This window comes from Lissotriton vulgaris, chromosome 1_1 (assembly GCF_964263255.1).
Source record: "Lissotriton vulgaris chromosome 1_1, aLisVul1.2, whole genome shotgun sequence".
Taxonomy (NCBI): domain Eukaryota; kingdom Metazoa; phylum Chordata; class Amphibia; order Caudata; family Salamandridae; genus Lissotriton; species Lissotriton vulgaris.
The window spans coordinates 680,601,213-681,177,928 of NC_141685.1; the positions used below are offsets into that span (position 1 = coordinate 680,601,213).

General features: G+C 43.7%; 1 protein-coding gene across 1 annotated transcript; it reads right to left on the reverse strand.

Annotated features, from left to right (window-relative positions):
* Nucleotides 1–143,424: 143,424 nt before the first annotated feature.
* PLPPR4 (phospholipid phosphatase related 4) lies at nt 143,425–421,990 on the reverse strand. Its single transcript, XM_086954653.1, has 7 exons — nt 421,773–421,990; nt 268,152–268,337; nt 225,395–225,524; nt 191,642–191,837; nt 188,684–188,741; nt 177,048–177,221; nt 143,425–147,358 (listed from the first exon to the last, which is right to left on the reverse strand). Exons 1-7 carry the CDS (start codon nt 421,848–421,850, stop codon nt 146,018–146,020), a joined length of 2,163 nt encoding a protein of 720 aa, XP_086810779.1. The 5' UTR covers nt 421,851–421,990; the 3' UTR covers nt 143,425–146,017.
* Between the last annotated feature and the right edge of the window lie 154,726 nt (nt 421,991–576,716).

Here is a 576,716-nt window from a genome sequence, read left to right on the forward strand (position 1 = left end):
TCCCTCTAGTTTTCTAGCTTTCTATTTTTGTGTTTTAGGCTACTTTTGTTTACTTTTCAACTACTTTTTTAAACTTTTATTTTCTTCTTCCCTAGTCTTATTCTTTTTCATTTTTTCTCCTTGTTGCTACCACCTGCCCAGACCATGGTGAAGCCAGCAGTGAAGCTGCCCAAGACGGGCCCCGCAGCCCCTGCCCGGCTCCCGTGTGGCCGTTTAAGGGCGGAAATGGTGGTGCCCAGGGAGATCTTCAGCCCTGAGGAGGTGGGCGCACTTGTTTTCTATGTACAGCGCCGCCTCCCCAGGACCATCGCGGCAGGCGGCAGGATCGCTGCTGGCTACACCAACTGCCAGGAGCGACGGAAGCGGTGGGAGCAGGTGTGCCGGGCCCTGTTTGACATCTCGGGGGTCTAGCGCACCTACAACCAGGTGACCCACCGCTGGACGGATATCCTGGACAGGGAGCGCTACCTGCTCGACCTGCTGGGAGTGGAGGTCCCGGGGCTTGGTGAGTAGTAGTAGCAATTTTTTCATCACTCACTACTCTGTTTTTCCCCTGCTCTGTGTGTTATATTGCAAATGTTAGTTTTAACTTTTTTACAAAGAGCAATAATGCTGCGGATTACATTGATAGTAGAGGTAAATTAATATTTCAAAATCTTCTGTGCATTTCAGGTGCACTGCTCTCCTTCTCTGTGGCGGTGCCACTGCTTATTTGTTTTCTATTTTGTGTTCATTTAATTGGGCTGAGTAATGTATGAGTGTACTTTACAGAACTGCGTAATGCTAGACACAAAGGGGCAGATTTACAAGCCCCTTGCGCCACGTTTACGCTGCCTTACCTGACGCAACAGCGACGTAAACATGGCCTGGGCCTGCGCCACAATGGGTGCGTTCCCACGCAGGGGGGGGCGGTCAGGCAGCTTTCCGCCTCGCAAAAGTGCCTGCGTGAAATCTACAAGATTTAACGCAGGCACTTCCGCGACGCTGCTACGTCAATTCTTTATGCCTGCTTGCTTGAAGCAGGCGTAAGGACTGATGCGGTATGTTGAGTATTGGGCAGCCCTGAGCATTGCTAGAGTTGCATCGCGCCTGCGACGCGACTCTAGAGATGCGCCCCTCTTTCGTCACGAGATGCGTCACGCATCTGCCTACCCTTGCGCCAGGGTGTGCCACATTGTAATTGCGGCGCATCTGCCGTGATGCAAGGTTAGTTTTGCGTTACGCATTTGTTCTGGTGCACCTCTGGAGGTGTGCAGCCCAGAACTCGTAAGTATGCCCCTAAGTGTCAGATTTGCAATTACCTGCGCATCCCTGCAAAGTGTGCGGCACGCCAGCACCACCCATGGTGCGCCGTATTTACAATGCGGCACACCAAGGCCCCAAAACGTCACCGAAGCATTACGCATCGGTGCCGTAAAGGCGGCTCATTGATGGAGTGGCGTCGCAACGATGGCGCAGCTCCAGCAATGCTGCGTCAAGCCGTACGTCTGCTTCATGCAGGCGCAGGGTTTGAGTGACGCATCATTGTCCTAAATGACTGATTGACATTTTATATATTCCCCATAGCCACTTTTAGCATGCGTTCCTGCGCAGGAACGCCCTCCGTTGCGCTGGAACGCTCCCTTATGGCGCAGGGCTTTGAAATGGGATGCATCTCCCATATGCGTCACGTTGTTAATATATGCCACACCATGGCGCCTCTCTTGTTGTGGCGCTGCGTCACAAAAGTGACGCAAGAACGGAGCAAAAGAGCTGCAAGGGGCTTGTAAATCTGCCCCTAGAGTAGAGGCTCAGGTGCAGTCCTTCCTTTGTAGCCCTCTTTTTGGCTGAAATATTTGGTTCTTGTTCTTTCTAAATGTTTGATTTGGTTGACAAGGACATCGACAAGCAGCAATCATCAATGTTTTCTGTTCTTTCTTTCATGTTGTACGTCAGGTCCCCCCAGGGTCAAGCGGACGGAAGTGGAACAGGAGGATGCTGTGGCTCCAGAGGAGGAGGATGCAGGCCAGGGCGGCGAGTGCTCCTTTGCTGGCCCCAGTAAGTTTTCATTTAAATATAGAGGACCTATTGTTGTCCAAGCTTTCCTAATTTAATTTTTTCGAAATAGTGTTTAGATAGGAGCACAATCCATAATACTACTGTTGCAGGGACAATTCTCCACAAACCGAACTATGGACACTAAACACCAGAGTAATAATATTTCAGAGTGGCGTGTTTGGCACACTGTATAAACCTGGTAGTGTCAGCGGCACGGACTCCTCCTTGCCAAAATTTGCAAAACCTTTCGCTCAGTCACTCTAGTCTGGAGGACCAAAAACCACAGTCTATTCAAGTTTAAAAGCTTTATTAAAAGTAAAAGTAAACACATATATTAAAATTAAGTTAGCTGGAAATGGAAAAGTGCTTGGTGCTGAGTTGATGAGTAATGGAACACATTTCTAGTGGTCGAGCCGAGCTTTCACCTGGTTTGAAGTTGATGTTGCTCTTGTCCTTAGAAGTCCAGCTTCTGTCTGTTCAGAGAAAAATGGTGTGTGTTAAAATTAAGCAAGCATTCATCAATTGTGACTAAAAAGTGCAGCAAGACAACAGCCTTCTGTGGAAGGAGGGACATTTTTACTTTAGACTATAGTAGACAGTCAATTACCTTTTCTGTTGTTTTCACATTTCTTCATTCCTAGACCAAATACTAGTGAGTGGTGTAATCTAACATTCTTAAATCTACTTTGTAGGTGGAACATCTGGTGGCGGGGCCAGCTCGGATGTGGTGGTCGACTCCGAGGACAACTCTGGGGAGGAGGCGGCGCAAGAGGCCAAAGAAGAGACTGTGAGGAAACAGACAGTGGTGCTGGCGGGTAGAGGTAAGCTGGATCATGGTACTATCTGACTCTTAGATAGCATATGATGTGTATCTACTGAGAGTAGACGGTCACTGGATGAACTACGAAAATACTATGAAATGTTTCCGGGGGGGGGGGGCCACCATCATCACCATCTCCTGAGTCCTGACATGATTGAGCACAAGTATTACATACATTTCTTTTAAATCTAACACAACATAGAGCTTAAATAAACAAAGAACCCCGTAGGGGGAAGAGAAAAATCTTGTGCGGCACCACAGCAGACGACCTGGCAACTACATTAAAACAGAGGGAAAAACAAAAAATGCCAGAAAAAAACAATTCAATGTAAATCAGGAGGATGTGTTTATAGAGCATGGGTCCTCACAAACTTTCTCTCGGGCCAAATTGACAGTGTGGTTTGTGGCCAAGGGCCGCACCGAAGGGGGCAGGGTCAGTGGGGGAGGGGGGTGGATCTAGAGCAACCAAAAAAACTATGACCACGAGGTTGAACTCATGCCCCTGCAGCGGATGCCTTCGTCCACTGAGCCACCAGACCTGGCATACACATTGCACACATCTTTCTTTCTCTCTCTCTCTGTCTCTCTCTCTGTCTCTCTCCCTCCCTCTCTCTCTGTCTCCCTCCCTCTCTCTGTTTCCCTCTCTCTCTCTCTCTCTCTCTCTGTCTCCCTCTTTCTGTCTCCCTGTGTCTCCCTCTACCTCGCTGTCTCTCTCTCTCTGTCTCCCTCCCTCACCCTCCCTCACCCTCCCTCTGTCACCCTCTGGCTCCCTCCCTCTCTCTCTCTCCTTCTGTCTTCCTCTCTGTCTGTCCCTGTCTCTGCCCCTATCTGTCAGTCTGTCCCTGTTGCTATCTGTCCCTGTTTCCCTCCCTCTGTCTCCCTCTCTGTCTCTCTGTCTGTCTCTGCCTGTCTGCCCTTTTCCCTGTCTCTGCCTCCATCTGTCTCTGTCTGTGTCTCTCTGTCTGTCTGTGTCTCCCTCCCTCCCTCTCTCTCTCTGTCTCCCTCCCTCTCTGCCTGTCTCCCTCTCTTGCTCTCTCTCCCCCTCTCTCTCTCTCCCTCTGTCTCACTCACTCTGTCTGTCTCCCTCTCTCTCTGTATCCCTCTGTCTCCGTCTCTCTGTCTCCCTCTGTCTCCGTCTCTCTGTCTCCCTCCCTCCGTCACCCTCAGTCTCAATCCCTCGCCATCTCCCTCTCTATCTCTCTGTCCCTGTCTCTGCCTCTATCTGTCTGTCGGACCCAGCCTGCTGTAATTACCATATTGTAATTTGTCACTGGGCCAGCACTGGATGGACCTGCGATCCGGGGGGGGGGGCAAGCGCCCCCCCTTGCCCCTCCCTGCAGACGCCCATGATACTGGCCTCAATAGTTTTGTACTGCGCTGGCTAGTTGCTAGTTGTACTGTGACACAACTTTCTGCTGAATCATTTTGTGTTAATCATATTCTTAAAGAGCATTGGTTACAGATTATGTCTTTCTTTCTTCATATAGTTGGTAATACTAAAACATCAAAACCATCAAGGAGTATGAAGGCTCTACTGGCCCGGTAACGGAGGCTGGATGCTACTGTTGCCCAATATCGGCGGCTGGTGGAACTGGAGGGGGAGGACACGCAGTCCAGTACATCGAATGGGACACCTGCATCCTCCTCCGTGACACCACGTTCTGCCGGTCAGCGCAGTGCTCCGGCGATACGGAGCCGGGCTGGCAGACGCCACCGCCGAGCAGCAAAGGCTGCCCCTCACAGTACTCTAAAGGCTTGCTTGTGCCGTGCAATGCACAGAGTGTCCGACCTGGAGGCGGAGGTCCGGAAGTTGAAAGAATATCAAAATTTGTTGGAGGGCCTCCGCTTAGACCACGCCATCCTCCGGGAGCAGTACGATGCCCTGGCCCTAAGGCATGATGCCCTGGAGGCCAAAGTCCACACCATGCATCCCTAGAGTGTCCCTTGCCCCTTTTTTAGAGACTTTTGGGGGGTGGGAATTGGGAGTTGGGGTTTTTGGGGACTTTTGAAGGACTATTTGTTTGTTGGGGTTAGGGAGGGTCTTGCGGGAGATTATTTTGTTAGGGATATAAAAATATACTTTTTCAAACTTTATCTGAGCAAACCTGTTTTTTACTACTTTTGAGCCTGGTGGGTGGTGGTTTTGCAGTAAGTTCGTTTTACTGAACACTGTCATCGTGTTGGTTCACGTGTAATTGGCCAAATGTTTTCCAAAGTAAATGCCTGTCACAGAGTAAGTTAATTCAAGAGTCCTAGGACTTTACTAGTACCACTGTCACTCTCTCGCCTCTCTTTATACTCCATTATACTACCTCCCATTCAAACGCTTATCTTACCTGTAATTTCTGTTTGAGGGCTGGCTCCACCTGGAATTCACAGTGTCCTAAAGCGTTCTGCAGCAGGGCCCCAACTGGAGTTTCCCGGCGTGGATTTTCTGCAAAACAAAAGCAATCAACATTAGAAATGTGGCAGCCGTGCTCACAGTCCCCAAAACCCACACCCAAAAACCTAGAAGCCCCACAGACAGCAACCCTATGACAGGCAAGCGAGCAATAACGCCTAAACGTTTTCACCTCCCATTTCCTCCTAACCAATTTCATCCCTTAATAGACCTTGCCAGCAATGGCCCAGCCAAGACCCGTTAACCCAAGCGCAAACAAGTTTGACACCCCCCAAACAGCCAAAAAGCTAATCCGGGAAAAAAGCCACACTTAGCAAAATGTATTTAAATGAGGACTCACTACTTCCAGTACCTCTTTAGGGGACTCGTCAACGTAAGTTTCTTCATTGTGCGGAATCCAGGCATCAGCATTACGGGAAATGGATAGGGTGAGTCTGGAGGAGGAGGATAGACGACCAGGACTGAGTTCTTGGCAACTAACTTGTGAACCTGAGGAATGCTGCGGCATCAAAATCAAGATAGTTCTGCTGATGGGCTTGTTGTTTGATTGGGTGATTACAGTTTTGTTGTGAATGGGATCAAGCACTTGCTAAACAAAGAAAGACAGACACACAGGAATAAAAGTGAATAAGGACGAAAAATAAAGTTAATGAATCATTGACTCATTTTCAGAACTCGCTGTCAGGGAAGCAGAACTCGTCCTCATACTCTGCAAATTCAGTCGGTAGTACTTCTGGTAACTGAGGAGAACTTTCCTCAGGTAGGTTGGTGTCCTCTTCTTCCTGCGTGCATTCTCGTACTTTATAATCTGGTGGTATGAAGTGCTGGTTCATCTTTATCATGGTGAGCCGCTCCACATTTGCGGGCAAGAGGCGGGACCTTTTGGAAGTCACAATGCCACCAGCAGAACTAAAAACACGTTCTGAAGACACGCTTGCGAGTGGGCAAAACAAGTAATTGATAGCCAGGTTGGTGAGCTCTCGCCATATGTTTCTTTCCCCATGCCAATACGCCAATGGGTCCTCAGTAATATTGACCGCTGTCGAGTCATCCAGGTAGGCCTGCACCATTGAAACAATGTTCTCCCGGATTCCTGTACTTTGCACTTCTGTGTCCTTTCTGGGACAAGGAAACCCTAGCTGACTTAGCCAATCCTCTTCAGACATATTGCCTGGGCCTGGTGCAGATGATACGGTTGCTGGTGGGGTTAACGGCTCAGAGGAAAAGACACTCACTTCTGCCACAGGCACTGAAATGCTTTTTTGGGACGCCTGATGGCCTGCTGATTCACTAGTACTGTCTTCTCCTACAGTTTCCTTCCGCTCTCTTTCAAAACGAATGGCTGACTGAGCTAGCCAACCTTTGTACTCTGTAACATCTGAAGTTTCAAAAGGAATTAATACTTTGCCAAACAATGGCTTTTTGTAACGTGGATCCAGAATAGTAGCACAAATGTAGTGCTGTTGTTTCTTGATATTTACAAGCCGTTCATTGCTAACTAGGCGTTGTAATAATCTCTGCGCCAACTCATATGCTTCATTCTTTCCAGCATCCTTTAATTTTGAAGACACCACCTTGACTTGGTGCTCGAGCTTCAGCAACAATGGGACAGCTTTGCTCAAAGAACAGTCCTCCCTGCTGACTTCACGCGTGAAGACCTCAAAAGGACGAAGCATGTCTGTCAGGCTTTTAACTAGCTGCCATTGCTCCACCGCTAGCATCATTTCTGTCGTATCACCACCCAGGTTGTAGAAATACTCATTGACTACTGGAAACAGCTCATGCAGACGCTCAAGCATGTAGAAGGCTGAGTTCCAACGTGTTGCCACCTCCTGGATAAGTGCTTTCACTGGCATTCTACATACATTTTGCTGGCGCCTCAGCTCCTTCCGGGCCTTAAAAGAATGGTTGAAATGTGTGCATATTCTTCTGCAGATGGTCAGTATTTTCTCGACTGCAGGTTCTTTTTTCAAGAACTTTTGCACGACCAGGTTCATACAGTGCGCCAAACACGGCACTCTGAAATAGTCACCGTCCTCCATGGCCTTAACTACATTGCTGCCATTATCAGTAGAAACATAACCAACCTTGCAATTTCTTGGGGGCAGCCATTGCGAGACCTTTTTGTTAAAGTCATCCAAAATGTTGTCTGCAGTATGAGTTTTCTCCATGCCAAACATGGCTAATGTTGCATGTTTACGAGCACCCTTAAAAATCTCAACCAAGTCACCACCTGCATTTATCTGTTTTGCAACCCCTGAAAAAGAGACCCAGTGTGCAGTGATGCACATGTAATCAAGGGCTTGGCAACTGGTCCACATGTCTGTTGTCAGGTGTATAGTGTGAACAGCACTCTTCTGCAAAGCTGCCCCAACCAACTCAAGCACCTCTTTATGTAGTGCTGGAACAGCAACCCTGGCAAAATAGAACCGGCTAGGAACCTTCCATTTAGGGGCCAGTGTTGCCACGAGTTCAAGAAAACCCACACCTTCGACAAACGAAAAAGGGAGAAGGTCCACCGCTAGCATTTTAGCCAGCTTAGTGTTATACAGGCGCACAATTGGGTGGTTGCGTTGTAATGGCGCATCTGCGGAGAACATGTCTGTAATGGTGCGCTGGACAAATTTACTGGATGATGCTGATGCCTTCTTCGACCCAGTTGTGCTCAGTGTTGACATTTTCCGCATTGGTGTGTCTCCCAGACTCTCAGTGTGCCTCCTATGTGTTCCGAAGGGTGTGGTGCTGCCAGGGGTACTGGGTGCAACCGGACAAATGTCTGACGCTTCTTCTACTTCCCCGTCATCTTCAGATGAAACACCTAGTACGGGTATATTTTGGCCACTTGCCCTTTGGGATTGCTTTCCCTTGATATTTGCTAGGTGCGCAAACCATTCGACAGCGTGCCTTCTTTGAAGATGACCTATCTGGCCTCTGGTACCATAGTTGGTACCAGTCTTACCACGGCTAACTCTAGTCTTACAAATGGAACAAACAGCTATATAATCATGCTTTGCATGGACACTAAAAAAGTTCCAAACTGGGGACTGGAAACTTCTGGTTTTGCCGCACAAGATGATACTGCCAATGCCAGATGAAGCAGTGGTGGATGAGCCTTGCAGACATCTACTGGGATGTGCAATTATTGCACCAACCCTACTTGAGGGAGTCGAGCTGGATGGAGTTCCCCTCTGGGGAGAAAATATGGGAGCTGTAGGTTTTGTTGAACTTGTTGTACTACTTGACTGCGTTGGTGGTGCTACCAGTGCCACGTCGCCAGGGTCACGCTCAGCATGACGTCGGGATAGGGTATAAATGTCTGTCTGCTGCATGGCCGGTGTGGCTGGAATGACGTGTGTGATGACTAGGTCATTGCTGTCATCCTGTTCATCAACATCAGAATGCACCACTTCATCAAGTCCGACGTTCGGATCCATAAGTATGAGCTTTCCGGGGCCCTTCCTTTTAACATTTGATACCTTTCTCAGCTCATGGTGTGCCTCCCTCTCAGACGTCGGAGATGGTTGCCATTCTAGATCCAGATCATCTGATGGAGCGGCGCTTGAAGAGGAACTTCTACACACCCTCCTTGATCTTTTCCTTGCTGGGGAGCTGGGAGAAAATGAATCATCAGGAGGAGTAGCTTCGTCTTCCTGACATGATACCCCGGCTCCAAAGTCAATTTCCTCCTGTGCCCCTACTTCTGGAAGAACAACCATTGTGGCCACTTGCACCGCTCCATGCGCCGCTACATGGGCCTCTTCACTGACCTCTACTTGCAACTCTCCATGGACCTCGCCTTCTCCTTCTCGGCCTTCTCCTTCTCGGACAGCTCCTTCTCGGACAGCTCCTTCTCGGCCAGCTCCTTCTCGGCCAGCTCCTTCTCGGCCAGCTCCTTCTCGGACAGCTCCTTGCGCATGTACTTGTGCTTGTACCAGTAGCCCATGCAGTTGTTGTTGCGGCTTTGGTTGTTGAATAGTACTTGTGAGATGAGTTACAACCTGTGTTGATTGTGTGCTGCTACTTTCTTGCGATGAGCCAACATCACTGGTCGTTGGGGATTCAACCACTAAACAGGCTACCTGTGCAGCACTCATGGTGGACTTTTCTTTTTTCGAAAAAAATTTAGTGGTCGAGGCACCAGTCTCCTTGGTAAGTGGTGCCACTTGCTTCTTCTTCTCCTTAGTAGAGACATCTTTCTTGCAAGAGGAGCTACGGCCACCTCTTTTTGGACCCATCTTCTTCAGATGTCGGAGCAGCAGGCCACAGCAGGACTTCTTCCGGGCACTGATGCTCAACGATGATGTGGAGTTCTTGACTTTGTGCACCTAAAAGCAAACAAAAACAGAGGAACATCAGTTAAATATATGTTGCATATGTAGCGCTTCAATTAATAGTTTGCAAGTAGGCATTTATGAATACACACGTGCACACCACAATATGGAAATATCAAAAATAAGAATTGCTAAATTTTTGGGAAACAGGAATTTAACATTGATCCAAGAGAGCCCACAGAGAGGGTTGTAGTTTCATGTACCACTGACTCCCCCTGGGTACAATGGGTAAAAGCAAGGCAAAATGGGTGCAGGCCTATGTCACAAAGCTCACTGCCTGCCTTCAAAATGGCTGCTTGACCCCCATCCACATGGCCAGGACCATGCCTCAAAATGCCCCCCACCAACATAGCCAGCCCCCAACCCCTACTCCAAAAAGTCAAAAAACACAACACAAATCACCACAATCCAATATACAATGCCATCCATCAAGTTTCAGAAGGTTTATGCTGCCTGCTGGTGGTTTTCTGGTGCAGAATTGCAATTTTTGCAATTTCGCGAGTGCGAGATTGTTGCTTCACGACGCGAACGTGGCGAAAAACCCGCAAAATCCGCGAACAGACCGATTCTGGGACCCCTGGGCACAATGGTGAAAGCAAGGCAAAATGGGTGCAGGCCTATGTCACAAAGCTCACTGCCTGCCTTCAAAATGGCCGCTTGACCCCCATCCACATGGCCAGGACCATGCCTCAAAATGGCCCCCACCAACATAGCCAGCCCCCAACCCCTACTCCAAAAAGTCAAAAAACACAACACAAATCACCACAATCCAATATACAATGCCATCCATCAAGTTTCAGAAGGTTTATGCTGCCTGCTGGTGGTTTTCTGGTGCAGAATTGCAATTTTTGCAATTTTGCGAGTGCGAGATTGTTGCTTCACGACGCGAACGTGGCGAAAAACCCGCAAAATCCGCGAACAGACCGATTCTGGGCCCCCTGGGCATATTGGATGAAATCAGATCACACTGGGTGCAGGCCTATGGCACAAAGCACAAAAACTGGCTTAAAAATGGCCCCTAGACCCCCACCCACACGGGACCAGGCAATAAAATGCCCCCCACCCACATAGCAAGCCCCCAACACCACTCCAAAAAGTCATAAAACACACAAAAATCACTACAATCCAATGCCATCCATGCCCTGGCCAGAATCATGTTAAAATTCAACAAAACAGTTGTATCATGCATGCACCCATAAATAAGCCTGGTGGTTTTCAATTCATGTGCAGAATTGTAATTTTTACAATTTCGCGAGTGCGAGATTGTTGCTGCGCGGGACGCGAGCAGTGCGAACACAAGCAAAAAAATCGGATTTTCGGTAAATCCGCGGGAGTTCTAGGCCCCCTGGGCATCATGAAAGAAATCAGAGCAGACTGGGTGGGCCTAGGGCACAAAGCACACTGCCTGACTTCAAAATGGCCGCTTGACCCCATCCACATGGCCAGGACCTGCAGGAACATGACTCAAAATGGCCCCCCACCAACATAGCCAGCCCCCAAACCCACCCCAAAAAGTCGAAAAACACACACAAAAATAAATCACCACAAACAAACAACATCAACTTATCAACTTACTTGTGAAAGAATCCAAAAGTAATCCAAAAGGCCTCAAATCCAAATATCCAGCAGCATCCACAAAAAGTAATCCTTCCCAGTCAAGATCGAATTCAAAGTGGCCAGGAAATGGACTAAGCAATGGGAGGAGCTTGCTGGACAGGAACAGGAAGTTGGAGACTGGGGCACTTCCTTCACCCCACCCCAATGGGAGGAGCTTGCTGGACAGGAACAGGAAGTTGGAGACTGGGCCACTTCCTTCACCCCTCCCCAATTGTAATTTTTGTAATTTCGCGAGTGCGAGATTGTTGCTGCCCGCGCCGCGGGCCGCGAGCAGTGCGAACACAAGCAAAAAATCCGCAGCTCACGGATTTGAGGATTTTGCGGGAAATTCGCGAATCTCGCGGATTGCGAATTCACCAAAAATCCGCAAAATCCGCGAGCGTAACGGATTTTCCGCCCATGCCTACTGTTCCCTCAACTCCACTACCTTCCCAGAAATCTGGAAACATGCCGAATTCAGCGCCCTTCTCAAGAAACCCACAGCAGACCCCACCGAACTAAAGAACTACCGCCCCATCTCGCTCCTCCCTTTCCCCACCAAAGTCATTGAGAAAGCCCTCAATAGTCAGCTCGCCGCCTTCCTCGAATCCAACAAATCCCTCGACCCTTCACAATCCGGCTTCCGAGCCAAACACAGCACCGAAACCGCCCTCATCGCAGCAACAGATGACATCCGAACACTACTGGACAACGGAGAAACAGTTGCCCTCATCTTACTTGACCTCTCCGCAGCCTTCGACACAGTCTGTCATAACACCCTAATACAACGCCTCAGCAACATCGGAATACAAGGAAAAGCTTTGGCCTGGATCATCTCATTCCTCGCCGGAAGAACCCAGAGAGTTCGCCTCCCCCCCTTCAAATCAGAAGCCAAAGAATTCATCTGTGGCGTACCACAAGGATCATCACTCAGTCCCACCCTCTTCAACGTCTACAGGAGTCCCCTCGCATCCATCGCGCGCCAACACAACCTCAACATCATCTCCTACGCAGACGACACCCAGCTGATCCTCTCCCTCACCAAAGACCCGAACACAGCCAAAACCAACCTACACGAAGGGATGAAAGAAGTAGCCGAGTGGATGAAGAACAGCCATTTAAAACTGAATTTGGACAAAGCGGAAGTCCTCATCTTAGGGTCATCCCCCTTGGCCTGGGATGACTCTTGGTGGCCACCAGCCCTGGGAACCGCACCCATACCAACGGATCACGCACGTAACCTGGGCTTCATCCTGGACTCCTCCCTCTCGATGATCAGACAAGCCAATGCTGTCTCATCAGCCTGCTTCAACATCCTACGCTTGCTCAAAAAAGCCTTCCGCTGGATCCCCACTGAAACAAGAAAGACGGCGGAACCACAGCCAAACTACAGAAAAAACTTCAACGCATCCAAAACGCATCAGCCAGACTCGTATTGTACATCCCTCGTCAAGCTCACATTTCCGGTCACCTGAAAGATCTCCACTGGCTCCCCGTCAACAAGAGAATAACGTTCCGTCTCCTCACTCAGGCACACAAAGCCCTCTATGACCTAGGACCCGAATGCCTCAACACGAGACTATCCTTCTACACCCCCACCCACCAACTACGTTCATCCAACCAAGCCCTCGCCGCCATTCCACGCATCCACAGATCCACCATGGGGGGAAGATCCTTCTCCTACCTAGCAGCCAAGACCTGGAATTCTCTCCCCACCCACCTCCGCCTAACTCAGAACCACCTCTCCTTCAGAAAGCAACTAAAAAAGTGGATATTCGATAAGTAATTACTCTCGCCTCCTCAAGCGCCTAGAGACCCTCTGGGTGAGTAGTGCGCTATATAAATTTTTTGAACTTGAACTTGAACTATTTGAAAAGTCTGTGTTTATTTTATTTGTTTTAGGAGACAACATTTGAGAAATACTGTTGTAGATGTTTTTTACACGTTTAAGGGTTCGCAATAATACCACTTCCGCTGACCGCCGAGACTGAGCATTTTGTGAATTGTAGTGCACTGACACTGTCGTAAAGCATTTGAAAGTTCACGTAAGGCTGGGCGAGGTTAATTAATGAACCAGCTGTGAAAGATTTAAGAGCTCGAACAAGAGTGCAACGTACTTTGATTTCCTGTAACGTTGAGACGAAGGAGAGGTTGCTAAAGACTTGTGGCAGGTAGGAGCATCGGAATGAAAGATTGAACAGTTTAGAACGCTTCAGATAAAGCTTAATTTGACGAATTTGATGAAAGTGAGGAACGGAATACTACCTAAATACGAGTGATTACACAGCGGATTATATTAGGACAACATAGGGGTTTTAACTGTTTGGTTAACTGGGCAATGCTTAGAGTAGTAATTCAGAGGGTTAGTAAATGAAGGGTGCGTCAGCATACTATCGATTATTGGATTATTATGAACTAAGGTTATATACAATGTATGAATTTTAAAATTACTCTTGTTTGATTATTTGTAGTGACCCCTGACGAAAGGCACTGTGATGCCTGAAATGCATTGGGTTTTTTTGGAATAAACACTGCCATTGATGAACTACGCTTTTGTCCTGTTCCTACAAGAGGCCATTGCGGCACAGTTTGAACAATAGAAGATTTTGAAAAATGGCGTTCACTTCCTGATGGGGACTTACACTTGAAAGAAAATGATTAAATAATGGATACTGTATGAAAATGAAAACAACTAAAATTGGATTCATTATTCGACAATGATTGCCAGCGCAGCAGATTTGGCAGTGCGTTTGGTTGAGGCGACATGCCCCTCATTCCCTTTACTTATGTAGAGGGAGTCTCAAGGCGCTAATGAAGGGTGGTGTGAGCAGCTCCGATGGGGTCAAACAAAGAGCCAGGACTTGAGGTCCTTTCTGAATTGGTGCAGTGCCAGGCTTCACCAGATTTGAAGGGGGAGTGCATTCCAGGTCTTGGCTGCAAGGTAGGAGAAGGATCTTCAAACTGCTCTGGTCCTGTAGAAATGAGGGATGGTGGCTAAGGTGAGGTCGGCTGAGCGGAGGTTTCTTTTGGAGGCGTGGAAGGAGATTCAGTCATTGAGTTATTGGGGTTTGGTGTTGTGGAGGGCTTTGTAGGCATGTGTGAGCAGTTTAAAGGTTATTCTACTTTCGACAAGGAGCAAGTGGAGGTGGCGAAGGTGTTGAGTGATGTGAACATGTTGTGGGATGTCGAGGATGTGGTTTTCTGGACGGTCTGGAGTTAGCGAAGGAGTTTTTTGTTGACTCCGTCATAGAGAGCATTTGTTCGTAGTCCAGTCTGCTGGTGATGAGTGCGTGGGTGACGATTTTCCAAGGATCGGGGGGGATCCACTGGAACATATTGCAAAGTATGGAGAGGGTTCGATAAAAGGCAGAGGATACGCCGTTTATCTAGAAATTCATAGAAGGTGAGGAGTCCAGTATGATGTCGAGGTTGCATGCATGGTTTGTGGGGGTGGATGGGCTTCTGAGGGCCGGTGGACACCAGGTGTTGTCCCATGCAGAGGGGGGTGGAGCTGAGGATGAAGACTTCTGTTTTCTCCTCATTGAGCTTCAGGCAGCTGTTGCTCATCCAGGTTGCGACGGCTTTCATCCCTTCATGGAAATTATGCCTGGTGATGTCGGGTTCCTAGGTGAGGGAGAGGATGAGCTGAGTGTTATCAGCATAGGAGATCATGTTGAGCCTGTGGTTTCTGACAATGGTGGTGTTCGGGATTGGTTTGTACCACATAAACTGGCACAGAAATGTGTCATCTGAAATAACAAGACACAGGTCTGAAAATGCTGAAATCGAGTCAGGACACTATTTATTTAAACAACTAAACAATAAATGTCAAAGACACATCATTAGTCAAAATAACACCATGCAATCTAGCAAGTAACAAGGGGCAAAGACACATTGTAGATCAAGAGCAAAAACATGCAATATTATAAGTGTAAAATCATGGCAATGCAAAGAAAGAGAGAGAAAATGAAAATGAAATTACTTTTTTTTATTATTTATTTTATTGTTAATGCACAAGAAACATATTACAATACACATTGCAGAATTGGTTTTTAAACCCCCCCAAAAAAAACTTTGCTACAAAGTACCATTGCACATCCCTATAGATAATCTAATGATAGACACTTATGTAGCGGTTTACTGAGTAGAAATCAATATCAACAATAAATAAAAAACACAAATCAATCAATACCCCATAGCACAATAAGTCTTTAACCAACCCATTCAGCCACCGGCGCCCAAATCCTAGTTGCTAATTGCCGACTCCTCCCCCCTTTACAAGAAAATACAGAAAATTCTAACCTATGAAGGGCTAACAATCTTGCTCGCCATTGTGCAAACGTTGGGGCTTCCGCAGACAACCACTGAGATGTAATACATAGGCGTGCCCGGGACATGGTAATGAAAAGAAAAGCGGATTTATAAAAAGAATGAGTACCAGCTGAGCTATTGCCCACATCAACCCCGAATATTACTAATGCTGGAGTCAATAAGCAACTTATCTTGAGTACGGAGTTGATAAAATGCGCGATGTCGTCAAAAAACCCTACTAATACTGGACAAGCATAGATCATATGTATTATGTCCGCGGTCAATGAATTACACCGAGCACATGTATTGCCCTTCCTAGCACGCCATTTTGCGATTTTCATTGGCGTATAGTAAAGATCTAACATGGCCATATAGCTTTGGGTCTTCAATGAACCTGATACAATGACCTTACTGGCAAATTCCATTACCGGGGCTAAGTCAATACCTGTCTGTCCTAATTTACTTTTCCACTTTGCACTTTGTACTGACAAGTCATCAGGAAAAGTTGATACTATATATTGATAAAGTGCCCCTATTCTACTTCTTTTCCCAATTATCTCAAACATTGGTAGCTTATTAAATATAGCTGGTGAGGTCTTCAATTGTTTATAGACAAAGCTTTGTATTTGCAAGTATTTAAAAAAATCGCACTGGGGTAATTTATATTTATTCCTAATGTCACTGTATGTTAAAAGTTGCCCATCCTCCACTAGGTCACCCAGCATATAGGCACCCTTCCTTTGCCAACCAAGCATTACATAGTCTTGAAAAATACTAGGATACACTCTGCTGCTTTTGAATGGTGTATAAAGATTCAAATTTGGAATGTCTAAATTTTTCCTAATTTTTCGCCAAATAGAACACGCAGCGATCAGAACTTTGAAGCGTGTCCTTTTGTAATAGCTAGGCTCCAAAACTTCCAATAGTATACCCTTGGCAGCTTCACCTAGCCCTATCTCATATATAGTGGGTTGATTAGCCATCGGAACATTCGCCCTATCACCACATATCAGTACTCCCATAGTTTGCAGCATTGCTGCCCAATAATACATAACAAGGCTGGGAACCGCCCAGCCCCCCTATCTCGGGGAAGATACATCCACTTAGCTGCTCTTCGCGATCGGCTATATCCCCACAAAAACCTACTGCACACCCTCTCTGCCTTGATCAAACTATTTTGAGAAAATAACAACGGAATGGTTCTAAACAAATATAAAAATTTCGGGAGGACTATCATTTTGAGGACACTACAGCGTCCATACAAGGATAAGTGTAGATTGTAAAGTCTCTTCAATTTAGTGTTGACTGCTTCTATCGTTGGGAGGATATTTAGGTCCGGAATCCTATCAACTATGGAGCTTATCCGCACACCTAAATACGTAGCTTCAGATACAACTGGGGCATCAGATATAGGCATGTCGGGAGTCTGGACCACCTGCGTTTTTGAAACATTGAGCTTATAACCCGACACTGCTCCAAACTGATTAGATAATTCCTTCAATGCCAAAAATGCAGATGGAACATCGGATGTTATCACAACTATATCATCTGCTTATGCTAGCAAATTATAGCAGATGCCACCAGCCCTGATTGGAACTATAGCCTGATTAGCCATAATTTTAGAGAGAAACGGATCTATATATAGGGCGAACAGTAGGGGTGAGCAGGGACACCCCTGCCGTGTGCCCCTAGTGATAGAGAAAAAGCTAGTCTGCTGCCCTGAGATACGCAGTTGGCCCCTTGGGGAATAATACATAGCAGAAACTGCATGTATAAATCCATCTGGAAAACCCTTCCATCTAAGTACCGCCCACATAAACCCCCAGTAGACCCTGTCGAACTCCTTCTCGGCGTCCAACAGGATCAACCCGAGGGGAGATTTCGTGACATGTGCCCAGTCTAGCAATGCAATGGAGCGCCTTACATGGTCCGCTGTGTCCCTGCCTGGAATAAATCCATGCTGATATATGGAAACCAACGGAGTAATCACTTGCGCGAGTCGACAAGCCAAGATTTTAGAATAGACTTTCGAATCTCCATTGATTAATGATATCGGCCTGAATGATGACGGGAGCAGCTCTGGTTTCCCTTTTTTCTTGAACAAGACTATAGTTGCATTTTGCCATGATTCCGGCACTATGCCCTTCGGTGCTGCCCTTAGGACCTCGAGGAAAAAGACTTTAACCTCGTCCAGAAAGATTTTGTAGAATTCCAGGGGAACCGCGTCTGGACCACAGGCCTTGCCGTTGGTTAAAGATTTAACAGCCTGTTCCAATTCCTCCATTTGAATGGGAGAGCCCAGAAATTCAGCCTGTTCTTGAGAGATTTTGATTGTCTCCATATCAATAAGAAACTCCTCCATAGCCCTCCCAATATCTGGTCTAGGGATATCTTCCCTATCTTCAGTATACAAAGAGGAGTAAAAATCCCAAAAAAACTCTATTAATTGCCTCCTGGGTATCATGTATTAATCCATGTTGATCTTGGATTTTCACCACCTGATTCTGTATACTGCGCTGGCGAAGTCTCTTAGCTAAAACCCTACCAGATTTCTCCCCAAACTCAAACATCTCTGTACGATGTTGTAGGTACTTCGATGCAAGATCTTTTCCGAGTGGCTCCAATAATTGAGCTTTCAGGATTGCTACTTTTTGTTGACTCGACTGAGTTTCATAACCATTCTTAATGTTCAGAGTTAATTCGATTTCTGCCTCTCTTAGCTCCTCAACGCGCCTGCGCATCTGCTCTTGCTCATACTTCCATCTGTACGAAGTGAAGCTTTTGTTTCCCCCCGTATTCCAGCTTTCAACGTATCCCATACCACTTGTTCAGATGCCGACCCAATATTTATATTTAGAAACTGAACTATCCACTTTTTAATATGGGCCCGATGCTCATCTTCGCAAAGCAGCTTCCTTTCAAACGTCCACTCCCTAGGGGGTTTCCTAATTCGAGGCCATTCGCACTCTGCTATTAATGGGTTATGGTCTGATAAAAGTCGAGGAAAACAGGAAATAGAAGAAACTATTGCCACCTGCTCTGTAAGAAGAACATAATCTAACCTAACATTTCTGTTATGGGGAATAGAGTGATGTGTGAACCCATCTTCCATTTTATTATGTAGGAACCAAAGATCGACCAAACCTTGCTCCTGGAGGAGAGTCCGAAGCGCTTTAAGTACTTTTGGCTTTCTAACCACATATTTTGAGTCACTAGCTAAATCAAAATTACTTAAAGTATTAATGTTCATATCACCACATAATAAAAATGGGGTAGGCCAAGCTGCCAATTCCACATTTAGCTGTTACACCAACTCCGGATCGTCTAGATTTGACCCGTACACATTACAAATCGTTAATTGTCTACCACCTATAGAAACTTCAGCTATGGCCCACCTACCCATTTTATCCCCCAATGTCCTTTTACAGGAGCCTAAAACCTGCTTCATAAATATAGCGACCCCTCTGATCATAGAGGTCTGTTTAGAACAAATAAGGAGCTCATAGCCAACCAGCCTAAGGAGATCACGCTACCCCCATGGTACATGAGTTTCCTGTATGCAAAGGATGTCTGCCCGCATCAAATGAACGATTTTTGCAAAAAGAGCCCGCTTTTTTGCCATCATTAAGACCGCATACATTCCATGTACATAGAGTCAATTTATCCTGCCCCATCAGAATAACGGAAAGAAATCAGAAAGCAGAACAAGATGTGCATATACTCAAACTGTAATACCATTACTGCAATGCAAACAAATACTCTTTTTGTTTTTTTTTACCCCGTCCCCTCCCCTCCCTTACGCCCTCCCACCCACCCCCATTCCCTCCCCCCCACACCCCACACCCCCACCACCCATAGTAAGGCTTAAGGACCAAGTCCTCAGACATGTTACGATGCTATAACCGTGCCCCCCCATCAGCTTCCCTACCAACACCTGTGCCACCCCTTTTCCCCTCTACTCCTTGCACCATATTTCCTTTCCTAAAACATCCAAGTAATTATAGGTACCACAAAAAAGAAAAAAAAGAGTTTTTTCAGGTCCAAAAAGGAAAAAATAAAACCCCCCACACAATAACACACTATTAAACTTCATAGCCTAATCATTACGATCAGCCTCTATGCCCCAACTAATGTCTTAGTCATGAAGGTAGAAATTCTGGGGTACTCAATTATGTCAAACATAAGCATTTTAATGACCAAAATTTAGGAGTGGAGTTCACTGGGAAAAAAAAGGTAGGCACTTATTAACATAAACTAACAGCGAATTAAGCGGTGATCCGCAGCTAGGTGCAAACTGTGGTCTACAGTCAAATCGAGCCAATCAACAAATAGAAAAATAATTTTTTCCCTCTAAACAGCGCAAGCGCTATATATTATAATGTTTATCTTTTAGTGTGCTCAGCCTCCTCCTTTAAATAGTCCTGTGCTGAATTATAAGATGTAAAGAACCGTGCTTTCCCATTCACAATTACTTTTAACTTTGAAGGATTGAGCAGGAACACCTGGGCTCCCGCTTCTTGAAAGGGAGCGATTAATTTTCGCATTTGCCATCGTTCTTTAACAGTCGTTGGGCAAAAATCTGGGCGAACAAAGAATTCACATCCCATAGCGGCTCTTTTCTTCTCCGGCCTTGCTAAGTCATATAGGGCCTCACGTAACAAACAATTATTCAGGCATATTAGAATCGCCCTTGCGTAGAGATTCTGACCGCTTTGTCCTTTCTTACCCCGATTTCTCAGCACAAAAGGGAATCCATGAGCACGAATTACTTCAACTTCCCAATTCTAAGCACTTAATTCGGGAAAAGCTTGCTTAAACAGCTGTACAATAAATTTGCGAGGGTCTGCACCCTCCTTCGATTCAGCTATTCCTAGCACGCGTAAATTATTACGGCGTGCCCTATTCTCTAAGTCCGTGAGCTTCCATTCGACGTCAGACTCCAATCTTTGCAGAGACTCCACAACCCTCTGCTGCTTCACTAAAGTATCTTCAACTGAAGAGACTCTCTCCTCAACTTTAACCACCCTCGTAGTTATTTCAGCACAGGATTTGACCAGCCGTCTCACGGTATTCTGTAATTTCCTTACTGCTCTTTGCTTGCGTAAGCCCTCCGCTTTCGTCTCCGCTCGATGAGCCATGATAGTCTTGTAGATTAAGCCGAGCGTTATTGAGCCCTCTTCCAGCTCCTCTTCCAACTCCTCCTCTAGGTTTAGCTGCGTAACCTGCTGGGTTTGATCCTGCTGCGCTCCATCCGAGGGATCAGTCGTTTTCCTCACTGTAGACAGTGAGGCAGGCTGGTCAAGCTCATCTCCTTCAAAATCATCTGGTAGGTCCCCCAGTCCCCCAGGTTGCTGGAGCTATCTAACTCATGCACCTTATCTGGCAAAGTTGTTAGATCCGTCATTGAATAAAATTTCCCGTCGGCTTCCAGTTCGACAATTTTATCAGCTGATTCCAGCACAGTTCCTGAGCCTGACTGTACAGGTTCATTGGCTTCACTTGATGACATTGTTGCAGCCAGTATAGGCTCTTTGGTTTTCACAGTTCGTTTTTTGTCAAATATTGCTGCGACAGTTTTCTGCTTGATAGGTGTCTCTTGTACCTGAGGCTGGTGGGCCGCCGAGTCACGGTACTGACTTTGTATATCTCCTAGCGCACCCTGCACCGCCAGTGCTTGGTTAGACGAAGCTAGCGGAATATCTTCAGACACCACGCTCTGAGCTTGCTTGCTGCTAGCCCCTCCAGGCTTAATCTTTGTAGCATTCCCCTTAGCCTTAAAGTCACTGTCATTAGTGCTTACAGCACCCGAATTTTGCTCTCCAGTAGCTCAAGCCCCCACTGACGTTTCAACCGCTGCCCCACCCTTGTTCCTAGCAGTGCCCCTGCCCTTCGGTGCCATCCTTTGAACTAAGGGTTGAATCAGGGCACAGTATCCCCTCCTCGATATACAGTTATATTGCCAAGTATCTGTTATGCCGCTCTCTAACCAACAGCTGTCCAAAATGCTTTTTTCAGAAAAAAAAGGATTTTGTCGAGAAACTAATAGACCCAGAATGCACCAGACAAGCTTACTTGTTTTTGATGTTTTTCGCTGATTTACAATGTTGCCTGTTACAGAGTAGTACTGGGCCTTTCAATCCTTCCAATCCTTTTCCCGTTTCGCCATTCACAGCCACTCACAGCCGGCATCGAGGAGCATCAACACCAGCTCCAGCACCGGTGAACACGCTACCGAGCGCTGTCAGGGGAGGTAGAGTTACAGCGGCGTCCATACACCCGTCCGGCAATGGGAAACCTGAAGCAATGAACCGCTGCATCGGCGTCTGCGAGAATGTCCTGCAGGTTAAGCAAGGGTCGGGTCCAAACCACCGGCTCCAGCACCAGTGAACACGCTACAAAGCGCTGTCAGGGGAAGTAGGGTTGCAGCAGAGTCCATACACCCGTCCGGTAAAGCTGGAGCGGCAATGAAAGACCTGAAGCACCACTGAATGTACCGCGGTGTCTGCGAGGGTGCCCTGTAGGTTAAGCAGGGGCCTTGCCTCCCAGATACAGATGACTCTACAATCCTCCAGCAGCAGATCAAAAACACCGCCCGGCACACCTGAAAACACGCGGATGTTAAAGCACCTCGAGTCCGGCTCAGCCAACGTGTGGTCACCGCAGGTAAGGAAGCTGACCGGGAGCAACGGGATAACACCTCACACGGCCACAGTTGCGGCCGCCATTTTAGCCCCGATGAAAATCAAATTACAAAGAAGCTTTATAACCTTTATCAAAAATGATAGATAAAACAGTTAACTGGGAGCACCTCTGTCATGAAAAAAGTACCCTATGAGAGTTGGTCAATGAATAAGTCAGCGAATAGTCCTTTTATACACCTTTAATGAGAAACTGTTGACTGCAAAGTCTAACTTTAGCATGCGTTTAACCGCAGAACATAACAAAAGCTGAACATTTTATTTGTATAATTTCTGGAAAGCTTTAATGTGGAAGCTCCATATAAGGTGTTGTCCCATGCAGAGGGGGGGAAGCTGAGGATGAAGACTTCTGTTTTCTCCTCATTGAGCTTCAGGCAGCTGTTGCTCATCCAGGTTGCGACGGCTTTTATCCCTTCATGGAAATTATGCCTGGTGATGTTGGGTTCCTAGGTGAGGGAGAGGATGAGCTGAGTGTTATCAGCATAGGAGATCATGTTGAGCCTGTAGTTTCTGACAATGGAGGTCATGGGGATTGGTTTGTACACATAAACTGGCAAAGAAATGTGTTGTCTGAAATAACAAGACACAGGTCTGAAAATGCTGGAATCGAGTCAGGACACTATTTATTTAAACTACTAAACAATAAATGTCAAAGACACATCATTAATCAAAATAACACCATGCAATCTAGCAAGTAACGAGGGGCAAAGACACATTGTTGATCAAGAGCAAAAACATGCAATATATTAAGTGTAAAATCATGCCAATGCAAAGAAAGAGAGAGAAAATGAAAATCAAATTACAAAGAAGCTTTATAACCTTTATCAAAAATGATAGATAAAACAGTTAACTGGGAGCACCTCTGTCATGAAAAAAGTACCCTAGGAGAGGTGGTCAATGAATAAGTCAGCGAATAGTCCTTTTATACTCCTTTAATGAGAAACTGTTGACTGCAAAGTCTAACTTTAGCATGCGTTTAACCGCAGAACATAACAAAAGCTGAACATTTTATTTGCATAATTTCTGGAAAGCTTTAATGTGGAAGCTCCATATAAGGCTATTGCTTATTTTAAGCCCTGTCACTATCTTAGTTTCCAAAGCTGCGGAAAGTTCTAGTTGGCCCCCACTCCCACTCTTAGTCCATCTTGTTCTTCTAGATGACAGATGCATCCTGTTATTGCTACATCTTCTTGATATTCAGAAAGATGTACATGCAGAGGACAGGGGCTCGAAGACTTGTTCATCAGAAAGACAGTGACCTGAGGCTATTGGCCTTCATGGGGGAGATACATCTGAAGTTACAGGAAGACATGAGGCCTACTGCCTCTGTAGACGCTCATGGCAGTGTGGACAGTTTTAGCACAACCCTTTCTATGGTCTGGAAGGGACATTGGAGACTCTAATGCTTCAGATGTGGACAGAGTGGGCCTTGGGCACTATATGATAAAACTAGACCCTGCTTCAATGGCTGGATGGGTCATGTAGACATTGAAGAGTGTGGGGGAGGATCCTTGGGGTTGTATGCATCTGATTTATATTGGTTCTGAGAGGAAGGGCGGGAGGCTTATTCTCTGTGTTCAGCCCGAGGGGAAAGATTGTATCCAGTCTAATGCTATTCCTTGGATACCGGCGTCTTGGGGCCTGGTGGCTAGTGTGAAGTGCGAGACGGTGTCGATAGCGGCTGATAGGTCCAGGAGAAGGATGAGGGCAGTCTCAGTGCTGTGGTTGCTTTGGAATCCATATTGAGAGGTGTCTAGGATGCTGTTGGGTTCTGTGAAGTGTGATAGCAGGGTGTAATTGGCCTTTTCGATTAATTTGGCGGCAAAGGGGAGTAGAGAGATGGACCCTGAGTGCTTGAGATCCGTCGGGTCTGTGGAGGGCTTATTTGGGAGGGGGTGACTTTGGCGTGTTTCCAGTCGTCTGGGAATGTGGTGGTCTTCAGGAAGCATTTGATAGTTCAGCGTAGCTCGGGTACAATGGCAGTGGTGGCCCCGTGGAAGATGTGCAGCGGTCAGTGGTCAGAAGGTGCTCCAGAGTGAATGCTCTTCATTGTCTTTAAGGTGTTGTTAGAACTGGGGGTCTCTAGTTGGCAGAGGTAGGTAGCTTTGTCCAAATTGGGACTCTTGCTTCTAGTCAGGGTAAGTTGGATAACCCCTGTTCACCCTCTTGGTAGCTTGGCACAAGCAGACAGGCTTATCCCAAAGGCAATGTGTAAAGTATGTGTACCAACACTCACAGTAACACAGTGAAAACATCACAAATGGACACCACACCAATTTAGAAAAATAAAATATCTTTATCTAAACTAAACAAGACTCAAACAACAATAATTTAACATAACATAACATATGTATTTGTAAAGCGCACGTTCTCCCAGAGATTTCTTGGTGCTGAATAACAGATGTTTATTGTTACCCAACTCAATAGTACTCATTTGATCGACCTCAGATGGATGAAAAGCTGAGTGGACCCACCGGGATTTGAATCTGTGACCATGAGGTCGAACACAGGCCCCTGCAGTGGACGCATTAGTCCACTGAGCCACCAGACCCATCAGTATAATATCTTAAAAAAGGGTTGTTGCAAAAATAAACTTGTAGATGATAAATGCAACACTTTAGTCTCAAAGTACCTGGGATGTGTAACGCAAAACAAACAAAAGGGTCGCAGAGCAGGTGATGCTCAATTCTTCCTGCGATCCGGTCTCCATGCGACAAGATGGTGCCTTGATCTGTTGCGACGATCCTGTGCGATGCGATAAAATAGCGTCTTAGTTGCAATGTGACAACGTGGAGGCAATGCTTGCACGCCCAACAGCTGTGCGGGAACTCAGTGGTTTTCTGAACCGCGACAGGCCCTGCGACATGCTTCTTGGGTGATGTGACAATACCCTCAGTGACGGCGACACGCTTCTCTGGTGTTGCGGTGGCGATCAGTGGCGGCGCGTCATGCTTCTTTGATGATGCAACAGCGGCTGCTGCGGCGGCGTCACGCTTCTCTCTTGTTGCATTGCACTTCCAGCTCCCCACAGCAAACATGCCTCACACACAGTTACAGGCCCTCATGGCAGACTGGAACTCCCAGCAAGGAAGTCCCGGGAAGCTGGGGGTGAAGTCATTTTGTGCCTGGGACTCCAGAAACAGGAGGGCAGCTCTTCTCAGGCCCTTAGAGAGTTTTCTTTAGATGGACACAGCACACAGCAAAGTCCTTCTTCAAGCAGGGGACACAGCAAACAGCAAAGTATTTTGGTCCTCTCCTCAGTAGAAACAGCAAACTGCAGGCCAACCCAAGACACACAGCAAGGGCAGTAATTCTCCTCAGTCTCTTCAGCTGGTCTTCTTTGGCAGGGATTCCTCTTAATCACAAAGTAGTCTAACTTTCAGGGGTTTCAGCTCTCATATTTATACCTCAAACATATTTGTTCTCTATGTTCTATGTGTGAGGGATCCTGGACCCAACCCAAACCAGTTCTGGGGACACTCTGCCAGTGCACATCTTCTTTCTTTGTGAGTGTGGGCCAGGGAAGGCAGGCACAGCCCTATTCAGGTCCAGGTGCTACTCTTTCCACCACTCCAAATGCAGATAGGTCTATTCAGCCCAGTGCTGACTCACCCAGACTCCTGTAGCCACCCCAGCCCCTGTCCCTCTCAAACCAGACAGTCAATACACAAACAGACAGAGGCACACAGAAAGGTTGAACAAGAAAATAGCCACTTTCTAAAAGTGCTATTTTCAAACACAGAATTTAAAAACCATCCTTACTAAAAGATGCATTGTTAAATTCTGAGTTCAGGGATATCAGACTCCAATTTTCTATCTCACTCCTATGGGAAGATAGCCTTTCAATAGTGAAGAACGAAATTGGCAGTATTTTACTATCCGGATATGTTACCCACATTAGTACATGTCCTACCTTTCACATACACTGCACCCTGCCCAGGGGGGTACCTTGGGCCTACCATATGGGTGTCCAATGTGTAAGAAAAGGGAAGGGTCAGGCCTGGCAATTGGGTACACTGGCCAGGTCAACATGGCAGTTAACAAACTGTGCACAGGCACTGAAATGGTAGTCCTGAGACCTCTTGTCAGCACTACTCATGTGGGTGGCACACTCAGTGCTGCAAGCCCACTAGTAGCATTTTACTTACCAGCCCTGGCACACTGAGTTCACTTAACTAGGGACCTACTTGTAAAGCAAATATGCCAATCATGGATAACCAATCACAATAACAATTTACACAGAGAGCATATGCACTTTAGCACTGATCAGCAGTGGTAAAGTGCCCAGAGTCCTATAGCCAACAACCACAGGACGAAAAATTAAAGGAGAAAGGTGCAAAAAATGTGGGGATAACCCTGAAAAAAGGGCCATTTCCAACAAGTGTCTGTGGTGAGAGGACTCCAGGTGAGAAGGGTCTGTTGGATGGCGTTGGTGGGGGTTGAGGTGGTATTGTGGTCTTGGTGAAGTTGTCGTAGAGAGTCTTGATCTTGAGGTGAAAGAAGGAGATGAGTTTGTTGCAGAGGTCTTTGATGGGAGGGACATTAGTTGTTTCGCTGTTAGATTTGGCGAATTCCTGCATGATAGAGTTCCTTGGAGTTGTGGGCGCTGGAGAGGATTCTGTCTTGGATGGAGTTTTTCTTTGTTCATTTGATGAGTTGGTGATGTGCTGTGATGGCAGCTTTGTAGTCGGAGTGGGCTGCCAGGCTTTTGCTGTTTCTCCACTTCTTCTCCAGTCATCGGCAGGAGCACTTGGATTCTCGGAGATCTGTGTTGAACCAGTTGGTTTTCTTGTTGTGTCGCCTTGTGGTGTTCTGGAGGGGGACAAGGGTGTTGGAGCAGTTGGCGATCCATTGGTGGAGGTTGCTTGCCGCTGTGTTGGCATCTGTCGTAGTAGAGAGGGAGTGCAGGTTAGGACTAGGTTCTAAAACTACCCTCTCTCTCCTGAAAACCATTCCCCTCCCTTCCAAGCCCGAAAAACCTCCCTGGCCCATCCTAAAAACTACCCCATTCCCCAAAGCCCAAAAACGACCTTGATCCCTGCCCCCCACCCTGAGCCCTAAGATGGCCCCACGAACCCCTGCCCTGGCACCTAAAACTACCTCATCCATCCTAAAAACCAACCCCTCCCCCTCAGCCCTAAACCATCCCTGCCCCTCATGCCCTAAAAACTACCCTGCCTTTCCCATATCCCAAAAGACTATCCCAACAACCCAGAGCCCTTAAAACGTCCCCGACCACATACCAAACCTTTGCTGACTCTTTAAGAACAACAACAAATGGGCATTTTTCTATTGGAAAGGAGGCAACTGTTACAAAACACTCAAAAACTGTGAGGTACGAACCAAGCTTTAAAGGTATTTCTCTCAGAAGAGGTCATCCAACAATAACTGTCATTCTTGACAGGGCACTAATATTCTCTTGAAACAAACCAATATACAGAAGGAGGGGAGGGGATGAAAACAAAAGCAGAAAGAAGGGACAAGTTATAAATATATATTATTTTTGCAGAAGTGTAATAAACATGAATTGTTTTTGAAACAATGGTATATAACATATCCTTCCCCTTGCAAAAGAAACATTGTTCCTGAAGAATTCTCCATAATGGGGCCTCGAGTTTTTGGGAAGCCTTAACCCTCCCTGCAATGGTGTCTTCTCCTGCATTGCTCATCATGGCCCGTTGCTCCACTTCCTCCTCGAAACTCCCTGTGGGTTGGGGGATACACTTATTTCGAACCTTGTCACTCCCTTCCCTCAGCTCATGGTCTGATAACAGCTAAATATCATCAAGGTGACAGCTACCTTGCCTCTCATAATTTCCGCCTCAATTTACACATTTAGGCAGTCTGCGGACACTCCAACACTTGCCATCCTGCGTAATGACACTTCCCTTGTTCGCCTTAACTGTTTTGAACGGTTTGGAAAACTTTGCTCCACCCTTCTCCACCCTTACTGGCAATCTGATATGCACATCTCCCACACTCAGTTCTGGTAAACTTGTCTTATGCAAAACATCATATCATTGTTTTTTCCATTAACTGCTTTCTCTCCACTCTCTTCTTTACCAGATCCAAATCTAACCCTCTAAGAAAGGGTTAGCCCTGGGGTCGTTTCTTGAGCAGCCACCATGAGCATAATTCAGAAGAAGGAACTCTTCCTCTCAGCAGGCTGAAAGGACTGACTCCAGTGGTAGAATGGTAATTTATCTGGTATGCTCATAGTCTCTCTCCGATCATTTTTTGTGCAGAACCACTGCTCTGTAATGCCAGTGTCTTTAAGGTAACAGTCAAATCTTTCTGCAAGGGAATCATATGCAGGTGTTCCTATGTGCGTGATATGTCCTGGTTGCACATATATGTTGCATTCCTTACTCAATGCAGGATAGTATTTGTAAGAAGCCGGGTGAGGCAGGCTGCCACACCTGAAGCAAGCCAGCGTTGTCACTCCCTTTTGTTGCTTGCTGGTGTCTTGTTTCTTATCTTTGCCACAAAAACTGCAGACTTCGATGGCTTTGGTAGAAGACTTTTCGTAATTTTCCTCTCATACTCATGTGATTGATTGCTCAGTTGCCTTAGCCTACTTGGTCCCATCTACATGTGTAGATTCCCCAATAGCCCATAGTCTTTCTTGAAAATGTTTACTGTTTGTATTGCCCTTTAACTGGCTGAGGATCATTTAGTTTGTGGACACAACAAAGTTGCATATTGTTGACAACCCTCAAATGCTGTTAAGAACTCATCAAATGATTCTCCTTCTTTTTGCGTCATGGTGTAAAAAGGGTATCATTCAAGGGTAATATTAATGGTAGGTTGTAATCTTCTTTCCAATCTCTCTAGGTCTTCCTCGAGTTCATTCAATTCTTCTTCACCTTCAGGTACCTTCACTTTAGGTAAAGTGCAAAAATTGTCTTGTCCTTCATAGCCTAGACGGATGCCTTTTTGCTGCTCTATAGGCATTCTGCCCACTGCTATTAGATATGTCTGGAATTCCTCCTTTCAAAGTTTCGATGGAATAGGAGCCCCCCCCCTATTTTGCAAAACAAATTATGGTGGTTTGAACTTTAAAGCTCTTAGTTTAAGAAGTCCAGGACATTTGAAAGTATGTACAAACTTGAAAAAGAAAGGCAATCCCTAAAACAGTGGTATATCTATTATCAAACTTAAAATGGCTTGACAACCCTGATGTAATAGGAATCATAGGAGTTATATGGCTAACACCAACGTTTGTGTGAAGGTGCTCATTCATTGTTACTGTATCTTTAATGTGCCAAGAACCTTGTCTGTAGTGGTTCTGGAATCTTGCCTTGTGTGCATTCCCTGATGTTCAGTTACTAGGCTGTCTTCTGTGGATGAGGTTTAATAAATACCTCTTGGCTTACTCTACTGGTTCCTGTACTTTCTTCCATGTAAAGGACACCACATTTTATGGCGACGATCGGGTGAACCCACATCACCTTTCACCTCAACACAGAGACTAAAAGAAGATAATTTCCCCTTCTCCTCCAGCGGCAGTTTTGTAAAAGAAAAGGAAGCGGAGTCTTCCCAGCGGCGGTTCCGACTAAAAACGTGAGGAGTAAGGTGGGAGGCTTCTCGAGGAGATTATTTAAATTAAGGGAAAAGACTGTCTTTATTTGAGAAGTAAAGACGAACGATTCTTACGTTGAACAGGCCTCGCTGAACAGGCCTCGTGCTTAAATTGCTCGCGCTGATGAACTGACATTACGAAGGGTACACGCGCTTTGATTCTTTCCTCGCGCTAATCATTTGGCTCGCGTTCTAGAAATAAACATCACGAGCTACAAGCGCATGGATTATCTTGCTCGCGCTGCTCTGCCATTGTGATACAACAGCGCCACCTACTGCCTGCTAAAAAAAAAAACGCGTGACATTGCGCAATCAGTTCACATTGTGTGTCATCAAAAGAATCTTCTCGAGTAAAAGAAAGGAAGACAGAACATTCTAATTTAACCATTATTGAAGGATTCCAATCTTCATAAAATTAACAATTGTTTAGCCTAGAGAGAAAAGAATAAAGCAAAAGAAAGAAAGATTCTAAATAAAAAAAAAAAAATCTCTCTTTGTTGCGAACATTAAAAGAAAAGGGAACTTAATATAAATAAAAACTTTAAAAGAGGATTTTTGAAATGCAAAATGTAACTCAACCCGCATTTTTTTTAAATACTCCAGGAGAACCTAATATAAAGTGGAAAAAATGGAAAAAGATTTTTGCCAACTACGCAAGAGTTTGTGGAACTAACCTAAGTGCAGAAAGGAAGCTAGCCCTCCTTTTACATTGTTTAGGAGGAGAAGGACAAGATGTCCTAGAACACCTCCCTGATTTATCTGCTGGAGAACAACGCAATTTAAATGAATACGAAATTGCGATTGCACAACTCGATAAACACTATCTTCCAAGGATTAGTACCATCATGGAACGCTATCACTTCGGCTTAAGGGAACAGAAGAGAGATGAAACTGTAGAAGACTATATTTCTTCATTAAGGAAACTAGCTTCCTCTTGCAACTTTGGCTTAACACTCGATGAAAGGATTAGGGATCAATTTGTCCTCAGATGTGCCCATGACGAAATAAGAAAGGAACTTTGGTTAAAAGACGAACCACCCCTTGAAGAAGTTTTAGCAATAGCTAAACAAGTAGAACACATGACAAAGTGCGTGGGAGAATTGAGAAAAGAAAAAGATAAAACATCTTTTGTTGAAAAGAAAGAAGATACAAAAATTGAAGAAATAATTTGTCAAGTCAAGAAACAAGACAAGAATGAAACTCAGTCTGCCTCAGGAAGAGATGATTTTTCTACAAATCCTGGTTTACAAAACAATTTTCCAGGACAAAGTAATAAATTTACATGTTTTAGATGTGGCCAAGTAGGACATTTGGCTAACTCTCCAATATGTCCTGCATTAAGAATTATATGTAATGTTTGTGGCAAAAAGGGACATTATGGTAAGTGTTGTAGATCAAAAATGTTTAGACCTGACATGTCTAGAAAACGTTGGAATCAGTCACACCCACAAGTCAGAACTGTTACATTTGAGATAAAATGTGAAGAGGGAGATCATCCCATTCATCCTGTAAAAATAGGAAATGTAATAATAGATTTTAAATTCGATTCATGTTCTCGCATCACCCTAATTGATGAAGAATTATTTAATAAGCACTTTGCTGGAAAAGTAAGACTTATGAGATCAGATATTAGGCCCCTTGGGTACTCAGACAACCCAATTAAAATGGTTGGATGTTTCATGGCGGAGATTGAACTTGGGTCTAGAATTATTGTAGGGAAAATTTATGTGGCAAAGAAGGGTGATATCTTGTTAGGCTGGGTACATCAAGGTCAACTTGGTGTAACTTTAGATCCCAATGCAGATCCGCAGGTACAAATTCATCAGGTAGATATTCTGGAAAGAAATGAGTCTGATAAGGAATTGGGAGAGGATTTAGCTAGTAGATTTCCAAAAGTATTTAAGGAAAACTTAGGTTGTTTACAAGGTTATAAGCATCACATCAGATTAAGAGAAAATGCTGTTCCTGTCATAGCGAAAGTTAGAAGAATACCATTGATGGAACAGGATAAGGTAAAAGAGGAAATAGACAAATTGTTAAAGAATGATGTCATTGAACAAGTTGAAGCTACTGAGTGGTTGGCTCCCGTTGTCATAGTTAAAAAACCTACAGGTGAGATTAGGCTCTGTGTTGATTTAAGGGCATTAAATAAGGAAGTAGTTGTGGACAAGTTTCCCCTTCCCAATATTGATGAAATGGTTAGCACTCTTGAAGGAGCCAGGTATTTCACCACACTTGATCTTGCCTCAGCCTATCATCAGGTTGTATTAGATGAACATTCACAAGACCTAACTGCCTTTATCACCCCCATGGGTACTTTTAGATATAAAAGGATGCCGTTTGGTCTTGTGTCAGCGGCTTCCGTTTTTCAAAGGATTATGGCAAGAATTTTAGAAGGAATATCTGGTGTAAGATGTTACCAAGATGACCTACTTATTTATGGGAATAGCTCAAAAGAACATTTTGGTCGTGTCTGTTCTGTACTCAAACGTTTGGAAGATGCAGGTATGACACTTAAGAAAAGCAAATGTAAATTTGGTGTAAAGGAAGTTAATTACTTAGGCCATAGAATAACCGATATGGGCATCTTTCCAAAAAAAGAGTTAGTTGACACCATCAACAAAATAAAAGATCCAGAGAATAAGGAAGAGTTAATTTCCTTCCTGGGTATGGTGGAGTTCTATGGGAAGTTTATTCCTAATTTTGCGGACAAAACCCAGTTTATGAGAAAGTTGACATCGAGGAATGTGGAGTATGTGTGGTCAGATGTATGCAAATCTGAATTCAAAGGGATTAAATCTGAATTGAACAAGGCTCCCTCTCTACAGGCATTTATACCAGGTCTTCCCACAATTTTATTCACTGATGCAAGTGAAAAAGGACTTGGTGCTGTCCTAATACAAAAAAGAAATGGGAGGGACAATTTGATTTGCTGCTCCTCAAGATGTCTAAGGGGCTCGGAACTAAATTATTCCGTCATAGAAAAAGAATCTCTGGCCATCTATTGGGCCCTGAGAAAGTTAAGAAACCTAGTTTGGGGTACCAAGATTCTAGTTTATTCAGATCATAAACCTTTAAAAGAAATTTTTGATAAGAAGGGATTAGATTCAATCTCTTCAAGAATTAGAAAATGGATTGTTTCATTACAAGAGTTTGATTTCTCTGTTGAATATATCCCAGGTGTCGCAAACAAGTCTGCTGATTGTCTCTCGAGAATGGTTGGTCAAGAGAATTTTGATGATGATGATGCTGTAGGTTGTTGTGATGAATCTATAAATGTGTGTGAAATTACAGAAGGAGCAATTGAGGAAAAGGAGTGGAGAGATGAGCTTGAAAAAGATGAGGAATTAAAAAGAGTTATGCTGTCCTTGAGCAATAACTCCCGTTTAGAGAAACCCTGGATCTTGGTTTCCGATGAACTCTCTATACACTCCGGTTTTTTAACTAGGGGAACAAAAATGGTTCCTCCACTGGGTATTAGGAAAAAACTTTTATCTCATGCTCACTCTGGACATCTTGGTATTGTAAAAACCAAAGAAATATTACGAATGCAATTTTGGTGGCCAGGGATGGATCTGGAGATAGAAAGATTAGTGAGGGATTGTCCAGAATGTTCTGCAAGTGATAAAATACTTAAAACTAGACAGATGCCAATGGTTAAGCGGTCCCTCCCAAGACATCCTTGGGATGAGCTAGCCATAGATATAGTTGGCCCGTTGTCAGGTGTAAGTGATACTCCTTACCTTTTAGTGCTTATGGATCTCTATTCCAGATGGATTGAGGTGAGCGCTGTAAGGGAAATCACTTCTGAAGAAGTAATAAAGTTTCTAGAGGCCATTTTTAAAAAAGAAAGTTTCCCAAACAGTCTCCTGTCAGATAATGGTCCACAATTCTGTTCAAGGGTTTTTGAAGAGTTTATGGGAAAATCAGGTATCGTACATAAGAAGTGTTCTTTATACCACCCAGAAACCAACGGAGCTGTTGAGAGAGTTAATAAAACCCTGAAGGAAGCTATACAGTTAGCAAGATCATCTGGCTTAAATTGGAAATCTGTCCTACAAGACAGAATAAATGCTTATCGCTATGCTCCCCACACAACCACTGGTAGATCCCCCTTTGTTTTGTTTAAAGGAAGGGCTCCCAACACCTATCTGTGTCCTGCTTGGATGGATCTTGATAAAGGTCTGGTTGATAATGGAATAGGTGAGTGGCGAAGGAGGGAGGAGAGGAAGCAAGATGAGAGAAAGATTTATTTTGATAAAAGAAAGTGTGTAAATGCTCAAAAAGTTCTTGTTGGTGATTTGGTTCGCATCAAAGCTCCTGTTGGTTGCAGAAATTGGTCCAAATTCTCGGATGTAAAAGCTGTTGTAAAAATGTTTAGGAATGCCATTAAAACTGAGGATGGTAGAATTTGGAATAAAAGCAGAGTTGTCGTTGTTAAGTCAAGGATACCTATACCTGTTTCCTATTATGATAGACAAGGTTCATCTCATATGTTCTCCAATTCTGCCAATAACTCTAATCTACCCATGCTTCCCTCTAGAGGTCAGAGAATACGTAGACCACCCTCCTATTTGAGAGATTATGCATTATGACCTTTTCAATCTCTTCCTCGCTTGAATTTTGTTTTATCAGTTTTACTCGTTGTTCTTCTTTCTTTGTTGGGGGGAGATGTGTGAAGGTGCTCATTCATTGTTACTGTATCTTTAATGTGCCAAGAACCTTGTCTGTAGTGGTTCTGGAATCTTGCCTTGTGTGCATTCCCTGATGTTCAGTTACTAGGCTGTCTTCTGTGGATGAGGTTTAATAAATACCTCTTGGCTTACTCTACTGGTTCCTGTACTTTCTTCCATGTAAACGACACCACAGTTTGCTTCAATGCAATCCTTCACAGGAGATACTCCTTGGCTTAAATGTCAAAAGTTATGTGTCTATGGTGGTCACTTAAATCAGCTTGAAGAACAGTTGGAGGCTAGTCATGCTGTTCTAGCTTATGCAGCTGTGTTAAAAAGTAAATACCCTCGGGTGGAGCGGCAATGATTGGCCTGACCCATGGTATGGAGTGTCGGACTGACTCACCTCCATAGAGTGAGCAGGGGGTCTTACATATTGTCAGCTCCTGACTATGTGGTACCTCAGCAGAACGCTTGTGCAACACAGCCATCCAGAGGAAATTCGCTATTCCGTCCTCGTTGCCATAAAACGTGTTACAAAACACTTCAAAACTGTGAATTACAACCCAAGCTTTAAGGGCATTTCTCTTAGGAGAGCTCTAGCAAACAATAACTGTCATTCTTAACAGGACTCTAATGTTCTCTTGGAGCAAACCAATATACAGAAGAAAGGGGGCAACGGGTGAGGAAGGAAAGCGAAAGGGGAAAGAAGGGCACGGTTATAAACATATAATATGTTTGCACAAAGGTAATAAAAATATATTGTGTTTCAAACAATCGATATAACAGCAATCATTCTCACATCACACCCAGATGCCATATATGCAATGTGTCAGTTATCTCACACTGTGCAGATGTTTTGCCTTTCTTGCTAAGTTGCTGTGTCAGTCATTGTACCCCCCCCCCCTTTGCATTGCTCAATATATATATATTCATTTCAGTTTATTTGCTCAGGTGTTTCAGTGGCATCTAGTGACTTTTGAAAGTGGTAGGGAATTGAAGTTCTTTCCACCTTTCACAGTGTGACTGAGAAAGCAAGTGAGACAATCAGCCACAAGGACCCAAGGTCTGAATTGCACAAAGTAAAAGAAGAACACCTGGGACCAACCCGGGCTTCCCGTTTGACCAAAGTGTGTGATCCTTTTGTTTCACGAATCCTCGTTTTTCTTCATTAACACATCTTGGGAATATTGAAATAGAGGAGTCCATGATGTGCACTGTACAGAAACTTCTTGTATTTGGTTTAATAGAATATACTGTTGCTTCATGTATAATAATAATCTAGGCAGGGGCGGCTCCTTAATGTGGGCGGAGGAGCATCACCCCACTGCTTTCTCGCTTTCTCTGCGAGAAAGCAGAAGGGTTTGGTTGGGGGTGGGCAGATGGGCTGGTCTGCTCTAGGGCAGGGTAGAATTGGCTTGCCCACTGCTGAGGGCGCTGACTGTTTGGTCGGCCCTCTGGGGCCGACCAAACCAGTCATGGGCACTCTGCCTTTTCTCCATGTAGGCTGAGAATGGCCTCCCCATAGATGCCTGGCTGGTCGGTGTCCCGACCCATCATAACGCTGCAATTGCAGCATTGCGATTGGCTTAGGGGAAGGGAGGGAGGCTGCCTGCTCCCTATTTAGGTGAGGAGCAGAGATGACACGGGACCCGGCCAGGTAAGTACATTTTTTATTTTTTTTATTTTAACTTTAAATTAAACACCCGCTACCCACAACTCCCTCCCCGCGCGACCCCCAGCCCTCCCACCTGTGACTCATGCCAGCTGCAACTGAATCTAGGCCACACGCACTAGGGACATGAAAAATGACTTGTTGCATCACTTATGGCCTTATCGCAAGAGCCGGGCAGGAATGTTTTTGAGTTTATTAACTATTCTGCAAGTTACAAAATAAGCTCTGTTTGATTTTGAAGAGAATTTATCACACTTTAACATTATGTCAGCTGCATGTTTTTTTACATGCAAAGTCAGTGGTGGCCATCACAGCTCGGGTGTGGCGGGCACAATGTAAAGTAAAATAAAACAATTAAAACTTACCTTGCTGCCAGGTCCTGCGTCTCTGCTCCAGCTCTCCTACTTCAGATTCCAGGAACAGGAAGCACGGATAGGCTCCCTTAAACAATCAGAACACCGCAATGCAGCATTGCGATTGGTAAGTACCCAAGCTCCCCTGAGCATTCACAACGCTACACTGCAGCTTTGTGATTGGTCTGAGCGTTGTTGTTCAACTCTCAGCCGGGGAGTGGGGACCTGGGCATGTTCTCCATGCAGGCTGTAATGCAACCTGTGGAGAGCAGGGAGAACAGGGTCATGTGCACTTAGGTGTGGGAAACCACTCCTCCCTTGCCCTGCTCCTAGAGCAGAGCAGCCCCGCCCATCCGCCCACCCGCAAAGCAACATGGAATCATATAATGATAATAACTCAAAGTTATTTTCATTTTATGTTTGCTTCATTTGCACTGCTTAGAAGCAGTGGGGCGATGCTTCTCCTCCATAGCGGAGGAGCTCCTGTCACAGATTGTGCAGGAGTTTTAGTGCCACGCTGACCCTTGACCCAGCTTTCCCTGTTAATTTGGGGGCTTGCTTACGGTTACTAGGGCCTTTTCTCTAGAATCTTTATCCACCCGTCAGACACAATGACTTGCACCCATACACAGAAGGAGCAGATGCATGCTCTCAGTCAAACACACACTCAGACCCAGTCATACATACCTGCGTCATACACCAGAGCAAGGCCTCTGGTGACACTGCACAGTCAGCCAATTCAAATCACTGAGCAGTGTCACTCAGGGCATCATGCTTTATTTAGCAGTCAGAGGGAAGAGGACCCGCCATGCTACAGAATAATTCAGGGCTTCCTGGCACACCATCATATGGCCAGTCTGATCATGCGCAGCCACCTTGTTGAAAATGCTACGTTTGAAAAAAAAGACCTCACACATGCACAACACAAAGCACTGACCAGCAGCACATGAGCGTCCACCACTCCAATGAATAACCTATACTGCCACACGTGCACCACAGCAATGCCCGAATCGCAGAATGCCAGTGACTCCTTCCAAGCCCTTCACAGAACCAACCTGTTTCAAATGCATTATGATGGGAGGCTGCAATCAACGGTCTGCGTGAATACATCCCGAGGGCCACCTGAATAGGGAGGTAAAATGAATGGCACGTAAAACCAGACCATACCCTGCACCTGACGTAACTGCCCTAGCTTGTATATCAAGGGCGAGGGGACCACACGCCTGTGCACGCGCAGTTACACTACCACCAAGACAACGATCTGGACCCTATCAATTGAGCAGCCAGCCTGCACCGTCTGTACTTACAACTGCATCTTTGACTGAATTCTACATTTGCGAGGGACACTTAGAAGCCGTTTCTTCATTTGCCCTACCAGGAGAAAGGATATGTGTTATTTAAGAGCTTTCACTATTGTGTTGCGTTGGTTACCATGGCATCAACTCGTTTGGCTTGCATGCGTCACTAGGACAACTGCTGAGTGAAACAGTGCCTTTGCTCTCCAATTATCAAGCTTTCTCAGATTCCTATCAGCAGGCTTAACACAGGTACCTGCATAGCTTGAACTACCCATTGCTTCATTTCCACTAAATAAAATGACGTTCTGCACCAAATATCTTTCGATAAATGCACCAAATTCCCCGAATGTCTTACAGTTGTTTGTGTAGTCTCTGCATTGCTTTAATACACATGCATATATGCAGCAGAGATCACATTATAAATCTGCTTCTCAATAGAAGCCGGTGAAGGTGTATATTATGCGTCAACAAAGGCTGCAGTTCGTAACCACTAGTTCAGCATTGAAGCATACATTATTTTGTTGTGGTAAATGGACAGCTTTAAAACATTATTTTGCTGTGTACACAATGCCCTCCTAGAGAACGAACATGCATGGTATTTGGCATTATTTTATTTCGGCACTATTACAGTGGTAATACCGCCTCCAATGTTGTGTGGTGAAATGTATATCTTTGCAAAATTCAGATGCTGATGAAAAATGCAAGTACACGACTACAGAGTCTCGGCTGAATTTTACATCTTAGGTGCTTTTAAAAAGTGCTTTTGGGACTTTGATCAATGAGATACATATTCTCCAGGGGGCCGATTCACAGAACTAACTTGAGACAAAATCTTAAACTTACTACCATTTTGGTATTCACAGAAGGCACTTACTCATTTCGGTATTCACAGAACTTAGGGGTCCAACTCCTAAATGCCTTCTGTGAATACCGAAAGTCTTAAAGTTAGGATTTTTCTTAGTTTAGGAGTAGTAACGTTAGGACTCCTAACTTTAGGACTCCTAAATGCCTTCTGTGAATATGGTAAGTCTTAAAGTTAGGATTTTTCTCAGTTTAGGAGTAATAAAGTTAGGAATCCTAACTTTAAGAATTTCGTTATTCACAGAAAGCATTTAGGAGTCCTAAAGTTAGGAGTCCTAACTTTATTACTCCTAAATTTGCGACTTTAGGTCGTAGGTATGGCCCTAAGTGAGAATATTTCAGAGAAAGTGCCATAAAGCTACAGAATTTGAAATTAGTGACCTCTGGGTTAAAGACATAAGATTTCCAAGCAAAACGTATTTTGTGTTATGTGCCTGCTTCAAAAGGCAACCATGCACTAGACCAAATCATTGTTACTCATAAAGCCTATATTGTGACTGTGAGAAAAAGACATAATTGGAAATTAACAATATCCCAGCATACGCTTGTTTGTTATCAACATATATTACCATAGCCTGTTTCACACAAGAGACTTTAGGTATGTAACGGTGACCCTCTCCGCCAAATAGTCAAATTTGAAACATCTGCCTTCATATGTGTGCGCAGCTTTGAATAAGGCTGGGGTCACATTTTGCTGAAATGCTCAACAGTTTCAGTATTTCATCAGTGGTAAGTGCAAGTGTGTGTGACCTTAAACTGTACCATGGAAATTCCGACCTATTTAGCCCTCATTGGGTCATTTCAGAGGGGACAGTAGCTCACTACACCTCCATGATACAGCTTCCTTACATGAGAGTCAATTTATGAAGGCATGGAGATTAAGCATGTGTGGTTAACTCCGCTCCGTTCTCAGAGTTTGTGGAGTTTTTCGCACTCCGCTTGCCAACAGTAAGTTGGTGAGCCCGAGCAGAGAAAATCCAATGCTAGACCACTTCCCAGTGAGATTTCTCAATGCGGGCGGTCGTGGATGGTCTTCACTGCTCGCGTTGAGAAACCTTCCGTTCATGTTGAGGAAGCTTCCACTTTAGTAGAACTTCTACTCAAGCAGCAGAAAGAAGCAGCGCCCTCTTACACTGTGCGAGATGCCTTTTGTGCTGATTTTACAGTGCAGGACAAACACCCGGCAATAAAAGTCAGTGCAAACGCCATGAGTTAACCTACTCCACCTCTCCCGGAACTCCGCAAAGCTTGGTGGAGATTTGTTGTCACTTTGAAGAACTTTATGAACTCCCAGGCTTAATGGAGATCTTGTGCCTTTATGATTGCCTGTTCCACAGTATCAACTAATCACAGAGACTTTTTTTTATTAGTCGAGGGATGCAAAATCAAAATGGATGCAGCAGCCTTGCATGTTAACCCTTCAGAATTTTCACCTTTTGAACAATCTGAATTATCTCTGAGATTAAGCCCTTCTGACTTGCTTCTTGGAAAACTACGGGGAGAAAAGAAATGAGATGTCGCAAAAAAAGGTAGGAGATGGTAATTAGAAGTTACCATGTAGGAATAATTCACTGACTAGCAATAGCACGTATTGGACAAACCAGAAGTGAGATTTCCATTCAAATTTGTATAACCGTCGCCCATTTCTAAGGTAATGGGGTATCTTCCATTAGTTTCCACAGAAACAGCAGTACAGAGAAGTAAAATATAATAAAAAATATTCTCAAACCAAAACTAATTCACTGATGTGGGAGCAAGCATACATCAGAACTTCTAGTGGAGGGGTCCTTCAGGAAGACTCCTAGGGAACACAATGAACGTTTTTTCAAAATACATGCTCTCTAAGGAAAAGAACTAGTTACATCACAGTGTCCCGTGCTCTGCAAAAACTTTGGGGTGAGAAGATTCACAGGGGGATATTGATTGGGAGGGGGAATGGGCAGGAGCAGAATGAGCAAAACACTAGAAATTGTGTGGCAGATTTATCATTCTTTCATGCAGCACAACGCAGAAAGCCACCATGCTTTGCTGCTGTGCATGAAAGGGGAGAAATGTGCTGTATTTGTCATTATGCTGTGCATTTCTGTCCTTTCCTAGCTCTGGCACACCCATGGCTACCTAGAGCCAATGCAGGGACACTTATGTCATGTTGCAAGGGTGCCTGCATAGTAGGCAGGTTTTTTTTTTTGCAGGAAGGTACACCTCCATGAACAAAAACAATCCTCAGAGGCATTGTCCTCTTTCTAAGTGTGTCGCAGATTGCAGAATTATGTAGAAAGAGTAAAAAACTAGGAGAAATAAAGATACTGCTCCTCATTGCACCTCCGGTGGGGAGACGTACAATTCTAATGCATTTTCATGTCTACCAATGTTGTTAAATCTGGAAGTGTTTCAGAATCCATGGGTAGATGATGGGAAATGTCATACTCCTCCCAGGGTACTCCTTCTTGCCGCACAGTAACGCACAGCATTGATTTGCTCTGCCTTGCATTAGTCCAGATTTACCAAGCCACTCAGGGCCACTCAAGGTGGGCATGCATGGCTCGACAAATCTCATTTAGGCTTTGCTTTGCCCTTGTGTCCCCTTGCTTGGTATGAGGGCAACACAAAATATTGATAAATATTCCCCTGAATCCATCTTAATAAAATGGTGTCTTCACTGGCATGTGGCATAATTAAATTGAATTCATCACATTTATAAAATCCATAAATACATCGTTTTAAGTGCAACATCATTTACAACTTTATTCATCATAAAAAGCATTAGTAGGCACAAATTATTTTTTTCCCAAAATTGCACACTTGAAATTTTAACAACCTCCCCTTCTGATTACTTTTTATATTCACTTCAGCTCATTAATAACATTTATTAGTGAGCCATCAAGTTTTAGACATGTTTATATTCTTTGGCTGTTGGGCATTTTCCTCCACCATTTTTAACTGAATGTAGATATGATATTTAAAATACTCCATTTTAATTTCTATCAATCTTTTACTTTTTCTTAATCTATTTTCATCTTTATCTTTATTCTTATATTTACCAATCATACACTTTAGCAGTTTTAGTAAAAGGAAAATAACATTTGCACATATCATTTTAATTATTACAGGTGTTAAAACTGATGTACAAACACCACCACTTATATTATCTAACCTCTCACCAACCCTACCAAAACTCCTCCCTTAAACTCTCTAAAAGAATATTCTACAGATGTCCATAAGCCTGGTTTCTCCAAAAACCTTATCTCATGTGTTAAATGGATCATATTAGCAGTAAAAGAATCAGTGGCTCTAATATTATCTAGAATATATGTACAGCACCTCTTTTCCTTAATCACCTTGCAGACTCCACCCTCTTTTGTCAAAAGTAAATCTAAACAAAATGATTTTACATTACCATACCCTTAATTGCTACAATGTTTACATTTATGAGCTGACAAGGTACTACTGTATCTACAGCAAGTCTATTTACCACTGTAGACAAATGCCTAATTTTCCCATCACTCGTCGCCATTTCAATAGAAGAAATATTAGCACCGAATATATTTAAAACTATCCAGCACTACATCACACTCTCTCAAACTTTCTTTATCATTAAATTAATCCACATGATAAACTCTAGGAAACACTAAAATAAGATAACACCAGCTAAAACAATTTCTTGGGAAATTGAAATGGACAAGCCTCCCACAAACATAATAAATTCCCCTTAAAATAGGTTCCTCTATCAATTCTATCATTCGTGCTTCTCAAACTGGAGTGCAAACCTGACAATCTAAGGGTCAGATGTACAATGCTTTTTAGTGTGCAAATGGGTCTTAGACCTGTTTGTGAATGCAAAAAAGCATGGGCCCATGTTCAAACAGTATTTTGCAAGTTGCAAATAAATTGCGACTCGCAAAATACTGCTTTGCAACTCGCTAATAGAAAGGGGTGTTCCCTTCCTAATAGCGACCGCAAAGCTATGTACCAATGTTTTGCAACCGCAATTGCGCTCGCAAAACACTTGCACATTACCATTTACTTCAAGTGGGTGGTAATGCATTCGCAAATGGGAAGAGGTCCTCAAGGGACCCCCTTCCCTTTGCAAATGCATGCAATATTATTTTTTAAGAGCAGGCAGTGGTCCCAGGGACCACTGCATGTCCTTAAAATATGAAACAAAAATGTTTCAGTTTTGTTTTTTAAATCCAACTCGTTTTCCTTTAAGGCTAACGGGTTGTATTTTTTTTAAAGCTGCTTTATTTAAAAGCAGTCCTAGACATGGTGGTCTGCTGAGCCCAGCAGGCCACCTTCCCTGGGACGGCCTGACATTCCCAATGGGTTTGCAAATTGTGAGAGGCTCATTAATATTCATAAGCCTCGAAATTTGCAACCCTATTGGTAATCACAAACAGTGTTAAACACACTCTTGAACATGCCAAATAACGCCTCGCAAATTGCGAGTCGCAAATGCGATGCAATTTGTGAGGAGCTCTTTGGCAGGTCGTACATCTGGCCCGACATTCCTCTTCCTCCTTAATTTCCTCCAGTGCAATATTCTGTTCTTCCCAGTTCCTTGCCACTTCTACTCCTCTTTGATTATATTCTCTAATGAAATCATGCTCCTCTCTACTCAAAAGACTCACATAACTTTTAAACAGGTTAGTATCCTTCCTGTTTTGTGCAATCCCTCTCAGCAACGTACCATATTTAATTTCTCTTGTATATTCGTAAATAGGCAGATTCTCAAAGCACACACTAAAATTTGTCTTAATTTAAAATTGTTACATAGGATGACGCGCGCGATGGGACCCAAGATGGCTGCCTAGCTGCAGAGCTCAGTTTTGCATCGGAGACCGCCGATGTAATTCCGGCAATTTCCACAATATTTTTGGAGGTTTGCAGGTGTTTCCAGACATCGTAATACCCACTCACCAGGATGATGTCTCCATTTAGCCATTTGCTCCTGTTTGGACATTAATTATTTCAGGTAAGTATTCCAGCTGTTCCGTGCCCGCCATTTTGTATTTACTACCTGCATATTTTCTCCTCGGGCAGTGTCCTACATTATTCCAGAATATTACCTTTCTCAATTCTTATGAATTTTCTCCTCATTCTTTGCTAATGAATGGGATTTTTATACTGAAAGGCCCATTTTTCTGTGGGGATTTTGTTTCTGACATAGTACTTTATGTTGATTGATATACGTTGTTACATAAAGAATCTCTGACAGCTTGTTGTACTGGTCCATGGGAAGGAGCAAGGGATCATTACGCTCTATCAAGGGTTACTCTCCCAACAAACCAGCCTCTTGCTCTACTCATATTATGTCCTCACATACTTCCTCACAGTCATTTGAGGAAATGGTGCAGTTGGTGTCCTCTCGCTCTGCAGTTACGCCTACTAATGCAACTAAGCCACAACTGCCCTCATCTACTAGCAAAAGAATCAAACTGGATCCACCTAAATCTATGTCTCCTGTTTCGTTGGACGTTGTTTTGGAGGAGATAAGTGTGTTGCAACCTTTTATTGAAGATAACAATTTCTGTTTACAGACTTTGGATAACAAATGGTCAGATATGAATTCTCGTCTTTCCTCTGTGGAGTAAAAGATCAGTGAAGTACAGGACTCATCGGCCAGAATTACGTGCTTGGAGAAAGAGGTGTTGCAATTTAAAAAATCATCTGAAGATCTTGAAAAAAGAAACCGAAGCAATAACCTCCACTTATATGGTCTTTCTGAAGGCCTTGAAGGCGATGACCCTGTTGCTTTCTTCACTTCTTTCCTCCCACAGCTTCTAGACCTTTCCACATCGACTAAATTAAACATTCAACACTCACATCGATTAGGTCCATGCCTATCTCCCTCCTATGCTCCTTCCAAACCTTGTGGAGTAATTCTTATATTTTTGAAATTCACCGACCTTTTAAAAAGTCTTAAATGCAGCCCACCTTAAGAAACAGCTCTCTTGATATGGTGCAAGATTGTTTATTTCTCAAGCCGTTTCATCAGCCACTACTAAACGTAGAAAGGAATTCCTGGACCATAATCCTGATATTGCTCTCTTGGTGCTTACTATGGCTTATTTCTCCCTTGTCTGTTTATGTTCACCTTCTTGAACAAGAATTCTTCTTTTGAGAACCCGGCAGATCTCAGGATATTAATCAAATCTCACTCCTCATCTTCGATGGAGATTGCTGGTCCTTCAGCTCAGACTTGAACTTTAATTATTTCTGTTGCATTTGATCCTCTTTTGTTCTATTGAAGCATGTTTCTTTGATTAATAGACTTTTTATTAATTTTGTTTTCTCATTGCTGTCATTGTTATTTTTGTCATTTTTACAGAATCCGTGGAATTCAATGTGTTATGCCTTACGTTCCTGCTGCTATTTTTTATTTTTTTTGTTTAAATTTGATTATTGGGTCTGAATCATCACATAACAAACAGAAGAACATAAAATAATCGCAATACATTACCACAGTCTTACATCAGATAGGTAAAATTGCATGTCTCGTGACCACAGGTTTTCTCTTTCCATGTGTCAAAGCCTTGTGTGCTCAGTATGTGACTCATCGTAGAGACATCATGATGTATCGGAGAGGTGTCAGTGTGTCACCCTGTTTTGTAAAGTAGACAGTAGTGAGCTAAATCAATAAGCCACAAAACCCAAGGAAACCATTCAACTAGTTAAATAAGTATTGTGACATGTAGTTGGAACTGATAGAAAACAAAACTTATTATTTGTATATAAATTGATTTTTTGCTTTATTTAAATTATTTTCTTCATTTTTATTAGACATTTCTTATATATAAATATACATATATTGCATTAAAAAGTCAATGATAGACATCAAAATATATGTGAAGACATACTAAACTACAAATAAGAAAAGAGGAAAAGTAAACAACACAAATGACAATGCTGTTGAGTGGGGCTAGTGGAGTAAGCAAAGCGGTAGATGGAAACTCCACGCGCGTTTCGGCATTTGCCTTCTTCAGGAGTCCGTCATTTGCAATAGGACATTGAACAAAACACAGAAAAACAATTAAAAACATGTCACAAACTAGTGATATAATGGAATTATAGAGTTATTATGCATACAGTATAACTGCCTTGGGCTTAGGTCTAGTTTATATTGAAACACACAAAACAGAAATTACCACATTCAATTTACTTTTGATATTTACATGTGATACATAATGGAGCAGCTATATATACAAGGGAGAGTATTGCTTTTGAACACATACAGTGATCTATTATATGATACATTGGTTTTCTAAACATACTTTGCTTTAAGCACATAAGGTGATCCGATATCTGGTTAATTGATGCTCTACACATAAAATCAATTTAAGTCAACTTCATATTTGGATCTCTACCTTCATATAAGCTAATAATTTTGGATCTTACAAGTGCTAGGAGATAGTAAAAGATCAACATTTTTTTGTGAATAGAACTCAAGCTTTCTAAAGAGAAAAATTCCAAGAATGAGAGGGATAGCAGAAAAAGAGGAAATAAAGTTGGTCCGTAAAGAGTACTACAATAAAGAATAAAGTTGCTGCGTTTGGTTATACTGTTCTTGTCCCATGCTGAGTGAATACAGGGTTTTCAGGTTTGAAACAAAAAAGGTAGGGTGGAGATACCTTTATATTGGCTACTTACATAAGAATGTGGGGGCACACTATTTTTGTGATTTTATTCAAAATAGATTATTCAGTTAGGGGGTGTCACTCCCATTACCTTGTTGGTTAAAAGAAGAGAAAAAGCATTGTATAGTAAACTATAGCAAAAAAGGGGGGGAAGTAGACAATTTAACAAGGTAGTCCTTATAACAGTATGATATTCCATTGTACGGTTTTACAGTTTTAGCACTATACAGTCACCTGTTTCTCTCATCTTTTTAGTCAGTATAATGCACTAACCTGTTAATGCAAAGTGCACTTAATGCACTACATCTTTTTGTATATAGCTTCATATGCCTATTGTTTTAATCTAGAAAAAGACCTGGTTGTAGATCAGAATGGTTGTTATATAGCAATTTAATGTTTACAGACCAAGCTGATATAAAAGAGCATAATATTATAAAACATGCTTTTTGTACCTTGTTATCATGTCATTCTTGTTTTTGCGCTTCTTGGGGAACTTGCAGGCAAGTTGAAGTACATAAGTAAAAGCAAGGCGCTACAAAGAATGAAAAGGTTGTGTATAATAGTTACAGGAACGGGAGAACAAAGATGTCAGCGTATAAGCATTCTCAATGTAAATGGGTTGTTACCCTATAATAATTACCTTATTATTAGGTAGCTGTGACTCGATGTTATATGATATTTATAAAAAGGTAGATTCACAATATGATGAAACGTACGACGAATATTGTGTCCGATGAGATATATTCTTGACTGCTGTAGAGATGAATGTATCTACTATTAGTAAATATTCGAACTATATATCGTTTGTCACAATTAAGCTAGCTATAGGTCACATGGATTCTAATTCAGTTAGGGTAAGAAAGACCTATTTACCTGTGGTAAATGTAGATATTTCTTTATAGGTAATTGAGGGGCTCGAAGCGCCGACAAACCTTAAAGGTTAAAATAAATAGAGGTAGGGACAAGAAAAAAAGGTAACGTGTTGTTAGAACTTCACTCCTAATATATTATAGCGATATTGTTATTAGGCTAAATTGCGAGGCATACCTTTAACGTCGTAAGACGCCGTGATGTGATTCGGGTACTAGATATCATTAACGCAGGGACTGGAAGCGCTAGCAGTCCTTGAAAGGTTGAAGTTAATACAAGGAGAGAGAGGAGAAAAAGTGTAAGTTTTGTAAAAACTTCACTTATATTTAAAAGTAGCAGTGCTGATGATAGACTGGGTCATGAAGCATACCTTGTCGACAGCAAACGCCATGATGTAATGGGGGTTCTGGATAACGTCTGTCGTCGTGGCCAAACCGAAGGAAAGGATACCTAGTTTTTATGTTACTTATATATCCCCTCCAATTTTTAGTTAAACCAGGTGTATCTATTGAGAAAGGGGCGTCTAACTAGGTAGGGGATAATTCCGTCCTCTAAGGTACGTCACGATATGCCTCCAAGGGCCAATGAACATACACCAGTAGTTCAATGATAGAACTACATAGAAACAGGAGATATTAGTTATCGCGAGACGATTCCCGATAAACCAGTTGTAGCTATTGAAAAGGGGCGTCTAACTAGACAGAGGATAATTCCATCCTCTACGGTACGTCACTATTTGTCTCCAAAGGCCAATGAGCATACACCAGTAGTTTAATGATAGAACTACATAGAAACGGGAGATATTAGTTATCGCGAGACGATTACCGTCCCGATTTGCCTCCAAAGGCCAATGAGCACACGCCAGTAGTTCGATGATGGAACTACATAGAAACGAGAATTATTAGTTCTCGCGAAACCATCAAGATGCTGCATTGCAATGTACTTTTATGGGCCGATCGGCACTAACGAGTGGTTCTAAAGTAGAACTACAATAATGGGGTAAACGATTGAGTAGCGAACACATGGGGAATAATTATATCCTCTTAGAGAGATGAGAAGTAATGCTTAATATAACATTACAAATTGGTGGTAATTTTCTTTAAATTGACAACGATATGTTAAATTAAGTAAAATTTATCAAGAGGTATACAATAGTTATAGCCATAATATTACAGTAGTGATTGGGCTATTTGGGGAAAACTGAAATCGCGAGACTAGATAGAAAAACGCTATTACGGAGCTAAAGAAGTGAAGAGTGTCATATTATTGTATACCTCTTGATAGTGACATACCGTAGAGGATGGAATTATCCTCTGTCTAGTTAAACGCCCCCTTTTCAATAGCTACAACTGGTTTATCAGGAATCGTCTTGCGATAACTAATTTCTCCTGTTTCTATGTAGTTCTATCATTGAACTACTGGTGTATGCTCATTGGCCCTTGGATGCAGAAAAGGGAGTGGTGATGGACAGAGTATCTGAATTAAACAGAACACTCATACCCAGTCAACAGATCAGGGCTTGATCGATCACCGTTTTTTAGCTCACTGCACCATCCCAGCTCAGAACCTGGCTACATGCAAATTAGTCTGTCCCTGGCCCAGTGCATCATGAATCGTTTTTGGCCACTACAGGTGTGGCAGGGTATACTCAGACATGAGTCCCTTGCTCACTGCACCACCAGGATTCAAGCAAGCCGGGCCGACGACGGCTGAAATGACAGAAACCGGTCCCCGGAAGCTTGTCTCCTTTCCAGTGAAGAATTGGCTTGGTAGTTTGGTCTGCCCTGTTCCCATGAGGCACTGGGTCAGACTAATTTGCATATAGCCAGGTTCTGAACTGGGGTGATGCAGTGAGCTAAATAACGATGATGGATTAAGCCCTGATCTCTTGCCTGGGTAAGAGTGGTCTGCTTAATTCAGACACTCTGTTCATCACCACCCCCTTTTCTGAATCATTGGCCCTTGGAGGCATATCGTGACGTACCTTAGAGGACGGAATTATCCCCTACCTAGTTAGACGCCCCTTTCTCAATAGATACACCTGGTTTAACTTAAAATTGGAGGGGATATATAAGTAACAGAAAAACTAGGTATCCTTTCCTTCGGTTTGGCCACGACGACGGACGTTATCCAGAACCCCCATTACATCATGGCGTTTGCTGTCGACAAGGTATGCTTCATGACCCAGTCTATCATCAGCACTGCTACTTTTAAATATAAGTGAAGTTTTTACAAAACTTACACTTTTTCTCCTCTCTCTCCTTGTATTTACTTCAACCTTTCAAGGACTGCTAGCGCTTCCAGTCCATGCGTTAATGATATCTAGTACCCGAATCACATCACGGCGTCTTACTACGTTAAAGGTATGCCTCGCAATTTAGCCTAATAACAATATCGCTATATTATATTAGGAGTGAAGTTCTAACAACACGTTCCCTTTTTTTGTTGTCCCTACCTCTATTTATTTTTACCTTTTTAGGTTTGTCGGCGCTTCGAGCCCCTCAATTACCTATAAAGAAATATCTACATTTACCACAGGTAAATAGGTCTTTCTTACCCTAACTGAATTAGAATCCATGTGACCTATAGCTAGCTTAATTGTGACAAACGATATATAGTTCGATTATTTCCTAATAGTAGATACATTCATCTCTACAGCAGTCAAGAATATAACTCATCGGACACAATATTCGTCGTACGTTTCATCATATTGTGAATCTACCTTTTTATAAATATCATATAACATCGAGTCACAGCTATCTAATAATAAGGTAATTATTATCGGGTAACAACCCATTTACATTGAGAATGCTTATACGCTGACATCTTTGTTCTCCCGTTACTGTAACTATTATACACAGCCTTTTCATTCTTTGTAGCGCCTTGCTTTACTTATGTACTTCAACTTGCTTGCAAGTTCCCCAAGAAGCGCAAAAACAAGAATGACATGATAACAAGGTAAAAAAGCATGTTTTATAATATTATGCCCTTTTATATCAGCTTGGTCTGTAAACATTAAATTGCTATATAACAACCATTCTGATCTACAACCAGGTCTTTTTCTAGATTAAAACAATAGGCATATGAAGCTATATACAAAAGGATGTAGTGCATTAAGTGCACTTTGCATTAACAGGTTAGTGCATTATAATGACTGAAAAGATGAGAGAAACAGGTGACTGTATAGTGCTAAAACTGTAAAACTGTACAATGGAATATCACACTGTTATAAGGACTACCTTGTTAAATTGTCTACTCCCCCCCCTTTTTTGCTATAGTTTACTATACAATGTATTTTCTCTTCTTTTAACCAACAAGGTAATGGGAGTGACACCCCGTAACTGAATAATCTATTTTGAATAAAATCACGAAAATAGTGTGCCACCACATTCTTATGTAAGTAGCCAATATAAAGGTATCTCCACATTACCTTCTTTGTTTCAAACCTGAAAACCCTGTATTCACTCAGCATGGGACAAGAACAGTATAACCAAACGCAGCAACTTTATTCTTTATTGTAGTACTCTTTACGGACCAACTTTGTTTCTTCTTTTTCTGCTATCCCTCTCATTCTTGGAATTTTTCTCTTTAGAAAGCTTGAGTTCTATTCACAAAAAATTGTTGATCTTTTTCTATCTCCTAGCACTTGTAAGATCCAAAATTATTAGCTTATATGAAGGTAGAGATCCAAATATGAAGTTGACTTAAATTGATTATATGTGTAGAGCATCAATTAACCAGATATCGGATCACCTTATGTGCTTAAAGCAAAGTATGTTTAGAACACCAATGTATCATATAATAGATCACTGTATGTGTTCAAAAGTAATACTCTCCCTTGTATATATAGCTGCTCCATTATGTATCACATGTAAATATCAAAAGTAAATTGAATGTGGTAATTTCTGTTTTGTGTGTTTCAATATAAACTAGACCTAAGCCCAAGGCAGTTACACTGTATGCATAATAACTGTATAATTCCATTATATCACTAGTTTGTGACATGTTTTTAATTGTTTTTCTGTGTTTTGTTCAATGTCCTATTGCAAATGACGGACTACTGAAGAAGGCAAATGCCGAAACGCGCGTAGAGTTTCCATCTACCGCTTTGCTTACTCCACTAGCCCCACTCAACAGCATTGTCATTTGTGTTGTTTACTTTTCCTCTTTTCTTATTTGTAGTTTAGTATGTCTTCACATATATTTTGATGTCTATCATTCACTTTTTAATGCAATATATGTATATTTATATATAAGAAATGTCTAACAAAAATGAAGAAAATAATTTAAATAAAGCAAAAAATCTATTTATATACAAATAATAAGTTTTGTTTTCTATCAGTTCCAACTACATGTCGCAATACTTATTTAACTAGTTGGATGTTTTCCTTGGGTTTTGTGGCTTATTGATTTAGCTCACTACTGTCTACTTTTCAAAAAAGAGTTCTAATTATTCCCTACAAGTAGTGTATGCATTAGGTGTAGGGGTCCCCTGTTTTTCAAATTAAGTCAGTGTGTCACCCGCCAGTAAACGGCGATGCATGTATTTCTTACTGCATCGTCGGTCCTTTCCTGATAGTAACTCTCAGTCGGGTGTGAGGTATCACTACAGGCATGTTAGGTGGGGCCAGTGATGCAGGTGTATCCCAGATTCTCTTTGGAACTATCAATGCTATGTGTGTGTTCAGTATATAACTGCGCCCGGGCTGTCTGCCGGTCTATTATTCAACGATTCTATTCATGCTAAAGACGGCATCCCTAAGTGATGCGTTGCCCTCCCTGTCTGGTGTGCTGTCCTCGTTTTGTCCCTTGCCACTCCTCATTTTACCTTATGTTCCCCTGTAAAGGTATGTATTACAGTTGTCAGATTTTTGACCTGTACTGTCTCTTCTTGTTTCTTCTTTTCTTTCCCCTCTTTTTCTTTCCTCTCAGTGATGTTCTCCCTTTCATTTTTTTTATGGTATTGCAATTTTTTCTTATTCTATTTTTCTCTCTCATTGCTTATGCCTTTTTTATAACTTATTTCCTATGGCTCTTATTCTATCTTTATTCGTTATCCTCACTTTTCCTTTTAATTTCCTTATACTCCTATATTATTTTTAACCTTATTGTTGCATATATAATGTTATTTTCTTCCATTCAGAGTTGTTACATGGAATGTAAATGGTTTTATTGATCCTATAAAAAGGCAGAGAATTATTTCCCATTTAGCCTCTTACAATCCCTACATAGCCTTATTACAAGAGACCCATTTGACAGAGACTGAGACCCTTAAGCTTAAACGTAATTGGGTTAGTTCTGTTCTTGTCTCCCCCACAAATACAAAACAGAATGGTGTCATTATTTTGTCATAAAAAATTGAAATGCTCTGTTGTTACACAAGACATAGATACTGAGGGTAGATGGATTTTGGTAACATTACTTGCTTATAACATTACTTCAACTATATTTAATGTATATGGTCCAACTCAACCAGATTATACTTTTTGGCCTACTATTACAAATAAGTATATTCAGCACAAAGATTAATTTTGTATACTTGGAGACGATAGTATTCATGTTAGGGACCCCTTTATTGACCAAAAATCCCAGGTACATTTTACTCCCCACAAAAGTCACAAACAATTCCACAGTACAATTGCCCAGACACACCTTGTAGACGGCTGGAGAGTACGTAACCCTGATCAGACAGAATGTTATTTTTCTCCCCTACACATGAATCCCTAACCCGACTATATCATATTTTCCTCTCCAAACCCTTTGCTCAAAATCTAATTTCTTCTTTAATTGAGCCCATTTTGATCTCGGATCATACTTCGGTAATTGAGGACTTTGATTTGCTCCGCTCGCAATCCAAACCCCTAGATGGAGATTCAATAATTTCCTCTTACAGGACCCAGTTTTTTCCTCCTCCTTCACTTCCTTTGCTGAAGAATTCCTTTCTCTCAAGGAAAATCCTTCAATTTTTCCTGCTTTGGTATGGGATAGTTTTAGGGCCACTGCTCGAGGATTCATAATTGATTTTGAATCCAGGGAAAATAAACTAATTCATAATCAGCATAAAGCCCTATTAAACAACATCAAACATTTGGAACACCAATTTCATACTTCCTCATCAGATGCCACCCTGCAGAAGCTTATTTGTGCTAATCTGGACATTAATAAAAATGTCTACTGATAAAGCTTCCTCTACTTTACTTCGAAGCAGCCCCCGGTATTATGGCAGACGTAACAAGGTTGTTTCACTCTTAGCTAATTATCTTAAATCTAGAAAGGAAAGGATGCTGATAGACTCTAGCTACTCAACAGATGGGAAACATCTATTTAAAGATCAAGACATTCTATATGAATTTACAAAGTTCTATAAAAATGTATATACTCCAGAAATACCCACATCAGACTCGTTTATTGACACTTACCTTAGCAATATCCCTCCCGCCTCTTCTAAAGATCTTGATTTTACTTCTCGAGATACTGACCTCTCGAGCCAGGAAATTACTACTTCCCTCAACTACCTAAAGAAAAATAAATCTCCTGGCCCTGATAGGTTTACGGTAGAATTCTACCTACATTTTTCAAATCTGTTATTCCCCAAAAATATTAAACTTTTCCAACATTTTTGTACTACTGGTATGGCGAGTGGTACTTTCTTGGAAGCTTCCATATCTAATATTCATAAAGAAGGAAAAGATCCCATATTCTACAAGAATTATCGCTATATATCCTTGATAAATATAGACTATAACTTTTCCGCTAAACTATTGACATTACGTCTTGAGTCTCACCTTCCACATTTAATTGCTTCCGAACAGTGTGGTTTTGTCAAAGGCAGAACAACTACTGAAAATTCTCAACAATTTTTAAATGTTTTAAACAAGGCATCTTCTCTATCTTATTCTTTGACTGTGATCTCTATTGATGCAGAAAAGGCATTTGAGAGGGTTGATTGGTCTTTTCTTTTTAAGGCTCTTCATTGGCATAGTTTTCGCCCAAATAATTTCTCTTGTCTCATTACTCCATTCCACACCTACTGCATCCACCATAGTAAATGACCTTGTTTCTCAACGTTTTTCACTTCATTGTGGTGTCCGACAGGGTTGCCCTCTATCTCCTCTTTTATTTATCTTATCCCTTGAATCTTTTCTATCTTGTGTTTGTTACAATACCTCTATCTGTGGTTTTCTTTATGATGATCATCACTTGAAACGTTCTGCCTATGCAGATGATATACTACTTTTTATCTCAAACCCAATAATTTCTATTCCCTAGTTACTACAAGAATTCTCAGATTTTTCAGCAGTGTCCGGTTATAAAATTATTCTGACAAAACGGAGATCCTTCCTATTTCCAAATATTGCCTTCAGGAGCATTTTGACGTAACTGGTTTTTGCTGCAATAGCTCTAGAATGAAATACCTCGGTATATGGTTCACTAACTCCTTTTTAGATTTGGTCAAAATAAATATGAAGGAAGCTTTTGATCGCATCTCCAAACTTCTCTCTTTCTGGAATCCTCTTTTCCTTTCCTGGTGAGGTCGCCTTGATTCTATAAAAATGATGATTATTCCAATCTACTATATTTCCTATCAATCGTTGCGGTTCATGTTCCTTTCATCTATTTAAAAAAATAGATTCCCTTCTCTCCAAATTTTTGTGGAACAATAAAAATCCTAGAATTTCTTTGTCTCATCTTCTTAGAAGGCCAAAATCTACCGGAGGTGTAAACCAGACTAACCCTTATATCATAAAGCTTTTTGTCTTAAACAAGCTTCTCTCTGGCTTCTTACAGATGCTTCTCCCCTTACTCCTTTATGGGTCACTATTGAATGTTGTTTATTTGCCCCTTCTCTATGAAAGAGATTCTTGCATTTGCTGCCAAGACAACTCTCACATCTCTTTCACTATTTAAACATACGTGCTTATTATTAAGGACTCATTGCCAACTAAAAATAATATCTAGAAACAATTTTTTATGCTCTCCTCTTTGATGTAACTGTCTTATTACTGTCAATAATAGACCTTTGCTTTGGAATTCCTGGAGGACTAGAGGCATTATCTGGGTTCAGGATATTTGACGGTATATCTCCTTGTTCCTTTCCTCAATTCCAAACCACATTTAAATGTCCGCGTTCATTTTAACAAAAGATGTCGGTACTTGTGGAAGTGATTCTGGATGTTTTTTATTCCCTTCCTATTGATGACTACATGTCTACACAAGATCCACTCCTTAGAATTCTGCTGTTACTTCCAAAAGCATCCTTGATTTATAAATACATTTACTTCGCCGATCCAGACCATTCTAAGACTAAGATGGAACATGCTTGGGAGATGGATTTGGGTTGTGAATGGAGCATTGATCTATTGAATGATATCCGGGCTAGGTCGTTAAGAACATCTAAATCTGCATCCACCACTCAATCTATGTTTTTTCTCTATCACAGATTGTTTCTTACTATCATCTCCATAGCTAATTTTTCACACACTGATAATAAGACTTGTTGGTCCAGTGATTTTCCCTTGGCTGACTTGTCCCACTTTTTGTTTTTATGCCTTCATGTAGCTTCTTTTTTGGTTACAGATTTGGTCCTGTATTTAAAACATTTTTAATCTACATATTCCTATATCAAATGTTATTCTTTTTATGGGGAGTTTATCAGACTCTTTAGGGTTATTATCTCATGAAAAAGATTTGTTTGATTTGATGCTAGCCTTAGCCTTTCAACAAATTGAAATGAATTGGATATGCTCAACAAAGCTCTCAATCAAATCTTGGTGGAACACTCTATATGCCACTATCATATATTGGATATTGCTTTCACCTCCTATTGGAATCCTCATGTAAATAGATATATTCTGGTTTCGCTAACTATTTATTTGAATAAGATTTCAATCAGTCAAGTTTCTCCCAATTGTTCTGAAAATTTCCGACATCCATGATTGCTCTTTCTTTGCCTTTTTTCTCTTTCGTTCTAACCTTTAGCAGTGTATTATTCATATGTAATGGGTTATTATATACCTCTTGTTCTTTAGAGTGTTATTATTATTCGACTCCTAATTGCAAAGTATATTTTATCTTTCCCTTTCTCCATTCCTTCCTCTCCCCCTTCCTATATAATCCTTAAAATATGAACAGCTTTCTTCTATGTTTTGTTGCCTATTTTTATCTCATATGTTAATTATTAACTTGTTGCGCTTCGGCCTATGTTCTATGTTTACCATTTATTCAATAAAGCTTGTTAAACTTAAAAAATATTTTTTACATAAGCGCTATATGACAAAACATATGAAATCAGTAACTGCACATAAGTAGGAAGAGGCAGCCACATCTCCTCCAGCCTTTTCTCTCAGCAACTGTCTTTGTACCTTTATTTAGGAAATTTAACTTGAGCTCAGACTCAATCTCAGACTTTTACTTGCACATTCATCAATTTTATGTCTGTCTGCTCTGCTGACAATGAACTTATTTTCTTTGGGGCTCTTTGGGACTCTAATTCTCAAATGAAAATGTTCACTGCTTAACACAGATTATGCTTTTGTCTTTGCATTGTAACAGCTCCTCACTCTGATAATTTTTTCATCAGAGCTTTTACTCACCTAAAACTTTACTCTTTCTCGATGTTTCTGCACAATTTCATCACCAGCTTCAAAATCACCTTCACCCCTCTTTGAACTTATGCTGCAAACTTGAGAACCCAAATTTGAACTTGATTTTGTACGGTTTGTGTGCTCTTAATGGGATTATTCAATACGTCCACTGTTTCAACTACTCTCACTCACTTTGTGTGAGCAGCATAGATCCATTGTTGCACACCTGCACAGTTATCACAGTATTCGTTGTCTTGATCACCTGGTATGACCCTTTCCAACTCTCATCCAGAGATCCCTTGCGGGTGTGCTTTGAGACTACAACCAAAGACCAGGACTTAATTCATGGCATGGAATATCTTTGGATTCGTATGTTGATATATTTACCTGATGAGAGATGGATTTCCATAATCAAAGAGATTCTATCAAGAAAAGTGAAAAAAGTGATGATTTTTATTTTAATTTTTAGCTTTTTGAAATGGTACTAGGCTCTCTCTTAGAAGAGGAAAGATGAGAGCACAATGTGCTTGTTAAAATACCCCTCACACACTAAAAAACCATTAGTGTCATGCTTCATCATAGGGGTCTTCCCGCCCCTATAACGGGACGGGGCGTTCTACGACCAGACGGACTACGCGGGAGCACTTAAGTTGTGACAGAGGCTATGTGTGGGTGCACGGGTATCAGTGAAAGTGTAGGGACCTAACACAAGTGAGTGTGAAAAAAGTAGAAAAAGTTAAAAATTCCCTGGCTTAGTAGAAAAAAATTATTTTATTTGCTTCTCTAGCTGGGAACATTAAGAAGGGGTTGTGAGGTAGAGCATTAGCTAACTACCTAGTCGACATGTTTCGTAAGCAGTCCCCTACTGCTTACTCATCAGGACCAAATAGTGATCCCTACTTGTTATTACTCAGTTCTATGAAGATATGCCTACTGTCCTACAAACAATTCAGCAAAAATCAGCTGACTGTTTGTGCTTCCGGGCATGAGTTGGCCCAAGTGAAGCAAAAAATGATACAATGAGTACCAAAAAATGGACCTGGTATGGTCTCTGTAAGGGAAAAGAGAAAGAAAGAAACCAACATATATGCGTGAATTAGCATAACAATCTGAATGATAATGCAAACAGATAATTGTGTACCATAATGGTGGAAAAACCGCCTTGTATCTTTAAAAGCGATCATGTTCCTGTATGTAATCAAAACAGGCAAGAGCATTACATCTATTGAGACTAGCTGTCTGTCGCTAGAATCATCTCGCTAGAATCATATAGTGACCTCAGACTTTGGGTTCCACTATCATCTCATCATACACACCAACAATCATGACTCCATGCATTTCCAACAAACCAGCAATTAAAAGGGGGAAGGGGGAACCCTCATTCGCATCTTTTACATGAAAAGGGAAGAATGAAAAACGTTAAGCGTTTCATTCGACTCAAACCTTGTCAATAAAATCAATACATACTCTTCTCAGTAATTTTCAGAGCCCCATGAGCTTGCAGGCGAGGGGTATTCTGCGCGGTTTACTGTAAAAAACAAAAACGCACCTCGTGTTATTTTCTAAACATTTACGAGATTCTTAGTTGTTTGTTTACCCCCGTGACCCATTTTTAAAGACTCGAGGTCGGAGTCTATTACTCACATGTCCGGCAGAGAAAGAATTCATTATTCCTACCCCCGTGCTACTCCGAGGATTGCCGGGCTCATGTGTCCATTGTTGTTTAAAAGCCCTGCATTTCCGCATTGTCATTCGTATGGGTGCGGCCTACTGCACAGGAACTAGAGCGTTGACTGCTCAAGATGGCTGCCGCCTATTGGCACAGTTAGAGGGCAAAAGCGGAAGTCTTTCCGCACTGTCTATTACTTTCGATCAAGGGTTGCCAATGTCAGAATTGCGATCATTCTTAAATCTAAAGATTTAGTTGGCGAGATAACTGATCATTGATCAATGTGCAGGGCCGTGTTTCATTATTTATTCATTATTACGGGGCAAAAAACGAAGTCCTTCAATCAGTTGTGGATGGTATTTGTCAGATGTCTAGATGATCAAAAAAGATCCATTAACAACGACACACGCCTTCAGATGCAGTAAAAGGGGTTGTTGTGGATGATATTTGTCAGATATCCAAACAGTCAAGAAAAGGGGGGTCCATTATAACTGGCCCCAGGGTATGTCGTCATTCAGCCCAGTTTTATGTGACTGAATGCGAAACACCCATCTTTGCTCTTTTTCCAACAGAAATCTTTCATTGCTGACCAATTCTATTACAGTCCATGTAATTTCCTCTGGTTTGTGGTTTTTTTCTAGGAAATGGTTCGTAAGCTTTGTGCTTGATTTCCTGCACTTTATAGTGCTCTTATGTTCACCTATCCTGATTTTTACTGCCCTGCTTGTCATTCCCACATATTCAAGTTTGCAGGGACAGGTGATCAGGTATACGACATTGACACTATTGCAATTGCTGAAACTTCTCTGTTCCCAGACGGTACCATTGTTAAAGGTTAATTTCTTGCTCTTCTTAGTTAGACCACAGACTCTGCACCCTCCGCATGGATAGTGTCCTTGAACAAAATTCGGATCTCCTTGTACACTGTTGTTGTTTAATTTGGGTCTTGTGTGGACCAAGACATCTCTCAGACTTTGTGCTTTTTTTGTGTGCAAACATAGGTTTAGGTATTTGCAGTCCACCACTGTTCAGAATTTTCCAATTTTTATTGATAATTTTGGTCACTAAGTTGGAGCTGGTGTTATACGTGGTCACACAAATGGGTCGTTTCTCTTCCTCCTTTGGTATTTTAGCTTCCAGAAGGCTTTCGCGGCAGTTATTTTTAGCTCGTGTATAAGCCTGGTTAATGATACGATCTGGGTACATTTGTGCCTTTAGTTTCCTTTTGAGATCCTCTGATTGTATTTTGAAATTATCAATCTCTGTACAGTTCCTGCGTAAACGCAGGAACTGACCGTATGGGAGGTTATCCCGTAGGTGTTTCGGATGGAAACTATTGAACATCAAAAGACAGTTCTTTGAGGTGCTTTTGAAATGAGTCGTGGTCATCAATCTCCCGTCTTTGGGGAATATATTCAGATCAAGGAAAACCAAATTACTTCTGGAGGTTATGCTGGTGAATCTTAAGAAGTCATCTTGTAGATTAAGCCATGTCAGAAATTGTTCGGAGCCTTTTTCATCTCCATCCCAGATGATAAGGATATCATCGATGTAGCGTTTCCACAACTTGATGTTGGATCAGAAGGGGTTGTTGGAATTCAATATTTTGGTCACCTCTAGGTGGTGTGGATATATGACGTTACCACGCGTACTTTTAGCACGCATACCATTACCACGGATTTTTTACAATGCAGAGCATGTTACAACAGATACCCTTAATACGCAATACACTACAACGCACATACTATTACAACGCATACCATTACAACGTAAGTATAGGTAAGTATATATATTTTTTAAAAAAATATTTTGGTAATATTTAATTTAATTATTCATTATTATATTATAAATAATTATTTTTTAAAATATTTAAATTAATTATTCATTATTTAATCATTAAATATTTATATTAATAAAATTATTTTTAATTGTATTTTTTTAAATATATATTAAAAATACCCCTGTACCCCAAAACCCAAACCCAGCCCTAAAACCTAAAAATACCCCTGTACCCCAAAACCCAAACCCAGCCCTAAAACCTAAAAATACCCCTGTACCCCAAAACCCAAACCCAAACCCTAAAACCTAAAAATACCCCTGTACCCCAAAACCCAAACCCAACCCTAAAACCTAAAAATACCCCTGTCCCCCAAAACCCATACCCAACCCTAAAACCTAAAAATACCCCTGTACCCCAAAACCCATACCCAACCCTAAAACCTAAAAATACCCCTGTACCCCAAAACCCAAACCCAACCCTAAAACCTAAAAATACCCCTGTACCCCAAAACCCATACCCAACCCTAAAACCTAAAAATACCCCTGTACCCCAAAACCCAAACCCAACCCTAAAACCTAAAAATACCCCTGTACCCCAAAACCCAAACCCAACCCTAAAACCTAAAAATACCCCTGTACCCCAAAACCCATACCCAACCCTAAAACCTAAAAATACCCCTGTACCCCAAAACCCAAACCCAACCCTAAAACCTAAAAATACCCCTGTACCCCAAAACCCATACCCAACCCTAAAACCTAAAAATACCCCTGTACCCCAAAACCCAAACCCAACCCTAAAACCTACAAATACCCCTGTACCCCAAAACCCATACCCAACCCTAAAACCTAAAAATACCCCTGTACCCCAAAACCCAAACCCAACCCTAAAACCTAAAAATACCCCTGTACCCCAAAACCCAAACCCAATACCCAATACTTACCTTTAAACTTACCTAAACTTACGATGTAATGGTATGCGTTGTAATAGTACCTGCGTTGTAAAAAAATGCGTGGTAAAGGTATCCGTGGTAATGGATCCTACGTGGTAATGGATCCGTGGTAACGGTACTGCGTGCTAAAAAATCTGTGGTAACAGTTACATACCAGGTGGTGTACGTACAGCCCAGCTATACTAGGAGCAAATGTACTTCCCATGCTGGTACCGTGTTTTTGTAAATATAGGGTGCCATTGTGTTCAAAGAAATTCTCCTTCAATGCAAGAGAGCAACAATTCCTCACCACATTACGTGGTGTCTGGTATTCCCAGAAGTCTTCAAAAAGGACATCTTCGATGATCTCTAAGCTGGCTTGATGTGGCAGACTGGTGTAAAGGCTCTCCACATCACAGCTAATTAATAGCTGGGTGTTGGGATCAAAACTGACCTCTTCTAGCAGATTCAAAACATCTTTGGTGTCTCTCAGATACGTAGATGTCTTTTGGACCATAGGTCTGAAAAAAGCGTCTGCAAATCTAGAAACCGGCTCTAAGATAGACCCAATGCCGGAGACTATGGGTCGTCCCGGAGGGTTCTGCATGCTTTTGTGGATCTTAGGTAAAGTGTATAGATAAGGGATTCTAGGATCCTTTTGACAGAGGAAATCTCCTTCTTTTTTGGTGATCCAATCATGTGCTAACGCCTCCTCTACCATAGTACCAATCTTTGTTTGTATAGTTTCTGTGGGGTCAGTGTGGAGAACTTCATAGTTTCTTTTGTCCTGTAGCAACCTCATGCATTCATTGTCATAGTTCTCTATGTTATGTATGACAGTTGCACCGCCTTTTTTGGCAGGCTTGATTATCACTCTTTTGTTGTTACTAAGGTCTCGTAATGCTTGCCTTTCTTCGTTGGTAGTATTATGGAAGACACGTTTTTCTAGAGGATTGATGTTTTCCAACTCCATCATTACCGCCTTTTCAAATGTTAGTAGTTCGACTGGAAGGGTGTTATCCATGGGAGTGAACTTAGATTTAGGTCTTAAGTTGGTATCTCCATGGTCTGTTTCGTCATCTTTATCTTTAAAGAAAACCTGCTGCTTTAGGCGTCGCATGAATTCCTGTACCTCTTGGCAGAGATGGAGGGGTCAAAGTATCCATAGTCTTGTTGTTGATATCCCCAGGTAGGGAAAGGTCCCTGTGGATGTTGGAAAGGGGGTGGTCCATATTGTTGCTGTGGCGGGTACATCATGGGAGGGTTGAAATTGTTCCATCCTCTTGAGCCTCGAAAATTGGGTCTACGAAAGTTCCTCCTATTTCCCCGATATCTTGGACTTCTATTCCGACTGGAGTTCGAACTATTAACTTACAAGACAAAACTTTCAAGATCGACTGGTCCAAAATCTCGTGGCGATGTACCAGAGATTGGATTGTTCTCATTATAAAGACTGCGAGTAGATTGGCCAGTGAACTCAAGGTGGAGATACAAACCATAGAAATACGTATAAAAAGCTATGAATCTCCTGCCGACTTCAAGAAATATTTAAATGAAATGAATAAATCTCTAAATGAGTTCGAGACCACTCTCAAAGAGAGCAAATATGAAAAATTGAAAAAAGATAACAGCCGATGGACAAAAGAAAGAATTTACCCCTACATTAAGGATGATTATAAATCAACCAATGACAACGTCACAGATGATGAGACATCTGACTCAGGATCCAATAGTTCGAACTCCTTTTTTAGGGGCGCGCCAAGGACGGACGAAGGGGAGGAACCGGAGAGGCACCACAGTCCATTGGAACACCGAAGAAGAAGAAACCCCTCGGGTATCAACAAGGAGCATGACAGGCGCCACGAGGAACCAGAAGTGAGTCTGGTGGTGAACCTTTCTGACATCGAATTAACAGCCCCACAAAAAAGAGTCTTGGAAAAAGGTTTGGGATATGTGCCCACAGCCAACATGGATAAATTCCATCTCTGCCAAGAGGTACAGGAATTCATGCGACGCCTAAAGCTGCAGGTTTTCTTTAAAGATAAAGATGACGAAACAGACCATGGAGATACCAACTTAAGAACTAAATCTAAGTTCACTCCCATGGATAACACCCTTCCAGTCGAACTACTAACATTTGAAAAGGCGGTAATGATGGAGTTGGAAAACATCAATCCTCTAGAAAAACGTGTCTTCCAAAATACTACCAACGAAGAAAGGCAAGCATTACGAGACCTTAGTAACAACAAAAGAGTGATAATCAAGCCTGCCGACAAAGGCGGTGCAACTGTCATACAGAACATAGAGAACTATGACAATGAATGCATGAGGTTGCTACAGGACAAAAGAAACTATGAAGTTCTCCACACTGACCCCACAGAAACTATACAAACTAAGATTGGTACTATGGTAGAGGAGGCGTTAGCACATGATTGGATCACCAAAAAAGAAGGAGATTTCCTCTGTCAAAAGGATCCTAGAATCCCTTATCTATACACTTTACCTAAGATCCACAAAAGCATGCAGAACCCTCCGGGACGACCCATAGTCTCCGGCATTGGGTCTATGCTAGAGCCGGTTTCTAGATTTGCAGACGCTTTTCTCAGACCTATGGTCCAAAAGACATCGACGTATCTGAGAGACACCAAAGATGTTTTGAATCTGCTAGAAGAGGTCAGTTTTGATCCCAACACCCAGCTATTAATTAGCTGTGATGTGGAGAGCCTTTACACCAGTCTGCCACATCAAGCCACCTTAGAGATCATCGAAGATGTCCTTTTTGAAGACTTCTGGGAATACCAGACACCACGTAATGTGGTGATGAATTGTTGCTCTCTTGCATTGAAGGAGAATTTCTTTGAACACAATGGCACCCTATATTTACAAAAACACGGTACCACATGGGAAGTACATTTGCTCCTAGTATAGCTGGGCTGTACGTACACCACCTAGAGGTGACCAAAATATTGAATTCCAACAACCCCTTCAGATCCAACATCAAGTTGTGGAAACGCTACATCGATGATATCCTTATCATCTGGGATGGAGATGAAAAAGGCTCCGAACAATTTCTGACATGGCTTAATCTACAAGATGACTTCTTAAGATTCACCAGCATAACCTCCAGAAGTAATTTAGTTTTCCTTGATCTGAATATATTCCCCAAAGACGGGAGATTGATGACCACGACTCATTTCAAAAGCACCTCAAAGAACTGTCTTTTGATGTACAATAGTTTCCATCCGAAACACCTACGGGATAACCTCCCATACGGTCAGTTCCTGCGTTTACGCAGGAACTGTACAGAGATTGATAATTTCAAAATACAATCAGAGGATCTCAAAAGGAAACTAAAGGCACGAATGTACCCAGATCGTATCATTAACCAGGCTTATACACGAGCTAAAAATAACTGCAGCGAAAGCCTTCTGGAAGCTAAAATACCAAAGGAGGAAGAGAAACGACCCATTTGTGTGACCACGTATAACACCAGCTCCAACTTAGTGACCAAAATTATCAATAAAAATTGGAAAATTCTGAACAGTGGTGGACTGCAAATACCTAAACCTATGTTTGCACACAAAAAAGCACAAAGTCTGAGAGATGTCTTGGTCCACACAAGACCCAAATTAAACAACAACAGTGTACAAAGAGATCCGAATTTTGTTCAAGGACACTATCCATGCGGAGGGTGCAGGGTCTGTGGTCTAACTAAGAAGAGCAAGAAATTAACCTTTAACAATGGTACCGTCTGGGAACAGAGAAGTTTCAGCAATTGCAATAGTGTCAATGTTGTATACCTGATCACCTGTCCCTGCAAACTTGAATATGTGGGAATGACAAGCAGGGCAGTAAAAATCAGGATAGGTGAACATAAGAGCACTATAAAGTGCAGGAAATCAAGCACAAAGCTTACGAACCATTTCCTAGAAAAAAACCACAAACCAGAGGAAATTACATGGACTGTAATAGAATTGGTCAGCAATGAAAGATTTCTGTTGGAAAAAGAGCAAAGATGGGTGTTTCGCATTCAGTCACATAAAACTGGGCTGAATGACGACATACCCTGGGGCCAGTTATAATGGACCCCCCTTTTCTTGACTGTTTGGATATCTGACAAATATCATCCACACCAACCCCTTTTACTGCATCTGAAGGCGTGTGTCGTTGTTAATGGATCTTTTTTGATCATCTAGACATCTGACAAATACCATCCACAACTGATTGAAGGACTTTGTTTTTTGCCCCGTAATAATTAATAAATAATGAAACACGACCCTGCACATTGATCAATGATCAGTTATCTCGCCAACTAAATCTTTAGATTTAAGAATGATCGCAATTCTGACATTGGCAACCCTTGATCGAAAGTAATAGACAGTGCAGAAAGACTTCCGCTTTTGCCCTCTAACTGTGCCAATAGGCGGCAGCCATCTTGAGCAGTCAACGCTCTAGTTCCTGCGCAGTAGGCCGCACCCATACGAATGACAATGCGGAAATGCAGGGCTTTTAAACAACAATGGACACATGAGCCCGGCAATCCTCGGAGTAGCACGGGGGTAGGAATAATGAATTCTTTCTCTGCCGGACATGTGAGTAATAGACTCCGACCTCGAGTCTTTAAAAATGGGTCACGGGGGTAAACAAACAACTAAGAATCTCGTAAATGTTTAGAAAATAACACGAGGTGCGTTTTTGTTTTTTACAGTAAACCGCGCAGAATACCCCTCGCCTGCAAGCTCATGGGGCTCTGAAAATTACTGAGAAGAGTATGTATTGATTTTATTGACAAGGTTTGAGTCGAATGAAACGCTTAACGTTTTTCATTCTTCCCTTTTCATGTAAAAGATGCGAATGAGGGTTCCCCCTTCCCCCTTTTAATTGCTGGTTTGTTGGAAATGCATGGAGTCATGATTGTTGGTGTGTATGATGAGATGATAGTGGAACCCAAAGTCTGAGGTCACTATATGATTCTAGCGAGATGATTCTAGCAACAGACAGCTAGTCTCAATAGATGTAATGCTCTTGCCTGTTTTGATTACATACAGGAACATGATCGCTTTTAAAGATACAAGGCGGTTTTTCCACCATTATGGTACACAATTATCTGTTTGCATTATCATTCAGATTGTTATGCTAATTCACGCATATATGTTGGTTTCTTTCTTTCTCTTTTCCCTTACAGAGACCATACCAGGTCCATTTTTTGGTACTCATTGTATCATTTTTTGCTTCACTTGAGCCAACTCATGCCCCGAAGCACAAACAGTCAGCTGATTTTTGCTGAATTGTTTGTAGGACAGTAGGCATATCTTCATAGAACTGAGTAATAACAAGTAGGGATCACTATTTGGTCCTGATGAGTAAGCAGTAGGGGACTGCTTACGAAACATGTCGACTAGGTAGTTAGCTAATGCTCTACCTCACAACCCCTTCTTAATGTTCCCAGCTAGAGAAGCAAATAAAATAATTTTTTTCTACTAAGCCAGGGAATTTTTAACTTTTTCTACTTTTTTCACACTCACTTGTGTTAGGTCCCTACACTTTCACTGATACCCGTGCACCCACACAGAGCCTCTGTCACAACTTAAGTGCTCCCGCGTAGTCCGTCTGGTCGTAGCACGCCCCGCCCCGTTATAGGGGCGGGAAGACCCCTATGATGAAGCATGACACTAACGGTTTTTTAGTGTGTGAGGGGTATTTTAACAAGCACATTGTGCTCTCATCTTTCCACTTCTAAGAGAGAGCCTAGTACCATTTCAAAAAGCTAAAAATTAAAATAAAAATCATCACTTTTTTCACTTTTCTTGATAGAATCTCTTTGATTATGCAAGTCCTGCTAGGAGGGTGATTCTATCAGTACCTCTATGCTCCTCTTTTTGTTTTGAGAGATGGATTTCACCATATCAGCCAGAGCCTTGCAATAATCTATCACAATGTCATCAGTTATTGAAACCAGTGCAGCTGAAGATACAAACCAAGCTTCATCACTCTTTTTATGATGACTTAATGGGGCTATAAACCAGTCTTCCGTAAGGAGTACTTCTCATGCTCATCAAAACAAGAGGAAGCGCATCAGGCGATTTCAATTCAGTTGAAGAACACACTTTCAATAGCTTGTCCTATGAGTGCCATGTTGCCTATTCCACAAGACCAGAGGATTGTAGTTGATAAATACAATGGAATCGCTGGTTGACATTCAATGCTTTACAGATTATTTGCAAAATTCCATTTTTGAAATGTGCACAATGGTCAGTCACAATAGAAGCTGGGAGACTGAATCTAGGTATCAACTCCCTCAACAGCAACTTGGCAACTGTAAGGCTATCTGTTCTCTTTGTGGGAAACACTTCCATCCATTTAAAAAACCAACAGATAATGAATAAGACATGATTCAAGCCATTACAATTTGGCATCTCAAAAATATGTGATTGGATTCTTGTGAATGGGCCTTCTGATTTGCCAACATGAATCATGACAGTAACTGTTCTTTTGACCTGGCTGCAAACATCCCGAGCAACATTACAACATCTTGTATTCTCCCAATACTTTTTGAAAATCCTTACTCGACTGTCTCTACCTATATGCATTTGTTTGCACACAGGACGCAGCATCAAATAAGGAAGCACATATTGTTCTGCATTGACATATGCATCCTGATAATTCTTTTTCAAGCCAAGGCTCTCTAAGTTTTTTTTCTCATTTTCTGAAGCATCTTCCTGTAAATCCCTCAATTCACTCAAAGAAGTCTGCATTGAAACCACAAAAAGGGAATCCACATTGTCTGCTGTTTGTAAGAAATGAGTTTCCAATGCGATATTTTCATTTTCCTGTTCAACTGGCGCTCATTGTAATGCACAATATTTTGCCACCTGATCTGCATATCTATTCCCAAGAGTATTCATATCTTTGTCAGTTTAATGGACTGCCCACTTTAGAGCAATGATTTCTTTTGGCTTCTGTATGGCTTTTAACAAATCCAATATAAAAACTATCTTTTATGGGAGCTTGTGAAATTTCATATATCCTCTTTTTGACCATAGCTGTCCGTAATCATTAACAACCCCAAAACCATACTCGCTGTCAGTGTAAATTGCCACATTCAAATTCTCTGATAAGCAGCAAGCTCTTGTTAAAGCAACAAAATCTGCCACTTGTAGAGGATGCTTCTAACTTCTCAGAAATTGAATATATTGCAGAAGCAGCTCTCAGTGTTCAAAATTGATCTCTCAAACAAGACCCATCAATAAACAATATCATATCAGCCATTTCCAAATGGTTTTCTTTATTATTTTCTCTCAGTTTTTCACATAACCTGGTCACCCTAATGCAATTATGATCGAATTCCTCATCAGTTTCATCACTTTCAATTTCTCCACAACTCAAAAAGAGGAAGAAGTGTTGCTGGGTTCAGGACATTTCATCTCCAAATGGAAATGCTCTCTGCTATTAGTATGATCTGCTCATAATGGGTTAGAATATTATTTATCATGTGTTGGGTCCTTGTCCTTTTCAAAAGGATTTCAACTGAATGTCGGACATACACAATTAACGTATGCCCCACCACAATCCCTTCACTCTTCCGTGGCTAAGCAGACAGCTGCAACCAGTTTCAAATTCCCTAGAAGACTTACAGCTACTGGATCTAATAAAGCAGAAATATATGCTACCGGAAACATTAAACCTCCATATTCTTGGGTAAGAATTGAAAGTGCATGTCCATCCCATCTCATGACAAAACAAAAAAACATTAAATTATAATCAGGCATCCTCTGTGTAGGCGCACAGCACAACGCCCTTTCACTTTTTTAAGTGCACCAATGCATTCATTATCAAATGGTACTGGATCTTGGACATCACTGCATGTCTATCATAATGAAGGCTTTGCAATCAATTCAAAGTTTGAAATCCACTGACATCAGTATTGAACAATCCCAAGAAATATCTAAACCTCTCTCTGGCTGGTTGGTTAACTCAGTTTCAGAATTGTAGAAACACATTTTTTAGCGACTTTCCTCACGCTCTTTTCAAAATGGTTTCCAAGATAGTTGACTTTCTTTTTGCTATTCTCCATTTAGGGGTGGGTGATTACCTCAGCTCCACCAGCGGAGTCACAGAGGTTTGACACTCTACGCTCCACTTGGAGTGCTAATTTCAGCAAAGAGCTCAGCTCCGCTGGCAGGTCGAAGCTTACTGGCACACTCTCACACCTAGTTCAGCATGCACAGTTTACAAATGTCAGATGAACAAATGCAACAACTGCAACACATGAAACTGGGCTGGGCTGCCCAGGATACCACCAATCCACTACCAATATATCGGTGCTCTCAACACCTATAGGTCAACAGCCTCTCAAATGGCACATTGAGAGCAAGGAAAAGGAGAGCCACTGACTGCTGACTCTGAGCTTGCATGATCGCCCAACTGGAGAAAAAACATATTTATATTTTCTGGCAACCAGGAAGTGAATTGCTCTCAGTAGAACACTAGCTTAGGTCTAGACTGCTCCACAAAATTGGGCTCTTTATCGTCTTCCTTTCCAAGTGACATTCTTAGATGCAATAAAAGCAGCACATGTTTAAGAAGCAAACAATGTTGCGTCTCTTAAAAAATTACTCATAATATTGTTTAGTCAAATAATATTTAATTTATACTATACCCCTTTACTACAGAATATGTCATTCATTTATCAGAATGATCGTTAGTAAAAATGAACGCCTGCATTGTGCTCTCAATTATTTCAAATTGTGTTCAGTACAGGGCGAATTCTCCTCTAATATAGCGATTATTTTGTATAACTCAAACAGGAACCTAAATGCTAGAGCGAGTGAATGGTTTAAGCTTCAAAGGTCAGCGGCCATATTGAGTCATCACTGTGACATCATGAAAAGTCTACACCAGGAACATTTGAATCAGCAGTATGGTGGTGGTTGGAGCAGAAAACAAAAAGCTGGTTATGGGAAAAGATAGTAGCAGCAGCATGGGATAGGAAGAACCACTAGACAGGGAGTTGGAGGGCTGGAACACAACAATATAAAGGGAGGAGGAAGGCACAGTAGAAGAGGATGTAGGTAGGGTGGCAGAGAGGAGGTGGATCAGCCGCAATAGCAGGAAGATCTGGAGATGGGAGAAGCTGCTCTCAGGTACCACTGGCCTCTGAGGTGGCAGAGCAGATCGAAGACCAGGAGGGAAGTCCCCCAAGCATTCAGAACTTAGAAGACTGGATGAGGTGAAAGAAAACTGACAGCCTAACGCATGCGCTGACTGTTAGGGCTGCAATATATATATTATTTTTTTCTCCAAAAACCTTTATTGACAAAGTTGCAGAGACAGGTTACATTCTTGCACTAGAATCAAAGCACCATGCATATGAGCACAATTGAAAAGCGCAAAGGGGACCATAGCTCAGAACATCAAAAAGCAACAACACATGAGCACAATGGAAAATCGTAAAGGGGACCATAGCTCAGAACATAATAAAGCGACAGCATAACAGATGTTATACAGGCACGTTTGAGCAATACACAGTCATTAGTATGAGGTGCGAAAGTGACGGAGGGAAAGGCGGGCCCCGCTGAGAAGGAGAAGGGCCAGGGGGAAGGCCGATTACTATCCCACACCGGCGGTCGCTGAGGGAGGAGTGCCGGTGGGGAGCGTGGGAGAGGAAGCCAGGCGCTGGGGGGAACAAGCAAGGATGTATGACACAAGGGGCCCCCATATGTCATGTGGGCGAGATCTGGTTGGCATAAGGTCCCAGAATTCAGATAATAGGGTCTGGCAGCATCATGCATCTTTGAGCCAGTGAGCAAATTTAGGTGCATGTTTGTGACCCCAGCACATGGAAACCCTGCACCGTGCAAGAACAAGCAACATGGCAATGAGGTGGCAGAAAGCGTTCAAGCAGAATTTGACAAAGGCAAGGAGGCAGAGTGGGGATTTGGGTTGAACCGACGAGGAAGTGATCTCTGGAATAGCAGAACAGACCTCGCGCCAGTAAGCGGAGACCTTGGGACACAGCCAGGCAAGATGAGAGAAATCCGCTGCAGGAGCAGAGCAGTGCAGACATCTGTCGCTTTGAATAAGTCCCAGATTGTGCAGCTGAACAGGGGTGTGATAGAGCCAATGCAGATATCTAAAGTGAATAAGGTGCAGGTGATAATTAGGGGACATGCGCCTAGTCTGTTTACAGCAGTAGAGCCAAACAGCTTGGAAAATCTCAATACCTAGGTCCACGCCACGCAGGCACGATCAGTGAAGATGGAGGTGGCAGCCAGCATATGGGTTTGAAGCATGGTTACCAACTTCTGTGAAGAGGGAGACGAATATAGGAACTCAAGAGCTGTCATTGAGGGAGGAGGCAGAGGGAATGTAGAATGTAGTTTCCTGCAGAGAGCCGGTGGCTGATAAAAGAGCAAAGTGTCTATGGGGCCAGAGACATCAGCAAGGGAGTAAAAGGTGTATCCCGGAAGGAGATCTGGTTAAACACGCCACCCAGGCGGGTGGCGTGTTTAACCATACCGTAGGGTTGGAGAGGGGGAAAAACTGGTTGGCGGACTATTGGCATTAAATTTGCCGAAAAGCGTAGGGGCACCTGAGGAGCGGCAAAGTACCTCCCAAGCCCATCGCAAGGTCTCAACCATGTCTATTTCAGTACATGGGAGTTTAGCTGGGGCAAACAGGGCAGTGGTGAGTGGCCACAGGGCAGCATGATTCGCCTAAACCGCCACATGCTGCTGAGAAGGAGTGGGGTGAAGCCAAAAGTGCAAAAAACTGGCCTGTGCGCACATTGCCTAGAGTTTGAAGTCAGTGGCGCCAATGCACGGCATGTCATCGGAAGAGTGAGAATGTCATACGCTATCCTGGGTTGCCTACCGGCCCAGATTAGAGAGATGATCAACGAGCGGAACCTGTGAAAAAAATGGGCGGTGAGTGGAACAGGTACATTCAGGAACAAATAAAGGAATTTGGTTAGGGCCACCATCTTGGCGATTGCTATTCAACCGGCTATCGATAGGGGCAGCCAGTCCCATAGTTTGTCCACGTCCCTGCTCAACCAGATTCCTAAATAGCGAGTAGGACCCGACGCCCACATGAAGGGGTAGTCCGAAGCAAGGGGTGGTGGCATCCATGAGGGGGAAAAGGATTGACTTGTTCCAGTCGACCTGTATGCTTGAGTAGCCACCAAACCGTATAATCTCACCCATCGGAGGACTCAGATTTTAATGGGGTGGCGAACATAGAAGGTGATGTCGTCCGCATACATGGAGACCAGGAGGGGGCGTGCTACGAACCCGATGCCCCTCTGGGTGTGGTGTTGCCGGAGTTTAGCCACCAGCGGTTCTATTGCAATAGCAAATAGCATTGGCGAAAGTGGGCAGCCCTGGCGGGTGCCATGCCTTGTCCGATTGGGATGGGATCCGACAGCAGGCAATTGATCCGGAGGCAAGCGGTAGGAAGAGTGTACAGGAGTAAGATTTTCCGTCTAAAAACTGGACTGAAGCCATGACGCAGGAGGAGCAAAAATAAGAAGGGCCACTCCAAAGCAGGGAGCACTGGATTAATTTGGTGAAGGACAGAGAAGATTGTGCAGAGATTGTGGGAGGTTGTGTGACCTGGAATGATGCCGGACTGATCTAGGTGAGCAATGTGTGGCATGAGAGGGAGAAGCCTTGAGGCAAGCAATTTAGCGAAAATTTTGTTATCAGTATCAATGAGGGATAGTGGGCAATAGGAATCTCGCAATTCAGGGGGTTTTCCTGGTTTTAGGAGAAGAGTCAGCATGGCCTCTCGCAGCGAAGTCAGAAATTGACCGCTCTCGAAGGATTCGTTGCACATGGTGGCAAGATGCGGCACCTAAAGAGGAGCAAACATTTTGTAAAAAGAAACAGACAAACCGTCTAGACCAGGGGTCTTGTCGCCAGGCATGCCATTGATGGCGGCCAGTATTTCTTCTTTAGAGAAGGGCTTTTTAAGGTATTCTTGGTGGTAGTTTTTGAGCAAAAAGAGCTCAAGAGTATCAAAGCACTGGTCAATGACCTCACGTGGTAAGGAGCATGTAAAATTCCATGAAGCGCACTGTATTTTCTTCAGGGAAGGTGGTCAGAGTTGAGTCACCGTCCTGGAGTGCTATAATATAGAATTTGTCACCCCGAGTGGAATGGGTATGCTCAGACGTGAGTCCCATGCTCTCCACGCCACTGGAGTCAAGCTATCCTGGTTGAAGACGGCCGATAGCCAGAAACCGGTCCTAGGATGCTTGATTGCGGTCCAGGAAAGACATGGCTTGACAGTTCGGTCTGAGCTGTTTCCATGAGGCACAGGGTCAAGGCTGATTTGCATATGGCCATGTCTGAACTGGGGTGGTGTGGAGTGCAAAATAACGATGGATTTAGTCCCAGATCTCTGTACTGGGGTGAATGTATGACATTGTTCTGCATTCTGTCCATCAACTGTTGTTTTTGCATCTGTCACCCCGAGTGGAATGGGTATGCTCAGACATGAGTCCCATGCTCTCCACGCCACTGGAGTCTAGCTATCCTGGCTGAAGACGGATGATAGCCAGAAAACGGTCCTAGGATGCTTGATTCCGGTCCAGGAAAGACATGGCTTGGCAGTTCGGGCTGGACTGTTCCCATGAGGCACAGGGTCAAGGCTGATTTGCATATGGCCATGTCTGAACTGGGGTGGTGTGGAGTGCAAAAAAACTATGGATTTAGAGCCAGATCTCTGTACTGGGGTGAATGTATGACATTGTTCTGCATTCTGTCCATCAACTGTTGTTTTTGCATTTGTCACCCCGAGTGGAATGGGTATGCTCAGACGTGAGTCCCATGCTCTCCACGCCACTGGAGTCAAGCTATCCTGGCTGAAGATGGCTGATAGCCAGAAAATGGTCCTAGGATGCTTGATTCCGGCCCAGGAAAGACATGGCTTGGTAGTTCGGGCTGGACTGTTCCCATGAGGCACAGGGTCAAGGCTGATTTGCATATGGCCATGTCTGAACTGGGGTGGTGTGGAGTGCAAAAAAATGATGGATTGAGGCCCAGATCTCTGTACTGGGGTGAATGTATGACATTGTTCTGCATTCTGTCCATCAACTGTTGTTTTTGCATATGTCACCCTGAGTGGAATGGGTATGCTCAGACGTGAGTCCCATGCTCTCCACACCACTGGAGTCAAGCTATTCCGACTGAAGACGGCTGATAGCCAGAAACCGGTCCTAGGATGCTTGATTCCGGTCCAGGAAAGACATGGCTTGGCAGTTCGGGCTGGACTGTTCCCATGAGGCACAGGGTCAAGGCTGATTTGCATATGGCCATATCTGATCTGGGGTGGTGTGGAGTGCAAAAAAACGATGGATTTAGGCCCAGTTCTCTGTACTGCGGTGAATGTATGACATTGTTCTGCATTCTGTCCATCAACTGTTGTTTTTGTAATATAGAATGTAGCGCAGGGCGGATGGAGGAGGTTGGCCAAGGTTTTACCGGGTCAGTCACCCTCACCGAAGTGGCATGCCTGGGCCTCCCTGCCGAGGAACAAGAGCTCTCTATCGGCCTTCTTGGCGAATTCGGTGTGCTTCTCACGAAGACGGCGGGCAAGTGATGGGGCTGGCATCAAGGGCGTGGAAGGAGTCCAATGATTTAATTTTGGATTCCAGTTTGTTTAAAGTGTTACGGATGGAGCGCAAGACCCCGGACTGTCTAGAGATACATTCGCCGTGAATGACACCTTTGAATCCCTCCCAGAGAGTGGAGGGAGAATACACAGAGCCTACCTTGAGCTCAAAGTAGTTAGTGATCGCGGTCTGGATCTTGTGCAAAAGACGGAATCACGCAGCGCGTTGGAAGGCAGCCGCCAGACGAAAGCGCGCCAAGGGGACTGAGACAGATGGAGACATTGTTGAACTGGCGCTTGATCTAAAAGAGTTTGTGCCTTATGATCAACAGAAGTGAGCTAGGAGAGGATATCTGGAGAAGAGATCCAAAGATCTAGCCGGGACCAACAACCATGGGTGCCAGAGATGCCGTGCCCTCACGAGCATCAGGACGTGGTTGACGTCAATCATCGTACAAGGAGTTCTCAGCGAGGACGGATCTTAAAGTGTAGCAATGTGTGGGTGGGAGGCATGGGGCCCAGAACGGTCCAGGACAGTGGATAATGTGACATTAAAATCCCCCCTGGAGGAGTGCAGCGGGGCTAAAAGATGAGATGTGTTTCCAAACCTGCGCAAAAAAGTCAGGGTCATCATTATCAGGGCCGTAGATTGCGGCTTTCACCAAGGGTTGAAGGGAGCCGTGGAGGATAACGAAATGCCCTGCGGGGTCAGTAATTGTGCGGGAGGTTTGCCAAGGAAGTCCCCTACAGATTATGATGGAGACCCCACGAGAGTAGTTGGAGTAAAGAGAGGAGTGCGATTCTCCCCAGTGCCAGGAGTGCAGTCTATCCGCAGAGGCAGGGAGCAGGTGGGTCTCCTGAAACAGACAAATATTCACTTAGTGTCGGAGGAGATGCGCATGGACTAGTCGAGCTTTGTGGTGGTCATTTAGACCACAGATGTTCCATGTTCAGAGAATAGTGTCTATCATACCGTCAAATTATGGGGGGTTATCAGGCAGAGCATTGTTTAACTGGCCAGGGCCCTTGCGCAGGTGCGTATGGAAGTACAATCCAACGGTGAAGTCAAAAGGAAGTGCAACAACAAAGGAAATAGGGGAGGAGTGCCAAGAATACGCCACAACATATAGCCGGGCAGCAAGGGGGGACCACAAGCATCAAACCCAGGTAGTAGGATGCTGATGATGGTCGTGCCCAGGAACAAAAACCTGGGGCAGTAAACAAAGCAGCACGGCACATCATAACAGAGCAAGTGCAGAATGGTGTTGCAAGGCAAACTGAAGAACAAAACAATATACATCGACAAAAATAAACACGCCTCCAAAAGAGGAAGCAAATCCCAAAGAACTACCCACCCCCCCACCCACACCAACACCCCAGGAAACCTCAACTTGGAAGGGAAAAGTCAGTGTCCGAAGTGGGATTTATTCCGCGGGGCATGGCGAAGCACGGTGTACACCCCTGCCAACAAAGCAGGGTGGCCAAGCAAACAATAGTGGCAGACAACAGAGTGATACAAACATGCAGTGGTGGTTAGCCCCAGTGCATTATAATGAGGGGGCAGAGCAGCCTGGATCCAATCAGAGTGAAATTAATCAAAGGAAGGGTAGAGAGCAGAGAGCCATAGGAGTGAAGATATATCAGAAGTACAGCTGCAGTGAATCGAATGAGTCATTATCACTCAGGGCATCAGGGGCTGATTCTTGAGAATTTGCAGGGGTGGAGTGGTGAGAGCGATCAAGCTTCTTGGCGAAGACAAGGGCAGCCTTTGGATCTTGGAAGATGAGAGTCTTGGAACCCTGCCGGACTCGTAGCTTGGCTGGATATGCCAATGAGTAGGAGATCTCGTACTTTTGAAGAATGCGCTTTGCTGGCATGAATTTGCGGTGTGCAGCCTGTACCACTAGGGTGTAGATGGGCAAAGAATTTCGCCCTTGTCCGTGGCCGCACGGAGTATTGCATCCCTGTCCCGGAAATTGAGGATTTTAGCAATTATTGGGCGAGTTGGCAAGCCGGGGCCTGGGTGAGGGCCAAGGGATCAGTGGACTCTCTCCACAATAAACACCAGAGACAGCACCTTGCTGAAAAGTTCACGTATTAGAGTCTCCACAAAATCTTCCATACGCGTAACGTTGGAGGACTCAGGCACCCCTGTGATGCGTTGGTTGCTCCTACGGGAGCGCGCCTCCAAATCCCTATTTTTGGTGCAGATTGAGTCTAGGATTTTGTCCATTTGAAGAAGTTTCTAATGATCCTGTGTGGCAGCGTTTCTGCATCCGAGACCCTCAATTCGACATGAAGCAGGCGATTGTCGTGTGAGTCCACTCACGACTTGACAACATCCAGGCGCAAAGTCAACTGTTCCAGTTGAGCAGCAATACCAGAAATGGCAGACCTGAACTCTAGCATGATGGACTTTATGTCCTCCTCCCGGGAGGCGGCCATTTCCACTGGAGCCGTGGTGTCGCCTCCGTCCGGGATCGCACTGTCCTGGTGCATTTGGTGACACTGGTCGAAGGTGAGCCGGGCAGTTTGGGGTCCGCGTTATCCATATTAAGCATCGTCCATGGGAAGAGTAGAAGGGGAGCACAACTGGGAGGCGGCACAGCATGACCCAAAAGTACGAGAGATCTGAACAATGAGGAAAGAGCAACAGGCAGATGTTGATGCCTGGAGGGGTGTCCGGAGAGAGGAAGCAGTGATAGACTCAAGAGTCCTCAGCACCACAGGGCGACAGCATAGATCCCCAGATAAATCGGGTGACAGTCACAGCGGGGGCACGTCCCTTCCATGGGCAAACACCACCCCAAGGGAGAGAATAGCTGGCAGTGCCCCAAGCAACACAATGGAAGACAACCTCAGCAGCAGTTGTGAGATAGTAGGGAGGACACAGCCGCCAGGGGCAGGTCAGAGGGGATGCACGGAGGGTGTGCGGCCTGCCACACGGGTGCCGGGAGCCATAAGGCCAATGACGAAGTGGCAGAGGAGGTGTTTGTACAGATATGCATGGGTCCAGTGATTCGGCACGAGCCCCCCAACCCCGCCGTGGTGGCCCACCACGGCAAGCCGCACCTACTACCTCCTGTTGGGTACTGATTGCTGGGGAGTTGTAGTTCAGGCTGGCAAGTAGGGCATCTGGTGAATGAAATGATAGGAGGTGGGTGAAGTCACAGTTCAGAGGGGCCCTCGCTGCTGTCCGGTGGGTGGGAACGCAAACCCCGCAGAGGAACTGGAGCCAGGTCGGGCATGGCACAGGACAATGGGTGTCACAGGGAAGGGCCCGGCCTATGCGCCTGAGTCAGCCGAGCCGCCATACGGCATAGAAGCAGGCCCTGGAGGAAGGCAGGCTGAAGGGGGTGCCGGGCTGAAAGATTAAATCCGAGCCACAGATGGGGCAGGGAGCTGCAGTGCAGGGAGCCTAGCGGCAGCTGGGATGCATGTGGGGCACGCCGCCCCCTCTGCCTGGCCTACGTGTGGGAGAAGAGACTCTAAAAAGGATCACTGCCCAGCGGCGCCTGTCCAAGGAGTCAGTTAAAGGACAGGCGGCACGGCAGATGAGCCCCCAACCCGCCACTAGAGCACCGAGCGAACGCAACACTCACCTGCGTCTCCAGGCAGTGAAAGGAGAGCGGAGAACCCCGGAATGGAATACCAAGTACAGCAGACCAGGAGGAGGAGGGCCCTCGGGTGGCAGCGGGAAGGCCCAGCTTCGTGCATGGGCCCAAGAAGCAAAAACAGGCCCTGGAGTTCCGGAGGGGGTCGCAGAAGGCACCAGGCGAATCCCCAAGATGAGGTGAGGGCAAATGTGCCAGAGCTGATCGCTGTAAGCGCTTTTGTCTGCAGGATGATGGCGGATTTAGTGCTTGGCCATCAGAGCCCACTTACAGTGCAGCCATCTTGCAGCCCACCAAGCCAAGCCCCTCGTTAGGGATGGTATATTTGGGCATTTTTCTGTTAGTGCTCATGCACACCTTATACTTGGTGGAGATACCACTATTGGGAGATTGTAAATGGGTAAGTATTGCAAAGGCATGACTCTTGCTGGATGTCCTCTTTTGGGTTTTTAGTTGCATTGCTAACTCCGTCCGCTTACAGAACTCTGTGGAATTGGAGGGTGTTTTTCAGTAACTCCATGGACCTCCATGGGGTGAAAGTCTGCGAGCTCCATCAAGGCCTAGCTGCATTTTAGTTGGTGAAACCTTATGCCTATTATAAGCTAGGTGATTCAACAAGGCAACTGTATCAAGTTAAACATCCCCTTTTGTTTTAGATGGAACTAGTAAGTCTTCAATATATTGCACTAAGACTGAATTACATGTCAACTTCAAACTCTTTTGATCTTTTTTCAGTATTTGCTGGAAGATTGAAGACTTTTAGTATACCATTGTTGGATCCTACACCACATGAGAACTTTATTCAGAAATTGGAACGCGAAAAGACATTGCGACTCCTAATAAATCGATGACTGTATTCCATCCTGCTTCTGATGGAATTTGAAACAAAATCACTGCGGATTCAGTACCTCTAAACAACATGGAAAAATGTGTTAATCTTGTGGGGATCCAGTATGATTCTTCACCTACAATTTGACTTTTTAATTCTCATCACAGGATGGCTACAAGGATTTCCAAGTACCTCCCAGAGGATTCCCTGCTCAATCGGTTTCTAAATCAATGGCTTCATTTCTTTTCCTTCCTCTTTTGTAAGTTTGTATTCTTTTGTTAAAAAGAATATGGCATCAGGTTTTACTTTTATTTTGACTGTCTTGGCTCTTTTAATCAATCCAATCTCCTTACTAGAAAAAACCCATACCTTATCTTTGACAGTATGTCTTAAATCTAGAGGCAGGGTTTCTTTGGTTAAAACAGGGAAAAATTCAGCTCTTGATTTTGAGGAACTCATTTTAAACATAGATTCCTCATTTTGGATCTCAATAGCAACACCTTCTGGTGTACAGTATATCTCATATTCAATTTTACAAAACAAGCCTCGTCCTGATAAGTTCAGAGGACTTGAGCCACACAAAATGAATTGGTACTTATACTTCATCTTGCCAATTTTATCTGAAACATCTCCACATTCTGTTCCATATTTTGCATAACTAGAACCATCATATTATTTCTCTGAATCTGTGAAACTTGTTCTGGATTTCCTTGAATACTGTTAGGATTCTGATGACACTCCCTCTTCTTGTGCCTGATCTTCCCATAGAAGTGACAGGCCATAATCTTTTTCATCATTTCAACTCTCTCATCCATTCCATCATCTCTATCACCACCTTGCATCTGTACTTGATTTACCCCCATTCATTCAGTTTTCACAAAATTATAATTTGAACCAGATCCATTTTGGAATCCTTTCTCAAACTTCTGTGTCAAACTGGCCGGCATACGTGGCCTCGCCCATGACTGGGTTAGGTCTTTCCTTGGCTCTCGCTCTCAATCAGTGGGTCTCCCCCCCTCTCTTCTTCAAAATTGTACACTACCTGTGGAGTTCCACAAGGCTCCTCCTTATCACCGATTCTGTTCAACATTTACATGTTCCCTCTGTTGAAACTGCTAAAATCTTTCAAAGTTAACACCTTCAACTACGCAGACGATCTGCAACTCACCTTTACCATCGATGATTTTCCTGAATCTGTTCTTCAATTTCAATCCACCATGCTTTTTATAGGTCAGTGTATGGACAGTAACCAGCTTAAGCTGAACCCCGGAAAGACAGAATTGGTCCTTTTCGGCAAGAGTAAGCTTCTCTGGGGACCACATTATTGGCCTTCTAAACTTGGTCACCCCACTACTCCATCTAAATCTGTGAAAAGCTTGGGGGTATTGATTGACGATGAGCTCTCGATGAGACCTCAGGTTAATGCTGTGGTGTCTTCGTGCTTTTTTCAGCTTCGTGAAATAAAGAAGATAAGCCGACTGTTCACCCAACCCGCCCAGACCCAGGTTGTAATGGCCCCGGTGTTGTCGCACTTGGATTATTCCAATGATATTTACCTCGGCCTCCCGGTCTCTCTTAGCAAGCGTCTGCAGCTGGCTCAGAATCAAGCCGCCAGACTCATCTATTGTCTCCCTCGCTGGCAGTCTGCTAGACCGCTACTTAAGCAACTCCATTGGCTTCCTGTTGTACAACGCACTCGTTTTAAAGCTGCCTGCATGACGTTTAAAGCTCTTAATGCTCGCAGCCCCAAGTTCATTCAGGATCTTTTACCCAAATACATTCAAGTCAAGTCAAATTAATTTATATAGCGCGCTACATACCCAGAGGGTCTCAAGGCGCTTGAAGAGGTTGGGGAATTACGTGTCGAATATCCCGGTTTTAAGTTGCTTTCTGAATGCTAGGTGGTTTTGAGTGAGGCGAAGGTGAGTGGGAAGTGAGTTCCAGGTTTTAGCTGCCAGGTAGGAGAAGGATCTTCCTCCCATGGTTGTTTTGTTGATGCGAGGTACAGCAGCAAGGGCTTGGTTGGAAGAGCGTAACTGGCGGGAGGGGGTGTAGAAGGAAAGTCGTGTGTTGAGGCATTCGGGTCCAAGTTCGTAAAGTGCTTTGTGTGCGTGGGTTAGGAGGTGGAATGATATCCTCTTATTGACGGGGAGCCAGTGGAGGTTTTTCAGGTGACCAGAAATGTGGTCTTTCCGCGGAATGTCTAGTATGAGTCTGGCTGATGCGTTCTGGATGCGTTGGAGTTTTTTCTGAAGTTTTGCGGTGGTACCGGCGTATAGGGTGTTTCCGTAATCCAAGCGGCTTGTAACCAGTGCGTGGGTGACCGTTTTTCTAGTTTCGGTGGGGATCCAGCGAAATGTTTTTTTGAGCATGCGAAGAATGTTGAAGCAAGATGACGAAACGGCGTTGACTTGTCTGGTCATCGAGAGTGAGGAGTCTAGGATGACGCCCAGGTATGGTGCGTGGTCCGTCGGGATGGGTGCTTTTCCAAGGGCCTCTGGCCACCAGGAGTCGTCCCAGGCGGAGGGGGAGGTACCTAAGATAAGGACTTCTGTTTTGTCTGAATTCAGTTTCAGACGGCTGTGCTTCATCCATTCGGCTACTTCTTTCATTCCTTCATGTAGGTTGGTTTTGGCGGTGTTAGGGTCTTTGGTGAGTGAGAGGATCAGTTGAGTGTCATCAGCATAGGAGATGATGTTGAGGTTGTGTTGGCGTGCGATGGCCGCGAGGGGGCTCATGTATACGTTGAAGAGGGTGGGGCTGAGTGAGGATCCTTGTGGTACGCCGCAAATGACTTCAGTGGCCTCTGACTTGAAAGGTTGGAGGCGGACTCTTTGAGTTCTTCCGGCAAGGAACGAGGTGATCCATTCCACTGCTTTTCCTTGGATTCCGATGTTTCTGAGGCGTTGTAGCAAGGTGCTATGACAGACTGTGTCGAAGGCTGCGGAGAGGTCAAGGAGGATGAGGGCGACTGTGTCTTCATTGTCCAGTAGAGTTCGAATGTCGTCTGTTGCTGCGATGAGTGCGGTCTCAGTGCTGTGTTTGGCTCGGAAGCCGGACTGTGAGGAGTCGAGGGATTTGTTGGTTTCGAGGAAGGCGGCGAGCTGGTTGTTGACAGCTTTCTCGATGACTTTGGCCGGGAATGGAAGGAGCGAGATGGGGCGGTAGTTTTTGAGTTCGGTGGGGTCAGCTGTGGGTTTTTTCAGAAGGGCGCTGAGTTCGGCGTGTTTCCAGCTTTCCGGGAAAGTGGCGGAGTTAAGGGAGCAGTTGATGACGTCTCGGAGGTGTGGTGCTATGATGGAGTCTGCTTTGTTGAAGATGTGGTGAGGGTATGGGTCTGTAGGGGATCCTGAGTGGATGGAGTTCATCAGGCGGATGGTGTCCTTGGTGGAGATTGGGTTCCAGTTATTAAGGAAGTTCAAGGGGGGTGAAGGTACGGCAGAAGGTTGGGTGGGTTGGTCTCTGGGTTTGTTGTCGAAGCTGTTGTGGATGTCTGCGATTTTGTCGTGAAAGAACGAAGCTAGGGAGTCGCAAAGGGTTTGAGAGGGAGTGATGTCGTTGACGTTGGCAGTAGGGTTGGTAAACTCTTTGACGATGTTGAATAATTCCTTGCTGTTGTGGGCGTTGTTGTCTAGTCGGTCTTTGAATGCGGCTTTCTTGGTCGTCCGGATCAGTTGGTGGTGTATGCGGGTGGCGTCTTTGAAGGCGTCCCTGGTGCTGGTGTTTGGGTCTTTTTTCCAGGCCTTCTCAAGGGAGCGACAGAGTTTCTTGGAATTCTTAACCACTTGGCTGCTATTGTAATCAGGCCCATATAATGAGATTTCCATTGACATGAATGGGCAGTGCATGACGAGTTACCCTTGTCATTAGCAGCGAAGATCATCGTTGAACCAGGGGGCGTTTTTGCTGCCTAGTTTGATTTGACGTTTTTTCAAAGGTGCTAGGTTGTCGGCGCTGTTGGTTAGCCATTGAGTGAGGTTAATGGCTGCTTGGTTGGGGTTCGAAGAGTGGGCAGGGGGGTTTTGAAGAAGCGATGAGGAGATTTGGTCGATGGTGATTTTGTTCCAGTTTCTTCGCAGAGTGGGTTGAGGATGGTTGTGGGTTGTGGTTTTTTTGTAGACAAAGTGAACGCAGCTGTGGTCCGTCCAATGGAGAACTGTGGTGTGACTGAAGGAGATATGTTTGCTGGAGGTGAAGATAGGGTCGAGTGTGTGACCTGCGTAGTGAGTGGGGGTATTAACTACTACGGTCTGCCTCTCAAACTCTTTTGATTGTCCCCCGCTTTAAATTCCAAAGTAAGGGAGGACGCAGGTTTGCCACGCTTGCTGCCAAGCTGTGGAACACTCTCACCCTGGAGATTCGCTCATCTACCTCTCTTCTCCAGTTCAGGCAGCAGCTCAAGACGTGGCTATTTGTGCAGACATCGGCGTAATTTCTTGGTTTTCTTTCTTCCCTGGATTTAGTTTCCAGCATTGTCGGTTAGCGCCATGAAACCTTTGGGTGTACGTGCGCTGTACAAATTCTGGATAAGATAAGATAAGATAAGCAATCATAAGATTTTCCTTGAACATGCTTTGTCTCAAAATAATAACTACTATTTTTTACTAACATCAGTATTTCATCTATGCTGTTTGTCTGTCAGCACAACTCACTCTATTGAAAAAGCAGACACATACAGGCCAATCTCCCAGCTAAATGCTGAGTATTAGATCTTTGTCAGCATTTTGGCAGAAAGATTATACACAATAATACCTCAATTAAAACATGAGGATCAAAAGAGCTTTATTCCTGGAAGGCAAATGTGCGTGTTAACCCAACAACTAATAGGGTGTATTGATATAGCGACAGAAAGATCTGTCCCCTTAGCGGTGGTCACCTTGGATGCTGCTAAGGCGTTTGATCGAGTCTGTTGGAAGTATTTATGGGCAGTTCTAGAACATATGGGGTTTGGGCCTCATTTTATAACTACATAAAAAACATTATATAACAGCTCTACAGCCAAAATCCTCTTAAATGGAGCCCTCACTAAGAGTTTTATAATCACAAGAGGGACATGACAGGGATGTCCAATCTCACCCCTGCTATTCAATTTTTATATTGAGCCATTTGCTCAAGCGCTCCCCCAAGACAATGAGGTGAAGGCCTTCAGTATAGGAATGTTCCAAATCATCTATGCAACAGACCCGTCTACTACGATCCTAAGGGTCGAGCAATTGGCGGATGATTTTCGGGCTTTGTCGGGATACTTGATCAATAGAGAAAAAACGGGATTATGTGCTGGAATATCCCGGTTTGGAGAGGGAGCGTACAGAGAGAGATTAGATATCTAGGTATCAACATTTTCAATCCTATACATGATGTCCCTCAGCATAATTTGGAAAGAGTTACAAAGGAAAGTGAGAAAACTTTAACTAGGTGGAAGAATCTCCCATTGACGATATACGGAAGGGTTAATCTGATAAAAATGGTCATCCTGCCGAAACTTACATTCCTTTTTAATTGTATACCTTTAACGTTTCCAAGTAAGCTGATAGATGAAGTACAGGCTAAATTGGGCAGTTTTGTTTGGGCAGATAGGGGAGCACGCATGTCTTGGAACAAACTTAAGCAAAGATTGGTAGAAGGAGGGTTAGCACTACCAGATGTGAAATTATACTGTATGGCCTTCCAGTTCAAAAACTGTAGGATTTTATTTCACACAACAGGGCACAGGGTGTGTGGAGGTTTGTGTGAGGAGATGATTAAGGAGTGGGCAGGGAAAGGTTTTTTATTTAACTTTGGCGCCAAGAAAATTTTCAAAAAAGTAAAATTAAAGATATTGAAGGCAGCTTTGATTTTGTGGGTAAAGATCAGGAACATATTAGGAATCGGATATTATTCAGGAGAGGACCCAATATGGGACTCACCTGGTACCCCCGAATGTCTACAGGACCAACTGAGCGTTCCACTCAGGAGGGCAGGTATAGAGGTTTGGGGGGCCTTGATAGTGATGGATGAAGTGGGCCCATGGGAAGTATTATGGAGTAAGACAGGGGGATCTCTGTCTCGGTTTAAATTTCTCAAGCTAAAATCTTGGGGGGAAGCAAATAGACGTGAGATTAGGAGTCTCTGGAAGTTTGAAAAAAAGTTAAAGAACAAAACAACGGTAAAGAAGAAAATAAGTGGATGGTATCACGCACTAATTACTTCTGAGGAGGAAAAAATCAAAGCCCCCTATGAAATATGGGACGGGGTGATGCAGATTCCTGATCCATCAAAAGTATGGCAGCTTTCGTTTAAGTTACTGTATAAAGTAGTCAAACCATCAAATTTGAAGAGGAACCATTTTTTCACAGCAAATAGATTACATTGGACTCCACAAAAACTGGCAACAGTCATAACAGGTGCCCAAAGTAAATGTCACAGGTGTGGTGAAATTAGGGCAAATGATAAGCATATGTTTTTGGTATGCCCTCAGTTGAAGAAGTATTGGCCCGAGGTCAAAAAGATAATTAATGACATTTTTTAGACAAATATCAAAGTTAGCCTCCTACTAATAATGCTGGGGGTAGCAAATCAGCTATGTAATGACATTATTGGGGATAGGCAGGCCTTGCTATTTTATCTCATTTTACTCTCTAGGCGGGAAATCTGTAAGAAATGGCTTGAATCCTCCCCATCACAAGGGATGGACTGGCTACGAGCAGTAAGAAGAACAGCAAAAATAGATATCGAACTAGAGTCCAATATACAATCTAAGATATGGGTGGCCTTCCAAAATTGGGATGGGACATGAGCGTATAACCCTTTTCTTTGTCCAATGATTACACCTGCGTGGTCCGTGCAACCAGGGCACTGGAAGGGCACGAGCGCAGGAACTATGGAAATATTGCAAAAGTCTAGGGAGGTACAGATCGGCTGACAGGCTACTACTTGCATATAATAGTGGTATGAGGACAACAAAACAAAAAAAGAAAATGATTACTAATTTATAGCCTCAGCCAATTCACAAAATCAGATACGAAACCACTAACTCTATATTTTTGGGGATTTACAACTTTGCCATGATTCTTATAAATATTTTTGAGCTTTTCATCAAAACAATACACCAACACTTTTAGCTCTTGCGAAGTTATCAAGATCTTATATCAATATTTATTCTTCCTAGAGACTCAGATTTTCAATTACTCAATTATGGCCTTATTTGTATCATCTGCTACTGTTGCTGGTGCTTTGTTAAAACCAATTGTAGCAGGTTATTGTGTCGGCCATCCAACAATAACTTTATATTCTAACCATAAATCTCCAAGATACACAATCTCAAATAATGATTACAAATTCGTCCACAACTAAGAATTGTGTTTTAAACTATGTACTTCATGAATACTCTCACAACTTGTGGAGATTATCAGTAAAAGCATACAAATTAGTTTGAGTCCACGGTAAATGCACAAGATTTTCTCCATGAACTTCTCTCAAAGGAAATTCCAAAACAGTTGGTGCTCCAACTTCCAAATCACTTGTGACATCTCTCACCTTACCCTCAGCCCCTTTCATTCTCTTTTTTATTTGTTATCCCTTTCTGCCATCGTTCTCAATATATCTTTGAATCACTCCAATCTCTATATTTCTCAATGACATGATATGAGCTCTAAAGGCAATTCATCCCATTTCCTTAATTTCATCATGTGTTAAATCAATTTTATAATTTCATTTAACTTTTTTCTCATTTTGCTGATAACCTCTAATTCATCAGCTAGTTCCTCTGATTCATCATGTGTTTTGTGTATATATCTGCCTGCTTCCTTAATCAAATATGCAATTTCTTCAGCATTGTAGGTCAACACCCTATTCAAAAATTTCAAATCCACATTATCCTGAAGCATTTCTCCCAATGACATTTTGTACAATCCAATATGAATTTCTCTAGGAAGCTCATCAACTATCCCTGATTTTACAGCATGGTAGTTTAAATCTGGATTTTATATTATATATCACTACTCGCACTATGCACTGCTGCCATCGCCAACTCTGTTGGTGCACACGGTACCACACCAGTTGGACTTTGCACCACTGCACTGTCTCCCTCAGAGCCTCTTTCCATTTCCGCAGTAATAGGAGTAGTATCTACTAGTCTGTCTGTTTATGGAGGGGGTAAGGAATTCAAAAGCTCACTTATAAATATGTCATTATCAGATTCATCTGCTACTTCATTTTTCTTTTTTGTTTTCTTTTTTTCCTGTTCCTCTATCTCAGTAACTATGGCAGGGAATTTTTTGGCACATTCAATAAATGTTACTCTCAAGCCAATGTCTAAATTTACTCTTCACGTGCTTTGCTGCTTTGTTTCTCCCTTTCTCTGTACTCAAACGATCCAATTTGTTAAGTGTAAAACTTCATCATCTACAGTGTATTTATTTCTTTAAGAGGTACGTTCTGGACCTCTCTAGGTAGAGCAGTAACTTTAGGCTTTAACAACAAAATCTCCATTATTTATGATCAACACAAATTAAAAGTAAACTCAGGCAAACTCAAATTCACAACAAACGAACTAGCGAACAACAACTAAATGCAATTGTTAAAGGTCAAAAGATCACACTGAGGCCTCAGCTGTAATCATCCAGTCAGAGCACAATTTATCTGTGAACTGGAAAACAATGACAAAACATCTTTTAGACACAATGATTGAATACACCCCTGTCTGTCTACATTAGAAAGGAAAGAAATTTAAATCAGTAAATCAAGTAAAAGAATTCAACAATAACCATGAAACTTCAGAGACAAAGACAAAATTCAGAATTGAACACAGAAAACAAAATCAAGTACTGATCCACATAGTACTTAAATCCACACTAAGCAGTTTCCTACACAGTGGTTATCTACTCTAGTCAGTGCACTTGCGCTGTGCACATTAGCAAAGTTAAACAACTCAAACTCAACACAAAACCAAGAAAAAGAAATTGGTTAATTCTGAATTCCTATCAAAAGTACTAGCAATATATTTCAATATCGGGGATTTCAGTGAATCCGATAACCAAGCTAAACCATCCAATAAACAATTTGAACCTCAAATGTGTCTACAAATGTGAATAATACATTAGCACAAGAGTGTTCAAATTACCAATTGAACCCACAATCATTATCACATACCAAAACAACTCACAACAGAAACACAAATGCATCTCCCAAACTCATACTTTAATATGCACCCACAAAATAATTTCTCCCTGTTTGAACTTATAATCTGAATTGTTCAGGAAAGCACAGCCAGTCACCTCTCAGGAAGGTCTAGTATTGGAAATTTTGGCAGAGTTTCAAAAACTCCTTTCTCTCCCAGGGTAGGAAGTACAAAATTAAAAATCACAAGAAAAACCTTTAAAGTGTCTCTGTCAAGAAGGTGCTTGTACGCAACCATCCTCTGCTACCAAAATTGTAGGAGCCCATACTCCAATGGTTGATTGTGATGATGAGGAGTAATTTGTAAAGCGTGGCAAAAACCCTGTAGTGTGTAGTCACTGCCTTTGATAAATACTAAACGGAGTGAAGCAAAAAGGTAGAATTATGCTGCAAACAGCCACAATTTTAGGCCCTTTCGAAAATTGAGGAGTTTGGATTCTTTCTTCAACAAGGTAGGCAGGAGTTCCATAGGCAGGCAGTTGTAGCCGAGAAACTCTTTCTTCCCCATCTAACCATGTTAACTCTAGGAACCATTAAGTTTCCCAGTTTGGCAGATCTAGTTGGAAGGTATGGCTTTACAAATTTCTCCAGCTATGTGGGCTCCATACTGTTGAGAGATTTGAACGCGATACATAGTGATTTAAATTAAATCCTCTTGGCCACAGGTAGCCAGTGGAGTTGGGCCAGGGCAGTGGAGACTGAATCAAATTTAGGAATGCCCAGCAGTATTCTTACTGCTGCATTCTGAGCAGTTTGAAGTTTGTTAATGCTGCGCTTCGAAGCACTGGAGAAGAAGGCATTGCAATAGTCCAGTCTTGAGGAAATCAACACTGACAACACTGTCTTCCCTAATTCCAAAGGTATTGCTGGTAGAATTTTCCTCAGTACTTTCATGATAAAAAATCAAGGAGAGGTGACCAAATTGATTTTTACCTCGAAGAATAACATGGTGTCAAAAATGACACCTAGGTTTTTAGCCTTGTGCACTGGGTTAGGTAAGGGACTGAGTTGAACGGGCCACCAATTATCTGTCCAAAATGATGGATTATTCCCCAGCAGCAAGACTTCGGTCTTAGAGGAGTTTAATTTCAGACAGTTGTCTGTCATCCATTTTGCTATGTGGCTCATACAGTCACAGCACCTTGATGCTGTATGGCTGACAGAGCTGCTCACAGAGACGATGATCTGAAACACGATGGCAAAGACATAACTTCTTACTAGGCTAGCAAGAGTAGTAATGTAGAGGTTAAATAACAATGGACTCAGAGAAGAGCATTGGGGAACCCCACAAGGCAATGTGAATGGGGGGAATACAATGTTCCCCAAAGTAACTTCCAGAGATCGCTCAGTCAGAAAGGAATAGAGAGTGACAGCACCTTGCCCTTGATACCGATAGAACTTAACCGGTCCCGCAGCAGCCCATGATCAACTGTATTGAAGGCTGCTGACAGGTCCAGGAGGATCAGAGCTGCATTCCCCCCACTGTCTAAGATCTGTCTGAGCTCCTCCATAGCTGTAATAAGAGCCAGCTCTGTGCTGTGCTGAGCACTAAATCCAAACGGAGAGAGGAATCCAAGATGGTGTTATCACTGATAAAGACTGATTTTTCAGTATTTATCGCTCTTTCAATTACTTTTGCAGGAAAAGGAAGTCTAGAGATCAGTCTATAATTATGGGGTTCCTTAATGTCCAGGTTATATTTCTTTACCAAAGGAAGTATAGAGGCTTTTTCCACTCTATAGGAAAGTGCCCTGTGGTGAATATTGAATTAAAAATCCTCATCAATGGAATGGCTATAATTTGTGGGGAAATATGAAGAATCTTTGGAGGACATGGGTCAGAGGGAGAACCAGATTTCTTAGCAGCAATAAGATTGGTGGTTTGTTCCACTGTTAAAGTGGTGAAGGAAGAAAGGGTCTGGGGGGTTAAGTCATAAGGATCCAGCATTTTAACAGGAAAGGTTTAAGGAGATTATATAACCTTGGTTTTAGGTGGAGAAATAAATAAAATTCTGTTAAATGAGTATTGACCATGCAATTCAATTTAAAATCAAAGGCATCACAGTCCTTGATGCCCATATTCTCTTGATTATAAGACTTGAAGCTGGCTTTAAGTATAAGGGCAATGCCCCCTCCTTTCTTCCCCTCCCGGTCTAGTTTATTAATTTTGTCCCCTGTAGGTAAGGTTAACTATATCTGGGTCCGAGGAGATGTCTGTCCACATCTCAGTAAGAAAGGCTATTTCTATCCGATTACCCTTCATAAATTCTCGGAATGCAACAGCATTCTTGATTAGCAACCTCACATTGATAAGAGTGCAAGATATACCCCAAGGATGCACCTTTGTCATACTGTGGGTCTGTGTAACTATTGGAGTATGTTGAATACTTAGCCCACAGTACGTGCACCAAACTCCACATTGAACTATACAAGGGTCAATGGATGGTCCGGAGCATGTTTTACCTGCCCAGTATATTCTAATATGAGTATCTCGGCCATAGTGGATTCTAGACCCTGGATCAGAGGTGGCTGACCTGAAACCGGCAGTGTGGCCAGTGGCGAGCGCGTTCCGGGCGCAGCCGGGCTTACATTTGGTGCGCCTTTGGCACGCCAGCGGCGCACCCGCTGAGCGCGTCCACTTCGTGCCTGGGTTTTGCCCATCTTAAACAGAGATCAGTAAGCAAGAGAGGCTAGACCATCACCTCCCAAAGATGGCGATCAGCTGGAAGTGAGTCAAGCACTTATCTAAATGACCCAGCTCTCTCCGAATTACCGGCGGCGGAACCGAGAGCCAAACCCACACCAGATAGACTGTAGCTACCAACTGCTGCGTGAGTTCAAAAATGCAGTTCAAAATGAAGAGATGGCAGTGAGAAATGAAATTGACAGTTAAAATATTTTATAATAGCATTGAGCATGAGCACAGTAGTATCCCAGTAGTTGTTTCCCTCCCAAACAATAAGATCAAAGGCTAACACAAGTGACGGAGAACTTACTTTATGTGTCCCCTGTGCGCCAGGGTTTCGCCCATCTTAAATGGAGATCAGCAAGCAAGAGAGGCTAGACCGTCACCTCCCAAAGATGGCTGTCAGCCAGAAGTGAGTGAAGAACTGATTATGTGGAGTCTGCCTGGCCATTTTTTCATCCCTCTTTCCCTTGCTCTTCTGTTTGTCTGTCGCAAATCTTGCGGGCTGTGTCAGGCCCTTGAGGTTCTCCGCCTCCCTGCTTCTTGGGTTCCGTTCTCACGGAACCCAAGAAGCAGGGGCTTGGTGTTGTGCCCTCTCTCTAGCCTGGTGTGAGCCATGACACTGGTATTCACTGGTGCGCTGTGCCTCTGCTGCCTCTCTCTGGTCTCGAGCGTTGGTTCTTGGATGCCCGGTGCCCTGGAGCTGTGCTTGTGGTGCCCCTGGGGTTTCTGTTTGCCAGTGTTGGTGTTTACCTGTTGCCCTGCACAGGGGTTGTTGGTTGTACTTGGGCTGGCTGGTGGGAGGTGAGTTCCCTGTTGTTGGTTTCTTCCCCCCTCTTTTGTTCCTTTCTATGTGTCTTGGCTGATTTTGGGGGTCGTCTAGCACCCCTTCTGCCAGGTTGTTTTCCGCCGGTGGGGAATGGGTGTTGTGGGTCTTCCTTCGCATCTGCAGCTGTTTTGTTTCTCCCCTATTGCTTCTGGCTGAGTGGTGGGGACACTAGTGTGGCGGCCAGTGTGGTCTGGCGTCTGCCTGCCCTGGGGGTCTGGCCTGGCTTTGCTGTGGCCCTAGGTTGGCAGCAATGCAGAAGCTGTGCCCGGGGTGCCACTGGTGCACCTGGTTGCTGTTGGCCCAGTTTGTGGTGTTCCTGCAGTGTTGGCTTGATCCTGTATTTTTTTGGGGGCTTCCCATTTGGGCTTAGTCCTTTTGTATTAATGCATGCCTTCCTGCTGTTTTATTTTCATCCAGTGTGTTGTGGTTCAGGGGCTGGTTTTGTGCCTATGGTGTCTCTGGTCCCTGGTGTTTCTGGGATTTCTGGTGGCCCTGTTGCTGTGTCAACTTGGATCCTGTTTCTTCAAGGTCTCTCTTCCAGTCCTTGCTGATCTCGGTGGGTTGTGAGCCTGTGGGCCCTATGGAATCATTCCTCCCTGAGTCTGAGTCGGAGAAGTGTGGCTCAATGGTTAGAGCGGCAGACCCTGATGCAGAGGCCTAGCCCGGGACCAGGGTTCAATTGCTCGCCTCAGCGGGTCTTGGGCTCAAAATTCCACGGACCTGATAATTCTTGCCTCGGTGCCTATTCTAATCATGGAGTCCCACTCTGCAACTCTGGGCAATAGCTTGCTTAATCTCCACAACGGCCCCCACAACGCTAAGGATGCCTGGCCTTCACCCTGGGGGTGCCCAGGAGTGGACGCCTCACAGGGAAAGCCAGGACGGGTTCCACAGCGGTATTCGTACAAGCGCCTTGAGACCCTTGCGGGTGAGTAGTGCGCTATACAAGTATCAATTTACATTTACCTGAGTCTTACGGACTGATGGCGGGGCCTTGGCTTTGCCTCTGTCTGTCTTGGCCTCTCTGTGCCTTTATTTGGCCCCTCATTGGCCTGTGCATGTCGGGTTGCAGTGTCTTCTCTGCCCTTGTCTCCTGGTTGGGGACTTCCTTGTTGTGCGGGGGCCTTACCTTTGGGGTGTGTCCGGCTCGGGCCATTTGGGCCTTGGTGCCTTGGGGGTCACCATTGGGTGTCTGCCTGTGACCTATGTCAGGCTTCCCTTTCTCTGGTCGCTTTGCGCCTTGCTTAGATGTGGATCTTTTGGCATAATGGTGGTTGGTGGGTCTGTGCCTGGTGTAGCTGGGCCCAGCGGATCTCCTTGCCGTTTCCTCTGGCCTCTCCTCTCCACTTGCCATCCCCTAGTGCGGTCTGGGCCAGGGAGCTGACATGCTGTGTGGACTGCTTGCCTTCCTGATTGTCTTCCTGCTACTTTGTGTTCTCTGTGTGGCCTGGCGGTGGCTGGTTCCTGCACCTTTCTCTCTGCCCTCGGTGGTTGGGGATTTCAGGGTTGTGGCTGTTGCCCCTGTGCCATTCCTTCCGGGACAGTGTTGGTGGCTTATGGTGGCCTTGCTGGCATGTCTATTGTTCAATCTGCTGGCTTCTCTGGAATCTGTGGTGGCGTCTGCAGGGTTGGGCTGTGGGCCACCCTGTTTATCTCTCCTGTTCTTGCAGTCCTTCTGCGGCTGATCTTGGGACTTGCTGGGGGTGGTTCTTTGGTGTCCCTCCTTGTCCTCTGGGCCGGTTGGGGCTTTCCTCCCTTCCTGGTTCCATAGTTCCTGGTTCCTCTTCAGTTGCCAGTGCTTGGACTTCTCTAGTCCTGTCTTTTTTTGCCTGTGGTCAGACCCCTGGTTTGTGGTTGTGGGTGTCGCCCTCGGTGTCTGTTGTTTGGAGCTGGGTCTTTCATGTTGGCCCTGTTTGGTCTTTGGGTTTCCCTGGTCTTGGTGGCCTTGGGGATTTTACCTTTCTCCCCCCATGGTGCTGTGCCCCAGTCTGGTTTAGGGTCTGTCCCTTGCTTTTCCTTGTGTGGGGTCATGTTGTTGACCTCATTTTGGTGGGGAGGTTGTGCTTTTTGGGGTTCTGCCTTCTTGTTTTCCCCTTGCCGTTGACTGTCCTGGTGGCATCTGTGTGTCTCTGCCTGGCCCTTCTGGTTAGTCTTCGGGTGGCTGGTGTTCTGGTGGTCTTCGTTCCTGCTTCCTTCTGGCTCCACCCTTGTCTTTAGTGGGTGGGGTGCTGTCCTGCATTTGGGGTGGTTGTCTCGGTCCTGGCCTGTTGGCCTGTCCCTGTGCCCCGGCTCCTTCTCCCGGTCTGGGTGGTGTGGGCTGTTGTCTCGTGGTTGGGGTTGGTCTTTCCTACCCTGGGGCTTGGTCCTCCTCTGGGGGTTTTCAGTGGTGGTGTCCTCTGGGCTATTTTGTGGGTGGGTCTGTCGAGTTGGGGTGAGTCTTGCTCTTGGTCGCTGCTCCCTCCCTTCCTGGTTTGCTCTGTGTGGGCAAGCGCTTGGTTGGTCCTTTGGGTTAGTGCCTTGGCTCTGTCAGCTGGCCCTGTCCTCTTTTGTCTGGGCTGGTCTGCCTTGGGCCTCCCCGAGTGTGTTAGGGTTGGTCCCGTAGGTGACCTTGTCGCTGTTTGTCTCCTTCTTTGGGCTTAGCCTATTGAGTCTCTCCTTGCTTCCCCTCGGCTCTCTGGAGTGGTCATTATGGGTTCTTTCAGCGGGTGATCGCTCTCTGTTGGCTCTGCTGCTGGGTCTTTGGAGCTGTCTGGTGTTCCTAGGCTTGGAGGCTTTCTCCCAGGGTGGGCACCTTTCCAGGCTTTTTGTGCCCTATGAATATTTCTGCTGTTTTGGCCCATCTTGTGCTGGTTGTTTTGTGGGGGCCCGGTTTCTTGGGCCTCTCTGCAGGGTTTGTCTTTGGACTTGGGGGTCTATGTGATTTGCTTTCCTTTTTTGGCCTAGACTGGTTGTCTTTGCTCCCTTGCGCTTGCTGCTTTTGGTGGTTGGGTCAGTGGATTGTAAATGTCCTGCTTCTCCTTTTTTGCTATTGTTGTTTGTCTCCTTTGGCTGCTGGTGTCTCCCACTACTGCTGTGAAAGTTTTTCAGATCCTTGTTTGTGACCCTGTTGGTGTGGCCCTGGCTTCCTGGTGTATCTGGTCGCCTTGGGTCTTCTTCTGTGGGTGGCATCTTCACTGTCCTTCCGGAGTGGATGATCTCTGGTGATTCCTTATCGGGTGCTCCTCCTCCGTGGTTGGTTCTGGGGAGTTCCCATTGTGGGTTGTCTGCCCTTTTGGGTGGCAGTGCCATGGTTTGGCTGTGTTTTTTGTTCTTCTTGGTTGTCCCCTGCATGTTTTGGGGTGGTTTGGCCATGTTGTTTGGTTGGGGTTTTGCGGTCTGTGTGCTCCTGCCTGTGTTTTTCTAGTGGTTCTCTCATTGGAGTGGTGTGGCTCACTGGTTAGAGGCGGCAGACCCGGAAGCAAAGGACGGCCCGGGACCAGGGTTCAATCCCCGACGCGGCAGGGTCGTGAACCAGGGTCAGCGGACTCGATAATTCTCGCCTTGGTACCTACTCTAACCAGGGATCACACTTGGCAACTCTGGGCATTAGCTTGCCTCATCTCCACAACGGCCCCCCACAAACGCCGGGGATGCCTGGTTTCACCTTAGAGATAACCAGGAGGGAACATCTCACAGGGAAAGCCAGGACGGGTTCCCCAGCGGTCTATAGCGCCAGGACGCCTCCGGGTAGCAGTGCGCTTTACAAGACACATTACATTATATTACATTACATTTGCTTTGCTTGGGATACTGCTTTTTGGTGTGGTGTCCTGGGTGTTCATAGAAGGTCAGAAGGCTGGTATTCTGGCTTTGGTAAGCCCAAGGATGGGATGAGGACTGGAGGGACCTTGGGTAATGCCCTATTACTTACCGATAATCTTCATTACTCCCGGTCCCTTTGTCATCATCCCATTCCTTACTCCCCTCCCTCCCAGACAGCCGGCCTCCCTGTTGGTGGTTTGGTAGTTCAGGCAGAATGCTGGGTAGGTACTGTTTATGTACTCCCAGTGGGAAGGAGTTGGGTTAGGTGTCCCTGCATTCCTCTTTGTTTCTTCTGTGGTGGAGATTGTCATCTCCATTAGTAAGGAATGGGACCGACAACTGGACCAGGAGTTATGAAGATTACTAGTACTTAATAATGCATCAGTTAATGCAACCCCTGGGTAGTGCAGGAATTTAAGAGCCCTTAAAAAAGTGAAAAATGAAACATTGACTCTTTCCTGTGTCTATAAAAAGTAAAAAACTAGTTGTCTCAATAAACAAATGGGAAATAAAAACCATGGTTCAAGGTAACTAAAATCCTGAAAGTTTAGAAATTGAGTTGTTCTAAATAATTTCAGCCAAAGTAAAAAAGATGTTTGCACTATAGATATGGCCTAGCCTTTGGAGGAGTTATAGGCCCAACTCCTAAAGTTTGAAAACGTTCAGAAAGCTGAAAGTTTCTTACTTTAGACAGTTGGTGCCCTCTGCCTGTCTCTAAATACATGCCTGGGGCTGGTGACTTCTGGGCTTTGTGCATTCACTCTAGACGTTCACAAACAAAGGGAGCTTAGGTGTGACTGATGGGCCATTCTCATCCTGATGGAGGAGCTGACACTTACATCTGTAGTGAGTCTCGAGCCAGAGCAGGAAGGACAGGGACTCTGTGAATTTCAAAGGCCTTTCACTGAAGTCTCTCCCACTTTAAAGGCACAAATGAGAATAAGTACTGGACCTCTGACACCACCAACTCAGTACACTTCCGGACCTGTGGTCATTCTGCTGGAAAGAATGACTGCTGTGCTGCTAAAAGGACTGTCACTCTGCTGGTCTCTGTTGGACTCCTGCTCTGCCTTGATGGCCTGCTGCACTCCTTGCCTGTAAGTCAGAGGGACTAGACCTGCATCTCTCCAACCCATAAGCAAAGTGACTCCAAGGGCTTGGTGACTTTCATCCTGTTTGACATCTTAGCGATAGCAAATACTTCCAACCATCCATCTACAGGACCTGGTCTCGGCCATCTGAGAGTTTTGTCCTGCCAAGTACTGCCAATTCAGTCCTGAGCCATTGGAAGTGGTTTGAAGTGTTGCTTCAGTGAAAATCCACATATCACCATTCTTACGCCACTCGGAACCGGCGCATCTCCCTCGACCCTCCACCCTCAGAGGAACCCTCGTTTACAGACCCCCAGGCCACCGACCACAGTTCAGCAACTCCATCGCCGACTTCATCAGCACACACGCCATCGCCTCCACGGACTACATCCTCCTCGGGCCCTGAACTTCCACCTCGAGAACTACAACAACACCAACTCCACCACCCTGATCGACAACCTCGCCAACCTCGGACTCAGACAGTTCGGGACAACACCAGCCCACACCACACGCTCGACCCCATCTTCACCGTAAGCCTCCACCTCTCCTTCAACCACACCACTGAATCCCACTGGACTGACCACCACTGTATCCACTTCACCTTTAGGAAGCCCACCACGCACCACCGCACCGATCAGAGGCCTCAATGTTGCTGGAGCAAGGTCACAGACGACCAGCTAACCACCTTCTCGTCCAGAGCCCACCCACTGACTCCATCGACCCCGACACTGCCGCCCGCAACCTCAGAGAATGGATCAACGACTGCGCCAACACCCTTGCCCCGCTCAAGACACCCTCCAACAGCCACACCAACAAGAAAGCCACCTGGTTCGCTGAAGACCTCCAGGCCTCCAAACGAACATGCCGAAAACTGGAGAAGAACTGGCTCTGCGAACGAACACCGGACAGCTACTTAGCCCACAAGAACGCCACCCGCAGACACCATCAACTCATCAGAGGGCCTCATTCAAAGACCACCTGGATACCAACACACACAACAGCAAAGATCTCTTCAACATCGTAAAGGAACTCTCCAACACCAACAACATCCCACCTTCGCAAGACCTGTGCAACGCGCTGGCCACTTTCTTCCACCGAAAGATCGCTGACATCCAAGACAGCTTCAATGCCACGACCGCCCCGAAAACCACCGCCCCCTCACAACCACAACCTGCACCAACCGCCTACTCTCCTGGACCAGCATCAACAATGAGGACGGAAAGTAATAAACATCTCCTTCGAGACAGCAACCTTCCCGGAAAGCTGGAAGCACGCCGAGATCAACGCCTTACTCAAGAAACCCAAGGCGGGCCAAATGGCCTCAAGAACGTCTGACCCATCTCCTTGCTCGCGTTCCCGGCGAAGGTCACCGAGAAAATCATCAACGCACAACTGACCCACTTCCTCGAGGAGAACGGCACTCTGGACCCGTCCCAGACCGGGTTATGCAGCAACCACAGCACCAAAACCACCCTCATCGCCGCCACCGATGACATCAGGACCCTGCTTGACAATGGAGAAACAGCAGCCCTCATCCTCCTGGACCTGTCAGCTGCCTCCGACGCGGTCTGCCATCGCAAACTACGAACACGCCTACATGACGCCGGGATCCAAGAGAAGGCCCTGGACTGGGCCACATCCTTCCTCTCCGGCAGAACTCAGAGCGTCCGCCTCCCCCCCTTCCGCTCCATTGCCACCGAACTCATCTGCGGCATACCCCAGGGCTCTTCCCTCAGCCCGACGTTGTTCAACATCTACATGGCACCCATCGCCCACGTCGCCTGATAGCACAACCTCAACATCATCACCTAAACCAACAACACCCAGCTAATCATCTCCCTCACCAAAGACCCTCACCCCACTAAAACCAACTTCCATGAAGGAATGAAGGCCTTCGCCAAATGGATGAGGAACAGCCAACTGAAGCTGAACTCGGACAAGATGGAGGTCCTCATCCTCGGCTCCACACCTTCAGCCTGGAACCCACCGACCACGCACGCAACCTAGGGGTCAGCCTCGACTCCACCCTCTCCATGACTAAGCAGGTTACCGCTGTCTCCTCATCCTGCTTCAACTCCCTCCGAATGCTCCGCAGGATCTTCAAGTTGATCCCCACTGAGACAAGAAGAATGGTCACCCAGGCCCTCGTCACCAGCAGGTTGTACACGGAAACACCCTCTACGCAGGAACGTCGGCCAAGCTCCTGAGACGATTGCAACGCATCCAGAACACCTCAGCATGTCTGATCCTCCACATCCTCTCCGCTGCCACGTCACACCCCACCGAGAGACCTGCACTGGCTCCCCTTCAACAAGAGGATAACCTTCAAACTCCTCATCCACGCACACAAAGCTCTCCACAAGACACGCCCAGCATACTTCAACAGACGACTCAACTTTTACTCCCCCACCCTCCAGCTCCACTCAGCCAGCCTCTCCCTCGCCACAGTCCCCCGCATCCGAAAAATGACCACCAGCGGGAGATCCTTCTCCCACCTCGCGGCCAAGACCTGAAACACCCTTCTCACCAACCTACGGCAGACCCAGGACCTACTGGCCTTCAGAAGACTCCTCAAGACCTGGCTCTTCGATCAGTAGCAGCACCCCCCCTCCAGCGCCTTGAGACCCTCACAGGTATGTAGTGTGCTTTATAAATGTCATGATTGATTGATTGATTGACAAGGCATCGTAGTTGCTGCAAGGATCGAATACATCACATCGTCACTGGCACAGGCATCACTTGTTTTTCCGATCCATCTCCGACTTTGCTTGGCTCGGAACCAATACATCGCCTACATCCTAAGGATCGATAATGATGCATCACCTCCTCTACTCACCACATCGGATCTTCGTCAAATACGCAAACAAGGTACTTTGCATCTGGACAAGGTATGTCCCTGTATGTGACCCGCACTCCATTGGCCTGAACTTTGGGATTGACCCAGTCTAGTGCAACCAGATAGCCAGGTTGGCAACTTTTGCTGTTAAGCGCTATAATTCAATACATTCTTTAAAAATGAATAAATCTGGTCCTACTTATTGCATTTTTGTTGTTTTGGTCATCTTTTGTCAAAGAAAATTGTACATGTTTTTTCTAACTAGACGTGATATCTTTTTGTGTGCTGTTTTCACTGTTTTAGTGTTTTAAGTGTTGCACAAATATTTTTCACATTGCCTCTTAAGTTAAACCTGACTGCTCTGTGCCAAGCTAACAGAGGGTGAGGACAGTTTATTTTAGGGTGTGTATCTGACTTACTCTGACTAGGATTGTGGTTCCTGCTTGGACAGGTTGCATAGCTCTGCCAACAAGACACTTAGGGCCCTATTGTGATTTTGGTCAGAGGCTTTCTGACCGACATCTCCGGTTGCACTTTCGACCTCTGTTTACAATGACGGTGGTCAGAAATGAAACCAGCCGATCATTTTGGCTGGCTTCTGTGGCTTCTGAAGGGGTCAAGGAGCCTGCCTGCCAGTTGGAACGGGCTAGTAATCCGTTAAGGATGGCGTTTCCACCATCGGGATTATGATGTCCGTTTCTCATGGGCTTGCCATGTGGGGCTTTTCAATATGGAAAGTATGTTGGAACGTGACTTTGAGGTCCCCTAGTAGGGGCCCCTTCTCTCTGCAGCCTCTGATTGGGGACTGTGGGGCACCTTCGGTGCCTCCCTAATAATCCCTGCTGCCACGCTGTGCAGGAATTAACAGAATCTCCCATTTCTCTATGTGGGAGCATGTGCTGTGGCGTGTTTATGGCCGCAGCACTAGTTCTCATAGAGAAAGGGGAGTATGCGACCACACCATGTGGCGTCGCATTGCAATAGCGGTGTCGGGACCTCTGACAGGAGATCAGTTGGTCCCAAGAGCGCAATGGTCCAACCGACAGTGTAATTAGGTCACTAATTTCTAACAAGGTGGATATACGCTAAGAGATATAAATGATACATTATCAAATAACGGTCCATATTCAATTACACAATAGTGGCGGACAGTAGAAGAGCAGCTGTACTAGCCAAAACAGGAGAGAGCAGAACAATTAAACAAAAATATTAACAACAATTTAGCAAAAGTGATTAGAGTCCCTAGTATCTCAAAAAGCAGAAAAACATCCTTCTGTGTGCTCTCCCAAAAGCATGCTAATCTAACCCCTTCCATGCTCATGGACATGTGCTGAAGACGGCCAGGGGCCGTCAAAATCCCGCCCACTATGTAAATCGCCCACACAGCGCGAAAATTCACTGCGCATGCAAGGGGTTAAAAAATTAAGTAATGCTACAATTTTGAACTGTTACAAAATAAGGGTTACCCAATGGCACTGGGACCTGGGTAATCAATGTTGTGTATAAAGTGGTCCCAGTTGGAACAACATTCTAAACGCACATCACAGTTTATGTACAGTACAAATATTCCGAAAATCAATTTTTCAAGACAGAATAGTATGAGTGATGGTATTTAATATACATCCTCAAATGCAAATCAATTGTCAGAGTAATCAACAAAAGGTAGACGTATAGTCTCAATGCCCAAAAGGAGGAAAGGAGGGACAGGTGAGGGAAGGGACCGTGATTAGGATAGTGTGGAAATAAAAGCAAATTGTAGAAACAATAACAAGTGGTCTTATATACATTTAAAGTTCAGTACCACATTGACATATATACATCGTCATAGGAATAATTACACATTTGATAATCCTATCCCAAAAACACAATAGCACAGCCACTAAATGTACTGTTGTTAGAAGGGCAGGAGGAGGAAGGTATGTCGACGTTTCGACCCCAATAGGTGTAGGCTAGATCCTGCCCTACTGCGGGGTCTTCTTCAGGACAAGTGGGGGGTGAGATGAGGAAAAAGGGCACCTAAGAATGACAATTAAAACACTGTTAGGTTTGGGAAAATCTTGCGTTGCTACTGGTATGCGCAAAGTCAGTCACAACATTTGCCACTGGATTCAAGATAGCCTGGCTGATGAGGGTTATGAACCCGAAATCGGTCCCAGGATTCTTGTTTCTGGTCCAGGGAAGACATGGCTTGGCAGTTCGGGCTGGACTGCTCCCATGAGGCACAGGGTCAGACCGATTTGCATATGGCCATGTCTGAACTGGGGTGGTGGAGTGAGCTAAAGAATGATGATGGATTAAACCCAGATCAGTTGACTGGGGTGAGTGTTTTATTTGCTCTAATGCTCCATCCATCATCCCCTTTGGTATTGTAATGCTACAATTCCCCTTCACTCTTCCAGACAGTTAAGTCCACAAGGTTATTCATTTACATTCAAGTGTTTGCAAAATGACTGAAATATCTCCTCCTCTCAATTACCTTTGTCACATCCAATACCTGCCATCTGATATCATTGGTGCTGTGTATTTTCCATGTAGAGTGTTACCAATGGAGCTGTAGTTGTTCCATGTTGGATCCTGCTTCGATGTTGTCCAATATGGGCGTTTTCCTGTTGGGTAGTTTCTCCAATATAAAACAGGAAAAAAGGGGAACCAGGTGCAATAAACCATATTTGCAGTGTTTCAATTTAAAAAGTTTTTTTCTCTCCATAATTTTTGTCTTAATCTGAAAATTATTTTGTATTAATTGAGAACTGGCAAGATACACAATTACCACACATGTAATGACTTTTGTGGTTGGGTGGCCCCACAAGCTGTCAACACTATAATTTCCTGTGACCCTGGGGCCTGCAGAATACATTAAATAATCACAATTATTCTTTCCCCTCCTAAAAGAAACAAATTGCAGTTCCAGTGAAGGGTCTATAGTTTATATAATATACCAGATGCTGGTTTTTGCTATTATGTTGGCAAAAAGTGGTAACAAAAACCATTTGATTGCATTATTTCTTGGCTTTGGTGATGAAAAGATCCTGCCTTTGGAGATCCAAAAACTGGATCTGTTGATTATCATAGTGACATGTAACTTGTAAGCCTATCAAAGGCGCTGTGGGCTTCAAGAGAAACTATACCCACATATCTAAGACAGTCACGTCTCATACTCTGTGGGAATTTAGGGCGTACAGGGAAATGTAGCCCATTGTTGTGGTGCAGTTGTGTAATGAGTTCTCAACACAGCGAAGCATTACTCCAAACATTACTTTCACTGTGCAAGGACTGCCATCCATCCCTTATCAGAGTTAGACTCATCGCAAGAAAGTTTAGAGTATTACTTCCAAACCTGCTAAGTGCTAAGAAATAAGCCATAACTCCAGTCCTGCTTTGTGACAATGTCTCTTTTTTCAGCACTTCCTCTTCGTTTTACTGTAAAAATTCTCAGAAACCCTAATTCCAAGATGGCTAAACCTTTTGTTTCCACCAAGAGGTTCTCTATCACTCCTCCCCTATTTAGTAACCTCCCCTTCTGTCAGGGTCAAAATGGGTGCTCTCTCCTCCTGAGGTTGGAGCCTGATGGTCTGGATGGGCGCTGAGAATGAATGGGAGCAGGGTCTGTCAGCCCCGTTTGGCGTTTCCAATTCAAAAGGTAAAGATGAGGCAAATGAGCTAGTGCTAATGCTGTCCTTTTTTCTGCCAACTGTTTCTGCTCAATCCGAAATGTCTAAAACCTTCTAGGTGGGCCATTGCTGACAACACTTTGGTCATTTTGGGACCAGAGGTCAAACCACTGGCAATTGGAGAGAAAAAAATTATTAGCTCCAGCCAGGAACGTGCATTGAGCCTGTGGTGTAAGAAATTAGGGGCCTGATTACGAATCTGGTAGTCCATGGACCGCTAGACTTGCGGTGGTGGTTTTCCATCTGCCGGATTATGACTCTCTGAGTCGTTCCAGCAGTGGACAACTGGTTGCACCAAGGAACCGCTATTCCCTGGCAGTGGCACAGAGAAGGGGCATTATAATTTGTTAAGCGGGACTGGCTCAGTCCCGCCGAGCATACTACAAGTTCCTCTAACCGCCAGCCTTTCCGTTGCAGTGAGCCTGCCACAAAAAGGCTGGTGGTGGGGGAACAAAGGGAACTCTAATGGGCCTCAATGCCCCTGCCATGGGGATGCATTCAGGGGGGCACAACATGTGCCCCCCCCGTCAGCTTGCATACCAAGGTTCCAGCCGGCCTGGACTTTATAGTCCATGTTGTGCTGGAACAATAATGATGTTCCCATTGCAGTGCCCTGTTTCAGGGCACGGCCATGGGAAAGGCAAAAGGACCGTCCGCTGTACGAGTTCAACTTGTAATTAGGCCGGCGGCCCTCGTGCGGCTTTGGCCCAGACGTGCCAGCAGAAAGACGGCACAACTGTACCAAAGTCGTAATCAGCCCATAGGTTATTATTTGAGAGGGGCGAGAGCCCCGGTCAAGTAATAAACACAACCCTTAACAGGGAGAACTACAAAAATAAACCGGTGTCCAACCATCTGGTGGCCTGGCACAAAAGCATTCAGGCTTAATTTAGAGGCACTGTGTATAGTATTTTTGCATAACAGTGATAAAGTGAAAACATAAAACAAATAAAATCCCAAACTCATTTTTTTTAAAATAGAATTTTATTTAAACAAATATATTGACATAAAAATGACAAAAATCAAATACATTGAAATGGAGAAATTAATTTTGAAAGTTTTCAGTAGAAATAGTGCCAAAAAATGCAAAGCACTCATTGCGGTTATGTTGGATCTGGTAAAAGTCAAAAGTTATGGCTGACAAGAATGCATTGCAGGTTGAATATAGGGTCCAGGTATGTACATCCCTTTAGATAGTTTACCATCTAACTTATTTTTCATGCAAAAAGCTCTCGTCAATGAGTTCAGCAGTGTGTTGGGCTGCAGACTGGATCCGGAGAGGAGCTCATCCATGGAGGGTTATTAAAGTCCCAGGGCTTGCTCAAAACCTCAGGCTGGTGGGGACCCATGTGGAGGTCCTTGTCAGCATAAATAGCTGTTCGCGGATCTGAACTTTGAAATTGGAAATAGTAGGGAAACGTGGGGTTATTGCTGTTGCTTCAAAGGCGTTTGTGTGGGCTACGTTTGAGGTCTGAATTAGGGAATTTCTCATCCGGAGTCGGATATAGCTTCCACTTTGGCCATGGTAAAATCTGTTCCTGAGGAGACCGGAGTCAGGCCTTGTCAATAGGAATAGCTCTCTGTTTTTTTACCTGGGATCTACTTCTTGCAGTTTTTAGGTCTCGCCTGCCACTGTGCTTGCGCATTGCTGGCGAGAGATATAGAGGGGCACTAGAAATTCCTACCAAAGAGGGCTTTTGAATGCAGATTATGGCCAGTGCATGTGAGGCATTCAAGCGTGAAGCTGGCTTCTAGACTGCTTTCGCCAGAGCGTGCTTAGCCTCACTTCCTGCTCCCCCTTTTACTTTCGTTATCGCTCACACCTCATATGCTCGTTCCCTCCCACCCTTCCTTTGATGTCCCCCCCATCAGACTTCAAAGAAATGCGCTCCCGAACTTGCTGGCCTCGCAAGGCTGCCACTCCCCCCCACACGTGCACATCTCACTCCACCTTTTGTCTGTGCCTAGGCATCAGACTTCAAAGGCTGCCGCCCCCCCCCGCCACAACAATGCCGAGAGCTTGTCTTTTTCGGTCAGCATTCTATTACAGTGCACTTTTTCTATCCCGCTCGTGTTATGCTTCTCCTCTCGAACAGCTGCTTCTCATCCCTAAGCACTGTGCTTCCCTTCATCCTGCTTCATTCTGCTTCTCATCCCTAAACGCCGTGCTTCCCTTCACCCTGCTTCACACTGCTTCTCTTCCCTGTCCCAAGCTGGTCCAGTGCTTGTCCCTGCCTTCCCTGCTTTTATTATGTCTTGTACAGAAAGGACTCTCTAAGACCATCCTCACAGGGAATGGCACAGTCCCAAATAATAACGAGAGCTGCGTATATTCTATTTCCCTTTTCTCCTTGCTATACAACATCAGCAAGCGTTCTGCTTTTTACTGATGCTGCAGAGCATTGGCAAACACATTGATTGACACATCTAATAGAAAAATAGAGCGCAATCTATTGGCTTTGCCAATGCTCATTTACATACTGTATTGCGCCCAACCATTGATATCACCCGAAAGTTGATGGTTCTGTGGGCTGCAATGCATGCTCTAAATATCCGCATGAAGCCGTTGGACCACTGCAGAGCTGGCTTAACCTTTCAACCCTCTGAGGTTGATAAAATGCATATAGTTGAGTTTGATAATCCAGATTATTCGAGCACCTGCGCAGTGTATGGTGTAAATTATATTATTGAGAATGTTATAGATATTATTTACAGGACTTCATTTAAAGCTAAATTTACTTGACATTATAACTGAGCGGCTTATTTTTCCTGTTATTTATTCCTATATTTGGGGATGACAAACTCACATGGGCAGCATGTAGTATCTCCTGCTAAAATTACAGCCTATGGTAACAGATTTGCATAGCGCTGAATGTGGCCTCGCAGCGCTGTGCGGGTTGGGTACCATCACACCCTGTCTCGAAGATCCCATCACAGACCGAAGCCTGCTTTGTGTTTGTTTGCACAGTAGTTGCATCAATAATGTAGGTGTGGATGACATCATATTTGTTTGTGTGTTGTAAATCTTGCTCAGTTTGCAATCACATGCCTAGTTTTAGGGGGAAGCAAACTGACATCAGAAACAACAGATGTTGCCAGGCTCCAGCGATAACCATCCTTTTTATTACTTCACAGACATGGATTGCTTGTTTTTTAAGTCTTTTTTACTGCTGGGTTGCATGTCTAGTTACTGGCAACACACTGTGAGTTAGTGAATCACGTGTAAATGTAAATTGTAACTTGATACTTGTATAGCGCACTACTCACCCGCAAGGGTCTCAAGGCGCTTGTACGAATACCGCTGGCTTTCCCTGTGAGGCGTCCACTCCTGGGCCCCCCCAGGGTGAAGGCCAGGCATCCTTAGCGTTATGGGGGCCGTTGTGGAGATTAAGCAAGCTATTGTCCAGAGTTGCAGAGTGGGACTTCATGATTGGAATAGGCACCGAGGCGAGAATGATCAGGTCTGTGGAATTTTGAGACCCTGAGGCGGGGTATTGAACCCTGGTCCCGGGCTAGACCTCTGCATCAGGGTCTGCCGCTTTAATCATTGAGCCACACTTCTCCACTAAGGCAATATTGATAACAATCTTGTGTGCCCTGTGTTTACACTGCTATTAAGATTTAGCTCACATTCTTTATTTGGCTGAAATCTCCATTTTTGAACAAACAGACCACGTGCGCATAACAAACTGTACTAATAGACAGAGCAAGCTCTTGTCACAAACAGGCTGTCCAGCTTATTTTGCACGTTGGTGACTTACTTTACATTCACACAATTTGTTTTCCTGCCATGCCCATTTACTTACATGCAAAGCAAGCTCCCGTCACAAACAGTTTGTCTACCTTTTGTTTAGTTTGTTTACTTGCAAGCCTACTCTATTCACTTCTCTGTCTAACATTTAACAGCCCACTCTGAATTACTAAATCGTATGGCCACAATGGTGATAAGCATCGTGTCTGCATACTCTGTGTTGTGTTCTATGCATTCACATGCAATCCTAACATTTCTGTCTACTTAGGTGCGAACAAACTGCGCATTACAAACACTTTGTCTGCCCTCTCTTTACTTGTGTAGTTTCTTCTCTAATTGTTGCGATTGCTGCTATCTCCGTGTAATTAGGTGTAAAGCACGCGCACATTACAAACATTATGTATACTCTTTTTTTGGTGTTGTCTTCCTTTATTTCGTTCACAGTGTTTAGTCTGCTCGTTTATGTTGTTCTTACTTAGGCTACCGTGACCACGTAAGCTTTGTTTATATAGCAGCATGTCTTTTCTCTAATGTCTTTAACTTTGATAATAGCAACCACAACATTTATATAGCGCGGATAAAGTATAGCGTTTGCAAATTGTTTTGGTCACTTTGGTTTAAATACAGCGCATACCGTAGGCGCGTTTTTTTTTTCTTCCTGCACACCACTAAAATGCATACCTTTTGCAGTGTATTTGGTTTTACATAGTTCTGGATGTAAAGCTTTATATTTATGGTGGCCACATACCAATCGGCCTAATCTGTTTACATTTACTCCGGTCAAAGCTAATACAAAGGCAGAAACAGTAAGGAAAAACATGGTAGTTACGGTATTAAAATACCATCTTCCTACCTACCTTTTATTTGCTACCAGCAACAATATCAATATTACTTACAACGTTGCTGCGAGCAGTTCCGTCTCCATGCTATCCACGATATATAAAATCATGACAATTAACAAGGGGCATAAGCAGTGGCAAACATGACTGCTTGAAATGCCGCTGGCCGCGCGACGCGAAGGGGAGATAACGCGAGACAGCGTCTTAGTGCCACATGCCGCGCGAGTAAAACAATAGCGCGCTGGCCGGGAGCCGCCTCTTTTGCGAACGGCCAATGAATGGCGAGTCTGAGGAGCGGGAGGCGGACCCACGGGCCTTTATCTAGCAGAGCTTGGCAGCGCTCGGCTTTGTTACCTAGTACCCTCAGATCATTGGCACCCTGCTGCTGCCAGAGCTTCCTGTAAGTCAAGGAGGAAAACATCCATCCCAATCCCAGACAAGTGAACCCCATCTCTTTCATAGTAGCCAACCGTCCTGTCCTGTATCAGCGCATGCCTAATAAACCCCAGGCCCCTCTTCTCCATGAATTTTTGCATGGCCCTGTTCACCCTCCTCCTGCCTTGCTCGATGGCAAGGGGTGACCGCGCTCCCCTCTAGGCCCTGCGGGGGACAATCTCCGACCATATAAATTCAGTGGCCCCCAGTTCGTTAGTTATCACGGTGACATCCCGCTGCATGGCATCCACTAATGCTCGCCTTCCCATTGTCACCAGATCATTCCCTCCCAGGTGTATCACGAGGATGTTGGGAGGCCCCCCCCGAGCTGACAAGCATTGGTCCAGTCTGCGCCCCAGCTGACCCCATCTCATTCCCGAGGAGCCCATCCACACTATTCGAGTCCTTTGCAAAGGCCAAATCCCACTTCCTGTATGACGCCCACTGTTCGAGTCTGGTAACATACGAATGGCCCATCACCCACACGCAACAGTCAACTGCAAGAAAAGACACCGTTGGCATTATTGTTTTATTCATAACAAACTGCACAGCAAACGAAAATTCAAACCGTATCAACCATCCAGAAGTGGCATTACATAAACAACACACAACTGGCTCCTACCCATTGTGCCATATTCATATCACCTTGGTAGTGCCGGCCCCTACCGGTCACAAGCATAGCTAAGCCCCTGCTGAAATCACCTGCCTAAATGAAAATCGAGTTGGGCAACTCGGAACCCTATTACTTTTTCACTATGCACTTTCGGGCATGGTAATACTGCCTCAGCACCTGAATACCCACTAAATAACTCAGACTCAGGCTGCGTGCTTACTAGTGCACCTAGCCCAGGGCCCTCCACTGCGTGTGAACCCTGCAGTTTGGGTTAAGACTGTTGTTGTTACCTGCCCACATTTCCAATCGGGCTAGCTGTTGGCTTAGTCCATGCTCCTAGTTGCATAAACTAAATAAGGTACCATATCCCCTCCTTGCCTAGCCAACTGAGAGCTACCCTCCCCCATCTATGTCTGCCCAGTTCGCTACTGCCCTGTGTGGCATTTCCATCCTTTCGATGCACCACGAGTGACACTAAGAATGACACTTTGGCGCTAAACAATGGGGATGAGGGAGACCCATTCCAGTAATTACTCCCATTTGACCATCAATGACTCTAAGGAGACCATGGTTTGAGACAGCCCTTGTGAAATAATCCCGATCATGGAGTGTGTATGCGTGGCGCAGACATATATCCAACATTTTGGGAAACAACCTACCCTTGTGGTTACTCCCCTGTTACCTATGAGCAGATGTCAGCAGCTGCCTACAGTACTTGGGCACACTTGGGGCACATGTCATACCTACCAATTGGTAGTAAAATTAAATCTGTGCTAATTCCACGTTATTTAGGGCAGCTACACTAATCAACACTCCTTTCTACACCTTTTGTCCAGTACAGAGATCAAGTTCCATGAGATTTACCAGCAACATTTATATGGGGAAACTATAGTACCTCACATATTTCATGTTACAATGACTATACACCGTGTAGAAACTGCTCTCCTCATAATCAAAAGGCCTCTGTGGTGTGAATGTACCTTGGTGCATAAATGTCATCCTTGCATTTTGGTTGTGATTAAATACCCTATTTAGGTTTAGTGTTTTCAGTTAAAACTATTCTACCCGATGAAACCAACCAATGGGATATTGGCATTCCAACAGAAATCTGTAAATACCGGACTTTGTTACACTTTTATTGCTTTGGCACAGTTTAGTGCCAAAGCGATATAATTGCAACCCCTACCTCAAAGCACTTCTCGGTGAAGGATGCCCCTGCTACGAGCCACTCAGGCTATGGTAAGCCACCTGCTATGCCGTTATGACTTTTTACCAGTTCCATGGTTCCCCGGGACCTAACTCTATTCATGTTTTAGGAGCATGGCTTATCTTACAACCTTGCTTCATTTCACTGTGCGGTACTGTGTAGTGGCCAGCAGGTTCGCGGCTGAAAGCTCCAGTGTCAGGATTGCAGCAAACAAAGATGACTGTGCATAAAACACCGGCAGAATCTGTGTTCGAGAGCATATGTACCCCACGCTACTGTTCTTAATTATACATTGTGATGCTCTGAAAAGAATGCCTTAAGGAGGTACACCCCTAGGATGAGCAACCCGATCCTGAAGATCTGCAACAACCATGCAGGCTGAGATGGCGGGGTTATGTACTTGTTTTGCTGAAACTGCTATGCATACTGCATTAGCAAGAAATTGATGAGGGAGTGTGAGCTGTCGGCAGTCTACAGCTCAGAAAGATTAAGAGATAACCACTACTGTGTATTTTCTAGCATGGCGCAATTTGACAAAACAGGCATGATTTTTTTTTTTTTTTTTTGCACTGATATAAAGCGTGTTCATCATGCAGCATTAGGATAATACCTTCCAACTTCCTTCCTACTGGCCTATGCAAATTAAAGCTTAGAACCTATGGCGTTGAACCCATGGTGGACAACTGGCAACTTCACCGGTACAATCCATGGTGATCACAATTAATGGACACACACTGAGCAGTGCTTGTTCTTTTACCTTAGACAGCAATACTCGAGCAGTTCATGCTGCAGGGAACACATAGGCAAAGTACCATTATCTTTGAACAAGGGTAATTTTCTTGTGATTAAATATCCTAGGGCTAGAAATGGAGGATGCTTCGGCTCCTGTAGTAGAGCGCGAAGTGCTGCATTATTTGCATTTTCAGGGGAAGAGGTGCTGGGTTTTGCTAATGAAGGGTTGGGCGTATGGAATTCAAATATGTTATTAAAATTCATCCCAATCCATGTTATTCATCGACTAGGAGACACCCCTTCTGAATAAACCCCTCCTGTTTCAAACTCCCCGTAGCCCCTAACCCAACACACACCCAAAGATTAAGCTGCAAAAGCGAGCAATAGTGGTGGAATGATCGTGAAGTACCGAAAACACTTCATACTAATGGTAATGATTCACCTAAGAGTGTGTGTGTGTCCACGCATGCACGCCTATGTGTGTGTATGTACAAAATCAGGGTGAAATCGTATGTTTCCAGCTGGGCGTCGCGCGCGTAGCTGCAAACATGGCGTGCTGGAAGAATATTCATCTCTGCCCTACATCCTTGGCGCCCGAGGTCGGATTCGACAGGCGAGTCCGTTTCGTGAGGCTGATGTGCCTCGCTGCCAACGTTTTGGATTCCTATGTGTGACACATACCTAGTTTCATTAAAATCCTGAGTGCAAAATGAAGACAAATGAAACCTAATTCTCAGAAACCACACCCATATAAGCACCGAGAACGTTGCAGGATCTTGAAAGTGCTTTAAAGCATCAGAATGATTGGGCACTACCCTCGCAAAGCATTACTGTCACTAAACAAGACGCTGACATAGTTCCAACACTCCATTAATTAAATGGGTGGGCTTGACCATTGTATTGTTGCCTGAAAACTCTTAAACCAAGTTAATTCTGGCCAGTCCCCGCCTTTCCTGTAGGCGCCGGTGCGAAGTCCGTGCTCTATTAGAATAATACTTTCCTTATACCCCACCCCGTCTTTCACATAATGTCATCCGCCTTCTTTTCTACTTGAAACGTGGAAAGTGTCATCATTTGCTTCAAGGGGGAATGTAGCTGTTAAAGGGTACGACATGCATAATTCTGCCATTGAAAGATTCTGAAGCTCCCATTTTATACTGTGAAACTAACGGGGGCATTCCTGAGCAGTGCCGGGGACTACCACCTAATCCTTCAGACTGCCACGGCAGGTGATGCACTTCAGTCTCGGAGCTACTCTAATGATTATTATTTCTGAGCCTGATTTGGTTCGAGCTTTGTGAGGTAGGTCACAAGCTTAGGTCAGCGGGAAGATCAGACACCTCTTTCTTCTTCTTGTTGATCTCTTCTCCTGTCGTCAGCTCGAAGGCAGAGATGACTGAGGGAAACGTGGGGGCATCCGTAAAGTGTCTCGTAACATTATGGAATTCAGAATCAACGCAGTGCGGAATTTGCCGAGCTGTAATGTATGTGATTCAGCGTGACTGGCCGCTATGAACATTATTTGTTTTTAAACTCAATCCAATGTTTCTTTTCTCCTTGGGCACGTTGTAGTACTACCGCATAAAAGGGGCGGGAAGCACGAAGTTCTGACCTTCGGCACCGCAAGATAACCACCCGTTGTTATGGCTTAGTTATCAGCAGGGTCGGATTGGGATCACAATTCGGCCCGGGCACTGACGAAAAAAGTGGCCCACATTCAAGAGGCGTGGCCCATATTTAAGGGGCGTGGCCCACATTCAAGGGGCGTGCCCTTTCATGAAACACCATTTGCACAGACAAGGAATGAAAGTGGGAGGATACTGTTCTTGCACACGACACAGGGCCAAGGTGACAATGGCCTACATGCTGAGCAACTAAAAAAAATAGCAAGGCCCCTTTTTGTCACAAAATTATTCCAGCACAGGAGCACCTGAAAAGCAGCAAAACCCCTGCTAGTACTAACCTACTCAACCCTCCCCAGACCTTCAGCTCAGGAGCACATGAACAGAGGTAAGGCCCCTGCAATTAGTAAATTAATCAACCCTCCAGGCCTTGGGAAAATGTCCTTGCAGGGGTGCACAAAACACAGCTTTCTGGGTCATCCAAGGTAGCCAGGTAGCCAGGGGGAGGCTGAGGTGAAGGTGGTGCATGGGAAGTGCCTTCTCAGTGTGTTCTGGCAGTTTTAGTATTTACCATTTACTGTAGTATTACCCTTGTACCTGTGTATGGTACCCTTTTGTAACTTGCACAAGTCACTTTTCTCTTGTAACACACTGTTTGCTACCTCTCACTTTTTGTTTGCTTTAGATGCTTGCACAAGTGCCACCATTGCCTACGTAACGTTTGTTCTTGTGCTGGAGTGTCTGCCATTAATTGCAGTATTATACCTCTACTTGTATTTTGTACGCTTTTGTAACCTGCACACATATCTCTTTTTCCTCCTGTAATGTATCGTTTGCTCCTCTTGTATTTTGGTTGCTCACTATTGTCACTTTTGATTCATGTAACTTAACGTTTGCTTTTGTAATTTGTCCACTTATAATTTTCTCCTCATGTATTATTGCTGTTCCTAGTGTGAAGCGCTCTGACACCTTCGGGTAAAGTCAGCGCTATATAAAATCGCATAAATAAATAAATAAAACAAAAAAATTCCAAACATCACCAGGCCCCCACAGCAAGACCCATTCTTCCTCGCCCACTATGCCCTGAATGTGAAGAGCTGTGGGCGAGGTGTTAAGACTAACGCCGTTTCTGGGCTGCATGGGCCCCAGGGGGGCCGAGGTGCAAATGGCTCAAAGGCCTGAGAAACACCTGGCCCCCAGGGAGGCCGATTATAACAAACAATCACCCCTCCCCAGCCCAGCCTCAGCTTGATTGTTTGGCAGGGTAGGGGTGAAGGAGAGCCCACAGCTGACAATCGCTGTCTGGCCGCACAGCGAGGCTGTGCACTCTGTGGGCCGTTTTTTTTCTCTCCTTTCCTAGTCCACTCTCTGTGGACTGGGACAGGGGAGAAAAAAAACGGCCCACAGAGGGCACTGAGGCACCGGCCCTTCGGCCCATTCCCGAATGCCCGCCTTGCCAATCCGCCCCTGGTTATCAGGTACGGCGGTAACTGAGGAAGGGGTTTTTATCAATACTAGTGTACCACACGAGTCCTCCCCGCCCCCCCAATTAACGATAATGACCCCTCCCTGGTAACAATGCTCGTTTGCAAAAGGGGGTGTATCTGGCAAAGTTTGTTCTTAAAGGGTCAGAAATGGACTCGGACGTCCATGAGCGGGAAATGCGGCTGTCACTCAGAAAGACAGCGAAAGCTTCCTGCTAACAAACTCTGCGGTTGTTGAAGACTTTAGCACACAATTTTGATGAAAGCGATTGGCGTTTCAACAAGCTTCCTATTAAAAGGAATGAAACGAGCTCAAAGTTCACCAGCAAAGTTAGGGTTTCTAGCATAACTTAAAACAGATAAATGCCCAGAATGAACAGACACTGCCCGGCCCGCATTTACGAGTAGTTAGAATAACAATGGACCTCTTGGGTTATACATTTATATATCCCCTCGGCTCTGATCTCGACGCTACAATTTCCCACTGCCCGGCCGCATTTACGAGTAGTTAGAATAACAATGGACCTCTTGGGTTATATATTTATACCTCCCCCCGGCTCTCTTTGTGCAAGCATCTACGCAAACCATTCGTCGAGCCCAATCTATGTAGCTCAACTTAACACAAACCCAGACCTCCTTAGTTCTGTGTACCGAAACCTGCTCCTCGGTATGAATTCGCTTTGGGGAGAGCAGGCTGCGGAATGGTCAGGTTCTTCTAATGAGGGCCTATAGTCAGTTTTACTTTGGAAGGGGAACATGCGGCTCATAATATCACGCCCAGTGGGCCCCACCGCCAATCAGCGGCTCTACATAGCACCGCTCATAGGTGGCCATAATGTAAGCGACTAGTATTCAGCGTTTACAGAGTGGAGTAGGTATTACAGTGAATATTCGTCTGTTTTTTGGACCTCTTTATCAACCGATCTGTAGCCTAAGAGCAAATCTCGGAGCCATGTTTTTAATGGTGATAAATACATCTATGATACAGTCAAATGCCCAAACTGAAATATTCAATGCTGTGTATTAAAATTATACATCGTGCCATACTGTTATTCGGTATACTGATCGACCATTAGATTTCACTTTTTCCTCCCATCTTCCCCTGACACTACGGTGCAATTTGTTCAGACCTCTACACCCACGAATACCAGCAGCGCCACCGAAGTAAATGGTGGTGTTTACACAATCACACACACGTGCCTGATTAATCGACAATGTTAAAGCCCCACTCGCCACTTGAGCAACCCCTGTGCAGTAAAGACGCAACAACAAGACTATGAAAGCCGCCACCAAAGCCCCTCAAAGTTCATAGTTTGGAGGAATAATTTATCTCCCTGATATTTGGAAACTGATAAATGCAAAAGCACCACGAGACGTCATGCGCATCTCATTAATGCCGCAGACATACAACTAGACAATTTACATGCGCGTCCTTGCAAGATTGGTTGTGAAAAGTACACGAAACAATGCTACGTATCGCACCAGGAGGAGACTCGTCCGAGCAAGCGACGCCTCAAAGATGCAGCGCATCTCCCGTTAACACATTATGGCGCTACACTGCTTCCCTGGAATTCCCACAATGCGCTTCTCCATACCAACAATGGGGGGGGGGAGGTAGCTGTAAACACATTGAGAATTAAGGTGACTTCTCACGGACTGCAGGGTACAGAACAACAACAATTTCCTATTCTCGCAAGCCCCCGCGTGCCTCAGCATCCTAACATTCACCCGCCCGTACTGCATCGAACGCGTCCAAGACGGGTGTTCTGCGCTATCCTAAAGAATTGCGCTAGACCTAGCCTCATACCATGGCAACTGCGGGGGGGATTCGTGGAAGGAGGACGAATCTATATAACTGTGTATTTCACTGTCGCGACGGCCTAGTTTCTCTGCCGTGTCCGCGCGCGGGAATGTTCTGGGGCACAGCAGGTCAGAACGGGTGATTGAAAACAGCCTGCACGAATTATTCCAGCGAGATCTTGAATGCAGAACAATAAAACAAAGCAAGAGGGTCGCAGTACACAAGGAAACACACTGTTCGCAAAGCTGCTCGGGAAAGTTCACACACTACCGTAATGCCAACTTTATTCAAGGGTTTGTATTCTATCCATTTGAGTTCGCCAATATATCTTTGTTTGGTGACTAAAGGAGTCCGGAAACGGTAGGTACGTCCGAAGGTCTATGTCAACTGTGGTCGCTCCCGCGGCTCAGCTTGCCAGCACTGGCCCACATTAACCATACCAACATCCATTTTAACAGACTACAAAGGTGCGAGCAGAAAGGCTGCAGCTTGTGCGTGGGACATAACCCGGCGGGGGTCTCTCAAAATGGCGCGGCCGATGCAATCAACAATGTTGAGACGCGCAGGCTAGAAAAGGCGCAAAGAAAGGGACACGCACTCATAGTGCCGGTGCTGCCGTTCCCAACAACATCCCCCGGCTTCTGACCGAGTTCCAACAAGGAGATGGGGAAACCCCTGATGGGTGAAAAAACATACCAAACTCGCGGTATCAACTCGGCTTGTCTGAACCGTGTTACCCACGCTCCCCCACGGCGCCCCAAACCGCTGCTCTGCGACGGAACAACAAACACCAAAACCCCGATCCCCGTTTCTTCCCGCTCTGTGTCCTCAAAACGCCTAACAACCCGCAAGCGGGCCCAAGATCACCAGGACTCACCGCAGACCCGTTGAGGTAACAACCCGACGCAAGACCAGCGAGGCAGGCAGACGCAGGACGGGAACAACATCGACGGGGGCCTCCTCCAGAGCGGAGTACAGGGCGATCTGGAAGCAGATGGACAGTAAGGGTACCTCTGCGGCAGAAGGAGACAGTCAATACCTCTGCCTGGCACAGTAGGGGTGCCTGAGCCAAGAACCTGGAACCGAGGGGGTTCCAGGAAACAGCGTCGGCGCCCCGTTAGTAATTCGGGCGGTCGGGGGGCCTGAACCGACCGGGGGTGTGCCTCATCGCTCCGCCCTGACAGGGGGGGCGGGAGTAGATCGAAATAAAGTATTAACGTATTGCACCGTCAAGAGCATCGACTTACCGTGCAAGATGGCTAATTAGGCATGCGGGTCAGCGAGGGGCTGCCGCATTGGATCGCCTGTAAGATGACCCACCTTATCTGCTACTTGTTATGCAAAATTAAACCTGCACCACCGTTTTCCACAATTCTGTCTCATGAGTCTCCTTGGTATGAAAGTTGTATGGGGCGCAAGGTGGAGCGAGCGCTGGCGGTGTGGGCACTATGCCGCTGGCCGCGTGACGCGAAGGGGAGATAACGCGAGACAGCGTCTTAGTGCCACATGCCGCGCGAGTAAAACAATAGCGCGCCGGCCGGGAGCCGCCCCTTTTGCGAACGGCCAATGAATGGCGAGTCTGAGGAACGGGAGGCGGACCCACGGGCCTTTATCTAGCAGAGCTTGGCAGCGCTCGGTCTTTCCTGCCGCGTTTCCTTGACTGCTCTGCGCTGTTCCCACCCTGGCCCTGACCCAGCAGCAGAGCAGCAGGCGAAGTGTGAACAACTAATGGTCTGTTTTGTGTTGCAGGCGGAGTCACAGGGCGATCTGGAAGCAGATGGACAGTAAGGGTACCTCTGCGGCAGAAGGAGACAGTCAATACCTCTGCCTGGCACAGTAGGGAGGCCTGAGCCAAGAACCTGGAGCCGAGGGGGTTCCAGGAAACAGCGTCGGCGCCCCGTTAGTCCTTCGGGCGGTCGGGGGGCCTGAACCGACCGGGGGTGTGCCTCATCGCTCCGCCCTGACAGGGGGGGCGGGAGTAGAACGAAATAAAGTATTAACGTATTGCACCGTCAAGAGCATCGACTTACCGTGCAAGATGGATAATTAGGCATGCGGGTCAGCGAGGGGCTGCCGCATTGGATCGCCTGTAAGATGACCCACCTTATCTGCTACTTGTTATGCAAAATTAAACCTGCACCACCGTTTTCCACAATTCTGTCTCATGAGTCTCCTTGGTATGAAAGTTGTATGGGGCGCAAGGTGGAGCGAGCGCTGGCGGTGTGGGCACTAAGCCACATGGCACGGACAGCACACGGGCACACTAGCAGCCATGCTACTTCTCTAATGTCAATGCTTCTTCTAACTTCCATACTGCCACGCAAGGTGCGCTATGCCTCTGGGCTGCTTCACTATTGCTGCCCCGATATTCACTCACTGCATTAAAGTATCAAGCACCCTGTGTAAAAATACAGTTTCTCATAATTCTTCGGCCCTGTGCAGTCTCACTTGACTTTCGTGGCCTATTTCACTATACATCTTCGCAGAGTGCTTAGATTAGCTTTCGGTTCTATAATACATTCATGCTCACTTTTTAATCCACAGCTGTGTTTCGCTTTGTGTAAAAAAAATGTACTCCATGTAAAGCGCTAGTAGATGTTGTTCTTCTGTCGTCATTTGTATAGCGCCCAAGGCGCTACTATTTTTTGCACACAGCACAGCTTCTATGACTTTTCAAAAGCTTCCATTATGCTTTCGCGCTTACAGAGGCGCTTACAGAGGCGCTTACACTAGGGCGTATTTCTGTAACTACTTATCTGTACATTATGCATTATAACATTGGTACATGGGCACCTGTTGCTGCTGTCTACAGTAATACTGTCGCTAACCACAGACCTCAACTTCTGAGCGCTAGGGCTACCTGGAACAACCTCCAACTCCACACTCCAACTCCACCCTCCAACTCCACCCTCCAACTCCACCCTCCAACTCCACCCTCCAACTCCAACTCCACCTCCACCCTCCAAATCCATCCTCCAACTCCACCCTCCAACTCCACCTTCCAACTCCATCCTCCACCCTCCAACTCCACCCTCCAACTCCCACTCCACCCTCCAACTCCCACTCCACCCTCCAAATCCACCCTCCAACTCCACCTCCATCTTCCAACACCACCCTCCAACTCCACCCTCCAACTCCAACTACACACTCCAACTCCACCCTCCAACTCCAACTCCACCCTCAAACTCCACCCTCCAACTCCACCCTCCAAATCCACCCTTCAACTCCACCCTCCAATTCCACCCTCCAACTCCACCCCCTAACTCCAACTCCACCCTCCAACTTCACCCTCCAACTCCAACTCCACTCTCCAACTCCAACTTCACCATTCAACTCCACCCTCCAACTCCACCCTCCAACTCCAACTCCATTCTCCAACTCCACCTCCACCCTCCAACTCCAAATCCAACTCCACCCTCCAATTCCAACTCCAACTCCACCTTCCAACTCCACCCTCCAACTCCAATTCCACCCTCCAATTCAACCCTCCAACTCCACCCTCCAACTCCAACTCCACCCTCCAACTCCAACTCCACCCTCCAACTCTACCCTCTAACTCCAACTCCACCCTCCAACTCCAACTCCACCCTCCAACTCCAACTTCACCCTCCAACTCCAGCTCCACCCTCCAACTCCAACTCCAACTCCAACTCCACCCTCCAATTCCAACTCCACCCTCCAACTCCAACTCCACCCTCCAACTCCACTCTCCAATTCCAACTCCACCCTTCAACTCCACCCTCCAACTCCACCCTCTAACTCCAACTCCACCCTGCAACTCCACCCTCCACCTCCACCCTCCAACTCCACCCTCCATCACTCAGGGACACCACCACATCACTCGGGGACACCACCACATCACTCAGGGACACCACCACGTCACTCGGGGACACCACCACGTCACTCAGGGACACCATCACATCACTCGGGAACACCACCACATCACTCAGGGACACCACCACATCACTCAGGGGCACCACCACATCACTCAGGGGCACCACCACATCACTCGGGGACACCACCACATCACTCAGGGACACCACCACATAACTCTTGGACACCACTACATCACTCAGGGACACCACCACATCACTCCGGGACACCACCACATCACTCAGGGGCACCACCACATCACTTGGGGGCACCACCACATCACTCGGGACACCACCACATCACTCGGGGACACCACCACATCACTCGGGGACACCACCACATCACTCGGGGACACCACCACATCACTCTAATAGACCACCACATCACTCTAATAGACCACCACATCACTCTAATATACCACCACATCACTCAGCCCAACCACATCATCACTCAGCACCACAACAGCACTGTCCTTGCTTGCTACCAACAAGCATTGCCATAGCCAATAGGACTCGCATTAGGAAAGTGTAAGCTATTGGCTTTGTGAATAACGATGCTATTAATTTATATATTTTCAAAGCCAACACATATTAAAAAAATGTGTCATTTACAATACTAATAGCTCACACTTTCCTAATGAGAGACCTATTGAATTGCAAACACTTGTTAAGGTTGGAGAAGTACACTCTAACAGCAGTCAACGGTCCAGACCCAGGTTGGTGGGGCACCTTTTAGGGTTTAGTACTCAGTCCAGCAAAAGCAATCATCAGGGTTCAGGCAAGTCCAGATGGTACATGTCTGCAGGGCAGTTGCAGAGAAACACCTATAGATGATTTTTGTGTCCCTGTAGCTCAAACAAGAGGTCCATCAGCTGAGCACTGGAGACGCGTCCGGGGTGCTGGGTTCAATGCAGGCAGCTTTGGATTTCCTTCAGGCTTCGGATAGCAGAGCAGTCATTTTTTCGAGTCTCCACAAGTCCAGGAGTGTTCTGACTTCAGGTTATGAGGGAGACACCCTTTTTTCTAACCATAAAACTTGATCTGGTCAGTTCTTCCCTTTCCCCTAGTGTTGGCTTCATTCTGTCCAGTGAAACAAAGGGTAGTCAGGCCCAGGTGTGAGCTGTATTTGCCAGTGACAGAGTAAGTATCTTCTTTTGTCAGGATGGAAGTGAGTATAGCCCTCTGACTACTCTTTGAAGCTCAGAAAGGGGTTCAGTACCACCCCCAGGACATCCTGCTTAGGAGGGGATTACCCTTCACCACACCCAAGGCCCTTTTGTGCCCTGTCTGGATAGAATACACATCACACAGCAAGAGATTCATTAACAGTCATGTGACCTTGGACACTGGCACAAAGGCATATTTTGATTAGGCAAACAACTATAAAATTTCAAAAAGTGGCATTTTCAAAATAGTATTTAATTCTTAGTTTTACTGTTAAAGAGAATTTTAAATTACAATTCATATGAATGGAATAAGTATTTCTCTATCTGTTCCCAAACTGAAATTATCACCATTTAAATATAATAACTTAGGCCAGTGTTAGTCTATGTGAGGCTAACCGTGCCACATTGAAAAACAACTTTGGGGAACTTCACTGCCTAGAAATGTAAAATGTAACAACACATGTTCTATTTTTGGGTCTGGTGTTAGCCAAGACCTTTTGAGTTGACTAAAATTACATGTATAATATACTAATTTAAAGGGGATTTCAGCCACCTCCCTTTATCTATTGGTCTGTTGTCATGTCATTCACATTGTGTTTTCGCCCAATACAGTATACACATGAGGCGATGGGTCATCATTCTTCAGCCATTGGTTAGTTTCATCAATCAATCAAGTAGTATTAGTATAGCATGGCTAATCACCCCAGGGGATATCAGGTGCTGAACTGTAGGTATCAGTCGAGGAGCCAGGTCTTGAGGCCCTCCCTGAAGTGGGTCAGTGAGGGTGCAGTGCATAGGTGGAGGTGCAGGGTGTTCCAGGCTTTGGCAGCAAGGTGGGAGAAGGAGCATCTTCCGGAGCAGCTGTGGCAGATAAGTAGTGTCTGAGCGAGGGCGAGGTGTGCAGAGCTGAGGTTTCTGGCAGGTTGGTGGATGATCAGGCTGGTCCTTGGTTGTGGAGGGCTTGTTTGGTGTAGGTTAGGAGCTTGAAAAGGCATCTCTTCTGGACGAGGAGACAGTGGCGGTCTTTTAGGTGCTAGGTGATGTGTGTCCTCGTGGACAGTTTGATAGCTGCATTCTGGATTGTCTGGAGTCTTTGCATGAGCTCAGGGGTAGTGCCGGCATAGAATGCATTGCTCTAGTCAGGCTGGCTGGTGGTGAGGGTCTGCATCACAGATTTCTTGTGCTGATGTGGAGCCATTTGAGGATTTTGAGGTTTGTGTGAAAGAAGGCTGAGGAGACGGTGTTGACCTAATGTTTCATGGAGACTTCACTGTCCAGGATAATGCCGAGGTTGTGGGTATGGTCTTTCAGCGTGGGGGTATGTCCTAACTGTTCTGGCCACAAGAAGACTACCCAAAGGTGTGGTGTGTATGCCGAAGATCAGAATTTCTGTTTGGTCCGTGTTGAGTTTCAGGCAGTTGTCTTTCATCCATGTCGTGATGTTCTTCATACAGTTCTAGAAGTTGATCTTTGTTGAGGTGGGGCATTCTGAGATTGAGAGGATGAGCTGTGTGTCATAGGAGATGATGTTTATGTTGTGTGATCTGATGATGTCTGAGTGATGTCATGTAGATGTTGAAGAGGTTTGGGCTGAGGGATGAGCTTAGGGGTACTTCACAGATGGTGTGCTTGGGTTGCAAGGTGAATGGAGGGAGTCAAACTCTCTGCATGAGTCCTGTGAGGAAGGATCCCATACATCTGAGTGCATCATTTGTCATTCTAATACAATGTAGTCGATCAATGAGTGTGGTGGGAGATGGTGTTGAAAGCTGCAGAGAGGTCCATGAGGATGAGGACAGCTGATTCTCATCTGTCGAGTATGGCTCGCATGTCGTTTGTTGCAGCGATCAGCACTGTCTTGCTGCTGTTGATGGCTGTGACATCCATTTGAGGCAGGTCCAGCAGTTTGTTTCCTTCCAGTTTATTGGTGAGTTGGCAGTTGATGGCCTTCTCTAGGACATTGGCAGGGAATGAGAGAAGCGGGATAGGAAGATAGGTCTGGAGATTGCTGGAGTCTGCCCAAGGTTTCTTGAGGAGGGATCTAACCTCTGTGTGTTTAAATGTGTCAGGAATGGTAGCTGTTGGTATGGAGGTGTTGTGGATAGGGGTGAGCTAGTGGTTTCTGAGGGTGAAGAGTCGATGAGGGCATGGGTCAGTGGGTGCTCCTGAGTGGGTGGAGTTCATCAGGGTGGGTGTTCTCAGGTTGCTGAGTTGTTGCCCTACGGTGAGCAGGTGGTTGGTGGTTGTGGTTGATGGGTTGCTGAAGAGGTTGAAGGGTTGGGGATCGAAGTTTCTGTAGATGTTTGCTATCTTGTTGTGGAAGTAGTCGGTGATGGTGTCACACAGTTCCTGTGAGGAAAGGATTGAGTTTTCTCTGGCTGACGGGCAGGTGAACTCTCTAATGATGGTGAAGATCATTGAGTGACTGAATTTTGCTCCTTCACAATGAACACATCCACACACAAGGGAGTTTCATTCAGTGCCAGTGTTTTTGTTTTTAATTTATAATTACTTTATTGTTGCCTTTGTGTGTTTAAAGCCTGAGGTGAAAGCAAGACTTTTTTTTTACCAGATGTGAGAACAAGTCACATTATGTACTTCATCAGTTCCTGTCTTGTGCCAATGCTGTGGTAAATTCCTTTTGGAGTGTCCTTTGTTTATCGTCACTTGAATTACACAGCATAACAGATTGCATCCATTTGAACTTGTTCCGTATTAAGTTATCCTCTTTTTACTATCCATGCAGTACATCAATGAAAACTTCAGTAATATACATGTGAATTTATAAGTGGCCGATGCTTCATAAAATGTTTGATCTAGACCAAATTTCACCAATGGTTCTTCAATTAACTTTGTCCAGGAAGAAAATCAGCCTGTTTTGTGTTTATTTTGCAACACATGTTTTTTTTAATTCTTTGTGTCTTTGTTTTTTTCCTTCATTCTTGCTTTTTTGTTTCTCTCTTGCAGTCATTCTTTCTTTCTCTCCTTTCTTGTTTTCAATTTTTTTCTTTTCTTTCCTTTCCTTTCATTTCATTTTTCTTTTCTTCTTTCCTTCTATCTTTCTTTCCTTCCTGCCTTGCCTTGCTTTAATTGTTTTCTTATTTTCTTTCTTTTTTCTTTTCTTCTTTCTTTCTCTTTTCTTTTTCTTCATTCCAAACTTCTGTCTTTCCTTCCTTCTTTCTTTCCTTCCTTTCCTTTTCTTTATTTTCATCTTACTTTATGCACTTCCTTTCCTTTTGTCTACGATTATTTCTTGCATCTCTCCTTCTTTTGTTCCTTACTTTTCTTTCTTATTTTCATGATTTTATCTTTCTTTCTATCCTTCTTGCTTTCTTTTCTTTTTAACTGCTGTCTTTCTCTTTTCTATTTCTCTTTCTTCTTTCATCCTGTATCATTCTTTCTTTCCCTTTTTTCTTCATTCTATACTTCTTTGTTTTGCAATATTTCTTTCCTTCCCTTCCCTTTGCTCTTTCTTTCGTTCTTTCTTTGTTTCTTTCTTTGTTTTATTGTTTCATTGTTTTTTCCTTTTTCTTTCTTGACATTCCATGCCCTGCAGGAACTTGCATTGGCGTTCCAATTGCGGCGCCTTTTTTTGAGACACTGTCATGGAACTTCCAAAGAACAGCCTGCCAGTGATGAAAAAAGTTTTGATATGGCGGGCGGTGTGCACACAGGTTTGTCGGGCGGGAGCTGGGCAGTCTTTTAATAAAGCCCTTAGTTACCTGGTCAAACTTGATTATGTTACATTCCACTCTTACTGCCACATTCTATAGTTGCTGAAGTCTTTGACTATACTTTAGGTAAGCTGAGGTATTGATGATTCCCATAGTCTAATCTATACTGCAGGAAGACATTAGCCACAACCACTCTATGAGCAAGAGAGAGAACTAGAGAAATCGTACAAAGCTGATCACTGAAATCCATGGCAAAGTGACAGCCTGTAGACCAAAATAAAGCTAGATTATATGCACATGAAATAGTGTCTGGGAAAAGTGTGTAAACTTGAGGACCAGAAAAAAGGGTTTGAGTTTCTAATCTTGTTGAAGAATTTAATAATCACAGCATTACTTGGTTTCAAATTCATAAAACATGTCTACATCTAAGCATGCATGGTTTTAGTACTGATGACAGATCAGCAGCATTAGCCAATGGCAAAAAAGTGGGTATCAACTACATAGGAATATAGCTTTACTTGAAATGTATGCAGAATGTATGCCAATGTACTTTAATATAAATTAAACAACGAGGGATAAGAAGGCCCCTTATGGCACACCACAACAGTTTTGGCATGGGAATGAAAGTTGCCAAAATGAATACATTCGGATCTGTTTCTTGCATCTCTCCGTCTTTCTTTCCTTACTTTTCTTTCTTTTTTCTTCCTTATTTTCATGATTCTATCTTTCTTTCTTTCCTTCTTGCTTTCTTTTCTTTTTAACTGCTTTTTTTTTCTATTTATCTTCCTTCTTTCATCCTGTGTCAGTCTTTCTTTCCCTTTTTTCTTCATTCTATAATTCCTTGTTTTACCATCTTTCTTTCCTTCCCTTCCCTTTCCTCTTTCTTTCGTTCTTTCTTTGTTTCTTACTTTGTTTCATTGTTTCATTCTTTTTTCCTTTTTCTTTCTTGACAGTCCATGCCCTGCAGGAATTTGCATTGGCGTTCCAATTGTGATGCCTTTTTTGGGGACAAAGCCATGGGACTGCTAGTGATGAAAAACGTTGTGATATGGCGGGCGGTGTGCACACAGGTTTGTCGGGCGGGAGCTTGGCAGTCTTTTAATAAAGCCCTTAGTTACCTGGTCAAACTTGATTATGTTACATTCCACTCTTACTGCCACATTCTATAGTTGCTGAAGTCTTTGACTATACTTTAGGTAAGCTGAGGTATTGATGATTCCCATAGTCTAATCAATACTGCAGGAAGACATTAGCCACAACCGCTCTATGAGCAAGAGAGGACACTGGAGAAATCGTACAAAGCTGATCACTGAAATCCATGGCAAAGTGACAGCCTGGAGTCCAAAATAAAGCTAGATTATATGCACATGAAATAGTGTCTGGGAAAAGTGTGTAAACGTCAGGACCAGAAAAAAGGGTCTTAGTTTCTAATCTTGTTGAAGAATTTAATAATCCCAGTCTTACTTGGTTTCGAATTCATAAAACATGTCTACATCTAAGCATGCATGGTTTAAGTACTGATGACAGATCAGCAGCATTAGTCAATGACAAAAAAGTGGGTATCATCTACATAGGAATATAGCTTTACTTGAAATCTATGCAGAATGTATGCCAATGTACTTAAATATAAATTAAACAATGAGGGATAAGAAGGCCCCTTATGGCACACCACAACAGTTTTGGCATGGGAATGAAAGTTGCCAAAATGAATACATTCGGATCTGTTTCTTGCATCTCTCCGTCTTTCTTTCCTTACTTTTCTTTCTTTTTTCTTCCTTATTTTCATGATTCTATATTTCTTTCTTTCCTTCTTGCTTTCTTTTCTTTTTAACTGCTTTCTTTCTTTTTTTCTATTTATCTTCCTTCTTTCATCCTGTGTCAGTCTTTCTTTCCCTTTTTTCTTCATTCTATAATTCTTTGTTTTACCATCTTTCTTTCCTTCCCTTCACTTTCCTCTTTCTTTCGTTCTTTCTTTGTTTCTTTCTTTGTTTCATTGTTTCATTCTTTTTTTTTTTCTTTCTTGACAGTCCATGCCCTGCAGGAATTTGCATCGGCGTTCCAATTGTGATGCCTTTTTTTGGGACAAAGCCATGGGACTGCCAGTGATGAAAAACGTTGTGATATGGCGGGCGGTGTGCACACAGGTTTGTCGGGCGGGAGCTTGGCAGTCTTTTAATAAAGCCCTTAGTTAACTGGTCAAACTTGATTATGTTACATTCCACTCTTACTGCTACATTCTATAGTTGCTGAAGTATTTGACCATACTTTAGGTAAGCTGAGGTATTGATGATTCCCATAGTCTAATCAATACTGCAGGAAGACATTAGCCACAACCACTCTATGAGCAAGAGAGAGAACTGGAGAAATCGTACAAAGCTGATCACTGAAATCCATGGCAAAGTGACAGCCTGGAGTCCAAAATAAAGCTAGATTATATGCACATGAAATAGTGTCTGGGAAAAGTGTGTAAACATGAGGACCAGAAAAAAAGGATCTGAGTTTCTACTCTTGTTGAAGAATTTATTAATCCCAGTCTTACTTGGTTTCAAATTCATAAAACATGTCTACATCTAAGCATGCATCGTTTAAGTACTGATGACAGATCAGCAGCATTAGTCAATGACAAAAAAGTGGGTATCATCTACATAGGAATATAGCTTTACTTGAAATGTATGCAGAATGTATGCCAATGTACTTAAATATAAATTAAACAATGAGGGATAAGAAGGCCCCTTAAGGCACACCACAACAGTTTTTGCATGGGAATGAAAGTTGCCAAAAGGAATACATTCGGATCTGTTTCTTGCATCTTTCCGTCTTTCTTTCCTTACTTTTCTTTCTTTTTTCTTCCTTATTTTCATGATTCTATCTTTCTTTCTTTCCTTCTTGCTTTCTTTTCTTTTTAACTGCTTTCTTTCTTTTTTTCTATTTATCTTCCTTCTTTCATCCTGTGTCAGTCTTTCTTTCCCTTTTTTCTTCATTCTATAATTCTTTGTTTTACCATCTTTCTTTCCTTCCCTTCCCTTTCCTCTTTCTTTCGTTCTTTCTTTGTTTCTTTCTTTGTTTCATTGTTTCGTTCTTTTTTCCTTTTTCTTTCTTGACAGTCCATGCCCTGCAGGAATTTGCATTGGCGTTCCAATTGTGATGCCTTTTTTTGGGACAAAGCCATGGGACTGCCAGTAATGAAAAACGTTGTGACATGGCGGGCGGGGTGCACACAGGTTTGTCGGGCGGGAGATGGACAGTCTTATAATAAAGCCCTTAGTTACCTGGTCAAGCTTTATTATGTTACATCCCACTCTTACTGTCACATTCTATAGTTGCTGAAGTCTTTGGATATACTTTGGGTAAGCTGAGGTATTGATAATTCCCATAGTCTAATCTATACTGCAGGAAGACATTAGCCACAACCACTCTATGAGCAAGAGAGAGAACTGGAGAAATCATACAAAGCAGATCACTGAAATCCATGGCAAAATGACAGCCTGGAGTCCAAAATGAAGCCAAATTATGGGTACATGAAATAGTGTCTGGGAAAAGTGTGTAAACGTGAGTACCAGAAAAAAAGGTCTGAGTTTCTAATCTTGTTGAAGAATATAAGAATCCAAGTCTTACCTTGTTTAAAATTCATAAACCATGTCTACATCTAAGCATGCATGGTTCAAGTACTGATGACAGATCAGCAGCATTAGCCAACGACAAAAAAGTGTGTATCATCTACATAGGAATATAGCTTCACTTGAAATGTATGCAGAATGTATGCCAATGTACTTAAATATATATTAAACCATGAGGGATAAGAAGGCCCATTGTGGCACACCATAAGAGTTTTGGCATGGGAATCAAAGTTGCCAAAATGAATAGATTCTGATCTGTTAGGTAGCAAATGAGAGAGCCAGGCAAGGGCAGGGACTATGATATGAAAACAATCTAAATAATGCAAAAGTAATGTAATATCAATGGTATCAAAGGCAAAAGAGGTCAAGTAAAGATGTACTTTGACATGGCCTAAAGCTGATTTGGAAATCATTTATTGAGGGATTCTCTTCAGTCAGTTCTTTCAGCGCCACTGTGAGATTTTTCTCAATAAGCTTTGAAATATAAGGCAAGAGAGACAAAGCCCAATAGGTTCTAACCTCAGCATGGGTATAGAGAGTTTTTAAGGAGAGGATAGACAACTGCATGCTTACATCTATGTATGAAAATACCCTAAGAAAGAGGAATTAATAAGAACATGAATGTAAGGAGCGACCTAATGCATAAAAATTCTCCAAAGACCAGAAATTGATCTTTTGGAGTGCCACAAGGCCTAAGGGTGATAATCAGCTTTAAATATCTAGATCAATCCAAGAGCCTTAAAATAACATAATTGTCTTGATGTTGTTTCACAACTAAGAACCTGCCAATAAAGCTCACTATATATCTTGTATTTAGCTTATTTGTTTTCACAGAGTAGGAGAGTCAGTAAGTGACAGACGTAATACAAGTTAGTTGCCAGCAGCAACTACAGCCAGCCATGCATCTTCTGATGAGTGCATTGAGAGTCACTGGCTTGAGTGCTGCAGACAGGTCAAGTCTCACAGTAGGATCACAAGGATTGTGCTGTATCACATTGCCATTATCTAACACTATCCTGCACCTGTAATAGGTATCATTGCTACAATTCCTGTCCAATCTTATCTGAGTTCACAACATCACACCCATCCCACCAGTCATAGTAGACCACAGGCAAAGTGCTCTAGTGATGTATGGTTCAGCGGGAATATACTGTGCATGTAATCATTAGAGGATGCAGAGTTTCTTGTAAATATGAAAAACAGAGAGTAATGCTATTTGTTGGGATGAGACCTATTGGGAAATACTGAAAGTTAGTTGTGATAAAAAAACTCAGTGCAATCAAAATGGTGATTAATGTTGTCTGTGACACCATTCTTATCTCTCTTATCTCGACCCGCCTTTAATGTGCATTTGTCTGTGACATCATTCTCATCCCTCTTATCCTAAATCGCCTTAAATGTATCACTCCTTTTTTGAATACTTATTAAATTCCAAGTTTTGAAAAGCCACTGAATGATTAGCCACAAGAAGGTAACAATAATAAATTACGCCTTAACGCCTTAGCTGCGACCGTTATTTCGGCGCAGTGCTGGGCGTTCCAAAGAGTGGGCGGGGCCGCGTAGGCCATTGAACGTTCGCCGCCCCAGCCAGGTAGTGCTCCGAACGTTCGGCGGCCGACGGCAGCAGCTATGAGGTTAAACAAAAGCCTTAAGCAAAATATGAGTCATGTGGGAACCTACATCAACTCACCTATATTAAACAATTAATAAATACATTGGACAGAAAGCAATAGCCCAGGAAGAAAGGTGCATCTTATCCATCTCGCCACTGGCTACAAGTGAGTTTCAAAAGTATGTATTAGCAGCAGCAGTAGAATGATAATCTTGGCAAGCAAAGCTGCTGAAAAAAGGCTCACACTGAAAGTGGAACTACCTTATGCTGCAAATAAGCATGGCAATATCAGCAGGGTTATGAGGTGTGGGAACCTTGTCAGAGACCAAGGGCATGCAAGAGTTACTAGGCTCAATTTTAATAATACAAGCATAGTATAACCTCAGGGGCCATGGGGACTATCGAACTGAAGAATTCCTAATTGGATATCAAGTACATGATCCTCAGGGAAGTGAGTCAGAGTGGCCAAGCGATTACCCAGGGGAGGTTGTGTGGGGGTATAGACTCAATTATGCATATAATAACAGTTAATAAATCAATCACTGGCAGTGTTTTACTTGAGAAAGTACTTTAATCATGACAGAAAAGAAAATACTAAAAGGAAATGCAGAGGGAAAATGATTATACACAATTCATGGTTGGGAAGGGGAAGGTAGTTAGTCGATCCAAACTATGGGCTACCCTCAGTTCTTAGGATCAGTGTATAAGCTGCCAATAATGCCAAATAACACAATTGACTTTTACTAGGACAAGGCTGCCGATACGCCAATGCTAAGATTGGTAAGGTATATTTATTCTTCTCAAGCTACTATGTTGCTGTCCCTGTTAAAGTTATTGTGGTGATAGAAGTTCTGTACCTTTAAATAAGGAAATGAAGCATTCTCCTGCTGTACATAGTCAGCTGAAGCAGAGGCCCTTCGCCCACAGGTTTGCATGCTTGCACACAGAGGGATATGTTTAAAAGCCCCATTCACTACCAGAGCATCACTTTTTTTGACGCTCCAGTGACTTAGCGCAATTTCACATATTTACAAAGTGGCTCTAAGCCACTTAACATGGCTCAATGCCACCTTGTAAAGATGCCCTTTTCTGCTTCAGTCCTCTCCCGCTAAGGGGCATTAAATGGGTGTTGCTGTGGGTGTTAATGTCTCCTCGTTATTTCCTCTTTCTATGTGCACTGCAATGTGCAGCACACATAGAAAGAGCAAATCGTCATTATTGATTATTTATGTGCAGGAAGGTTTCCCTTCCTGCCCATAAACAATCATCCATGTAAAGCAGGCACCCTTGCAACATAGCCCCAACACTAGGGTAAACAGAGGGTGCGCCATATTCTTGTGAATACAGTGCGTACCTGCATTTTAAAAACGTCAGAGCACGGCATTGCCAAATTTGGCCTAACAAGGTGCTCTGACATTTTTTGCAAATATGCCCCAGAGAGTGGCAAACAGCAGTACCCCCTCATCCCCAACCCTGCTGAATCCCGCAGTGGCCTCCAAAGGCCATCGGTACATTCCTGCAGGTCTAAAGAAGAGGTTCTCAATGGACACAAATTGGTAGAGGATGTACTCGCTAATTCTTGAAATGGGGAGAGAAAACTTAGTTGCTAGCTCTTCCGGGCCAAAAACTCAAGTAACGTTGTAAACGAGTGAAAAAAAACAACCCGAATAGTGTCAGTGATTACTGTCAAGCATCTGCGATGAAAAACATTGGTTGAAGTTGTATTTTCATCTAGCCCTGAACCATCACATGTTCTTTTCCTGGTGATAAAACTGCTCAATGCAGTTATGAATTTTCTTAGCCTGAAGCCATCGCAGGCATATCTAGCTTGAATCTGTTCTCTGTATTCTCTTCTCACCATTGCCCGCTGCCTTCTAATGCATGGAGCTCAGGAGATCGTGGCCCTCAGAGTTGAACTGGCCTATAGGGCAATGATTCATTGACCGATGAGCTTGTCTGACAAGTAATAAGCAAAACATCTATACAATTTGCGTTTACAAGTTGAACACCAATATGAACGTATTGGCCGCATTTTTAGCTCTCTGATTTGCTAATAAGGGCCACTTTTATTTTGTGCCCTGGCCTATTTTCTGTCCCAGTCCGACTTTGTTGGCCACATGCATAGATTTCGGGAGCAAGTTGCCTCATTTCTAGGCACACTGATGGAAGACGAGGGTCACAAGATATCATCACACAGCCTGCTGGGAAAATCCTTGCCTGAGCTACAGTAGGCACTGTTCAGTTTTTCTTGCATAGCTTCACATTGCCTTCCTGTTCTAAGCAACCTTTCCTTTTGCAATAGTTCCTTCTGCACCCTTAGTCAGTGAGCTCCTATCCTCCAGGGCCTCACTTCTGAGTTGAGCAGAGGGGAATTCCAATGTGGAATTCTGCTCTCCTCATTAAAGAGTTAGCGAGAGCAACATACCTGATTTTACTTGGTGGGACAATTTCGTTCGTAATATCAACCTGGGAAAGGACTGCATTGCACCCTAAACCCATTCTTTGTCCCTGCCCGACCCTTAGACAAGGCACAGAGGAGCGTGTAATGGCAGGAAAAAAATGTTGTGGGATGATATACAAAAGGTGGGTTATAAATGATATTGGGGAAACACGCCTGTTCGGCTTAGACAGGAGGGCGCTAATAAGTTATGCTTTCACAACTTACTGCATCTTGTAAGGATAACCTCTAGGTACCATATCTAAAGTCTGCTCCATAAATTGTGTCAATCTAAAAAAAAGCACAGGCCTAAATCTTCCTTTTTTAAACCTATAAGTCACCCCTAAGGTAGGCCCTACATGTGTATTTAAGTTTTGCATGTTCTGGCAGCGAAAAACCCCTAAAGTCATTCATCACTGTTGTAAGGCCATTTCAACCATAGACTAACACTGAGTTTTCTCATTACATTTAATATGTGCTAACCTCAGATTGGTAACAGATAGAAAAATAATGTTAACACTCAAATGAATTGTTATTTTAAATCCTCTTTACCAGTAACATCTGGTTTAAGTTACAATCTGAAACAGATACTTTTAAGAAAGTTGACATTATTTTGAACAAACAAACTGTGACTTCCTGCCAGTAAACAGGGTCATGTTAGTGCTGCTGTCTGTCATTTTATGGGTTGTTGATTCTTTCCAGGCATGGGGACAAAAGGGGATAGGTGTGGAGAGGATGGGCCATCCTGCCAGGATGGCTGGTGTGGGGCTGTGCCTAGCTCCACTTACACATCAAAGTGTTTGTATACAGCACACACATAGGAACCTGACACCAGCCTTTTGTCACTGCAGTCAAAGAGGAGCCATACCCAGGAAGCACAGGGAATAGACAGAACTAGTTTGGAGTTAAGGGTTCCCCTCCACATAAATTCTGGCACCAGATATAAAAATAGGACCTTCAGAACCACTTATCAGAGAACTCCTCGACCAGTGAAGGACTGCCCAGCTGACTAAGGACTGCCTTGCTGCTTAAATGACTGATTTGTTGTCTAAAGAAGGAAGATTGGACCTGCTTTTCTTGATCCCAGGCTACCCAGACTGTCTCCAATGATCAGTTGGCTGACTTTCTCCATGAGCTACAGGGAGCCAACAAGCTTCCATAGGCTTCCACCTAACTGCCCAGCTGACCAGCTGCAACTGTACCGGTGTGGACCTTCCTGAACCTGCTTTAGCTCCACTTCTGTTCTGTGCTGGAGTGAGTAAAGTAGTGTATAGAAACCTTGACATAAGACAAAATGTACTACAATTGTAGGATTCACATGTCATCCATTTTGGTAGGCATTTTTTAAGAGTGCTTGGTCTGGGGAAACACAAACTCCGGATTCAGAACGTAGCACAGTGGTTAAGGTTGACTTTACTAATAAGAATGTATTTCTACCCAAACAGAACTTTTATAGCAAAATTAAGATCATGAAAATACTGGGACGAAAAACATAACTTTATAACCTAGAAAATGATTGTAACTTATGAACTGCACAGTAACAAAATGAACTCTGTGACCAAAACAGTGAACCACTGAGCTATGGACACAAAATATTGTGAAATATCCGCATACTACAAGCTGTTTGCAGCAGGCAAATTATCCATCTGCGCTGCCTTGGATGAGTCAAAACTACCACTAGACACAACTTTGACCTCTCTCCAGCAGGTAAAATTATCACCAGAGTTATCTTGGCAATTTTATTGTTGCCTGAAAACTGTTGGCTATACAAGGAACTCTGCAGTTCTTGTAAAACTGCTGCACTGGTACTAAATGGCCCACAGCAACTACACTGACCCCCCACCACTTCTAGCTTCCCGGGAAAATGCCTGATGCCTGGTATGGCCAGTCTGGCCCTGGTGTTCTGGGGTGCAACAGGAGTGTGCAATAGCTTTGTGCATCCCCAGGACACTAGGATATTACACAAGATGCATGTGCAGCCCCTTCTGCAATAGTGATAGCACTGGTGCACATGTAGCACCATCTCTATTTTGAAAGGGTGTTCCCTCTGTCATGGGGGTATGGCCCCATGCAAATGATGGAATCACAATGCTTCTGCACACATGCTGTATTATGAATGCAGGCTCAAAGGCAAACAGGCCATTAGGAGGAACACTGGTAGTGTGCCACAAAAAGTGCACCTCCTTAAGCCTGAACAAAGAAGGTCCTCACAGACATCCTTCTGCAGGCAGGTGCAGTCATTCACTGGACTCTCTACTCCTTAAAAAGCAAGCAGCATGCTGCCTACACTGTAAAACACAGAGCGGCTTGTAAACAGCCGCTCCATAATTCACTGAATACACTTCCCCAGGGCTGGAATGGATTTGTGGATCTCTAAGGGCAGCTCATTCAGTGTAATAGGGCGCACTGTACCTCTTTGTGCTGGCACACCTGCTTAAATGTGTGCTGTGCCACCAACAAAGACACTGGGCCCTATCTGTATTATGGGCCCTGGTGTGTTACTGGATTTGTAGAGTTGTACTGGAATTAAAGACTGTGGAGCATATTATCAAGGGGGTTTATCTCCGCTTTTTTGGCTTTAAAAGCCAAGAAAGCGGAGATAAAATTATCTCCCTATTACCTAGCTGTCGCTAACACCAGTTAGCGACAGCTAGTAGGAGATAGCGACCATCTTCGGCCCCACTTTGCATGTCAGTGATATTTATCACTAATGACATGCAAAGTGGACGTGCCAAGATGTTAGCGACTGGAAACAGTCGCTAACATCTCTATCTCCTATTACCAACTTTTGGAGATATTCGCGCTAAGCGCGAATATCTCCAAAAGCTAACACCTGCCCTGAGCAGTTCTTAGCCATGTTATCCAATAGGAGGTGGATAACATGGCTAAGAGCATTAGCTTGGTAATGCATGAATATCGCTGACTTTTCAGCGATATTCATGCATTGCGGCCGATTTATATCGCATTTGCGATAAACCTTGGTAATACCAAGGTTTATTTCCGATAAAAATCGCCGCAGCTTAGCGGTAAATTTTTGTCTCTAACCAAGCAATAACGATATTTATCGATATTGCTTGGTAATATGCCCCTTAATTTCCTTAAATTACCAACACATTTGAAAACAATGGAATTTGAGAGGAAAGGCCCACCCAGATATTTATATCAAAATTGCTTTTCTGCAGGAATTGCATTGCTGTGAAGCTGAATCTATAAAATTGAAACAGGGCTAGTCTCAGGTTTGTTTTTTCCTGCAAATGACTATTGGGATAGGATAGATATTTTATTTCATAAATGCTTTAAATTATCTTCAGAATGTGATGAAATAGGCAGATGGACGTTGGCTAACTTTATACTTGATTACAAACATATCACTGTGGTTAATGTTTATGGTCTGGTTACATGAGACCCTGAGTTCATGAATGTAATTAAAATCAAATAAATATATTCCTAATTCTAATGTTGATATGGCTTGTGATTTCAATTAGTTACTTTATCTGTTTTTAAATGGGAATTCAAATATAAATTCAAACCTGATAAATCCCACAAAGTACTCAAATCTGCAATTTCATACAGACCATTATTTGAACGTGTATATACTCTTAAGGATTGATAACATTTAGGTTACTAAATCTTCAATTTATATCCGCTGACAGGGGCATGACCAAGCCGCCGACCAACATGGCTGCGCGGCACTGAAGCTCCGGCAGTCACTGCAGACCGGCCGCGATATCCCGCGACCCATCATGCTAGCACCGCACTGCCCAACCACAGAAGATGCTCTGAAGTGCCTGGATTGCATCAATGTGCCCAGACTACAAGCCGGTGACGCTCTGGCAAAGATCCGATCATTGGAGGTGACCAGGGTGGAACAACACTGCACTGAATGCCCTGCCTGCCTCCGGAGACCTGCCGACAACAGAGAGGCGCGCTGGGACTGATGCCCCGATCGGAGAGCCCGCTGACCCGGAAGGTGAGTCCATTGGGCGGTTGGGGAGGTTTGCTTTCTCCCCCCTCTGGGGCCTATTTCATTACTGCCGCATCGCGATCGGTACAGGTGCGCAGGCCTACTCCCCCCTCGCCTCACGCCATTGGACCCAGCGGGAACAGGACCAGAGGCGAATCTTGATCGCGTGGGGTGGCGGCCTGTAGGTTACGATTGGGTTAGCTGGGGGGATTGGGCCGCCGCTTTAGCTGCATGACGGTGGTCAATTTCCGGGCAGTGGGCAGGCGTTATATCAAATAGGCACACCAGGGGCACTCTTGTATACACGGTGCCTCCAAGGGGATCCCCAGGAGGCCTCCACACCCTGCTGCCTGTCTCAGTGCCTGCTCATCGATGGGGCACTTAAGATCCTGAGGGAGAGCCCCACTCCCATGATACATACCCCATGCTGGGCCCAGTATTGACGGCCCATCTGCAGATTGCCTCACATGTGAAAGGCCTAGGAGGGTGCTGATTGAGACTACGTCTCTGTGCCTTGCTCACAAACATCAGAGCAGCCTGCATTCCAGAGCGGCTGGGCAGGCCCTACCTGCGTTGCTCCTGGCTTGGCTTGTAGCTGCACTAGTGCAATTAGGGGCCTGCTTCCCTGCCACAACTCTGCGCACCATTAACAGACACCACAGCAGCTTCAGCAGACACAACATATTGGCCAGCGCCCATTCACCACCATCTGGTGATCGGGGGCCTAGACCTGAGGTCGGTGTGCATTTTCATAAGGGCTCAATTGGTTTCAGTGTCGCACAGCGCCCAAAGTTCCTCTTTCAGGCCCACTAAGTTTGCATTGCATGGCCCTAAGTCAATACAAACTCCAGCACCAGACCCGGCTGCGGCATGGCCGCAAAGACGCCAAACAAAGGACTCTGCCATTTGAGAAAGTCGGTAAACAAAGCTGTTTCTGATCGGAGGGACTTTAATATACTCCTTAACCCCACACTCGACAGCACAGCTTCTACCCCGGACTCTAAACCACACTCCAGACATGCCTTCACCGCCCTTTATGACCAGCTTACCCTACCTGATATCTGGCGCCAGCGCCATCCCACCCACACTGAATATACACACTACGCTGGACAACACAACACCTGGACGAGAATAGATTATTGGCTAGTGTCCCCAACTATTTTAGCTTGCTATTGTTCACTCAAGACACTCCCTACAACTTATTCAGACCATTCGCTGATCCAGCTTCATCTGGAAATTCCTCTTCCAGAGGGGTTTGAACGCCAAAGGCTCTTCCCTAGCTGCACGCTCCTTAATGATTTGTTTAAAGAAGAGGTCCGCGAAGACATTGAACAATACTTCACTTTAAAACCTGGGTCGTTCAACTCACATGTGGTCCTGTGGGAGGGTTTTAAGGCATACATATGGGGGCATGCATAGCCAAGCATTCGGATGTGCTGATGAGTCTCCGCACCACCATTTCCCGAATAGAACGTGAACTTGCTGCCTTAGACAACGCCACATTACACTCTCCGACCCCTGACACATCAGTTCATCGGTTGGCTCTGCTGATCGAATTTCATGACGCAGTGGAGAGTGAGATCCTATAATTGGGTAAATATCAAAGAGCTAGACGATATGGGGAGGGCGAACAGCCGGGAAGAGTATTGGCGCAGATGTTGAAACCCTCCTACAGCAGGGCCTGCATCACTGAGATTCACTCTTCTTCCAAGCAGTCTCTCACCACCACTCCAGAAATTCGCGAGGAATTCTTACTGTACTCCTCCATTCTGCCTGGTACCAAATGCCCAATGGTTTCCAATCACCGGCGAAAAATTGATCCAGCGCACCCTCTCTAAGTTTGACATTACTACATTTCGGGACTTCTATCCGGAGGGGCATATTTTTTACCCGTTCGGAAGATGCCCGCTTTCAGACTGCCACATTCGTGGACATATACGTATTTAGCAGTATCCGGTCTTCACTACCCGCTGCAACGCCTAGCTTCCCTCTTGAGCCGGAGTATTTCCCGCCCTTAACACTTATAATCAAAAACCCTACTGGGGCACATCTCTTCTCTAAACTGTACAAATCCTGCGCATCCATACGACCCGTGCATGACAAGAAAGTCCGCGCAGACTGGGAGACAGACATTTGGCACCCGTTCACGGACGACCAATGTGCTAAATGCTGTGCAGTGAAACACAACGTCTCATTAAACAGTAGGCATAAGCGGCTACATTACAAGTTCCTGCTGCAAATCTACTTCACCCTAGCTAAAGCACACAGACTAGACCCCTCTAGATCGCATACATTCCGCAAATGCACTGCCCCATACACCGACTTTGCACATCTCACATGGACTTGCTCCAAGCTTCGCGCATACTGGAAAGAAGTACATAACACATTGGGTACCATCATAAAGTTGACCCTTACCCCCATTCCAGAAGTAGCACTATTGGGATATACTGTTTACTTTCCCAAAAATGTCAGGCGTTTTGCATCCCTCAGTTTATTGTTAGCCAAGCGCGAACTTGCCCTACTGTGGGGCCGCAGAAATGCTCCTACTCTGGCAGGATGGCTGTGCAGTCTGGCTTATTGCAATACAAATTGTGAGTTGTATGCTGGTCTCCTACTCAGGACCTTGGGGCCCCTACAGGCTGTTCATAAGTGGTCTACAGCAAGACGCCTGCATTCAGCCACAAAACGGCATAGTTCCAGAAGGAGTGGGGTGAAGTGCCTGCACTATCGTATCCTTAACCAGGTATGCACTAATCCAACCCCTCAAACTTTATAACTAGTTCTTGTATTGTCTTATGGTATTAGTGGATGTCTCAATGCGTGCAACTCATGAACATTTAATGCCAATATACGGAGAGTGCAAATATGGGCCAGCCAAGCGGGCTATCTTTTCATTGCCAGTGTGTATTGTTTGACAGGGGGTTATCAGTTGGAGATATGTTGAATCTATGAATATATTCTGACAGCATTCTCAGTATTTTTGTTGTACATGAACGTTGTTCTCTAGCCAAGAGTTTGTCAATGACCACATATGCATGTATCTAAGTAAAAGAAAAAAAAAGATATCTGCTGACATCAGTGCTATGTTTTATTTAACCATGCTCTGATTTAGGCTTCTTTAGTTCTTTGCAGGGTTGATTTTTAATCGTCTTTTATCAGATACTATTTTTTGTCAGAAGCTCCTACTAGCAGAAGCTTTCATTTTAATAAACCAGCTGATGCCTCCATTGTTAACAACTGGGATTACTGTAAAGCTTCATCTAGAGCATTTACCATAGCCTTCTCAGCTTACATGAAAAATTATTTTAAATCATCAATAGGTTTACTTCTGAAGGGAATTAAAACACTTGAACATGACTATTACATGACCCTGTCCCTTCCGATTCATCTCATATGTTGCATAACCTGATTAAAACGAAATCTGAATTAAATAAAATTGATAATATTGATCTTGTAATGTTTTGCTAAGGGTAAAATCAACCTATTATGGTGGTAAAAAAAGCAAAACAAAGCAGGAAAAATAAATCTGAAAGCGAAGAAATTAGTTCTATTGTCAATAAAGGTTGCTAATATTATTTCAATAACCAATAATGACTTTTCCAAATCATTCCAAATGTTTTATAAATATTTATATACCAATGATTTTTACATGCCTGCTTCTGAGGGAATCCCAACAGTTTCCTCTCTAAACAATAAACTAGAGGAACCTGAATGTGACATCATTTTGCAAGGACTATTAGCATAATAACATGATAAAGACCCTAGATTCTGTAAAAACTACAGGCTCATATCACATTTTAATTATAACCGCAAACTTGATGCCAAGATCCTTGTATTGCATTATTAATCTGTTGTTCCTTTCCAATTAAACCTGACTAATCCAGTTTTGTCAAAGGCATACTGCTGCTGATAATGGGAGGATGTTTCAAAATATTATTATTAAAAACGGCAATGGCTGCATTGTTGCTTGATGCCGAAATAGCCTTTGATCAAATTAATTGGCAGTGTATATGTAAAGCCATTAAATAGTTTGGAATTGATCCTATCCTAAATGTATTTAATTTATGAAGCTATTATATCTAATCCTAGGGAGAATTTCTTTATTAATGGTTGATTTTTCCCTCGTATTGGTTGAAATAGAGAAACTAGTAAAAGCTGTCCCATTTCACCTCTACTATTTTTAGATGAAACCCAAATATATATTAGCATTTCTTCATGGCATGAAATACTATGATGTTTGACTTTACATGTCTAATCCAAAACTTCCTACCTAGAAGCGATTCGATTATATTCCAGGGTAGCCAGATTCAAATTAAATGTTACTGAAACATTACAATCTGTATGTAATCAACATATGTTCTCTGATTCTAATTTTGTATGGTGCCCTCCAAAGATCAAATATCTTTGTATCTGGGTTTTTCTAATATGAAGATAACAATTACGTTTAACATTTTATCTTTAAAATGTAAAACACAGAATGTTATGTCTTCCTTGGTAGGGAAGAATTTGTTACAATAATTTTTTATTGCTGGCACAATATACCATTTGTGAACAAGGTATTGTATAAATAAACAATGTACAAGTTGACGAAGTATCTGCCGATTGATATGACTCTTGACCCTTTATTGTAGGTATTTATGCCCTGTTTACTTTTTTGTCTTAAAACATCAATAATAACAACCTTAAAATGCAGACCTGCTCCTTCCTCTCCAGCGCCCCATCCCTGACATTAATTCTACATAGCTATCTATGTTCTGCTTCACCCCATACATCTAAGCATCATCTATAAGAATTGCAAGTATGTGCCTCCAGGTTAAGGGTATCATAATAGAGGTCAATATCAAGTGGGCCACAGCTGTGACACTGTGCAAAGGAAATATACTACTGCAAGTGTTCTCAAACTAACATTAAAACAGGCAGAAAGTCTTATGCAGAAGTAATTCAAGGCAGATGCTCATCGTCTGTCTTTTGTGTATGACTTTAGAGCCCCCAACGTCATATTCTAACTGTTAGTGATAAAATACTTCCTAAGACCAGTCCTGTAAGTACTGGCTTTCAGTATCCAGTAACTGAATAGTAGTGTAGTGTTATTTAGTGGTAAATGGAGGGTTAATTTTTTCCCAGTTCATGATAAGATTTTGACAAGCTAACAATAAAGCCAAGGCAATGAACTTTCCAATAGCTTTGTCTGGTTTAGGTGGTGGGAGTAGGCGAAGGATGCGAGTCTCCAATGTAATACATAACGCTCTGCCCGGGGCCTGAGCAATTGTCAAAGTTATTTCTTCACAGTAAGAATGGAAGGACAGGACTAAATCATGTGAGGAATAAAAAAGCTTCAGGTGCACTGCATTGCGGGCTGGGTAATGAGGATTGTGGCCAGATGGTAATTCTCTCAGGAGTAAAGTAGGCCCTGTTAATTATGTTCAAGTGAAATAATTTAAATTCACATTACAGGATTTCTTAGATGAAGATGTCAATCCCCTCATCCATTCTGAGGCATGCAGAGGCTTGGTTAAATCAAATTCCCACTGTGTATGAAGTTTATTTAGAAAAACATGGAGGTGTTGAATAAAAGCTCTTTGCTGCCATTTTAAGAGATATCGGGCATCAACACTGTATGCAAAGTCTATAGCACTGCAGGAGTAGATGATTCTGTATCTTGTACATACCATAACTCTAGAAAAGCTTGATGTGTTTTAAATGTGAGGAATTGACCAATTGACACATTGTAGTCACCCATGAACATCTGAAATTGCAGAAAGAGACTATCAGAGAAGAACATGCCAACCTTACATACACAGTCATGGTGGGGAGGAAATGACACTATTAAAATTATGATTGTACCGTATATTGTATATGTTGTCTCAATGTTAACCTTTAAAATTCTGAAATATTATTTAAACAGACTGATACGATTTTCTCTAGATTGTATGGAACAAGAAAACGCCAAGGATTGCTATAGTCAAATTATTAACACCAAAAATGAAGCAGTAGGATTCCCCAATTTAAAATTAGAGTATTTTTCTTTTATCAGGGGACAGTCATGTGATTTGATTTATAATTTAATAATAACCCTATAGATCATTGGATTACCTTTGAATGATCACTATTTATTGACTTCTATTTAACAATTTTGTTTTTAAATATATTATCCATATGTATAATAGTGAATATATTTCAAAGTATCCTAATTTACAATATTCTCTCTTTTTGTTAATTAGAATCATACTTGTTCATTTCCCACTTCAATAATGTTTTATACATTTTTTTTATTTGGAATAACATAAGGGCTAAAGTAACCCCTGTCATAAAATATAAGACAATTGCAAGTCACCAAAGGATTCCATGACCAAATAGAGGAACCAGGCCAAAGTTCATATTGTTTCCTCTATTATTCCTCAACAGTAAATTAAATGTAATCGATTCTGGCTACCTTTTTCTAATTTCCTATCTTCACACCCAACTCTTAACACTACTACATTCTTATACTAGTTTTCTTCTTCTTATCATCTTCTATCTTTTTGTTTACTCTCTTTCTTTTCCTCTAACTACCTCACTCTCTTTCTTCCTGTCTTTTCCATTCTAAAACATAGTCTTATAGAATTGAATGTTTTAACATGTATAACTTATAAAAGCATATCATTGTAACCATATTTCTCTAACTGTTATCTTGTTCCCTTATTTCATAAAACGTATAAAAACTACAAGAAAAAAGAGCAAAGCGGTGAAACCATGCCTACAAACGAAACACAGTCACATAGCCCTGGTGCTGACAACTCTCCACTGACAAATAGTGTATTAGGGAATAGAATTTGTGCTCCTGTGCACAAATGTCTGTGGGTCTGGGGCCCTAATTACTTGAAATATCTAGCAAAACACTTCACACTTCTCAGTAGTCTGTGGTCATTCCATAGCAATCTGGCAAATGATAGAAGCTCAAGAGCAAACAACAACAGAAAAGAAGCCAAGCTTGAGGGGTGCATCTTATTGAACGAATCGGAAGGACTAAGCTAACAGAAAAACTTTAAATGTTTCATGAAAGAACTGAAAACACGGCTTGAGCATTTCTCTATTACTGCTAACAAGACAGTAATTGTCGGACAATACAGTTGGAAGACTCACACCCACCTTTTTTAAAACTCCAGAAATATACAAGCATTCTGGCGACCAAGACATCTCGGCATACTTGACAGACTGAACTACATAGCCTGCTTCCTATCAATGAACTACTGCAAGGACTGAAGCAACTACATTGATACACAATGCACTATACAAAATGTCTCAATTACAATAAATGCATGAAACTTGTACAAAAGTAAAATGATTAGCATGTTAAAAGAATAAGAACATTAATTATCTGCAACTAAGGAACTTCCACCATCATTTATATTATTTCTTTATTTTTGTGATGTTTAGCACAAAAACACACAATAGCGTTGATTTTCACTTATTTAACAAAATACATTTATAGCAATCTACAAATTGTTCAGTTTGAAAACATGTGCATAACATTTTATTAAAGACAATATTTTACATGTAGAATTCTCACTTAAAAAGTTTTTGTTTTAGTCATATATTTCTTTTTTTGATAAAGCATGACCTAATGAGGAAATAAGTGCCCCCGTTTAGCAAGTATGAAAAATGAGAACTTCAAAAAGATGCAATTTATTAATTAAACTATTGATCACTCTCAATTAAGGTTCTGCATGTAAAGAAAGATTATTTATTTATTTATTTTTTACAAAAGATCCCTTATCAAAAACATGCAGATATATGAGTGCTTTGTTTTTCCATATTTTAATATCAGAATTATATTACAACAGAACTGGACAGGCATTGGTAAAAACATTAGATTTTGGCACTTGAAGTATAAAAGAATGCACATAGTCAATATTTAAAGTAGAGGTCAACGGCATTATTAACATGATCTAGAAACTTCACCAAGAAAATAAAAACAGTGTAGAAAATAAATCAATACTGTACGTGAATCAATGCAGCAAGTATTCAAATACTGGATAGCAATGGTCAGTATAATTATATCCCACTGGCTAAGTTAATGACTCAGAAGAAATAAGGTAAACAAGTTGTTTACAAAAAACAACAAATTGCCAGAGGGGGCATATATCATATTCCATCCATTGACATCATGATCAATGCCATAAATGTGTATGGCAACAGAGAACTACACGTTTCCCTTCCTTTTATGAACAATACTGTACTACAGCATATACCCTGTAAAAGCTACCTCAGTCTATACTAAGGTAAAACCAAATGTTTTACCAGACAACATCTCCATGTCACACCTATTTACAATTTCTAGAAAATCATTAGCGTTCATACCATGGACGAAAAGATGAAATTGCTTGTGGAAATCCATTCGCCGTTAATCAAAATGCAAATACTCACAGGATTAAGGCTATTGACTACATAGCTTCCAATTCACATGGAGAGTTTTCTTTTCATGGGGGCATCCAACTACCAACAACATTTGTGTCAGGTCTTCATATCTATTAGTGGAAAATGTCATGTGGAGCATTTGATTTTTGCTGTCTTTTGCCAAGGTTGAAGAGCATGGCATTTGTAGCACATGCACAACTCAATATGCTGTCTTCGCTCACTGGAAGGACCTTGCATAAATTACCTTGCATTAATTCCAACCTATGCTGTCTGAGATGTAGACATAATTGGCAAACCATCTGTTTCACAGCAAGTCAAAGCCATAGAAATAGTTCATGACTGCAAATTACATCTCTTCCACCAGTAATGCTTTATAAATGCACGGATTTTACAGTTTTGATGTCGTTTACACTGATAATAGCATTGTGATCACGGTAAATGTACAGTACTGAGTATGAGATGTACTGGCCTAAAAATGTTTTTGTAAGCAGGTGAGACAGTGCTTTCCTTCAGGATGATAAACGAATTAGGGCACCTGCCTATGATAGAACAAACAATGAGACCAACGTTAGTTATGTAACCTCAATGTTTTGCAAATGCAATGATGAATGTTGATGAACTATTTTATGGTGAAATGGAATGTAATCATTTGGAAACATCAAAAGGGGATTGTAAAGTTTTTGGAACCAGGTGGATCTATTTTTTTTATTTCAAAAGACCATGTCAAAAACATCATGTGTATACGTTCACCTACAAAAAAGCAGCCCCATTGTGTCAAATCACTTGTACGAAACTAACTGTGAAAAATGTAAGAAGCATACCTCACTAATAAACAACTATTCCGTTCTTAGTGAATCACACCAAGGTGGAGGTGTTAGAGGTCACAGTCAGATTGGTTACAATAATCTGCAAAGTCTTTGCAGATTTGCAAAGTGACGGAATAGCTAAAACAAAGAAACGCTGTAAATACAGAATGTTGTAATCTATGCAAAAGTAGCCATTACTGTCATCCTTTTTAAACAAATGCAATATTAATCAAATAAGGTGAACACCAATCTGACAAAGCAATTAGTTTGTGGATTTCAAGAGATGTGCAATAGGTTTCATGTTAAATTAGCACCTTTTTGCTTTTAGGTGTTGGTGCAAGACCTGATTGTATCAACATTACATCAATAGTTGTTTCACCTACAAAATATTCCTGTGGTTTTATGAAATCAAATATCTCGAACCAGCAAAATCAAAACTGTTGGCACATTCAAGAAATAAAGTGTCTGCATTCCAGAGCAGTGTTTCCATTGATATCAGTCAGAGATTTCTCAGATTGATATACACTTTGAATGTTTTGCACATTTCTCTAGATTGTCGAGGATCTTGCCTTGTGCTTTTCTTTCCTGCAAGATTTGAAATCCAAAAGCTCATGCATGCCACATCAGCAATGTCCAAGCGTTGTTTGGCTGATTGCTCATAATTTGGCACATCAAGAAAAGTTTAAGCTCAAAGCCAAAAAGAGCACAAGCATCATCAACATACCCAATCTTCACTTCAGGTTATGACATCTGGAACAGATTTCATTCTTTGTATGCTCTTGTCGGGGAGCTGCCTTTGTAGAAGATATTGCGGGTGTTTTCTGGGCTATTCCCTCTTTCTGGAATTAAGATTATATTTGCCTTCCGTCTTAGAGTGGAGTCACGGCTAGAGGCAATTGATACAGTCTCAGAGCCAATTTCACTTCCTTCAACAGGTGTGACCCTAATTGTGGTAATTCCATGTGCATGCTGATCCATATTATCTATGTTGCTTCTGTTTCTCTCAATGGAACCAAAGGCATCTTTTAGTGATTCACAGCTTTCAGAGTCTCTATTGAGATCATTAAGCTCATAAGCCTGGCGAAGGGCACTTTTTTCATGTGCTTTCCATTTCCATGATCCACTCCCTTCACCTTCTTGTGGCATCTGAATGATTGGTCTATTGTTTTCTGGGTGGGCTTCCACCCTGACAATGCTTGTTGGTTCATGCTCTGTAAGGGCCTTGTATCTAATGGAACCAGTGCAGCTGACTGTACTCCCTTCGGAATTCTTAGGATTACCCTGGAGCATTCCTTGTTGCTTTGACATGGCTATGACTTGCATGATTCGTGGTTGGCTGTTGCTTCTACATGCCACACTCTTCTCAGCTACTTTTAACCACTTGGACCTGGCAGAATTTGTTTTAGGGGAGGTGTTTATTGCTTCATGGGTTTCTTCTGGAATATGCACCAGTTGTGAAGATCCAGGGCGAGACTGGATAGACACTCGAGGTCCACCAATAATTCCACTGCTATTGCATCCAGGCATACTACCAGGCTGGAGTTTAAAGTAGGGGTTGTTTTGGCAGTGGTGTTCGCCATTCATACCCACTCTGACAGGTTCAGAGCTAGACCGCATGTCCATAACTCGCTGTGGGGACAGGCCAGCTTCAGTCTCTATTACTTGAAGCGACAACTTTCTGCTTTCATTCTTACTCTTCCACTGGGACAGAAGTTGCTTTGATCGGGCAGAATCCATAGAGGCGTGAATAGATGCATTTCTCCTTGCTGTCTCATCCACTGCTGCTGAAGTGTGTACTCTTGGGAGAGTATTGCTAAAGGTCACCATATTCTCTTTTCCCATTGGACTCCTGGGTGTTATTATCTCCACGTCAGCACTTGCTCTTTTGATATTTGTTAGTGAACCAGTCTCTCTATGATTTCTATGCAAAACAGTTTCAGAAGGATGGGTTGAAAGGCCGTCACTGCTGCTGCTATTTTTTCCTGGTAAAGTCCGATTGGTCTCTTGGCTGAGGTCTGTTAAGGATCGTAAAGGTTCTCTTTGTTGGGGAGGTTGAGGCACATTATCTTCACTTGGCTGAAAGTTTCCAACTGCATAAAGACCCTATTCAAAAAACAAAGTAAAACTTAAATAATGAACAAAATATTTTTTCAAATAATTTGCCAAGTTTTATAAGGTTATGTCATTAACACATTGCAGTAGAATACAGTGTGAAGAGGAATCCCTTATAATAATTCACAACCTTAGTGAAGGCGAAGGAAGTTACCAGCGTTTTCAATATTGGGCACAAATACATACATTGATAAAATAAACATCCCTGTCCTTATAGTGTATTAGAGGCAGAGTGAGGTGAATGGGTGTCAGAGCACATATGGCTTTAATTCCAAGTAGGTTAGAAAAGGATGGTGTATTTACCACACCAAATAAATATCATAAGTCCTAGGTTAGATGTTTAACAGGTTCAGTAAAGTCCTTCTGGCGCATGTTTTTATCTGAAAATGAGGAATTATAGGCGGAATCAGTATTTAGTCAACAGCATTTGACATGGTTGTTCTTTTTCTGAGCCTTCAACATATTTTAGCAGTCATGTGAAAGCAGTGGGAGTATAATAATTTAAAACTCACCACTCTGATCCCTTCGCAAACTCAAATGTGTGCAGTGATCACAATTAACCCCAAACTAAGGGCCCCATTAGGATGGCAAAGTCCGCCCGCCATCCCGTCGTGTAAAGGGTCCGCGCTCCATAATGGTGGGGGTCCTGTGGCTGCCATTAGGATGCGCCCACCACAGTGGTGGGCGCATCCTGCATTCCTAACATTGTGGCGGGCGGTGCACTCAGCACCGCCCGCTACAATGCCAGGAAGGCATATGGTGCACTTCCATGCAAAACATGCCTTCCTGGCGGTGCCTGCCATGTTGTGCATTAAACTGCTGGGGAGTACCATAGGTACCCCCCTCCACCCCCCAGAGTCCCTGGGGACCTGCAACGGGCCCCACAGTCTATTCCCGCATGCCTTTCCATGGCAGTAATGCCGGCACAGGAAGGTATCTTTCCGCACCCATGGTAATATGGCTGGGGTTATCTAACAGACACAGACACAATGTTAAACCCTTTTACGCCCGGTCAACTCATTGACCGGGTGGTAAAGCAGAGGACGGTCTTTCCGTCTGCCGTGGTCCCCCCTGCCATAGAAATATAACGGGGGAAATGGGTGGCGGGCAGGGAAGGATCTCAGGCGGATTGAAACCGCCATGCGGGCGATGGCGGATCCGCCCGAAATCCTAATGGGCCTCCAAGTATGAGGGCTATAGAAATCTGGCAAGTCGAAAAGTGAGTGAGTAAACCAAGACATAGCAATACTTGCTCTCAAACAGAAGTTTTAAAGCCAAAAACAGAATCTTTGTGAACACATTTAATATAGAAGAATCAATAATTGAAATCTAACTGTATTTTTACTTTTCTATCCCATAATTTGTTATATTATGCAGATTCAAATGACCATATCCTTTGTCTATTTCTAAGTGTTTTTCTTTCTTAACATTGCATTCGGTTTTTCTTGGTGAACTGTGAATGTGTAACAGAAACGGAGCTGGATTTTACAACACAGTTTGCAATCCGACAAGCACCCAAATTAAATATGAAAATGCAACTTAGAATAAACTCCTTTGTATAGCATCAAACAACAACATGAATCAGATTTACAAAATTTTTGCATTATACAGATTTGTAGGTGTTCAGAAATTGGTTTCTTAGCAATTTACACAGGTTTGGGCGGTACCACATAAAACCTTTTGAGCATTGGATCCTTACTGGTCTTGTTGTGGTTGTTGTGTAGCTGCACAATCTAAGTACATTTTTTGGGGTAGGTGCACCATCTTAGATACGTTTTTTTAAACATAATTTTATTGCTTTCATTACATATATTAAATAATAAAATTCAATATTGTCCAACAACATTCAATGCAATTTTAGTCAAATACATCTACTCAATCATGCATACAATCTGTTTTAATATTCTTGTTCATATCATGTTCCCCCTCCCACGCTTTGTCCCATGAACCCCTCCCCCACCCCTCCAATTTGTGTATGTGGCCGCCATCAGTGAGTATCAGCATGTCTCATCCCAAATTGTGTCATTATTATGCCCCATGTCTTTTTCCCTCTATAACCACATTTTTGCCAGTGTGACATTGTTCTTTTCATTTGTTTTTTTTGTGTACTTTTGAGTAGCTGAGAACTCAGGAAGAAGCTAACATGGATGAGGTTTTTTTATGTAACGTTTTGGGAAGAGTCATTAAATGGTGCCAACGTTATTAAGAAACAAAAAAATCAATTTCCTCTGGAAACATGGCCCAAACTATACCTATCCTTTTTAAGTTTTTAGTGCAATCTAGCACCTACAAGATCAAGGTGCCAAATGCAGGCATCTGGTCATGCCAGACCGGGGCAAAGTCAAAAGATATTGCTGACCACAATGGAGCACGGGTCAGATACAAGCAGGGGATAGGCCCTGCTCTCAGTTTGCCTTCGGAATTAAAAGATTTCTTGAAGAAAAGTCACGAAGAAGGTAGAGTTCAGCAGGAAAAGGCAGAAAGCTATGTCTGAGGAAACATCGTCAGGGAGCTGCTCGATGAAGTCTTGATGAAGTTGTCAATGAAACTGGGAAAAAGCCCTAAGTGGGAAAAGTTGGATTACAAAGTAGATGTGGTCAACATAGTTAATGGAAGTGCGTCGTCATCAAGCCCAGTGAGGATTTTACCTTTAAGCATTCACAACTTCTTGGAAGTCGAAAACCTCCAGCAGATGAAGGTGCAGACTTTAGCCAAAGAGGGCTCCATGAGGCCAGATACCATCGTAGTATAGTCCCTATGACAGGCTTTGCTGCTGTGAAGAAGAACATAGCAGGAGCTGCCGCAAAGTCAAGCTGACCTTCCTTGCATGTTGGATGGATTGGCTGGCTGGTCAGTCCCGGTATTTTGTCGAATTCAGTTCTCCAGGCACTTTTTAGTAAAATATTTCGGAGTCCCAGGTTTTAGGGTAAGACCGGAGCAGAAACTCTACCACTATGTCCAAGGGTCCTACCTGTGGGGCAACATTTGGGGGGTTTGAACACACTCTAGCAGAGGCCAGGTGCAGTGTTCAAGGTCTCTAGTGCATCTAATGTCCCTGTAGCTCACACAGGAGGCCAGCCAACTAGCCTTTGGTGTCACTTATGGGGGTTCTAGGTTCAAGGAGGTGGGCCACCTCTCCTTCAAGCAACTAGGCACTCCTCTCGGAGCAGCAAGGAAGTCATCTAGGTCCAGACAGTCCTTCTGAAGTCTTTCAGAACTGTGAGTTAAAACCTGACTTTACCAATAAAAAGGATTTTAAATTACAATTCATTTGAGTCTAAACAAGATATTTTGACATGCCTCCAATGAAAAGTTATTACTTATTAAATGTAGTAAACCAACCCAAAGTTATGTAAAGGGAGAAATAGGCCGTCCAATAGTGAAAAGCAAATCTTGGGAGTTTCTCACTACCATACATGTAAAACGTAAACTCCTTTTTAAATACAATGCATCCTTCCCTATAAGCTTTTTTCCACCTCACATCTATACCTACCCCTCCCCCATTCACCTCTCAACCTCACTATATTTTTCAGCCTTGATTATTTTTCTGTCTCATGCTTCTCTCCTTCAGCCCACCTCATCTACCTCACACGTCACTCTTACCTTCTCACCTATCTCTACATATCTATGTACCTACTTTCGAAACTCTACTCCACATCTGTAAACAGCACCCACTCTTTCAAATTCACCCCTCTCCACCCGCCTCTGTCTCCCTGTCTCCCATGACCTCATCTCCCACTTCACTTATCTCTGTACCAACCTCTACAACTCTTCTGTGCTACAATTTCTCTCCACCCCCTCTCTGCACCTCTTTGCACAACTCTGTTTATGTCATTCTTTCTTATTGACCAACCATTCTTGTTTGGGAAGCAAAATGGAATATGTCCCAAGCTTCAATTATTTGGGTATTACCATCGACACTAAATTGTCATGGAAGCCACATATCTTTAGATGCAAGTCAACTCCGGTCCAAAATTCCATGGCAATTGTGAAAAAACATCACAAAAGGACATCTAAGTGTTGCCGGCCTTAGAAGTTAACAACTGCAGGGCACAAACAGCAACCCTCTGTGGCGGAGAACTTTGGGGCATTAATAACCAAAACAAGCTCACTGTGGAAGAGAATACATTTATAAACATGTGATTGCAGCTTCCAGTACATACATCCATGATTCCTATAATCCAAGACCTAAAACTCAGGCAAATTGAGCCACAAGCTATATTAAGACCTTTGCTACTTTGGGTTCGTCTGTGGACTATACAAGAGATAAACATTATAAAGAAGGGCTAACATAGATACTGGGGCTTGATCATAATGTAACACTGCCTTGGCTCTGACATTTGCGCTGTTGGTTCTACAAATTAGGTTTAAGAATCTACTGGGACGATCCCCAATCCTTATCACAGCTTTCAAAAAGAATCATGAAAAATTCATATTGGATGAAAATCCAGCATAGCATTCATCACAGTTCAAAAGTAGGAAGGTTGACTATGCAATGCTTAACTACAAAACTGGTCCCTTTGTTTGAGGTTTATATGGATGACATACAACCCCACCTTGCAAAGTCTTTATATAAGAAGTTTTGCTTTGATGTATTACTGATTAAATCCAATACATCCAAGTGGATGTGCAAAAATATAAATGAAAAAGACGCAATTTGCACACTAAATGCAGTAGAAAATATACCCACATATTATTCTTCTGGCCAGCTTGTATAATTCCCCGGAAAAAATGGATCAAACTAATCTGCATTATATTGGGTCCTGATTCCACTCAGAAGCATTACGTATTCTAAAAACAGAAAAATCGCAGATAATTGTTTTCAGCTCGAGTAGATATCTATTTGCTACAAATGTAATACGTAGGAGAAATGGATTGAAATTTTAAATCATTAGTGACTATTTTAATTATTGATTTTAGCACTGCATACTATGTATATAATCCCCTGTTTATGTTTATTATGTATTTGAAATTGATAATGTGACTGATGCATTAGCACTTAATCATCTACATGACTGAGAACGCACTTTGTTGTCCATAAATAGAACAGGCGCGTAGCTAGCATTGCACAGAAGTAACGCCCTCCAAAAAGTAGAGAAAAAATTAATGCAATTGCACTTCCTAATTTTACGGTTGTTCCCTTACCTAAATTTTACTATCCTACGTATTAGTGTACTTTATAGTGCTGTTTTTAAAGATGAACTTTGTATTCAGATTGATTTTAACAAATTTAAAAACATATGTCAGGCAATAACCTTGATACCACCATGGGCTGGTTTGGATTATTATATTGCACTAAATATCCAATAAGCACAAAATGTTGGAACTTGTGTCTTTTATGGTTTTCTAAATCAAATAAAGATTGAATTGATATTGCTTGATACCAACCCATCTTCTTTCTACCTCCATTTATTTTTCATTTGGATTAGATCACATTTTCCTCTTTACATTAAATATCTCTATACCTTACCTACATCACCTCTAACTCTTCTTCCCTACTTCTCCTCTCTAGCAGGACAATCCTCGTTACTGCTCTGCCCTTCTCCTTTCTTTTGCATCCTACTATTTCTCTTACACAACATAGCTAGAGGTAATTGCTTAGTTTGAAAAGTGTAATGTATAAAGCAGGGGAGGAGGTTAACATCACAGAAGGGAATTAATGATACATTCATCAGATTTGACCTAATGGAATGTAAAAATGTTTGGAACATTGTTTTGATTTTTACTGTTCCAGGAAAAATCACCACTCATGGAGTGGTATATGTGATTCCAAACATCCACCCATTAAAAATGCAAATACAAGCAATATGTGCATGTGGTTTACTGTCATATTATTTACTGGTCCACTAAACCTTCACTAAGACACCCATACCATGTCTTTCCTACAACAGGAAGAACAGTATTTTTGCATAATGTATTGTTCTTAATATATTGTTGTTGCAAGTCAAGAAATATTGATCCAAAGGCAAACAATTTCTTAAGCAGGCCTTGGTAAAGCTTTCTTGTGGTTGAATTTGACCGGAGGATGCTTGAGTTTTTAGCTATTTTTGTGTAACTCTGGTTCTGAAAATATAGCATGCTATTCAGTATTGTTTGGCATCATGATAGCCTAAGTTAGCTGAAAATGGTTAATTAATTAAAAGTTGTTCTGATCATGGGAACACAAAATATGTCTTGTTTGGGCACTTCATTTTATTTTTCATTATCTTAGGTAGTATAGTGGATACAGCCAGGAAACAAACAACAGACTGTCTTGATGGTATGCATCACTACTTTCTCTGGACTAACCACCCCAGTGAAGAACTCCACTAAGCAAAATGGGAAAATCATGACAGGCTTACTGTAGTGTAGTTCCTATATTCCCAATAGGCTTTGGACATTGGAATAATATATCCTATAGATTAAACGTAGGCATGAGGTCGTCTAGGTCCCTATCGAATATATTAAACCTAATAGTGAATGCCAGCTAGCTCAAAGGTCACTAGAAACTTTCTCGAATTCACAAGAAGGGTTTAGTTTCTGACAACCGGATAAACATGACAACTTTGTTTCCCAAGAATAAGAAATATAGCTCTAGAGTCGCGGAAACAATAGATAAGTATTTCACTCACTCACTCGTGCATGCTACGTTTCTACAGAGGTGCAGAGAAATAGAGAGACGGGCATTTTCAGTAAAAAGGTTTATTGAACAGTCTTCTTTCTCATGCAAGTAAAGTGAACTGCTACAATCGTGATGCAGACTGCAAAGTATAATGCGTACAGCGAGAACAATATTATAAAATAATACTGTAAGAGCATTGTATGGATGCTAAAGCATATATAAATACATACATACATAACAAGGGCTAAAAGTAATCAAATGGTGCTTCTAAAATACGCCTACCCCAATGTACATAACATAAGTCTAGTGCGCGGGAAGAAGTAAGTGTGGTGTAGCATAGGTTTAGTTTTTCTTTGCCAAAATTCTATCCAAGGTTTCGCTAGGTTCTAATCAGCTCTATACCTTTAGTTTAGAATGAAGGAGGTCTGGTATCTCAGTCTCGGGACTCGATTTCCCAACACCCCACAAGGGGAGCTTGGAAACACTGGAGCTGGATTCTCACCAAGAGAAATGCAACCTCTTGATCAGTGCGTCAGCTAGAGGGTCGACTTCCTTCGGCGCTTGCTGTAGTGAGCTGCGTCGGGCAAGTAGATAGTCGAACTGCTCCAAACAACCGTGTCTTGCTAGAGCAAGTGAAGGCATATTTATACCTTGAAAGTGTCTAGTTTGACGTAAAGTCAGGCATAATAACATGAGGAAAGAACCCCAAGGGAACAGTAGTTGTTTGTAAAGTACATGAGTTCTTGTACAAACCAATATCCAAGCAAGGGAAGGTCCCTGACTACTTAAGCGATTTTCCAAGAAATGGTGATGTTTTGCTACGGATGGAAGTAGCGCTGCCTATATTTGGTCTGCATGGACTACGTCTAAATAAGGGAATGATTTATATGCCTATACTAGGGCAGTGTGAATTGTACCTATATGAGGGCATGAACCGGGAAAATTCACTTGGATCCTAAACCACCACACAACATTACAACAATTTAAAGAACCAACCATGTTTGCACTAAAACGCATTAGGAACATCTGAGATAGCCTCATAAAATCGAACACTACACTGAATAGTCATGCCCCCCCTAACTACTATGTTAAATTTACCACCAGTGAAAGGCCACCACAAGTATGGATATTGCTCTACCTGTGAAAGCACAATAGAAGGAGATGGGTTCACCTACAGAAACATCAAATTCATACACACAGAATTTACTAATTTTAATTCCATGAATGTTGTTTACTGTGTGAACTGCCCATGTGAAAAAGCTTACATCAGGAAAACTAATCAAGAGATAAGCAAACAAATTGTCCAACAAAAATTGTGCATTTGTTGCAAAACCTTGAATGCACCTATGGTTCAACAGTACATTGAGAAAAACCACCTACTGAAAGATTTAAAATGGACAGTACTGAGGTACGTCAAAATCACTAATTTGTTAACTGAATGTTCTAAATGCAGCACACACACAAGCAAGCCATACCACAAAGGCTCACTGTACTACAACACCCAAAATGCACTGAGCAGAACACTACGATCAGGTGATGAAAGTCCATCTTGACTCTAATTTATTTTTACAATTACTCATGTCTTACTTTTACATATAGCTGATGGTTCCCGCTCCGCTTGCTGCATAAATATGCAAAGAATGCCCTGGACTGCAGAACAGGCCAGGAAACATGGTAGACTATACTTCCCATCTACCCGATGAGGCCATGACTTCATTTCTGGCGGCGTGTATCTAAAAGTCATTGCACTCAGATGCAGCCGGACCGCACAGTACCGGCTGCACTATGAGAAAGGCATTCTCTTGAAGCTAACTCAAGGAACATCATTCCAAACCCCATGGCACATTCTAGCATGCAATTAAACCAGGGAATGTAAAGATACTGACACTGCTTCCTCGCTTTGTTTCCGTATTTCCAGCAACGGGAGCAGATGCATTTGTAAGCAGAGCTAGGAGCAGCTATCTTTACGAGCCCTTCAAACAGAGGAATTCTAATCATCTGTGATTAATAATGCTCCCTAAATAAGTATTGTGAATTAACAACTCATGTACAACACAATATGTGCCTCTGATATTTGACATGCAGCATACTACAACCCTTTTAATCTTAATATATACCCATAGAGATCTTAAAAAATCCTAACAGCCATGGATTCCAAACAGGAACTATCTACCCAAAGGAGGACAGAAGCCTCCTTGAAACAATTACACTTTTTTATCCCCTGCTAACAGAATTGCTACATAGGAACCAAAGCCAATTCTTACAATAGACGCACCTTCTTTTTCTCTCCTCCTCACATAGAGGCCATCTTATGTGGAGCACCCTTTCCGCCTTTCAATTCATCAACAGGATCCCCAAGGGGGATACCACAATACACCTTCATAAGGTAGGTGCCTGTTTTAGGGCCCCAAAAAGTAGCAAGTATGACAATGTAATTCCCATGTAAAGATGACCTACAATTCCTGTTTTCTGTTTTATGTGTAGTGTCCTGAACAAGAAAGCATAAATCCCTGAGGAAGACCTTGCCTAACTAAATATCAGGCCCAAAGGAAAGGTCAAAACACGTTGGAGTGATACGTGTGTTAGGAGAGCCGACACAACCAGAAAAGGCCAATAATAGCCTCAAGACGGAAAGTGAAAGGATTCATATCTCCAACATTATTGAATAATGGTGGAATAGAGAGCTCTAACCATGCAGGGCCCCATGGTATTTTTAGGACTATACACTAAGAGGACAACAGTGTATTTCTTTAGAAACAGTAATATATGTTGAAAACGTATCTCTGTTGAAAGAGTCCCATATTAATATACATGTTGAACACTTATTTTTCTCTTCACTTGGAAGAAAAATGACTTGTCTCCAAATTTAGCTAAGAACTGTCTTTCCGCTGTTTTCAAATGGCTTGCACTTTCACAGCTTAATCAGGACAAGTCAGAGATACTGCTGTATGTAAATGTAAATGTAAATGTATAGGCATTTATATAGCGCACTACTTACCCGTAGGGTCCCAAGGCGCTTCGACCGCTGCGAAACCCTTCCTGGCTTCCCTGAGAGATGGTCCCTTAATGGGTATCTCCAGGGTGAGACCAGGCATCCCCGGCGGTCTGGTGGGGCCGTTAGTGAAGATGAGGCAAGCTAATGCCCAGAGTTGCCGAGTGTGATCGCTGATCAGAGTGGGCACCGAGGCGAGAGAATTATCGAGTCCGCTGACCCTGGTCCAGAAACCTGCCGCGCCGGGAATCGAACCCTGGTCCCGGGCCGTCCTCTGCTCTCGGGTCTGCCGCCTCTAACCAGTGAGCCACACTACTTCACAAGTAGTATGGCTCCTTCCCCCCTAATTTTAGGGAGTCGATCTGGCCTACAGAGTACCCAATGTCAAATTCTATCAGCAATCCAGTGAGGAATCTGGGGGTGTGGTTCAGCGAAGACCTTCGGTTCTCCCCTCAGGTAAAGAGATTAGCTGGTTCATGCTTCAGCATACTGAAATCTCAGAAAGTTTTTGCCTCTCCTGCCTAGATTCGCAAAAGAGATGGTGACATAATCTCTTTTTCTATCACTAATTGTTTATTCCAATGCACTTTACATTGGCTTGCCGGGCTACCAACTTAAAAAACTTCAAACAATACAAAATGCGGCCACAAGATTTCTGCTAGACATTGCCGGAAGATCTAGTATGAAATAACATCTGAGGGACCTTCACTGGCTCCCTGTGACCAGTCGGGTCCTGTTTAAGGCCCTTACTCTTGCGCATGGAGCGCTGTATGGAACGGGTCACCATATCTCATAAGGTGTCTTTGCTTTTATGAGTCCAAGAGATAACTGCGCTCTGCAGCACAATACCTACTTGTGGTTCCCCCTTTCTTCTTTCTCGCACGGGGGCAGTTCTCTTTCTTTTAAGGCTGCTGTAGCCTGGAATGCCCTTCTGTTCGAACTTTGGAATACTCAGGATTTCAGGTTATTTAAGAAGCATTAAAATACTTTGCTGTTCAATTAAGCTCCACCTGCTCAGCTGTATTTTGCTTGATGGCTGTTGCCCCGGGACACTCTTGAGTAGCCGTGCGCGTTACAAAAACCAAATAACATAACATAACATTTTCATTTTTTTTCTCAAACAATATGTGAATTGGTCAGTGTATGTATTGAAAAGTCATGTCATTCATTTGCCTGTTTTATTCTCTTCAAGTCAATTTGTACTTAATGTCATTAAGTTGTATTAGGATGTAAAAATGGTTGGGGATGGATTACAGGTCCACTAGGAGAAAACAATCATTGTCTAAAATAATTTTGTGCAATGATTAGGTCACAAGTTTATCAGTATGTCTTGATTCACATGCTGGTCATGTAAGTCTATAAAGATATGGAAGTGTCAGGGTTTAAAAAAAATTATTATTCAAATAATTACCAACGGCATTTATTAAGCAAAGGCACTGAATAATCATGCACCCTATACAACAATTTCACTAATTTGTGGTATAGGGCGCAACACTTTGTATATCTTACCTTAGCCAATTAGTGCCTGTAGCATGGTTATGGTCACATGACTAGGTGTAGCAGACAGATGACCATTGTGTATTCCTCCTAGGCATCAACAAACAATAGGGAGCTTAAGTGTGCTTGGATGGGTGTTATATCCTAATGTTTCTATCTTTTATGTTATGTTTTATGCTCTTGGTGCATGTTGCATCACATCTTTCCTTGTCTCCATGGTGCTTAGAATGTCAGCTTCTTGGAAGCTCCAGGGGAGTCAGTGATTGCTGAGTTGGCTGATGATGGGCGCTGCTTTGTGAGGGTCCTTGGTGCTGACTTGCTTTACTGAAGAATAAACCTACATCTTTACCTTCATTACTGCGTGGACTGTCTTCCTTTGGATGTAACATGAATTGACGACTACTGGTATTGAAGCCAGCACCCTGAGAACCTACTGCTAGGTGTGTTTACCTTCACTTTAAACATTTCAAGAAAACCTCCAACCCTTGCAGCCTCCTTTTCACAGATATTTTCAGCCTTTTGCTGCACTTGTGGAGCCTTGTGGAGCCTTCAGTTTATTCAACCACATTATCGACGACAATTAAAAGAGGCTCTACAAATCGTACTTTTCAGCCTCTTTTGTCATGATTGTGCTCTCACCACCTTGTGGAATACTTATTGGCACTTCATTTCCCTTACCTTTAACCCCGTTGGCCGACAGGAGCACTACCTCCCTAGTGCTGCCGTCAGCCAACGGCCGACGGAGCCCCGCCCACCCTTTAGAACACCCGCACTGTGGCGGTTAAGGCGTTAAGAGACTTCTACACATTTGGATTCTTTTCAAGAGCCCTTTGGCATTCCTAGCCTGCGTGGTGATGAGCGCACCCTCTTTCAAAGTTGCAGTCATATGAGCACTTTGGGCTTCGTGCATTTTAATTGATTTGGGCATTTTGGCTTACCTTAGCCTGCGTGGTGATGCGCACACCTCCTAAGAATATCTCCTTTTTGATGGGCATTCTAGTGCTTTGAGCATATCTTTTATTTTATACAGATTCTTCATTTTGTCTGGTGTTTTAAATACTGGTGAGATTCCTAAGTGGAAAAATTACTTCCTTATATATTCATTGGTGAGTACTTTATGCGCAGTGTTTTAATTATTATTTGGGTACACTCAATTTATTTTCAACATTACTGACAGTTTTCAAGCGCGGTGGCACACACACCTATTCTACATTTTATTTTACTGAACATTTAACATTTATTTCATGGTAAATTCATTACAATTTTAGTATTTTATGTTATTAAGGGCCATATGTAGGTAAATAATATTTACCGATTCTAAAATACTGAATTTTACCGATTTGGTATTTCAGGATCGGTAAATGGTATGTAGGTATTGATTCGGTAAATTTTACTGAATCAGTAAAATTCGGTAATTATCGATTCAGTATTTACCGATTCGGTAATTCCCATCATTCCTATGGACCTAGAGACCCATAGGAATTATTGGGAATTACCGATTCGGTAAATACCGAATCGGTAATAGGGGGAAGACTTACAAGGGTGGCAGGGTGTCACATTGACACCCGGTTGCACCCCTGAATAGTGCATGGGTGCACATGTGGCACACATACATGCCCTAAGGGCATGCATGTCTGCCACATGGCACTTTTGGAAAAGCACAAATTTGCTTTCTCAAAGGTTTTCGATATTTACCCCCAACTTTTAGTTGGGGGTAAATACCGAATCCTTAACTCAGAAAAGCACTCACTTGAGTGCTCCCTACATTAAGGATTTGGTAATTTACTGAATCGGTATTTTAAGGAATCTGTAATTTACTGATTCCTTAAATTACCGATTTGGTAAATTACCGAATCCTTAAATTTGGCCCCTACATATCAAATGCCCAATACTGGTCGGTAACGGCCGAAATTCTGTAATTTCGTCTGTTACCGACCGGTATTGGGCTACCTACATATGGCCCATATTGCATTGTTATTTAAAATATTGCTACTTTAACATGGCGCTTCAAGCAGCTATTCTTCCGTCTTCATTTTTGTCAGATCCTGGTACTCCTAAGGTTAAATGGACCCAATGGTATAAATATTTTAATAGTTATTTATTAACCATAGATGGTGTCAAATTTTATGCTGTTAGGAAGAATTCCATGCTTTACAATTGTTTAGGTTCTGAAGGTCAGAGAATTTTTGATCATCAACCACTTATAGTTCGCCCTCTGTCTGATGATTGGTATAAATTTGCTGAAGCTATAGCCAGGTTAGAAAAACATTTTAAAGATGAGCCTAGTGTTATCTTTGAAAGGCATAGATTTCTTACTCATAAACAATATGAACATGAAAATATTGGCATATTTTTAGCTCAGTTAAGAGCACTTACAACTACATGTGAATTTGTTGTTCCAATTGATCATTATCTTAGAGACCAGATTGTTGTAAATTGTTATGATTCTAAAGTTCAGGGAAGAATTTTATGTTGCAGAAATCCTTCTTTAGCAGAAACTTTAGCAATAGCCAGAGGCATTGTACATTTCATTTCTGCTGGTAAGGAATTAAGTAAGGCTAAAGGTGTTAACACTGAAGTATTGAACAAGATTAGTCAAAAACCTGTTTCCAATTCCAATACGAATGTTAGTAAACCCTCTTCTTCTAATTCAAATGTTAAAAGAACAGATCGAAACACTTCTTGTTTCAGATGTGGCTCTAAGTCACATGTAGTAAATTCTCCAATGTGTCCAGCTCTTGGTAAACTCTGTACTAATTGTAAAAAAATTGGTCATTTTTCAAAGGCATGCAGAAATCCCAATAAAGTCATGGGTTTGAATACACAAGAATTGCAAAGTGTTTCTAGTGCACATATTGAAGACACTCATAATAACAAAATTATTTTGTCTATGGTGAATATTGATTCCAATTCTGTGGATAACGGGGGGGATCCTATTTGTGATATTATAATTGGAGATGTTGACACCAGATTTAGGGCCTCATTATGATGGAGGATTTTCCGCCTCCTCCGGGCCAGGGAAAGCCACTTCCGGCCCAGAGGAGGCGGAAAATCCTCTGCGGACTCACCAAAGACCCACCGCCACATTATGATGGCTGGTGGGTCTTGGTTACTGTTTGCTGCTTTTCCGCCGCGGTCAGATTACAACCGCGGCGGAAAAGCTCTCATTTGGCTGGCAGTGTCTATCAGACACCGCCAGCCAAATTAGGAAGCATTTGTAAACATGCTTTTCCGCTGCGGTTTTTCCGCCGTGGAAAAGCATGTGTACTTTTGATTTTGGGGGCCCGTTGCGGGCCCCCAGGGTGTTAGCGGGTGGGGGGTGCACATGGGGGGTACCTATGGTACCCCCCAGCATTTACTTGCACAAAGCGGCAGGCACAGCGCGGGGCCTGCCGCTTTGTGCATGTAAATGTTAAACATGCACTTTTAACATTGCGGCGGGTGCTACTTGAAGCAGCACCCGCCGCAATGTTAAATATCCAGGATGTGACCGCCAGGGTGGCGGTCACATCCTAATCGCACATGAGGGAACGCCGCAGCCCATCGGACATTCCCTCATCCTCTGGGGTCGCGGACAGACGCAAGTCCGTCCGCGATCCTAATAAGGCCCTATGTGTGGATTCTGGTTCTCCCATAACCATCCTCTCTGATACATTCTTTTTAAAAGAATGGAAGAATTTAGAATTACTTCCACCCGACATCCGCACTGTTGCTTTTGGTGGTCAAGAGATAGACATGATGGGTTATTTTCTTCAATCCCTTCAATTCAAAGATAGATCTATTTCCACTAAGACTAATGTAGCAAAAATAGGTCGTAACATCTTAGGTTGGAGAGACCAAGGTAAACTTGGCATGATTTTAAGACCTGGCACTGAACTTCCCATTTCTCTGGTTAATATATCTCAAGATAATATTTCTTCCTTGGATTCTCTTCTAAAAAAACACCAACAAGTATTTAATGATACATTAGGCATGGTAAAAGGTTATGAGCATAAAATTATTTTAAAGCCTGATGGCATCCCTTTTGTTCACAAGGTAAGAAATGTTCATTTGAGCATTAGAGAAAAGTTGAAGGAACATATTAAAAAATTAAGCTTTGATGGGGTCATTGAGCCTGTTGACTCCTCTTTATGGGTTTCTCCCATTGTGGTCCCTTTAAAAAAGAATTCTGATGAGCTCCGACTGTGCACTGACTTAAGATCTTTAAATAAAAACTTTCAGGTTGATTGTTTCCCTTTATAAAGGATTTAAGACATGCTTGCTCAACTCTCTTGTACAAAGATATTTTCCACGACTGACTTAAGAGCTGCTTATCATCAGATTGAACTCAATAAAGACTCTTGTGATCTTACAACTTTCAACACTCCTTTTGGAGCATTTTGCTTTCTCAGAATGGCTTTTGGCCTTGCCTCAGCAGCATCTGTCTTTCAGAAACTTATGTTTCAGCTCCTTGGGGATGAGAAGGATGTTGTTACTTATCAGGATGACATTTTAATCTCTTCTAACCCTGTCAAGCATCACTTACTCAAACTTGACCGAGTTTTGAGCATTTTGAAAGACCATGGAATGACTGTTACAAAACAGAAATGCAAATTTTTAATGGAGGAGGTTGAGTACTTGGGTCATGTAATTTTTTCAACAGGTATCAGACCCATACAAGACCTTATGAAAGCCATCAATGATTGTGCCCAACCTACTGACAAGGATCAATTTAGTTATTTTCTAGGCCTCAGTGAGTATTACTCTCGCTTTGTACACAATTTTGCTTTAGTAAGTGAACCTTTAAGAAGGCTCGGGAGCAATATAAAATTTAAATGGCAAGAAGAACAGACAGAGGCCTTCAGAAATTTAAATAAGTTAATTTGTCAATGCACCTGCACTTCAACCGTTCAATGATAGTGCTAAGTCAATTGTTATTGTAGATGCTAGTAATTCAGGTCTTGGTGCTGTTGTAAGCCAAATGATTGATGGAATTGAACAAACAGTTGCTTTTGCTTCCCGCAGACTTTCAGTTGCTGAAAAGAACTACAGTACAATTGGAAAGGAGGCTGTAGCTTGTGTTTGGAGTGCTAATCATTATGCAACCTTTTTGTGGGGGAAGAGAATTTCTGTTAGTCTCTGATCATAAACCTCTTGCTTTTATGTGGAATGACAAAGGTTTAAGCAATGCCAGTCCTGGATCGATTCTATCATTTTCAAAATTCTACGAGTTTAATTTCACTATGAGACACATTCCTGGAGGAAACTTTTTTAGAGCCGATTTTCTTTCCAGGTGCCCCTCCAATTCTGTGACTGTTGGAGTATAGCCAGTTGTATCCCTTCCCCCGTGTGAAGAGATAACCCTATTCACTAGAACAAAAAGAAATGTGTTCCTTATGTAACGTAACTGATTCTATGTAAAGTGCTTTGATAACATGTAACGGAACTGGTGCTATGTAAAGCGCTCTGATAACCTTCAAGTTCGCGCTATATAAAACTCTAAAAATAAAATAAAATAAATAAAATAAATTCAGCTGATGATACGTCTACTTTTGAAGACACAGAATGTGTTATTGGATTTGTGGATGGTTTCGCTTTATCTAAAGATGTCATTTCGTACCATGATTGGGAACGTATTTCTGTGTCTGATGAATCTCAAACCTCACTTAAGAGATTCATTTCTGTAGATTGGCCTAGAGAAGCCCAAGTTGCAAAAATAAAATAATCTTTCTTTAAAGTTAAAGAGGAATAAAGTGTAGAAGGACTCTTTCTCATGAGAGGTTCCGTAATAATTCCTCCCGCTCAATTGAGAAGCAGACTCATTGCTTTGGCTCACAAGCGACATGTGGGTGTTACTGGTACTTAAAAGAGACTACGTTTATATTATTGGTTGCCTGGGATGGACAACCTTGTACAAACTATGCTGAATAGTTGCAGGGAGTGTAGTCATGCTGAGAAGTCCATACACACTTTCAACTCTCCATTGAGTCCTGTTCCTCTCCCTCAAAAACATTGAGAGAAATTAGGTGTGAATTTTAATGGTCCTATTGGTGGATTGAATAGTGGTTTCAGGTACATCTTAACAGTCATTGATTACTTTTCTAAATGGGTCTCTGTTAAGTTCATGAGAGAGCCTAATACTGACAATTTTATAGCATTTTTCAAGCATTGATTTCATTCCGAGGGCATTACCACTTTTGTTGTCTCTGATAGGAATTTTTTCCTCAAGTTTGGGCTTAAACACCTCACTACTGCTCTCTATAGTCCTCAAGGTAACGGTCTAGTTGAGAGGGCCAACCGTGTTTTAAAGGATTGCATTCACTTAGCAATTTCATCTGGTTTAGAAGTTCAAGACACTGTGTATGAAAGAATTTGGTCTTACAACGATACCCCTCACTCAACCATTGGTGTCTCTCCTTTTGTCCTTTTGAGGGGTAGACATTCTTTTAATGTGCTTGCTCCTGAGTGGGTCATTTCCAATTCTGCTGAGGATGGTAATGTTCCTAAAAATGATCAAATTAGATGTTGTGTGGAACTGAGTCAAGCTCAATCTAAAATTAGATATGATGATAATAAAAAGTTAAGTCAGAGGATTTTGTGGTAGGTGAATTTGTTTGCACCAGAAGACCTTTTAAGAAAGGAGGTTCTAATTTTTAGCCTGAAACAAAAATTGTTCAAGTGAATAAACATTCTGTGAAAGTTGTTGGTTGTAAGTGGTGGAGCAAAAGAAGGTTAGCCAAAACTCGTAAATCAGCTGTGATGATCCCTGATGTTTGTTCTGATGTTAATGTTCCTGATGCTTCTTTTAATTCCATTTCATCTAGTTACTAATGCACGTAATTTTTATGACTTGGATTTATCTAATGAGGCATCTATTTCAGATCAAGATGAAAGGAATTTGCCCTTCTCTGAAGAAGTTCATATGCAAAAAGGTGCTGAGGTACATGATTCTGTTAATTCTTTTTCTGTTTCAAAAATTCCTTCCAATGCCTTGGATTCTGGCAAGTCTCGCTCCATGATTGGGGGTATTTCTTGCTCACCTAATGTTAGATCATTTGTCAACAGCACTTACCAAAGTGCATCTTCGGATTCTTTGGTCTCTACGCGAGGGAGAGTTAGACGTTTGCCTAAATATCTTGAAGATTTATTTATTTGATTTTCGCTTCTGTTATTTTGTGTGAATTGGATGTGTGTTATATGCTAATGTTTCTATCTTTTATGTTATGTTTTATGCTCTTGGTGCATGTTGCATCACAGCTTCTCTTGTCACCATGGTGCTTAGCATGTCAGCTTCTTGGAAGCTCCAGGGGAGTCAGTTATTGCTGTGGTTGCTGTGGTGGCTGATGATGGGAGCTGCTGTGTGAGGGTTCTTGCTGCTGACTGCCTTTACTGAAGAATAAACCTACATCTTTACCTTCATTACTGCATGGACTGTCTTCCTTGGGATGTAACAATGGGCCATCACTGGCAGGATGGGCGGGAGGAGCTGGGTACAGCCCCACTCACACCTGCGTAGGCTGCGTGCAGCCTCCACACCAAGGGTTGCATACCCCCTATAGTTAGTCTGGAGCTAGGACTGTGAATGTGCTCACTTTGCCACTGGATTCAAGGTAGTCTGGCTGATGAGGAGTGCTACATTTAACCAGTTCCAGGATGCTTGTTTCTGGTCCAGGGAGGACCTGGGCTGGCAATTCAGGCTGGACTGTTCCCATGAGTCACATGGTCAAGACGGATTTGCATATGGCTGGGTCCAAACTGGGGTGGCGAAATAAACTAAAGCACAGTGATGGGTTCAACCCAGATCTGTGACAGGGGGTGAGTGTCTGAAAAGTTTCAGCACTCCATTCATCATCACCTTGTGTTTGCAGAGAAGGTAGGATGCCTGAGGATTTCTAAGGAAAACTGATAGAGACTTCACCTCCACTGCAAATGCACACTTGGGGATAAATACTGGACATCAGACACCACAACTTCAGTACACTTCTGGACCTGTGGATACTCTGGTAGGAGTAAAGACTGTTGTGCTGCTACAAGGACTACCTCCCTGCTGAATAGCTGCTTTAAAGGAACTGCTGCCACACTATGCAGACCTGCTACCTGCAACCCTCTTGCCTGGGGAAGAAAATATACCTGCAACTTTATCTTGAACCCAGGACCCCAAAATGACTCAAAGGGCTTGTCTGCTGGCCTCCTGGCCTGAGCCTCAGGGACATGCAAGGCTCCCCAACCTGCTGCTGGACTCAACTGAAGCAAAGTCCTGTCCATCTAGTGATGCCCCTCAGGTCCTGGACCTTTGGTGTGACTCAAGGTTTCTTAAATCAAATTTTTTGGCTCTTCACTACTTTGTATGAGACTGTTCGCACCAAGCACTGCAGCTAGCACTGATATTCAGCGCAAGCTGCCACCAGCCATCTCTTGGCACAGCGTCAGTAATTAGGGTACTGCCAACATGACGCTCCAGCTGACCATCAATGACACCCATCTTTGAGCCACTCCAACAACTTTCAGCGATGCTTTCCTTGCTACCTGTGACCCTCTCCAACATAAACAGGACTCTTGGCACAAAACTTGTGAAAGTAAACCTTCAGCAGGACACATCAGAGACTGAATCCGACTGGCACTCCATTGCAGTCGGCCTGAACTTTTGAGTATGACCTGGTCCAGCATGACCAGTTAGCTGTGGTTGGCACTTTCCGCTTTTAGGTGCTATTTTACACTTTATTCTTTAATAATTCATAACTTTGGTTCTACTGATGGGATTTATGTCATATTGGTCTTGCTTTACTTATTAAAATGTATTCTATTTGCTTGACTTGGTCTGGGAAACTTTTTGTATAAGGTTTCACTGTTTTACTGATTGTAGTTTTGCACAAACGCTTTACACATTAACTATAAGTTAAGCCTGACTGCTCTGTGCCAAGCTGCTAGGTGGTTGAGCACAGGTTAATTTGGGGTTTGGTTCTGCCTTACCCTGACAAGGATTGTGGTTGCTGCTTGTACAGGGCTCACACTCCAGTCAATCAGTAACCCAATTTCTTACTTTGATATGTAGGTCGCCACTACTGCAGCAACTCAATTTATGGATATCTGACCCCAACCAAGGCTTTAAGTTAAATTGAATCATGTAGATATTAGTTTCCGAAAATAGATTCATGTAACAACTGAAGATTCAGGAGGCACAGATCACTCTAAGCATTCCCTTCTCATGGCTCCTTTTTAAGGCGAGGCAATGTCAGTATTGAGGCCTACTACCAGTTACTTACCCCAGAGCAGTCCTAATGTATCTCTCCTATTTTCATGGGACTTTTTTTGGTAGCTGAGGGTTTCAGTCAGTGCTTTTAATGAGGTCCGAATTCGGACCTAGGCATGGTATTTCACTTGCTATTTTAATTCATGTGTTTTCAAGTTCCTTTATCTCCTATGAGGTATTAGATGAGGCATTTCTACATAGATCCTCTGAAGAAATCCATTTCCCCAGGTATTGTGGGCATTAGCACATCTTTTACTCCATCCAGTTTGTGGAGCAGAGTTTTGTGATTCATTCCTCTTTGTGTTCATTAGGAGAATGTTGGTTCTTACCTCTGATCATCTGCTTTGCTTACTGTTGCCCCTCATAAATCTGTTCTAAACAGGGGATCAGGGGCACCTGGTTGCCTCAGGAGCCTTCTGAGGATGTCTTGTTTTGTGCTTCCTTCAGAGGCGATCAGGTCCTATCTGTCTGCTTTACTCGGCTGCTTTATATTCCATCTATGCATCTCGCTTTGGGATTGACAGACAGGCTGCAGCAGGTTAGTACAGATCCCCCCAGCCACAAGTACATGAGATCCATTGTCACATCTCCCTCAGCCATGTCCCTGCTCCGAGCCCTGGCTACACATTCTGGTGACCACCATTTTACAGGTTTTATAGTTGGCTCCAAATTAGCAACTGGCTGTGCACTGGGATTTCTCCTCTGAATTCACTATGTGCCTATTAGTAGCCAGGCTGATCGCAGACATTTCGGATGGTGCAGGATTAAGGTATTTACATGAGGGGGTTGTCCATGGGGTGGTTTTGTAAGTAATACTTTTTTTTAAACAAACGTTTGTAGTGTAGTTCCTATTTTCCCAATAGGCTCTGCGCATCGGAATAACATAAACAGCAGTGTAGACGTAGGACTGAGGTCATCTAGGTCTCTACTGACTATGTTAAACTTAATTAGGTTTGCGCCAGCTAGTTCAGAAGTCACTGGAAACTTTCTTGAATGAATAGGGAGGGATTAGCTTCCCTGGGTCAGACAAGAAGGTATTCAGTTTCCGACAACCGCATAAACATGACAACTTTGCTCCCTCAGAAAAGGAGTGTATCTCTAGAGTCGTGTGAAAACAATAGACAGCTATTTCACTCAGTCAGCCGTGCATACTTAGTTTCACCAGAATGCAGAGAAATAGAGAGACAGGCGTTTTCAATAAAAGGTGTTATTTATTGAGCAGTCTTCTTCCTCATGCAAGAGAAATGAATTTCCACAATTGCAATACTTAAAGTAAAGCAAAGTGCGTACAGTAAAAGTAGTATTAGGAAATAATACTGTAAAAGCATTGATATTGTTTCTTAGCCATATGATACTTTAAAATAGATAAAATATATACATACATAAATACATTGACTAACGTACTAAACTGGTGCTTCTAACTAAGCCTACTCCGGTGTACCTGACCTAAGCCTAACACGTGGGAGGGGATGAGTAAGTAGCAGTTTAAGTTAAGTTGGTTAAGATAGTTTTGCCAAGAATCTGCATCAATAATTCTCTTAAGGGTTTAGTCAGCTCCGTACCTTGGTAATAGAATGTGGGAGGTCTGGTATCTCTTTCCTCAGGACTCGATATCCCAGCAACCCGCAAGGGTAGGCTGGAAACACCGGAGCTGGATTTTCTCGGCTGGAGAAAAAGACAGCATCTCTCTCAGTGCGTCAAATGGGAGAGGCGGCTTCCGTGGGCTTCTCGCATCAGCTGGGCTCTCGGGCAAGTAGATGGCCGCTCTGCTCCAAACCACTGTGCGTTTTCCTTAAGGCAACTGTTGGTATTTTATACCTGGAAGGTGCCGGGTTTGACGTAAGGTTGGACATAAGACGTCACTAAGAACTAACAGTTCTTTCTGGACTTCAGGAGTTCTTGTTCAAATCAAAACAAAAGCAGGGGGGATTTCCCGGGCTGCTGGAGGCTTGGTTTGTTTAAAGAACGCGTTGTGCTTTCTAGGAGTCGATGGAAGTAGCCGTGCTGTGCTTTGGACTGCATGGGCTATTACTGAATATGGATCTGATTCTTATGCCTTTATCAGGATATTATTGATTATAACCTCACAAGGGCATAAATTGGGAATATCGAATTAGGGTCTTAGATATAAACACGACACTTTGACTTGCAGACCATATTAGAATGGCACCTTAGAATGTGTTTAAACCATTGCAGAAATGTTTTTACATACAAGAATAACAAGTAGGAATTATGTGCTTCCTTTACAATGTATAGAAATCTCTTTAAAATGCATTCTAACTCTGCTTAAAGGATTTATAAGTAAATCATGCGTAAGGAAAATGTGCTTGCTTTAAATATAGAAGAAAAATGAATATGAAGACAAATTTAGTAGGCTATCAGTCTGAATTGTGCCCTTGTAACTAGGCCTAAAACATTTTCTTTCGACTCCTGCTCATAACTAAATAGATGTTTATTTAGAACATTTTGTGTAGTACCAGCATTTTGCTAAAGAATGTGCTGATTTCAAGATTATGATTCTGAACCATGCCTTGAATTCATAATGAATAGACTGCTAGAATGAATAATAATTTAGGTATATTTTATGTATGCTTAACCCAGGCACTGTTGATAGATTTGGTTTGTTTCATCTGACTAGCTTTTTGTATTCACAATGGGACCTTGAACACAGCTAATAGTTTAGGTAAGAAGGTTCTCATGAGACATTTCCTCCATGGTTCTAGTATTTTCAACAATGTTTAACTGTGTGCCACTGTGCGTGTTCACCGTGGGATTCAGGAGGAGAAGAAACGGATGTTGAACACACCATCAGATAAGCGGATTCCATTAGACAAGAAACTTAAACATCTACTAATTTTCATTACCTTACTGTATGTTTTATATATTATATTTAGTTTTCCTATGGAGGGCAGATGTCGCTCACTTAGACATCAGTCAGACATCATCACACTCACACTTGTACCTTCTGAGACTTGTTACTGAAATCTACTGCTGACGCTGACTTTATAATTTCTCTTTATTCTGTCTTCCTATGATCAATGCTACTCCAGTGATCAGTCCTCTGTCACTGATATTCTAACTGTTGCTACTGCATCAGTGGGGAACTCGGCTGAGTTTCCAGAACAACACTTTATGGGGATTTCTAGTCTTTATCTATGATCCAAAAATCTTGCTGTTTTCTAGAGGGGACTCTTCATCGGTCCTGCCTTAGGCCTAGACTTGGTCCTTTAGCTACTTTAGTGACCAATTTCTGATAGGGACGCTCTGTAATGATTTATGCTGTCACTAATCCCTCTTTTTTGTTGTTATTTCTGTAAACTGGACTAATCTGAAAAAAAGATCACTAAAGCTACTAATTGCTAAAGGACAAACAAATGTTTTGAAACTTCTTCAACCTCTCATCATTGACTGAATATTAAAGATCTGGCAGTTGATGAACTATGCATGACCTGTGTTTTTATTCCAGCTCCATTTGCAACACGGTAGCAAAGGTAGATCCGACTTGTGAAGCACCATCTGGATTTCAAGGGTCAAATATTTAAGTTTGGGTGTCTAATTTAAGAGACCACTTTGGCTAATCCTTTAGGTGCCATCAGTTTTCAATGTTACCTTACTCCATGTAATTAGGCCCCGGAGTAGAGATGAAGACCACAAAGTGCATATTCTGAGGTTTCTCCTTTTACTTGATACATTTTATGGGTTTCATATACAGTTATAGAAAGAGAATACAGCTGTGCTCAACCTGCTTAACGGAGAAGTTACAGAGCAGGAACTGCAGATATCAATGAAAGACAGTATCACCTTCAGTTCTTATCCATACATATTATTCCTGTTTGTTGCTCCCTCCACACAATTCCAATCTTGAATTTTTACATTCCTCTCTTCTCGTTTGCTCCTGATGAAATAATTGTGCAATTATACAATGATGAGAGGCAGCCAAGTGTTCTGATACTATAAATATGCAGTGTCTTTATATTGCTATTAAAGAAATATATTCATACATTAGAGGGACTAAAATGTACAAATGTAGGATACTTAATACTCCTGTACTTAAAGAATTTTATAATGCTATGTGAAATTTTTGATAGCATGTTCATATGAATTGTATGAACATATGAAATATTCTAACCTCGTACTATATGTGCAGGGGATGTTTAGTATTGCTCAGAGCCATGTGGGAATAGGAATCACGATGACAGTAGTCAGCTTTCCATTAGGTAGCTTTACACAACTTGTGATCTGCAAATAACAAACATGTACAGAACATGTCGCAGACACAAATCCTAAGGCTATTTGGACTCATTATAATGAAAACATTCATTCTTTTATGTTTAAAATACCTTAATGGAGAAAGGGTGGACTTCCTCAGCTCCTGGCCAGATGTGTCATGTAGGAACTTCATCACGTCTCCCAACTGGGTGTGGTTTTTGCTAGCTCAGGGATAAAATGGACTCAGATTAACTATTTGTTTCGAATGGGGGCACAGAGGCATTGTTTCTACTAAGTCCTGGAGAAAGGAGTCAGTGTGTTGAGCTCACAAAACAGAGGGGGCTGCTCTAAGCCCAGTACGCAAAGTGGTTTATGCTGATGATGGGGTACACTATGTATGATTGAAACCCGGCCACAGTTTTGCCTGGGCAGGTCCAGAGAGAATCACAAAGTTACTGAGAGAGGGATGGTGTGTGCACATGACAAATCCAAAGTTACCCTTGCAGAAAATATGTTTTGCTCGTGTTGACCTCTCATCATGCCCCATTTTGGGGACAGAGTGCGCTGGCGGAACCGGTGGGGCAACACGCCCCACCTGGGCATAACATCCAAATGAGTGCTAGTCTGACTAATGTCCATTACTGAGCTACTGAGTGAATTGAGTGCTATAATATCTAGTAGTGTCAAGTCTTTGTAGAGGGAAAACTCAGGGGATTTGAGACGATGGAGAACCATATCCATGCTTCAAATCTGTAAAATCTTTCCGACAGCAAAGTAGGTTTACTACTTATTCTGTTTTAACAAATAATTTGGGTGTGGAAGGGGATTGCACTCCTGTTTGTGATTCATAAAGGTATATATTTAGGATTTGAGACAGCACCTGCAGTCACAAACAAGTGTAATAGATTGCATTCTTGAATGTTTACTGTTTGCAAGAGCAGAGCGGACGCGCTCAGCTCGTTTGTGAAATAACAATACATTGCTATGTTTTGACTTATGTATCCATATGCATGGTTCAGAATGTCTGCTGTGATCCCGTTACAGCAACCAGTGAGCTGTTGGGATCAGAGCTGGCAGAATGTGCCATTTAGTGGTCATTATGCAGCCTGAGTAAGACATGCTTTTTTGATATGCAATCCTGATCCCTATGTCCCTCATTTACTTCAGTTTGGCAATGACTTGCTTACCCCAGCATACTGACACACTGCTCCTTAAAATGTCTTTGACTTTTGTCAATCCACAGAGTCCTGCGAGGAGCTTCCTAGGACCTGTCCTCCATCTGAGTGGTCACGGCATCATAAGCCCTCATGTTGTGGGGACTCAATTCTGCTACTCTACATGTCAATGTCTTATTGAGGCTGTAGTGGCAGTTGAAGCCATCCATTTCTTCAGGTACCTCCCTTTTGACTCTGATTGGCTCCACAGAGGAGAAGTGCAACACCAGGCTGTCCTTCCGTTCAATTTCAGTACCAGGCTGTCCTTCGGCACTAATTGGCTACACAGCAGAGACACGCAACATCAGGCGCACGCTTTATGACCGCATTGTCAAGAGCACCTAGCTGCCTGAGCAACGCATCATCTTGCTTCATGCCGGCAGCGGCCATCTTCTTTTGGGGAAATCAACATTTTTCAACGCAATTTGCCTGCACACTCGGTGACAGGAACATCACTATTTAAAATCCTATGCTACATTGCCACAGTTGGCCTGCACGCTCAGTGATAGGCACACCACAGGTTGGAATCAGCATGTTCAGGTATTGTTGTTGTGTGTGATATTTGATCTCACCTTGCCTGCACGCTTGGTGACAGGCACAACACTTGTTAAAACTCTATGCTACAATGCCTCAGTTGCGTGGACGCTAGGTGACAGGCACACCAATTGTTGGAAAATCGGCACGTTCAGGTATTGTTGTCCAGTTTGCCTGTACGCTCAGTGACAGGCACACCATTTGTTTTTTTGTTTTGCCTGCACTTTTGGTGACAGACACATCACACATCATTTGTTAAAATGCATCTGTTGTGCTTCGTACAACAGCAGCAGTCAACAAACTTGCTATTTTTTTATGGTTGATGGAAGCAGTATTGATTAAAGATGCTGCTGCACCAAATGCTGCTGCACTTATAAGGTACTTTTAAGGTGCTGTTTCATAGAGCAGCAGCATTTATTATCTCTTCACATGTTCTATATTTTCTGGTAATAGTATTGTTCGTTGAACCTACTGACCCACTTGCTATTGCGCAGGAACTGCTTAGGCATTGTTTAAGCCTCATTTTTGTTTTCGTACTATACACTTTTATTTGATGTTGTATTTACGGCATGTGTAAGGGAAAAAAATTACTATTCCCACTACAGTGAGTGCAACAGTAGGATAAGTGTTGGATAGTGTAGGGCTAACAATTACCAATCCCACTCCAGTGAGTGCAACAGTAGGGAAAGTATTGGATAGTGTAGGGGTAGAAATTACTATTCCCATCTACCCCGAAACCCATACCCACCCTCAAACAAGAAGATCTCCAATACTTACCTTGTAATGCGTTGGAATGGCATGCATTGGAATGGTATGCATTGTAATGGCATACGTTGTAGTGAAATGCATTGTAATGGCTTGCGTTGTAATAGCGTGCAATGTAAAGGCAGTTGCATCGTAAAAGCATTGCGATGAAATGACTGCATTGTAATGGATGTTTCCTGCCTCAACACATCTTTGACAGTCTACTATCCATACCTGCACTATCTGGAGATAGCCCATGGAATGTCTATCTAGAGGCTATTGCTAGGCTGCGCAAGCAGTTCTATGATGAACCTAACATATTGCTTGAGCGTCATTGTTTCTAGAAGTTTAAACAACAGCCAGAGGAGAAAGTGGAGGAGGATATGTCAGTGATTAGAGTGCTAGCTACAACCTGCAAGTTTTGCCCCAAACTTGACATTTACCTTCGTTACCAGTTCTTGTTTAACTGTTTTTCAAGGAAGGTTCAGGAGAGACTCGTAAGTGTAGGAATCCATGGTTGAGGAAAGTCGTTGACCTAGCTAAAAGCAAAGAGAGAGATTGCTGATTTCCTCAAAGATTCTTCACCCTGAACTTGTATCAATGTGGTAGTGTCAAATGAGTATTGCTTGGAATACTTACCTTGCATTAACACTCAAAGGAAAGTGTTCAGAAACATTGGCAAGAAATATTGCTACAGATATGGTTCTAAAAGTATTCTCAGCATATTTGCCGGATGCCCAGCTGTTGGAAAAATATGTCTCTTGTGTAAAAAGTTTGGACACTTTTACACTGTATGCAAGATTGCTTAAAACCAAGTGAATGTGAGTGGTGTGGATGTGGACGTGGTTTTGTGTGCTGAATCTTTAGACAATGTTGTCCACACCTTAGAATGCCCTGGTCAAACCATGCCTGTCATTATAGGTTATGGCTGACTCACCCATAACCATTCTTGAAAATTCCACATTTCATGAGTTCTGGGGTAATATTTGCACTTTGCGATGAGACAAGGCTTCTCAAGTGAGTTGAATCTGTGTCTTGGTTGAGGTGAATTAAACAACTCACAGAAAACTAACTTTAAATCATATCTAGAAAAAAGGTAGAAAAAAGGTAAAGTGAATGTGTGCGTTTCAGAGTTGCTCTAACTAAATAGAATATATGTTTCAACTGTATACTTGAAAACACACGCGTTAAACCAGTGCAGAGGTTTTTCCAGGGGGTACATATCAAATGTTTAATAGCAGAGGTGAAGAGACTGAGACCTCTGGAATTCTCAAGCTTACCAGATGAGACAATAATGTTAAATGTGAAAAGGTGACTTACTGTTTGCAATGAGACAGAAAAATGAAGAGGGTCGACAGTCCCCAACATACTGACATTTCAAAATGAGTTCCACCAACATGGTTATCATTGATGTTTTTCCTTAAATCGTCCAAGATAGAAATTGTGATTTTAAATGCAAAAGCCCACTTGAAAATGATGAAAAATATTGTTTCTTAGACATGCTATTGGAGTTGCATTGTGGTGGCATAGTCAAACAGATGCCTATGCTGTACAACTAACAGATCTGTAAACGTTTTTAAACTCTTTGTGAGAGAGAGTGGGGTTTTTAAAAGTGATACCAGCCTATATTTCTTTAGTTTTTTCGAAGTCGATATAAGAGGTTCTTACTGGTAAATTCAGGTAGGTGGAAACTTAGGGCTTATTTACAGCCCCTTGCGCCACTAGTACATCACTTTTTGTGATGCACCGGTGGCGAATTTTCCTGCCTCATGCGTGACTTTTCCTGTTCTTGTAAATATGTAAATATGGCCCCTTTATACGCAGCACTTTGTTTAAAAGGGGTGTTCCATGGGTGTTGCTGTGGGTGTTACCACGCAACACCCATGGAACCTGACACATTTCCAAATTTATGAGAAATCGTAAACCTGGAAATGTGTCTGAACGATACGCCTCCCTGGGGAGGCATACGTAGGCGCAAAGAGGAGAAATGTATTCATCACTCCTAGTTTTTTTCCTCTTTCTACGCGTGCTGCATTCTGCAGCATACATAGAATGAGGACATCACCTCTGGTCATTGTTTATGTACAGGAAGGTGAGCCTTCCTGCTCATAAAGAATCATCCCCGTGACGCAGGCATCCTTGCGCCATGGTGCAAGGGTGCCTGCGTTGGCGCATGGCCGCCAATTGTACACCAGCGCTTGGGAGAGCACAGGAATGTGACATATTATTGTAAATATGTCTCATCCCTGTGCTTTGAAAGTGCTGCAGCGTGGCGCAGCCAAAGGGCTTGAGGTGCTACACTGCCGCACTTTCTTGTAAATGAGCCTCTTGTTTGAGCATGTGTTTGTGGAAAGAATCTCGGGCGAGAGCACAGCAGAAAATGTATCTAGATTCTGCTGAGATTGTTTGGATGCTAGGTAGAACTCTAGGTTTCCTTTTTTTCTTTCTAAAGTTTCTGAACTGATAATACCTCCTTGAAACTACTTGTAATTTTTTTGTAGCCTTTTCCCGGTAAAAACAATTAAAACAAATGATGCGTTGTCGTTGACTGGTTTTTACGTTGCAAGCCTCATATTGGAGCATGCTCAATGCAGCGTGTGCTCCTGTAAAATTGAAAATTTCGAATGCACTCACTTGTATTTGTGGCTTTTAATACTCACCAGATAGACAGCAATACACCCTCCCAGTAGAAAGCCACAGTAAACGTCAATTGGGTGATTCTTGTACTGGGTGATGCGAGTCAGCCCACAGATAATTCCACCAATTATGAAGGCAAAGACCAGGAGAGGCTTCAGCAGTTTCGATGAGTCTGTTAATGTGGCATTGAAATACATCTAAAATTAAAGGGACAATACATTAGTTTATCGGCGGTTGCGCACTTCAGGATGTATTTGCAATATATTTTATACATGTAAAACATCACATAGGGTTGCCTATTGTGTTATCTTCTGCGATGTGCAGTTTAACAACACTAGGCACATTCAGGGAGTCACTATTTAAGCGTGGAGGATGAATATAGGTCAAACCGTGCAGAGCACTGGAGCGAACGTGGGGGAGGAGACTTCATGAAAGGGCTTTGACTAATGAGGACAAGAGCTTGGATTCTCTTTCACTACCCTGTAGTTAGCGGAGCTGTTTCCATGTAATTACACATATTTCTAACCACGAGGCATTCCGATCGGTTTGCAAGCGAAATCACCAGCAATGGGTATATGCAGAAGCAATGGTCATTGAGTGCTTACTGAAGAGGGCCAGGGGTATGCAAAACATGGCAAGCAACATTCTTGAGTAGGATGATTTAAAAAGGTGTTTTATAATATGATGAGCAATAGCATGTACTCTTGTTTTTGCGCACAGGTATTCCAGGAAATAGAAAAAGCATTACACATTGCATTGAAGGATTTTCACAGAGTCTGAATCCTTCATTTTTTACCATCTTTAGTTAGTCATTTTCAGCGAAAAATAACCATAAAGTATATGCCACTGATCGTACATGACAGTAACACCGTTTTATAATAGACTACATAGTCTTTCAATTAGGACTAAGAAGAAGATAGGATAGCAATAACGAAAAAAGAAAAAAAGGAAAGGGTGACTTTGCAATGCCTCATAGGTATGGTTGAGACACTTGCGCCACTGGAGCGTGAAAAAAAGTGATGCTCTGACGATGCAAGCCTCTCATAAACAAGCCCGAAAATATTCTGTAAATTATTTAGGTCTTTTACCATCAGGTAGTTTCATATAAAATAATGGGCAGCGTAAATTAAAAATAAATGTAAAAAGTTGTTAGGGGGAAATGCACTGTAGTACATTATGAAACCTCTATTCATTAATGCACTTTAGAGGTCAGTGTGTAACCAAAGAGCCACATAATTAAATCTTGATTGGTGCAGTGGAGAACAGTGATGTGTATTGTTAGTGCTACAAGATCACAGCCTGTGACAGAAAGCACTGTGAATATGTAAGTCAATATTTTATACTTGCATTATACACAGTAACATAGAATGCTGCAAAACGTCAAATCAAAAAGACACACTATTGATGGACGGAATGCAGAACAAATCAAAACATTTATCCCCAGTCATGAGATCTGGATTAAATCTATCATTCTTTTGCTCACCATGCCACCCCAGTTTTGACCTGGCCATATGCAAATCAGTCTTGACCCTGTGTCTCATGGGAACAGTCCAGCCCGAACTGCCAAGCCAGGTCCTCCCTGGACAAGAACCAAGCATCCTTGGACCGGTTTCAGAGTTTCACCCCTCTTCAGCCAGGAAAGCTTGATTCCAGTGGCACAGTGAGCCCAGGACCCACGTCTGGGCATACCTGGTGCACTTAGGGTCAGAAAGCAAAAGGCACACAATTGATGGTCTGAATGCAGAACAAATCAAAACATTCACCCCAAGTCAAGAGATCTGGGTTAAATCCATCATTCTTTTGCTCACCATGCCACCCCAGTTTAGACCTGGCCATATGCAAATCAGTCCTGACCCCGTGCCTCATGTGCCTTTTGCAAAACATGCAAATAGTATTACGAAAAAATGTAGATTTAAAAAAATACCTAGGTATATCTAATGCATTTTTTTTTCTTTTCACATAACTGTCCCTTCAACATGTCTTTAGGGGTACTAAGGGCTGTGTAAATGCAGTTAACATTAAAAGCATCACCAAGCTTGGATTAACAGTGCACATTTACAATTTATTCAAATATGCAGCTGATAATGATCCTCTCACAGTCTTTGTCCAAAACGTTTTGGTTTGCTAGGGACAAGTGAAGCTGGGGATGCCCGGCCCCCTTCCCTGGACTCCAAGGCACCCCCTGGGGGTTACGCCCCACAGATTGAAGACCTCCTTTCACAGTCCGCTATTTTGGTCATCTCTGATAGCCAAATCATCCAATCCGGGGACCGTTGGGTGCCTCCACTACCAGTAGCGGCACCCACAGGTAAGAGCGGTGAGCTGGGCGAGGTTGGGGGGGTGGGGAATATGACAGATGACGGGATAAGTAATATTGAATAAATAAAACCACTTACTTTGCGCTCACTGCATCGCCGTGTCAGCGATTACAACTAAAGAAGTATTTTGTAGCTAACAGTAGAGGTTCATAAATAGTAGCATTGTGAACCAAAGCGCATAATGTGTTGCGCTATCCCGCCGAGTTGTCTCCGGGCGACAAACGTACTTCTTCCTCGTTTTCTTCCCTTTTTTTGGAAACAAGCGAGAAGGAGTATGTTCGGTTTACATGGAGACCGATTCACATCGCACATGGAGAGGCAGACTTCTGGTAGCCTTTGCTTCTTTTATCCTGCATGTTTGATTTCAGTGTCACTGGGAAACACAGAGTTGCCCACCCCAGTGACAGCAATTAACTCACTGAGTCATATAGTGGAGAAATCTTTTGATGAGGGAGATGGGGGGAGTAATACTGTTTGTGAGATATGAAGAGACAGGTTCCTTTCCTAGGGCTTGCATTCCCATTCAATATGATGTAGTTTATACAAATGAGCAACAAACTGGGTTTCCCTGGGAGCAACGTTTATGGCCTAACCAAACTTGTCTGTAACTTCCAACCTATTCAAAAGAGCTTTGATTTATGCATGTTAATTTTTGTTACTGCTTAAATCTTATTTACCGAATGAATATGTGATGGCATGGTTCATGCATGGCAGGTTTTCCATGAGTTAACAATGACATAATTCACTTTACATGCAAGACAGGCCTGAATATATATAAACATGGCTGGGCTTCACATTAGAGAATGGATGTAATAGGCACAGTGGCTAGCAAAGCAAACTAATTGTTTGAATGGTTATGCTTATGAATGTAAGCCCGATTGCTATTTTTTCTGTCTAGAAACAACATATTTTCTGACACAGTTCAAACTAACAAAGAAGAGCAGGAAATTTCCACTTCTCTGGTACACGTTATAACCATGGCTGCAAGGGAAGATGACCTTGTAGAGATCCATCTTGGACAGAAGAAGGGAAACGTAGCAGTAGCTACCATGGCTTTCGCATGCTTCATCAAAAAAGCCTTCTTTATGTATATTGTTGTGCATACAAGGAGCAAGCACACATGACTTTTCCTCACTCCACAAACACAATTGTTAATAAAGGTATATGAAGTACTGGTGTAGGGGCGGGGTGAGAAACGTGAACTGGTTGCTAAGGTAAGATGTTGAAGAGCTGAATCACAACTGCCCACCTAAGAAAAGCGTAAGGTAAGAAGCAAAACCATACATTGTTTGATATAATTTAGGCTTAGTAAACAAAAACAGCTATATATATTAGATGGTTGCCAGTATTCAGAATGAGAGTTTAAGGATATGTAAAGTAAAATGATATAGGCATATCTACAATTCCCCTAGATCTGAATATAATCTGCTTAGTAGCTATCAGTACTAGTAATCATTTTGATAAACATGATTAGTAGACAAAAACTGCAAAATAAATAATTATAGGATTATAAAAGACAAATCTTAGTGTGTGCATACTGAATTTGGTACAAGGGCAGAGCTTCATTTGTCATCACCTGCAGATAAGAGAGTTTTTGACAGGCTTGACTAACACCTAATGCTCCCATTCTAATAGACCATAACACACTAGAAAAGAAGTGAGCAACCCTGTCAGTTCTCCTTTTCTCCAAACAAGGGACATTTCCTTATTGGGTCAGGGATTGGCTGTGTGTGACCCCAATAATATTGGTGTGAACACAACACAGGTTTTAGTTTTTTCTCTTTCCCTTAGTTATGAGACAGGAGAACATTTTGCATGCAAAATACTCTAGCACAAATACATCTATAAGAAGAGGTGTGTCTTTTCTTACTTGTAATTATTTAAATAATACTGTCAATTGATTATGTATTCCTATTAATTAAGGTGCATATGGAGCAGGCAGTCTATTTTCTGTGGTTAGTACATGTCCCTATATCAGATGGCAAATTTGTAAGAATGATGATTAAAGAGTTGTTCATCCAACCTTATGGACGGCTCTAAATGTTGAATGGAAAAATTTGATAGACTGGTCAATAAATCACCAGAATTGTGATGATAATAACAATATGCATCTACAGAAATTGAAACATATTTTGGACCAGTGAGAAGTTTGGTGGATAATACACTCTGATGAGTAAGAATGTAGTTTCTATTTGGCCAGTCATAATATTTATTGAAGATAAAATTGTTTTAAGTGTGCTATTCTCTTATGTCTTGAGACCATATTTGAAGAATCAAGGTGATAGCTATATGGGACCATACTCCAATTTTAATGTTTATTGAACTATGTGTAGAGCAGGTTTTGTCTAAGATATACTATGAAAGGACTATATCAATGGAACATTTTAAATATTTGTTAAATAAATCTTTGGAAAATAATCCAGTTAATGCTTAATATGGGATCTGTAAAATCACTATGATGTGGAATACACTAAAAGGTTTACAGTTCCGCTAAATTATTAGCTTTTTATCACCTCAGGGAAATTAATATCTTCTGGGTGGTATATCCCGAGATTCTTACTCCTACCTTCACTGTTTTTGCTGACTGTAGAACTCTGTGCACATTACCCCTGCTAACCAATGGTAAGGTTTCTGAGCGGTCCTTTCAGCATTATGAAGATGGCATGCTCCTAATTAGCATATTTAACTTACCTATACGTCTCCAGTATATGGTACAAAGTGTACTCCAGGTCTGTAAGTAAGTGTCACTAGTGGATCGCAGCACCCATTGTGCTATCCACTATGGTGAAAGTGTGAATATCACTGCAAGTCCACCATGTGTAAACTGGCTGCTTGCAGTTTTAAACTGCTAATTGGACCTGCCAATATAGCCCTGTTGACAGGCCTAAATCTTCCTTTCAAATGTTAATAAGTCACTCATGAGTAGGCCCTGCAGCCCATAAGGCAGAGTGTATGATATATAAAAAATAGGACTTATAGAAATTTCATGTTACCCATGTCATTAATTTTTACAGTGAAAAGGCTCAAACTCTATTTTACACTGTGGCAAAACTGGTTGTTCCATAGGAAAGCATTGAAGTGCAATATTAAACTTAATAATGATATCTCTGGTTAGAACACACCTACAAATTTATATTATTTTGTCTTTGTAAAATGTATTAAAAGACAAATTCACTGAGAAAGTTGAATTTTTAATATTTTTAATAAATATTATGGAAAATGTACTTTTAGAAAGTAACCTTTTCCCTGTCTAAAGTCTCTGAAGAGCCATTTGCATGTGCTCAAACTGCCCCCTAGCAGCTCAATAGTCACCTTGATCAAGAGTGAAAACTGCTCACAGAACACGGCAAAGGCCTTGTGTGTGGGAAAGAGTTTCTGTTCCTCTGGTAGTATGACCATTTGGACTGTGCCCAGGAACCTGATTAACGTCAAAGTGACCTACCAATACCCAGACAACAAATTTGGCAGGGTTCTTACTTGCTCCCACAGTCAGACAGGTACCAATCCCAGAGGGAACAGAGCTGCCCCAAAACTGGTTTAGAGTCACCACACAAATGGGCATGCTCATTGTCCTGGCCACGACTCTGCGGTGGGCGCACAGGTTCTGCACAGAGGAAAAGATCTTGGATTTAGGAAGAGAGTGCTATGTGGGATTCTTTGTTGTAGGATAAGCAGGACGTACTGCAGAATTAGGTAGGAGTACCCCAGGGAACTTTTGCTCTATTGGTTAGGGAGGGCAAATGAGGCAACCACAATGACAAGCAGGTGTCAGAGTTAAATGTGCACCCACAGAACCCTTCTCAGAAAACTACTGGACCTGTAGAAGATCATACAAGGAGTAAACCTGCTGTCTGAGACCTGTGAAGAGTCTAGATGACTTGACATGCTCTCCCTCTTGTATCCAGGACAAAATAGTGGACTCAAAGGATCAGAAGGCTGACTTCCTGTTGCAAGCTACTAGAGGCCCAGATTACTAATTCCAACTGGACCTTCCCTAGACCCTGCTGGTGGCCTCTGTGGAGAAAGTCTTGACCCTCAAGGTTTTTCCCTGGGTCCTATGACCCTTTACTCTGTCCAAGTGCCCTCCTCCTAAGATATCCTCACACCGTGGACTTATAAAATTGTTTTGCTCCAATTATTTCTGGAGCACATGGTCCAACATTCCAAGCGAATCTGGAGAAGGTGTACTGCTGATTGTTCTGAAGATCCAGATTGATACCTCTCTAAGCTTTTCAACAGCTCCCAATCAGATTCAGTGGGCTTCCACAGAGAAGAAGGTATCTGGCCTCCTGGATTTCTCTTGGGCTACAGCCTGCAGCTTTGCCTCACTGGGAGAAACTGAGGGGCTTATTTATAAGGTCCTTGTCCCACCACTGCATCACTTTTTCCCCATATTAAATGTGACACACTGGTGATGCAAGGGTCTTGTAAATATGCCCCTGAGTTCCAAAAAGTGACTAAGTTCAAGGGTAGAAACTTCACCGGGCCAAGGTGCCAAAAGTATCAGGTCAGAGGGATCATCCCTGGGTGCGAAATTCACATTTCTCCCACTCAGAGATTTTCTGCCAAAAGTCACTTGCTTCACCAGAACTCGCCAAAGCAGCTAACTGACGTCCTGGAGCCCTATTCAGCCACAGCCTCCTGCCTTGGCCATTGAGGATTTTTGACGCCCATCTCAGAGACTAGAACGGAGATAAAACTTCTGGCCAGGTTGAACCAGATGACAGTGGTTGCTGCTTACATGTTTTGGTGCTATTGTATAATTAAACTTTAAAAAATCATATCTCTACTTACCCCGGATTTTTGTCAATGTGTTTAGTAAAATTAACTCTATTTTATTAATTAGGTTTTGGATTCCTATTGCTTAGTGTCTTGATTTTATTACTGTTTTGGTACAGCATACTTTTCACATTGCTGAAATGTAAGCTTATCTGCTTTGTGCAATATCTACCCTGGGACTCAGGTCATGTTAATTTAGTGACTTTGGTGTTCACCCTGATGGGACAGTGTTATTATTCCTAGAGGTATACAACCACCACCCACATATAATCATCCACTTTCTTACACAAATGCTTGGAACATGTTGTCCTGTGTAATCTTTTTAGTATAATATATACCAAATGAGTAGAATGTTTCATTATTTCCAGGTCAATAACTACACCATGAAACATTTCTAGAAAACCATACACGCGATTGGCCTTATAGGTCACTCAATCTCACTAGTTGCACTGATTTGTGTGTATTTGTTTATGATATTTTTGTCCCTTTTCTAGTTAATTTCTCTTTCCAATCTCTTATCATGTGTTGCTTATTGTCAGAAAGAACATCTCCAGCTAGTCTTTATATAACCAAATATGTATATTTTATCTTTAAATAATTGTGCTTATTGTCCTACCGGACATACAATTGCTATTTCATCTATTGGTTCCATTGCACTTTATAATATTTTTTATTTGTGAATATTTTGCTTTACCATATTCATTAGGGCTGGATTGTTAGCCTATCAAAAAGTAAAATATAATGGGCTTTTTTAAATGACCAAAATATACATACATGTGCAAATGGTATATGGTATGACATCCTGAAAATCTGACTGAATTTTATCATTTAGTGAACAAACGACAATCAACAATTTCACTGAAAATTGTACATAACGACATATAGTTTTCCCTTTCATGATACAATCACATAGATAGATAGATAAAATACTGAGTAACAAAAATACACATATTCTCGGTATGAGTGATATATTAATTCAGTTTACTAAAATTTCTCTATTTCTGATTATACATCATGCTCACAATAATAAACATTAATGAACGCATGAGGCAATCTTCAGGTGAATCCAAAAGACAAATTTGCCTTAAATAAAGGAAAATGCTTGTGAATTTAGAATTAATGTTCCCTTTATGGACCTGATATTCAAGTTGACCGTAAAAGGACGCAAAATGTATATGAGCCTCTGTTCTCTGATAATAGGAAACTTCTGTAATTTGGCCCTACGAGGTTTGTGGTTAAAAAAAAACTTCACTCAAGGGTCCCAAGCTTCTGAGCAGTATTGGTTCAAAGGCAGGCCTTTATATTTGTGACACTACATCTTTTTCATGCTACTTTTTAATCTGACTGTTGAGTATTGCTTTCATTCACCAACGGCTTCACCTTCAAAGCCAATGACAGTTAATGGATAAAAGACAACTGTAATAAAAATGGAAATTAGGTACTACTGTACTGCACAGTAATCCATAAACACTTGGAACTCAAGAGTATTTTAATAAAATAAGAATGTGGGATAAGCTTTGAATTATGACAGTGTAGCAAAAAATGTTAGGCAGACTAAGGATTGTGCATGGAAATGAGAAATGGTAGACTGTCGGTTTGCTTGCAATTGAACATGTGACTGTAAAACAGAAACATAAGACAAATGAAGTAAAAAAGAGATATATCAATAAAAGAGGATTACTTATCTAAGGTCAATACGCCTTTTTCATTGGTGATATTCCAGCCGGATTGGTCGATGAATAAGAAGTACACTCCCAATACAAATACAACTTTATTTCAAGGTACCCTCATGTCCACTTAGCTTAGATATACTGTAACACTTTTATTAGTTAGGTGATCACATCAGTAAATTACTTGTACTAGAAAGAATTATATCAATCTGCATTTTTCCTGCAGCAGACAGGTCTAACAATATAAGTGAGGTACTAAGGGACAATAGTTGTGAGCTTCCCACTGCCAACGTCCTTCTACTTTGGTTACTTTAACCATGTTCCCACCCTCAAATATTCAGGTGGCTCAGACAAATGGGTGCTCTGCGTCCTTAAGACTTTCATACTATAAAGACACCAAGATCATACACCTGCAAGGAAACGGCTATGTCAAAAGCTGTTGGTTTGTAAATGGGTAGAACTCTTTGTGATATTTACGTGCGGATGAGATGGGTAATAAGCATGGGCGAATTTTGCGAATCTGGCGTTCGCAAATTTGCGTATTTGCGAACTCGCAATCTGCAAAATCCGCGAATTCTCGCGAATTTGCGGATTTTTTCTTGTGTGTTCGCAAGGGTTTCTGCCAGTTCGTGAGGGTTTTGTACCAGTTCGCAATTGCGAACTTACTTGTTGGCTCGCAACGGTCGCGACTTTGTTGTTTCTACGCCTGGTTCATCATCACAGGTTCACAGCACCCTCTGTTTCACCACTGCCACCCTCTGATTCACCCATGCCACCCTCTGGTACATCACTGCCACCCTCTGATTCATCACTGTAGATTATGGGGGGAAAAGCAAGCACACCTGCCCTGCTTCAACTGACATGAATTAATTTGGGGTTGATTAATGTGTCACTGAATTTAAACTTCCTGTCTGGCACATGCTTCCTTATCTGTAATTTGCTTTCTGTTGCAGTGCAATTCTTTTTCCCAGGACCTTTGTGGCCTACTTGTAGCTATTCTATGAGCCTGCTGTGAGGGTCAGAGCAGGGTCATAGAATAGTTACAAGTAGGCAACTGAACTCTGGAGGGGCCCCCCAGGAAGCACTACAGGGAATGGTTACTAATGATGACTTTGAACTTTTGCACCTGCTGAGTGCTTACAGTTTTGCAAAACTTGTTTTTCTGCAGAACAGCAACTGTAATGCGCCAAACAAACGTAGGCAACTGAACTCTGGAGGGGCCCCTCAGGAAGCACTACAGGGAATGGTTACTAATGATGAGTGAACTTTTGCACCTGCTGAGTGATTTCAGTTTTGCAAGACTCGTTTTTCTGCAGAACAGCAACTGTAATGCCCCAAACAAACTTACTTGTGAAAGTTGATTTCTAATCCAAAAGTGATCCAAAGAAAGTCAAAAAGGCCTCAAATCCAAAAAAGTGCAGTTAAATGTCAACCTGATAAGTTATTCTGATAAAAATCATCATTTTCCGAAGGTTTATGCTGCTTGCTGGTGGATTTCTTGTGCAGAATTGCAAATTTTGTAATTTCGCGAGTGCGAGATTGTTGCTGCCCGCCGCATCTACATGTTCGCAATTGCGAACTCTCGCGATGCGTCGCCAAACTCCCGCGGGATCCTGCAGCAAGATCCAAAATGGCGCAGCACTCTCAAAATATCGAGAAAAATAACTCGGCAAACGCTGAATGACGGTAAGTGAACGCCGCACGCCGCAATATTGTATCACCAAGCAAAAAAATCTGCTGTGTGCGAATTTGTGGATTTTCAGTAAATTCGCGAGAGTTCGCGGATTGCGAATTTACCGAAAATCCGCAAAATCCGCGAGCAGAACGGATTTTCCGCCTATGCTTAATGGGTAAAGTGTGAGCTAGGTAGGATAGTTAAAAAATTATTCCTGTTACGTTGCATGACATCCATGTTTCTTACAGCAATGCTTTCGCAAATGGACATGTTTGCGTGTAGAAAAGCAGGACAGTGGAGGTTTTGAGGTATGTTGCACATATAGTTGTCTGTGCCATGCGCATTAACAGCCAGATGCTTTCTACCTCAGGGGTCTGCGTGCATCATGAGCACTACAACCTCCGGGCTAATTTTTTTTGTGCTATTTGTGAAAGTGATGTCAGTGAACCTTCCAGTTATCAGTAATCATTTCACATTTATACATCTTGTACAAAATGACACAACTGTAAGTTATAAGTCCTCACAAACACATTTTGTTATGACCACCACATATATAATTTGAGTAGGATTATCAAATGCATATATTTTATCTGTAAGAACAGAAAGTACCCTCTTACTCAGCTGTTATAATAATACATTATGCTGCATCATGTGGTTCCTCACCTAATTGTGAGCTTAACTAAATGTATGCATACTATTTTACAAGCACTTCTAAAATGCATAACTATTATCTGAATATTGGATTGTTGGAAGCTCCATTGAAAACAATGGAGTGCTCCAGGCTTCTAATAACTGGTAGAAGCCCGCCACTCCAACATTCCAATGTTTGACTTTGTTCACGACTGTTGCTGTGAACAAAGGCCTCTCGGAGCCCGAAAGGATTTAATACTCCTCGGGCTCCGAGAGGCATTTCTTTTGACTAATTATAATATTCTTCTCTCTAGGGGAAAAATGTTCTAATGACCTTTGAGCTCTCCGCAGTGGCTTCTACTGGCCATTAAAGGCCTGCTCCTTGTTAAAGGCCCTCGATGCGGGAGCAGGGGTTTATTGGCCGGTACAGCCCACTATGGCGGGCTCTAAGGCTATATTGTAGATTTTTCTGACTTTATTGCTCATCATCGATGTATAATATCCTTTTATATTATTAATATCTATTATTACATTTTCATCTGTCTGAGACAAGCTTAAATATTATTATTACTATTATTATTACTTACGGAGATGTACACAGCTGCAAAAGCTGCCAATGTAGCATGCTGGGAAGGGAATGACTTTCTGCCAAAAAAGAACAAACAAATGATAATTAAGACTTGTAATACACCTACACTGTGTTACTTATTTTACATGCATAGAAATGGTGAAAAGTATATATGCCTACATACAAACCAGGTACATATTTTTTATATCTGATTTTTAGTGGTGTTTTCATAGGTTAGGGAAGACTGTATAGTATACTGGTATTGCGTAAATTACTATTGATCTTTTTATGGTACAATAAGCATGCAAATACAAAGAAATCAATATTGTTAGCTTCTTGCGACACAGCCTTTATGTTTAAAGAGAAATAATTGTACATATGGACATAGCACAGTCATATTGCATCAGTACACATTTATACAATGTACCTAAAACAGTTGGATCATATTATGCATTGTCATTTGAGTGGTACCATCATCTACTTTCTTTTTTATGAAAATGCATTCATTTGCCTATGCAGACCATAATAATGGAAATGCAAAGTCAACTTTGTAGGAGAATGGTGAGTTGGCTGGGATTGGAAAGTCAGTGCGAGCACAATATGTACATATATGCCTTGTGGTCTTGATGAGCCTCCTGCTGTAACTTGTTGCTTGCAGACAAAACACTAGGGCAACATGCACAATGGGATGTGAGAAGGATCCACCAGCACCTCATGTTATGAAGGGGAAATCCCAGGAATTTCTAATAAGGAAGGACCAAAGACATATCTAGGAATGTTTTCTCTGGAATGTCCAAACACTCTCCAGCAAAAGGGAAATTTTAGATACTCATTTGCTAGTGCTGCTTGGATGTTCAGAAGTGGTGTTTGGTTATTTCGGAGAGAGTAATCTTAAATCATGAGTACGGAACCCCAGAGTGGGAGGGTATTGCGAGCGGCCACCCCCTACCTAGGCATAGAGAGGTCCACAGGGAGCAAGACACTGTCTACTGCCACCTCAGACCCCAAGAGACACAGTGCCACCTCACTGTCATTCTTTCATGCCCTCTGATCATGTCAGTTTTGAAAAGCAGTTATCACCACACCATCAAATATGACAGATGTTTGTGGGTCGCGCTTGGAGCAGAGGCCAAGCTCCTGCTATCTGCAAAAGGGAAGGTACTTATTTGCACCACCAAGTTCTAAACAGAATCATCAATTCTTTCCATGACATGTGCGTAAAATTATAATTTGATTCATTCTCTAAATGGAAATATATCAATCTTGGAGTAGCAGGAAGAAAAAATATCGCCTGTGATACACAAATATTTTGTTGCAACTTGGATCATGATATTAATGTGCAAAATATATTGTTATATACAGAAAAGCAAATAACATTAGAAATAACATGTGTAGAAAATGTGCCAATTTGAATCAGCCCCCATACAAGACCCTGTCTGAAGTGACAAAGTAATGACTTTAATATCAGAAATAAGAGCTTTGTTTCCAAGGGTTGGACCTAAGAAGCAGGATGGAGGTGTCTATCAGCTACAAAGAAGAAGTAATGGTGGTACTTCGCTCCAAAGAGTCAGATGCATTTTGAATGAAAGTTTGAAGCTGATATACGAAGCAGAGGGGGGTAGTTCTCTCTGTGTCTCCTTGCAGGAGGGCCTGTGAGTCTGCTTATAGCTAAAGGTTGGAGGTCAGACTCGAACTACCATATTGCCCTTGTGCTGTTTGTGTAGCAAGCTATTCATTTACATTCCCCATGGAGAGGTGTGGCACAGCAGTCAGAGTGGCTTACTCTGGAGCGCAGGGCTCACAGGTTTGATCGCCGGCTGTAGCTCAGCACAGCAGCATGGGAGTCTGGGCAATAGCTCACTTAATCTGCCCGACGGCCCCTAGCACCTTCAAACCTTAAGGGGTGATATGTTTGCTCTTTACCAATAGGAATTACATTACAGTTAAGTACACAATTCTAGGTTTAGCAATTACCAGTGGTTAACATCCGCTGAAGAGAACAACACCACTTAACCATTGCACTCTGAATGGAGATTGTTTCTAATAACCTACAATTTATAGTGAGCATAATTAATCATTAAGAAATGACTGCATTTACACAGTTCATCTCTTGCTAACCTTTAATAGCTTGCCAATTAATAATATCAATAATTGTGGTTCAAATGCATTCTCCATGCAATATATAACGGTAAGATCACAAACCTAAAAAAGGCAATTGAGTTAGTTATACAAATAACAATGGCCACCATGTGAAGCATGCTTCCAAAGTAAGACCTGAGTAAACCAATATCATTGTTAGTGCTACTCGGAATTTCTAAGTGCATCTCTATCTCCCTGAAGCCTCATAGCACTACTCACTGACGTTCATTTGGGGGACATGATGATAAGTAATCGACTTTGTATTTTTTGAGAGTACAGTGTAAACATTTTATGTGCCTTTAGAGAACGCTGTTGTTTAATCCTAGCTGGGGAGCAATGAAGCACTGTACATGACAATAAGGGGTACCCAGGCAGAATACCATGGATCGCAAGAGTTGGTTCGAGATGTTGCACCATATTAAAGGATGAGGAGGATGAGATGATTGCAGATACTGGGCTAGACTTGAAGAGCTTGGAGGGTTCCTATCCAAGATCAATGTTGTGCTTCTTGCAGAGGAGGACCCTTAGGGGATTGTTTGCTAAGACTTTACCCATGATGCAAAGTGACGCAAAACATTGCAATGATTTAGTTAGGATATATACAAGAACTTAAAGATGCGAGCAAAATTGCGCATGCAACGCAAGCGCCCGTGGAACCATTAGTAAACACCTCTACTTTCTTTCTAACTATAGTAGTTCAGTGTTTGTGCACTTTTAACAATGTTATGAGATCTCAAATGCACAGCTGCAAAAATAGCACAATCTGGAAGTATATCCACCCAACTAGTTTTAAAATCGTAAAAACTTTGATAACATTTTTTACAGTTTAACATCTTACCGTCCAGAATTGATGAGAGCCGCATCTGAGCCTGAGCAAATGTCTTCCAAAATGTATGAATTTTCTTTGCAGGATATGTTCAAGGAAGTATAATTCGGTTTGCAAACAGTGAGGAAATATGGCGCCTGATATCCAGTTGAAAGTTGTATAATGTCGGTAATGAGGGCAGTGGAACAGAGACCGAATATATGAACACCTGTTGAGAAACACAATGAAAATGTTACACAACCACAGCCATGCTACATGGCTAGAGACATAATGATTTTTCTAATGAAAATGCAATAGAAATAAAAAAAAATGTAAAATGAAATATAAGCATTTTGCTTATTCACTATCGTCACTGAAGTAGTTGTGTTTTCACATATAACGTTAAATGTCTTTCTTTCCTGCAAAGTGACGGAATACAGGGGATTGTTAGTAGCATTCATGTTTCTCAGAAGGGACTAGGCTTCATTGGAAAATAGTCCCCAAAGGGCAATCTTGTAAAAACAGGTTGCAGAAAAATCTGCACAGAACATCTTACAAGAGAAATTGTCATGCCTCTGCTTCGGTCAAAACTCTTTCTTAATCTCTAATAGAAGACGAATGTCTTCTGTTTACACATTGTGCTAATCAGATCATGTAAATCTTTTTCTTATTGTAGAAATGCCTACGAATGGACTTTCTCATGTGGAGTGTAAACGTTGTTGGGCAAAAATATATACTTTTGCACATATATCTGTATGCAACATTACATTTTGTAAACCAATTTTATTTCGTTTGTACAGCAAGCACATCCAAGCATTACATTTAGAAAGACCTGAACATTCAGAGTTACAGTAATGCATAAGGCGTCTTTGTCAGAACCATTTATTTCATGATAACAGACCATAATAAGACCACCACTCGCCCCACACTTTATCATGTTTATGAGGACATGCACGTGCCTCGTAGATCGGTTTTTCTTGCTGTGCGTACCAGTCAACTCCTTTTTGCCACAGCTGGATCGAAGTGGGTGTAGGTTGCCTCCATATGCAGTCAGCAAACCCTTATGGCTTTCAGCATTACATTTTAGTACCTTAAGTCACTTTTGTTCTCTAACAGATATAACTGGAACGTCTTTACTCAAACGGGAAGAGGTAAGCACAAGTAGTTGTAGTGACAGAAACAGGTAGGTCTGATATCGAAGCACCTTATTCACAGAGTCATTTGTGCACATACTTTTAATTTACGCCTGGAAACGGCTAGGTTTTCTCGGTCAAATTCACCTTTTCCCAGCGCTTAATTTTAGCCAGTGGTTTCCAGTGCTCGGCACTGGCACTTAATTGAAAGCACCCACGTTTATGAAAGTCACCCACAAGGTGGTGCTGTCTGGCTAATTTAGAGATGACCACAACAACAGTTAATTACTAGTACAATTGTACATTAAAAATTACTATTATCTGCTGCCCAAGCCATTCTTATAGTTATGGCAGAATGAAATAGTCCGAATTGTCACACTTTTAGGAGTTTGATGGTTAGTAGCTGTGCTGTTACTTTTGTTAGCAGCGCTGGCAAGGGCACTGGGTGGTCCACGCTGTAGTGGACTCCTGACAAGAACCATAAGAGTTATTTATTATACAAATTAAGCACTGACTTTTCTATTTGCAAATATTGATTTGCACTCGTAATACTACGTCCATTTGTGCACACATAATATTGCACGACGATTTTAATATTATGTGAGAGTAAGTCTGCTTCTACAGACAGGAAGTGGTTGTTCCATGGACGAGATCACTGGAAGGTCTGTACAAACCCCACGGTGTGAATTTATTCCCACGCATGCACTCAGTCCACTCATGCAATGGAAACAGATATAACCCTGTCAAGGGAAGTGGTAAATGCAGTTCCATGGTGGAAAAGTACAGAGGAATTTTCTGGGGTAGAAATTTCACATTGTGGAAAAATATTTTTCCTGGGGGGAAGAAAGAAAATACAGCAAGTATATCTGCTTTTGCAATGAAATTTCCGTATTAGTAAACATACACAATATTTGCTCACACGAAAATGGAATTCCAAAAAAAAGAATTCTAGTTTCTTGGGAATAGTGCAACGGTCACAAACTGTAATGAGTTCCGCTAGGTATCTTTTTTCAATTCCAAATTAGTTGAAATATTATCCAAATAGGATACCCTGGTTACCCTCACGGGTGATAGTGTGCTTTACAAATATACCTAAAATAACAACACGTCAGAGGAAAGCTATGACAGCAGATTTCCACCTTTAATTTGTAAATTGGTTCCGCAATGTTCAGATAATCTACTTATTGAAATTTAGTTTGAAATGAGAAACAAAAGAGAAATGGTTAAATAAATGCCACAACTGCATGTTCTGGTATTTAACATTGCCCCCTTCCCATAACATGATTTTTTTCATAGCCTACTTAGCAAGGTTATGCAATTACTTTTTGGGCCTTTTTACAACTTTGGCGGTCCACTAACAGCTGTACCTGCGGTCCAACCATTGTGATTTCAGTGGTCCGACCACCATATTATGAGATGGGCAGATTGCTATTTGAAAGACCTCTGCTGAACTGCCGACACTGCCAGCACACCGCAAAGCGCTGGGAAAAAGTAGCTGCCATGGGCCAGTACAGTGGAGTTTAATCGCTGTCTGTATTATGTGGGACTGCCAGCTTCAAGTCAGCAGAAACTAGGTTTCTTGTTCTTTACATCAGAGTTTGAAGCGGATCCCTTTCTGCAAGTCCCCCTTCACAGCAGTATCTTCACCCCAAGGATTATGACCCTGATTGCCGCAATATACAGGGGAGTCCTTTTTGAACCATAAACCAGTGCATAGACTGCCCACATATGGGCCAGACTCTGGCAATGGGTAGGTGGTATTTTTCCACATGTATCATGCTTATGTTGTACATTTGACACATATGCCGTCAAAATGTTCACACAGGCTTTGTTACATATGGAAAACAAATAACTGCCGCCGCAAGATCTCTACAACCACACCGCTGGCACTGTGGTATACTCAGAATACAGCATTCTAAAGACCGCCAGCGCTGTGGTCTTCTGCTGACTGTAGACGCGGCGAACGGATGGTCAGACTGCCAAACTCGTAATCAGGTCTTTTGAATCATTTCTGATGTATTTTAAGCATACTCAATTTAATTTGAAATATGTTCATCCAGTTTTGAAAACAGAAAGTAAAGAAGGAGTCATCCTTTTTGTAAAAAAACAAAAATGGAAACAACTTTTTAGAGTGAAAGCAAGATGGAAAGGTAGAAGTATCAAAAGCGTAGACACTATAAATAAACTATTACACATAATCAATCAATTTTTTCCTCCAACATGAATACGGAATTGGGTCTGAATGAATCTCTAAAAATCCAGCACGTTTTCACAATATGACTTCTACGGACTTCATCGCGAATCCTGCTGGAAAACACACTACACCAATATTCCTGATACTGCATGTATTAGTCATTTTGAAATGCATGAATACCTTGATAGTCTAACTTTTCACTTTGATAGTCCATGGGGACTGTATGCATAAATCGTGAATGCCATATCCAATCCCAATGTAATATCACAGTTTTCAGCCCATTTGCACTTGAAATTCAGCACTTTTAAGCTTCCATATATCTGCATTTCTCAAATTTCCCCAAACAACCTATAACAATGCTTCTGGCAAAATTGGGGATTAGCAAGACCTGTGATGGAAGCCTAGGTCTGTATCTAATTCAGTGTGTGTGGAAATCTGACAGCTGCTGCCCTTGCAGGTAAGAGAGGCGGGACGGAGTGGGGGGGGGGGGATTTTGACATGTTTATTTAATTGTTCCTCTATGTCGTCTGTCAAAATCCCCCCCCCCCCCTCCCCCCAGACACACACTCGACCTCTCCGGTCTTACCTACATGGACCGCGCCTGAAATCTGATTATGTATTTTGATAGACATTTGATGCAAACAGAAATGAAAATATGATAGGAAAAATAGTCAAAAAGGAAAAATAGTCAAAATATGGCTAAGGATCAAGACAAGACTGACATCAAATTTTTATAGGTACTGAGTTGGAATCAGCCTCATTAAAATGAAAGGCGTTAAATTGGATATGAAACTATATTTTTCATACATTTTGTTTTACAAGTCATACATATATATACATCTGTATTATTCAGACACTGCAATAAAGTAGGTTTAGCTGTTTAGAATTGCATGCAATTTATGATGGTGACCTGCATGAGTTGTGGTTGAATTAAGATAATCAAGGATTAATGTTATAAGACCATTCGTTGACTTTGACTGTAGCCTGCCTATACACCTAGCAGACCAAAGAAAAGCATCATGCAAGTTAGTCACGTTTCCGTGAATTCAATGCATACTGATTAAGGTAAGATGCTTTATAGTCTTGGATTCTAGGGAAAAATAAATTAAGTTTGTATTTTTCATGATATTGGAGTTACTCAAATGTTTGTCACACCAAAACAGCAGAGATGAATCTTATGAATAGTATTCTTAAATCTAAAGCTCAACCAAAACAAGGTAGACAGTTACCATGTTATTCAAGCCCCTGCAATGGAAATGAAAGGGACTGAAAAGTAAGCATCTCCACTACGCGGTGGGCGGAATTTGTGTAGTTGTGCTATGCAAAGCTCTGCGAAGCAATAAAAAATCTTTGCGAGCATGCAAAAATTCCAAGGACACGCAGAATTGCTTGTTCCGCCCATTCGCAATGCTTTTTTCCTGTTCACAAACGCTGTTTGCGTGCTCTGGGAAAAATATCTCACGAACACATATTTTGAAAGGGTGAACAAGCAAAAAATCTGTGAAGCCGTGGATCACAGAATTTTTGACAATTCTGCGTTCTCCGCAGAGCGCAAATTTACCCAAATACCGCAAATTCCGCAAGCGGAACAGAATGTACCGCCCAGGCCTACTAAAAATATCAACTGCATAGGAAATGGTAGCAATTTGATTTAGGGTGAAGAGCTTGATACATTGTCATCATGAGATTAGGATTAATTAACTCATACCTGCATTCGTTTTCTTTGGTATCAAAAATGCTAATTATAAAAAAATAAAGACAAGTGAGCTTTTAGATTCATTACTGGGGGTTACAATTAAGACTTTAAGTTCTCAGGGTAGAATACAGACATTTTGTTTTATAGCTTTTAAATTTGGATTGAAGAAGTAAATCAAGCAATACAGCCTAAGAATTATTACATTTGGTGGTAATAAGCACATTAGAAATATTACCATGATTCATTTTTGATGGTCCCTGTAAGTGAATGGATAAAATGTAAATACAACGTCACATAATATAGTGGCAACCTGTGTAGAATCGAGCTAAATGAGTAAGTTTAAATTGTGTTTCCAGTAAATTAACAATTTGCCCTGCTTGTTCTAAAATCCACTAGCTTGCAATACAATGAAGCATACATAAATCCTCAGACGGAAAGAACAAACTACTATTTTTATCACCAACCAGAAGAAACTAAACTCATGTAATGTACTTCTGCAAATCTGTCCTCACAATTTGATTTTTTGGATGAATAAAAAAAATACTTATTTTACCCCTTCACATTGGATAGTGCTAGAATCTTACTTTGGAACATAATCATATCTAGGGTTTGTAACACGTTACTATTTTGAGTGATAGCTTGGGGAAAATATCTGAATTTAGCAGATATGATTGGAAGGTTTGCTGATGATTGCATGAAGGGAAATCATATCAGAAAAAAATAATAAGTCATCTGGTCCCATTTTATTGCAATGATAGAAAATGTTCAGTCTACACTTCATGCCTTTCACAAATGCCAGTTTCCTTTTTATATTAGAGGAAGAATTATTGATGGTCGCCACCGGATAGTTATAGTTAGATCAGCATCTCCATAGGAAATGCATTTTTTTCGTTTTGCTAAAATTTTGGCACCATTTGGCAAATCTTAAAAAACTTTCCAAAAAAGTCCTTCTTTTTACCTAGTTTGTGCATGAAAAGTTTCAGGGAGATCCTTCATGCTGGAGTCGAGAAAAAAGGTCGGGACCAAAAAACACAATGCCCATGCATCTTCTATACATTTATTTAAGAAGCTCTACTGCAAAAACGTCTGAAAATAATTACACCAAATTTAGCAGGAAGCTAGATCTTAGTCCAGAAAGCATGCTTTTTGTGATTTGGTGTAAATGTGTTCAGCAGTTTTGGCAATAATAAGTTCTACATGTATTTGAATATCTGGATGGTTGGGTTCGAGGGACTCTCACAGGAGTGCCTAATACCCAATTTTTAAAAATAGAGCCGTTTACATTGACCTTCAGGGCTTTTTTACCATTGGGTTATCATGTAACAGGAAGAAATATGTTTCAGGCAGTCATTACAGGACTCAGGGAGCTAATGCCCTGACCTGAGGTTTAGTTAAAAAATATATATATAAGGGAGCAGGTTAGTGATAACCTGACCCTCTAGGGTCTGTATGAGAGTCCAAGAGAGATCCTCCAAGTGCCAAAATAATTGGTGTTTATAAACAATATTAAATTTGGGAGGAGGCCATGCAATTCCTCTTCCCGAGCCAAAGATGGGCCTGGGGACCCACTCCCAGGGGTCAGGTTCATCAGAAAGCGGAGGGGAGGGGGTGCACAGCCCTCCCCCAAGCCTTGGGACCCCATCTTCCAGGGCTGAAAATATATGAATAGGGCAGGCGAGCAGGCGGTCCCCTCCCCTAGTCTATACCACCTGATAGGACCTTATCTCCCAGGATAAAGAATGTCACCTTTAATGGAGGTTGCATGCAGCCCCTTCTCCAAGCCCAAATGGGCGCTGGGGACCCCACGTCCAGAACCAAAGACCATGTATAGGGGAGTTGGTGTGTGACCCCCTTTCCGAGCCTTGAAAGGCGCTGGAGACCCCATCCCCCACAGCCAGTTCTTGAACTGTGTCACAGGGATCCCACTCTCAGGACACAGTATTTTTCCCTACCTGCAAGATTGCATGCAGGGAAAGAAGTGATCTCCCACCCAACAGGTGCTATGAAATTACTCCCGCTGGGTGGGAGCACACCTCTATTTCCCTATCTGTGCTCTTGCAGGGAATTAAACTGTGATTTCTCCCACCTGGCAGGAGCAAGCAGAAGCAGGTGCTCTCACCAGCCGAGAGCCAGCTGGGGCTGCTGGGTCACTGGGGCTCCACCCACAGCCCCGAATGTTATGTATAACCCTGGGGGTGGGGTCCTCGGGGTCTATATGGGTTCAGGGAGGGTGGCCATGTGCCTCCCTCCCATATTAATAATGTATTTGGTCCCAGAGTATGGGGTCACTGGGTCCTCTTAAGGTTCGGGCATCCCCCCCTCAAATTAAAATATGGCCCAGGGATGGAGTCCCCTGGGCCAATTTCAGCTTGGGGAGAGGACATATGCCATGTTCCCCTAATATTAATGTATTTGGTCCTGGTGGATGGGGTCCCTAATGCCCCTTAAGACTCAATGAGGGGGTCATACACCCTCCTCGCATATAATTGAAGTATGGCCCGGGGTATGGGGTCCCTGGCTCATTTTGGAAAGTGGAGAGGGCCACCTACCCCCTCCCCAAATAATGATAATATATTTTTGGGCCCCTGGGCATGGGGTCCCTGGGGCTAATAGTGGATTGGTGCTGACAGACATGTGCGCTCCCCTCTTTTATTGAAAAAAGAAGACCCCAGCGCATGGGGTACCAAGACCACTAGAGGCTCAGAGAAGAGGGCTGAAAAACCCCTTCCGTGGTGCGGGACATGGCAGCAAGTTGGCTGCCTCATGTGGTTTTGGCACATAGCTTGGCTGCAAGTGAGGGTTTAGCTTTACGTATCATAATAAAATATTAGATAAAGTGACGGTATAGTTAGGTGAACATTTCAGTGACAACAAAACACTTTAAACTAAAAAAAGCATTTGTTATTCCAAGTAACCATAACATGTGCCTTAAGCTCACTTTTTTTTAGCTACTTCAAAACTGAAGTTAGGCATTTTAAGGCGTTTTAATGTAACACAGTGCTTTCCTTTGGGAGAATCATTCTTGCCACAGTGAAAAACGACTTTGAAAGCTTTTCCCAGACAGGACAAGGAAAACATACAACATACATGTTCTACTTTTAAATACTATGCACCATGTCCTATGGGCATTTTGGGACTACCTTAGTCATGACTTGAAAGTATTAAAAGGGAGAGTTTGGCCTGGCATAAGGTTTATTTTGTCAGGTCGAAATGGAATTTAAAAACTGCCCAACGAGGCTGCAGCAGCAGATCTGTACACCTATTTATAGTGCTACTTTAGTGGGTGGTATAATGAGTACTGCAGTCTACTAGTAGCATGTAATTTACAGGACTTGGGTACATGTTGTACCATATTGTAGGAACTTACATATAAATAAAATGTTTCAATCATGGATATGCCAATTTTATCATTTTTAAAAAGGGGAGCACACATACCTTTACCACTGGTTAGCAAGACTGAAATGCACAGAGTCATATGGCCAACAAAAATGAGTTCAGGTAACAAAGGCCAAAAATCTATTGAACACAAAAGATATTCATATCCAACACATAGGAAATGATTGATCAACCACCACTGCCACTATATGAACAAACATGATTCTGTAAAATTAGAGATAATTTGACGTTTCTAGGTTGCCTGCCCCAAAAGAAAAATGTAGATCACTTATTTTACAGAATTTATGATACTGGTAGAAACGACATCCTAAAACAAGTGGGCTCCATTTTCTATTTTGGTTTCCTGGAATATATTTCAAGATCAGCTTCTAGCAAGGCATTATTGAAGTTGGTGGAACTTATGTGGTTTTGACTGCTTTTAGGAAAAAAGGAGGAGCATTCCCCCATATGGCAAACCTCTATTGATTTTTATTACTTGACGTATGCAGAGATGATAAAGATGGAAACTTAGAAACAGTGAAGCTAATGTTACATGGTCACTCCAGTATAATGAGGAAGAAAACATACTTAAGATAAATTATACAAAGTTCAGGAAGTTACGTGGGTGGCATTGGGTTAAACCAACTAGTACGCTGGAAATAGAAAAGCTAGCTTACAAGAGCATCCTACAATCTTGGGGGATGCCCTTGCATACATGGTGAGCGTCTTATGACTATTTCAGCTCTTAACAGGCTATATACCTTTGCATGCACTTACAACATAAACAAACATTTAAAGAATTTGCATGAATGTTTTGGACAAACCTACCCGAGTGGTAATGTCAATTCATTTTAATGTTTTCTTATTTTATAGATGTTTATACTGTAAAGTAAATGGGTTTGTTGGACTTGGCCCTTTCTGACGGGTCATTCACAAACTTTCTGCCTTCACTCCTCCATTTTTTCTGCTGAATTTTGTTTGTGCACTTTACCACTGCTGACCAGTGCTAAAGTGCTTGGGCTCTCTCCTTAAAATATGGTAACATTGGCTTAATCCAAATTTGCATAGTTAATTTATTTATGAGTCCCTAGTAACCTGGCACTACACATGCCCAATGACTAAAAAAGAAATGCTACTAGTGGGTATGCAGCACTGATTGTGCCCCATAGTTAAGTAGCTCCCCAAACATGTTTCAGACCTGCCATTGCAGCCTGTGTGTGTAAAGTTTTAAATTGCTGTTTTGACATGCCAAAATAAAGCTTTTACCAGGCCCAAACATTCCCTTGGAATTAGGGCTCCTGGTGTTATGGTATTTATCGTTTTAATGTTTCCATTTGTATTTCCCCATATTTATGTTTAGACCATCTTATTGGTATTTATCCACATTTGTTTTGTGAATAAATGAGGATAAAAAAATCACATTTACACATTTATTTAACTAATCAACAAGCACTCATACTCTGATGTCTGTCATGATTTAGGAAATTAAACAGCTAAATATAACATAGCATACACCCACAGGTAAATGTTAGCATATACTACAAAGGTATGTTGACATAGGTCATTATTGAAGGACATTTCATCCTGTTGTTGACTCCCCATGCTGTCTATCCACTTAGGTGTTAGCCTGGAATTCTTAAAAAACAGCACAGAGAGTCACTGAAAAGAAGTTCAATTTCCTGTCTTTTTCTGCTTTTAAAAATAAATGCAGGCAGAAAACACATTGGTTTCTGTCTGTTTTTATGTGTAAACATCAGTAAAAACAGAAAACTGGGAGCCTTATTTTTAATATATTTAACTTACCACTAGAGTAGGCTGTGGATAGAACAGAGGGCAGGATGCAATGTATTTGAAAAGTAGGACATTTAAAGTTTGACATGTCCTGGTAGTCAAAAAATCATTTTTCACTACTGCCAGGCCTATCTCTCCCATAGGATAATATTGAGCTTGCCTTATTACATTTTATAAGTGTAAATTCCAAATGGGAAGAGATAACCAGTTCATGTGCGGTGTCTCCAAAATCCCAATTTAAAATCCTAACTTATGGAGGAGTTGGATTTTAAAAGTTGGCATTTTCCTGTCTCTGCAACACACTGCCAAACTTATGTTTGAATTGCCCCCCAGAATCTGAGTTTTCTCCTATGTAGCGCAATGTTCTTTGGTGTTCCCATGGTGGTGCCTATGAAATAGGCAACACAATGTGAATGTCAAAATCAGTACCGGCACGGCATGGACTTCTACAGTCCATGCTGTGCAGGTACTGGGTGCATGAACACAGGGGGGCACCATATATGCCCCCTGCATGCAACCCATGGGGCAGAGCCACAAGGGCCCCCTTTGTTTCCCCACTGCCACACTTTTCATAGCAGTTGCATCACCATGAAACGCGTGGCAGTGAGGAAACTCGTACTATGCTTTGCGGGCCACAGGTCATAATAGGGTGGTCTGAAGACTGCCACTGGCGCACCCAAATGAGTCCGGCAATCTGTGGCCTGCCAGTTTTGTAATAAGGCCCTTAGGAATTTAGCACCTTTATTCTGTACCTGGGTTACATGACAGGGTGCAGCTGACAGTTGAGCTTTGTACATTTCTCCTGGACAGCAATGCATGAAAAGGAGCTTAGGTGCCCCTGGATGGGCCCTCTCTGGCAGGATGGTAGGGAGAAGCTGGGCACAGCCCCACTTACACATGAATAAGCTGTGTCTTGCATCGACAAAAATGTCTGCATACCCCCTGACTTTAGTGTGGAGTCAGGAATGGGAAGGCAGGATGCCTGGGGACTACAAAGAGAAACATATAGAAGCTTCTCCCTCCTTTTAAAGGTACAACATGGTATAAATACTGACCTCATACACCAACCCTCCAGTACACTTCTGAAACTGTGGATACTCTGCCAGGAAGACGGACTACTGTGCTGATACAAGGAATGCCACTCTGCTGGATTGCTTCTCTAAAGAAACAGTTGTCCTGTCATGTTGACCTGCTAACTGCTGCCCTCTTGCCAGGGAAAGAAGAACTGGACCTACAACCTAACCTTGAACCCAGCACCCAAGAGTGATTCCAAAGGCAAGTTTTCTGGTCTGCTCATCTGGGCCTTGGGGACCTAAAAAGCTCACCAGTCAGCTCCTGAACCCAGCAGCATTGAGTTTCCGGACCCCCAAGTAATACCCCTCAGGTCCTGGATGCTTGGTGTGGCTCAGCAAGTGTAAATCAAGCTTTCGGGCCCATTCACACTGAGACAGTGCTGTACACATCAAAAACCAGTAAGGAGTGCTGCCAGCCCATCTCTTCACACTACAGAATCAACAGCTTGTGGATGACCTCTAAATGAAGCGCCAACCTACCCACCTGCAACACCCAGCCTTATCTTTGCACTACGACAAGAGCCTCCGGTGACGCTCGCCTTGCTCCTCGCAGCCCTCTCCAATGCGAACAGGTCTCTTGGTACAAATATTGAGAAGGTAAAACCTCATTGGGACTTATCTGGGACTGTATCCAACCTGTGCTCCATCGCGGTCAGCCTGAACTTTTGACTTTTTGCCGGTCCAACACAACCAGATAACCACAGTTGGCCATTTGTGCTTTCAGGTACTATTTTGCTGTTTCTTTCGTTAAACAATTCATAACTCTGGTTCTGTTGATGTTTTGGTCTTGTATTATTTATTAAATTCAGCTCTATTTTTCTAACTTGGACCTCGATTATGATGGTGGACGGACCTGCGTCCGTCCGCCAACCCCGAGGTGGAGGTACCGTCTGCAGGGGCAGTGGTGTTCCCTCCATACCAATTAGGATGTGACCGCCACCCTGGCGGTCACATCCCGTATCTTTAAAAATGCGGCGGGTGCTGCTAGAGGCAAGGTAAAAATGCATGCTTTGCATTTGCATGCACAAAGCGGCAGGCACCGAACGGTGCCTGCCGCTTTGTGCATGCAAATGCAGGGGGGTACCATAGGTACACCCCATGTGCACCCCCACCCTCCCTTCACCCTGGGGGCCCGCAAGGGGCCCCCAGAAGAAAAGGTCCACATGATTTTCCACGGCGGAAAAGCCGCCGCGGAAAAGCATGTTTTCACACACATCCTAATTTGGTTGACGGTGTCATGCAGACACCGCCACCAAATTGCGATCAACACCCCACGGATCAGCGGCGGACATTTCCACCTCCATCATTATCTGGCGGTGGGTGTTTTCTCTGACCGCGGCGGTGAATCCGCATCCTCGGGGCCGGCGGTGGCTTCCACCGGCCCGGAGGATGCGGATTCACCGCAATCATAATCGACCCCCTGGTGTGGGATCTTTTTGCATGGTGTTTTCCCTATTCTACTGTTTGAAGAGTTGCTCAAATACTTTACACATTGCACCTAAGTTAAGCTTTACTCCTCTGTCCCTAGCAACCAGGGGTTGAGCACAGGTTAACTTAGGCTTTGCTTGTGCCTTACCCTGAGAAGGATTGTGGTTCCTGTTTGACCAGGGCCAACATCCCAGTCAAAAAGTAACCCAAGTTCTTACAGGGCTGCTCTGAAAATAAGGGAGATAAAAATAATTGAAATTAAATTATTATTTTGTACAATGGTGGTTCAACAGTATGAAGCAAGATGAAAGAGTAAAATCCTCATGTGAAAAAGATTTTAAACTTTTTAGGTGTTCCCATCACAACTACTATAGATTCCTCTGACTTTTACTATAAAACATATAAATACTTTTAATTATTTTAATGAATAAAATCATATAATGATGCTAATAATTGATTAGATATACAAATATATTTGCTTCTCTACACATTTTATAACAATCAGCTTTAGATTGATGTGTTATCAACACTCAAATAGAAACCTATCAATGTCCACTCTCATGTGTTACAAGAATACATTCCAATTGAACAATAAAGAACATTTTTCTTAAATGCGTACATTAATAATTTTATACACTCTGGTTAGTGCTATAATGTTGCATTTTTATTAGTCTGATTTCTAATATGGTGGCAAGGTACACATTCAAATAGTTATGCTTTTCCTACAGATCAGTGCGACAGCAGCAAACAGGAATATCCAGTCTGTACTTTTTGCATGTGTCTAACAGTAGGAATTCTAACTACTCTACACTTTGTTTGGCAGTCAGAGGCAAATGTGTCTTGACAGTATGTCACAATATATATATTGTTATCTGGTAGTTTGTATATAATATAAATGAGAATTCCATTGTTTCATATTTTTATAATGCCCATACACTGTTGTAAATTTGAAGAGTATGACAAATTCAGAGGTATGCTCTAGCTTGGTAAGTAATATACAAACTGCTTTTGTTCACACTTATAATACATTAAGGGAATTAACAGATAGAAAATATAGTATTTAAGTATCCCACTTTCAAAATTAGATGTATGCATTGCTCTAGTGTGCTTAACCTATTTCTTTTAACTGGAAGCCTACAAAGCACATTTTTACCAAGAGGGCCTTCGTTTTCCCTTTTAATTGAGGCTATTCGCCATCTCTCTTTGCCTCTCTGAGTCCTGTTGTAAACAGGATAGGGCTGGACCCAGGCTAAGGAATCTCCACTGTCACTGTAAATAACTACCCTTCGTTAGACCATCTTCCCTTGTCCAAGAGCGAATTTATATTGCACTGCTTCAAGCTTTAAGCTTAAATGTGTCCATTGTAGCCTGAAGTCAAATGTTCCTATATATAGTCTCTTTCTTCGAAGCTAGGCAAGTAGTTTCAGTTCAAGAATGTGAAATAAACAAATAAGATGTCATCCTTTCTCTCTTACATGCCCAGCTCCATAACTCAGGATTGAATTGATGCCTTGGAAGACTCAGGGAATCTACAAGTCCCCTATTTTTATATTCTGTAAAATTAGTGAGAAGATTAACAGAAATGTATTAGGCAACTTTACAGCTAGATAGCGCATCTGTGTTAAAAAGGATCACCTATATTCAATTCAATTCAATTCCTTTATTTGGTGTTCATGAAAATACAAAAATCATAAAAGTACATTTGGTTAAAAAGTTAAAAAGTTAAAAAGTTAAAAAGTTACATTTCATTTTCTACTTACAGTAAATAAATTACAAAATTTGCAGAATCAAAGTATGAGGTACATCACTACATAAAACATGAAATGCCAAAGTTAAGGATCAGTATTCGAAGGCAGCTAATACCTCATTAAAACATAAAGGATAGATGGAGAGAAAACATGATCTCATTCAGAGTGTACAACAACAATCTCTACTCTAGATCTTTTCTGTGTCTAATACGGAGCTTCAGAAATTGAGCAATATTTTTTGTAAAACACTCTGCATCCAGAAATTGCAAGGCAAAAAATTGTCTCATGCCAAGAATTTTTAAAATAGGTATTACCCAGCTTCTCCTCAATTCTTTATAAAATTTGCAGAACAACACCAAGTGCATTGAAGATTGCGCAGATACATCATTGCAGGGGCAGATTGACAAGTTTTGACCCTGTCATTCATTTTAGGGAAGGTTATCAAATGGTGGAATATAATTAGCCTAAACCGTGTCAGAACAAGCCTATCAAATCCATTCAAATTATACGTTAGGTAGGGTTGCATAGTTAAGGTGGTCTGGATCATTAGGTTATGTTGGACTGAACATTTATTTGCTTCCACCAGTAGTCTAAGCCCCTCCAGGTGGCTCAAGCACTGTTTTTTAAACAGTTTCCAAGGCATTTGTGCTATCGAAGCTGGATTATATTAGTACTTTGAGAGACTCAGGTCGATTAAAAAAATTCTTCACATACATGAGCGATCCAGTCTTGTGAACGTTTTCAAGGCCAATGCTCACCTATACTTTCAAAGACTGCAGAAAATATCCAAGGATTTCCGGTAAGACAAAGCAAAAATGTTGTAGACCATCTCTATAACACCCACTACAAGTTACACTGGAAGAAGTGTAGGAATTATCTGGTCTAACCTAAGGATGACCATACAATAGATAAATATGCTAGAGTAAAGAACCTGTAGCTTGTCAGACAGTGGAACATGTGACATGACTTTTTAATGCAGGGCTTTAGGCCTTGCAGACTGAGGCCACTGACTACATAGGACTACTTAGAAAGCCACCAGATATATCACCTGTTGTTGCCAGTATTGGTCCGTCATCCTGAGAAGGGTGTTAGGACTTGACCAACACATATTTAAATTACAATCTTGTTCTAATGCTCAAGCAGTTGAAAAAAAGATTTATAGCAGACTCCAATTTCCAAAACTAGAAAGTATGATCCTTGCAAAAAAGGCTCATTCCGATACACTGAAAAAAGCTTGGTCAAAGTGCTGCACAATCACAATCCCTTTGAAAATGTTTGTAAGATGTAAGAGGACATATGTTCAACATCCATTGCAAACATTTTAAATGTACAGCATAGTAGAACAATACACTGTGTAATCAAGCCACAATGTATTGTAACAATGTCACACTTGTATATTTTTTGCAACTTCACCAGAGTGAAAACCTACAAATTAAGATCTTTGACAGCTACACTGTTGTTTGGTTCAGGTTGGCCTTAAAAGTCAGTCCATCAACAATTTCTGGTCAATTGTTTTCAACAATATAAGGCATTGGGTTATTGATTGAGGGGTGAAAAAAATGCCTTCTCAAGCAACAACCACAACCCTTCACAGGTTGAACCACTAAAGTCACTAAAATAATCTGTGCTTAACCCTCTGGCAACTTGGGGGCTTGGCCAACTGCCGAGCACGGCGGACGTGAGCTGAAAGAGCTCAAATGCCAAACCCGACACTTGCCAAAATATCCTGAAAGAACGGGGGCTGATGGAGCCACAAACAAGTGCATAATATGGTAAAATGACTGAGGACTCAAAAGCTTTACTACGGAGAGCCCGTCACAGTGAATTGAAGATACCGAGCTGCCGAGGCTGCGAGAGACGGACCAGAGGAGAAAGGCTGCGAGGGGCGCTGACTACTGCCGAGGGTGCTGCCATGATCAGACACTGAAGGAAGACCCCTCCTGGCCAGTGAGTACTACCAGAAACCTACAACAAGAATTTTGTATTGGCTGGCTGCGCAACCTCCGAAACTTGGAGGGTTGTGAGAAAAAGCTGATAGGAGTCGAGGAGCAAAATGGCGCTCGACGGAAAATGAAACTGAAGAAGGTGAGACATCGAGGATTGAGATGACACTGCTGGGGTGATACAGAGACAAGTAGACACAGGCTGGAGCGGACTAATACTAGTGATAGTGAAGAACTGTGTTGGGCAAAGAGGAGGTACGGCGAGCCCGATTCCAACTGTGCCACGTCATACTGATCGCGTCCTCTCCACGCGCGCTTGTGCAGTGGCAGCCATAGCAACAGGGAGCCGGTGACAAGAGCGGCTTGGGGCACATCCAGTTGCTCCACAGCGCAGCACAACGTTATTGGGTCTGAAGCAGAGCTGAGGCACTGATATTTAGCCGGCTGGTCACGCTTTGCCGGCGACCGAGAGGCTTGCTATGGGGAGACAACATAGATGGCCATACAAGAATATGGGAAAGCTGTGATTGCTGATATTTCACTCCGAGGCGGCTGCGAAGGCCATCAACAGCTGCTACTGGAACCTGGATGCCTCAGTGTGTGGCGAAGGAACTGTACACGACGCTGCAATCATGCTGTGCCACTAGCTGGTCCCAATAAGTTAAGTGCGACTGCAGAAAATTGAAATTACCATTGAGGGTGCAGTTGGGGACTGACCAGGGCCTCCAGGAGGCTGTATCACTGGATGTGGCGGGGTAGAGACCCCCCTCTCCTCCAGATGGCATAGGCTTACTGTGCAGTGACAAACCGAGGATCAGACTCCAAGCTACCGTGAGTACACCGTTAGTGGCTCCACCCCGACTGTGGCCCAACGAGAATCGGTGTATGAGACCATAGTCCCTCTGTATCATGGGATGCACCAGAGCTAAACAGCTTGACCTTGATGCTGCTGATGCCACAAATGCTGCGATGAGTGGAGACCAGGCGCAGGGCACAGAAATTGATGTGATACCACCAACGGGAGTGGAACAAACCACAGATAAGCTGGAATTAATAATAAAGGAGATCAGGGACTCACGTACGGCGCTAGAAACGCTAATCAGGTCCTCTCCACTAGCCTCAATCTTTTACAAGCGGACCACAAGAAGCTGGCGGAAAGGGTGAAATTCAACAAGCTTGCTTTGAATGACTTGATACTTCAACAAACTGTGCATACTTCCGAAATGGAACAGTTACAGTTCCAGTTACGGGGACTCCAAGACAGGGTAGATGATGCTGAGGGGTGATCCCGCAGAAACAACGTTCGAATACTGGGAATACCGGAAAGAAGTGAAGGGCGTTATCCCACACAATTTGTGGAGACCTGGCTGAGGGAACATGTGACGAAGGAGAGACTGACGGATCTCTGCAGCGTGGAGAGAGCACATAGGGTGCTACCCAGACCTCGCCCCTTGGAGCACCTCCCAGACCACTGATAGCACGCATTCTGAATTACAAAGACCAGGACACAATGTTACGAGCTGCAAGAGAGAATGCCCCTATCCTTTTTGAAAGTAAAACGATCTCCCTATACCCAGATTTTACACTGGCGGTACAGAAACCTAGGCATAACTTTCCAGGATGTCAAAAAGAAGCTGAGAGCACACAATCTGAAGTACGCCTTACTCTTTCCAGCCCAGTTAAAAGTCATCACTGGCCAAAAAACTATATTTTTTGAAAACCCGGAGGAAGTAGCAGACTGATTTGAAATCACTTTCTCCCCCTCCCCTGTTTCCCCAACCTCGTTTCCACGGAGTGGCTCTGCGCGATCGATACTGGTGCGAGTCCATCCATGGAACAGATCTCAGATAGCCAGAAGGATGCTCTCCTGATGGCACAGCGCTGGTGGAACATGATGCCCAGTCCCTTGCTGTGTATGTCTGCTCCTCGGATGAGGCCACGGCTCATTCAGACTCGTAATCCAGTCTAACGTTGTTCCCGTTGGTTACTCCACGGACTGCGTCAAATTACTGAAATGGTGGGATGGGCTCCCCGGAAATTGGTATTGTATAACGTATTGCCTAAGAAGGTTGTAACGCTTCTAATGTCGATTGACACCCCGTTCTTTATATTTTGATTTTTGGTGGATGATGGGATTTGAGCTGGAGCAATGAGGATAAGGCAACTAAATAAGGGATAATGACAATTACAATCAATGTGGTTGCATCCCCCCCCTTGATGACAGCACTGTGGCATTGTTCATGTAGAGTTCCGGGTTCAACTTTCAGTTATGGTTTGGTACTCTGCTGTTCACAGAGGGAACCTAGTATTGGGGTGTTTTGTGTTTTTTGTAGACTCAGCTTTAGTTTCTGTGACGACGATCCAACACAATAATTTCTTTGCTCCCAGTGGATCACCTTACATTGGACCTGATGGCACATCCTAGTAGCTATAAGTACAGCTCTTGGAATGTAATAGGGCTTAGCTCCATCCATAAAAGGCATAGACTGTTAGCTTAGTTAAATAGACGGAAATAAATGTTGTGTTCCTCCACGAAACCCATCTCAGCCATGATGAAGCAGTTAGACTGCACAAGAAAAGGCGAGGACAATTGTTCTTTAAGTCATATTCGGCCTTTGCTCGTGGAGGCGCGATATGGCTCAGGAATGGTACTCCCTTTATGTTCCTGGAACATAAGATAGATACGAATGGTAGATATGTCCTCATACACGGGTTACTTGATGGAGAACACATAGTGATGGAGAGCATATATACTCCAAACACTGACCAGGACAAATTCCTAGAGGTTCTAAGTACAATATTGATGGGTTGGGTGGACTACCCCTGGATATCAGGTGGAGGCTTCAATGCGGTGCGTGATATCGAACTAGACAGGTCTCACCTTCACTTACACAACATGGGTTGTAGGAAATTAGCGGATGCACTAAAAAGGTGGGCAGTTGGGTAGGGGATTATGGATGCATGGCATGCAACACAACCTACGGAACGGGAATACTCCTTTTACTCCCCGCCACACAAGCTGCATACTCAAATAGACAGAATATTTTGTTTCTTATCTCTGCTGGGCACGATCAGTGACTCGACACATTTGGGTAAAACATTATCGGATCATAATCTGGTAGAACTTACGCTTCAATGGGGTAAAAATACCTACCTTAGTACAAACCTGGAAATTGCAACCACAGCTACTGGAAGACCCGGTCTTTCTGGAGGCACTGTCCACAGCAATAGAAAATGACTTAGCTGAAAATGCGAATACAGCATCCACACGCCAGATAGAGTGGAATGCCACAAGAGCGGGAGCAAGATATACTCTTATTGCCCAGCTTACTGACATAGAAAATAGTCTGGGTCGACTGGAATAAGTAGCTACACTGGACGGTACACACCAAACGCAACTACAAGAAGCACACTCAGAACTATTGGATGACTTGCGCCTCCTAGATTACCGGCTTTACACACAGAAACAACATGCCACGGCGGACTTGGAGGGCACACTCCTTGCTTAAATTATCAAGGACGCCCCGCTGGTCTCTCCTATTTTAGAAATCCGGACTATGGAGGGCGATATGGTGTGCACGCAACTTGACAAAAATAAGGCCTTCAAAGACTATTACGAGAATTTGTATATACAACCAGCTGCCAGTGCTGACACAGAACTTGACGAATTCTTTGACGGCCTACAACTCCCCCATTTGTTGCAAAACCACAAAGAGGCATTGGGTCACCCAGTAACTGGTATGGAAATTAAACGGGCAATCGATAGTTTGCACCGTAAAAAGGCACCAGGGGGAGATGATCTGCCCATTGAATTCTATGCAAGGTTTTCTGATTTGCTGGTACCCCACCTGCATCGGTTATATCATGCATCTTTAGAAACTGGCACCCTTCCCCTTACCACACTTCAGGTGACCACGGTCTCGTTATTAAAGCCGGGCCGAGAAAGTACAGACATGGCAGGATATAGGCCACTTTCCTTATTAAATGTGTACTATAAGATATTGAGTAAATTGCTGGCTATTAGACTCTGTCAAGTTATACCACGGCTGATACACATTGACCAATGTGGGTTTGTCCCAGGCAGGAGTACGGCTCTTAATATTAGGCGACTACATCAAATAATGGCACATACACTACCAACAGCCGGCGCTGTGGGATGCATTTTGCTGGATATGCGTCAGGCCTTTGATTCCATACATTGGAAGTATATGTTGACATACCGGAGGACTACATAAAGTGGGTGAGGTTATTATATTTAAACCCCACGGCATGGGCATGCACAGGACAGCTAATTTCACAGAAATATAGGGTTGCACGAGGTACCAGACAGGGCTGTCCACTCTCACCCCTGCTGTTCATTTTAGCTTTAGAACCTCTCTTACATAAACGACGCTCTGTGGCAGGGCATGAGGGGATTGTATTGGGACCCAGCACACATATTGTCTCCACATATACAGACGCCTTAATATTTTATTTCAGGAACCTAGATGAGGAATATGAACCCATACCTTCCACGTTTGCTATTTTCCAGAACATTTCCGGGCTCTCGATGAATGAGTACAAGTCCTATATTTATTTCTTTACTGATGCGACACGCACTGGGACACTAGGCTTTAAGAACAGGTCATTCCATGTAGCACCTATCACTTTCAATTATCTAGGAATAAATATATATAGTAATACAAAGGATCTTCTAGATGGCAACTTGCATCGTGCTGTAACTATCCTTAGGTCCCATATAAAGATTTGGACCTAATTGCCTGTATCGGTGGCAGGCAAGGTGGCTATTGCCAAAATGGTGATGCTGCCTAGATTACTGTATTGTTTAACTAATTTACCCATTATGGTACCAACACAGATATTTAAATTACTGTCCTCGCTATTGATTGAATTAATATGGGGCAAGGGTCGGCGACGTATAGGGATTGCGAAACTACAATTAGATGCTAAACAGGGTGGATTGGGGGTCCTTGACCTGAAAGCTTACTGCTACGTGAGTCAGTTACAATGGCTAGCATATTGGTTGGCGGGGCGAAACCTGCAGGAGATAGGCATGTACCCATTAGCTTGGCCGAGAGGTTATGTACATACACTCCTGTTGCCCAACAGCAAAATTTTCTTCACGGCACCCATTTTGTTGCATTATTGTATTGGAGGGATGCTATGAGGTACACTAAAACAATGACTCCATACGACCCTACTATCCCTTTTCTGGGGATCCCCACACAACTAGTCAGGGTTACAAAAAGGAGGATGTTGGCTTAGGAGGATACAGGAGTGCACACAGTGGGGGTATTCTTCAAGGACAGTACCCTAATGCGTCACAATATATTTGCTCAAGAACAAGGAGTGCCAAACACGCTGTTTCTTCTACACGTCAGTATCGCTTGCCACATACGCACCACTTGGGCCCCAGAGGGGACAGTACCGGCAATGCACGCACTACTTACTATGCAATATTTGATGGGAAATGAGCGACATTTAACAAAATGCCTATACAAAGGGATCCGCACAATAGCAGCGATACTACTCCAACCCCTTCATAACAAATGGGATATTGATGTGGGCCGAGCACTCAGTGACAAAGAATGAAGCACTATACTAGAGTATCCTAGAAAGGTATCAAGGAACCCTAAATTTAAGTTTATACAACTCATGCTTCTACATAGGGCCTACCTGACCCCGCATAAACTGAGTGTCATATTCCAGGACGCATTGGAGGTGTGCCCACGCTGTCAATCACCGGAAGTGGGTCTCCTACATATGGTGTGGAGCTGCCCAAGATTGCGACACTACTGGGTAACAGTTTGTGAGATATTAACAGATATGGCTCCAGTGCAAAATAACGACCGGATGGAAAACTGCTTGCTAGGACTAGGTCCAAAAGGGAAGAAGGTAGCCCAGTCACAAAATTCATTAACCTTGCATTTATATTAGTGAAATGTAACATTAGCATGAAATGGAAAACTGCCAGGCGCCATCCCTTTTAGGATTGGCACGCTGAGGTGGTGAGGTGGGGAAGGGCGGAGAGTGCAGAACTAAAAAGGGAGGAGCAACGGGGGCTACTCAAGAAACCCCTCTCTATGGAATGGAACGTGTTATTGGAAGACTTTATTGCTATAGACCTCCAAGCATATTGACAGAATTTTTATGTGTCCCCTCTTCCTCCCCCCTCCCCTATAGTGTGTTTTTTATGGGCAGTTGAGATAAATAATTTGAGCTACAGTACAACCTTATATTATAACGAAGGATGTTTTCACAGTATACACTGTTGAACCTTAATGGCTCCGATACACTAGGTTGGACTGACTAACTTACTGTAATGCTAAGTCTGCGGGTATGGGAGGTGGGTGGGTATTTAATTGGGTTTAAGTTCACTTTTCTATTTCACAACGTGTAACTAGTGGAAATGTGACTTCCAAAAAATTTTCATCTGATTAAGATATATCATCACAAAATTGGATAGAGATCATGTCGAACAGCATTCAGAGAGTGAATATAAATCTTTGCGGAGCCAAATATCATCTACTAGAAAAGAATGTGGGAAAGCCAGGTTTACCTTAAGGAAATTGGATGAAGAACACCACTGGACAGTGGCTCACGAGATCATAAAACCCAAGGACCAAAGGGAATTCTGGAATTGGGTAAACAAGGCTGCTAAAACCACCAAACCTCCTAGTGCGACTAACATTTCTCCTGCTGATTGGGAGACCTAAGTCAGAATCCTCTATACCGCACCATACGCTAACAATTGCAATAACCTTTCCACCTTCAAGCAACCGAATTCCCAAGACGATACGTCACTAATTGCTACGGTAACCTCAAATCAAATAGCGCAAATCTTAAAGAAAATGCGTTCAGGTGGTGCCCCAGGTCCCAATGGCATTCCCACCCAAGTATATAAAGCTTCCGCCCAGAAATGGGCATTGATGCTTGCACCCCTTTTTGAGGCAGCAATACTGGGAGGTCCTATCCCAGCTTCTTGGCGAGGATCACTACTAGTTCTCATCCACAAAAAAGGCTCGCGTTCTAGCCCCGACAACTATCGGATGATAGCCCTCTTTGATGTGGACGGGAAGGCGTACGCAAGTGTCCTTTTATCCGAATTAACAACTTGGGCGGAGCACATCACTCTAATTCCCTTTACACAAACTGGCTTCCAAAGAGGTTGCCACACTGAAGATAACCTGATTTGCATAGCCCATATGATGGAAACCACTTTAGCCACAAAAGGCAAATCATTATACCTGGGCTTCATTGGCTTTCGGAAAGCTTTCGACAACGTGATTCGGCCCAAACTCTGGGAGAAATTGGCAAAATGGGGCATTCCACAGACATTACTGAATACGCTAATTGCTTTACATGGGTTAAAATAAGAGTCACCTCGAGATGGTCATCCACTAACAAAATCTATACCAACAGAGGATTAAAGCAAGGATGCATTCTTGCACCTTTACTATTCAATCTATACCTTGCAGACCTCCCTGAAGGGCTGTCCCGCTGTTGAGCCTTCCCACCAAGAATTGACCCTATATAAATCCAAACCCTCCAATATGCGGACGACACCATTCTTCTCAATCAAACTCAGGTGGGTCTGCAAAGACTGTTTGACTCCCTCGCTTCATAGTAACATCAATATATTAGAGATCAATGCCACCAAGACCAAAGTAATGACAATATCCTCTTCGAAAACAAAAAAGAGTACTATTTGAGGGGAAAGCATTGGAATCAGTGACTGCATATAAATATCTGGATGTTTGGATGGACCATAAAGGGAGGCCGACCACACATATAACTGCAATGCAGGGTGCAGCTCGAAGCCTTAAGGGAGCCTTCATAAGAACAAAGAGAGCCCTCCACTCTCCGGACTTTTCCCCACTGATAAAACTGATAGGTGCCAAATTTCTTCCCACAATTTCTTTTGGCACTATAACCTATAAAGATAAAATGACCAATTGATTAGATAGAGCATTAATCATCTTGCTTCCACAGAGTTTTCCGACTGCCAAACTCGACCTCTCACGCCCAAATCCGAAAGGAATGTTCTCTATCTTCCCAGCACTGGATCATGAGTGCAAGATTAATTGTTTACAGCCTAAAAACGCAACTAGACCGCTCCAATACTTTAAAGAGTTGTATATGGTCATTGTTTAGCAATCCCGCCACATCATGGAGCAAATATTTGACCTTTTGCCTGGAAACCTTAAAGGCTAAGGATATATGGTCAATTTCACTGCCCATAGAGGCAAAAATCAAACTTTTAACTAAACAAGCAAAAAAAAAATTCCTACGACCACGATGCAAAATAAATATTAAAACTCTTCCATGGCAGTTGGGCCTCTAAACTCTACGCCCCAAAAATATTGGTGCTTTATCTCTCATCTTCTATGAAACCATATGTAAAACATCAATTAATGAGACTACGTTTTGGCCTAATCCCACTGATGGCATACAAGTTTGGCCAACGATATAAGAAGGCCGCTTCCACCAAATGCAGCTTTTGTAACCAGGAGGAGGAAAACCTGATTCACATTTTGTGCATTTGCAGATGCTTACTAGCCCAAAGAACTTTCTGTCTCCGCCCGATTTGGATTTTTCTCAACATCAGGACATGCCAAGAAGCATTGGAAGCATGTATGAGGGGCGATTCACCCCAGATGGCAACTCGCTTTGTAAAATTTATATCTGAAATCAACCTTTTGCTACCACCAGATGATCAAGAATGAACTCTAATCCCTGAAAATGTATCTCTTCTCTTTTATCTTATGTGTCTAGTGTTTTTTATTAGAATTGACTTGTGTATCTAACTAAGGGCCCGATGTAGGTAATCCCAGATTACAGATTCTTAAATACCGAATCATACCGATTCGGTATTTAAGAACAGGCAAATGGGATGTAGGTAATTTTACCGAAAAAATTACCGAATCGGTAAGTTTCGGTAATTCAGGAATGAATGTCAATTACCGAATCGGTAAATACCGATTCGGTAATTGGGGGAAACATTGAAGGGTGGCAGGGTGTCACTTTGACACCCTGTTGCACCCCTCAATTGTGTATGGATGCACATGTTGCAGACATACATGCCCTAATGTCTGCAACATGGCACTGTTGGAAAAGCAAAAAAAATGCTTTTTCAAGGGTTTACATTATTTACCACTAACTTCTAGTTGGTGGTAAATAACGAATCCTTTACTGAGGAGTGCACTAACTTGAGTGCTTCCTACATCCTGGATTCGGTATTTTACCGAATCGGTATGTTAAGAATTCAGTATTTTACCGAATCCTTAAATTACCGATTCGGTAAAATACCGAATCTTTAAATAATGCCACCTACTTCTGGAAAGCCCAATACCGATCGCTAATGGCCGAAATTCGGAAATTTCGGCCGTTACCGACCGGTATTTGGCTACCTACATCGGGCCCTAAACCTTTTAACCATGACTGTGCAATTGCAATGATTTTAATTAATTGTGCAAATACAATTTTACCTTACCTTACAGCATTCAGAGAGTAGAGAGAAGATGTGATTAATATTATGTGTTATAAACAGGCTATTGTATGGTTAACAACTTTAAATACCAATTGCAAATACACTGATAATATTGCTTATTACGTAATATGTGATGTGATAATATGACTGTACTGACTATGATCTTTTGTACTATGGTTTGATGACTATCTTTAATAAAAAATATGTTTTAAAAAAACCCTCTGGCAACTTGGCACAAAAGCAGTTAAGCTTACCTTAGAGGCAATGTATAAAGCATTTATGCAGCCCATAAAAAGTGAAAACACAATAAAGAAAAATTCCACACCAATTTAGAAAAATAGAGCACAATCTAACAATTAAATGACATCAAAATGAAATAAAAACCAATCGGTAGAGCCAGAGTTAAGAATTTGTAACGTTTATAGGGAAATCTAGTGCCTAAATTATCAAGGTTATGGCCAACCACAGTGGAGCGTGGGTTTGATATACAAGGTGGATTGGAGCTTTTCTCAGCTTACGATCGGACGTAGAAGACATTTTGAAGAAATGTCCAGTAGAAGGTAGAGATCAGCAGGGCAAGGCAAACGGTTGTCCGAGGAGGAGTCGTCATCGCCAGTAAGCGATGGACACAATCTTGGTGAAGCCGTTGATATAGTCAGGAAACAACTCTGAGGGCGAGAAGCTGTATTTCCATCATTGATGGGGAGCCTGTTTTCAGCGTTGAATTCAGACATCTGTTTGGAAGTCTAAAACCTCCAGTGGGAAGAAACAGCAAGTCATAGCTAAAGAGTGCTCCTCAGGGCTGGATATCCTCGATCAGAAACCCCAGAGATCAGGATTTTCTGCTGTGGAGAAGAACGGATGGGGAGCAAAGTTGGAACAACTGGTAATGCATCTTGGGTGGATGAGCTGCCGTTAGGCCCTGGTCTTCTGTCAGTTTTCATGAACATTTTGTCTAAGTCCCAACTTTTAGGTTTAGGCAGGAACAGCACCTCTAATACCACTTCCAGATACCGGTTGCAGGGTTTAAGGTCTCTGGAACTTGCTATGTACCTGTAGCAAAAACAGGAGGCCAGATAACTAGCCCTTGGATTCACTCTGATAGTCCTGGGTTCAAGACAGGCCTCAAGCAACAGGACAGTCCTCTGTGGATAAAAGCAGTCCTTCTGAAATTGTCTACAGGACCAGGAGTGTACTGAAGAGGTGTTCGGAAGGTCCAGTTTTTAAACCTGGTGCCAGCCTTCAAAGTGGGATATTTTCTAGGGTTCCTCACATGTGGCTCTGGAAGGTTCTTCCCATCCCCTGCCAAGGCTCCAAGATGTCTGGGGTAACAAAAGGCTAGCGTCAGGTTTATATGTGTGTTTGCCGGAGGCAGCACTTTGAAATGTCAGCGAGGCAAGGAACAGCTCCGCCACTGACCATCCAGGCAGGATGACCAATTTTGCCAACATCTGATCCCCTTTGACTCACTGTCAGCGACGAATACACAAAGCCCAACAGTTAAGCTATTCACAGTTATGTGTCACAGAGCACTGCCAGCAGGCAACATGGTTAGGGCAGGAAAATGCCACATTCATAAAAGTAAAAAGAACAATTGATGGACAGAATGCAGAACAATGTCTTACATTCACCCCTGTACAGAGATTTGGGCCTAAATCCATTGTTTCTTTGCTCACCATGCCATTCCAGTTTGGACCCAGCCATATGCAAATCAGTCTTGACCCTGCACCCAATGGGAATAGTCCAGCCTGAACTGCCAGGCCAGGTCCTCCCCGGACTGGAAACAATCATCCTAGGACCGGTTTCGGGTTTGCAGCCCTCATCAACTAGGATATCTTGACTCCAGTGGCATGGAGAGCCTGGGACCTACGTCTGGGCATACCTGTCCCACTCGGGTGACAAATGCAAAAAAAACAAAAATTGATGCACAGAATGCATCATTCACCCCAGTACAGAGATCTGGGCCTAAATCCATCATTTTTTTCCTCACCATGCCACTCCAGTTTGGACCCAGCCTTATGCAAATCAGTTTTGACCCTGGCCCAATGGGAACAGTCCAGCCCGAACTGCAAGGCCGTGTGTTTGCTTTCTACACCCTAAGTTGGCAGGGTATGCCCAGCCGTGGTCCCTTGCTAACTTTGCCACTGGATTCAAGCTAGCCTGGCTGATGAAGGGTGTTACCCAGAAACTGGTCCCAGGATGCTTGTTTCCGGTTCAGGGAAGACCTGGATTGGCAGTTTGAGCTGGACTGTTCCCATGAGGCACAGGGTCAAGACTGATTTGCATATAACTGGGTCTGAATTGAGGCCTAAACTGAGGTGGCGGAGCGAGGGGAGGATCCCAAGATATGTTTAGCTGAAGAGCCAGGCCTTGAGGGTCTTCCTGAAGGTGTTCAGCGAGGGGCCACATCTGATGTCTGCCGGTAGCTCATTCCAGGACTTGGCTGCAATGTAAGAGAAGGATCTTTCGCCTGCTCTGGCTCTGTGGATGCGCCGGGTTTCGGCTAGTGCAAGGTTGGCCGATCGGAGGTTTCTTTTGGGTATGTGGAAGTTGATTCTGTCGTTGAAATATTTGGGTCCTTTGTTGTGTAGGCATTTGTAGGCGTGAGTGAGGATTTTGAAAGTGACTCTTTTCTCCACAGCGAGCCAGTGGAGACTTTGTATGTGTTGACTGATGTGTTTGTGTCGGGGGAGGACAAGGAACAGTCTGGCGGCGTTGTTCTGTATTGTCCCGAGTTTGCGGAGTAGGGGTTTGTTGATGCCGGCATAGAGTGTGTTTCCATAGTCCAGTCTGCTGGTGATGAGTGTGTGGGTGACTGGCTTCCTTGACTCAGGGGGAATCCACTTGAAGGTCTTGCGGAGGATTCGGAGGGTGTTGAAGCAGCTGGAGGTGACAGCATTGACTTGTCAGTTCCTGGTGAGTGATAAGTCGAGCACAATGCCGAAGTTCTTGGCGTGGTCTGAGCGGGTAGGTGGGCTTCTGAGGGCGGTCGGCCACCAGGTTCTGTCCCATGCAGAAGGGGTGGTATTGAGGACGAGAACTTCTGTCTTCTTAGCATTGAGCTTCAGGCTGCTGTTGGTCATCCAGACTGTGACGTCTTGCATTCCTTTCTGGAAGTTGAGTTTGGCAGTGGGGTGGTCTTTGGTGAGGGTGAGGATGAGGGTGAGCTGGGTGTCGTCAGCGTAGGATACGATGTTGAGGCCATGTTGTCGGACGATGGATACGAGGGGAGCCACGTAGATGTTGAAGAGGGTGGGGCTCACTGATGAACCCTGTGGGACTCCGCAGGTGATTTTCGTGGGGTCAGAGACGAAGTGTGGGATTCTGATCCTTTGGCTTCTCTCGTGAGGAATGATCGGATCCAGTCCAGGGCTGTTGCTTGTATGCCTGCGTCATGTAGTCTGGCGACTAGTGTGCAGATGGAGACGGTGTCAAAGGCCACTGATAGGTCAAGTAGGATGAGGGCTGCAGAGTGGCCTTGGTCCCGGAGGTTGCAATGTCATCTGTGGTGGCGAGTAGGGCGGTGTCTGTGCTGTGGTTGCTTCGGAATCCGGATTGGGACAGATTGAGGACAGCTTTCTCTTAACTGAATCATGTCAGTTTATTGTTGCCTGTTTTCTCTGCAACTTTGGCTGCGAAGGGGAGGAGTGAGATGGGCCGATAGTTCTTGAGGTCAGTGGGGTCAGCTGTGGGCTTCTTGAGGAGAGGTCTGACTGCTGTGCACTTCTAGTCATCTGGGAAGGTGCCAGTTTTGAGGGTGGTGTTGATGGTGCGTTGTAGTTCGGGTGCAATGGTGGCTGTAGCACTGTGGTAGATGTGAGGGGGCATGGGTTGGTTGGGGATTTCATGTTCAAGGCGGTGTCTTTGGCCATGATCGGTGTCCAATTGGAGATGGTGGGCTGGCTGGTGTTTCTGGGGGGCGGGGGCCATTTGTGGTGCCTGGTGGATTGTCAATTAAGTTGTCGTAGAGGTTTTTGATCTTGAGGTGGAAATAGGTTCCAAGCTTGTTGCAGAGGTATTGGGATGGGGTGATGTCTGTGGCTTCACTGCGTGGGTTGGTGAATTCTTGAATTACACTAAAAAGTTCCTGGGAGTTGGTGGAGGTGGCTAGGATTTTGTTGTGGATGAAGTTTCTCTTGGTGACTCTGATCTGGTTGTGGTAGTCCGTCATGGCGTCCTTGTAGGAGGTGGGGTTTTCGGTTGTCTTGGTGTTTCTCCAGTTCTTCTCCAGGCATCTGCTGGTGCGTCTGGCTTCTTGGAAAGCGATGGTGATCCAGGCGGCTTTCCTGGGGCGTTTTCTATCGGAGTTGCGCACCGGTGCGAGCTCGTCTGCTCTATTGGAGATCCAGGTGTGGAGTTCTCTGGCTGCGTCGTTTGCGGCCTATGCCCAGGTGTGGTTGTCTCGGGTGAGGGTGGAGTTAAGTTGCTCATGGGTAACCTTGCTCCAGTTCCTTCGTGGGGGGCGTGGGGCTGGTTTGGGTGTCTTGTTTTGTTGATGGCGAAGTGTATGCAGTGGTGGTCAGTCCATGGCGGCTGCATTGTGTGGCTGAATTGGATGCTGTTTAGTGCAGCGAAGATGGGTTGAGGGTGTATCCTGCTCTGTGGGTCAGTGTGTTGACGAGTTGTTTAAGTCCGATGCTGGTGAGGTTCTCATGAAGATGAGTGTAGTTGGGGTCGCTGGGGTTGTCGACGTGAAAATTCAGGCCTCCAATGAGTATGTAGTTTGTTGAGGCGATGGCGTGGGTTGCGATGAAGTCAGTGATGGTGGTGGCGAAGGGTGTTCGGGGGCCGGGAGGTCTGTAGACGGGGGTTCCTCGGAGTGTGGCTTTGGGGCGGTCTGGATCTGGAAGTGCAGGAGTTCGGCAGAGGGGAAGGTTTCGCTGAAGGTGGTGAGGCAGAGGGTGCTCTTGTGGGCGATGGCGAGGCCCTCTCCTGGGTGGTTGCGGTGGTCTTTCCTCTGGATCTTGTATCCATCTGGGATGGAATGCTGATGTCGGGGGCAGAGGATGCATTGGTCCAGGTCTCTGTGAAGAAGGCAATGTCGGGCGAGAGAGAGTCAAGTAGGTTCCAGATTTCCATGGTGTGTTTGTGTACGGAGCATACTTTCAGGAGGTTTCATTTTAGGGTGTCGCTGGTGCTGGTGTGGGCAGGGTTGGAGGCTGGGTTGGCGGAGAGTGTCTGGTGGCAGTGGAGGCAGGAAAACTGGCCGTGGGTCATGTTCAGCGAGGCCTGTTGGCATTCTCTAGGTCTCCCAGGGTTGAGTGCAAGGAGGGTGGTGATGTCGTAGCGATGGGTAGCAGGAGGTCGAGGGTTCCTGGCCGCAGTCGGATCACGGACGGGCACAGACGGGATTGCCTTTGGTGAGCCTTCGGCGCGCCGGAAGCGAGCCCGCTGTGCACTTCTGCTGCGCAACTGCGCAGAGGCCGCCATTAAGTAGAGGAGGTGGGAGGGAGGAGAGGCTGGGAGGTGGGAGTGGTTGAATTCCTGTGAGGAATTCCGGGGGAAATTCCCAGTCGAATTCCAGGGGGGAGGGACCGCAGTGTCAGAAGCGACGAATGGCGAAATGAACAGGCAGGCAAGAGAAAATAAAAACAGTGGTGGAATTAGAGCAAGAGACAGATGGGCATAATAGCAGTGGCACAACAGGGAAAAATTAAGAAAAAATATATCTGATAAAGGTTACGGTGGTTGCAAGCAGTCTGTTCCCAGTTGGAGTGGGCAGCAGGCTCCAGAACGGGCAGCAGCCTCGAACTTTCCAAGGAGGAGGTCGGGTCTGGAGGTGAGGGGGGACACAGCAGAGGTGCATGAAGAGAGTGGACTTAGACCGAGGGTCGGCGGTCCATCATCTCCTTGTGTTTGCTTTCTTTGTCCTAAGTTGGCAGGGTATGCCCAGACGTGGGTCCCTTGCTCACTTTGCCACTGGATTCAAGCTAGCCTGGCTGATGAAGGGTGTTACCCAGAAACCGGTCCCAGGATGCTTGTTTCCAGTTCCGGGAAGACCTGGCTTGGCTGTTTGGGCTGGACTGTTCCCATGAGGCACAGGGTCAAGACTGATTTGCATGTAGCTGGGTGTGAACTGAGATGGCAAAGTGAGCTAAGGAATGAAGATGGATTCAACCCAGATCTGTGTCTGGGGCTGAGTGCCTGAAAAGGTACTGCATTCCGTCCTTCATCTCCTTGTGTTTGCCACCTTTCTAAAAGTGGCATTTTCTGAATTGTGACTTAAAATCTGACTTTACTATTAAAGAGGATTTTAAATTGCAAGTCAATATTCATTTGAATCCAAACATAACATTCCTATCTGCTCCCAATAATAAGTTAGATCTTGAAACCCAATGTATGTATATGGGAATCATAGGCCCTTCTGTAGTGAAAAAGAAATTTAGGAGCTTTTCACTATAGGACATGTAAAATTTAAAAAACACATGTCCTACTTATTACAAACAATTCACCTTGCCCTGTGTGCTTTTTAGGGCCTCCCTTAGTGTGACATATTTATTAAAAAATAAGGTTTAGGTTATTTTGCTAGGTCAAATTTGCAGTTTAAAACTGCCCCACAAGCTGTAATAGCAGGCCTGAGGTATGCTTTAAAGTGCTACTCTAGGGGTGATACAATGAGTGATGAAGGCCTACTGGTCAGTATTATCATAAGTGGTTCTGTCGGAATTATTTTAAATATATTTAAGGATTTGATTAGGAGAGCTGTATTTCTTTCTCAATGTTAAGTTGTGTTTAAAATAATAATTACAGACCATCAAGCACAATATTTCATGTTTGTATTGGTATTTACATTTCAACAATCCTTGATGTTTCCATTGTTACACAGTTTTTGAACATAAAGAAACTTTTGAAACAGATTGTACAAGTGTAATGGTGTAAAATAAAGCGCCTGTGCAGTGAAAACAAATGTGCAGAGTTCTGCCAATCAAATCCTTATATATATTTGAAATAATTCCAAAAGAATCACTTGTGATTATACTGACTGTTTATCCAGGTTCCGAGGATCACAGATTTCCCCAATAGCTTTTAGGAAGACCCACTAGTAGCATTTAATTTACAGGCCCAGAGTACATGTAGTACCATATACTAGGGAGGTATAGGTAAATAAACAATGCCAATCAGTTGTAGTTCAATTTTACTATGTTTTAGGGCGAGAGCACAAGCACTTTACTACTGGTTAGCAGAGGTAAAGTGCACAGAGTCCTAATGCCAAGAAAACCTATTCAGAAAACAGGAGTGGTGCAGACAAAAGGTTTGGGGGAAGGATATTTCATGATTTTTTTTATGTTTTCCTTTTTCACAAATCCTCCATCTAATATTGCCCTTTGTTCTTTATAGAAATCGATATGCATGTAGCATAAATAGAGAAGAATGTTATTCTTACCTCCGTAAGAATTCAAATAGAACATTGTTTCAAAATATTCATCTCGTTTGTCGGGGTCAGAAAAGTGTTGAAAACTATTCCTTAGCTTTACATAATAACCCAGGGCAGAACATTGATAAGGCAAGACTTTCTTTCAATTAATAAGCTAGTGTTAAAACTTTCTTACAAGATAAAGGAAAATTATTAGCTAATCAGGTCCAAATAAATGTGAAGCTTCTATTGCTTTAAACAGAAAGACTGCAGGTGAGCTGTCGATATGCTTGGTCTTTGCCTCAGGGGTGCCAGTGATATATGTTTTCTTTAATTTAAAATCATCTGATTCATTTGATAAGAATATATTTCATCCAATTCTTTAGAATATTCAAATAAAGAATTTACACTTCTTATATACCCCTGCATATCAAATAGATGTAGACACAAGACAATGTGTGTGCGTGTGGGTGTATATATGTTTAGTTTTGAGTGTTTCTAGCACAAACAGGTATATTTACTGGATTGTATAGCTTTTTTTTCTCAGCTCAAAAAACCCACCAATAAACCGAACTGCTCTTCGGAGGAAAGAGTTGAAGTTACAGCCTCCTGCGTTAATGTTGGCCTCTGCACCTATCCCATGTTTTCTTTTTGAAAGGCAGCAGTAGAGGACACCTTCTCCGACCATGATCTATTGTGGCAAGAAAAAAGAAAATCGGGTGAAGGAATGACAGCATACATATTACAACACCAGGTGCAGTATTTTTCAACTTTCTTATTAGCGAATAATACGTAATGTTTTGCTACAACACAATATTGCTGTTTCTTACGCTCTCAATCAGTGCATATAACCAAAGTCCTTATGAAACTTCTGTAGATTGCTTTGAAGAACCTCTTTCATTTCCATCTAGAGGCTAAATTACTGACTGAATTGAATGTTTTGGAAAAGTCCTAAATATCCTACACCTTCAGAGTGTTCAGTGATTCGTCTTCTTTTAAATTGATGTATTTATGGTCGTCTCTAATCCTTAATAAATCCTTTGCACAGGAGTTGCAGGTATGTACTACCAAAGGTCCTAATGACTCCTGAAATCCATAGCGGAAGATTTTTAAAACTTTTAAATTGACTCTGTGGAAGGAGATGGACTGAAGGACATAAACCCAGTGCTGAAATAAATATAGGGCACTCTGTTCCAATTTGCACCCTTAGCTCAGCGTATGAGAACTTGAGGACCCCCTGCAGAGTATATAGAGGGCCCCCAGTCCCAGTCAGTGTACTGTGCTGTTTAGGGGATGTAGGGGATGTGTGGATGTTGCACAACTGCCTTAGCTGGGATTGCCCTGCAGAAATGGCCAGGAATTTCGATTCCAAGAAAAACTACCCTGCCGTAGAGCAGGCTCAAGCTGTGCTGGGAAGTGCTCAGCAGTGAAATACAAAGCCATGGTATGAAATTGTGTCTCCCTCTTTTGCTACAAAAAGTCCTGTCATTATTTTGAAGAAGGAGCAACGATCACAGAACAGGCAGTTGAAGTGTGTAACTGCACCTACTGCATGGAAATGCCTGGAGTGCTCCTTGAACCTCACTCTGCCAACCCATTGGACACTCTTGCAGATGCCCTGACTGTGCACAGCCACCTATATGGTGCACAGTCAGAGCTCCTCCTGTAGTTTCTTTTCCATGGTACAGATGGTAGTTATATGGGAATTGTATGGCAAGGGCAATAGGGCGAGGGTGTTCTGTCATTCAAATTAGGGAACACCCCCCTTTGAGTATACCTGTGTATGCTTTGCACACAAGGAGCCGGATGTACGACCGTGTTTTGTTGTAGCAGATGGGAAATTGGAGACTGCAAAGAAGGGTCCTGGCATTTACAAGCACGATTTTGCAAGTTGGTGGCTCGTAAATTAGCATTTGCGACTCTCGCTGTTAGGAAGGGGCGTCCCTTCCTAATATTGAGTCACAATAGAGCTAGTTTTTTGCTATGCTGGTCGTTGCAGGGGAGGACTTCCACTCCCAGCATCCCTGCGGCCGAGCACCACAAGCGTGACGTTTTGACCGTGCCCGGAGGAGCAGAAAAGGATCCGGGACTTTCCGCAGCACAGGAGCCCATTATTTTGATGTGCTAGTCAATGCGGGGATGGACTTTCACTCCTAGCATCCTGTGCCAGGAGGTGCAGGAAAGACGCTGGAGCTTTCCACAGTGCAGGATGTGCACAGGCGTGCACGGGCTGTGCTCGGGCCAAGGGTTGGGCCGTCTGCGCCTGTCCGCAGCCAAACGAGGCTGGGCTGGGCCTACCCACTTGGCTGGTCACTTTTGTATCAGAGACAGTTGAGATGCCATATCAGACCAGTTTTTACCACACTGGAGCCTGATCCCACATGATTCAAGCAAGAATAAGCCCAGTAGTGTGGTGTGCAGTGTGGTGAGAAGTTGTCAATCGCACAACTGATTTAAGCATGGATGCACCAGGTTCTGACAGGCACCTGAGGTGGGCAGCATTTATCTATCATGGGGAAGAGAAAAGCCACTAACTCTGACCATTTGTCTAATAGTAAAAGGGTTACTATCCACTCTTATTTTGCTAAGGCGGTGGGGGCCATTACCCAGGAGATTGATAAGGTGGAGAGGAGATTATCTATGGGCTTTACCAGTTCTCTAGTGCCTAAACTCTCACAGGCTGACTCAGTAGAAACAATTCTCCAGGCACTTTTGAGGAGGGTTGAGGGGTACCCCCAGTCATCAACAATAAGGGCACGTAGGAAGAAGGGTCACCAGCACCCAGGAGATTGCGTAAAGCAAAGAAGAAAAACAAGCCAACATGGAGGGTGGAGGCACTAAAACCTCAGTTTAGCCCAACAGACATGGGGGATTTTTGGAACACTTTGAGGGAATTAATCAGGAATCTGATGACCGACCTGTTCTCTATGCTCTGGGACAAATTGGACAAAGGGTTATCAGATTCCAGAGAGACACTTGGGAAAGTGGAGCATATGTTGAATACCATATGTAAAGTTTCGCCCCTGAGTAGGGCCCATTCACAGGTAGCATGCTCCAGTTCGCGAGTACAAAATGAGCCAGGAAACCGACCACCAAACTCTAACAGATCACTGGGAAATGGGCCCTTGAGTGAATGGGGGGCCTATGGAAAGCAGAGTGGCAATAGGTTTAATTATTTAACACATGTTATAGAGAGAGGAGGCCGTGGCGTAAGGGACCGACATTCCCTATTGCATGAGAAAGGGGGGGCAAGTTCTAAGAACATTTACAAACCAGGTCTGCCAGTAATTGATCTGCCCCCGGCATGTTGCCCCTATACTGTAGTTCTGGTGGGGGTTCATAGTTTAGGAGTGGGTACTGAGGAAGCCACAGATAATCCTATCAATAAAGTGTCTCATTGGTTAGGGATGGCCAAACAAAAGGGAACCATATGCTGATTCCCATACAGGCTGCACAGCTACATGGCTGAATGAATCCCATCAATCAAATACTTGATACTCTTATGCATAATTTCATCCATTTTAAACTGGATTTACTTTTCACCATTTTCCTTGTTCTTAGGTATTCACAAAATACAGGAAAAGTGGTTGCCTCATGTCACTTCTTTATTAAAATTGCCCAATGCATTTCGAGAGAATTCTCTTCCCTAGGGGCATCTAAAAAGCAAACATGTTCAAATAGTTTGTGTTATAACCATATTATTTATCATCACACGTGTAATCAGATCACCATTACCTCAATTAGTTTGACCGTAAAACATCATCTATTTCATAATAAGTATGCTAAGTTATATTGTCTTCTTAATTCAAATGGCTTTTATAGCTAAAATGAAGTGAATCACCTTTACAAACGACCAGCATTAATTTATCCCAAATCCAAAGTTCAACTTTTGACGTTTAACATTCATCTCTCCCCAAATATTCACTTACAAAAACGTAGTCTGTTTAAGCTTACCATGACATGTGTTATTCAATCCATTATTTAACCACCCGTACTCGCAAGGTCCCGCTCATCTCAGAAGCTTAACCTCACGCTTGTTTCTCTTAAGGTGCCACAAGAGGCGTTACCTGCATTTCAAAAGAAGGGAAGTTTCCTTTCGCGCCCTCGTGCCTATTAACTTACGCTTCCACACCCACCTCCAGGTGATCAATCCCAACTTTCTAAACCTTCAAAAACGGACTCACGTTTCCTTTATCTACTCATTCAAGAAATACTACATTACCCAGCATACCTCAAAACTGACCTCTAAAAAGTTCTGGTGCATTCCAAATACCACTATTAACCATAAAATCATTCCAGCCATGCCATAATTGTAACCCAGCATTTCAGCCACCCAACTCTAGTGCAGTCTGTATGATTGTATCGAATACAATTATATCCGCAAGTATACAGTGCGTATGAAAAATATTCATAAATAGTCAAGCACGTTTCTCAGAACTCATGTGTGATGTACCATTAATCAATAATTACATGTCCATTTACTTTGTTTGCTAATAATAGTTCATACTGATGGGAAACACCATTCCTGTAAGCGTCATCAATGTGTCCATATCCATGTCATTACATGTTTCATGCTGTAATCTTGTCCTTATTTATCCTGGGGTGCAATCTTACCGAGGACGGAAACATTGTGTAAGACATCAAAGGATTGTAAAATGCACACCGCATGTAATCCACTTTCAATGTCAGTTCAAATCTTTCAACTGTAAGTGCGTGCTCGCCTGTGTCGCACTCCGCCCGGCTGCGCTACTACGGTATGACCAAACAAAAGGGAACCATATGCTGATACCCATATAGGGAAACATAGCAGATTTAACACAAGGGACCATTCTCATATCCTGATGACAAAAAGAGTCTCTTGGTTTGGAAAATCCAAGAAATCCTTAAAGGGCGATGCTGTGATTGTCACCTACAGATTCCCAGAACTGGCACACAACATTTTGAGACACTCAGCATGGTTCCCTTTCTATGCTTCAGAAATTAAACCACTCCCACTAGGTTTTTTCTACAGGCTGGGATCTATTGCTCCAGTAACTAATAATGCTGTTGAGTTGGAGGGGGGAGCACTCACGAGGGAGGGAATGGAGTTGTCATCAAACACGTATGCTCCTTTGTCAGATCTTAATGACCTGGATTTACAGGTGGCGGGCATTGTACACAGCTTAGCACAGGCAACAGTGACTTGACCCTCCCATGCTAGCTGTAATGCCTAGGGAAGACCGGCAGAGAGAGAACGTAGACCACCACACAGATCACTCTAACCGGAACTATGGTTTATGCCATCAGGGGGACAAGACAATATCGGCCATTTTACCCAGCACCCAGGGAGGAAGAGAGGTCAATTTGATCTCCTGGAATGTGGCAGAAGTAGCCACATAATATGATGATGATGGATTCAATATATAATCTCTTATAAGATCATTTGCCTGCAGGAGACCTGGGAGGAGGAAAATACATTCTTCTTGGAGGAGTATAAGTCGTTCGTCCTCCCAGCGGAAGGTTCGATAAATGGGCGAGCTAAGGGTGGTTTAATTATATTTATTCATCTTGAGCTTTGTGGGTCAGTGAAACAACTGCATTGGAACTCTACAGTGGCACAAGGTTTAGAGCCATGCCGTGCAGGTTCAGGTGTGCATGCACACAGGGGGGTACATGTGGTGCCCCCCCTGTATGCATCCACACAGCATGAGGCACAAATGAGACCTCCAGGGCCCCCTCTGTTTGCTCACCGCCACACTTTTCATGGTGGTCACATCATCATGAAAAGTGTGGCGGTGAGGGAACTCCTGATATGCTCGGCAGGGCCTTAGCAGCCACGGCAAGCATATCGCAGCCTCAGGGCGGCTGTGCAACTGCCATGGAGTGGCGGTTCCCTGGCAGTTGCATCAGTTTAAGTGATCTTAGAGTTACCCAACTGCCCTAGTCTGAATAGGGTCCTGAAGAGACCACCGCTGTGAGTCTGGCAATCCGTGGATCGCCAGACTCATAATAAGGCCCTAAGACAGCTTGTGTTGGAGAGGTTAAAAGTGCACATGACAGGCAGGCCGACGCAAGCCAGCCAGCCAAAGTGACATGCTCACTTTAAATAGGAATGGACATGACTCTTTCCCTGCTGCAAATTGGCAGCAATGGCCTTGCCCTGACTCTTAGCTCAGGCTGAGAACAGCAATGAAAAATGAAATGGTAATAAATTGATTTTATTACCATTTAATTTTTCACCTCTGCTGCTTTAACAGCAGGTAGGCAATACTACTACACCCCCAAATGGAGGAATGACCACTGTTTATTGAAGAGTTAAACTATGTTTCATGTTTAACACAGATAGTTTTTAAATGCCTTTAATTTACTTTTTATTATTTACTGTCCAAGATCATTTACAAAGATCATCTCATTATAAACAGTCATGTTTTCTGAGACATGTAAATGCAAGTTTAAGTGTTTGGTTATTTTGATTAGATGTCTGAATTTATGATTAGCTTAGACCCTTTAAAAAAAACAATTACATGGCTTTTGTCAACATTGCTGAAGACGTCTTTTATAATACAATAAGCAATCCAGTGAACTGTTAAGCCTATTTTCCTATTTGAGAACACATACAGCAACCAGTGACAACACTACAGATGGACACCACACAAGTTGTAGTATAAAAATAAGTATTTTTATATAGACTTAACACAAGACCACAAATGACAAAAACCCACAATACTGTTCTTCAAAAATGGTAGAAATAGCTCAGTTCTCTTGAGATGCAAAATGCGACAATGTAAGTTCCATGTACCTTTGGATGCATAACGGTACACAACAAAAGTGTTGCAGGGAAAAAGAACGGTTATGCGTTGGGTCCCTACTGCTGTGTTGGGGATGCGTCAGTTCTTCTCCACATGGGGAGGTGATGTGTCAGTTTCTTAATGCGCTTGCAGTGGCGATGCGACCAGCAGCGCCGTGATGCGGTGAAGATCCGGTGCAATGAAACAAAATGGCGTTTTCTTCTTGATGCGACAACACTGTGTGCACCCCCGACGGCTGTGCGGCGACTCAACGATTCTTCTGAGCCACGACAGACCCTGCAACACGCTTCTCCGGTGATGCGAGGCACTTCGGGTGATGAGATGGCGACAGCGGCCGCGGTGGCATGCTTCTCTGGTAATGCGACAGCATCTGCTGCAACGGCGACACTCTTCTCCAGTGATGCGACGACAACGGCTGCGGCGGCGACACGCTTCTTCGTCTTGAGTCACGCTTCCAGCTCCCAGCGACACGCAGTCTCTCAGAAGGCCCAGCTCAACAACAGGCACTTTAATTCCCAGCAAGTGAAGGCAGGGGAGCTGGTTGGTGAAGTATGTTGTCCCTGAGACTTCAGCAGGAGGCAAGCTCTATCTCAAGCCCTTGGAGATCCTTTACGAGTTGATTGTAAAGTAGCACAAAGTCCTTTTTCCTTTCTTTGGCAGCCAGGCAACCACTGCAGGCCAATGCCACAAACAGCACTCAGCTTATGGATAGTCTCCTCCTCAGTCTCTCTGATTCCTCTCCTCAGCAAAGGTTCTTCTTCCTTCCCAAAAGTGATCTAAATTTCTGGGGTTTGGGTCCCCTCTTTTATACCCCAACATCCTTTGTCCTCCGAAGGCAGAGGGTCCATAACTCAGTCCATACTAGTTCTCTGCAGTCCTGGAGCACTTTGTTGACAAGACTCCTTCTTTCCTTTGACAGTGTGGACCAGAGACATCAGACGCAGCACCGGAGGTGGAGCCAGAATTGTGGAAGTCAGGCCCAGCCCTATTCAGGCCCCAGGTGCAACTCCTTCCACCCATCTACATGCAGATAGCTCTATTCAGCCCTGTGCTGACTCACCCTGTCTACTGGAATCCCCCAGTACCTGACACTCAAACTCCAGACAAGGAATACACAACCTAGCAGAGGCAGCCTTTGACAGTTAGGCAAGAAAATACCTATTTTCTAAAAGTGGTATTTTCAAACACAGAATGTTAAAACCAACTTCACTAAAAGATGCACTTTATCATTCTCAATCAATCAATCAATCAAAGACATTTATAGAGCGCACTACATACCCGTAGGGTCTCAAGGCGCTGGGGGTGGGGGGGGGGTGCCGCTACTGCTCGAACAGCCAGGTCTTCAGCTTCTTCCTGAAGGAGAGGTGGTCTTGGGTCAGGCGCAGGTCGGTCGGGAGGGAGTTCCAGGTCTTGGCGGCCAGGTAGGAGAAGGACCTTCCTCCTGTAGTCGCTCTTCGGATGCGGGGGACGGCGGCGAGGGCGTGGTTGGCTGATCGGAGGTGGCGTTTGGGAGCGTAGAAGTTGATTCGGCTGTTGAGGTAGCTCGGGCCTTGGTCGTGTAGGGCTTTGTGTGCGTGGGTGAGGAGGTGGAAGGTGATTCTTTTGTTGACGGGGAGCCAGTGTAGGTCTCTCAGATGTCCGGAGATGTGGCTGGTTCGTGGGATGTCGAGGATGAGTCTGGCTGAGGCGTTCTGGATCCGCTGGAGTCTCTTCTGGAGCTTGGCGGTGGTACCGGCGTAGAGGGCGTTGCCGTAGTCCAGTCGACTGGTGACGAGGGCCTGGGTGACGGTCTTCCTGGTCTCGGTGGGGATCCACCAGAAGATCTTCCGTAGCATGCGTAGGATGTTGAAGCACGCCGAGGAGACGTTGTTGACTTGCCTGGTCATGGAGAGGGAGGAGTCCAGGATGAAGCCCAGGTTGCGTGCATGGTCTGTCGGTTTGGGTGCGGTGCCCAGGGCGGGAGGCCACCAGGAGTCGTCCCAGGCGGAGGGTGAAGAGCCCAGGATGAGGACCTCCGTCTTGTCTGAGTTCAGTTTCAGGCGGCTGGTCGTCATCCACTCAGCTACCTCTTTCATCCCTTCGTGCAGGTTGGCTCTGGCGGCGGCGGGGTCGTTGGTCAGGGAGAGGATCAGCTGGGTGTCGTCGGCGTAGGAGATTATGCTGAGGTTGTGTTGGCGTGCGATGGCCGCGAGGGGGCTCATGTAGACGTTGAAGAGAGTAGGGCTCAGTGAGGATCCTTGAGGGACGCCGCAGATGACTTCGGTGGCCTCTGACTTGTACGGTGGTAGGCGGACTCTCTGTGTTCTTCCGTCGAGGAAGGAGATGATCCATTCCAGCGCCTTGTCCTGGATTCCGATGCTGCTGAGGCGCTGTACTAGGGTGCGGTGGCAGACAGTGTTGAATGCCGCGGAGAGGTCTAGGAGGATGAGGGCCGCTGTTTCTCCGTTGTCCATCAGGGCTCGGATGTCATCGGTGGCGGCGATGAGGGCGGTCTCGGTGCTGTGGTTGGCTCGGAAGCCAGACTGTGAGGGGTCGAGGGATCCATTCGTCTCGAGGAAGGCGGCCATCTGCTTGTTGACGGTCTTTTCGATGACTTTGGCTGGAAACGGGAGGAGCGAGATGGGGCGGTAATTCTTGAGTTCGGTGGGGTCCGCTGTGGGTTTCTTGAGTAGAGCGCTGAGTTCGGCGTGCTTCCAGCTCTCAGGGAAGGTGGCGGTGTCGAAGGATGTGTTGATGATGTCTCGTAGGTGGGGTGCGATGACAGCGTCGGCCTTGTTGAAGACGTGGTGAGGGCAGGGGTCGGTCGGCGATCCGGAGTGGATGGAGTTCATCGTGCGGATGGTGTCTTCGGTGCTGATCGGGGTCCAGGCGTGGAGGGTGGTGGTGGGGGGTGGTTGTTCGGTCGTGGTGTGCGTTGGTTGGTTGTTGAAGCTGTTGTGTATGTCCGCGATCTTGTTGTGGAAGTATGAGGCGAGGGAGTTGCAGAGGTCTTGCGATGGGGTGATGTCGTTGTTTCCTGCGCTGGGGTTGGATAGCTCTTTCACGATGTTGAAGAGTTCCTTGCAGTTGTGTGCGTTGTTGTCCAGCCGGTCCTTGAATGCAGTTTTCTTGGCGGCGCGGATCAGCTGGTGGTGTTTCCGGGTGGCCAGCTTGAAGGTGGTCCTGTTGTCCGGTGTAGGTTCCCTTCTCCAGACTTTCTCGAGGGCTCGGCAGTTCTTCTTGGAGCTCTTGAGTTCGTCGGTGAACAATGGGGCTTTCTTGCTGCCGGGTCTGCTGGGCGGGGTCCTCAGCGGGGCGAGCTCGTCCGCGCAGTTGCTGATCCACTTCGTGAGGTTGTCGGCGGCCTGGTTGGGGTTCGCTGAGCTGGCAGGAGGGTGCTGGCTCAAGGAGGTGGCGAGCTGGTCTGCTGTGATCTTGTTCCAGCTTCTGCGGGCAGCCTGTTGTTGGTGGTGGTGGGTCGTCGTTCTTTTGAAGGTGAAGTGGACGCAGCTGTGGTCCGTCCATTGAAGCTCTGTGGCGTGGCTGAAGTCGATGTCTGTGCTGGATGAGAAGACTGCGTCGAGTGTGTGTCCGGCGAGGTGGGTGGGGGTGGACACCAGCTGCTTGAGTCCAAGATTGGCGAGGTTGTCGAGCAGGGTGCTGGTGTTGCGGTCGTTGTTGTTCTCCAGGTGGAAGTTGAGGTCCCCCAAGAGGATGTAGTCAGCGGAGGGGAGGGCATGCGGGCTGACGAAGTCGGCGATGTCCTCGCTGAATTGTGTGCGTGGTCCCGGGGGTCGGTAGATCAGGGTGCCTCTGAGGGTGGTGTTCGGGTCGGTGTGGATCTGGAAATGCAGGTGTTCGGCGGTGGTCAGGGTGTTGTCGGTGCTGGTCGTGAGACGGATGGTGTTCTTGTGGACGATGGCGATGCCTCCACCCATCTGGTTGGCGGTGCGATCCCTCCGGGTGATCTTGTAGCCCTCTGGAATGGCGATGGCGATGTCGGGAGCTGAAGAGGCGTTCATCCAGGTCTCCGTGAGGAAGGCAACGTCAGGGGCTGTGGCGTCTAGGAGGTTCCAGAGTTCGATGGCGTGTCTGTGGACGGAGCGGGTGTTGAGCAGGATGCACTTGAGGTGGGTGCTGCCGGTGTTCGACTTGGCGGGTGCTGGTGCGAGGCAGGTCCGGATGCAGGTGAACTTGCAGGCGTGGCAGCTGAAGGGTCCGTGGGTGCGTCGTGGTGTGGCTTGGTGGCATCCTGGGAGTCGGCCGGTGTTGAGTGCGAAGAGGGTGACGGCGGTGTACGTCAGGCAGGTCGGTCGGGGTCTTCGTGGGCCAGGGGTCCTGGCACTGGGCGCGGTCCAGGCACGGACGGGCGTAGACGGTCTGAGTTTAGACTTTCTAAAATCGAATTTCTACCTAGTTCCCTAAGTCAGTTAGGATTAAAAGATGCTGTAATCAAACTGCCCATTCCGGCCTATGGGGAACAGTTAGCCTTACAATAGTTAAAAACGAAAATGGCTGTAATTCACTATCAGGAAATACCACACACTTCAGGGCATGTCCTAACTTTTACCTACAATGCACCCTGCCCTTGGGCCTACCATAGGGGTGACTAATATGCAGAAAAGGGAAGCTTTAGGGACTGGCAAGTGGGTGCACTTGCCCCGTCAACATAGCAGTACCAGACTGCACACAGGCTCTGCAATGGCAGACCTGAGACACACTTTACAGGCTGCTTCTGTGGGTTGCACAACCAGTGGTGCTGTAAGCCCACCAGCAGCATTTCATTTACTAGCCCTGGACACCTGCAGTGCACTGTACTAGGTTCTGACAGTAAATCAAATAAGCCAATCATGGAGTCACTAATCCATCCATCAATTTACAATAGGGAGAGCATATGCACTTTAGCACTGATCAGCAGAGGTAAAATGCCCAGAGTCATAAAACCAACAAAAACAGGTCAGACAAAATACAGGAGGAAGGCAAAAAGTTCAGGGATGACTCTGCAAAAAGGGCCAGGTCCAACAGGAGGGCAGCAAGCAAGGTTGCTGCGCAGTGTTGTGTGAAAGGGAGCCTGAAGAAAATCTCCATATTTACAAACAGGGCCGGTTCTAGGATTTTAGGGGCCCCGGGTGAAGGGAAATGTGCAAGGCCCCTCTAATTTACATAAGTGACACCTTCAGGGCGCCGGATGCTGCTTTTTGTACACTCCTCTTGGGCTGAAGCTCCCCTCTCTGCCACCTCTTTCACAGCTAATAACGGACAGAAGGAGTGAGAATATCTTGGGGGCTGAGAGTTAATACTGTGCAGACGGTAAAGTGCTGACAATGGGTATCCCGCAGTGTCTCTCAATGGGCAGCCAGGCAGGAGGCCTAATTGCAATACACACACCTTCAAAATGCGTTTTCTTGCAACTGGCACAAGATGAAGTGTCCCTCCCCTAGGCCTCCCTAAACAATCTCTGAGAAACCCAGGGCGGTTGCCCCCTCCTGTAAGCTCAATTGCAGACACCTTTCTTCAATGGGATCGGCAGAGGCACAAGAGGTTTGGTGGTGTGTTGCACTGGTGCGGGCCCCATGCTGTTGAGCTGAGTGCGAGGCCCTGGGCAGCTGCCCATACTGCCCTTGCCTAGCGCTGGCCCTGTTTACAAAGACTTGGAGCATTCTTGCTCTCTCTTGTCACTAGTGTTCCCTAGTGCCAAAGCAGGCCCCCTGCACCATAGTGCAAGGTTGCCTGTATTGCAGGCAAGATTATTTTTTCTGCATGAAAAGATACCTTCCTGCGCATAAACAATCCTTAGGGGCATTTTCCTATTCTATGCGTGACACACAGCGAAAGTTTAAATAACAAGGAGAAGTATAGATCTTTTCCGCGCTATGCCTCGCTGGGGCGAGGCGTAGCATTTTGACATAAGGCTAGGTTTACTTGCTTTGGTAAATCTGGAAATGCAGCAATACCCATAGGTGGATGCACATGAATGCCTAAGCTCCATCCATGGAATACTTTCCAGCTTTGTAATTATTACTGAAGCCTGCGTGTTGTCCTTCTGTCGCTGTGCAAAGAGAGCACAAAGGCTTGATAAATCTGTGCCCTAATTGTCAGGATAAAACGTTCATCCAATCAACACCTCTACCACTAAAGTTCACTAGGCCAGGCTGCTTCCTGCATACAACCAGCCCTGCCAGTGCTCCCCGCATGCTACTTCCTGACTCCTACGCACATCTACATATTACCACGCCTTACTACACCATCTGGAAATGTGCCTCCTTCAATTCTGTCAGCCTCTATGGTGAGGAGCAGCAAAAGACCCGCCCAACCCTTCATGTTGTACAAACAAAAGCAATAAAATGCTACAAAAAATGTCTAGAGGAAAAAGACAGAGTTGGCTGCTGCTGTGTGTCTTTGGTATGATAAGTTGTTCAAAATTAAATATCATTTCAAATGTGAATTGAAAACCGAAAAGATCAGAATGCATTAAGCAGCTTAACTCTTTCTCTCTCTCTCTCTTCTTTTGGGTATCATTTAACAATTGATGGGTTATTTAATTTCGAATAATTTATCTTGCCACAGAGACTGATTTAATTGCTTTATATAGCGCTCAGGCCCAGATCATTATTTAAAATACAGAGATCAATCGTGCTTTGTTTCTTTAAACTCGAGGGAAATAGCGCGTTCTTCTGATATGAACCTGATTATACATTTCGAATGGAAATCAAATAATTGGTCAAATGCTTATGCTGCTTTCCATAAGGCGTCTCCAGTTGTCCACATGCAGTATGCCCGCTCAGAATAATTGCTGTATTTAATGCAGTGACACGCTCAAGTACGACACGCTGTCAGCATTAACATTTATATGTCTATTTTTGCCTTTTATACTATTATTCCATCACGCTATGCAGGCCATATTAATCTAATAAAAATCGTGTTTAGCTTGTTGCAAGGACAACTCCAGATATCTGAAGTGCACCGACTGATGAGTAGGGTTCATGAGGGAACGCTTTAATAGCTTAACACTTATTGAAGCTACGTCCGTTGACACATATTAGAAGCGAACTTGGGGGTTGTAGGCTTATCGCTGTGTACATGTCACCTTCTCTTTCTGCGTACTCCCTCTTGGGGGGTGAAATAAAAACAGACGTGGGGAGAAAGAAGCGAACTTTAAATGTGTTTGAAATGTAACTTTTTTCCCCATGCTTTTCTTGTAAAGTAGAAAACGGGTTTGTATATTGCTAAAGAGCAGATAATTCTAAACATGGCGTTCACTTTTCGGCACTCCTTTGCCCTGCATTAGTTCGTTAAATCCTTATCTTCGTGGGATTGTTTGTTTTGCTGGCTTTTGTCACGTTGGACGTAGTGCACAAAGCTGCTTTCTAATGAGTGAATCAGGGGTTACATTGCACCTCTGCTAATTCTTTATTGGAATTTAGACGTGCTGCTTGCAGTGGATGTGTAAAACTGTAATCTTCAAATGCCCTGCCTCATACGCTTGCCTTTAGGTCGTTTTTTATCAGCGCCCCCACCCCTCTTATCGGCACTCGGCGGCAAACTAAGGGATCGCCCTGGACGTCATCAAAAGCTCTAGCTACACCACTGCAAAACAACTCATTCTTCATGAAGGGATGTGCTCAGATCTGTGGCTGTCACATAAAAATATTGACATGGTGAACAGAAGCAAACACAAGGAGATAATGGACAGAGTGCTGAAACTTTTCAAACACTCACCCCCAGTCACAGATCTAGGTTGAATCCATCATCATTCGTTAGCTCCCTTTGCAACCCCAGTTCAGACACAGCTATATGCAAATCCGTCTTGACACTGTGCCTCTTGGGAACAGTCCAGCCCGAACTGCCGAGCCATATCTTACCTGGACCGGAAACAAGCATCCTGTTACCGGTTTCGGGCTAACAGCCCTCATCAGCCAAGCTAACTTGAAACCAGAAGCAAAGTGAGCAAGGGACCCATGTCTGGGCATACCCTGTCAACTTAGGGCAAACAAGGCAAACACAAGGAGATGATGGACGGAGTGTTGAAATCTTTCAAACACTCACCCTCAGTCACAGATCTGGGTTGAATCATTCATCATTCTTTAACTCACTTTGCCACCCCAGTTCAGACACAGCTACATGCAAAAAAGTCTTGACCCTGTGCCTCATTGGAACACTCCAGCCCGAACTGCCACTTCATGTCTTCCCTGGACCAGAAGCAAGCATCCTGGGACCGATATCGGGCTAACAGCCCTCATCAGCCAGGCTAGCTTGAATCCAGTAGCAAAGTGAGCAAGGGACACACGTCTGGCCATACCCTGGCAACTTAGGGCGAACAAAGCAAACACAAGGAAATGATGGACAGAGTGCTGAACCTTTTCAAACACTCACTCCCAGTCTCAGATCTGGGTTAAATCCATCATCATTCTTGAGCTCACTTTGCCACCCCAGTTCAGATACAGCTATATGCAAATCAGTCTTGACCCTGTGCCTCATGGGAACAGTCCAGCCCGAACAGCCAAGCCATGTCTTCCCTGGACCGGAAACAAGCATCCTGGGACTGGTTTCAGGTTAACAGTTCTCATCAGCCAGGCTAGCTTGAAGCCAGTAGCAAATTGAGCAAGGAAGCCACGTCTGGGCATACCCTTCCAATTTAGGGTGAAAAAAGCAAACACAAGGAGATGATGGACGGAGTGCTGAAACTTTTCAAACACTCACACCCAGTCACAGATCTGGGTTGAATCCATCATAATTCTTAAGCTCACTTTGCCACCACAGTTCAGACACAGCTATATGCAAATCAGTCTTGACCCTGTGCCCATGCCACTGGAGTCAAGCTATCCTGGCTGATGAGGGCTGAAAGCCCAGAACTGCTCCTAGGATGCTTGTTTCCAGTCATCGGGGTTGACCTGCCTGGCAGTTCGGGCTGGACTGTTCCCATTGGGCGCAGGATCAAGACAGATTTGCATATGGCTGGGTCCAAACTGGAATGGCATTGTGAGCAAAAAAATGATGGATTTAGGCTCAGATGTCTGTACTGGGGTGAATGTATAATATTGTTCTGCATTCTGTCCATCAATTGTTCTTTTTGCATGGTGAACAGAAGGCCATTGTACACTAAAGTTAATTTAAGGTAGGATTGGTGGTAAATGTATATTTTACTTTAGTATGGAAATTAAATAATGCGCCTCGGCTGAGCAAGATAGCTTGGGAGGAGGGGGTCACCCAGTTGGCCTTTTGCCTTCACCATTTTGAAAGAGCATGCATGGTGCGTTCCTGACCCTTGGCTATAACTACATCGAGAAAGACACATGCCACCTTCCCTTTGTCCAGTTCCTGCCAAGTGAGTGGACAATGGCCTGTGGCTTTAGGGGGTGGACAGAGGTTCAAAGGGATTCCTCAAGTGAGGGATGGAAGGATGTGCCTGGCTTTATATACCTAAGCAGTGCCCTGTGCTCCCCCTTTTGTTCCAGCCCTTGGATGAAGCATCTTCTCAGGGATTCGCACATTTCCCACCCACCCAGACCCCAGATATAGGGTTCACAAGGGGGTTATTTTAGTTTCTGGGGAAAGAGCGCGGAAAAACCCTAAGTAATATCTAGAATGGACAAATATATGATGCCACGCACGGATCGAAAGCTGGGTCCTGATTACTGTTGATGTGGGTTTGGGGCTGGTTGGAAGGTTGGGTGGGCCTGAAGGCAGACTGCCATTCTAGCCCTACTCGGGGTTGCTCACATCTGAAGTTCATTTTCTTTGCTGGAAGGAAAGTGGCCACTGGTGTTCCCTTTGCTGATGGGAGTCATTGTATGAAATGTGTTGATTTGCCTATACAACAAATTAATGTTTGTGAAAAATGTGCACTACATCCATATGACTGTGCTTACGAATATATATCAATATGACTGCCTTCTCTTTTGGCTTACGTAAATGCTGCTCAAATAAGGACTGACTTGTCCTCCCTGAGTGCACTGGTTTTTTGCAGTTCCCTGCATTAGCCCTAAAGATCAGTGATGGGAATGTGCTTGCTGTTGAATACGAGTGCAGAGGACAGTATTCTGATAACTTATTCTGCTAACATAAGCTGACCCATGTTCCTTCTCCCACACGGAGCCAAAGACTACTCCAATAGCGAGGCCACACCTTTCATTGAATTCATTAAATTGTGCCTCAAGAAAGGCCACACTGCAAGTGAGTTGCACCGCTGCCCTGCTTTATCTAAGAAGTCTCTTTGTAATTGGAGCAGATTAGGGAAGAGGAAATGCACTTCTTCTTTGGTGAAGCGAAATATGCCCTTTCCAAATCACAACTGCACAGGTATATTTTAGCAAACAGGACCATATGTTATCCCACACCATGTGCTTGATTCACCGATGCTTTTTGTAGCACATTAAGTAGTACTGCAGTGGGGGTACTCACACATTACAAAATGCAATTCATAAACCTACTGCTGGTGATCTTTGTCTCTTTCTGTGCAGAGACCTCCCTACAGTGGCAAAGAACACTCTCTGTACACATAGGTATACTAATTAGTAGTAAACATAGACAGGACCGTGGAGGAGTGATGGCAAAATAGGGAATAATTACTACGAAATGGGGCGGGTTTAGTGAAATTTAAAGATGGTTTTGGGAAGGACTTGCTAATAAGAACATAGAACTACAAAAGAGTAAGACCATTGCATTTCGCAAAGCTTAAATGAATAAGCTTAATTAAAAAAATATATATACTCTTTTAAACTCTTTTAAAGTACTTGGGTGTCTGCTTGTTGGGCTATTTATTTTAGGTTATATCTTTGTAGTAATTCGGCCGGAGGCAAATAGCTGGTATGACAGATTTATTTAGATTACAAGGTCGTGGAGCACACAGGATGCTCCACCAGGCTAAGCAGTTGAGAGTCTCTCTGTTTGCATAACATCCTATCTCACTGACCAGAAACAGTAACTAAGCAACTACAACATTCTACAGTAATGTAGTAAACATGAATGAGCAGTACATACTACATACCTCATCTTGTCCTACAAAATGAGCTAAGTATAACAAAAATATTAACAAAAGAAGAAGATAAAAGAAAAACAACAATATTTAATTGAAGACATTATCTGAATTGAACAGGCAAATTACATTTTCTTGAACTTCTCCTTAGCTTTTCATAACTTAGTGGAGAAGAAGTAATCGGACTATTGTGTTGGATGGAATCATTGTGTTTGGTGAAGTTCAATACAGAATCATTGTGTTTGGTGGAGTTTAACACTGAGTTGCAAACAACTTTGGACACCTTTCCAAGATTCCACTAATGCCCCCTTCAACGTGTACAGCATTTCCATAAATTTTAATGACTCGTTGTGGCCCACCAAATTTGCTTTCACCCTTCTTTGTATGAACAGGGGACATAACTCTAACCAAATCTCCTATGTTAAGAAAAGACATTTTGACCCCCCTTTTTTTATCAAACCAAACTTCCTGCTTCTCTTGTGAATTGGTTAAATTTTCTTTGACTTTACACATCAAGTCTTCAACACCAGTAGTAGACTTGAGTAAATTCCCCATCCATACAGGTCTAAAATAAGTGTTGGCATTCCTTCCTCTTATGAGCACAAATGGTGAAACCTTGGTAACAGAATGTGGTGTAGTTCTATAAAACCACACCATATCTTCAAGGGCTCGCTTAACAACATGGTGACCAAATTTGGCCCACTTCACACAATCCCCAACCAGACGGTTCATCCTTTCCACAAGACAGCTTGTTTGGGGATGATAAAGTGAACTCTTTATGTGTTTGACAGAAACAGATTTAAGAACATTTTGAAATTCGTGACTAAGAATCTGTGTTCCATTATTTGATATCACAAATTCGGGAAATCTTTCCCTCAAAAAAACATCGCTGAGAAAATCAATGATAGCTTTAGAATTAGCTTCCTTAACTAATCCTATTTCTGGCCATTTTGAAGCGTTATCAACTAAAACTAAGATGTATTTGAAGTGACCACACAGAACATCATACAGGCCTTGTACGTCAATCCCAACATAAACCCACGGCTTATCAGGACATTCAATGGGTCTCAAAGGAGGGGTATTAACTTTTAACGACTTATCCAAAGAGGAACAAACAACACACTGTCTCACCATGTTCTCAACTTCGCCATCCATTGAAGGCCACCAGAAAACCTCTCAGACACGACGCTTAGTAAGGGTAGACCCAAAATGCCTTTCGTGTACACGTTTTAGAATACCAGGTCTGAGAGAAGACGGAGGAATAAGTTTGTCGCCTCTCAATAATAAACCATCTTCAACAGCTAATTCTTGACTGACTTTGCAAAAGGGTTGAAGTAAAGGTGAAAGAACCTTCTCACGTGGCCAACCTTTTGCAACCAAATCACAAACATCTTGAAGAATAGAATCTAAGAGAAAAGCTGATCTCCAATCTTCCTCGAATCCTACATCGTGACAGGGAATATCTATTCCAGCAACAAAACAATCTTCACAATCTTCAATAATAAGATTGTCAAATTTAACATTTTCTTGCTCATTATCATGAATCGGGAATCTAGACAAAAAATCAGCTCTTAAGTTTTGTCCCCCAGGTATGTGCTTGACTTGTAACAATTTGGTAACTATCCTAACTATCCTGGGGGTAGAACACTTGCTCATTCCATCACCAAGAATGTTAACAAGGGGCTTATGATCTGTGAGAAGGATGAACCTCTTCCCCCAAAAATACGAGTGAAATTTTTCTATCACCCAAGAACATCCCAGAAGTTCCTTCTCGATGACTGAATATTGATGTTCAGCCCCTCTGAGTACCCTGGATGCAAAAGCGATGGTGTGTTCTGCCCCTTCTATTTTTTGTGTAAGCATGGCACCCAGACACACTTGGCTAGTATCAACAGTTATAAAACAATCATGGGTAGGATCAAATGGCTTCAGAGCTTAACAACGAGCTAAGGATAATTTAACCAGTTCAAGAGCATTCTCACAGTCCTCTCCCCACTCAAAAGGTACACCTTTCTTTAATAGTGCACTAATGGGCCTAACATTACATGCGGAATCTGGAATAAATTTGGAATAGTACTCACAAAGCCCTAGTAGGGATTTAACTCCCGACTTATCCGTAGGGGCAGGAGGCTTGGAAATTACTTCCAACAATCCTGGTTTGGGACTGACTCCTCCTTGCGATATGACGTGACCAAGATATTTGACCTTGTCACAACAGAATTGACACTTTTCGGGTTTGAGAACTATACAATTATCCTTAAATAAGGACAAAACTTTATCTAAAGTTGCATCGTGTGAAAAATTGTCATTACCAAATACCAAGACATCATCTTGGAGCACTAAAACACAATTTAAGTCAACAAGAATATTATTCATGATCCTCTGGAAAACGGACAGTCCAAATGGCATCCTACAATATTGATAAGTGCCTAAAGGAGAAACAAATGCCGAGAGATGCTTTGAGTCTTGGTGAAGCTCAACCTGGTGGTAGGCGCTTGCCAAATCCAATTTTGAAAAACATTTGGCACCTTTGGTGGCTGCAAAAAGATCAGAGATCTTTGGAAGAGGATTGAAATCGATCCAAATTTCATTGTTTAAGGACCTCAGGTCCACACAAACCCTAAGTTGACCATATTTCTTACGGGCAACGACCAGGGGAGATAGCCATAGAGATGACTCGCCGGTTCAATAATACCTTTAACACAAAGCTCCTTTAATTCCTTCTCCAAATCAGATCTAACACTAAAAGGAACCCCTCTAAGCTTATGTTTGACAGGAATGGAATCTTTCTTAAAAATAATTTTATGTTTAAAACCCTTAACCTTTCAGAGCGAATTGCTAAATACAGAAGGATATTTTGTATTCCACTTTTGTGTGGTATCATCGCAACAATCAACAACTAGAACCTGTTCTAGGGTCCCGGGTCTCAGGATTATTCTGAATAAACCCTGGTGAAACCAACAGAGAATGTTTAAACCCTTGACTACAACATAAATCTTTCCTTTGATACACCTCCCTTTAAAATACAATTTGTCTTCAAAATATCCTAAGAGATCGATCTTGCGTCCCTCGTAAGAAACAGGGAAGCGATCAGGAGGAAGAAGTTTGATAGACTCACCCAAAGTTTCCTCAAACAACTTTCTGGTAATCATGGTGATCCGAGCACCAGAGTCGACTAACAATGGAATAGTTTTATCTCCAATACCAATGTCTACAATGGGATCTCTACATTTAGAGGGGTCACCCTCAACTACCTCCAATGTAGAACCAATTTGAACACATTCCTCCCCCGCTTCCCTTATACCGGAAACAATTTCAGTATCGCTTTGCCCATCAGTTTCTACAACACAAGCGACAGGTTTTTTAGTATACTTTTTTTGAGACAGACCTTTGCAAAATGTCCTACTTTGTTGCAATAATTACAGGTGAACGAGATAGCAGGACACTTTCCGTTTTAACCATGGGGAGGATTACCACACCTAATGCAAAGATTAGGATCAGGTCTATTGAATTTAAGAAAGGTAAATGCTGTAAAAATGAAACTTTATGGTGTGCGTATCACCGTGTGTGAACGCTGAGATGAGACAGGGCAGCCGCAGTGGAACGCAATCTGTGCGTTAAATTCTTACTGCTAAGCGATTGGATCGCAAGCAACAATGGAAGTAGTGACGCCTGCGTAAATCAATGTGATGACGAATTCCGCTGGCAGGAGTCACCGCATCCCATATACACAGTAGATGGCAGCGCTTGCAGAATGAGGAGAGCGTAACAGAAGACATGCAGGGAAAGGAGATGGCACTTGTAGAATGGAGAGCGTCACCGGAGAAGAGCAAGGAGATGCTCGTGACAGTAAGCCGCAGTTAGCACATTAAACTTAAACGAAAACACTTTGAAATGGATCCGTTATTCAACAATGTTATTGAAAGATAAATGTATCTTGAAATGGATCCGTTATCCAGCAATGTTATTGAAAAATAAATACAGAGCACTGCCGAGCCCCATATAAATGTAGAGTGCTGCTGAGCCTTATAGATAGAGACAGGACAGTAAAAACAAAAAGAGCAAAAATGCCCTACCAGTCACTTGTAGAAAAGACGAGCAGGTAATTAAGGCAGTGTTCTTGATGAAATCAGAGAGCTGCGATGGATAGTAGTAGGCAGCTAGAAATTGGAAATTCGTCGTAGTAGAAGTGGCTTTGAAGAAAGTAACTGTCGCTGTTGAAACTTGAAATTGTTGATGCACGCTGGGTTCTTGAAAAGACCAAGTAATCGAAATCGTCGCCAGTAATTTTGTAGTAATTCGCCGGAGGCAAATAGCTCGTATGACAGATTTGTTTAGATTACAAGGTCGTAGAGCACACAAAATGCTCCACCAGGCTCAGCAGTTGAGAGTCTCTCTGTTTGCATAACATTCTCTCTCACTGATCAGAAACAGCAACTAAGCAACTACAACATTCTACCGTAATGCAGTAAACATGAATGAGCATTACATACTACAATCTTGCATTGCACAATGATGTTATTGCCACGTTGATTTATTAGACTCCCTCTGAGCAGGAAAAAATAGATGTGATTGGACCTCTTCAGTTCGAAGTCTGCTCAGGACCAAGACCAGTTTTTACAGTGAAAAATATGAAAGGGCGTAATTTTAACTCAGTAACTGTCTTGAACTGAAGAGGCTGAAGCAATCTGAGGGAGTCTAATAAATCATAAATTAAATCTACAATTTGAGGCAACTAATAACTAAGCTTGGGGCCTCTCTTGAAAAATGAAGCGGTGAACATAGCCCCTTTATTTAACGCAGTCATTCGTGAGTTTTATATAAGTAATGTCATTAAGTGTGGACTCTTGCTTACAAAGACTGGTTTATTTGAAACTCCTTTATTTATTTCAAAATGTCTTTGATTATATATAATGTATTACAATATCAATGTGTTGAATTTACTATGTTTTGTAATATATATAACTGTTGTGAAAGTATAACTGTTCTTGTGTTTTAAACAAAACCCAAGTGGGCACATCACCCTGTGATGCACCTGATCTAAATATGTTTGACATGAGAAACATGAATAAAACGTTATATACAAAAACTGGTGGTGAAATAAAAACTAAAGGCATCAGTAAATCATTAACCTGAACCTAAAAAGAAAACAGTGTGGTGAACAAGTTTAGCCTAGGCAAATCCAAGTGTGGTCTAACCTTAGGCTGTAGTATAGGCCAAACCCCTTAAGTTAAAACAAAGATTAGAAAGTTGGCACTTGCTTGTCCTAAGCACCGGACGCCATCGCCGGTAACGCGAGGCCACGCCCACTTGCTAGGCCACGCCCACCTCCCTCCCTATGTAAGCGCTGATTGGAAGGCGCGATACACTGGCAGAGACAGACCTCTGAGGCGGAAGCCGGAGGTGCAACTCACTCGTGTTTTTTAAAATTGTGTGAACTGTGTTTAATTGCTTTTTTAAAATTACTGCACTTACCTGAGTCTAGCTGAGACTTTTCCCGCCAGCAGGTACCCACAAAACAGCGGATTTTAGCGCTGTCAGAAAGGGCAAACACCGGACGCCATCGCCGGTAACGCGAGGCCACGCCCACTTGCTAGGCCACGCCCACCTCCCTCCCGCCATATAATGTGCATCCCACGCAAGCGCAGCGGATGAGCGCAGCGGGAGCGCCGTTTGCGTCTGCGCCCGTCCGCGACCAGACGGGACCAGGGGCCACCCCCCCTGCCTCTCCCATTCCTCTGGCCAGGACTTACAGCTCTGCTGCTCTACGCCTCATAGGAAGCAGAGCCACTGCCCTATGTACCTGCACTTTTGCAGCCACATCTCTCCCTCCTCGTTGCTCCGAATGCAAACACTCCTTCCGAAATACCCTGGCAGCCCCCTCGGTACAGAAATACTGCATGTTGGCATTAAATTGTCGATCACTGCCAAAGCATAGCATCCAAATGTCCATGCTGCTAGAGGACCGCAAGCCAGATGTTATCTTTTTAACAGAGACCTGGCTCTCCACTCATTCTGACCCACACATAGTCGCAGCTCTACCCAGTGGATACCACATCGTTAGATCGGACAGACCAGTAGGAAGAGGCGGCGGTCTGGCTATTATCTACAAAAACCAGTACCGTTGTCGCATTATAGCAGAAAGTATTCCCGAGTGCGAAAGCATGGAATTCTGCATAGAGTTCAACGCCAACACCTCCTTCTCGGGCACGTTGATCTACCGTCCCCCTGATCCAACAAAACTGTTCCATAGGGCACTCCCGGAGATCATAGCGAAAAGAACTTTATCCGCGGCTAATTACACGGTCCTAGGAGACCTGAATCTTCATTTTAACTCCCCCGCCGATAATATTGCCAAGGAGCTAATAGACGACCTCGGAGCTCTTCAGTTGTTCCAGCTGGTCACAGCTCCAACCCATGAGAAGGGCAATCTGCTCGACCCAATTTTCAGCAGCTGCAGCGACCTGAATGTTGATTCCCCTGTCCCCCTCCCATGGTCAGACCATTTTTTGATTCCGTTTTCCTGGGCCATCCACAAGGTCCCCCAGTTACCCCCCCGGACAACAATCAGGAGGAACTGGTCAAAACTCCAGCTGGATTCCTGGATGCACAGCCTGGACTCTACCCGCCCGCCTCCCTGCTCAAACCCCAGTGTAGCAAACGAAAATTATGTCAGCTGGATCACCAACTCATTAGACACGATCCTTCCCCTCCGGAGATCCTCATCTAAGAGAATGTATAAATCCGCGCCTTGGTTCTCCGACCCCTTAAGAGAACTAAAACGCTGCTGCAGGCAACGAGAGAGAGCCTGGCGCTTAGACTTTCTCCCGGAAAAAAAGGCAGCCTACAAAGAGGCGATAAAAGCTTATAGAGACGGGATTAGGACGGCGAAAGCAACCTTCTACTCTGATAAAATCCTAGAGGCTAAATCTAAGCCCAGGGAAATTTTTCAGATAATAAAACACTGCTCAAGTGTCACCACCGCCCCCCCTCCGAGCAAAACTCAAGACCAATGCAACGAGCTTGCAGACTTTTTCCACAACAAAGTCCTGAAAATATATTCCACCTTTCAAACGGGAGCCACAGCTCCGGAGATAGCTGACCTACCCTCTCCCAAAATTTTCCCTCCCCTAGAACAGTCAACCCTCGAGCACTTCCCTCCCCTAGACCTCGACACCCTTGGCAAAATGGCACGCCAAGTTAAATCGGGCTCCCCTCGTGACCCAGCCCCACCAGAAGTTCTGATACAAGCACACGAAGCCACCCTGCCTGTTATCTTGGAACTTCTAAATACATCTATAGCCTCATGCGCTGTTCCTACAGCATGGAAACAAGCCATGGTACGGGCGTTGCTGAAAAAGCCTACCCTGGATCCCGATGATCACTCCAACTATCATCCCATTTCACTCCTCCCTTGGGCTGGCAAGGTGTTGGAAAAATACATAAATGCCCAGCTGGTCCAGTTCATTGAAAATCACTCCCTACTGGAGGTATCCCAGACAGGTTTCAGGCCGAAACATGGCACCGAAACTGCCTTACTAGCGGTCGCCGAGGAATCCCGAAGGGCCCTGGATCAGGGAGGATCAGTGGCAGTGATCCTCCTTGATCTAAGCGCCGCCTTCGATACGGTCAGCCATGCCACCCTGCTGAACCGTCTCCGGGACATCGGAGTCTCAGGCGACGCTCTAAGGTGGTTCGACTCCTTCCTGTCCGATAGATCCTTTCAGATCTTCGATGGCGACATAACATCAACCAGCAAGCCTCTCAGTTGCGGAGTACCACAGGGCTCCTCTTTGAGCCCTGTGCTATTCAATGTCTACATGAGACCACTGGCTGGAATCGTCAAACCGTACGGCATCAAAATTGTGTCGTACGCCAACGACACTCAGTTAGTGGTATCATTGGCTCAAGATAACATCAGTCAACTCCATGGAGGCCTGCTGAGCTGCCTAGAAGATGTCAAGGAGTGGATGACCAGCTCCTCCCTCAAACTAAATGGAGACAAAACAGAGCTCTTGCTTCTAGGCCCAGCCTCGCCAATACCTTTTACTTCCTTGTGGCCCCAAGCTCTGGGCACTCCCCCCACTCCCAAGGAAAGCGTCAAGAGCCTAGGAGTGTGGTTGGACAGGAAACTTTCCTTTGCCACCCAGGCTACTAAGCTGTCCGCCACCTGCTTTGGCATCCTTAAAACTCTAAGGAAAGTCCTTCCACTTCTACCTCTAGAAGCCAAGAAAGTGGCAGTACAAGGCCTCATTCAGTCCCGCCTGGACTCAAATAATGCCCTATATGTAGGGGCTCCCGAGATGACCCTCCGGAAACTCCAAGTGGTGCAAAACTGCGCAGCACGCACCCTGCTACAGATTCCACGAGCCCAGTCAGCCAGACCTGCACTAAAAAGTCTTCACTGGCTACCAGTCAAGCACAGGGTGTCATTCAAGGCACTGTGCATTGCGCACCGGGCCTTTTGGAAAACAGGACCCGCAATTAACAGCAACCTTGTCATCCCCTATCACCCAAATAGGAACCTCCGCTCCACCGAGGCTTTCTTGGCAGTGGTTCCTAGAGTGAAGAGAGCTAGATCCGGGGGCAGGTTGTTCTCACTGAACGCAGCTAAACTTTGGAACACCCTCCCCCTCTCACTCCGTTCCAACCCGGACCTGCTCGCATTCCGTAAAAAGTTGAAAACTTTATTATTCGCCAAAGCCTCCGAGCTCTAATCTGTCACTCAGCATGTCTCTCCAATTCTTACTTCAGCGCTTGGACGCCCTTGGGCAGCAACCGCGCTCAATAAATTTATTTCTAATTCTAATTCTAATTCTAAGCATTTGGTACCAGCAGTCTGTCCCTGGGTCACATGATTAGGTGTAACTGGCAGTTGGTCTTTGTGTCTTGCTCCAAGACAGTAAGACAAAGGAGGCTAGGTGTTGACATGATAGGCCTCCCTGACTTAGCGAGGGAGAGGAGCTCTCACCTCCCACCCTTGTACAGCACTTAAGCTCTGCCTGTACACACTCACAAAAGATTTGTCACTAGTCTTTTTGTCCCAAGGCAAGCTGGGACCAGGGCAAGCTGGGACCAGGGCAGGGAGGAATGGGAAGTCTTACACCTCGGGGTGGGAGGGGTGGACTGTGGTGGACACCTCCAGAACCATTTCCTGTTTCAAAGTGGACACAAGGTATAAATAATGGACGCTTAGACCCACTTCTTCAGTTCACCCCTCAACCTGTAGAGGTCTCAATAGGACTGCTGTGTTGCTCTGCCAGAAGGATTGTTACTCTGTTGCTCTGCTGCCCTGTTGCCTGTATGAACTACTGGAACTGCATCTTGAACTCAGGGCCACCTGAGTGACTCCAATGGCTTTTTGGGTGACCTCCTGACCAGAGCCTCAGGGACAGAAGGCTCTAGCCACATCTAACTCAGCACCTGGGCTCTGTCTGTTGTGAATTTTACCCCCGAAGTTGTGCCACCCAAATCTTGCTCCATTCGAAGTGGACCAGAAGGTGCTCTGCTAGTACACACACAAAAGGGGGGGGGAGATTTAACGGACCTGCGAGGGCACACTACCCAATACAGAACTCAAATATACAAAGAGCCCTCAGGTCCAAAGTAACAGGACATGCGTCAAATCAGGGAACAGAATGACTTGTGGGGAGGGGGTTTCCCTTTTAAGGACAGTTTACCTCACACACCAAAAGTGTCATGCTTCATCATGGGGAATCCTCCTTGCAACATGGAGCCTAGCCATGTTGCAGGCTACAACCCCCTCGCTGTAAGGGGGGTGCTCTGGGATGTTTTCAAGAATGAGAGGTATTCCTAAAACCCAGTATGAGCAAATAGTGTGTTGGGAACAAGCGCAGTGCTGGTATGTGAGTGACTAAAACTAGCTACAGGATTAGCCTGATGCATTTATTCTTGCTATCTTGTGCTAGTGTTAAAAATAGGGAACAAAGAGTACAGCTGCAGATATTAGATGTAGTCATACTGAGTAGTGATCAACATGTTTCAGCCTATGATCTCAGAGGTGTTGAGGCTTTCATCAGGATCTCCATTATAGCTACTGTTGTGTGGAAGTGAGGCAGAAATCAATATTTATTTATTTTTATTTTTATTTTAGCGATTTCTAAAGCGCCTGGTGACCCAAGGGCATCCCCGCGCTATGTGACTTGAAATCCTATTGAGGGGGGGAGAGGAGGGAAGGTGACCGAAGGGTGTTATTTGGGAAACAGATGGGTCTTAAGTTTTTTGCGGAAAGCAAGGTAATTGGATTCCAGTCTGAGGGCGCGAGGGAGTGCGCTCCAGGCCTTAGCCGCTTGAACGGAGAATTGTCGCCCTCCTGTGCGGGCTCTTTTAAATCTGGGGGTGCTGACTAGATTCTCATTTTGAGATCGTAGTGGTCTGGTTGCTGTGTAGGGTGTGATCATTTTACTGAGGATTGCAGGACCAAATCCGTTGTAAAGCTTATGTGTTATACACATTGCTTTAAAGTGCACCCTTTGGCGTACGGGGAGCCAATGCAGGGATTTGAGGGCTGGCTTGGCAGATAGTCTGGAGGGGGTGTTGGTAATTATGCGAGCTGCCGCGTTCTGTGTCCGCTGGAGTTTCGTGATGGTAGACTCGGGGGCTCCTAGGTAGACCAGATTGCTATAGTCCAGACGGGACAACACTAGTCCCTGGATAAGGAGCTTTCTGGACATAGGTGGAAGTAAGGGCAGGATTTTACGGGTCGTGCGCATAAGCCCAAAGCATGTGCCCGAGGTTTTGGTTGCCTGGGTTTTCATCGTAAGCTGTGGCTCAAGCCACACCCCGAGTGTCTTAATTTCAGGTTTTGGGGGGGGAATTTCTCCAAACACATCGGGACAAAGTGTGGGAGGGATAGTTGTCCATTGCTTGCCAAGTAGCATTACTTCGGTCTTTGTCCCATTCAGTTTCAGTGAAGAGTCGTTCATCCAGTTGTGGATACCTATGAGGCAGTTAGTCAGATTTTCAGGATGGTCAATCAGCTGGGACAAGGAGACGACTAATTGGGTGTCGTCAGCGTAACTCACCATTTTGATGTTAAATGGTGTTACCACGTCCTCAAGGGGGGCCATATAGACGTTAAAAAGCGTCGGGCTTAGGGAGGAGCCCTGGGGGACGCCGTTGGTGAGTGGGAGGGTGGATGAGTGGTGGTTGTCGTCCCACACTTGAAAGGTGCGTCCTGTCAGAAAGGATTCAATCCATTTGATTGCTGTCCCGGTGAGTCCTGCATTTGCCAGTCTATGCAGAAGGACATGGTGGTTGACCGTATCAAAGGCTGCACTTAGATCCAGGAGGATCACTGCCACTGATCCTCCTGAATCCAGTAAGCCCCTTGCCTCCTCAATGACTGCGAGGAGTGCGGTGTCCGTTCCGTGGCCTGGGCGAAATCCGGTTTGGGATTGTCGGAGCAGGTTATTCGTTTCCAGGAACTGGGATAGTTGGATGTTTACCAGTTTCTCGGTGACTTTGCTAATGCCAGGGATATAGGTAACAATGTGTTGTTGTGTATGATACAAGATAGTAAACCAGTGATCCAGCTAGTTCAACAGTTTCTCTGGTAAGACCTGCAAAAGTCAGGTAACTGGACCCCTCTGTCCTAGGCCGTTCACCTAAGGAACACATGCCCATCCAACTGCCAGGTTCATACGGAGGAGCTATAGGGTGTATCTGCGGACAAGACCCTGGGTGGGCTCTGCTGGCTCAGCTGTGGTCCTGTGGGCAAAACCGATGCAGCACAAGACATCTCCTTGACACTCCGCTTCGGCACCCTTGATGTGCAACTCATTCCTGATGTAGGACTTTGCACCACAGTCCAACATATCCTCAGAACCGCCGGTGCATGACACATCTCTGCATCCTCGTCATCTTGTAATGCTCTGCAACCAGGAGTTAAGGTACTCTTGTTTACCGGGTATAGCTGGGACTCTGTATCCGGCTTGTGCTCCATCGCAGTCTGACTGAACTTGTAGCTTTGTCCGTGTCTGCACAACAAAATAACTACAGATGGCACTTTGTACTTTTAGGAACTATTTTCACTTAAATCTTTAAAATTGCATATCTCCTTTTCTACTAATTGGATTTATGTTGTTTTGGTCTCACATAATTTATCTGATTTTACTCTATTTTTCTGAGGCATGGGATTTTTCTTGTGCTGTGTTTTCACTTTATAATTGTTTGAAGTGCTGCAGACATACTGTACATATTGCCTCCAAGTTAAACATGACTGCTTTGTGCCAATGTACCAAAGGGTTAAGCACACTGTAATTTGGGGTTTGCTTGTGTTTCATCCTGAAAAAGATTGTGGTTCTTGCTTGAGTAGAGGTTCATCCCCTCAATCAGTAATCCAATTTCCAACAGGGTATGTCCCAAATGTGCGGTTTCCCATGTAATTCTTGTAGGAAACTTTGCTCTCTGATACAGAAAAAAATGCTGAATGGAATTACAGCAAATTTAGCAAATGTTAGAACTTTATTCAGCAAGTGGTCTTTTTGTAATATTATGTAAATCTGCTCAGCTATTTTTTACAAATTAGTACTTAAAGAAGTGCTCGGGTTGAGCTTTAACGTGTTAACCCTCAGAAAAAGTTAGGTATAACAGGATGGTTAGTCCTGTTGGAATCCCACGGGACTCCTAAGGTACACACCATTCAAAATAGTTATTTCTGATTGGCCAAGAGAGGTTTTCTTCCATCGATTATTTTGGCTCCTGTTGAACCTGAACCCTCTTTGCAGAGTCATCCAGGTTTTTACCTTCCTTTGTCTTACTTTGTGGAATACGTTTGTTTTGGCTGCTATGTACTGCTGATGTCCCTGTGCTATCTCCTTTAAACATGGTAAGGTTGACCCACACTTGATTGACCAGAGCCTCCACCGGAACCACCTCTCCCCACACAGAGAGATACTGGTAGATACTGGGGGCGCCAAACAGAGGGGCAACTGGGATGTCCTGCCTCATCATTCATAGGGAGCTACAGGGGCCCTTGCCCTATCTCCACTGTGACCTGTTCTTGTGAATTTGTAACCGGGACACTCCAGAAAAACAAAAGTAGGAATACAACAAGGATAAAAAAATAAAATAAAAAAAAGGTGAATGAAGAGAGCAGTAAAGGAAGGGAAAGAGTGCCTTCCACCTAGGCAGAGGTCCTGGGTCTAACTGCCCTGCCCCCGACCATCACCCGCACGCCGTTGCGCAGAATAGCGGACCAGGAGGGCCTGCAATGCCCCACATGACTTCTAACCACGTGTCCTACTGAACCGCACCTTCGATCCGTCGCCTGCTCTCCGGGACACCCTAGCGCCACACCCCTACCTAATCAGGCTCCCCTCCACCACACCAACGATGGCCCGGGACCAGCCCCCCCTCCTCACCAGCACCACTTGCCCACCTTAAACCTCACAGCCGGAACTCCTTCACCATCATTTTCCCCCCACTCCTCTCTACTAAGTTGCGACGCACCTTCAAGCAGAAACTCATTCGCAATCACAAAGAAACCCTAATCACGGACATCTACCACTCCGCCTCCAATGGACCGACGAAGATGGACCTAATATTCCACACTGAAAGACCGGAATACTGGGTCTCCACGATTAGATCGCGGATGTTTATCGCCAAAACAACTTCCACTCTCCACAGCTGCAAACTAACCGTGACTCTTCCGTTCAGATCAGCTGGCAGAGGCTATATAACCTTGACCATCTTTACCAATGGCACGGTCCTCATCCAAGCTAACAATGAGAACCTGGAAGCTTTCGACTCCATATTTCCCGCACTCAGGTCAGCCCCTCCCACCCTCCCTATCCTCGCCCCTACGCCGCCTCCGACCATGACCACAACTAACAGAGAAGACCTCGATACTCCCTTCCGCAACCCCTATCCAGCCCGACAGGCCCCCCTCCCCCGGCAATACCTCACCCTCCATGCACAGCCACCCAACACCCACAGGACACTCAATCCCCCTCCTCTACCCCTTCCTCCAACTACCTCACCTCCCTTAACACCTGGCTCCGTCAGCCTCCTACAGCAATTACTCCCACGCCAACAGGCTGCCTTCAGACAACAAGCCACTTCCCCTCGAGTCTCCCTACATCTCTCAATCCACCCCTGTCCAAACCCCCTCCTGTCCTCCTCCCTTCCTCCCCCTTGTCTAAACCCCCGCCTGACCCTCCCCTGAACACCCCCCGTCCTTCACCCTGACCCCTATCTCCAAACCCACCCTGAACACCCCCCATCCTTCACCCTGACCCCTATCTCCCAACCCACCCTCTCGAACCCTAGCACTCTCGGACCCACTGCAGATGCCCACATCCCCTTCCTTGAGGCCATATCAAAACGGCTTGCAGCCCTGGAAAACCAGGTCAACACTATCACCCATGGTCTATCAGAAATCATCTCTAACCTTGGTATAGTCTGTAACCCCTACAAACTCTCCCCCCGGACCACCCCCCACGTCAAAACGTCCTCTATTTCTTCTCCCACTCCAGTGGGCTCAAATCACCCGACCGCCAGGCCGCTTAGATCAGAAGCTCCTATGTCAGACAGGGAAGCAGCCTTACTAACCGCCACCTACGACTCCTCCACTACGGAGTCACCCAAATCCAAAATCCAAGTCATCACAGGTCACCGCCTCACCGGAAAGACCTACCCATCGTCAAAACACAGAGAGTACCAGTCCTCACCGCTATACCTAGAGAGACTAAAGATGGAACCACCAGCAATCAGGAGAAATTCACCAACTGCCTCCTAATCAACTGCAGATCGGCCTCACTACACGCAACGGACTTAGCCGAAGCCATCCTCACACATGACATTGACGTTGCGTTCCTCACGGAGACTTGGCTTAATAAGACATCCCCTCCCTGCCTAGACATGATGGTTCCACCCGGCTTCTCCCTCATCTCCAAAGATAGGATTAAACAACGAGGAGGTGGGGTCGCTATCATCCACAAGGACAGCTGGAGCATCACAGAAACCTCCTCCTTCGAGTATGACTCCTTTGAATGCCTATCCACCGCCATCAAGACAAAAGACAACGACTCTCTACTGTGCCACCTACTCTATCACCCCCCGGGCAGAAATAACAAGTTTGGAGAACAACTATCAAACCTGATTGCACAAGACACACTTGGCGACTCCAAAAACTTAATTCTTGGTGATCTGAACATCCGATGGAATGAGACCCATAACCCTCTAATCAAATCGCTATCTAGCCTGCTTGATGAGAACAACCTCACCCAACACTGTACTGAGGAGACTCATTACAAAGGAGCCACACTGGATGCCATCATTGCCCATAAGAATTCTATCACGGTCAACCACATACTACCAGTTGACTGGTCAGATCACCACATGATCTTATTCCACATCAATCACCCCATCATCTCGCTCAAACCTCCACAAGACCCCCCTAAATGGTTGAGAAACCTCTCCCAAGTACCCCAAGACATCTTGGAAGGTCAACTAAGCGCACTTCTTCCAAATAACACAATGCACCTCTCGACCAACGACCTCGTCGACCACTATAACTCGGGGGTAGTCTCCATACTTGACAATCTAGCTCCTCTAAAGCTCAAAAGAAGCCGAGCCACTCCATCCAGAACCTGGTTCACTGCAGACCTCAACGCAGAAAGAAGAAACCTGAGAACCAAAGAAAGAAAGTGGAGAAACAACCCAACCGCCATTCTCCGCCTTCAACTAAAATCAGCCCGTAGGAAGTACAACAACCATATCAAAAACAAGAAATCCAGCTTCTTCCCGAGGCATTGGTCGAATCCAAAAACAGACCCAATGAACTCTACAACATAATCAGACAACAAACAACAAAGCCCCTGCCCTCAACCCTACAGGCTTCCAAAGAACTCTGTGACAACTTTGCCAACTTCTTCAACGATAAAGTCCTAAAAATCGAACTATCTCTAGACATCAACAACCCACACCTCCAGAAGAACTACTCGGCCACCCCAGTGGCACTCCCATCCGACTCCTTTCCCTCCCCCTGGCTAAGCTTTCGCCCCGTCCAGGAAACTGAGATAATCGCGCTGATTTTGACCTCCAAACCTTCAGCACACATTTCAGACCCCATTCCCCCATCTTTAATAAAAAAAATGAAGCTTACCTTAGCGCCCATCTGGGGAAGAATCATAAACAGCTCCTTACAAAGCTGTGTGGTCCCCGATTGTCTAAAAATGGGACAAGTCACTCCTCTCCTGAAAAAACCCGGTCTCGACTCAACTGACTTGAACAATTTCAGGCCGATATCCAACCTCCCTTTACTCTCGAAAACACTTGAGCGCTGTGTACTCCTGCAACTGACGCAACATCTGGACAACATCAATCTCCTGGACCCCCTCCAATCTGGCTTCAGACAAAGCCGCAGCACTGAAACCGCGATGCTGAACATCATAGACGACATCCATGGATCTCTTGACGCTGACAAGTGCTGCCTCCTCATACTCCTTGATCTCTCAGCAGCGTTCGACACGGTGGACCACAAGCTCCTCATCATGACTCTTCAAGAAAGAGCCGGCCTTGGCGAGGTAGTTCTCAAGTGGTTTTCCTCCTTTTTACATAACCGTTCGCAACTAATAAAAATCAAGAACTTCACCTCCGATACCCAGCAAGTCAACAAGGGTGTCCCTCAAGGATCAGTGCTCTCCCCCCAGCTCTTTAACATCTACATGGAACCACTCGCCAAGTTACTCAGGAACGCCAACATCCACTTCCACCTCTACTCGTATGACACGCAGATTTACCTGGAAACCTCCTCTCTCAAAGACATCCACAGACTCAACGATGTCCTAAATGAAGTTCAAGACTGGCTGACAAAGAATCACCTGAAACTCAACCCCGATAAGACAGAAACACTCCTCATCTCAAACAAAGAAGATAACCCTCAAATCACTGAGTGGCTAAAGTCGGTCCATGCTCTCAAAGGTAACCTCACGCTAGCCGACTCCGTTAAATCCCTGGGCTTCACCCTAGACCCCAAACTAACCCTGACAAACCACATTAAGAACTCGGCGAAAAGCGCATTCTTCAACCTCAGACTTTTGAACAAAATTAAACCTTACATTCCCAACAAGGACCTCAAACTAGCCACGCAATCTCTAGTTCTATCAAGACTGGACTATGGGAACTCAATCCTAACAGGCATCCCCAAATCGCATCTGGCACCAATAAAAACAACACTTCACGCGGCAGCAAGAATGATCACAGGCTGCAAAAAATACGACCACATCTCCCCGGCACTCAAAGAACTCGAATGGCTCCCTGCGGAAATGCGAAGTACCTTCAGAAGGTATACACCTGTTACAACGCAACTTTTACAACTACCTACCATTACAACGCAACTTTTACAACGCATACCATTACAACGCATTGCACTGGGGGGTGCTCTAGGATAGGGAATAAGTTTAATTTACTATCCAACACCTTCCCTAGTGTCCACGGGGACTGGAGTTGGAATAGTAAATTATACTTACCACTATCCAGCACCTCTAAGCGCTATGAGTTGTAATGGTATGCGTTGTAATGGTCGCGTTGTAATGGTAGGTAGTTGTAATGGTATGCGTTGTAACGTCATACATCCCCTTCAGAACGGCCTGCCTAACCCACAAGGCCCTCCACACCGGCAAACCGGAATACCTGGCTAACAAGCTCAAAAAAGCAGGCCAAGCCAGAAATTTGAGAAGCTCTAACTCCCTGCTGCTCATCCTACCAAAAACCAGAAGGAAGAGAACTGCGGACTGCTCTTTCTCAGGAAATGCCCCCAAAATATGGAACGCCATCCCCCCGCACATCAGAACTCTACCGTCCTATGCAGAATTCAAGAGCCAACTTAAATCCTTGTGCCATATCCGCTCCCTTGGTTGTGGATAACTTTGAGCTGCAAACGTCTCAGAATCCATGCGGTAATGTTGAATCCAGCACCAAGAAGCCCTGCTGCCCGAACTTTTCTTCTTTCCAAATTGTCTCTTGCCGATTGCTTTTATTGGGTTTGTCTCATGTTGTTCTCTTTTTCATGCCCTCTACTGTGAAGCGCTCTGATACCTTCGGGTCTTGTTAGCGCTATAGAAAACTTCTAAATAAATAAATAAATAATGGTACTATGTTCCCATGGCCTGTAAATTAAATGCTTCTACTGGGGGGGGGGGGGGGCAGCACTCATTGTGCCACCCACTAAAGTAGCCCTGTATAACCTGTTTCAGGCCTGCCACTGTAGCCTGCTGTGCAGTTTTAAACTGCTATTTCATCCTGGAAAAATGAACATTTTGCAAGGCCTAAACGCTCCTTTTCAATACTTATAAGCCACCCATAAGGTAGGTGTGGTATCTTCATGTCTATGCTATGAATTCTCTCCTTAGTATTATATTGCCTGCTGATCAGCCAGTGTTATTGTGTGGTAATAGAATGCTGATGTGTGCACAATTTGAGTGAATGTCAGTTGGAATGCGTGGGCTGAGCAGCAAGGATGTTGCTCCCGGTGTGGACTTCCTGCTTACTTACTACCATCGTTAACTGCAACCTAAGCTCTTATCTTTAGAATAAACCTTATCCTATTTCACCTATACTACTGGCTGCTCTGCATCTTCATTTACCACGGTAGACATGTCCTGGCACTAAAAAACTACCAAACCAAACTTGTTTTTCACAGTTGTAAGGCCTATCTCTCCCATAGGCTAACAGATGGTTACCTTATTACATTTTATAAGTGCTAAGTTCAAATTGGAGGCATGTTGAGATATGCTGTTTACACTTAACTTAAATATAATTTAAAATCCTCTTTAACGGTGAAGTCGGATTCAAATTTACAATTCTGAAAATTCAATTTTTAGAAAGTGGCATTTTTCTTGTCCCAACCAACTGTGCCTATTTGCCAATGTCCTGGGTAACATGTGAATGGCTATGCTGCCGGGGTTAGTGTATTGCTTCCAGACAGTGAGCAAAACAGGGCCTAGGTGTGAACAGGATGGGCTATCTTGCTTACCTCACTTACACTTAAAAGAGTTTTGCCAACAAGACATACAAAGGATCTTGGCTCCCGGCCTGCCCTGCATTATGTCAAACAAGGCACAATGAAGCCTAGAAAGGGCAAGAACTAACTAGGATGAGTTTTGGTGATAGGTAGGGAATTCCCCCATCCAAAGGCTAGCACAAAGTATAAAATAAGAACCTGCAGAACCACTCAACAGAAAACTACTTGACTTGTGGAAGTTTCAGAATAAGGAATGTACTGCTGCCAAAAAGACTTCCCTGCTGTTTGAAGAACTGCCATGCTGTCTGAAGAAGGAAGTTTGGACCTGCTTGACTTGATTCCAGGTTACCCAAAGTGACTACACAGGTCAGATGGATGACCTCCTGTGTGAGCTTCACGGATACAACAAGCAATTAGAGGCCTCCATGCAACTGCTCAGCTGAACAGCATCGACTGAACTTGGCTGGCCCTGCTGAGCCCTGCTCCTGGCCTCTGCTGGAGTGGGACCTGGTCCCCAAGAGATGCCCCTTAAGTCACAGACCATTGGCTAGGCTTAGTGAGAGCTCCTAAAAAAACAAAATGTGACAATTTCAAATATTGGACCATGAACGAGCCCATTTGTTCCAAAACTCAGCCACCCACAAAGACCACCAACGCGAAGCCCTGGTGAAAGTTGGTGCTCACAGCACCGTTTGTGACAACCAGAAAATCAAGGCCTGCACTTTGTATTACAGTAATAACCCCTAGTGACAAGTGGCAATGCTAAGCTCCAGTGATGAACAGATTTTCGTGCTACAGCTATGACCATCCATTATGCTCAACCTGCTATTTGCACCTGAAACCTCCTCCTCACAGCCCATTGTGCAAGACTTGGGAATGTAACTCTGCAGCAGAACAAACCTTTTCCTTTTAGCCAACCTGTACTCCATCCCGATCGGCCTGAACTTGTGACTTTGCCCTGGTCTCTGCATTCTGCTTCTTGCTGATATTTTCAAATACAACTTTAAAATGCATTATCTCTGGTTCTAGTGATTAGATTTTAGTTGTTCAGGTATAATTTTTTTAATTCAAATTTACTATATTTTTCAATATTATTTTGGGATTTTACCTGTGCTGTTTTTTCACTTTATTCATGTTTGTGGGCTGCATACATACTTTACACATTTCATGAGTGGGTCTTTCCCCGCTCTCAATCAACAACCTAATTTCTTACAGCACCACAGTAGGGGAGTTGTTACTGCAGTACATGCTCTTGTACCAGAATACTGAATGATCTGATTAAATGGCTGCAACACGGAAGAAAATGATGCAGCCTCCTTTATAGACCTTCATGTCTCAGTCATCAAGTAATGAAAATAAAAAAAAGGTCAAATAAGGGGTCAGGTATAGCATAGCCTGACCCACCAGGGCTTTGAGCTGGGGTCCCAAATGGAAACTCCTCTAAGTCAAAATAAATAACACATATTATTTTGGGTCACTGTTATCACAGTACCAAACTCTGTACCAAGTTACTCATTGGGGCACCCCCAGTGACACTGTAGTACCTGTAACAGTACATAAGATAAGTGCAAAGGTCAAGTCATAAATCGGACACTGAGGACAACCGCCATTGTTCAGGCCATAGGCCTTGCACAGTGAATGGGGGTTTGCCAACTGCTGTGGGATGGGCACAGGACCAACCTTTCACTACACACTGCTGAAGGCTGTGTGACTTGGGGAGTTGTTTGCCCTTAAAGAATTGGGCACCTGAGGTGTGTTGGGTGTAGGGCCTGGCCCTGCAGTCAACTTCCGCTGCGTACAGCGTAGGGCTATGAACATCATGAACTTCCCATTTTCCAATAGGCTGAGCACAGGACCTGGTGGTCAGTAGTCAGACAGAATTGTTTCTATTATTATTTGTATTTGAATTTTCATGCAGATCCAACAAGAAGAGAAAACATCAATGTAGGGATATAGCCTTTGTGCAGTATAATAAATGCAGCCAACTTCCGATTGTGTACAGTGTAAGCCTATGAACAGCATGAACATCCCATTTTCCAATAGGCTGACCACAGGACCTGGTGGTCAGTAGTCAGACAGAATTGTTTCTATTATTATTTGTATTTGAATTTTCATGCAGATCCAACAAGAAGAGAAAACATCAACGTAGGGATATAGCCTTTGCGCAGTATAATAAATCTACTGAAGTAAGGTAAACAATTAGCATGCAAAGAGCCTAAGAACACCAGACACTAGAAAATATGTCTTCGCAACATCAACTCGCATGATCTGACTGCTCTCTGTGATAACATCCTGCCCCTCCTGTGAACATGTCTGATGTCCATGACCTTACGGCCCACTATAACCGCTCCATGTCAATTGTTCTAGACTCAGTGGCGCTGCTACAACTAAAAAGATTATCCTCCAAAGTCTCCAACCTGTGGTTCAATGATAGTCTTAATGCTGAAAGACGAAATTTAAGACTTGCGGAAAGAATGTGAAGATTCTCTCCCTCCCTTGGACACCTCAACCATCTGAGATCCCTCAGAAGCATTGTTAGATCTGTCAGCCCTAGGGTGGTCTTCCCCTACATTTTTTGCTCCCTTTGCCTCCCACTGGACGCCACATTTATTTTGGATTTAGGATTCTGGGCCCCTTACCACTGCTAAACATTGCTGAGGTGCAGGTGCTCTCCCTTAAAAGCATGGTGACACTAATGTATCAGCCATAGGCCCTGCTACTGCAGTGAGGCCTACCCTCCATCTGCATACTGATAGTCTGCACAGTCTGGGAATTTTTGCAACTGTAGCTTTTTGTCCCTGCTGACAGACAGGTATGAAAGAAAGGGAGCACCCCAGAGCCTTCTGGATTTTTCCAGGGATTTCCAACCCCCTAGATTCTTCCAAAAAGTGCCTTCCCTCCCAGTCACCTGACCTTAGTGTATAATAGGGAGGGTTCTGGCCACACATCCCTGTTACACTACTGGACCAGGAGGAGTCTCTGCTGGAGTGAGGACTGCTGCGCCAGGAGGGTTACCCCTTGTGAGGGAGCTGACTGCTCCCTGGAGCTGCTTCCCCTTTTCGCGGAGCTGCCCTACTGCCTGCTGATCCTGTCCTGCAAGGGAGACTGAAGGAACATCCCCAGTGTGTCTTCATAACATCTTAAGGACTGCCTTTTGAAGCAATAGCAATTTCCAGTACGTGTTCCCTGCAACGCTGTGCCTGTGACCTTTCAAAGCTGTCCCTGCTGCCCTGGGTGCGTGCCTCTGCACCTAATTTGGGACTTTCTCATACTCTGCCCTGCTGAGAAGCCTTGGAGTGGTAAACCTCGCCAGAAGCTGCCTTATCGTCACCGCTGCTGACGCGGGTGACTGGTAAGTGAAAGGGCCTCTAACATCATCGCCGCGGGCCTGAACTAAAGCCTTATGTAAAGTGCTCCCAATTTTATTGCTGTGGCCCTGAGTTAAGCAAGTGTCTCTAAATCACTCCCAAAATCACTGCCGCAGCCCCAAGCGAAAGCGCATCATAACCGCTTTGGGGGGTCAACTCGAAATCACTGCTGCGGGCCCGGTAGCCTCGGCAATCCTCTGCTGCCACCGCTGACGTCCAAACAGGAGCTGCACTGGGGTTGGGGCCAGCGTGGGGAGTTGCCTGGCAACCAGGATTCCACTGAGGTACCCCCCGATGACATCAACATCAAGCGAAGAGGGGACGTGCCAAGACACCGGAAGAGCAAGGAATCGTCGATCCCCCGATCCGCCGCTGTGCTTGTGGTGAGCTGTGGGACCAGGGCTGCCTGGAGAGACCGGAGGAGCCTCGAACCAGCGCCAGGTAACATTCCGAGCAGCTGGCTTCAACTGCTACAGGCAGGCTAGCCGCGGACTGTGCAATTTGGCAGCTGGGACTGAATTAGGCTGCCAGGGACTCTAGATAATATTGTTGAGGGACCGGGACTCTCTGCACACCTGATAGCTGGCCGGCTGCGGACTAACTTCACGTGCTTGTGGGTCTACCCAGAGGGGGGTTAACTTAATTCGTAGCCAGCCTGCTGGGGCCAATTAACTCTGCATCTCTGTCCCCAAGTCATTACAAAGGTACTCTACCGAGGAACAGTGCAAAGAGTGACAAGCCTGTCCACTCGACCTGGGCATCCAGTACAGCCTGCTTGAGACTTTCCTTTGTCCTGGATATCGTAAACTGTGCCCCAAAGCGCCTTATACTCACAGCTTCTGTGGACAGCGTCTATTCCACTGCATTTGAGGAACTGTTTTGTTTTGTTTGCTCCGGTACTTCCCCCCAAGAGACAGCTACTACCAGGTATTGGTGGCAATCTCCCCAGAGACATTACATATTGGAAACCTTGCACTATACATGGAATTTTCCTGTCGTGTTTTTGGATCTTGCATAATTTTTGGATAAAGATAACTTTATTTCTACAATAAAACTGGTGTCAGGTCCCTTTTGCGTGTGATTTACTGTGTCAATGTTGGGGTGTTTTGCAAAAATACTTTACACATTGCCACCTGCGTTTAGCCTACCTGCTTTGCGCCAAGCTACCCTGTCGGAAACGGTGGTCCCTACTTGGGCTAGAGTGCATACCCCTGCCAACTAGAGACCCCGGTTCTAACATTAGTGGCAGCGGTGGGATTAGGACTAGTGCTTGTGTAACACCACACAGTGACTCCGTGTACACCACAACCCTGGCTACCCTCTCCAATTGGCATTTTTATTTTTAAATTCTCCCTGATTGGCTGCTCTTTTTCAAAGTCCTTTTTGCCAAATCCCAAGGCACCTAGTCCTACAAGACTGTTAACTTTGTCCTTTGTGCATTCTGTTTTCTACCTCTTACATCCCTACCAATGTATTTAACTGTAAAGCGCTCTGATACCCTTGGTGGTCATGTTCGCGCTATAGAAAAATTTCGAAATAAAAAAAATAAAATAAAGAGTCTTGTTTTGATATGTCAACTAACATGCAGCTATGAAAACGTGGTGGAAATAAATAGGACGTTAAAAAAAATGATTTACTAATAACTTTGGCATCATTTAAGGATTTTTGGGAAATTTGTCAGACAAACATTACCTTTACTTTAGTTTTGTTATGTTAGTTTTTGTGTAGATACATCAAAGGAGAGTCAGAAAGTGCTGTTTCTATTTCCATGGGAATCGTTGGTGAAGGGCACAAGATACCTGAATCACAGAACCAACTTTACATAATCTTTGGCTCTGTCCAAATGGTATTGTGAGCTGCGGAGAATGAGTGCATGGTATTGCCCAGAATAATTACCACTAGATGAGATTATTTCAAGCTTTCCTCAAATCAAATATTTTCTTTTTTCCACAGCCCAACGCAATACTATACTCCAAGACCACACAACCACGCGCTAAGGTTTGAGAGGTATTTTATGACTTTAAAAGGCTGTGTATTCAAAAAGATATTTATCAAATCATTTGTGAAATAATACATTAGCAACATAGTTAAAGATAGTTTCCATATACTTTGAACGTTTTGTACTTAGGAATTTTGGACAGTTCTGAAAAGTAATAAATACATTTCACACAGGCCTAATATGCATTGGACCATCCCTAAATCCCAGTTATTATTTTTCTGTTGCTAAACGTTAAGTATTAATTGAATACAATTATGGAATCTTTGAATATTTTTTTATTTTTTCAATATTCTCACACAGTTTAACTCGATTTAAATCACAAAATCGATGATGGATATTTCATAGTTGTGATCGGTTTGAGGTTAATTGAAATCATCTCATACTGGAGATTAATATGAGATTTTAGTTGTAGAATGATTTGATTTAACGATTTCATCATCATAAATCCCATACGCAACACTGTCAGCCTATAACAGGTATGTCAAGCATCTGTAGGTTATGAGGTCCTGGAGGGAAAGAACTGTTCCCTAGTTTAAGGCCCTTTTGGAACTGTTTAAATATAGAAATTACAGTTATGAGGGAGAACATTTGCAAATCAGAAAGTGTGTTTTTATTCAATTTATTACTATTTTTGATCAGATCAACACAATGTTTTTTGTTTTTGATAAAAGTCACGAAATAGAATAGGCCCATTTACAAATAGAAAGAATGTAATTGCCAGCAGGACAGCTCAGTGAGCTCACCACTGGTAAAACATGGGTTATAAGTTGCAGTCGCCTCATGGCTAATTCAACCATCCATCCCCCGAGTTTGGTACACTGAGGACTACAAATTTGTAATATTAAATAGTAAATTCAGTTATTTATAGCACTTGGAAATAACAATGTCCAACCAATGTGTCTAAATATCTATATTTTTCTGTGTATTTATCGAAGTATTAACACATACATTTAAAGTTAGACCTAAACATTTTAAGCAAGCACTGAAATGTATTTAGACAAATGAATGTGTGCGGTAAGGTGTCTGTTTATCTGTACCATCTCATGCCATAGTCAAAAGCTGTGGTGGTGAGGCCCAAGAGGAGGGAGGGGGGAAGAAAGCTGGTGCTGGGGCACTTTTCACGTCAGCCCCCCTCGAGAAACACCAATGTTAGTACAAACCGCTTTATACATTACAAGTTACTTTTCAGGAAAGAGAATTAAGATGCCAAGGGAAGCCTACCGTGGCTGCAGGTCCAGCAAACGCCAGGCTGAGCAGCATGAGGAATGGGATGGACTCCTGAGTGGGCTCAATGTACGGCATGCTGAGGCTCCGGTCATAGCAGCTGAATCCGGAGTGCACCGGTTTGAAGACATCCGTGAGCTCAAGGAAATAAAGGCTCACCACAGATGATGCGAGAATCGGCAGCTAAAAGAAACAAGAAGAATAAGAGTGCTAGACAATTAGTCCTGCTTCGCACATTTCACAATACGATTATGTAACTATGATAACTGGGTTTATTCCACAAACAACCGGGAGCATCTTGAGACTTTTTCTTCTCTTAGTTTTGGTTAGTGAATACTGCCTCTCTTTTGCAAATATACAACATACCTATGCAAATTCAAATCCATATTTCATGACAAGCACAGAGGCCAATTTAGTGAAGTAAAAAACAAGATCGCAATAGCGTTCTGCAATTGTAAATGCTAACAGCAATATGATGCTCAAACCTTGCCCTTATGGGCTCTTTACTGCATTCCAGTTTTTTCCTTTAAATGTATTGGTCCATTTGAGGACATATCACAAGCAGCCCACCATTAACATCGCTGTCAGTTTTTCCCTTAGCAACTTGAAAACTAGGAGGAGAGCTCTGCTAAATTTGCAGCCACACTAATATCAATAAGTTACTATAATTTTTCTCACATATTTAATTTAACAATCACGGCAGAGTGCTTCACATAACAGCACCAACATTCACTACCTTATGATCACCTTGTTAAAAAACATAAGAACTGAATACCATGTAACACAATGCTTACACACTGATAAAGGTGGAAGTAACCCACTCAATTTTTCACAGTGATCCTTGGAGTATGAAAGTTTGCAGTAGGGTTTCGAGCCACTGACAGCCCCCCCCCCCCACCGCCCCCCCCCCCCCGCAGAGTGACAAGTGAAACAAGCATTGGCAAAGCCAATAGGTCTTGGCAATGCCAAGCTCTTGGACTTATCAATGTGAATGTCCTTTAGCCTTGTTGTCTAGCAGCACATCTGCTGTTCAGCATGGCTGAAAGTCGCAGAAAACCCAGAATCACAGGATGTTCAGCCGATTCAGCATTTTGAGTTTATTGTCCTGCTCCTCCTAACACAAAAAAGCGATATTACGTGGCCAGCGCTGGCCGCATCATATCGCTTTTTTTCGGTGACTTTCAGCCATGCTGAATAGCAGATGTCCTGCTAAACCACATGTCTAAAAGACATTCACATTGACAAGGAATGTGTCCTTGTGTAATGTAACTGGTGCTCATGAAAAGCACTCAATGCCTTTGTCTTGTGTTTGCGATATAAAAAACAGCAACAAAAAAAAAGTGCCAATAGCTGATGGGTCTTGCTCAAAAATGGGGAAGTGATAGTGAGAAACAGTTCAGAAGCTTTGAAGTAAAATGGGGGGGGGGTGGCATAATGGCCAGAGCTGCCGAGAGGGGGACTGAGGAAGCAGGTTCGAATATTCGGATCGGCTGAACAGTTTTGTGATTCTGGGTAAATCAACTACGATTCACCCGCATACAACAATGAATGTGTCATTGTGTAATGTAACTGGTAAGCACTTAAAGCACTCCAATACCATTGGCTGATGTTAGCATTAGGGCAAGATGGAGGATGGAACAGGTGCTCCAATAGCATCAGTTCAGGCAAAAAAATTATAATAATAAAAGCAGCAGTGACAAGGGAGGTAATGGATGGAAGGGTCAAGCTGCGAAGCAGGAATGGATAGGTAGATGGACAAGCAACGATGGAAGAGGATGGGATAAAGCAGGGGGGGAAATACCTTAATGGAATCAGTATCAGCAACAAAAATGAATATGTCATTGTGGAATGTAACTGGTGACCACTTACACTGCCCAATACCATTGGCTCCTGTCTACGCTATGGCAAGATAGAGGACGGAGTGAGTGCTCCAGTACCATTTGATTGCGCAAAAAAACAAGTGCTTTCACGTTTTAGCAACTTTTTAAGAAATGCATTAGTTTATGTGTACTTTAGTGGTATGTGTGTATGTGTACAAGGAAGATGGCCTGAAAACACAAGTACTCATATGGAGTGCCTGAAAACAAAGAAAAATAGATGCACAAACCAGGAGCAGTGTGAGGAGACATGAACTTGGTCCATGAGATATGGGAGGGCCAAACACAAGAAGAGGGCATAACACCCCCATGCCGCGATGAATGGCATCAAAGGAAATAAGATCAACACTGAAGTTTACCAATGGTAGGAGATGGGTGGCCTGTAAGCCCACAGATAGAGCACAACTGATCTGTTCTAGACTAAGCATGTGCTGTCTAGCTGAGAAGCTCATGCTCTGTCTAGCCAAGACGTAAAAAGCCAAATCTACTGGCTTTGCCAATCCGTGTGGTGTTTAGAACGGAGTGGTCATGCAATTTATCTGTAATCACAAAATGTGGAACTGAAGTCGAGGCTAGGGAGAGGATATGATGTGCTTTTGGGAATGAATGTGCCATAAGGGCTAGAGCAGACGACTATGGTGCTAGTAAACCATGTTCGAGTTTCAGCATCAGCTTAACATCTTTGATTTTGGGCAAATCACTTTAATCTTGCAGCGCCAACAAAAATGAATGTGTTCTTATGCAAAGTAACTTGTGATCATTTTATAGCACTCCAATAGCATCAGGTGGTGTTGGCGCTAGATACAACTGCCCAATAAAAGTAACAGGTGCTAATGTAAAGCACTCCAATACATTCAGGTGGTGTTTGCGCTATATAAAATGCACAAAAAAAGTGACTGGTTCTAATGGAAAGCACCCCATATCTTCAGATGGTGTTGGCACTACATCAAACTGCACAAAAAAATTTGAAAAACAGAGTCAGTGGAAGAGGGAATCTGTGCAACAGAGTTCAGCGGGGCAAGTAGCGAAGGGGGAGGTGGCTGGGCAACCAACAGCAAATGCGGGCAGCCACAGGGAGATTACGTGATTTTTCCCGTAATCACAAACTGTGGAACTGACGCAGAGGCTAGGGAGACGACGTGGCATCATCTTGGGAGAGGATGTGGCATATGAGTCAGAGCTGCCCATTATGGACCTGCGAAATGTATTTATTTATTTATTTACATTTATACAGCGCGCAGCTACCTGGAGGTTTCCCAGCGCTAGAGACCACAAAAGATCAGGATGAAAGGCTGGGCACAAAGGAGTAGGGGGACTACTGATTAAAAAGCCAGGTCTTTAAGTCTTTGCTAAATTTAAGATAGTGTAGTTCAGTACGTAAGTGAGTAGGAAGAGAGTTCCAGAGGGAAGGGGCTAGATAGGCAAAGGAGCTTCCACCCATTCTAACTCGTCTGATCATTGGGATTTGGAATTTGTGTTGATTTGAGGATCGAAGAAGGTGTGGGGGATGATAATGGTGCACTAAGGCCTTTAGATAATGGGGTGCTACGCCAGAGTTAATTTTATGCATGTAGCATAAGGCTTTAAATTTGGCTCGACTGTCAATTCGCAACCAATGGAGGTCACGTAGTGAGGCTGAGATGGCAGTTCTATTGGGAAGTTTTCAGAGCAATCTGGCAGCAGAGTTATGTATTACCTGCAGCTTGCGCAGCACTTCCTTGCTTGCTCCTAAGTAAAGAACATTACCATAATCCAATCTGGATGCTATAAGGGCTTGGATAACAGTTTTTTGGGGTAGACAAAGGGAGCATCCAGAGAATTTTCCTAAGCCATTTAAGAATGGCAAAGCAGGTGAAGGCCACAGTGACCACTTGTTGCTTCATTGTCAATTGGTCATCAATAATGACACCCAGATTGCGGGCAGATTGGGATGGGAGAGGAGGAGAACCCATTTGTGAAGGCCAATGGTGGGGGCCCCAGAGGGTTTTATTATTACCGAAAAGAAGGAGTTCAGTTTTTCCACCATTAAGTTGTAATTTATTGGCATGCATCCAGTCGGCAATGTTTATTAGTCCAGACCGGAACACTGATGTATTAGAGGTGTCTTTAGAAGAAAGTGAAAAGATGAGCTGAGTGTCATCTGCATAGGAGTATATAGTTAGCCCAGCTTGCTCAGCTACCGTAGCCAGAGGGCTAACGTATATGTAAAAGAGCAAGGGGCTCAGTATGGAGCCTTAGGGGACTCCATACTGTGATACATGAGATTTGAAATGAGCGGTAGGGGAGAAAATTTGAAAGGTCCTATTAGATAGGAAGCTGGATAGCCGCTTGAGTGCTAGGCCAGTGATACCACGGGATTAGAGAGTATTTAGGAGAGCAGTAAGAGAAACAGTGTCGAACTTAGATCCAATAAAATAAGTGCCACGGAAACTGGGTTTGAGTTTCGCATTGGCTTAAGATCCTTGATTCTGAACATATCACATAATCTCCAGTGCCTACAAAAATGAATGTGTCCTTGTGTAAAGTACCTGGTGGTAATGTAAAGCACTCTAATACCTCAGAGTGGTGTTTGCTGCTATTTAAAATTGCTTAAACAAAGTAGCTGGTGCTTAAGTAAAGCACTCCAATACCTTCAGATGATATTGGTGCAACATAAAACTGCACAAAAAACAAATGTGAAAAGCAGGACCAGGGGACAAGGGGAATCTGGTGGAAGAGAGGATCTGTACAAAGGGAGTTCAGCTTGGGTAAGCAGCAATTGCAGGAGTCTGACGGGCAACCAACAGCAAATGCAGGCTAATATGGGAGATATAGTGATTTGCCTACATTTACGGTGTCCTCGTGAAAAGTAACTGGTGCTAATACAAAGCGTTCAAATAGTTTCAGGTGTGTTGGCTCTCTATAAAACTGCACAAAACATGTACCTGGTTTTAATATTAAGGACTCCAATACCTTTGGTATTGGAACTATATAAAACTGCACTCAAAAAACTAAAATTTGAAAAGCAAAATTTGAAACTGAGGCCGAGGCTAGGGAGATGATGTGGGGCAAGGGCTACAGATGCTGACTATGGAGCTGGGAAACCGGGTTTGAGTTTTGGCTTCAGCTTAACTTCCTTGATCCAGCCATATGCAAATCAGTCTTGACCCTGTTCCTCGTGGGAGCAGTTCAGTCCAAACAGTCCAGCTGGGTCCTCCCTGGACCGGAAACAAGCATCTTTGGACCGGTTTTGTGGTAACACCCCTTATCAGCCAGGCTAGCTTGAATGCAGTGATACGTCGAGCAAGGGACCCACGTCTGGGCATACCCATCCCACTTAGGGTGAAAAGTGCTATGGCAACAAATGATGGATGAAATGCTGATTGAATCAAACATTCACCCCCAGTCAAGAGGTCTGGGTTAAAACCATTGTGCTGTTGCTCACTACGCCACCCCAGTTTAGACCCAGTCATATCCAAATCAGTCTTGACCCTATTCCTTATTGGAAGAGTCCAGCCCGAACTGCCAAGCCAGTTTCTAGCTGGACTGGAAACAAGCATTGTTGAACCGGTTTTGGCGTTACACCCTCATCAGCCAGGCAAGCTTGAATCCAGTGGCACAGCAAGCAAGGTACCCACATCTGGGCATGCCCATCCCACTTAGGGCAAAATTTGCTGTGGCAACAAATGATGGATAGAATGCTGAATGAATCAAACATTCACCCCAATTCAAGAGATCTGGGTTAAATCCATTGTTCTTTTGATTACTACGCCACCACAGTTTGGACCCAGCCATCTGCAAATCAGTCTTGACCCTGTTCCTCATGGAAACAGTCCAGCCCGAACTGCCAAGCTGGGTCCTCCGTGGTCCAGAATCAAGCATCCTGAGAAAGGTTCAGGGTAACACCCCTAATCAGCCAGGCAAACTTGAATCCAGCGGCAAAGTGAGCAAAGGACCCACGTCTGGGCATACCCATCCCACTTAGGGTTAAAAGTGCTATGGCAACAAATGATGGACGGAATGCTGAACGAATCAAACATTCACCCATCATCTTGTTGTGTTTGCAACATTTAGAAAGTGGGCAGTTTTCCTGCCTTTGCATTTTGGTGCCCTCAGCCTGTCTTAGGTTGCAGGACTCCGTGAAGCTGGCAATTACTGAATTCCTACGAGACAGTCATCCAATGGTGTGGCGCCCTAACTGGGAAATGAATGGATTAGGTGAAGGGCTACCTGCTGGTAGGCAGGATGGGAGTTGGAGCTGGGCAAAGTCACACATGCAACTGAATAGCCTGTGCTCCTCCTTCACACAAAGGGCACTGCAGCCTCTTTGTAACCAGTGCAGGGGAGTCAGGAATTTTCAGCACTTCTAAGTAGAAACCTCTAGAAATTTCTCCCAACTTCAAAAGAGGCACTGGGTATGAAATGAGGGCTTTCAGACCCTTTCTTCAGTTCATTTTCTGGACTTGCGGAAGGACTCTCAGAGGACTGTTGCTGTGATGTGCTGTACACTCTGAAAGTCTGCTTTCCTGTACCTTGAAGGACTGCTTTGCTGTCTGGAGCCTGCCTTGATCTCTCAGAGACCAGCCCTGCAGTTTGAGCTCTACATCTTCATCTGAACCCAGGACTACCAGAGTGGCTCCAAGAGCTAGATTGTTAGTCTCCTGTTTAGAGCCACAGGGACATAAAAGGCTCCCACCATCTTGAACCCGCACCTGGATCCAGCCTGAGTGACTTCTGAACCCTCAAGTGGAGTCCCACCAGTCCTGGACCCTTGGTTGTGGTGCCAAAGGTGCCCAGATAGCCAAAACCCAAAAGTGAGAATTTAGAACATTTTTGGCTGAAACTGCTCTGTGAACCAATGGAAGACCTTGAACAACCTGCTCGTCTACCTGCCTGCATTTCCAGTCCGCCTGACTTGGCAGCTGCTCTCATTATGTTCTTCTCTGCAGAAGCAAATCCTGTTCAATGTTCCTTCGCCAAAGTAGTATCCAAGCCATTGAAACTATCTTCAGCAACAGCATGCTGCCTCATCCAACTGGACATTTTTTACTTCCCAAAAAAAGACAAAGGCCCTGATTTATTTATTGGAGGCGAGGGTTCTTTGGAGCAACAGTGAAGAAGTTCCCTCCCAGCCAATATAGTGATCCAACTGCCACATTTACATGCGGAAGGGCATTAGGGTTAATCATGGCAGGGACTACTTTGTCGCCATTGTTATTAATCCTCTCCGACGGCCCTGGGGAGTAAGGGCAGTCGGAGAAATAGCTACATGTCCGCACACCCAACTTGGATGAGCTCACATGTTAATTGTTTTACTGTTACTGGTGGAAATGAACAGTAAAACATTATAATGCTCCCCCAGCATGGGAGAAAACTCTCATGGTGAGGGGAGAATTCTATTTTTTTTCTCGAAAGAGAAAGAAAATACCCTGTACTACAGTGCTGAATCATCCTGATGCAACACCGAAGAATAGAGTAAAATGCATGGACAGGAACCGCCGTCACAGTGGTTCCTGGAAATGCTTCTATAAAGTACCATATGCCTGGCGGTCATTTATAAATCTGGCGGGCCGTCCTTCCACCGGGGCAACTGAGTACTTTTCTCCATTGTCTTGGCATTCCCACAAGCCGATCACCAGCATTTCAATTAGGCCCTAAGTCTGAACATAAAAATCTTCATTCATGCTTTGACCCAAGGCTCCCAACAATAGTGCTCCCTCCGTGAACACCACCTGCAGCCTTGCCTCACTGAACTTTACCTTCTCAGCAAATTTTTCTTGAAAATTCATTTAAGTCCTGGAGGTTAGTGCTAGCTGGGCCCAATCCACTTCTTGTACGCTAACTGCATTCCATCATGGTCTGTCATTTTATTTTACTATGACCCGGTCGCGCGTGAGTCGATGTCCACATTTGGTGCTTTGATGTTTTAATTGCTAGTATTACTAAAGACTTATAAAATTTATAACTTTGGATCTACTGATTGGATTTTTGTCATTCTGGTGTCAAATAATTTATTGAACAATTTACTACATTTTTCAATATTGGTGTGGGATTTTTGTTGTGTTGTGTTTTCACTTTATTGCTCTTTGTGTGCTGCATATACTTTACACATTGCCTCAAAGTTAAGCCTGACTGCTGTTTGTGCCAAGCTGCCCAGGGTTGAGAACGGGTTAATTAAGAGACTTTTGTCGTTCACCCAGCCAGGAATTGTGGATTTTGCGTGCCCAGGGCTCACACCCCAGTCAACCAACTCAATTTCTCACATTGGCGTTCAGCAGTGTGGGTCAGGACTTGTGTTTGTGCAGCACCATGCAGTGATTTGTGTTCCACAAAAAAAACCAGAAAAATAATTTGCCACCACAGTTGACCTTTTTTTTAAATTATCCTTAGTATTCCATTGGCTGGCTTATCACTTTTCTAAATCAATACTTAGTGAACACACTTGTGGTTGCAAACCATTGACACTGTGACAACTCATTATTAGAAGGGTACACCCTTTTCACCACGCCCTACCCATACGAGATTGAATATTGAGTGCACTTCCTATGTTTCAAGTTAGAATGATTTTTGTGACTTACAAAATAGATTTAGTAGATAAAAAATTCATGTGGTCTAAAACCTCACTGAAATGTTTTATACATCTGGCCCCTAACTGACATACTGATGGTTAAGGCACTTTTAATTTAAATAGCAAACACACATACACAGCTGGAATTCTTGACACCAGGGGTCAGATTTACAAGGTCTGGCGCATCTCTGCAAATCAGCAGGGATGCGCCATAACACTTGCGACACGCAAATCCATCCGTGCGCCACCACTGATGCGCTGCATTTACAATGCGGCGTGCAGTGGCGCACGGATGGGCAGATGGGTGTCGCATCCCACGGTGGAAATGCGGCGCATTGCTGGAGTCACGTCGCAAGCGGGATGCGGCTCCAGCAAGGCTCAGGGGTGCCCTATGCCTTACATACTGCGTCACTCCTTACGCCTGCTACAAGCAGGCGCAGGGTTTTGACGCAGTATGGCTGTAAAAATGACTCAGTGAAATCTTGTAGATTTCACTGCGTTACTTTTACGAGACGTACCTGTGAGGGAATGCCCACCCTGTGCCGGAACAACCCCCAAGAAACCTGTCGCAAGTTTTATGTGGCGCAGGTGTTTACAACGTGACGCATCTCCCTAGATGTGTCACGTTGTAAATACAGCGCAACATGGCGCATGGTTTACTCTGCGTCACAGAAGTGACGCAACAGTGGCGTAAATGTGTCGCAGGGGGCTTGTAAATCTGCCCCTAGGTGTGTATGATATCTGGTCTCCCTTACTGTTGTGTGACTAAAACACAACACACACACATACAACACAACACACAGCAAATCTCAAACATGCATCATATCCTAGTTAGAGTGCCACACATCTAAATAGCCATTAAATATTATAAATCTTACTAAATGCTTTATCTTGACTAAATGACTGCACTGTGATCTATGCATATATTACTGTAAAGCATCCATTGTTCTTTACTTATTTTCCGGAGGATAACCAAAGGTCCCACGGAAGCCTGAAATGTATTACTGTAAGGGAGGTTGTCTTGTGCGGTCGCTGTTGTATAAGAGTAGACTATTGCAGTGTGTAGTCTTCTTAAAGGTGGTGCTTGAAAGCTTTCTACTGTTGGGAGAGATTTAAAGGTCAAGAAAGGTAAGTTCTCTGTCTGAGATTGTCTTGGCGAACCAGAGGTAAGGGTTAATCGAGTTGGCCCAGTTGTAGAACTCATGGCAAGTATCCTTGTCAACTAGTCACAGGATGATGATGTCGACTATGTAGCAACACCACAGTAAGATGTTGGTGGTGTAGGGGTTGGTGTTGCCACAAATGTGCTCCCTCTCAAAGTCAGCCATGTACAGGCAGGCTAAGTTTGGTGTAAAGATACTTCTAATGGAAGTACCTTTTATTTGGTGGTAGAGTTGGTTGGCGAACAGAAAGAAATGGTCGCTGAGTAGGATGGTCACACACAGTGATGAAGCTTGCGGGTGTGGGAGAGGACCAGACTTCAGAACGATGGCTGTTCTCCACAACCTTGATGGTAGCGTTCTGAGGAATTTTGGTATATAACACACCAACATCATGTGTTACTAGGAGGTCTATATTAAAGAAATGGTTAGCTTCTTTGTGAAGTTCAGGACATCCCTCGTGTCCTTGAGAAAGGACAGAGTTTTGGTCACTTTCGTTTGTAGGAAATGGTCACATAATTTGGATGGCAGTTCTAAATTGGACCCAATCCCTGACTCTTTTGGTCTGCCAGGTGGAGGGGTTACCCCTTTATATATTTTTGGGCAGAATAGAGAAGTATGGTGTCTTTGGGGATTAGGTGACCAGGAACTCGGTCTCATTCTTTGAGACCCACCCTTGGGTTTCGGTTGTCATGACCTGTGAGTGAATTCTGGTGGAGAGTCTCTTGGTCTGTGGTAGTTGGGTGGTAGTACCTGCCATCCACAAGTTTTCGTAGTACTCGTTATTGTAGTTAGAGGTGGCCATAATTACAATGGTGCCACCCTTGTCTGCTGACTTTATGGTGATTGTTGGGTAATTTCCGATGTTTTAACCACCTTGACATGTTGTAGAAGGGTTAGACTCTTCTACCTCCTTGAGGACAGCTTGTTCGAAGGTGAGCATCTCATGGCAGGGTGATTGCAGCTGATAGAGTAAACCTGGAAGGGTTATGTAGCACGGAATTGCCAGTTTCTAGCAGAGATTTATCCTGGAAGGAGACCGGAGCCTTATGTTAAGGAAAAAGTTGTGGAGCTCACTTGCAAGGCGGAACTTGTCCTCTATAGGAGTCAGGACTAAACCTAGACCCTTTTCGAAAACATAATTCCCTTCTGGTGTGATTACCCTAGGGGACAGATTGACCACTAGTTTTGTTGTTGGTTTGGCTCCTGGCTTGCATTTGTGGATCCGGCTGCTGCCACTGGACCCGTTTGTGTCTCCCTTTTCTTCTTCCTTTGCCTCTGCCCAACCTCTGTTTAAAAAAGGGGGTGAGGGATGTGCTGTTGGAAGTGTGGGTGAGGGACTTGGGAGAGCAGGTCAAAAATGGAAGGCCACAATGGTTGGTGTTGCTGTTAGGGAGTCATAGGGTAGCCATACATCGGTGGTGGAGGCGGCAAGATGACTCTAATTGCTGCCCCAACTGTCTGCACTTGATGAACTACTAAGGGATGTCTGCTTCCCACGTTGTATGGTACCTCCATCATCTGATGAAGTGTCCCCACTAGCTACATGGAAGTTCACTCTTATGTACCTGTACACTTTTTCTTTCTGAAATTTCTTAATGTCCTTCTTTACTTTGGACATTTTCTGTTGCATCAGAATATATACCCATGTGGCTGGTCTGTCGGCTGCCTTATCAAGATGGATCTTCTAATTACACCTATAAATAGTTGTCAAACAATAGAATTTAGTTTTCTCAGGGGGTGTGATAGAATGGATAAGGCGTGGATAATGGAGGTATTGGAAAAGACTAGACCTATTATTAGTGGTGATATGGATGAAGCCTCCCAAACTATTAACACCTTGCTTGATAGGACGAGGAAAGATTTTGTCCCCCCAGAGGGTAAGCATCAAAATAAGAAACAGCCATCCACCCCTTGATGTTCAATAAATCTAAAACAGGACAAATTGTATTTATTGCAGTAAAAGCGTAAATGGCATACAAACTATGCTTTAAATTGGAAGGATATATATCAGAAGGCCATGCTAAACTACAAAAAGTTGATTGTTCAAGCTAAAATGTCCTATTACTCAAATAGGCTTTGTGAAGCGCGTAACACTGGGAGATACATCTTTTAAATTATGAAGGATCTCTTGGCTACAGACAGAGTCATTCACCCTGTGATGACCTTGCAGACTCGTAATGATCTAAAAAGGTTTTTCATAGAGAAGATTTTTTCAATGAAAGAAGCCATTATGGACAGTCTAAAGGTTGAATTTGTGGAGCCTGAGGAAAAGATATATGACAATATCAGATTAGGCACTTCCACTCCATTATATAAAAAAAACTTTACAGCAGTTAAAATACAGTCTGATTCTCCTTGTGGCCCATGGCAGCCTAGCGTTTTGCAGGTCATAGCACTGGCCATAAAGGAACCACTTAATATTTTATTAAATACTTCACTATAGGCAGGTGTAGTCCAGGATGCTTTTGAAAAATCTAAATTGGCACTTCTGCTGAAAAAACCCAGTGATGATTCATATGTCTTGAAAAATTACCAGCCTATTACCTTACTGTATAAACATTGTTGAGTAACTCAGGTAGTCTGTACCCATCTAATCAATTCTAAAATCTTATACTTCCAGCCAGCAGGCGTATTACCAAAAAACAACACAGAAATAGTGTTACTGTTGGTCATTAATGATATAAAGAAAGATTTTGATGATGGCCAAACAATGGCCCTAGCCCTGTTTGGTCTGTCTGCAGCTTTTGAAACAGTTGATCATGGCATATTAGTTTGTCCTATAAGGACTATAGGCATCTAAGAAAGGGTTCATACATTGCTTTGATCATTCCTTCGTGATAGAAATGAAGCTGTACAATTATCAGAATTCAGAGCTGTAGAAGCCAAAGTTGAATGTGGAGTCCTTCAAGGGTCAGCTCTCTCACTCACATCACCAATTCAACTTCTATTTGCAAACAATCATAGAAGAACTGACCCACAGAGGATGCTGCATTTCTAATTATGAGGATGACTCACAAATTGTATTATGTCTTGAGGGCCAGAAGACGTCTCAATTCCTCTTTCAAGAAACAATGCATTTTATGTATATCTGGATAAAGACTAATGTTTTAAAGTTAAATGCAAAAAACAGAAATTATTTGTTTTAACTGTAACCTTGGATCTTAGCCCTACCACTATTGGCCTAATGAAATAGGACCACCCCTGATAACTACGTCATCAGCTAAAAGTCTGGAAGTAATGGTGAACCACTAATTGTCCCTGAGACTGTAGATTAGTAATGTGGTCTCAAAAAGTGTTTTTATTTTTGGATGGTCAGAGCCATGAAAACCATGATGGCAGCACGCCTAGGTTGGGAAACTAGAATTCACATGGGTCTTCCAGACTGTGATCTAGAGATATCCCCAAATTCCAAAATGCATGCCCTAAATTGATGTTTAAGGCTCCTCACAGATCACATAAAACAGTGCATCAGATTTAAAGTCTACTATCTGGTTTTTAGGTCTGTGGACGAGTTAGCTCCAGATCTCCTGACCCCTGACTAGGCAAATAACAAGATATGACCCAAAAAGGGGACTGCACTCGTCCATGGCTAACCTATTAGTGGTGCCAAGATTTGGTAAAACATGAAACGGAGGAGGGCAAAAGTCAGGGGCATATCAGCAAGAGCTTTATCTCCGTTTTTTTTGGCTTTAAAAGCCAGAAAAGCGGAGCTAAAACCATCCCCCTATCAGCAAGAGTGTGCTAACATGCATATTTGCATGTTAGCACCCTTCTGCACTGCGCCTACCTTTGCATCTCTAATGAGATGCAAAGTGGGCGTTCCTGACATACACTACATGTCAGGACATCAATAGCGCAGCTTCTCGCCATCAGCAAGGATGCCCTAGCATTTTAGCAGACGTTAGTTTTTTGCTAAATTCTTGACTTAGCCACCCCTAACATAGGGGGTGGATTCTGCTGATACGACCACAGGGTGGTATCAGCAAGGTTATCACCGTTTTGAAGGGAACATCAATGTTCCCTGCAAAACGTCGTTTCCCCGCTATCGCAGGAATTTTTATCGCCTTGGAGATACGTGTTGCTAATAACGCGATATCTCCTCGATAAAAACCTGCAAAAGCAGGCATTAGGGAAAGGAGCACTAAGCACATTTTACAATAGTTATAGCAAAGCGTTGCTGATATGCCCCTCAATGCTTGCCCCTAAGGCCTGGAACTTTCTTCCGTTTTACATCTGTTATCTTACGACAATGAAAAACCTTAAGACATTCACTGAAAACTTGGCTGTGGACCCACTCGCAAAGGCTTGGTTTCCCTGAAAGTAGCTCTGTAATACCTTGGGACATAGCGCCATGATACCTTTGGGTAAGCGGGCGCTCTTCAAATGTAATTGACTTTAACATTAACATCAAACTGCATAGTAAACTATATAAATCCTTACTGTACAAGAATCTAATTTGAAATTATACAGTGCTTGATCTGTGATCTTATGTATTCCCTAAAGACACAGTGCTTCTCATACAGCATCTAAGTATATGTTTAGCACCTTAATACTAATTAAAGCATCTTAGAAGACAAATGATCATATAATCCCTTGACATTTCATCAATGCAAGATGTATTGAATTGCAGAAATACAATAAATGCCAGATAGTTTTAGTACTTTTGAAACTGATATAAATATTTAACGTTTTCAGTAGGCCTAAAGGGCTGTCTAAGCATTCATAATGAATGGAATACATTTACATTATTACAAGCATGTAGGGACAAAAACTATAGGCTGACTAGTAAGGCTGCATTACTCTTTGGAATATTTGACAGGACACTATTAAAGGCACATTAAGTTGACGTGACGCTTGTGAACTCCAACCACGATTGTTTTCAAAGGAAACCACTGATAAGAAATATGAACTGATGTGTTTGTATTTCAGCCTTAAACAATATATTTTACCCCATATGTATGGTGATCTTTGAAAGGGGGAGGCACAATAACTACCGAGAATTACAGAAAGTAATCAAAGTACACAAGAGATATCTTCACGGAATTCATGAAAATGTACAATACTTCCATGAACTAGCAAGCAGACCTGAAGTTAGCCAGGGTCATGCAGATTTGCTCTCATTGCCACACATTTGTGAAAATTATAGGGCATATTACCAAGCAATAGCGATAATTATCGCTATTGCTTGGTTAGAGACAAAAATTTACCGCTGAGCTGCGGCGATTTTTACCGCAAATGCATGATAAAAATCGCCGCAATGCATGAATATCGCTGAAAAGTCAGCGATATTCATGCATTACCGAGCTAATGCTCTTAGCCATGTTATCCACCTCCAATTGGATAACATGGCTAAGAACTGTCAGGGCAGGTGTTAGCTTTTGGAGATATTCGCGCTTAGCACGAATATCTCCAAAAGTTGATAATAGGAGATAGCGATGTTAGCGACTATTTTCAGTCGCTAACATCTTGGCACGCCCACTTTGCATGTCATTAGTGATAAATATCACTGACATGCAAAGTGGGGCCCAAGATGGTCGCTATCTCCTACTAGCTGTCGCTAACTGGTGTGAGCGACAGCTAGGTAATAGGGAGATAATTTTATCTCCGCTTTCTTGTCTTTTAAAGCCAAAAACGCAGAGATAAACCCCCTTGATAATATGCCCCTGAGTGTTTTACAGCAAAAGCTCCATAAAAACGTCTAAAAGGGGCACTCTAGCAGCTGTACTATACCAGGATTTGGTACTGTAATGTCACAGATTCTCACTAGGTATAAGAACTCTCCTACTATCAAGCCAAGGCCGATGTAGCATTTCACTCTTTTCTGTATAGTCTACCTAGATGTTTTCCACTTTATTGACCTAAATATATTTTTTCTCCTCTGTAGTTCTGCATATTAGGATACTGACAATCAGTGCTTTGTCCCTAAACTTGTGCTGTTAACTTGGTTTAAATTGATCACTTATTTTTCCAGTAAGGCTGTTATAAGCTGGCTCCAGAAATTCACTATTAGCATGAAAGTTAAATGTTATTTGTGGGCTGTAGTATTTGCGACACCTACATGCATGACTAAATATACACATTATTGGCAAGCACAACTTTATTTTGCTTTAGCTGGGTTGCAGCTTTAAAACCACTGTAGTGACACATGGCAGGGAAATATGCTGGACACTGTAGGGAACTAACATTTAAATATTAGCTAAGACTCCCTAGTGTACCGTGTAAGACCCTCGGACTTAGAGAATATTGTATAAGAGTGGGCATGATTAATATTCAGGAAAAATATGTTCCACAGTGAACAGTCAAAATATGCTTTTTGTCACTTTATGAGCAACAATTGGCCTGTATTTGGAAGAATGAAGGCTTAAATGGTGCCTAGAGAGAACACTAGCACAGAAACAGTGGTCTGCCACACCAGCTCCACCTTTGAAGTGTAGATTCCAAATGCGGGTAGGGGTGGGGGAGAATCAGCTAGAATCATGCATCCCAATCCTACATCCATCCATGCTACAATCAGGATTCAAAACCTCTTCTTGCACAAAGAGAGAAAAGATGAGCTCACTTCACTCGTGTCGGAGAGGTAATTCCAGGTTTTTGTCTAGGGCAGAATGTGAAGGCAACCTTCAAAAGTTTTCAATAACATTATTTTTTTTATTTTTTATTTTTTTTTAGAGTTTTATATAGCGCGGACTAGATTGATGAGGGTATCAGAACACTTTACAAAAGTTACATCATAAGAAAAGTTGCACGCTAGTCACATATAAATTAGTCTCTAAGAAATCGTATAAGTTGTTAGTTCTTGCTTAAGGTCATGATTGTGTTAGTTATTCTCTATTAGAGATCAACACGGCTCTTGGTTGATGAGTACCCTCTGGTTGGTATCAACCTGCATCAGGGCTGGGATCAGGTGGGAGTTTTATATTTCAGAACTAGTTTGACTTCATTTTCAAATGAGGTGGTGGAGGGGTTCATTCTGATTATTTATGGCAGGACGTTCCATATCCGAGTGCTAGGTCAGAGAAGGTGCGTGTGTAGGTTTTCTTGTTCCAAAATGTTTGTGGTTTCAATAGCAGGGTATTGGTGCTTCTCAGAGTTCTGCTATTGCCTGCTAATTCAAGTTTATTGGCTAGATATTTTGGTGTATTGTGGTGCAGGGCTTTGTGCGTCATGCATGCAACCTTTAGCTGTACTCTTGCCTCATAAGGAAGCCAATTCAGTTCCTTTAGATCCGGGGTGATGTGGTTGTTCTTTCTGGAGCCAGTGACAAATCTTTCTGCCGCGTTTAGTGAGGCTCTTAAAGGAGCCAGACTGGATCTCGACAAGCCACATAAGATTGTATTCCCATAATCTATTCTGGGTAGAACTAGAGATTGACCGGCTGTTTTTAGGTCGTTGTCATTGAGGAAGGGTTTTAGTTTCCTGAGAATGCTCATATGAAAGTTGGCTCATCTGGGGGCTGTGCTGATATGTTCCCTCATGTTGAGATTCTTGTCTAGTATTATTCCCAGTGATCTTGTGGAATAGATAATGTGAGGTTTGCAATTGAGGGCTGTTAGGTGTTTCATCCAGTTGGAAAGGAAGGGCTGAAGGGGAGTTGTTGGGGTTTAAAACGGGCACCTCACCACCACCTCCTCGGAGCATTCCTGCTCCTGGAAACACATCTGGAAGAAGAAAGATGCTTCTGCTTGATTCCATGGGAAAATCAGCCAAATGGAATAGGACTTCTGTTGGCACCAAAGGAAAAGAAACACTCTCTAAAGGTCATCTGGTTTGTCTCTTGTCCACTGCTACAAGGACATAAAAGGAAGACTAGTGCCATCTTGTAAGAATATCCAGATGCCCACTTGTGAGTGAATTTTAGTAGTCTGTGAATGGGCCTTTGCTGGAAAGAGATTGCCCAAAGATCTGAGGGAGAAGAAGTAACCAGCATTAAGAAATATTGGGACTCTTGGCTGTAGATGGAAGCAGGGGCAAATAGGCCTGTCGCCCCTTGAAGCTGTGCCTTGAGTTCTCCACAGGAGCACCAGGAACACTGAATAAAGAGGATTCTCCCAGTATGGAATATCAAGGACTCGTCCCCTGATCTTTCAGCCCTGTTAAGGCAAAACAATTTGCCGGTAGCTTTTCCTTTTATTTTATTTCTGGCCCAAGAACAGCATCTCAATGGCATCTTAGTGTAATGCACATACACAGGTAGTACATTAACATTTCTTTAGTTCTTCTCAGTAGATTTTTACCCTTTTTGTTCAAGAACGTAAACATCCATATTGCCAGGTCCCATCATCCAGTGATGACCAATTCTTAGTTATTTTTGCATATTAAACGTTTCTTGTTGTTCTGAAATATTTTGGGACTATTAATATGTTGGGTTCTTATCATTAATGGGGTTTGGTACTGCTTGAAATGAGCACATATTTCTTTGGGCAATTAGCTGGAGTGTGTGCCACCAGGGATTAAGCAGAGCATGTCTTAGATCTTTGTGTCAACCTACCAAGGGTTGTATTTATTACAGTTGTAGTGGTAGCTGTCTCTCAAAATAACGATTACCTTTCTGAAAGCCAATAATATAACAGAGGTGATCAACAACATGCTATCAATGCTCACAAGTGATCAAAAATGACCTTTGTTATGCCAGGGCCGGAAATATACAAATGGAGGGAAGTAGACATCATTATGCTCAACTATATAAAGAATTAACATAATTATTCTAGGGGTTGCAGCAACAGGTGGCATCATCATGCAATAGATGCCTGCAATATGCCAAAATCTGCCACCATCATCTATAGCTAATATTATACCAGTGGGAGGAAATTATCCTGTGGATACCAATACAATGTCAAGAATTAAACATACATTGGCCTTCACCAGCATGTTACAAAGGTAAGGATTTCATGGATGCCCCACCATTAGCCAAAGGCCAGCACTGTGAAAATTGTGGGCAATTATGGAAACTTTGGAAGTTGATACCTCCTCCCTAACACTGAGAAATATGCAGGTGATCTAGTTTTGGTGTCTTGGCTATTTACTATTAATAGAACACAATTGATTGTAAACTGTTTGTCAATAATAACACAGATTCTTTCCATTTTGAAATGATTTATTCAATATAATAAAACTTTGTATTTGTATAACGCACATTCAGACAGATGTTTATTGTTACTCAACTCAATGAAACTAATTTGATGTAATATGGGCGTATAAAGGGCTGGGTAGACCCACATGGAATTGATCGTATGGCATGAAGTCAAAAATAGATTATGGCAGTTAATGCTTTAGTACACTGAGCAACCTGTAGCTCCTAACCACATTTATTAACAGTAGAATACATCCTGAATCAATTTAACAGCAAAAATATATCCCTTGATTGTTCTTTGATGATGTGTATAATATATATAAAACATGCTGACATACAACCCAAAGAGAAAATATTCTTATCAAGGGCTCGAGTTATGGTTTGATGGATGGAGGAGTGTCCATCAGGATGGTGGGGGTCATTACTTCCACCATCTGTGGGTATGCTGGCTGAAAATGTTTGAGATGAACGCTGGTAAAGTAGTTATCTCAGTACATTGAAAGTGTTACACCTGGTCCTCTCAGCAAGGTCACCCCAAACTGTTTCCCTTCACTGTCCTGTTTTCTGAACTCATTTTTGTTGGATATAAACTCTGCGCACTTTAGCTCTACTAACCAGTGCTAAAGTGCTAGTGCTTTCTCCTTTCAATGTGGTAACATTGGCTTACACCCAATTGCCACATTTAATTTACTTTTAAGTCCTTAGTAAAGTGGTATTATATGTAGCCAGGGCCTGTGAATTAAATACTACTAGTGGGCATGCGGCACAAATTGTACCACCCACTTAAGTAGCATTTTAAACATGTCTCAGACCTGCCATTAAAGCCTGTGTGCAAAGTATTACATTGCTGATTCAACATGGCCAAATAAACACTTTTCCAAGCCCAAAACCTTCCTTTTTAGGTAGGCCATAGGCTGCCCCCAGGACACAGTACATTGTATTTAAAAAGTCGGACATGTACTTTTAGGTTTAACATGTCATTGCAGGTAAAAACCTTCCAATTCGTTTTTTCACTACTGCAAGGCGTATCTCTCCCATAGGATAACATTGAGTAACCTTATAACATTTAATAAGTGATAACTCTTGAATGGGAGCCGGTAGGAAAGTCATGTTTGGTGCATCACACCTATTTCTGGATCACATGACTAGGTGTAGTTGGCAGTTGGCCTTTGTGTATTCCTCAGAGACCATATCACAATAGAGGCTCTACGTGTTGTCAGGATGGGGCATCCATGCTTAATGCGGGTGGAGTTGTCACCTACCACAGTTGCACTTCAAAGGTACTGGCACAGCACACTCACAAAGTACTTCACGCTAGCCTATTTTCCCCCCCAGACAGACTAAAACAATTGCAGGGAGGCAGAACAATCTTTACACCTTTGTAGGAGGAAAACATCAGAAGCTTCTTCCAGTTGAAAGTGGGTGCCAGGTATAAATGTTGGTCCCTCAGACCCATCTCTTCAGATGACTTCTGGACCTGTGCAAGACTGAGAAGGAGGATGGCTCTGCCACTCTGCTGCAAGAAGTACTGTTCATCTGCTCTGCTGCTCTGTTTCTTAGCTGCCCTGCTGCCTGAGGAGGATGGTCTGGACCAGCACCTTAAACCCAGTACCAGGATTCAAGGGCACCAACACCCTTGAATCCTGCACCTGGACTGCCTACAATAATTCCTAACCCTTCAAGTTGTGCCTCACCAGTCCTGGACCATTGGAAGTGGGGCTAAAGGTGCTCTGCTAGCACAGGTGTGTTCCTCATCAAACCTGTGCAGTATGATGTAAGCTGATGCAGCTCCAAAGTTCCTCATTGGAACCAACGCATCACGACTCAAAATTGATGGAGACTGCAACTTGCAGCCCCTCAGCCGAAAGGACAAACAGCGATGTGACTCGATGCAGGACCCCACATTGCTCCATGGGACCCCCTGCATACCGGACTTAGGTACAAATCTCAGTGGGCCTATTCTGGTCCCTGTATCTGGCTCATGCTAAATTTGTGAATTTGTCATAGCCTGGCACGACCAGATAACTACAGTTTGTGCTTTGTGCTTCCAGGCAGTATTTTTATCTATATTTTTAAGATTACATACCTCTGGTTTTGCTAATTGGATTTGTATAATTTTGGCATCAAATCATTTATTAAAGCATACTCTATTTTTCTAAATTGGTGTGTTTTTTTTTTCTTGTGTTGTGTTTTCACTTTATTACAGTTTGTGTCCTGCATAAATAATTACTTACACATTGCCTCTAAGTTAAACCTGACTTCTTTTATGCCAAGCAAAGCATAGGTTGATTTAGTGCCAATTTGTGTTTCAACCTGAAAGAAAGGGTGGTTTTTGCCTGACGAGGGCTCACACTGCCCTCAATCAATAATCCAGTTTCTCACAGGAAGGAACTGCCATACTGGCTGTCCACCAAACCTTTAAAAGGATTTTGGTTCTAGAAACAAACTCTCAAAGTGGAAGTATGTTTCTCAAAACAAAAAAACAAAATCTATGACCCCCACAGCATGGGATTTTGCTCTGTGTGGTGTTTTTCTTTGCAGTGACAGACAGGAAAAAGGCATTACGCGGTCCACCCTTAATAGGGTGTTCTTCCTCCTCCATTCTGTTGAGCTGTCAGTGGAAGTATTCCATAGACGCAGGCCCAGCCTACAGAACACGCATTCCTTTATCTCTAAATGAAGCAGGTGATTATTGGTTTGATGGGTGAGCCACTTCCTCACATTTGCAATGCAATGCAGTACTCCTCCTACCAGTATGTTGTGTTGGTAAACAATGATGTATCAAGGAAAATAGTCACTAGTGATATGTACTATTGGTTTCATATTCAGCATACTCTGAAACAGTTATCTACAGAGGTAAATGGGAGAAAAAAAGCATAAAAACACAAACATTAGAGCTCACCCTAATTAAATATTAATTATGGCTACCAGTAGCATTTATTTCGTGAGGCTAGGCATCACAAGAGACACTGATGTGAACACAGCTGTCAGTGGGAACAAACGGACTGTATGTGGCATCTTTAGCAATCTTGCATTATTCACCAGCCTGACTAAACATTCTAGCCATTTTAAATACTATAAAGAGCTCGTAATCCAAAAGTCCTGCTTTTATCTAAGATGCTGGTCTCCATAGAGTCCAGTTTGTAAATACCAGTGGTGAATATTAAGAAAAATATTGATCACAGAAGAATGGTTTATAAAATCAGAACTGCTTCTGTAGCTGACCTCTTCCTTGGGAGAAATATTCAAATCCGCAATTGACTAATTCTGCAGTTAACTATATCTATCTAGGAAAATATACTCATGTCCATCTTTGCCTACTGTCTTGAACTTGATTTGAGTTTGTACATCACGTTCTCAAACCTTACATTGGTATCATAAGGAGAGAAGACAATTAGTTGAATCAATGTAATACCATTTAATTGGATTATTCTACAATGCTAATCAAGGCCCTTCATGGCTGCAAATAATATGCAACATATTTTAATAATTAAAAAAGAAATAAGAGCAGAAACCAATGCTGTTACATCAGAAAACGGCGAGTACGGTTTCTAGAGGCATAATGTTTTTTGGCCATTGACAGGGAGTTATTGCTTTCCAGTGAACAGTTAATTGTGAAAAAAATGTTGATTGCCTGATGAGATGCACTTAGTTATCACTTGTATACACAAGTAGTTCTTGGCACCCATATAAGGTCCATGAACAGGGTAACATATATCTACAATAAAAGATATCACAAAGTGCACATCACTTGTGCCGGGCCAGACCGTTTTACATTATATGTACTTCATAAACAACACAAAATCATTCTTGGCTATATTCCTCTGGCAACTTGCGTGTGTCTAGCAAATGTTATGCCATGCCCTTGTCAATATGAAATACACAATGCTATGAATGCTCCGACCATCATTTAACTTATAAGTATGCCTGAGCGTAATTTAAATTATGCTCGAGTAATCAGAGTCATTGTGCTAATTCTGTGTTACTCTTTGATGTTGAATCACTGATAATGACGTGATTACACCCACTCGAGTAATTAAAAGTAATTTGTGAGGAGAATCCTACTACGAGAGCACATTTAGCGAGCCTGAGTGGCTGCTTGTGCTGCTGCTTATGTTCAGTTGCTTTTAACATTATTTTCTATGTGCAGAATGCATCCTCGCATCCATTTTGGATGCAAGGGTGCATTTTGCACTAAGAAACTAGCTCTTAATGCAGTTAGTAAATTGGGAGAGAAATCCTACTGTGTTCATGTTCAGCTGCATTTAGCACTATTTTTTAGTGCAAAATGCATCCTTGCATCCACTTTAGATAGGAGGGTCATTTTTGGCTAAGAAAATAGCATTAAATGTAGAATTAATCTTCTCGTGTAATTCTGTACAATCTGGAAGAATGTTTGGGTAATTCCATGTGCTTACACTACACAGATTACGGGAGTTACACCCACATCCACTCATAAGGCTTCAACTAGACTTTAATCTAGAGCGGTACATAAGCACTTTGATGCAGTACTTTTTCTGGCCGTCCTTGTTGTATCCAGCCCATGAGGAAGTGCGGAAGGCGCTGGCGCACGAAACGCTTTGGTGCATTTGGACTTTAATTTATTTCCTGGAATCTCTGTTCCTGAATGAGCGCTGTAACTGTCATGAATTAAAAGCGCTATGAACTTACTTTCTTGTGTGAGGCTGCTTCGAAAAGGGCATCTTGTTGATGGAATTGATTGCGGCATTTCTGGTCGTGTAAGCAGCCCCGCCGAGGTGTACCACGGTCCAATCTATTCTACGTGTCAATCTACACGGGGTTTATGGAGCAAGAAGTCACGTTTATGGCAGGTTTAAAAAGGCAGCCCCCATCTCAGGTCAGCGCTACCAACCCACTGAGTCTTTGATGAGGTATAGCGGCCACGGACAAACATATTCATTGGAATTGCATTAGCCCAGTACTACGAAGACCAGAAGGCAGTCTACTGTCAGGGCCCACTTGGCAGGAGTCACGGATGAATGTAACTGGGCTTTTTCTGGCCGTCCTTGTAGTATCCAGCCCATGAGGAAGTGCGGAAGGCACATGAAACGTGTAGGGCATTTGGACTTTAATTTATTTCCTGGAATCTTTGTTCCTGAATGAGAGCTGTAACTGTCATGAATTAAAAGCGCTATGAACTAACCTTCTTGTGTGAGGCTGCTTCGAAAAGGGCATCTTGTTGATGGAATTTATATATATATATATATATATATATATATATATATATATATATATATATATATATATATATATATATATACACATATTCTTTCCTGCCTATTATTGACAGGTAATACACTTGATGCTATGTTCTCTTTTAGTCACAAAAGATAAATAAAAGCTAGATCCGTGTGTAAACATTTATCCGACTTCCATCCTCGCCGCAGCCTCCCCACCCAAATCCTGGCTCATTACCAGCTCAGAATCCCATCATGTTAATTGCAAATTCGTTCATTTGCCTAATGGAGAAATTAATAATGGCTGCCCTTAATTTGTTTTTAAATTAGGTTTCAACAAGCATAGCGGCTGTATCTTTCTATATTGTTAAGATCCGGTGGAGGGCAGGGTCAATGTTGTGCCCGACTGCCACGAAAATCAATATTATATATCATCGTTGCCCTAATGGTGCATAAGTAACATTAATATGTCTGCACTAGACAAAAATGTTATGTCAGAACCAGAAAGTACATACACACTGCAATCCAGGCTAACACAAAAAACATAAAGCAACGGCCCTTGATGTGATTCCCATGCCCTCTCTATGACTAGACAGGTGAACGCAGTGACCTCATTCTGCTTCCCCATTCCCAGAATGCTCCACAAGATATTCAAATGCCCCTCCACGTACACAAAACGCACAGTCACCCAGGCCCTCATAATCAGCAGACATGAATTTGGCAATGCACTCTATGCTGACATCTCCAACCAGCTCACTAAAATACTCCACACCATCCAAAATACTGCCACCAGACTCATCCTAGAAGTCCCCTGAAGCACTCACATCACTACCCTCCTCACAGAACTACAATGTTACCCATCCAGAAACAGTACAAGCTGGTCATCCGCACCTACAAAGCCCTCTACAACACTAGACATGCGTACCTCAACAACTGACTTCAGCTGTACCATCCAACCAGAAATCTATGCTCAGCCTCACTAGCCCTCCCGCGTGTCCTTCACATCTGCAGAAGCAAGTCAGGAGGAAGCTCCTTCTCTAAATAGCTGCCAAAACATGGAAGAACTCCCACAACACGTCAGGACTGCCCCTGCACTTCATAACTTCCTCAAGAGCTGGCTTTTCAACCCAGAGCTCTGCCTTATCATGGTTCCTGTTCCAGTGCATGGCTACCCTCATGGGGCATAAGATGCACCATAAAAATCGATTTATAACATAACATAACTCTGGTAGCATTCCTTGATAGAACAAGTTCAGAGATTTTATACTCTTGCACTTCCCAGAAAACAAATGTGTCACACAGAGACAGGCATTGCCCCAACATTATTAAAACATGCACTGAATGACAGTGAACAGGATTAGGTTTACGCACTTTTTGCTGTGACATGACGTAGGGCTCTTCTATATCATCCTTAATTTTCAATGACTACGCAATACTACCTGCATGATCTTTTTTGTATCCAATAACCGAGTTGTGGCATGTGATTTCACCACTCTACTAGACCTAACCATTTATATTTACCAGAGTTAAGACCTTAACATTTCCATCCTAATCTGCCATTCCCAGTCCATAAAAGAGTGGATGTGGAGTAACTGACAGCCCATTAAGGGAACCCCTATGCTGCTCTTACTGGGTGCAAGATTGAACATATCTCAACTAGGAATACAATGTGATTTTGCTAGAACAAAATTTCCTTTCCAGTGTATGACAAATACTGGGCTCATTTCACACAAACAAATCCCACTGAATTAGAGGCAGCGATTTACATCTCTTCCTGATAGTACTTGTATGTGTTTTTTTCAATTCACAAACACACCTAGAATTGCACCTGACAACCTGCACCAGGCTCAGGGAATTACGTTTATTAATGTAAATATACTGTTACATCTCCAGCAGGACCCTATGCCTTTTCTATAGAAATCTTCCTAGGGCCTGATTACGAGCTAAGATGTTATTTATTGCACCTGATACATAACTATACCACGTGGTTATTAATTGGTTGCGATAAATAACTCCTATGATAGGTCCATGAGAAATAACATGCTCATTTTGGTTGAGTGCACAATAATCCACAAAATACAGTAAATACCGAATAATTTCTCCTGTTAAAATTGGCACTTGTGACCTACTAAGATTTAACAAAGCTTGAGTTATTAAAAAAATCGGATTAATTATTGGATGCGTTAAATACCTTCGTAATTCTGACCCATAGTTAAACAGGAGCTAATTCATGTGTTGGAATATTACGAGGAACTCATTATCAGGCCCTCAGTGTAGATTTCAGCACAGGGGCAATGGCACCTGCAGTGCACATGCACATTTTTTGAATTTGTATTTTCTTCACTGAGAAAGCATTTCTCCTCAGGGAAACATCCCTTCCCCTGCACTCTCTCCAATTGTGGGGTGAATCGGTTCTCCTTCCCATCCTGGAAGTGGTGTTACTGGCTGGGCTAACTTTCCAATCACTTCCATGGTGGGAAGGTGTCAGTTCAGAGTTTGTGTACACTCACAGACATACATATTTGTGTGTGTTCACAAACTGGAAAAACAAACCACATCGTGGTACAACTATTTCCACCGCTTCCATAGAAATCACTTCTGCAGATTTTCACATCTGTTCTGGAGCAATCTGTAGAAGCAAATCCATTTACCCTGGCGAAAAATCCTTTTGTTATTTCCTGTCAGGCATAAAGTATTTATTTTTGGCAATAAATATGTGGTTATGACTCAAAATATATTTGTGAATATGGCCTGCCAGATTGAACATTGAACATCACAATATCTAAGAGGAAATATATACATATAGGGCCCCATGCCTCAACTAAAGAAACATATGCAAACGGGCAAATTCTCAGAATCTGCCCCTCTGCGACCGATATTTTTGCATTTGCAATGCATCCTCTCAAATGCAAAAATTGCAATTGAAAGAATCACAGAATTTACGATTACTTAAATTGCGATTCCATTTAAGGAATGGCAAATTGCGATTCCTTAGATGCAATGCATGATGCAAATTGAAATAGCGATTTCTCTATTAGGGGTAGCAAATTACCATCAAATGAAACTGGACGGTAATTTGCGAAAACTTTGAAAAATGCACTAAAGTGCATTTTTCAAAGTTACATGTTACACACACACACACATGCCCTTGGGGCATGTCTGTGTGCAACATGTGGTCACATGGCCATTTCAGGGGTGCAACAGGGTGCCCTTTTGGCACCCTTGCACCCTTGAAATTGCATGCGCACTTTGCTTTCACCTATTTGGTACTCATAAATTGCGCATGCAATTTCTATTGACTCTTATGGACCTTAAGGCCCACAGAAATCAATGGGTAGCATTTCCTTAATTGCGAGTCGCAATTAAGGACACAAAATTGACATACAATGGCTACTAGTGTCCTGTAACTGGTGGAAGCACTCTGGAAACATGTTGAAGGACCTGCTTACCAGTCATAATTTACTAGTGCATATTTAGCCACATAGTGTTGGTAACATCATGGGCAGAATCCATGGGGTGTGGAGCTACCCATAGCTTAAGAGTTGGTGATGCTTCTTCCATCTAGGATGCTCCTTCAAGGTCAAAATGCAGCCAATAGCTCCAACTTCCATGTTTGTACAATGGTATGCAGTTTCCAAATTATGTTCTGCCTATATTCCGTTGGCTACTTATTTAAAAAAGATGAAAGATCTACAAGATCCTTTTTGGCAGATTGCGCAAATTCAATGTTTTATACTCCACCTTTAATACAAGATATAGTACCATCATGCGTAGAGAATGAGTTAAAGAATGAAAAAAGGAGGTGATCTGCTAGTAGGCATGCTGATTGTTGTTACTAAGAGATGATTGTACTAGTAGGTTTATGGGCAAGCTTTAACATGAACTTGAGAGGGACAATCAACACTCTGATCTGTTGGCCAAGCTCTCTTCTACTTCTCTTGCCTCCTTTCATCTGGCCTTTGCTCCCACACTCTTCCTCAAACCACACTTTGAGACACAAATTTGAATCATGGAATGTACTACTCAAAAAAGCACCACATCCAAGAGACTTACTTCAAGAGGACATCTGGGATTTAATTGGCTAACTATGAATCTGGGCAAATACTTTTCATGAGCTAAAAAAGAGATGTAGCTAAGGGCTGAAGGTGAGAGATGACCTGTAACCTTTAATAGGTGATGAATCAGACAATCCACACTGAGGACACTATTCCTATCTTGAGTGCATGACATGCATGCAAATTTCAAGGGGAGTTGTTCTTTGACATAGGGCCTAACATCAATAAAGCTAGTAATCAGAGAATTTTAGAAATGGGGACCTTATTACAATTGCTGAGATTCTATTGCGTAATGGATTCCTTGCAGAACTGTAAATCTATAAAACAATAATATTATGGTATTGAATGTATTGTCCGTGGCTAACTCTATGCTCAACAATGGCTAACTCAATCCAGTTTCATTGACATGCATGAACTTATTTTATCAGTGTTCACCCAAAGCTTGTAGGTTGTAAGCTTGTGCAATGGCCTCAAAGTCATTTTGTTCAGAATTTTTTTTTCTTCAAATTTTGGTTTTTGCTTTTTCCAACTTTACAGCATAACCACTAGCATCACAGTTAGTCACTTGCATGTGGAATAGTCTGTATCCGCTTTGGAAAGAATGCAATATGAGTCTCACTCTTCAACGGTTAAAGAGTGTCATGAATATCAAACAGACAGAGTGGTTTAAATGTCATAAAAAAAGTCTACACAACGTATTATATTGAGAAAATAATGGAGTGGCATTACAAGACCAAGTCAGTGCATCGATACATATACACGGGCCAGCAAGGAAATTGCCATAGGAACAGTAGTGTAATTGCATTCATCCAAACAACACAGGTTAAGAATGACCTTCCTAGTCTCATTTGCATAGATATTAGATGTCTTTATATCTTTTTAGGCCTGCATGATGTAGGTGATTGATCAGTATAAAGTCCTATCTGTTTTTTGCAATAGATAAGGGACTGCAACCATTTTTTCGAGAATTGGCCCTACTCCTGACCCACCGCCATTCTACTTGGTGCTCAGCCGAGGGGAATGCCAGAGCTGTAAACCTCCCAACAGAACTGGAAAATTCCTTCACTCAACCCAGAAGTGCCATTCTGAGATTCAGTGCAAAAAGAACGGTGGACGGAATGCGGATCAATTTCAAACACTCATCCACAGTCTAGAGATCTGGGACTAAATCCATCATTGTTTTGCTCACCATGCTATTCCAATTTGGGCCTATCCATATGGAAATCAGTCTTAACCCTGCTCTCAATGGAACAGTCCAGCCTGACCTGCAAGGTCAGTTGCTCCCTGGACCGGAAAAAAGTATCCTAGGACCGGTTTTGGGACATCACCCCTCATCATCCCAGGATAGCTTGAATCCAGTGGCATGGTAAGCATGGGACCCACATCTGGGCATACCTGTCACACTTGGAGTGACAAATGCAAAAGAACAATTTATGGAAGGAATGCTGAACAATGTCAAAACACTCACTCAGTACAGAGATCTGGGCCTAAATGCATTGTTTTTTTTGCTCACCACCCCATACATCGCAGTTTGGACCTACCTATCTGAACATCAGTCTTGAAACTGATCGCAATGGGAAAAGTCCAGCTCAACCTGCCAGGCCAGGTGCTCCCTGGACCGAAAATAAGTATCCCAGGGCCGGTTTCAGGGTATCATCCATTATCAGCCAGGATAGCTTTAATCCAGTGGAATAGAGAGCAAGGGACCAACGTCTGGGCACTCCCATCACACTCAGGTCACAAAAGCAAAAAGAATAATTGATTGGAGGGGATGCTGAACAATGTCAAACACTCACCCCCAGTACAGAGATGTGGGCCTGAAGAAATTGTTTGCTTGCTAACCACGCCATCTCAGTTTGCACCTAGCTACATGAAAATGAAAATCAGTCTTGACCCTGCTCGCAATGGCAACAGTCAAAATCAAACTGCCAGTCCAGGTGTTCCCTGGACCAGAACTAAGCATCCTTGGACCTCTCTTATGGTATCATCAGCCAGCTTAGCTGGAATCCAGTGCCATGGCGAGCACCGGACCCACATCAGGACATACCCGACCCACTCGGGGTCACAATACAAAGATAACAATTGATGGACGAAATGCTGAACAATGCCAAACACTCATCATCAGTAAAGAGGTCTGGGCCCTAATTAATTTGCTCACCACACCATTTCAGTTTGGACCTAACCATATGCAAATCAATCTAGGCCTGCTCCCTATGGGAACAGTCCAGCCCAAACTTCCAGTCCAGATGCTCCCTATTCACTTGTATGTGTTTTAGAGAGGTTTTGTGTGCTTTGGAAAATTTTCTTTCAGCAAGCTTGATCATGAAACAGGGGTTTCTTCTCTGTTGGAAGAGGAAAATTATAATAATTACATGTCTTCTTCTATGTTTGATGAGGTTTAGGTGTTAGCATTTTTTGACGTTGCTGATGGGGAGATAATAAAATTATTATTTAAATATACTTACTTTATTCTCTAATGTTGGATGTGTTTTTGTAGATGGTATTTAGTAGCAGTTTGGGTAATCTGTGTAAAAGGAGAAAAGTTGGACAGGGTGAAATCTAATATTTGCTAAATTATCTTTTTGCAGTTTAGCATTATTATATTTTTTATTTTAAATATAATTAATACCTACTTGGATATGTGGTTGTAGAGTTGGATATTTTGAAGTCTTCTTTTTTTGTAGGGAGACTTTCCTCCTCTTCAAATGTTTGTCATTTTTTGCTTTAAATGAAATTAATTACTGTGCTTTTTATGTTGTTTGTTTAATTGGTTAAGCTATTTTATTGATTAAAGTTTTATTGGTTGTTTTAGTCTAATTCTAATTTTGTTTTGTCAGATATATCCTTATTTGGTAAATGCCAATTTATGTGTTTCTACATTTGTATTATATATAGTTGTATATATTTAATATTGCATTTATTTATGTTAATAAAATAATTAGTAATGTTTGTTTCATTTAAATATTTATGGTATCTAAATCTGTTTTATAAATGGTTAGTGTATATTTTATAAGTGTACTATATTAATATTGTTTATCTGTATTTTTTTGTGAAGCAAAATAGTTTAATTTAAATATAAATGTTGTTTTCAATATAAGTGCCTTCTATAGTTATGTGTAGGTACTCAATATTTTTATTACCAATGTTAATTTTTCAATAATTGTGTGATGATATTTGTTGCCTCGATATTATGTTATTGATCCATATCTGCTTATGACAGGGTAGGCCTCATTTGAAGCTAATTAAGTTCCTGGGCATGGTGCAGGAGGCTAACCTGTCAGGGGGAAAATATCTTCCCACAATGAAGGCCTTTGGTCTTGTGTCTTGGTCTTGTGTGTGGGAGAAATTCACATTTCACCACAGGGGAGCCATCAACAGTCATATGACACTGAACACTGGCAGTAAGGCACATTTGGCTCAGGTAGGAAAGTGCAAACTGGATAAACATGTCATTTGAAAATTAGTAATCTACAATCTGACTTCACCATTGAGTTGGAGTTCACATTGCCATTAAAATTAGTCCTTGAACCATTTTTCTAGCTCTTCCTAAAATGAGGCAATACAGTACACCAGTGTGTTTCTAAGGGAGAGCCAGCCGTACCACAGTAAAAACAGACTTTAGAGACTTTCCTATGGCAGGGTATGTAAAACATAGGTACACAGGCCCTACTTTTTAAACACCATGCACCCTGCTCTATGGTTTTTAGGGCATACATTATGGGTGACTAATAAGTATTATAAATGAAGGTTTAGATCTTGCTAAAGGCTTATTTATCTAAGTCCAATTGGCAGTTTTAAAACTGCCTACCCAGGCTTCAGGGGCAGGCCTGGAAGCATGCTTTGCATTGTCACTTTAGTGATGGCGCAATATGCGTTGCAGCCCACTAGTAATATTTAGGTTACAGGCCCTGGGTACACTTTTGAACTATCTACTGGGGACTTACGTTGGTTCCAAATCTGACAGCCTTATTACAATGAGGGCTATCAAATTTTAATCGTCGGGTCCAGTTGGAGGCGGCTCATAATCCCCTATGTACTGCGTTCACGCCATGGGGAGTGGGGATTATGATGTTGGTTTCTGACAGGCTTTCCATGCCGGGCTTTCCTACATGAAAAGCCTGTCGAAAAGTGACTAAGGGGGCACATAGCAGGGCCCGCTTGTCACAGTGGCCTCCGGTTGGAGGCCGGGAGCACCTATTGCATCCCCTCTGTTAATCCCTTTACCGCATGATACGCAATGCTGAGATCAACAAACACTCCCATTTCTCTATGGGAGCTTGTGCTTCGGCTGGTTTACGGCTGCAGCTCAAGCTCCCATAGAGAAATGGGAGTGTTGAATTACAGTATGTGCTTTCACATCCTAATAATAGGGTCGGTACGTTCCCGATTGCGCAACTTGCGTCCGCCTGACATCATACTGAGGGCCTCAGTAGCAAACTTACATGTGTGAGGATCTCCCTGCAGAAAAGATAGGTGGAGGTGAAGATTTATACTCCTAGGTTTGTGAATTGCATTTTGTAGTATGTTAGTAGTACTACTGCAGTACTACTTTATGTACTATAAAATGCATTTGTGAAATGGGCCTTTAAATTGCAGTGAAGCTTTTACACAGAAAATAAATTGAAAGATATGTGCCACCTACATGCCTGTTTTTCCATTCATAATTCGTACTCTGAACAAGACAACAAAAAAGCACCTGCTGGCCTTATCCAGACGTATAGTAACATAGCTTCACTAAGATGAGGACCACATGCACACATGCAATATTTCTGTTCATGATCAAACCTTTTAGGCTACACATTTAAGAATATATTTAAAGTACCTTCTATCTAAGTACTTATTTTCTTATTGACCAGATTCGGCTGGCTTGATAGTACAAAAAAGCTTTATGAATGATGTCTTTAAATAAATACTTTCAAGTCCTGGAAAATCATGAGTTAGTCACACCTATTTCCAGAGCTAGACAGACCTACTCACGGAAAGGGCTTTGTCAATCAGGGTCGAATATTCAGGAGCAATTCCCACTGAAGACAGGAATCAGACACAACTACACAGAAGGAAAGCTTTAAGGATAAGGTCAGCAGTGAATATTAGATTCAGTTTCTACAAATTAGGCAAATCTAATCTTGCAAAGTATTGCTTTAAGTTGTAAAACTGGGCCAGCATTGGTTGTATGCCACAACAACATTGAGGAGAACAATATCCACACACAAACAACTTCAGAGCATTGGCATATTGTAAAGGTAAGCATTCATTGAGAAGTATAGATTTACTATTTTTAAGTCAACATCTGCTTAGCTTGGTATTCAATAATGGGCATTGATATAAGTTCCGGTCCAAATTTAACCATCGACGATACAGTGGAACAGCCCGGCATTGCTTTTTATGAATGTACATATTTTCATGTGAAAGTGAATATATATATCGGCCATTTTTTAATCACTAAATTCTGATTGGAAAGAACTTTTTAATGGGTGATAAAATAAACTTCGACCTAATGTACAATATATATAAATAAAAATAAATAAAACCTTGGACAATGATTAAGCCACCATTAACAGCAACTCAATCAGCTTTTGTTTCGTTCTTTGCTATGTATATATTTTTGAAATTAACCAAATGATTTGAAAACACATAGGCTCACAGTTACACAAATTCGACAAATAATAAATAATCGAGGTAAATGTTTAGCATTAATCAGGTTATACACCCATGGCTGATTGCCCGGCTGTTTCTCATAAATATTTCAGCACGTTGATCGAAGGCTGGTTTGCTAAAGAGAAAGCTTTGTTTCAATGTATTTTATGCTGCGCCTTTTACCTTTCCCGAAACTTTGATCTGAAAATCTTACTTTTAACACAAAGAAAAGTACTTGCAACCATATATATATAGTGACAGTAGCAAAAGGTAGCATAGCGTGTCTGCCATTTTCAGAACGAATAGCGAACGATGGCAGATAGCGTCCTCTCTCAGTAGGTAACAATATAATTTGAGGATTGTTTCCAAAAATCATGGATGTCCTCCAAATACAGGTATTGTTGTGGGGGGTGTATAATGAAAGCCAATATACTATTGCCACTGAAAACAGTAGCGCCTTACTTAGTGGCAGATTCTTAATCGGGCCTATAACCTGTCACTTCCAATACACCCTCGGTTGTGTCTGGACTGCATTGACAGTTACCAGCGGTGGTTTCTTCATGAGGACATGGAGAGTCGCACCCCGCCCTCAGCAAGCCACGCAGGAACAAATTAATTTGCAATACAAATATTTCATTGTCATTTAATTTTTGACGAATGAGCTATCCGCAGTAGCCAGCCTACCCCGAGCCCAGAGTCATGGGGGCCTGTCCTCTGCTGCTGATTGGCAGCATGGACTACTGTAGCAGTGGCTGACCAGACACTTCGAAGTAGGCATGCCACTTTGGCCGACTGTTTTGCGTTGTCCAAATTGACATGCCCACTTTGAAGCTCCCCACCCAACTGTCTTAGACATTTGTGTGGAGACCAAGCACAGGCCTTCAGGGCCTGAAGGAGAGCCCAGCCAGCCCACTCCATCCAAACCAGGTGTTTCTCTGATGCAGATTCAGAAGTGGAACACAAGGAGGACGTACAGTTGTGGGTAAGTACCATTTGTTTTATTTATTTATAATGTTTTTATAGTTGTTTTTTTTGCTTTTTGAATAGAGGGGTTGTTTAATTTTGGGTTTTTGGAAGGAGGAGTTATTTTACTTTGGGCTTTTGGAGGGAAGCTTGTTTTACTTTGGGGTTTTGGAGGAAGGAGGTGTTTTATTTTGTATTTTGGGAAGTGGTGGGGCACTTCACTCGCACCACCCCTTTAAAAGGGAACCAGCTGCCCTTGCCAGTTACTATGTTCCTTGGGACTCAGACCCCAGAGGACACATACCATTGATGAGGACCCAACGTCTGTAGACTACACAATATAACATTTTATAATACTCACATATAATTTTACAGTGTGTGCCTGGAAATTATTCTTGTTTATATTGTGCATCGTATTCAATGGCAGAGAACGTGCAGGACACGCACTTCTTATCATGCACAGTTGGTCATCAGAAACATTCACGATAATGTACAGATTCTATCAGGATTACCCTTCATACACCACAAAAGTGCTTGATTACTGTATGGGAAGGAAGCAACATTAGCATCATTCACAAAAGAAAATATAAATTCAGGTACACATACTTGTGTGCTAAATTTGCTACATGCACATAAAAAATGACATAGTTATTTACAGGTCTGTTTGTATGCATGTTTCATTTTAATAGCGAGAACGAAAACAAAAGACAGCAGAGCACTGTTTAGGGTCAAAGACAAGCTAACAGTATACAAGAGATAGATGGGATCTGTGGACAGATGTGTTCCTTTACTGTGTTATGATGTAGTGTCCTTTAAAGAGGTGCATCTTTAACTCTTTTGTAAATTGGATACAGGGATTTTGTAACTGATGCTGGGATGGAAAAGGTCTACTGCCTTGTTTATTCCTATTACACATTTTAGACTCCAATCTGATGGTATCCTAGCTGTGGTTGTGCAGCTGCCAGAGATGGTGAGCTCCTTTGTAAGAAAATTAGAGGTGTTGATCGTAATTACACTGAAAATTATGCAAAAACAACAAGATGATGAAAGTAATGCTTGAATTAACCTCAGCCACTGGCAATCACAGATTGTTATTTTTTTACCCACTGTGTCATTCTAGACAGAGACAGTTTAATGTAAATCAGACTTGGTCAAGCTCCAATAGGAACAATGCAGCCCAATCAACTAGGCCTCATTCAGATAGAAACTCGAGCAACCCCAGACCAGTTTCACCATACTTAGGTCTTAACAATGAGGCACAGCTTGAATTTTATCGCACAGTGAGCATTGGACCCACATCTAGGCAATCCTGTCGTGTCTACTCAGAAACAGAATGGTAGTGAAAGGAATGCTTGAATGAATCTCAGCTACTGGTGTCTACTACAGGCCACATTTCAGACCATCATTTTGTTGCCCACTGGTCCATTTGAGACAAAAATCTACATTATGCAATTCATTTGTGGTCCAGCGTCAATAGCAACAGTCCAGCCAGAACTGCCTGGCCAGGTCTCTTCCAGTTGGGAAAAGAAGCAACCCTAAACCAGTTAACACCTACTTAGGTCTCAACACGGAGGCATAGCTTGTGACTATTGGCACACTGAACATAGGAACCGTGCCTGGGAATGGCCAGGGCGGTACAAAAGGGGGTGGTGATGAACGGAGCATCTGAATCAATCAAACACTCACGCCCAGTCAAAAGATCTGGGTTTAATCCATCACCGTTCTTTAGCCCACTCTGCCACCCCAGTTCAAACATGGCTATATGCAAATCAGTCTGACCCTGTGCCTCATGGGAACAGTCCAGCCCGAATTGCCAAGCCATGTCTTCCCTGGACTGGAAATAAGCTTCCGAGGACCGGTTTCTGGCATTCCAGCCGTCTTCAGCCCGGCTTGCTTGAATCCAGTGGCAAAGTGAGCAAGGGACTCACGTCTGAGCATACCCTGCCACACTTATGGCGGCCAAAAGCGGTACAAAAGGGGGTGGTGATGGACGGAATGGCCAGGGCCATGAGACCCACATCTGGGCATACCCAAGGCCACTGGTAATATACGATTCTACTGCTGTGACATTTCATGCATAGTTATGGATTTGCCACCTTTGCCATGTAATCCATCAACTGCTGCATAATTTGCAGTTTTTAACAAAAAGAATGTGTTTCTAGCTCAAGTGGATGAAAAGTGGATAAAAATGCAGCGACATATATTGCATTGCATTGGAGGGTTCTTTCAAAAAGTTCCCTGTTAAACCTGCTTATTGCTGCACTTGGATGTTAAACTGGTAGTAATGAGGCGAAACTTTTGTCCAGACAAAGTTAACATGTGCACAAATGAAAACATAATGAAATAATGCTATCACAAAATGTGCCACATCATGCAGCATAATTTACCTTTTCTTGTGCATAATTTAGTCAACATTGCTGCATAATTTGATCCTACCTTTACAAAATTCAATGAACCTAGGCATGCCCGATGCACTTAGAGTGTATATTGCAAAAAGAAAAAGATGGTGGAAGGAAGGGTTAAATTAATCTCAGTCACTGGCGATAGCTCTGGGCAGCATTCCATTTGCCCACAGTGCCACCTTGGACAGTGACCGGCCTTATGCAAATCCGTCTTGGTCCGACTTAAGTAGGATTTGTCCAGATCAAACTACTAGGCCAGGTTGACCTCCAGATGGGGGGTTCTACCCCATGTGCATTCTTTCCAGAAAGTCACCTATTGAGAATCTGCCTAAAAGACTAACACCTCCACTCTTCAACTTGTAACAAATTTTACATACAGCTCTGCTGTTGTATCTTCTTGTTACTGTCCATGACAGGTCTCACTGGTCAGGTGACGCCATTTATGAAAGAGACCTAGAGAGCATGAGCCTGGGGCTCATTATCTAAATTACATCTGAAGCCCTTTTAATATGTGGGTCTAGTATCTTTCCTAAACAACAGTGTTAGACCTGGCATCTTTGGCATGGTTTCCCTGGACTTTTTGCTTTCAGACCTCCGGTCTATGCTAAATTTGTTTTTGCTGACATTAAGACTCTGGGGACTTTACCACTACTAACCAGTGCTAACGTGCATTTCCTCACTGCTTTAAACATGTTCAATATTGGAATATCCACAGTTGGCATATTTTATTTACTTATAAGTCCCTAGGAAACTGCACTACAAGTGCCCAGGGAATGCAAATTAAATGCTACAAGAGGGCCTGCAGCACTGACTGTGCCACCAACTTCAATAGCCCTTTAAGCATGTTCTCATGCCTGCCATTGCAGAGCATGTGTGTGTAGTTTTACTCTGCCATGTTGACTTGGCAAGTTAACCCTATTGCCATGCGCAAACCTTCCTTATTAATACATTTAAGTCAGCCCGACATAGGCCCTGGACAGCCCATGGGCAAAGTATAATGTATTCAAAAACTATGACTTACACTTTTATGTTTTACATGTCCTAGTAGTGAAAAGCTACTGCAAGTCCTATCTCTCACATATGTTAACATTGGGATTACCTTATTAAATCTTATAAGTGTAATTTCCTATTGGAATGGATGGGACCATCAGGATTGGTGTCTCTGGAATCACAATATAAAATCCAAACTTATTGTGAAGTTAGATTTTAAATTTTAATTTTGAAAATTGCACTTTTAGAAAGTTGAAGAAAATAAAGGAGGCCCCCTTATCTGTCAAGTCTGGGACATTGGAGAAAAGTTGAAAAACAGGGAAGTCCCACTGGTAACCCCCAAAGGTGGTTGGAGTTATATGGTAGGTGCCCAGAATCTTGTTTTTTTATACCAATACCAATCACACAATAATGTATTACCAAACGTACTGCGCAACTTATTCAGTTTAACATTAGCCAACCATTGTTGAAGAACTATCAGATACCATTAATACTTATAAGGCTCACACATTACCAATCTTTAGTCAGAATTGGAAAAAACAGGAAAATTGTTTTTAGAAAAATATAACATATGTATGTTTATTTCAGAATCACAAGTAAATAACAGCGATAACAATTAATTAAAAAAATCATACAGTATAGTGATTAAAAACATTAAGAATCGTTGCTATAGGCAATAAACAAACAATTTATACATTTATTAAATTAAAATGTATCTTTAGACAACAGGAAATGTTTTAGGATTATGTGTTTGTTTCAAAAAAACAATCTGTAAACACAAAAAAGTAACTGTGTGTTTCTTTTTAGAACTTGGTCCTGAAGAAGGTTTTAATTGTTTTTCCAAAACCGAAACGCCGCGTCGACCCCTGTTCTTGTGAACATTTTAATTTTATAAATGTATAAATTGTTTGTTTATTGCCTATAGCAACGATTCTTAATGTTTTTAATCACGATACTGTATGATTTTTTTAATTAATTGTTATCGCTGTGATTTACTTGTGATTCTGAAATAAACATACATATGTTATATTTTTCTAAAAACAATTTTCCTGTTTTTTCCAATTCTGACTAAAGATTGGTAATGTGTGAGCCTTATAAGTATTAATGGTATCTGATAGTTCTTCAACAATGGTTGGCTAATGTTAAACTGAATAAGTTGCGCAGTACGTTTGGTAATACATTATTGTGTGATTGGTATTGGTATAAAAAAACAAGATTCTGGGCACCTACCATATAACTCCAACCACCTTTGGGGGTTACCAGTGGGACTTCCCTGTTTTTCAACTTTTAGAATGTTGCCATTTTCTTACTTTAGACATTTGGTGCATTCTGCCTTTCTCTTAATACCCATCTAGAGTTGTGATAGCTTGTCTTGGTGAAGTCCCTTTAGACAGCCACACACAAAGAGAGCTTAGGTGTGACTGATGGGCAATACATATCCTGATGGCAGCGACGGCTCGTGGAGGGAGTTACGGTGGGGCAGGAGGGTGGGGAGGGGGAGGGGCAGGGCGGAGGTTGCTAAAAACCGGCATATGGATAATTGCAGGTAAGTAAACAATTTAATTAATAAAACGAATTTCGTAGCTCGCACTGCATTGCATTTTGCGATGCAAGGCGCACTACGAAATTCGTTTTATTAATTAAATTGTTTACTTACCTGCAATTATCCATATGCCGGTTTTTAGCAACCTCCGCCCTGCCCCTCCCCCTCCCCACCCTCCTGCCCCACCGTAACTCCCTCCACGAGCCGTCGCTGCCTGATGGGCTATCCTGGGCAGGATAGGAGGCAGGATCTGACACACCTGAAAAGACTGTGTTCTGTCCACACATAAAGGGCTGATTATCCCCTCCCTCTCTAGTGTGTCCGGAGCCAGGGCAGGAAGGGCAGGGACTTTATGCACTTCAAAGGGCTCTCTATGAAGCCTATCACACTTCAAAGGCACAACCGGATATAAATACTGGACCTCTGACACCACCAACTCCTGTGGATACACTGTCAGGAAGAAGGACTGCTGTGCTGCAACAAGGACTGCCACTCTGTTGGACTGCCACTCTGCTGGACCCATGCTCTGCTGTTCTGTCCTGCTACTCTCCTTACCTGAGAGTGAGAAGGACTGGACCTGCATCTCTCCAACTCAGAACCAAAGTGACTTTAAGGGCTTGCTAGCTTGCCTCCTGTTTGAAGTCTCAGGGACAATAAAAACTGCCAAACACCGATCTACAGCTCCTGGACTCTGCCATCTGGGAGTTCTGCCCTGCTAAGTGTTGCCAAACTATTTCTGGTCCCTCAGAAGTGGGTATAAAGTGCTGCAATTGTCAAGATCTATGCATCTAGCGGTACAAAAGGGGGTGGTGATGGACGGAGCATCTGAATCAATCAAACACTCACACCCAGTCAAAAGATCTGGGTTTAATCCATCACCGTTCCTTAGCCCACTCTGCCACCCCAGTTCAGACATGGCTATATGCAAATCAGTCTGACCCTGTGCCTCATGGGAACAGTCCAGCCCGAAGTGCCAAGCCATGTCTTCCCTGGACCGGAAACAAGCTTCCGAGGACCGGTTTCTGGCATTCCAGCCGTCTTCAGCCCGGCTTGCTTAAATCCAGTGGCAAAGTGAGCAAGGGACTCACGTCTGAGCATACCCTGCCACACTTATGGCGGCCAAAAGCAGTACAAAAGGGGGTGGTGGTGGACGGAGCATCTGAATCAATCAAACACTCACATCTAGTCAAAAGATCTGGGTTTAATCCATCGCCGTTCTTTAGCCCACTCTGCCACCCCAGTTCAGACATGGCCATATGCAAATCAGTCTGACCCTGTGCCTCATGGGAACAGTCCAGCCTGAACTGCCAAGCCATGTCTTCCCTGGACCGGAAACAAGCTTCCGAGGACTGATTTCTGGCATTCCAGCTGTCTTCAGCCTGGCTTGCTTGAATCCAGTGGCAAAGTGAGCAAGGAACTCTCGTCTGAGCATACCCTGCCACAATTATGGCGGCCAAAAGCGGTACAAAAGGGGGTGGTGATGGACGGAACATCTGAATCAATCAAACACTCACACCCAGTCAAAAGATCTGGGTTTAATCCATCACCGTTCTTTAGCCCACTCTGCCACCCCAGTTCAGACATGGCCATATACAAATCAGTCTGACCCTGTGCCTCATGGGAACAGTCCAGCCCGAATTGCCAAGCCATGTCTTCCCTGGACCGGAAACAAGCTTCCGAGGACCGGTTACTGGCATTCCAGCCGTCTTCAGCCCGGCTTGCTTGAATCCAGTGGTGTGGAGAGCATGGGACTCACGTCTGAGCATACCCATCCCACCCGGGCTGAAGACGGCTGGAATGCCAGAAACCGGTCCTCGGAAGCTTGTTTCTGGTCCAGGGAAGGCATGGCTTGGCAGTTCGGGCTGGACTGTTCCCATGAGGCACAGGGTCAGACTGATTTGCATATGGCCATGTCTGAACTGGGGTGGTGTGGAGTGCACAAAAACGATGGATTTAGGTCCAGATCTCTGTACTGGGGTGAATGTATGACATTGTTCTGCATTCTGTCCATCAACTGTGGTTTTTGCAATTGTCACCCCGAGTGGGATGGTTATGCTCAGACGTGAGTCCCATGCTCTCCACACCACTGGATTCAAGCAAGCCGGCTGAAGACGGTTGGAATGTCAGAAACCGGTCCTCGGAAGCTTGTTTCTGGTCCAGGGAAGGCATGGCTTGGCAGTTCGGGCTGGACTGTTCCCATGAGGCACAGGGTCAGACTGATTTGCATATGGCCATGTCTGAACTGGGGTGGTGTGGAGTGCAAAAAAACGATGGATTTAGGCCCAGATCCCTGTACTGGGGTGAATGTATGACATTGTTCTGCATTCAGTCCATCAACTGTGGTTTTTGCAAAGATCTATGCATCACCATTGTTGCGCTGCTCGGAACCGACAAATATCCATTGATGCATCGCCACTGCTGTGAGAATCAAGGCCATTGCATCGCTGAGGGCATGGCATATCGCTTCCATTCCCGACGCATCTCTTACTTCATGCGTCTTGGAACCCACTCAGTGCCTACATCCTAAGCATCAAGGCCGGCACATCTCCTCCTCTGTTTCTCACATATCGCCTTCAACGTCAACACACCTGCTATCCAAGGTACTGTTTCAGAGGGCCAAGGCTAGTCCTTGTATTTGTCCCATGGTCCATCATGATCAGACTCAACTTTTGGATTTGAACGGTTCTAGCGCAACCAGATAGTCATGGTTGGCACTTTATGCTTTTAAGCACTAGATTTCAAGTTTATTCTTTAAAAATTCATAACTCCAGTCTTGTTCAACAAATGAAGCTCTATTTTTCTAAGGTTGTGGTATTCTTTTGTGTGATGCTTTCACTGCTTTACTGATTGAAGTGTTGCACAAATACTTTACACATTGCCTCTTAAGTTAAGACTGACTGCTCTGTGCAAAGCTACCCGATGATGAGCACAGGTTTATTTAGGGTTTGTATCTGATTTACCCTGACTAGAATTGTGATTCCTGCTTGGACAGGGAGCATACCTCTTCCAACCAGAAACACAATTTTTAACAGGCAGTCAATGGGAAAGCCCTACATACCTAAAAGGCATCTTTCCCTACCATCATCGGATCAGCTTCTTTCAATCTGGCTGTAACCAGAAACTACCCATTCCTAAATGGCGCACATCCAAACACAGAGGCAGAAAAATGAGAAGCAAAACTGCAGAATAGACTTCCAAAAAAACTCAAACTGGTGAAATATCATTCTTCACTGTGAAACACAGACCACATAATGCATCTTCGGGCATGATAACCTGACCCCCCTTCTCTCCCTTTTTCCATTAGCTCTCCTTTGCATTGAAAATCCTCCTCCTGATTGAACATGATGAGCCTGTCTATTCATTCCTAATATATTTATCTGTACAATTCGTAAGGTCACCTGTCTGCAACCTGACTGCCTCTAGGGGGTCTTATTTATGTTTACATGGCCTATATACGTTATAGTGCAAATGTTTTGCAGCTAGCCCCCCTGAATTGTTGCACAAAATAAATGAGCTTCAATCCTTAATTGATAAAAACAGGTGCAACACAAATCTAAAAAAGCACACATGCAATAGGTTTTAGTGAGCTTAGTGGCACCTGCTGACAGTTATGTGTGACCTGTAAGCATGAGCTGAAATTAAGATCCAACCAAAGCTGCTTTTCAAACTTCTGAAGCTTATAATTGAGGACAATTTGATAAAATAACGTAAATTGTACAGTGCATAAAACAGGAACAGCGAGGGAATTAAGTGCTATCTAAAAAACAAAATATTGCTATTTGTATTTACTTATGTGCACATAATGTGCAATGTAAGTGCTTGTACATATTCAGATAACCTACCATGCAAACAAATATCTGGTTAACACGCTTGTGACTGAATCTCATCCATTCACTTAAATTGACAGGTGGTCTAAGAGATGTGCACTGTGACATTTACTGTGTGGTTGTTTATTTTTAAGACAGGCTTTGTGGTTCTGTAGTCTGGTTCATGCTTCTTCAGTTGGATTACAATTGTTTGCCTGTTCGCCTCATCTACATGCATATACATATTCAATAAAAGATGAATATCTGCTCTTTCACTAAATTAAAACAGTTTCTGCCGGTTTGCTCATTGGGGCTACGTTGGCACAATATGATCTATCTTCTACTTCACATCCCTATCAATGATTCCATCTATCCTACTCCAAGTGCTGATCCCTGGGATACACAAATACACATGGTACAAGAGAGGGAGGGCCTTATTTATGAAGGCCTTGCGCCGCCGGTGCGTCACTTTTAAAATGGGAAAAAGTGACGCACCGGTGGCGCAAGGCCTTCATAAATAAGACCCGGAGTATTTAAAAGGTAAAATCCATTGAGCACTGATTGCAGTTTTAAGTGCCCCTTGATGGCAAAGTTTTACAATGTGCAGGGTCGAGGCTATTTGCAAAGCACAGGGTCAGAGACTCTCCTAAATTCCCATATTATTCTAGCTTACTGTGTAAATGACTAATAACTTTTTTAGCATTCTTTGCTGTGCTCTGATTATGCAAGTCCTCAATGCTGGTGAACTTAACCTCGAACGCTGCCTATTTGCTCATCTGGTTAGAGCCAGCCTCCAGCGACGGCTCGTGGAGGGAGTTACGGTGGGGCAGGAGGGTTGGGAGGGGGAGGGGCAGGGCGGAGGTTGCTAAAAACCGGCATATGGATAATTGCAGGTAAGTAAACAATTTAATTAATAAAACGAATTTCGTAGCTCGCACTGCATTGCATTTTGCGATGCAAGGCGCACTACGAAATTCGTTTTATTAATTAAATTGTTTACTTACCTGCAATTATCCATATGCCGGTTTTTAGCAACCTCCACCCTGCCCCTCCCCTCCCCACCCTCCTGCCCCACCGTAACTCCCTCCACGAGCCGTCGCTGCCAGCCTCCCACTCAGAAAAATAACCCAAACACCCACTGACCTATCGTGCCGGAACTCTTAGTGGGACCCTCAAAATGTGGCAACCTCAGTGTATGTCAAATTACAATTGAGAACAAGTGATTTGTACACGGTAATATCAAAATTGCTTTAAAACAATTTTCAAATTGCAACATTGTAAATGTTGTCAATGCAATTACTTGCCCATGCAACCAAATCTACACTGGCCAGATCACACAGAAGGTACACATCGGGATTTGCCAACACAGAAGCCAAATATGGTGTAAACTTGCCAATGCACCTCTATAAGACCACTTCACAGAGAAAGCACTCCAGAGAATGATCTTCGGAGGCAGGTGATTACCAAGGTGAAGCCCCCTTCAAGAGGCGCTGACATCACCTCAATGCTCAACAAAGAAGAACTTAAATGGATACAATGCACCAACAGCCTACATACTGGCTTGAACACGGTGGAGGACTGGACTGCACTTTTATGACCTCATATAGCTTGTATTACCTTCTGTAACTTGTTTTCTCTGATAATACCTTTCAAAATCTGCAAATATGGTTCAAGACTGAGGTGTTTGGTTCCCTGTGACAATTTAACACGTATACTGTCTCTGCTTATGGACCTTTTCAAAGCTAACATATATCTCTCCCCTTCGAATTTGTGGGCGTACGCACAGTGGGATATCAGGTATGCTCATTTTCCGTTTAGAGGTATCTTCTGCTTTGATGGTTTACTTCCTCTGTTCTGTAGGGTTGTGCTACGCACAGTGGGATATCAGGTATGCTCATTTTTCGTTTAGACTTATTGTTATATTCATGCTTAGTGTAAGTTTAGTTATTGTATATGTAGGTTGGATGCATATTCATTTTGTTATCTCTGTTGCCTAGTAACATGGAATGTTATCTCTTGAAGCTTCTTCTGCTCTGCAGTTGGAGACAGGAGATTGAACTAGAGAGAGACACTCTGTTAGATCAGGAGCGCTGTACTTTATTTGAGAATACATCTCATTCTTAAACTTTTCTGATTCTGTACCATTTCTTCTTTGGATGCTACATAAATTTGGTGACGAGGATGGGATACTATACTTTAAAATTCAGCCCAAAATAACTTGAAGATTATGTTACTTAATTTCAATTTCTTTAATGCAGTTAGGCAATTTTCATTTCTTGTGTTTAGTTTCTCTTCTTGTTTTATGTTATAGAAGGGAAGATGTATTATATTCATGTTTAGTGTAAGTTTAGTTATTGTATATATATCGGTTGGATGAATATTTATTTTGTTGGCTCTGTTGCCTAGTAACATAGAATGTTATCTCTTGAAGCTTCTTCTGCTCTGCAGTTGGAGACAGGAGATTGAACTAGAGAGAGACACTCTGTTAGATCAGGAGCGCTGTACGTTATTTGAGAATAAATCTCATTCTTAAAATTTACTGATTCTGTACAATTTCTTCTTTGGATTCAACACTTATCTTCTGCGTTGATGGTTTACTTCCTCTCTTCTATACAGTTGTGCACTTTAATATTCTGTTTGGGCATATATGGATCATGTTCCTCTCCCAAAATCTTGCATCAGTTTATTATTTTACACGTCTTCAATGTTTGAATATCTATGGCATTGTGTTTCCAATTTAATTGCTGCCCGTAACAGTCACTATTTATAATAATGTGCTGTCAATTTTGTAGTCTTGTTTCTCTGCCATAAATATTGTGGTCATGTAGGGTGAATTTTGTACAACAAATATGGTAGTGTAGTCTGAATTGTGAATTGTCTCTACCCACATTTATAAATAACTTGCCGCTCTCTTTGTACCCCTGTATCTATTTTTAACACAAAGAAAAGTACTTGCAACCATATATATATAGTGACAGTAGCAAAAGGTAGCATAGCGTGTCTGCCATTTTCAGAACGAATAGCGAACGATGGCAGATAGCGTCCTCTCTCAGTAGGTAACAATATAATTTGAGGATTGTTTCCAAAAATCATGGATGTCCTCCAAATACAGGTATTGTTGTGGGGGGTGTATAATGAAAGCCAATATACTATTGCCACTGAAAACAGTAGCGCCTTACTTAGTGGCAGATTCTTAATCGGGCCTATAACCTGTCACTTCCAATACACCCTCGGTTGTGTCTGGACTGCATTGACAGTTACCAGCGGTGGTTTCTTCATGAGGACATGGAGAGTCGCACCCCGCCCTCAGCAAGCCACGCAGGAACAAATTAATTTGCAATACAAATATTTCATTGTCATTTAATTTTTGACGAATGAGCTATCCGCAGTAGCCAGCCTACCCCGAGCCCAGAGTCATGGGGGCCTGTCCTCTGCTGCTGATTGGCAGCATGGACTACTGTAGCAGTGGCTGACCAGACACTTCGAAGTAGGCATGCCACTTTGGCCGACTGTTTTGCGTTGTCCAAATTGACATGCCCACTTTGAAGCTCCCCACCCAACTGTCTTAGACATTTGTGTGGAGACCAAGCACAGGCCTTCAGGGCCTGAAGGAGAGCCCAGCCAGCCCACTCCATCCAAACCAGGTGTTTCTCTGATGCAGATTCAGAAGTGGAACACAAGGAGGACGTACAGTTGTGGGTAAGTACCATTTGTTTTATTTATTTATAATGTTTTTATAGTTGTTTTTTTTGCTTTTTGAATAGAGGGGTTGTTTAATTTTGGGTTTTTGGAGGGAGGAGTTATTTTACTTTGGGCTTTTGGAGGGAAGCTTGTTTTACTTTGGGGTTTTGGAGGAAGGAGGTGTTTTATTTTGTATTTTGGGAAGTGGTGGGGCACTTCACTCGCACCACCCCTTTAAAAGGGAACCAGCTGCCCTTGCCAGTTACTATGTTCCTTGGGACTCAGACCCCAGAGGACACATACCATTGATGAGGACCCAACGTCTGTAGACTACACAATATAACATTTTATAATACTCACATATAATTTTACAGTGTGTGCCTGGAAATTATTCTTGTTTATATTGTGCATCGTATTCAATGGCAGAGAACGTGCAGGACACGCACTTCTTATCATGCACAGTTGGTCATCAGAAACATTCACGATAATGTACAGATTCTATCAGGATTACCCTTCATACACCACAAAAGTGCTTGATTACTGTATGGGAAGGAAGCAACATTAGCATCATTCACAAAAGAAAATATAAATTCAGGTACACATACTTGTGTGCTAAATTTGCTACATGCACATAAAAAATGACATAGTTATTTACAGGTCTGTTTGTATGCATGTTTCATTTTAATAGCGAGAACGAAAACAAAAGACAGCAGAGCACTGTTTAGGGTCAAAGACAAGCTAACAGTATACAAGAGATAGATGGGATCTGTGGACAGATGTGTTCCTTTACTGTGTTATGATGTAGTGTCCTTTAAAGAGGTGCATCTTTAACTCTTTTGTAAATTGGATACAGGGATTTTGTAACTGATGCTGGGATGGAAAAGGTCTACTGCCATGTTTATTCCTATTACACATTTTAGACTCCAATCTGATGGTATCCTAGCTGTGGTTGTGCAGCTGCCAGAGATGGTGAGCTCCTTTGTAAGAAAATTAGAGGTGTTGATCGTAATTACACTGAAAATTATGCAAAAACAACAAGATGATGAAAGTAATGCTTGAATTAACCTCAGCCACTGGCAATCACAGATTGTTATTTTTTTACCCACTGTGTCATTCTAGACAGAGACAGTTTAATGTAAATCAGACTTGGTCAAGCTCCAATAGGAACAATGCAGCCCAATCAACTAGGCCTCATTCAGATAGAAACTCGAGCAACCCCAGACCAGTTTCACCATACTTAGGTCTTAACAATGAGGCACAGCTTGAGTTTTATCGCACAGTGAGCATTGGACCCACATCTAGGCAATCCTGTCGTGTCTACTCAGAAACAGAATGGTAGTGAAAGGAATGCTTGAATGAATCTCAGCTACTGGTGTCTACTACAGGCCACATTTCAGACCATCATTTTGTTGCCCACTGGTCCATTTGAGACAAAAATCTACATTATGCAATTCATTTGTGGTCCAGCGTCAATAGCAACAGTCCAGCCAGAACTGCCTGGCCAGGTCTCTTCCAGTTGGGAAAAGAAGCAACCCTAAACCAGTTAACACCTACTTAGGTCTCAACACGGAGGCATAGCTTGTGACTAATGGCACACTGAACATAGGAACCGTGCCTGGGAATGGCCAGGGCGGTACAAAAGGGGGTGGTGATGAACGGAGCATCTGAATCAATCAAACACTCACGCCCAGTCAAAAGATCTGGGTTTAATCCATCACCGTTCTTTAGCCCACTCTGCCACCCCAGTTCAAACATGGCTATATGCAAATCAGTCTGACCCTGTGCCTCATGGGAACAGTCCAGCCCGAATTGCCAAGCCATGTCTTCCCTGGACTGGAAATAAGCTTCCGAGGACCGGTTTCTGGCATTCCAGCCGTCTTCAGCCCGGCTTGCTTGAATCCAGTGGCAAAGTGAGCAAGGGACTCACGTCTGAGCATACCCTGCCACACTTATGGCGGCCAAAAGCGGTACAAAAGGGGGTGGTGATGGACGGAATGGCCAGGGCCATGAGACCCACATCTGGGCATACCCAAGGCCACTGGTAATATACGATTCTACTGCTGTGACATTTCATGCATAGTTATGGATTTGCCACCTTTGCCATGTAATCCATCAACTGCTGCATAATTTGCAGTTTTTAACAAAAAGAATGTGTTTCTAGCTCAAGTGGATGAAAAGTGGATAAAAATGCAGCGACATATATTGCATTGCATTGGAGGGTTCTTTCAAAAAGTTCCCTGTTAAACCTGCTTATTGCTGCACTTGGATGTTAAACTGGTAGTAATGAGGCGAAACTTTTGTCCAGACAAAGTTAACATGTGCACAAATGAAAACATAATGAAATAATGCTATCACAAAATGTGCCACATCATGCAGCATAATTTACCTTTTCTTGTGCATAATTTAGTCAACATTGCTGCATAATTTGATCCTACCTTTACAAAATTCAATGAACCTAGGCATGCCCGATGCACTTAGAGTGTATATTGCAAAAAGAAAAAGATGGTGGAAGGAAGGGTTAAATTAATCTCAGTCACTGGCGATAGCTCTGGGCAGCATTCCATTTGCCCACAGTGCCACCTTGGACAGTGACCGGCCTTATGCAAATCCGTCTTGGTCCGACTTAAGTAGGATTTGTCCAGATCAAACTACTAGGCCAGGTTGACCTCCAGATGGGGGGTTCTACCCCATGTGCATTCTTTCCAGAAAGTCACCTATTGAGAATCTGCCTAAAAGACTAACACCTCCACTCTTCAACTTGTAACAAATTTTACATACAGCTCTGCTGTTGTATCTTCTTGTTACTGTCCATGACAGGTCTCACTGGTCAGGTGACGCCATTTATGAAAGAGACCTAGAGAGCATGAGCCTGGGGCTCGTTATCTAAATTACATCTGAAGCCCTTTTAATATGTGGGTCTAGTATCTTTCCTAAACAACAGTGTTAGACCTGGCATCTTTGGCATGGTTTCCCTGGACTTTTTGCTTTCAGACCTCCGGTCTATGCTAAATTTGTTTTTGCTGACATTAAGACTCTGGGGACTTTACCACTACTAACCAGTGCTAACGTGCATTTCCTCACTGCTTTAAACATGTTCAATATTGGAATATCCACAGTTGGCATATTTTATTTACTTATAAGTCCCTAGGAAACTGCACTACAAGTGCCCAGGGAATGCAAATTAAATGCTACAAGAGGGCCTGCAGCACTGACTGTGCCACCAACTTCAATAGCCCTTTAAGCATGTTCTCATGCCTGCCATTGCAGAGCATGTGTGTGTAGATTTACTCTGCCATGTTGACTTGGCAAGTTAACCCTATTGCCATGCGCAAACCTTCCTTATTAATACATTTAAGTCAGCCCGACATAGGCCCTGGACAGCCCATGGGCAAAGTATAATGTATTCAAAAACTATGACTTACACTTTTATGTTTTACATGTCCTAGTAGTGAAAAGCTACTGCAAGTCCTATCTCTCACATATGTTAACATTGGGATTACCTTATTAAATCTTATAAGTGTAATTTCCTATTGGAATGGATGGGACCATCAGGATTGGTGTCTCTGGAATCACAATATAAAATCCAAACTTATTGTGAAGTTAGATTTTAAATTTTAATTTTGAAAATTGCACTTTTAGAAAGTTGAAGAAAATAAAGGAGGCCCCCTTATCTGTCAAGTCTGGGACATTGGAGAAAAGTTGAAAAACAGGGAAGTCCCACTGGTAACCCCCAAAGGTGGTTGGAGTTATATGGTAGGTGCCCAGAATCTTGTTTTTTTATACCAATACCAATCACACAATAATGTATTACCAAACGTACTGCGCAACTTATTCAGTTTAACATTAGCCAACCATTGTTGAAGAACTATCAGATACCATTAATACTTATAAGGCTCACACATTACCAATCTTTAGTCAGAATTGGAAAAAACAGGAAAATTGTTTTTAGAAAAATATAACATATGTATGTTTATTTCAGAATCACAAGTAAATAACAGCGATAACAATTAATTAAAAAAATCATACAGTATAGTGATTAAAAACATTAAGAATCGTTGCTATAGGCAATAAACAAACAATTTATACATTTATTAAATTAAAATGTATCTTTAGACAACAGGAAATGTTTTAGGATTATGTGTTTGTTTCAAAAAAACAATCTGTAAACACAAAAAAGTAACTGTGTGTTTCTTTTTAGAACTTGGTCCTGAAGAAGGTTTTAATTGTTTCTCCAAAACCGAAACGCCGCGTCGACCCCTGTTCTTGTGAACATTTTAATTTTATAAATGTATAAATTGTTTGTTTATTGCCTATAGCAACGATTCTTAATGTTTTTAATCACGATACTGTATGATTTTTTTAATTAATTGTTATCGCTGTGATTTACTTGTGATTCTGAAATAAACATACATATGTTATATTTTTCTAAAAACAATTTTCCTGTTTTTTCCAATTCTGACTAAAGATTGGTAATGTGTGAGCCTTATAAGTATTAATGGTATCTGATAGTTCTTCAACAATGGTTGGCTAATGTTAAACTGAATAAGTTGCGCAGTACGTTTGGTAATACATTATTGTGTGATTGGTATTGGTATAAAAAAAACAAGATTCTGGGCACCTACCATATAACTCCAACCACGTTTGGGGGTTACCAGTGGGACTTCCCTGTTTTTCAACTTTTAGAATGTTGCCATTTTCTTACTTTAGACATTTGGTGCATTCTGCCTTTCTCTTAATACCCATCTAGAGTTGTGATAGCTTGTCTTGGTGAAGTCCCTTTAGACAGCCACACACAAAGAGAGCTTAGGTGTGACTGATGGGCAATACATATCCTGATGGCAGCGACGGCTCGTGGAGGGAGTTACGGTGGGGCAGGAGGGTGGGGAGGGGGGGGGCAGGGCGGAGGTTGCTAAAAACCGGCATATGGATAATTGCAGGTAAGTAAACAATTTAATTAATAAAACAAATTTCGTAGCTCGCACTGCATTGCATTTTGCGATGCAAGGCGCACTACGAAATTCGTTTTATTAATTAAATTGTTTACTTACCTGCAATTATCCATATGCCGGTTTTTAGCAACCTCCGCCCTGCCCCTCCCCCTCCCCACCCTCCTGCCCCACCGTAACTCCCTCCACGAGCCGTCGCTGCCTGATGGGCTATCCTGGGCAGGATAGGAGGCAGGATCTGACACACCTGAAAAGACTGTGTTCTGTCCACACATAAAGGGCTGATTATCCCCTCCCTCTCTAGTGTGTCCGGAGCCAGGGCAGGAAGGGCAGGGACTTTATGCACTTCAAAGGGCTCTCTATGAAGCCTATCACACTTCAAAGGCACAACCGGATATAAATACTGGACCTCTGACACCACCAACTCCTGTGGATACACTGTCAGGAAGAAGGACTGCTGTGCTGCAACAAGGACTGCCACTCTGTTGGACTGCCACTCTGCTGGACCCATGCTCTGCTGTTCTGTCCTGCTACTCTCCTTACCTGAGAGTGAGAAGGACTGGACCTGCATCTCTCCAACTCAGAACCAAAGTGACTCTAAGGGCTTGCTAGCTTGCCTCCTGTTTGAAGTCTCAGGGACAATAAAAACTGCCAAACACCGATCTACAGCTCCTGGACTCTGCCATCTGGGAGTTCTGCCCTGCTAAGTGTTGCCAAACTATTTCTGGTCCCTCAGAAGTGGGTATAAAGTGCTGCAATTGTCAAGATCTATGCATCTAGCGGTACAAAAGGGGGTGGTGATGGACGGAGCATCTGAATCAATCAAACACTCACACCCAGTCAAAAGATCTGGGTTTAATCCATCACCGTTCCTTAGCCCACTCTGCCACCCCAGTTCAGACATGGCTATATGCAAATCAGTCTGACCCTGTGCCTCATGGGAACAGTCCAGCCCGAAGTGCCAAGCCATGTCTTCCCTGGACCGGAAACAAGCTTCCGAGGACCGGTTTCTGGCATTCCAGCCGTCTTCAGCCCGGCTTGCTTAAATCCAGTGGCAAAGTGAGCAAGGGACTCACGTCTGAGCATACCCTGCCACACTTATGGCGGCCAAAAGCGGTACAAAAGGGGGTGGTGGTGGACGGAGCATCTGAATCAATCAAACACTCACATCTAGTCAAAAGATCTGGGTTTAATCCATCGCCGTTCTTTAGCCCACTCTGCCACCCCAGTTCAGACATGGCCATATGCAAATCAGTCTGACCCTGTGCCTCATGGGAACAGTCCAGCCTGAACTGCCAAACCATGTCTTCCCTGGACCGGAAACAAGCTTCCGAGGACTGATTTCTGGCATTCCAGCTGTCTTCAGCCTGGCTTGCTTGAATCCAGTGGCAAAGTGAGCAAGGAACTCTCGTCTGAGCATACCCTGCCACAATTATGGCGGCCAAAAGCGGTACAAAAGGGGGTGGTGATGGACGGAGCATCTGAATCAATCAAACACTCACACCCAGTCAAAAGATCTGGGTTTAATCCATCACCGTTCTTTAGCCCACTCTGCCACCCCAGTTCAGACATGGCCATATACAAATCAGTCTGACCCTGTGCCTCATGGGAACAGTCCAGCCCGAATTGCCAAGCCATGTCTTCCCTGGACCGGAAACAAGCTTCCGAGGACCGGTTACTGGCATTCCAGCCGTCTTCAGCCCGGCTTGCTTGAATCCAGTGGTGTGGAGAGCATGGGACTCACGTCTGAGCATACCCATCCCACCCGGGCTGAAGACGGCTGGAATGCCAGAAACCGGTCCTCGGAAGCTTGTTTCTGGTCCAGGGAAGGCATGGCTTGGCAGTTCGGGCTGGACTGTTCCCATGAGGCACAGGGTCAGACTGATTTGCATATGGCCATGTCTGAACTGGGGTGGTGTGGAGTGCAAAAAAACGATGGATTTAGGTCCAGATCTCTGTACTGGGGTGAATGTATGACATTGTTCTGCATTCTGTCCATCAACTGTGGTTTTTGCAATTGTCACCCCGAGTGGGATGGTTATGCTCAGACGTGAGTCCCATGCTCTCCACACCACTGGATTCAAGCAAGCCGGCTGAAGACGGTTGGAATGTCAGAAACCGGTCCTCGGAAGCTTGTTTCTGGTCCAGGGAAGGCATGGCTTGGCAGTTCGGGCTGGACTGTTCCCATGAGGCACAGGGTCAGACTGATTTGCATATGGCCATGTCTGAACTGGGGTGGTGTGGAGTGCAAAAAAACGATGGATTTAGGCCCAGATCCCTGTACTGGGGTGAATGTATGACATTGTTCTGCATTCAGTCCATCAACTGTGGTTTTTGCAAAGATCTATGCATCACCATTGTTGCGCTGCTCGGAACCGACAAATATCCATTGATGCATCGCCACTGCTGTGAGAATCAAGGCCATTGCATCGCTGAGGGCATGGCATATCGCTTCCATTCCCGACGCATCTCTTACTTCATGCGTCTTGGAACCCACTCAGTGCCTACATCCTAAGCATCAAGGTCGGCACATCTCCTCCTCTGTTTCTCACATATCGCCTTCAACGTCAACACACCTGCTATCCAAGGTACTGTTTCAGAGGGCCAAGGCTAGTCCTTGTATTTGTCCCATGGTCCATCATGATCAGACTCAACTTTTGGATTTGAACGGTTCTAGCGCAACCAGATAGTCATGGTTGGCACTTTATGCTTTTAAGCACTAGATTTCAAGTTTATTCTTTAAAAATTCATAACTCCAGTCTTGTTCAACAAATGAAGCTCTATTTTTCTAAGGTTGTGGTATTCTTTTGTGTGATGCTTTCACTGCTTTACTGATTGAAGTGTTGCACAAATACTTTACACATTGCCTCTTAAGTTAAGACTGACTGCTCTGTGCAAAGCTACCCGATGATGAGCACAGGTTTATTTAGGGTTTGTATCTGATTTACCCTGACTAGAATTGTGATTCCTGCTTGGACAGGGAGCATACCTCTTCCAACCAGAAACACAATTTTTAACAGGCAGTCAATGGGAAAGCCCTACATACCTAAAAGGCATCTTTCCCTACCATCATCGGATCAGCTTCTTTCAATCTGGCTGTAACCAGAAACTACCCATTCCTAAATGGCGCACATCCAAACACAGAGGCAGAAAAATGAGAAGCAAAACTGCAGAATAGACTTCCAAAAAAACTCAAACTGGTGAAATATCATTCTTCACTGTGAAACACAGACCACATAATGCATCTTCGGGCATGATAACCTGACCCCCCTTCTCTCCCTTTTTCCATTAGCTCTCCTTTGCATTGAAAATCCTCCTCCTGATTGAACATGATGAGCCTGTCTATTCATTCCTAATATATTTATCTGTACAATTCGTAAGGTCGCCTGTCTGCAACCTGACTGCCTCTAGGGGGTCTTATTTATGTTTACATGGCCTATATACGTTATAGTGCAAATGTTTTGCAGCTAGCCCCCCTGAATTGTTGCACAAAATAAATGAGCTTCAATCCTTAATTGATAAAAACAGGTGCAACACAAATCTAAAAAAGCACACATGCAATAGGTTTTAGTGAGCTTAGTGGCACCTGCTGACAGTTATGTGTGACCTGTAAGCATGAGCTGAAATTAAGATCCAACCAAAGCTGCTTTTCAAACTTCTGAAGCTTATAATTGAGGACAATTTGATAAAATAACGTAAATTGTACAGTGCATAAAACAGGAACAGCGAGGGAATTAAGTGCTATCTAAAAAACAAAATATTGCTATTTGTATTTACTTATGTGCACATAATGTGCAATGTAAGTGCTTGTACATATTCAGATAACCTACCATGCAAACAAATATCTGGTTAACACGCTTGTGACTGAATCTCATCCATTCACTTAAATTGACAGGTGGTCTAAGAGATGTGCACTGTGACATTTACTGTGTGGTTGTTTATTTTTAAGACAGGCTTTGTGGTTCTGTAGTCTGGTTCATGCTTCTTCAGTTGGATTACAATTGTTTGCCTGTTCGCCTCATCTACATGCATATACATATTCAATAAAAGATGAATATCTGCTCTTTCACTAAATTAAAACAGTTTCTGCCGGTTTGCTCATTGGGGCTACGTTGGCACAATATGATCTATCTTCTACTTCACATCCCTATCAATGATTCCATCTATCCTACTCCAAGTGCTGATCCCTGGGATACACAAATACACATGGTACAAGAGAGGGAGGGCCTTATTTATGAAGGCCTTGCGCCGCCGGTGCGTCACTTTTAAAATGGGAAAAAGTGACGCACCGGTGGCGCAAGGCCTTCATAAATAAGACCCGGAGTATTTAAAAGGTAAAATCCATTGAGCACTGATTGCAGTTTTAAGTGCCCCTTGATGGCAAAGTTTTACAATGTGCAGGGTCGAGGCTATTTGCAAAGCACAGGGTCAGAGACTCTCCTAAATTCCCATATTATTCTAGCTTACTGTGTAAATGACTAATAACTTTTTTAGCATTCTTTGCTGTGCTCTGATTATGCAAGTCCTCAATGCTGGTGAACTTAACCTCGAACGCTGCCTATTTGCTCATCTGGTTAGAGCCAGCCTCCCACTCAGAAAAATAACCCAAACACCCACTGACCTATCGTGCCGGAACTCTTAGTGGGACCCTCAAAATGTGGCAACCTCAGTGTATGTCAAATTACAATTGAGAACAAGTGATTTGTACACGGTAATATCAAAATTGCTTTAAAACAATTTTCAAATTGCAACATTGTAAATGTTGTCAATGCAATTACTTGCCCATGCAACCAAATCTACACTGGCCAGATCACACAGAAGGTACACATCGGGATTTGCAAACACAGAAGCCAAATATGGTGTAAACTTGCCAATGCACCTCTATAAGACCACTTCACAGAGAAAGCACTCCAGAGAATGATCTTCGGAGGCAGGTGATTACCAAGGTGAAGCCCCCTTCAAGAGGCGCTGACATCACCTCAATGCTCAACAAAGAAGAACTTAAATGGATACAATGCACCAACAGCCTACATACTGGCTTGAACACGGTGGAGGACTGGACTGCACTTTTATGACCTCATATAGCTTGTATTACCTTCTGTAACTTGTTTTCTCTGATAATACCTTTCAAAATCTGCAAATATGGTTCAAGACTGAGGTGTTTGGTTCCCTGTGACAATTTAACACGTATACTGTCTCTGCTTATGGACCTTTTCAAAGCTAACATATATCTCTCCCCTTCGAATTTGTGGGCGTACGCACAGTGGGATATCAGGTATGCTCATTTTCCGTTTAGAGGTATCTTCTGCTTTGATGGTTTACTTCCTCTGTTCTGTAGGGTTGTGCTACGCACAGTGGGATATCAGGTATGCTCATTTTTCGTTTAGACTTATTGTTATATTCATGCTTAGTGTAAGTTTAGTTATTGTATATGTAGGTTGGATGCATATTCATTTTGTTATCTCTGTTGCCTAGTAACATGGAATGTTATCTCTTGAAGCTTCTTCTGCTCTGCAGTTGGAGACAGGAGATTGAACTAGAGAGAGACACTCTGTTAGATCAGGAGCGCTGTACTTTATTTGAGAATACATCTCATTCTTAAACTTTTCTGATTCTGTACCATTTCTTCTTTGGATGCTACATAAATTTGGTGACGAGGATGGGATACTATACTTTAAAATTCAGCCCAAAATAACTTGAAGATTATGTTACTTAATTTCAATTTCTTTAATGCAGTTAGGCAATTTTCATTTCTTGTGTTTAGTTTCTCTTCTTGTTTTATGTTATAGAAGGGAAGATGTATTATATTCATGTTTAGTGTAAGTTTAGTTATTGTATATATAGGTTGGATGAATATTTATTTTGTTGGCTCTGTTGCCTAGTAACATAGAATGTTATCTCTTGAAGCTTCTTCTGCTCTGCAGTTGGAGACAGGAGATTGAACTAGAGAGAGACACTCTGTTAGATCAGGAGCGCTGTACGTTATTTGAGAATAAATCTCATTCTTAAAATTTACTGATTCTGTACAATTTCTTCTTTGGATTCAACACTTATCTTCTGCGTTGATGGTTTACTTCCTCTCTTCTATACAGTTGTGCACTTTAATATTCTGTTTGGGCATATATGGATCATGTTCCTCTCCCAAAATCTTGCATCAGTTTATTATTTTACACGTCTTCAATGTTTGAATATCTATGGCATTGTGTTTCCAATTTAATTGCTGCCCGTAACAGTCACTATTTATAATAATGTGCTGTCAATTTTGTAGTCTTTTTTCTCTGCCATAAATATTGTGGTCATGTAGGGTGAATTTTGTACAACAAATATGGTAGTGTAGTCTGAATTGTGAATTGTCTCTACCCACATTTATAAATAACTTGCCGCTCTCTTTGTACCCCTGTATCTATTTTAGACAGACGTGGCACCATTCCAATATGGCTACTATGCCTCTTCTCTATTCCTTCTCACTGTCTTTCCTGGCTTGTAATCTCCTCTCTGCACCAAGTAACACACATGCACACATGGTTGGCCTTAATAGGCATCCCTGTCATCAGTACTGTTGCTGGTCTCTTTGTTGTCACATACAGTTCATCCATAGATCATCACGTTTTGGCTCGGTAAGTGGACTCACTAGACTAACGTAATAGGCACTGTGCCCCTGTCTATTTTGCTGGGTAAATGTGCACTAGTGCAATTGTAGGCTTGTTGTATACAACCTCTGGTGATGCTTTGATGCCCGTGTATGACAGGTAAAGCATGCATGCCTACACCAACCTTTGGTCTCAGCCATATACACTTCTGTCTTTTACCTCCATTCTTCATTTAATCGCAGCCCACGCCCACTACTATGTTGTGCCCCCCTTAATTTTGGCTATTATGCCTTGATGTGCTGCATAATTCAGGTTGGTTACCTATCAATTTTCAGTCCGGGTCTCCATATAATTTTTTGCTTTACTGTTAAGGGATTCTTCGTTTTCTTACTCACTATTCTGGCTATTTTCATTGTTGTACTTTGACAATCCAGTTTATACTGCACATTATGTTCAGTGGCTCTGGCTCTACATTCCCTCATACAAGTCTATCATTTGATATTTTTGGTTAGTTGATCCAGCATCTCCACACCAAGTCCCCTCATCTACATTGTATGTAATTGATTATTTCACTAAGTCACAATCTCGCTAACACATTTCGCCACCGGCACCCCTGTGCATGTGCTAGATTAGCTCAGGACATCACGATCTGCATCTTCTGGCAATACATATTATGACACCACCTGAACATACATTTTCCCATAACTTGGTTATTAATTACATTTGACCTCTTTCTACTTTTTCTCTTTTTTACCCCTGCCTTCCTCCCCTTGTCCCCTATGCCTCTCCTCCTTCCTAGCAGCCATTTGTCTCAGGCATAACTGCTTATGATCTTGACATCACATTAAGGGACTGAAACGTTGTTGACTACAATACTATTACTCAAGTTTGTGTAATAATCTATTTGTTCATATGAGCATCGGTACTTGCCATTATACGTGAAGTGACTGTTATGTTTTCATTGTAGTCACATGTAAAATGCCTAAGCTGGAACGTTTTTATCTTCTCTCTTGTTTGCTCTACCACTCCAATGTTTTTTTACTTTAATATAATAAATGTATATGATTTCCCAATGGGTTTTCTCTTTTTAGCTGCATATTGTTCATCCATATCCCATCACGTTTTGGCTGGCTTGCTGTATACAATCTCTGGTGATGCTTTAACACCTGTGTATGCCTGCCCATGCCCACCACTTTGTTGGGGCCCCTTTAATTTCGGCTAGTATGCCTGGATGTGCTGCATAATTCAAACTATTTTCAGTATTGTACTTTGACAACCTAGTTTATACTGCAAAATGTGTCCTGTGGCTCCGGCTCTACATTCATTCATACAAGTCCAGCATTTGATATTTTTAGCAGGCATTTTGTCTCAGGCATTATTGCTTTTGTCCTGATGAGGATCCCTACATCTAATTAAGGGATCGAAACTTCATTGACTATAGTTCCACGACTCAAATTGTTGTAATTATCTATTTGTTCATGTGGCCATAAGCACTTGCCATTATATGTGACATGACCATTATTTTTTCATTGTAGTCATGTGTAAAAATGCCTGAGATTACAGTTATTAACTTCTCTATTGTTTGTTCCCCCACTCCAATGGTTTTCTACTTTAATTTAATACATGTCTGTGATTTTCTATTTTGGATGCCAAACATAGACTTCATTGTATCTCTATGTATCAATGCTTTATGTTATTGTGCAAGTATGGGACCAGTGTTCCTTTAGAAATATCTATACCCTTGGTCACTTAGTACCCTTGAGTTTCCCTTGTCTCTTAAAATATACACTTCAATTATCAGCATTTCCCAGACTTATTATGCATGATACTAATGGCATAAAACTCCAAACTCAACAGAACTGATCTACTATCTAGTCTAGGAAAAAGTATCATAATTTGACTTATTCACATAGGCATTTTGAAGTATGTAAGCAATACTCCATTTCAGTGGTTCCTAAAATGTTTTCATCCGCAGCTTCCTTGACCCATTGGCCATTGCCCATAGCCCCCCACTGTTACTTGTTTTGGAGGGTGGGGTGGATGTAAGCCCAGCTTCAGGAGTACTTACATTTTTCTCCCTGACAATAATTGGGATGAAGCTGATGCCTTTATTATAATCATATACGCAGGGTGTTCCATATAACTAAGGCGGCACCTCTAATAAAATATTCCTAATTACATTTCTTTACCCATGCCATTTTTAGAGTACCCTCTCAAACTTTTTTATCCCACTTACAGTGCTATATAGCACTTCTATGCATGAAGGCCCCATTGCCAAAGTGTTTCTGCACTTGAAGAATATTTGCATGCACTTCCATGTCTCCCCATGTCATACGTGCTGACACACCTGTCTCAGCAGGGTGACCCACAATTTTCTAAACCATATACAGCATTATTTTTGCTGTCTTCTCACTAAAATTGCCTCCAAATCAATGCAAGTAAAATTAATTCCTCAGATTTTTGTTTGTAATGCCCATCTTTCTTGCTTCTAAATGTTGACATTATGCTGTATATGGTGTTTTACTTCCCTGTGCTCAAGGACAGAGCAGGCGTGTCTGGAAATATGAGTGCACTGAAAGAACTTTTTTACTGGAAGCACCCATGACTCACGTACAAATTTCAAAACGTAATACTTAGGGGCCGATTATGATGTCGGTCGGAAAGTCTCCGAACAGGATTTGGATTCTCGGAATCCGATTCGGAGCCTATGTTTCCGACCGAATCAGATACATTTCCGACCGACCGATTATGGTGCAGGGTAACCGTTAGGGCCTATTCGGTTCCGATCGGCATTTGGACAGCCTGAGTCATTTGGAACCGAATCATACAGCTCTATGGACACAGTTTCCAACCGAGCGATCACGATGCCCAACTCTGACAGCGATTCGAAATCGGTTTGCCGGACATGAAACAGCTGTCAGAATCTGACTTTGAGGGCCCATAGCTGGCCCCCCTTCACCCGCAGGCCTCTAGTTGGGGCACATGGTGGTACCCATAGGTCCGCTCTTTGCAACCATGCACAGTGTGGCAGGATCCATGAGGTGCCCACCAGAGGGTGCAAGGTTTTCCCAACCACCCCTTTTTAAATGGGAGCCTGTGTTCTCCTTCGGAATACAGGCGCCCATTGAAGTCAATGCGAGTCTGACTAAACAATGTTGGGAAGCATCATAATCGGTCGGTCGGACTCGCAGAAGCCATTCGGTTGGAAACCATTCCGATTCCAACTGACATCGTAATTGGCCCAGTAATGTGTTTAATAGACTGGACAACTGTACTTTCCTGATAACCTACATTGGTGTAAAATGCATTTGGAAAAAACAAAACTATTAATGTGTGCATCCAAAAAAATCAGGTATTTTCAGCTTACTTTGGGAGTGTTGGGGATCCAGTACAATATAGAGGTCATCTCCCTTGACATGCCATCAATTAAGCACTACGTTTACAGCTTTAGGCATGCCACTTACAAATCATAAACATTATGCATTTAAGTTTAATTTGTTTAACTGAAGCCAACAGACCCTTCAACATTAAACGCATTAAAGTGCTTAAAGCGCGGCTCCCCTGGCTAAGTTTGACGGCTCCCCAGGGAGCCACAGTGCAGAGTTTGGGAACCACTGCTCCAGTTGTACTATTTTATACACTCTTACATGACGTTGTGAATCAGCACAAAGGCATCTAAAATTGGGGAAAAATTGGAATAGAGAGCGAATATTCATAAATAATTAGTGTATATAAAATGTATGGTGTTCTCATAACACTTTTACTGCTAGGCAGCAGGAAATTCGCAAAGGTGTGTAAGATTCTGTAAAACAGTCCTCCTGTACTACTACTTGTCTTTAGTGGTTCAGAATCGTAGATGTCAAAATATAATTCATAAACACTCCATAATATAGAAAAGAGTTATGAATTATACTTTTCAATATAAAATTCAAATGTTCGGAATACGAATCTAGGCAAATCATAGTGGAGTTTTATGCTGTGTACAGGATGTAGAATATTGATTTTCAGAAAACCAATGGAAATTACAGATTTAAATGATTTACACAAAATACCTCTAGGGATAAGATTCATATCTTAATTCACACATTAGAGAATCATGCTAGCTTTTAAAGGATTGGCGAGAGTGCATTTATTGTTTTTGTAATGTAGTGACTGTAGCTGTCCACCATTGGCAGAAGATACTAGAGTGATATTAGATATACATAAATATGTGTTAAGGCATGATGTTGCAGGTGGTGAGCAACTAACTGATTACAGTTCATCTCTTTCATGAGCGCTGTGACGTATAGCGGGCTTTACATTGTCCTAAATCATATAATCTCCAATAAACACATTAAACCACAATTCATTTTGTTACTATAAGATCCAACATATAACCTTCATGGTACTTATAAATTGGTTATTAATATTTACCAATTGATGCAAAGGAGAAGAACATCACATTGCTATCTGGTAATGGATAGATGTTTATAAGGAAAGATAGCAATAGCTGATAACATGACATCCAAACTTATGTCCAGCGAAACTGAAGTAAAGCTTTAGGATAAACTCATAGAAAATAATATTTTGGGCACAGACTACCCACAGATGCAGTCAAGCAGGCTTTTCTTTTACCATATCCATCTAGAGCAAAATTCAGGCAGATATATTGTGAAATAAAAAGGTAGGAGAAATACTGAGATTGAGAAAAGCAGAGCATGTAATAAAGAGAGAGAGAGAAAGAGAGACAGCGAGGACAAAAGAGGGAGGGGGTAGAGGGAGAGGACCAGGAAGAACAGACAAAGAAAGACCAGTGCTGGCAGAGAAAGGGAGAGAGGATGTGACACCTGTCAAACCGACTCTTGAACCCAAGCCTCACAGTGAATGGTAAATCTAAAAAAATATTACCCAATTACTGGATACCATTTAGAGCTATCAAAAGTGGTTCTTGTCATAAGCAATGTGGATTGAAATCAGGGTCACTGGAATAATGCAGTGTTGTGGCTGCAGCATTTTTCTTATAATTCAGGATCTCCCACGCTTGTCGCGTATTATTTTATCTGATCCATAATTTGCACATTTTAACAAATAAATGTGATTCTAGGTTAAATGCTCGGAAAGTTAATAAAACCGCAGCACCATGTGTTGCTGCTCAATGTTAGGCTCTTCACAAAGGCTGACTGGTCATCTTTCTGTTGCTTATTGCTGTATTTGTGTGTCAGATTGGTAGCACTGAGGGGAACCATTGTCCATGTTGTATTAACATGTGCAAAAATGAGGTAATACAATCAATGCTGCTTATTTGCCTTGTCTTGCCACAAAATGTAGTAAGCCCCGCCACATAATGTGGTCCTCTCCTCCAGCACGGTTCCAGTGGCCACGATTACATTTGTTTGTGTACCATAGGTATGGATAGGAGTTCCCAAGAAAGCCTTGTCTGTCAAGGAACGTATTTCAAGTTGAACGATTGACTGAGAGAATGATCTTTGGGAGGCAATAGTAAAGATAATAGCAGCCAGCATTCTATAATATAAAATTGGCAAACAAGCGGCACAATAATCTTTACCACATAAAACTTTATGGTCAAAAGTACTAGACTAGGAATAAATCTCGAAAGCGATCCCCCAGACTGCCAAATCGGTAATACATATCTACCTTCACAGTGCAGCATTGTTACTTAAAGAACTGTGATTGAATAGACACCTGCACTCACAATACCGTGGCATTCCTTCTAGTAATGTGTTTCAATACACGGCTACATTCACCTTAGAGTGTTATTACTTTCATCATTCTGATTGAATACCCACCTGCATTCATTGTGCAGTATCAGCTATAACACTGTGGCTAAATACACATCAACTTTCACATTGCATGACCATCACTTCCAGTACTGTACTTTAATGTCCACCTTCGTTCACATTGCTGGAGCTTTACTTCCAGTGTTGTGTTTAAATACATCTACATTCAAAGTGAAGTAGCATTACTTCCAGCACAGTAGTGAAATTCACATCTACATTCACAATAAGCGTTTATTACTTCCAGCGCTCTATTTAAATACCCACCTATATTCACATTTAAAAATAATTATTTTCAGTACTGTAGTTAAATACACAACTACATTTACAGTGCAGTAGCATTATGTACAGCACAGTAGTTAAACACAAATCTACATTCACATTGAACAATCATTACTTCCAGTACTCTATTTAAATACTCACCTACATTCACAGTGAACAGCCATTACTTCATGTAATGCATTTAAAATCACAGTGGTCCTCAAACCAATTAGTCTCAAGAGAAAAATTATTTATACTGTTTTCTTAGTGTGGAGCTAAATTCAATGTATGCTCCTTATGCACAATGCAATGATACAAACATATATAATGAAACTTAGAAAATTGATGTGCAGAGACTTAACTTTGTAAGAAACAACATGAATTTATTTTCATTCCTCAAGTTTTTTGGATGTTTTTTATATAAAACAATAATTGCTCCATGGGGAACGTGCAAACAAGTAGTGCTCGAAAATTAAGTGGGCGGGGGAGTATTCCCAGGGTGAGAAATGAAGAGAAAATAGAGAGGGTCAATGTGGGATTTATCAAGAGTATCAATTATTGTGTCCTGACCCAACAATATTTTACATGGTCTATTTCCATTGATTTTTTACAACCACAGATTGTATTCATCTGTGGCACATAATCAGTAAGGGCTGGGTGGGTCCAGGTACACAGGTATTTGTTCGTCGACGTTTCGACTCAGCTTGTGGCATATGGGACAGTTGGGCCTTTGCCTGCGAGTCTTCCTCAGGACGGGATTGATGGGGATGGGAGGCAACCAACACGTGGTTTTATTACCTCATCTAATAAGCGGAGAGTAACTATAAGTCCAACATTCAAGTTCGCACATCCAATAACCAACCCTATATGTTCATCATGATTATTACCCGCACAGGAACAATTGCGGGAAGTGTACCCACGTCAATGGCTTGATTTCATATCCAAGGGATGCCCAGGGGTCAGTCCGGATAACAACTTAATTGTTTAGATTCTGTGTGAACAAAGGTCTTATCTCAGAATCTCTCACATCTGCAGGGTCTCATGCATACTGAATCCTGTTCAGTGCCTAGGTGAGAAAACCGTCTGATCTAAGGTTGTGCCCTTGTTAAAAAACCTCTAAATTGTGGCCCAACACCTTAAAGTTTAAAGCGGTGCTGATGGTCGGTAAAAATTCAATTCAATTGCCAGAGTTACAGACGCTACCAATTTAGCGATCCCCCTAAGTTAATGGTAAACCGGGAACCACCTTTCTCAAATTACTGATCAAAATACTATAATAAAACTGGGTGTCGCCTACTGAGAGTTAGAAAAATCTGGGGTCTGTAGGAAGGGCCGTGATTTAGCCTATGGAATCTGTGGAAGGAATGTACATCCTGAGTTTTGATACAGAGTAGGCCACAGGAAAGGAGACTGACAGGATCTTAAGCCTAATGTTCGAGGCTGCTGGAAGCCAGTGCTGCAGGGCTGGCTTTAGCGCTGGTGGGGCCCCACACCTCAGGACCACCTTCTCAGATTCTCTCACTACCACCTGCAAAAGTGTCCCGCATCTCTCCAATCATAAGATATTGCTAAACACAGCTTGCCATTGAGGTCAAAGCGCCCCTCCACAGGTCAGAGACCAGTGGTGCTGCACCGGTCGCACTGCCCTAAAGCCCGCCATGTACTGCTGTCTTCTGCAAGCAGCATAGACATGGTCTTTTTTCCTGAGTCTAGCCATGACTCTGACAGAGGCATTCCGAACTTTCCAAAGCTCATCAATCAAAGCGGCTGGAAGACATACATGGAAGACATTGCAGTAGAACAGCTGAGAATTAATCAAGACAGCCACAAGTGCACCCTTTTTTCTGACAGAAGACATTAAATAGCTTTAAATTCCTAATTCATTCCAGTATTCTTCAACTGTCGCCAAAAGTTGGCATCTACATCCAGGAGAAACCATAGATGCTTGCATCTCTCCCATTGGTGGCAGGCTAATGAAGAAAATGTTGGGAGGCAGTAAAGCAGCAACAGAAACTTCCCTTTTAATCCTAAATTGATTAATCCAGCATCAACCTGTAAAGAATTGGATGACATTAAGCCCCGATTATTTATTAACTGTAATTCCAGTGCAAAGTTTTGCATTGAGTCACACAATTTAAAATACTCTGGGCATTGTCACCATACATGGGATTGTAATACTGTCCAAAAAGCCTGAAAAAAGGGTGAACGATTGAAATAGAGTGCATTTCCTGTTGGTTCACTATCACCTGAATGATATCAGCGGCACACCTTTGAAAAGATTCTAGCAGAACAAAACATGTCAGGACTGCCGACTACTACACTAATTAAAGAATGCAAGCTCCGTTGTGGTGTGCAGCTAATCTATCTTTTCAAGAAGGATGTCTGGGGAGTATATAACGGTGTGGTTCTACCGTAGCAATGCACCTCCAGTAAGCGCGCCATGGTCTGCCCGCAAATGAACCTCCTTTGTTGTACCGCAGAAGCGAAAAGGGCAGGCAGGTGACGCCAAAGACTGACTTTGGCATGGACCTCCGTATAGCCTCGAAAATAGGCTGATCTGGGGCACAATGCACTTTACATTTTTAAATTAAAGCGCAAAATTATTTTTAAACATCACCCAATGGAGGGTAAAAAGCAAAGAAACAGGAGTGAACCACGAGCACCATAAGGCACTGCAACTCACTGTGGGCATTCCACCAAGGGCGAACGATTGAAATAGAGTGCATTTCCTGTTGGTTCACTATCACCTGAATGATATCAGCCGCGCACCTTTGAAAAAGTTCTAGTAGAACGGAACATGTCAGGACTGCCGACTGCTACACTAATTAAAGAATGCAGCTCCGTTGTGGTGTGCGGCTAATCTTTCTTTTCAAGGAGGATATCTGGGGAATATATAACGGTATAGCCTCGAAAATGGGCTAATCTGGGTCACAATGGAATTTAAATTTTTTAATTAAAGCGTAAAATAATTTTTAAACATCACCCAATGGAGGGTAAAAAGCAAAGAAACAGGAGTGAACCACGAGCACCATAAGGCACTGCGACTCACTGTGGGAGTTCCACCAAGGGCGAACGATTAAAATAGAGTGCATTTCCTGTTGGTTCACTATCACCTGGATGATATCAGCGGCGCATCTTTGAAAAATTTCTAGCAGAACGAAACATGTCAGGACTGCCGACTGCTGACTGCCGACTGCTACACTAATTAAAGAATGCAAGCTCTGTTGTGGTGTGCGGCTATTCTTTCTTTTCAAGGAGGATGTCTGGGGAATATATATATATATATATATATTATATATATATATATACATACACACACAGTGTGTATGTATATATATATATATATATATATATACATATTACCTTCTGGCGGTCGCCATTAGGTATATATAGTTAGGATTTTTTCCCTATGGGATTTCTGAAAATTCTATGTCTAATAACTTTGGCGTTTGTGGACGGAATCGGTTGAAATTTTCAGGAAAATGGCACATTTTGTTTCTGAGCAGCTCCTGGAAATTTGGGGGGGGTTCGTCAAGGGGGGGCTGAGAAAAAAGGGGGGTCCCAAAACGCGTTTTTAACATTGAGTTTTCCATAGGGCGGTTGGACTCACTTTTAGCCCGAACGGCTGAATGGATTTACACGAAACTTGGCAAAATTGTAGGGACTGTTAGCCCGATGTGCCTTTGCTAGGTCTCAATATATGTGCTTCAGTGGATTTTGAGAAATTAACGTTTAAATCAAGATATATATCTGTAACAGCGGTCCGGGCAGCGATCTGGTTCGCGTACTTTTCGCGTAGCGGAACTTTGCGCACGGAAAGCTGATTGGCTCTTCGGTGTCTGTCAACATTCTAAACAGTCCGGTGCAGCCGCCATCTTGTCTCTCGGTAGGATCGAGAGATAAGAGGAGGCGAAAACAAAGGGGGAAATTTCCATAAGGGGGCATAGTAGATCCTCCCTGACCCCCTAGGTTTTATGTGGAGGTTTTAAAAGGGCCCAGCAGGGTTCAAAAAAATCTTTTCTTGTTTTTTTTTCGCGTTGAGCGCCTAGTACGCGAACCGGAAAGCGTTCTAGGCAGCGTTCTATAAGGATAATAGAATGATATACTTTTCAAAGACTAAATGTTAATTATTTGTTGTTTTGTTTGTTGTTTTTGTTGTTTTTTTTGTTTTCTTTATTTTTAAATTTTTCTTTTTATTTTGATTGTTTTTCATAATTTATTAAACTTTCTAACATTTCAGTGTCTGAAATGTCATTATTTTCTTGAAATATTGTTTGCAAGCTGTGAGCTTGTAAAATGTCCTCATTTGCAAGGAGGGCATCTACTGCTTGGACACATTGCAGCAGTTCATTATCCAAGCTTTGATCCATAAATTCCATGTCAATTTGTTCATTCAATTCCTGGCTGCTTTCTTGCAGGTCCATTTCAAAAGAAACTTGGTTTTCGCCTTCCATTTTGCCTGAAATTTGGATTAAAAAAATATATATTAGTAGAGATAGGGCACTGTTGGGATTAATTTTAGATAGTCAGTTAGACAGTTTTTATCAGTGAATTTATCTTTTGGCAGTGTATAGTATCAGAGTGGAAATAGGACTATAAAAAAGTGTATGTGATTTAACCAAGACAAGCCTAACTCCATTCATAACTATAACAGAGAAGTCTATCTAAATACATTACTAGTACAGAGGGATAGTGTATATGTAGCAGAAAAAGTCTACTATATTAAGTTATAGTGCACAATATATTTCATTTTTAAAAATTATAACTTACCTTCACAAAGAAGTTGAAGTTTTTGGAAGCTATTGAAATGTGATGTACAACAAGAAGTAGTAGTCAAAATGGCTGTGTTTTCTTCTCTTCCTTTATATATTCAAGTATATAACCAATCAGATGTCAGGTAATAAAAGTAGAAAATGAAAGTAACATTTTCATTGGTTGTCAATTCCAACACTTCAGATGTGTTTTGTGAAGTAATTTACCTCACGGTACTTGGAGAGGTCTACAGGCTAAATGGCTAAATTAAATTTCAATCAAATTTGTGAGAATGAAAGGGATTGTTATGTAGTATGAGCTAATTTATATTTGGTGAGAGTGTCTCTAGTTGTTTTTCTGTAAATTACTTTCCCACCTTTTTTTGGACCGCTTCCTGGAAAGCGGTCCGGTCCGCGAACTAGGAGCGTAACGGGAGTCCACCATTTTGTGTTTCGGTCGAATCAAGGTATAAAATGGAGGGTGAATAATGTTCTGAATGGGTAGAAGGGGGCATGGTACAAGTAGTTTGCCCCCCTACGTTTTCTGAGGGTGGCTGAGGAGGACTATATGTGCGAAGAAAAAACTCTTTTTTTGAAATTTTGCGCGGTTAGCTTCCAGTTCGCGTACCGGATAGCGCTCTTTGAGCGTAGTCTGTTGAAAATTACAGAAAAAAGTTAGAAAAAAATAATAATTGTGAGTGATCAGATGAAGGGTAGCTCTGAGAAGAGCTTTTGGTTTTATGGTACATTTAGGTACTTATAAGTAGGTACCAATACACAGTCTTAAATTCAGAATGAAAATTCTGTTGCCCTCATCTGAGAAGTGAACTCCATCTCCTCTGTAGATATCTTGCATGTAGTAATGCAAGTTATTGTTGTACAGGGAGCCCATTCCATGGTCTCTCATGAAAGCTGAAACAGATTTGTTTACATGCTTCCTCGCTTTCTCAATTTGTGGAGAAAATTGGTTGGACCACCTCCATTTCTGTCTTTGGCATATATTGGAATATACCAAAGCAGTTTGAGGAAAAAGTGCCATTAATTGCTCAAAGGTGTCCTTTAAAAGCATTTCCAGACCTACCCCTGTCAAAGTGCCCAAATCATTACCTCCACAGTGCACTATTAACAGGTCAGGTTTTGGCAAATGCATAAAGGTTTTCACCAATGGTATCAATTGATGACATTTTAATCCTCTTTGGCCCAACCACTTAATTTCCACATCCTGTAAATTGAGGTTGTGTAAATTTCTGTTCTCAGCATACCTTTGAGCCCAGTGGATGTAACTATGTCCAACAATCCAGACATAAAACATGGTGAGAGAAGGTAGTGCTGCAGTCAGATGAAGTGTGGTAATGAAAGGGCAGTTGAAACAGTAGGAGTTTGTAAAGAAAAAAAACTGTGGAGTTTCAGTGCTAATGATTCATTAGCAGTGATTGGTGGATTTCCATTTCTGAAAACAGAAAGTTAGGGTGCATGGATGTGTTCTTTGAAAGATGTAATTTGAATGGTCAAGAAAAAATCATTTAATGAAAGATTGCACTGGATACGCAGGTGCACTGAGAGTTCAGAGTTCAATTGAAACATTGTTGTGTGAACTTGCAAACATCAGAGGTCTATCAGGAGGTGGTTGCTAAGCAAAAAAGGTAGAGAGGGCAGAGGGGGGAAGGATTTTGATTTGAAAAAAATGAGGGAAGAGTTTTGATTGGCTGACATGAGAGATATGTGTGATGAATATCAGCATTTCTGTGCTTTCTATAGCTGCAGCCTCTGGAGTGCATACTCTTTGTTCTGCTGACACATCTGATCTGATTGGCTGTCAGCACTTCATCCAAGAAGTGTTGGCAGCCATCTTGGGACCAATATACATGATAGCACCTCATTAAAAAGCATTGTAGTTAATAGAGGGTTTTAGGACTTTAGTTACATTATAAATCATTTGTTGATGGTACCATACTCATTTTAGGAATTGTGGTGGGTTCTAAGGTGATTTTACCATGTGAAAAAACCTTCTGATGTGATATCATGAATATTGTTTGAAAGAAAACTAATATCTCATGATTTTCCCACAGTGGTTTGGAAGGGGATCTATAAGCTAAACTGAAAGCATATTTTCTGTAAATTCACATTATCTTTCTCAGTCATGTGAAAATGAAGTTTGACATTCTCAGTAAAACATGTACATCCAACAAGGACAGAGACTGTCAGTTGATTCCTTTGTGTTCTACTGCAGCCTCCTAGAGTGTTCTAAAGAACAACTAGAGCGCTAACAGTCCTACTTATTACAAAGGTATGGCACACCTGAAGCCATCTTGATTGGAATAAAGTGGTAACTCTTAAAACATTTAATTTAAAAAGAAACAACATGAGGGGGTATATTTTGCCATAGAAAGTATGATTAGTGCTGCAGAATGAAAAATTAGGGCACATTTTGAGTGACTTCTCAAATCCTTTTCTATTTCATTAAAACATTCTGACATGCAGTCTCCCAAAATGGCCACCAGAGACAAAAGAGCCCAAATGTAGCCCAAATATCACCCAGATGTAGCCCAAGTATAGCCTAATGACAGAATGTCCCAGAGTGTTCTAAAGAACAACTAGAGCGCTAACAGTCCTACTTATTACAAAGGTATGGCATACCTGAAGCCATCTTGATTGGAATAAAGTGGTAACTCTTAAAACATTTAATTTAAAAAGAAACAACATGAGGGGGTATATTTTGCCATAGAAAGTATGATTAGTGCTGCAGAATGAAAGATTAGGGCACATTTTGAGTGACTTCTCAAACCCTCTTCGATTTCATTAAAAAATTCTGACATACAGTCTCCCAAGATGGCCACCAGAGACAAAAGAGCCTAAATGTAGCCCAAATATCACCCAGATGTACCCCAAGTATAGCCCAATGACAGAATGTCCCAGAGTGTTCTAAAGAACAACTAGAGCGCTAACAGTCTTACTTATGACAAAAGTATGGCACACCAGAAGCCATCTTGATTGGAATGAAGTGGTAAAACTGAAAACACTCAATTTAAAAAGGAACAACATGAGGGGGTTAATTTTGCCATAGAAAGTATGATTAGTGCTTCAGAAAGAAAAATTAGGGATCATTTTGAGTGACTTCTAAAATCCTCTTCTATTTCATTAAAAAAATTCTGACATGCAGACTGAAACATGCACTTTGAATACCAGCAGCAGACGTCCCTGGTGAGCAGTAGCTTTACTACAGTGATCTAATGTGCAACTAGAGTGCTAACATTCAGAATTTATGGCAAATGTGTGACACATCTGAATGCCTTCTTGATGGAACCAAAGTAAACAAGCATTGAAAATGCAATAGATCTCGCCCTCGTTTAAGTTAGTGATGTCACTGACCATGTCATGAATGATGTAATATGTGACATCATCAGCAGTGGATTGCGGGTGCGCAATATATAGTTAGCGCTTCTACTTTTTTTTGGTCAGCTGGAAATTTAAAAAATTGCCAGATGTAATTTTCTTTCCTGTTATATCTCCTGGGCTCCTCTGGCAAAAACTCTGGATGTTCTTCCTCTTCCTCCTCTTCTTGATTTTCCTCCTCTTCTATAATTAGTGAAGCAGGTGGTCCTTTCTTCCCATGAGTAGGTGGAGGAGGTGGTGGGGGCACACTGGCTGAAGCAACCATTGAAGCCATTGCTGAAGAATCAAAAAGGGTCTTTCTCTCACCAAGATGAAAGTCAGAGTGAGGAAAGAAGGAGGGGTTTTCATCATTTGGGAGAAGGAAAAATTCTAAACCAATGAAAAGTGTTAATTTTATATCACATGACCAAGTATTACATCATTAGGAAACCAAAAGTGAAATGAACCAATGAAAAGTGTAATTATCGAGTCACATGACCTGCTGTGTTTACGTTTCGCGCTTTGCTCCGCTTTCCGGTCCACTTCCGGGTCCGCTAACTTGGCGCGTCCAATGACGTATTACGCGATAACACAAAACGTCATGCAAACGTAACAGTTACGCTAAAGGAACGTTTACTGGTTCGCGTACTAAGCCGCGGCTTTAAATTGAGCAAACGGGAAGCTGACCGGTTCGCGGACTGGGAGCGAAACAAAAAAAAATGTTTTAAAAAAATTGTCTAAAGAACATGAAAAATATATTTCAAGATTTAAACAAGAATATATTTTACAGCTACAGATATTAGCTTTTAAAAAAACATTGAAATTCAATGAAAAAACCATAGGTTATAGTCTATATATAGTTAGGAATTTGCATTTACAAAACCTTGAAAATTCAATGAAAAAACCATTGGTTTTAGGCCATATATAGTTAGGGATTTGCATTTACAAAACCTTATTTTACTCGCATAAAACCATTGAAATTCCATATATAGTTAGAAGCGCTAACTATATATCGCGCACACGCAATCCACTGCTGATGATGTCACATATTACATCATTCATGACATGGTCAGTGACATCACTGATGACATCACTGATGACATCTCAAATGACATCACTGATGACATCACTGATGACATCTCAAATGACATCACTGATGACATCAATGATGACATCTCAAATGACATCACTGATGACATCACTGATGACATCTCATTTGACATTACTGATCACATCACTGATGACATCATTCATGTGATTATACGATGAACCTCTTCAGACTCTGATATAACCTTAGATACACTCATTGTAAACAGACACTCACAGACTGTCACACATCCATGGAGTTACTCACACACCTAGTCAGTCATGCAAAGAATCAATCACACCTCCATTTCCTCAACATATTTACTCTCTTATACAATCCCTGATACAAGTTCACAATGATCCACACAGCCACTCACACATTCACTGGCTCTTATGCACAGTTATTTATATATGTCAACTCTCACATGTACTGTGTTTTACATATGTACTTACTTTGACATGTAGCACTGAGATATCCATTCACTCACCAATACACTCATGCACACAGTCAACCGCCCATACAGCTGTTTCCACATGCACTTTTGAACCCATACATCTAGTGAATCAACTGCTCACACATCTATGCACAGAGTTACACACCTCCCAGCCACCCACACACACACACACTCACTTTCCCATACAAATACTTGGACAACCAATGAATAACCCATACAGTTACTCATATAGCTACTGATCAACATATGCAGCAGTTTGTAGAACAACAGATATAATGATGCACAAATTAAAACCCAGTCACTAACCCATGCACTTAGTGAGACACATTTAATCACTCACTCATACAGTCAGTCATGCACCTACTAAATCCTTCATCCAGACACTTATACATCCACTCATTCTTCAAAATATAAGACATATTTTAACTTTACAGAAACATACAGTCACTGGATGATGTCATCAGTGATGTCACTGACCATGTCATGAATGATGTAATATGTGACATCATCAGCAGTGGATTGCGTGTGCGCGATATATAGTTAGCGCTTCTAACTATATATGGAATTTCAATGGTTTTATGCGAGTAAAATAAGGTTTTGTAAATGCAAATCCCTAACTATATATGGCCTAAAACCAATGGTTTTTTCATTGAATATATATATATATATATTCACTGAAAAAACCATAGGTTATAGACCATATATAGTTAGGAATTAGCATTTACAAAACCTTATTTTACTCACACAAAACCATTGAAATTCGCATATATAGTTAGTTGCACTAACTATATATCGCGCACCCGCAATCCACTGCTGATGATGTCACATATTACATCAGTGAATTTCAAGGTTTTGTAAATGCTAATTCCTAACTATATATGGTCTATAACCTATGGTTTTTTCAGTGAATTTCAATGGTTTTTTAATAGCAAATATCAAAAGCTGTAAAATGTATTCTTCTTTTAAATGAAAAATATATTTTATATGTTTTTAATATAATTTTTTTATGCATCTGCCAAACCCTGACCTCTTAATAGTGCACTGTGGTGGAAATGATTTTGGGACTATGACTGGGGTTGGTCTGGAAATGCTTTTAAAGGACACCTTTCATCAATTGATGACACTTTTTCTCCAAACTGCTTTGGTATATTCCAATATATGCCAAAGACAGAAATGGAACTCTTCCAACCAATTTTGTCCACAATTTGGGAAAGCACGGAAACATGTGAATAAATCTGTTTCTGCTTACATGAGAGACTTTAGAATGGGTTCAATATACAACAATAACTTGCGTTACAACATGCAAGACATCTACAGAGGAGATGGTGTGCACTTCTCAGATGAGGGGAATAGAATATTCCTCCTGAATTTAAAACTGTGCATTGGAACCTACTTGTAGGTACCTAAATCAGCCACAGAACCCAATAGCTCTTCTCAGAGCTACCCTACCTCTGATCATTCAAAACGTTTATATTTTTCTAACTTTTTTCACTATTTTTCACCAAAGTACGCTCCCCGGTTCGCTTACCGGTGCGCGTACCGGGCGCTCCCCGCGCAATTCTTTTTTTGCCTATATGAGCGTCCTAAGCCCCCCTCAGAAAACCTAGAGGGTCAGAAAGTGTCTACTGTGCCCCCTTCTACCCATTCCGAACATTGTTTCCCCTCCATCTTGTGTCTCAATTCTACCGATACACAAAATGGAGGACTCCGGTAACGCTGCCGGTACGCGTACCGGGGCGCGCACCGGTGAGCGCTCGCTAAAAAAAGGTGGGAAAGTAATTTACAGAAAAACCACTGGAGACACTTTCATCAAATATAGAATAGGCCCTACTACATAGCGGTCCCGACCATTTACCCAAATTTGATGGAATTCCATTGAGAAAATTATGCTGTAGGCCTGACTAAATATCCTGAGGTAAATTACATGACAGAAACACATATGAAGTGTTAGAATTGACAACCAATTAAAATGTTACTTTCATTTTCTACTATTATTTCAAGACATTTGATTGGTTATGTACCTGAATATATATAAAGAAAGAGAGAGAAACACAGCCATTTTGACTACTACTTCCTGAAGTACATTTCAAGAGCATTTTCACTGTCAACTTTAACTTCTTTTTCAAAGGTAAGATATAATTTAAAAAATTTGAAAGGAGAACTATGTAATGCACTTTAAATTAAATAAGGAAAACGTTTTCAGATAGTTACATACTGTCCCTCTATAAGAGTTAGTCATTGAGAAAGACTTAATTATTTAAATTACTGATTGAGTTAGGCTTCTGTTGTATAATTATGAATTTACTTAGGCTTCATCACAGGCACTTTTTAATAGTTCTACTTCCTGCCTGAAACAATGCACTGCCCAAAGATTACTTCACTGTTAAAAACTCACAAGTTCCTGTCTGAACTTAAACCCAACAGTGCCCTATCTCCACTGATATATTTTTTAATGCAATTTACAGCAAGAAAATGGAAGCACAGCAAAAAGAAAATACAATTTCATTTGAAATTAAGATTGAAAGCAATCCAAACCAAGAAAAAGAAGAACTAGACTTTATGGATGAATCAGTAGACCAAGAATTATTAAAATGTGCTGAAGAATGTGATTCTTGGAATGAAAAGGTGGACATTCCTGATGATTTAATGTTACAAATTCTCTTAGATTTTGAAAAATCAGAACAATAAATTTAAATTTTAAACATTATTCTTTTTAATATGAAAATTATGAAATAGTACCCAAAAAGATAAAATATAAACTGAGACTTAAAATATACTGTGCAACTTTTTTGTGTTACATAGTAAGTTTGCTCATAGTTACTTCCATTCTCCCACTATATTATCTCCAATGTGTATTTAACATCTCTTTATCATCTCCTGCCTCCATGTTCTTTCTGCTTTCCTCACAGACTATGCTATGAATTCCATGTACCACAATAACTTCTGAAACAACATGCAAGATATCTACAAAGGAAACGGTGTATGTTTATTTTTAGACTCTGCATTGGTACCTACATGTTGGTACTTAAATAAAAAAAATAAAAATAAAAGAATACAACAAAAAGAACAATCAATAAACATACAATATTTAAACATTCTTTCATTCTTTTTTCCGTATATTACGCTCCCCGGACCGCTTCCCGGTGCGCGTACCGGGCGCTCCCCCCGCAAAAAAAACGATAATAATTCTATTTTTTGCCCCGCGGGGCCCTTTTAAAGCCCCCTCATCAAACCTAGGGTGTCAGGGAGGATGTACTCTGCCCCCTTATGCTCATTTCCCCCTTTGTTTTTGCCACCTCTTGTGTCTCGATCCTACCGAGACACAAGATGGCGGCCGCTCCGGACTGTTTAGAATGTTGACAGTCACCGGGGAGCCAATCCGCTTCTCCTCGCGAAGTTCTGTTACGCGTCAGGTACGCGAACCGGGGCGCTAACCGGAGCGCTGTTACAGATATATATATTTTTTAAATCGTTAATTTCTCAAAATCCACTGGAGCACATATCTTGAGACCTAGCAAAGGCACGTCGGGCAAACCATATCTAAAATTTTGCCAAGTTTCGTGTAAATCCATTCAGCCGTTCGAGCTAAAAGTGAGTCCAACCACCCTATGGAAAAATGATTGGGAAAAATGCGTTTTGGGACCCCCCTTTTTTCTCGGCCCCCCCTTGACGAACCCCCCCAAATTTTCAGGGGCTGCTCAGAAACAAAATGTGCCATTTTCCAGAAAATTTCAGCCAATTCCGTGCACAAACGCCAAAGTTATTCGACATAGAATTTTCAGAAATCCCATAGGAAAAAAATCCTAACTATATATACCTACTGGCGACCGCCAGTAGGTAATATATATATATATATATATATATATATATATATATATATATATATATATATATATATATATATATATATATATATATATATATATATATATATTTCTCTCCACAAGCACCGGTAAACAGGTCAGGCTGTCAATGGGCGGTCCCGCCAGGCCACCGGCAGGCACGCAAATTATATTCAAATTTTCTCCGTATTCAAGAAGAAATGCGGGACACCCAGAGCTTCTGTGATGGTATTTTTATTCAAGCAGACGAAAAGGTCTCACGACGCGTTTCACCACTTAAGGCTTGATCACGCTCCTGATCTAGGAGCGTGATCAAGCCTTAAGTGGTGAAACGCGTCGTGAGACCTTTTCGTCTGCTTGAATAAAAATACCATCACAGAAGCTCTGGGTGTCCCGCATTTCTTCTTGAATACGGAAAAATTTGTATATATATATATATATATATATATATATATATATATATATATATATATATATATATATACATATATATATATATATATAAATGTGTGTGTATATATATATACATATACATAGTGAAAACACAACTGTGAGTCCTGGGCAACGCCAGCCTTCAACCTGTTGGCTTCTAACAAATAATGGCTAAATTTACCACATTAGTGATGGTTAAAACCATTCTGAGGCCAGCCATTGTTAAAGGGTTTCTTGTTCCACCATATCGAAAAATATATATTTTGGGGAAAATAGGCAAATCACATTGCTTCATTGTGCACACATAATATTAAGCGCACCCCAATTGAATTTTCCAATGTTGCGTGAATGGTAAACACCTGGAAATTAGAGCTTTCTCATTTGTCTTTTCTTAGATCTTAGAAAACCAAAGAAGATCCTTAATTATGGCGTTCCTCCCAATTTGTAGAGTGAGCCTCAATCATTTAGATTAAACACATATTGCAAATATCAGTGATTTTTCCAATATCTTCAATATTAATAGAGATTCCAACTTTGGGACTATTTGAAACCTGTACACGCGCAGAAATGGCACACAACTTTTAACATTAATATGTACCACTCATTTACAGTGGGCAGTCGGTGGAAAAAAAGTGTATATCCACCTAACAAATCGGACCACAAATGTTAGAGTTATAAATGTTTGATAATTCTTTGAAGCACGCTACACCCTTCATGGGAAACTCAGTAGAGCAATCCACAGCAACAAAAAAAACACCATTAAAAATGAACTTGACAAATAAAGCCTTAGTAAGTTTGGGAATGGGTGATGGAAAAACTGAACTCCCACATAAGGTGCACATATGAGAAATTTGGGCTGCTTTACAGTTTAGCAGTTTAGCAGATGAGTTATAGATATCCTGGCTGCCTTATTAGTTCATTTGAATATAATGCACTCGTAACCTTCATAAAAGTGACCAACACTCTGACCTATCAGCCCAGACCTTCGGACACTACCTGGTTGAACTATTGGCCAGTTCGACCCTGAATACAGTTATGATGAATTTTGCCACCCACTTTTCGTACAGGCATGTAGGGCTGCTCCTTTTTGAAAGCATTAAGTATGGCACTGTACAGAAATGAAGACTTACTTTTTAGGACTAGCTGAACACAATGCGCTTCCTTCAGGAGCTTTGGCCAGGGGGCAAGAGTAAGACAAACATAATATAAACATATGAGGAATAACACTATACTAAATATTAATAGCCTCTAATTAAACTAAATAAATTATTTGAAAGTTTCTGCTCATTTTATTTGATAGATAAGTACATTTTATTGTATGATAAAATGTATCATGTACAAGAAAGAGTATTAATACAATATACAATATAATTATCGCAAGAGTATTAACAAAATACTATCTTGCCATCTCCTCTACCATCCCCCAGGCAACAATACCCAATTTGGAGAACACCTATCAGATCTGATATCTAACTGCGCACTCCGGGACGCCAGCAACCTAATTCTAGGAGACCTCCACCTCCACTGGAACAAGGAAAACAACCTGCTGATTCAAAACCTGAAAGAAGTCCTACACAACAGCAACCTCACCCAACACTGCTCAGAGGAAACCCACAACAAAGGATCAAGGACCCAACCTGACGCAGTCACGATGGACATCATCATGCCAGTCGACTGATCTAGCCATCATATCATCCAATTTCACATCAACCAATCAATCCTACGGAATCCCCCTAATCAGGTCCACCCCCACTGGCTAAGAAATCTAATGCTGGTCCTCATGGAAGTCCGGGAAGAAAGGATAATCTCTCTCCACCTACCTCCTCTAATGACCTATCCACTACAGAACTCACCTCTCACTACAACTCAAATAGCACCCTTAAAACAAAAAAGAGCCAGGGCCACTCCTTCCAGTTCCTGGTTTAACACAGACATAAATGCAGTAAAAAAACAACTCAGAGCAACAGAAAGACTCTGGAAGAAGAATCCATCCCCAATCCTCCTGGACGAACTCAAAGCAACATGCAAGAGTACAAAAACCACATCAAGCGCGAAAAAACGTCCTTCTTTCGCAATGCCCTTGAAAATGCTAAAAGCAGACCAAATGAGCTATTCACCCTCATCAGGCAACAAACTTCCAAGCCCCCATATCCACAACACAGGCCTCCAATGCCCTGTGTGAGAACATTGCCAACTCCTTCAATGACAAAATCTCCAAGATTGAGCTCTCTCTGGATGTCAACCGTAACCTCAGCCATAGGAGCCCGGCCCAAGGAGCAGATGGTAACACACCCAATCACCCTCCTTACCAATGGAAATCATTCAATTAGAGATAGTCAAAATGATTTCCACCTCTAAACCCTCCTCACACCTCTAAACCCTCCTCACAATCCTCCTCACATGCCTTGAACCCTATTCCTGCCCAACTGGCCAAAAAGCTAAAATTCTCCCTAGCACCGCTCTGGACCAGGATCATTAATAGCTCCCTGAGCTCCAGAGTAATTACGGACTGCCACAAAGTTGGCCAAGTCACACCACTACTGAAATAACCAGCTTTGGACACTAATGATTTGAACAACTACATATACGTCTCCAATCTTCCTCTCCTGGCCATAACTTTGGAAAAATGTGTTCTCCTCCAACAACACATGGACAGCATCAACCTCCTGGACCCCACCAATCAGGCTAAAGAAAAGGGTGCAGCACAGAGACAGCGATTCTTAATATCATGGATGATGTAAACAAGTCCCTTGATTCAGACCAATGCTCCCTACTCATCCTCCTGGACCTATCGGCAGCCTTCGATATGGTTGACCACCAACTACTCATTAAGGTACTCCAAGAAAGTTTAGGGCTGAAGGGAACGTCTTACACTGGTTGGCTCCTTTCTCCAAAATCGCTCTCAAAGAGTCAAAAACAACAACTTCACGTCGGACCTTCACCCTGTCAGCAGAGGCATCCCTCAAGGATCAGTCCTCTCACTGCAACTATTTAACATATAAATGGAACCCCTCACCACCATTCTCAAAAGATCCAACATTCCCTTCCACCTCTATGCAGACGACACCCAGATCTATCTCGAAACACTCTACTCCTCATCCCGCCGAAAACCTGTAAACAAAAAACCGTAGCACAATCCTTCTCTGGAAATGTGCCCCAAATCTGGAACTCTATCCCAGTTCATATCAGGACCATCCCCACCTTTCCAAAATTCAAAAGGCAGCTCTAAGACCTCTTCCTCAAGAGCTCGCTCCCAAATGGATATAGTGTCACTAAAACTCATGAACGTTCACACTTTGGCACAATGACACTTTGAAACTAAGACCTCTACCCCATGCCTAGCCCGACTCCTTCCCACTATCCCCCGTTCGGAAGGAGGCACGGCTAGAAATACTGTGCTCACTATTATGAGACTATGCAACTTCCCAGCCTCTAGCATCATACAACGTGCAAAGTATCTTTCTGCACCTTGTGGCTTCTTGTTTGACTACTGCTATAATACCTGTCGGTTTAATACAGCTAGAATATGTGTTCTCCTCTTTACTAAGTGTTGTAAAGCGCTCCGATACCTTCGGGTCTGGCTAGCGCTATACAAAACTCTGAAATAAATAAATAAAATAAACAAACCATTTCAGTTTCAGATGTAATTATAACAACCGAGTGAATCAAGAGTGAAATTCATGATAAAACTATTGATTGCCAGCCATAAGGTACACAAACTAAAAAATATATTAATCGTGGTTGCTATAAGCAATGTCCAGCACACTTTCAACAGTTGGCACTGGTAACTCCACTCATATTTAGTATTTTTTGCATATGTTTCCTTACTGTTTATAATCATTTCACTATCCACTGTATACATAAATTTACAAATCAACTATTATTTGAATTCGATGCATCTTGAAAGTTCAAAGCCACCGCCTTGGCCATTGTTTTATAGGTTGCTTTAATAAACATTAGTCTAAGGAATTGACTCTAGGATCATATAGAGCAAGGCAATTATAAATAACGTCCAATATTTTTGGGACCTTGTCACACCTTAATTCCTGCCATGGCCATGCTGACATGGACCGTCGAACTGGAGAATGGAAATGTGTATGAAACATCTACGTCCAGGTAACAAAACATTATTTTTTTCATTTCAAATAATTTTTATTAGGTATTTTCATAAGAAGACAAAAGAATAACAGATTTCATGAAGAATACAAAAATATAACATTTGGTTCAAAATCACAACTGGAAAGGAGCATAGGACTAAACAATATAAAACAGAAGAAGTAATATTTAAAGTACTATATATACAAGAAGCGTGAAAACAAAGTACAGCTCATACAGCCAATAACTCACGAAATGAAAAGGGGAAAAAGAAAGTAAGGACTAAATGAATACTAATAAGAAACTCCTGCTTATAATAGGTAGCTTGTCTAAATTCATAATTGAGAGAAAGAATCTTACAGCATCAACATATACTAGGGTTAATACGAATAAAAGTCCAAATAGTATTTTATGCATCGATAAAATTTTTTTATTTTATAGTAGAGTGGATATGTACGAGACATCACTTAGATGCAGCGCCTGTGAGATGATCACGGTGGTTTTTGTGTGGTGAAATATATGTGCAGTGTGTCCCACATGTATCTGTCCGAAGATTTTCAGGGAGAGTTTTGAAGAGCAATATTATCTGAACCCCTGAGGTGAATAATCCAATTCATCCAACCTTTATATGAAGCTTTATGTGTATATTTCCAGTTATTTAGTACAATTTCTATTGTTGATATGAATAAAATATCTAATAGGGCTTTATCAGCACAATTTAATGTATCTACAGCTAGGAAACCAGTTTTTAATGTAGAGAATTCTCTTTTGAACCTGCAGTTAAATAATTTTGAAAGCAAATCAAACATGTTGCTCCAAAATGATGATACAGCTTTGCAGTGTAATATAAGGAGGGCTAAATTGCATGGTTCTTCTTTACAATTCCAAAAAAAAGGATCATCGCAAAGGTGTTGTGAGTGCAACCGAGTCGGTGTCCAGAAAGCTTTGTGCAACAAAACCGGAGATATTTTATTACGGGTAGTAGAGTTCCATAACTGAGGCCAATTAGATTCTGTTATTGGGCTAGAAGCATGTAGCACCCAGAAAGTAATACGTTTTTAATTGAAATTCAACATTTTGGGGCGAAGAAGTTTATAGATATGTGATACTTGGTGACCTAGTTTATTGATCTATGTCACAAAATGTGTCAGGGATAGGGATGAGATGTGTAGTTTGTCTCTTGATAGTACCGCTCTAACCTTTAAAAAGTTATAAAATCTGATACCGTCCAAGTTGTTTCTAAATTGGAGTTCCCTAAATGTGATTAGACTTCAGGAGTTCTCTAGCTGATGGGGGAGAAATATCCCTTTGTTAATCCAGGAATCATAATGTATAGTTCTCCCTTTATATAAAATGTTACGGTTGTTCCAAATAGATTCCAACTTGGAACGCTTTAAGCTAGAGTTGAGATTCTTGTCGAATTTTAGTAACAGTGCTTTCGTTTCTTTGAAACTAGATTTAGATCTAATTAGTTTTGTTTGATTAGAGGTAAGCAGAGCGAGGGGGTTAAGATTACAAAGAATATATTTTTCGATTTCTAACCATACAGGAGTATAATTGATAGGAGACGATATCCAATAAGAACCCTGTTTTGCCAGAAAGGCTGTTTGGTATTTTTTAAAATTGGCCAAATTCTCTCCTCCTAGGGATTTATCCAACCTTAGCTTTCAGGTCCAATTCTAGCTGTCTTGCCTTGCCATATAAATTTCGATAATAGGATATCTAGTTTATGGTCAAAGTCTTTTGTTAGGATAAGTGGTAACATATTGATTAGATCATTAATTAAGGGTGTAATCATCATCTTTATTGTTTCAATTCTCCTCCACCACATAATAAATTTTGGAGACCATGTATCTAGAAGTTTTTCAATTATGGTGTAATGTGTCAATTATAGTACTACCAAATTCTATCCCTAAGTATTTGATATATCCTGGTTGCCATGCAAGACCTGAATTGCCTAAGATTTCTCTGGTACAGTGAAAATTTAGAGGTTTTACTCCAAGTTGTCCCTATTTAGCTTATATCCCAAGTGTGTAGAACATTTCATCGTTAACACCAAGGCATCAATTGATGGACCTGAGTCGCCCATGGCTTTAAATTTCAGGCGACGTTGGCTCCAAACACCTTTAGCCACTTTATGATGAAAACAGGAATCTTGAGGTGGTTATGTCTGGCTTTACACCCTTTAAGACTGGGCTACAGGGTTCTTAGTTACTGTTAGACGGCCAGAACGGTTCAGTCAGTTTTTCGTTTGCCAGGACATCTTTTACGGTAACAGTGCACTTTAAAAATAACAATAATAATAATGTGTAACAAGAGTGTTTGTGCATATTAGTTGTGTGCCATTTTGTTACGGTGGGATGTGGTCTGTTGTGTTTTTGTGTTGCTGTGCTTCTGTGTTGCACTAGTGCAATGTACATTTTATTGTGTTGTAATGTGGTTGTGGGGTTGCTTTCTATTTTGACTGTTTTTGTGATATGCCACATTCGGCCAGATGTACGACCATTTTTTGCACTCGCAAACGGGAGATTGGCCTTTTTGCCACTGCAAAAAAGGGTAATGGCATGTAGATATACTATTTTGCGAGTCACTGAGCATTTGAGACTCTCTTATAGCGAGACTCACTGCATTGTACTATATTTTGCAACTGCATTTGCGGCTGCAAAACACTTGTAGTTTACCACCTACATCAAGTAGGTGGTAAACCACTTGCAAATTCGAAGGGTTACCCAGGGGACCCCTTCCCCTTTGTGAGTGTGTGAAAAAATATTTTTAAGAGCAGGCAGTGGTCCCATGGACCACTGCCTGCCCTTACAAAATGAAACTGAAAAGTTTCATTTTTCTTTTTTAAATGCATCCCATTTTCCTTTAAGGAAAACAGGCTGCATTTAAAAAAAATGCTTTATTTAAAAAGCAGTCCAGACATGTTGATCTGCTGACTCTAGCAGGCCACCATCCCGGGGAGTGCTAGTCATTCCCAATGGGGTCGTACATTGCGCTTGATATTGATGAGGCATGCAATTTACAACTCCTTTGGGAATCGCTAACAGTGTCTGTGACACTGTTGTACATTGCATTTTGCGAGTTGCAAAATTTAAGGGTCGTACATCTGGCCCAATATGTTTTAACTGTGATCTTCTGTTACTTTGAGCATGTTATTTTGCTATGTTCAGTTGTTTACTTTTATATGGCATCAATTTTTGCTACATTTCCAGCCAACAGTAACATATGCCATGAAAGTTAATTTGCCAAACAGCCATTTACCACTCTCTAAGGTGGTAAAATAGTGAGGTTTCAGCTCTTCTACTAGTCAGGATACCAGCCAGCCCAATTGTGTCGTAGAGACTGTGTCTTAACTTAGTGCTCCCTTTGCTCATTTTATGTGATATATCCCCAAAACTTCCAGAAATCCGTGCTTTGTTTTGGCAGTAAGATGTGATGTGATATAAGTTTGTATGGTGGTAGTTTGAAGAGTGTCTCTGCTATTTTATGTTCAAATGTGCATATGTCATAGTCTGTAACAAAAGAACTTCCCTAGTCAAGTTTTTCAAGTGACGCCTTGGCTGCGCTAGAGATAAATACGCATGGCCTTGTCAAGTAGAAATGTGTATTCTTTCCACACTAAGGTTTAGATCAGGGGTCTCCAACCAGTAGCTCGTGAGCTACTGTAGCTCCGGAGCTAACTCTGAGTAGCTCACCTGTGTGCAGCCCAGCTTATTAAATTAGAAAGATTTTGCTTGGTTGAATTAATATACATATAAAGAAATTGAAATTATACTGCACTAATAATATTAGTAACTGTTAATGTGTTTTATTGAACATAAGTAGCTATCAATACAGAAAAGGTTGGAGACCCCTGGTTTATATTAACTGTTGTCCTACTTATCTTGTACCCAAGTATTCCTCTGAGTGCAATACCAACTTTTCTTTCAAATGTCTTTTGTCGGCTTTTAAAGCAATTAAAGATAGAATTTTAAAGTTGTTGGCAAGTCAAAGCTAAGTCATCAAAACAGGTTCTAACTGGGATTGGGGTTGAGGAGCGAGCTACCTAAGTGAGAGGATACTATATCTTTTTTTTTAATATACCAAGAAATCTGTCTGTGTTGCGGCAGTGAGTGCACCATGGTTTTGGAAACGTGTATTTTTGGTGTTCGTTACCTATGACGCAGGACAGGCAGAAACTGGCAAGGTGGTTTATATGCCTAACTGTCCCTCATTGTTGAGTAGTGGGAGGAGGTCAAGAAAATGACCATGGGCTGGTGTGTTCTGCTGTGATTTTGGTGGAGATGACAGGAATTGTTCATGATGAAAGTGTCATTGTTTTAGTAGCACTCCCAACTGCATGTATGACAGGAAATCCATGTCCTTTGCGTGACAGAGTCCTGAGAAAAACAGAAAGTATACAGAAAGCCTGTATTGTTTATTTACTTTAGGTAGGGTAAAGGGTTTCTTTTAGAAATTTGGAAGCTCCCCTATAACTGATTGTTCTTCTGGATGTATATTTACACGCATTTTCTGGTGCTTCTACGCTACAACAGATTCTTATTGGCATAGAGGTATTGCATCCTTTTGTGAAGCCTGCAAATGTATTTGAGGCTGTGGGTTGCTTTATGAATCTATGAAATAGCCGACTTAAGGGTTATGGCTGCCAACTACTCTTGTTATTTAGTCTATATGCTGGTCAAGACGAACCTGGCTCCTGCACGATGGAGGGAAAAGTGTGTTGTCATCGCTGGGGGAGCACCTAATTTTCTTCTCTGTGCCTAAATGATTTATTATTTGCATTTGTCTGATGTTCCCAAATAGAAGAGCAAAATAACATGAAAGAAGATGGTGAACAGTGCCTACATAAAAGAATCTCTCATATGTCTAGTTTTCACATGGACTATCATAGTCATCAATATTGCAATCATTGCAGCTTTAATGATGTGGTTATGTGGTGCTTTTGTCCTTTCTGCTGATAATTTCTTGATGAGAGGAAAATGATTTAAAACAGCAGTACAGGGCATGTGTGTAGTCCCCTTAGACCTGGACGGAAGATCCACTCTTACTGGTAGTGCCTGTGGCTCCACAGCTGACCACTGGTGAAAGCAAGGTGGTCTAAATTGTCCATTTGAGACCCATGGTAGAATACACCAGTTCCTGTGAGTTGTAAAGAGAGGCAATTTTACATCACGTCTGTTGGACTTGGCCCTTTTTGCAGGGTCATCCCTAAACTTTTCACCTTCCTCCTGTATTTTTTCTGACCTGTTTTTGTTGGTTTTATGACTTTGTGCACTTAATCACTGCTGATCAGTGCTAAAGTGCATATGCTCTCCCTATTGTAAATTGATGTATGGATTAGTGATTCCATGATTGGCTGGTTTGGTTTACTTGTCAGACCCTAGTACAGTGCACTGAGTGTGCCCAGGGCTTGTAAACCAAATGCTGCTAGTGGGCTTGTAGCACTGGTTGTGCCACCCACAGAAGCGGCCTTGTAAAATGTGTCTCAGATCTGCCATTGCAGAGTATGTGTGCAGTCTAGTACTGCCATGCTGACTGGGCAAGTGTACCCACTTGCCTGTCCCTAAATCTTCCCTTTTCTTCATATCAGACACCCCTATGGTAGGCCCAAGGGCAGGGCACATTGTAGTTAAAAGGTACGACAAGCCCTGATGTGTGTGGCATGTGTTAATAGTGAATAACAGACCCTTTCGTTTTCCACTATTGCAAGGCTTCCTGTTCTCCATGGGCCAGAATGGGCAGTTTGATTATGACATATTATAATCCTAACTGACTCAGGGTACTAGGTAGAAATTCGAATTTAGTATGCCTGAACTCAGGATGATTCAATACATCTTTTAGTGAAGTTGGTTTTAACATTCTGTCTTTGAAAATACCACTTTTAGAAAGTAGGTATTTTTTTGTCTAACTATCAAAGCCTGCCTCTGCTAGGTTGTGTATTCCTTGTCTGGAGTTTGAGTGACAGGGGCTGGGCGATTCCAGGAGACAGGGTGGGTTAGCCCATTGGTGAATAGAGAGATCTGCATCTAGATGGGAGGGAGGAGTTGCACCTGGGACCTGAATAGGGCTGTGCCTTCCCTCCACAATGCTGGGTTCCACCTCCTGTGGTGCATCTGACATCTCTGCCCTGCACTGTGAAAGGAAAGAAGGAGTCATGTAAACAGAGTGCTCCAGGACTGGCCAGAACTGGTTTGGACTAGGCAAAGGCCGCTCTGCCTTCAGAGAACAAAGAGAAACTGTGTATAAAAAGGGGGAACCAGACCTCAGAGAATTAGCTCACTTTTGGACAACAAGAAGAAACCTTTGCTGAGGAGTGGAATCAGAGAGACTGAGATAAGACTATCCCTAAGCTGAAGTGCTGCTTGGGGGATTGGCTTGCAGTGGTTGCCTGACTGCCAAAGAAAGGATAGAGGAACTTTGTGTGTACTTTCATCAACTTGTGTAAGGATCTCCAAGGGCTTGAAAAAGAGATAGCCTCCTGCTGAAGTCTTAGGGAAAACAGACTTCACCCACCAGCTCCCCAAGAGTTCTTTTGAAGTCACTGCAGTTATGATGGACTTTTTGAGGACTTGCGTGTCGCAAGGAGCTGGAAGCGCGAGTCAAGAACAGGAAACGTGTTGCCGAACTGCTGCTGATGCTTCACAACACGAAGCACCTCGCATCAGGGGAGAAGAGGACCGATGTCGCAGCAGATGCCACTGCATCACCAGGAAGCGCATCGCAGAAGAATCATTGAGTCTTTGCAGGTCCACTGAAGCACCTCGCATCACCAGAAGAGGACTGACTTCTCAGCAGACGCCGCAACATCACTGGGAAGGGTGTCGCAGGGCCTGTTGCGGCTCATCACTGGAGAAGAGGATTGACATTGCAGCAGATGCCTCTGCATCACCGGGAAGAGTGTTGCAGGGCCTGTTGCTGCTCGCATCATTGTGGAAGCAACTCGCTTCACAAGGGGAGAGGATCAACGTAGCAGCAGATGCCGTTGCATCACTGGGAAGGATGTCACAGGGCCTGTCGCGGCTCGCATCGTGGAAAGCCTCTTGCATCGCCCGAGAAGAGGATCGACATTGCAGCAGACACCATCGCAGCAGTCACCGCCACATCACTGGGAAGCGTGTAGCATCAATGAGAAAGCGCCATCTTTGTTTCTTTGCACCAGATCTTCAACGCATCACCGTGCTTGCGTGTAAGGGACTACCGCATCTCCTTCCCTGCAACACTTTTGTTGCCCTGCGTTACGCATCTTGAGGTACATTGACTCAAACTGTTGCATTCTACGATCTAAAGAGAACTAAGCTAATTCTACCATTTTTAAGTACAGTATTGTGAATTTCTGTCGTTTGTGGTCTTGTATTAAATCTATATAAAAGATACTTATTTTTAATATACAACTGTGTGGTGTCCATCTGGAGTGTTGTCACTGGGTTACTGTATGTGTTGACAAATGCTTCACACACTGCCTCTGAGATAAGCCTGTCTGCTCGTGTCAAGCTAACAAGGAGGTGAGCAGGGGTTATTTTAGGAGTGTACCCCCTTACCCTGACTAGACACAAGGTTCCCTATTTGCCACAGGTACCTACCTATGCCAACTAGAGACTCCAAATCTAACAAGGTCCGTCTCACCTTTTTGCCCGATAAAAGGTCCCCTCCCAGGCCAGCCAACCCAGGTGTTGTTGAAAATAGCAGACATTGATAAATACACTTTGGTGTTTGGGACTGAGAGTTCCTGAGACCCAGGGCAAACACCATTCCGTTCCCAATAAGAACTCCTCAGAACGCAGCTAAAACCTATCAGTAATAGTGTAACACTATTTTCATGGAAATACCAGCTGAACAGATACACAAACTGTTAAGTCATGAATTTGCAATCACTGTGGCCCTATGTGCGCCTTTCAAAGTCTCGTGATTCTCATTCCTTACCTTTTTTTGAAAAAAAGTTTGATTCATGTACTCAGCCTCTAACCGGAAATGTAATCAAAAAAGCCTCCAATGTTTACTGCTCCATTATTGATGCCAGATAAATTGCCATACGCACTTGTGACATCCATAATCTAGTTCTAAGCTATGTTCTTAGCTTCTTTCTCATCACAAAAATATGGCTTACTGAATGCTTCCAACCCAGTTTAAAAAAGCCTGCGTCATAGGTGGGAACTTAGCCATCGTCCACCTTAACAAACTCCACATTACACAAAATTGACCCTTCGATTAGCCAGTCATTTGGATCTGTTGACACATCCTGCTTTCCTATCCCTAATGCCACAATCAAAATCCTTATTTGCAATGGACTCCCTTGCCCATCTCAAGGTCACAAATGCTCCACTAATTGTGACAACCAGAAACTTAATTTGCAAACCAAAGTATGTACTAATAGGTCAGTTAGCAAAACTATGAATCATAGGAGGTCACAACTTGTTCAGTCCTAATTAATATTCATTAGCTGGTCACAAATGTTGACTTCCGCTAGTTGGCTACTATTACAGGAATGAAGGCCTGCAAGAGTCCACAGACCACCATTCATGTGATTGCAACTGTAAACATATTTTTAAGAATCCAGCAAATTGGGCTGGTTTCCAAAAAAAAATGTATTCTTAAAAATTTCAGTGAGGTTGTGCATTGATGCCCTGGACTACTACCATTCCCCCTGAAGTTGCCACCTCAATGTGCAAAGGTGAAGGGGTCCCAAGGCGACCCTTTCTATTATGCAAATGAGTTAGCTCCCCAATCTGGGACTGGGAGTAAGTATTTTATTAAAGGTTTGCGACTTAGATTCCAGTCCCAAAGTAGGGAAACACATGGTACTGGATCACAATGTGAAAGGGGCAACTACAAAATGCCAATGGCAAAGTGCCATTTGGTTACCATTCCTAAACCATTCCCATTGCATAAAATGGGTTTAATAAATAGCAAATAACTGTTTAGTGGTCACAAGCATTCAGATTTTCTAGACAGAAAGTTTGCAGTTCTCTAAAAAGTTTAGTACACCTAGCACGTAAATCAGAATCATTCCAATCTGGGCATGAGGACAATTTCTCCTCAGCCAATAATAACAATTTTCCTAAAAAATCCTGGACTCCTTACATTCCATGATTTAAAACACTCTTACTTGTTGTGCTACCTTGCAAAAGGTCTCTGAAAGATCTTAACACTAAACCGAAACACAACCGATGGTTCCAAAAATATAATTAGTATAATAAAATGCTCTGGCCTCAAAGCTGCATTGTGCATATCTCTAACTGAGTCATTTTCTACTACTATCTAACAGACCAGGGCAACTTACCTCAAATCAATTTATTAAGTTCACCAAGAGTTCTACTCAGCACAAGTTCAAAACAACATCAACTGCCCCCAAGGATCTTTTAAATGTGGTAAAAAACAAACAAATCCCTAATGCGTCAAAGCCATCAAACTATGCACACTGGAACTCTGCAATTCCCGTGGTTCATTCTTCATTGAGCAGGTCCAAATCAGCTGCAACAATATAGCTTACACATTCACCCTTCCTACAGAACCACTGACTGCTGTGAATGGCAGCTGGGCCCCTCCAACTTTTCACTTCGCCCTAATCAATAATGACATCATTGCCTTTGTACCTAAACATCCAGAAAACGTATACCCAGATGAAAAAACTGTCTACAATTATTCCTTCCTGGAGACTTCTTGACAGCTTACATCAACTACAGTCTCCATTTTTGAGAAATTCGTTCCCTGCTAACACACTTTTTCTCAATCCCCTCATGTAAAAAACCTCTTTAATCTCAGGTGACCCTAACAATTATCACTTATTTTCAGGATATCTAAAATAATTGAAAAGCGGGTCTGCCCCCAGCTCTACACCCATCGTGAATTCAAATTACATTCTAGATTCCTACCAGTCATGATTCCATTTTAAACACTGGACCGAGACCACCCTCCTGAATGAATGGGATATATCCTCCAAATGTGGTACAAGGGATTACTCTGCATGTTAATCCTACTCATCTCCTCTGTTGCCTTTTATACCATAAACCACAAAATCCTTAAGAGCCATTACCAGTATTTAACCCATATCTCAAGAAAGTTTCTATTATGGTTCCAATCCTTCCTCAAGTATCATACCCCAGTAGTTAGATTCAGGCAGGTCACCTTTCTGCCTGGCCTAGTGACTTGCAGGGTCATCCAGAGTTGTTTCCCTTTGTTACCTTCTCTGTAACATTAATTTAAAACCTCTTGTGGAACTCATTTGCTCCTTTCGTCTACAATTAAAGTACCATAATTATGACACTCAAAAATATATGAGAGCAACAGAATTCAAGAACCAATTTGATATTGTATCAAATGGTCAAAAGGCAACTGATAGTCGGATGAGCCAAAGCCGCCTAAAACGAATTGATTACAAGACCGAAATTCTGTTTTAGGCCCTCCTGCATCTTTTGAAGCTAATGTTCTCCTGCTACCTCCCCCTTGCCATCTTTGGAGGCACTGTTCACATTAAAATCAGTGTGAGAATGCTAGGAACCCTCTGGGATGCCGAACTTAGTCTGAACTCCCACAACAGAGCAGTGGTTAAATCAGCCTTTCACCAACTTAAACTGTTCCTAACCCACTCCATCGCCCCCTTTCATAACTTAAGCTCAGCATGCTGTTTTAGAAGGTATTCCTGTAAACTCCTGACTAAACTACCGGCAGCTCGCTAAATTATGGAGTGCCCATCTTACAAGCCTGACTCCAAAAAGCACAGTATGCCAGAGTCTGTCTTGTACATGGCCTGAGAAAAAACATATCATTCTCCACCACACAAAAAACTTCACTGCTAATTAGCCAAAAACTATTTCAGCTTCGAGACCATTTGTCTACATTTAAATGCATTCAAAAGCCACATTAGTTTAGCTCCCACCATCCTACATGGTACAGTACAAAAATACATTTCCCTGAAGTCTAATAAGCTCAACCTCTTCTAAAATTCCAAATTCATAAGCAAATCCAGAGGAGACCTTTAGTTTTCAGTGGCTGGGCCCTGCCTGTGGAATTGCCTCCCCATGCAGTCTGCTACACTGATTGGGAACAAGTGGGAGATTAAAATCAGTGGTTTGAAGATTTTACAAATATTTAAATGTTTTTAACTTGATAGCTAATTTGCACAATGCACGCTAGGCAGCACAACAGAACCTTGCACATTCATGCATTCACACCTCCTGGCCATGTTTAGAGCCAGGACTGTTCGTGAGGGATGTCATTTTTGTTGGCAGTCCAGTCTTCATTCTGGGTTCTTTATTTAGGGAGCCTAGGAATCCGGACGCACTGTCTGCTACGCTGACTGGGGAACAAGCGGGAGATTACATTAACGGAAGGGGAAGGTGGTCTAGTATATAGCGGTGTGGCTTGTGGCTGTCACGTGCCTTTTCGCTCATGAGCCTGAGTCACAGGCCGCATGTTGATGTTCCAAAGTGTATGCATTTAAATGTCAGGCCCGTGCTGGCAATGAACAGTAGGTAAAGATTCCAGCTGACTATGGTCAGTTTCTCCTGGGATCTGAGCCAGTTGGTCGCTGCCCGTCGTGGGTGAAGTACTACTCGAATAAAGGATTTCTACTCAATCAACTGGCTCCAGAAGTGCTTACCACAGAGATGGAGAGGAGGAAGGGGGAAGGCTCCTGTGCTGTGCTGAACAGGCTCTGCCTTTAGTTTTCCCTGGCCCAATCCATACATTCTTGAGAGGGGACTGAGAGAGACAGAGGCTGTGTGTTATGACAGTATAACGTTGGGACCAGCCGGCATATACCAGCTTATATAGGTGGCTGATGCTCCATTGTATTCAATAAAGCTCTCTACATATCAGTTTTGTTATATAGCTTTATCAGCATTTAACAAGGGGGCAGGCATTTAATGGCTGATATAGCCCAGCTACAGTGGGCTATAAAGCTATTAGAACATTCCTCCTCATGAGGGCAAAATGTTCTAATTAGAAAACAAAGGCCTCTTGGAGTTTGGGGGGGTTGTAATTCCCCTTGGCTCTAAAGCCTTTGTTCAGAGCTCCTACTGTGAATGTTCTACAGTTAACAGCTGCGCACAGGGCCACAGCTGTTAGCTGTTGAACATTCACAGCAAGAGCTATGAAAGGGAGCTGAATTCAGTCCCTGGTTCTCCCCAGCTTGGCTGAACTGCTGTTTGTAGTTCAGTCAGGCAGGGAGACACAGGAGCTGAGCAACACTCACCCCTCTCTCTTTCTGAAGCCTTAGTGACACTAAGCTACAGGAGGATGGAAGAGGGAAGGTTGCATGTGTCCTCCTGCACTGCATCTGCCTTTCACTTTCCTCTGCCTAATTAATATATTTTTGAGAGGCAGGGGAAGGAGAAAGACAGAGGCTGTGCATTAGGACATTGAAATGTTGAGAGCAGCAGGCCTATACCAGTTCATATAGGCTGACGCAGCTCCGTTGTCTCAATGGAGTTCTCAACATACCAGTGTTCTTATGATGGTTACATTAAAGATCAGCCTCCCCGTTCAAGCATTCTTATGTGGCAGTCCCACTTACAATGCATTGTAGCAGTTAATTCTATATTTGAGGAGGACAATGGTTAGGGGGAGATCGGAAAAGGTTTGCTTAGACGTTCGATCCTTTGTGCCATTGAAAAGGAAAATGGATCATGCTGGAACTAATTTAGCCCATGAATCTCCGAAATCCACAAAGCCAAAACAGTCATCATTATCACTCCCCAAATAATCAAATTTTGCAAAACCTCTCAGTTGAAACATCAAAAAAAGGGCATTAAAAGTTGAAAACAAATGCAGAGACAAAATAGTTGAGCAGTTGTCATTACTCTTAGATGGGTGTATATTACTCTGGTGCTTTGGAGACTCCACTCGTTTCTCTTTTTGTCAAATCTGTTTTTATTGGTATTTTTAAAAGGTTGCACTTTACATTACAAACAGCATTGTAGAAGCTCAGTGGCAGAGGCACGTCGGCCATAGATGCATTATCACATTGGTACATTATCCTACAAGCAATAACTTGTTACAATAGATAAGACATGCAATGCTTTCCCACGGTTGTCTGAATTGTAGTGCGCCTGCCCTGATGCAGACTCAGACTCCGAGGTTATCCAGGAGGACCGATGCGCAGGCTTCTCAATAGCCCGTGTAGTTCAGGGCTGACTCTCCATCTTGAGCTTTCAAACAGATGATGTATATTTGAAACAAAGGAAAACAAAAACATGAACTGCAGCAACAAAAATCCCCCCTTATATGTTCCGACCCTTTGCCGTGATTATATACGTGCCTTTTGGATCAGAAGGTGAACACATCAAACTATCCCGGCAGGAGAACGGCCTGTGGTATGCACCTGCCCTCGTGTGCGCCCCCCCCCAACTCCACCTCGCCGCCTGCAGCCCCCTCCCTGTCCACCTGCTGTAATGTACTAAGCATTTGCTCCCAGAGTTCTGCTATGGGTTTCTTTCGAAGCCCCACCGTCTCCTCCCTATGTATGGCGGTCCCTTCTGCCCTGGCCCATGCCAGAAAAGGGGAGATCCATTCCCGTGCACATGGTAGATTGTGCTCCTTCCATCTCCTTGTGAGGAGGTTCTGTGCCACCACTAGCCCCAGGAAGCGGGATGTGACCTTGTCTTTGGGGGTTCTCCTGCAGTGGTGTAGGATATTCTTGGGCCAATCAAAGGGTATAGTTTGGCCTTTGCAGCTCTGCAGCAGCTCACTAACCGTTGGCCAGTAAGTGCCCAGCCCAGGACAGCTCCACAGCATGTGCAGGAATCCCGCCACTAGCTTGTTACATCTGGGGCAGCGTGCATTGTCCCGACAGAAGTATTTACTAATCAGCTCGGGCATGAGGTAGGCCCTATCAACAATGAAAAGTTGTATCTGGCTAAATCGCATGTTTCTGGGGATGCACACCATACTTTTAAGGACCCTTTCCCATTCCTTGTCTGTTACTGGCCGCCCTAGGTCCAGCTCCCTTTTGCCTCGAAGGGGATCTAAACTAATCGCTACATGTTCCCTTAATGATGCCGCAAACCAGCGGGCCAAGTGTCTGCCCCTCCCCATAACGTGAAGATACTGTATGGTTAAATGCTGCCTGGGTTCCGTTGCCACGTCTCCCCATCTGGCAGTCAGTTTCGCTATCAGTGAACAGTGCATCAAGAACCCCCCGGGTGGGAGTCCCTCCTCTGCTACCAGCGTCTCATATGTCGTGAGCTCCCCGTCCCTATACAGATAACCGAGCGTGTGTATATCAGCCTCCCGCCACTCCGCGAGCATGGGGGATGTGAGTACCCCGTTGCCACTGGGCAAGCCCTGCAATGGTATAGCAGGCGCATAAGGCACCGTGCTGTGGGTAAGGTATAAGGCTCTGCGGTAGCACTTGTACGCCACCGCCAGGAGGAACGGTGTTGGGTGCTCAGTCACTGCTCTGGGGTGGAAAGTTTAGTTATACGCTCTAGGGAGTATGGCGGCAGTACCGGGGCTGTGTCATCTCTGCCTCTGTCTGCCAACCAGCGAGCAACCCATTGTAGCTGCGCTGCTAGGTAGTAGTGTTCAAAACAAAGGGCAGCCAGGCCACCCCAGTCCGTTGGCAGGAATAGTTTCGCCAGTGCCAGCCTGTGCCTAGATTTGCCCCAGATGAAGTCCTGCAGTATCCTCTTGAGCATAGTGAAGAAGGAAGCCGGGATAAATAAAGGCAAGTTGACAAAGTAGTACAGGAGGCGCGGAAGCATGCCCATTTTGGCTAGCGCCACTCTACCTGTGGTTGTCAGTGGGAGCGTATATCTGAGACATGAGCGCTGCAACCGCCCTTCCGAGATTCCCATCAAACAAGTCAGCTGGGCGACGATATATCTGTATCCCCAGATACCTAAAGGTGTCTTCTTTCCACTGGACTCGTGTGCCCTCGAGATGATATCCGGGGTCTCCGATCCCTTCACAGAAAGCATAAAAGCAGGATTTACTTGCGTTCACGCGAAGCCCCGAGACGTCAGCAAGTGTGCGCAATAGCTGGGCCAACCCTTCCGGTATGCATCCCACATCCCTCCCAAACACCAGCAAGTTGTCAGCATAGAGCAATACCTGATGGACTGCATCTCTCAGCGGGATACTATCACCCAGAATCTGTCTTATGGCTACGGCCAAGGGCTCGATTGCTAGCGTGAACAGCAACGGGGAAAAAGGGCAGCCCTGTTGGGTGCCTCGGCCCACCGTCACCGCTTCTGAGATGTAAGGTCCCAGTCGCTCTCGGACTACGGGGTTTCTGTATAATAAGTCAACCATATGGAGGAACTCCGCTTCCAATACATAGCGCAGTAACACTGCCGATAGATATCCCCATTCTAGGCAGTCAAACGCCTTTTCCAGATCTAATATCAGGCATCCTGTCCTTGGCCACTCCCTCGCAGCCTCAGCTGCAACCCTGAAGTATCTCCTGAGGTTTAGCGATGTAGATCTTGCCAGGACAAACCCGTTCTGGTCTGTGTGCACCAAGTGGGGGACCATCGGCGCTAACTGTTCCGCTAGCACCTTAGCAAAGACCTTACAGTCCACATTGAGCATCGCCAGAGGCCTATAGGAGCCCAGGGCTGTGGGGTCTCTATCCGGTTTGGGCAGAGAAACCAGGAATGCCTCCCTCATAGAGGAGGGCAGTGAAGCTTCCTCTATCGCTGTAATGTAAAGCTTATGGAGTAATGATGTCAGGGTTTCCCTATACGCTTTATAATATTCCACGGGCAAGCCGTCTGGCCCCGGGGTCTTTCCGGATGCCATGGATTGAATCGCCTCCCCAACCTCTTCCAGCGAAAGGGGAACATTGAGCAACCCCTTGTGTTCCTCAGAGGCCGTGGGCAGTTGGACAGAGTCCAAGAACCCCACCAAGATGTGCCTGGGGCCAATGCCCCCGGCTCTGTATAGCTGTGTGTAATGATCCGTCAGGGCGCAGTGGATCTCACGTTGCATATACACCATCCCTCCCTCTACTGTGCGGAGAGCCCCTATTGGGGCACCACACCCCTCTTGCTTTATCAACCAGGCCAACAAACGGCCTGCCCTATCTGCTTTGGCATGTGTTATGGCTGTGTGTGCTGCATAGTTGTGACATCTTAGCCTCTCTAAGAGCTCTACATGCCTAGTGCGAATTTCCCCCAGTCTACGCAAGTGCCCACCCCCACCCTCCCCCTCTCATTCATACTGTAGGAGCTCAGCCTCCAGATGCGTCAGAGAGGTGGAGAGCACTCTGCGTATGTTCCATTTAACCCCAATACAGTGTCCCCGAAGGGCCACTTTATGTCCATCCCATTCTATCAATGCATTGCTCGCTGAATCTTCATTGGCATCAAAGTATACAAGGATGGCCGTGCCCAGTGATGAGCAAAACTCTGAGTCCTCTAACGCAGTAGGCTGTAGCCTCCACGTAGGAATAGGGGGTTGGTGCACCTCCCAGCTAATCTGAAACCATAGGGGGTTATGATCGGAGTGCGTTCTGCCCAGGTACTCTGACTGTGTGATGAGTCGGAGCAGGGACTAGGAACCCACTATCCTGTCCAACAGGACATATAAGTAATGGACTGCTGAGTAGTAAGAATAGGTTCTATCTGCTGGATGTTGCACGTGTGTAAGCCAGTTGTGAAACGCCTGCGCATTGGACGCTACCGCTGCAGCTCTGAGGGGGGGAAGGACTTGTCCAGATGCACATCCAGCACCATATCCCCGGCCAAGTAGCCCAGCATAAGGGTGGAGAGTCTGGGTCAACCACGCTAGAAAGGAGGGTTGGTCTACATTCGGGGCATAGAGCAATACTAATAGGACCTCCTGTCCATTCAGCTTCCCCCTCACTCAGGTCTACCTGCCTTCATGGTCTATCCTCGTTTCTTCACAGATAAAGGGAGTGCCCGCCCTCATCCATACCAGGGTGCTGCGCGCATGCGCCGAGAAGACTGTGCCTTCGATTTGCCCCCTCCAGCGCCTGCGGACTTTGTCAAGTTCAGTCTGTGTCATGTGGGTCTCCTGCAGGAGTGCAAACCTTACCGCATGGCGTTGTAGGTAGGAAAAGATAGAGTAGTGTTTTGACGGTGTGTGCATACCACGTATGTTTTAAGTTACGATGTTAGTGGGTGTCATGTCTCTGGGCAGGTCAGCGCGGCATAAAGGGGTTTGTCCAAGAGGGCAGGATGTTCAAACCAGGGGGAGCGTATCTGTGTGCCGGAACTTAAACATAACAGCAACCAAAAACAATGCAACTAGTGGGGCAAATCCCCGAAAGGGCATGCACCAAACCTCAAGCTAAACCACTATGGTAAAGTGCTAGTACAGTGTAGGAACTGGTGGGGTGTGTGTAATGTCTGCAACTAGTCTGCGCTACGCCCCTGTCTCAAGCCTCCCGTGCTCGCAAGAGGTGTACAGTGTGGCACAGAATGGGTAACCTTGCAGATTCGGTGCGTATCACAGCTGTAGGAGACTGCAAGTAGGTAACACCCGCATGGCGCATCCCGCCCCCGACCAGTGAGGCATTCCTCAGACATCCACATGCATTACATTGAATGACAGAGGCACTTCTAGTGAATAACACAGTTCAACAGCATGTGCATAGACATACGAAAGAGATTCAGTATACAGTGTACAGATGTGCGTGGGCCATGGAGGGATGCAGCATAGCACCGCTCAACCACATGATCTGGTTGGCGTCTGAGGTGTCACTACTGGCATGTTCGAGTCCTCAGAGTGCACAGTGGATGGGGATGACGATCCACTGGTTACCGGGTGACTGAACTCCACGCGAACATTATTGTTCACTGTTCCAAGGGTTGCCACTGCCTCAAGAGCTTCCTGCCATTCCAGTGTAATCTTCTCTGGACTGGGCGCGACTGGGCCCAGCCCCATGTTTTGGCGAACCCCCTGCTGCCTGCGTCGCCGCGACCTCTTCTCTTGCCAACCACCATCTTACGGTCATGTGGGTCTTTTACCTTTCCACTGCCCCGTCTCCTCCAGCCAGTCCCAAACGTCCGATGGGGCATCGAAAAAGCGGGTATCTTCCTTTGAGATCATTCTGAGGCGTGACAGGAATAACAGAGTATGGCAACTCCAGCTCCCGCAGTTGGCATTTCACCGCCATATAGGTGCTCCTCCTTCTCTGAACCGCTGCCGTGTAATCTGGGAAGAACATAACTTGACCGCTTCCCACGTTAATGTCTCCTAGCTTCCTGGTTTCATGGAGCACCACGTCGCGTTCCCGAAAGTTAAGGAGTTTGAAGAGGAATGGACCTGGTTGAGCTCCAGGTTGTGGCTTCTGCTCGGGCACTCTGTGCGCCCGCCCCACCACAAATTGCTGCGACAGCACCCCTCGAGGCAGGAGGGCATGCAACCAATTCTCCACATACTGTTCTGGGTTCCTACCCTCCTCGCCCCCTGGAAGGCCTACCACTCGGACATTGTTGCACCAAGAGCGCCCTTCTGCATCCTCAATGCGATCCTCAGGTGCATGAACTCGGTCTATCATATCCTGGAGAGCTATAGTGTGGTTTTGCACCACAGGTTGAATCTCTTGAAGTGTCTGACTTTGCAGGGCAACTGAGTCCACCAACTTGCGATGATCGGCATGGAGGATGGTGAAGTCCGACGTGACTTTATCAATCCGTATCTCTAGCGACTCTTTTCTTTGCTCCAGGGTGGTACCGATACCCTCCACCGCAGCCAGCACAGTGTCCATCTTGGCCGTGAGGGGTTCCATGCTTCCACTCTGGCAGACTAGGGGGGGATCAAGACTGTCAGCCCTTTGCTGTCCATTTTTCAGTGTGTCCCTCAGCCGGCCCATCGCTAATTGTTGCACCGTTGGCGTCCGCAGACAGTCGTTGGCACGGATGAGCACGTTCAACCACCGGTCGACTGGACCGAGGTCTCTTCTGGGGGACAGAGGTGCTACCAGTCCCGGGGATGGAATGGCCAGTAGCTTGTCTCCAACTTGTGGCCCAGAGGTGTTTCTCCTTAGTCTTTGCCAGGTGCCCCCCCTCTGCTCTCGCCCCGTCGTCTAGAGCCGCTCAACTCTACCGACCGCCCACGGCCGGCGGGCTTTCCAGATGCCCGAAAGGATGAGCACAGCACACCCTAGTCACCTCTGGCTGCACAGGGCCTCCTCTGTGCTCAGCGTGGCCCTCTCACAAGGTTTGTGTCGCTTCGCCTGCAGTAGTGCCCAAAATGTCGCTGCCTTCAAGATGGCGCCCAAGTCGCAATGCGGCGGGCCACAATCACTCAGACCACGCCGGTTGAGACTGCCTCAACGCCAAGGCACCGCCGACACACCAGGAGCGCAGTTCCCTTGCATCTGCAATCTACCTTATATTTGTCCCATCAGGCGCGGTGCAGCGCCACAGCGCCACAGCTACTGTCCCGCTGGTGGGGAGCCTCATCTGTTGCACCCTACAAGATGTCCATCGCAGTCGTCCCCAATCGCCAATCAGGCCTCCCACCTGGACTGCGCCACACCATCCACCATCCACAACAGCCCCTGTGGACTCCGCAATTCCACCAACTGTGGGGGATCACCTGCTCGCAAAGTCTCTCCAGGGCCACCCCTCCGCAGCAGGTCAGTTCAGGAGCTAGGCCGGGGCATTCCCCGAGCTTGCTGGCACAGGAGTCGCAGGCCGCAGGAGCAGCAGCTACCCCCCTGGATCCTCAAGCGTACCTCCCTTCCAGCAGACAGGCCACAGCCCGCACCCCGGGCCACGAATGTCCACTGCAGCTCACAGCCCCAGCGGCGGGCTGCAGATGCCGCAGGGTGGGGTGCCTCCCCGGCACCACAGTGTCTTTACAGGCCCACCTTCCACCCCGGGGGCCTCGCTCATCACCTGGGATATCAGCCGGTGTGCCAGGGAGGTGGGACCCGCAGCTCCCAGTAGGCCTCGGCATCAGAGTGTCATAGGGCCCAGTCCGTAGGACCTCCGCATTGAAACTCAGGGGGGGGGGGAGCTTTTTGTTTGGGGAGGCCTCCCAGCCGATCCTTTCACCAGTGCTGTCCCCCGCTTCAGCTCCCCATCTGAGGGCGTGCATTTCCACTGAGTCCCGGGCTTCACCTCAGCTGTCGGAGCAGACAGCACAGGCCGCAGATCAGGGTATCACCGCTAGCGTCCTGGCTCCAGCATGCGCCCTCCTCTTACTCCTGGCCGCGCTCCTCTGACTGTGACTGCGGGCAGCCCAGGACAACGGGCCCCATCGCTCTTACCAGCCACTCCAACCAGCCAACCTCACAGGGACACCAGGCGCTGCCGGGACGGCACCAGGGCAGCTCTCATCATCCTCTGCAGTGCCGCAGCGCTGCCACAGGCTTCACCAGCGACCGTTGAGCCCCGAGGCTCTTTTCGCGCCCGGGCCGCTCCGCTGCAGTTGGCTCTCGGTTTCCTCCTCTGCATCCACAGATTGGGAGCCACCGGATCTCACATGCTCCCCGCTGTGTCCTTTCACCTTTCCCCGCTCAGTTAGATCGCTGGAGACACCTCTAAAGGATAATTGCAGGAGAAATAGGGGTCTGATGCCGGAGCACTAGCAACTCACGTCCGCCATGATGGCTGGCTAGCCACGCCCCCCGACTACACTTGTTTCTCTTGCATGCAAAGATAAAATACAGGCTTTGGTGATCACTCGGGAAACCATATAAGGGCTTGTTCTCAACATCATAAACATGTTTTTAATGCTCAAATCTACATATGATTCATGCTCACAGGCTAAACTTGCTGGAAAACCCTTGAACAAGAAAGGCTGTGTAGGGAAAAGGAGATGGGGGAATGGGATTGCGGGATAACCTATTTACATTACGCTCTTGTAAACTGAAGAGCTTCCTATCTATATATATGACTAAGAAGGATGCAACCCAGTGGCCCTTTGGTGGATGGGCAATTGAGCCAAGTGTTTCTGATGGCAAAACCATTTGAGGATCCACCTGTACATGAAGAACTGGATCTGCAGCTTTGATAGTGCAATAGTATTCCTTTTCAAGATTTGTATTATGCCTGCACAGTTCATGAATCTAGCATCACACGAATTTGGTGAAATTTCACAGACTGAAAAATATGCATACTTTTTTCCTGATAGAAACTGATTTGAGCAGAAATGATCTGGAACTTTTTGCAATTTAGCAGAGATCCTTTGATCAGCTTAAAACAGATTACGAATTACCAGAAAAGTTTAGGGTACCAACAAATTTGATACCAAGTTACCCAAAACTCCATCAAACCACATCCAAGCAAAATACCCACAGCCTTCGAAAGACGGCTAATCACAAAAGACAGCGGCATAGCCTTCTCTCTGTTGTATGTTAGTATAGATATATTAGTCTGATATAAGGCATTTTATTTATGCCAGAATCATTTGTGTAATTCAGGAAATTTTGCTTTACATTTGTTATAAGAAATTCCTGAAATTACACCATTACACCATATAGTGAAATGATGTACCATTCAGATAAAAATGTACTGCAAATGTACCATTTGTGGTAAATATTTTTTGCGAATATATGCGAACAAGGGAATGAGAGCAGCTGTTGTTCACTGTGGTTTTGTTTTTTGCACTATATTTTAGCGTACTGTGCACTAAATTGCTGTGAGTATGCATTGTGTGCTAAAATATAGCATCAAAGGATAGGTTTGCATTTTGCGAAATTAATTTTGACAACATTTCATGTAATTGCACAAAAGTACACAATGTGAATTTTTCGCATCCTTAATATATATAAATCTTTGATTTGATTCAACGCATGCAAGACACAGATATACATAGACCTCTCAAGGTACAGTGTGGTGAAAATATACCATCGAGCCCAAACTACCTCAAAAAGAGCAGTACGTAGAGTATATTTGTTGAACGTAGCCACCTACTGGTATTTGACCCCATCCAAAAATGCATAGTTGGGTCTCTCGAAAACCAGACGATTGCTGGAGAAAACGCTGCAGCAACCTTTACAGCACTGCCTGAAAATAAAACATACTGAAAAGAGTCCTGAACAACCTGGACACAATATTTAAGACACAGCTCCCCTGAATCCCAGCTTATGTAGTTTTCACCCTGTCTAATGAGCACGATATCCCCTATACTCACTAAAGACCAGACAAATGTCACTCACACTGTGTGTGGTGAACCAGGTAATTACTGCCCACTGGGGTACAAACATGCCACCTGAACATAGGTCCTGGAATTACCAACTCTGGGAACTGTTGGGGAAGAAGAAGATATTACCTTTTTGTAGTATAGTGTGTTTCCCCAAGTGGGATGTTTATGCCCAGATGTAGGTCTTGTGCACACTGTTGCACTGAGACCAAGCTATACATGGCTCATGATCCCTAATTAAGGCAAAATAGGTCCTGGGTTGTTTGTGTTGCACTTCAGTGAGAACCTGGCTTGGCAGTTCAGGCTGGACTGTTTCCATTACAGCAGAGTCAAGGCTGGTTTGCATATGGTTGGGTACAAACTGAGGAGGCAGAGGGTGCAAAATAACGATAAACAAGCATATGGCCCAAAGTAATTATTAGTGGCTGATATTAGTTCAAGCATTACATCCATCACTTGTTTGTATACATTAGTGTACTGAGAGAGGTGGTAGAAATGAGGCCGAAGTGTAGGGTATGACTTGTTGCGAAATGACTGAATCCACATGCTGTGAACAGTGCCAGAGGAGCAAGGATGACAGTGGATCCCAGGTTAGGTGGAGCAAAACCAAGGATGGATTTTAAAATTAGAAAGTGAAATACCAAGTAAGGAGGAAGCATGGAGTTAAAAGTTGCCTTTCCTCTGAATTAGGTACAATCAAGAAAAACATGTGCATTTAAAAAAAATATTTTTTCTTCAGTGGCAATGAACATTCATTGACAACTTTAGAAAATTGTAATTGCCTAGATGTATTTGTGTAATGTGCTATTTCCAGAAAACCTCAGGGAACGAACTGAAAAAGTGGAGCAATAAATATTACAAGAAGACAGACATAGAGGCGAAAAGGATGAGAGACAGAGAAGTACTTTAACTCCCCCCTCTAGGCAGGCTGAACACCACATTCACACTCAAAGTCATCATGGATGTTAGTTTCTTATCATAGAAATTCTTCCTGGCAAAGCAAGCTAGGACTACAACGCCCAAAATGATGGTTCAAACTTGAAGCTGCATTAAGGGTGACATGGATTGAGATGATGACCTCACGGGTCTCTCAATCTCCATCCATCATATTGCGCCGCATTCATTAGCCAGCAGCAGCAGGACATCTCCAGCTGCTGGGCTTTAGGCACCCATTCAATGCCTTGTCGCCCAACTAAATAAATTGATACTGCCCAGGTGGATCTATGTACTGCCCAGCTGTTCAGCCAATTACTGCTTGATTTTTCATGACAACTTCATCTGGCTGTTAATAAACACTGCCTGTGGGGAGCCCCTGACTCCAGTTTTGGATCACTGTCCCCTGGAACTGCCCAGCTAATTACGGGTTGTTTTCCTTAAACAGAAATTACTTTGGACCAAGGTTCATTCCTTCCCTTGATTCTGACGTACGCCAGTGCCCACGATATCTAACTAGCTCGCCATTGTCCTGAAGATGAATCCCAATACTTGGGTTCGAAAAGCCGTCGACCACCCGACAACATGAACTCCTCGTAACTTGTAAAAGTCATTTAGGGAGTTCAACTATATTGTTGTTAATGCGACGTCTTTTTTAAAAATGCACTATCACTATTTCACACCAAGCTTACTTTTACTTATTGTGTGAGCACCCTAAAACTGAAATTTTTTGCGAATAAATATTGGCCATCCTGTGACCTACATGACCCTTTACAGACTCTTTATCTCGCTCCCTATGGAATTAATTTAATTTGTAAAAAAAACAGTGCCCCTCTCTGGGTCACCACTCTTGCTTTTGGACCTTTTAGGCCACACCTGAACCATTGTTCTTAAAATATCCATCCATCATATTGGCCACATTATTGACTGCAGAGGGCCGGGCAAGGTGCAGCTTTCAGGGCTGCATTGCTCGCAGCTTAGCTCTTGATCTTCAACCAGAAAGCCTTGGCACAAGATGGGCCGTTCTCAACTCCCTCCCAAACCTGTAGTGGTTCTAATGTTGCCTCAGTTCTGGCCTAGCTTGTTTGACGGCCCTATCAACTGGGTTTGCCTTTTGCATTTTCCATTTGAAATGTGCTGCAACAGCAGCTGTTGGAGCTCGGCTGCATTTTCACAGAGCTATTTTCAAAGACCCATGCTAGGTACCACGTGTTTATACTCTTGCCATGGGATCTCAAAAACATCTTTTTCTTGTATGAAAAATAAGACTACAACAGGTTGACTCTCAAATCATAGCAAATCGTTTTTTTGGCATATGGTGCACATACTTGCTCCCATTCTATTACGAAAGACTGTTGCCAACTGATATGCTCAGTAATTTATCTCAGTGTTGCTAGGAGAACGCACTTAATAATTAGGGCTGTATGTTTTTAACCGTTGCCATGGAAACAGCTTGACTGTGTCATTTTCTCTTTAACATTGCGACAAGTCGGTGCCTTAGTGCGAGGCAAATCCATTAGTCCCATTTTCTCTTAGACTTGTATACTTTCTGTTTTATTGCCACCATTGTTTTTGCTGCTGTAGACATTTCAAAACATTATTTTAGTTCAGTCCGTGGAAGGACAGCGCAGAAGAACACGCTCACACATTTCCTATCGATTTAAACGTAAAAGACTTTCTGAGAAAGAAATAGTTATCTGTGAAAGGGCAGTGCCTAATATTGAGTAAAATGGCAGTCTTTCATCTATTCAGTTTTTAAATGTTTTTTTTCTTATAGTGCGCTTTAGCATTATATACTTTTAAGACGGATTGCCTTTTATTTTCTCATTTGCTCACACTTCCAAATTCAGGTTAAAGGATCCCAATATTAGGGCCAGGTAAAGAAAATTGGGCACACATTTCTAAGAGCTAAATTCACCACGTGTAGTGCCCAACCCTTTAATCTTCTGCAGTGACCAGTCTGAAAACTCAATGATGCTGAGAGACTAAGTAATAGACCACACTTTTTGATTTCAAATCTTTTTTATTTTTAAAGAGGGCAGAAAATTACAAATTAATGACAAAAGAGACAGAGAATAATGCATGGGTATACGTCTGAGATACATACATGAGGATAATATAACCTAAGATACACGCCATGAAAGAAATATATATAACGAATCACAAGTAAAGAATTCTCATTGGGGAAACATGAACAAATTACCCATACATACAAACTTAATCCTGGAGTACAGTCATAGAATAAGATAAATAAAGAAAGAAAAGAAGGAAAAGAGGAAAGAGAGAGGAGGAGGAGCGAAGGAGAACAAAGGAGAGAAAGAAAGGCTAGGCCGAAGAAAGCGGGAAGAAGAGTGAAGAAAGGAGATTAGACAACAGCAACGAGATAGGTTTTAGTACACCTAGTACAATACGTTGGGATCGCAGCGCCAATATCTGTGTCAATATGGATGACAAAAGCGAGGTATGTATCAAGAAAATGACAGCTAATCAGCCTAAGGTGGATCGTAGCAAAGCTCCAGTAAGTCAAGTGAACTCCAAAGCTTGGTGTGTGGTTTTAGCCAGGGTGAGGCGTGGAGGACGTCATTCTCTGCCCCCCTCAGTGAAGTTAGCCACTCCTGCCAGATCTTGAAAGAAACGTCAGTGGCATTCTTCCATTTACTCAGAATGACTTTGCACGCCAGTGTGAGCATAAGTTCCAGTAGATGTCGATCATGTTCATTTGTTACTCTCGGGTCTATTGCTCCCAGTAGGACATAAGTAAAGTCCCTAGCCAGACGGAAGTGGACGATTCATTGAATATAGTCATAAATCTTATCCCAGAAGGTCTGAAGCTACGGGAAAAGGAAGAGCATATGGGCCACCAACCTGGGACTTGCAGCTCCAACATAGGGGGCTATCAATAAGTTTGAGCTTAAAGAGTTTGTCTAGGGTCCAATACGATCTATTTATCAGCATGAATTTGGTCTGAGAGAGTATCGGAGAGATTTTGTCAGCAAAAGGGGTAAGGTGAATCTTATCCCAGTCAAATAGCATATTGGAGGAGTTGTGTTCATTTTCCAAGGCTATTTCACACTTCCTATGTGTTTTCTGAGGGTCAGGGGAGAGTATTTGTTATATTTTTGAAACCATATGGCCCAGTGACGTGAGTTGAAGCAATTTATTGCAAAGTGTAGGTTCGTGAGGCAAGATGGCTCTGGCAGAGACAAGGGCTTTGAGACATAAAAACCTAAAGAAGTCAATGGGCTGGAGATCAAACCGGGTCTGCAAAGTGGCGAAGGGGATGGGTGTGGATCCCTCGTAGAGATCTTTCAATAAGTTCAATCCTTTCTTAGACCAATTTTCCCAAAACAGATATTTGCCTTCATCTTTGAAAGCCGGATTATACCTGAGTGAGGTTAATTTGGATTTGAGTATTTTGACTTTAACTTTACAATGTGGTTCTAAGTTAAGAAGGGCCCCCTTAGTGTTGAGGAAGATATACCCGGAATGGGGAAAGGCCGTTACATCCATCGACATAATGGCGGATAACGGCAAGTTGCTAGTCCTGGTTGACTTGGAACCAGTTTGCACCTGGCTTTCATAGGTTTGCCGTCTGGTAGCACCTAAAATTCGGTAGACCTATTCCCCCTTTGTCTTTTGGGAGTTGGAGTTTCCGCAAGGAGATTCTTGGTTTCTTACCCTGCCATAGAAAAACATTAAATATTTTGTGTAGTTTGGCGATAAAATCATCAGACAGTAGCATAGGCAACATACTTATCAGATAATTGACAAGGGGCGTGATCATCATTTTCAGAGTTTCCACTCTGCCCCACCAAGACAGAAATTTCGGGGACAAACCATCCAAAATTGAAGATATTTTTTTATGAAGTAAATGCTCATTGGTTTTGAGAGTGCTAATTAGATCTTTCTCAAACTCTATGCCGAGATATTTAAAGCTCTTCGGTTGCCAATGCAAGCCTGAGTCCCCCATGATAATTTTGTCCCCTATAGTACTAAGCAGTTTCACCTCTGTCTTATCTTTATTAAGCTTATATCCTGATACTTCCGCAAAGTGTGCAATAGAGGACATAAGGGCTGGGATTGCCAGTTCTGCATTTTCGGACTCCACCAAAACATCATCGGCATAGGCTGAGATTTTGACTGTGAAGCCTTCAAAACAAATTCCCTTAATTTGGTCGTTATTTCGGAGAGAATAGAGGAAAGGCTCAATGGCAAGTAGGAAGAAGTAGGAAGAGGGAGGGAGAGAGGGGACAGCCTTGCTTAGTGCCTTGTTTCAGATCGAATGAAGATGACAGGCACCCACCAGCACGTACTCTCGCTGAGGGGTTAGAGTATAAGGCCATTACCATATGGATGAAGTCGAATCCTAACTTAAATTTATGTAGAGTGGCTTCCAGATAAGACCAGTCAAACTTATCGAAGGCCTTTTCGAAGGCCTTCTCAGCATCTAGAGTTACTGCTACAGTGGGGGAGGTAGCTGACTTCGCTCTTTCTAGGATGTGTGCAAGGGTTCGTGTGTTATCGCTTGATAATCTATGTTTGAGAAACCCTACCTGTGACGGGTGGACGAGTTGGGGTAATACTTTTTGGATCCGCTTGGCCAGTATCATAGCGTATATTTTACAGTCAAGGTTGATCAATGAGATCGGCCTGTAATTCTTCGGGGATGTCGGGTCTTTCCCATCCTTTGGGAGAACCGCAATGAAAGCTTCCGCAGGGGTACCTTGGACCTGGCCACTCATAGTGATGTGTTGGTATAAGTCTTTAAGTGGCTCCATCAGGGAAGAGGAGAAACTCTTATAGAACATGGCACTGAACCCGTCAGGGCCCAGAGCTTTCCCGGTTTTAAAGGATTTAATAGCACAGGTGATGTCGTAAGGAGATATGGGATGGTTGAATTCGGTCTGGTCTTTCAATGAAAGAGAAGGAAGTTTGCACTTGTCTAGGTACTTCTCTAATTTGGAGCCATCAAGTCCCATGTTTTTACTATACAGATCGCTAAAAAAGTCTTTAAATATGTCTGCAATTTTGGTTGGATCTGAGTGCGGAGTTCCTAGCTTGTCAACTATACTTTTGATAGATGTTTGTTGTAGCTTGTATTTCAGGTAAGAAGCCAAGCTTTTACCCGCCTTATTAGTGTGACAGAGCCTGAAGTTCTTGTGGTGCTTAAGCCAAATTCCTGCCCTTTCACTGACTATTTTGTTATACTCGTACCTTTTGTTCATTAGGTCATTAAGGACCAGGGGGTCTTTAAAAGCTTTGTGTCATTTTTCTAATGTTGCGATCTCCTCCTCCAGATGTGTTAGCGCAGTGATGGCGTCCTTATTCATAGCGGCACGGATTTTAATTAATACCCCTCTAACTGTGGATTTAAGAGCCTCCCAGCTTGTGAGATCCGTAGTATCCCCTTTTTTGTTGTGGATAAGATAGTCAGCTATGGCTGCCTCAATAGCCACCCCATCTGTTTCCTTCTTCAATACAGCATTATTGAATCTCCATAGAGTCGACTTTTTAACCACGTTGTGCACTGCTAGAGTCATCGTGATGCATGAATGATCAGAAATTAGCAGCGGTTCAATGGAGGTGTCCTCAATGTCGGGAGAGGAGTGGACAGAGATAAGGAGGTAATCTATACGTGAATAGGAGCTGTAAGGCGGAGAATAAAATGTGTAGTCTCTACCTGTTGGATTCATCAATCTCCAGGAGTCGGTCAAATTAAAACGGGAACAGAGATTAAGGAGTGATTTATGTGAGCTGGTCGGACTGAAGGTGCATCGAGAGTCCCTATCTAAGAGAGGATCCATAGGAAGATTGAGGTCTCCACCAAAAAAATTAGTTGCATCATCAGGTAACGTGTCGATGTGAGCACAAAGGTCCTTCCAAAACCCCGGGTCCTCCCTATTGGGAGCATAGACGTTGGTTACATAGAACTCTTTATTATCCTTGGACAGTTTTGTAGAGACCCATCTGCCTTTTGTGTCGGCAGTGCTGTGCAGAACGTCAATGTTGGCTCTTTTCGCAACTAATGTTAGAATCCCATTTCTTTTCCCCAGGGCGTCAGAACCAATTGCTTCACTATACCATTTATTTTTCATAGAATTGAAATGTGGCGAGTCAATTTTAGTTTCCTGCATTAATATAATGTCACCCTTCTGTTTATGTAGATAATCGAGAATTTTCCTCTTCTTGATTGGGTTATTGATACCCTTGACGTTGAGTGACACTATTTTGACCGACTGTCTATTTAGGGCCATAAAAGGGGGAGGAGATATGATTTATAATATGCCATGACAGTCATAACGTAAGATGTACTAGTAGTAATGAACCTATCAATGGTAAGGCTAAAGAACCACAGATTAGACGAACAGTGGAGGAAGGTGTACTCCAATAAAACACTAACATTGGAACTGAGGCAAAGGGCGTTGCTGTCTAGATAGAAAGCCTTACCAAGCTAGCTGCCATCAGAGAAGAGTGTGGGAAATGTTTTCTCCCTCTGCTGTGCCAGAGAGTGGTAATGCCGAACTCAATGAAGGGGAGTCGAAAACTTCACCTGCACCCAGCATGTTTTCATTATTAATCTTTGTTAGACTTCTTAGGCTTAGGGTGGTCTTCACCTCATCTTTTTGCCTGTTTTGCCTCACTTTTTGTAGATCTGTCTTATCTGGCCTTAGGACTCTGGGCGCTTTACCACTGCTATCCAATGCTAAAGTGCATGTGTTTACGCCCCTAAAATATGATAACATTCATGTAGCCACAATTGGCATATAGAATTTACGTATAAGTCCCTGGTAAAGTGAACTATATGTGCCCAGGGCCTGTGAAGTAAATGCTACCAGTGGACCTGCAGCACTGTTTGTACCCCCCACTAAAGTAGCCTTTCAAACTAGTCTCAGGCCTGCCACTGCAGGGCCTGTATATGCAGTTTCACTGCCATGGCGACTAGGCATTTTAAACCCCTTGCAAATCCGTAAACGCCACTTTTATTATATACGAGTCACCCATAAGGTAGGTCAAAGGTAGCCTAGAGGGTAGGTTGCCCTGTAAATAGAAGGCAGGACATATCCTTTTTAGTTTTACATGTCATGTAAGTGAAAAACTACCAAATGTGTTTATCACTACTGTGGAACCTACCCTTATCATAGGTTAACAAATGGAATTTCCTTGATACATTTATTAAGTGTAATTCCTGATTGAGGAGGGTAAACTCTTCATGTTTGGTACAAATGGACTTGTAATAAATCCTCTTTAATGGTAAAGTTGGATTTACGATTACAACTTTAAAAATGCCACTTTTAGAAAGTTAACCAAATAGCAATTGCCAATGCTGACAGTCCTTCTTAACACATTCAAGTACTTTGAATTTCATAGATGTGCAAAATAATTAACACAACCACTGTTTATTTTCTATTATGCAAAAAAACCTTTGTAAGTCATTGATGTACATGAGAATCATAAACAGTTGACCAATATACTAGAAAAACCTTACAACAGTCTCATCCAAACTAGTGACTCACATTACATTTAACAAAAATCATGACTTCAACATGTGAATAAACACAAACTTCAATTTCGAACTAAGTGTCAACATGCCACGACACTTGCATCCTTGTTCTGTATTGAATTAACCCACTTGGAGAAAAACGGATTTTATCATTTACCTAGCTCCAGCCTATTGGGCTTGTACCAGAGGCAGTGGAACAGCTTATAAACTGTGGCTAATGACAGGGTATTGTTCTTTAAACCATTTTAAACTAATCTTTATTCCTGTGCAGCAGTAATATCTTTACACCATGCTCTCTGGAATGTAACACTGTTTACATGTTTCAAACCCTATGTGGTTTGTAGGTTCTCCTCAGTTCTCTAAACAACTGGATTCTATAAAAGTAAAACAATGTGTGTTTTAGGCCTAGATGTAGGTAATTTCATTTTACCACTTCTTAAATACCGAATTTTACCGATTCGTTATTTAAGAAGTGGTAAAATAGAGGGGGGGATGTAGGTATTACAGAATCGGTAAATACCGAATTGTTAAGATTCGGTATTTACCGATTCTGTAAATACCGATTCGGTAATGCCCATTGATTCCTATGGGCATTGAAGCCCATAGGAATCAATGGGCATTACCGAATCGGTATTTACCGATTCGGTAAATACCGATTCCAGCAAGGGTGCAGGGGGTGTCACTTTGACACCCTCTAGCACCCCAAATACAGGCTTGTGTGCAATGTGGCACACATACATGCCCTAAGGGCATGTCTGTGCGTCACATTGCACAGGTGTGCATGCACACCTGAGTTCGGTATTTTATCACACAATAGGATTGTGTGGTAAAATACCGACTCTTATGGGCCTGTGGCACTGTAAACTGTGCCACCTACATTTGTAATTACAGAATCGGTATATTTACCGATTCGGTAATTTACTTAATCGGTAATTTTACCGAATCGGTAAATATACTGATTCTGTAATTTTCAGCCCCTTACATCTGAAAACCCTAATACCGGTCGGAAACGGCCGAAATCGGCCGTTTCCGACCGGTATTAGGGCTCCTACATCTGGCCCTTAGTGTTTTTTAATATTCTATTCCAACAAACTTTATTTCGGACAATATAGACCTTAAAAAGTAAATAATACAGACAATATTGTATATGTGGGATAGACGTACAATGACTTTAACCTTGAGTGTTTACATTATTTGCAATTCTGGACCTTTAACTTGGTCCTCCAGATCATCTTTGTGTGCATATGTCTCAGACATATGCAGAGGGATTTTAGTGGATGACGAAATAAATTGTGAGACCAAGGCCAATAATGATTCATATACATGAAACAAGCTTAAGTGCACTCACTTAAACTGAGTAATATCCTCCCAGCCTCTTGTTGATGAACTCCATCTTTCAATTACAATCGAATTGGTGAAGATCTGCAAACGTATAAACACAAAACTTAGTGTCATAGCGGGAAAGGTTTCTGTATGGTTAAGCTGCTCGAGGAGCGCTTTGAATCTTAATGTGTACAAATGATGGCCCTTTAGGTTAAAAAAGATGTGTTAGCAGTGTTTTTCAACACTAATACTATGCTGGCGTCACAGCTTAAAATGAGAGAGGAAAAAGCCGTGCATTTGCGAACAAATAGGAGTACGTTTGAATTTATCAACTGCGAAGCAGAGTGTTAACTCATTCTACATAGTTCTGCTGAGAACGTCACTCAGCAACATTGTTGCAAAAAGCTAGAATGTTGAGTTTTACGTTTACACGTTTTTGCAAATCTTCACTGACTCAAATTAAATAGAATGATGGAGTTCATCAACAAGGGGTTTTACCTGGTGGTGACAGGCAGCAAAAAAAGTCATCCGGCCACCCACTTTAAAATGAACTGACTGTTGGATGAATTACCTCTGATGACCTGTTCTCCATCGTGACAGAGCCGGAGTAGGCTCTGTCATCAACATTCTTATTGTCGGCTCAGCCATAAATTTGACATGAGTTTGGTGGAAAAGGTACTCTGTTGCCATTGTAACAGATTACCCTCTCTGTCAACTCTAAATAACCCTATTATTTGTGGGTTTCCTTTGGAGTTGCATTTTGAATGTCCTAACATTGTGAACTCAATGTTTTTTCTGCATTATTTACCACAAGAATACGGAACCTCATAGCAGCAATGCCAAGAATTCCCCCATTGTTTGTGGTCTTTCTGATGATTCTGTGGACTAGTCTACATATTAAAAAGAACTCTGAGGTTTTTATTGATATTAAAAGTGCCTGTCCCACTAGGAGGTACATCCACCATGCTTTGAGGGACAAAACACCTGTGCAGATCAGAAATAACCTATACTACTTTGTAGCAAGGAGAATGGCCTAGGTCGTTGCTAATGAGGTCCCTGGTGCTTCACAAGCTCACAGCGAGAAATACCTTTCACTTTTGAGAGTCCTTTACATATCTACCTAGAGAGAAGAAACGTAATAATAACAGATCACATGTAGGTGTATGATCAAAAACTTAGCAAGTGAATAAGAGGACACCTTTTGATGCATGACTCAGAGTACAGGCTGCTCCTGTAGAATAAGAAGAAAGAATTGCCAGCAATTGAAGAGGGGCCAGTCTTTTATGCAAGAGGTGCTATAGAAAGAGGAACAAAACAGTCTCATCCTAAGTATCTTTGCACTAATCTGTGCATAGTACAAACCAACACCTGCAACTGTGAGAAAAATCTTAGGATTGTGAATGAGATGATGAAGGAAGAATATTGTAAATTGTCAATGAAGATACATTTTAAAACAATAAAGTGAGTTCAATACTTCAAAGTAGGGATTAGTGCACAGCTCCAACAGTTATAATTTGAAAAGTTTATATCCGTTGTGGGTGCTCCGTAGGTGGCGACCAACGTCCCAGGGCGCCTGATTGTGAATCGTAACTTGTGTCTTTAATGGAACATTAAAGACGTCCCTTTGGGCACACCTTTTCTCCTCAATACGAAAAGAGGATTCCACACAATTTATTCCTTTTCTTGTGTATTTTTATTATTCTTCTTTCATTTCTCGTTTGTTGCAATAAACATTATGATCATTGTAAATCCTTTGTCATGTTTATATCAGCGACAGAGTTAAGTTTCAAATCCAATGCATTTCGGACGTATCCATACCGCCCTTCATCAGGGAATCAACACTACAAACAAAATATAACAACCATGAGTAAATGTACTGTGTGTGCATCATGTTCAACTAAGCAATGTTCAATTCGAGAAGCGAAACAAGACTAAACTTATGTGTGTTTTATCGACTTCACCACAATAACCATAAATGCCCGTGACTATAGAGTCGAGTGATGCCTCTTAAGATACCACTTACGTGTCGCTGTATTCATACTCCGTGTTTATATCACTGCAACAAAAACCAATACCAACTATGAGGTTCCCTGTACGATGTTAGATCACTTCTCACAAGCTTTACTCCACATGATTTCCTATTTGTAAACTAACCTGATTTGCGGTTTAACGACGTCTCATCGCGTTCTATCCACCAAGCTTACAACAACCTCCGTTCGAATCGTTCGCCAATCGTCTCGACCCGAGGAAGTATCCATGAACCCATTGGTCAACTAATAGACAGATATCTACAACCTACGGTAAAAAACATGAGAACTTATGTCAAAGATACTACGGACTTCCTACTAAAATTGGAGAATATGATCACAGAGCCGGAAGAACCTCTCATTATGTGCACAGCTGACGTACGTTCCTTATATACCTCGATACCATATCAGTTGGGAATGGAAGCAATAGAGAAAGCTCTAATAAACACTGATTTGAATCATGAACTACAAATATTCCTCATGGAACTTATGACATTTACTTTGTACCAAAGCTACTTTAAATATAAAGACTTATGGTATCAACAACTCACAGGAACAGCCATGGGAAATTCGGCGGCGCCGGTATACGCCAATATCTTTATGCAGGACTACGAAGAAACCAATATTTTCTCTAAAGCAGTATGGAACGACAACATAAAATTCATTGTGCTATATATAGATGATATATTTATCATTTGGAAATCTTCAAAAGAATCGTTGCAGTCCGCTCTATGTGAATTCAACGAAATGGACAGCTGGATACAACTAACATGGGATATCTCAGACACAACAGTAACCTTTTTGGATGTCAGAATAACAATTACGGAAAAAGGTTTTGAAACCAGCATGTACCGAAAAGAAACGGATAGGAACAACATGTTGCATTTTGCAAGTTTTCATCAACCCAGTCTCAAAAAGCATTTACCCAATTCACAGATGACAAGGGTTAAGAGAATCACATCTGATAGCACTAAAGTGGATGTAACATTGGAAGTAATCTCGACAAGATTTTTGAACAGAGGTTATCCAAAAGATGTTATAGATAACGCAAAAAGAAGAGTTGATGCCACGGAGAGAAGGGAACTTTTAAAACCAACAGTAAAACATGAAGAAGCTCGGATAGTAGCGGTATCTACATATTCAACACAAAGCTATAACTTTAAAAAAATCATTACCAAATATTGGAAGATGCTTAAGCTTGAACCTGACTTTCAAAAATCTTTTGATCAAATTCCAATATTTGCTTACACCAGAGCCCAAAACTTGGGAGAAATCTTGAAACAACGCCAACCTGAAATCAGAACTTATAAGGGTACGAAACCATGTCTAAGTTGTGGGAATTGCAACAGTATCATCAAAGGTAATAAAATAAACCATCCCATGAAAGGAAATGAGATCAAAGTGAGGGTTAATGCGACATGTGATACCAAAAACGTAATCTACGCGTTGAAATGCCCATGCGGAAAATTATATATTGGGAAAACGGAAAGAAGTGTGAAGACAAGACTAACTGAGCACAAGTCAAAAATCCGGATGAAAAACATGAAATCATCAGTAGTCACACATTTTTTGGAGGCGCAGCACAATATTTCCCAATTAAAATATATGGTACTTGAGACGGTAGAAAAAACTGAAGGAAGGGACAACACCAAATTCATGCTGTAACGAGAGAATTTCTGGATTCATAAACTATGTACCCAGAGCCCGAATGGGCTCAACGAACGTATGGAACTGTCCTGTTACCTATAATAGACTGTATGTTTTGTGTCTCCTTACTCTGAAAGGGGAAACCTGCGAGTTTGAATTTTATTTGGTGAAACATGAGCAAAAAATGCATTTACTGTGTAACCATGCCATTCTATATTACACACTTTCTCTTCACAATAGAGATAGCAAACCGGTATAACTCTGATCTTTTGACACATTAGTATGTTGGGGTTCTATTCCCACGTGGTTTGTTTTAGAAACTTTCAAAATTGACCTTTTCGATTTATTTTTATTTTTATTTTTTTCGCCACCCTTAGTCAGGTTCGGATAATTCAAGCTGGATGATAGTAAACACAGACATGAGTCATTGTGATGAGACTCTAGATTTAACATGCAGATATGGAGTGCGTAGTATTTTGTCTGGTTTAGCGATCACGTGATCGGAACACTAACCTATAGCAGACCACGTTGGCCTGTCAATATGGCGAACGATTTGAACGGAGGTTGTTGTAAGCTTGGTGGATAGAACTTGATGAGACGCCGTTAAACCGCAAATCAGGTTAGTTTACAAATAGGAAATCATGTGGAGTAAAGCTTGTGAGAAGTGATCTAACATCGTACAGGGAACCTCATAGTTGGTATTGGTTTTTGTTACAGTGATATAAACACGGCGTATGAATATAGCGACACGTAAGTGGTATCTTAAGAGGCATCACTCGACTCTATAGTCACGGGCATTTAAGGTTATTGTGGTGAAGTCGATAAAACACACATAAGTTTAGTCTTGTTTCGCTTCTCGAATTGAACATTGCTTAGTTGAACATGATGCACACACAGTACATTTACTCATGGTTGTTATATTTTGTTTGTAGTGTTGATTCCCTGATGAAGGGCGGTATGGATACGCCCGAAATGTATTGGATTTGAAACTTAACTCTGTCGCTGATATAAACATGACAAAAGATTTACAATGATCATAATGTTTATTGCAACAAACGAGAAATGAAAGAAGAATAATAAAAATACACAAGAAAAGGAATAAATTGTGTGGAATCCTCTTTTCGTATTGAGGAGAAAAGGTGTGCCCAAAGGGATGTCTTTAATGTTCCATTAAAGACACAAGTTACGAAAACAATAAAGTGGCCATTTGCCCAAAGTTGAGGAAGGGGAGGAAAAACGCAACTCCTTCTAAAAAAAAAGTTTTTTTGAGAACCCAAAAAAACATTTATAAAAAAATAACTTCTCTCTCTACATTGATAGGCCCAGCAAGTGTGCAAACAATGGAATGTCTGCAATTGCTTGCCGTGGCCCAAACCTTGCAGTCAACCTCCACTCTTCATGGCAGAAGGTGGTGCGCAGCAGGGATTGACCAACTGTGTGAGTTGGGCCTAGCCAATGAACATACACAGCCACCAACTCTGCTACAGACTGACAAATCTTGGAAATTGCCTTACTGCAACCTTCAATTGGATGAAGGTTAACCATCTAAAATGCAATACGGGCAAAACCGAAATTCTCCCTGTGGGTTCCCAAAATTTGTTTTCCCCTCAGATGTGGTGGCCCCCAAATGAGGAAATTTCGCTAAAAACAGTAGTATCTGCACGTAATCTGGGAGTCAGATTCTATGAAAAACTCTCTTTTAAACAGCAAGTGGTTGCAGTGGCAGGATCATGCTTTAACATCATTCGTGGACTTCGAAAGTTTTTTAACTTTCTCCCTTTGGAAGCAAGGAAGGCAGTTGCAGTGGCATTAATTTCATCACGTTTGGACTACTGCAATAGCATATATGCAGGAGTTAATAGAGCTACCCTGCATAAGCTGCAGGTTGTCCAAAATGCTGCTGCACGCCTGGTGCTAAATCTGCCTAGGAGGTCTTCTGCCTCCGCTGCCCTAAAACAGCTACTCTGGCTCCCCATTCATAAGCGAGTGCTTTTTAAGATAGTGGTAATTACCTTTAGAGCGTACCACAAAAAAAGGGCCTAAATATCTGCTCCCACGGTTCAAGCCGTACATACCAGCTCGGAACCTGAGGTCATCAGATATGTGTCTTCTGACAGTCCCCAGATTCAGATTGGCCACTAAAGGAGGAAAGTCCTTGGCCGTTCTAGGTACTAAGGCCTGGAATAAACTCCCACAAAGCCTACGGCAAATTCCCACTGAGAGTGAATTTAGGAAAGCCCTGAAGACCTGGATTTTTAATTTACCAGATGCGGTTAGCAAACTGCTAGTTTAGGCTTTAAATGATACTCAGGTAATATGATGTGAGTAGTTTTCCGGCCTACCATCTTGGCTACGGACTACAGCGCCAAGATGCTCCTTGGAGCGATAGAATGCGCTTAATAAAAGCTGTTTTACATTTACATTACATTTACAAAGGCTGTGCGCAGCACTAAATTGGTATATGCCAGGTAAAAGCGGTGCATCATAAAAAAAAATTCATTTACTGACCCATGGTTAAAGTTTAGCTATTGTTCAGCAGAAAACAAGCCTAAATAAGCCATCAAATTCACTAGTTAAGATATATATTGCAAAATGCACACCTCAACTCATGGAGCTTGATGTAGTCAGTACACAATTCTGCATAGCCAGTACTTTTGCTTACAAAGAGCAAAACATGTCAGGTGATGTGACGCAAAGTTAAAGGGGGTCACGGGGGAGCTGAAAAAGAATTATTTTGCTATTAACTTTGGCACAGATTCACAGATCTACTCCACACTATGGCAGTCACATGTTTAGCTTCCTCTCTTTATTGTGATGTTCTTACAAATCTGCCAGAAGACAGTTAACAGAGAGGTCAGCAAACTCTTCAATTACTAATAACTCTGATGGTGTTTAATTAATCACTATGAAATGCTGCATCCTGTTAGCAAATTAAGTTCAATGCAAGATTTCAGTTTTCAGCTTGACCCAATAAAGGGGAGGGACAAAATGAAAAGGAAGAGAACAAAAATATTCAATTTGCTAATATGTTTGGTGCTATGTCATTAATCTGCAGCAACTGATGCATCCACTTCACCCACAGATGCATCCACTTCACCTTCAGAAGAACGACGATCCACCACCACCAGCAACAGGTTGCCCGAAGAAGCTGGAGCAAGATCACAGCCGACCAGCTCGCCGCTTCCCTGAGCCAGCACCCTCCGGCCAGCTCAGCGAACCCCAGCCAGGCCGCCGACAACCTCTCGAAGTGGATCAGCAAATGCGCAGACGAACTCGCCCCTCTGAGGATCCCGCCCAGCAGACCCGGCAATAAGAGAGCCCCATGGTTCACCGACGAACTCAAGAGCTCCAAGAAGAACTGCCGAGCCCTCGAGAAAGCCTGGAGAAAGGAACCCACGCCGGACAACAGGACCACCCTCAAGCTCGCCACCGGGAAACACCACCAATTGATCAGCACCGCCAAGAAAACTGCATTCAAGAACCGACTGGACAACAACGCACACAACTGCAAGGAACTCTTCAACATCGTGAAAGAGCTCTCCAACCCCAACGCCGGAAACAACGACATCACCCCATCGCAAGACCTCTGCAACTCCCTCGCCTCCTACTTCCACAACAAGATCGCGGACATACACAACAGCTTCAGCACGCAACCGACGCACGCCACGACCGCAGCAACACCACCCACCACCACCCTCTGCGCCTGGACCCCGGTCAACACCGAAGACACCGTCCACATGATGAACTCCATCCACTCCGGATCTCCGACCGACCCCTGCCCTCACCACGTCTTCAACAAAGCCGACGCTGTCATCGCACCCCACCTGCGGGACATCATCAACACCTCATTCGACACCGCCACCTTCCCCGAGAGCTGGAAGCACGCCGAACTCAGCGCTCTACTCAAGAAACCTACAGCAGACCCCACCGAACTCAAGAATTACCGCCCCATCTCTCTACTCCCGTTTCCAGCCAAAGTCATCGAAAAGACCGTCAACAAACAGCTGGCCGCCTTCCTCGAGACGAATGGATCCCTCGACCCATCGCAGTCCGGATTCCGTGCAAACCACAGCACCGAGACCGCCCTCATCGCCGCCACTGACGACATCCGAGCCCTGATGGACAACGGAGAAACAGCGGCACTCATCCTCCTAGACCTCTCCGCGGCTTTCGACACGGTCTGCCACCGCACCCTAGTGCAGCGCCTCAGCAACGTCGGAATCCAGGAGAAGGCACTGGAATGGATCGTCTCCTTCCTTGACGGAAGAACACAAAGAGTCCGCCTACCACCGTACAAGTCAGAGGCCACCGAAGTCATCTGCGGCGTCCCTCAAGGATCCTCACTGAGCCCCACTCTCTTCAACGTCTACATGAGCCCCCTCGCTGCCATCGCACGCCAACACAACCTCAACATAATCTCCTACGCCGACGACACCCAGCTGATCCTCTCCCTGACCAACGACCCCGCCGCCGCCAGAGCCAACCTGCACGAAGGGATGAAAGAGGTAGCCGAGTGGATGACGACGAGCCGCCTGAAACTGAACTCAGATAAGACGGAGGTCCTCATCCTGGGCTCCTCACCCTCCACCCGGGACGACTCCTGGTGGCCCCCCGCCCTGGGCACCGCACCCAAACCGACGGACCACGCACGCAACCTGGGTTTCATCCTGGACTCCTCCCTCTCCATGACCAGGCAAGTCAACGCCGTCTCCTCGTCGTGCTTCAACATCCTGCGCATGCTTCGGAAGATCTTCTGGTGGATCCCCACAGAGACCAGGAAGACCGTCACCCAGGCCCTCGTCACCAGCCGACTGGACTACGGCAACGCACTCTACGCCGGAACAACCGCCAAGATCCAGAAGAGACTTCAGCGCATCCAGAACGCCTCAGCCAGACTCATCCTCGACATCCCACGACACAGCCACATCTCCGGACACCTAAGAGACCTGCACTGGCTCCCGGTCAACAAGAGAATCACCTTCCGCCTCCTTACCCACGCACACAAAGCTCTCCACGATCAAGGCCCGAGCTACCTCAACAACCGCATCAACTTCTACGCTCCCAAACGCCACCTCCGATCTGCCAGCCACGCCCTCGCCGCCGTCCCACGCATCCGCAGAGCCACTACAGGAGGAAGGTCCTTCTCCTACCTGGCCGCCAAGACCTGGAACTCCCTCCCGGCCAACCTGCGCCTGACCCAAGACCACCTCTCCCTCAGGAAGAAGCTCAAGACCTGGCTGTTCGAGCAGTAGCGGCACCCCCCCCCCCAAGCGCCTTGAGACCCTATGGGTAGGTAGTGCGCTCTATAAATGTCTTTGATTGATTGATTGATTGAACTGTACATACTTTACTTATTTCCAAAATCTTGAGCTTCATACAGATCATTCAAGGGTGAAATGGGAGTATAAAGTGTTCATTTGTTAGTAAATGTAAATGTATGTATACTTGTAAAGCGCACTGTTACCCCATCACTCGGGGCATTCTGGCGCTGTATACCGCTGGGGAACCTGTCCTGGCTTTCCCTGTGAGAGGGCACCCCCAAGGTGAAGCCAGGCATCCCCGGCGCTGATAGGGCCGTTGTGGAGATTAAGCAAGATATTGCCGAGAGTTGCAGAGTGGGACCCATGGTTAGCGTAGGCACCTAGGCGAGAATTATCGAGTCCGCGGACATTGACCCAAGACCCTGCCGCATCGGGAATTGAACCCTGGTCCAAACCTTGTGATAATTGAACAAACCCGGTCAAAATTCCTCTGGAATTTACTGGTTTCGTTTTCTGTCGGTGTAACAAATTAAGGGTAGTGTGGGAAGTTTCATGCAGATTAGACAGGAGTATAAAGTCAAAAAAAGTGGGAGGGTGCTCGAAAACCATTGGTTTGCTAAAATCATTTACAATATGTTATGAATTTCCATGAAAGTTGAATTTCCCGAAATAGGTTTACATTCCAAATTTCATGCACAACTGGCAGTTGGCTATATGGAAGGTCGGTTACCTCCTGCAAACCACTTATGCACATGATTGAAGGCTCTGTGCGGAAATACATAGTTAGAAGATGGGTTTGCAAAGAGCCTGCCATGTGGCCAAGCCCACCAGCCAACCCCTTTAGCACATATCTGAAGGTATGCAGAAAGGGTAGACTGATAATATACCACACCTACAGCACACCTACCTCATATCCACATAATCACGGGTAAATCACTTTTACTTTTTCATCTAAAAGAGGACATTTATTATGAAATTAAGGTTAGAGTTTGACATAACATTCTAATATAGGCCTAAGAAGCCTGTGAAATTCACTTTTAAAAAAAACACAGGGAAATTGTGTCTATAGTTAGAAAAAATCCAACCAAAAACCTAAAATCCCCTACTTATTGTTAACCCCACAAACCATAGCTCGCACAGCAGTAATACAAATCATAATTCAAATACCTCACACTATTTATAACAATAACAATAAATAAGTGGACTTCACACAACAAACACAACATGGTTATATTGTATCTACTGTTTTGTCAGTCATTATCTTTATGGTAGGTAAATATGTTACTAGAGAGATCATTTATGCCATTTATGAAGCCATCTGCTACATCAAGGGTGATATCAGGAGCATTGCATGTGTTGTGTGAGTTATGGTTTGCATGGAAGGTGTGTGAGCTCTATTTGGGTACAGGGTGCAGCTGAATGTCATGTCCTGCTCCCAATCCTTAATACATACAGTCAAAGACTCAGTGTGATGGGATCTATAGACGAAGGGACTGGGTAACATGCTTGGCACAAGGCTGGGAGACCATGGGACATGGGATGTAGATTGTCTGTAGGTCATTGGCAAAGGTCATGCCCTATGCTCAAAGAGCACTAAAATGCCTGAATGCCATGCACAATGGTTCTTTGCTTTAGCAAGAGGCTCAATAATATATGTTCAAAACCCCGAATTAATCACTCAGAAACTTTTCAATAGAGAGTTGTGGTTAAGCACAGAGAAAACAAATAACATTTGTTTATAAAATGTTTAAATGCCTCAAAAAGCTTCAGTTGGAGGGACTTTGTGTTTACAGCAAAAAATATAAGTACCCATATTCACGAGTGATTGGGAGCAACGCAACATTAACTCCCCCAAATTCGCTGCTTGTGACTTCATACATAATAAAGCACTAATGGCATGGGTATATGCAAACTCACCACTTGGGGTAGAGGTATTCGGTGAAAGGCCTGACCAAAAGCCAGGTCCTTCCCTGAATTAGCTGTGGCACTAAGGATTTAGGAGCTGAGTCCTGACCAAAATCCAGGGTCAGACCATATCTTTTACCGTTCTTTGCCATTGCCAAAACCCATTCACATTTTAGGTACTGGCTCCAAGTACAGTGGCTGTCCAGGTACATCAGTACCCTCTCATTGTCAGGGGGCCATTTAAAGAAGGGTGGAAAGTGGAGAAAAACATAGTAAATATGCAAAGAATAACTTTCTTGTCCATTTAATATGATTTTTATACATTAAGGAAGTGATATTACTTTACTAAAATTGCTGCAACACCTCTTCTCTGCAAAGGAAATAAGTGAAGATAAGCAGCATCAAAAACTGGTGCTAAACACACACCAATACAAAAGCAGAAAACATTGCAATGCCTATCTCTCTACATTTGATGCAGGAACTCCTATACTGAATCAAGGTCTTACCAGGGAAAACCCAGCATTCTATATGTGCTGCCCTGAGCAATGCATGAGGTGGGGGTGGGTTACTATGGTTGCAGTGCTCACCACAACTGGTGACATTAAGTATTTTGGGGGGATTAGTGTCTTAACCATACCATTTCTTCAAACTGTTTTTTGTGTGTGTAACACTTCACAGACTGAAAAAGTGATGCTTACTTTACTACCATGTGGAAGGAAAATTTGATTTTGAGCGACTCCTCTGGATTTAAACCTCTTAGCAGCACAGACATAGACACGAAATGTTTACCTCCACTAATTCGTCCTGTTGCAAAGGATAGTGAATGATTCTACAACTTTAACGTCCAACATGATATTTCTGAGTGCTGATACATTCTGACAGCTAGAATGGCACTACATTTTTTATGAGAAATCTGTGACATAGAGAGGTGCTCTTGAAATAAGTTAGAATGAGAGCTGAGTGGAGGCTGGATAGCTAGTTTAATGAGAGGAGCCTCGGCTTCAGGCTATAACCCATCCTGGTAGATACAGATCAGCTGGGTTGTAACCATAATGCAACATTTTTGTACTGCACATCTTCTCGTCATGGCTCATTTTGCACTTGACATCTACTGTCATTTTGAATGTAGGCAAGGCCATCTCAGCAGGTAGGTCTCTCCACCACGGCATGTCGAGTGGTGATCACCAGCAGAGGAGGGGGGAGGAGGAACACAATTAGCAGTCTTGTGTACTTCTCTCCTGCTGCTGAGTATGGCAGTCGGAGTGCAGCACAATTGTGTACGCATGCTGCTCGTACAAGAGTGGGGTGAATTTAGTATGGATCTAAATTTGAATCTGTCATCTGTGTGTAAAAGGACAGGTCGCCACTATTACATCTATCACTTTTGTAAGGGGTCCTGGTGAACCCAAAACTCAACCTAAGGTTTGGAATAAGAGTAGGTCTCCGGGTCCTTTTTATCCTGCCATTGGCTGGGCCCAGTAGAATCAGCTGGTGAGAGCGGGAGGTGGAGGCCTGGGTAATCAGCATGTTGCGTCAATTGATTTCTGCATTTTCCTTCCTCTGGATCTGTCTCTTTCTACATCTTCTCTCTCCCTTTCTCACTCTCACTCTCTCTCTTAATCTTGTTCTCTTACTCTAATTTTTTCTCCACGTTTTTTCACTCACTCTGACTCTCTGTGTGACATCTACCTTTCTTGCACCTTGGGTCCTATATGCTTGCATTGGTACCCACAATAAGGCCACACAAGACTCTAAGAAGATGGGCCTAGTCCTATCTCTGTGGCAGGCCCCTTGTCTCTGGCCCACCTGTCTGGCAAACTGCACACTACAGCTGGGACCACAGGAAAAGCAGTACATTGTCAGTACTTCAGGGTAAAGAGGATGTTCCACATAATCCTAAAATATTCAGGAAGTATCATTCACTTTTTTAGAGTCTGGTAATACATTTAGTACTACTGTGTGCACATGTATGCTTTGTACATATATGAGTGAGTCTGTCCACCTGTATGTGTGTGTGTCTGTGGGGATGTGTGCTCGGGCATATGTGTTTGCATGTGGGAGAAAGCACTTCTATGCGATTGAATGCATGCCTGTGTAGATATGAGCAGATGTTTGTTGAGGTTGTGGGCAGACACTCTCTGCCATAATGTTCTCTGCTAGAAATATGGTGGCCTTATCAACAATACTTTAGTACCTGGTATATGTTTGCTGCTTTTGACATAGAGTTATCTGTGCAATATTGCCCCCCCCCCCTCTTGGCATACTAGCAGCCACCACTTGGAATAAATGTGGCCATTGCAGGCTTATTGTGGAAACATCTAGCATAATGGTAGCCTTGACATGATGTTGCCACATTTGACACTATGGTAGCCCTTGTGTAGTATGTAACCCTGGAGTGCAGTGTTGGTCATCCTTGAGTAACTGAGGCCCACCTAGTATAATAGTGGCCCTGACATATAGTTGCCACATTTAACGTTATGGTAGCCCTTGCAGAATATGTAACACGGGGTACAGTGAACATCAACCTTAAGTAGTTGAACCCCAAGTATGTTGTGGCTAACCTCAACATAATAGTGGCCATGCAATATGGTGGCCCCCATGATAACATGATGCTGAGAATACTGTGGCCCCTTGATTTGTTGAAGAAACCTCTTGAGATACTTAATAGTGATCAGTGTATATCGTGGGCACCCTTGACATTATACTGGCCGCTGTATTGAGCTAACCTAGGACACAACTATGGTCATTGCTAGAGACTCTGGCACAAGCACACAGACACACATACACACCCACACTGACAAGTACATTTCTCTTTGCTGAAGGTTTAGACGCATTTGCAGCTTTCTGAGGTAGAAAGCAAGGAGTCATAATTCTTTGAATGATCACATAGGTCCTGAGCTTAATTGGTGTAAAGCAGGTATGGCAGAAAAATAGATGAGTAAAGAAAATGAAGCATAACCACTTCCTATACCTAATCTTTGTTCGTGGTAATGTAGATCATCCATAAATCTGGTATTAGCTTTGAGCCCATCCCATAAATAATGTGAAGTACACTATTTTTGCACATGGCAATGTTTACACAAATGTTGAGGTTACTGATCAAACCTTGATGCAGTCAAACAATAGCACATCATGGAATAGTCAAGTGCTAGTCACATCATTCAAATGCTAGTGGCAAATACACGGACAACAGGCATTGGCAAAAGCAACAGTTCTGACTTTTTTTAAGGGAAGCGGTTGGTGATTTTTTGGAAACTTTCTGTGCGTTTCCCCAGTTGCACATCATAATAAATCGACACCCTGGGCTACACAAACATGGAAGTTGTGAGTAGGGCCCTTTCATGAACAGACTGCACTGAGAGAGTTAAACTGTAACCTCAAAGAAGCCCATCATAAAAAAGGAGCTAGAAAATAAGATTTTCATAGTATGGGCCACATTATGATTTGCCCAGAGTGATACCCCAGTGGGGATACTGCTCTAGGCAACTACGTCTTTCTTGGAGTGTCCGGGCCTGGAATTATCAGGTCTGCAATCTAGGGAGCTGTTTTACACTGCTCCTGTCCTTCTGCCTCTTTCAGCTGGGGGAGCAAAAGATGACCCCCCCATCCACCCTCCAAAGCTGAAGTTAAAAAAAGGAACGTGTCCAGCTGCAGCCCCCTGTCATGCTTTTACCCTCCATCACAGGTGAAAGAAAAGGCCCCTGTAACGTTTACCACCTATTCCAAGCAGGTATAAAATGTTTGTGGATTCGGGTAAATTATTTCTCCTTGAAGGGGGAAAAACATTTTGAATTGGATATTGCCTTACTGGGCCTGCACGTTATTTGCCATTCTTTGGGAAATAACTTCTAGTCAGCATTATATCCTGGGGAGATAGAGCCCCGTTTCCTTAATTTCGGCTCGGTAGATCCTCTTGAAGATAACTGGAAACTCATAAATCGGTTCTAAGTGGTAGACATAAAAAGCGTACACAGCAGCATTTTGCATAATAGTTTTTTTAAAAATTGTATCTCTGTGGACGTCTTTACATTTTGTAAATAAAAAAGTTGCATACCCCAATAATTATTAGCATGACAGCAATACCACTACATCTAAGGCTAAGGCATCCAAAAACACACCCTTTCTCAACGAAAAAGTCATAAATCTGCAGTGAAAGTGTGTCTTCAACGTAAAGATGCTAGAGTGCACACACTAACTCGAGCCTTTAATCACTGAATGTGTGAAGAGGGCTGACACATGTCTGCTTCATTCCTGAACTTTTGGAAGAAGTGATTAAAAGCGCTCTTCCAGACAGCTGAGGGCACATGTAGCCAGACTTAAAAAGTTCGGCACGTGCAGCAATGTTTTCAGCGTGCGTTATGCCTCTTTTTTCCATTCACACAACTCAAATCTGGGAGGTGAGGCCCATCAGTGGTTAAATCGCACACTGAGCGTACTGTACCTACCGTTTGTGTGCTGTGCTCCCATGAGCTCCGTAGTTGTGTGCTCCAGTAGCAGAAATTCGGTCTGTCGCTGTACACCCTTCCTTTTAGAGCCCATGCCCAGTGGAATGTATCTCTTCACTAGACGGATTAACTGTCAGGCTAAATATCCCTCTAACCTTGACTCTGAGAAGCTTACAAATGACACTTGTCACCCACAGGGCCATAAAGATGAAACATGCTTGAGGTTAGGATTCACGTGCATTTCCTGAAAAAGCAATAAAAGCTGGTCTGTGTATTTTATTGCACGTATTGGCCAGCAGCCAATGCTTCCCAGGCCGCCACTGTGGTTCCCATCTTCAAAATGTCAGCTTCACTTTTTCGGAGAAAGGGTCAGCATTTCCCTTAACACCAGGGCCGGAATGGCCATAGCTGGCTTTGGGTGTTTTCCCGGTAGGCTGTAAGGATTTTGCAGTGATGGGGGCCGTTTTTTAGGTCGAGCAGACCTACCCTCAATGCGTGAGCATTGAAGGTGTCTGTTAGGTCGAGCAGACCTACCCTCAATGCGTGAGCATTGAAGGTGTCTGCTTCAGACCTATTGTGGCCCGTATTTAGGAATGTGGACAGCTATCAGACGCGCGCTTTGACGAGGTCAGATTTCACCTCGGGAGCGAGCGTCTGATAGCTGCGCATGCGCAAAGCAAATCCCTTGCTCACACACAGACACAGGCAGCCCCCACCCCTCTGCATGCACGCACGCACACACACACAGGCGCGCGCATGCACACGCAGGCATACGGCACACATACAGGCACACATACAGGCACACTATCCCCTACCTCGCATTCTCTCTCAATCACACAGTCACGCATGCGCACACACATTTCCTAGCGCACACACGCACACACGCGCGCACACACTCACCCCCCTCCCCCACCCCCCCACAGGCATACACACAGGCACGCACGCACGCACTTCACATCAGCCCTGGGCCCCACTCACCGACTGCGCTCTTCCGGCGGGGCTCCTCTCGCGCTCCGCTCCTCACGGCGCGGCGCGTCTCCTCTTCTCAATCGGGGCTCCCTCAGGTCCGAGGAGCCCCGCAACAGGCGCCACACTCCTCCTTCTCATGGCCCCCTCCTGGGGACCCGGGCTACCTCGGACCGGCAGGGCGCTCCATGCGCCGGCAGGTCGCGGACCTCGGGAGGCGGGACTTCCGGTCGGCCGCGACCGGATTGGCCGGCCGGCCAAGAGCTTCCGGGTCGCCGCAGGACTTGTTTTCCGGAGGGGTTGAATTTGTTTGAACTACAATCCCCAGTAACCTTTAATGGGCGTATCTTGTTTCGGTTCAAGAGCCAGTATCTAGCTTTTGTCTACCGCTCCTTAAGCGTCCTTGCACTCTATTTATTTTGCGCGTGTGTTCTTCAACCATTTTAAGTCCCCTTGCGATTTCTTAGCATCCGATGCACAGGGCTTCCCTTAAAAGCAGCAACTTCCTTCACAACGGTTACTCTTACTTTTCGAAGGACTTTTAGGATGTTGTCTGCGGCTGCCGCCGATAGAAACAAACAGCCCATCCTGGATGTGCTCCGAGGCTGCGTGGATCCCTATGCCCCCGTTGTCCACGTCCTGGAGGTGGCCTCCGGCTCTGGTCAGCATGCTGCCCACTTTGCCCAGGCATTGCCCAATGTAAGAGGGCAGCCGTCGGAGATGGATAAGAAATGCATAGAGAGGTGCGCTGTGGCACAACATTTTTTTGCAAGTGGAGTGCGTCTTTAGACCGTATATTTGGTATTGGCACGTTATCCCTGTCAGTGTTTCCTGTGACTTATGATATGCTGTGGGCATGTTGTTTTTAATGTTTCCGTGTAAACACTGACAGAGAACACTACAGAGACAGTGAACAGACTTGAACTGTAATAGTGAAAAGGTGAAGCTTAGTCTCAGCCACTAATAATAGATTGGGCTTCATTCCAATCCATTGCCGTTTGCCCTCAGCATCACTCCAGACAAGGGGGCAACATATGCACATTATATGTGTCCTTACTTCACTATGAACAGTCCGACCAGTGCCAGGCCATGGTATCTTTTGCCAGAAACACAGCAATCTATTGTGCCCCAGTCACTACTAACTCTAGAACAGAGAATGCTATGAGTGTGTGGATCTCAGAAATGAATATCGAGACAGTGGTTCCTAGAAGCTGGGCAAGAAGCATACTAAACATTGAGAAAGAGAATACACTGGAATTTTGACAGGAAACCCCCTGACACTTGTTTCTCTGTGGGCTCTCACTTGTAATGGGGGCACTAAGGTCTATAAACTGAGTTTTGCAGAATTATAAACTACAAATGTATGTGTGTGTGCGTGTCCTTGTGTGCTTGTCTGTGTGTGTGGTCCTGTGCTGATAAGCAACTGCTCCACCTTTAATGAAATGTGCGGGATTGTTTTGTGGTCAATGTTTTCCGCACTGTGCCTTTGCTCCGAATCACTGAGCAGCAGCTACATTTTGTGTATGACATACAACGCTCCTTGCTGTAATCAAAGCGTGCCTAGTACTCCACACTACACATATTCTCCTTGGCTTCCACATGCCTGAGTGAAAGCTGCTTTTTTGGAGATACTAGAGATAGGTAGAGAACTGCCGCTTGGTGGTGATAACAACCCTTTTCCCCTTCCACTGACTTGGTTCCCCCAGGCTGCTTGCTCGAGCCAGGGTCACTCCCTCTGTGCATTGCCCTATGGCTCAGAAAGCGATGTTTCTCCATTTTTTTCCCCTCACCCTCACACCCGCTCACATACCCTCACACACCCTCACCCACACTCACTCTCTCACTCACCCTCTCACACCCTCTCACCCTCATCCACCCTCTCACCCACACTCACTCTCTCACTCACCCTCTCACACCCTCTAACCCTCACACACCCTCACACCCCCTCACCCTCACACCCCCTCACCCTCACACCCCTCTCCCTCACACCCTCACCCACCCCCTCACACACCCTCTCACCCTCACACCCCCTCACCCTCACACCCCCTCATACCCCCTCACCCTCACACACCCTCACCCCATCAACCTCACCCTGTCACCGTCACTCTCCCTCACCCTCACACCCTCACCCTCACACGCTCACAACCCCACACCCTCACCCTCACAACCCACACCCTCCCCCTCACACCCCCTCACCCTCAGACCCCCACACACCCCCTCACCCTCACACCCCCTCACCCTCACCCTCACTCCCCCTCACCCTCACTCCCCCTCACCCTCACACCCCCTCACCCACCCTCACACCCCCTCACCCTCACCCTCACTCCCCCTCACCCCCCTCTCCCTCACACCCCCTCACCCTCCCTCAACCTCACACCCCCTTACCCTCCCTCAACCTCACACCCCTCACCCTCACACACCCTCACCAGCATAGCATAACAAAACATAGCATAGCATAACAAAACACAGCATAGCATAACAAAACAAAGCACAGGATAGCAAAACAAAACATAGCATAAGAAAACAAAACATAGCATAGCAAAACACAACAAAGCATAGCATAGCATAACAAAACATAGCATAACAAAACAAAGCATAGCATAACATAAAGCGTAGCAAAACAAAACATAGCATAGTTTAACAGAACATAGCATAGCATAACAAAATACAACAAAACATAGTAGAATAAAGCATATCATAACATAACAAAACATAGCATAACATAACATAAAACATAGCATAGCATAACAAAACATAGCATAGCATAACAAAGCATAGCATATCTAAACACAACAAAACATAGCATAGCATAACAAAACACAACAAAACATAGCATAGCATAACACAACAAAGCATAGGATAGCAAAACTAAACATAGCATAGCATAACGAAACAAAGCATAGATTAGCAAAACACAACAACACATAGCATAGCAAAGCATAGCATTGCAAAGCAGAGCAAAACATAGCATAGCATAACAAAACACAACAAAACATAGCATAACAAAACACAACATAGCATAGCATAACAAAATAAAGCTTAGCATAGCATAACAAAACATAGCATAACAAAACATAGCATAGCAAAACAAAGCATAGCATAATAAAACACAACAAAACATAGCATAGCGTAACAAAACATAGCATAGCAAAACACACAAAAACATAGCATAACAAAACACAACAAAACATAGCATAGCATAACAAAACAAAGCATAGGAGAGCAAAACTAAACATAGCATAACAAAATAAAGCATAGGATAGCAAAACACAACAACACATAGCATAACAAAACATAGCAAAACACATCAAAAAATAGCATAGCTTAACAAAACACAAAAAAACAGCATAGCAAAATAAAACATATAATAGCATAGCAAAACATAGCATACCAAACACAACAAAACAGATTATAGCATAGCTTAACAAACCATAGCATAGCAAAACAAAGCATAGCACAATAAAACACAACAAAACATAGCATAGCATAACAAAACATATCATAGCATAACCAAGCATAGCATAGCAAAACATAGCATAGCATAAGAAAACATAGCATAGCATAACAAATCCAAGCATAGGATAGCAAAGCATAGCATAGCATAACAAAACAAAACATAGGATAGCAAAACAAAACATAGCACAGCATACAGCATCACTCCGCACCACCACAGCATCACTCAGGGGCACCACAACATCACTATGCGCTACCACAGCATCACTGAACGCCACAGCATCACTCGTTTGCCATCACAACATCACTCAGCGCCACCACAGCATCAATCCATGCAACCATTCAACAACACCTGGTTCAAATATGTTCTCTCAATGTTCCAAGCTTTATTACAAATGTAACAAAAGATGTTAATATTTCACTTCTGTTCTTGGATTTTCGTCACAATAAAATACACTGAACATAATCTTCACAAAAATTATTTACAAAACTTTAAGCTATTGCCATTATAAATTACAATAACTTCTATTTAAGTATTAATTATTGGAAAAAAATTAAAAGCCATTCTTATTTGTAATATCAATACATGTAAGTCACGTAAATACAACACATATTGCATTACAAATGCTATAGGTGTCACATTTGCGAAAGGTATAACTATTAGCATTGTAAATGAGAAAGCTATTATTTTCGCTATTTCCAAAAACAAAACATAAATAAAAAAATTGTCATTTACAATACCAATAGCTCAAACTTTCCTAATGCGAGACCTATTGCATTGCAAATGCTTGTTTGTTACTGGGAGCCAGTTTTTCAGTAGTGCTGCTATATTGGCCGGCAGAAGAAAACGCAGCAGAGGGGCTGGTCCGTCAAAATTGTCAGGGTTGCTTTGGGTCCTCAATCTGGCCCTGCTGAACACCGAGCTCACCGTGAGAAATGCCTGACACTGGTTTAAATCCACGCTTGTGCTCTGCGGCTAGGGCTGTAGGTTATATTGCAAAGGGTAATACTCTCTGTGACTCAACTTCGGCTGTGGGGCTGTACTAAAAATAATTAGGAGTGGGCGTAACAAAAAATGCCTACAGTGCCATGCATGTAGGTATGGATATGGTATTTCTGTAGTGCTGAAGCTAGCCAAACGGCAGCGGAGTTCTGTGCATGGTCACAGACAGGCATAACGGCATCCAGTAATGGGGGAGGCAGCTGGGCTGTTGTTGTTTAATGCATTGTGATGTAGTGCTCTCTAAAGAGTGCTAAAACTGCCATGCCATGTGAAAGGATGATTTGCAAAGGTTTTGAGATCTCTGAGTGACAGCTGATGTGAGATTTGAAGTGCTCATTAAATAAATGGCTTCACATTAGGGGCGACAGGCTTAAATGTTCTCCTGACGAGTTGTGGGGGGCAGCATGCAAATTCGAGCGCAGAGGTGTGTGTCACGCATGGTATACCCGGAGGCACTAAATAAAATGACGCCCACTGCGTCAGTATATTACTTACTGCAGCACAGCAAAGCTGAAATATCTCAGCTAGTAATATGGTTAGTCTGTGATGGCTATAATAGGATGACTGACTTCTTGAGTACATGGAAGAACATGAGACAGAACATCTCTAAGGCATGTTGTAGGTATTTTAAAACACACATGAATCAATATCAGCCTTTCTCAAGCAGGAGCTGAATTATTAATCGCTGAACGTTGAAGTGTGTTTCCCAACAGGCACTATGAAAGCGTGCCCTAGGGTTAAAGAGCAGAGTCAGTTGGAGTCGGCGTGCTTAGAGTCTGAGCAGACACCCAGACAACTAATTGATTATGCAGTTCTGCGTAGGCCCACAGCCATAGTAGTAGCAGTGCAGCTAAGAAGCCACCATTCTAGACCACGAGCAAGTGTTGACAATATTGCAGTGCCTTTTACTGGAGATCGCTTTCAGTAAAACTAAAAAAGGAGTTTGTAAAAAGAATGAATTTAGATAAACCTAACAGTGTCATGCAGAATTCAACAATAAACCATATCCAGACTTGGAATAGGGTTACTATAAAACAGCTACACAGAGCATAAGCAAATGTTTTCACTTAACAGTTCATTTCTTTTAAAGAAGACCAGTTGACGTGAACGTTTCAGTTGTTTATGTCTCAGCCACATGAGCAATGGTCATGACAGTGCACCACTCTTGAAATGAAGCTCAAGCTAGGACTTACTTTTGCCCCAGACCTGCATGTCCAGTATGTGTATGAGTATGAGGGGAGCAGAGGTAAGAACAGGGACACTGTCTCAACCCCTTCCTGAGGGTCACGGGGCACACAGTGGCTACTAAGCCCAACCGTGGTGTTAGAGGCCTTTTACTCCAGATGTCCCAGGGCCCCACCTACTATGGATCCTGAGCAACTGGGCCAAGTACCCCTTCAGCACTTGACTCTCAATGGGTGCTGTGGTCGAGCACTCAAGGCTCCCTCTGGGATGGGGGTGGATACGGGTCAGTGAACATGACTCATAACTCAATATACAAACAGTGCACACAAAAAAATCAATGCTAAGGCCAATACTCGCTTTTCTAAAAAAAGAAGCACAATATTTATAACTTTACACATGCAAAGGTATATGACATTCAGAGCAGTAACACAATCCGCCCTTGAGGTTGGGGCACTAGAAGTTAATCAGGCAAATGCCTGCCCCACCTGTGTGACATGTTTGGGGTTATTCCCCATTCACTGGTGGTCGAATCCAGTAAATGCAAACTTTTAGGCTGTACTCAATGGTTCTCCCTCTGACTATTTAGGAATTAGTCCAAAGTGTCTATGGTGCTGCAGCACCTTTAGAAGCAGGTTCCGCTTGGGCACCAAAGGCGTTGTTTCAATCTTACCCACTCTGGTGGTATGGCAGTGTTCATTGGTGTAGCGAGCACCTTCTCCTAAGGCACTTCTAAATCCAGATTCTGTAATGCAAAGTTGGGCCACTCGTGATGAACGTGGGAGCACCTGGCAGCGCAGGCTATTCCTCTAGAGCGCTGCTGCTGGTTGCATTCCAGTGAGCAGAGCTGCTCCCACTTGGGGGACACACAAGGTAAGTTGTGCTTCCCCCTAGCAGAGTGGGGGAGTACTGGTGTGACCGTTCAGCTCCTGACATGAGCTCCAATGAGGGTGCAATGTTAATAAAAATAGATCCTTAGGCTTAAAATGTGGGAACTCTTCCTAGCAGGGATATATCTGTGATATCTTGGAACACAGCTGGCCTAAGCACCAACAAAAATAAACTCTTATTTTTGAAAGAGCAGAGTGCAGATATAATTTGTTTACAAGAGACTTGGATCACAATGGATAGGTCTACTGAAGATTATATAGTGCTGAGCCTGCCTGTGCTCCACATAAATAAAGGACATGCTAAAGGAGGTATTGCTGTTATGCAAAGTACAAATCTTAGTTGGTCATATAAAGAATTTTTTCATGCTTCCAACTTAATTCAGGCGATTAAGATAAATTTCAAGGATGCCCAGGATCACTCAAACTCCCTGTTGATCGTAAATGCATATTTACCCCCTGATGCATCGTATTCTTCCCTATTGAAAGACCTATTTGTTTTTGTCTCCTCTACTTTGCAAAGGGGAGGATTGCAGGTTTTTAATGTTAGTTGGTGATTTCAATTCTAAAGTCTCTCCGCATAGCATAAAGGTATTCTCAAACACTGAAGAAAAGAAAGCCCTAAAAATCCCCACTGCCCAATTCCTGAATAAAAAAACGGCAGATAAAAGAGGAGTTCTTCTACTCGAAGATATGAGAAGCTTAGATCTTATAATTGCTAATGGGAGGTTAGAAAATGATATTCCAGCCAATTATACTCTTAAGGCCCCAACTGGGTGATCTATTATAGATTATCTAATTGTTTCTGCAGATTTCTTTTGTAATCTCATAAGTATGGAAGTTTTGGGAATTGATTTTAGCGACCATATGTTGATCTGCTCTAAATTTAATTCTACTTGTGCTAAGGTAGGTCCCAGGAACTTTAAATGCAGCACAGTAGGGTTTAATACAACAAATGGTAAAATTCACTGGAATATTCAAGCAACTGGTAAAGTAAAAGCAAATTTAACAGTTTTGTTAAAAGATCAGCAGCCTTTAGTAATGGCTGAGTGTGACTCTCCTCAATTTGATTTACTGGAAGCCTTTTTCCGTAACGTAGGTTCATCGGCTACAATATGTAAATCATTGCATACTCCAATTAATCGGAGATCATATGTTAGTCCAATGCTCACCTTAAATAGGGAAATAAATAAATTAGGGGGGCCCAGTTCCTGAATTTTTCTTTCAAACAAAGTAATTTAATAAACCTATGAAAGAGGGAAAGGCAGAGGAAAAAACATTCCTTAAAATATATAAGGGAAGACAGCGCATGGGTGCAGTTAAAAGAGGAGGCCTCAAAAAATAATTCCAACAAGTTTTGGGAAATAATCGTTGACTGCTGCGGTACAAGAGTGAAATCTAGCCCCATTCCTATTAAAGAAAAGGATTGGAAACTCCATCTGGTAGAACTCTACTCTGCGAATTCTTTTTCTACCAACTTTGTCCCCGCTGCACCTGACCCCTTTGAAACTCGTTTATCCAACTACTAACAGCCCGTCCCGACGTTGTCTGGGATGAAATGTAATGTGTGCAATGCTTGTAATAGTAAATCACAATTTATTGTAATATTTCACGGTATACAACATTTTTGGTTTCATTTGAATGTGGATGGAGAATAAATTGGATTAGCACATTGCCGGCCCTAGAGAGTGCGACATATAACTGTCCATGAGTGAAGCACTCTTGTCGTAAGTCAAAATGTTATGCGTTGTTTAACATTGATCTTGCACGTTTGTAACGTTTGCTGAATGCGTTTGTCCTCTTCTGCCTGCATTGTTTGTAAGAGCGTTTTCGAGATAAGTGCCTCCTTAGCTGTACCGTATTTGAAGAGCGTTCAGGATCGGTGCATTCTCAGTGGTAACCTTTGCAGCCTGTGGGTGTTGTGGAGTGGCTTGCTTATGGAATCCCCGAGATAGTTTTCTTGATGTGAATCTGTGTACGCTGCCAGTACCCTGCGTAACAGCGTGCTTGCGAGGGCTTGGCGTGTGTGATTGACGCTAGTATTGTGACAGCTTTTATGCCCCGCCTGAGCCCCAGAATAATTTCAAATAGTGCACTCTCTTATTTTGGCTGGTACGCTGCCTCGCTAGCAGTAATGGCGCGTGAATGTCAAAAGCCGCACCCATTATTTTTTTTATTTAGCCAGGCCCCTCTGACAATGCTGACACCCACACGTAATGGAGCGTGAATGGCACGCCCAGTGAATGGTGCGCTTGTGAAAGCCGCGCCCATTTGTTTTTGTTGTTTTTTTAGCCAGGCCTAACGCTGACGCCCACAAAGGACTAAATGTGAAGTCTTCTTTGACATGCCCATTGCTGACAGCACAGCGCCAACACCCACAAGGGACTACTTTACCCCTAAGGTTCTTTCACCTTTGTGATTTATATGGCGGGCAGCTGTATAGCCTATGTCCATCTGCTGTAACTCCCCTTTACAATGCTGTATTGGGTGTAGTGATTGGTGCTGTACTTCTTGAGCTTACCTGCCTTAAAGGTTTCAGCTCTCTCTTTATAATAGTAGTATGGATGTACATTCATTGAACGACATGGTTGGATTTATTAAAAAAATAGATTTTCAGGAGCCACTTTTGTGGGCCCCTTTTGTGGGCCACGTACCTTGCCTCATTGTTTAATTTTTGTTACTCTCAGGGGAAGACACCACCATCTTGGTTTGGAAGTATCTTAATCCCTCTGCACAAAAAGGGCCCTAGAACCCATCCGAGTAACTACCGACAAATAGCCTCATTCGATGCAGCGGTCCAAAGATCAGGGCTTGATCCATCACCGTTTTTTAGCTCACTGCACCATCCCAGCTCAGAACCTGGCTACATGCAAATTAGTCTGTCCCTGGCCAAGTGCATCATGGGAACAGGGCAGACCAAACTACCAAGCCAATTCTTATCCTGGAAAGGAAACAAGCTTCTGGGGACCGGTTTCTGGCATTACAGCCGTCTTCGGCCCGGCTTGCTTGAATCCTGATGGTGCAGTGAGCAAGGGACTCATGTCTGAGCATACCCTTCCACGCTTATGGTGGACAAAACGATTCAGAAAAGGGGGAGGTGATGGACAGAGTGTCTGAATTAAGCAGACCACTCCTACCCAGTCCAAAGATCAGGGCTTTGTAGTTGGTCTGCCCTGTTCCCATGATGCACTGGGCCAGGGTCAGACTGATTTGCATATAGCCAAGTTCTGAGCTGGGATGGTGCAGTGAGCTAAAAAACGGTGATGGATCAAGCCCTGATCTTTGGACTGGGTAAGAGTGGTCTGCTTAATTCAGACACTCTGTTCATCACCACTCCCTTTTCTGAATCGTTTTTGTCCACCATAAGCGTGGAAGGGTATACTCAGATGTGAGTCCCTTGCTCATTGCACCATCAGGATTCAAGCAAGCCGGGCCGAAGACGGCTGAAATGCCAGAAACCGGTCCCCGGAAGCTTGTTTCCTTCCCAGTATAAGAATTGGCTTGGTAGTTTGGTCTGCCCTGTTCCCATGATGCACAGGGCCAGGGTCAGACTAATTTCCATATAGCCAAGTTCTGAGCTGGGATGGTGCAGTGAGCTAAAAAACAGTGATGGATCAAGCCCTGATCTTTGGACTGGGTAAGAGTGGTCTGCTTTATTCAGACACTCTGTTCATCACCACCCCCTTTTCTGAATCGTTTTTGTCCACCATAAGCGTGGAAGGGTATACTCAGATGTGAGTCCCTTGCTCATTGCACCATCAGGATTCAAACAAGCCGGGCCGAAGACGGCTGAAATGCCAGAAACCGGTCCCCGGAAGCTTGTTTCCTTCCCAGTATAAGAATTGGCTTGGTAGTTTGGTCTCCCCTGTTCCCATGATGCACTGGGCCAGGGTCAGACTAATTTGCATATAGCCAGGTTCTGAGCTGGGATGGTGCAGTGAGCTAAAAAACGGTGATGGATCAAGCCCTGATCTTTGGACTGGGTAAGAGTGGTCTGCTTAATTCAGACACTCTGTTCATCACCACCCCCTTTTCTGAATCGTTTTTGTCCACCATAAGCGTGGCAGGGTATACACAGATGTGAGTCCCTTGCTCATTGCACCATCAGGATTCAAGCAAGCCGGGCCGAAGACGGCTGAAATGCCAGAAACCGGTCCCCGGAAGCTTGTTTCCTTCCAAGTATATGAATTGGCTTGGTAGTTTGGTCTGCCCTGTTCCCATGATGGCCAGGGTCAGACTAATTTCCATATAGCCAAGTTCTGAGCTGGGATGGTGCAGTGAGCTAAAAAACAGTGATGGATCAAGCCCTGATCTTTGGACTGGGTAAGAGTGGTCTGCTTAATTCAGACACTCTGTTCATCACCACCCCCTTTTCTGAATCGGTTTTGTCCACCATAAGCGTGGAAGGGTATACTCAGATGTGAGTCCCTTGCTCATTGCACCATCAGGATTCAAACAAGCCGGGCCGAAGACGGCTGAAATGCCAGAAACCGGTCCCCGGAAGCTTGTTTCCTTCCCAGTATAAGAATTGGCTTGGTAGTTTGGTCTGCCCTGTTCCCATGATGCACTGGGCCAGGGTCAGACTAATTTGCATATAGCCAGGTTCTGAGCTGGGATGGTGCAGTGAGCTAAAAAACGGTGATGGATCAAGCCCTGATCTTTGGACTGGGTAAGAGTGGTCTGCTTAATTCAGACACTCTGTTCATCACCACCCCCTTTTCTGAATCGTTTTTGTCCACCATAAGCGTGGAAGGGTATACACAGATGTGAGTCCCTTGCTCATTGCACCATCAGGATTCAAGCAAGCCGGGCCGAAGACGGCTGAAATGCCAGAAACCGGTCCCCGGAAGCTTGTTTCCTTTCCAGTATAAGAATTGGCTTGGTAGTTTGGTCTGCCCTGTTCCCATGATGCACTGGGCCAGGGTCAGACTAATTTCCATATAGCCAAGTTCTGAGCTGGGATGGTGCAGTGAGCTAAAAAACGGTGATGGATAAAGCCCTGATCTTTGGACTGGGTAAGAGTGGTCTGCTTAATTCAGACACTCTGTTCATCACCACCCCCTTTTCTGAAAGAAATCTTTGGTGGCATTGGGGGGAAATATTCCCTATATTGTGATTTCTCTCTGGCACTAAAACTCTTCTGTGTACAGGAGGAATCAGTGATTACCCTTCCGCCATTAGAATTTAAATCCTTTTTAAAAAACATAATTGGTAAGATCACCTTTAATAGAGATATTAAGTTCTGTAATACTAAAGAGAGATTAAAGATAATAGCCAGTACAAGCTCCCCGAGAACTTCCCAGAAATATTTATCCTGGATCCTAGAATACGGAATTTGACGTTGGCTCTCTTTATATCACATGAATCTTTTACCTCTAAATGATTTAACAGTAAACTGGTCCCAGAACATGAAAAATGGGAAAAAAATATTTTTAGTGAGCATTCAGCACCAGGATCATGTCTTGATTGTCTGTCCCACATTGGTCTTAAGTCGTCGTCACTGGCTTCGGCCAATGTTTTCACAAAATGGTTTTAAGGATGTCGCTGCAGCACGCCACTTTCTCTTTTGCCAAAAAAATAAAGCTGTCTGTGTAAAATTATTCAACTTTTTCAAGGAGTTTATGTACATATTTTAATCTTTTACATATACTTTTAAACGGCCTGTTACCCCTGAGCCTGTAATATGTAGTCTTAATATTCTCTCCTTTTCCAAAATGTATTTTGCACATGTATTGGCTACGACTTATTTGCTCTTTGCACAACTGGGATATGTTTTGTTTTTCGCCCACTGTCTTGACCCTTCCGTAACACAACTGTTTTTTTAACTTAACTCTCTGCTGAAGCCGGAATTTTTAATTTTACATTGCTCATGAACTGACAGCTACCTAAACGCTCTTTGCACAATTCAGGATATTATCTGTTACCTCAATCCTCTTGCTGATAATCCCAAACTTTATTTGCCAAAACTGATATGTGCTGAAACATTTGTACTTAGAGTTGATGTCATTAATGCATTTCTGCATGTTTTATAATATTTTATGTAATAATTTGTATGTATCCTTTGAAGTGGATCTCATTGGAGTTCCAAATTGTTACTAAATATTGAACTGAATTCAATTGATGGTGCAATGTCCTCTGCAGCATATTGGTGAACCTCAGGGACTTTGTCAGGTGCAGATTACGGTGTAGGGACTTGACCCACTGGTCACAGCAGTACTCCTTAGGTCCAAGTGTTGACCTGAACCCTAGGCCAAAGTGGTACCAGTGCCTCCTCATGGTGTAGGGAGTCACCGATTTCAGCAGTCACAAGTCCTGAGTTCTTGACCCAAACTCAGTTCACTGGTAACTCCCCTCTGGCATATGGGGTCACTGCGGCATGGCGGAACGGCTTGGTGCTTACCGCTGAGTGCTTCTGATGCAGCTCAGATCATGAAGCCCTCCACTGGCGTAAGAGTGTTGTAGAGCTGATCCTGCACACGGGCAGCAGCCCCAATGGTGCGCAGCCTTACACCTCACTCAGGGAATATTTATGCAGGGCTCTTCTAAACCTCACTCCCTCCAACACTCTCCTCTCCCTCACAGGGAAAAATGGTCTTGGCAGCGAGTAATGATGCTCGAAGTGCCAGGACAAATCATCTTAGTGTCCTGGGTGATGTCCCCCCACCCAGCAGGGAGACTAGCAGGGGCATTTGTCACAGGCAGAAGTCTTGCAGAGCTTCCCCTTCTCTCACAGTCCATGTGACCGCTTGACAGAAGACACATATTTTGAACTCAACTTCCCCTTCTAGTAGTCCTTTGCCAGACACCTAATGTGATTTAGAGTCTGAATCACTTAAGGTTTATGTTGGTGTTCTGCTTCTGCTTCTTTTGGAGTGGAAACTTATTTCTTTCTTCTATCCTCATAAAAGATGTATGTTACAGCAGCATGACTCCAAAGCAGATTGACTCATTACACAATCCATGGTTCATGACCAGAATTCACACCGTTGTGTCAGCCACAGTGCATAAAACTGCCTTACTCTTTCTGATTCTCTGATCAGCCCCATCTCCCTTATGAAAAGTGTCCAGACCCCTCCTTGTTATCTATTACTGAATAAAAGAGTAACCCTCTTTAAGTACAAAAGAAGCCTCTCCCCTCCCTCCAGTGTGTGTGTCCCTCCCAGCTCACAGGAATGCAGCAATTCACAATCCTCTTCTCCTCATGTCATCACCAAGCAGGTCTGAGCCTCCTAAAATGGAGTTCAGGGTCCTCCATATAATTCACAATTGCAGGCATGTTTACTCTACATACACTCATAACATACTTACGGTCTCGCACTAATATCTCTATGCATTGTACCATTGCATGTACACATGCATGCAGCACACACACTCTGTCTGTGTGCACACTGCATAACACTTCACGATTCATGTATTGTACTTCATGCAAGCACACAGATACCCAGTATGTGGTTTCCCTGTGCACGCACAGCACTACACCTCTCATGTAACATATTTCTCTCAGGCATACACACATCCGGCACATGTATTGTCCACACATGCACTACACAGCACTGCTCTATTTCTCTATTGCGCCCTTCCCACACACATACCACCAACACAGAGTCACTACTCCTGTGCTGTGCAGCACTCCACGTCGACCTGATGTTGGGCCAAGGGCGAGTTCAGCACACAGCAGTGGAACTTGTTGAAAGGTGAGTGAGCCAGTAGATACAGGGTAAACAGATACTGTTCCCTACTACTGATCACTAAACGGTATGCTGCTACCACCCCACTCACGCTGCTTGACTCCTGGTGAAGGAGGGAGCCTTCCACTACTATGAAAGTAGTCCTTTGGCCATCCTTCCTGGTCCAACAAGACCACAGTCTGTGAGACAGGCCTATGTCATGATGGACATGCATGATCCGTGCATGCCTATGACAAAAAATCCAGCATTACGGATCCAAACAATAGTACAGCAGGACAAATGGTGTAAGGGTGCTTGCTTTTACCATACAGAGGACTTTTCTGTCCCAACAGATGCTATATTATAATGATTAAATTTTGATAGGGCTATGGGTGATAAGAAACCACAACCTGACCTCTAATGAGAGCTAAATCCAGCCATCAGGTCCCCACTTTCTCCCTAAGAAAAGCTAAACCCCATAGGCTCAACCAATGGAAGGAGAAGGTGGTTACCCATACTGGACATTAATTATGCTGCAGCAATTGCTGCCTTTGCATGCCCCTGGCCTCAATGCTGCTTCTCTCTTTCTTTCGATCTGACACACAGCAGCCTCTTGCCTACATCTTGGTACCTACATGTCTTCAAGGTTACAGTCGTTGAGGCCATATGCAAGCTCAGGAGCAAGACGGCTGCAGGCCTAGTGCTGAGCCTTGTCAACTTTCTGGACCGGGGAAGTCTGACAAGATGCAGACCACTGCTGGGATCAGAGTATAAACAATTTACTGGTGGTGGCTCCGAACATGGTGGAAGTTACATGCAATTACTAGCTCCTTTCTCAATTTCACAGGTAATTTTGGGAGACGGAAGAAATATATTTCATGCCATGTGTTGTGTTGGTTTTTATGAATATTTGTGTGCCTGTATCAGTGTGTTTGTGCACCTATGTGTGTGACAGTCAATGTTCCTTCTAATTTTTTTCCTCTGTGTGTGGCAGTGGAGGGTCTCTGGGCACTGCAACCATGGCTATGTGCGCCAGGAACCAAACCGCGAGTGTCTGCGGCGCAAAATGGCACTCAAATGTTTACTTTCAAAAGTGAAAAGATGGTGCATTTTCACAAACACAGAGCCACAATAAGGGTCTTAAGGGCAGTTTGCAAATGTATTGTATTGCCTGCATTTTCATTGTTGTGTCTCTGACTGCTGTTGTCTGTCTTCCCCACTGCCTGTACGTGGTCCGTGCCCCTTTTTCTTCCCTCTGTTTCCCTCGCTGTCTCTGTGCTCTCTCTGCCTGGTCTTTTGTTGTATCTTGAGTCTTCCTGCTGCTCAGATAGAATGTCTGTGTTGTGGAATGTTGGATGGGTGGAATGCGAGTGGTTTATGAATGTCAGTTGGGTGTGGGCTGAGCAGCAGGACAGCTGCTCCTGATGGGGTTATCATTATATCTTAACATCTTAACTTAATAAAGTAACTTAAATAATCTATCTGAAGTATCCATCTTCTTTCTGATTACATCATCTTTCCTTCTCAACCCCTCACTGTCCGTGTCTCTGCCCAGTTTTCCCTTCTGTTCCCCTCGCTGCCCCGTGCCTCTCTGCCCGTTCTGCCTTCTGTTATTAGCTGCCCTTATATTTCTGTATTCTGCCTCTGTGCCATTAGTTTTTTGTGCCCGTCTGCCCTCTGTGCCCCTCATTTTTGTGCCCCTTTTGCCTTCTGTTCCACTCGTATTTCCCTCGTTTTTGTGCCCCTCTGCCCTCTGTTCCACTCATTTTTTGTGCCTTTCTGCTCTCTGTTCCACTTCGTTTTCCCCTCATTTTTTGTGCCCTTCTGCCCTCTGTTCCACTCGTTTTTTGTGCCTTTCTGCCCTCTCTTCCACTACATATTCCCCTCAATTTGTGTGCCCTTCTGCCCTCTGTTCTACTCGTTTGTTGTGCCTTTCTGCCCTCTGTTCCACTCTTATTTTGTGCCTTTCTGCCCTCTGTTCCACTTTGTTTTCCCCTCGTATTTTGAGCCCTTCTGCCTTCTGTTCCACTCGTTTGTTGTGCCTTTCTGCCCTCTGTCCTACTCATTTTTGTGCCCTTCTGCCCTCTGTTCCACTCGTTTTTTGTGCCCTTCTGCAATGTTCCACTCGTTTTTTGTGACTTTTAGCCCTCTGTTCCACTCGTTTTTTGTGCTCTTCTGCCCTCTGTTCCACTCTTTTTTTGTGCCTTTTAGCCCTCTGTTCCACTGTTTTCCCCTCATTTTTTTTTGTTAGGGACCTTATATTATCTGCTGCCACAAACTTCGTTCTGCTACTGCTAACACTTTCAATGTGCTGCTATGGCAAGACATTCAAAGCAGGGACGTATCTCAGGCAATCTTATCTGAAGACAGCCTTGGGGGATACTAAACTATCAGCGATCTGGGATATGCAACTCGGCCACAATGCGTTCAAAAAACTGGTTTGGAAAACTGTTAAAACTCTTTCACTACTAGAGGACAAAGAGTCATTTGCTAAAAGAAATCATGCATGGATGATCATAAACTCATATAAATCCCTGACACCACAACCATACTTTAGTCAGGGTTATTCCAAGATAATAAAACTGAAGTTTTTGAAATACAGACTAGGGGTTTTTCCCACTAGGGAGCATTTTCCACCATTGGCTCAGGAGCAATGGCCACGATGCCTGCACCTTCTGCAACACAGAGAAGGGCGATATACTTCATATGACTTGCCTCTGCCAAGAGCTTCGGCCAGCACGGCAACAGCTCTTAAAGGACCAGCTTAAACAGATAGGATCTCGCACTAGAAGGCAAGCAGTGCTGGCTTGCCTAAACCCTGCAAACACAAAACTGAACTGCAGGTACGTAAAGTTCCTTGCGCTAATTGAGCAGAAACTTTCAAAAAACATTACACAGGAAACATACAGAGGCTAACCAGAACTCAATGATACCTGCTCTTTTGCCTCAAAAGTAATGTATCTGGACATTAGTTCGGGCTTTTAATGCATGTTCTTTTAATGACGTTTTAATGAATCAATTTTTCTTATGATATTTTAATCTGTTTTGTAAAATGTTTGCACTGGTTTTAATTAACTATGCATAATAAAATCACCTTACATTACCCTCGTTTTTTTGTGCCCTTCTGCTCTCTGTTCCACTCGTTTTTTGTGCCTTTTAGCCCTCTGTTCCACTGTTTTCCCCTCGTTTTTTGTGCCCTTCTGGTCTCTGTTCCACTCGTTTTTTGTGCCTTTTGCCCTCTGATTCACTTCGTTTTCACCTCGTTTTTTGTGCCCTTCTGCCCTCTGTTCCAATTGTTTTTGTGCCTTTCTGCCCTCTGTCCCACTCGTTTTTTGTGCCATTCTGCCGTCTGTCCTACTCGTTTTTTGTGCCTTACTACCATCTGTGCCACTCGTTTTTTCCTTGTGTTTGTGCCCCTTGTGCCTTTGGTGCCACTCATTTCAACAGCCGCTGTGGCCTTTTGTTTAAGTATTGCTGTTAATCAGAGCCCCTTTACGGGCTCCGATTAACAGCAATACTTAAATAAAACGACACAGTATGCCCAGCGCATTGATAACAAAAGCATAGAGACAGTTTCTAAACACAGCGTGTACTGTCTCTACGCTTTTGTTATTAAAGCGCGGGCAGACTGTGGCCTTTTGTTTAAGTATTGCTGTTAATCAGAGCCCGTGAAGGGGCTCTGATTAACAGCAATACTTGAGCAAAAGGCCACAGTCTGCCCCACGTTTTAATAACAAAAGCCCTGCCTCGTGTCCCACATAGCCCAAGCGCTGCTAACGCCACAAGCCCCACCAGCCCACCCGCACCTTACCAGCACTCCTCAAGCCTGCTCCGCCACCACCACCATGAAAAGTGCTTTATGTTCGCGCCGCTCGCCTCTTTCAATCGGCCAGCGGTGCGACTTTCTCTAGCAATGTCCTGTGCCCGCGCACCACACAAGGTGGTGCGTGCGGACATCAGGGGAGGTGCGCGCATGCACGCGCCCTAGAGGGAACAGTGGTGACAGTGTGTATGCATGTGCATGTATTTACATATGAGTAAGCATTTTAATAAGCATGAATGTTCACAAAAGTGTTAGTATGTATGCAGATATTTGTCACAGGAGGATATCTTTAAATCAATTGTATCATTTGCATGTTTGCTGTCCTTTCGCATTATGGTCATTCTGACATATTATGCCCCCTTGTTGCATGCCAACAGCCCCCACTTGACATAATGGAGGCCCTAGCAGGAATATTGTGGCCACAGCTAGCATACTGATGGTCCTAAAATATTGTGCGCGCAACATTATGGTGATATGGAATCTTGTGAATCTATTGGTAATTATGGCCACCCCTCTTCACAATGGTGGCTACTACAGTCATATTGTGACAATAGTTGACATTATGTGGCCTTTGCATAATATTACTCTACTTGACATTATAGTGGCCTGGTGCATTGTGTCACCTTGGGCGCAATAGGGGTCACACCAGGCATTATGGATAACCAAGCACCAGCAAAAACACACACACACACACATGTACATATTCACCCCTGTTGATTGTCTGATAGAATATCTAAGCTAAAAATATTGTGTGAACACAATATCATGTCAAAAATATCGGAGACGAAAATATCGAGAAGGTAAGTGCAAATAGCTAAGTATATATTTATTATTCTTAGCTCCACATCTACTTACCGTGAAGATATATATAGTCACTGTACATGTATGTGGAGATATGTATAGTAAAACTTTGCTTACCCAGAGAAACTTACCTTCACAATATATTTGTCCTCAATATTCTTGACACAATATTTCGTGCACACAGTATTTTTAACTCGATATTTTGCCCAAATACCACATATTGCCCATCATTTTACAGAGTAGCAAGGAGTGATGGCAAAAAAACGGGATTTGTGTACATATTACTGTTTGCTCGAATGTTGATTTTATTGGTGCAACTGATATGGACCTGACTGCATGTGCTTGTAATTCCTCATTTATGCAGTAATTGTATTCTCTCATCACAGAAGTACAAACCAGTGGGGTTTCATTCCTCCTGGATGCTGGACTTGTGATGTAGCACTAAAGCTACCCTTTTTATGAGGACCTAAGAGTGATACACAGAACAGCCGGGGGCCTCAAACTTACTCCGGTGGAAATCCTGAACCAGGTGCAAAAAGGAGTTTGCCCATGAATCGAGATTGAGGGTTTTGACAGAGTGAATTTCACCACACGATTTACACAGGGTAGAAACTGGCAGAATTTGTACGGATAAACATGCAAATATTCTGAGTTTCACGCCTCAGTTGTGAAGAACTTGGAATAATGTGGTAATATCCCAAGCTGGAAAAACTGTACCCTGCAGTATTGGTAAATTCAGGTGTGAAATTATTACATCAGTTTACCAATGGTGGTTAACAGAGCCCCAGAGTACTAATGGCATCAGTGAAATTCCTTTGGTAAAAGCACGGAACAAAGATTTGAGCACATGCGGAAAAGGCACTACAATACCCATCCGTTAGGGCTCGTATTGCTGCAAAGAACTCTGGGAAGTAATACCTAGAAGTAAATGATAAACATTTAACTAGGAACTAACTTTCCATTTTGTGCTGTGTGCCAATTGGGCAGTGTTGTGACCAGTCTAAGGAACAGAAATATGTGAGAGGGTTACCCTACACTCCTTTCGTTTGCAATACACCACAGCGCTTTGTGCATCTGACTAGATATATTAATTGACAGGCTAAATACCCTTCCAATCTTGTCCGCGTCAACTAATGACCTATAAGAGCTTAACATCTCTGAGCCTATGGGTTTCAAGATTTCTGTCACAAAGAAAGAGTGGAAACTAAAGGTGGTCTGTGTTTCTGATGTGCCTATTGGCTAGCTTGTAAGTCAGCATTTATGTTGACAGTGTTGTCGCCTTCTCTGAATCATGTCAGCATTACAATTCCGGGGAAAGGGACACGCCCCCTGACGTTGAGCTACACCGCCGTGGGAAAATATCTGCCATTGTCCTAAATCCACGTCTGTGCTGTTGTATCTATGGGTGCAAATAGGCCATAGTACTAAAAGTAAATTAACAGCGAGTTACATTAAAAAAAAATCTTAAAATGCTATAATGTCCTTTTGCTGTTTGACGCGTGGATTAACTACGATTTCAAGATTTCTGTGTGACAGCTGACATGATATTTCAAGAGCAGCTCATTAAATAATACAGCTGAGCAAAAGGGGGAGGGATTCCATGTTAAATAAAGTTCTCCTGAAGATAGACGTCATTAATGATTTGTGTCAAGCCAATTCGAGAGAAGAACCGCACTTCATAAGCTCCACAATGCGGGTAATGAAGGAACTTCGGCACCCCCGCTACCAGTAACTAACCCAAAGGGGCACAGCGACAATGGCATAAATTAGAAGATTCCCCTGTGGTCAGTGGTTCATGGTTATAAACCCACGATTTCACAGGGCAAGAATGCCCACATGGGCAGGTACAGTTTTAACATATGCAATGGGCATTTTTAAAGAGACGTGAACGAATATCGACATTTCTCCACCAGGAACTGAATTTTAATTTGCTGAAAGTGGAAGTGTTTCCCCAACAGACATTTGCCAAGTGTGCCCCTAGGGTTATAGAACGTGCCAGCTGAAGGTGGTGTGCTCTGAGTTCAAGAAGACCCCCAAACAACTTGTTTAATGTCTATCTAGCTTTGAACCGCTAAAACAGCTCTAGGGGCTCGCATATTGGGGTGACAGCCTGATGTGTGGGGCCTTCCTACTAAATAATATTTCGTTCTACACCAGCACAGAGGACATGGGTCTACTTGTAGCTTCTTTTATCAGAGGACTCTACAAACAAGGGTGTCAAAAATCATGACCTTAGATAAACTCGATATTGATATGTCTACTCGTGTCATATCACATACCCGAACTTGAACCAGGGACATTGGGCCATACCACAGGGTGCAACAAAAGCAGATAATTCCACTTTTTCATTGGGTTGATTTCATTAAGATAAAATCCCAGTGTCTGTGAAACCTTATTCTGTCCCTCAGCTGCAAGCTTCACGCCCCTCGCTGGCTCACGTGCTTATTTGAAGAGCCCTTGCACCACAGTGTATGTGACAACCTCCCCCGGGGCGGCCAGGGTATATGGCCGCCCAGTGCCAATCCCAGTGCTATGATGCCAGTAACCTTCTTAATACATCACAGCCATCTTAGGCAGTATTTAAAACTAATGAGTAATAATTAAGGCCACGTGCCTTCCCCCTTCGTGCAGTTTGAGCCGGGACTCGTCATTACTGAGCTGCTGGAAGTATCAGGCACAAGTGGTCTGCCCACTTTCCATCCCAGCTGTATTTCCAAGAAATTGAATGCAGTGTGTGATCTATTGTGTTCACAGAAGAGTCAGAATGTAGAATCCTGAAAATACTGAATCGTAAAATGAGGAATACTTAATATACACTTAATCAAAATACGAATAATATGTTAGAATAGAATTACAGGACATATAACGAACAAAGACATAAGTATGCCTCATTTGGATTCTCCAGGCTGTAATATAGTGTAAAACGAATTAAAAAATAACACAATAAAATAAAATAAGAGACATTCATCTTTAGAGGTAATGCCCTCTTTATGTTGATTAATTTATTGAGATCCGCTATAAAAAAAAGTTGCCATGAAATTGATATTTTTCATTCAATGTTTTAAGGATTTTTTTATAGGTATTCTACATTTAATGTCTATATTTCAACATTGAGCTATGTGCAGCCCATTCCTTTGATGCAACCTAGAACTGATTATTTGTCAATCCTCAAACAGGCATTCCAAATCCATGGCATGCACACTGCAAAACATGGGTAAAATTAGCAAAGCTCAACAGTTTGTCTCCCTACCGGTAGAAATGACATCCATTTCAAAGGGTCACATTGTGTTAGCTGGTTCAAATATAACATTAGTTCATCCTGTTAAAAATCAACGTATATGAGGCGCCTTGCTTCCTTATATACATCTGTGTGCAGCATGGAAGCTGAATCCACTAGGTACCACTGCCTTATAGGGCCGGCTTCCAATGTTTTCGATATAATGAAAAAGGAGGCAGTTTTAACCATGTCGCTACTAGTCCAAGATGAGCGGCATGCACACTTAAAGAGACATAGCAGGACAAACACGACTTCAATCTCCAGAGGAGATTGACTCCCCCATGAAATCCAGTTACTGGATAAGGATCACAACTGAACGAAAGGATGAAAGCCATTTTCTTCAATTCATGCATTTTGCAAAAAAACATATGCTTTTCAAGCAACTCGAAAATATGTAATATTAACAGAAGTCCTTCTCTTTTAGGGTCACGTCTCCTTTTTATCGGTCCAGAGAAGCGCACGCAATGCCCAATCTCTCATGTCAAATGCAAACATACGACTGAATGCAACAGCACCGTTTGTGCAATGTAAAAAAAGCAAAGTAAATCACGACTGTCTACATGCCAGGCATATTCTCATTTTGCCTGAATTGGTGCCTAGCTGCGGCATATCCTTTTTTCACAGATTACTCGTGTGTGCCTCGTAAACCAGAGCCCAGCTGATGCCTGCTCTCCGCTGAAACCCACAGACATCGCTGCAGACACTCACGTACGCGTGTGCAAATGCAAAGGCGCCTGCCGTGTGTGGTGATGCTTTGCACCACGACGGCATCGCACGCTGTACAGTTCGTGAATTTTCTGTCAACCTCGCGTTTGCCTCGCGCGCGGCGCTTTCGGCAGATATTGCAGCCATTTGCTTATTTCCAACCGTCTATATGTATTTGCCGATAGTCGCATCTCCGACCCGTCTCCCAACTTACCTCCACAAAATAAAAGCAGGGCAGCAGCGTGACACTGTCCTTGGTTACCCTTGCTTTCTGCCTCTCCTTCGCAGACATGGCTCCCGCTTCTCGGGGCTGGCCTTTCCGTCAGCTGTGGCCGGCGCTTCAGACGGGCTGACTCGAGTCGGAGAAATCCTTTGCCGAGCTGTGCTGTGTGCGGCTGTATCTATCATTCCCGGGAGCCACCTACGGCGTGTGCTGCATCCAGCTTTTTTCCTCCCCTCGCAGCAAATGAAGGACCCCGCGCTGTCAGAGGAGGAAATGCACAAATGGCAATGGATTGCACGCGAAACACATGCAGACCGGGCGTCCTCTCCTCTCTGCTGCTAAATGACTATTCATGTGTGCAGCGTGGGGCCGGAGCCTCCACGTTATACCTTGACTTGAGGCGTAGTGTTGTCCGTGTGACGTCAGGAGACAGAGCTACAGTGCATGGGGGCGAGCCCGCTTCCCACACAGGGGAACGAGCCTTCTATTGCCTGATGCGCTTTAGTCAAAAATCTCTAACTAGACAAGAGCCCCTCCTTCTCCCCAAATCCCCCCTCGGGGTATTGGCGTCCAGAGCCGTGACAGAACAGCTGAGCTGCTGTGCCTATAAAAATGACAGGGTGGCGAGGGCAGGATCCGATCTGCTTAGGGTGCATGGGATGGGGGTGGGGGAGGTGGGTCAGGGGGAGGTAGCCGCCAACGGAGGTTTGAAAGGCGAGCCACCTTAAAGTCCACTCCTGCCAAATGACAGAGGAGGTCTGTAAACTGACGATGGGAGCGAAAGGCGAGTGTACCGAAGGAGCCATGGGACAAGCTCACCAAAGATATGGGATGACAATGAGCGCCCAAGAGTAATTTACGTGGACAGTGTACGACTATTTCAGAGAGGTACTCTGGCTGCTCCTAAGAAGAGTAGAATAAGTACACGCGCAGGTAATCATGGTGCAGAAGAGAGACACAATCGACATTTAAGGAAGAAACATAGCTGAGCTTAAATGATCAATTAACTCGATTCCTTCTTTAAATACCTCTTACCTTAAATTCGTTCTAGACAGATGTTGGAATGATGTAAGTGTATGGTATTTCCATAGCGTGAACCCTGCCAAAAGGCAGAAAAGCGCTATCCGGGGTGACAGAGAAGCATAAGGTCAACGTGCAATAGGAAGGGACCTGGTTTGGAGAGAGTTAATTCATTGTGATGAAGTGTTCCTTAAAGAGGTTCCCCTTCAACCTTTTCCGAAACTGGAGCACCGTTGGGGGGGGGGGTCCTGATGGATACAGGATGTTCCAAATCCTGGGTGCATTGATGGAAAAGGTAAGCTGGCTTGTTTTTTCAGTTTTACACTTCTTAGTCTAATGACATACAGGCTCCAGGTGTGCAGGGGATTACCAGCAATGAGTTTGTGTTCAAGAAAAAGTGCTAGCCCCAAAGGCTTTGTAAATGACAGGTGTTAGATCTGGGGGTCTCTAGTTGGCAGAGGTAGGTACCAATGTCCAAATAGGGATCCTTGCTTCTAGTCAGGGTAAGGGGGATACTCTCTTTGGATAACCCCTGCTCACCCTCTTGGTAGCTTGGCATGAGCAGACAGGCTTATCAAAGGCAATGTGTAAAGTATTTGTACCTACACTCACAGTAACACAGTGAAAACACCACAAATGGACTCAACACCAGTTTAGAAAAATAAAGTATCTTTATCTAGACTACACCAGACCAAAACAACAAAAATCCAACATACACTGTTCCAAAATAAGACTTTAAAAAGCGTTCAAGGGTTTGCGTCAAAATAATCCACAGTTTAATCACTTTTAGCCCAAAGTACCTGTAGATGCGACAAAAGTTCCAAGCGGCAGCTGCACCATCAGAAAACAGGCGATGCGTCACTCCTGAGACCCTGGGGAGGTGATGTGACAACTCCGCTGCACGCAGCAGGCGGGTTGCGTCAAGTCCCATCTATATGGGGGCAATACAATACCTTGTATGGATTTTGGTTTGCAGGTACTCCGGTAGGAAGCATCTCGGACAGGTACGATGCGACAATCTCCTGGGCTCTGCGACCATGTTCGCACTGACAGGAATCTTCTCGTACCAGGCAATGCGCTCCGCAAGTGAGCGACGTGTCGGGTCTTGCAGCGATATGGAGCCTTACTTGCGTCTTATGCATAACGCTCAGGAGAGATTTTTTATATGTCGTTCTAGGCTTAATCTATTACCGTATCTATTAGCATCCCCTTTGGGTTTTAACACATCGATTGAGCAGAAGGGAGCCTGAGGCTGCGACAATAGGTCTCCGCAGGACTCCCTCAATTTTGTACTTTTATGTCCTATTTATTCTATGCCGAGGCGAACATTTTTAGTTGGAATTATTAATCGTGCTAAACTAAAACACGCAAAAACTACCCTACTGTTTCTGCAACAGGCCAACGACCCCCTGGTTTTACATTGTGTTGTTAATTTTATTAAAATTGCTGTGAGATTAAGGATGTCTCTAGGTGACGAGTAAAAATTGCTGTGAATATTGTTTATCTATGTATTGCACAGGAAGATGTAAATTATTTTAATGAATTATATTTATTTTCAAGCTGGGTTCTATAATGATTTAATTGTTTTTTAAATGTATATATACTTGTGCTTTTATGGTGGTTTTTAACCAGCGAATAAAGAACTTTTGACTTGACTTGAATCACTTTTAGCCTAAAGTACCTGTAGATGCGACGAAAGTTCCAAGCAGCAGCTGCACAATCAGAAAACAGGCGATGCGTCACTCCTGAGACCCTGGGGAGGTGATGCGACAACTCCGCTGCACGCAGCGGGTGGGTTTGCGTCGAGTCCGGTCTGTATGGGGGCGATGCGATACCTTGTATGGATTCCGGGTTGCAGGTTCTCCGGTAGGAAGCATCTCGGACAGGTACGAGGCGACAATCTCCTGGGCTCTGCGACCATGTTCGCACTGACAGGAATCTTCTCGTACCGGTTTTGGAAAAGGTGATGGACAGAGTTTCTGAATGATGCAGAATACTCCTACCCAGTCAAGAGATCAGGGCTTGATCCATCACCGTTTTTTAGCTCACTGCACCATCCCAGCTCAGAACCTGGCTACATGCAAATTAGTCTGTTCCTGTCCCAGTGCATGATGGGAACAGGGCAGACCAAACTACCAAGCCAATTCATCACCAGAAAGGAGACAAGCTACCGGGGACCGGTTTCTGGCATTTCAGCTAATTTGCATATAGCCAGGTTCTGAGCTGGGATGGTGCAGTGAGCTAAAAAACGGTGATGGATCAAGCCCTGATCTCTTGACTGGGTAGGAGTATTCTGCATCATTCAGAAACTCTGTCCATCACCTTTTCCAAAATTGATTTTATCCACACTAAGTGTGGGAGGGTATACTCAGACGTGAGTCCCTAGCTCATTGCACCATCAGGATTCAAGCAAGCCGGGCCGACGACGGCTGAAATGCCAGAAACCGGTCCCCGGTAGCTTGTCTCCTTCCCAGTATAAGAATTGGCTTGGTAGTTTGGTTTGCCCTGTTCCCATCATGCACTGGGACAGGAACAGACTAATTTGCATATAGCCAGGTTCTGAGCTGGGATGGTGCAGTGAGCTAAAAAACGGTGATGGATCAAGCCCTGATCTCTTGACTGGGTAGGAGTATTCTGCATCATTCAGAAACTCTGTCCATCACCTTTTCCAAAATTGATTTTATCCACACTAAGTGTGGGAGGGTATACTCAGACGTGAGTCCCTAGCTCATTGCACCATCAGGATTCAAGCAAGCCGGGCCGACGACGGCTGAAATGCCAGAAACCGGTCCCCGGTAGCTTGTCTCCTTCCCAGTATAAGAATTGGCTTGGTAGTTTGGTTTGCCCTGTTCCCATCATGCACTGGGACAGGAACAGACTAATTTGCAAGTGTGGGAGGGTATACTCAGACGTGAGTCCCTAGCTCATTGCACCATCAGGATTCAAGCAAGTTGGGCCGACGACGGCTGAAATGCCAGAAACCGGTCCCCGGTAGCTTGTCTCCTTCCCAGTATAAGAATTGGCTTGGTAGTTTGGTTTGCCCTGTTCCCATCATGCACTGGGACAGGAACAGACTAATTTGCATATAGCCAGGTTCTGAGCTGGGATGGTGCAGTGAGCTAAAAAACGGTGATGGATCAAGCCCTGATCTCTTGACTGGGTAGGAGTATTCTGCATCATTCAGAAACTCTGTCCATCACCTTTTCCAAAATTGATTTTATCCACACTAAGTGTGGGAGGGTATACTCAGACGTGAGTCCCTAGCTCATTGCACCATCAGGATTCAAGCAAGCCGGGCCGACGACGGCTGAAATGCCAGAAACCGGTCCCCGGTAGCTTGTCTCCTTCCCAGTATAAGAATTGGCTTGGTAGTTTGGTTTGCCCTGTTCCCATCATGCACTGGGACAGGAACAGACTAATTTGCATATAACCAGGTTCTGAGCTGGGATGGTGCAGTGAGCTAAAAAACGGTGATGGATCAAGCCCTGATCTCTTGACTGGGTAGGAGTATTCTGCATCATTCAGAAACTCTGTCCATCACCTTTTCCAAAATTGATTTTATCCACACTAAGTGTGGGAGGGTATACTCAGACGTGAGTCCCTAGCTCATTGCACCATCAGGATTCAAGCAAGCCGGGCCGACGGCGGCTGAAATGCCAGAAACCGGTCCCCGGTAGCTTGTCTCCTTCCCAGTATAAGAATTGGCTTGGTAGTTTGGTTTGCCCTGTTCCCATCATGCACTGGGACAGGAACAGACTAATTTGCATATAGCCAGGTTCTGAGCTGGGATGGTGCAGTGAGCTAAAAAACGGTGATGGATCAAGCCCTGATCTCTTGACTGGGTAGGAGTATTCTGCATCATTCAGAAACTCTGTCCATCACCTTTTCCAAAATTGATTTTATCCACACTAAGTGTGGAAGGGTATACTCAGACGTGAGTCCCTAGCTCATTGCACCATCAGGATTCAAGCAAGCCGGGCCGACGACGGCTGAAATGCCAGAAACCGGTCCCCGGTAGCTTGTCTCCTTCCCAGTATAAGAATTGGCTTGGTAGTTTGGTTTGCCCTGTTCCCATCATGCACTGGGACAGGAACAGACTAATTTGCATATAGCCAGGTTCTGAGCTGGGATGGTGCAGTGAGCTAAAAAACGGTGATGGATCAAGCCCTGATCTCTTGACTGGGTAGGAGTATTCTGCATCATTCAGAAACTCTGTCCATCACCTTTTCCAAAATTGATTTTATCCACACTAAGTGTGGGAGGGTATACTCAGACGTGAGTCCCTAGCTCATTGCACCATCAGGATTCAAGCAAGCCGGGCCGACGACGGCTGAAATGCCAGAAACCGGTCCCCGGTAGCTTGTCTCCTTCCCAGTATAAGAATTGGCTTGGTAGTTTGGTTTGCCCTGTTCCCATCATGCACTGGGACAGGAACAGACTAATTTGCATATAGCCAGGTTCTGAGCTGGGATGGTTGCAGTGAGCTAAAAAACGGTGATGGATCAAGCCCTGATCTCTTGACTGGGTAGGAGTATTCTGCATCATTCAGAAACTCTGTCCATCACCTTTTCCAAAATTGATTTTATCCACACTAAGTGTGGGAGGGTATACTCAGACGTGAGTCCCTAGCTCATTGCACCATCAGGATTCAAGCAAGCCGGGCCGACGACGGCTGAAATGCCAGAAACTGGTCCCCGGTAGCTTGTCTCCTTCCCAGTATAAGAATTGGCTTGGTAGTTTGGTTTGCCCTGTTCCCATCATGCACTGGGACAGGAACAGACTAATTTGCATATAGCCAGGTTCTGAGCTGGGATGGTGCAGTGAGCTAAAAAACGGTGATGGATCAAGCCCTGATCTCTTGACTGGGTAGGAGTATTCTGCATCATTCAGAAACTCTGTCCATCACCTTTTCCAAAATTGATTTTATCCACACTAAGTGTGGGAGGGTATACTCAGACGTGAGTCCCTAGCTCATTGCACCATCAGGATTCAAGCAAGCCGGGCCGACGACGGCTGAAATGCCAGAAACCGGTCCCCGGTAGCTTGTCTCCTTCCCAGTATAAGAATTGGCTTGGTAGTTTGGTTTGCCCTGTTCCCATCATGCACTGGGACAGGAACAGACTAATTTGCATATAGCCAGGTTCTGAGCTGGGATGGTGCAGTGAGCTAAAAAACGGTGATGGATCAAGCCCTGATCTCTTGACTGGGTAGGAGTATTCTGCATCATTCAGAAACTCTGTCCATCACCTTTTCCAAAATTGATTTTATCCACACTAAGTGTGGGAGGGTATACTCAGACGTGAGTCCCTAGCTCATTGCACCATCAGGATTCAAGCAAGCCGGGCCGACGACGGCTGAAATGCCAGAAACCGGTCCCCGGTAGCTTGTCTCCTTCCCAGTATAAGAATTGGCTTGGTAGTTTGGTTTGCCCTGTTCCCATCATGCACTGGGACAGGAACAGACTAATTTGCATATAGCCAGGATCTGAGCTGGGATGGTGCAGTGAGCTAAAAAACGGTGATGGATCAAGCCCTGATCTCTTGACTGGGTAGGAGTATTCTGCATCATTCAGAAACTCTGTCCATCACCTTTTCCAAAATTGATTTTATCCACACTAAGTGTGGGAGGGTATACTCAGACGTGAGTCCCTAGCTCATTGCACCATCAGGATTCAAGCAAGCCGGGCCGACGACGGCTGAAATGCCAGAAACCGGTCCCCGGTAGCTTGTCTCCTTCCCAGTATAAGAATTGGCTTGGTAGTTTGGTTTGCCCTGTTCCCATCATGCACTGGGACAGGAACAGACTAATTTGCATATAGCCAGGTTCTGAGCTGGGATGGTGCAGTGAGCTAAAAAACGGTGATGGATCAAGCCCTGATCTCTTGACTGGGTAGGAGTATTCTGCATCATTCAGAAACTCTGTCCATCACCTTTTCCAAAATTGATCTTCTCGTACCGGGCAATGCGCTCCGCAAGTGAGCGACGTGTCGGGTCTTGCAGCGACGACAGGCTCTGCGATGATGTTCGCAGCACAGAAATCTTCTTCCCGCACAGGGGTGATGCGCTCCTCAAGCAAGCGACACATCGGGTCTTGCAGCGGCGACAGGAATTTTCTCGCACTGTAGGCAATGCGCCCGCAAGCAAGCGATGCGTGCAAAATTGTAGGTCTTTTTGTCTTCTTCTTTTCCGGCTCCCCAAACAGCAGGAAATAACTCCAGAGGCCCACAAATGGATCAATCACTCTAGGCAGGTCGGAACTCACACAGCAGAGTTCAGGTCGGAAGCTAGGGGTGAAGACCTTTTGTTACTGGGACTTCTTAACAGGAGGGCAGCTCTCCTCAGGCCCTTGGAGATCTCTTCAAGCAGGGGACACAGCAAGAGCAAAGTCATTCCCCTCTCCTTGGCAGAATAGCAACTGCAGGTCAGCCTACAAACACACAGCAGGGCAGTCCTTCCTCTTCAGTCTTCCAGCTTATCACCATGGTAGAGGTTCCTTCTTGATTCCAGGATGATCTAATTTTACTGGGGTTTCAGCTCTTACTTTTATACCCCAAATGTCTTTGTTCTTACATGTGTGAGGGGTCCAGTATCCAGTCCAAACCAGTTCTAGGTGCCCTCTGCCAGGGCATGTCTTCTTCCTTTGTGAGGGGAGGCCAGGGCCTTCAGACACACCGCAGGAGGTGGAGTCAGCATTGTGGAAGGCAGGCACAGTCCTATTCAGGCCCAGGTGCAACTCCTCCCACCACTCCAAATGCAGATAGGTCTATTCAGCCGAGTGCTGACTCACCCAGCCCCCTGCAGCCACCCCAGCCCCTGTCACTCACAAACCAGACAGTCAATTCACAAACAGGCAGAGGCACACAGAAAGGTTAGACAAGAAGCAGCCACTTTTTAAAAGTGCTGTTTTCAAACACAGGATTTAAAAACCATCCTTCCTAAAAGATGGGTTATTAAATTCTGAGTTCAGGGATATCAGACTTCAAATTTCCATCTTGCTCCTATGGGAAGATATGCAGGTAAACATTATACACAGCATTCCCCATTCTACCCTATGGGCAAGATAGCCTTTCAATAGTGAAAAACGAAAATTGCAGTATTTCACTAACAGGACATGTGACCCACACTAGTACATGTCCTACCTTTCACATACACTACACCCTGCCCAGGGGGGTACCTTGGTCCTACCCTATGGGTGTCTAATGTGCAAGAAAAGGAAAGGGTCAGGCCTGGCAAGTGTGTTTACTGGCCAGGACAACATGGCAGTTAGCCACTGCACACAGGCACTGCAGTGCCAGGCCTGAGACACCATTTTAGGCCTATTCATATGGGTGGCACAATCAGTGTTGCAGGCCCACTAGTAGCATTTGAATCACCAGCCCTGGCACATTCAGTGAACTTACTAGGGACCTACTGGTAAAACAAATATGCCAATCATAGATAATCAATCACAATAATAATTTAACCAGGAAGAATTTGCACTTTGGCACTGATTAGCAGTGGCAAAGTGCCCAGAGTCCTTTTGCCAACAACCACAGGTCAGGAAAAACAAGGGAGGAAGAAGCAAACAATTTGGGGATAACCCTGCAAAAAGGGCCGTTTCCAATAACAGGTCTGGTTTTGGCAAGGACAGCCAATGGAGTTTCATCAGGATTGGGCTAACATGATCATATTTCTTCTGGTCTTGGGTGAGCAAATCAGGAGGGGGTGAAGTGATAATTTTACTTCAGGTGTTGGCTGAGGCATGCTGCACTGTCTAGGAAGCTCCTATAGGTGTCAGTATGGAGTCTGGGAGGTCATGGAGTAGTGCAATACCGCATAGATGAGAGATTACGAGTGCTTGAATAGCAGTTCTGAAGTTGCTTTCTTGAAGAAATGAATTTACACCCTTTAAAAAAGAGAGCTGGAACCAGGCTACAATAATATTTTGGTAATGTGTTCCTTAAGTGTGAAGTTGTTGTCCCGTCAAAGTTCATTTCATTGAGGTAGGTTTTTTCTCTTTTTTATTTCTTCTCGTCAATTGAAATTATGTTTTGGTTGGTTTGAGCTTCAGGTAGGTGCTGCATGTACGGGTCTAGATGATGTGCTGGCAGCTTTTGATACTAATGTCTGAAGAAGAGGAGACTTTCAAATAGAGGTGTGTATCATCAGCATATTCGTGAATCTTGATGCTGGTATCTGTGAGTAGTATACTAAAAAGTGAGGGATGGAATGCTTGAATTAATCTCAGCCACTAGTAACTACACAGGGCTGCATCCCTAACCATCATTATTTTTCACAACATGCCACCACAGTTTGAACACAGCCATATGTAAATCAGTCAGTCTATACCCTGCTCCAGTGGAACAATCAACCCCAAACTGCCAGCCTAGGCCCTCACTGAACCAAAACACAAGCAAGCCAAGTCAATTTTTGCCTTTATAGGGCTCTTCAGTCAGATATAGCTTGGTACTAGTTCACAGAGTGCACAGGGCCCATATATAAAGGTAAATGCATTAAGACTGACTGAAAATGTATGTGTGTTACTCTGGTGGAGGTATTACACACAATAGCAGGGCCATAGATAAATGGACAGATATACAAACAGATAGTGCTGAGTAAACTACGACCAGCGTAGATCTACAAGGTTTGGTTTCCCATCGATGAGTGACATGAATAAACTTGGTTCAATGCACCAATCTGGAATATTAAAGACAGATTACTGTAGCCCCACAGAACCCCACCCAAGAAATACATTGTTGAAGTGGAACCATTGCTTTTGGTTTTCTAATAATCCCTAAAATGGGATCTGGGACACTATGATACTGGAAACAAACCAATTTCACTTTTTACAATATCGCAAACACAGATGGTACTAAGAGGAATAGACACTTATCTAAAAGCATTTGATTGCAACAGGTTTCACAGCACATCAAAAATAACAACACAGAATATAATTAAAACAGCAAATGTGCTCGCTGTGCACAACATGACTAAAACTGAAAATGTCTAAAATAGTTAAAATATCATTTAAAAAGTAACACTCTAAAATCAACTTTTATACAACATTCTTGGAGAGCATGGTAAGCAGAACATGCAATCTAGTTTCTCCTAGGGTGAAGCAACAAACTGCATACCTCGTTGACAGTAAAAGCTGTGGTTATCAGAGAGACGATAAGGCAGTGTTGCCTGAAAAAGTACGCTCAAGCATGATCCCGACTGGGCTAGAAGATAGGATGCTTCCATACCCGATTACCCGCCGATAATAATGTATTTCCCCTGACGAAGTGCGGACTGCACAAAATGCATTGGTATTTGGAGGATTGTAATATCAATTGAATGGATTGCTTAAATATATTGGAACTTTTTGGAACCATTATATAGCTGTGATGTAACAGCATACATCGAAAATAACTTCGAACACAAGAATAAATTTGAGTGAAAAGTCATTTTTCTTTGGGATACTTTGGAGTACGTTTTGATTTACTTTTGTTCTAAACATTGGAGAGATCACATCTCCCTAAGGAGTGCGATTGGATACTCTGTCAAGCTTGACAGCATCTAATTTGATTTATTCGACAACTCCCCACTGGTCAGAGGGAGCAAACCGATCAGCACCTAAGCGATTCTAGAATTGAACTAATTCTGAACTAAATAGAGTGCCACACAACCCCACTTGCTTGCCTGAAAAAGGAAAACAGATGCTGCAGCAGCGTCCTTTCTCTTGGACTCAGCTAATTATCTGCATAAAGTGCGATATATCATCTTCTTTTTAGTGAGCTGGCAGCACTCCAAACTGTCACCAGCAGTATCTTGTGAAATAATCTGGACAAAGGACCTTTCCTGATAAATGGTCAAGTGGCAGCCTTTTTATACTATCTCTTATCAAGGAATGACATTTCTGACATAAGTTCAGGAATGTCTGACATAGATTATATGCATGGAGGTGTATGTCCCAGATGTATTCATACGATCACATAAGGCAAATTGACTTCAAATCAGACTACTCTATTTTGGCTATATGTCTGTGTTTGCTCTAATTGGACCTTGACATTGTGCGAACTAGACATTTGTTATAGACTGATGTCACATTCTGTGTTATCTTTGTTTTGTCTAAATGACTTGACACTTTCACAGTTCTTTTAATGACATGGTCAGACAACACCTGCATCATTGGCAGACAACACAGATTCTGCATAAAATGAGGGAAATGGTGACTCCCATTACCCTAAGATGGAGTCGGTCCTACTTAAAATAGAGTCTGTCCTTAGAGCTTTACATCAGCTGACAGAAAGACAGAGAAATAGATGGATAGATAAATAGATGGATAGATTACATCTTGTAGCTGTAGATAATATTCCTTATGAATGCTGAAAAAGTTGTGTGTTAGATGGAAGTGCAGCATCTCCAAAATCATATTACGTGTTTGGAGAAAATGTACTGACTGTGTGGACAAATCCTTGTTGACTGCCACAATTCCTTGTTAATGTTTGATGGCGATGTATAGGTTTGTGGAGATGAACATGCACCAGCATGGCTGCTCATTTAGCCAATCTTGCTTGCATTCACTCAAAGCCTTTTTTCTGGCATGATCACTTTTGGGTTAATTCAGAGTCTTTAACTCCGAATGAAGCCTCCTCATGATACACCACACACATCACATGAGACTGCACTCTTCACTTCAGCGACCATGACTAGGAGACCCACCTCTTAGACATACCAGGCTTGGAGAGGCTCTTCCTCTCAGACTGACCAGGAATGCTCTACTCTATCTTAATTTCACCACCATCTGTTGTGCTTAATCTAAAACTGGGCTCTTTCCATCCAATGCCTTCAATGTTCTTATGTTTACACCTCATTTCTTTAAAATGACGCTTGTTTAGAAGAACTACCTCGGCATTTAAGAGGTAATTAATACCCCTTTACCTAGGACAGAGTGCTTACACAACCTAGTGAGGGGTTGCAGTACCTGATTTTCATTTCCGTATCCTTTTGTCTACAGCTTAAAACTTTGATTTGATGAGGACAAACTTCTAGCGACTGACCTCTGAACTATGCATTGACTTTGGACTTTACAGTTTAGGTAACTTATACTTTAAGCTCTCCCCATCTCTCATTTCTGATAGTGAACAAACTATGCTTTGGCATTTTACCATCTAAGCAACTTACCTTTATCCACTTACTGCTAATCATGTCTCTCACAAGTGTTCCCTCTTCCCACCATCTCCCTGTCTTCCCAACACCGCCATCCCATTTTAGAATTTCATACATTTTGTTTTCTTTCTCATCCAAATGACCTTTGTTCATTTAAACATGTTTCAGCACCACTGTGCAATGACTCATATGTGTGGATATTTTAGTTATGACTTAGGGGACATATCTTTTTCCCACTTCACCAACGAATCTACGACTACAAACTTCTCTAACGCCATTTTCCTCATGAAATGTTAACTCATTGAAAAAGACCCAGGCCTGGGTGCCACCATGGGGTAAAAACACGTATTGGATGTCTCGCTCATGGACTACTATGTTTACAACTTTGAAATATAAGAAATAGAGTCTCATCACTGATAATTCAAGTTTGCTCTTAATAGATTTTCACAGAGAACTTACTTGTAATAGGAATGTTATGACCATTCAATTTGTAATATATATTATTTAATGTGATTCAGCGATTACCTCTACCATGTTTCCGTAATATTGTGATGTAAATGTCTCCATACTTACGGTACTTTAAATTCACAATTTCTGAAGGAGGGGGTGGGTCGTGTCCTCATGGGGTTAATTTAGATAGCTCCTAAAAATGTATAACCATAAAAGGTAATATAAGTCTACTTGGATTCTAAGACCATATTCTCTTTAAAGTCTTTGCATAACATTTTAAAAAGTACTGAAAAGCTAACCATTTTTTCCTTTATTGACTGCACTCTCATGTTATGAATGCAAACACACACACAAACATTCAGATATTAAGAAAAGTTCCACAACAGGTAGGTGCTAAGGCATTTAGAAACAACACATGTAGACATGTATACAGGTGTGCACAGAGGCCTGATTCCGATTTTGGACTATATTTTTAATCCATGGGTAAACCCCTGTTCGTGCAGGGGTCAGAATTCCATTTGTGGTTATTACCATTCACCTGCACAACACAATTCTTGACAGCAAACAATCATATACTGCACAATACTCTTTCAAATTTGATTTTCATCAGTTTTATTAACAATCTTCAAATAAGACAAGACAACGTGTCCTGAGATGAACAGCCTATACGTTTCATTCCTGTTTTCCTGGGACTTCTTCAGGGCAACATTCTATATCATTGAAAGCCTTATCTTTAAAACAACCAATCGCCTGTGAGATTCTTCTCATCCACTAGTTAAGACCTCATGCAAATACCTTATAATTTGGGGAGCTGTTATGCACATCGGTAATACCACCCGTTCCATCCGCGAGGTCCCATTCCCTTCATCACTAATTCTTCATAAGTCTACTCTTCCTCTAATTAATAAAACACACACAGTGTAGTTATAGAAGTCCACCAATATTCCAGACCTTGTCTTCTTTCAGCATTCAACAATATAGAATGTTGCCCAGAAGAAGTTCCAGGAAAACAGGGACAAAACATGAAGGATGTTCATCTCAGGACATGTTGTCTTGTCTTATTTGAAGATTGTTAATAAAACTGATGAAAAGCAAAATTTGAAAGAGTATTGTGCAGAATATGTTTGTTTGCTGCCAAGAATTGTGTCGTGCAAGTGATACATTTTGTTAAAAGCACCAGGATGTGCAAAAAACTTCTCTGGACTCACTAAAAATTCTTTGTTGGTGCTCCTCGCTTTTGTTTTAGCTCTTTTCAGGAAGTCAAACTACCTTAAATTTACTGGGTGGAAAATGTCAGGTAACTACTGAGACGTGTATCAATGATTTATGCCTACATTTATGACTGAAGACTCGGAATAGGAGACATTCACTACACCTGATTAATACCTCCCACATGAAATTTGGGGCCCAAAGGGGAATATATTTAGGTATTCAGACACATATGCAATAATAAATAACACGTGTATGTGGCTGAATATATATATTTATATAGTACACTCTAACACCTTAAAGGGCTTTTAATGCTGAGATTACTACCTGAGTTAATTATTTATGCCCTGAAAGCAAAAGTAAACTATTGAAGAATCTGTGAACTTTCATTAGAAAACAAATATGCTTCCATTCCATTCTTGAAGTCATTCTTGTTAGGAACAAATCTTAATTTCAAAGGGAGTGTTAGAAATTGAGATTCTGGTTGGCTGAGTTATGTACCCTGTCCATGAAGGAACCACAATCCAAATCAGGTGTGTTAGATGCACACCATACATTAACCTGTTCTCACCCTCTTGTAGCTTGGCACAGAGCATAAAGTATTTGTGCAACACTTCAAACAGTAACACAGTTACAACACCACAAAAAGACTCCTCACCAATTTAGTAAAATAGCTTATATTTTTATGAACAAAACAAGACCAAAATGACCAAATTCCAATGAGCATAACAGTAGTTATGAATTTTTAAAGCAGATATAGTGCTTAAAGCTTAAAGCGCCAACCTGGGACATCGAGCTTGACCAGGGTAAATCCAAAAGTTCAGGCTGACTGCAATGGAACGTAGGTTGAGTTCAGGGGCCTACCTTGGCCCACTGAAACAGAAACTTGGATGCGTCGAACTTGAAGACAATATGAGGAGTGGGGGGATGCAATGTGTCGTGGTAGATCCTTTCAATGAAGGCAAAGTGTCGGTTTCAAGCTGCAAAAATGTCAGAGATGCATCAAAACCTGCAGTCGACAATACAAGGTCCATGGTCCATGCAGCAACAGCGATGTGTCGGCATTGAGGGAGATGCACCAGTTCTGAACAGCTCAATGTTGTTCATGTGTGGACTTGAGCAAATGTAGCACTTTATACCGACCTCCAAGAACCCAACACTGGATTAGCACCACTTGGCAGAGCAAGATTTGCAAGCTGATGAAAAGCCTTTGTTTTCCCTGAGGCTTAGAACAGGGGGCAAGCAAACATGTCCTTGGAGTCACTCTAGGTTCAAGTGACATGGGTCCAATCCTCCCTCAGCAGGGAAGGGAGTTGCACAAACCATGGCAGCACAGCAGAAAAGCAATTCTTTCAGAGCAGCAGTCCAGTAGGGTGGCAGTCCTTGTAGCAGCGCAGCAGTCCTTCCTCCTGGTAGAGTTCTTCACAGGTCCAATAGTGTACTAAAGTCCTGGTGACAAAGGTCCCAGTAGTTATACATACTTGATATTTTGGGGATGAGGTAAACACCTCCTAGTCCAAGTTTTACTTTGAAAATGTAAATTACATGGAGATTTCATGTTTCCTACAACACTTTCCACATGTATTGGAACATACCACACGTTTCACCTGGTATGCCTCATAACATTCATAGGGGGACATTGTGCGCTGCAGTGTTTATCCTAAACCTGAGAATGTGCAGGAATCAGGTTTTAACACCCCACACTTGGAACCAGGTCCTTCGCTTATTCCAGATAATCACAGGAGAGGATGCTGATATTAACTCAATAGGGAAAATGATACAAATTGACAACTTAATAACAAGATCTTTTAACAACATACATCACTATCTTAAGCATGTTCTATACTGACCTCTTACTCAACCAGCTAGATGTATGGCTCTGCTACTGTCTGTAAACGGTTATGTAGATACATAGCTGAATTAAACTGATACAGCAATGATAGCATCTATAAGAGTTACATCACTTAGAAGGGCGATATTTCTTTCTATGAGACATGCCTTTTAAATCTATTGATATTAACAAATTTACTGCACTATGTGAGAAGGCAGTAGAAACAGAAACACAACCATTAAAAAGTTGGCCCAGCATCAGAAATGCATCCATATTTTCTCTTTGCGGTTCTCAATATTTCTTTTAGCTACTCAAGCATTCAGGGTTTGCATCATACATAAAGAATGCTCATTATGAATATTTTTTACACCTTCATGATGATTGTACAGTTCAAAGTAAAAGTGGTGTATTGGCAAAAAACGAGAGGCATGCCCCTTTCTAAATTAGATTCTTGAAAGTTTGGGCGAACAAATACTCAAGTTATGTTATGGTACTAGAACTTGTATAGTGCTTGAACACTAGAGTTGTTTGGGTCTAATTCCCTGATACAGTTAGTGTGCAGTGTGTTAAAGTACCTATTTAGAATGGAAAGACAAGGGCTTTAAAAGCCTGTCTAAACAAGACAGTCCTGAGCAAAAAGAGAGCAGTAGTGAGTCGATGTAGATGGCCATGCAGTCACACCTAAGCTCCCTTTGTGTGTGGCTGTCTAGAGGTAATGTACAAAGTTCAGCTGTCACCCACCTCAGGTTTGTATTGGAGACAGGCTGCAGGCACATAGGGCTAAGAGCAGAAAAATGTAATCTTTCTAAAAGCCAATAGAGATATTCTTTTAGTCAATTCTTTAAATAGGACACACGTAAAATGACTCAATGTGATCCAAAAAGTGTTCTTTATCATTTCAAATTCATTTTTTAAAATAATTAAAAAAAAAAAATTATCAAAAATTCCCAATTTACACAAACATTACGCTATTCACAATCCACACCCACAATTTATAAACATTACATTTTCTGACATCAATTACAACAACAAATAAAGAATGACCCAAACATCACATATGACCTACATCAGCAAGAATCAACAGCCCGGCCACATGCTATAACAAATCAGGGATGTAATAAGGAAGCAATATCATGTACCATAACCAGATGCAGGATTGACCCGATCCACCAAATAGAGTCGAAGGTAGACCAAAAAAGTCCCTCTTTAGAGTCTGTTCATGGACCATAAATGGTCTAGCAACCAAAATAGATGACCCAGACTTCCTAAACTATGTCACAGCCTACGACATAATCCTTCTTCAGGAAACCTGGCTCACGGCTCCGATACAAATTGAGGGATACTCATGCTTCGCCACATCGACTTCAAGGACTGGTAGATTTGGCCACAGTTCTGGGGGGTTGGCTACCTATGTCTCAACCACAAGCATATTGGCAGTAACTTTGATGGCCCAAAATCAAATCTATCAATAGCAGTCAAAATCTCAATTTTTATCGAGGACGAAGAAAGTGAGGTATCCTTGTTCAACTCATACATTCATCCCAAACGAAAAACAAAAGACGCAACAGACCCAGACCCCGACCGAGACACCGCCACCCAAAACCTCAGACAGTGGATCAAAGACTGCACCCTAGCAAGGACCGTACGACTCACTGGCCACCTTCTTCCACCGCAAGCTCATCGACATCCACGACAGTTTCAACGTACCCCCAGTCCCGACCACGACAGACCCCACCCCGAACACCACCTGCACCAACCAGTTGACCTCCTGGGCCCACATCAACGATGACGAGACACGAAAGATTATGAACTCCATCCACTCGGGATCGCCAGCAGACCCCTGGCCACACCACGTGTTCAACAAAGCAGACGCCACCATCGCACCCCAACTACAAAAGGTCATCAACATCTCCTTCGACTCAGCGACATTCCCGGAAAGCTGGAAGCACGCCAAAATCAACGCCCTCCTCAAGAAGCCCAAGGCAGACCCCAAGGACCTCAAGAACTTCCGGCCCATCTCCTGCTCCCCTTCCTGGCAAAGGTCATTGAGAAAATCGCCAACATACAGCTGACCCACCACCTCAAGGGCAACAACATCCTAGACCCATCGCAATCCGGATTGAGACGGAACCACAGCACAGAGACAGCCCTCATTGCCACCACAGACGACATCCAACGCCAACTAGACACCGGCGAAACCTCAGCCCTCATCCTCCTGGACCTGTCAGCCGCCTTCGACGCGGTCTGCCACCACACACTAAGAACACGCCTCCATGAAGTCGGAATTAGGGAGAAAGCCCTGGACTGGAGCACTTCCTTCCTCTCCGGGAGAACCCAGAGTGTCCGCCTCCCACCCTACCGATCCGAAGCAACCAACCTCATCTGCGGCGTACCCCAGGGCTCATCTCTCAGTCCGACGCTGTTCAACATCTACATGGCCCCCATCGCACAAGTGGCCCGCCAACATGACCTCAACATCATCTCCTACGCCGACGATACCCAACTCATCCTCTCCCTTACCAAGGACCCGAATACCGCCAAAACCAACCTCCATGAGGGCATGAAGGCCGTCGCCAAGTGGATGAGGAGCAGCCGCCTGAAGCTGAACTCGGGCAAGACGGAAGTCCTCATCCTCGGCCCTACTCCGTCTGCCTGGGACGACTCCTGGTGGCCGACAACACTAGGAACAGCATCAACACCCACGGACCACGCACGCAACTTGGAATTCATCCTCGACTCCTCCCTCTCCATGTCCAAGCAGGTCAGCGCCGTCTCCTCCTCCTGCTACAACACCCTCCGCATGCTTCGCAGTATTTACAAGTGGATACCGATCGAAACCAGAAGAACGGTGACCCAAGCCCTCGTCAGCAGCCGGCTGGACTATGGCAATGCACTCTACGCAGGAATCCCGACGAAACACCTACAGCGACTACAACACGTCCAGAATGCCTCGGCCCGCCTGATCCTCAACCTCCCCCGACGCAGCAACATCACCCCCCCACCTCAGAGACCTTCACTGGCTCCCCATCGACAAGAGGATCACCTTCAAGCTCCTCACCCATGCCCACAAGGCACTCCACAATTCCGGACCAGCCTACTTGAACAACAGACTCAACTTCTACATCACAGCCCACTAGCTCCGCTCCGCCAGCCTCGCCCTCGTCGCCGCCCCACGAATCCAGTGCACCACCTTCGGAGGCAGATCCTTCTCCTTTCTCGCTGCCAAGACGTGGAACGCCCTCACGGGTGAGTAGTGTGCTTTACAAGTTCAGTGATTGTTTGAACAGAGCATGTCAACTATGTTTCAAATACAGCCATGGAGCTGGAAAACCCGCTGTTAATTTTGACAGGGGATCTAAACCAATACCTCATAGGCTCGGCCCAAGGAGAAGAGGCAGCGGCACAAACAGGAATTTACAACATCCCCACACAGCATGCCCCACAGCACAGGAAGAAGAAACGCCACAACAACCAACTACTAGAAGATCTGGAACACGTAAATCTCCGAGCACTGAATGGAAGATTCCCGGATGACATTCCACCAGTTGACTCTTACTACTCTGCCACAACTAGCTCAATTTTGGACTATACGTTTGCAAGTCTTGGCCTCTTCCAACACATAGGAGGATATAGAATGTGGGACAAAGGAGACAGCAATCACCGTCCCCAAGATTTCCATTTAATAGCCAAGGCAGCAAGAACGATCAGGCCTGATGTAACTCTGGGGACCACTTACACTCTAAATCTCAGGAGAATCAAATGCACAATAAATAATACAACTACTACAGCAGAAGCCGCAATTCAACTTTTCAATCAGTTAGCTAATAGCCTAGAAAACAAAATCGAAATCTGGGAAAAATTCACTGATACAATAATAGAACAATATACAGACATCACTGGCAAAAAGCAGAAGGTACAGAAAACATGGAAAAAGAACAACATCTCAAAGGGACATCGAGCACAGATTAAGTCTCTCATAAAAACAATAAATTTAGCTCTCCGCAACCTAAGAGGTTCCCCTGGGAACGCCATCGTGAGAGCAACCTTGAAAGAGCAAAGGGCAAAATGAAAAAGACTGAAATGGCACATCACTAGAGAATCGGCGAATGATCATTGGGCAAAATTGCTAAGCGACATAAAAAGAATTAACAGCAGTCGCTTCTGGAAAACAGTCAACAGGATCATCCGTCCACATCACTCGGGAATTGGGTCAAATATCTCGGAATCAACCTGGGTGAAATACCTCTCAAATCATTTTAACAATTATACTGAATATCATGGCCTACAACAGGCCAGTTCTCAAACGCCGCAAGAAAAAGCTAGACAAAGCAAATTTTTAGAAGGGCGATCAGGAACCTCTATCTAACAAAAACAGATCATTGGGCGTCGCCATTCACCTTTTGTCCAAAACAGTCAAAAAACAGATTGCAAAAGGGAGGAACATAGGGGCCCGGGTCCAAATAGAATTCCTCCTGCGCTATTCAAGGCAAAGAGTGAAGACTGGGTGGAAATTTTGCATTCCTTATTCACGGATGTTAGGCGGTTGAACATAATACCAGAATCTTGGAAAGGGTCAATAAAAGCACCAATCCACAAAAAAGGGGACAAAGCTGATCCCAACAACTATCGCCTCATAGCACTGATAGATAACAAGGCAAAATACTTTGCAGTTACCATACTTGAAGATCTTACAACCTGGGCTGAGGCGAGTTCTATTATACCATGGAACCAGACTGTGTTCCGCAAATCGACCAGTACAACAACCAACATCCTCACAATGTCCCTAATGACCGACGCAGCTAAAGTCCCTAAGCTATCTTTACACCTATGCTATATTGAATTTAGTGCTGCTTTCGATAATGTGGAGAGAAGCAGATTGTGGGGGAAACTGGCACAACGGGGCATACCACAGTCCATCCTAAACATACTGAAGCTCCTGCACACAGATACTTGGGTGCAGGTGAAACTAGGAGGTGGCACCCATGTCTCTACAAAAATTACTACAACAAAAGGCCTGAAACAGATTTGTGTGTTTGCACCAACCCTGTTTAACCTGTATATGGCCGATCTGCCAAAAGCTCTTGATGCCTGCAACTCACACTCACCGAGGATAGGCGGGAATACACTGACCAATCTTATGTACGCCGACGACAGGAGGAGAGAAGGGACTGTAGACACTAGTGTGGCCCCTTCTGTAGTGCCAATAGTGCTGGTGCACATAAAGCACCAGCACTATCTGCAGGGGGTGTTCCCTCATTTACATGGGGGTGTGCCACATGCAAATGAAAGAATACCTTTGTTTCTGCGCCCTCTACGTAGTTTTGCTTAGTCATACCTATGTCGGCCTTTGTTTCTGCGCCCTCGCCGTATTTCTGCTTAGTCATACCTATGTCGACTTACAGCATCTACTGACGGCAATGCAGAACTATGCCACAGAAAACAACTTAAGAATAAACCTGCAAAAGACACGGACAATGTCAATACTTAACAACAAAAAGAAGCGCCAGAGAAATTGGTTCCTCGGGATACAAACATTGAGTCAGCTGACGAATACAAGTATCTAGGAGTCACATTCGATAAAGGAGGGTCGTTTAAGTCCCAGGTGGAGGAATCAAGAAGAAAGGATCTGCTAATGGCACTGACAATGAAAAACCTAGCCAACAAACTGACGGGGCCAATTTTGACCCCACTATTAAAAGGGCTCAGGCCAAACTACTTCTCTCAATTGCATACGGCAGCGAAGCTATGCGGGCGGAGACGCAAAGGAACTGGACAACATTCAGGTCACAGCGTACAGACAAATGTTTTGCCTTCCGAACTACACTTCTCCAGCACAAATAAGGCTAAAGTTTGGGCTCCTACGACAAGACCTTCCAAGGCACGGGGTATATATCATCTGCTGGTTTAAGATTAGAAACGCCCCCACTCACACGCTTAATCATCTGCTGTGGCACGATTTACAGCACAGGGAGAACTCCCAAGCCAGCGTTTATCTCCAGTCATCCTTGGAATACACCAAACTCAAGGGGCTATGGGATGCCCAAATTGGCTATCATAACTTCTAAAAACTGGTCTGGAAGGCTATTAAACAAATTTCACTGGTGGAAGACAAGGCAACCTTCTCAAATAGAGCTCATGCATGGATGACCCTTAACACACACAAAACCCTTGCTTCCCAAACAAACTTCAATTAGGGGTATCCCAAAACTACAAAAATTAGATTTATGAGACACAGATTGGGAATTCTGCCTTGAGTTCAGCACCTTCCACCATGGCAAAGGCCATCAGTCAAAGTCACTTTTAGACTGTGCAACGCAAAGCAAGGCAAGATACTACATCTAATCTGCCTATGCAAAAAAATGCTTCAAGCACGGTGGTAATTCCTAAAAAAAACTTTCAATCTGAAGGGCATTCACACTAGGAGGCAAGCTGTGTTAGCCTGTTTAAACCCAGAAAACACTCAGTTAAACTGCAGACTAGTAAAATTCCTAATGATAGTCGAACAAAAACGCTTAAAAACGCGAAAGAAAAAAAAGGATTTGCCAATGCATGCCACTCACCTGATGAGAACATGATTCAACAATGACCACTTTTACGGATTCAACTCTTTATCGCACTGGAACAATGCTTGCAGTACCTAATAACATCTTGAAGGATACCCCGATTAAAAACTGGTTTGTGGCCGATCTGCTATAAGACTAAGCTATTGAGGGCTACCTTTTAGAACACTTAATAATCTTGAGTTCTACTGTACAGAATCTTTTGTATTTTTTTTGTTAATGGTTGTAGAGTTGGTCTAACACCTTTTATATTTTTATATTTTGAAGTATTTGACCTGGTTTTATCGTATGCAATGGTTTTAAATAACTATGCAAATAAACTTAAACTTAAACATATGACCTACAACAATTAATGACAAATTTTGGACAATGACAAAACATATAAACATATAAATGATACAACAGGACATTAAAGCCAAACTAGCTTTCTTTCTTTGAGATAACTTTTTGAGCCTTTCATTTGGGCAAATAACCAAATATTGCACTATTCATAACATCCCCACTGTGTTCCAAGCATGATAACAAGGGACCCAATTCACAGAACTAACTTAAGACAAAATCCTAAACTTACTATCATGTTGGCACTTACTCATTTTGGTATTCACAGAAGCCACTTACTCATTTCGGTATTCACAGAAGCTAAACATTGCAGGCTATATTCACTATCTCTTGGGGCACCAGTGGGCCACCCTCATGAAACAAGGAGATACATTCTCTCAAGTCGGTAACCTTGGAAGCTGGCTTCTGTATTTAGAAGCTGCTTCAACATATCAAGTAAGAAATGCCCTTAGCACCAGATAGCTGGCACCAATCACAGCACAGCAGTGCAGGGATTGAACTGGTTCATTCCACATAAGCCAGGCAGTGAAAGATCTTTTCAGTGGCTATAATTGATGAAGACTAACTGTCATAACCAAACCACTCCTATCTCCATCAAAGTTTCCTGGGCAGTCAGCACTTTAAAATTTGGAGCTAGGACCATGCACATGGCTGTGCATTTAAGAATGGATGCTTGTGTGGTCATGCATGGATGATTACATGGGTGTCAATGGATGCGCAAGGTAATAGGTGGGTTGGTCTGTGAAAGACCCATCAGTGCTTGAGAATGCATAACTGACTAACACTGTAGACAAACGGTGTGATGGGTGCTTGTGCACATGTGTGCATTGACAGATGAATGTATTGTCGTGGGTAAATGGTGGACCAGTGTTTTATGTCTGGTTAGACAGTTGAAGTCATCTTTAATGTTTGGTCGATGAATGAATGAGTGTTGAAAAGTTGGGGAGATAAAGCAGTGCATTTGTGTGAGTTTTTCTGGTGGTTAAGAGGATGAATGGAAGAAGCCATAGATGGGGGGTCCCTTGACAGAAGAACAGATTAATTTACATGTTTTGGTGGGTGAAGAGATGATTGCATGCATATCTTTATCCTTATATACATGCATAAGGGCAAGTGGATGGATGCATGGGTGTTGGCACACAGATTTGTGGAGGGATGCATGGGAGTGCCTGGGTTGAATAAAGCATTTTATTTGTTGATTGTGCATACAAGCATGGGTGTGGGTGGGCAGGTGAATGGAGATGGATGGATGGGAGTGGTATTGTGAATATATTTGCAAAATTAATATGTGGATGTGTGGGGACAATTGTGTGAATTTTTGAGTGGATGGATGATTGGATCAATATTTGTGAGTGTACTGAGGGGAGATCTGTAAACTGATGAGTCTATGATTGAGATGCCGCCTGTGACTGTTCTGCGACCATGGTGACCAGTGTCCTATTCCTGGGGCCGTATTATAGAGAGAGCCTAGGAGGTGCAACAGGAGTTTGCACCCAATTTGAGCGCCCCCAGGGCACTTTGGTATTACAGTAGGGACTGCAGACACTTGTGTGGCCCCTTCTGTAGTACCAATAGTGCTGATGCACATAAAGCACCAGCACTATCTGCAGGGGGTGCTCCCTCATTTGCATGGGGGTGTGCCACACGCAAATGAAGGAATACCTTTGTTTCTGTGTCCTCGCCGTATTTCAGATGCGGGCGCAGAGACAAAGAAGCCCTGAGGAAGAGCACTCACAGACTGTCAGTCACCCCCTGATGACAGCCATCTGGTGGAGTATCGGGGGTCCCATTGACCCTCAGACTACCCATTGCAGGCAGGTGCAGTCACTGACCGCACACGCCTGCAAGGGGATATCTAATCCCCTTCAAAATTGCAGGCGGGTTGCTGCCTGCATTGTGAAAATAAGGAACGACTGTAAAGCAGCAGTTCTGTTTTTCACCTGAATTGGCTGACCTGGGGCAAGTGCGAGTTCCTGGCTGCCCTAGGGGCAGCAAATTCATTGTAACAATGAAAATCTGCATATTGTCTAATGTGGCCCCTCTTGTTCACCGAATGGCAGGTCCTGCTGAAGTACATTCACAACCTTGCTTACAAAACAATGCAACATCCAACAAAATACATTGCTATATAAATCCATACAGTTTTGAGGAAGACATGTCATCCTGCTGCTGATGATCTTCACTGTTAAATTGAAAAGAAGGGGAAATATGGTCTCATATAGGGAGAGATAAACTCCTTTTCGGGTCATACTATTTATAGTTTAATAGAAATCAAGTCCATGCCACTAACCTGAGTTTCCAGCTAGCTGCTGTAGGGCTAATTTAGAGAGCTGGGAATTTGTGTCAGTATAACATCCCAGTGTATGTCAGCGAACTCAGCAGTGAGTTCTAGACTCTAGTGGCAGAAATTGAGAAGGAACGATCACCTAAGGAAGGTGTTCTGAATCTTGGCATACCTAAGATAAATTGGGAATCGGCTATCAGTTCGCGAGGGCCTTTATATGCCAGTTGAATTTCACATCAATAAAAATGGGGAGCACTGATAAACAACATTATGGACAAGACAATTGCTTTAAAATTGATTCTTTAGCATAATGGAAGCCAGTGCAGTTGCCTTAATATAAGGAAACATTGGTGGATTGTGTAGACACAACTGATCAACCATACAGCAGCATTTTGAATTAGCTTCAAATAATTGATAGTTACGGCTGGAGCTGATTAAATTATAGCATTGGATCACTGGCATAACATCGATGCATTCAATATCAAAATACAAAAATATCAGAAATAAATATTGATTAAAAAAATATCGACTTCTTATACTTAACTAGTAAAAGTGTAAATATCGAGAATAAAAATACATTTGTTAAAAGTATCTATTTTTAACATAAGATCAAGAACAAAAATAATGGGCACAAAAATATTGATACCTTTAAATAAAAATATAATATGTTAAAAATATTGACAAATACAATATTGATGACAATAATTTTGCCAAAAAAACGAATCACTAATAATTATATTAAAAAAAAACTTTTAACATAGAACAATTGCTTAAAATAAAACAAAAACATTTTATAAACATAACTAAATTAAACAAACATAAATATTCCATTTACTTCGCACCCCCAAAAAAATAGAACAACATATTAAAACAATACAACCCCCAAAAATAGACACATAAAGTAGAAACATTTAAAATAAAACCTAATATTCATACAAAGACATATCAACTTATATTCAAAATTAGCAAAGTATATATTATACAACTATAATAATATCTAAATTTACATTTACCATAGAAGAACCAAAAAACAAATACAATTTAAACCAAAACTAAACCAACCAATGACTTAAAACTATGAAAAAGTTTAACCAATATAATCGAGGAAGCAATTTAATCAACAATATAAAAGGCACACTAATTCAAACAACTAACTACTTTAAAAAAACGATAAAATGGTACAAGCTGATGAAACTCTGCCAGATTTTCTCACCAAACCATTACAGAGAAAAAATATACATTTCAACAAATAGTTAACCAAGTAAATAAAATGTATATGTACACTAAAACATATTTGTCAATAAAGTTAAAAATCCGAAATAACAAATAATTAATTACATCTATGCAACTTCTAACTTTTTAAATAGTCTTCCCATTAGAAAACACACACGTGGAAACAGCAATAAACTGCTTGAAATAACAACTATGAAAAAGATATATGAAAGTAATTACACAATTTTATTTACTGCAGAAGTATGAATTCACCCAAATACTGACCAATAATAAACCAAATGATCTCAACGTCTAGAAACAACAGATTAACATTTAAAGTGTAACTTATAATATTTTTTCATCCAGTAAACAAAGAACCAGCTCCACTTAAGAACACCCCCAACTCAAAAGCTATAAAATCAGCAAAAACATCTATACACAAAATACATTTAGGTATATATATATATAAATATATATATATATATATATACCACTGGATTGTTTTTGTTGTTCCTGAGAGCGTACAAGATAGTATGCTCACTGATTTAATGGAGATTTGTAAGCAGGCAGCAAACAGACGTAGGGCATCAGTCTTAAAACACCAGACGCGTTTCGGTAGCCCTCGCTCCCTTCTTCAATGGCGTGTTATCAATGTCAGAATGCAAAGTTCACCACACGCCTTTTCAATTTTCAACCCCCCACCTGTAGTGGGCATAGCTCCTTCACAGCCTTCTGGTAGTTGTGCATGGCATTAATTCCCCAGTGGGCATGCTTTCGTCGAAAGGATCAATAAAATAAATTCTTACCCATGTGGGTTGGTGCCCAGTTCTGTATGCAACCTGCCCCGCTTTCTAAACACCAAAAGGAGATGATGGGTGGCACCATCCTGCACCCAATGCTGAACTTCGGTGTCTCCCGTATCTGCCAGCTATCAAGCTTTGCAACAGTGGGTCACAGGTACGTTCAGGGAAATGGAAAGGAGGTCCAGTAGAGCTGATAGACATACCGACAGGGAAAACAACTTTCAAGAATGAAAAGATAGAGCTAAATTGTTGGGTGCGAAGGAAGAGGTGAAGAGTGCGGGTGTGGCTAGAGGGAAAGTAGAGGCTTTGAGAGTAAGGTTAGGGTGGGAATTGCAAAAGGGTAGTTTTGATATACAAATGAAGGGCTATCGGCAACGGGTACTGGGGTTAATTGGGCACGTACCAACGAAGGATGAGGATTGAGGTTAAAAATGGGGGGCGTAGGAAATGCAAGAGGTTAACCCCTTTGCTGCGTGGGGTAATTCCCCCACTGTGCTGGGTGCCGGGGTCGCGCACAGTGCCCGCATGCTCATGGTGAGCTCTGCTCGTCATGAGGCACGGCGCACCGGTGCTCATGACGAGCTGAGCTCGTCACAGGTGCACCCATTCCCGTGGAACGCTCAGCACAGCAGGGGAATTATCCCCCGTGTGATCGTTCCACGGCTCATGACGAGCTGGAGCGCCGTGCTTCATGACGAGCTCAGCTCGTCATGAGCATCGATAGTGTTAAAGCGTGGCTCGAGTGAAGTTGTGTCACATATAAACTTAAGGAATCGAGCACTGCCAGAGGTTTTAGGAGGTTTAGAGGAATACTATAAATAACCTAATTTTTTTTTTTTTATATTTTTATTTCAGGAATTAGTCATGGACAGTTACAATTAGAAACATTGCTTCAATCACATACCATGTGTTTAGGGTCTGTACAGATTACAAAATATCAGATATAGTAGTGATTTTCTTTTTTTTTTTGGTTTCCCTTCTGTTTACAACAACTCCCCTCTCCCGCATATTCCCCGGCACTTGTACATTTCGAACCACAATCATCTTGTACTGTGTCTGCATTATCTGTAATGATATTCACTATTAAGTTCTAATAATTCCCTGATACTTCCATTTCACTACCTGTGTTAACATATCAAAGTTACTTCATTTTTGTTCTTTCTGCACCTGGTTGCGCGGCCTCAGTTGCCCTTGGGTGGGACCATAGGGGGGGGTGTGGAGGGGGTAAAAGGAGAGGGTGTAGGAACAAGGGATGGAGAGGATGTGGGGGGGGGGTAAATGGGGGGGCGGGGGGTTGGGGGGATGGGGGGGGCGGGTGGATAACATCCACTTCTCTAACTGTGCATCTCCTCACCGTTGTCTTCATCAACTGATTGAGGCACGCTATTATCAGCACCTGATTCAAAGTCTAATAGGATTGCATTCCATTCCATTGAAATAGGAGTTCTTCGTAGGCCTCTACGCTCCTCCCGCTGTAGTTCCATACTCTCCGCTCTCCCACACCGCATTACCTCCCTGTGCCAAATGTCTGGATGTGGTGGCCTGGCCGACTTCCACCTCATAGTTATTGTTCTCTTTGCCAATAATAGGGCCAAGTCAGCGAAGCGGGTTGCTACACTCTTTTTCTTTTCAGCAGGGCCCAACCCCAATATGCTATATGCCATGGAGGTGTATGGTCTTGCTGGTGCCACCCTGATTAGTTTTTCGTGTACTGTTGTCCAGTAGTACCCTAACTTAGGGCAGTCCCATAGCATGTGTATCAGTTGTGCGTCATCAGTCCTATATCGGGGGCATGTGTCTGCAGCATAGGGGAAACATGGCGTGTATCCGGTGCGGAGTAAGGTACGCCCTATGTATAATCATTAGCTGTATAAATATAAATTTTGGGTTCCTCAAAACCTTTTTAGGGAATTTCAAAATTCTTTCCCACTCTTTGTCTCTAAATTCCCTTCCAACGTCTCCCTCCCATCGTTCATGGGTGGGTTGGAGCGAAATTGCCTTGCCAGTTCTGATGCCATTCGTTATCCATTTTGTCAAGTGGCTACCTGCCCCCATTAAATACTGCATAGTAAGCAACGAGTTCGTGGGTGGCTTTGTACCAGTTGGCGCCCAGGTCAATGTAATGTAATGTTTAACTCTGGCGTATAAGAGAAATAACCTCTCAGCAGTCTTATGCGTTCTGTTAAAGTCTGCATATGTCATGATAGTGCTATCCGCAAACAGGTCTCCCACTTGCATGACACCTGCGTCATGCCAATCAGTTAGTTCGTGTTCTGTTAGTGCACTTGTTCCAAAGGGAATCCCTAACAGGGGCATTGTGGGTGCATAGGAGGTCGCCGCATTCGTATACTTCACTGCCTTCCTCCAGCAACTAATAGCAAGTCCAAGGAGAAGTGGTGTTGAACTGGGGATTTTAATCTTTGGTAGCAATAGTTTATGAATGGTGCCATTTGCTCTATCGGCTTCGGTCATATTTATCTCATGAAGGTTGCGGCCTGCTAGCCAGCAGGCTAGCCATTGCAGTTGGCAAGCATACCCATACACCATCATATCTGGGACTCCCATACTCCCTTGGGCAGTCGGTAGCTGTAGTTTGGCCAGTTTTGTCAATATAGTGTTTAGTGTTTTAAATGTACTTGTGCGAATCAGAAGTGGTAAATTCATAAAGAAATAAAGGAGATGGGGTAGAACTACCATTTTAGAGATGGCCACCCTTCCGGCCACCGACAGTGGCAGTGTGTTCCAAAACTGCACTTGTGTATTTAGGGCGGTAATCGCTCTACCCAGGTTTCCATCTAGCATGTCTTTCGTCTCTCTGTATATTTGCATCCCTAAGTATTTGAAGGTGTTCGCTGCAATCTGCAAGCAATATGGGGGAAACTGCATCTGTGCGTCCTCTCCTGCGGCGCGAAACCAATAACCATATGACTTAGCGTCATTTATCGATATTACCTGAAATTCCTCAAATATTTCCGGTATTGGGTCAAGACAGTCCCTCGTGTCCCTTAGGTATAGTATTATGTCACCCGCATAAGCCGACACCACATGTGTCACTGTATTCCTCCGTATTCCTCTGTGCTGGGCAAAAGTCCATAGTTTATGTAATAGTGGTTCTAATGCTAAGATAAACAGGAGGTGCGACAGCGGACAACCCTGTCTAGTACCTTTCTCTATACTCAGAGGTCCGAAAATACATTTATTGGTGCGTATCCGGGCAGTTGGATGTGTATATAACAGAGCCACCCATGCTATAAACTACTATAAATAACCTCATTAGTATTAAATTACGGATAATTGAAGAGTCATACTTTCTGAAAAGCATTTTTATTGTAATGTCATGTATGAATTAGTGAACAGTATCTAATGTATGTACTATTGTTATTGTCAGTTGCCCCAGACGAAGGGCCTGAGAGGCCTGAAATGCATTGGGTTTTTAAATAAACTGCTTTCGTTGAACTGAGCGCTTGTATGTGTTTTAAATAAGAGGCTCGGATGGCCCATTTTCAACATGAGAAACCTAGGAAAATGCTTACCTTGCATGAAGATTTGAATAGTGTTATGAGTAAAAAGAGAAAGGAAATATAACAGAAAGAAATTGGACAGAATCAGAAAATATTAGAAAAAGAAGTGCAAATGCAGTTTGGGCAGTGCTATTGTAACTGGGGTGAAAGGCCGCCCCACCAAGATGTTGTGCCGATATTCTTGACACCATTTTTTTTGTATCACATTATTTTTTTTTCAGTATTCTGTCCAAACATTATAATATTGCCATACGATATGTGTAATGGCATGATGGCAGGCTCTGGGCATTTTGGTCACATATTGACAAAAGGATGCCCATATTTTGGATTGTCTTAGCACCGGGGTAGCATGGACTCATTGACAAAGAACAGGATTGAAGCCTGGTGGAATCTGCTCGCTGTAGGAAAGCGATTTATTATTTGGGTTGGGTAAGTGTTAACCTTAAACGAAAAAACATAACCACTTGCTAGATGTCACACAAATTAAGAAAATAAACCTGTGCTAAATCCCTGGTAACTTGACATTAGGCAATGAAGATTAAGGACATGATTACAATCTTTCTTAGACAGGGTTACTCCATCACAAACGTGACAGATATCCCTTTCGACAAATTACAATTCCATTATATCCAACAAAATTTTTAATACGGCAGACAGGATATCCGGCACATTTGTGATGGAGTATCCCATCTGCCAAAATCTTAATAAGGCTCTAAATGAAAGGCAATGTGTAAAGTATTTAAGGTCTTAAAGATCTCTCAACTTCTAGGAAAATTACACATATTGCAGATTTATATCACTGTTTTATGGTCATCCAAAAAGTGAATGTCTGAGCCTGAAATGATCATCAGGAGTCCAAACTGTTCCCCAGTATTCAAAAGATAGTCTCCAATGAAACCACAAGGGCCACTGAGGTACTTTCTAAGACTATTTATTTACCAAGCAACATGCTGATCATCAGTTTATGTAAGTTGGCTGCAGGGCACATTTTGGGATATTACACTAATACAATATTTGTACACTAATACAAATACCCGATTTACAAAAGGGGGTGGTGATGAACAGAGTATCTGAGTTAAACAGACCACTCTTACCCAGTCCAAAGATCAGGGCTTGATCCATCACCGTTATTTATCTCACTGCCCCATCCCAGCTCAGAACCTGGCTATATGCAAATCAGTCTGTCCCTGGCCCAGTGCATCATGGGAACAGGGCAGACTAAACTACCAAGCCAATTCTTCCCCAGAAAGGAGACAAGCTACCGGGGACCGGTTTCTGGCATTTCAGCCTTCTTCGGCCCGGCTTGCTTGAATCCTGATGGAGCAGTGAGAAAGGGACTCATGTCTGAGTATACCCTGCCACACCTATAGTGGCCAAAAACGATTTACAAAAGGGGGTGGTGATGAACAGAGTGTCTGAGTTAAACAGACCACTCTTACCCAGTCCAAAGATCAGGGCTTGATCCATCACCGTTATTTATCTCACTGCCCCATCCCAGCTCAGAACCTGGCTATATGCAAATCAGTCTGTCCCTGGCCCAGTGCATCATGGGAACAGGGCAGACTAAACTACCAAGCCAATTCTTCACCAGAAAGGAGACAAGCTACCGGGGACCGGTTTCTGGCATTTCAGCCTTCTTCGGCCCGGCTTGCTTGAATCCTGATGGAGCAGTGAGAAAGGGACTCATGTCTGAGTATACCCTGCCACACCTATAGTGGCCAAAAACGATTTACAAAAGGGGGTGGTGATGAACAGAGTGTCTGAGTTAAACAGACCACTCTTACCCAGTCCAAAGATCAGGGCTTGATCCATCACCGTTATTTATCTCACTGCCCCATCCCAGCTCAGAACCTGGCTATATGCAAATCAGTCTGTCCCTGGCCCAGTGCATCATGGGAACAGGGCAGACTAAACTACCAAGCCAATTCTTCACCAGAAAGGAGACAAGCTACCGGGGACCGGTTTCTGGCATTTCAGCCTTCTTCGGCCCGGCTTGCTTGAATCCTGATGGAGCAGTGAGAAAGGGACTCATGTCTGAGTATACCCTGCCACACCTATAGTGGCCAAAAACGATTTACAAAAGGGGGTGGTGATGAACAGAGTGTCTGAGTTAAACAGACCACTCTTACCCAGTCCAAAGATCAGGGCTTGATCCATCACCGTTATTTATCTCACTGCCCCATCCCAGCTCAGAACCTGGCTATATGCAAATCAGTCTGTCCCTGGCCCAGTGCATCATGGGAACAGGGCAGACTAAACTACCAAGCCAATTCTTCACCAGAAAGGAGACAAGCTACCGGGGACCGGTTTCTGGCATTTCAGGCTTCTTCGGCCCGGCTTGCTTGAATCCTGATGGAGCAGTGAGAAAGGGACTCATGTCTGAGTATACCCTGCCACACCTATAGTGGCCAAAAACGATTTACAAAAGGGGGTGGTGATGAACAGAGTGTCTGAGTTAAACAGACCACTCTTACCCAGTCCAAAGATCAGGGCTTGATCCATCACGGTTATTTATCTCACTGCCCCATCCCAGCTCAGAACCTGGCTATATGCAAATCAGTCTGTCCCTGGCCCAGTGCGTCATGGGAACAGGGCAGACTAAACTACCAAGCCAATTCTTCACCAGAAAGGAGACAAGCTACCGGGGACCGGTTTCTGGCATTTCAGCCTTCTTCGGCCCGGCTTGCTTGAATCCTGATGGAGCAGTGAGAAAGGGACTCATGTCTGAGTATACCCTGCCACACCTATAGTGGCCAAAAACGATTTACAAAAGGGGGTGGTGATGAACAGAGTGTCTGAGTTAAACAGACCACTCTTACCCAGTCCAAAGATCAGGGCTTGATCCATCACCGTTATTTATCTCACTGCCCCATCCCAGCTCAGAACCTGGCTATATGCAAATCAGTCTGTCCCTGGCCCAGTGCATCATGGGAACAGGGCAGACTAAACTACCAAGCCAATTCTTCACCAGAAAGGAGACAAGCTACCGGGGACCGGTTTCTGGCATTTCAGCCTTCTTCGGCCCGGCTTGCTTGAATCCTGATGGAGCAGTGAGAAAGGGACTCATGTCTGAGTATACCCTGCCACACTTATAGTGGCCAAAAACGATTTACAAAAGGGGGTGGTGATGAACAGAGTGTCTGAGTTAAACAGACCACTCTTACCCAGTCCAAAGATCAGGGCTTGATCCATCACCGTTATTTATCTCACTGCCCCATCCCAGCTCAGAACCTGGCTATATGCAAATCAGTCTGTCCCTGGCCCAGTGCATCATGGGAACAGGGCAGACTAAACTACCAAGCCAATTCTTCACCAGAAAGGAGACAAGCTACCGGGGACCGGTTTCTGGCAAACCGGGCCGAAGGCGGCTGTAATGCCAGAAACCGGTCCCCGGGAGCTTGTTTCCTTCCCAGTGTAAGAATTGGCTTTTGTAGTTTGGTTTGCCCTGTTCCCATCATGCACTGGGACAGGAACAGACTAATTTGCATACAGCCAGGTTCTGAAACTGGGATGGTGCAGTGAGCTAAAAAACGGTGTTGGATCTAGCCCTGATCTCTTGACTGGGTGAGAGCTTTCTGCTTAATTCAGAGACTCTGTCCCTCACCACCCCTTGTTGTAAATATTTTTGTCCACCCTAAGCGTGGAAGGGTATTCTCAGATGTGAGACCCTTGCTCATTGCACCATCAGGATTCAAGCAAACCGGGCCGAAGACGGCTGTAATGCCAGAAACCGGTCCCCGGGAGCTTGTTTCCTTCCCAGTGTAAGAATTGGCTTTTGTAGTTTGGTTTGCCCTGTTCCCATCATGCACTGGGACAGGAACAGACTAATTTGCATACAGCCAGGTTCTGAAACTGGGATGGTGCAGTGAGCTAAAAAACGGTGTTGGATCTAGCCCTGATCTCTTGACTGGGTGAGAGCTTTCTGCTTAATTCAGAGACTCTGTCCCTCACCACCCCTTGTTGTAAATATTTTTGTCCACCCTAAGCGTGGAAGGGTATTCTCAGATGTGAGACCCTTGCTCATTGCACCATCAGGATTCAAGCAAACCGGGCCGAAGACGGCTGTAATGCCAGAAACCGGTCCCCGGGAGCTTGTTTCCTTCCCAGTGTAAGAATTGGCTTTTGTAGTTTGGTTTGCCCTGTTCCCATCATGCACTGGGACAGGAACAGACTAATTTGCATACAGCCAGGTTCTGAAACTGGGATGGTGCAGTGAGCTAAAAAACGGTGTTGGATCTAGCCCTGATCTCTTGACTGGGTGAGAGCTTTCTGCTTAATTCAGAGACTCTGTCCCTCACCACCCCTTGTTGTAAATATTTTTGTCCACCCTAAGCGTGGAAGGGTATTCTCAGATGTGAGACCCTTGCTCATTGCACCATCAGGATTCAAGCAAACCGGGCCGAAGACGGCTGTAATGCCAGAAACCGGTCCCCGGGATCTTGTTTCCTTCCCAGTGTAAGAATTGGCTCTTGTAGTTTGGTTTGCCCTGTTCCCATCATGCACTGGGACAGGAACAGACTAATTTGCATACAGCCAGGTTCTGAAACTGGGATGGTGCAGTGAGCTAAAAAACGGTGTTGGATCTAGCCCTGATCTCTTGACTGGGTGAGAGCTTTCTGCTTAATTCAGAGACTCTGTCCCTCACCACCCCTTGTTGTAAATATTTTTGTCCACCCTAAGCGTGGAAGGGTATTCTCAGATGTGAGACCCTTGCTCATTGCACCATCAGGATTCAAGCAAACCGGGCCGAAGACGGCTGTAATGCCAGAAACCGGTCCCCGGGAGCTTGTTTCCTTCCCAGTGTAAGAATTGGCTTTTGTAGTTTGGTTTGCCCTGTTCCCATCATGCACTGGGACAGGAACAGACTAATTTGCATACAGCCAGGTTCTGAAACTGGGATGGTGCAGTGAGCTAAAAAACGGTGTTGGATCTAGCCCTGATCTCTTGACTGGGTGAGAGCTTTCTGCTTAATTCAGAGACTCTGTCCCTCACCACCCCTTGTTGTAAATATTTTTGTCCACCCTAAGCGTGGAAGGGTATTCTCAGATGTGAGACCCTTGCTCATTGCACCATCAGGATTCAAGCAAACCGGGCCGAAGACGGCTGTAATGCCAGAAACCGGTCCCCGGGAGCTTGTTTCCTTCCCAGTGTAAGAATTGGCTTTTGTAGTTTGGTTTGCCCTGTTCCCATCATGCACTGGGACAGGAACAGACTAATTTGCATACAGCCAGGTTCTGAAACTGGGATGGTGCAGTGAGCTAAAAAACGGTGTTGGATCTAGCCCTGATCTCTTGACTGGGTGAGAGCTTTCTGCTTAATTCAGAGACTCTGTCCCTCACCACCCCTTGTTGTAAATATTTTTGTCCACCCTAAGCGTGGAAGGGTATTCTCAGATGTGAGACCCTTGCTCATTGCACCATCAGGATTCAAGCAAACCGGGCCGAAGACGGCTGTAATGCCAGAAACCGGTCCCCGGGAGCTTGTTTCCTTCCCAGTGTAAGAATTGGCTTTTGTAGTTTGGTTTGCCCTGTTCCCATCATGCACTGGGACAGGAACAGACTAATTTGCATACAGCCAGGTTCTGAAACTGGGATGGTGCAGTGAGCTAAAAAACGGTGTTGGATCTAGCCCTGATCTCTTGACTGGGTGAGAGCTTTCTGCTTAATTCAGAGACTCTGTCCCTCACCACCCCTTGTTGTAAATATTTTTGTCCACCCTAAGCGTGGAAGGGTATTCTCAGATGTGAGACCCTTGCTCATTGCACCATCAGGATTCAAGCAAACCGGGCCGAAGACGGCTGTAATGCCAGAAACCGGTCCCCGGGAGCTTGTTTCCTTCCCAGTGTAAGAATTGGCTCTTGTAGTTTGGTTTGCCCTGTTCCCATCATGCACTGGGACAGGAACAGACTAATTTGCATACAGCCAGGTTCTGAAACTGGGATGGTGCAGTGAGCTAAAAAACGGTGTTGGATCTAGCCCTGATCTCTTGACTGGGTGAGAGCTTTCTGCTTAATTCAGAGACTCTGTCCCTCACCACCCCTTGTTGTAAATATTTTTGTCCACCCTAAGCGTGGAAGGGTATTCTCAGATGTGAGACCCTTGCTCATTGCACCATCAGGATTCAAGCAAACCGGGCCGAAGACGGCTGTAATGCCAGAAACCGGTCCCCGGGAGCTTGTTTCCTTCCCAGTGTAAGAATTGGCTTTTGTAGTTTGGTTTGCCCTGTTCCCATCATGCACTGGGACAGGAACAGACTAATTTGCATACAGCCAGGTTCTGAAACTGGGATGGTGCAGTGAGCTAAAAAACGGTGTTGGATCTAGCCCTGATCTCTTGACTGGGTGAGAGCTTTCTGCTTAATTCAGAGACTCTGTCCCTCACCACCCCTTGTTGTAAATAATACAAATACCCAGCACTTGAAATTTCTCCAAGAGCAGCCAGCTCTAGATGATAAAAGAGTTAATAGACTATTAGACGAGCAAAAAAGCCACATAAAATGCCACAACCAACTTTAACATTAAAAGAAGAATGAAAATAATTTATGAAATGAGACCAAAACAACAAAAATCCAATAAAAGGAACTAAACATATTATTTTTTAAAGATTTAATTTAAAATGAAGCCAAAAAAGCACAAAGCCTATTGAAGTCGTACATCAGAACCTAGGCATCATTTGCGGCTTGGGTAGATACAACAAGTATATTGTCTCGGTGAAAGCCTGGAAGTCAAAAAGAAAGAAAAAGTTTCCAAGTCCCAATGCAGAAATTGATTTTGCTGCTTTACTGAAGAAAAATCTTTGTATTACTGCTAAGTTCCAGTACAGAAAGGGACCTGGGGCCATATATATCATACTACCGTTTAGCGAAATCCAAATAGCGAATTTTAAGGAATCGCTATTTGGAATTCGCAAAACGGTATGTATGTACAAAATCGCTATTAAATAGCGATTCTTTACCATTCCTAATTTGCGATTAGCAAATAGCTAATCGCAAATTACCCATTCATTTCCATGGGCCAGGAGGCCCATAGGAATGAAGGTGCAATTTGCGATTAGCAATTAGCTAATCGCAAATTAGGAATTTCTTCAAGGGTGCGGGGGTGTCTCAAGAACACCCTGCTGCACCCCTGAAAAAGACCTTCGGGGGCATATGGCGCACATACATGCCCTAAGGGCATGTATGGGCGTCATATGGCACCTTTTGTTTTTTGGAAAAAAGCTTTTTGAAAAGAATTCGCAAATTACCACCAACTAGAAGTTGGTGGTAATTTGCGAATCCTTAATGGCATTTTTTGAATATTTTTTGTTTGATACATTGCATTTAAGGAATCGCAAAATTTGCGATTCCCTAAGTGCAATCGCAAAATAAGGAATTGCAAATTTTGCTATTCCTTATTTTGCATCAAACATGTTTGATACATACCATTTGTCAAATTAGCATTCGCAAAGGCCGAAATTCGCAGAATTTCGGCCTTTTGGAATGCTAATTAGCTTGATACATATGGCCCCTGGTCACATTTGAAGAAGTAAATCCTTCTTGAGTTAGCCACCACTGTGGAATAGAAGGCTGGATATTTGAAGCAGTTTGGTCCCGCTGGAGCTGTGATTTCTCACTGAAAATTCTCTTCCCAAATACAAATACAAAATGGGATTTAGGGGCTGATTACGAGTTCAGCAGTCTGAAATTCTGTTATGTAGATAGGCTTTGCCTTCACACTGTGTTATGTTAGCATGAGCTTATTAGAAGTTTAAACGCCATTTTCCTTTTCTGCAGCCTCTGCACACGACACATTTTGTTATTAAAGCTTTTAGCCTAGTAGAATATTTTGCTTCACACAAGAATAATATATTTGCCTATAATATCAGCCTTGCTTGGTAAGCTATGTCTGAACAGTGAGTGCTGAGGCCTTCAAGGTTATTTCAACACAGGTTCGATCAGCGCACGGTCTAGACATAATACATATGCAGCTGTGGCCAACTCTGGTCTTTTGGCGCGATCAATAATGCACTGCGCAGAGCATGCACACACACTTGATGAATATTTGCATCCAGAGAGTTGGTGCAGAAGATGATGTGATCCCTTTCTGCTAACACCAGAGGTATGGGCCCGCCCTTCTAAACCCAAAGAGACCTTCTGTAGATATAATATAATATACTAGCAAGGGAGGGTAAACTGAGGTTCTATTTAGACCGTTTCCCTTTAGCATTTTAACATGCTTTCACCCTTTGTATTTTATGGAATAGTAGCTATGCTGCTAACCTTGTTCCATATAATATGTTTGCTTGTATTAGCTAAGATACTGCACTTGAGAACACTGCATTAGAAATAAATATTTCAAACTTGCACGTGTCATCATTTACTCCTCGTTCTGGACTGATATGTTAGTATAACGAAAGAGTGTTCATGTGTTACACGTTACCTGAGGTGTTCTAAGTTCATGTTCTGGGTTGTCTAATCATTGGGGGTGTGTAAGAACCAATGAGACACTCATTGCTAGTCCGGTAGGGGATTTTGGATACTAAGGGGAGTTTTGGCACACCCTAGTTTACTGAGGTTCCGAGTCTCGATGCACAGTTCTGTATAGGAGCAGGATCCCAGCGACATGGCGCCCAATCGTTGGTGGTCTTTTTACATGACACTTGAGTAGAACTTATATCAGTCCTTAACACCCTTCACTGTTGTTACCGGAAGACAGTGGTGTCGGACAAACCTACCTATCGTTACATGGGTCTTTTCAAGCTTGAATCTTTCGAAACGGTTTCCTTGACTTACTACCCAGTTGTGCTACATAGTTTTTATTGTAGCTCTTCCTTTCTGTGTCACTATGGCCGCGGTGGACATCCCGCAGCATGGTCGCATTGCGGTGCGCAATCACTTGCAGGCTTATAATGTCCCCGTGGATGGCATGGCTGTGATCATGGTTGTAAGCGCGGAGGTGGCTTACCCGTATGAATTTTTTTACTCGTGGGTGCTTCCCGGATGTGAACGCGAATACCACTGTGTTCGACATGTACACTCCCACTGCCGTGCCGCAGGAATATGTCCCGTATAGGACACAGGAAGTTCTGATTAACGCTTGGCAGCACCAAGTTTGGTTTAATGGCGCCCGACCCCACTCTTTGTTAACTGCGAGATTAGGTCCTTTGTCCATTCCAGGCGCAACTTGGTCTGTTTTGGCCGGATTTACACCGCATCCTCAACAAGGAGCGTGTCCCCTTGCGGATTTGAGACGGCTACATATAGTTGCGATTAGCGTGATTAGGTCGTTAGTACAGTACATTACCCGCAATCTCCCGGGCGGGGCCCCAGGTGTTGCGGCGCGTCCAGACGGACAGGGCGGAATGAAGCTTAGTCCTGTGATGGTAAACGCAGTGATGGGCAAGCACCCCCAGGATAAGGATGATTTTCCTTTCTGGCTTGCCGAGAAGTTTGACCAGCTGGAAGCAGTATTTCCTAACACGACTCCTGGTGAAAAACACAGGATCCTGACAAGTAGCATGCCTAAAGACTTGATCCCAGAAACTGGTGACTGTGAGTCATGGGTTAAGATCTTTGCGGCAGTGTATATGAGGTGCTTCAGCACACCGTCAATGACTGTCCTTCCAATGGTCATTAAGCGTGTTCAAGATGAGCACGGACCTGAGGCAGTGGTTGAATTAGATATGCGCCTATGCAGCAGTTTTGACGTAGTTTCCGATCTCGTACTTGCAAATGTCAAGGGAGATGCAGTGAGCTTTCAGGTGTCTAATGCTTTGCAGGATGTACCCGGTGCCGATAAACACTGACAATTACAGAGAATTATTGTGGCGGCTTATAAGACCGTGGGCAGCAATAGTTTGGGTGTCAAGCCATTTTCTACTAAGGGGAAAAAGCAACCCCAAGGGTAGAAGTCAGAGACTGACGAACAGCCCAAGGCTAAAACGCAAAATTGGCCGAAAAAACGAAAACAGAGTAAAAAACAACAGCAGAAACAGGAGTCTCATCCTGCATCTTTACTGCCTGTGCCTACAGAACGTATTTATGACTTGCGCGATCGCGCAACGATAAAATCATCTGATCGTTTTCAGGTTTCTGAACAAGGCTCTCCTCGTTCTTTTCAGGACTCATCGGCCTCCTCGACCAATGGTGGAGGAGGCGGCAGAGCTCAAGGTGGCCAGCAGGGATGCGACCAGCCCCACCCGAAAGACAATAAAGGCAAGCTGGACGATTCAACACCAAAAAGACCCCAGTTTCAGAAAAGAAAGTTGCCCCTTTAACAGCGAGATATGCCACAGATAGTGAGAACGCAGCTTCGGAATCGGAGATGGGCTCTGACCTTGCTGGACAGTGCGGCAGAGATTACCATAGTGCTAGAGGCCCTGCGTCCGCTACTGAAGGTGACAGCGACAGACCAATATGTTGTTGTGGAGACAGCTGATACTAGAGTAGCTCTGCCTGATAGACTTTATTACATAGACCTTTTAATTGAAGGTGACATACAGCGTACCATCAAAGGGGTGTTTTGGGAAAATCTTACAACTATCTATGACATTTTGTTAGCGGAGGCTGACTGGCCACCAACTTTTGTGCTCGTGGCTCAGAGAGGGGAGGAGGTAATCCTCCCTAGTTTCGCGCACACAGTCTCGAAAGAGCATGCGCTGAATTTTGCATAAGAGTGGGCTAAGGCTCTTACACCGGCTTTTTACCGTACACACTGTGGGTGGGATAAATTTTCACCACACCACGAGATTCCTTTGCGGTCTATGTCACAGCCTTAGCCTCAATATCCCATCCGACGTGAAGCTAAGGCTTCCGTCGCGGAAATCCTAGAACAATTGGAATTTCAAGGTGTAATTAAAACTTGTGTGTCACCGATGAATAACCCTCTTTTTACTGTGACCAAGCCTGATGGCTCGTACCGTTTGGTATTGGATTACCAGCATTTAACCTTGCATTGCCGTACCTGTGCAGTACAGAATACCCACGGCTCTGCTCTTGTGGTTGGTCTTGTGCGAAAGCGGTTTAAAACCACACTTAACATATCCATAGTTTTTTTTGCCCACAATTTGAATGGACTGAGTTCCCAGTGGACCAGTTTTACCTGTGGCGGCAAACAACGCCAGTATAAACATTTGCCTATGGGCTATAAAAATAGTCCAGGCATGTTTGCTACCCGTATTGTCTCTCTCTTAGAGAGAATAGACACAGATGCGTGTTCGTATGTGGATGACATATATCTCACAGATGACGAGCTTTGGGCGCATCTGTGTCGCGTTGACCACATAATTTGTAACTTTGCGGACTTTGATTACAAGTTCAACTTCGCGAAGTCTCACATTGCAGAGTACACAGTGTTGTTCCTGGGCTAGGAGCTCAACAATGAAAGTCGAGGATTGGCTCCTCACTTTTTGGAGAAATGCGCACAATTGCGCGCTCCTACAACTTTGAAAAAATTACAGTCCTTGCTGGGATTTATAAATTTTGGGCGTACTTATATTCCCGTATATGCCCAGCGTATCAAGCCTTTGTATGCGTTGATACAACCTACTTTTACCAAATTTTGCTATTTTGCAATCTTTGCAGGCTGATCTTCTTGAATCTAAATTCTTACTGACTCGTGACAACCACACCAACCTGGTGATAAGAATCATCCCTGGGGCGGTGGGTTTTACGTACCTTATTTTTAACGAAGGAGACACAATACCTATTGCTTACAGGTCACACTTGTACATTTCGGCTAAATGCGGTTTTCCTCTGTGGAAAAAGTTTTGACAGCAGTGCAAATGGCGATTCTTAAGGAACATGCACTGCCGCAGGGAAAACGCTTGTTGGTTGTTACCCCGTATCCTGCACTAGAGGCAGTGACGAAGGCCAGTGTACCTAATTCTAAAGCTTTACACCCACGGTGGATACAATGGGCAGCATCATTGACATCTCTGGATGTCTCGTTTATTTTTGATGCCTCCTTACAGTCGCAGAAGTTTTTGCATTATGAATTTGTTCATCCTGTGCCTTTGGCTATGCGGCCTTTGGAGGATTTCCATTGCATCATATACACTGATGGTTCAGCGCAAGTTGCGCATGGGTCTAAACATGCATACGTTTCCGCTTGCGCCATTGTGTTAGGTGCCACGGTGAATGATGAGTTCAAGTCCAGAGTCGTGCACACGCAGACACTTGGGGACTGCACCGCACAATTGGCAGAGCTTCGTGCTCTCATCCTTGCATTGGAGTACGCTGATCCTAGTGTGACAACTCTTATTATGAGTGATTCTTACTACTGTGTCCAGTCTTACAATGAAAACCTGTTCTTTTGGATTCAGAATGATTTTCGTGATTCCAAGGGTAGCACAATAAAACATAAAATGATCTGGGTCCGAGTGGCTGAGCTTAAAGAGCAGTTGCCACTCGTGTTTGTGATTCACACTCTCGGTCATCAGCGCGTAGGAGTCCACGCTGTTGGCAATTCATTGGCTTATGAGGCTGCAAAATCAACAGTATCGACATATTTGGTTGCAGCAGTTACAGGTTTCAAAAGTAAGATCGATGATGATATCTTGGCAGCTTTTGCAACTGAGAAGGGAAGTAAATATCCTAAAGGATTCCCTTTGAAGTATTCATACCACTTAAGTCCTGATAAAGTTCCTTATGTGAAAATACCTGACGTTGGTGAGAGGTTAATTCCCAACGCGGCCCGCAGGCCCACACTGATTTCCACAGCCCATGAAGGTGTTGCGTCTGCGCATGCGGGCATTTCGGCAACTGTAGCTCAGTTACAACAACGTTTCTGGTGGCGGGGAATGTACAAACAGATGCGTGATTTCATCCTTCAATTCACTTGATGAATATTCGCATGCAGAGAGTTGGTGCAGAAGATGATGTGATCCCTTTCTGCTAAGACCAGAGGTATGGGCCAAAGCTTCTAAACCCAAAGAGACCTTCTGCAGATAAAATATAATATACAAGCAAGGGAGGGTAAACTGAGGTTCTATTTAGACCTTTTCCCTTTAGCATTTTAACATGCTTTCACCCTTTGTATTTTATGGAATAGTAACTATGCTGCTAACCTTGTTCCTTATAATATATTTGCTTGTATTAGCTAAGATACTGCGCTTGAGAACACTGCATTAGAAATAAATATTTCAAACTTGAACGTGTCATCATTTATTCCTCGTTCTGGAATGATATGTTAGTATAACGAAAGAGTGTTCATGTGTTCCACGTTGCCTGAGGTGTTCTAAGTTCATGTTCTGGGTTGTCTAATCATTGGGGGTGTGTAAGAACCAATAAGACACTGATTGCAAGTCTAGTAGGGGATTTTGGATACTAAGGTGAGTTTTGGCACACGCTAATTCACTGAGGTTCCGAGTCTCTATGCACAGTTCTGTGTAGGAGCAGGATCCCTGCGACAATTCCATCTGCGTTAATACGAGTTAACCATCAAGCCGGCGGTGTGCAGGCGGAGGTCTTGAGGCAGAGCCTTGTTTTGGCTGACAGTGTGTGCCTGAAGGCAATGCCGCCCCACTGCAGTGCCTGCACTGTTGTGCGCACACCGTTGCCAGGCAGCATGGCACACAGTGCGCAGATGACAGTGCAGTCATGGGGGGCACAACATGTGCCCCCAGCCACAATGTCCAATGGGCTAAAGCACCCAGGGTCCCTGTTTGCTGCCCCTTTCCTGACTTTCCCAAAACCTTTGCCCCCTCTATGGCCAGGGGTCGCAAAGGAGGGCTCAGGAGTAGCAGGGAGCAATCTAGAGGTCACAGCTGTGAATACTGACCACTCCCAAATTACTTCCATGCTCCCCAGGAGAGGCACAATGAGGAGAAATATCTTTATTTCTCCTTGATATTTCCTCTGAAGCACACTTAGAAGGAGGAGAATGTATCTAAAGATGTATTTAGTGCACAAAAACAATCATGCCTGCAATGCAGGCACCCTTGCACCACCACATAAGCATGCCCGAATCACAGATGGGCAGGCAAAAGGGCACTAGCACAAGTAAAGGGCAGGAATGCACCGTATAATGTTCACTATAGAGCATTCCTGCCTTTTCCCTTTCGTGCGGCATACCAAAGAGGCTTGATTCTCTGATATGAGTTGAAACTTTGGTAAATATGTTTATAGGGTAGGCTCCACTAAGAAGCTGGTTTGAATGAACGGTCCCTAGATAAACAAGATAAGCAAATTATTTCTACATAAAGAGCCACTTGCACTAAATAAAAGAGATATGCATCTATTTAAAATGAAAATTCACATTGACATAATAAAGAAACCCTGACAATAGGTGTTACACAAGGAAACATATGATCTGCTTGAGTGGGTGGACACACCTTGGTTGCACTGTGATTGACCTTTAATACTTGCCACTATAGAGTGTCTCTAGAATATTTGCACAAACAGCGATAAAGAATGTTGGTGAACACAGTTTGTATCCCCAGGCATAGCTGAGTCATACAGCTTTGCAATAAGTAAAAAATGATCAGAAACAATCAAAGTTATCATTCGATGCAAGGAAATCAACATGTACCACAGAAAAAGACATTAACAAAATGAAGTGTAGTGTTATTAAGACTATTCTCCAAGAAATTAGACATGAGGCTTGATTAGAGTTTAGTAGATGAGTTACTTGGTCACAAACGTTACTGATATTCAGTCCACCTTATTACAAGTGCATTGCATACTACTGCACTTGTAATAAGGAGGACAAGATGTCCGTCACATTGTGATGGAGTAAATCGTCCACCATGCTCTATATGAGGCCCATGTTCCTCAAGCTATAAAGCATGCTCAGAGGCTCAATCTCAGTCAGAAACACATCTCAGACACAGAGGACAACTCCTCCAGAAATGACACGAGAGTCATAGGAATAGAGAAAAAATAGGAAGTGATCATTATGAGACAGGTACCACGTGCTCCATCAAGACCAATTATAGCATGGGTACTTAATTACCGGGACCGAGATAAGTATGAGTACCTGAGAAAAACGTGATCTAAATTAAAAAGAGACCTTTGGACCTCTAATCACAAACTTCATGATTATGGTTTAGGAGGCATGGAGGTCCTTTAATGCATTAAAGAAACGACTATAAACCACAATTATTGATACTGTGAGTCATTTCCCGCATATCTGAATATTGCCTTGGGGGAGAAAGTCACAAATATTCACAGATTCTCAAATAGAGATTACAACTCTTAAGAACAATTTGGAAGACAACAATGACAGTTTATGAATGTGAATAAGTTTAAATGCATAAAACAAAGTGGAAGTAATTTTAATGTCCTTTATTACTGTGTAGTATATTCGCTTCTGATGAATGTATACATAGAAACTTTTTTAACAGAAGCATATTTTTATCAAATAGAGATAGAGAGATTGGAATCAGGATCACTGACTCCCAGAGCGTGTCCTGCAAAATCTCTCATTGGGATGACGGTATGTTTGTTAGTAGGGTAGGGGAGGGTAATTATCACTGTGAGGCAGTGGGCACAGTGTGGGTGGTGGGGAACTAGTATGTGTTATTATCATGAATCACTTTCAAATGGTGGTGAACAGTAATGGACAGACACTCCCCAAGACTAAGTGAAAAGGAATAAGCAGAAGGTAGCCTGCCTGGACTCATGGCAACACATACTGAAAATAACTGCTTACCAGGAATGTGCAGGTCCCAACAGTCACTCTTCCCATCTCTCCAAACTCCTTCTGGGGGTGTGAGTTTTACAGCCCGGGCTACTTCATATAGTTTGATGATAAGCTTATGATGTGTGGGGCTGAGAAGCAGCATATGTAGCGTCTGCAGAGTTGGGGGCTCCACGGGGAATGTGGGGTAATGAGACTGCAGTGCTTTTTGTAGTCTGTAAAAGAAAAAATAAATAAGGGTGTTTTGTACTGCATATAACTGATGTCGTCATCCACCACAAAAGTACCAGCCACATATAAATCCGACATGTGACTGACTGATCCCGGCCAGTTTCAAAATGTATAGAGCTCCCTTGTCATGTGTGACCGACAGGGCCGAGTAGCAGGCAAGTGGCAGTAGAGGGGAGTATAGTGGGAGCTTCCCAGCTAAGCAGCCTAGATTCTGCCAAGCTGCCAAAGTGCTGCCAATGGTGTTGATTCCAGTGTGGGGTGTATGTCTGCAGTTATGAGTTAGAATGGAACTCAGGTGTATGGGGTGCACATAGCCGTCTTCGACTGCAAGGTGTGGTACGAAGTCGTGAGTGCCAAACCAGTAATGCGCATATTGCACGTGCACGCTTAAATAATATAAATAGAGATCAGGTACGTTTAATCCGCCCTCCTTATAACCTAGAGTAAGTGTCTGCCAATTGACCCGGGCTTGTTTGCCTCTCCAAATCAGCCGGAGAAGCAAGGAGCGTAAGGACTTAAAGTAGTGGTGGGTGAGCGCGATTGGTATGTTGCAAAATAGGAATGAAAACGTAGGTAATATAATCATCTTTATAAGGGCTATGCGATCGGCTAGTGATAGTGGAAGTTTCACCCATCTATCGACCTGTTGTTCCATAGTCGCATAGGCAACATTGTAGTTTTCGCAAATGACTACTTCAGGGTTGAGATGGACCCACACCCCCAAATATTTCACAGTGTCTGTAGCCCATGTAAGTGGATTCAAGGTCATAGGGTTGGGTGCATAATGTTAGCGGTACCCCCACCATTTTGGTTCAGTTGATCTAGAGGCCGGAAATGCACCCAAATCAGATATATTCCTGCAGAACCAATGCCATATGGACGTGCGGGTCCCTGACAAAGAGCTGCATATTGTACGCATATAGGAAGCTGTGAACTGGACGGCGGGCTAATTGGAGGGCCCAAGCCCTGTGCTGTTGTCTAATTATGCAAGCTTGTGGCTCCAATGCTAGTGCAAATAAAAGTGGGCACAGGGGGCATCCCTGCCTCGTACCTCTGCTGATCTGAAATGGGACTGAAGTGCAGCCCTCCACTCGAATCCGGGCCACCGGATCAGTGTATAGTATACGTATCCATCCAATAAATCTAGGTTGGCACCCCATGCGTGTCAAGATCTGGAATAAATACCTCCATTCAATGGAATCAAAGGCTTTAGACGCATCAAGCATCACAGTCGCTGCCTGTAGATCAGGATCGAGTATATGAAACATGGCGAAGAGCGTGCGTAGGTTGTGGGATGTAGATATAGTGGGGATAAATCCGGACTGGTCTGGGAGGACCAACAATGGCATGAGGGGATGCAATCTTGTAGCGAGAATTTTTGCCAAAATTTTAACATCAGTATTGATAAGTGATAATGGTCTATAAGAGTCACAGTGGGACGTGGCTTATCTTTTTTAAGCAGAGTGATGATGATGGCTTCCCTTAAGATGAGGGGCAGTGTTCTGGTGTCGTAGGCTTCAGCATACATTTCTCGGAGAAATTGTGTGAGTTCCGCAGTGTATTCTTTATAGAATTCACAGGGGAATCCATCAGGTCCTGGGTCTTTTTTATTGGGGAGAGATTTAATTGCCGCACACACTTTCTCTTCAGTGATTGGTTGGCTGAGAAAATCTCTCTGGGTGTCTGTAAGCCATGCAATGGCCACGTCCAAGAAGTATAGATCCAGCTCCAGAGCATCAACCTCGCCTTGCGATGTGTAGAGTTTGGCACATGTGTTCTTCAACTGTGCGACTATGTTTGGAGTGGTAATTATGGTCATTGTCATCTGTAATCTTGGTGATGATATGTCTATTGGCACGCGTTTTAATTTTAGTAGCCAGGTGGTGTCCTGGACAGCCTCCCTCACCATATATGCGTCCTACATGGCCTCTATTGATATAGCGTGTTTCATCCTCTGCATTATATTCTAAGATGGATTATTTAATAGACGCAAGCAGTGGTTCAGATGGGGAGTGTTCATAGTCGCTCTCAAATTTTTGCAACACGGTCTCTATCCCGGCTATCCGTCCGCGCAGGTCGCGCAGTATGCCAGATGTCATGCAGATGCATGTGCCACGAATGGTGACCATAAACACCTCCCACAGGGTCATGGCACTATTGACTGAGCCATTGTTAGATTCGAAATAATGTACGATCGCCTCGCGAATGGTCGTGCTGTATAACGGATCAAGAAGTGCCTCAGGGTGGAAGCGCCATGTAAAAGAGGGAGAGATGGTCTTCATGACGTGGAGAACTAGGTGTACCGGATTGGGGTTCAAAAGGATGCGGGGCAATCTCCTGCATGGTTGCTTAGTAACCAGTAGTCCAGACGGGACCAGCTATTGTGTGCAGTGGAGATGTGTGTGCCTTCTAGTGCATCTGGATTTCGGTGGCACCATATATCGAGTAGTCCCAGTTCCGCCATTCCCTCCCAGATAACCCTGGCTGCTTTAGGTGATTGGCCTTATCTGACGCTCGACTTGTCCTTGGCTTGGTCGAGGTGCGTATTTAGATCCCCTCCCCAGAGTATCACAGCATCAGGCCAGGCTCTCAAAGAGGAGAGTATACGTTCGTATAGGACCGGGACGTCGGTGTTGGGGCCATAGGTGTTAACAATTTTATGGAGTTTACCTTTTAGTTTTCCATGGTCCAGGGCGTAGCGCTCAGAGTCGTCTACGCAAGAATGAATCATAGTGAAGGAAAGGCCTTGTTCAATAAGTGTGATCACCCCGCTGGAGTAGGAGGAGTAGGAGGAGGCCAGATGGTAACCGGCCCATCGTGCTCCAATGTGTCTGTCTGTCTGTTTGGTTAAGTGCGTCTCTTGTATAAGAGCAATTTTAACATCCTGGCGGTCTAGATATGCCTGATTCTGGCGTATCTTTATAGGCGAGTTGAGCCTCCGGATATTCCAAGTGAGACATGTTATCACAGTGTTTTCTTTGTGTTCCTCTCAAATGTATCATGTATGGAGTGTGTTATGGTGTGTTTGCCACTTTGGCACCCCCAACTCGCCAACGCCAACCCAAACCACCTATAACAAGTCCCTAGTACAGTTCCAGGGAGGCAAACGGAAATGGGGAACACCCATGTGTGGGACACTTGAGCACACATCCCCTCCCATTTCCATTGGAGGTGGTCGAGCTAGAATAGATAATATTCCTGCCTGCGGAGTTTAACAGCAGTAAGGCCATCTTGGTGTATAGTATACATTAAAACAGAAACAGAGCAGAGGGGTAGTCAAACTGAAAGAAATGACTTCCCGGTCCATGTAGATTGGGAGAAATAACCAATACAGAGGGTACACAGGAGCACATATCAAATCTGAATAAAGAAAGTAATCTTATCTGAGTACAGCAAGTTCGCTTGGGCAGTTCACTCTATAGCTGTTTCAATTGCTCATAGCCAGGCACAGGTTGAAGGAGCAATCAAAGGTTAGTGTAAAGTGGGCAAATGAGAATGGCCATAGTTCCCCACTGCCTGACAATGTCAATGCTCCGCAGCACCAGTGCTTCCGTTGTCATCCTCTTCTGCGTTGGGTGAATCATGACCATGGCACTTGAGCAATTTTACAAAGTCCATCGCTGATTTGAGGGTGGTGAATATTCTCGGTTTCCGTGGACCTCAATACGCAGTTGTGCTGGGTATAGCATTGCGTAGGGTATTTGTTCCGAGAGGAGCAGCTTTTTCACAGGTTTGTATTCCCGACGTACTTCCTGGACGGCTGCTGTAAAATAAGGATAGAAGGCGAGAGTATTGGGTGATCGTGCCTTTCTCATGTTCCAAGCGGAGTATAGCATCACGATCTCTAAAGTTCCACAGGTGCTTGATAATGGGGCGTGGTGGAGCTCCCGAAGGCGGCCGGGAAGCAATAAATTGATGGGCCCTCTCCACTATTAAAACTAAAGATAGGTTCTCCGCACCAAAAAATAGTTGTAGGAGTCTCAACTATATAGGTCTCCAGTCATCCGGTGTTGGTCGATTCTGGTAGTCCAGTGACGTGGACATTATTGTGTCGGGATCTGGACTTTAAATCCTCGTTACGAGCTTGAAATACCGCCAGTACCTTTTCCATAGAGTGCGTCTTTGATGCAACTTGCTGCAAGCTATCTTCTGCAGTTGAAATATGAGTCTCCACCTCTCCCAACCACATCCCTGTGTGCCATGCCTGCAATCCACTGTCTATGGCCCAGGTAAGTCACCCCTCTAGGAGGCTGCACTAGAACACAGGTGAGGGTAAGATGCAGGACCACTGTACCCCTACAGTGTCTAAGTCCATTCTTAGACATTGTAAATGCTGTAAAGCCATAAAGAGTATATGGTCTGGGAGTTGGTCAATATGAACTCCACAGCTCCATAATGGCTTCACTGAAACCTGGGAAGTTTGTGTCATGATCTACGTGGCGCGGGAGAGCGCTGAACTCTACCTCAATACAGAAGAAGGATACAGTCGGGAAGTACAGGAACTACAAGATCCGGCATGCCAATCGGGTGCGTCACACCCAGAAATGAGTATATAAAGCGCTTGGGCCGTAGGGACAATGTCGAATATTTTGATTCCTGATCGGCTGTCCGTTGTGTCCCGTTTGTTCCGTGTTCACGAGAACAAGGAGCTGTATCCAGATCGACGTTGGAGTAGGTATCGCAATTTGGAACTCCGATAAAGTCTCAGAGAAACGAGCGGCTGCTCGTTGTACCTTGCAGTTGTGAGTCTCGGTCGAGCGTTGGTTTTTACGCTCCCGAGACGGACAGGAATAGAGACGCACACCAAAGGAGGTGGTTGCTGCGTCTCTATTTTGGGATTACTCGTTGCTTCTTGTACCATCCCGGTAGAGCACCTGGACAGGTGTTCCCGAGGCTCTAGTGGTACGGAGGACTCCTCATCGTGCTCCCCCCATCAGTCGTATTCGAACGGCATTTTCGTCCGTTTCTCTGCACAGTGTCCTCTGTTGGCCGGACACCGGGACCGGTGTCCATGCAGAGGACGGTTGGATCTCGGCTCTTATATTAGAAGCCAACGGCTGATGGGTAACGTATGAGAGACCTTGTGTTACGAGACTTAATTGCACTTTCTATTATTTTGTATTCCTTATTTCTATGTGTACTTGTGCTTATTAAACAAGAACATAGACAAACAATTGTTTCTGTGGTTTGTTTTGCCATTAGTCCTCGATCCCGAAAAGTGGGGGATTACATAATATTCGACCTTACATTTCAATCGTCTCCCGATCGAGGCAGGCAAAACATGGCCACACTGGACGATGTGGTGGCGGCCTTGGCAGCAGTTCAAGTAGAGCTTGCCGCGTCCAGGCAAGAGAATGCGGACTTAAAGGCCAGGTTTGATGCAACTCAGAGGAATCCCTTTGATGCAGGAAACGCCACTGGGACTACAGCCCCTGCAGTGGTAGTAGAGATGCCTGTGGCTGTTCCTCTAGCCAATCCGGAACGATACAGCGGAGACCCCGAAACTGTTCAAGTGTTCATGACACAGGTGGCTTTACATTTATCCTGCAAACCCAAGGCGTTTCCCACAAGTCAGACCAGAGTGGCCTTTCTCATCTCGTACCTCGCTGGAAACGCGGCTCAATGGGCAGTGCCCCTGGTGAGCAGGGATGACCCTATCCTATGTGATTGGGGTGCGTTTCGTGAGGAATTCATGAAAGTGTTCGATAGACGGGCGGATACCTACACCGCTGATCGTGAATTACTCGAATTACGTCAGGGCAACCACGACGTAGTACATTATTTGAATGCCTTTCGTCGGCTAGTTGCGGAAACGAAATGGCCTGTGTCTAAACAAATAGCTGTGTTCCACCAAGGTCTGAGTGAAGATCTCAAGGATGTTGTAGCACAAATCGACCCCCAGCCCAAGACCTGTGAAGGGCTAATAGCATTGGTCCTGCGATTGGATCATCGTTTAGGAGAACGCAGAGGAGATCACAAAAAGAGAGTGAAAACCTTGCCCTCTCCGGGGACGTCGGGGGCTTCAGAAAGCAGTGTCTCCAACAAGGCCGAGCCCATGGATATTGGGGCAGGTCGGGCCAGTCTCACCGCTACATAAAAAGAAACCCGACGTAAACAGGGCCTATGCCTGTATTGCGGCAAAAAGGAACATTACGTTCGTGAATGTCCGGCCAAACCAAAGACTACCCGCAACAGGGCTGGTCGGCCTGTTACCGCTGCTATCGATGTACCGTCGGAAAACTCCCTGACTCCCTGAGAGACGAAGGGACCTCTCGGAGTCGCACTGTCATCCCTTCTTTGTTGAGTTCTTCTGAATCCCTGCCACAGCACATCTACATCACAGTCCACATCTGTGTAGACGCCAGGTGGAAGGCGGTAGAAGCCATGGTGGACTCCGGGGCCACTGGTGTTTTTATGGACCAAGAAGAGGCTGAGCGACTGGGGATCAGCCTGGTACCCAAGGAGCGCCCTGAGGAGGTGTATGCGGTGGATGGAAGACGACTTATCACAGGCCCCATAGGGCATCACACCGGTGTATTACCGGTGAGGTATGGAGAGGATCATGAAGAGGGCATCGATTTTAGCGCCATTCGAGCCCCAAAGTATCGGATCATCTTGGGCCTTCCCTGGCTGGTAAAACACAACCCGATAGTGGATTGGGCAACCCACCAGATCAGGATGACATTGCCGTATTGCAGCCAACACTGTGGAGTGCAAACGGTGCCCACAACAGGAATGGCAAGAGAATACATGGTGGCCACAGCGGCCGAGAAAGCAGTTGTGTTGCCCAAAGTCTACCAGGCCTTTCAGGACGTCTTCGATGAGGCTAGGGCTGAAGTACTGCCCCCGCACCAGGTCTAAGATTGCCAGATTGATTTGGTCCCCGGTGCCAGCATCCCAAGCGGAAGATTGTACACCCTGACAGAACCGGAGAATCTCCATTTGCGCTCATACCTGGATAAACTCCTGGGGTTAGGGTTCATCAGACCCTCAAAGTCTCCCGCCGCTTCACCCCTTTTCTTCATCCCGAAGGCCAATGGTGAGTTAAGGGCCTGCGTGGACTTCCGGGAGATGAACGCTATCACCGTGAAGAATCGGTATCCTCTGCCGCTCATAAATGTCCTACTGGAACAGGTGAAACAGGCTCAAGTGTACACGAAACTGGATCTCAAAGGGGCATATCATCTGGTGCGGATGCGAGATGGCGATGAATGGAAGACGGCGTTTAAAACCCGCTTCGGTCTCTTCGAATATCTGGTCATGCCGTTCGGGCTCTGCAACGCCCCTGCCGCCTTCCAGTATTTCTTAAATGAAGTGTTCAGAGACATCATGGATGAGTACGTAGTGGTGTATATTGATGATATCCTCATCTATTCCAACAATGAGAAGGACCATGTACACCACGTTGCTACCGTACTTCAGAGGCTCAGAGAACACCAGTTGTTTTGCAAACTAAGCAAATGCGACTTCCACGTAACATCTGTGGAATTCCTGGGAGTGATGCTGAGCCCAGCAGGACAGGAAATGGCGGAACGTAAGGTTAAGGCTGTGGAAGAATGGCCAACCCCACAAGGGGTGAAAGACGTACAGTACTTCATTGGGTTCGCCAATTTTTATCGTCGTTTCATCGATGGGTTTTCAGGATTGGTGGCCCCTATTACACAGTTGTTGCGGAAGGCGCAGCCCTTCATATGGACCGCAGAAGCGCAGAATGCCTTTGAAAAACTGAAGAAAGCCTTCATTTCTGCGCCTATCTTGGCTCATCCGAATCCTGAATTACCGTATGTGGTGGAAGCAGACGCTTCCGAGGTGGCCATAGGAGCCATATTGTCTCAAAGACACCAACACTCTGGAGTGTTGCATCCTGTGGCGTTTATGTCCCGAAAACTGAACCCTGCTGAAAGAAATTACTATATTGCAGAGAAGGAACTCCTTGCCATAAGGGACGCTTTTGCGGAGTGGAGACACTGGTTGATGGGGGCCAGACATGAGGTGACGGTGTATACGGACCACCGCAACCTACAGTTTATGACGGCAGCAAAACATCTATCACTGCAGCAAATGCGGTGGATGCTTTTCTTTTCCGGATTTAGTTTCCACATCACCTACAGGCCAGGTTCGGAAAACAAGAAAGCGGACGCCTTGTCACGTCAGTCATCTGCGATTGATGAACCCCCTGCTCCTGTGCACTCTATCATCCCGCCGGGTGCCGTGATAGGAGCGGTACAACCAGACCAGTTCCTTTAAAGGGGTCCAGAAAGGAATCTCTACCTTCGCATGGAAACAATGGCTATCATGCCACAAGGAATGGAAGATGGTAGATGGCATGCCAAAGCATGGCAACCGTTTACTGATACCCACTCACCGTTTGAGAAAGCAGGCGTTTGCTTGGTGCCACACGTCGCCATGCGCGGGCCATTTGGGGTTCGAGAAAACCGTGTCCAGTCTGGATAGACACTTCTGGTGGCCATCGATGCGGTCAGATGTCCGTCGATGGGGAACGGAGTGCGCCATGTGTGCCACAGCGAAACAGGACCATCGCAAACCACAGGGCCTGCTGCAGCCTCTTCCATCGCCCAACAAACCATGGGAAAGCATTTCAGTGGATTTTATAGTGGGGTTGCCAAAGGATCAAGACTGTACGGCGGTGATGGTGGTAGTGGACTACCTCACTAAGATGGGGCACTTCATTGCCTGCAAGCAAGTACCCTCGGCAGGTCAACTAGCATTGCTCCTCCTGAAGAATGTAGTACGGCTACATGGATTACCCACCACTATCATATCGGACAGAGGCTCACAGTTCACGGCACAATTCTGGAGGAAGTGGTGTTCGGCGCTGCACGTCAAATCGGCTTTGTCTACCAGCTACCACCCGCAAACGGACGGCCAGACGGAACGCCTTAACCAGACCCTCAAACAATATCTACGATGTTTTGTGGAACAAGGAAAGGAGGAATGGGTAGATCATCTATGGCTGGCCGAAATCGCCTACAACAACGCTACCCACAGCTCCACCAAGTCGTCCCCTTTCTACTCCAATTATGGTCACCATCCCAGGTTTCTGCCCTTTGTTCACCCAACAAGAAACCTGCAGGTGCCAGAAGCTGCCAGAAGAGTGGCACGCATCAAGGATGCTCTTCTGCGATCTCGTGCATGTCTGGAGGCAGCTAAGAGGTCGTACAAGGCTGCGGCGGACAAGAAGCGGAGACCGGGACCACTGTATATGGTGGGGGATTATGTGTGGGTGTCCACTAGGAATCTACATTTCAGGAAGCGAAGCATGTCCCACCCTAAATACATCGGACCGTATCGCATTACCAAGTGCCTCAGCCCTGTGAATGTACGCCTGTGTTTACCTAGCCACTTGAGGATCCATCCGGTGTTCCACATATCCCTCCTAAAACCGGCCGCTAAGGGCGATCGAATGTCCTCAGCCCCTGTGTCAGTGGACGCCGATGTGGAGTATGAAGTCGAAGGGATTCGGGACTCCAAATGGCGGGGAGGCAAGCTGTGGTATCTGGTGGCCTGGAAGGGATACGGCCCAGAAGAACAATCATGGGAACCCGAGGTTGGCATCAACGCACCACGGCTGGTCACGGCATTCCACAAGAAACACCCGAACAGCGCGGGGCCTGTTCGGAGAGGTGGATAAGGGGGGATGTACTGTCATGATCTACGTGGCGCGGGAGAGCGCTGAACTCTACCTCAATACAGAAGAAGGATACAGTCGGGAAGTACAGGAACTACAAGATCCGGCATGCCAATCGGGTGCGTCACACCCGGAAATGAGTATATAAAGCGCTTGGGCCGTAGGGACAATGTCGAATATTTTGATTCCTGATCGGCTGTCCGTTGTGTCCCGTTTGTTCTGTGTTCACGAGAACAAGGAGCTGTATCCAGATCGACGTTGGAGTAGGTATCGCAGTTTGGAACTCCGATAAAGTCTCCGAGAAACAAGCGGCTGCTCGTTGTACCTTGCAGTTGTGAGTCTCGGTCGAGCGTTGGTTTTTACGCTCCCGAGACGGACAGGAATAGAGACGCCCACCAAAGGAGGTGGTTGCTGCGTCTCTATTTTGGGATTACTCGTTGCTTCTTGTACCATCCCGGTAGAGCACCTGGACAGGTGTTCCCGAGGCTCTAGTGGTACGGAGGACTCCTCATCGTGCTCCCCCCATCAGTCGTATTCGAACGGCATTTTCGGCCGTTTCTCTGCACAGTGTCCTCTGTTGGCTGGACACCGGGACCGGTGTCCATGCAGAGGACGGTTGGATCTCGGCTCTTATATTAGAAGCCAACGGCTGATGGGTAACGTATGAGAGACCTTGTGTTACGAGACTTAATTGCACTTTCTATTATTTTGTATTCCTTATTTCTATGTGTACTTGTGCTTATTAAACAAGAACATAGACAAACAATTGCTTCCGTGGTTTGTTTTGCCATTAGTCCTCGATCCCGAGAAGTGGGTGATTACAGTTTGGTAGCAAACATGTCAGCACATTAAACCCATACTGATACCAGTGTGGTATTTAATGTAAAATGCACTCAGAGTGCATCCTAGAGCTCCCCCCTGACCAACAACCAGCCCTGGTGTGGCTCCTGAATGGCTGCCCACTAAGCATGGGCGAATTTTGCGAATCTGGCATTCGCGAATTTTGCGAATTTGCGAACTCGCAATCCGCAAAATCCGCGAATTCTCGCGAATTCGCTGATTTTTTTTTGTGTTCGCAAGGGTTTCTGCCAGTTCGCGAGGATTTGGTACTAGTTCGCAATTGCGAACTTACTTGTCGGCTCGCAACGGTCGTGACTATGTTGTTTCTACGTCTGGTTCATCATCACAGCCTCTGTTTCACCACTGTCACCCTCTCTTTCACCCATGCCACCCTCTGTTACATCAATGCCACCCTCTGGTTCATCATCACTGTAGATGATGGGGGGGAAAAGCAAGCACACCTGCCCTGCTTCAACTGACATGAATTAATTTGGGGTTAGTTTATTAATGTGTCACTGTTTTAGAATTCCAGGTCTGGCACCTGCTTCCTTATCAGTAATTTGCTTTCTGTTGCAGTGCAATTTTTTTTCCAGGACCTTTGTGGCCTACTTCTAGCTATTCTATGAGCCTGCTGTGAGGGTCAGAGCAGGGTCATACAATTGTTGCAACTAGCAACTGAACTCTGGAGGGGCCCCAGTCAGGAAGCACTACAGTGAATTGGTACTAATGATGAGTTTGAACTCTTGCACCTGCGATTGCTTTCAGTTTTGCAAAACTCATTTTTCTGCAATTTCGTGGGATTCGCGGGGCGTGAACACGTGCGAGATCGTATTCGGAAGCCGCGAATTCGTGCGAATATGCGATTTTTTTTTTGCGGCGTGTTAGTTCACAAGGTTTTGTGCGTTTTCGCGAGCCACTTGTAGCTCAAGGCGCGAAGTTACCCTCGCGGTCGTTCAAGGGCGTGGCCATCTTGTTTGCATGACGTATTTCCGTTTCCGGGCGCGAAGTGTAATCTCGCAAAGTGTGCGGCTCGCAAGTACAATTTCGCGAGTGTTCGCGAAGAACATCTCGCGCGAACTTACCCGCGCGGTCGTGAATGGGCGCGGCCATCTTGTTTCTCATTCATTGCTATGGTTCTGGGCATGCTTCTTGTATCCTCTCTAAATCTGTGCCATCCTTTGCTTGTTTGAAGTTTTTTTTAATCTATTTTACTTATTATCTACCCCTCTATTTTTCTAGCCCTATATTTTTGTGTTTACTGCTACTTTTTGTTAATTTTAAACTACTTTTTTAAACTCTTTTCTTTTCTTCTCTTCCCTATTCTATTTTCTTTATTCCTTTCCGCCCAGACCATGGCGAAGGGAGCCGGAAGCATCCCGAGAAGGGGAAGGGTCCCGCACCCCGTGCCCGGCACCCGTGCGGGCGTTTGAGGGGGGAGACAGTCGCACCCCTGGAGATTTTCAGCCCGGAGGAGGTGGGCGCACTACTGTTCTATGTACAGCGTCACCTCCCCAGGACCATAGTGGCAGGCGGCAAGATCGGAGGCGGGTACGGGATGCGGGATCACCGGAAGCGGTGGGACAAGGTGTGCCGGGCCATGTACCACCACTCTCGGGTCCGGCGCACCTACAGCCAGGCCACACACCGCTGGACGGATGTCCTGACCCGTGAACGAGATCTGCTCGACCTGCTTGGCCTCGAGATCCCCGGGCTTGGTGAGTAGTAGTAGTAGCTATTTCTTTACTACTCTGTTTTCTCCTGCTGTGTTATTATATTGCAATTTTTTTTTACCAAGAGCAATAATGCTGCTCATTACATTGTAGGTATATTATATTTCAAAATCTTCTGTGCATTTCAGGTGCACTGCTCTCCTTCTCAGTAGTGTTGCTACTATGCTTATTTGTTTCCGATTTTGTGTTTATTTCATTGGCCTGTGAAATTATGTATGAGTGTAGTTTAAAGAACTGCGTAATTCTACACACTAAGGTTCAGATGTTTAATTACCGGCGCATCCCTGCAAAGTAGCAGGGATGCGACAGTAATTGTGCGCCACGCCACTATCACCCATGGTGCGCCGTATTTACAATGCGGCGCACCATGGGCCCAAAACGTCACCAGAGTGTTATCATCTGTGCCGTAAGGGCGGCGCATTGCTGGAGTTGCGTCGCAACGATGGCGCAGCTCCATCAATGCTCTGGGGTGCCCCATCTCCCCAAAGCTGCGTCAAGCCGTACGTCTGCTTCAAGCAGGCGCAGGGTTTGAGTCACGCATCATTGTTGTTAAAGTGAGTGATTGAAATCTTCCCTCAGCCACTTTTAGGATGCGTTCCTGCGCAGGAACGCCCTCCCTTGCGCCGGAACATCCTCTGATGGCGCAGGGCTTTACAACGTGATGCATCTCCCATATGCGTCACGTTGTTAATATACGCCGCACCATTGCGCCTCTTTTGGGCTGCCGCTGTGTCACAAAAGTCACGCAACAATGGAGCAAAAGAGCCACAAGGGGCTTCTAAATCAGCCCCTACAGACTCAAGTCCAGTCCTTACTTTGTACACATGGCGATAAGAAGAAATAGTGGTGGTGGATTGATAGTTTGAGTATTTTAATGACTGGTTAATGTAGTAGGAAACTTTAGTGTTGTCGCTGATCTGCAATCACGGTGGACTTTGGCTGTCACTTCGTGTGCTGCGGACTGCTGCCTGCCAATCCTAGGCAAACCTTTTTAGTACTTTCTGTAGTGAGTTACATAAGAAGTTTACAATTCGACGGTCCGCAAATCAAGCAATACTAATAACATAGTAGACCACATGAGATTGGTCAATAATATATCCCGTTGAATAGTTGTCTATTTTCTATTTCGCCAAAATATTTTGTTAGTTCTTTTGAAATGTTTGATTTGGTTGACAAATATCATCCATGTTTTCTGTTTTTCTTTCTTTCATGTTGTACATCAGCTTCCCCCAGGGGCAAGAGGAGGACACAGGAGGAGGAGGAGGAGGGTGCTGTTGAGGATGCAGGCCAGGATAGAACAGGCGAGGGCTCCTTTGCTGGCCCCAGTAAGTTTTAATTTTAATATAGAGTACTTATTTTTTCCCAGCGTTCCTCATTCGATTTTTTCTAAATCGTCTTTGATATTCTTGTAGACTGGATCTAAATTCTTATTCAGCCTCGACTATGACTCCGTGTGGTATTACTAGATTATTCTTATTAGTCTGTCTGTGTAGCTAACTAAGATTGCACATTTGGCAATTCCATTGGACTCCCATTCTAGTCAGCAATAGCTCTATGCACAGAGTGCAGTCCTCTGGGATTGTCCATAATGTCTTTTCAAGTCTTCTAAATGTTTATGCTCTGACAATTGCCAACAATAAAAAGGTGAATGACCACCAAGAAAGAATAAGATACTACTTTACATTTGATTTGGATAGGAGGACAATCCATTCTACTAGTGTTGCAGGGACAAATCTGCACAAACAGAACTATGGACACTAAATAATGCATTGCTTAGCTTATCAATTATAATAGGTGCTGTTAGACTTTCCACATACCTCAGTGATAATAGACTTTGTAGTTGAACCCCCAATCTCCTTACTGACTAGATAGTGTGGCAGTCATTTAGCTCCCAAAGTCACCGATGATTATGATTATTCCCCAATGATGTCAGAGGCACGGACTAATGCTTGAAAAAATTGCAAAACCTTTAGCTCATCCACTCTAGTCTGGAGGACCAAAAACCACAGAGTCTATTTAAGTTTAAAAGCTTTTTTTAAAAGTAAACACATTTATTAAAATCAAGTTTGTCATAAAAGTAAACGTTTAACTGAAAATGGAAAAGTGCTTAGTGCTGACGATTAATTGGACACATTTCTTGTGGTCGAGCCGAGCTCTCACCTGGTTTGAACTTGATCCTGCTCGTGTTCTTAGAAGTCAAGCTTCTGTCTGTTAGGAGAAAAAGTGGTGCGTGTTAAAAATAAAAAGCAAGCATTCATCAGTTGTGCCAAAAAGTGCAGCAAGACAACAGCCTTCCCTGGAAAAAGGGACATTTTTACTTTAGACTAGACAGTCACAAATTATTAAATTATATACTGTTTTTTCCACATTTTTTTCTTCCTCCTAGACCAAATAATATATAGTAGTGAGCGGAGTATTCTAACATTATTAAATGTACTTTGTAGGTGGAACATCTGGAGGCGGGGCCAGCGCGGAGGTGGTGGTGGCATTGGACGAGGAGGACAACTCTGGGGAGGAGGCGGTGGAAGTGCCGGACCATTCTGTGGGGGATGACACGGTGGTGGCGGGCAGAGGTAAGCTATATATTCCTTACTCATTGAGATTGAAGACTGCAGAGTGTGCTTTCTGCACGGGTGTCTTATAAATAAACCAGGTAGTAGCCTCCTCTAAATGTACTTCGACTTAGCTGTGAAGTTTTTGGCGAGAAGAATCCCAATCAGATCTGAGATGAACTTGATGGATGGGATGAACGAAAAGCGAAAGAAGGGTGTAAGTAAGTGTGGAAGGACAAGACATGTAATGATGACTGGCAAAGAAGAATGATATGAGTTTGCTTGGTCCCCGAGGTGGCTGGGAAGGAAAGAATATGGTATGGTGCATGGCTGGGTGAATGATGAAGCAAGGATGGGTGGAAGGAGAACAGCCTGGGTGGGTGAAACAGAAACTGTATGTGTGCATATACTTTGAATGGATGGATGCCTGGATCATTCATGGTACTATCTGACTCTTAGATAGCATATGTGTATCTAGAGAGAGTAGACGGTGACTGGATGAACTAAGTGTTACTTTGAAGAGCATGTAACACCGCACCCGCACGTCCGTTCCAGTGTAGGAAAGGCAAGGAAAAGAAGTTGTAATTTTGTCCAAATACTACCATGAATAGTAGCAGTAGTTTGTATTGCAACTGCAAGCACAGCATATATCCGGTTATTACGGTGGACACTCCCTACCTCTCTTAATAACTTTAGTTTAGTAGTAGTACGTCATTCATGTGTGGGTGTATCACTGTTCACTCAATAATAAGCAAAGCACGTAAAGTCATCCCATATGTCATCAAATACATCCCATGTGAAGTGATAGATAATCAGATTATTTAGCTTCTTCATTTTCCTTTTCTAATACTCATTTGCACTGTAGGGTGAAAGCTAAATTAATTAAGCAGTAGCCCTTTTAACAGAGTATTCTCAGTGCCACCCGTAATAGAATAGTAAGAGCTTCACCACCTGCATGTACTGGACCGGTACAATCATGCAAGTCTGTCTCACTCACCATGGTGTGCGTCTGTTTTTCTCGGGTGCAAGTTCACTGCGGTGGCCTTATGCCGGCTTGCATAAGATAACGTACCAATTTTCCTAAACAAGAGAGAAGAAGAATGTTAGACCTGACATCATTGGCTTGAGTCTCTCCTCCATTTTTTCTGTTTGCCTCCACTGTTTTACGATGTTTTGCTGGTATATGCTTTGGGCACTGTGCCACTGCTGATCAGTGCCACAGCGCAAGTGCTCCCTATGTTAAATTGATGTATCGATTGAATTCCATGTTTGGCTTATTTGGTTTACTGTCAGTCCCTAGTCTAGTGCACCAGGAGTGCCGGGGCTCTTAAATACAAATGCCGCTCGTGGGCTTGCAGCACCTGTTGTGCCACCCACCAGAGCGGCCTCGTAAAAGAATGTCTACGGGTCGGTCATTGCGAGACCTACGTGCAGTCTGGTACTGTCACGTGGGCTGCGCAAGTACACCTACTTGCCAGTCCCTCAAACCTTCCCTTAACTTCATGTTAGTCACCCCTATGGTAGGCCCACGGGGAGGGTGCGTTGTAAGTATAAGGTAGGACACGCCTGACCAAGTTGGCATGTCCTAATAGTGAATTACAGCCATCTTCGTTCTTCACTATTGCGAGGTAACCTGCTCTCCGTTAGTTAGAATGGGCCGCCGGGATTATTAATGCTATGATCCTAGCTGGCTCGGGGAGCATGGTGCAATGTCGAGTTTGGTATCCCTGAACTCGGGGTTTAATTACGCATCCGTTGGTGTGGATGGTTTTTGGACTCTGGGTTTGAAAATAGCACTTTTAGAAAGTGTCTATTTTCTTGTCTAACCATTTCTGGTTTCTGCTGGTTTTGCGTGTGTGTGACAGGAGCTGGGTGGCTCCAGAGGTCCGGATGAGTCAGTGTGGGATGAGTGGGACATTTGCGTTGAGAGTAGGGGGAGAGTAGTTGCTGATAGCCTGCCCTGCCTGATTCAATGCTGGCTCCACCTCCTGCCAAGCGGCTGATGACTCTGTGCCTGCCATGGACGATCCTAGCCCCACCTCCTACCAGGAGGCCGATAGCTCTGCTCCTGCCAGTGACAATGCTGGCTCCACATCCTGCTGGGCGTCTGAGGACCCAGCCCTGCTCAGTGAATAGGCCAGGTGCTTCCGCCTGGCTCCACCCACAACAGACCCAGGATGTTGGGAAATTCCACTGCATGGACAAAGGGATCAAAGCCAAAAAGGGGTATAAGAGAAGGACCCCATAACCAAGAATTTAGATCACTTCTGACAAGGAACCCTGAAACCAAGGACAAGAAGTCTGCTGATCCAAGGACTTGCCTACCCCTTCTGCCGGTGTTCTGTTTGCTGGGGGGAATCCTGCAGTGCTTCTTTATTTTTGCCAAGGAACCAGGAGAGAGGAACTGTGTGTGTACTCTCACGCTTGCTAAGAAAATCTCCAAGGACTGGAAGAGTGCCAGTCTCCTGTTGAAGTCACAGGGCTAAAGGACTTCATCTGCTACAAGTGCTATTTGCTGGAACCTGTGAATCCAGCACCTCTGAAAGAACCAGCAATCTCGACGCCGACGGACGTCGCCGAATCCAGCTCGACACCGTGAGTGACGGCTCAAGTGTCCCGCTTCCTCGACGCCGGCCGCCGGGCCTGATCGACGCCAGCAGCAACGCCAGTGAGTAGTGAGTTCGACTCCAGCTCCAAGGGACCTCGTGTCTGCACCGCTGCTGATCGCATCGACTTCGTGCCCTCTCGACGCCGTGAGCGCTGCTCACTCTTTGCAACTGCATCATCGACAACGATGCCTGCTGAGGCCTGATCGACACCGAAGACGCGACGCCGGATTGCTCGACGCCGCTGATCATCGTGTGCTTCGTTTCCCAAGGTACTGTGTTGTTGGGGGTCCGTGTGACTCCGGGCTCGACGTAGCGCTCCTCGCGGTCGACGCCGAACCTTTGGATTAACTTTGCCTCAACGTCGTGTAACTCCCGTGTGGGTTACCTTGTTGCCAAGAACTGTGTTTCCAGGAGAAGAGTTGCTTTGATACGAAAAGACTTTGTGCTAAAGAAGAAACTACCTTTGAACTATATTTTCCCTTCCCAGAGTATTTATCAAGATTGTGTATATTTTTGTCGTTATTTGGTCTTGTGCTAAGCCTTATATAAAAAGCCTTATTTTTATAATACTACTGTGTCGTGTCCATTTGTAGTGTATTCACTTTATTACTGTATGTGGTCATAACTGCTTAATGCACAGCCTCTGAGATAAGCCTGTGCTCTGCCAAGCTACCAAGGGTGTGAGCAGGGGTTATCAAAGGGTGTGATCCCCTTGCCCTGACTAGAAAAGGTGTGTCCGTATTTGTCAGAAGTGTATACCTCTGCCAACTAGAGACAGCCGGTTCTAACATTGGTGGGTCAGCGGTGAGGATTTGAACTTTGCATTTATGACCCATGTGCAGTGATTAGTGTGCGCTACATAGTGAAAGCAAACCATAGCGCAGCCACAATCTACTTGGAAGGATTCCATTTTTGGTTCTCCGCTTTTCTGAAGCTTGATTTTTTTGAACACTGCCAGTTTTGACCATGAATGACACCGGAGTCACTACCCCTGTTGTTGTTGTGGAGGAATTCGACAGAGCGAAGATAAACGACTACGGCTTGAAGGAGCTGAAGTCCTTTTGCAAGCAGTTGAAAGTGCCTACCAAAGGCATCTCACGAAAAGAGGAATATCTCAAAGCATTGCAGGCCTGGTTGGAGGCCAGAGATCCCACTGATCCGGTGGTGGTACCGCCAGTGGAAGGGGAAGAGGAGGCGCCAGTGAATGGGCCTGAGTCCTCTCCCAGAAGCAGTGTTTCCTCCAAAGGTCTTTCCCCTGAAGAACGAGAAGAAAGGGTGAAGGAGCGTGCATACAACATGGAAATGGCAAGGCTAAAGATAAATGGGCAGTTGGAGTTAGAGAATGCAAGAGGTAGAAGAGAAGCTGATTTGGAGACCAAAAGGTTGGAGTTTGAGAGAGAAAAGTTAGCTTTGGAGCGTGATACCAAGTTGAGGGAGTTGGACATCCTAGCTAAGAAATTAAAATTGAATCCCTCTGGTGGCAGCATCCCATCTGTGCCTGCAGAAAGTAGGTTTATTTCCCGAAAGATGTGATAAAAGATTATCATAGGAACGAAGATATTGGTCAGTGGTTTAAAGCATATGAGTTAGCATTGTTGGCCCACCGGGTCCCTGAGAAGGATTGGGGAGCGGGGTTCTGGGGTCGCTTTGTGAATGAGGGAAGCGATACCCTGTTAGACATGCCTGTTGAGGATAGGATGCCGTATGCTCATATGAAGAATGCTTTAATGTTACGGTATGGCCTAACCCCCGAGAAGTACAGACAAGCTCCTAGAGAATGTAAGAAGTTGCCTGGTACGACGTGGGTTGAATATGTGTCTTATTTTTGCAGAGCCATGGATGGTTGGGTGAAGGGCAGCAAAGTGGAAAGTTACGAAGCTCTTTATGATTTGTTTGCTTGGGAGCATTTGTCTAATAACTGTTTTCCAGAGCTGCGCCCTCACCTGATTGATAGCAGGATATCTTACCCTAGAAAACTTGCTGGGGAGGCGGACCGCTGGGTCAGTACCAGGGTCCACAAGGGTCCAGTGGGAGACTCAGCCAAAGGTGGGCAGGGTCCCCAGCAGAAGAGTGGGGGGGACAAGGGTAAACAGAAGGAGTCCCAGAAAGGGCCCCAAAGTAATCCCCAAGGAAACCAAGGGAAAGGTTCCCAGCCTCCCCCTGAGAAGAAGCCAGGGGCCCGACGGGTAAACCTGTTCATAGGGGCCACCTAACCTGCTACGTTTGTGGGCAGGTGGGACACCGGTATTATGACCCCCAGTGTCCCATGAAGAATTCGTATGCACCGCCGCGTGCACCCCCCCGTCAGTTGGCGAGTGTAGCCCTGGGAGGGGAGGAGATGGTTGTCCCTGTCGGGAGGGGTCCCGCAGAAATGTCCCTGGTCTTGCTAGGAGACATGCAAATGGTCCCTCCACCCCCTCTGCCTAGTAACATTAGTAAATATAGGCAGTGGGTGACCATTAATGGCCATAGAGTGGAAGCTCTCAGAGACACCGGAGCGAGTGTGACAGCTGTCAAGTGTCACTTGGTGTCCAGAGAGCAGGTGGTTCCCCGCGCATTCTACCCTGTGATAGCTGCTGACAACTCCCAGAAAGAGTGTGAGGTAGCTCAGGTTTCCTTTGAATGGGGGGGAGTTTCAGGTACTCTTCAGGTTGCTGTTAGGCTCGCCATGCCTGTCGATTGTCTCCTGGGCAATGATTTGGACGACTCAACTTGGGCTAAGGTGGAGAGGGAGACACATTTGAGAATGTTGGGTGTGCCAGAGTGGGTGTGTGCAATCACTCGATCGATGACAGCAAGTAAGGGTGTTGATGGGGTCCCGGAGCCTGAAAGTACGGCCCAGGAGCCAGCTGTGAAGAGAAGAGGCAGGAGGCGCGGGAAACCGGCCCCCGTAGTTCCCGTGGTCCAGGAGGAGGTAGACCCTGAGGGGATGCCCTGGAGCCCACAGGGGAACAAATTGCCGAACTGGGAGACCTCCCCGAGCTGACCCATTGGCAGCAGGATGGTGGGCCCTCCAGGGAGGAATTCTGTGCCGAACAGAAGGTGTGCCCTTCTCTTGTGGGTATGAGGCAGCAGGCCTCAGCCCAATCCTCAGGTGATCAGTCAGGGTCACATTTTGTGTACTGGGAGAACGACCTCCTGTGTAGCGAGCCTAAGGCTGCTGAGCCTGGGTCAGCCCGTGTGCTGGTGGTACCCCAGCGCTTTAGAGCCTTCCTACTGGGTTTGGCTCATGACGTTCCGTTAGCTGGACATTTGGGGCAGGACAAGACCTATGACAGGCTTGTCACCTATTTTTATTGGCCTCAGATGCGCAGGGATGTAGACATCCAATGAAAGACTTGTCACACTTGCCAGGCAAGTGGGAAAAGCGGAAGTAAGCAGAAGGCTCCCCTCCAACCTTTTCCAGTGCTCAGTACCCCCTTTGACCGGGTGGGTATTGACATTGTTGGGCCCCTGGACCCCAAAACAGCCCTGGGCAACAGGTTCATCCTGGTCTTGGTGGACCATGCCACACGGTACCCGGAAGCCATCCCTCTCCGAACAGTGACGGCCCCCGTGGTGGGACGGTTACTGATGGGTGTTTTCTCCCGAATGGGGTTCCCCAGAGAGGTGGTGTCAGACCGGGGCACCAACTTCATTTCCAATTACATGAAGTCTCTGTGGAAGGAGTGTGGGGTAACCTACAAGTTCACCACCCCTTACCACCCTCAATGAAATGGGCTGGTTGAAAGATTCAACCGGACCCTTAAAGGCATGATCATGGGTCTTGAAGAACCAATGAGGCGGAAATGGGACGTCCTCTTGCCATGCCTGTTGTTTGCTTACCGTGAGGTGCCGCAGAAGTCTCTAGGGTTCAGCCCCTTTGAGCTTTTGTATGGTCACCCAGTAAGAGGGCCTTTGAGTCTGGTCAAAGAAGGCTGGGAGCAATCTCCCATGAAACCTCCCCAGGATGTATACAGTTACATGCTGGCCTTTCAGAACCAGACTCGGCGCTTCAGAGAACTTGCTCAGGCAAATCTGGAGGCCAGCCAGGAGGAGATGAAGCGTTGGTACGACCGGAATGCCACTCTGGTAGAGCTTCAGCCTGGTCAAGAAGTGTGGGTCATGTCCCCTGTGGAACCTTGTGCGCTCAAGGACAGGTGGACTGGGCCGTTTAAGGTTGTGGAGAAGAAGAGCGATGTCACCTACCTGGTGGACTTGAAATCTCCCAGGAACCCCCTGCGGGTCCTGCATGTCAACCGTTTGAAGCCCCACTTAGAAAGGTCCGAGGTGGGCATGCTCCTAGCTACAGATGCTGGAATGGAGGAGGAGAGTGAGCCTCTTCCTGACCTCCTGTGTGCTAAAGAGCAAGACGGGTCAGTGGATGGTGTTGTCCTCTCTGACACACTGACCCTTGAGCAGAAACAGGATTGTCGCCAACTGTTGGGACAATTCCCGGATCTGTTTTCCTTGGTTCCGGGTGTCACTCATTGGTGTGTCCATGATGTTGACACCGGAGACAGCCCTCCTGTGAAGCACAAGGCTTACAGGGTGACTGACAAGGTCCGAGCTTACATTAAGAAGGAGGTCTCCAAAATGTTTGCGTTAGGGGTGGTTGAGTCCTCTAACAGTCCTTGGGCCAGCCCAGTGGTCTTGGTCCCGAAGGCTGCAGCGCCTGGTGCTTCACCGGAACTTCGGTTCTGTGTGGATTACTGAGGACTCAATTCAGTCACAAATACTGACGAGCACCCCATTCCCAGAGCTGATGAGCTCATCGATCGGTTGGGGGCTGCCCGGTACCTTAGTACGTTTGATCTAACGTCTGGGTACTGGCAGATCGCCTTGACTGATTGGGCAAAGGAGAGGTCAGCATTCTCCACACCAGATGGGCTATACCAGTTCCGGGTGATGCCCTTTGGGATGAAGAATGCCCCTGCCACCTTCCAGAGGTTGGTCAACCAGGTCTTGGCTGGACTGGAGGATTTCAGTGCCGCCTACCTGGACGACATCGCAGTGTTCAGCGCCAGCTGGGAGGAACACTTGCGCCACCTCCAGGAAGTGTTGTTGGTCCTGCGCAGAGCAGGCCTCACAATCAAAGCCAGTAAGTGCCAGATTAGGCAGGGTTCTGTGGTGTACTTGGGGCACCAAGTAGGGAGCGGCAAGGTTGCCCCCCTGCAACCCAAGATTGATACCATCATGGCTTGGACGCCGCCCAAAACCCAAACTCAGGTGAGAGCCTTCTTAGGACTCACGGGTTACTACAGGAGGTTTGTCAAGGATTACGGTAACATTGTGCACCCCTTGACTTCGCTGACTTCCAGGAAGCAGCCACGAAACGTGATCTGGACTGATGCCTGTCAAACGGCCTTCGACACCCTGAAAACTGCAATGTGCACAGCACCTATACTCCAGGCACCCGACTTTTCGAATGAATTTATTGTCCAGACGGACGCTTCAGGGCATGGCGTGGGGGCTGTCCTAGCTCAGGTGAATGAAGAGGGCCGAGACTTACCTGTAGCCTTCATCAGTCGGAGGTTACTTCCCAGGGAAACGAGGTGGAGTGCGATAGAGAGAGAAGCATTTGCTGTGGTCTGGGCGCTGAAGAAGCTAAGACCCTACCTGTTTGGGACTCACTTCCGGGTTCAGACAGACCACAGGCCCCTCAGATGGTTGATGCAGATGAGGGGTGAGAATCCGAAACTGTTGAGGTGGTCCATTTCCCTACAGGGGATGGACTTCACGGTGGAACACCGCCCTGGTACAGATCACGCCAATGCTGATGGTCTGTCCAGATTTTTCCGCCTTAGTGATGAGGACTCCCTAGGTCAAGGGTAGTTCTCCCCACATTTCAGCTGGAGGGGACACGTGTTAGACCTGACATCATTGGCTTGAGTCTCTCCTCCATTTTTTCTGTTTGCCTCCACTGTTTTACGATGTTTTGCTGGTATATGCTTTGGGCGCTGTGCCACTGCTGATCAGTGCCACAGCGCAAGTGCTCCCTATGTTAAATTGATGTATCGATTGAATTCCATGTTTGGCTTATTTGGTTTACTGTCAGTCCCTAGCCTAGTGCACCAGGAGTGCCGGGGCTTGTAAATACAAATGCCGCTCGTGGGCTTGCAGCACGTGTTGTGCCACCCACCAGAGGGGCCTCGTAAAAGAATGTCCACGGGTCGGTCATTTTCGAGACCTACGTGCAGTCTGGTACTGTCAGGCGGGCTGCGCAAGTACACCTACTTGCCAGTCCCTCAAACCTTCCCTTAACTTCATGTTACTCACCCCTATGGTAGGCCCACGGGCAGGGTGCGTTGTAAGTATAAGGTAGGACACGCCTGACCAAGTTGGCATGTCCTAATAGTGAATTACAGCCATCTTCGTTCTTCACTATTGCGAGGTAACCTGCTCTCCGTTAGTTAGAATGGGCCGCCGGGATTATTAATGCTATGATCCTAGCTGGCTCGGGGAGCATGGTGCAATGTCGAGTTTGGTATCCCAGAACTCGGGGTTTAATTACGCATCCGTTGGTGTGGATGGTTTCTGGACTCTGGGTTTGAAAATAGCACTTTTAGAAAGTGTCTATTTTCTTGTCTAACCATTTCTGGTTTCTGCTGGTTTTGCGTGTGTGTGACAGGAGCTGGGTGGCTCCAGAGGTCTGGATGAGTCAGTGTGGGATGAGTGGGACATTTGCATTGAGAGTAGGGGGAGAGTAGTTGCTGATAGCCTGCCCTCCCTGATACAATGCTGGCTCCACCTCCTGCCAAGCGGCTGATGGCTCTGTGCCTGCCATGGACGATCCTAGCCCCACCTCCTACCAGGAGGCCGATAGCTCTGCTCCTGCCAGTGACAATGCTGGCTCCACCTCCTGCTGGGCGTTTGAGGACCCAGCCCTGCTCAGTGAATAGGCCAGGTGCTTCCGCCTGGCTCCACCCACAACAGACCCAGGATGTTGGGAAATTCCCCTGCATGGACAAAGGGATCAAAGCCAAAAAGGGGTATAAGAGAAGGACCCCTGAACCAAGAATTTAGATCACTTCTGACAAGGAACCCTGAAACCAAGGACAAGAAGTCTGATGATCCAAGGACTTGCCTACCCCTTCTGCCAGTGTGCTGTTTGCTGGGGGGAATCCTGCAGTGCTTCTTTATTTTTGCCAAGGAACCAGGAGAGAGGAACTGTGTGTGTACTCTCACGCTTGCTAAGAAAATCTCCAATGACTGGAAGAGTGCCAGTCTCCTGTTGAAGTCACAGGGCTAAAGGACTTCATCTGCTACAAGTGCTATTTGCTGGAACCTGTGAATCCAGCACCTCTGAAAGAACCAGCAATCTCGACGCCGACGGACGTCGCCAAATCCAGCTCGACACCGTGAGTGATGGCTCAAGTGTCCCGCTTCCTCGCCGCCGGCCGCCGGGCCTGATCGACGCCAGCAGCAACGCCATTGAGCAGTGAGTTCGACTCCAGCTCCAAGGGACCTCGTGTCTGCACCGCTGCTGATCGCAACGACTTCGTGCCCTCTCGACGCCGTGAGCGCTGCTCACTCTTTGCAACTGCATCATCGACAACGATGCCTGCTGAGGCCTGATCGACACCGAAGACGCAACGCCGGATTGCTCGACGCCGCTGATCATCGTGTGCTTCGTTTCCCAAGGTACTGTGTTGTTGGGGGTCCGTGTGACTCCGGGCTCGACGTAGCGCTCCTCGCGGTCGACGCCGAACTTTTGGATTAACTTTGCCTCGACGTCTTGTAACTCCCGTGTGGGTTACCTTGTTGCCAAGAACTGTGTTTCCAGGAGAAGAGTTGCTTTGATACGAAAAGACTTTGTGCTAAAGAAGAAACTACCTTTGAACTATATTTTCCCTTCCCAGAGTATTTATCAAGATTGTGGATATTTTTGTCATTATTTGGTCTTGTGCTAAGCCTTATATAAAATGCCTTATTTTTATAATACGACTGTGTCGTGTCCATTTGTAGTGTATTCACTTTATTACTGTATGTGGTCATAACTGCTTAACGCACAGCCTCTGAGATAAGCCTGTCTGCTCTGCCAAGCTACCAAGGGGGTGAGCAGGGGTTATCAAAGGGTGTGATCCCCTTGCCCTGACTAGAAAAGGTGTGTCCCTATTTGTCAGAAGTGTATACCTCTGCCAACTAGAGACAGCCGGTTCTAACATTGGTGGGTCAGCGGTGAGGATTTGAACTTTGCATTTATGACCCATGTGCAGTGATTAGTGTGCGCTACATAGTGAAAGCAGACCATAGCGCAGCCACAATCTACTTGGAAGGATTCCATTTTTGGTTCTCCGCTTTTTTGAAGCTTGATGTTTTTGAACACTGCCAGTTTTGACCATGAATGACACCGGAGTCACTACCCCTGTTGTTGTTGTGGAGGAATTCGACAGAGCGAAGATAAACGACTACGGCTTGAAGGAGCTGAAGTCCTTTTGCAAGCAGTTGAAAGTGCCTACCAAAGGCATCTCACGAAAAGAGGAATATCTCAAAGCATTGCAGGCCTGGTTGGAGGCCAGAGATCCCACCGATCCGGTGGTGGTACCGCCAGTGGAAGGGGAAGAGGAGGCGCCAGTGAATGGGCCTGAGTCCTCTCCCGGAAGCAGTGTTTCCTCCAAAGGTCTTTCCCCTGAAGAACGAGAAGAAAGGGCGAAGGAGCGTGCATACAACATGGAAATGGCAAGTCTAAAGATAAATGGGCAGTTGGAGTTAGAGAATGCAAGAGGTAGAAGAGAAGCTGATTTGGAAACCAAAAGGTTGGAGTTTGAGAGAGAAAAGTTCGCTTTGGAGCGTGATACCAAGTTGAGGGAGTTGGACATCCAAGCTAAGAAGTTAGAATTGAATCCCTCTGGTGGCAGCATCCCATCTGTGCCTGCAGAAAGTAGGTTTTATTTCCCGAAAGATGTGATAAAAGATTATCATAGGAACGAAGATATTGGTCAGTGGTTTAAAGCATATGAGTTAGCATTGTTGGCCCACCGGGTCCCTGAGAAGGATTGGGGAGCGGGGTTGTGGGGTCGCTTTGTGAATGAGGGAAGAGATACCCTGTTAGACATGCCTGTTGAGGATAGGATGTCGTATGCTCATATGAAGAATGCTTTAATGTTACGGTATGGCCTAACCCCCAAGAAGTATAGACAAGCTTCTAGAGAATGTAAGAAGTTGCCTGGTACGACGTGGGTTGAATATGTGTCTTATTTTTGCAGAGCCATGGATGGTTGGGTGAAGGGCAGCAAAGTGGAAAGTTACGAAGCTCTTTATGATTTGTTTGCTTGGGAGCATTTGTCTAATAACTGTTTTCCAGAGCTGCGCCCTCACCTGATTGATAGCAGGATATCTTACCCTAGAAAACTTGCTGGGGAGGCGGACCGCTGGGTCAGTACCAGGGTCCACAAGGGTCCAGTGGGAGACTCAGCCAAAGGTGGGCAGGGTCCCCAGCAGAAGAGTGGTGGGGACAAGGGTAAACAGAAGGAGTCCCAGAAAGGGCCCCAAAGTAATCCCCAAGGGAACCAAGGGAAAGGTTCCCAGCCTCCCCCTGAGAAGAAGCCAGGGGCCCGACGGGTAAACCTGTTCATAGGGGCCCCCTAACCTGCTACGTTTGTGGTCAGGTGGGACACCGGTATTATGACCCCCAGTGTCCCATGAAGAATTCGAATGCACCGCCGCGTGCACCCCCCGTCAGTTGGCGAGTGTAGCCCTGGGAGGGGAGGAGATGGTTGTCCCTGGTGGGAGGGGTCTCGCAGAAATGTCCCTGGTCTCGCTAGGAGACATGCAAATGGTCCCTCCACCCCCTCTGCCTAGTAACATTAGTAAATATAGGCAGTGGGTGACCATTAATGGCCATAGAGTGGAAGCTCTCAGAGACACCGGAGCGAGTGTGACAGCTGTAAAGTGTCACTTGGTGCCCAGAGAGCAGGTGGTTCCTCACGCATTCTACCCTGTGATAGCTGCTGACAACTCCCAGAAAGAGTGTGAGGTAGCTCAGGTTTCCTTTGAATGGGGGGGGGAGTCTCAGGTACTCTTCAGGTTGCTGTTAGGCCCGCCATGCCTGTCGATTGTCTCCTGGGCAATGATTTGGAAGACTCCCCTTGGGCTAAGGTGGAGAGGGAGACACATTTGAGAATGTTGGGTGTGCCAGAGTGGGTGTGTGCAACCACTCGATCGATGACAGCAAGTAAGGGTGTTGATGGGGTCCCGGAGCCTGAAAGTACGGCCCAGGAGCCAGCTGTGAAGAGAAGAGGCAGGAGGCGCGGGAAACCGGCCCCCGTAGTTCCCGTGGTCCAGGAGGAGGTAGACCCTGAGGGGGAAGCCCTGGAGCCCACAGGGGAACAAATTGCCGAACTGGGAGACCTGCCCGAGCTGACCCATTGGCAGCAGGATGGTGGTCCCTCCAGGGAGGAATTCTGTGCCGAACAGAAGGTGTGCCCTTCTTTTGTGGGTATGAGGCAGCAGGCCTCAGCCCAATCCTCAGGTGATCAGTCAGGGTCACATTTTGTGTACTGGGAGAACGACCTCCTGTATAGCGAGCCTAAGGCTGCTGAGCCTGGGTCAGCCCGTGTGCTGGTGGTACCCCAGCGCTTTAGAGCCTTCCTACTGGGTATGGCTCATGACGTTCCGTTAGCTGGACATCTGGGGCAGGACAAGACCTATGACAGGCTTGTCACCCATTTTTATTGGCCTCAGATGCGCAGGGATGTAGACATCCATTGTAAGACTTGTCACACTTGCCAGGCAAGTGGGAAAAGCGGAAGGAAGCAGAAGGCTCCCCTCCAACCTTTTCCAGTGGTCAGTACCCCCTTTGACCGGGTGGGTATTGACATTGTTGGGCCCCTGGACCCCAAGACAGCCCTGGGCAACAGGTTCATCCTGGTCTTGGTGGACCATGCCACACGGTACCCGTAAGCCATCCCTCTCCGAACAGTGACGGCCCCCGTGGTGAGACGGGCACTGATGGGTGTTTTCTCCCGAATGGGGTTCCCCAGAGAGGTGGTGTCAGACCGGGGCACCAACTTCATTTCCAATTACATGAAGTCTCTGTGGAAGGAGTGTGGGGTAACCTACAAGTTCACCACTCCTTACCACCCTCAAGGAAATGGGCTGGTTGAAAGATTCAACCAGACCCTTAAAGGCATGATCATGGGTCTTGAAGAACCAATGAGGCGGAAATGGGACGTCCTCTTGCCATGCCTGTTGTTTGCTTACCGTGAGGTGCCGCAGAATTCTCTAGGGTTCAGCCCCTTTGAGCTTTTGTATGGTCACCCGGTAAGAGGGCCTTTGAGTCTGGTCAAAGAAGGCTGGGAGCAATCTCCCAGGAAACCTCCCCAGGATGTATACAGTTACATGCTGGCCTTTCGGAACCAGACTCGGCGCTTCAGAGAACTTGCTCAGGCAAATCTGGAGGCCAGCCAGGAGGAGATGAAGCGTTGGTACGACCGGAATGCCACTCTGGTAGAGCTTCAGCCTGGTCAAGAACTGTGGGTCATGTCCCCTGTGGAACCTTGTGCGCTCAAGGACAGGTGGACTGGGCCGTTTAAGGTTGTGGAGAAGAAGAGCGATGTCACCTACCTGGTGGACTTGAAATTTCCCAGGAACCCCCTGCGGGTCCTGCATGTCAACCGTTTGAAGCCCCACTTAGAAAGGTCCGAGGTGGGCATGCTCCTAGCTACAGATGCTGGAATGGAGGAGGAGAGTGAGCCTCTTCCTGACCTCCTGTGTGCTAAAGAGCAAGACGGGTCAGTGGATGGTGTTGTCCTCTCTGACACACTGACCCTTGAGCAGAAACAGGATTGTGGCCAACTGTTGGGACAATTCCCGAATCTGTTTTCCTTGGTTCTGGGTGTCACTCATTGGTGTGTCCATGATGTTGACACCGGAGACAGCCCTCCTGTGTAGCACAAGGCTTACAGGGTGACTGACAAGGTCTGAGCTTACATTAAGGAGGAGGTCTCCAAAATGTTTGCGTTAGGGGTGGTTGAGTCCTCTAACAGTCCTTGGGCCAGCCCAGTGGTCTTGGTCCCGAAGGCTGCAGCGCCTGGTGCTTCACAGGAACTTCGGTTCTGTGTGGATTACCGAGGACTCAATTCAGTCACAAAGACTGATGCGCACCCCATCCCCAGAGCTGATGAGCTCATCGATCGGTTGGGGGCTGCCCGGTACCTTAGTACATTTGATCTAACGTGTGCGTACAGGCAGATCGCCTTGACTGATTGGGCAAAGGAGAGGTCAGCATTCTCCACACCAGATGGGCTATACCAGTTCCGGGTGATGCCCTTTGGGATGAAGAATGCCCCTGCCCCCTTCCAGAGGTTGGTCAACCAGCTCTTGGCTGGACTGGAGGATTTCAGTGCCGCCTACCTGGACGACATCGCAGTGTTCAGCGCCAGCTGGGAGGAACACTTGCGCCACCTCCAGGAAGTGTTGTTGGCCCTGTCCAGAGCAGGCCTCACAGTCAAAGCCAGTAAGTGCCAGATTGGGCAGGGTTCTGTGGTGTACTTGGGGCACCAAGTAGGGAGCGGCAAGGTTGCCCCCCTGCAACCCAAGATTGATACCATCCTGGCTTGGGCGCCGCCCAAAACCCAAACTCAGGTGAGAGCCTTCTTAGGACTCACGGGTTACTACAGGAGGTTTGTCAAGGATTACGGTAACATTGTGCACCCCTTGACTTTGCTGACTTCCAGGAAGCAGCCACGAAACGTGATCTGGACTGATGCCTGTCAAACGGCCTTCGACACCCTGAAAACTGCAATGTGCACAGCACCTATACTCCAGGCACCCGACTTTTCGAAAGAATTTATTGTCCAGACGGACGCTTCAGAGCATGGCGTGGGGGCTGTCCTAGCTCCGGTGAATGAAGAGGGCCGAGACTTAGCTGTAGCCTTCATCAGTCGGAGGTTACTTCCCAGGGAAACGAGGTGGAGTGCGATAGAGAGAGAAGCATTTGCTATGGTCTGGGCGCTGAAGAAGCTAAGACCCTACCTGTTTGGGACTCACTTCCGGGTTCAGACAGACCACAGGCCCCTCAGATGGTTGATGCAGATGAGGGGTGAGAATCTGAAACTGTTGAGGTGGTCCATTTCCCTACAGGGGATGGACTTCACGGTGGAACACCGCCCTGGTACAGATCATGCCAATGCTGATGGTCTGTCCAGATTTTTCCGCCTTAGTGATGAGGACTCCCTAGGTCAAGGGTAGTTCTCCCCACATTTCAGCTGGAGGGGACACGTGTTAGACCTGACATCATTGGCAAGCTGAGTAAGTCTAGAATATATCCTCGGATTCCTTCACCAGCCTGTTGCTATGACCTTATCCTCCCCAGCAAGTGTGTGAAATTATTGATGTCAGTTAGTCACACATCAAGCAAAACCACACAACTTGGGGGAAGAGGGTTAGGGTTTGTAAAATGGATAGGAATGGGGGTTTCTTTTTGGGTAGGTTTTGTTGAGAGAAAAAAAAAAGCACAGCATGGACAAACAACATTTGAACATAAAGAAATTTTTTGTTACAAAGCTAACCATAAATCTTTTACGTGACATAAAGGAAGTGCATGCACTACTGAATGCATTGTTACAGAAAAGTAAGTAGTACTTTCGACAACCGTGAATGCCAGAATGCGACAGTACAGGGCTACATTAAATTAGGTTAAAAAATAGCCGAAGTAAAACATATAGAATGGCTGTAGGGATCAATTTAGAAGCAGAGAGAGATCCAAGAAATGCAGTCACACACACTCATTGAATAAAATAATGGCGCTCCTCCATTCCAGCTGACGCTTCGTCCATCAATGTTGGTGACCAGAAGACACCCTGTACACTGCCTGCCTGGCGGATGCTGAATTGCGGCTCGCTAATGTGAAGCCTGACTCCATCCTTTTTTCCCCATTGCAGACTGAAACCCGGCCTGTAATTATTGAACGAAAAACAGCACTGATAAATAAATATAAGGTATGTACGCTGTGTAGTGCAAAAAGTCAAACTTTGATTTTCCTAATAGACAGTACAACATTTTTGAAAGTGCGTACTCTGTCTGAGTCACCTTTTCAAGGATAAATAAGTATGGGCGAATTAATTTAGCGGATCTTTCCCCTCAAGCTAGGTGTACTGTAAACTGTGTTTTAGAGCAAAATTAGACCTTACCAGCAGTGCTTCCACCCAGACCCTTACTAAAGCCAGTTGCAAAAATGTAGAAGACCCCCAATCAGATCTCAAAAAACGAGGCCTAGCAGAAAACTGGTGACAAAACGTACTTCGAAAGTAAAAGTAGGCCCAAATACCCCCTTACCCACCGTGGATTGTATTCAAACCACTTGCAAGCAAGCAAAAGTATCCATAGCCAGCATCGCTCCAAGACTCGAAAACCCCCCCACCCAAACACATGCAATAGAAATACTGCTAACCCTAACGAGCCCTAAGTTAAGAATAGTGGCAGAGGCTTTCTTTAACTATGCCAAATCCCCCCTTTCCTACCATGGATTTTCTTCAAATGACTTGCAACCAAAATTACACATTCTCACGAGTGCTCTCAGACCCCAGAACTCAGTTGCAAAAATCCTGAACACCCCAAAACACATGCAATCCTGCTGCTAGGGCTAACCCTAATGAACCCTAAGTTACAAAAAGTGCCAAAAGGCTTTTCCTCTTGGATTTTGTCCCAACCACTTTTATCCGCTATTAGACCTTCCCAGGAATGCCCCAAGACCCGCCAACCCACCCGCCAAAAAGCACAACACCCCCAAACAGCCAAAAAGCAAAATCTCATACTTACAATATTTCTCGGCCTTCGGTCCAAACGCGCTGTGTAGCTAGGCCATAACTCCAGTTTACCACCACGGATTTCCTGAAAAGCAAATGCAATCAAGATTAGAGTGTCCCAGCAGTGCTCCCAGGCCCCGAAACTCACCCACAAACAGCCGGAACCCCTCCAAAGAGCACCTCAAAGGCAAGCAAGTCAGCAAAGACACCAAAAAATTTCCGCCTCGGAATTGGTCCAAACCACTTTTATCCGGTATTAGAGCTTCCCAGCAATGGCCCCAGAGCCGTCAACCCAGGAGAAAACGAGTAGAAGACCCCCAAACAGCCAAAGAGCAAAAGTACAAAAATGGGGACTTACGGTAGTCATTTTTTTGCCAATTTCCCAAATCACTCCGCGCGCGCTCTGCAGCTAGGCCCTAACTCCTCTCTGCCACCATGGATTTGCTTCAAACCTCTTGCAAAGTAAAGTATCCATAGCCAGCAGTGCTCCCAGACCCCGAAACCCACCCACAAACACCAGGAAGCCCCCCAAAGAGGGCCCCGAAAACGCTACATTGAGCAAAATGTCAGAAATAGCAACAAAAAAAATCAGCGTGGATTTTGTCCCAACCACTTCTATCCGGTATTAGACCTTCCCAGGAATGCCCCAAGACCCGCAAACCCACCCGCCAAAAAGCACAACACCCCCAAACAGCCCAAAAGCAAAATCTCATACTTACAATATTTCTCGGCCTTCGGTCCAAACGCGCTGTGTAGCTAGGCCATAACTCCAGTTTACCACCACGGATTTCCTGAAAAGCAAATGCAATCAAGATTAGACTGTCCCAGCAGTGCTCCCAGACCCCGAAACCCACCCACAAACACCAGGAAGCCCCCCAAAGAGCACCTCAAAGGCAAGCAAGTCAGCAAAAACACAAAAAAATTCCACCTCCGATTTGGTCCAAACCACTTTTATCCGGTATTAGAGCTTCCCAGCAATGGCCCCAGAGCCGTCAACTCACCCGCAAAGAAGTAGAACACCCCCACAAGTGCTGAGTCTTTCTTCATTGGGCGTAATCCAGCCCTCTGCTTTGATGGAAATAGGAGTCTGGAGGAGCAGGATAGAGGAGCATGTTCTTCTGAACTTGTGAACCTGAGGATGCAGACTGCGGCACCTTCAAATCAATAAGCAAACAAGTGAAGACAGTTCTGCTAATGGGCTTGTTTTTGTGATTAGGTGATTAAAGTTTGAGTTATATTAACTGTGCACAACAAAGAAAGACAGACACACAGGAATGAAAGTGAATAAGGACGAAAAAGAAAGTTATTGATTCATTGTCTCATTTTCAGGGCTCGGTGTTAAGGTCCAGGAATAAGAATAAGGCTTCGTCTTCATACTCTGCGAATTCAGGCAGGGTGAGCTCAGTGTCACCTGACAGAGTAGACATTCCCTCATCTACGTTGCTGTCCACCTCGTCTTCATCCGACGCGCTTTCTCGTACTCTGTAATCTGGTGGTATGAGGTGCTGATTCATCTTGATCATTGTTAACCTCTCCACAGTTTTGGGCGAGAGGCGGCTCCGTTTGGGAGTTACAATGGCACCAGCAGCACTGAAAACACGTTCAGAAGACACGCTTGCGAGTGGGCAAGACAAGTAGTTTAAAGCCAGGTTGGAGAGCTGTGGCCACAATTCTTTTTTCCAATGCCAATACGCCAATGGGTCAGCATTAACATAGACCTTTGTTGAGTCATTCAGATAATCCTTCACCATCGACTCAAGGTCCTCATCCAAGGTTCCTCCACTTTGCTTAGCTGTTGCTGTGCCTGTGACCTTTTGAGAACCAAACCCAAGCCGAGCTAGCCAATCCTCTTCAGCCTCCAATGTTTCTGTTGTGTCTGGTGCAGATGATCCGGTTGCCGGTGTCTTTAACGCCTGATAGGTCACTTGTGCCACAGCCACAGGTGCAGAAGTGGATTGTTTTGACTGGGGATGGCCTGCTGATGCTGATGTACTGCCTTTTCCTTCAAATATCTGCCGTTCTCTTTCAAACCTCTTGGCTGACAAGGCTAGCCAACGTTTTTACTTTGGAACATGTTCATCATCAAAAGGAAAGAATGCTTGGCCTGCCTGCGCCTTTTTGTCGCGTGGATCCAGAATAGTAGCACAAATGTAATGCTGTTCTGAGTGGATCATTTTAAGACGTTCATCACCACGTAGGCGCTCTAATAATTTCTCCGCCAAAACAAAAGGGTCTTTGTTTTTTTCATCTTTTTGAAACACAGAACACACCTCCTTCAGTTGGTGCTCCAGCATGTACAACAATGGGATAGCTTTTCCCAAATTACAGTCCTCCTTGCTGACTGCACGCGTGAAGACCTCAAAAGGACGAAGCATGCGTGTCAGCCTTTTAACTATGTGCCATTGCTCCGCACCCATCCTCAGGTCCTTCTGAGCTGTACCCTGTGTTAAGAAATATTGATCGAGTACCGAATACTGCTCATACAGACGCTCAAGCATGTAGAAGGTTGAGTTCCAACGTGTTGCCACCTCCTGGATGAGTGCTTTCACTGGCATTCGACGGTCATGTAGCAGGCTCCTCAGATGCTTCCGGGCCTTAAAAGAATGGCTGAAATGGTTGCACATTTTTCGGCAGGTCTCCACTACCTCGTACGCTGGACTCTCTTTATCACTCAAGAATTTTTTGACAACCAGGTTTATACAGTGCGCCAAACATGGCACTGTGAAATACTGACCCAGCTCCATGGCCTTAACTACATTGGCGCCATTATCCGTGGAAACATAACCAATCTGGCGTTTTTTTGGGGACAGCCAGTCAAGGACCTTTGTGTTAAAAATGCAAAATGTTTTGTGCTGTGTGACGTTTCTCCAAACCAAACATGGCTAGTGTTGCATGTTTCCGAGCAGCTTTGAAAACTTGGTCCGGGTCAACACCTGCGTTTAGCTTTGCTTTAACCCCTGAAAAAGAGACCCAGTGTGCAGTGATGCACATGTAATCAGCGCCTGCGCCTCTGGTCCACATGTCTGTTGTCAGAAGTATAGTGTGAACAGCACTCTTCTGCAAAGCTGCCCCAATCACCTCCAGCACATCTTCATGTAGTGCTGGAACCGCAACTCTGGCAAAATAGAACCGGCTAGGAACCTTCCATTTAGGGCAGAGCGCTGCCACTAACTCTAGAAAACCAACCCCTTCTACAAAAGAAAAAAGGAGAAGATCCAGAGCTAGCATTTAAGCCAGCTTAGTGTTATACAGACGCGTCAGTGGGTGGTTGCGTTCATATTGCGCTTCTGTAAACAACATCTTTTTAATGTTGCCCTGGACCAAGCATTTACGGGATGATGATGATATCTTTGACCCAGTTACGCTCGCTGATGAACTTTTGCGCATTGGTGTCTCACTCTCTCCCACACTCTTAGTGTGGCTCACATGGGGTGTGCTGCTGACAGGAGTACTGGGTGTAAGTGAAGTGTTTGACACGTCTTCTTCCTCCTCGTCATCATCAGATGAAACATCATTACGTGCAATTCGGGCTTCCTTGATCGCCTGTAGGTGCGCAAACCATTGGACAGCCTGCTTTCGTTCAAGATGACCTCTCTGGCCTCCGGTACCATAGTTGGAACCAAACTTACCACAACTAACTGCCAACTTACAAATGCTACAAATGGCGAGGTTTTCCTTTTTTGTGGAAACACTAAAGAAGTCCCAAACTGCGGACTTGAAATGTCTTTGGGGGCCGGAGGAGGCGGGGATACTGGTGGTGGTGGTCCTGCTGCTAATGCCAGATGAAGTGTAGGATGTGGATTGCCGAACTTCAGTACGTTTTGCACTTTCACCACCACTAATTGAGGTCGAGGTGGATGGAGGTCCCTTCTGGCGACTAAGAAATATGGAAGCGGTAGGTGTTGGTGTACTAGTTAACTCAAATGATTGTGGTGCTTCTTCCATTGCCTCCTCGTCGACAACATCATCACGCTCAGCCGCTTCTCGGGCTAGGGTCAATATGTCTTTTTGCTGCATGCCCGCTGGGGCTGCAGTGACCTTTATGATGACTGGCTCGTCGTCGTGAGAGGCTTCATCAGCAGCAGTATCCGTCACTTCTTGTTGAGCCTCATCACACTCCATAGCTATGAGTTTTTCGACGACCTTCCTTTTACGCTTAGATACCTTTGTCTGATCATGGTGTGCCTCACTCTCAGACGGCAGTGGTGCTGGTTCCCAATTGGGGTCCATATCATCAGAAGGAGGTGGGCTTGAAGAAGATGTAGACACCCCCCTTGATCTTTTCCTTGCTAGGGATGTGGAAGACAATGAATGATCATCAGGAGGAGTGGATTCCTCAAATGATACCTCGGTTTGATTGTCGATTTCCTGATGTGCCCCTACTTCGGGAGGAACAACTATTGTGGGCACTTGTGACCCTACATGCACCTCTGCTTGCGCATCTCCTTGCGCTGCCTCTCCTTCCACATGTACTTGGGCTTGTACTTGCACATGTGGTTGTTGTTGCGGCTGTGGTTGTTCAACACTTGTCAGATGAGTTACAACAACCTGTGTTGATTCAGGGACATTGCTGCTACTTTCTTGCGATGAGCCAACATCACTGGTCGATGGTGATTGAAGAAGTACACTGACTGCCTCTGCAGGACTCAAGGGCTTTGACTTAAGTTGGAGTGGTGGTGGTGGTGGAGGCACTGAGCCCAATGGAGCGGGGGTGCTGCTCCCAGCTTGGTCCCCAGCAGATCCCGCTGCTGCTGCAGGCGTACTTTTTTTTTTTACTCCCAAAAAACGCGGCGGCCGGCACACCAGCATCCTTGGTAACTTGCTTCTTCTGCTCCTTACTGGCAACTTTCTTGCTAGAGGAGCTATGGAGAAATTTGTTTGGGGCCATCTTCTTCAGAGCAGGTCAGAACAGCAGGCCGCAGTTGCACGAGTTGCAGAGTTGTCTGTGGCCAGACGTGACGTTGCATGACGTTATGCTGCACACACACACCGCTGCAGGACTTCTTCCTGGCACTGGTCGTTCTCTTGAGTCTTGTGCACCTAAAAGCAATGGAAGACAGAGGAACATCAGTTCAGTTATACACCCCAAAAAAATCGAAAAAAAACAGAAAAATCAGCACAATCCCATGCCCTCCATGATGTTTAAATTCAAGACACCCCACAGAAAGACTAGGCCCATGCAACACTCACTAGTCACTACCCCTGGTGAAAAGGCCACAACAACAGGCCAAAAAAATGAAAATCACAGAAAAATCAGCACAATCCCAAGCCATCCAGCCCCTCCATGATGTTTAAATTCAAGACAACCCACAGAAAGACTAGGCCCATGCACCACTCACTACCCCTGGGCATAATGGATGAAAGCTAGGCAAAATGGGTGCAGGCCTGAGAACACTGCCTGCATTCAAAATGGACCCCTCCCTCCCAGCACATGGCCAGGGCCTGTAGCAGCACTCAAAATGGCCCCCAACCACATGGCCTGTCCACAACAGGCCAAAAAAACGAAAATCACAGAAAAATCAGCACAATCCCAAGCTATCCGGCCCCTCCATGATGTTTAAATTCAAGACAACCCACAGAAAGACTAGGCCCATGCACCACTCACTACCCCTGGGCATAATGGATGAAAGCTAGGCAAAATGGGTGCAGGCCTGAGAACACTGCCTGCATTCAAAATGGCCCCCTCCCTCCCAGCACATGGCCAGGGCCTGTAGCAGCACTCAAAATGGCCCCCAACCACATGGCCTGTCCACAACAGGCCAAAAAAACGAAAATCACAGAAAAATCAGCACAATCCCAAGCCATCCAGCCCCTCCATGATGTTTAAATTCAAGACAACCCACAGAAAGACTGGGCCAATGCACCACTCACTACTCCTGGTGAAAAGGCCACAACAGGCCAAAAAAACGAAAATCACAGAAAAATAAGCACAATCCCAAGCCATCCAGCCCCTCCATGATGTTTAAATTCAAGACAACCTACAGAAAGACTAGGCCCATGCACCACTCACTACCCCTGGGCATAATGGATGAAAGCTAGGCAAAATGGGTGTAGGCCAGAGAACACTGCCTGCATTCAAAATGGACCCCTCCCTCCCAGCACATGGCCAGGGCCTGTAGCAGCACTAGAAAATGGCCCCGAACCACATGGCCTGTCCACAACATGCCAAAAAAACGAAAATCACAGAAAAATCAGCACAATCCCAGCCATCCAGCCCCTCCAAGATGTTTAAATTCAAGACAACCCACAGAGAGACTAGGCCCATGCACCACTCACTACCCCTGGTGAAAAGGCCACAACAGGCCAAAAAACCAAAATCACAGAAAAATCAACACAATCCCAAGCCATCCAGCCCCTCCATGATGTTTAAATTCAAGACAACCCACAGAAAGACTAGGCCCATGCACCACTCACTACCCCTGGGCATAATAGATGAAAGCTAGGCAAAATGGGTGCAGGCCTGAGAACACTGCCTGCATTCAAAATGGCTCCCTCCCTCCCAGCACATGGCCAGGGCCTGTAGCAGCACTCAAAATGGCCCCCAACCACATGGCCTGTCCACAACAGGCCAAAAAAACGAAAATCACAGAAAAATCAGCACAATCCCAAGCCATCCAGCCCCTCCATGATGTTTAAATTCAAGATAACCCACAGAAAGACTAGGCCCATGCACCACTCACTACCCCTGGGCATAATGGATGAAAGCTAGGCAAAATGGGTGCAGGCCTGAGAACACTGCCTGCATTCAAAATGGCCCCCTCCTTCCCAGCACATGGCCAGGGCCTGTAGCAGCACTCAAAATGGCCCCCAACCACATGGCCTGTCCACAACAGGCCAAAAAAACAAAAATCACAGAAAAAGCAGCACAATCCCAAGCCATCCAGCCCCTCCATGATGTTTAAATTCAAGACAACCCACAGAAAGACTAGGCCAATGCACCACTCACTACCCCTGGTGAAAAGGCCACAACAGGCCAAAAAAACGAAAATCACAGAAAAATCAGCACAATCCCAAGCCATCCAGCCCCTCCATGATGTTTAAATTCAAGACAACCTACAGAAAGACTAGGCCCATGCACCACTCACTACCTGTCAGACGAAGTCTTCCTCGGAATCTGATGCGATGATATAAGGGCCCACCTCTCGATACCTCCAATTCTGATTGTAATTATTACACAGAATATTGAAGTGATCAAGCGGGGGAAAAGGGGAGTTGGGAAGGGAACAGCTGGGAGGGAGATCTGAAAAGGAAAAAGTTAGACACACACTAATACCTATTTACTTATATTTCAGTAAATTTTCCTTAATGCAAGCAGCAATCTAAGCATGGAGTTTTCATGTAAAACTAGATTCACTTCACAAAATTCTGTGGAATAATATCGCAATTAAACATCTTGCAATTTGACCTTTTATACTAATTATTCTCCAAATGCTTGATATTTCTTTGCACATAAAACATCTGTACTTTTCTGATAAAACTCTCTCAGAAAAAATAGCACGATTTACATTATCTTCTGTAAATTGTTCACTGTTAGATAGTATCAAACCCTTGGAACTTGTTCACATAGCACGAAACTGTGTATTGCAAAACACTCTAATTTTGTCTTGTTATAGCTTCATAATCAAGTTACATGTAGAAAACATAAGCAAGAGATGTATCTTGTTTCTGTGCTAAAACAATAACTTTCTATTCGAAATATTATGTTGGGTTTACTTCATACCAAAAACATTGAAGATTTCTAATTCCTTAAATAACATGATATAAAAAACTGAAACAGCGTTTAAATCTTTCTTGCTCTTTAGATTCTGTAAATACAAAAAATAAAAACCTTTTTGTGCATTAAATCGCCTTCATACCTAAAGAGTATGACCTACTCTTAATTATAGGTTCATCTGCAAACTCTGGACCCCAAAGGAAGAAATTCCTCGAAGAAATCCGGTCCAAAACCACCTTCTCAAAGACTGCCGGAGAAGTTACCAACTCAAGAAGCTCCTCCGGAAAGGTCTGCTCCAGCGCGGCACACACAAATCTGCATCAAAGGGTTAAACAGCATACCAAAACACAGAGCCTGCCTGGAATCAACCTCCTTCTCAGAAATCTCCAGAATAGTGAGCACAGATCCTTGGGTGTGGTCACGTACATCAACGTAACCACACCCGCGTAATTTCCCCTGCTTGCGGCGTTGAAATGCGACAGCATGCCTAATTGCACACATCTCGCGGTACGCGGTTGCCAAAGTGCACGCATCTCGCGTACCCTGCCAAACCTCACTCATCTCGCGTACCCTGCCAAACCTCACTCATCTCGCGGACCATAGGGAATCAATGGAATTTTTAGGGCAAAATACATTTCCAAAGCTTAGCCTGCCCTAGCCCTATAACAAAGCAACCACCAATGTCCAGCAGGGGAAGACCCATGAGTCTTTCCACATAAACGTTTGGGACATGGCCGAAGGCCAAATGGGGCGGGCCCTAGACCGCAAGCGCCCCTGGGCCTGACACTACCCCTGGGCATAATGGATGAAAGCTAGGCAAAATGGATGCAGGCCTGAGAACACTGCCTGCATTCAAAATGGCCCCCTCCTTCCCAGCACATGGCCAGGGCCTGTAGCAGCACTCAAAATGGCCCCCAACCACATGGCCTGTCCACAACAGGCCAAAAAAACAAAAATCACAGAAAAAGCAGCACAATCCCAAGCCATCCAGCCCCTCCATGATGTTTAAATTCAAGACAACCCACAGAAAGACTAGGCCAATGCACCACTCACTACCCCTGGTGAAAAGGCCACAACAGGCCAAAAAAACGAAAATCACAGAAAAATCAGCACAATCCCAAGCCATCCAGCCCCTCCATGATGTTTAAATTCAAGACAACCTACAGAAAGACTAGGCCCATGCACCACTCACTACCTGTCAGACGAAGTCTTCCTCGGAATCTGATGCGATGATATAAGGGCCCACCTCTCGATACCTCCAATTCTGATTGTAATTATTACACAGAATATTGAAGTGATCAAGCGGGGGAAAAGGGGAGTTGGGAAGGGAACAGCTGGGAGGGAGATCTGAAAAGGAAAAAGTTAGACACACACTAATACCTATTTACTTATATTTCAGTAAATTTTCCTTAATGCAAGCAGCAATCTAAGCATGGAGTTTTCATGTAAAACTAGATTCACTTCACAAAATTCTGTGGAATAATATCGCAATTAAACATCTTGCAATTTGACCTTTTATACTAATTATTCTCCAAATGCTTGATATTTCTTTGCACATAAAACATCTGTACTTTTCTGATAAAACTCTCTCAGAAAAAATAGCACGATTTACATTATCTTCTGTAAATTGTTCACTGTTAGATAGTATCAAACCCTTGGAACTTGTTCACATAGCACGAAACTGTGTATTGCAAAACACTCTAATTTTGTCTTGTTATAGCTTCATAATCAAGTTACATGTAGAAAACATAAGCAAGAGATGTATCTTGTTTCTGTGCTAAAACAATAACTTTCTATTCGAAATATTATGTTGGGTTTACTTCATACCAAAAACATTGAAGATTTCTAATTCCTTAAATAACATGATATAAAAAACTGAAACAGCGTTTAAATCTTTCTTGCTCTTTAGATTCTGTAAATACAAAAAATAAAAACCTTTTTGTGCATTAAATCGCCTTCATACCTAAAGAGTATGACCTACTCTTAATTATAGGTTCATCTGCAAACTCTGGACCCCAAAGGAAGAAATTCCTCGAAGAAATCCGGTCCAAAACCACCTTCTCAAAGACTGCCGGAGAAGTTACCAACTCAAGAAGCTCCTCCGGAAAGGTCTGCTCCAGCGCGGCACACACAAATCTGCATCAAAGGGTTAAACAGCATACCAAAACACAGAGCCTGCCTGGAATCAACCTCCTTCTCAGAAATCTCCAGAATAGTGAGCACAGATCCTTGGGTGTGGTCACGTACATCAACGTAACCACACCCGCGTAATTTCCCCTGCTTGCGGCGTTGAAATGCGACAGCATGCCAAATTGCACGCATCTCGCGGTACGCGGTTGCCAAAGTGCACGCATCTCGCGTACCCTGCCAAACCTCACTCATCTCGTGTACCCTGCCAATCCTCACTCATCTCGCGGACCATAGGGAATCAATGGAATTTTTAGGGCAAAATACATTTCCAAAGCTTAGCCTGCCCTAGCCCTATAACAAAGCAACCACCAATGTCCAGCAGGGGAAGACCCATGAGTCTTTCCACATAAACGTTTGGGACATGGCCGAAGGCCAAATGGGGCGGGCCCTAGACCGCAAGCGCCCCTGGGCCTGACAGTATTCCCCCCTCCCTGGAGCGGTCTAGGGCCCGGCTTCGAGGGATGAAGGAGGTGGAAACGTCACACCAAGCGAGAGGCATGAATGTTCTCTGCCGGTTCCCAAGAATCGTTCTCAGCTCCGTAACCTTTCCAGGAGACAAGATACCACAATCTGCTTCTCCTTAGTTTAGAATCCAGTATGTCCTTTACCTCGTATTCCCAGTTACCCTGAACCAAAACTGGCGCTGGCCTAGTTGCAACATTTTGTCTAGCTGGTTTCAAAAGGGATGTATGGAACACTGGATGGATTCTCAAAGTTTTTGGAAGTAACAATTTGTAAGTTACTGGATTGACTTGACGAAGTACTGAATATGATCCAATAAACTTAGGATGAAACATACTTTTTCTTTTGAAGGTTAAGTTCTTGGTAGACAACCAAACTTTATCCCCAGCAACATATCTTGGACCAGGTCTATGAGGTTTATCATACTGCTGTTTGTACTTTTCCTTACTTTGTAGTAAACGTTGGTGAGTTTGTTGGTGAACAGTTTGCATATGTTGTATAGCATCCTGTACTGCAGGTGTCTCACTTACATGTTTGGGCAATACTAAAGGAATTGTGTTTGGTAAATAGCCATAGAGAGCCTCAAATGGAGATGACCCAGTTGAAGAATGTGGTGATGTGTTATAAGCCATTTCTGCAATCCAAAGCAAATCATACCAAGATCTCTTGGAGTCTTCTACGTAACATCTTAAGTATTGCTTTAATGTCTGATTTAATCGTTCAGTTTGCCCATCAGTTTGGGGATGGTAACTAGTAGACATATTAGATGTGATTTGTAGACTTTGACACCATTGCTGCCAGAATTTAGATGAAAGCTGAGACCCTCGATCAGACAGTAACACTGAAGGCAAACCATGTAATTGCACAATGTTTGTTAGTAGTATTTGCGCTAATTGTCCTGCTGTTGGCAATTTTTTACAAGCAATGAAATGGGCATATTTTGTTAAACTGTCCACTACTACCAAAATTACTGAATGAAGATTCACTAGTGGTAAATTTGTGATGAAATCTAAAGAAACATGTTCCCATGGTTTGATTGGTGTTGGTAAGACTTGTAACAAACCTTTTGGTTTGCTATAATCAGTTTTAAATCTAGCACATGTTTCACAGTTTTGAGCCATCAAAGAAACATCCTTTTTGAGAGTTGGCCACCAAAACAAGTTTTGAATATTTTCTACAGTCTTTTTTGGACCTGGATGTCCTTCCATAGGATGGGAATGTAGCCAATTAAAGACCGTCTCTTGTAGTTCCTTGGTTGGTAGGTAGACTTGTTTTCCATGAAATGGTATTCCTTCTTTGATTGTTTGGTTTTTCTTCTTGTTATTCCATTTCTCCCATTGTGATGGAGGAAAATTCTCATGTATACTGTCTAAGAACTGATCAGCATTCAACAAACAGATCACTTTGTCGGGTTCTATTATTGCTTGTGGAGTTCCTTCACACTTATGTAATGTTGAGTCTTTCCTGGATAAAGCATCCGCCTTTTTGTTGTCTTGTCCAGGTCGATAGGTTACTATGAAATCATATTCTGCAAAGAACATCATCCATCTCATTTGTCGTGGAGTTAACATTCTGGCTGAACTCATGAATTGTAAGTTTCTGTGATCTGTATACACTGTTACTGTGAATTTTGCTCCCATAATATAATGTCTCCATTCCTTGAATGCTTCAAGTATTGCAAGCAACTCTTTCTCTGCAATTATGTAATTCTGTTCAGCTGCATTCAATTTACGAGACATATAAGCGACAGGATGCATTTGACCAGTTTTGTGATGTCTCTGAGATAAAATGGCTGCAATTGCAACATCTGAGGCATCCGCTTCGATTATAAAAGGTTCATTCACATCAGGATGCATCAAAATTGGGGCTTCAGTAAAAGCTTTTTTCAAACTTTGGAATGCTTCATTTGCTTCTGTAGTCCATTCGAACTTCACCTTTTTTCGTAACAGACGAGTTATGGGAGCTACGACTGCTGAAAAGTGATCGATAAATCGTCGATAGAAGTTTGCGAAGCCCAAAAAACATTGCACCTCTCAAACAGATTTTGGGATTGGCCATTCTGCTACTGCCTTTATTTTTCTATAAGTCATTTTCATGCCCGTTGGTGTGAGCCGTACTCCAAGAAATTCGACCTCAAAGACATGAAAATCGCATTTGGATAACTTGCAATACAGATTGTGTGATTGTAATGCCTTTAAAACTTGTTTGACATGACCTTCGTGCTTTTCTTCTGAATCGGAATAAATTAAGATATCATCTATATAGACAATAACAAATAAATCTAGAAATTCCCGTAGAACATCATTGAGGAAAAACTGGAAGGCTGCTGGCGCATTACAAAGACTAAACGGCATTACCAAATATTCGAACAGTCCATATCTAGTTTTAAATGCAGTTTTCCATTCGTCTCCTTGTCTGATTCTCACCAGATGGTATGCTCCTCTTAGATCAAGTTGGTGTAAATTACTGCTGTTTTTACTTGATCTAAAAGAACTGGGATTAATGGTAAGGGATATTTGTTTTTTATGGTGATTTTGTTCAAAGCCCTATAGTCAATGCACGTTTTTAATTCACCATTTGCTTTTGGAATAAAAAACAAAGGGGAGGCGGCTGGTGACTTTGAAGGACGAATGAACCCATTTTCAAGATATTGATCCAAGTATTCTCTCAAGTGTTGATTTTCTGTTTCAGAGAGTGCATAAATCCTACAGTTCGGTACACATGAACCCGGCATGAGATCGATTTGGCAATCATAGCTGCGATGAGGAGGAAGGACTGCTGCTTTCTCTTCACTGAATACCTCCTCAAACATTTTGTAACATTTGGGTAGAATTGTCTCTTTTTCGTCTGCAGTAGCAATTTGACTGATTGTTTTTGTGAGAGTTCTCATACAAGATGATTGACAAAAATCAGATTGGAATACAAGTTCTCTCTTTTGCCAGTCAATAATTGGATTATGTAGACAGAGCCATGGCATTCCTAAAATAAAGCCGTATTGAGGTGCTTGGATTACATCGAATTGAACCTCCTCTCTATGATATCTCTTTTTTGAGTCTTCACAACACATTATTACCTTTGAGGTTTGCATGGTGACTGGACCTCCGGACAAAACTTTTCCATCTACGGCTTGGACTATTTCAGGAGTGTCTTTTTTCTCACATATGATACTCAATCGCTGGGCGGTTTTTAAATCGACAAAGTTTCCTGTGGCCCCAGAGTCAATTAAAACTTCCATTTGCCAGATTTTGTGAATCAGTTGTATTTGAACTGCTAATCGAAAATGTGCTTTGTAATTACTTACACAAGAGTTTATTGAAGGGTAAGCAATGGTTCCCAAGATATCCCCGTCTACCAATCCTGGGCATGTTAGTTTCCCGACTCAAAGTCTTTTATTTCCAAAACTGACACTTTACCTGTGGTTGGAGTTTTATTCTTAGGTTTCAACATACAATCTTTCACAAAGTGTCCTTTGCGTCCACAATAGAGACACTGTCCATTGTTGCGTCTATTCTCTTTCTCGTCTTTTGACAATGGTTGTCTAAGGGTTCCAATTTCCATTGGTTCAGAGCTAGATTCAGAATGTGTGAACTGAGTTCTGGGTTTAGTTTCACTTTTCCAATTAGGTTTCTCTCCTCTTTTATTATCACCCCTTCCTTCTGATAGTCTGTGATCCAATCTCAAAGTTAGATTAATTAAATCTGAACAAGTTGTTGGTTGTGGGTCAATTTGAGCTAACACATCTTTCAGATCGTCCTTCAACCCTTGATAGAAAAGTGCTGCTCTTTTTTCTTCAGGCCAAGAGGTTTCTGCGACCAATCTATTAAAATGTGACAAGTAGGCAATGAGATCTCGATTTCCTTGTCTTAATTGTAACAGTTCTCGATCTGCAGACAAAGTTACTGTTCGTCTGTCGAATACTTTCTCAAATTCTTCTACAAAGCGCCGCCAGTTACACAATAGAGCGCTATCTTGACGTACTAGCGGAACTGCCCAATTTGCAGCATCTCCAGACAGATAAGAAATTAGAAAAGCTATTCTGGATTGAGGGGTGGGAAATGCTGCAGGTCTACAAGAGAAATGCAATTCTATTTGTGTTAAAAATATTTGAACCTTAGAAGGGTCTCCTGAAAAACGTTCTGGCGCAGCCAGAGGAATTTGTGGTGGAACAGTTACTGATATATTTGTGGAAGCTCTAGTGTCTTGCGCCTCCTCAGGAAGGGGAGTGTTCAAAATCTGAATATTATCTACTTTATCAGACAACAATGCTGTAGCAGCCATAGTTTCATTTAAATCTGCCTGCATTTTAACTATTGCCGCAAGTAAATCATCCATGGTGGCCATTATGTCAACACAGTCAGATCGGGAGGAAAATAATTTGTGGGCTCACTATTCTGTCAGACGAAGTCTTCCTCGGAATCTGATGCGATGATATAAGGGCCCACCTCTCGATACCTCCAATTCTGATTGTAATTATTACACAGAATATTGAAGGGATCAAGCGGGGGGAAAAGGGGAGTTGGGAAGGGAACAGCTGGGAGGGAGATCTGAAAAGGAAAAAGTTAGACACACACTAATACCTATTTACTTATATTTCAGTAAATTTTCCTTAATGCAAGCAGCAATCTAAGCATGGAGTTTTCATGTAAAACTAGATTCACTTCACAAAATTCTGTGGACTAATATCGCAATTAAACATCTTGCAATTTGACCTTTTATACTAATTATTCTCCAAATGCTTGATATTTCTTTGCACATAAAACATCTGTACTTTTCTGATAAAACTCTCTCAGAAAAAATAGCACGATTTACATTATCTTCTGTAAATTGTTCACTGTTAGATAGTATCAAAACCTTGGAACTTGTTCACATAGCACGAAACTGTGTATTGCAAAACACTCTAATTTTGTCTTGTTATAGCTTCATAATCAAGTTACATGTAGAAAACATAAGCAAGAGATTTATCTTGTTTCTGTGCTAAAACAATAACTTTCTATTCGAAATATTATGTTGGGTTTACTTCATACCAAAAACATTGAAGATTTCTAATTCCTTAAATAACATGATATAAAAAACTGAAACAGCGTTTAAATCTTTCTTGCTCTTTAGATTCTGTAAATACAAAAAATAAAAACCTTTTTGTGCATTAAATCGCCTTCATACCTAAAGAGTACGACCTACTCTTAATTATAGGTTCATCTGCAAACTCTGGACCCCAAAGGAAGAAATTCCTCGTAGAAATCCGGTCCAAAACCACCTTCTCAAAGACTGCAGGAGAAGTTACCAACTCAAGAAGCTCCTCCGGAAAGGTCTGCTTCAGCGCGGCACACACGAATCTGCATCAAAGGGTTAAACAGCATACGAAAACACAGAGCCTGCCTGGAATCAACCTCCTTCTCAGAAATCTCCAGAATAGTGAGCACAGATCCTTGGGTGTGGTCACGTACATCAACGTAACCACACCCGCGTAATTTCCCCTGCTTGCGGCGTTGAAATGCGACAGCATGCCAAATTGCACACATCTCGCGGTACGCGGTTGCCAAAGTGCACGCATCTCGCGTACCCTGCCAAACCTCACTCATCTCGCGTACCCTGCCAAACCTCACTCATCTCGCGGACCATAGGGAATCAATGGAATTTTTAGGGCAAAATACATTTCCAAAGCTTAGCCTGCCCTAGCCCTATAACAAAGCAACCACCAATGTCCAGCAGGGGAAGACCCATGAGTCTTTCCACATAAACGTTTGGGACATGGCCGAAGGCCAAATGGGGCGGGCCCTAGACCGCAAGCGCCCCTGGGCCTGACACTACCCCTGGGCATAATGGATGAAAGCTAGGCAAAATGGATGCAGGCCTGAGAACACTGCCTGCATTCAAAATGGCCCCCTCCCTCCCAGCACATGGCCAGGGCCTGTAGCAGCACTCAAAATGGCCCCCAAACACATGGCCTGTCCACAACACGCCAAAAAAACGAAAATCACAGAAAAATCAGCACAATCCCAAGCCATCCAGCCCCTCCATGATGTTTAAATTCAAGACAACCCACAGAAAGACTAGGCCCATGCACCACTCACTACCCCTGGTGAAAAGGCAACAACAGGCCAAAAAAACGAAAATCACAGAAAAATCAGCACAATCCCAAGCCATCCAGCCCCTCCATGATGTTTCAAGACAACCCACAGAAAGACTAGGCTCATGCAACACTCACTACCCCTGGGCATAATGGATGAAAGCTAGGCAAAATGGGTGCAGGCCTAAGAACACTGCCTGCATTCAAAATGGCCCCCTCCCTCCCAGCACATGGCCAGGGCCTGTAGCAGCACTCAAAATGGCCCCCAACCACATGGCCCCTCCACAACAGGCCAAAAAAACGAAAATCACAGAAAAATCAGCACAATCCCAAGCCATCCAGCCCCTCCATGATGTTTAAATTCAAGACAACACACAGAAAGACTAGGCCCATGCACCACTCCCTACCCCTGGTGAAAAGGCAACAACAGGCCAAAAAAATCGAAAATCACAGAAAAATCAGCACAATCCCAAGCCATCCAGCCCCTCCATGTTGTTTAAATTCAAGACAACCCACAGAAAGACTAGGCTCATGCAACACTCACTACCCCTGGGCATAATGGATGAAAGCTAGGCAAAATGGGTGCAGGCCTAAGAACACTGCCTGCATTCACAATGGCCCCCTCCCTCCCAGCACATGGCCAGGGCCTGTAGCAGCACTCAAAATGGCCCCCAACCACATGGCCTGTCCACAACAGGCCAAAAAAACAAAAATCACAGAAAAATCAGCACAATCCCAAGCCATCCAGCCCCTCCATGATGTTTAAATTCAAGACAACCCACAGAAAGACTAGGCCCATGCACCACTCACTACCCCTGGGCATAATGGATGAAAGCTAGGCAAAATGGGTGCAGGCCTGAGAACACTGCCTGCATTCAAAATGGCCCCTCCCTCACAGCACATGGCTAGGGCCTGTAGCAGCACTCAAAATGGCCCCCAACCACATGGCCTGTCCACAACAGGCCAAAAAAACGAAAATCACTGAAAAATCTGCACAATCCCAAGCCATCCAGCCCCTCCATGATGTTTAAATTCAAGACAACCAACAGAAAGACTAGGCCCATGCACCACTCACTACCCCTGGTGAAAAGGCCACAACAGGCCAAAAAAACGAAAATCACAGAAAAATCAGCACAATCCCAAGCCACCCAGCCCCTCCATGATGTTTAAATTCAAGACAACCCACAGAATGACTAGGCCCATGCACCACTCACTACCCCTGGTGAAAAGGCCACAACAGGCCAAAAAAACGAAAATCACAGAAAAATCAGCACAATCCCAAGCCATCCAGCCCCTCCATGATGTTTAAATTCAAGACAACCCACAGAAAGACTAGGCTCATGCACCACTCACTACCCCTGGGCATAATGGATGAAAGCTAGGCAAAATGGGTGCAGGCCTAAGAACACTGCCTGCATTCAAAATGGCCCCCTCCCTCCCCAGCACATGGCCAGGGTCTGTAGCAGCACTCAAAATGGCCCCCAACCACATGGCCTGTCCACAACAGGCCAAAAAAACGAAAATCACAGAAAAATCAGCACAATCCCAAGCCATCCAGCCCCTCCATGATGTTTACATTCAAGACAACCCACAGAAAGACTAGGCCCATGCACAACTCACTACCCCTGGTGAAAAGGCCACAACAGGCCAAAAAAACGAAAATCACAGAAAAATCAGCACAATCCCAAGCCATCCAGCCCCTCCGTGATGTTTAAATTCAAGAAAACCCACAGAAAGACTAGGCCCATGCAACACTCACTACCCCAGGTGAAAAGCCACAACAGGCCAAAAAAAATGAAAATCACAGAAAAATCAGCACAATCCCAAGCCATCCAGCCCCTCCATGATGTTTAAATTCAAAACACCCCACAGAAAGACTCAGTTCACCCACCACTGAGTACCCCTGGGCAAAAGGCCCCAAAACAGCCCAAAAATCGAAAATTACAAAATATTAGTTGCAGCAACTGTAATGCCCCAAACAAACTTACTTGTGAAATTTCTAATCCAAAAGTGATCCAAAGAAAGTCAAAAAGGCCTCAAATCCAAATATCCAGCAGCATCCACAAAAAGTAATCCTTCCAGCTCCAGATCCAAATGAAAAGTGACCAGGAGATGGACAAAGCACTGGGAGGAGCCTGCTGGACAGGAACAGGAAGTTGAAGACTGTGGGGCACTTCCATCCTCCCACCCCCCCCCTCCCCAAAATGGACTCCTCGCAAAAAAAGTGCAGGCAAATGTCAACCTGAGGAGTTATTCAGATAAAAATCATCATTTCCAGAAGGTTTATGCTGCTTGCTGGTGGATTTCTTGTGCAGAATTTTCGCGAGTGCGAGATTGTTGCTGCTCGCCGCATCTCCAAGCTCGCAATTGCGAAGTACCGCGATACGTGATCACGGCGTACTCGTGTTGACAAACACTCGCTGTGCAAGTTGGCAAGCCGCGATTACGTAATCGCGCTCGCCGAATTCCCGCGGGATCCCGCAGCAAGATCCAAAATGGCGCAGCACTCGCAAAATATCAAGAAAAATAACTCGGCAAACGCTGAATGACGGTAAGTAAACGCCGCACGCCGCAAAATTGTATCACCAAGAAAAAAAAATCCGCTGCGTGCGAATTTGCGGATTTTCGGTAAATTCCCGAGCGTTCGCTGATTGCGAATTTACCAAAAATCCGCAAAATCCGCGAGCGTAACGGATTTTCCGCCCATGCTTACTGCCCACCATTTGCCACCACCAGCTAGGTTTCTGGACCCCTGGGTAGAGGGCCTCAACTCCCTTTGTCTAGAAACAAAGACCATCCTGGGCAATGGTGTCATGCCTCCTTCACCAGGATGGACTGGATCCATGAAGGGGAAGCTTCAAAGGCCTGCCACCTTAGTGAGCTTACCCTGCCTTTTGCTATGCCCAGCAACTGGCTCTCACCAGTTCTGGCCCCCAGTTTAGGTGGAAGAATCAATGGAAAATACAAGTGAGGAAGAGAGGTATGTCCACCTTTGGGGAAGGCGAGGTGAAGCGCACAGCCAATTACAGAGAGATTCATACCCCTCTCACACTGAAGGGTGGCATGTTAGTGGGTGTAGTCACCCCGAGAAAGGGACCTATTGGTCCCTAACGGCACACCCCTGTAACACCCCTAAATGTAGCATTTAGGGGCAGTGGGTGCTGGTGACATTTGAAAGTAGTGGGGCGTAAAAGTTTGATCTGAGTGCTCGGTGGCGAGTGAGCCTAGCGAGTGAGTCTGACTGCCATAAGGTGGGTTTGTGGGGTCCTTCTCGCCATTTTTGTAATCACACTGACTATCCCCAGAGCTCAACTAACCCAACCAATACATACCTTCACACTACAGGCATACCAACACAGGCCCAAGTGATGGAGGAAGGCCACAATTCCCAGCGCCCAACTGGGCGTTGACCAAGCAAAACACAAGAAAATGAAGCACATTACAGCATCCACTGACCACACGTACTGAGGGATCCACCTGCTGGTGGGTATCTGCAGTAGGAAGACCCATAAAGAACCCCTAATGACTGGCACATGACCAACTGAACACATTTACATGGGTGTTGGATGAGGTCGCACGACACGCTACCCTATGAAGCTTCAATCTTACAGATTCCAACAACCTGCAGATGACGTTGTACATAATGCACTCCGTACCCATTGATTACAGCTGCCGTGGGAGATGCTGTGCTGTGTAATGTCTAAAGTTACATGGAATGCACGTGTATGCACACTTCCACTTTCTGCGTGGTTTGCATGAGGCAACTCCACTTCAAAGTCTTTCCTCATTATAATTGTTTATAACTGTGAAAGTCTTTTTTTTTCATTAGGATGACCACGTCATGCAGAGGGGTACAAAAACGCTTTTATGGCTCCTAACTAGCATCCCTGGCAGCGTGCCTTTAGTAAAAGTGGGTAGCGAACTGCGAGCATCTTACTCTGGAACAAATGGCGCACTATTTACACAGACATGTCTTTTTAAGAAACTGAAGAGTTTATTTTCCTGTTTTTCCGAGGTTGGGTCCAAAGACTGCCTGAAACTGACGTCTGAATGACATAGGAAATAGGCGGCAGGGCTCCCGATCTTCCACGCTACCACTTTTGCTTCAATAACCGCCTCCCTATCTCTCTGACCATCTTAACTCAATTAATGACGGTGATTGACGCGCTAAAATGTTTAGTTTAGTGTGTGCTGATATAAACCAATTTCAGTTTTCTGGTGTGAGGAGCGCGGTGAAAGGCAACCAAACAATATTTTCTCGACCCAAGACATGCGCTAATAAAACAGTGCCTTAATTTCTCTCCTTCTATTTGTTGACCTTCCAATAATGCGAGATGAGCAGTGGAAAGTGCACCGTTTGCGGCACCTTCTGGAAAATCAAGTTCTGAACCCGATCGACTCTCTATTTCCCTACAGATTGCAAGATCCGTGGGGCCTATTGCGTCCCCACTCCTCAGCTCTACCCTGAAACTGTTTTTCTTCAATGGAGGTAGGGCATGGCTTAAACCTAGATGCTTCTGTTCTGTCTGCGAGAATAAAGGCACACACAAACTGACCAGTTCTTCAGACCCTCAGGCCTGGTTCAAAGCAGGTTAGATAATCGCAAACCCCTGTTCATAAAGGGATCCGATTTTACAAATATAAATAAGTTAAGTAAACTTAACTTGTTACCGTCCAGCAGACTCCAGAGACTTCGTCCCGATTCCCGCCGTCCTTGCTTTCAAGTCCTGCAGGCAGCACCAGCACGTCATCAGGAAGGTGGAGAAGCAGGCAGCCTCCCTCTCCACTGCCGCGTTTTTCATTGGTGTGGCCGGCTGGCCCAGGCTACGTCATTTTCTCTCTGTATGCTGCTGCTGCAGCATACAGAGAGAACAGGGAGAGTTACTCGAGGGCAGGGGGGAGTGGCTTGGGGGAGTGGCTTTCCCACTGTTGGTAATACTGTCTGTTTGGGCGGCCTCAGACTGCCCATACAGTCAGTATTAACAACAATGGGCAAGCCACTCCCCCAAGCCACTCCATCCTGCCCTCGAGTAACTCTAACCAGGAAGTTCTGCTTTCTCGCCGTGCGAGAAGGTAGAAACAATGGTAGTTATATAATATGATAACTACCATTGTTCTGCCTTCTCGCACGGCGAGAAATCAGGGGGGCGGCGCCCAAACGCCCCCATGGAAGAACCGCCACTGTTTAGGGGTGACCCTGAACCTTGCCTCCTCAGATTTGAGGAAGAAAGAAGAAGGACTGAGAGCCATGCTAACCCAGGAACAAGAGGGCACCACCTGCTTTGGCCCCAGCCCTGCTGGCCTATCCTGCCTCTGACCTGCTCACAGTGAAACCCCAGCATGTCCAGCATCCATCTGAAACCTGGAGGACCTTACCTGCATTTATCTAAAAAAGACTCAGGGCCTAATTACGATATCGGTCGGAGTTTCCTCCTCCAGACACAACAACGAATCGGGACTGACCGACCTGTGGTGGGCGGTGCCACCCGACCGATTACGATGCAACCAAACACTGTTCGTTCGGATTCCCATTGACTTCCATGGGAGCCTGTGTTAGGCCCTACAACACAGGCTCCTATGGGGAAATGAAGGATGTGCGGAAAATTCTGCACCCTGTGACAGGCCCCATATGGTGCCTGCAACACAGTGCATGGTTTTACGTGGGAGTCCCTTAGGTACCCCTTCAGCCCCCAACTGGAGGCTACAGGATGAAGGGGGCCCAGCTAGGGGCCCCAAAATTCACTTTCTGACAGCCTTTTTGTGTGGAACAGGTCGACTCGGAAAGGCTGCTGGAAGCCAACATTATAATCGCTCAGTCAGAAATGCACGCAGTCCATAGGGCTGTACCATGCAAGTCCGACCAACACAAATTCTCTGAGGGTTGGTCGGAACTGATTCGGAAAGACCGCGCGGCTTACAATCCGACCACGAACATCGTAATCGGAGGGTCGGATTGTAAACTGACTGAGTCGGTCGGAAGGGTTCCGACATGGTCTAGGAGATTCTGACTGTTGGGAGGAGGTTTTCTGCCTGACACGGTAATCGACTCCTCTGTCTCCCATGAGCACTGCATTTGCTCTATTTAATGACTCAAACACAGAACCCAGATCCAGGTGGCTATGCGGTTCTGCACCACTCTGCACCAGACGCCCATGGCCCGAGTTTGAGTGACTCAACACTATAAGGAGGTCTCCCTAGCGATCCCAACGGGGATCCAGTGATCTTCGACCTACCTCAAGCTTCAGACCGATGAATGCAGCCTCAACCTGAGGGGTCCCTCCGACCGTGACCAGAGCTGGTAAGAAGATCCAACACCTGAAGACACCCATGCACCAACGCCCCATGGCCCTGGGTGGCCCAACCGACGGTGTACAAGCATCCTCCTAGAACCCAACTTACTTCTCCTGCAGGTGGTTGCCTTTAAAACGCTTCCCTGCCTGAGTCTGCAGCTTTTTCTTCAAACCAGAGACCACCATTGGAAATCACAGGGATCCATGCCACTGGTGGTACAGCTCCTTTACTGATGGTTGGCCCTGCAGTGCTGATCTTAAATCCAGGAGCTGTGCTCCCACACCCCAGTGGCCTGCTCATAAGCAGCCCCTGACTGAAGGCCCCCAAGCCCCTTAGGTACCCCTTCAGCCCCCAACTGGAGGCTACAGGATGAAGGGGGCCCAGCTAGGGGCCCCAAAATTCACTTTCTGACAGCCTTTTTGTGTGGAACAGGTCGACTCGGAAAGGCTGCTGGAAGCCAACATTATAATCGCTCAGTCAGAAATGCACGCAGTCCATAGGGCTGCACCATGCAAGTCCGACCAACACAAATTCTCTGAGGGTTGGTCGGAACTGATTCGGAAAGACCGCGCGGCTTACAATCCGACCACGAACATCGTAATCGGAGGGTCGGATTGTAAACTGACTGAGTCGGTCGGAAGGGTTCCAACATGGTCTAGGAGATTCTGACTGTTGGGAGGAGGTTTTCTGCCTGACACGGTAATCGACTCCTCTGTCTCCCATGAGCACTGCATTTGCTCTATTTAATGACTCAAACACAGAACCCAGATCCAGGTGGCTATGCGGTTCTGCACCACTCTGCACCAGACGCCCATGGCCCGAGTTTGAGTGACTCAACACTATAAGGAGGTCTCCCTAGCGATCCCAACGGGGATCCAGTGATCTTCGACCTACCTCAAGCTTCAGACCGATGAATGCAGCCTCAACCTGAGGGGTCCCTCCGACCGTGACCAGAGCTGGTAAGAAGATCCAACACCTGAAGACACCCATGCACCAACGCCCCATGGCCCTGGGTGGCCCAACCGACGGTGTACAAGCATCCTCCTAGAACCCAACTTACTTCTCCTGCAGGTGGTTGCCTTTAAAACGCTTCCCTGCCTGAGTCTGCAGCTTTTTCTTCAAACCAGAGACCACCATTGGAAATCACAGGGATCCATGCCACTGGTGGTACAGCTCCTTTACTGATGGTTGGCCCTGCAGTGCTGATCTTAAATCCAGGAGCTGTGCTCCCACACCCCAGTGGCCTGCTCATAAGCAGCCCCTGACTGAAGGCCCCCAAGCCCCAGTGGCTAATATGGGGCCCCTGCCTCTGCACTCAACCGCCCTAGTGACACTGGTGGTGCAATATTAGCGCCTACCTGAACCTTGGTGCTAACTTCCAAAAGCTATTCTTGCAGGTTACCTTCTTTTCTCCAACCGAAACCAATGTAATTATTTTTGTACTATAAATGTTGTGTTGAACTGACTTTTGTATGAAAACAAAGTAACTTTCCTTTAAACCCACATTTGTCTTACTTACCTGCATATTGTAAGATTCAGTTTGTGATATCAGCATATCACCTAAAAATACTCAACATAACTGAAAAGTAATCTAGTGTAATCCCAAGTAATTTCTGTGTAATTTAAACAGTTTTCGAAGCAAATACAAACCTGTAACAATTTCAGTTCCAGTCACAATTGCATTTCCTTTTAAATATTTGCATGTAAAAGTATATTTTACTTACCTGTGCCAAGTCCTGCTTGGTTCTAGAAATAAACCAAAAGTGTACCTTTTTTTACTTATGTAATTTGTCTGGATTCTGTCCCTGAGTGTGTGCCATCAGCACTGATTGAGTGAATACAATAAATGCCTAACATACACTCCTGATAAGCTTAACTGCTCAACCACACTACCACAAAGAGAGCTGTTAGTGGGTATCTAATTTCACCTCTGCTCTACCTCTGGGGATTCCCAGCACTCTGTGCACACTATTCCTTACTTTGGTTTAGTATATACAGAGCCAGCTTTATACAAGGTAATCTAATGTTATCCTACTGAAGTGGGGGCTCACAGTATTGAAAATTATTTTTCTTCACTACTAGGACATATAAACTTAAAAGTACATGCCCAACTCTTTAAATATACTTCACCCTACCCAATGGACTGTTTCTGGCCTACCTCAGGGGTGATATATGTCTTAAAAAGTGCATTTTTGGACTGGCAAAAGTATTATTTTACCGGTTAATTGGCAGTTTAACGCCTGAACAAGGCAGAAATGGCAGAGGGATTTCTTAAAAGGCTACATAAGAGGGTGGCACAATAGGGGCTACAGGCTCACTAGTAGCATTTCATTAACAGGGCATGGGTACATGTTGTACCACTTTACTATGGACTTATTAGTAGACTAAGTCCGCCAATCAGGTGAAGCCCAATGTTATCATGTTTTAAGGAGCGAGCACAAGTTCTTTACTACTGGTTAGCCGTTATAAAGTGCACAGGCTCCTAAAGACAGCAAAAATACATTTTAGCAGCACCAGGTGAGCATGAAGAAGTGTGTCGGAAGACCACACCAAAGGCTGTCAGTTCCAACAGTGTATCAATATTTTGATGATGTGTTTTAGTTGGGTAAACCTATATATTCTACCTTCTCATGACTAACAAATATGTATGTTCCATTAATTAAAAATGTCATACAGCACCCAGTTATTAGGCAAATGGGCATCCAGGCATTTACTGCTCCCTGTACGCGACCCATTTTGTTCAGCATCAAGGATACGGGGCCTTTACTTATTTCTCCTCAATAAATTTGCAGGGTGGTATATAGAAACTCCAGTAGGGGCTGAAATCAGGTTCTGTTTTCAAAAATATTAAGATAACCTCAATTTCAACTGAGGTAGAACCATCAGTGCTCATGGTCTTTCTCTAGTGGTGTACTAATCAATACACAGTGACTCTTTAATGTCTTACTCCACAATGTTATCGCAGACATCTCTGTCCTCTGAAAGGTCCCTACTGATAATGCCTGGTGTCAATTTTTAAATCTTCATCATAGCAAACATGACAGCTCAGGAAGCACTCTCTTCAGTCTCTCTGTATTTGTAAAAAGATGTGTGATTAGGGACATATACATTTTTCTAAACCTTAGTATTCAAATTTGCTGTCTTTTTTCAGCTTGAGCTAATGCATGTGAATGGTGTGGGTTTGAATATTTGTGAAGGATGATGGTATGGTTCAAGGTTGATTAAGAGGAGCATTTACTGATTATGTTTACAACTCTCTTGCCTCTTCAGCCACAGCCTTAGTAAGCTTCACTGGCTGCCAATATCAAAAAGAGTGATCTAATCCCCTATAATTTCTTTTAGAGCCTTTCACAGCCTTGGACCTGCATACCTACCTACAGAAAAAAATCTCCTGCTATACCTTCTCATCCTCTTATATCCTTCAAGCACTATCTGTTCACCCTTCCTAAGATCCAACGTCTTCGTTCTGAGGGGCATAGCCTTCTATTTTCAAGCTCCCAAGATCTGGAACACCGATCCCTTACACCTCCATCAACATGATCAACTACTTTCTTTTCATAAAGCCCTGAAAAACAACATGGTTTTACTCTATCTAGAATATCTTCCACCACAAGGCAATGCTGCTATTTTTCAAGTGATACCAACGGGGATGATGGACAGAGCGCTTGAACAAATAAAACACTCAACCCCAGTTAACTGATCTGGGTTTAATCCATCATCAGTCTGACCCTGTGCCTCATGGGAACAGTCCAGCCTAAACTGCCAAGCCATGTATTCTCTGGACCGGAAACAACAATCCTGGAACCAGTTTTGGGTTCAAAACCCTCATCAGCCAGGCTATCTTGAATCCAGTGGCAAAGTGAGCAAGGGACCCACGTCTGGGCATACCCTGCCAACTTAAGGCAAACAAAGTGAAAGCAAAGGGGATGATAGACGGAGCACTTGAACAAACCAAACACTCATCCCCAGTCAACTGATCTGGGTTTAATCCATCATTATTCTTTAGCTCACTTGCAGAATGCTGCAGCTCGGGTGCTACTAAACACCCCCAAATTTCATCCCATTTCCAACAGCATTAGGGTCCTCCAGTGGTTACCGATTCAGGAAATAATTACATTTAATGTACGTATTTATTTCTTATATAGCGCAAAAGGGTCTCTGTTTGGTGCACAAAGCATTGCATGGGGGAGGGCCTGGTGACCTCCAGAAATTCGCTTCCTGGCATATCCCATGGCAGGACTTAAGATCAGCAAATGCGGGCTGGTTCAGGTCCCTAGAATCTGAAGGGCCAGGTTGGGTGGGAGAAGTCTTTCCTACTGGGCAGCCAAACTTTTGAATATGCTGCTGGTTGCCACAAGATTACAACTGAACAGATTCCTGTTTAGGAAGATGCTTTAGACTTTGCTATTTCTGCCCAAGTAAACAACAATTAGCCCTCTGGCCTTCTCAGGTGAAGCAAATTCTACACTCAGCGCCAACATGCCTCGGTATTCGCTGCGCTTTACAAAATATTACTTACTAACTCATACAGTCTCTCTCCCTACCTGTCACTGACTCTCACCCATTTTCACTCACACATACATGTATTCACATACAAATATACTTGCTCACACATACCCACACTCTCTATAACATAAAAAAACTCTCACATACAAACGTGCACACAACACACGTTTAAAACCATTTTTCTTACCACAGCTGCCACCAAAGGTCCAGTTGCTGCTAAGTGTGCTCTAATTTGTATTACATTAATATTGAATAATAGAGTATCATTCTCTATTAGTTTAATGAAAAATGGACAAAAAATATGGAATGTGGAGCCACGCTTGTGTTTTTGATCCTGATTTCCTACCTCTGAGGCAGGGTTCAGGTGGTGCAAGGGGTAGCAGCTGGCGAATCCTAAAATATGTCCATGACTCCGCATAGATATAGAATGAGGCACAAAGTAGGGATACCCCGTCACCGATTCTATATGCAGCACTGTCGGAGCAAATAACCCGCGCCCTTTGCAAACACTGGAGCAGATTATGGAGCCAGGTGCACCACATTTGCGCTGCCGTTGCATCACTTCTGTGATGCAGTGGCGGCGTAAACCATGCGTCACATTTCACCAGCCGCGGTGCGTCCATTGGGGCGTAGGGGCGTAGCCCCACTAGCCCCAGGACCCGCGGCTGCAAGAACAATCAAGAAAAATAAACACTAACACACAAATAAAATTTAAGCGTCGAGCACCGCCGGGAATCCGGGCAGCACCCGACGTATCCCGGAGTGCCCTGCGCAGGGGGGCTGGTCTGCAGCTTGAGTGACAGCAGACAGCCAAGGTAATCCGTGTCAATGATTGTCAACGCGAAAGTGAAGCTTGGGGCTGCAACTTGCCCAAGCATGCGCAGTCATGTTCCCCCATAGAGTGACCAGGAGGGTGCTAGTTGAACCGGGCCGCAGTAGAAAGGGCGACACAGGGTGAGCAGCAGTGTGCTCCCCTAGCCAATCCTGGAACTGCATGCAGCGCCAGGATTGGCCAGTCACGGCACAGCAGGGCAGGGCAATCCATTATTGGATGCCGTGCTTGGGTGGTGAGCAGCACTGCATAATGGCCAATCACTGTGTGTGACTTCATGTAGTCATGCAGTGATTGGCCTTTGCGCGGCACTGCTGCTGAAGTCAGATGATCCTCTTTCTGGGGCTCTGGGACTCGCCAGGCACTACCTGATAAATGCCAGTTCGACTCTGGGTGTGCACTGTGTCCGTACATTGACGTTGTCGTCTATGCCAGCGTCTATGCCCCTGCAGTGAAGGAGTTTTCCCTCTGCCCTAACTGTAAACTTTCCCCACCGAGCTCCGAATCGCTCTTGGGACCAGCCTTCCCTCTCACAGCGTTGAGCGTATCCAAAGCCTCACATCCATGATGCTGATATGCTTGGAAGCCATAGCGTCCGGCTGCCTGTGTTGCAGGGCTAGCGCTCCAGGTAGGACCCTAACTATCATGATGACCCAGGATTGAGTTTGCGTGCAGTGCTGCGGGGCAAATGCCTCTAAAGTGTGCCTGAGGACAAGGGCCTCCAAGTGTGCCCCGGGCGAGGGCCTCAGGTTCAAGGTTGTGCTGCAGGGCATTGTCTCGAAGTAGTGCAGTATTGCATGGGCTCGGGCTGTGTTGCAAGACTAGGCTTTAACAGGGCGAGGTCTTCAGGCTGCACAGCAGCATCAGGGACTAAGCCACACCGACTGACCTGTCTGTAGCTCCACAAATGTGCAGGCCAGGCCTCTCGGTTTCACAGCGAGTTGTAGGTTTCATTCAAATATCACACCGCGCCTCCAGCTGTCTCCTCAGCGCAGGCTTTTCTCCATTATACAATCAAACATTAAATACACATTCCGCAGCGCAGCGGGTCCAATCGCAGCTTGAACTGCGATCGTTGGTCAAGCGGGCGCCTCATTGCCTTGGCGGGAAAGTAGGAAATTGGAGGTGGAATGTTCGGGGTGCCATGATTATTACATAATACCATGGCTCTAGCATCCCTTGACCTGTATTAATGTGTATACTATGTAAGTTATATATTTTGTTTTCTCCAAATTTTGTGAGAAAATGATATGTGTTTCCGCTTATGCATTCATTTGGCATGCTAAAGACATTTACTGTGAGGTCCATATTTCAAATACATCTAATATTTCTTAAGGAGCGTCTAAAAATATCTAAGCGGAGAAAAAATTGCTGGGCAGGGCTAATCGTGCTAGGTTGATTTGTTTGTTACGCTAAAACCAAGGAACCGACATTAAACCACTTGATCGCTTGCACAATATCTTGGGCCTTATTTATGAAGGACTTGCGCCGCCGATGCGTCACTTTTTCCCATGTTAAAAGTGACGCACCGGCGGCGCAAGTCCTTCATAAATAAGGCCCCTTGTATTTTAAACATTCTGCATGTTGGCATTTATTCTTCTCCTTCCCACCGTTCTAACAGACTGTATACCTCTCTAGCTCTTCAAAACGGTCAGTCAATGGAGTATTAGCGGTATGCCGATAAGTAAATAAATGTGAATGCAGACTTCTAGTCTTGTGATCATAGAGGTATCATGTAAAGTGTTCTTTTATTTTAGATCATTAAAGAGAGGGCAATTGAGTTGGCATGATGTGCAATAACACGGTTTTAATAGTACTTTAACAAAATCATTTGTATGCAATTATTTTGTAAATCGGAAATATCCTGCCTTCCAGCAGCTTGCAAGCGCTGAACATCCTTCCTTGACTTCAGACCAGAAAGTTAGTCAGTTAGAAAATCCGTGACTTTGCAGCCTCTGAAGTGGCTACATTATCATTTTATTTGTTCTATTGTATGCACTTATTATTTATTGCAGTTGTGAACATGTCGCAGCGCACACTTGACTCAACTCCGTCTAAAAGCACATGAACAGGGAATGCTCCTCCGGATCCCCCATCTTTGCTCTCACAGACACATCCTCTGAAGAGCCCCAGGTTCTCTGTGGGTCAAAAATCAGACAAGGAGACCCAGCCAGCCATGTTTGTGATGTATAATAAAAGTCTAATTGGCGCTAATAATAACCCGCTTGTGTGGGTAAAGGCCGTAATAGAGCCTGAGGTGCTTCATCACTGAGGTAAAGAAGTCTGCCGTTTCTACTGTCATTTTCGCTAAGATTGTCTGAACCTTTGAAGTAACCCCCTCCCCCTTACAGGCATCAAACACTCAAGATAAATCTATTTACTGTTGACTGGCTAATCTGCGAACCAGATCAAGGCAACATTCCAAATCGGATCTGTTTGTTCAGCTTATGGAGACAGCCAAAGTATCTTTTGAATGGTAATTATGATAAGCTTGAGAGTTGGCAGAGTTAAAAGTGACTGTCAGTGTCCTGAATGTGGCTGTGGTTATTCTCTGGCATTGGGGCTCCACTTTCGCTCTCACTAAGAAAGGATTGGGTTACAATGTCATGCCATTTTGAGGGGCTAGTGATGGGGGAAAGTGGAGGAGAGGAACACAATCCAGTAATTGTCTACCACGGAAAGCTTCAGAGGGGTGATGGTCTGCGTTGATGCTGTGCTGTGGTCTTGCTGTTTGCCTGGTGTGAAATGGAGGTGGTGGGACAGCCTTTGCATCCGCCATTTCTAGGTCTCCGCATGCCTAAACCACATGGATTCCCCTGCATAACATGTGATCCTCCTACTTTGAACCCTCTGCCACTGTCAATGGAGAAGTGTGGCTCAAGTGGTTGGAGCGGCAGACCCTGATGCAGAGGTCTGGCCCGGACCAGGGTTCAATTCCCCGCCTCGGCGGGTCTTGGGCTCAAATTTCCCCGGACCTGACAATTCTCGCCTCGGTGCCTATTCCAAACATGGAGTTCCACTCTGTAACTCTGGGCAATAGCTTGCTTAATCTCCACAACGGCCCCTCGCAGCGGGATGCCTGGCTTTCACCTTGGGAATGCCCAGTAATGGGTTATCTCGCAGGGGAATACCAGGACGGGTTCCCTAAGCAAGCGCTGGGACGCTTTCGGGCAGCCATGCGCTCTACAAATCAAATTTCATTTCATTTCATTTCACACGTGAACCCAGGGGCATTTCACATTTTTTCAAGGCTTTATACGCCAGTCAAATTGGGCTTGATATCCAGTCTTATCTTCCATTCAGCACAATCTGATATCCCGAATACCCCTCCAGCAACCTCAGGTCAGGGATGCTGGGCTTGCTGCACGGCAGTGGTTTCAGGCTTGGCTGCATCACCAGGCTTCGTGTTATGCTACAGGCCAAACATGTCAGGCTGTGATACACGTCCAGGTTCCACCGTGGGTCGAAGTCTTGCTGCTCTGCCGGCCGGACCACGGGCCTACGGGTTCGCAGGTTCCAGGGATGGCAAAGTAGATAGAGGCGGGCGACCGGGGCTGAAGGGCTTTGAGGCTTTGCTGCATGGCAGAGGTAGAAGGGAGGGATCCAGGAAGTGCCGGGGGACAAGGCTCTGTGCTATGCAAGAGGCTCCCAGACTGTCCTGCCTGATCGAGGGTTCCAGGCTCTGCCGCAGGGACCTGGAGTCGTGGACTGTGGTGCGTGCACATGAGCCAGCCTGTGTGCCCTCTGCTCTGTCACTAGCGGTACAAATGGGGGTGGTGATGGACGGAGCATCTGAATCAATCAAACACTCACACCCAGTCAAATATCTGGGTTTAATCCATCACCGTTCTTTAGCCCACTCTGCCACCCCAGCTCAGACATGGCTATATGCAAATCAGTCTGACCCTGTGCCTCATGGGAACAGTCCAGCCCGAACTGCCAAGCCATGTCTTCCCTGGACCGGAAACAAGTTTCCGAGGACCGGTTTCTCTCATTCCAGCCGTCTTCAGCCCGACTTGCTTGAATCCAGTGGCAAAGTGAGCAAGGGACTCATGTCTGAGCATACCCTGCCACACTTATGGCGGCCAAAAGCGGTACACTGTCACTGCCTTTTCTCTCATCGTCTCTCTCGAGTCTCGACCCGTGGGCCGTACAGTCCTCCTACATTCAAGCTTGCTGAGTGTTGCTTGCTGATCATCAGGTATTTTCAAATTCATTTGCTGTAGTAACTAACTGTTTATCCAGAAAACAATGGTTCCTGTGGCATATTACTTATCTACTACTTAATTAATATAACAGGCTTAATAGCAATCCAAGCATTGGAGGGAGGGTGGCAAAAAGAAAGAAACACAATCTTACCAGTTTTAAAACATTGTTTTGTATTTCAAATGACAAACGAATAATACTATGATTTAGCTGCGACATACAAATAGTGTACCAAGTGCAATGTGCCCCAAGTGGTTGTGAGCGAAACAAAAGGTGTATACAGTTGAGTGAACTATACAGGTTTCAGCTGTGACTAATTACAAAGGGAGGAAACTTGACTCCAGGCAATTATTTCAACCAATTGTTAGACAGCGGCTATACAATCATAGGCACTGTGTGAGTCTGATTCGTTTCCTAGTGCGTCGACGGCGTTTCGACCCTTAGAGTGAGGGTCTCGTCAGGACTGGGCAGTGAGGGACGTCTACAAAGAAAATAATGTGAAATTGTAATTCTATGTATAGTCGCCATGAATATTACGTATTCACGGGAAGAAAATGAGAGTAGATCTTGTAATGGGGAGTTCCTGAGTATAACCCATGCGTGAAAAAGTAAAGTAAATTTGCTTACAGTGAACCCAGCCGGGCAGTGTCGAGAAGTGAGCAAAAAAAGGGGCAAAGGATTAGCCATATACAAGAAGATGTAAATTGGACAAGGCACGTTGGGACTAAGCCAGGCACGACTTACCACTGTCTGTGACAACTTGGTAATGCGTTCTATTTGAGTTTGGCGGTCAGTGCCATCAGTGCGCAGGATGTACAGGGATTGCCTATGGTAAGAAACGCTGTTTCAGTAAAATATTCTAAAATATGCCAAACGGTCATGTGTGCCAAAATACGCCAAACGATGGTGACGATCATAATCATACCTGTGCGCTTTCTCGATCCAGCTCAATCGCTGCCTCCGATCGTTTGTTTGGTACAAGGTTTGTGTTTGGCAATCTTACGTCACCACGGTTATAACGTGAGGCGTGACGTGCTTAATCGCCATAGAGGAGGGACTAAGGGGTGTTGTTTACAAGTTCGAGTTTCCTGAGATTGTGAACTGAACTTAAGTGGTGTGTCACAGTGGGGGAATGTACGGGCACTGTCCAATATTGCGCATAGGTACACACGATTGTAGGGTTTACTTTTTAAGACTCGATAGGACTCATTTGTTTGCTACAAGGTTTGTGTTTGGCAATCTTACGTCACCACAGTTATAACGTGAGACGTGACATGCGTAATCGCGATAGAGGAGGGACTAAGGGGTGTTGTTTACAAGTTCGAGTTTCCTGAGATTGTGGACTGAACTAAGGTGGTGTGTCACAGTGGGGGAATGTACGGGCACTGTCCAATATTGCGCATAGGTACACACGATTGTAGTGTTTACTTTTTAAGACTCGATAGGACTCATGTGTGTTATGTAGGAGTCCTTTTTCACAATGCCTTTTGATGCCAATCAAAAATGCATATTATAATAAAGTGATCATATAATAAAGACATGTACATACAATGTATAATCCCATTATGGTATCAACATATAAATGCAAAAATTACCCTCTCATGTTGATGTTACACAAATATAGAAGACGTACTGGAACAGTGTTATTAAACCAATATGTACATACTAGAGGGAGCTTTACATTTGAATATCAATAGTATTGTAAACATGTTTAGTAATATACACATTATCTAATATGCAGAGGAGATATCCAAAACATACAGATGAAAGTCTTATCAGTGTAATGTACAGCGTAACTTATTCGAGATTTACAGACACATAGTGAATGTTGTTGACATGCATGTTTTAAGTCAAGGTAGAGACAAAACCCCTCCATTTATCAGCAGAGTTCAACCCTTCATTTATTGAATTTATTTTATCAATCCACTGACATTCACGGCGTTGTAATATTTGAGCAATGTCACCCCCTCTCTCCGGTAGTGTTGCAATATCTACAACTTGCCACCTCATTTCATCTGCAGAGTGATTGAATTCTTTGAAGTGGGCAACAAGAGGCGCTGTCAGAACAGGGTTGAACTCTGCTGATGAATGGAGGGGTTTTGTCTCTACCTTGACTTAATACACTGATAAGACTTTCATCTGTATGCTTTGGATGTCTCCTCTGCATATTAGATAATGTGTATATTACTAAACATGTTTACAAAACTATTGATATTCAAATGTAAAGCTCCCTCTAGTATGTACATATTGGTTTAATAACACTTTTCCAGTACGTCTTCTATATGTGTGTAACATCAACATGAGAGGGTCATTTTTGCATTTATATGTTGATACCATAATGGGATTATGCATTGTATGTACATGTCTTTATTATATGATCACTTTATTATAATATGCATTTTTGATTGGCATCAAAAGGCATTGTGAAAAAGGACTCGTACATAACTCACATGAGTCCTATCGAGTCTTAAAAAGTAAACACTACAATCTTGTGTACCTATGCGCAATATTGGACAGTGCCCGTACATTCCCCCACTGTGACACACCACCTAAGTTCAGTCCACAATCTCAGGAAACTCGAACTTGTAAACAACACCCCTTAGTCCCTCCTCTATCGCGATTACGCACGTCACGTCTCTCGTTATAACCGTGGTGACGTAAGATTGCCAAACACAAACCTTGTACCAAACAAACGCGTCCTATTGAGTCTTGAAAAGTAAACACTACAATCGTATGTACCTATGCGCAATATTGGACAGTGCTCGTACATTCCCCCACTGTGACACACCACCTAAGGTCAGTTCACAATCTCAGGAAACTCAAACTTGTAAACAACACCCCTTAGTCCCTCCTCTATGGCGATTAAGCACGTCACGCCTCACGTTATAAACGTGGTGATGTAAGATTGCCAAACACAATTCTTGTACCAAACAAACGATCGGAGGCAGCGATTGAGCTGGATCGAGAAAGCGCACCGGTATGAATATGATCGCCACCATCGTTTGGCGTATTTTGGCACACATGACCGTTTGGCATATTTTAGAATATTTTACTGAAACAGCGTTTCTTACCATAGGCAATCCCTGTACATCCTGCGCACTGACGGCACTGACCGCCAAACTCAAATAGAACACGTTACCATGTTGTCACAGACAGTGGTAAGTCGTGCGACTGGCTTAGTCCCAACGTGCCTTGTACAATTTACATCTTCTTGTATGTGGCTAATCCTTTGCCCCTTTTTTTGCTCACTTCTCGACAGTGCCCGGCTGGGCTCACTGTAAGTAAATTTACTTTACTTTGTCACGCATGGGTTATACTCAGGAACACCACATTACAAGGTAAACTCTCATGTTCTTCCTGTGAATATGTAATATTCATGGCGACTATACATAGAATTACAATTTCACATTATTTTCTTTATAGACGTCCCTCACTGCCCAGTCCTGACGAGACCCTCACTCTAAGGTTCGAAACGCCGTTGACGCACTAGGAAACGAATCAGACTCACAAAGTGCCTATGATTGTATAGCCGCTGTCTAACAATTGGTTGAAATAATTGCCTTGAGTCAAGTTTTCTCCCTTTGTAAATAGTCACAGCTGAAACCTGTGTAGTTCACTCAACTGTATACACCTTTTGTTACGCTCACAATCACTTGGGACACATTGCACTTGGTACACTATTTGTATGTCGCAGCTAAATCATAGTATTATTTGTTTGTCATTTGAAATACAAAAAAATGTTTTAAAACTGGTACGATTGTGTTTCTTTCTTTTTGCCACCCTCCCTGCAATGCTTGGATTGCGATTAAGCCTGTTATATTCATTAAGTAGCAGATAAGTAATATGCCACAGGAACCATTGTTTTCTGGATAAACGCATTACCCTGGTTCCGTTGTGAGTAGGGTCTCCCTTGTTCTCTTTTTCGCGTAGTAACTAACTGTGGCGCGTGTCTGTCAACTCAGTCAGTATGTGTCAGTACCATAAAGAAATTAGCAACAAGGAAAAGCATGGAAGTAGATCTGGTCTGCTTAATTGGTTGCAAAGTATGCATTTTAAAATATTTTATGGGGTTAAGGGATCTACTACTGAGGTGTCCAGTAGATCTCAGGGAATTACAATAGTGGTGGATTAACTCTGGAGGTTAACACATTTTTGGGAGAGATCTGTGTTTTGTGTAGTCCCATATTTGAATCAAAGTAGTATAGAAGGTTAATGTCTCTTCTGCAAAACATAATCACCCACTGTTCTTGAGTCGTAGGAAGGGGAGTTTGCGGATTGTTGAACCTCAATTTGTTACTACCTTCTTCAGGTTTGATATTCCTGATATCGCAACACACATGGTGGGAATCTTATACAATGTTGTGAGCATAGATGTACCACGTAGTTATGCAATAGTGCTCTGATATGTGTATGATATAACATATGCCAACTGAAAATGCAATAAAATATGTTTTTTTTTTAAAACACAGCTGTCTCCTGCAAAGCACATCATGTAACATTCAGCTCACAGATTTATTTTATGTAGATAGTAAAGTGGGTTACTGTGTTGAGCCCAGAGATCCTTTTGTTACCTGCAGCTCATACATTGTAAACATTGTAGTACACCACAGTGAGATATGAAGGGCATTTAAATCCTACACCTTGCAACCCTGACTGTCTCATGTAAAAAATCTTGAACATTGATTTGCAGACTTACATGATTTATTTTCAATGGATAATGTGTATGTTGTGTAACGCACTCTAACACTCTGCATTGGGATGAGTAGCGCTATAATATAAAGGAATATGTGACGTTACAAGGCGATCACTTAGATCGCTGTACGTTACATCGCGGTTATTACAACAGGGAGTGTGGGCAACATGCCGGTGCACAACTGACACTAGTGCACAGATTAAATTGTTCAAAACTTCTTGTCTATATTTTTATGTTCTGGCTTTGTTTTGTTTTGCAAATGATTGCGTATATATGCTCAAAATGTATGCATTCACCAATGGGGACAAAAAACAAAGCACAGATTTTACTGATCAAATGCCATATTAAGTACATTTTGTTTCACCTAAACACTATCATCTGTGTGGAAAGACATGAGTGATAGTCACATGCGTTCTAATGGAAACGTGGTAAAGGTAAGGCGTGGTTCCCAATGCTTTGTGAAGGCTGTTTCCCAACTACTGTGCAACTTCTTCTACTCTTAGAGCTGAGATTTTCATGAAAGTCTTATAGTCTGAATTCAGCACCTGAGCGTAATAGGGCGGAATGTATGAAGCTCTGTGGTTATACTGAATAAGCAGCTGCCTATGTTATGCCATCTATTAATGTAATAACTGCACTTTCACAATTGCTTTATTAACCTTCCTGCTTTCTCAAATTTGCTTGAAAATGCACGATTTTTCTTTTTTTTTTTCAAATTTTTTGTGTGGGGGGGGGTAATCCCCCCAAGCCCCCCTTTTGGGGTTCGGGCTCGCTCGCTACGCTCGCTCGCTACGGTGCTGTATGCAAATCACTTTGCGCCCCACCACTTTCAAATGTCACCCACCGCTCCTGCATTGCACCCTATTTAAAACGTGACACATCTAGGGAGATGCGTCACATTGTAAAGCCCTGCGCCACATGAAACCTGCGTTGAGTTTCATGTGGCTGTTCCGTCGCATGGGGGTGGGGGGCTGTTCCGTCGCAGGAACGCCTCGAAAAAGTGCCTGAGTGAAATCTACAAGATTTCACTCAGTCACTTTTACGACGCCGTTGCGTCAAAACCTTGCGCAGGTTTGAAGCAGGCGTAAGCGTGACACACCATGTTGAGGATAAAAGCCAGGTTGGAACAGTGCTGGAGTTGCGTCGCGCCCGCTACACAACTCCAGCACTGCGCCAACCTTAAGCCGGCAGATGCTACACGCATCTGTTTATCCTTGCGCCATGATGCGCCACATTGTAATTGTGGCGCAATCTGTGGTGGCGCAAGGGTAAACTTGCTTCATGCATCTTTCCTGGCGCATCCCTGCTGATTTGCAGGGATGCCCCAGGAAACGTAACTCTGCCCCACTATTCCGATCGGAGGCTCAGGTTCTCGGGCAAACAACTAATTTTGTTCCCATATGTCCAAATTGTGCTAAAATATGCAGAAGATATTACGGAATAATTGGAGAAAGTCCCTGATGATCCCACTGACGAAAAACACTACTCGCTGGCTCTTCGAAAACTCCTTTCAATGGATAGAGGAGCCGGTACAATACCTGTGAATTAAAGTGCACTATAATAAAATACAATTATGAAAGACCATTGTGTTGCACTCATAATAAAATGTGAAGGCAAAATAGATAATTGGATAAAAGTCCCTGATAACAAATCTTGAAAGCAAAAAAGATAATTGGATAAAACTCCCGCTATCGCTGGCAGTTAGAATAGCTATAATGAAAATGCAAGTTCTTCCTCAGTTATTATATCTTTTTTTAACATCTCTATACCTCCGACAAAGTACCTTTTTACTATGCTAAGAAGCCGAATGATTAGTCTCTCGTGGACAGGGAAACAACCAACCATGAGCAGCAATGTTCACATTCTTCCTTTCGACCAGAGAGGTCTGTCCATTGTCTTGTATTTCAACGTGGCACAATTTGCTTTTTGCACTGCAGACTACGTAGTACATTTTTTATTGCTCTATATGACTGTCCCAAATAACCAGTCTCATTTAAAGTACTCGCAATGATTTACTCTATTTCGAGTCCATCACACCTCATTTTGCTGATGTGTGAAGAAATCACCTCAGCACCGAATGACCTAATCTCGATTGCACAAAAAGGAATGGATCACAGATCATGAAATAAAGCGCGAGTAGGGAACATTCTGCTGTATGCAGATTACATTGTCTGACTGCATAGTAGACATAGAGGTTTTAATCCACCCCGGCTAGCTTATACTATTATGGTCTGCTTGCTGGCGACCGCAGCTGCAGATGGTACTGGGAGACGACATGATGCATTTATCCGGGTGTTGCTGGGTATACATAACTATTTGAAAAAAAATATATGAAATTGGGAAAATGGTCCAATACAGAGTTACACCATTCCGCTATCGTAGCTCTCCCAGGTCATGTAAAGGCTCCTATCTCAATTGAATGGCAATGGCTCTTCAATTAGTAAAAATGAGAATTGCAATCGGAATGAGGGGGGCTTCCCTCAGTAAAATACCGGATTCTTAATCAGATAGCCTGTAATGCGATTTGTGATACATACAACAAGCTACTACCGACTTGTTCCAATCCTAGATATCTGGGCACCTTCACAACAATATATGTTAGTGAACACATAGAACGGTCATTCTAAATTGATAGCACCGCATTATGCCCGAGGCACATACATCATAGGCTATAGGTACGCCAGCTGCTAATTAAAGATGTGGGGCCTCATTGATGAGGCTGTGCGTCACTTTTACGCCGCCTGTGCGTCACTTTTTGTGACGCACCAGTGGTGTAAAAAATGCGCCTTGTTGCGCCATATTTAGAAAGTGACGCATCTAGGTAGATGCGTCACTTTGTAACCCCCTGCGCCACATTATACCTGCGCCAGGTATAATGAATGCAAGGGGGGCGTATTGACGCAAGAAAGGGTCGTAGAAGTGACACAGTGAAATCTATAAGATTTCACTGCGCAACTTCTAGGATGCAAATGCATCAATATCTTACGCCTGGCTCACAGCAGGTGTAAAACTGAGGCAGGCCCTTCCACAAGGGGCTTGCCCCATTTGAAAGGACGCATTGCTGGAGTTGCGTCACTTTTGTGACACACTCCAGCAATGCGTCACTTTTGCGCCACACAGATACGTCAGAAATACTGAGGTATCTGTAACTCCTTGCGCAATGATGCGTCATACTGTAAATATGACGCATCATCGGTGTCGCAAGGAGGGCGCAATGAAAAGTGACGCATCGCTGTTTTCACGCAGCGATGTGTCACTTTTCATAAATGAGGCCCGTGGTGTTTGAGGTCCACGTGCTTTGCAGGGTCGTAAATAGAATGTCTATTACCACCAGCGACTCCTGATTTAAAGTTTGTTTACCGAGGTTTTATTGAATTCATGAACATGTGGCATGTATATTATTAATTCCTATGGCATGATGTTAAAAAAATGATACAAAAAATACTATAAATGAGTGAGAAAGCCATTTAAAACCGGAATACCCTAAAGTGGAACAGCTGTAATGCTATTAGAACATTTTGTCCATTGTCTGTACAATGTTTTACAATAAAAATCGAGAATCAGAAAGATAAGCATTGAAATGTTGGAGCAGAGTGACCTCTACATTCACAATAGAGAATGAATTAGACAGTTTGATGAGATGGCCGAGGTTTTTTGATCTTTTATTTTATTGACTCCTCTTGATTAATTCATGTTGACGTTTTGAAGTATATCTAAATAACAACCCCTCAGAAAATTACACAAATAGGTTGGAGACCCTTTTGAAAATGTTATGGGCTAGTATGTATGACATGTTTGGGGTCCAATTAGTACAATCCGGTTTATCAAGAAATGTACTCAAGAGAAAATAAGATTAAAGCTAAATTAAATCCGTTGAAAGGAGGTAGAGTGTATCGACAATGTATTCAAAATATGGGGGCATATTACCAACAAGTAGGGATATTTATCGCTAGATAGGCTTAGGGACGATTTTTTTATCGCTGCCTAACGCTGGATATGTTAGCGGAGAAAACATGCTATTCGCAACGTTTTTCTCCATTGTGCTAAAATATCCAGCGATAGTGGCCAAATGCGTGAATATCGCTGAGAATACAGCGATATTCACGCATTAGCGACAAAATGCTCTTAGCCATGTTATCCACCTCCCATTGGATAACATGGCTAAGAACTGGTCTGGGCAGGTGTTAGTATTTGGAGATGTTTGCGCATAGCGCAAATATTTCCAACGCTACGCCTGCCTTGCTAATAGGCGATAGCGGCGTTAGCGATTGCTTTCAGTCGCTAACTGGTTGGGTACGCCTGCTTTGCATGTCTTTAGCGATAAACATCGCTGACATGCAAAGCGGGCCCCAAACCACTCGCTATCACCTAAAAGCTGTCGCTAACATCAGTTAGCAACAGCTTGCTAATACAGCGATAGAATTATCGCCGCTTAGCGGCCGAAAACGGCCGCTAAATCGACGATAATTGCCTATCGCCCCCCCTTGATTATATGCCCCATGGTGTGCATAGTTCACTTTCAGATATGTGACTACTTTACGACCAATTCGGTATTTAAAGACACTTATCAAAACAACATGCATTACACATGTCATAGTTTGTATGTCAAGCTGCTTGATCTTCAAAACAATATGCAGTTTGTTCCTTTAAAAAACATAATTAGGCGACTGGTGGGCATTTGTGTGTGTGCTTTTTTTCCTTCTAAAATTAGGAAATAAGCCATTCACAAATGATTTTTGCTGCACAAAATAAATTATATTCTCTTGCACATCACTATTGTAAATCCTGTTTTGAATGAACTCAGTGTACCATCTGCAGCGCTTACATGGGATTCTTTCAAATGTGCACGAAACATAACTCTGGACTTTGGTAAATACACGAAATGTTGAAAATATTTCAATGTTCTCCATTAAATGTGTATCTTATAATCATAATGACAGCCCTCAAACCAATCTATAGAGGTTTATCATTGTCAGGGCTACTACGTATATGTGCATAGTTGACTAAATTGTGTGGCAAACCAAATGCAAACCATTCAGCACATTCTCTAGCAGTATTATTTTTAACGATTTGGGTAGAACCAACATTTGTGTTTACATTTAAAAATTATGTAACGTATGTGGTAAGTTATGAGAGTAATGCAGTAAATCCATAACTATGCTCTAAATGCTGCATCCACAGAACTGTCTAAATTAATAAATTTACTAAATCCCACCATTGCCCGTTGTTTTTTGTTTTATCACAAATCTAGCTAGTTCAGGAAAATAGTCACAGACATTTGCACAGTTTTGGACAAGGCAAAGTAGTGGGGGTGCTTGCTCTCTGCAGGGTCAAAGTAGTTGTCGAGAAGGGGTTACAAATAAACAAGAGAGTAGGGAGGCTGGGATTGAAGCAGGACAGAAGCAGGGTGGAACAGGCAGTGAATAGAGAACTGGATGTCTGCAATAGAAACTATAAAGATAAAGTACTAACAGCAGGAAGATAAAAGCAGGGAAACAATAGTTTGGCGGCGCTTCAGAAGTGATCTCTGTATGAGGTGACAACGATCTTACAAAAAGACAAGAATCAGATTAATCCCACAGAGTTGAGAGAGACACCCAGCTGTTCCTTTTGAGAAGGAGCTCTGGGTGCCTCTCTGTGTTAAAGGCTCGTGCCTTGGAGTCTAACTGGCATCCTTGAAAGCAATGAAATCAGGATAATAATATAAACACACAAGAAGTAAGTGGAGAACAGTGGAAGGTGCACAGAAACAAGGATTGGGGTAAGGGAACATCCGTATTGGAATAAGGGTCAGAAACTCAACTGGACTACACAAAACGGAATACCTGCATACCAACTAGGACAAGACAGGAACATGCAGTCAGAACAGGCACAGAGAAATACCAGAAAAGGAAATCTGCATTTACAAGACAGGTTTGTATGTGCACAGTCATAAACTGAAACAAGGCAAACTCAGCAACAAAGAGACTGAATAAACAAAAGAAATGGAACAGACACAGTAACTAATCAGAATAGGAACATGCAATAAAAACAATGAAAACATAAATCAAAAGGCATGCCCGGAATATAGTAGTAGGATCAGCAGAACACAAGAAGACTCAGCAGCCAAGTCACTTGCAAACTGCTGCTCTCTGGACTCACCTGGTAGAAATAGCAGGAGGCTCAGGGTAAAAGTAGAGCTACAGAGAGAGAGCAGGTACAAGTAATCTGGTAACCATGAATGAAGGAAGGCAGAACTGGGACTTGGAAAGGGAAAGGCTAGAGAAACTAGGAGTCCAAAAACAAGGAATGGAATATTGGTCAGAGTCAAGAGAGAGAAGAGTCAAGAATGCAGATTTAGAGTGGCCAGAAAGGCCATTGGATCCAAGAATTAAGAGAGAGTATAGAATACCACCACCAGGAAGTGATCGAGCTGGGGTTTGGAAACAAACAGGTTTGCAGGTACCCTGATGCACCAGGAAGGTTGGGTGACTCACGGACTGGAATATGAAGAGCACCTGGGAATGTAAACTGTTGAAGTGCATACAATCAGATTGAGGGTTACATGCAGAACCTCAAAGGGCCCTTTGAGTTCCACCCAGTGGTAGGATGGTAAAATTCTAATAGTTTTATTAACAATTCATCCAAGAAAGGTAAAACCTAAACTTATTAATTTCAGTCAATGCCCATTTTTAGCTTCACTATGAAGAAAGCAGGTTTTTAGGCTACCTATTTCAAAATAAACACATAACATAAAAGTACATGTCCCATTCCCCCCTGCGGGGTTGTCAAGCCCACTCAGATTTTATGCAGTGGACATGGCAGGGCTGCAGATTTAATAGAGCATTTAACAGTTCGTTCGTAAAGGCTGGCCATGTTTCAAGTAAAATAGAGGACATATCTAAAGTATGCAAAAGAAAAGTATCAAGGAGTGTCATAGTTGGAAATTCCAGGTTTGTGTTTCACCTTATACGTTTCATGGGCCTGCTAGCTCTCCCCACAGAGTTTCTTTACGCAAGGTGGCGGTCATCAAATGCAAGCAACACAGCATTATTGTGGGGTCACTTAGTAAATTATGATCAATTTTAAAGTTTGAGATTCAATGGAAGTCTTGAATAGTGTCCCAGAAATAATCAAGTGTTGCCAGCCTTTCTCCAGAGGTGTGCATATAGCATCAGCCCGAACTGAACTGCACCTACAATTTAGAGTGCACAGGCCCATGGTCTGTAGACTAGTGGACAGCTCGATGACCAGTTATGAGCTTCCTATGTGCAGATCCCATTTTTGGAGTCTGAAATGTTTTTCCGACTCCCTAAACATTAGTGGGTGTTTACCTATATATGCAAGTTGCATGAATATTCTTTAAAGGGGAGGGGGTATGAAGTCAAGACAGAGCTGACCAGTATGCGTTTTGTAGTGTCTTCTACCAGAAATAAGTAGAACAGGAACATAGTAGATTGAAGAGTAGGCTTTAATAACAACCTCAGCCACAGGTCCAATTCTCAACTGACAGCAGGAACTTCCATGTATTCCAGAATCTCACTCGAGATCAGAATACACAAGGAAGGAAGTTCCAGCCCATTAAAGGCATAGTAATAGAAACAGATATACACCATCACACATCTCCCTCCTAAAGAAAAGCAAATAACAATAAACTTTAACAAAAAGAAACATGCAGGAGAAAAGACTTATAATGAATTATCCCTCAAATAAACAGGAGGCCTACGTACTCTTTGACTCCTGAGAGAAGATGAAGATAAATTAGAATCATTGACAAAATTGAAAGATGGATAATGTAATTCTTCTCTTCCGCACGACAAATCTTGTGCAGGAATTCTTGACCTAACCACAACCACTCTACTCCTATTCCATATTCTCCCATCCTCCATTTTAATGGCATTCCTAAAAACTTTCACCACTGCTCTTACATCAGTATACTTCGACCAGGATCTACAACCAACCGGAGCTTTTATTCGTACAAGATCACCCACCAAAATCTTCTGTACATCCACAAATTTTCTTTTATCATAATGCTGCTTCCTTTCATCTAGTTTCCTTTCTTCCTCACCAATCCCATTATCAACCAAACCTTTGTTAAGTTCCATCCACCCAGGACACAACCAAGTGTTGGGAGCCCTCCCTTTAAACAATTCAAATGGAGATCTCCCAGTTGTTGAATGTGGTGCAAAGCGATAAGCATTAATTCTCCCTTGAAGAATAGACTTCCAGTTCAACCCTGATGATCTAGCTAACCGTATTGCCTCTTTCAGGGTTTTATTGACTCATTCAACTGCACCATTTGACTCAGGATGATACAACGAACATCTCTTATGTACCACACCACACTTTCTCATGTATTCCTCAAATACTCTCGAACAAAATTGTGGCCCATTATCCGAAAGAAGACTATTAGGAAAACTCTCCTTCCTAAAAAGTGCATCCAGAAACTTAATCACTTCCTCCGAGGTAATCTCCCTAACAGCACACACCTCAATCCACCTTGAATACAAATCCATTAACACCAAAAGATAAGGCGTATCACTTACACCTGACAAAGGACCAACTATATCTATTGCCAATTCATCCCAAGGATGTCTTGGTAGCAATCTCTTCACCATGGGCATCTGCTTCGTCTTTAATATCTTATCACTAGCACAGCACTCTGGACAATCCCTCACCAATCTCTCAATCTCTAGATCCATTCCATGCCACCAAAACTGCATTCATAAAATCTCCTTTGTTTTAACAATGCCAAGATGTCCTGAATGTGCATGAGACAATAATTTCTTTCTAATACCCAAAGGTGGCACCATTTTTGTACCACGAATCGAAAAACCATAATTCATTGAAAGCTCATCAGAAACTAACATCCAAGGTTTCTCCAACCGTGAGTTACTACTCAGTGAAAGCATCACTTTCTTAATCTCCTCGTCCTTCTCCAACTCGTCTCTCCACTCTTTCTCTTCAATTGCCCCCTCCGTAATCTCACATACGCTTATAGAGTCATCACACTCACCGAAATCATCCTCATCATCAAAATTTTCCTTACCTACCATCCTCGACAAACAATCAGCCGATTTATTTGACACACCCGGAATGTAATCAACAACAAAGTCAAACTCCTGTAGGGAAACAATCCATCTCCTAATCCTTGACGAAATTGCATCTAAGCCCTTTTTATCAAAAATTTCTTTCAAAGGTTTATGATCCGAAAAAATAAATACCTTCGTGCCCCAAATCAAATTCTTCAACTTTCTTAAAGCCCAATAGATAGCGAGAGACTCTTTTTCTATAACAAAATAATTCAATTCTGAACCTCTTAAACACCTAGAAGAACAACAAATCAAGAAGTCTTTTCCATTTCTTCTCTGAACCAGGACAGCACCAAGTCCTTTCTCACTTGCATCTGAAAACAAGATTGTAGGCAAACCCGGTACAAATGCCTGAAGAGAGGGTGCTTTATTTAACTCACACTTAATGCAATCAAATTCCTTTTTACAGTCATCCGTCCATTCATACTCAACATTTCTGGACGTCAATCTTCTCAAAGATTGAGTTTTATCTGCAAAATTACAAATTAATTTACCATAAAACTCCACCATGCCAAGAAAGGAAATGAATTCTTCCTTGTTCTCTGGCTCCTTTACTTTGTTAATAGTGTCCACTAACTCCTTTTTTGGATAAATACCTTCACCAGTTATTCTATGTCCTAAGTAATTCACTTCTTGTACACCAAACTTACACTTACTTCTCTTGAGTGTCATGCCCGCATCTTCCAAACGTTTTAGGACCGCACACACACGACCATAATATTCTTGAACACTGTTCCCATAAATCAGTAAGTCATCCTGATAGCATCTCACTCCAGATAACCCTCTCAAAATTCTTGCTATTATCCTTTGAAATACAGATGCCGCAGACATGAGGCCAAAAGGCATCCTTTTATACCTATAAGTGCCCATGGGAGTGATAAATGCTGTCAGATCCTGAGAAGACTCATCTAACACCACCTGATGATACGCGGAAGCAAGATCCAGAGTAGTGAAAAACGTAGCCCCCTCCAACGTACTTACCATATCATCAATATTTGGTAGAGGAAACCTATCAACTACCACTTCTTTATTTAAGGATCTCAGATATATGCAAAGTCTAATCTCACCAGTTGGTTTCTTAACAACAACTACGGGAGCTAACCATTCGGTAGCTTCTACCTGCTCAATCACACCATTCTTCAACAACATATCTATTTCTTCTTTCACCTTCTCTTGCTCCATCAGGGGTATTCTTCTTACCTTCGCTACCACCGTAACAGCATTCTCTCTCAATCTAATGTGATGTTTATAGCCTTTCAAACAACCTAAACCTTCCCTGAACACCTTTGGGAATTTTCCTGCTAAATCTCCACCCAGATCCACCTCAGCCTCTTTCATTTCATTAACATTTACTTGTTGAATCTGCACCTGAGGATTAGCATTCGGATTCAAAGTCACACCAAGTTGACCCTGATGCACCCAGCCCAGTAATGTATCACCTACATAAATCTTACCAACTATTATCCTACTCCCAAGTTCTATCTCAGCCATAAAACATCCAAGCATCTTAATTGGTTTATCTCCATACCCAAGTGGTCTCAAATCAGATCTCATCAGTTTTACTTTTCCCACAAAATGTGTATTAAACAACACCTCATCAATCAATGTTATGCGTGAACAAGAATCAAATTTAAAGTTTATCATTACATTTTCCACTTTTACTAAATGTGTTGGATGATCAGCCACTTCACATTTTATTTCAAAAGTAATAGTTCTAACTTGTGGCTGTGGCTGACTCCATCTTTTCCTTGTTATTTCAGGTCTAAATACTTTTGTTCTACAAAATTTCGCATAGTGACCTTTCTTCCCACACGAGTTACACACAATCTTCAATGCAGGACAAATTGATGAATTCGCCAAATGACCTATTTGTCCACAACTAAAACAGGCAAATTTGTTACTTTGTCCCGTATACAAATTCTGACTTGTAAGATTAGATCCTGTATTTTCCTTCTCAAAACTACTTGACGTCTCATTTTTCTTCACTTGACAAACAACTTCTTCTATTTTTGTTTCCTCTTTTTTCTCATGTAAAGATCCTTTTTCCTTCTCCTTCTTCAACTCACCAACACACTTAGTCATATGTTCTACTTGTTTCGCTATCACCAATACTTCCTCAAGGGGTGGTTCATCCTTCAACCATAGTTCTTTTCTGATGTCATCATGTGCACACCTCAGTACAAACTGATCTCTAATCCGTTCATCTAGAGTCTGACCAAAATTACATGAAGTGGCCAGCTTTCTCAATGAAGAAACATATTCTTCCACAGTCTCATCCTTTTTCTGCTCTCTCAATCCAAAGTGATAGCGTTCCATAATGGTACTGACCCTCGGGAGATAATGTTTATCAAGCTGTGCAATTGCAATTTCATACTCATTCAAATTTCGTTGTTCTCCAGCAGATAAGTCAGGAAGATGTTCTAAAACGTCTTGACCCTCCCCGCCAAACAATGAAGAAGACGAGCAAGTTTCCTTTCCGCACTCAAATTAGTTCCGCACACCCTCGCATAGTTAGCAAATATTTTCTTCCATTTTTTCCATTTTATATTAGGTTCTCCTGGAGTCGTCAAAAAGAAAGCAGGCTGAGTTACATTCTGCATTTTTTTATATATTTAACTGTGTTCCTTCTTTTTAAATTACAAGTAATTCAAAGATTCTCTCCTTCTCCTTTTAAAATACTTTTTTTTTATTACATCCAAAAAAATATATTTTTATTGCTTCACAATGTCTCTTGTCTTCCTATTTCCTACTCTTTTATTCTGACATCACAATCCTGTTCTTTCTACTTCCAAGGCGTGCCTTCTTACTTCAAAATTCCAGGGTTTAACAATTAGCTTTGTGATGGAATACCAATTACACGCTTGGAGCGCAGCGTACAACTTTGCATTCCAATCTTGAAGCGCAGCGCATTCGACCTTTGTTACATAGACGTGCGTCTGGAATGTAGCACTTCCAACGCGCAACACAGCGTCAGCAGCTCTACATCATCTGTTCACAAGTCTCTTTCTTTCACGAGACGAGACGCAGCGCGAGAGACAAACGTTTCCGAAACTTAATCTTTCTTTTATTTATGTCCTCATCGGCGCACTTCCGAATTTATACCGCCCACCAAACTCCTCACCGCATGTTTTCCTTTTCGTATTACTGCCGCTGGGAAGACTCCGCTTCCTTTTAATAAATACAGCCGCTGGAGGAGCAGGAGAGTCGTTCTTCTTTCCCGCCTGTGTTGAGGTAGGGTTCACCCGATCGTCGCCAAACAATGTAGTGTCTTCTACCAGAAATGAGTAGAACAGGAACAAAGTAGATGGAAGAGTAGGCTTTAATAACAACCTCAGCCACAGGTCCAATTCCCAACTGACAGCAGGAACTTCCATGTATTCCAGAATCTCACACGAGATCAGAATACACAAGGAAGGAAGTTCCAGCACATTAAAGGTATAGTAATAGAAACAGATATACACCATCACACGTTTCAGCAAGGAAGCTCTGTGATCACATCCTATGAGCTATCAAGGCAAGAGCTTACTGTTGTGATGCCCTCCAGCTGAGAACCTCTCCCTCCTCCCTTCTGAATGACACACAGTAGCCGCTATCAGACTATGCCAACATACAGGTTCAAATTGCCAGCGGAACAGCCTTATTTACAAGGAAACTAAGGCGATTGAACATATCCAGCTAAGGACTACCCACAGCAACAGTACAATTAAAATCTCACTTCAAAAGTTACTTAGGGAAGAATAAGAGCTGAGTTAATTCAGCACAGGGCCTTTGGAAGGCAAGAAAAAGGACAATAAGAGTATGTTTCATGAAGGATTTAGCAATCCCAAAGAAGCAAAAGAATTATAGAGAGAAATTAAAACACTAAAGTGAACCTATACATCTACAGCCATAGAGCCAACAGCAGACGGTTACAACATCTTAAATTGATCCTTAACTCTCCCTATACTTGAAAAGCAGAGTCAGCACTTTACCAGCTTCAAGACAGCCTCTATGAGCGAGGTGAAAAGGTAAGAACAGGGAGTTTTGGAGCTATGTTAACAGTCTAAATGGTGGAGGCATACAAATAATGCTGTACTTGTCAACAAATGGGCAGCACATGAAGCAAGGCTATATGTCCACCAAAATAAACCCATGACAAAAACCATGGAGGTAGAGGGCAATTACCTTGACGAAAATTTGGTAGAACTAGAAATCCTAACTGCCCTCAAGAGAATCGGGAAGGATGGAGCTCCCAGGCCTAATGGGGTACCAGGCAACAATGAAGATTGAGATTGTTTGGCCCCTTACATGCATAGCCTGTTCTACCAATGCTACAATACCTCAGTAGTACTGGACTCATGGAAAGGCTTCATCTTGCATCCCATTTATAAAAAAGGGCATGATTCACACTCGTAGAACTACAGACTGAGCGCATTGTTGGGCGTTGATGGGAAGGCATTTGCTCCTGAACGAGTTAGAGGCATGGATAACAAAAAACATCATACCGCAATACCAGACAGGATTTCGGCCAAACTCATCCACGTTGGACAACGCCATTGTGCTATCATACCTGGCAACCAAGGCTACAGAGATCGCCACCCCTCCACTATATGCATGCTTTGTCGACTACAGTGCTGCCTTTGACGTCATTGACGGTAACATACTGTGGGCAAAACATGTAAAGTGGGGCATCCCAAGGAAACTCCAGGTGGCCATCATGTCACTTCACACTGGCACTTGAGTTTGCACTAAGCTCACACAGACATGTATAACGGCTAAGATCTACATGAACAAAGGAATAAAAAAAGGGATGTGTGATTGCCCCTACACTGTTCAACGTATATACTGCCGATCTGGAAGAGGCGCCCCTAAAAGCCAAAATCTTTCTGCCCAAACTGGGCCATCTCAGACTTCCAATCATGCAGTACGCGGATGACCTTGTTCGCTGGGTCAAACTAGAAAAGGCATGAAAAGGGCATTGGTGACACTACATCATTATAATATGGTAAACTAACTTCAAGCCAATGCAACTAAAACAAAGGTGCTGATTTTTTGCTACAAATCGAAAAAAACACTATTGGGTTGGCATCTCGGCCCGTTAAGGATTGCTACTGCTAACAAGCATACTTATCTGGGAGTACAATTCTCAGACACTGGCAGACCAACACAGCAGGCAGGCCAAAGCAATCGAGGCTAAAGCGGCTAAGGTTACACATGAGTTATGCAAATTAACTCATAAGCTCCAAAGCCACTCAACAGAGGGTATTCGATGAGAAATGCAAGCAAAGCTATTTCCAAACACAGAGCTACGGCCATCTCGCCTTTCCTGGCTTGCTTACCGATAAATTGGTGCAGAGGGCCTTGTCTATTCACACGAAATCAAGTCATGTCAACCATTCCTGTAGGCAGGATTGGGAAGGAAGGCTCTACTGAAAGTCAGGCTCCTAACATTACCAATACAGGACTACAAGGCCCACAGGAAAAACACATCATCAAGAAGCAGTGGATGTTGCTTGGGCAATGCCACATAGAATCAGCTGAACATATCCTCTGTTGTTCCCCAGCTATGCTAGGCCTGAGGCGACTATATCTATTAACTATGTTCCTTCAAAATGGCGTTAGATCATGCAAGAAGGCTCTAATGTTCATCTGCACACCACAGTGCCAATGGAGTTCACACGGATTGGGAAGTTCTATGAGGCAGCAGGAAGGACTCTACGATCAACGCAAGAATTGATGATGAAAGTAAATAATATATGAGCCACCAATCATCAACTGGAATCATTTGATTCTATACTCTGTACACCTGTACTTCTACTTATTCTTCTACATTGTACAGCCTACTTTGGGAGGAGTACTGTCTCGCAATCTATCTAACATGCCTACCTACACATACAATAATAACATGCATGACTCTACCACACTTTATTGCACGCTCACACACCTATGCCTCTCAGTTTTATCCGGTGATGCCCGTTTGCTTTTCTTTTTGTTTTTTTGCTGTTCTTTTTTGGCTCACACATGTCTTATCCCATATGCCTGCCTACTCACACAATAATTTCATACATGCCTGTACGACACCCTATTGCACGTCCATGCACCTATGCCTTTCAATCTTGCTTGGTGACGCCCTTCCCTTTTCTGCTGCATCTTCAGATGTTCTTAACATTTTATGGGTCACTCATGTTTTATACATTTTAGACCTTTTAACATTCAGATATAAGTTCCATGATGTAACAAGCACTGTATTTGCAAATGACTTTAGGTAATCATACAATAAAGAATATTTTACCTGAAAGGGGAAAAGGCCAGTATGTTATTAGCAGTTCACCTTCAACAAAAAGAAAGGTTGCAGTGGCTATTCCCTCCATCTATAACATTGGAGGTCATGTGGACCAGGTACCACAAGCCACCTACTTCCAAATTCTGTAAAATTCCTAATCCACAGGTGTTAGAAATTGAATTCCTGGTTGTCTGAGGTATGCACCGAGGTGAGGCAGGAATCCCCACTATAGTGAGCATAAGCTAAGTACACTCTAAATGATATCATGTACTCACCTTCTAGCAGATATAGCACAGAGCAGTCTGGCTTATCTAAAGAGGCAATGTGTAAAGTCTTTGTACAACACACACACAGTAGCACAATGAATACACCATAGAATGAATTCCACTGGTTTGGAAAAATAAATCATAATATTATGAACAAAACAAGACCAAAATGCCAGAAAGCCAATGTTTACAATTTGAGAAATTGAATTTCAGTAAATAGGGCTTTAGGGGTTACTTGAGGTCACGCTGGACTGGGGCTAAGCCAAAGTTTGTGCTGAGCACAAAGGAGTGTCAGCTGGCTACAGGACCCACGCAGGCCTCGGTGAACAAAGTACCTTTCCAGGTCGCAACAGGGAGATGCATAGTAAGATGCACCAATGTGGGTCCTGCAAGTCAAAGACGCATCAATTTTCTTCATGCACTTGTGGTGAAGCATCAGTTCCGTAGACGGGTGCTGGAGTCAGGAGGCGTCAGACAATGTACTAGGTTTCTCCAAGCAGTCAATGGGATGCACCGATAAAGCTGCAATGGCGACCATACAATGTCCAATCCGTTGATCTTGGGAGGCCAAGCGCTGCTTCCGATGCAATGCCCCGATTTTACTCCTGCAACCAGGTCGATGCCTCCATTCTAATACACGCAGACACAAGATGTAATGTAGTATGTGTTTCAAGTATCCTGGACCACGTCCAGTAGGCTATGCACAGGAGCAAGGAAGAGATTTTAATAGCCTTGAGTCTCAAGCAACAGGAGGCAAGGCAACAAGCACTTGGAGCACACTTGGAGTAAAGTCAGATTCCAGCTCTCCTTCAGCAAAGTCAGAGAGCAGTAGCCCGCAGGGAAGCGAACATGAAAGTAGACCTTCTAGATCAGTACTCCAGCTGAGTCGTTTAAGCAGCAAAGCAGTTTTTCTGGCAGAGCTTTAGTTACAAGTCCAGTAGTTTCTGATTTTAGGTGGTCGGAGACCCAGCACCTATCCCAAAAGTGTCATTGAATGGGAGTGCGGGGGGTGACTTCAAAGAAGCTCCTTGAAGGGCACAGGTCCTCCTTTCAATACAATCCTACCAAGGTATCTATTGGGGGTACATCCACCCTTTGTGTGGGAACAGGACACTTTAGCTCCTCCCTTCCATCCTGCCCAAGCAGGGTCATCAGAATGCAAATGTATGTAGATGGGTATTCTTCCTGTGTTTTGGGCTGTCTAGAGGGGAGGTCCCTACTGGAAGGGGAGGTCCGGAAAGATGAAATGGCAAATGCTGTATTAGGAGTACCAGATAACAAATTGCCTGGAGAAGATGGGTTTCCAAAAGAATATTACTAGTGGTGTATAGAAGAAGTGAGTGCTCTATATAAAGCCTACAAAGAAGCAGAAGCAATGGCTCTCTTTCAACCATCTCCAATAAGGTTTGGATCACTGTACTCCCAAAACCAGTTAAATGCTCTACTCCAATGTGCCAACTACAGTTCCATATCCCTACTCAATCGTGACATAAAAATATTAGAAACAAATCGTATCAACGACACTAATACAGGTGACACCCACAATCAATTCTACAAAATTCTTAAGTAGGATTTGTCTCAGACCGGTCCTCAAGAAAAACATATGTGCACTCTCACATTTGCTGTGCCATTGTAAAAATACAAAGTTGGAGACACTGGCACTTTCTTTTATGCTGAGAACGCATTTGATTGTTTAGAATGGGACTACATGTTCTGCACATTACGTAGAACTGGTCAGAGTAATCACTTCATACACAAGGTGCCATGGGTGAATTACTTTCCTGCAGCTTATGATAACTCTGGAAGTTTCTTGTTAGACTAAAAGACATAGGTGCCCGCTGTCACCCCTTTTGTTTCTACTCGCCTTGGAACCTCTGGCAGTGGTCATCCAGCAAAAGGAAATATTAGTAAGAAGACAGGTAGCAGAAGAAACCTCAACATGTTGTTATATGCCGATGGCATCCCGCTGACACTAAAAGACCTGGAAATGTCTCTACTGACTTATAGCCAACTTCTCTTACATCTTGAGTTAGAAAGGTAAATTGGGACAAATATCAGTCACCATCCTTGTCACAAATAATGATATTGGTCTTCATTAATATAGTTGTCAGTGGAAGTTGGATAAGCATACATATCTAGTGATCTGCATCAACATGGGGGCTATTACAGTTGGTGGAAGCAATATAATTCCATTAATCATTAAAACTGCCACAGTCTCATACGAAGGTCCCACTTAAACTTGTATTTTTACTATGGATCCAGACCATCAAAAAGGTGGTGGAGCCCTGCTTCAACTATGTGATGAGCATGTTACAGTTACCAATACCACTCATACAATTACAGTGTATAGAAAAAAGTATTAGATCCTTCATAATGGGATAGTCAAAGCCCAGATTAAAGTCGTATAAACCGATAGCCACTAGAAAGTCAAAAGGTTTAGACCTTCACATTGCAAATATTATTACACATTGCTAGACCCTTTCCAATGGATGTATGATGATACAACACATGCTATTACAACACATACCTTTACATCACATTTTTTACTACACATATGCTGTTACTATGCAAAATTTTACAACAATAACCATTACAACGCAATTTATATAAAAAGCATTATAAGTGCCATTACAACGCAATACAATACTGCGCATACCATTACAACGCAAAAATATATTTTAGAAACATTAATTGTAAAATAACTCCTGGCACGGAATGCAGTGAAAATAGGGGTTTTGGGTGGGGAAGTCTATAAAATTTGTTAAGGAATTGAACACACACATTATTAAAACGGTACTCATTTAGAAAAGTAATACTCAGGTATTCATTTTAATACTCAAGTATTTCCGAGTATTAAAATAGCGATACCTTTTTAAAATAATTTCACTATTGTGCAAATATGATACAAACAATTAAATTCTTAATTTTTTTAAATTTCATCAAAATAACATATTGAGAAAGGAAGACTTCAGAATCGAAAAGAAAGCACCATTTTATGACATAGGGTCAAAAACAAGTCCTACTACAGTTTCAATGACATGAAATACGGCATCTAGAACACAAAATGGAAGACAAAACAAACAGAAACCATTAAAATGGGCAATTTCATTAACAAAAATTAGTATAGGAGTAACAACTACTATTCTAACTCCAGGGGGGTGCATAAGTAGGGTAACTGCTGGATAGTGTATGAGTTACAATTACTATTTTTATCTTCAGTGGGGGGCATATGTAGGGTAAGTGCTGGATAGTGTAGGAGTAACAATTACTATTCAAATTCCAGGGGGGTGCATAAGTAGGGTAGCTGTTAGATAATGTAGGTGTTACAATTGCTACTTTTAACTCCAGTGGGGTGCATCTGTAGGGTAAGTACAGGACTGTGTAGGAGTAATAATTGCTATTGTATCTCCAGGGGGTGCATCTGTAGGGTAAGTGCTGGATAGTGTAGGAGTAACAAATACTATTCTAACTCCAGGATGGTGCAACAGTATGGTAAGTGCTGGGTACTGTAGGGGTAATGAAATGACTATTCAAACTCCAAGGTGGGGCAAAAGTAGGGTGAGTGCAGGATAGTGTAGGAGATAAATTTACTTTTCTAACTCCAGGGTGGTGCGACAGTAGGGTGAGTGCTGGATAGTGTAGGAGTAACAATTACTATTCTAACTCCAGGGTGGTGCATCTGTAGGGTAAGTGCTGGATAGTGTAGGAGTAACAATTACTATTCTAACTCCAAGGGGGTGCATCTTTGGGGTAAGTGCTGGATAATGTAGGAGTAACAATTACTATTCTTACTCCAAGGTGATGCATCGGTAGGTTAAGTGCTGGATAGTGTAGGAGTAATAATTACTATTCTAACTCCAAGGGGGGTGCATCTTTAGGATACGTGCTGGATAGTGTAGGAGTAGCAATTAATATTTTTAACTCCAGTGGGGTACATCTGTAAGGAAAGTGCTGGATTGTGTAGGAGTAACAATTAGTACTGTAACTCCATGGGGGTGCCCCTGTAGGATAAGTGCTGGATTGTGTAGGACTAACAAATATTATTGTAACTCTAGGGGGGTGCAACAGTAGGGTGAGTTGTGGATAGTGTATGGGGATACAATTAATATTCTAACTCCAGGGCGTTGCAACAGTAGGATGAGTACTGGATAGTGAATAGGTTTCAATTACTATTCTTACTCCAGGGTGGTACAAATGTAGTGTGAGTGCTAGATAGAGTAAGGAATACAAATTACTATTCTAACTCCTGTGTGGTGCAAAACTAGTGTGAGTGCTGTATAGTTTTGGGATATAAAATTACTATTCTAACTCCAGGGTGGTGCAACAGAAGGGTGAGTGCTGGATAGTGTATGCGTTAAAATTACTATTGTAACTCCAGGAAGGTGCAACAGAAGTGTGAATGCTGGATATTGTAGGGGTTATGAAATTACTATCCAAACTCCAAGGTGATGCAAAAGCAGGGTGAGTGCTGGATAGTGTAGGGGATACAATTACTATTCTAACTCCAGGGTGGTGCAACAGTAGGGTAAGTGATGGATAGTGTAGGGGATACAATTACTATTCTTACTCCTGGGTGGTGCCACAGTAGTGTGAGTGCTGGATAGAGTAGGGGATACAATAAGTACTCTAACTCCAGGATGGTGCCACAGTAGGGTGAGTTGTGGATAGTGTAGGGGATACAATTACAATTTTAACTCCAGGGTGGGGCAACAGTTGGGTGAGTACTGGATAGTGTAGGGGATACAATTACTATTCTTACTTACTAAAGATTGGTGCAACAGTAGGGTGACTTGTGTATAGTGTAGCGGATACAATTACTATTCAAACTCCAGGGTGGTGCAACAGTAGGGTGCATGCTGGATAGATTAAGGAATACAATTACTATTCTAACTCCAGTGTGGTGCAAATCTTGTGTGAGTGCTGGATAGTTTTGGGGTATAAAATTACTATTCTATGTGGTGCAAAAGTAGGGTGAGTGCTGGATAGTGTATGAGTTAAAATTACTGTTGCAACTCCAGGGAGGTTCAACAGAAGTGTGAATGCTGGATAGTTTAGGGGATAAAATACTAATCTAACTCCAGGGTGGTGCACCAGTAGTGTGAGTGCTGGATAGTGTAGGGAATACAATTACTATTTTAACTCCAGGGTGGTGCAACAGTAGGGTGAGTGCTGGATTGTGTAGGGGATAACATTACTATTCTAATTCCAGTGTGGTGCAACAGTAGGGTAAGTGCTGGATAGTGTAGGGGATAACATTACTATTCTTACTCCTGGGTGGTGCAACAGTAGTGTGAGTTCTGGATAGAGTAGGGGTTAAAGTAAGTATTCTATCCAGAGTGGTGCAACAGTAGGGTGAGTTGTGGATAGTGTAGGGGATACAATTATTATTTTAACTCCAGGGTAGTGCAACAGTACGGTGAGTACTGGATAGTGTAGGGTATAAAATCACTATTCGTTCTCCTGGGTGGTGCAACAGTTGTGTGAGTGCTGGATAGAAAAGGGGATAACATAAGTATTCTAACTCCAGGGTGGTGCAACAGTAGGGTGAGTTGTGGATAGTGTAGGGGATAAAATTACTATTCTAACTCCAGGGTGGTACAACAGTAGGGTGAGTACTGGATAGTGTAGGAGATAACATTACTATTCTAACTCCAGGGTGGTGCAACAGTTGGGTAACTGCTGGATAGTGTAATGGATAACAACACTGTTTTTACTCCTGAGTGGTGCAACAGTAGTGTGAGTGCTGGATAGAGTAGGGGATACATTAAGTATTCTCACTCCAGGGTGGTGCAACAGTAGGGTGAGTTGTGGATAGTGTAGGGGATAAAATTACTATTCTTACTCCAGGGTGGTGCAAGAGTAGGGTGAGTTGGATAGTATAGGGGATAAAATGACTAATGTAATTCAAGGGTGGTGCAACAGTAGTGTGAGTGCTGGATAATGTAGGGAATACAAATACTATTCTAACTCCAGGTTGGTACAACAGTAGAGTAAGTGCTGGATAGTGTTGGGATAAAAACACTATTCTAACACCAGGGTGGTGCAACAGTAGGGGGAGCTCTGGATAGTGTAGGTGATAACATTACTATTCTTACTCCAGGGTGGTGCAACCGTTGGGTGAGTACTGGATAGAGTAAGGAATAAAAATTACTATTCTAACTCCAGTGTGGTGCAAATCTAGTGTGAGTGCTGGATAGTATTGGGGTATAAAATTACTATTCTAACTCCAGGGTGGTGCAAAAGTAGGGTGAGTGCTGGACAGTGTATGAGTTAAAATTACTGTTGCAACTCCAGGGAGGTTCAACAGAAGTGTGAATGCTGAATAGTTTAGGGGATAAAATACTAATCTAACTCCATGGTGGTGCACCAGTAGTGTGAGTGCTGGATAGTGTAGGGAATAAAATTACTATTCTAACTCCAGGGAGGTGCAACAGTAGGGTGAGTGCTGGATAGTGTAGGGGATAAAATTACTATTCTAATTCCAGTGTGGTGCAACAGTAGGGTAAGTGCTGGATAGTGTAGGGGATAACATTACTATTCTTACTCCTGGGTGGTGCAACAGTAGTGTGAGTTCTGGATAGAGTAGGGGTTAAAGTAAGTATTCTATCCAGAGTGGTGCAACAGTAGGGTGAGTTGTGGATAGTGTAGGGGGATACAATTATTATTTCAACTCCAGGGTAGTGCAACAGTACGGTGAGTACTGGATAGTGTAGGTTATAAAATCACTATTCGTACTCCTGGGTGGTGCAACAGTAGTGTGAGTGCTGGATAGAAAAGGGGATAACATAAGTATTCTAACTCCAGGGTGGTGCAACAGTAGGGTGAGTTGTGGATAGTGTAGGGGATAAAATTACTATTCTAACTCCAGGGTGGTACAACAGTAGGTTGAGTACTGGATAGTGTAGGAGATAGCATTACTATTCTAACTCCAGGGTGGTGCCACAGTTGGGTACCTGCTGGATAGTGTAATGGATAACAACACTGTTTTTACTCCTGGGTGGTGCAACAGTAGTGTGAGTGCTGGATAGAGTAGGGGATACATTAAGTATTCTCACTCCAGGGTGGTGCAACAGTAGGGTGAGATGTGGATAGTGTAGGGGATAAAATTACTATTCTTACTCCAGGGTGGTGCAACAGTAGGGTGAGTTGGATAGTATAGGGGGTAAAATGACTAATGTAACTCCAGGGTGGTACAACAGTAGTTTGAGTACTGGATAATGTAGGGAATAAAAATACTATTCTAACTCCAGGTTGGTACAACAGTAGAGTAAGTGCCGGATAGTGTTGGGGATAAAATCACTATTCTAACACCAGGGTGGTGCAACAGTAGGGGGAGCTGTGGATAGTGTAGGTGATAACATTACTATTCTTACTCCAGGGTGGTGCAACCGATGGGTGAGTACTGGATAGTGTATTGGATAAAATTACTATTCTTACTCCAGGGTGGTACAGCAGTAGGGTGAGTTGGATGGTATAGGGGATAAAATTAGTATTCTAACTCCAGGGTTGTGCAAATCTAGTGTGAGTGCTGGATAGAGTAAGGAATACAATTACTATTCTATCTCCAGTGTGGTGCAAATCTAGTGTGAGTGCTGCATAGTTTTGGGGAATAAAATTAATATATTAAAAATCCAGGGTGGTGCAACAGTACGGTGAGTGCTGGATAGTGTTTGAGTTCAAATTACTATTGTAACTTCAGGGATGTTCAACAGAAGTGTGAGTGCTGGATAGTGTAGAGAATAAAATTACTATTCTAACTCCTGGTTGGTACAACAGTAGAGTAAGTACTGGATAGTGTTGGGGATAAAATCACTATTCTAACACCAGGGTGGTGCAACAGTAGGGTGAGCTGTGGATAGTGTAGGGGATAAAATTACTATTCTTACTCCAGGGTGGTGCAACAGTTAGGTGAGTACTGGATAGTGTAGGGGATAAAATTACTATTCTTACTCCAGGGTGGTGCAACAGTAGGGTGACTGCTGGATAGTGTATGGAATAAAATTACTATTCTAACTCCAGGGTGGTGCAACAGTGGGGTGAGTGCTGGATAGTGTAAGGGTTAGAAGGGCGTGTTAGAGTCCCGAACCAAAGACGACAGACTTTAACAAGCTAGCGTAACTTTAGTAGCCAATTAGGCCAACTACAAAGGGCTATATGACTATTATAACATTTTACAACTAAAGGGCAGAACTTTCTAACAAATAAAACCTCTCAATGCTTGATTTGATTTATATCCCCTCTAGCTTTGTGAGTCCTTTGTAAGGCATTGGAATGCTGCTCTGTTGTCCTTTACCGACCCGTAGAAGCAGGGAGCAATCCATTTTCTACAATGTAGGTCACAACTTTCCAAAGTTGTCATTTGTTTTAATTCTCCAATAGCATTAAATATTATTTCTATTTACGTACCATGCGTTACACTATAACTATCACATATCAAGTTGCACCGAACCATAAACCCTTTGCATGAGTCGAGAATCTTACGCTTACCCATATTTATATGACATTGTGTGGAATGATGCACCTCGCAATATTCGTTTTTACAAACACGCACGTGTTTTGTCCCTAGTTGTGTTTGACAAATCTCAGTTTTTTTTGTCTTTGATGTTAGCTTCCATTACTTCCCCATGCGTGGAGTTGCAAGGACATCAGATTGGCTCGTGTTTTGATTTCATAACCTTTCTGAGCTTATTTTTCATTCGCTGTGAACCCTTTTAAGAAGAACTATTACAAACCATTCCCTTCCCCTGTGCGGAGTTGCAGAGACATTTTATTGGCTGTTTTGTTCTGAACTGGACATTACTTCGCATAATGTTGATTGGCTTTGAGTTTTTTTTATGTTAAAGTGACGTTAACCATTCCCTCACCTTCAACGTAGCCACTTTAAATTACAATGCGTTTAAAAAAAATTGAGGGAAGGTATTTTAAACTATAAACTTTCTACAGTGCTCACGTGTTGGTGGACTATGAAGGTAAAAAAAATTATTATTTATAAACTATAATAATGGTGCTGAGTTTTCTTCTTTAGCATAGTGTACTACTCGCATTAAACGTATAAGTCTAGTTACGCTGCAGAAAAAAGTAGACATGGTTTAAAATTATTTTTATTAAGTCTTTAAAAAACATCAGATGGGTGACATACAAACTCAGTATTCAAAACAATTGTCTTACTTGCTGGCACACACTCCCTTTTTGTTTACCGCAAACACTATTTTCTTATGTAAGCATTTTATAAGTGTTGCCCCATCTTCTTTTTAATGTAATAGGGTATGTTTTTCTTTCAGATAAAGTGGAATAGAAGTGCTACAAGAAACACTCCCTCACTATATCATCTTTTTTTTTTGAACATTTCATTTCAATTACTCTCTTTGTAAACAGTATGACTTCTGAAAAGCATTATTTTAAAACTATTAAATTGACAATAATATTTTTGTTTTCATGTTTACTGCTTGCGAAGATAAAGCTCCAGTTCATCATGAGTGAAAATTGGTAAAAGCACTACACAATATATATACTTTCAACCCATTTTCACTCTAGAAGAAAAAGAGTATTACTGGTACTATTTTTTTTCAATTATTTGTACATATTTCAAACCCTCTGTTCTCCGAGTCTTCGTAGTATTTTCTTTTCACAACATTAATTGTTTAACTGATCTTATGTCATGTTGTTATTAAAGTACATGTATACTTAAACATACTACATTTTGAAATCTTTAAAATATACTTGCATTTGAAAAATATAAAAATCATAAACTTATAGCATTAATTTACCTGCCTTTTAAATGTGTTCCTCCTTCCATCCACATACATCCAACTCCTCTGGAGGGAACATAATGTTTTATATTTTACAATATATACATTAACAATATATTCCCACTGAGGAAATACAACAGATGATGATTCCGACTCTTGTAATCTTTCCCTTGCTCGTAGTTTCGTCACCCGTAATTGATTCTCTGAAATGAAACTAATCATCCTACGGGTGTGGTTTATATACTTTTTTGTTAGGGAAGTCACTATGCAAACAATTTATTGCTCCTCCCATTTTTTGCTCATGTTTTTCAGTTGACATGTGCTCTCATTTCCACTGTTTAACTTATGCACGTGCTTTTGTAAATGTGAAACTTGTAAAACAGTTTTAGTTTCAATTTATATCCTCAAACGTTTTTGCAAAATTCATGTACTTTTAATGTGTTCTCTCTTTTACTATACGAGTATTACAATTTATACCCGAGTATTACATTTTTTGGTTGAGTATTTATATTGATCAGTGTGTATAGTTTCTGACTAAATTTTAATACACTTCCCTACCCAAAACCCCTATTTTCCCTGCATCCCGTGCCAGGGATTATTTTACAATTTATTTAAATATGGTGCAAGGTGTTTATTTTATTGTATTCTCGTACTAAAATTAATAACCGAGTTTAAATTTTTAAAGCGAGTACTTTTTTTCGTTATCGTTATTGTCAACAATTTCTGTCCAAATTTGCGTTGTAATGGCATGCGTTGTAATGGACCTTACAATGTAAAAGTTGCGTTGTAATGGCATTACGTTTAACACCTTCAAAAAAGTGGGATATACATGAAAATACGTAATTGCCTTAAAAGCAAACTAGGAGAACACCACCTTGGGACCTGCCAGAATCCCTTGTACTTTAATACTCTGGATTGAAGAGGAGCAATAGAGGTGTTATATGACACTTTGGTGAGTTAACTCTATTCCAATCCAGTGGGGGAACACCCATTAAATGAATGGCAAGCAAGACTCTGCAATGAATACACTGAAGAAGACATGTGCTAATATTACTCAATGACAAGTGTATGAGGGAGGTCCTTTTAAACTGTAATCACTTCGGAATACTAGAAAGTGACCTGTGAAACACCTTCTATGGCCTTGCCTGAGCAGTGCAGAGTACTGGTCATTGATCTGGAACACATTCAATGAAAATATAGATATATCATATAGGCTTGTCCTACCACACGACAAGACTGACATGCCTGAGGTGTCCTCTCATCAAAGGCACCCTTGGGGGTTGCAACTGGATTATAAGGTACTATGAATCTGAGAAATGGTCATAGGATTGACCTTTTCATATAACAGCAACATAGATTAGATTCAAAATAGGAATCAATATGTTGCAAGGTGGAAACTATTGGTGTGCTTGGAAGCTTTTGACAGTAACACAATGTTATAGCAATTATTGACTAACTTTAGTATAACCAAATACTATGGAAAACTATAAAATTGCTTACCAGTGGAATTTGGGTTAGAAAAGAGGCTATAAACAGGTCAGAAAAGAGACGTCATATTTGTGTGACACGAAACACTATATAAGTACACCAGCTTTGCAGTATTTATATAGCTATATTTGATAATCTGCAATTTTTAACATGCTGTAATCTTTGATCTTTCTTATTCACCCTAATCAATCATGATTTCTTTACTTTTTGTCCTCATTCTGCCAGTTCACTTGTTGGCTATACTCCCTTCCGTCCTCTGGTAAAAGAAAACAGGCCAGGTTGGAGTCGTTCCACTCAAGAGTAAAAGCTGTTTCCACTTAAACCCTTCACTGGAGTGCCCATAACACAGAAGTGAACCGGACCAACAGCTAAACATTGACTTAATCATTGGACCGCAGGCTTTTGCATTCAATCCACCAACTTAACCCATACTTTTTCTCGACTGTTGGGATCTGAGAGTATGGCAGGTACATGCTTAATCATTTCCACCCCTCACAACAACTCATGGTCTAATAAAAAATAATCAATACATGAATGGTGACCTTATTTCTTACTGAAAAATTGAAAGTAGTACTGTGAAAATAAATTCAGAGGGGTAAATATAAATATAGCCAACAAACATAAGACTAGGATTGGTTTGTTTCTCTTAGTTTTGGAGATAAAAAGTTAAAGTGAGGGGCCAGCAACTTTTTTATGTATATTGTATTATTTGGTCCAGCTGGTCCTTCGTCCCAGGACCTCACTCCGTAGTGTTACAAAGATTCACTCTCCTGCAGCACGGCGATCCTCACGGCCGGCGTTAGCCATCCGCCATGTTCCCCAATCACTTTACTCCAGTAGACACCATTCGATCATGATTTCAATCATGATTCGAGAAATATGAAAATGTTGGCTTGATACTTTCACATATCCTGTATCTGTTGTTGGAGGACCTGCTCACACCTCACTTCCATTTCTGTCTTCTCCATTTTATTTTTTCAGTTCTTTTCACTTGTTTTCTGCATCTTGCCAGCATAATGACTATTATGCTTCTTCTCTTGCTTTGATCACACATCACTCTTCATTGTTTGGCTTTATTCAGCCAGATATGGCCATGAGAGACTAAAATAATACAAAGCAGTTAAATGGTTACAAAACAAATACCTCCATCAACCTCCGCATAATTAATATGATAAATACCCCAATAACCATAAAATATAATAGCTACTGCTTAACAAAATAAAACTACAATACAGAAATCCTTGAAAAAATGTGCATCTCCACATATAAAGTGCATAGTGCATCTATAAATATATAATTAAATCAAGTACAGTAAATGTCTAAAACCAAAATAAATCATTTTAAAACAAGCAGTACTGTTCTTCCATTTTTTCTTAGCTAAAACAGCAGTTTTAAGGAAAGAACACACCATGGCAAAAATCATTGGGGTATCTAATGATTGCAGTTTGTGCAAGGCATTTTTGCAGCTTGGGTGCCCCAGGGATTTTAAAATTGGTTTAACCGGTTCGGTGCTGATGCCGGCTCCCGGACGTCATAAGCTACGGTGGGCGTGTGATGATGAAGGCCGGGAGCCGTCATGACCACGCCCACGATCGGAATGTGCCGCACAGGAGCAGAATTCTGGCCACAGCCGGGGGGGTTAATAAAACAGTCTCCGGGTTTAATTAAAATAATTATAAAAAAGGATATAATGCATTAGTGATCGTGAGGAAACCCCGTTACAGAGACAAGCCCTGTAGGAGCCTCCCAAGGCATCAGTTGGCATGCTGAAACTCATAAGCTGTCACACTGTGCCTGATTTAAAACAAAAAGAAGAAACCTTTCCAATTGAGTTAATTCAAGAGAGAGATGAAAAAAAACAGACCGTGAACTGACAAGAATGCGATGATAGGTCAAAACAGAGCTCTTTACTAGTTCCTTCTGCATTCTTACCTCAACATAACGTTTCAAAAAGATACTTTCTTTCAGAGAATGTGCTCCTTTCTGTAGACTGGTTGGAGACAGAAACGACAGAGACAACCCTAGCCCTTGTAAGGTTGTGTCACTGTATTTCAACAATGGTATAGAGTCCCAATTATCCAAAAGGAGACAATCTTAAATGGTCTCTCTACAGAATGTGGCTTGGGGATTTGTCCATAAACTGACCCAAAGAAGTAGAGGTGCCATTTGGACACATTCCTCGATAAAACATTGCTTAATATCTGTGTGTGGGCTAAAACTAGAGGCTGGCGGGGGAAACTGTAAAAACATTCTACATATTCCTCATGTTGAAGGGAAGATATCTTGCAAGAGCCCCATACGTAGCCGCATGGACAGTTGAGCATTATAGATTTTTAATAGAGGTAAAATTGTCCCCTTTCCCCTTTTCCTAAAAAGATTAACAAGCATTTCCAATGCAATAGGTCTCGCATTAGGAAAGTTTGAGCTATTGGCATTGTAAATGACACATTTTTTATTCATGTGTTGGTTTTGAAAATAGATACATTAATAGCATTGTCATTTACAATGCCAATAGCATAAACTTTCACAAATGTGACACCTATTGCATTTGTAATGCAATATGTGTTGAGAGTGAGTGAGTGAGTCAGTGAGTGAGATTGAGTGGGAGAGTCAGTCAGTGAGTGGGAGAGTCAGTTAGTGAAAGAGAGTGGGTGAGTCGGTCAGTGAGTCTGGACAGTGAATGAGTGAGTCAGTGAGTGGGAGGGTCAGTCAGTGAGTGAGAGAGAGTGGGTGAGTCGGTCAGTGAGAGTCTGTTAGTGACAGTGAGTGAGTGAGTAAGAGAGTCGTAGAGTCAGTTAGCGAGAGAGTGAGAGTGGTAGAGTCAGTGTGAGTGAGAGTCAGTGTGAGTGAGAGAGTCAGTGTGAGTGAGAGTTAGTGTGAGTGTCAGTGAGAGAGTGAGAGTCTCTGAGAGTGTCAGTGAGAGTGTGAGAGTCTGTGAGAGTGTCAGTGAGAGTGTGAGAGATTGAGAGTCTGTGAGAGTGTCAGTGAGAGTGTGATAGTCAGTGAGAGTGAGTAAGCTATTAACGCAAGGCCTTTGCAGGTAGGGTGAGTACTCTAAAGCTCAACTTTAAATTTATAAATCCGGATGGGAATTTAATAAAATATTTTACCATTTGCTTTTTGCTTGATTAATGCTTGTTTCTTTATTTGTGCACGTTGTTTTGTGGTTGAAATTATCACAATTGAGACAGTCACAGTCTCCGGTTTTCAGCAAAGGCTCTGGATACTACTAAAGATTCAGTGGATATCCAGAACAGTCAAAAGGTTTAGAACCGCAGGTCCAGTTATGAAGTCTTTGTTTGTGGGAGCTCAATTATAATTTTGTTTATTGTGGGTATGCAGTTGGGAGTATAAGCAATGTGGGCAATTTGTAGAAAGTAAGAGAGAAGGATTGCCAGATGCTAATCCATGAGAGGTGTTGGTATGCTGCACGTGGTAAAACTGCACCATAAAAAAAAGATTGCTTTTTATACCATAGAGGGTACCTATGTGGAGATAAAAAAGTAGCCTCAAAAAACCGACTCCACTAGTTTATGTAATACTGCAGGATAGGAACCAAACATACATTTTCAGACCCAGATATATGCAACTTCAAAAGAACGAAATACCTAAACACCCTATCGCATATCGGTTAGAAATAAAAACAGACTTAACTTAAACTGAAGCATGGAGAATATTCCAAAGGGCTTTTTTTTACACTTCCTAACTTGTGTCTCTGTCAAGTTGAGGAATTCCTCATCCCAAAAATGTTTCCAGTTGCATAAATGAGAAACGTTTACACTATCTTAATAACTTGGAAACGAACGCTAGTCATTTCTGTTGCAATTATGCAATGCTAAAGATAGTGTGAAAATGCTGATTTTTTTAGTCGGTATTAAAAAAAATATCCCTATACTGTCCCAGGAATCCTCAAAATCATAAATGCTATTCAATAATACCCTGGATAGAATTAATAAACTTGAAGAAAAGTACAGAAGAAAAAACCCATGGTCAGCTGTACCCTACTATCTTACATAGCTTTGACACTGCTTGAAATACTAGGAATTCCTCGAACACTAGGGGCCAGATGTAGGACCGACCGGTAATAGGCTTTTCCTACATAGGTGGTACATTTACCGATTCGGTAAATAACGAATCAGTATTTACCAATTCGGTATTTACCAAATCATCATTTACCCATTCAGTATTTACTGATTCGGTAAATTAGATGTAGAAAGCACTTTAAAGAGTGCTTTTGTGCTTTAAGGATTCGTTGTTTATCACAACCTATTGGTTGGTGGTAAATAAGGAATTCCTCAATAAATGCAAATCTGTGCATTTACACCTGTGATATGTGACAGACATACATGCCTTAGGGCATGATGTATGCCATATGTGCACACCAGCACTATTCAGGGGTGCAACAGGGTGTCAAAGTGACACCCTGCCACCCTTGACTATTTCCCTATTTTACCGAATCGGTATTTACCGATTCGGTAATTGACATACATTCGTATGGGCCTCCAGGCCCATAGGAATGAATGGCAATTACCGAATCGGTAAATACCGTGTCGGTAAATACCGAATCTTAACGATTCTGTATTATGTACCAAATTTTTAACTACATAGCAATTACCGATTCGAAAATACCGAATCGGTAAAATTCGGTATTTTCGAATCGCTAATTTACAATTACCTAGCCCTTAGTGGGCTCAAATGAAATCCATTAGAACAGAGTACATTCTCGTCGGCAAATAATCATCAAGTGACCAGCTCTGGGTTGAAAATCTTCTGTTAGAATGTCTCCCAAAAAACTTCTCAATAACCACGTGACTTTTTAACTACACACCACCATAAAATCCAAAGTCACCCACTAACTTCTGCTTGTAGCTGAAGGTCTCATCTGAAATTGCCACAGATAACACAAACCTGAGTGCAACCTAAGCGTTGCCAGCCTCAATGAATGCTGTCATGGGAATAAGGTAGGTAGGTTAACATCCCACCTTTATTCATTTGCGTTCCAGAGTTCTCCTCAAATGTACTACAAATGGATCCTGCAAAAAAAAGGGCAACACCCAAGATGCACAATTCCACCCATACTGTAAGCACATGAACAGAAGGCCCAACAGGATAGTGCTGGAAAGTGTTTTCTAAGCAATTGTGATACCTGTGGTTTAGCGTGAATGGGGGTGTTCTGCGCTGCTGTGATCAGTTGCTGAGGAAGACCCTGTGGGCCTATCGGGACCCGTTAGTGCTGAAGCGGCTGCAAGAAAGGTCTAGCCAGAGTGGGGAAACTCTGCTGCGTAACGGGGGTTACTCCTTGGTGAATAGCTGCCGGCGCTTACTGCGCTATGGAGGGCAGATTAAAGTGCTGACGCACTGCCATATTATGGCTGGACTGCGATGCAGCAGCCAGATTCATGGATTGACCCACACTGTGATTGACAGGCGTTGCTTGGGGAAAATGGATGTGCTGGACCACACTTGGACTGCTGGTCACCGAGGCAGGCATCAACGTGGATAATTTGTGCAGCAAAAGGGGCAGAGGCCGTGGATTGTGCTTGTGCAGCGGCGTATTGCACGTTCACTCCGGCCAATATACAAGCACAAAATTAAAGGAAACATCCGGATGCATAATTCCACTCATACTGTAAGCACATGAGCAGAAGGGGGTAAACAAAGGCCATCACATGAACTGAACTTGCCTGTTATCCTTGCTATCGACCACAGGCAACGTCTTCAAGGGAATAAGATAACACTCCCTTGCAAGGAAGATAAACTGCCTGTTCCTGAAATGCCTGTAATGGAAGGTTTGTTGATGATGCACACAAACAAAGGAGGAGTAGGAGGCAGTGGTGAAGATAGGAGAAGGACACCGTCTTTTGAGTAATTGTTCTTTTCCTTGTGCTGGGGATGTCCTTAGATTGAAACAAAACATTGCCACTCCTTAACCAAGTAATCTGTTATTTAAACGTTTGTAGTTGAAGCTTTATTCTCAAATATGGCATGACAAAAATAATTTAATAAGGATAGCACAGGGGCCCAGCGGCCGAAGCAATGTGGGGCACTTATCAAGAGAACTCGGACATGGAAACTAAATAAATAATAATGCGCAAGAAGGAATAGCAAACATGCTGCGATTCGGGAGAGGAGTTGTGCGCTGGCAGGTTCACACAACTGTTGTTTTTGTTTGAAAATAAAATACAAACGAGGATCGCAAGGGCACCAGGTGGTAGAAGCAATGTAATGCAGTCATCAACACAGCTGGGGTATACAAGCTGCGATTCGGGAGGGTAGAATGCACTGGCGCATTCACGCAATGAAATTGCAATAATAAAACAAAACAACCACAAACACGTGTGCCTCAAGCGGTTAGGGGGAGAGGGGGGGGGCAGGTGCGATTCACTCACAGGAGCGATAATTGCTGCCAGATGGTGGCGCGTGCTCCCGCGAATGAATCTCCTCATGTGCACGCGTTGCCATTGAAGGCAATGGAACGCGTGCACGTGCTTGGCTGGTCTCTTACCTTTGCAACGCATGCACGTTGCAAAGGCGAGACCTAAGAATCGCTCCTGCTGACATACTGAGTTTAAGGCTAGAACTGAGCAATTGTGGCTGACAGGAACTTGATGAACTAAAAGTAGCACCTAAGTAGGTAAAATCCTTCACACTAGACAGGAATTAACCCTTTATATGGCAATCTGTGTGTTTCTATTCTTCCTGGTTCACAGGCCATAATATGGGATTTACCATAATTGGTGACTAGATCTAAACTGTCTATAAATTGGGCAAAGCAGTCCACCAACACGCTCAAGGACTTAGGAGTGTAAGCCTATAGGCCCACATTGTCCGCATATAAAAGTGCAGGTACCTGAGTGTCTGCCCTTCTAGGGGTGTCTAGAAAAGAAGTCACTTGCAAAAAACACAGTTGATGGACAGAATGTAGAACAATGTCATACACTCACCCCAGTACAAGGATCTGGGCCTAAATCCATCGTTTTTTTGCACTCCACACCACCCTGGGTTAGACACTGGCTATATGCAAATCAGCTCTGACCCTGTGCCTCATGGGAACAGTCCAGTCCGAACTACCAAGCCATGTCTTTCCCAGACCGGAATCAAGCATCCAAGGACCGGTTTCTGGCAATCAGCCTTCTTCAGCCTGGATAGCTTGACTCCAGTGTTGTGCAGAGCCTGGGACTCACGTCTGAGTATACCCAGCACACTCGGGGTTAAAATTGCAAAAAACACAGTTGATGGACAGAATGTAGAACAATGTCATACATTCACCCCAGTACAAGGATCTGGGCCTAAATCCATCGTTTTTTTGCACTCCACACCACCCTGGGTTAGACACTGGCTATATGCAAATCAGCTCTGACCTTGTGCCTCATGGGAACAGTCCAGTCCGAACTACCAAGCCATGTCTTTCCCAGACCGGAATCAAGTATCCAAGGACCGGTTTCTGGCTATCAGCCTTCATCAGCCTGGATAGCTTGACTCCAGTCGTGTGGAGAGCCTGGGACTCACGTCTGAGTATACCCAGCACACTCGGGGTGAAAATTGCAAAAAACACAGTTGATGGACAGAATGTAGAACAATCTCATACATTCACCCCAGTACAAGGATCTGGGCCTAAATCCAACGTTTTTTTGCACTCCACACCACCCTGGGATAGACACTGGCTATATGCAAATCAGCTCTGACCCTGTGCCTCATGGGAACAGTCCAGTGTCTAACCCAGGGTGGTGTGGAGTGCAAACAAAAGATGGATTTAGGCCCAGATCCTTGTACTGGGGTGAACGTATGACATTGTTCTACATTCAATTTTCACCCTGAGTGTGCAGGGTATCCTAGGGAATTGTTTAACCAGGTATAAAGTTAAACACGTGTGCAAAAAGTGCACAATAAGAATTAATAAAATGACTTGATGACTTGGAGAGCTGCGGACCCTGAGTCAAAAGGGTTTACATCTACACATAAATTAACCTCCTATAGCCCTCCCCTGAGTGTAAGGTAAAGATTCACCGGAACAACATGTATAACCATAAAGAACAATGGGAATAGAAGCCCAGGTCTACTGTAGGGCAATAATATTGTTCTTAATAATAAAGGTTTATCTACTTTCCCTCTAAGCCCTCCGATGTTCAAATTTAAGATAGAATTGCTCTGAACAACCTTCTGCCCAACTGCTGCACCTATTGTGGTGTCAAGTAACTCTTCATTACTAATATCACCAAGTGAATTAACCCCAGGCGAAAGTCAATCCATGTCTGCAAGGACATCACATCTATTTACTGTTGGAATGTAAAGAGGGGAGTGGTCCTTGATGTAGTAACTACCCGGCTATGAGAAGTAGCCCCGATTGATATTCCAACAAGACTCGGGCTAGTTTGGCAGGAAAAGGAAGGGTATCGGGGATTGCAAATAATGCTTGATTGATACATCACATAAGGAGAATGATTCAGAAATGACTGGACTTTTGTTGTGAACAATTATGAATCGTAAAAGTCTTAATAAGGAATTACAACTAAAAGGATGTAAAGAACATACAAGGGGCAATGCACCTCTTGGTTTTCACACATAAAGTGAACACTGATATCAATAGTTAGTGAAGGGTTTATCATCATTTTGATATAAGAATGGCTTGAGATGAAAAATGACCGATTAACTAGTTAGTATGAATAAAATAAAGGAGGCCCCCTTATCTGTCAAGTCTGGGACAGGGGAGAAAAGTAGAAAAACAGGGAAATCCCACTGGTAACCCCCAAAGGTGGTTGGAGTTATATGGTAGGTGCCCAGAATCTTGTTTTTTTACCAATACCAATCACACAATAATGTATTACCAAACGTACTGCGCGACTTATTCAGTTTAACATTAGCCAACCATTGTTGAAGAACTATCAGATACCATTAATACTTATAAGGCTCACACATTACCAATCTTTAGTCAGAATTGGAAAAAACAGGAAAATTGTTTGTAGAAAAATATAACATATGTATGTTTATTTCAGAATCACAAGTAAATCACAGCGATAACAATTAATTAAAAAAATCATACAGTATCGTGATTAAAAACATTAAGAATCGTTGCTATAGACAATAAACAAACAATTTATACATTTATAAAATTAAAATGTTCGCAAGAACAGGGGTCGACGCGGCGTTTCGGTTTTGGAGAAACAATTAAAACCTTCTTCAGGACCAAGTTCTAAAAAGAAACACACAGTTACTTTTTTGTGTTTACAGATTGTTTTTTTGAAACAAACACATAATCCTAAAACATTTCCTGTTGTCTAAAGATACAAAACATACTACGGCTATTTAACAGTTGGCACTAGTCAAAACCCAGTTGTTGGTAATTTTATTGGTATTGTCAAAACATACTAGTTTCTGTAATGGTCACCACTAGTGAATACCAGCATATGGTTTACAGAGAGATGTTGATACACTATTATCACCTAGTAGGCAGTTAACATTTTTTGGCATTAATTACCTTAGTTGTAAAACTGTCATCCAGATAAATCATGGAGGACTGGCCGCCCAAATGCAATTTTCGGGTCTTTAGCTGTACTGCATATTTTCAGGGATATGGATATAGCTTGGGCAGTTATAGTGCCTGTGGGTGAATGACAATAGGGCCCACGTCAATGTCTTATCTCCTTTGGTTTTCAAAGCATTAAAGAAGTGATGGAACAGTGAATTTGTATATAATGCATCTACCTTGTGCTTTCAATAGATAGAGTCACGCTCTGGTAGTAGGAGCCACCGATATGGGATTTCCGTTAAGCTGTAGATAAGTGGAAATAAATTACTATATTGTTTTTCAAGGGGTGATTCCCAAAGATCCTAGGGAATTCTTACATATGCACTTACCCAGATTTTTGATCACTGGCCACTCAATATAACACAAGCTTTTTCAATTAGCTAGTGTTGAAGGCAGCTTTCATATGTTGGCAAGATACTCCTTGCACTGTGGATAGAGAGAGAGAATTTATGGTAAAGATGTTCTCATTAACTAAATTATTCTATTTTATCCTCATGTGTCATAGAGTTATCATACCGATGTTATGTATACACTCTGACAGTGCGTTGCTAACGGATACTGCTGTACTATATTTGCCAAAATCGAATTTACTAGTCTGCAGGAGGTCAAATTCTTTCATTGAGGCATATCTGTCTTTAAGGCATATCTGTCTTGGCTTTACTTGCAATTGTATTGCCTAATAAGAAACTAGTTACTTCGAGTATTTCGAGGATGTTAAATGTAAATTTAGTCTACGTGCCTCACATCCAGAATCACAGTTACGTAATAGGATTGTGGCGTGGTTGTGCGTGTCTATTATGTGCTATTTATTCAAGCAGCGTCATTTAAATCAGGGAAACGTTACCGGACCTAATCGTTTGCTTTAGTTACAGCGTCCTGGGTAATTGGACACCAGACCCTGTAAGATTGCTTTAAGAGTCTAGAAAACGGACCAATAAAAAGGATTGGATATACGGGCAGCCTGACACTACAGTCCGCGAATGCGAGTGATATATAGAAAAAGCCGGTCGCGTTAGACTTACCGTGAAATTGGAATTCGGCCTCCCTGCTCCTACTCCGGCGGCGTTTCGTGGGTTCTGCAGCGCTCTGGTATACGGAGCGGAAGCGGTTTGGGGTCATTTTATGGTCCGAGTCTGGTGATTGGGCGACCACTAGCCGCACGCTGATAGGCTCTCGAGTGATCACGTGGCTACGTTATCTATTTACTTTTTGTCTACGTTATCTATTTACTTTTTGACTAGTACCGGCTTAATAAGAGGCTCAGTTCTATATATAACAGCCGTATGCGACGCACTAGATAGCATCAAAATAACGAAATGCAAGTATGTATATGGAAGTAGGGCGTAGTACACACCGAAAACTACACATTTCTATCGGAGTACTAATGATTAAAGAAACGTGTGCATATTCTATTTATCTAACACGTGGGGTACAGAGGAATCAATGAACGGATGATATCTCCCATATATCCAGTGCACACATTTTATCGCGTGTTAATTAAATGCGCGGGTAGAAATAGTTGTACTTCCTAGATGATACTATCGGTGTGGGTGCCATGCCTTGTCGCTTCCTAATTAAAGCCTGTATATTGACTTTCATGCTTAAACTATCCTTTCCCAATCTTCTCTACTATTCAATCCGATGCGAACGCTGTTGCATTTAGACATATAGAATTGTTCGCGTCTTTTTCTTTTTTGTGTAAGGTTTCCGCCTCTAATGCTGAGGCTGTCATGCTCTAAGCAGCACCATCGAAGGTCACTGATATCATGTTTTGCTGTTTTCCAATGGTCAGTTAGAGGAGCCCCAGTCTTGTTGGTACGTAGGGCTGACCGATGTTCATTAAGTCTTATCCGGACCTCTCTGGAGGTTTCCCCAATGTAAATAAGATTACAGGGGCAACTGATGAGGTATATTACACTTCTGGTACGACAGTTCATGAAGCTAGTGGGTTTGATGACAACATCTTTTATGGTGATGGTGTTTCCACGGATAATGTCTTTACAGTTATTACAACCTGAGCACGGGAATGTGCCCGTTGGTAAGGGTGCGCTGTTGATACAAGGCTGACTTACTGATTTGATTTCTCTGTACGTGTGTACTAAGCTATTTCGGATTGTGCGGTTCCTCCGATAAGAGAACCTTGGTTTGGGCAATTTGTTGTGCTGTTTATCAGTGATTAGGTGCCAGTTTCTGTTTATAATATTCTTTAGTTTGTTACTTATTACGTTGTAATTGGTGACAAAGGCAATGGGCTGGGGGGTGTTCTCTTTGTTCTCTTTAGGCAGAAATCGGTTTTCTCGATTATAATATTTGGCACGCTTATAAGAGTGTCTTATTAATCGTTTCGGATACCCGCGTTCTAGAAATTTGGTTTTCAGAATACTAGCGTGTTTTTCAAAATCCTGAGATGTAGTACAATTTCTCTTAAGCCTCAGAAATTGGCCAAATGGAATGTTGTTTATTTGGCTGGGGGGTGGTTACTTTTATGATGTAGCATGGTGTTTCTGTCAGTTGGTTTTGTAAAAAGTTCTACGGTTAAAATGCCGTTCGTGTGTTTGATGATAATATCAAGGAATTCACAACTGTTGTCATCAATGTGGGACGTGAACTTAAGGTTTTGATCACCGAGGTTTAACCATGCAATGAACTCTCTTAGTGTATCTATAGGGCCTGTCCAGATGAAAAAGACGTCGTCTATATAACGAGACCACATAGATATATTTTCGTAGAAAGGAGATACTGTGTTGTAAATATGGTGTTCTTCGAAATTTGATACATACAAACAGGCCAGACTGGGGGCACAGGTGGCCCCCATGCTGGTCCCCTTCGTCTGTCTGAATAGTTGTTTGTTAAATAGAAACAGATTGTTTTTCAGTACCAATGAGATGCAGTCTATGATGAACAGTTCGTGGGCAGTAAGGTCTCTGTCTTCATTGTTGAGCACGGATGTAATTACTTCTATTGTCGCGTTCTGTGGTATATTAGTATAAAGTGCTTCTAATGTGACAAGAAACTGAGAATTTGGGTTGAATTCTAGGCCTTCTATTTTATTGATGATGTCAGATGTGTCCTTAATGTATGCCTTTTGGATGGTGACAAGGGGTTGCAGGAAAACATCTGCATATTTGCTGAGTGGTTCTGTGAGAGACCCAATGCTAGAAACAATAGGCCTCATTGGGGGGTTCAGGATGTCCTTGTGGACTTTCGGGAGTCCATAGAGGGCTGGGATAATGGGGTCCTGGTTATTGAGGAAAGCGTATTCCTCATCGCAAATAATATCATTATCTCTAGCTTGTTT

What these genes read in the sequence shown, in the direction of transcription:
- PLPPR4 (XM_086954653.1), bottom strand. Translation starts at nt 421,850, where the DNA reads ATGTCTGCGAAGGAGAGGCAGAAAGCAAGGGTAACCAAGGACAGTGTC. An exon ending in TTGCTGGACCTGCAGCCACG is followed by an intron (nt 225,525 to 268,151) that starts GTAGGCTTCCCT and finishes TTGCCACAATAG; the next exon opens with ATCATGGTCGGAGAAGGTGT. An exon ending in GGTGTATTGCTGTCTATCTG is followed by an intron (nt 147,359 to 177,047) that starts GTGAGTATTAAA and finishes TTTTTTGAATAG; the next exon opens with GGTCTTTATGCAGTTGGAAA.